This window comes from Anthonomus grandis, chromosome 2, assembly GCF_022605725.1.
Source record: "Anthonomus grandis grandis chromosome 2, icAntGran1.3, whole genome shotgun sequence".
Classification (NCBI taxonomy): domain Eukaryota; kingdom Metazoa; phylum Arthropoda; class Insecta; order Coleoptera; family Curculionidae; genus Anthonomus; species Anthonomus grandis.
Genome location: NC_065547.1, coordinates 8,166,150 through 8,674,884, shown reverse-complemented (window position 1 = coordinate 8,674,884; position 508,735 = coordinate 8,166,150). Strand labels below are relative to the sequence as shown.

General features: G+C 32.7%; 24 protein-coding genes, 2 long non-coding RNA genes, 1 other non-coding gene and 1 pseudogene across 49 annotated transcripts; 16 read left to right on the top strand and 12 right to left on the bottom strand.

Moving 5' to 3' along the window:
• The first annotated feature begins 543 nt into the window (after positions 1 to 543).
• On the top strand, positions 544 to 26,254 carry LOC126750186 (transmembrane protein 145-like). Its single transcript, XM_050459719.1, has 13 exons — positions 544 to 1,171; positions 1,464 to 1,613; positions 1,676 to 1,859; positions 1,920 to 2,128; positions 8,388 to 8,576; positions 8,629 to 8,713; positions 8,767 to 8,988; positions 15,416 to 15,588; positions 15,641 to 15,772; positions 15,824 to 15,985; positions 16,034 to 16,220; positions 25,790 to 25,957; positions 26,025 to 26,254. The coding sequence occupies exons 1-13, from the start codon at positions 1,070 to 1,072 to the stop codon at positions 26,240 to 26,242; spliced, it is 2,181 nt and encodes a 726-aa protein (XP_050315676.1). The 5' UTR covers positions 544 to 1,069; the 3' UTR covers positions 26,243 to 26,254.
• A 7,801-nt stretch (positions 26,255 to 34,055) lies between these two features.
• On the top strand, positions 34,056 to 37,522 carry LOC126750188 (uncharacterized). Its single transcript, XM_050459720.1, has 2 exons — positions 34,056 to 36,361; positions 36,665 to 37,522. The coding sequence occupies exons 1-2, from the start codon at positions 36,265 to 36,267 to the stop codon at positions 37,411 to 37,413; spliced, it is 846 nt and encodes a 281-aa protein (XP_050315677.1). The 5' UTR covers positions 34,056 to 36,264; the 3' UTR covers positions 37,414 to 37,522.
• Positions 37,523 to 38,052: 530 nt separating this feature from the next.
• On the bottom strand, positions 38,053 to 49,937 carry LOC126750552 (uncharacterized). Of its 6 annotated transcripts, none has more exons than XM_050460192.1 (11): positions 49,696 to 49,937; positions 42,806 to 42,896; positions 42,319 to 42,515; positions 39,643 to 42,251; positions 39,373 to 39,585; positions 39,135 to 39,321; positions 38,957 to 39,081; positions 38,692 to 38,903; positions 38,452 to 38,611; positions 38,275 to 38,392; positions 38,053 to 38,173 (listed from the first exon to the last, which is right to left on the bottom strand). In XM_050460192.1, exons 4-11 carry the CDS (start codon positions 39,836 to 39,838, stop codon positions 38,113 to 38,115), a joined length of 1,272 nt encoding a protein of 423 aa, XP_050316149.1. In that variant the 5' UTR covers positions 39,839 to 42,251; positions 42,319 to 42,515; positions 42,806 to 42,896; positions 49,696 to 49,937; the 3' UTR covers positions 38,053 to 38,112. The 6 variants fall into 4 exon arrangements, 3 of the variants coding, with proteins under 3 accessions (XP_050316149.1, XP_050316151.1, XP_050316150.1); XR_007665756.1 differs by having other exon boundaries at positions 39,376 to 39,585; XR_007665755.1 differs by having other exon boundaries at positions 42,319 to 42,408.
• Positions 49,938 to 53,812: 3,875 nt separating this feature from the next.
• LOC126748810 (uncharacterized) lies at positions 53,813 to 102,757 on the top strand. Its single transcript, XM_050458283.1, has 6 exons — positions 53,813 to 53,975; positions 54,031 to 55,055; positions 62,328 to 62,436; positions 83,381 to 83,594; positions 88,117 to 88,257; positions 95,947 to 102,757. The coding sequence occupies exons 2-6, from the start codon at positions 54,037 to 54,039 to the stop codon at positions 96,237 to 96,239; spliced, it is 1,776 nt and encodes a 591-aa protein (XP_050314240.1). The 5' UTR covers positions 53,813 to 53,975; positions 54,031 to 54,036; the 3' UTR covers positions 96,240 to 102,757.
• A 4,640-nt stretch (positions 102,758 to 107,397) lies between these two features.
• LOC126748815 (PHD and RING finger domain-containing protein 1-like) lies at positions 107,398 to 108,108 on the top strand. Its single transcript, XM_050458294.1, has 2 exons — positions 107,398 to 107,761; positions 107,838 to 108,108. Exons 1-2 carry the CDS (start codon positions 107,512 to 107,514, stop codon positions 108,032 to 108,034), a joined length of 447 nt encoding a protein of 148 aa, XP_050314251.1. The 5' UTR covers positions 107,398 to 107,511; the 3' UTR covers positions 108,035 to 108,108.
• Positions 108,109 to 112,577: 4,469 nt separating this feature from the next.
• LOC126747324 (transmembrane protein 185B) lies at positions 112,578 to 129,725 on the top strand. Of its 4 annotated transcripts, none has more exons than XR_007664158.1 (8): positions 112,578 to 112,769; positions 112,835 to 113,011; positions 117,387 to 117,594; positions 117,647 to 117,772; positions 117,825 to 117,959; positions 118,011 to 118,134; positions 118,192 to 127,440; positions 127,999 to 129,725. XR_007664158.1 is itself a non-coding variant. In XM_050455891.1 (8 exons), the coding sequence occupies exons 1-7, from the start codon at positions 112,732 to 112,734 to the stop codon at positions 118,395 to 118,397; spliced, it is 1,014 nt and encodes a 337-aa protein (XP_050311848.1). In that variant the 5' UTR covers positions 112,578 to 112,731; the 3' UTR covers positions 118,398 to 118,446; positions 124,083 to 129,725. The 4 variants fall into 4 exon arrangements, 2 of the variants coding, with proteins under 2 accessions (XP_050311848.1, XP_050311831.1); XR_007664157.1 differs by having other exon boundaries at positions 127,813 to 129,725; XM_050455891.1 differs by having other exon boundaries at positions 118,192 to 118,446; positions 124,083 to 129,725.
• A 34-nt stretch (positions 129,726 to 129,759) lies between these two features.
• On the bottom strand, positions 129,760 to 139,230 carry LOC126747339 (transmembrane protein 134). The gene is made up of 3 exons (XM_050455901.1): positions 138,836 to 139,230; positions 130,728 to 130,972; positions 129,760 to 130,669 (listed from the first exon to the last, which is right to left on the bottom strand). The coding sequence occupies exons 1-3, from the start codon at positions 139,012 to 139,014 to the stop codon at positions 130,566 to 130,568; spliced, it is 528 nt and encodes a 175-aa protein (XP_050311858.1). The 5' UTR covers positions 139,015 to 139,230; the 3' UTR covers positions 129,760 to 130,565.
• An 11,329-nt stretch (positions 139,231 to 150,559) lies between these two features.
• On the top strand, positions 150,560 to 183,930 carry LOC126747127 (molybdenum cofactor biosynthesis protein 1). Of its 6 annotated transcripts, none has more exons than XM_050455616.1 (8): positions 150,560 to 150,654; positions 150,715 to 150,843; positions 166,413 to 166,506; positions 166,558 to 166,725; positions 167,218 to 167,466; positions 167,520 to 167,722; positions 167,781 to 168,012; positions 180,458 to 183,930. In XM_050455616.1, exons 2-8 carry the CDS (start codon positions 150,754 to 150,756, stop codon positions 181,120 to 181,122), a joined length of 1,701 nt encoding a protein of 566 aa, XP_050311573.1. In that variant the 5' UTR covers positions 150,560 to 150,654; positions 150,715 to 150,753; the 3' UTR covers positions 181,123 to 183,930. The 6 variants fall into 6 exon arrangements, 5 of the variants coding, with proteins under 5 accessions (XP_050311573.1, XP_050311598.1, XP_050311582.1 ...); XR_007664111.1 differs by adding an exon at positions 168,097 to 168,214 and having other exon boundaries at positions 150,600 to 150,843; positions 180,458 to 180,606; XM_050455625.1 differs by lacking the exons at positions 150,560 to 150,654; positions 150,715 to 150,843 and adding an exon at positions 151,280 to 151,352.
• Positions 183,779 to 240,439, bottom strand: LOC126747120 (integrator complex subunit 7). Its single transcript, XM_050455611.1, has 16 exons — positions 240,258 to 240,439; positions 226,658 to 226,787; positions 226,503 to 226,604; positions 226,266 to 226,448; positions 225,775 to 226,213; positions 225,577 to 225,722; positions 218,108 to 218,316; positions 217,785 to 218,051; positions 209,963 to 210,180; positions 209,746 to 209,903; positions 209,553 to 209,693; positions 204,053 to 204,254; positions 193,429 to 193,722; positions 193,264 to 193,369; positions 189,192 to 189,327; positions 183,779 to 183,985 (listed from the first exon to the last, which is right to left on the bottom strand). Exons 1-16 carry the CDS (start codon positions 240,343 to 240,345, stop codon positions 183,928 to 183,930), a joined length of 2,877 nt encoding a protein of 958 aa, XP_050311568.1. The 5' UTR covers positions 240,346 to 240,439; the 3' UTR covers positions 183,779 to 183,927.
• An 8,019-nt stretch (positions 240,440 to 248,458) lies between these two features.
• LOC126748685 (prohibitin-2) lies at positions 248,459 to 264,715 on the top strand. Of its 2 annotated transcripts, none has more exons than XM_050458067.1 (6): positions 248,459 to 248,716; positions 251,716 to 251,836; positions 251,900 to 252,359; positions 252,444 to 252,521; positions 264,003 to 264,099; positions 264,437 to 264,715. In XM_050458067.1, exons 1-6 carry the CDS (start codon positions 248,584 to 248,586, stop codon positions 264,553 to 264,555), a joined length of 1,008 nt encoding a protein of 335 aa, XP_050314024.1. In that variant the 5' UTR covers positions 248,459 to 248,583; the 3' UTR covers positions 264,556 to 264,715. The 2 variants fall into 2 exon arrangements, with proteins under 2 accessions (XP_050314024.1, XP_050314030.1); XM_050458073.1 differs by lacking the exon at positions 264,437 to 264,715 and adding an exon at positions 264,208 to 264,330.
• LOC126748747 (uncharacterized) lies at positions 253,539 to 290,346 on the bottom strand. Its single transcript, XR_007664808.1, has 3 exons — positions 290,151 to 290,346; positions 287,870 to 287,915; positions 253,539 to 253,783 (listed from the first exon to the last, which is right to left on the bottom strand). It is a non-coding gene; the product is annotated as an uncharacterized LOC126748747 (long non-coding RNA).
• LOC126748725 (gem-associated protein 8-like) lies at positions 264,967 to 272,806 on the top strand. Its single transcript, XM_050458127.1, has 2 exons — positions 264,967 to 265,400; positions 272,398 to 272,806. The coding sequence occupies exons 1-2, from the start codon at positions 265,119 to 265,121 to the stop codon at positions 272,767 to 272,769; spliced, it is 654 nt and encodes a 217-aa protein (XP_050314084.1). The 5' UTR covers positions 264,967 to 265,118; the 3' UTR covers positions 272,770 to 272,806.
• LOC126748614 (acetyl-CoA carboxylase) lies at positions 272,994 to 381,521 on the top strand. Of its 6 annotated transcripts, none has more exons than XM_050457980.1 (34): positions 272,994 to 273,153; positions 283,088 to 283,249; positions 283,312 to 283,456; positions 301,255 to 301,375; positions 304,184 to 304,432; positions 308,878 to 309,058; positions 309,119 to 309,321; positions 309,382 to 309,591; positions 316,445 to 316,656; positions 319,925 to 320,046; positions 320,119 to 320,460; positions 320,516 to 320,709; positions 324,745 to 324,854; positions 324,915 to 325,216; positions 331,239 to 331,662; positions 338,228 to 338,545; positions 338,601 to 338,814; positions 338,877 to 339,036; positions 342,997 to 343,447; positions 343,496 to 343,767; positions 354,301 to 354,520; positions 363,350 to 363,756; positions 364,122 to 364,255; positions 364,311 to 364,517; positions 364,581 to 364,695; positions 366,441 to 366,831; positions 366,909 to 367,039; positions 369,269 to 369,382; positions 369,449 to 369,562; positions 374,001 to 374,325; positions 374,380 to 374,563; positions 380,503 to 380,673; positions 380,732 to 380,875; positions 380,932 to 381,521. In XM_050457980.1, exons 2-34 carry the CDS (start codon positions 283,213 to 283,215, stop codon positions 381,049 to 381,051), a joined length of 7,044 nt encoding a protein of 2,347 aa, XP_050313937.1. In that variant the 5' UTR covers positions 272,994 to 273,153; positions 283,088 to 283,212; the 3' UTR covers positions 381,052 to 381,521. The 6 variants fall into 6 exon arrangements, with proteins under 6 accessions (XP_050313937.1, XP_050313944.1, XP_050313933.1 ...); XM_050457987.1 differs by lacking the exon at positions 272,994 to 273,153 and adding an exon at positions 280,347 to 280,512 and having other exon boundaries at positions 343,508 to 343,767; XM_050457976.1 differs by lacking the exon at positions 272,994 to 273,153 and adding an exon at positions 280,347 to 280,512.
• A 6,822-nt stretch (positions 381,522 to 388,343) lies between these two features.
• On the bottom strand, positions 388,344 to 395,114 carry LOC126748701 (zinc transporter ZIP9). Of its 2 annotated transcripts, none has more exons than XM_050458095.1 (7): positions 394,807 to 395,114; positions 393,408 to 393,483; positions 393,218 to 393,354; positions 393,060 to 393,159; positions 388,982 to 389,102; positions 388,814 to 388,932; positions 388,344 to 388,745 (listed from the first exon to the last, which is right to left on the bottom strand). In XM_050458095.1, the coding sequence occupies exons 1-7, from the start codon at positions 394,900 to 394,902 to the stop codon at positions 388,513 to 388,515; spliced, it is 882 nt and encodes a 293-aa protein (XP_050314052.1). In that variant the 5' UTR covers positions 394,903 to 395,114; the 3' UTR covers positions 388,344 to 388,512. The 2 variants fall into 2 exon arrangements, with proteins under 2 accessions (XP_050314052.1, XP_050314043.1); XM_050458086.1 differs by lacking the exon at positions 394,807 to 395,114 and adding an exon at positions 394,171 to 394,393.
• A 275-nt stretch (positions 395,115 to 395,389) lies between these two features.
• On the top strand, positions 395,390 to 415,936 carry LOC126748645 (uncharacterized). Its single transcript, XM_050458004.1, has 5 exons — positions 395,390 to 395,575; positions 403,455 to 403,750; positions 403,806 to 404,102; positions 412,704 to 414,023; positions 414,138 to 415,936. Exons 2-5 carry the CDS (start codon positions 403,465 to 403,467, stop codon positions 415,583 to 415,585), a joined length of 3,351 nt encoding a protein of 1,116 aa, XP_050313961.1. The 5' UTR covers positions 395,390 to 395,575; positions 403,455 to 403,464; the 3' UTR covers positions 415,586 to 415,936.
• Positions 396,185 to 398,233, top strand: LOC126750067 (nucleic acid dioxygenase ALKBH1). The gene is given in 4 exon segments (XM_050459563.1): positions 396,185 to 396,222; positions 397,295 to 397,447; positions 397,449 to 397,670; positions 397,672 to 398,233. Coding segments are annotated over 4 exon segments (723 nt in total). The 3' UTR covers positions 397,982 to 398,233.
• Positions 415,937 to 422,461: 6,525 nt separating the features above from the next.
• Positions 422,462 to 424,911, bottom strand: LOC126748674 (sodium/bile acid cotransporter 7-B-like). 2 transcript variants are annotated; one of them, XR_007664796.1, is made up of 8 exons: positions 424,651 to 424,911; positions 424,378 to 424,597; positions 424,176 to 424,326; positions 423,869 to 424,112; positions 423,691 to 423,816; positions 423,427 to 423,637; positions 422,660 to 422,803; positions 422,462 to 422,606 (listed from the first exon to the last, which is right to left on the bottom strand). XR_007664796.1 is itself a non-coding variant. In XM_050458052.1 (6 exons), exons 1-6 carry the CDS (start codon positions 424,760 to 424,762, stop codon positions 423,474 to 423,476), a joined length of 1,017 nt encoding a protein of 338 aa, XP_050314009.1. In that variant the 5' UTR covers positions 424,763 to 424,909; the 3' UTR covers positions 423,340 to 423,473. The 2 variants fall into 2 exon arrangements, 1 of the variants encoding a protein (XP_050314009.1); XM_050458052.1 differs by lacking the exons at positions 422,462 to 422,606; positions 422,660 to 422,803 and having other exon boundaries at positions 423,340 to 423,637; positions 424,651 to 424,909.
• Positions 424,912 to 425,093: 182 nt separating this feature from the next.
• Positions 425,094 to 430,265, top strand: LOC126748733 (active regulator of SIRT1-like). Its single transcript, XM_050458140.1, has 4 exons — positions 425,094 to 425,267; positions 425,366 to 425,434; positions 425,496 to 425,656; positions 430,119 to 430,265. The coding sequence occupies exons 1-4, from the start codon at positions 425,207 to 425,209 to the stop codon at positions 430,245 to 430,247; spliced, it is 420 nt and encodes a 139-aa protein (XP_050314097.1). The 5' UTR covers positions 425,094 to 425,206; the 3' UTR covers positions 430,248 to 430,265.
• Positions 430,266 to 430,541: 276 nt separating this feature from the next.
• Positions 430,542 to 432,101, top strand: LOC126748662 (serine/threonine-protein kinase hippo-like). Its single transcript, XM_050458041.1, has one exon. The coding sequence runs from the start codon at positions 430,550 to 430,552 to the stop codon at positions 432,029 to 432,031; it is 1,482 nt and encodes a 493-aa protein (XP_050313998.1). The 5' UTR covers positions 430,542 to 430,549; the 3' UTR covers positions 432,032 to 432,101.
• A 1,879-nt stretch (positions 432,102 to 433,980) lies between these two features.
• LOC126750066 (zinc finger MYM-type protein 1-like) lies at positions 433,981 to 439,473 on the bottom strand. The gene is made up of 3 exons (XM_050459562.1): positions 438,698 to 439,473; positions 436,693 to 438,128; positions 433,981 to 434,063 (listed from the first exon to the last, which is right to left on the bottom strand). Exons 2-3 carry the CDS (start codon positions 437,807 to 437,809, stop codon positions 433,981 to 433,983), a joined length of 1,200 nt encoding a protein of 399 aa, XP_050315519.1. The 5' UTR covers positions 437,810 to 438,128; positions 438,698 to 439,473.
• Positions 439,474 to 441,954: 2,481 nt separating this feature from the next.
• On the top strand, positions 441,955 to 442,165 carry LOC126733658 (small nucleolar RNA U3). Its single transcript, XR_007659809.1, has one exon. It is a non-coding gene; the product is annotated as a small nucleolar RNA U3 (small nucleolar RNA).
• A 25-nt stretch (positions 442,166 to 442,190) lies between these two features.
• Positions 442,191 to 446,650, bottom strand: LOC126748652 (fatty acyl-CoA reductase wat-like). The gene is made up of 8 exons (XM_050458017.1): positions 446,406 to 446,650; positions 445,392 to 445,640; positions 445,197 to 445,342; positions 445,028 to 445,137; positions 444,788 to 444,971; positions 443,020 to 443,093; positions 442,737 to 442,917; positions 442,191 to 442,677 (listed from the first exon to the last, which is right to left on the bottom strand). The coding sequence occupies exons 1-8, from the start codon at positions 446,613 to 446,615 to the stop codon at positions 442,284 to 442,286; spliced, it is 1,548 nt and encodes a 515-aa protein (XP_050313974.1). The 5' UTR covers positions 446,616 to 446,650; the 3' UTR covers positions 442,191 to 442,283.
• An 815-nt stretch (positions 446,651 to 447,465) lies between these two features.
• Positions 447,466 to 448,780, top strand: LOC126748717 (leucine-rich repeat-containing protein 51-like). Of its 2 annotated transcripts, none has more exons than XM_050458104.1 (4): positions 447,466 to 447,866; positions 448,032 to 448,243; positions 448,297 to 448,473; positions 448,562 to 448,780. In XM_050458104.1, exons 1-4 carry the CDS (start codon positions 447,689 to 447,691, stop codon positions 448,703 to 448,705), a joined length of 711 nt encoding a protein of 236 aa, XP_050314061.1. In that variant the 5' UTR covers positions 447,466 to 447,688; the 3' UTR covers positions 448,706 to 448,780. The 2 variants fall into 2 exon arrangements, with proteins under 2 accessions (XP_050314061.1, XP_050314071.1); XM_050458114.1 differs by having other exon boundaries at positions 447,732 to 447,982.
• Positions 448,781 to 454,071: 5,291 nt separating this feature from the next.
• On the top strand, positions 454,072 to 455,612 carry LOC126748737 (transmembrane protein 234 homolog). The gene is made up of 4 exons (XM_050458154.1): positions 454,072 to 454,227; positions 454,736 to 454,878; positions 454,932 to 455,091; positions 455,249 to 455,612. Exons 1-4 carry the CDS (start codon positions 454,212 to 454,214, stop codon positions 455,314 to 455,316), a joined length of 387 nt encoding a protein of 128 aa, XP_050314111.1. The 5' UTR covers positions 454,072 to 454,211; the 3' UTR covers positions 455,317 to 455,612.
• A 955-nt stretch (positions 455,613 to 456,567) lies between these two features.
• LOC126750065 (fork head domain transcription factor slp2-like) lies at positions 456,568 to 457,137 on the bottom strand. The gene has a single exon (XM_050459561.1). It carries the CDS (start codon positions 457,135 to 457,137, stop codon positions 456,568 to 456,570), a length of 570 nt encoding a protein of 189 aa, XP_050315518.1.
• A 2,276-nt stretch (positions 457,138 to 459,413) lies between these two features.
• Positions 459,414 to 460,300, bottom strand: LOC126748743 (uncharacterized). The gene is made up of 2 exons (XR_007664807.1): positions 459,818 to 460,300; positions 459,414 to 459,757 (listed from the first exon to the last, which is right to left on the bottom strand). It is a non-coding gene; the product is annotated as an uncharacterized LOC126748743 (long non-coding RNA).
• Positions 460,301 to 462,716: 2,416 nt separating this feature from the next.
• LOC126748654 (cytochrome P450 307a1-like) lies at positions 462,717 to 479,907 on the bottom strand. The gene is made up of 5 exons (XM_050458030.1): positions 477,658 to 479,907; positions 468,569 to 468,927; positions 467,077 to 467,281; positions 466,785 to 467,021; positions 462,717 to 463,352 (listed from the first exon to the last, which is right to left on the bottom strand). Exons 1-5 carry the CDS (start codon positions 478,037 to 478,039, stop codon positions 463,024 to 463,026), a joined length of 1,512 nt encoding a protein of 503 aa, XP_050313987.1. The 5' UTR covers positions 478,040 to 479,907; the 3' UTR covers positions 462,717 to 463,023.
• A 1,683-nt stretch (positions 479,908 to 481,590) lies between these two features.
• LOC126750062 (retinaldehyde-binding protein 1-like) lies at positions 481,591 to 482,638 on the bottom strand (annotated as a pseudogene).
• Between the last annotated feature and the right edge of the window lie 26,097 nt (positions 482,639 to 508,735).

Sequence of the window (508,735 nt, the reverse complement as noted above, 5' to 3'; positions counted from 1 at the left end):
ATCTTTGATCACATGATTTTTTATTTTTTTTCTCGAAAATATGTAGTTTTTCAAAGTTTATTTATTTGTAAGATGTTTATCAAATAAAACCGATTGCTAAGGTTATTTTTAATTACTGTAAAACCATATTAGAGTAGCTAGAATCCCAAACTTAGAAAAAAATTGATCAAAGTATCCCCATGTTACGGTACTTGATATTGATAAGTGTAGGCTGCCGAGGTGCCGCTTTAAAAATTCTTATTATTTGCGTTTAATTAACTGTTTATTATTATTTGCGTTTAATTAATTGCGTTCTTATTAATTGCGTTTAAAAATTCTAAAAGGTAGTTCTCAAAAGGTATGTAAAGGAAAATTCGTCAAAAACGGACACTGAAAAATCGCCGCCACACTTCCAACATCATAAAAAATAGTAATTTTGGCGGCAAGTAAATATTTTCCGATTTCACTCACGCGTATTCCGCACATGGCTACGTGGTACCGCGTAATTAAGATCAGCTGTTCTGTATTGTTTTGTTTATTTACTTTTCGATTGTCATTGCAAAATTGATAGCAAGTTAGCGATTAAAACGCTGCCTATATATAACCGTCCGAGATTAAGAACTAATAACTGTGCAAATTTTCATGCGATTTGTCAACAATGTTGTGAACAAAACCATTCCTGTAGTGATTCTGAGGACAAAAACAGAACTATGGACACCGTAAAGACATTCACATTTAACATATATACATTCTGATTTTTTAATATAAATTTAATTTACCTAATTTTGGTTGAGTTTTTTTTTTGTAAAAAAAATTAAATTAATGCAAAAGTTAAAAGATTTTAGTCCAAAGACTAAAAAGACCTCATAATCTCATTTTTTGAAAAACTCAACATACGGTGGTTTTCCGATGGACGACGGCAGTATTGTAGTGAATGCAAATAAGGTTGCCAAGACAACCACATGCAGAAAATTGATTTTTATGTGTTTTCAAATACAGTTTTAATGTACACAAAGTGTATTAGCAGTTCTATATTACAATTTACGTAACTGTTGCCAAAATTTTCCGTATTTTCTTTATATAATTTACCATGCAACCCACTTCGGATAAACGTTTTTTAATAATGATATTTTTTGAAATTTTCCGCGTATGTAGTTGTAAGTATGTGGAGGGAAGACTAAAAACGAACGAGGTATGAATTATAAAGTAGATAAAGCCCACAGAGACATCAAAAATTCCTTTTTTTTTTCAAGTGTATTGTTTTGGCCCAATATTGGTTACATCAAGTTTTGATGTATATTGGCCTTCCATAAACATTGGCCCAATATTCATATTTTTTAGATCTAATAAAAGGTCTTCTAAATAACATTATTATAACATCTCCAAGACATTTTTTTTGTTATCAAACGACCGCTTTATGCATATAATCGCACATCTTAAAATCTCTTTTTTTTAAAATAAAATTCCAAAATTTTCTATTCCAGAATTGGGCATTTTTAGCAAGATTCTGTTTCTTATCGGACGAGGGCGAATTCAGTTACATAATCGATTACAACGATAACCAGGGAGACATAAATTTACTCCTATATTATGACACTGATGATCAGTGGCCTTCTGTATATAAATCCAGTAAGGTACATATTAGATATAATACGTCAATAATAATTGTAGTATTAAATTATTAGAAATTTTTAAGACTTGCGAACAGAGAGAATCGGTACTAAACATCCAGCAGAACCAAATCGTCAATTTAACAGCACGAGACTCTAAATTAAGCGAGTTTTCTGGATGCCACTATAGACCGCAGATTCCTGTTATAACCACTACGTCTGCGCCCCTTTACACCATAAAATTTCCTACTAGGACAACAACTAATAAAAGTACATCTTTCCTTACCCAAGTACCATTACTAAATATAAAGCCGTTTTATTATATTTCAGAAGTAGTTACAATAAGAACGACATTATCTACCACCTCTACATCAACTACAGTGGACTTCTTTGATGCATCTACAACTGAAGGGACCACAATAATTGAGACTTTTGAAAGTACTACTGAACTTGAAATTACCAGTGGTACCACTGTTGATGACTTGGTTTCAACTACATCCCAGTTTCCTGCTGAATCTGAAACCACTGAGACTACCTTGGTAATAATAAAATCTTATAAATATTTTCTGTGTGTATCACTTTAGTGTCTGTAAATATTCTACATTCGCTTTACGTTTAAACACAAATAATACTCCCGGATACGTATAAAAAACTTTATTACAGACTAATTCTGAATTATAATTGAAAACTACTGATAAGATTACGGAATTAAACTTTTAAATAGTCTATCTATACACGGGAAAATGTCTATTTGCCCGAGCCGTAAAACGTCGCGACGTTTATTTCTTTTAATCGACAACTCAACTAACTCTTTTTAATACGTTTTGTTTTGACGAACCAGTCCGGCCTTGAGCAGAAGATTTCTAAGAACTCCAGACGCCGACGATAAACACACAGTTCTCTTGGTATTCGCTTTAAATAATAAAGTTATGCGATTTATGGGTTCATCACGCGTTATTTTCCACATCCTCCCGGGCGGCAGAAATCTCAAGTGGATAGAGTAATTGAATTGGCCGTCTCATCACTAAACCGTTAGAAGTCACAATTTCACATGCCCTAACTTTCTCGTCTCGTCCTATGAAAGTTTTCGTAATTCGAACCATCTTCCACATTAGCCTAGGAAGATTCTGTTCATACAACAGAACCAAATCGCCTACTTGCAATTTCTGTTGCTTTACAGTTACGTTATTGTGAACACTCCTTAATTGTTGTAAATAGTTACATGACCATATTTTCCAGAACTTTGTAAGGATGTCATTCCTCGCTTTCCAAGCCTGCAAAATATTGTCCCGTTTAATTATCGGATTTGTCAAATCGATTTGAAATCCACAATAATTTTCTCCCAGCAAAAAATGGCCTGGCGTTAGAATTAACAAATCATCTGGCTCATTACCAATGTATGTTAGTGGTCTTGAATTAATAGTAGCTTCAACTTCAGTCAAAACTGTTTGCAACTCATCAAACCCAATAGTACGTTTTCCAAGCGACAGTTTTAATGCATCTTTAACTGACTTCACAAGCCTCTCCCAGAAGCCACCCCACCATGACGCTCGTTCCACAATAAATCGCCATTTAATTCTTTGCTGGGCAGCTAATCCTTGAACTTCGTTTTGCCACAAAATTTTTGTAAGCTCGTTTAACTCCAAAGCAGCTCGTTTAAATGTCTTAGCATTATCGGAATATATAATGTCGGGCACTCCCCTTCTCGAAATAAATCTTCGAAGAGCTCTGATACAACTCTCTGTTGTCAGATCCGGAACCAATTCCAAGTGTATCGCCCTAATAACAGCACAAGTTAACAACATAATATAGACTTTTAATCTCCCATTTTCGTTTATGACATACAATGGTCCCGCAAAATCTACCCCTGTCACTTTAAAAGGCGCAACAGCATCTAATCTACTTCTAGGCAACGGTGCAAAGGGTTCACTTGCCGGTTTTCCTCTTAACCTTTTACATACGATACAAGTCTTTATTATAGCCTTAATCCGTTGCCTTCCTTGGATAATCCAATATTTTTTCCTAACATTAGTTAAGGTAATATTAACCCCGCCATGCCTTACTGCACCATGAATCCTTAATATTACATGCGTCGTTAGGATAGATTTTTTAGGCAAAATAATCGGATATTTCGTGTCATAAGGTAAGGCTGCCTCCTGTAATCTACTTCCCAATCTTAAAACCCCTTGATCATCCAAAAATGGATTAAGACTGAGAATGCTCGATTGCCTCTCTATAATGTGACCTTTTGATAAAGCACTAATTTCCGCTTTGAAATACTGAGCCTGTATAACCTTAATCCAATAAAATTCACTTTGGATCAGTTCTTCAGCTTTAACCTTTATTGAATCAAATAATGTTTCGTGAAGATTTCGTGACCTTGCTATAAATCTTCTTACATAAGCCGTTATTCTAAGTATTTTATCAAAATTACTGAACTTGTCAAATGGAAATAAGGGCTCTCCGCTAATTCCGTTTACTTCAACTTGAACTGCAAATGCCGAAAAAATACCATGCTGCTCAGGCTCCGTTATCCCATCATTTGGCCAAAACTCTTTGTCTTTCAATAACCATTCAGGTCCGTGAAGCCAAAGTTTCGATTCTACAAATGCTTTCACGTTAATCCCTCTCGATAACAAATCTGCAGGATTTTCAACACCTGGGCAATGTCTCCATTCACCTTTTGTTAATTTTTGGATCTCTGCTACCCGATGGGCAACATATGGTTTCCATTTTGAACTTTTTCCTTTAATCCAATGCATAGAAATCTTGGAGTCTGTCCATAGGAAAATTTCGTCGATATTTTTGCACAAACTTTTTAGTATAAAATCTTGCAACCTAGCAGCACACAATGCACCTGTTAGCTCCAATTTGGGAATCGTTAACGTTTTATCTCCCTTCAAGTTAAGTGGAGCCACTCTATTTTTTGCTACCAGAATATTACAACTTTTATTTTTTTTAGAAGTTGTTACTTTAAGATAGGCCACCGCCCCATATGCTTTGGGGCTAGCATCTGAAAATATGTGCAATTCCGTATGGTCTTTTGAGTAGTCAACAACACATCTTGGAATCCAGTATTCTTTAAGTTCCAATAACTCATTTTCCCACTTAATCCAAACTTCGGTCAATTCGTTTGATAAAATGGAGTCCCAGTCGTACTTTTCAATCCATATTTGCTGTATTAAAATTTTTGCTCTTATTATAAATGGACTTAATAATCCTAATGGATCGTATACTTTTGCAATTGTCTGTAGAACTTTACGCTTCGTTATTCCTTGCTGCCCCGTATGATCCTCGACGGTAGATAATATAGAATTGACATCAATGTTTAGCTGATCTGTAAGAGTACACCACCGTATTCCCAGAACTTTCTTTACAGGATTACTGGCCTTTTCATTATCCATTAAAAGAGTTCTTCTTAAATGCACATTATTAGTAGCCCATTTCCTTAGATTCATGCTAGCTTTCTTCATTATTTCTTGACTTTTGAAATAAAGTTCACTTGCCTCGTCTGACGTGTCTACAGCAGCCACCAAATCATCGACGTAAAATGACCTTGACATGATATCACATATCTTTTTAAAACCTTCATTCTGCTCATCCAAATGTTTGGTCAAAGTAGCTGCCAAGATAAAGGGACTGCTCGTTACACCAAAAGTCACCCTTTTCATGCGAAAACTAACTATTTCTGGTAAGCTTCCATTATCCTCAATTGAGCTTTCGTACCATAAAAACCTTAGTGCATCTCTATCATCCTCATTAATTTCAATTTGCAGAAAGGCTTTCTCAATATCAGCTATTAATGCAACGTTGCCAATTCTAAAATTAATTAGCACTTTTAATAGCAAGGGTACCAAGTTTTCACCTGGTGATAGAAGATCATTCAAAGATGGCATTCCTGGAGCATGGGCAGATGCATCAAATACAACCCTTATTCTTGTGGTATCTTTATCGTATCTGTACACCGGCCTGTGTGGCATATAGTAGGCTTTAGGCGAAATAACACTATTAGCACTTTCTGCGCAATCATTCTCAAAATATTCTCGCACAGCCTTATCATACTCTACTAGTCCTCCCATGCGAATAAGCTTTGACGTTAAACTTTTAGCCCTCGAAAGTGCCCCGTTAAAGTTTGACTCCACTACTATATCTTTACTTTTCCAAGGTAGTGCCACAGTATACCGATTCTCGTTAAAGTGTATACTTTCTTCTATGTACCTTTTCGTAGAATGGTCCATTACATTAGTATCATTAATGCCAATAGCTTCCAGGTCCCAAAATTTCTTTAGATCAAAATCATCATTCACAGTTTGCACTTGGAAAATATTAGCCACATTCACATTCAATGAAAATCCATATTCACAGCTTCTGCCATGGATAGTCCATCCTAAATAGGTATTCACCGCAGTTTGATATTCTGACAGCTTTTTAATTTCTCCAGTGACTATTTTCCAGTAGTAATCAGCTCCTACTAATACTGATATTCCAGGCAAAACTTGCTCTGCGTTATCTGGACAAATATCAGCCAAACTATGCTCCTTACTAAATTCATTTATAATTGAATTGTTACACGATGGAACAGCAAGTGTATCAAAACAGATTTCTGGTACTTCAATAGCGTTAATCGTTATGTTTTCGTTAGAGTTTACACCTCTTATTGTTAACTTTACTCGATTACACAACCGCGCAGGCGCCAGTTCTTTTTTACCAAAACACATTATAGACAGTTTGTGAGTCCCTTCTATTGGTAAATTCAATTGTCTGGAGACACACTCTTTAATAAAAGTCAACTGACTTCCGCCATCAATAATAAGTCTGATATAAGTTTTAGATTGTCCACTGTCCAACACCTGAGCACACGCGGTCTGCAACAATACATTACTTAGTCCGTTATTAGAAAACAAAGCTGTAGCTCCACTTTCCTGTTCGTTAGATTGTTCATTATTATTACTAGACCGATTAGTTGCGCTATTATTTTTGATAAAGTCCGGGTCACACATGGTTATAGCATGCTTACGCGAACACTTATTACACCTAATATTCGTTCTACAGTTCCTGGAAGAATGATTACTCTTTGTACATCTAAAACACCTGCCACTAGATTTTAAAATGTCTTTCTTTTTTGCCAATGTCACCGCGGAATTCGTACAATTAGTCGTCATGTGATCTTTTGATTTACAAAACAAACAATGTTCGTTTACCGATGTAAAAAGTCCTGCGGCCGTAAACTCATTATTCTCTTTAGGCTTGAAGCGATTTCTTTTAAAAGAGTCAGCACTTTGAGATTTTCCGCTAGACTTTTCACCCGATAGTATATTGGCTTGCTCTACAGAATCTACCTCTAGTTTTATAAACTGTAACAGTTTTAGCACTTTATCCTCATAAGATGCCTCACTACTACTTCCTGAACTCTCATGAGTCATATTTGAGTTTCTAGAGGCAGTTTCTTCGTTATCATTCCCTATATCAGTTGTGGCTTGCTTTTTGTTGTATTCTATTCTCATAGAAAGGGGTAGAGCTTTTAAAATTATAGATTTTACCATCATGCCATAACTAACGGGTTCAATTCCAAGACGTTGCAAGGATTTCATTATTTTTGACGTTACGTTATAGAGTTTTCTTAGAGCTGAGATATCCGTTCTATTTTTTACAGGGTTTATATCTAGCAATTTTTGAATATAGCTGTCAATAATACATTCCTTATTGCCATATTCATCTTTTAATAATTGAATGGCATCGTTATAACTATTTTTACTAGTCGTTAGACCCTGTATCGTTATGGAGGCATTTCCATATAGAACTGACTTTAAATAACTAAATTTTGAAGCATCATCCAATTGTAAATTGCTGTGAATAGCTGACTCGAATTGTTCCCAAAAAGCAGGCCACTCGTGATAATTTCCACTAAATTTAATTAGTTCTAATTTAGGAAGTCTTACCGACATTTTAGGTTGATGTAATTCTCCCGTTTGTTGACCCACATTATCCATATTCTCAGCAGAAGCACCCAAAGCCATATTTCCTTGACTATTTACTTCCGCTATACATTGTTCCAATCTTGCAATTGCTACCACAGCCTTTTCGTCATATTCCAAAATTTTTACACACTCATTGTCCATTTGATCCTCACTAATAAATGAACTCGCCTTTTCGTTAGCAGATTTTAAATTTTCTCGAGCCGATTTTATTTTGACCACTTGAACAAGAGCGTCTTTCACATTAAATAGTTCCGAATCAATAATTACGTTAGCTTCGTTAACAACCCTCGTGAGCTGAGCGCGACACGCCGTTTTCATCGCAACCTCCATTTTTTTATTACGTTAGTCCGTTACGTTAGTATAGTTTTCAATCCGTTAAAAAAAAGAGAAAAAGTCCACTAAAAGCTTTCCCGGGTTTCGGCACCAAAATGTAAATATTCTACATTCGCTTTACGTTTAAACACAAATAATACTCCCGGATACGTATAAAAAACTTTATTACAGACTAATTCTGAATTATAATTGAAAACTACTGATAAGATTACGGAATTAAACTTTTAAATAGTCTATCTATACACGGGAAAATGTCTATTTGCCCGAGCCGTAAAACGTCGCGACGTTTATTTCTTTTAATCGACAACTCAACTAACTCTTTTTAATACGTTTTGTTTTGACGAACCAGTCCGGCCTTGAGCAGAAGATTTCTAAGAACTCCAGACGCCGACGATAAACACACAGTTCTCTTGGTATTCGCTTTAAATAATAAAGTTATGCGATTTATGGGTTCATCACGCGTTATTTTCCACAGTGTCTTTTGTAGATACCTGAAGAGGCCATCAACTACCAAAAATCTCCAATAAAAAAGCGATCGGTACCACTAATAAACGATCCAAAGCAACCAAACCACTTAAGCAGGAGGGGCCGATACGTTAACTGTCACAATTCGAGAAGATTTAGAAGCTCTAGGGAAAGATGGTGGTTTATAGCAGTCAGTAATTGTCATGGAAAGGTAAAAAATTAAATTTTCCCAAGACTTATCTTCAGTTCTTCATCATCTGCAGGGTATCGACTTGAACTATCAACTTCTAATGACCAATGGGGCCCCCGGGGACTATTGGCATGAACATTTTTCGGCAGACGAGTTTTGTAAGATCGTCTTTAATAATCTTTATTCACCAAAAAAAACTGTTAATTTGCAGACGTTTTGCCTATTCTGATGACCTTTTCGATAGCATACTCCTTTTTGATGCTCGGCATTACTGTCTGCTCACTGGAATTGAAACAACGCCAATTACTGCATACTACATATAAAATCTATGTGGTGTCTTGTGTTGTACAATTGCTGGGAATTATTTTAATGAGTATAGTTTATTTGAAGATGGCGGTCAGTGGAAGGACTTCAGCCCCATTAAAACGATTTGGTAAGCATCCCTAGACTGTATAATAATGCACGATGCAGTTTTGTGTAATAACTCACAAGTAACAGAAAATCTTTCTCTGTTATTAATAAATTACCAGTCAGTGTGAAATAAAACGTCCGAACCCTCATTATATTTAAACGGATTAAAAAATACAAATATAGTACTCTTGACGCAGCATTGGTTGAAAGAGGATAAACTTATATATCTTCCAAATTATTTAACACTGTCCAAATACTGTAGGACTCGAATGTCTCATGAAGGTTGCTCGATATTAATGTTTTGTTCTTGGAGAAGAGTTGTTTTCAGAAAGTAGACAAGTTTGACTATCTTCTTAGTGAAACTACTTTTGAATGTTGTATTATTTTCTCGTAAAAATCTTTAGGTATGAAATTTGTATTTATCGATCACCGATATCCGATCTGAATATTTGTTTCTTAGGTTTGGAGAGTTTATTAGCTGAGATTTCTTGCTCAAAACAAATTATACTGACAGGAGACTTAAACATTAACTATACTGACGACAACTCTGCTGCCACATTGCGCGTAAAAAACCTTTTTAGTTCATTTAACTTGGCAATGCATGTAAACTCGCCGACACGAATTACTCAATTTTCGTCTCATACGATAGTAAGTTCTAACCTTCGGAATAGTAATATTAAATGCCACATGGAAAGCGCTGGTTTGTCAGATCATAAGGCCATATTTTGCACGCTTTTAGAACCTAAAATACAGGTTAAAAAAGAACCACGTCTAGGACGAATTTTCAGTAAATTTTAAGCGGTTTAATGGTATAGCGGTTTAATGGTATATGCACTGTAACGGACTGGAATAATTTTTGTAAACTGACCGACTTACTATCAAACGTCTATGACAAAGTTGTGCACCTATTTAATGGTAAAAGGTAAAGCCAAAAGCGGCATCAAAACACTCATGGTTTACTAAGAGGTTGAAAAAGTCGTCTAAAAATCTGCGTTCATTCTCCAGAATGTCATTATTACTTTAATTCCTACCGCTCATTAGACTCTGCAAACGAGGCCATTCTTCAGATCGCATGAATAATTCGTCCAATAAACAAAGCGAGTGCTGGAAGATTGTTAACGACATCCGCCTTAAGGGAAACTATCAACCAGTTGTAAGACCAGAGGTATCGCCGGACAAACTTAATAGCTTCTTTTGTAGCTTAGCTCAAAATCTTCATAGGGGTCCAAACACATCACGAGACCCACATAGTTATTTGATAGATGCTTCCCATAATAACTCTTCTTTTTCTTCTTCATGTCAACTTATATTACGGAAGTAAGAGAAACTCTATGCTCAATTAAAAACAAAAATTCTTCTGGGAAAGATGTGCTATCAGCAAAAATCTTTCTCAACTTACCTGATGCAGCACTGTCAACGCTAGTCAACTCAATAGATGCATCTTGGACATCAAGAGTTATTTTTTTCTTCTTTATTTCCAACCTGCATGAATAACATTCTTAGCAGGCATCAGTTTGGATACCAAGAAAAGTAGGCACCGGTGATGCTATCTATAACTTTCTTTTCGATCTGTATAGCCAAATCAACGGTGATGGAGTTTCCGCAGCAGTCTTGCGATTTGTCAAAAGCATTTGATTCTGTTAATCATGAGGTTCTGTTGCGGAAGCTCCAACTCTATGGCTTCAGAGGCATAGCGCAAGCTTGGTTTGCCTCCTACTTAAAAGATCAGCGTCAGCGAGTGTTTATTGGTTCTGTTTGTTTGGGATATGACTCAGTAAATTGGGAAGTACCACCATGTTAATGATTTAGCAAACCTTGACATTCACGTGACACTTACTGTATTTGTTGACGACACCACGATTTTATAGCACAGCTTAGACAGCAAGTCTCTTCAAACAGATTTACAGCAATTAAACATCTGGTTTTATTCGAATCTCCTCTCGTTAAATGCAGACAAAACTAAGGTTATGCTATATAGCTTTAAAGGCTCCCTGAAGAGAATATCTCTTGGAGGCATTACCATCAAGCAACACAGCATCAGCAGATTCCTTGGATTGACCATAGATCTTGCTTTTGGGGAGCATATTGTTGGTCTCGCTATATATCTCGCTATATATCTCGATATCTTCAGCCTATTTTGCAGTAAGGTTGACAACTGAGGAAGTTCATCGGTTGGTAGATCTGTTTATATTGCTTTGATTGAATCACGTATTAGGTATGGTATTTTTTCTGGAGAAATGCTAGCTATTATCTTATCCAGTCAATCCTAATTCTGCAAAAACGGGCTCTCCGGTACATTTCCAGGGCAAAACCCAGTCTTTTCATCAAAGAGAGTATGTTCTTACCGTCACGAATATCTATATCCTGGAAGTGGCTAGCATCTCATATAAACATGTCATGATTCATAGCAGAAAATCCCAGGTACGTGACACGTCAAGTAAACAACTTCCATCTGCCTATCCCTACATCTGCCTTGACGCAGAAATCTATCATCTAGGAAGGCATAACGTTATTTAATCACCTACCACGTAACATTAAAGAGGCAACGTCCATTAATATATTTAGACAGCGACTGCGTACACTCTTAGTGGGGAAGGCATATTATTCTTTATTGGAATATTATGAAGATTCATTTTCATTTTAATTATATGTTATTATATGTGTGTATTTATTTATTGTTTTATTATGTGTATGTATTCATTTTAATTCTTTTTTGCATTTTAATGTGTGGCGTTGAATTTGCGGACAAAAATTTTATTAATAATGTTTGTAAGTTTTCTTATTTTGTACATTTATTTGTAGAGTGCTGTCTGAATGTGTTTTAGGGCCAAATTATGGACTGACTGGTAAAGTGTCTGAAAAAGTTATCCTGCTAGTAACATTAAAAATTTAATTATGAACTTCTTGTTTGTCTTACCAGCGGGATAATTCTTGATTACCAGTAGAATAAGTGAACAACAGGAAAAAGCAGCGTATAAAAGGTTTACCAGGAAATTTATAACCTCAAATGTTTCAAAGAGTTGGAACTTGCATAGTTTTGCGAGAAGTTTGTGTATCTAAATTTTGTTCTTAATCTATATGAGTATTTTGTTATTTTTCATCTGGTTAAATCTCTCTTCATTTAATAGGATAATGTCCGACTTAAGGTTACACCCTTCCCTCACCTGCCCTTCTTTGATGGCTATGCCAGTGTTATGTGACTGAAAAATGAAAAGAAAACATACATCTAAGAAATCCCATATAGGTGAACATCAAATTTGAGCCACCATATTTTGTCACTTACTATTATCATCATATCTTGAAGGCAGTCCCTCAACACTCAGTGTTATTAAATTATAAATTATTTCCTCATAGGTGGTAAAAGGTGTTATGGTTGCACTACCGCCACCAGTTTTAAATATTTCCTGTTTATTCCTGGCTACTTTTTTTCTTAGATCTTTTTCTATACCCTCACACTTTGTTCGAAGATTATTCAGGGTTCGAACCACCCTTGACATAGGGTTTTTTAAATTAAACTCTGATGTCAATTTTTGCCAGGCCTGATCTTTTTCTTTCCAAGATGTTGCATCAGTCTTTTTTGATTCAATTGTACCTGCATATTGACTTACTAAATTACAGAGCAAAATAACTTCTTTTTCAGTAAAGTTTACCGACCTCTTTTTTTATTAGATTATTGAGAACATCCTCTATAAAAATAATGTAAAAAAATTGATTAAAATTCTACCAAATTCACTGCACAATATACGGTTTCTAAAAAGCTGTGTACTGTGATTCACTGGCAAATATCTGGTGGGATACGTACAAACAATTAGCAAAAATGCAAATACGTATTAATTTTTTTTTTTAGAATCGGCATGTCTTAAGGTCATAAATTATATGTCAGTTAGAATTTTTTTGTTTGTGGTGTTTTTTCGTAAAGAAACAGCCAGACTGCTATTGCAGACCTATCCCTTTGGATAACAACTTGCGTTATATAGGGACAAAACTGCTTATGCAGACAATATATTTATTGAAAGGTTGCATAGGTACTACGAAATAATATATCATGTATAAAAATAAAAGTTTTTATTCACAAAAGTAAGAAACTGCAAAAATTTTAATTCATATGCTTATAACATAGGTATTACAAAAACCGAAATTCATTTATTGGAATGAAAATTTTCAAAGCATTTCCCAACACACAATGGGGGATGCGTTTCGCAAACCTTACATCTCCATGATGTCTGCCCGCGTTTGTCATGCTTAGAACACTCCCGGCATCGCAGGAAATGACTTTTGCGTTTAGAGTTGGGCGGGACTGGTATTTTTTCTAAGACATGTAAAACTTCAGCTACAATTGTCTCCTCAGCTGTAACGTGTGCCGCAGGGACTGAAACTTTTGCAGCATTTGCTGCACCTTGGTTCACCAGTTTTCTTCCGATTGTTTGGAATCCCAAGTAATCCCCTAATGATACTCTCCCGAAATTGAAGTAAATTTGTTTTTGATTTTGTGATATCTCAATACAGCAAGAAACTATTTATAACTGTAACATTTAACAGATGAAATATCACCTTTTTGTACCATCTGATTGATTTTCTGGGGCAGCAATAGGAATTAAACTGATCACATCTGTCTACCCCTGACATATTCATGTTATATTCGTGAATTTCTTTTGGCTTTTGTAGTTTTTTCCCATAAGAATTCGAAACCTCTATCATCGTTGGGTGAAATTTGGTAGTAATGCACAAAACATCGCGCTTGTCCTTCCATTTGCTGACATACACTTTACCATTTCTTTTCCAAATATGGTCGCCTCTTTTGAGTTTTTTTGTCGTAACTACTTTTGGGTTTTGTTTTCGATTTGATCTCAAAGTACCTGTCGTGTGAGTTTTTCTACGAAGGAGAATTTTGGACAACCCCACGCTATTATAATAATTGTCCATTATCAAGTGATGACCTTTATCTAAAAATGGCTGCATTAATCTGAATACCAATGCCTGTAGCTTGGAAACTTCTCCATCGTCCTGTTTCGTTCCTTTATATATTTCAATGTTTTGATTGTACCCATTTGGAGAGCATAATTCAAAGAATTTAATTCCATATTTGGCACGTTTATTTTTTATATATTGCCTAAAGCTCAATCTGCCTCGGTGCAATAAAAGCGACTCATCCAGTGCTAATGCCTCTTCCGGGAAAAAGGCTTTTTGATAATTGCGTATCAAAATTTGTAGCAGAGAAGTAACTTTATTCAGACGATCGACATTTCCTTTTTCCTTGGTGCAGTTGAACGCCCGTAGTAATTGCTCATACCTCCTTCCAGTCATTACGTTGGAAAATATGGGATGATAGTAAAGGGGATCCAAGGAGAATATTTTTCGCAGAGTTGGAAAACGTACTTGGGCTTGAAGAAGTGACAATCCAAAAAACTTACACATTTCTTCAAAATTGGTGTTCGGAAATGATGCCATTCGCGCATACCTTGCATGGGGTCTGTTGGTCGTTTCCATTTTTTTCCCATACTCATTAGTGCATGATGTCAAAAGATCCATCACTTCATCATCCCACAAAGTTTTGAAAACTTCCAGCGGTGATGGTACATGATCAAATCTTAATTTGATCCCAGCATTTGCGTTTCAAAGTTGAAATCCGGAATGTCTTTAACGTCGCTGTGCCATTCCTTATCGCTGTCTGACTGATTAGAGCTTGGCGATGGTAACGAAGGTTCTGCGTCATTCGATGCTGAACTGATATCCTCGTTCTCAAAAGCGGTACCTTAGAACATTAAAAGGCCTTTCAATGTTCTAAGAGCGGTACTTTCTTGAGTTTCATCAGAGCTATTATTTGATGGAACATAGTCTTCATCCCCACTTTCAGAATTATGATAAGGATCCTCATCACTTTGACTAGCCTCATCCAAACTAGACGATGCTGATTCAGCAGTCTCGACTTCATCATAAAACTTCAACAGCCTAGCTTCTTCTTTTTCGTCCATTTTTCTGCAAAAAAAAATAGAATTTTACTGGTACTGCTGAGACAAGTAGCTAATATAATACAGAATGTCCATTCACAGTATGTACTTGCCTAGATTTTCTGGCGAGGAGAGGCTCAATGAGATGTTTTTTATCTGTTTTGGTTACCAACATCTATACACATAAAAAAATTTTGTGTATAGATTTTGATGACCGGATATTCATAACCCTAATCTTTTTTTTTTCTTAAGATTATTATACCGGCCACAGCAATTATGTTGTTGCCAAACTGTAAACCTTCTGTTACTTAAACCTTAAATTTTAACCTTCTGTAACGGGTTAAAATTTGATTCATAATTCCTCCTACAGCTATTGGTAGGTTTACCGAGAGGATAGAATTTATCTGCCTGATAACAGACAGGAACTTTACCAGCTGGTCCGTAATTTGGCCCCTAAACACATAAAGTACATTTTGACATGTATCAATTTCATTTTTTTAGCTAATATGCTAATGGGAGCGTCCGAAACTTGTTTTCTGCTACTGCTGCTACTTTTGGCAAAAGGGTTTACCATAACCAGAGGGAGGCTGCCTCTAAAGGGATCTGTTAAACTGACAATTTTCATGTGCCTTTATGTTACCACATATTTAACGATATTTGTTTATGAAGCTTTGGCAAGTATTAAATGTGTTTAATTTATTAATATATTTAAAGGTTCTGCTACAGGTGTTTGACCCAGGAGAAGTCCTTTATCTCTACGAATCACCCGCGGGTTACGGATTAATAATCTTAAGACTTTGTGCCTGGTTTATGTTCATTTACTCAACAGTTTTCACATTAAAAAAGTATCCGGAAAAGGTAACTTATTAGGAGCCTTATATTTAGATCTATGTAAGTTATGGTTTTTAGTCCAACTTTTATTACCCTTTTAACTTGTTTGGAACGCTTTGGTTTGTGGCTGGCCCAGCCTTTATTATATCAGCCAACACTTACATTGATAAGTGGGTAAGGGAGTCTGTGGTGTATGCTGTGCTGCTGTTTATAGCATTTGGTGGGCACCTCATGTTTCTGGTAAGCCTTGGAACGTCAAAAAAACGGGTTTAAGAGGTGTTCTTTAAGGTGCTTACCATGCCAAGTGTGGCCAATAAAAATTTTCCGTACCACGTGCGGACAACCCAGATTGGGATAATGGAAGTGGCTGGCACTGTGGAACATTTTGGCCATCATGTATACGAGCCGAGCATGACCATAAGAGAACACACGGTGATAATACCATTGACGAGGAGAACTGAAGAAATATTCGAAGGTAAATAAGAAATTTTTGAATTTTGACAGCTTATCAGCTAATGTGTGTCATTAGCAATGGCATTGTGTATCGTAGGTTGCCTAGGCAACGGGCAACACTTACCATCAGGCTGTGAATGTTCCAGACAAAGATAGATGAAGAAAATAGTGAGATGGAAAGAGAAGAATATATGGGTGACGTAAGAAAGCAGAGAGGGTTGAAATGTAGTATGTAGTTGTACAAAAAGGCAATGAATATGTACAAACGCACCATTTTACTTATTAATGCTAGTGACATTAACAATTAGCTAGCTAGCTAGATCATTTTTAATATCGAGGAGGTTATGTTGTTGTTGTTTTGAGCATATGTGATTTTTTTACTAATTGATTTTTTGCTGTCTATTAATCATATCAAATACTAAATCTGTGCTTATTTTACTGGTTTATATCCAGTTCAGTGGTGTAATTGGAGTTACCATTAGTGGTCACTTCTAGCATAAAAATTTTGCATGGTTTTTAATTTCTAACCTGAAAGATGTCTAGTGAACAAATGAAATGCTCTGTTTGTGGTGTCTGTTGTGTGGCTCGGGAAGACAAACAGCAATTATTTGGGTGTAAATATGATATGTGCTGTAAACCAATATGTAGGAATTGCTGCGGTGTGAAAACAACAACTGAAATAAGATCAATTCTGCTTCAAAATCGTGCTACCCTTCTTTGGTGTCCCAAATGCAAAGAATCCATTGTTGAGCAGGTAAATGGGAAAAAAGGTGATCCCACTTGTAGTCAAAGTGGTAACACAACTAAAGACAACTCATTAATAACCAACAGTCTGCTCTCGAACTCTCGAGGTTGAAATTACATATTTAAAAATGCTTTTAAAGGAGGTGGAGGAGAAGAATGATCTCTTAAAGGCAAATAATGAACTGCTTACTAAAAGGGTTACTTCTTTGGAGCATGAACTGGAGAAGACTGTTGTGAACTGCGGTATTGAGACGAATTCCAATCCCACAGGCAGAAAAAGGAATTTCATGTTATTTAATTGCCCCGAATCAACAAAAGATATTAAGCAGGCAGTTACATCAGTGATCAGGGAGTGTGTGGACTCTAACATTTCTGAAGATGATTTTAGGGTTTACCGAATGGGGAGGCAGGTTGACAATAAAATCAGACCAATTAGAGTGATATGTCACTCTCCAGAGCTCCCTCAAATGGTGATTGCTAACGCCGTCAGACTCAAAAAAAGTACTAATTTGAAACACCTATCTCTAAGTATGAATAAAACACCGAGGCAACAACAGGAGTATCGAAATTTGAAGGCAGAACTTCAGAGGCGTACGGAGGCTGGTGTACGGGATCGGGAACTTTTTGAAAATAACTGTTTAGTGTATCGTAAGGACCGAAATCTCGAGGCTCTTGGAGTCAAAAGAGGAGGTGGAGTTCTTGGATGTTAGACATGACTTGGCATCTTTCAGGGTTGATTTGAAGGACTTGGAGGTCATACTACCATCTATGGATATTGTTATATATATACCACCAAACTCGCCTTTAGAAAATTACTTGTCTCTCTTTGATTATCTTTCCTCTTTTAGGGCAATTCAGAACCAAAATATTTTGTTGTTGGGGGATTTTAATATGAGGTTTATACAGGATAATGTTTATGATTGTAACACTAAACTTGCTGGCCTAAGGGATTTTATGGCGTTTTTGAATCTCTCTCAATTTAACAATGCCCTTAACTGCAACAATAATTTGCTTGATCTAGTTCTCTCCAACTTCCAGTGTTCTGTGGATAGGGACGACCAACCCCTTGTCACTGAGGATGCATATCACCCTGCTATTAATATCTCGTTGAATCTTGTCAAATTCGAGAGTGTTACAGATTTCCCCTCCATCAATGAGAGTCCTAAGTATAATTTTCGGAGGGCTAATTTTCCCTATCTTTACCAGCTTATCTCTGATGTGGATTGGACTTTTATACACACCCAGTCAGATGTTAATGAGGCAGTTAAAACCTTTTATGACAAAATCCATGAAATTTTTTGTCTAGCTGTTCCTCGTTTTCGACCCTCTAATAGTAAATACTCATATCCTGTGTGGTACACTCATGAAATTAGGAAATTATTAAAATTAAAGTCTAGGCTACATAGGAGATGGCTTCATACACGGTGCTCTGCTGCTTATGAGGATTTTAGAGCTGCTAGGAGGGTAGTAAAAATAAAAATGGATCTTGCTTATCATGAGTATATATCCAGGACTGAGTCAGCTATTCGGAGTGATCCAAAGCAATTCTGGAGGTTCATTCACCTTAAACGAAACAACTCTCGCATTCCAGGTTCTATGAGCTATAAAGATACGCACTGTTGTGGGTCCTAAAAGTATTGTAAATGCTTTTTCTGATATTTTCAGAAGTGTTTATGTTGAGTCCTCTATTGCTCAGCCCAAAGAATCTGATACATATGGTTCAGACAACATTTTGGTCTAATCTTTTGTTGAGGCAGATGTAAGAAAAGCTTTACAGAAGTTAAAAAACAAAGAAACTGCGGGTCCTGACCAAATACCTTCATTTCTTTTGCGTGACTGTGCATCGGCCCTGGCTGTACCACTCTTACAAATCTTCAACTTATCACTCAAGACCAATACAATACAGGTTTCTTTCAGAAAAGATCTACTGTCACTAATATGGCTTGTTTCTTGGAAACAGCATATCTAGCTATAAATCAGAAAAGCCAGTTGGATGTGCTGTACACAGATTTCTCAAAGGCTTTTGATCGGCTGGATCACGGTTTGCTGGCACGGAAGCTGGCTTTGGCTGGATTTCATCCTTGTCTGGTGGAGTTCTTCGTCTCATATCTGACTGGCAGGCTTCAGTATGTTGAATTTAGTGGTTTTGGGTCTGAGTATTACGTGGCTTCGAGTGGTGCGCCCCAAGGCAGTAACCTCGCCCCAATGCTGTTCGATCTATTTATTAATGATTTAGTTGATTGTATGGAGAGTTTCTGTCTTTTATTCGCTGATGATCTGAAGTTGTTTCGTATCATTCGTACTATGCTGGACTGCCTGAAGCTGCAAGAGGACATGAATAGGGTCTTTGAATGGTGTGAAAGAAATAAACTACCCCTAAACTGTGACAAATGTAAAAAAATGACAATTTCCATTCTTCATGAAGAGATTTTATACCCATATATATTGAGTGATTCTCAGTTGCTAGACTGTTCTTCAGTGAAGGATTTGGGCATTGAAGTAGATAAGAGGCTGACATTCAACCAGCATGTAGCACAGGTCACTGGTTCAGCCTTAAAATCCCTCGGGTTTATAGTAAGGTCCACTTCTCAATTTAAAGATATATCCAGCTTGACTGTATTGTACAATTCATCAGTAAAGTCTAAATTAATGTATGGCTCTATGTTGTGGTTCCCCATCTATGATGTTCATGTTAACAGACTGGAGTATGTACAGCGCAGATTCTTAAAGTTACTTTCTGTTAAGTTGGATGGAGTATATCCAGTAAGAGGTGTGGAACAGGAGTACCTGCTGAATAGATTCAACTATTTGTCACTAAAGCAAAGTACTATTCTCTCTAGTCGGATATTTTTATATAAACTTTGCAACAATAAAATTGATTGTTCTGAGCTCTTAGAGAGGCTACCTCTATTTGTTCCTCCTGCCAATACAAGGAGGCACCATATATTTTATCCCTCTCTTAACTTAACAAATCTGTCCAGCAAAGCTCCACCGTACCGTGCTTGTACATGGTATAATCAGATAAATGCTATAGATGTCGACATCTTTAGCAGCACTGAATATGTTTTTAAAAAAAGGATGTGTTCCTCTCTTAATTTGAATGATACCTGATTATTTTTCTGTGATTGTTATCATTTGGTTAGTGTGTCTTATATTCTTACAATTATGCTATTGTTTTAAATTTTAAATTTTGTTATCACTCTATATTGGATCTTATATTATTTTTTTATATTATTTTTTTTGTACTACTTATTTAAGGTGCTTATAACTTGTACTGTTTTAATTTTAATTATTTCGATTGTCTTGTAATTGGGAGTTTTCCTGTTGGACAATAAACTATTTGAATTTGAAAAAATTTGAATTTGAATTAGAACGACAAGAAAGTGTCGCAGGTTTACGACTTCAAATAAAACTGATTTTATTTCAGAAGAATTACTGACGTTTCGGCCTTTATTTAGACCATCTTCAGGGCTGGAAATGACATATTTGTAAAAATAGTCATTAAAATTTGATGTAAACATAAGAAAATAAGACTGTCTGTTTTACAGTGTTTTTTATTTAATGTTTTAATTTATTCATTTATTTGTTTATTTAATTGTAAAGTGTAACGTGTCATTTCCAGCCCTGAAGATCGTCTAAATAAAGGTCGGAATTCTTTTGAACAGAAATCCGTTTTATTTGAAGTCCTAAGCCTGCGACACTTTCTTTCCATTTCACACTAAGGACGTTTATTAATGAATAATTAAAACAATTTAATCGAAACGACACGTGATATTTCAGAACATGCATGGAATGTTAACAAAAAATAATTTAATTTTAACAAATATTTTTTTTAAACAAAAAAAAATTTAATGCATATTCTAAAATGTCACATGTCGTTTCGATTAAATCCTTTTCATTCTTGGTGTTTGTGACATTAATAATTAAAACGATTTCTTTGTACATTCTCAATGCCTTACTGTACAACTACATAATACATTTCAACCCCTTGCACTTTCCTACTCTGTGCTCTATTCATCTTTCTCTTTCTATCTCACTATTTTTTATTGTTGTTGCCTAGGCAACCTACAATATAAGATTCTATTGCTAATTGCTACAGCTATCAACTGATAAGCTATGAAATAAATAAAGTTTCTCTTTTATAAAATTCACGTCGTTTCGATTAACTGTATTATTAATCTCACAAACATTAATATATTTTTTTGTACATCTTTATTGCCTTACGGTACAACTACATAGCACATTTCAACCGTCTCCGCTTTCTTACGTCACCTATTCACTCGTCTCTTACCATCTAACTATTTTCTTTATCTGTCTCTCTCTGTAACATCTTATCTGTCTCTCTCTGTAACAACACGGGCAACACCTACAGCCTGCTGGTAGGTGTTGCCCGTTGCGTAAGCAATTCACAATTCCATAACCGATTCCAAGCGTTCTATCGGTAATTACTAGGGCATGGAATTTTGGAAAATTATGTGTTCGAATACTCACTTCGTTTTTTTTTTTGAATATTTGAATTATTCACTATTCGAATATTCATACAAATATTCGAGTATTTAAATTCTCAATTATTTGAATACTTGAGTATTCAAATGATCGAATATTCGAGTATTCAAATATTCGAATATTTGTTGAAATGAATAAATTTTTTTGCAAAAACTCGATATTTAAATATTCGAATAAATAGAGTTTGATTCTAAGAGTTTAAAACCATTTATATTTAGACTATTTGAAAATACACCAAACTTCTTAGAATCTTCTTAAGAATAGTTAACTTTTTACTAAAATTTACGAGGTACAAAAAAACAAAAACTACATTAAAGAACTTTTTTTATTCATAACATAGAAACCGAAACAAGTAAGGTACTTATATACTTATATACAATAGTTACTTACAAAAAAAAAAAACAAAAAACTTTTGTTAAACTTGAAAAAACATGACTCTTACTTACTACTAACATAACAAAAAAAAACAAAAAAAAAACTTCTGTTAAACTTCAAAGAAGAGAACTCAAAATTCAAAATAATAAAATGAAAGAAATACATTTCTACAAATTAGCGCTAAGAAAACATAATTTTTTGACATTGTCACCCTTTAAGCACGATCTTTTTGCAGTGACTATGTTTCCAGCACTTGAAAAACACCTTTCCGAAGGTACTGAAGTAGCCGGAATACAAAGGTATTTTTTTTTGCGTATTTGGCTAGCCTTGGATATTTTTTTTCATTATTTTTTCACCACTGAAATGCACACATATTTTTAGGTAAAATAGGTTCAGCAAAATATGAATCTACCTCATCAAAGCTGATTGATGGTTCATTAGGAAACAAAATATCCAAGGCGGTCTTTTTTGGAGTAGGTTGGTAATCTTGGTTATTAAATGGTTCACTACCTGATTCCAATAAATTTTTAAGGTGCAATTTAACGCTGAATAGTGTACCTACATATCTTTCTTGTGTTTTAAAACGAGGATCAATAAAAGTACATAAATCATAAATTTGAATATTCCCTCCCTTAGCAACGGAAACATTTACGCAAATTTCCTTAAATCTGTTTTCAAATTCCCTTTTTAGAATTTTTTAATATTTCTTAAAAACGCAGAATCATCTACCTCTATCTTTGAAATAAAGTTTTGTAGAAGTGATTTTAAAACTGGCATAAGAATTGAAAGGGTCGGTTGGGATTCAGCTGAAAGTAATGTGGTAACCAACTCAAAAGGTTCCAATACAGAAGCTAAATTTTCCAATATGTCCCAGTCATCTTCATTTAAAATCAACAAGATGGCTTGATTTTTTGGTGTTACAGCCCGGTCAGAAATTACATTCACTAATGCAGCTCGTTGTTCCAAAATTTGCTTTATCATAAAATACGTCGAATTCCAACGTGTTTTAACGCATTGAATGAGCTTATGTACAGGCAAATGTAATTGAGATTCCATATTAGTTAATGCACTTGACGCTACATTTGAAATTTGAATGCTTAAAATGAGCAACGATATTGCTACATTTTATTATTGTAGGCTTAATGATAGAATCCTCCAAAACCTTATTTAAAGCTAACAGCAGTGAATGGGCATAACAGCATACTGAGTCAAACAAAAATTCTTTTGTTGCGGAAATGATGTTTGCCGCGTTATCATGCACAATTGCAATACATTTATGTTTTATACCCCAATCATCTAAAAGACTTTCTATTCCTGTGTGCCACTCTTCCATAACCTCTGTTGTTAGATTGGAAGACATATGTTCCCAATTATTGTCAATATAATGAGCAGTTAGAGAGATGTAAGATTCGTTGGCTCTGGAACTCCAGTTGTCATAGTTACAGCAATATAGCAAGCGTCTGCTAATTTTATAATAAGTTTTTGTTTTTGTATGTCATAAAGAGCATTGACCAGAAGTTGAATGGTTTTTGCTACTGGTACTTTATATGTTGGGATAATGTAGGACAGTAGATTTTTAAACCCAGCGTTTTCTACAAATGATATTGGTAAAGTGTCCACACAAATAATTTTTGTTATAAGTTGAGTAATTCTTTCTTCTTTTTGCTTTGTTACATATATAGAGGAAAACACTTCATTAATCTTAGGCTGGATTGAGTTTGAAGAGTAGGAACTAGAACTCTGCTGAGAATCGAATGGCTCTGTGTTTCCTTCAGATAGATCACTCCTCTCTACATCCAAATCCAAAACAGTTAAATTTTCATCTCGCAGGCTTGAATGTATTGTAGATCATGTCTCGCTATAAGGAAATGTTATGTCTTACTTAGGTATACAGGGTGTTTCGCTATGAGTTTACGCCTACCATAATTGGGACATCCTGTATTACTATTTTTTTAAAGTATATGTGTCTAGGGAAGTTTCAAGGGGGCTCTTTTCATCTAAAATATTTTTAAGGTGGGCGCCGCGCCACTGTCGCTTATATCAGAAGTAGAGCTCTATCTATCTATTTGCTTATTTTAAATGGAACACCCTGTTCTTTTGCCATTTTTGCGTTTTTAAGATATTTGATTTTTTAGTTGTATAGATATTTGTCTAATACTATAAAAATTCTATTAAAGTCAACCTATGTCTATCAAAAATCAAATAATTAATAAAGGAATAAGAAATCATATAGGAAAAAATCTATGGTATATCCTGTATAGTTTAAACAAATTTCAAAAACACGCTTTATTGCACTAAAACTAAGAAGTATAAAATAATTTTTAGGCATATAGTTAGGTAAATATGTTGTAGTTATTACTCATTACCATTAATATTTTTTTTATAAATAGACAGTGAAAAAAAGCCTGCCGAATTTTTATCATTACAAATATTGAAAGAACGGCTTACGCTTTTTTGACTTATTATTTTATTAAAATATTTATTTATGCAATAAATAGAATATTAACCCGTACTGAATTTTACAATTTTATAGTTTTTAGTGCGGCGCGAATCGATTTTTTTCCAGTCTCCTTCCGTGCAGCTTTTTTAATATACTAATTACAGTAATACTAATTACTAATACATTTTAGTGGTCAAACCACTCAAATCGAGCAAGAGATACTTACACAATGATTTGTGAATGATGCTTATTTCTTAAGTAATTCCATAAATTGCTTGTTCCTGTCTTGTTCTTGACATTATAGAACAAACAACAAACAAACATTCTACAAACAAAATTTGCATTCAACGCGATCATCCGTTCTATTAAAATATTGCCAAATTTTGCTTCTCGAACTCATATTGACTTACTACTAGACTTACTGTTGTCTAAATTAAGTCAATTAATTTAAAATTAACCCTTATACAGCACTTAATCGATCGCTTTTATACACAACCAGATTCAAATACAACTACGCCGTGCCGTGCCACGTGGAAATCTGGAAAGTGGAACTGGAAATATGAAATGTTACCAAGAACGATAACCGCCCGTAGCTTGTATGCAAAGAGAAGAAAAGATCGGGCAGGCAAACCCTCACCATCAAAACCGAATATAGACAAAAAAATTCTTATCTATGTTTGGTGCCATCAATCTGCGCGGCGTCGTCGGCGGCATGTGTAATAATAATAATCGAAAAATAATAAATATATTTGAGTAGGTATTCGAAATTAAATTTGACTATTCAAATATTCGAATATTCCGAGTAAAATATAATTTAAATTATATTTAAATATTCGAATAAACCGAGTTTGATTCCGAGCCTTAGTAATTACCGTTCCTAAATGGTATTAACCAAATACGTCCAAGCGGTTATAACTATATAACTATAACCGCTTGGACGTATTTGGTTAATAATATATTAATAACCAAAATTAATAATAATAATATAATAATTAAACCAAATTAATAATATAATAATCTGGTTAATGATAGCGGTTATAGTTATAATAGTTATAGTTATACCGCTTGAGATACGTGACGTCATCAATTTGGAACAGTAATTACCCACGTCCGGAGCTGTTTTCTAAACGTCAAATGTCAAATGTCAAAGATATTAAAATAAGTGCGGGAAAAAACAAACAACAAATTATTTCCTTTTTAAAAATGACACAAAATTTATTATGGCTAATAAGTTTTCTTTTTTGACATTTATGTTTAAGAACTAATTACATATAATATTACTGGCGTCTGGGGTATTATTTAGAAACAAACAAAATTATGATAGTGACAGCTGACAAATTACGAAGTTACTTCAACCAAACACGTCCAAGCGGACACGATTGGTTATTATGTTATAAAGGGACTGTTCAAGGTGAACAAAGGGTTTAACCGCGGTTAAAACCGTTAGATCGCTTGGAATCGGTTCATGGCTAAGGCCAGAAATCAGCTGATAAGCCGTCAAAATTATAAAACTTCTTTATTTATAGGTATGTATAACCAAAAAAGGTTCTCGGAACCCCAAATAACCGAACTACCAGACGAAAATCCACGAGATCTCGCTATGGAAAACGTGTTTAAATGGTCTACAGCGAAAAATATCCCCGCCCTTGATTTTCCCGAGTTCGACCGGGCCAAGTGTATAAGAGACAGCATAGGTTAGTTTAAAATACCCTGGAAACGCTTTTTAAGGTGTGTGCTTAAAAACTCAATATTAAAAAATAGGTTCGGCAACATCGAAATTAACGGAGACCAGCGCTAGTTTCCACAATGGCGTCGATACCCGTCGGCCATCTTTAACGAACCAGTTGACAGTTGAAAATCAAAATGGCGCCGCCAACTATGATGATTTGGTCGGTCACGTGCCCATTGAATTGTTTACCGTTTCTAAAATGGTGGATAAGGGCAAAGGGTCTTTGGCGTTAAATAAGAATGTAGAATAAGGGAGGAGTGTTTAGATATGTATACGATGTTTATTATTTAGAGAAAAAAGCGCACAAAAATATGCTTTTTTGTACGTTAAGTAAAATTTTTTTTAATGTAATTTAGAGTATCAGCTATGTTACGTCATTGTATTATTTAAGTTTATACAGTGCGGATCCCCCCGTCCCCTCTTATATTTTGAATGCGTTTGTATAAACATTTCTAATTTGACACACATCACCAGCAACCTAAATACTATTTTTTGCTCCATAGCTCATTTTGCCCTACTTCAAAATGGCAGCGGGATGCCATTTTTAAAAATAAAATTAAATAGAAAGGAGGCCATACGATACAACGTTTGAAAGCTACCACTGAATGCTTTATAGTCCTAGAATACTAAGTCATTACTTCTAACCATAGCAAAATGCCAGCCTTTCAGAATCTTATTTTTCGCATTTGTTATTTCTATTTAAAATAATTAAACTTTAGGTAAAACAGAAATGTAACAATTTCACTACAAAAGATGCTAAAAATATGCACCATTAACTTCAAGACGGTATAATAATCTATTAGAGGACTCGTCCCGAAATGTTTGGAAAGTGGCAACATCAATATTACGACGTGCATCAATTATTATTTGACGTAGATCGAAGGTACATTTTAGCTGGAGGACGTAGACATTTTGTTTTAAGAAGCCCCATAAAAAAAGTCAAAAGGTGTAAGATCGGGCGACCTGGCTGGCCACTCGGTATTAATAATGGTATTAAATAAGTATTAGTCAAATATTCTCTAATGTTTCTGCTTAAGTGAGGCAGTGCCCCATCTTCAATCAATTAATCAATAGTTTATTCATGTCAGTTATGTAAAATATATTTACACATTTCAAATAATATGAACAAATAGGTCCTAAGTGTAAACTATATTAAAGATTACAAATTAAAATTTGAATTAAAATATTCTTCATGGGACTAGAAAGCTTGACTAGTAATAAATCTTTTTATACGAGTTTTAAATAGAGAAAAAAGTTGTTGAAAAACTGTTCCCAACTCAAATTCATGAGTGGTTCTACTACATTTTCTTAGAGTTATTGTCATGGTTTCGAGAATGATGCCATTTGCTTGTCCCCTTTGCAGGGAAGGTTTATTTAATATTCCTAAGTTAATAAAAAGAATAAATGATTGGAAACCACTATGCACAACCACAACTCATAATCCATCGAGAGAACTGTCACATTGGAGCAACGTATTGTTGTACTTGAAGAAACATATTACAGCTGTCGGGCGTCTGCTCCTCCTATTTCCGCTCCTAGCACGAGTGTCACGCCCGCGCCAATCGACGAAGCTATCCTAAGTGAGCTGCATGAGCGCCAGAAAAGGGCCAACAACATTATACTTTTTAACTTTGATTCGAAAGAAGGCAGAGCTGATGTTGTCCAGACTAAGAAGCTGCTGACTGACTTGTGCGAAACTACCGTCAATGTGCTGGCTGTAAATTTGGGAAGCCGAATCGTAACGGGCGTCAGGCTGTTGGGGTGATCCTTGGTAGTACAGACGATGTTAGGCTTGTTTTGAAGAACAAATTGAAGACTGTCGGTAAATTCTTCATCGAGACAGACATGACGCCTCGGCAGCGCAATGAGCTTATGGCAGCCAGATCGGAGTTAAAGCGACGCAAAGAAGAAGGAGAAAATAATCTTTATATAAGATACATCAATGGTTCCCCCAGAATTATAGCAAAAAACTAGATTCGCCTTTATTTTCACATGCTAGTGATGCCCACTTAACTTGTTTTTATAAAAATGTTCGTGGTCTTAACACTAAAACCGAGACTTTTTTTCTTGCCGCCATTGCTCAGGATTTTCACACCATATGCATCACCGAGACATGGTTGAGGCCAGAGATATCTAGTGGTGAAATATTTCCAAAGACTTATGATGTTTACCGGTCGGACCGAAAATTTGAATCCGTTATTGCCACACGTGGTGACGGAGTTCTCTGTGGAGTTTCTAAAAACATTGTGTTTGAAAAAATTAGTTTGTCTGATTTTTGCAACAGTATTGCGCCCTCTATCGATGTTGTTGGCTGTAAATTTACTATTAGGTTACAGATCTTTTACATGATTGTTTTGTACATCCCACCATCTATCACATCTGTAATTTTCGAGCAATTTCTGGATCAGTTTACACTTTTCATATCAAAGCTAAGCCATAATGTAATAATAGTGGGCGATTTTAACGTGTCTGATTTCTCTATTAACTCACCTACAGGTAATCATGTTAGTCAAAAGTCTATTGCTGTGAATAATTTTGCTAACACTTTTAATCTTGTTCAGTGTAATCACATCCTAAACTATAATAACAGACTATTGGATCTTGTTTTATCTAACTTCACCTGCACTGTTTCACGTAGTGACGTACCTTTTGTCTTGGAGGATTTGCATCACCCTGCACTGGAGATTGATTTTACTGTCTCAGGCCAACGTGTCCATAATTTTCAGCTTAATAAAAACTTATCTCATTCTTTTAATTTTAGAAAGGCCAACTTCCATCTCCTTTATGACTCGATCCTTGAGGCTGACTGGTCTACTGTGTATTTATCCTCTAATGTTAATGATGCATGTAGAGCCCTATATGATATATTGAATGGCATATTTGCCGCATACATTCCTCTTAAGCAGCAACGTAAAAGAAGATTTCCAAATTATTATTCTCGAGAATTGGTTAAGAACATTTATAGGAAAGAAAAGGCTTTCAAAGACTTTAAAATGTACAATTCTCCATTCTTTCAAAATAAATTCCATTCTCTTAGACGCCTTATCAAACTACAAATACGCAATGAATATAAGTTGTATATATCAAACACCGAAAGGAATATTTCTTTGGACCCATCTAGCTTTTGGAATTTTATGGGTTCTAAGAAGGCTGGCACCAGGATTCCTGGTATGATGAGGCTACCCGATAACGTGGTAATTAAAGACCCACAAGACATAGTTGATGCTTTTGCACTGTTCTTTGGTGAGGCATTTATACAATCAAATTTCATTAACCATTCGTCGACGTCTGATAATGTGCCCCACTTTGACATTTCCAACGTTGATGCTTCCCAGATTATTTTGGCTAGTAAAAAACTCAAAAATAAGTTAACATTTGGTGTAGACGGTGTACCTAGCTTCTTGGTTAAAGATTGCATTGGTGTCCTGGCTGATCCGCTGACCTACATTTTCAACTTAATACTGTCAACAGAACAAATTCCTGAAATTTGGAAGACTGCTAAAATAATACCTATTTTAAAAGCTGGGGACTCTGATCAAATCGTGAACTACAGGCCAATCTCATTACTCTGTAACTTCTCAAAAATTTTCGAAATTATCCTGAATCGGTCGATATTTAGTCACGCAAAAGCACTCATCTCTGTAGACCAGCATGGATTTTTTAGCAGACGATGTTGTGTTACTAACTTATCCTGTCTGTCTAGCCACATCTGTGAATCACTTGATGTTAATACTCTAGTCGATGTTATTTATACCGACTTCCAAAAAGCCTTTGATCGGATATATCACTATATTTTGCTGCATAAATTAACTCAGTATGGTTTTTCAGGGAGATTATTTAATTTATTTCATTCCTACTTGATTGGTAGATCTCAATATGTGGAGTATGAGGGCTTTAAATCGAAAATTTTTAACGTAACGTCGGGTGTGCCACAGGGCTCGAACCTGGGTCCGCTCCTGTTTAGTTTTTTTATAAATGACTTAATTGAGTCACTCACTTGTCATAGGCTGGCTTTTGCCGATGATTTGAAGCTATATTTAAATATATATGGTTTGGAGGATTGTGTTTTTCTTCAGAACTCTCTAAATACATCGGAGGTATGGTGCGCTAACAGGTTAGGCTTGAATGCGGCTAAATGTAGTGTGGTCAGTTACTCTAGATCAAAAACACCCTTAAATTTTTAAAAACTATATACAATATGCGCTTTATTAATGATACTATTTTGAGTAGATTAGAGCAAATTACTGATCTTGGTATTACCTTTGACTCTGAATTTACATTCGTTCGACACTTTAACAACATAGTCAAGTCAGCCCTGAGAAGGCTTGGGTTCATAATTAGAAGTTCTCAGAGTTTTACTTTGGAATCTACATTATGACTGCTTTTCTGTTGCTTTGTGAGATCAAAACTGGAGTTTGGCTGCATTATATGGAACCCGCTCTATCAGAATCATGTTGGTCTCCTTGAATCTGTTCAGCGTAGATTTGCTAAGTTTTTGGCCTTCAGGCAGGATGGCATATATCCGGTAAGAGGGTTTGATCATCGGCGACTATTGGAACGCTTCAATCTACATCCATTACATCTCAGAAGAATGATTTTCTCTGTAAAATTCCTGCATGGGTTACTGAATGGATTCATTGATAGTCCTGTACTTCTTTCTAGTGTACGTTTCATGGTGCCTATAGGCTTAATGCTAGACATCCCCTAACATTCTTTCTGCCAAGGCCTCATACTAACATCCTGTTTAAATCGCCACTATATACAATATGCGCTATATTTAATCGGATCTGTCACATGTGCGATATAAATTTCTCTCCGGCTCATGCGATTGTCGATATCTTGGTGGATCATGGGACATAAGACCCATATGTTTAAGTTATAGTTAGTAGGTATATTGCAGTTAATTTAATTTAATTTAATTTAATTTTGTTGAATATGTGATTATCTTGTTAAAGTTTTATGATTGGGTTTTTATATCATATTAATAGTTATTTATATTAAGAATATGGGTAGAACAAAAACACAAATTATTATAACTATTCTTTTATTTTTATTATTTAAGCAGCGAATGAAGCAAAAGTCGAAAAAGGAATGAATCTTAAATATATCCCTTTTAATACAGACTAATATGGACCTAATGAATTGGTCTTTGTATTAGTAAAAACACTACGTCAGTTATTATACAAACGCATTTATATTACAGTTGCTTTCTGTTTTCATAAAGAAAGATGACGATGTGGATATTGGCTTAAACTAAATATAAACATCATAAACCTCTCCAATAATAGAAATATATTGAGTCATATTTGTTGACTATTAAATACATATATTTTAATACACCCTCTCAAAAATGAATCAATTATATTTAAATAAAAATTTATAAGTTATAACCTAATTAAGTAATAACGTTCAACGAATAGTCATATCTGGGGAAAATAATTTATATGGTCCAACATTCGTTGCTAGGATTTGGAAAAACCCCAAAAAGAAAAACCAAATCAAACCATTTGGTTCCACTTAAAACTATACTATCTTATTTATTCGATAGTTTTTGTAGCCCCAAATTGAATAGGACTTCATGGAACCTTAGAGCTAGAAGTTGCTTCGTAAAAATGTCAGCCAACTGTTGACCTGTGGGAACATATTTTATTAATATGGTTTTATTTTGTACCTGCTCTCTAGTAAAATGATATTTAATATCTATATGCTTAGATTGTTTAAAATCAATGGGATTATTAGCAACCGAAATACAACCATTATTATCTTCATATAAAATTATTGGCTTAAAAATATTTATTTCAATACTTGTTAATAAGGACTTAATCCAGAGAGCATCAAAAATTGCCATATATTCTGCCTCCATCGAAGATCTAGCGACAGAATTTTGTTTTCTTGTATTCCATAAAATTACACAAGTTTCAAATAATTTAAACAAAAATCCTGTCGTACTTTTTCGATCTATTTCATTACTACCCCAATCAGCATCTACATAGCCAATTAAAATATCGGTATATTTATTTCTGGAATAAATTAGTTTTAAATCATAAGTATCCTTTATATACCTTAAAACCCTTTTTAGGCATTGCCATAACTCTTTATTATTTTTGTTTTGATAACGACTTAATAGATTAACGGCTGTACACAAATCTGGTCGAGTACAAAGAGCAGCATACATTAAAGAACCTATTAAATTTCGGCATGGAGTATCATAATGTTCATCCGCATTTAATTCTAAATAATTTAATTTAGACGGCAGAGGTGTTTTTACGGGTTTGCGATCACTCATATTAAAATTATTAAGCACATTTTTTAAATAATTACTTTGATCTAAAGAAATTTGATTTTGATTTCTTTCAATTCTGATTCCTAAAAAATAATTTAAATCATTCATATCAACCATTTTAAATTTATTTTTTAAATAAGTTTTAAAACTCAACATTGTGTTAATATTGCCAGTAGCTATTGCTAAATCGTCTACATATAGAATTACGTAAACATTTTCGGTGATATGGCCTTTATTTAAAAAATATAAACAGTGGTCAACGCTTGAATTTTGAAAATTGTGCTGTTTTAAAATTTTATCAAAATGCTCATACCAGCATCTTGCTAATTGCTTTAACCCATATAATGATTTATTTAATTTACATAGATAGCCGTCTTTTGCATTAATACCTTCGGGAATTTTCATATATATTTCCTCTTTTAATATGCCATTTAAATATGCCGTTTTAACATCCATTTGATGAATGTGCAAATTAAATTGGTTGGCAATTGCTAAAAATATTCTGAAAGTCTATATTCGGGCAACTGGGGCAAAAATTTCCTTATAATCTAGAAGATATTGTTGGCTAAAACCTCTGGCTACTAATCGAGCTTTATACTTGGGTAAACTACCCTGTATATTGTTTTTAACAGTAAACACCCATTTACAGTCTACAATATTTTTATTTATTGGTTTAGGTACTAAAGACCAGGTGTCATTAATTAGCAAAGACTCGATTTCCTCATTAATATCCTTTTCCCATTCATTTTTATCAGCTCGTTTATTTATATCTTGAAAACAAGAAGGGACTTTTAAGTGGGGTGCTCATAAAAGTACCAATTTCATTTTCGTTATATGAAATTTTAGGAAGATTTATGAGTCTTTCGCTCCGTCTGGGTTCCGTAACGGGTGTCCCAGATTTTTGGTCGGTATTTTGTTTACATAACTGATTTTAATCCTCGGTTTTATTGACAGCTTTATTATTAACTGTTTTAATTTCCGATTGTAAAGGGAAAACAATCGGTACCGGGTTTTTATCAGTTTTAGATATTTTAATACCTTCGGAGCTTTGTGTGTGAAACCTTTCATCAAGTTCAATTTGAGGTCTTGATGTGTTAAAAGTGGTTTCATCAAATATAACGTCCCGAGCTGTAATGAATTTATTATTTTGAGAATTAAAAAATTTACAACCATTCGGTTCATAGCCAACAAATATGCCCTTAACAGATTTTTGCTTGAATTTTGTTTTTCGAGATTTATTATTATTATACAAAATTTATTATACAAAAGCAGTAGAGCCAAAAACTTTTAAGTGATCTACTTTGGGCTTTTTATTATGCCACAATTTGTAAGGTGTTTCCTTTTTAAGTAGTGCATTTGTCGGGGTTAAATTTAAAATATATGTGGCACTTAAAATAGCTTCACCCCAAAAACGTGTATTTAAATTTGCACCATGTATCATGGCTCTAGCTTTTTCTGTAAGAGTTCTGTTCATTCTTTCCGCAACAGAATTTTGTTGAGGAGTATATGGAACGGTTAAATGAAAAGAAATACCTTTATCTTTACAAAATGATTTCATTTCATTAGAGAGATACTCACGCCCATTATCACAATATAGAAATGCTACTTTTAAAGAAAAATGGGCCTCACTTTTTAGTACAAAATCTCGAAAAACATTATATGTTTCTGATTTATAGACTAATAAATATATTACCGTATAGTGAGTAAATTCATCAATAAATGTTATAAAATAATTTTTATTGTCTATTGTAGGTGGAGAAATAGGTCCACAAATGTCTGAGTGAAAAATATATAGTGGTCTTAGAATATGAGATTTATCTTTACTTTTAGCAAAAAGCAAACATGCTTGCTTTCCATAAATGCAAGCTTCACATAAACCAGTACTGGGATATACATTATTTAATTTTTCATAATATTCCTGCCTTTTTAGTTCTAAAAATTTATTCTTACTTTATATGACCTAAGCGCTCATGCCACAATATATAATTATCATATGGCGCTTTGGTTTCATGCACATTTATTTGATTTGCAATATTTTGAATCAGACTTTTATTTATTTTAAAAATTATTGGTATTAAATTATTAATCACCTTACCAGTTATAATGGTTTTACTTTCATGGCTTATCGTCACTTCACCATTTGATGTAAAAAGTACATCCATACCTGCCTCTTGCATGCGTCTTACCGAGAGTAGGTTGTATGGAACTTCGGGAGTGAATAACACATTTTCCAACTTTCCATGGACACCCAAGTTGGTAATAATATTGATTTCTCCTCTTTGATAAGCCTTTACAGCAGTATTGTTTTTCGCAACTGATATGTCTACTGGTTTTGTTAATTCCGTAGAATGGGTAAAATATTGGTGCCGATTTATAATGTGATCGGTGGCTCCAGAATCCAGAAGAAACTTAATAGTATTATTACTTTGATAGTTAGCAGGTTTTGGCAAATTGCTACTAGACATCATAAATGCAAAACTTGATTCATCCCGATTGGTTTGAATCGCATGTAATGTCCTGGATTCCTGTTCTCGTTTGTAGTAGAAACAGTTTGATTTAAGGTGATTTGTCCTACCACAATAGTCGCACCTTGTAAAGGTATATCTCTTCTTCGGGTAGCTGTTACTATTGTTATTATACTTTGATTTTGTTTTAAAATTCCGTTTATTGACAAATTTATTTTTTTTTTGGCTTTAAAAGAGTGGAATTTTTGGTTCTTAAACGGCCTTGCTATTTTTGGATCTGTTACCTGGACATGCAAAACTTTGCTAGTCGTGTCTCCACTTTCCTGCTGCGATTTTGTTTCCTGACCCAATAAACGTGTTTTTACACCTAAATTGATGGTGTCTTCCAACAAAGTTTCAATTGCAGTCACTATCCCATCATATGAAGGAGGCAGAGTTAAGAGTAAGTGGGCTACTCTACTCATTTCACTTAATACAGCTCCTGCGAATATTACGCTCGTGCGCGGGTAAAGGGGTATAAGTCAGAATATTTATAAAATGAGGTTAACGCAAAATTCGACACCACTTTTCAAGATCTTGAATTGTGTAAAAGGGTATAACTCTAGCCGCGTTTAAAATCCGTATTTTCAATTGTGTAAAACAGGTTTAAAATATGTATATATAGGGAGTATGGATATATATCATTATATATCCGTTTTCACAAGAAGCTGGTTTGGCGTAAAGCGATTTAACATGACTTATACCTCTTTACCCTAATCACAGAACAACCCACGTTATTTTGTGCCGTACGAATATGTCACTATTATTTTTGTTTACATATTTTTAATGACGCATGGCGTGTTGAATGCTTAGCAAAATAATCGACATAATTTGGTTTTAAACAAGTTTAGAAACCTTTGGTTGCTTAAATAAGTTCTAGAACCCTGCCAGAACAGGCAAAGAAGACTATAGAACGTCCTGTTTGGGTTAAAGTGCATAGTTTTGTCATTAGTTTAAGTGAGGTTATGGCTTCAAAAAGAACAAAATTAATGATTGATATGTGCAAAGAAAATTGATTTGATAATCTTTGTGCCGTTGAGGATGGTAAGTTCAGCTCAAATATTAAATTATGCTTTTATGTTTAATACGCAATTATTGTTCTTTCACTAATAATACTGTACCGTTTCTGGGATTTGGGACTTGTACTTCTTTACCCGCGCACAGATCTAAAATTTAAAATTGCTTTAACTTAATACTATTATTTCAGTATATTGTTGTCGATTATAAAAGATGTTAAATTATTTTAAATTTTTTACTAGGTTTAGTCTGTATTTTTTTAGCTACATACCTACTATTTTTTTATCCATATACTAAAAGTCAAATACAGCGTGCCAAGTCACTAAAATTTAAGGTACTGTATTTTATATCGAATTAATTTCTGTTATTAATATTTTTATAGGTAAGCAGACTTGGCAAGAGATTTGTTGTACAAGCACCAATGTCATAGACCAGATACCATCTACTTCACAGGATGTTTTAACAGAGATGTCAGAGCAATCTAATAAGAAGGAATTCGTTACTTTGCATAATGTTCCTTTATCTACAACACCGTATTTTGAGGATGATGTGTCATCTATACACGGTAAATATGATTAAATTTGCTTTTAATTTATAGATATTCTTTGGTGTCAAATAGAATTTGAAATTATTTCGGGAATTTGAGACGAGTTAGGTAAATGTTTGATACAGCATTTTGAACTGTGGAAACTATTTTACGTATCAAAAAATAAAATGTTACTTCCCCATTCTACTTTTTTGAATGATGTTTTGTTCAAGCCGGTTAGTTTATACCATTTACTAGCTATTTGAAAACTAGAATAAAGAAGTAAAATTCATGATAATATGGCAATAAAAAAATTAATTGTAGGTCATTGTTTAATTTCAGAGGTTCTGCCATCACCAGGTAACGAACAATTAGGTGATGATCCTGGCGATTGTGACGACAGCGATAAGGATAAAGACTACGCCCCAGAGTCAGAAAGTTCAGATTCTGTTAATCTACAGCAACTTGCAGATAAAATAAAAAAGAAAAACAACAATTCGGCGGGTCAAGTGGAAAATGTTATTAAAGAAAATAGGCGAGGTCGGAAAACAGTAAAGGAAGAAACCAGGGAGAAAAGAAAGTTAAGAAAAACAAACAGAAATTTGGGTAGGGAATATACTACCAGCAAGGGGAAACTTATCAGAAAAAGAGAGAGAAGACCTTTATGCTCTTGTAGGAATGGATGTTGTAGTAAAGTAGATGATGTTCAGTTGGACATGCTTTTTGATTATTTCTGGTCAATTGGCGACTTTGACGAGAGGGTTGCCTATACCGCAAGTCTTATTACGAAACAAAGAAAGAAAACAGCAATAACGTCAGAAAGGAAGAAAAAGCGAGACTGTGTTAACGTTTTTCATTTGAAAGTTAATGGCGAGTTGATTCAAGTTTGTAAAGGGTGCTTTGAAAAAACCTTCGATATTTCTAATAAATTTATAACGACTGTATTATTAAAAATGAACTCAACAGGAATATGTGAAAAAGATAAAAGAGGTCGTAAAGAGCCTCCAAACAAAATAAGTGAAAACAGTTTGCAGCTAGTAAAAGATCACATAGCTTCCATTCCAACCTACGAAAGCCATTATCCCACATAGCAAACACATATTATATGTACATATTATGTATGTTTATAATGTACTGACGTATATACATACAATGTCTATTTTTAATGCGCTGTTTATTTTATGGATGTAAAATAAACATACATTTGTCACACACTATGTGATACATGGAATATACTATAAGTATGTACAGTGTATATCCTGAATATAACAGATATCTAAAGTATATCCAAGGGTTATATTCTATGGATCTCTAATAAACATCTATTATATTCTATGTATCTATTACATGTATATTTATAGAATATACAAATATATTTGTCATATTCCAGGATATCTAATAAATATCCTTTAGGTATATGCACTCTATATCCATGAAAGATGGTCTGGATACACCATATATGTACAATTTCTGGAGTATGCGTTAAAATCTAAGTTGAGATGAACAGTGAAATATTCGGAATTAAGTGTCATTTTATATTGCAAAATACAAGTTAAATTTTTGGAATTTGAAAAATAAAGAACTATTTAATTATATTACTAATTTAATTTGATTAAAACTTCCATTTTAGAATTAACCAAAAGTGTACATAAGTTTTTTTCTTTAAATACATCGTGATATTACCTGGTTGAGCTTTAAACCGTTAATTTTTTTTTTAATGAAGGTCATAATTTTTCATTGAACTCCATTTATTCAACAAATTCAATTTACAAGCAATAAAACTGAAATATTCAAGAAGAGCTTGGCTCCTTACTCCTTGGTTCACTCTCATGCATGTCATTCCTATTTTGTCTAAAAATTAAAATCAAGTGTATTAATGTTTTGATTAATATTTTATGTGCAGAATTAACACATTTTTAAATTGTTTTGAAAATAGAGAAATGAATATGCACCTTTTTTGTTTGTTTTCCAAATGTATTCTCTCCTTTGCTCGGACTAACCATTTCTTTACATGTATTATAACATCTGCTTCTGTTGAATCTTTTGTGGATGGATTATTTCGCACAGTATCTAAATAAAGGACGAGAAACTAATATAACCAAAAAATATTTTCATTCCATTTAGCTTACCTAAAATTACAGTGGCAATTCTTAAATTTTTAAATTTTAACTTGCCCTTTGCACCATCCCAACTAAATAAAGTTCCAAGTTCATTAGTAAATATCTTGTACATCAATCTTTTGACAATTTCAGATACGTCACTACCCCCTACACGACTTAAGTACTTTGTCTAAAATATATAGTAAACAAATATGTAATAAAGTTCATTTCATATAATATACAGATAATGGAAAAAAGATTCTTCCTTACCAACTTTTTCATCTCATTTTGGTTCAGCAGCACATTTTCCAGTGTATTAAGTTTTTCCATATCCAATGGAAATAAATTAATAAAATCTTCAAATAGCATTTCTTCATTTTCTGGTATATTTGAGTTATTTTTTAAATTCTCTATTGTGGTCTCCAAATCATTAATTTTTATATTTATTATATTCAGTTTTCTTAGCACTTGCACTCTAAATTCTAACAAATATTTATATATATTAGGTATGCAAATAAGTCCTTTTATGTCTTACCTGATGAATCAGCCTGAATTTTCTGTAATAATTCAAATATTTGCACCAACTTTTCTCCAGCTGGTTGCGTGATTTCTGTTTGCTTATGTCCGTTCTCAAATAAATTCTGTTGCAGCAATGATTTTCTAAAAATAAATCATTAAGTAATCTTGATATGTATATCAAAAATTACTTTTACCTCTTGTACATGTCTTCTTTTCTTTTGGGATAAATATCTTCTCGCTCAGAACGTCGTTGAGAATCTTGGGGTGAAAAAGTAATGGCTTCTTTAAAGGGAGAAAGAGATCTGGACCTCTTTGGCATATTAAAGTCTCTGGAACTTTTATTTGCATTCCGCGAAGGATAAACTTCATAATTTGCAAAATCTAAAAGATAAAACATAAACACTTTTTGAAACAATAATTTATTGGATATACCACTTGTTTGCAAATGTTTTGAAAAACTAGGAAATGATAAAGAGTTGACTGAACCGCTACTCTCATCTGCATCAGATGAACTTGTATTATGAATTTTGTGAGATGGTTTTCTCTTTCGTTTTCCCTTTCCCTTATCTTCATTATCATCTGTCGTAGTAAGCTTATCTGAACTTTTTGCTTTTTGAAGCTTAGCCATGGCTTGCTTATAATCACCTTAAATGAAAAAAAAAAATTGTAGAATAATAGTACATGTTTTCATACTTTCCTTACTATATTTTCCTAGGATCTCAGCCTTAAATGGTTTCCAGTCTTCTTCTGGGAGGACTTTATCTTTGATCAGCTTTTCAAGAGTGGCCCTTTTTACTATTGAAGGAGGCCAAAAACACTCAGATGACTTTTCTATATACCAGCTTAATGGCACAGTGGCTACACTACTTTCTTTAGTGAATGCAACTACGTACCACATTTTCAATGCTTCACAACCATAGAATTATATACAATTTGTTACTTCAATATAATTGCAATATCATTTAAAGATACAAAAACACTAATATACAGGATGTTTCAATAAGAACTAAACAGGACCTATAATTTTATAGTTTTTCACATAAAAAACGCCATTAAATGAATATTATTTTCTTTTAAAAAAATACAAAAGTAAAGTAAAAAAATTTAGAAAGTAAAAAATTTACTCTTTAGACCATGTTAGACCGGCCAGTACATTTACAAAATATAATTTATAGATGCAATAATGGAAAACACACAAGCTTTCCTTCAAATGGTAAGACAACAACTTTCTTTCTTATACGGCTAACTTCCCATGATTTCAATTCAATACATTTTTTGCATATCATGGAAACATTGACAAATGAAGATGGGCATGGTTTTGAAAAAAAATCATTATTGCTTTCATACAAGAAACCAATAAAATTAACATTGCCATTTGAATTTGTGGCAAAATTTTTAACTTCCACTATTGTATTATCATTTAACTGCACAAAACTATCTGCTAATTTATTAGCATTAATTAAAAAGTCCTTTTCTATGTATTTTTTAAATTGTGGGCTTGTTAAACCAGGCAGTAGTGGGCCATTATTATGTTGTAGAGAAAAATGCACAGTAAAAGGTTTAACTTCCATTGGACTAATGAAATTATTATCCTCAGAAATTCTTTTAATTATTTGTTGTATAGGCTGTGAAGATTTGCGAATTTTTTTTTTAATTTGCTGCATGTAGTTTTCAAACAAAAAAGAGCTAAAATTATCAAGGCTTCCAAAACGATTCACACAATCACCTATATGTAAAAGACTATGTACATTTAATGATACAAAACCTAAGCTGTACACCTTTCTACAGTTCATAATAAAATGTTCTTGCAATGATATGGCAAATCCAACCAAACTTTCATTTACAGAAAATTCTTTACTTGCTAAAATTAAAGTGGCTATTGATAGCATTAAAAATAGATGATATATCTTTTTAGAAACGACATTTTTTAGGACAATTGGTCCTGTATATAGTAATAATAAACGGAACTCAGTAGCTTTATATCTTTTTATTTCATTAATATCTCGGGTTTTTCTTCGTGAGAATTCAAAGGGAATAAACTTTTTTAAATATTTTAGTTTTTTGTTTAGAAGTAAAACTTTCTGTGCAGGCAATTTAAAAGGAGGTTTTCCAAATATCAGGCCATACTTTTTTTGACAGAACATTCTTTTTGTGACTCCTAAAAGAATGCAATGCATATAGTCAAGGGGTATATCTTCAATCATATCAAATTTAGGTATATTTTGTAAAATGGTATTGCCTGTGTGATGCTCTTCTTGAGTTTTATTTCTAAAATTAACATCATTTCTCTTAGCACAGTTCAATTCATCAAAACATACAATACCCTCATAAATAGTCCCTTCTGTGCAACATTTGGTGCATGAGAAATATCCACTGTGGCCCTTAACAGATAAAATATATGATTTAGCTGGCATATCACAAATTATCATCTTTACTTTAAATGGAATAATAAAATTTTCTATTTTAATTCCATTATTTACTAGATTAGTGCATTCTGAAACAAAATCAAAAATTAATTCATTTGCAGGAGGTTTGTTTGGGCCTTGGAAGAGGGCTACCATAAAAACTTCCTTATTAAGTACTTCAATTGATTTGATTAAGCACAATATGGGCCAAAAGGAATTTCCAGTACTCTTATGAAGAGGTAACCCATCCACATTGACTGCAATTTCAATATTGTTAATTAGTTCTGGGTTCAGGGTAAATTTAGCAAATAAAATGTTAATAGTATTCTGAATTCCAAAATAAAAATAATTTCCTGAGCCAAGTAATTTGCAGTCAGTGTTTTTTGGTGTTCTAAGAAGGGTACGGGGATCAACTGGAAGGTTTTTGAGCTCTTTATCTGAACATGTTTGAAGAATCCTTAATAATTTTCCTAGAGATGCCAAAGCAATATTCTCTTCAGTTGCCCATTGACCCAATTGAGATTCGAAACTTTCTTTAAAATTGTAGATGGATACATTGCTAACTGGCAGTACACCTTCTATTTCTGGCTCCTTTATTCTGGCACCTGAACATGAAGGCAAATTACCATTCGGTTCATCATTTCCACAGTCTGAATTACTTGAAAAGTTACATAGAGTTGCTGCCATAGCTTCTGTTAAGGGAGGGGAGGTTCGAGGTACATCATTTTGGGAATGCAAGGATAAAGATTGTGTGTGTTCCAAAGAATTGTCTAAAAATAACATGCAATTTTCCACATCTTTGGCTACCTTACGGTAGCAATTTCTTTTAAATAAGTTTTTAGCATACATTTTTTTAAATTTTCTAGTAAAACTAGGTACTACGTTAATGGTAAGTGTATGAAGTATCTGCAAACAAAAATAATCCTTAAACAAAAATAAAGGTAAAGGCATTCATTCATAATCATTTACTCACAATAATATTATGATGCTCCCTAGAATTACCAAAGTGATGTGTGGATAACAACTAAGGTTGTACAGTAGGATAATTCTTGGCTCTTCACTACTGATGTTAAAATAAATAATTCACTATCACATTTACAGGGTCTCCTTTTCTTTTTGTTTGTGACTTGTGTAAAATATGAAAAGCTCTAGTCACAGAAAAAGCAGTTTCTTAAAAAGTTATAATCTGTCAAAATCAAACATTATCAAAAAAAAAAGTTTTTTGTAAAATAAAGATACATTCTTATTTAATATACAGTTTATCAAGAAAGGCTTAAGCATAATTATTTTAAGTAATTAATATAACAATTCCCCATGCTAAAAGTTACTTAGATTCTAAAAAATAATAACTGATAACCATTTACAAGACAATCAACACTAAAGGCACCAAAAGTCTAATAATAAATAATTAATTTGTGATGACAACAACAAATATTACAAAAAAAGTAAAGTTGTCTTACCTTGGATGCTTCAAATTTGATTTTCAAATATTTTGTTACTTTTATTTGGTTAAAAATCTAAAAACACAGGTCACAAGAACTATATCACTTGCTTGCTTGTTATATAGGAGCGTCAGCGACTATATTATGCACGCGAGCCCGGGCCCGAAAAAGCGTGTTTTTTGGGAAATAAAAATTCATATCTTTGGCTGTATGGCTAGTGAAACGATGAAATTTGGCATGTGGCCTCCCAATACATTGAGAATGATGGATCCGTAAACAGTTTTTTTTTTCGGTACCCACAAAGAGAGCGGTACCGAGTTGAAGTCAAAAATTCGTAAAAAAATGGGTACAAATCGAGTTGCTCACGAGATCTCAAGTTTAAAGCTTTCAATCGAGCTGAAATTTTCAGGATATAAGGGTTCTTGGGTGATTCTTATCTGTATACTTTTTGGGCGAGATCCGTATACAGGGTGATTTATTATAAGCGATCAAAATTGAGTAAAAAAAAAATTCAAAACGGTCCAGAGGCTAAAAGATAATTTTTATAAAAAAAGTTTTTCAGCGAAAAGACTTAGTTTTATGAGAGAAATAACATATTTAGAGCTTTTTTTTCAAAAAAATTTTTTTAACGAGTTCTGGCATTTTCAGTTTTTTTGAATTTGCCGCCAAACGAAACTTATTAAAAAAAAAAAAAAAATACCAAAAAAAAGCTTCATCTTTTGTCTTTCAAATGCCATATAAACAAAATTTTTGTGAACCATACAGGGCGAGCAATAATAAATTTTCTCCATGAAGGTCCGAAAAATTGACAAAAAAAAATCACATTTTATTTAATAACTTTTTAAGGGTAGCACTTGGAGATTTGAAACTTTCAACATTTATAATACTTTTTAAGAGCTTTTTTTTTATATACTCTACAGTCATCTACGTAGAGTAGTTTTTGCTCTACACCTTTTTTTAACTTTGACGGTTAATACTGGAATACCTATGCAACGTAGAAAGACCATTTATGCCTTCAGACACGCGGAATTTATCTGGCTATAATGCACTAAATACCGTTTTGTTTCAAATATCACCATTTTTCAAGAAAATGCAATTTTCCATAAAAAGTCCAAAAAATCGGTCAGCTGAATATTGGTACCCCCCCGGTACCGGCTCTCAAGGTACAATAATTCGGGTGGTCTAGCACCCAACAAGCACGTCACCCAGGCAATGAAACCTGCGCTGTTCGCCCGTGTCCGCTTAAAATGAGACCCTTTTTATAATCGAAATTTAACTACTAAAACCAATTGGAATCGGTCCAGAATTGATGTTAAACTGTTCCTAAGGCTTTATACTATTTTTCCATGTACAAATCATAAGGTAAAAACCTTTTTTTATACCCTAAAACATCGTCTGAAAATGGTCGATTTTGACGTTTACGGGCGATTTTAATGCAGACTTTTACCGCAGTTTTGATGACATCAGTGACATGACGTCAACGTGAATGAATCGTCTCGGTCTTGCTTCTTATTTTCGTTGATAAAATACTTAATTTAGCTCAGAATTTCCCGAAATCGGTATGGAATAATTCTAGAGACTCTGGAGAATCCGATTATGTGCATATCTTTTACCAAGTCGCCTTCCTTTACCTGTGATCATTCGACAAAGTTGTAAAGTTTTAGAATTTACCGTGTTTTCATGCGACGGAAGGACTCATACATGGCATTTTGGGTGCGGGAGTGAAAGTTTAATTACTATTTATTTATTTTAACACAAAATCTAACTGTGGACTGTGGATCAGTGTTATTATTTGAATTGTGAAGAAAACGCAAGCGTTAAAGGTAGGCCTTAATGTAATATGAGGAGCTTCAATGACAACCTAACCTCTACATGTATTATGTAAATAAATAACAAGACCAAAAAGGAGAAAATATTGAACTTATTAGTTAGAATAAGGCCCAAAATGTGAAAGATTGGCAAATTTCCGCTTAACTAAACGCTGTAAATGTTATATTACACCTTGCATATAAGCATATAATCAGTTTTCACCCAAGAGGTGTGTAACCTTAAAAGAGTAAGGAAATTCAACTACAGTTATGTGTCCCTAGTCAAATATGAATAACAAATAGATATCTGTATGGTCTAACAATTAGCATCCATGCAAGGGTATCTTAATGGTTTTGCTCATGACTGGCAGCAGGCCACTTAGTCTGAATGCTCAGGTCAGCGAGATGCCAGGCTTTAAAACATCTAAGAGGATAATCGAAGCAGTAGATAGCATCCAGTTGTGGCACTATCGAAGGGGAGGAATGCAGATTCTGGCAGCTAGATGTTTCAAGTGTTGAGTTGATGATAAGGTGGAAGATGGTGGTGAAAAGAAGCAGAAAAAGCCAGTCCAAAACTGGAGAGACTTTTTTTTATCTTATTGTTGTTGTTCTATATTCTATATTATTTAGATACCAAAGATAGTTCCCTTACAGAGAAGTATTTATATATCATATAGTTTAGTACATATTAAACATCATATTAGTGATTACTCCACACACAAAATTGTACAATTTTCATTTTACGAGAAATAGAGAACATATATATACAAATTTTTATAGGATACACAAGGTTAAGTGTGGGGTTTCCTTCTTTGCTCCCAAACTCTATAATGCTCTCCCTGCTACCATTAAACTGTTACCTACCAAGTTTTTTACTGCAATATAAATTTACTATAAAACAATATCTTTTGAAAAAATGTTTTTTCTCAATACAAGAATTTCTAAATGATGATTTCTCATATATGTAATTATAATATAAAACTTTTAGGCTTTAAATCCTTTGATTAATAAGAATATTAAGAAGTGTAAAGATTTTCTCTGCGACATATGTGAGCACCTTTGTGTATATGGCATTAACAAATTATGTTTATGTTTAAATTAGGTGTAAGAACAGCTGTTTTTGTTAAATCTCTCTTTTCTATCACATAAAGTGATGTGTAAGTGTAACATAAGTTTATGAAATAAAGATGATTTTACTTAATTATTTAACTGTGTTTATTTTTCCTACCTAAAAGATTGAAATAATATAGCGGGTTGGGTTGGGTTAGAAGGGCAGAAAAACCTATAAACTTACTGGGTTTTCATGTAAACATTACAGCTATGTGGGGTTAGAGTCTGATAATGATGAGTGATCTCATCGAAACACATAAACTAGGAATATTTAAGAGAATTGGGTAAGTATTCATGTTCTTTTTCTACTGGAAAATAAAATTGTAAAATAGCTAATCTAACAAAAATATTATAAATGATTTAACATATTTATTTGACCGAGAGCATTATGAGAAACTAAAAGATAATTGTAAGTGTGCTTCAAGGGTTAGTCCTCGGATTTTTGTTGTCCTCTTTTTCAGCTAGCATACCAATTTGACAACCAGATATGTTTGCTGTTCTTCAAGACATTGTAACTTATTATTGACCTAAGTACATATCTTAAAAGACTTTCTAAATAAATTAAAAACATTGATTTAACAGATATTATTGAGACAGTTTTCTAAGAGCTACTGTTTATAAGTGGAGATCAGTTTAAATTTGTACACTTAATGCAAAATATTTCATAGACAGTATTTATACCTGAATATTCTTACACACTTAAGAACTGCCTTATTCTTTTGCTTAATTATAAAAGATGTATTATAAATACTGTCTATGAAATATTTTGGATTAAGTGTACAAATTTAAACTGATCGCCACATATAAACAGTAGCTCTTAGAAAACTGTTCCAATAATATCTGCTTTGATTGTTTGTTAAGATTGTTTGCCTAAAAAGTGTAAATTTTAATTGTATGTTTTGAAATGTAAACTATTTATTATAGACATTTTGATGAAAATTAAAGATATGTATAAAATGGATAATAACTGTATGCTAATGACTGCAAAGTAATATAGAGCAAATTTGGTTTATGCCTTAAGGAATGGAATCTTGAATAAAACTCAACCTTTATTATAGATCATTTTATCTTTAATTATTAAAAGTAAATAACTGTATGACAAAAGTTGATAAAACAATAAACAGGTTATGGAATATAAACATGAAATAAGTTTTATTTTCTACCCAACAATAGGGTTTTTAGGTCCAGTTGAAAAATTCTCGTGCCTTTTTGCCTATTCAAGATTTGAAACAAATAAAGTATATATAATTACATACGTATATTTCATTCAAATAACATTAAGTATATAAATTATAAATGCATCCAACTTCTGGTGAAAAAATCCAGTATTAAGTGAAACTTCATTGAAATATTGCTCCGTTCGACAACAAAAAAGTTAATTGTCTACAGTTTGTGTCACAGTTTAGTTGTTATATTCCTGTTTACTTTTAATTTTTATTTCCTTCCTCATATGATTGCACCTACTCCATCAAACACATTTCATGATCTCTGGGGAATCCTAACATACTTCATGTAACTTATTTATTTCTGGTTGTGTAGTCTAATCAACAGTAAAGACAGGCAGTTCATCCTGGTTTCCCAATTTTATCAATATGGTAGAATCTCAATGATTTCTTGATGGATGTCCTTAAGTACATGGTCTGAGCCCCATCAAACACATTTCATGAACTCTGCAGAATCCGAACATACTTCATTTAGCTTATTTATTCCTGGTTGTGTGGTATACTAATCAGCAGTTAAAACATGCAATTCCTCCTAGTTTACAACTAATGGGTCCCACAGCCCTTGAATTGTTGACCAGGATGAAAACAAATCACACTGTGTAATCATTCTCGGTACACAAAAGTTCACACAGGCAAGATATATGTAAACTTGAATGAAGTTATGAGATTTTTATCAGTCTTATTTAGCAAAGTTATTGTTTTTTCTCATACATATTTGCACAATATAAGTTACATATTTATATAAAACTGATAAAATACATATAGGCTACGTCCAATCATTTCAGCAAACCAAATCGAGAACGCAGTATATGTCGGTTGGCAGCAACCACAATAATAGTCCGTGCTCCCTGTCAATATAATGTCTACAGCCGCCTTTACTCAAGCTGCGTAATAACAGTTGCAACGTCGCGCAACGCGAGAGATTCGGATCCGTTTACGCTTTGAAAGCGTGGCTCTGTCGAGATGGACGTTCGATTTTGATTTTGTTTTATTTACACATGAGAATATTTTATTTATTTAATTGATTTATTGTTCCAAATATGTATAGACGCCGTTAATAATGCATTATTAGTCTTTTTTCCCCTATAGTGTAGTCTTTTATTTATATAAATTTAATCAATTGAAAAATCAACAACTTTCTCAGTCGGTGCTAAAGAAGTGGATCCAATGTTTAAATAATAAGTGGTGTCGTTAGTTTTTGGTCGGTTTTAAGTCAGAATTTGGTGACTTCAAAGCTAGAAGAAAGGTACTGTAGGTACTTCTTGGTGGGTAGATTAAAATAATCTCTAAGCAATTCATGTGCGCAAGGTGATATAATATATAACATAAAAGACATTACTATAGTTGATGGGCCATAACGTTTTTGCTTTAAAATAAGTAAAGTTATTTGATCTATTAAAAGTATTACTCGATTACTAATTGCACTATCTTTTTCATCCTCTAAGTTGTGTGAATCAGAACTCGTCAATAAATTTAACGCCTGTTTTAAGAAATCTGAATTTTAGTCAATGAAGTGATGAAACTTCTCTAGAGATGAAGGTTATGGTTTACTAAGCTCACAATAATCAGAAGACCTATACCTAGTTATTAGATTTTCGAGTTGAGACCACCTACTTAATTTCAATTTGAAAGGTAAAATCCAATTTAGGTCATCTCATTGTTTTTTAAAAATATTTTAACATGTAGGTCGCTATCTATTGATATTTGATTAATGATATTTATACAAGCATCATTCAAGTTTAAAGTATAGAAATATGGTTTTGTATCCCCAAAAATTTTTACATTCTACAGGTCAGATATTAGAATTTTTTAGGAATAGTAGCTCAGAAGCTCTTCAAAATTTGTTATGAAATCAAGTTGCCCAAAGGCTTCATTGGCAAGTTCATTACTTTTTTGTTATTCACTATTTCTTTCGTCTGGACTTTCTCTAGGAAGTGGCACTTTTTGTGTTAAATATGCAGGTAAATTTGGAAAAATTTGAGGCACTGCTATTGAGCTGCTGCTGAGCAAACTAATCTTGGTTTAACTCTAATCTTAGTGAGTGTGCCATCAGGTAAAAGATAATCATCTTCACGGATAATATCATTCTGATCAAAATGCTTGGCACAAACCACAGAATATTGAGTAGGAGCCCAATTATCTCTAGGTATGGCTTTTAGTCTTTTAATTTTAAGTTGTTCATCTTTGTGGAAGCCAAAAACAGAAATACTTGCCTCCCCTGCTTTTAAACTACTTTTGTAATTAGATTTACATCCGGGAACACAGCAGGGACTTGGCATGTTCAAAGGATCTAATGAAACTTTGTTATGTAATTAACAACTTTTTTGCTATTGGTCCGATTGGGATGAAATTTGGTATTTGGAGTTTATTTAGGATGCAAATAAAAAATTTTGACAGATAATTAAAAATTGAGGTTCAGGTCACGTGACACCGTAACTCTTTTGCTATTGACCCGATTGGGTTGAAATTTGCTATTTAGAGTTTATTAAGGATGCAATTAATATACGTTGACAGATATTTCACATATAACACATTATATTGACATACAACGCGACTATATAACACATTATGGTTCTTTGAAGCATGATACCCCAACAACTGGTCCTCTTTTTCCTTGGCAAATAAACGTTGGCCCAGTGACTGACCAGACTTAAGTACACCTAATATTTTTGGATTTTTTTTAAGAATTCCTATATGGCTCTTCACAAACAAGACCTAAAGGTTCCAAACTGGTCCCCACGGACCAAAAGTATAGGAGCGAAGCGACTATACTTGTTTTATGGCATTGCAGGGCACAGAAAAGACAATAAGTATTCTGTGCTGCAGGGAGGCAATTTACTAGTACGATTTGGAAATAACTTTAATAATTAATTCCTAAATGCACGTGGCTACCAAAAGCAAGGGGTAGGAAAGGGTCTAGGAAGCGAATCCCAAGAGCAGGAAAGGACAAGGAACCACCACGTGTTCACTGGGTAAAGGATGACGCGGAAGAGAACCTCATACACAAAGCCGTAATAGGCGGCCATATTATATTAAGCCTCCAGTTAAAAAAGACTTCTAACAGATGGCGCCAGCTACGTTATTTTATGAAATAACGTCATTTCTCGGTGCACGGATCGTAGTCGGCAGAGCAGCAGGGCATTGCTATATGACGTCATAATGACTATCATTTATGTATATTCTATTAGCCGTAATAAAATTTATAAAAAAAATTATATAATTATTTTTTATCAGATCGCCATTTTGTTGCCAAGGCGATACGAGATCGGATAAAAATGTTTGTTGAAAAGTGCTTGCAGGCGAATTATCCAGTGTATACATATATATGTATATGGACCATATGTATATGCTGTGTATGTACAATGAATGTACCGAAGGTATATAAATTAGCCGGCGACGGTAATGTCCAAAAGATATATACATATAATATTCATACTTGAACATAAATAAATAAAGTTCATCCCAATATGTTATGTATATACTTAGAACATACACGATATCTTTTGCACATTTCGTACTTTATAGGTATATACAGTGGATATAGCATGCTATGTGGGATTGTAGGAGGAATTCCGAAAAACGATTTTTACCTTCATTTTACACGTTGATACGTCTTTATGAAGAATATAAAATTTGGGTCCCGCCAAATAATAAGCCCGTAAGTCGTAAGATTTATGAACATGTTTTTCACGAAATGGGCATTAAAATAAAAAAGTTCCAGAAAGACACATGCGCTACGTGTGAAAAATTGAACATTTTGATTCGCAATGAGAAAAACAGTGAAACCTTGAGTAGGTTAAAAACTGAACTGCAGTCACATCTAGATGAAGCTCAGGCGGCTTTTGATTCGAAAAGACAAGACAAAGACCTTGCAAAACAGGATGAGACTAAACTTGTATACGTGTTTGATCTTCAACAGTGCCTACCAACCCCAGATCTAACTGCCTCTGTTGCCTTTTATAAAAGAAAACTGTGGACCTACAACCTGACCATGCACGAATGTAAAAAAAAACAAGCGATCTGTTGCATGTGGTACGAGACCATTTCTGGACGGGGTGCAAATCAGGTAGCGTCTTGCGTATTTCGAGAACTTTTATCTTTGCCTCCTGAAATAAAGCATGTTACACTTTATTCTGACACTTGCGGAGGTCAGAATAAAAATTCCCATGTTGTAGCAATGTTTCTAGTTCTTATGCAGCTGACTCATCTGGAAAGTGTGGATCATAAATTTTTTGTTCCCGGTCACACTCATATGGAGTGTGACTCCGATCATTCTGTCATTGAGAGAAAGAAAAAGAAGTATGAATATCCAATAAATCATCCGCGTGATTGGTTTCAACTAGTGCGGTTATGTGGACAGGCAAATAATAAGTTCCAAGTTATTGAGATGAACAGGGAACATTCCTATAGTTTCTCAGACCTGCTCAAGAAAGTATTTCAAGTAAAGAAAAAGGATGAGGAAGGAAACCATTTTGTTTGGAAAAATGTGAAATGGCTAAGATTTGAAAAAAAGAAATGGACATTTTATTATAAAACTTCTTTGAGTTACATAGCTTCCTTTCATGAAATGGACTTTTCAAGACGTGGACAAACTAAGGAGATACCAGTCTCAGCAATCCCTAAGTGTCAATTTCCAAACCCCATTACAGAGGAGAAAAAGAAAAACCTTATAGATCTATTGCCCTATATAGACAACGTGTTCCACGAATTCTACAAAGGCCTTCCCACCCAGAAGGATCTTCATGAAATTTTGCCTGATATAGAAGAAATTGACGAAGATAATATAGAGTAAAGAGAAACATCTTATGTTTTTTTGTGTAAAGAGGTATAATTAGTTTTTTTTTTCTGCGAAATGGATATTTTTTTCTTTGTAATGTTATCCGAACATTAACCCTATTAAAATAAATAGCTCTGGAAAAAAAATCATTTTTGTATTATTTATTTTAAGGAAGTTATCCCAAAAATTGAACCGGACAATACTTACCAAGCTAATTTTCTCAAAACTAATACTTTTGACATTATACCCCTTTACCCGCGCACGAGCGAATGTTTAATTTAATTCAATAATCATTTCATCAAACTTGATGAAATGTTCGATTAAAGGTGTATCTTGCTTAAATTTAAAACTTAGCAATTTCTTTTAAACAGTAAGCTGGGTGGCCAAACTTTTTCTTTCATAAATGGTGTCCAGCTTTTTTTTTTGCACTAACAACACTGAAGTTTATTTACACTTTGAAAGTTTATAGTTTTTTATCGCGTACCAAATTTATTCAAACAAACGTTCTGGGCCCATAACCTATTAAGAATATGGGTAGAACAAAACCACAAATTATTATAACTATTCTTTTATTTTTATTATTTAAGCAGCAAATGAAGCAAAAGTCGAAAAAGGAATGAATCTTAAATATATCCCTTTTAATACAGACTAATACGGACCTAATGAATTGGTCTTTGTATAAGTAAAAACACTACGTCAGTTATTATACAAACGCATTTATATTACAGTTGCTTTCTGTTTTCATAAAGAAAGATGACGATGTGGATATTGGCTTAAACTAAATATAAACATCATAAACCTCTCCAATAATAGAAATATATTGAGTCATATTTGTTGACTATTAAATACATATATTTTAATAATTTATTCTAATTTTTTGGATATTTTTTGAGATTGTGACTTTACTTTACTTTTTTCTTTTCTTTTCATTCTTTTAGGTTTGTTTGTGTGTGTTTTTTTTAACTATTTTATCATTGTTTTTAACTATAATTTTCATTGTTTTGCAACTGTTTCCTGTTATTGGGCAAGTTACCTGGAAATAGGCTTATTATTATTATTATTTTCCAACATGTTTAAGTAAAGGTCCCCTGTCAAAATTTGGTCTTTACTACTAAAAATAAGATTTTGAAAGGCTGCCATTTTGCTATGAGTAGAAGTAATGACTTAATATTCTACGACCATAAAACATTCACAAACGATGTATCGTATGGTCTCCTTTCTATTTAATGTTATTTTTCAAAATGGCGTCCCGTGCCAAATTTTAAATTTTTATATAAACGCCTTCAAAAGATAAGAGAGGGAGGGACAATTGAGAGCCGCACTGTATTTAGTTTTTATTAAACTTTATAATAACTGTGTACATTTAGATTTTAAGAAAAATGCCCTCTAATCAACCATTTAGTTAATATCGATAAGTCGTAATACCTCCCTATTAAATATGCTCACATCAGGAAGGGACAACTGACTATCGAGAACGTCTCTAATTGAATCTACTTGAGGAAAAAATACTTGGCAACTCTGTTTATTTCGATACAACGTGAAATTTTGAATACGATCATATTTGTAATCTAGCGTGTCATGACAAAAAACAATTGAATTCTACTTTTATTTACATACAGCGTTGTCAATTTTATTTTTTCTTCAATACAAAATCATAAATAAGAAAAATTAAAAGGCACTATAAAAAATGTTAATGCTCCAAAATGATGGAATGATCTATTTTTCCAAGTCTGCTTGACTAAAAATTCCAGGGTACTACAAAAAAATCAAGGGTACTACAAAAAACCAATTGAATGCGACGTTTAAAAAAGTTACAGAGTTGACAGTTTGACTTTCGATATTTGACCGCTAGGGTGACTTGTGACGCTATTTTTTTTTATATTAAATGAGGGACCACATATCAATTATATATTTAAAATCCAATAACTTTATATATAATATATTAAAGAATAAACCAAAGAGTTAGTAAACTGGAGGATTTATTTAACCAAAAAAACCGAAACCACTAAATAAACATCGATAACAACCGCACCTCCTTATTAACGACATTAAAAATGGACAACATCTCTACTAACTCGCTTTAGTTTCTATCGAAGATGGCGCCGCGATCAGATGACCTCAACAATGTGTTTTTCAATAGGAATTCGCAAATGGGGAATTACCCAAATCCATTTCTTCTTTATCTGGACACCTAAATGAGTTTACGTTACGTTATAACTGCGTTATAATCAGAAAAACGTGCCAAGTATAAGGAATAACGAGTGTCCACGGTAAGTTTGAAGATATCAAAGTAATAAACCCCACTAATATGAAGCAATAATTCAGGTCAAAATGTCCCAACTGGATCCCAAGAACCCTTTAATTAAGCAACATGCCACTCTGAACACCCTAGACTATTATTCAAAAGGGGCCAAACCTATAAAAGAAGAAAATTTTATAACATTAGGATTTCAAAACAAACTGGCTGTAGTGGAACAAGTCCCAGTAATCACTATTGGCACCTTGAAAACCAAACTTTCTGGGCAACTAAATGTTTTAAAGCCCATTTCCTACTTGCCAGCAGCAAAAAGTAAGTTTATTAACTTAAACGGGAAGAAGCTTTTAGTGGTACCTCCAGAGAAGATTCCAGACAAGGTGAAGAATATGGTAAAGATTAATGCACCCTTTGCCAACCCTAAAGTACTCCCCAACAAGGCTCTGCTGCCAGTTAAAATGTTTAAATCAGCTGATAAACATGTAAAACAAACAGTTACTGATAAAGGTAAAGGCAATGAGATAAAACCAAACATCGTAAATTCCCCAGTCATTCATGTACAAACCATCACAGAGGCAAGTGATTCGCATCAATATAAGTTGGTACAGTCTCCGGTACAAGAATATTGTGAATTAGCAGATTTGCATCTTTTGCCAGCTGTTTTTGGTAGAGGTAAAAAACTGCTTAACAGTAGAAATTTAAAAGTGTTAAATAAAATGCAGGCCTTAAATTTATCAATGAAAAAAGATCAGCAAGTGGAGCCGCAACAAGAGAAAGCCATTCAAACTAATGTGAATCTATTAGTGGATAAGGAGGTGCAAACTGACCCCACTCCAAAACCATCAATGAATAATTTTGATTCTTATGATTTTCTTAGTATGTTTGAGAATAGTAACGATTCACCCATAATAAGAGATGTGAACATTGGTACTGGGCCTAATATAGGGAAAGTTTCTTATGTGGATAATAATGTGTTTCCTAGTGGTTTTTCTTTGGCTGGTGGAAAGGAAATTGTCTTGAGTGAAACTAAGAGGAAACAGTTGATGTTCTTTACTGATCTACGAGAGTGTTTGAACTATAATGCAGAGGGAAATTTGTAAGTAACTTTTTTATTACATCTTTTGATTTAAATTTTAAGAGAATACAATAGCAATCTTTATTCATTGTTTCAATAACATAGTCACTAATTAGTGACACTTAGTATATCAAATAATATTCAGTAGCATAAAGTACAAACAAATACCATTATATTAAAATATATAAATATGTGTGGAGTTGATTGGGACCATGTTTTGAATGTAATTAATATTGATGATGCGGTTTCAGAGTTCTATCATATATTAAATATGGCTATAGCTTTGTGCCTCTTAAGAGATTCAAAACCTCGTCTTTTCTCAGTTGGTTTTCAGGGGCGTTAAAGTACTTGATCCAGCAAAAGAAAATTTCACATAAAAAATATCAGTCTAGTCATACTGTTGCAGACTACGAAGTCTTTTCAGATCTTAGAGCTAGGTGCAAAAAACAGAGACTTGTTACCAGAACTTTATTTCAAATTTGGACCAGTTACTTTATACAAACCCCAAAAGTTTTTGGTATAAGTTTAATAACAGGAGAGCAATGAATAGGCTTTCTGATTTGATGACCTATAATGATGGGGAGTTTGCAGGTTGTGAACAAATTGCAGAGGGGTTTGCCAGGTTTTTTTGTACTGTCTATAATAGAGATAATAATGTCTTACCTTCTCGGCAGGCTGGTGTAAACATGACTATTCCAAATCATAAATTATCTATTGGATTAATTTTTGATAAGATCTTTCGATTACCCCTTAAACTTAGTGCTGGCCCTGATTTATTTATGACCAAATTAATTTTTATTGCGAAGAACTTCTGTTAAGTGAACAGCATGCTATTACAAACTTGTTGCTGTATCAGGGTGCTCTGTTAAGTGCTTTGGAGAGGGGTGAACAAGTGGATGTAATATATACAGACTTTTCCAAGGCATTTGACAGTGTCAACCATAGCTTATTACTAGAAAAATTGAGACTTTTTGGTTTTTCAGATTGTTTGGTGGCCTGGTTTGCAAGTTTTCTTTCTGACAGATTTCAGCAGGTACAAATTGGGGATGCTAGGTTGCATGTTATCAGTGTGACCTCTGGGGTTCCACAGGGTGGTCATTGTTCTCCCCTGTTGTTCAATATTTTCATTAATGATATTTTGGTTTGCTTTAAAAATAGTAATTTTTTGTTATTTGCCGATGATTTAAAGTTTTATAGAGTGATCAGTTCAGAACAAGACATGGTTCTCTTGCAAGGTGATCTGAATAGATTGTGTGAATGGTGTGTTGGTAATAGTTTGGCTCTGAATGTGGGTAAATGCAGTTACATTAGTTTCTACAAAAGAAACAAACAGGTAACTTCCTCCTATACTATTGATAATGTTAATCTTAGGTACACTGAAGTAGTAAAGGACCTTGGTATCTTTTTTGATGAACAATTGAATTTTAATACCCATGTTAAGTCTGATAATTATTAATAATATTGTTAATTAGTTATTAGTGGTTAGGTAGTATAGCTTTTATTTCTTTTTCAGAAATATATATATTTTTTGTAATGGAGTTGATCCCGTGTATTATAAATAAATAAAATAAAAAATAAATAAATGAATAAAAATAATGGTCTCCGGCATGCCATGATAATTTTTGAACTTTTTATAGCATTCCATGTCTCATTTCGCCAATAATAGACATGTCTATTATTGTCAGTTTAGCTCTGGTTTGGTTTAAATTAAACATTTTCAAGAAAAACTATAAAAATTTAATAATATGTAGCTTATTGATTGTTGGTTTATTTAGCTCTTTTAGCTAAATAAACCAACAAGGATGTGACCTCATAGTAGACTTTCATAATTAAATGTTTGGTAGTAAGTATACTTATAACGAATTTTCATTGTACAAGCAAACCTACGAAAATAATTATATATTATTTCTTCTATAAATTTGTAGCCCTGAAAAAGAAAATAAAAATTTTCGAACTCTTGATGATAACTTTTTTAAAAGCATTTTATTTCAACAATACCTTAAGAAAATTGTTAAAAAAAAAATTCTTTTTATTATATATTAACTACTATATATTTAACTAGTTGGCCAAGACTACCCTTCCTCTACATATATATATATATTAATGAGGGTAACAAAAGATAATAAATTACATATAATATTATAATAACCAAAATAAGATTTCTCCTTGTATTATGATTTACAGTGTCTAGTCTGTAAAATAAAAAACCTTCAGAAATTATAAATAACTCTAACTGTAATAACATATGTCTATTATTCCCAAAACTCTTATTTACTATGTATTATTCCCAAAATTCACTTTCCTGTTACATCAAAGCTGATGGTTACTTTTAAAGAGTGTGACCTTAATAATCCATTTTTGTGCTATCTGTTTTTTTTCATGTTTAAGTACACTCAAATATTTTAAAAATGTGTTTCTATCTTTTCATGCTATACAATTACTTGCTTGATTGTTTGGAAAAGGGGTGCAGATCTAGAAGAAAAGGAAAAGGCTACAAATTTTGCTTTATCTACATTAGGTGTTAATATAAGCTGCTATCCATTCCATTTCTTTATTTGATTTAATCATTAATGGGAAATCTACCTCACCTCACATTTGTCCTCGCAAATCATTGATGTTAATAATAAAAACACCATACACTGGTGCCCCACCTAGTACAGGAACAAAATTCTAGTTCTCAGCTCTTTTTAGATAAGATTTCACTAAGTCATTAAGTATATTCCACTAACTCCCAACAGCCTCATTAAAAGGGTTCGACAATATCAAAAGCCAATTCTAAGGATATTTTTTTGTATATCTCTACACTCCATAGTTATATTGGCTGGTGGTGACTTTAATATTAACTTCACTGATGTAAACTTGCCATCATATCATACATCCCTTTTAAGTATATTGGAATCTTATGACTTGAAGATGCATGTTCTTTCACCCACACGTATAACATCTTCATCTGCAACTACTATTGATTATTTGTGTACAAATTTAAATGATGTGTCATGTAGAGTACTCTCATCTGGTATTTCTGACCATGAAGCCATTCTCGCTAGGATTCCATGCAACACTGTATTTCCTTCATCTCATTATATAGGAAGCATTTTCAGCAGAGCAAATTTTAATGCTTTTTCTTCTACTACAGCTTTGGTTAATTGGAATGCAGTTGAAATGGCTCCTGACCCGTTTACTTTGTTATTTCATGTGCTATGTGACAAGATCAATCAGTGTTTTCCTAAAAAGAGGCTTAAAATAAAAAACAGAAAACCATGGGTCACAGCAGGCCTCAGAATTTCAGCTAAAAACCTCCGTTTTTTGGCTAAGTTGTGCAAGTTTACAACTAATGCAAACATTATTCTTTATCATCAGAAATATCGTAGTCTATACAGAAAGACGGTAAAAGCAGCAAAGGTTAAATATTATAGTGACCGCTTGAATATGTCCTCAAATAGGCAGAGAGAATGTTGGTCAATTATAAATGACTTCAGGCATTCTCACAAGAAAGTTTCAGAACCAGAAGTAAGACCAAATAGTTTAAATGATTATTACTGTAATATTCCTCATTTATTGCTCAAGGATGTGAATACTAATATTGATCCTTTGCATTATATTCAACAAGTGTCAGTTCAAAATTCTTTATTCTTTGATCCTGTTAGCCTTACTGACATTAGAGATGCAATTAAAAGTTTAAAAAACCATAAATCAGCTGGGGCTGATGGAATATCATCAAAATTACTCCTCCTTTTGCCTGACTCAGCATTGAATGCCTTAGCTTCTGCCATAAACAATTCCTTTCATAATGGCATCTTTCCAGCATGTTTGAAGGAGGCAGTGGTTATCCCTCTTTATTAAGGGTGGAGATTTGAGTGAGCCTTGTAATTTCCGTCCAATTTCTATATTATCTACCCTCTCCAAGATAGTTGAAAAACTTGCAAAAATCAGAATTTTATCTTTTTTGCAACATAATTGCATTTTATCTGCAAATCAGTTTGGATTTCAAACGGGAAAAGGGACTCATGACGCTGTTTTCGGCTTTTTGGAGAGTTTCTATGTGTCCTTAAATTCTGGAGAGTCCGCGGCGGCAGTGTTTTGCGATTTATCCAAGGCATTTGATTGTGTAGATCATGGAATACTGCTGTCTAAGCTCAATAATTATGGCTTTAGAGGTGTGGCATTGCAATGGCTGGAATCCTATCTGTCTAATCGTACCCAAAGAGTTACAGTATCTGGATGTTTATCCGATTCCAGATCCCTTAAAACTGGAGTACCTCAGGGTTCAGTGTTAGGACCACTATTATTTTTGCTCTATGTAATGATTTGGGTTCATTAAAACTGCAGGGCAAAGTGGTTCAGTTTGCTGATGATACCACCATTTTATGGAATCATAGAGATTCTGATAATGTTAGAGCCCAGGTTTTTAAGGATCTTAAGATTTTATCGGAGTGGTGTGCTGCAAACAGGCTTGTATTTAATGTGGGCAAAACCTTTATTATGGGATTTAAGTGTGACGTTCAGGGCCTTATGTTGAGTGAAAACTCCCCCTTGCAAAACAAAGAAAGCTGTAAGTTCCTTGGTATTACCATTGATGGTCGCCTTCGCTTCAAAGATCATATCCTAAATCTTGCCTCAAAATTATCCTCTGGATGCTTTGGAGTAAGAATGGCGGGGCATGAGCTGGGAGGGGTAGTTGCACGTTCACTTTGTGTGTACTTTTCTCTTATTGAGTCCCATCTTCGTTATGGCTTGCCTTTTTGGGGTTTAAGCAATAAGGGATTATTAAACATAATTTTTGTGATTCAAAAAAAGGCAGTTAGATACCTATGTTCCGCTGGGTTAAGAGATTCTTGTAAACCTCTCTTTATATCTCAAAAAATACTAACTCTTTTTTCTCTTTTTATCTTAGAAACAGCTACTCTTATTCATAAATGTCCTAAACCTCCCTCTAACACTGGTCATATGACTCGCCAGGTTAACGATTTTCCCTTACCAATCCCTACATCCTCCCTCACCAAGAACTTACTTATATACCTTAGCAAAAAAATTTACAACCATGTTCCTCTATGTATCAGACAAATTTTAGAAGTTAAGAAATTCAAAAAGGAATTAAAATCACTTTTATTATCCAGGGCATATTATAGCCTTGACGATTTTTTAATGATACCTTTTAACCTGTGCTCTGACATCATTTTAGTGTTTTAGTTTTGTTTCCTGTTAAATAATTTAATTTACTTCCTTTAAATTCTGTTTTATTGACAGGTTTACTTATTTTTTAATGAAATTTATCAAAAAGATGCTTTTTTTTCTCAATCTGTTTTGTTATGATTAATTTTGGTAATGTGTGTAAATTTTATGGTAAAGTGTTTTAGATGTTATGTTTGTTTGAAATTTGAAATTTAAAGTGAATTTGGAATTTTTTAGTTTTTAGGATGCTTGTACACAAGATTTTGTTGTCTTACGTAATATTGCACATTTTCTTTCTTTCTTTCTTTCTTTCTTTCTTATCATACATGGTAATATGATTCACAAATCTAGAACAGACTGAAAATACATTAGCATCCAACTTAGGGGTTCTATGATTGTGTTATTTGATTGTCAGAACATCCCTAGAATGACAATATAAAACACTCATTTGATAGGAACATTCTAAAAATGTTAATATTCCCTTGTGGTTAGTGGGTACTTTATATTTAATTTGATTCATTAACATATTTTGAGCATAACTTAGGAGCTACATAAAATGCAGTTAGATAAGTTTTGGTTGCCCCTAAATTTTCACCATTGTTGGGAATATTTTGATGAAATATTAAGTATCTTAAGAGAGTTTAAGTCAGAGAAAAAGCATTTCTAGCCCAATAATTTGACATAAAACATTTTTTGCTTCATAAACATTCTTGGTGGCAATTTTGCCAATAAATGTTAAAGTGCCAACAATCTTCTCCTTTCAAAGTTAAGGATTCTGTCCAAAGATATTGATGGCTGGATCTTAACCCATAAGTTGCCAAAAATGGATAATAGAATTTGGTTAGAAATTTTTGAAAATTTGTCACTTTTATTCAGCCGAAATTTGCCTTAAATGAAGTTCAGAATGTCGAAAAATGTGAGGCTATTTCTGAAGGCTGAAATTAATGAAAAATTCTTGATAAGGGCATTATTTTGTACTCAGTGTAACTTGAAGTTTTCCAGACATATGGATTTTATTCCAGGATTTTAAGTATTTACTTGTATCAATTTACAATAAAAACTCATCATTATAAATAATTTTTCAATTTATTCCAGGCCTTTGGATTATTTTATTTACTTGTCCCTTTCAAGAAATATGTACAAGCTAATGTTTCAAATGATTTCTAGAGGACTTTATGCCAGATATTTTTAGTTTAAGGTTGTTTTTATCCCAGACTTACAGGCATTTTTGAAAAAATAAATCAGATATTAAAAATAATTGTTTTAGGCATTAAACTGATTTAATTTTTCATGTGAATAATTTGTCATTTTATTCCGACTTTGTAAAGCCATTTTTTATAAAAGGATTGCAACTAATTGTTCACATCTTATGAAATATTGAGTCTAAAAAGCTGATTTTGTTCTAGCAATTATTCACAAATTAGACAATAATGCAACTATCAAATAACATTAAAAGCTATTTCCCAACAGTTTTTAATCAATATGCAGTGTGTGAATTACATTTTTATGGGGAATTACAGAAATTTAATTTAGGTGACCTTAACCATAAAAATATAATGATGAAACCAGATATGATACACCCATTAAAATCTCTGTAATTTAAATATTACACACTAGTAGATTTATAACAAACATAACCATTTAAATATAATTAAAATGCTGTTTAGTCAAGTAGTTATTTTGTTTAAACGAAAAATAAGCCTATCCAGTTATCTGATTGTTTATAGGCTGAAATCTTGTTCAGATAAAAAAAAAAAGGATATACAGTTCAAAATTTATAAAAAATTGTGTCATACTTTAAAAAGATATTTTTCAATGAAGGATTAAAAATAAGAACCTGAAGTAGGCACCTGATAAAAGTTGATTTTCGAAGATAAAAATCTGATAAAGCATGTTATTTTTTTACCCTTAATCCAAAGTACAAAATGCCAAATGTTGCACCACTACAGTTTCATTTTGCACAACTCTATTTGCATTATGAAACCATAATTTTGTTTGTAATATTACAAAGAAATAGTAGATAACATTTATTTGTCGGGGTGCCAAAGGGGGGGTATGAATCATAAAATTATTCATTAGGAAAAAATGTACTCAGGTCATTAATTTGAATTGTTGTTTTAGGCCCATACATGAGGGAGTCATCGATGCTAATGTACATCTAGTGCAGAGGAATTGTGTCGCATTAAAAGCTCGGAAAGCTGATGTCAATGTGGAAAATCATAATGGCTGTGTAAGTACTATTATATAAAATATTTCTTATAGAAAAGTACCTGCTTGTCACAAATTCATTCAAACATTTTTATCTGCTATTTCTTTTTTCCGTTTTTTGATAAAAAATTGTCTAATCAGCTAATATTAGCTGGTGAGGTGAGGTGTGTTATGTGCTCAAGGACTCACCCCGATTTTTACCTTTATTATTCATTTATTACCAAATATTATAAATTCCTTTTATCAATAAACTACATGATAAAATTCCCTAATGTGTCATTAACTAAATCATTGTGATCTGGAATTTGATAAGTACCAAACTCCGAGAATCACTGATACGTTAGTTTATTAGTTGGTTTGGCCCACTTATTTGGAAAAGTATGGTGTTTTTATTATTGGCTTTGAATCAGGAACACTTATAAACGTTTAGGTTTCTAAGTAAACATTTTATTTATGGACCCTTGCAGCTGGTTTTTCCGAAGGGGGTTTTCCGAAAAGCATTTTTTTTTTTTGGGGTTTGGATTCTAAATTTAGCGATGATATGTAATTTGAAGATTATTATTTTAGCGAGTTAAAAATGAAAATTGAGAGTTACTAAAAATTGAAATACGTCAAGATGTTTAAAATGTGAAACAACATGTTTATTTTTTTTTATTTAAATTAATGTAACACACTTGTTAACAATCAACAAATTAAAACTAGTAGATAAATAAAAAGATCATTACTTTGTCGCTCAGGCCATTCCACGTGAGTGACATAATAACATAGAAATCAGGTAAAATATCATTAACTTAATTCTTCAGTGAGTCCATTTTAAAACATTTTAAATTAAACTGATTATACATTTAAAAATGCAATATAAAAAAATAGATCTACACAAAACATTACAACATCAACAATATTTTCCTTTAAGATTTTATTATTTAAATAGTTTATTATTATTTGGAACAAGATATTATCTTTCAATCTCACTTCAATTACATTCACAAAAGATTAGGCTACATTCTTTAATTTTAGGTAAATGTTTGTTTTACTTCTTTTTACTTTAAAAGATCATTACAAATGAGGACACAATAAACTTGTTAAAAATTGTTTAAAGCAGATTTCCAATAAATAAATTAATCAAACCAGTAAATAAACACAGCAAGAGATACAATAAAGCATTAAGGTTAACTCTGTGAGAAAAACTCACCCCCAATTAATGTATAGGAAAAACATAGGAATTAACTAACCACTTTCGATACTTTTTAACTAATGAATATATAGACTCAATTTAATAAACCCATACTCCACAAAATTATAATTACGGTTCCTGTTAGTGTTTATGCAACGTGATCTCTTAAAGATATTAAAAGTTGACTATTTCTTTTTGGTGCGACTCCGCATACCTAATAAATCGTCTGGGCTTTGTTGTTTTTAGTTTCAACCATAATATTAAATATATAGAGATATTATTATAAAAAATAGATGTCGTACGTTATTGATCAATAAACTATTTATTATTTAAATACTTTTGGAAATTTTAATAGTGGATTTGTTCCTGTTTATGTGGAATTTTTAGGAATTTATTACTGTTTACTTTTGTTTCAAATACTATTCAAGTTGCAATTTATGCCCAAAATATAGTGGCAAAATATTTTTAAAATGTGGTAACTTGTCTTGTCCCTATTTCATCAGTTTAAAGTTTTAATTTTTACCCTTGACTTGTATCATGTAAGAAAAAAACACCCGGTACGTTGATTAAAATTATATTTATTTAAATTGGTACAAAACAGAATCTTAGCTTTAAGTTACTTTCACGGTCTTTTCTTGACTGCCTAAAAAACTACCTACCATGCCTATTCAAAAGGCTCAACGATATATCACTGTAATAATATGATATCTACAAACAAACATACTGTTATTTATTGGTTCTTAGAATTAGTCGGTCCACTTGTGAAGGGTGTTTTGCTTAGGCATGATCATATAAATTCAATAATTATAACACTGGGCCATCCTGACCAATAGGTCTGTCCTCAGACCCTATACATACTTAATTAAAATAATTATTCATATTATATGTATCAATGAAATTACCCTAAATACTTATCTTAAGTTCTCGCTAGTACACAAATACTTTTCTTATATTTTATTTGCAATAATGCATCCTTCAACTAGAAATAAAACGCATGGAAATATATATATTTTTGTTTTCTCTTAATCTAATAATTATGTCTTGTGTAATAATGTAACCTGTGTTATCAAGACCTAAAAAAAGAAAACAAATAAGTCATATAATTATGATTACTTAAGAGTTTCTTCTTTAGTAATTAGGATAGCCATAATTAAACACTTTTTTAACCATAACCAAATACTTTTACTATGATAATGACACTAGTTTGGCCATAAGAAATGCAACTTTTGCCATAAGAAACGCAATTTTTACAATAACAGTGCAACTTTTGCCATACAAAATGCAACTTGTGCTATAACAGGACAACTTTTGCCTTACGAAATGCAACTTTTGCTATAACTTATAACTTAAAATCTATTAACTAAAAAAATTAAAATCTATCTATTATTTTATAAATTTCGACAGAACCACTTCAATTTTCGTGTTGGATAGATATCCATTTTTGAGACGATCTACCGCAACAACCGTATGATTTCTTCTACTTAAGTATTCGATGTTTGTTTAAAAAAATACACATTTACTTATCTTAAGGGAAAGTTTGTGTTTACGAAGTTGAATTAAAACTTTTTGCAAGCGTTTCAAGCCCTGTTCGATTGTATGTGATGGTATAATAATGTCATCGATATATGGATAGGCAAATTTGTTGCGTAATGGTCCCAACGTTTTATTTATCAAACATTGAAAGACTGCCGGAGCATTGGTTAAGCCAAAAGGCATGCGCAAAAACTCGTAGTGTCCGTCCGGAGTAACAAAGGCTGTTTTTTTCTATTGAGTTGGCAGCCATTGGAACTTTAAAAACCTAGACGTAAAACCTAGATGCTAAGTCTAACGTAAAAAAAAATTCGTTATCCTCTAATTTATCGATTTGGTCTTCAAATGGGGAATTATTCCGTGATTTTTACAGTAATTGCATTAAGATGACGATAATCCACGCACATTCTGGCCGAACCATCCTTTTTCTTAACTAACGTAATGGGGCTTGCATAGGGAGAAGAGGATTCCCGAGTAATATTATTTTCAAGTAGTTCCTCAATAATACCTCGAACAATTTTTCTTTCGATATCAGGCATACGATATGGATTTCGAACAACTGGTGTGTCAAATATACACTTAATTTCCATTTCAACAGTATTAGTTTTCCCTACATTTTTTATCGAGGATGATATACAATCGGAAAATGTGCTTAATAGATTAAAACATTGTTCTTTAAATTCCGACGATAATTTACTCAAACGAATTAAATAAATATTAAAAGAACTATCATAAATATCGATTAAGTTTATAAAGCATTTCTCAGGTGCAGTTAACTTCTGAAACGACAATTGATTTTTCCGTTTTATCATAATTGCTCGTTCCTGATTAATGAAGTCTCGCCCCACTAATAAGCAGTGCTTACTGGTGCTGAAACACCCTGTATAGTAATATAAATGTCACAGAATAACTTACTATTTACAGATGTACCCATAAAGCTGTTCAAAGTTATACTTTTTAAATCTTTAATAAAAAGATCCATTCTTTTGGCCACCGAATACTTAACAAGGGTGTTGGATACTACCACTACCTAACTACCTCTATTAGGCACTTGACCTTTCGCCCTGTTATTATTTGATAAAGTGCGCAACCACATTAACTGCTCAACTTCCTGAATTTTGCCGTTTTTAAATGGGCATTCATTTTTAATAAGACCTAATCTTTTACAATATCTACATTCTAGATTAAATTAGCACCTCTGATACTACCACGAGGCATATCACCCATCATATTTAGATAAGCATATAAAATATTCACATCGTCATGTCGTGCGGCTCTAATGATGCGAGCGATATTTTCATCCTTTATTCCACCTATGACAGCGTCAATCGGATAAACGTAAGGAATTTCCAAATTTAGGGCTCTTAATTTCGACAGTTTTTGAAAACAATAATTACCTAACTTTTGACCTGGCCTAGCCTTATAATTTGCCGCTTCCCTTAATAAATTTGAAAATGGAATAAACTTACAGAACTGCTTTTTTAGCGTTGACTTCATTTTCTTCCAAGACGAATCGTATTTGATATTCTCGACATACCACTGCCTAGCGTTACCCCTTAAAAGTCCAGAGATGATTCTTATGATTGTATCATCATCCCACTGGTATTTTTTGGCCACACAATCCACTTTTCCACATTAATTTTATCACGACTCGGAACTATAATAGCTTATTATAGTTCCGATATTTGTATTTATATATATTGTATTTATATATTTTTCCGAACTTATAATAGCTCATCTCCTGCCCGAATTGTTGTTTGACGCCGTAAATTAATCAGTTCATCTTTAATTGCATCGAATTTTCGTTTCGATATCGATTTCGGTTCGAGTCCCTCGACTTAGACAAGATCGATCGATTCGAACCGGAGGAACTATCACGGCTCGTAGAAACATTACCTACGTTTTCGTTTCGACACTTTTCGGGCACGACACGGCGAAACCGGGTAATCGGTTTTCTTTTTACTTTTTTTGCTTCTAACTTTCGCACTTAACTCACTAGACTTAGATTTCCCGATTTTACTATCAAAATGGCCCGGCGCACAAGGGTTTTAAATATCCCACCGCTGCTTTGTAAGAAAAAACACCCGTATTTATTTAATATATATATATAATATATAGTAGGTTGATTAAAATTATATTTATTTAAATTGGTACAAAACAGAATCTTAGCTTTAAGTTACTTTCACGGTCTTTTCTTGACTGCCTAAAAAACTACCCACCATGCCTATTCAAAAGGCTCAACGGGATATCACTGTAATATGATTTCTACAAACAAATATACTCTTATTTATTGGTTTTTAGAATTAGTCTGTCCACTTGTTAAAATTCAATAATTATAACAATCATGTAGTTTTTTGGTTTTTCTTTTTTATTACTGAATGATGATGCCTAGTACAGACGAAACACGTATATTTGAGACCTGTGAATTGGAGTTTAATTTATTTCTATTCAGTATGTAATACTTCAAAACTTTATGCCTCTTGGACTTTGCTTGAAAAAACTGCTTCTAACTCGGAAAGTTATTGAGGTACAAGGAACGTTCGTATATGAAATTATTGGGCAAGTAACCTTTATAGTTCCCCTTCTCTGCTAAGTATGGATTTCTACACCAGAGACAACCAAAGAGACGTGCGACTAGATACAATTTTTTATCCTATTGTTGTTGCTCTCTTGAATTTGTATATACCGTATTTCGTTGTCTCTTTCTTCCCTTATGAAAGGCGAGCTAAGGTGGCGTCACAGTACTAATCTTTCGCAATGCTAAATGTATTTAATTATCAGAGCACTCAAGAGAAAACATTCTTCAATCTCCGTCTAAATGAATGCAAAAATACGGGATAGCTTGTGCATGTCCAATTCTCTAGTATTTCTAAAATTATAATTAAGTACGGCAACTAGTGCAATCCCTGCTCAACATAAACCCGTGAATTTCAATATGGCTGAATAGTTGTTGTTGCTGATTAATTTTGTTTTGTTTTATCATCGTTTGTCATCGTTAGTTGAGATTTTGAACGAGTGCTTAAATTTTACGTATTTTATTACCCACCGGATTTAGATGAACTTGATAACAATAGTTAGTATTTGTTTTTGTAGGAGGATTTTAGTGTTTTGACTTGCGTTAGGAACAGAAATTTGTTCATTAAGGTAATTGTTAAGGCTGTAGCTATAATAGGTATTCCATGGTGGTTCAAAAGGAAAAATTAAGAGATTTGCAAAGAAACCATTAAAAAAAAAATAAAAAACTAACATAAATAGTCAAATGAATTTAATTTTAATAATAAAACTTAATATAATTACAAGAATAACATTTGTTCGGACTATCTGTGCTGACTATTTGATGCTATTTTTAATTTAGCTGTAATCTTCCTGTTTTATTCTTTTAATTAATTTTTATTGATTAAAAAAATACACTGTGTATATGTATTTTATACACATACAAATTTAACAGTATATTCATTATTATAGAATAGAACAGACTTATCTATTTTTTACTAATTAGTAAAAAAACAGTTTTACCACTTTTTAAATTCATATCAATTTCATTTATTCTGGATACCTGTTTCGCTAACGATATTAGCCTCTTCAGAAAAACATTAAACTTTTTTTATTTTAAGTATTACACCAAAGGATATATTTTTTGTAATAATATTATAGTACCATGATAATTAAAATCTTCCTGAATTTTAATTGCATTTTTGTAGTTAATTCCGTCTTTTACATTGATTTATCGTCATCATAATGCCTAACACTTGTTGTGTTCCGGGATGTAAGACAAATTATAACAGTGCTTTAAAAGCGGAACAATCCATATTATCTACTTTTGGCTTTCCAAAAAATGAAATTTTAAGGGCTAAATGGGTAAAAGCTATTCACCGAGCTGACTGGTCTCCCAGTCAATATTCTGTGGTGTATGGGATTCACTTTCAAGAATGCGATATCATTAAAGAGGATATTTTTTTATTGCCGGATGGGACTGTAAAGAAAATTCCAACAAAAGCCAAACTTAAACCTGATGCCCTTCCATCCAATTTTCCTAATTTAACATCTTATTTATAGAAAAAAGTGCCACTTCCTAGAAAAAGTCCAGACGAAAGAGAAAGTGAAAAGCAAGATCGTCATAATGAATTAAATGACCAGTTTGAAAAATCTGATTTAATTAATGGGTTTGAAGACTTAGTTTTCAATTATTTAAAAAAACTATCTTATCTGATTCATGGACAATAAAATTAGAAAATAAGAGCAAGATTTACTTTTATATGGTTGATTTTACTTTGTCGCCAATAAATATTTATTCTGAAATTTCTGTTGACAATAATATGTATGTTAAAGTGTTTGTACATAAGTCAAAATTAACATTTAATGATTTAAATTAATTACTAATTTTAAAAAGGAAATGATACACCTCTGATACTATAATTATGGCATTTATGTTATATACACTTTCCCCAAGTGCATATAATTTAATGAGGAATTATTTTAATTTACCCACAAAAATACTCTCTTCCAGTTTAGATGTGGCCCCAAATAGTTACCCTAATCCGACTGAAAATGATAAAAGTACCAATGGGTATTTGAAATATTTATCTGACTTTCTAAAAGATCAAGAAAAAATTGTTGTTCTCTTAGTTGATGAGGTATAATATGTTACTAAAAGATTAGATTATAGAGGAAAAAATTTAATTGGTGTCGCCTCTAATGACAGTTCATTGGCAACAACTATTTTGACCTTTATGATATGTTCTGCTTTTGGAAATTTTAGTGAAGTTGTTAAATTATTACCAGTACACAATATAAAAGGTTCTGAAATGATACCAAAAACGTAATTTCTTTAGTACAAAAATGTGGTTTTACTGTTTTATATATAATAACAGACAACCATAGAATTAATCGGTCAATGTTTTCAAATTTAACAAATAATTTAACACAAATTTTCCGAACCCTGACATTCCCCAAAATAAAATATTTGTGAGCTATGATTTTGTTCATATATTTAAAAATATTATAAATAATTGGCGGAATTTAAAAAATGATAAGAATACTTTTGTATATCCCGAATTTGACAATTTCAATCAAATAAAGTATGCTAAATTTCAGGAAATTAAAGACATCTACAATAAAGAACAAAATCTAGTAATAAAAAAAGCATTTAAACTTAACTATAAAACAGTTTACCCTAACAATCTTGAAAGGCAAAAAGTGTACTTAGCAGACAATATTTGTGATTATTCTACTATTTCTTCATTAAAAGAATATAATTTACATGATATGGCTTCCTTTTTAGAGATTATAAGAAATTGGTGGGATATTGTTAATAATACAAGTACAATTAAACACACAATTAAAAAAAATAAGTGGTGTGCTCCTTTTTATAATATGAATGATTTTCGCATTGAATTTTTTAAAAAGTTCATCTTATGGTTAGATACATGGCAAAAACTTAATTTTAAGGATAAATTAACAAAAGATACTTATTCAGCCCTTCGGCATAGCACTTGTGTTTTGTTAGAAATAATGGAGTAATCCTTTGAAAAGTTTGCAATCTCTTATATTTTACCTGGCAAATTTACAACTGAAAAATTAGAAAAAAGGTTTGGTAAATATAGGCTGTTAGGTGGAAGTAATTACAATATCAGTTTCGATGAAATAATAAATGCAGAAAAAAAAATAAGACTTAAACATATTTTCCGGAAGACTACTGGTAGCTCATTTTCACTCTCCGAAATACAGAAACATACTGAAAACTGTTGCAATGAAAGTGATCTTGATTGGTCACTTTCACAAAATACTGACTGTGTCAAGTTTTTACATATATTGGAATCAGGATTCTATTTAGAAGAGTATGAAATAGATGCATCTGCTCAAATATACATAGCTGGATATGCTTCTTTCAAAATTACAAAAAAGCTAAATTGTAACATCTGTATTTCTCTCATTACTGAAGGTATGGGAACAAATACATGTAATGAATATTTTAATTATTTACAACGCGGTGGCCTAAGTGTTCCTACGGATATAGTTAAAACCGTTCTATTTCATATGTGTGCAATTTTTGAAAAAATCATAAATGATACCGCCACTGAATATGAATTTTTAAATACCTGCAATCAAAAACACATTCTATGTAATCTTACCTATTCAAGTGTATCCCAGGATGTTCTGCTAAATGATTTTTGCTGTCAATATATTTGTGGTAAAGATTATAAAAATATACTTACCATGTTATTATCAATATTTTCTAACATTTTGCTTAATGATTATATAAAAAAGAAGAACAATCAATCTGACGCTCTAAAAGTTGAGTCAAGAGTTGAGTCCAAAAACAAAAAAAGAAAACTTAACACCTTTAAAAAATTATTAACTTAGAAAAACTCTTTTATTTTTATACCTCATTCTTTTTTGTTTGACTGCCTTAAGTTTAAACTGTATTTTACAATATCACATGCCATTTAAATCAAATGTTATTCTTTTTGGCTCTAATCTCCAATAAAATCTTGAAATAGAAGCTTGTGGCAAATTCTATTATCCCTATTGTAATGCTTCTTCATAAATTTAAAAAAAAAAGTCTTATATATGTATACATATGACTAAGAAATAAGAAAGTTACACTGTTCAAACAGATTAATGATTTTTACTTTTTTTCTGCCAACCACCATGGGAAAATCAAATTTAAATCCTTATCTTGAAAAATTCTTAGATCTTACACTTGGCAACACTGCATAAGAGAGCTGTTCACGGCCTGATAAGTAGAGAGGCCGTGCCTCAACTCTATGCTCATAATCTCCCGCAAATTATAGGATAAAAAATATGAAAATACTTTAGGTGGTTTCCAAGTTATGCTCAAAAATGCTCGCCAATGAATAAAAAGTGCAAATGATGGTGCATTATGCATTTCAAAATTTCAAATCTGATGGCTCTTGCACTTTGCTTGGTAAAATTGCCTCTAACCGTAAAAGTTATTGAGGTACAAGAAACGTTCATATATTATGTTATCTTTAGTATAAGGGTTCCCGCTCTCGATGATGATGTCATCCGTAAATCGCTGTCTCGGCAATTCATTGAAGCCAAGATTATGTTTAGGTTGCATTTAATTTAATTTTTGATTTGGTTAGATTTTGCGAGGTCAGTAGTCGTCGTGTTCTTGACTTGATAAAATCGTGTAATAGAAGCAATTTGAGCGAATTTGTTGTGTTTTATTTCAAATAGAAGAATTAATTAACTTAAAATCTAACATCAGAATGTTAGGATCCTCTCCATAACCTCGACGTGTTTGGAGAAAGACTTACCAAAATCTGCGATTTTTGTGATTACTGTGAGTTAAAAAAAAATGACTGATGAAAGTTCTCTTGATTCGGTAAATGCTAATGGCGGACAAGAAGTGAATCATAGTTTTGTGTTACCAGGTGAATTGCCAACTAACCAAGAAAGTTCAATTAATGAGAAAATGATGCAGATGTGGGAAATGCAACAAAAAAATAGTCAAATTTTGCAAGAGCAAATGATGCAAATTTTGTCAACCATGGCCAACCCCCAAGCATCGCAGGCGCAGGTCGTCTTAGCGCCAACTGCTTCGGTCGTGGCAAATTCTGGTTCTGATGGTATTAAATGCTGCGTCAGCCCATATTTGGTTGAGCACATTTGATCCCGATGACACACCATTTACAATGACAGAATGGATGTATGACGTCACAAGAAATGAACAAGAAGTTGGACCATAGTTGATATACATATCAGATACCATAGTTGTTTTATAAAAGCAGCAGATGCTTTGCGTTTATATACATTGAAAACTTACTGTCCGTGATTGGGCATCTTTTCGGCGGGATTTTGACATTGCTTTTCCGGAACAGGGAACACCTGCTACGCGAGTGAGTGCATACCATTTGATTCTTTGGTTGAATATGGAAATGCCAAACTAGTATCTATTAGACGATTCTGTCCTGATTTTCCCTGGAATGTAATTTTAAGTATCATCGAATACGACATACAAGACACTGATGTAAAAAACCGCATCTGTTTGCAGTCTCCGACACGTGAAGCAGACTTACTAAAATTGTAGGCTGCTTGTGACGCTCGTCGTAATCATGAAGTATACTCGCGAGAGTTAACACGCAAGCGAAGTTATAATTCTCGTGATGATCGTCACACAACTTTTAAAGGAAAGTGTCGAAAATGTCATCGTTATGGTCACAAGCAAATAGACTGTAAAAATATGATTAAAAAAACAATTCAGAGATAAGTATATTAACACCCAATCAGAAAACTTTTACCTTCATAAAAAAATGTATACACTGTCAAAAACTGGGACATACTGAAGATGTTTGCTACAGTAAACATGGAATGCCAAAAAAAAGTTATGCTAACTCAAGTGACCCGTTTTACCCGATCATTTTCCCTAGCAACATTCAGCAAACAAAGAAAGATTATCGGAAATATCATATTTAGTGGATACAGGTGCTGCTCCATTACATGCAAGTGTTGCTAAAAACTTAAGTTTAAAGATTCAACCGGATTTGAAATGTTTGACAGGAATAGGAAGCAGTGTTACAAAACCTATCGATAGCTGTAGTGCCTTAATGTTTACATCAACTATGACTCTAGAAGTAGACTTTTTGGTTGTTCCAGATGGATCCATTCCGGGTGGCGACATTGATGTACTTATAGGTCTGGATGTGGTGAAACGACCAGGTATCAACATAGAAATAATATCAGATAGCGTAGCTATGGTATATGACCCATTGGTCATCACATCACGTGTCACTTAATTGGTTTATAGTGAACAAGATTTAGATCGGTCAGGAGTGGACGAGCGGGTAAGTGCTACTATAAAATTAATTTTTAAAAGCGCTCAAGAATAAACACCGCCTGCAGTAACAACAACAAAATTAAAAATAATGTTGCCTGATACTCAACCTGTTGCCAGTAAACCGCGGCACTTATCATACGGTGATTACAAGAATTACAAGACGAATTTTTTTTTTTAAAACTAGATAGAATTCAACTGAGGGCTATAAGGGAGGGACTTATAAAATCTATTCTTACCAACATAATTTTAAGTGAAGCAGGAGAAATGCCTTTACACTTTAGGAGAATATGATTGGCCAGCAAAATAGCTTCTAAATCATTTGCATATAGTGGTAGTATCCTCAACTGGGTGTTCCTACAAGGAAATTGAGTTTCTACAGAAACCCCAGTTCTAGAAAACATGCCCTTCACAGACAAGACGACGAGACAAGACACCCTACCAGTAACAATATGAAAGTCATTAACGAAACAAGTACTACTTACTAGCAATAGGTTAAATGTGGACTAAGTTTAAAGCTGTTACTACCTTAGTAAATGTGTATGTTGATTCCCAAATCGTTATAGGCAGGTTCCCTATAATGTTAAATTTTGGTTAAGTTCAAAACTGTTACTACTTCAGTAAATGTGCAATTATAGATCCCCAAAATTGTTGTAGGTAAGTTCCCTATATAAGTTAATTTTGGGCTAAGTTAAAAAAAAAAAGAACTCTTGCAAATGTGTATATTTTATGTAGATCCCAAAAATTAGGCAGGTTCCCTATAAAAGTTGAATTTGGGCTCAGTTTGCAAACCTTAATAATCCAATAATTGAGTTCCCTAAATATGATGAGTTTAGGCAAGTTCCCTATGATTTGGTTAGATTTTGCGAAGTCAGTAGTCGTCGCGTTCTTGACTTGATAAAATCGTGTAATAAAATCAATTTGAGGCAATTTGTTGTGTTTTTTTTTAAATAGAAGAATTAATTAACTTAAAATCTAACATATATGATATTATTGGGCAATAAATTTCTCTTTTTGTTCACTAAACCTTGTTTTAAAAGTTTCCAATTATTTTGTGAAAAATTTGCCAAGAAATTTAGAAAAAAAGCTCCAAGCAAAACTGTCGTTACTTAACCATTTGGTAAGCTACAAATATGTTTTTACCTTCAAATCTATCCTCATAAACTCCCTTAAATTAGAGGGTAAAAAATATGAACATCTGGTTAATTAGAGATTTCCAGGTTATGGTCAAAAATGGCCATTAATGAGTAAAAAATTTTAATAGTGCAATATGCATTTCAACACTTTAAATCTGATGGTTCTTGAACTTTGCTTGGCAAAATTGGCCCTAACTTAAAAAGTTATTGCAGTACAATAAACGTTCGTATAGGAAATTATTGGGCAATAAATTCCCCTTTTGTTCACCAAACCCTTTTTAAAAATATTTCAAATATTTTGCGAAAAATTGAATTTTTTTTTTTACTCTCAAATCTATCCTCATAAACTCTTCTAAATTAGAGGATAAAAAATATGAAAATACTTTATGTGCATACTAACCTCCTCAGACCCCAGGTATCATATATGATACCTATGAGGATTTAATTTTTTTTTCGGCGCGCTGAAGCAATTAGCCGCCAGTTCCCGATGGTATCATAAAATGATACATAGCCAAATATGCGACTTAGTAAAGGTATCACCAGTGATATCTTGGGTCTCTAAGACTACAAAAATAAATAAATTGCTAGAAATTTGTAATAAAATCATATTTTGGGTTTTTTTTAATTATTTGCCTTGTTGAACATCATTATTTCGTCACTCGTCTATGAAATAATTTTTAGGGGCCTTAACCAGCTTCGAGCTAGAACAATTAGTTCTTAATCTGGACCTATAGACCAATCAGATATCAGCGATTTATCGTCGGAGAGTGGGAATGAAGTAGATGTGGACTTGGATTTGGTTAATATTAACCTTAATCATCAGGATGGATTAGAAAGTATAGAGGATATGGAGATGGCAGAAAATATGAGTGATTCTTCGGATGACGAGCCTCTTGCCCATTATTTACCAAGCTATGAAAAAACTTGGTCCCGTGTCCGGGAATTTGAACCATTCCAGTTTAACTTTAAAAACGAGAACATTTCCACTCAATTAAATCAACCAAGTATGTACCTAAGAAAATACATTTCTGATACTTTCTTTGAACAAATGGCACTTTTCACAAATATGCGTGAGGTTATTGAGACAGGCCGTTCCCTTGAAACTTCTGTGCGAAAATTCTTTGGAGCTTCCATGTTAATTGGAATTTATGGTCTACCGAGAATAAGGATGTACTGGGCGCGAAGTACAAGAGTACCCATTGTTTCAGACACAATTTCAAGAAATCGGTACTTTATATTGCGATCACGGGTAAAACTTGTAGAAGATCAGAGGGTTACCAATGAAGAAAAAATAATAGATAGATTCTGAAAAGTAAGGCCTTTATTGGACATGGTGCAAAGAGGATGCCGTTTAAATGAACGAACGAAAACAGTGTCAATAGATGAACAAATGATTCCTTTTCATGGCCAAGTAAAAATGCGACAATTTGTTAGGGGTAAGCCAAATCCAGTGGGATTAAAAAATGTCGTCACGACAACACCGAAGGGAATTCCGTTGTACTTTTATCTCTATGAAGGAAAAGGATCATCTGTCGAATCATCGCTATTTAAAACACCAGAAAAACTAGACGTAGGTGGCAGAATGGTGCTGAAGCTGACCGAAACTTTGCCGATAGGAGTATGAGTGTATACTGACCGTTATTTTACTTCAATATCTTTGATTGATGTTCTTTTGTCAAGACAAATAACTTTGGCTGGTACAATAATGACTTCTAGAATTCCCAAAAACGCAATTCCGCAAACTGATAATCAATTAAAAAAATTGGGTCGTGGATCACATGACTCACTCAAGAGAGGAGATGGAAAAATTATTCTGAATAAATGGTTTGATTTGAAACCAGTGCATTTTGCTTTCTCCTGCTCTGGTATTGAACCCCTGGGTAGTTGTAAAAGGTGGTCAAAGACCCGCAAACAACCCGCAATAGTTGCCCATTACAATGAGAATATGGGAGGCGTCAATTTATTAGATAGGGTCATTGGAAAGTATGCAATGCGTGGACGTAAAGTCCAGTGCAACGATATATTAGAATGGTCACTCGTCAAAACACCAGCATTTTACTTCTCAAACAATGTAAATAGAAGGTGGATGACATTGTTTGGCAGGTGGAATGCAGGTGGTGTTTTGACGGGTGACCATTCTAATATATCGTTGTACTGGACTTTACCAAAAAGTGGACGGTACGTACAATTTATCATTTTTTGGATTTTGCCGTAGCTGCGTCTTGACTGGAATACCGACAAAATGCTATTGCAGAAGGCTTGCGGAGAAAAAAATCTTAGATTACCTTGACTTCAAATTATCAATTGCCAAAACTCTCGTTTACACTGATATTCCTCAAGCAGATTGCGAGCAAAGTGATTCTGATGAAGGGTAGGTAACGCCCCGAAAACAAAGGAAAATTCAGCCTATTCCAGATAGAAGAGAGAGGAAGCAGGGAAACACTCATCTACCAGTATTTACCAAACACGACCAGAAATCCAGATCAAAATGTCGATATCCGAAATGTGGTAAATTGACATTTGCTAAGTGTGCCTCATGTGACGTATATCTTTGCTGCTCCGTTGAGCGAAACTGTTTTGCTTTTTTCACCAATAAAGTTTTTTTTTTGAAACTTTTTTTGTATTTATTTAAACCCAAGGTATCAAATATGATACCTTACTTTTTACAGTAAAAAACAAAGAAAAATTTTTTTTTTGATATTTTGTTGTTTTTTGGGCCCAACACTTGTACACTGTACAAAAAAGTACGTGTTTTAAAAAGATATGTTTTCATTTCACCTTGGGTCTGAGGAGGCTAATGTGTCATGCAAAACTGTCTTAAACAGTTAACCTCGGAAATATGTTTTTACCCGCAAGTCTATCTTCATAAGCTACCCTAAATTAGAGGATACAAAATACGAAAATGTTTTAGGTGGTTTCTATGTTATGCTGAAAAATGCCCGTTAATAAGTGTAAAAACGTTGATGGTGTAATATGCATTTAAAAACTTCAAATTTGATGGTTCTTGGACTTTACTTGGCAAAATTAAGCTTAAAAAGTTATTGAGGTTCATATATGAAATTATTGGGAAATAAATTCCACTTTTTGTTGACTACTCCTCCAATTATTTCGTGAAAACTAGCAAACAAAAATCCCTGATTATTAAAACGACAAATCTTCAACCCAAAATCACGTTTCTATACTCAAATTCATCCTCAGAATTCTTCGAAGCTTCTCTAAATTTAACCGATAATCAAGCAAGCTTCAAACAACGTTTTCAACTCATCGACAACTACCAAAAAGTGCCAATTATAAAAATTATATAAATAAATAATATAAAAAGTATGTTAATTATTATATTATTATAAATTATAAAAGTATATAAATTATTAAATTATATTAAGTTTTTTCTTTAGCTTTAAAAAGAAATATAATGGATCCATTTCCTTTCTGCAATACATAAGAAGCGTTTAATAAACCGATCTTTAGATCTCTATTCCGTCATTCCCCAAATATAAACGATCACTTATGTAACAAACACGTTCGTTTTGTTGTTTACCCTGGCAAAACAAGATTCGTATAATCTCGTCCTTATCAGGAATCGATTGTGATTCTCGAGTGTTCTTGGTATTTGCGCGATATTCCCTAGAACTGCGTGGCAGTTTCCATTTATTTGGGAATCACAGGCATTAATTATGTTCTTTGATATTAAAAAAAATCGGTAAAAGGGGGATTTGTTGGGCATTCAAGGTTATGCTTTTTATCGTTTCCCAAAAACAAATTTGGATTTTTTTGTGGACATACTTGTTATACATATTATAAGGCGTTTTTAAGACGTACACTTCGATAAGATATGCGTTTTTTTCGTTGATAAAACGATATTGGCTGCGTTATGTGTGTTTTGGAGTACAGGACCTTGAAGTCTCTTAGATAATTCCTAGAATTTTATTGGATTACTTAGTAATAAGCATGGAAAATATTACTTAAGTATATTAAAATGATGATTTCCTCATCTTACAAACACTTACTGTCCTTTTTTTTTATATGGCTATGACGTATTATTTTCGGGAATAATACTAAAAATACTCTACATATTTTGTGAAAACTACCAAAATAACCGAATTTTTGATTATTTATTGCGTCGCATATTTTAACTTTTGTTTACCTATAAAAGTTTTAAATATTTACGACTTAATTATTTTAGTATTTTTCATACAATAATGTGACGGAAAAAAAACAGATTAATGTTAAAAACAATGTGTAAGACAAAGCAGAACAGATTCGAACGCGCTCATCTGTTTTCTTTTGTTATGTCTCTTATCGAGTCATTCGGATCAATTTTTATTATATTTAAGCTCGTCTACATATTATTGCTTACTTTTTCTTGATAAGAGTCCAAATACGACGTTGAATACTTAGGTAAATATTATACTTTAAAAAAAATTGAAATTTTGAAATTTAAACACATTAATAATTGTTCTAATTTTTTTCCATATTAATTTGTACAATAACAATTTTATAACAACCATCGAGCACGATCTCAAGGTACCAATTAATACAAGACCTACGTTCCCCATATTAGCTCTCCCTTATCTAAAAAATAATAGGTATATGTCCTAGTAAGTCATGTCGCAGCACACTTCCATTTGACAATCGGGGTTTGGGGGAACACATCACGAATACACTGTTGCCAAGTATTGATTCATTTATGAGCATTTTACTTATTCAGCAATGAAAGAAAAAAAGTTATGAAAAACCTTTTGTGCGACGCTGCCAACTTTCCTAGAACTTAAAAGTAAAAGGTTATTTTAGACATGCCAGGCTATTTCCGGACAAGAATAATTATTTGGGAATCCTGGAAAACAAATCTTTGAAATCCTTGGGAGATGCGAAAAAATATTTCAAATATGTATCTGGAAAATTTGAAAATTACGTCAAATTCCGGGATATTACGAAAATTGCTCCACATTTCTACAAGGCATAATAAACCACTAAGAAATACGAAAATTGCTTAGAATTCCTGGAAAATTTGAACACTGTCTCAAATTGCTGGAAAACTCGAGAAATTGTTTTAAATTTCTAGAAGACATAAGACATTTCTGGGAAATACGAAAGTTGTTTTAAGTTCCTGGAGAAAAAGAAAATTGTTTCAAATTCCTGGAAGATATCAGAAATTACGTCAAATTCCTGAAAAATATGAAAATTGTACCAAATTCATGGAAAATATTAGTAATTACGTCAAATTCCTGAAAATACGAAATTTTTTCCAAATTCCGGGAACATATTTGAAATTATGTCAAATTCCTAAAAAATATAAAAATTGTTCCAAATTCCTAGAAAAAAATAAAATTGTTCCCAAGTCCTGGAAGATATCAGAAATTCCGTCCAATTCCTGGAAAATACGATAATTATTCCAAATTTCTGGAGGACAAGAAATTTCTGGGAAATACGAAAGTTGCTTCGAATTCCTCTAAGAAAAGAAAATTGTTTCAAATTCCTAGAAAACTCAAGAAATTGTTTTAAGTTCCTGGAAAATATGAAAATTGTTTCAAATTCCTGAAAGAAATCAGAAATTACGTCGAATTCCTGTAAAATACGAAAATTGTACCAAATTCTTAGAAGATTTTAGAAATTATGTTGAATTCCTGGAAAATATGAAAATTGTTCCAAATTCCTGGAAAAAAAGAAAATTGTTTCAGAGTCCTGAAATCTATTAGAAATTACGTCGTATTCCTAGAAAATACGAAAATGGTTTCAAATTCCTGAAAATGACGGTAATTTTTTTAAATTCCTGGAAAACATTAAAATTGTTTCATGTTTCTGGAAAACTTGATAAATTATTTGAAATATATACCTGGAAAATATGAAAATTATTAATAATTCTATGAAAATTCTATATATAAAAACTCCTGGAAAAAAAAATTACAAATTGTTTCAAATTCCTGGAAGATATCAGAAATTACGTCGAATTCCTGGAAAATACGAAAATTATACCATATTCCTGGAAGATATTAGAAATTATGTCAAATTCCTGAAAAAACGAAAATTGTTCCAAAGTCCTGGAAGATATTACAAATTACGTTGAATTCCTGGAAAAGACAAAAATTGTTTTAAATTCCTGGAAGATATAAATTATGTCGAATTTCTGAAAAATACGAAAATTGTTCCAAATATATATATATATACTGGAAATATATACCTCGAAAATATGAAAATTGTTCAAAATTTCTGGATTATAGGAAAATTGTTCCATGTGTCCAAATTCGTGGAAAACAAAAAATTACGTCAAATTCATGGAAATTGCGATTTTTTTTTAAATTTCTGGAAACTCGAGGTATTATTTAAAAAATGTACCTGGAAAATACGAAAATTGTTTCAGATTCATGGCAGTTACAAAAATTGTTTTAGATTCCTGAAAAATGTGTAAATTGTTTTAAATTCTTCAAAAACTCCTGAAATTGTTTTAAATTCCTGGAAAATATTAGAAATTACTTCGAAATCCTGGAAAATACGAGAATTTTTTTAAATTTCCTGGAAAATATGTAATTTGTATTAAATTAATGGAGAACTCGAGAAATTACGTCGTTTTCCTGGAAATTATGCAGATGGTTTTAAATTCCCAGAAAATATAAAAATTGGTTCAAATGCTTGGAAAATATGAGAATTGTTCCAAAATCCTGAAAGATTAAGAAAATACGTCGAATTCCTAGAAAATACGAAAAATGGTTTCAAATTCCCGAAAATGAAGGTAATGGTTTTAAATTCCTGGAAAATATTAAATATGTTTCAAATTTCTGGAAAACTTGAAAAATTTTTTGAAATATTTACTTGGAAAATATGAAAATTATTCAACTTTTCTGGATTATATGAAAATTGTTCCAAATTCTTGGAAAACAAAAAATTACGCCGAATTCCTCGATGTTATAAAAATTACGTGAAAATTCATGGAAATTGCGATTCTTTTCCTGGATATTATGAAAATTACGTCAAATTTATGTAAATTGCGATTTTTTTTTTAAATTCTGGAAACTTGAGACATTTTTTGATATATGTACCTGGGAAATACGAACATTGTTTTAGATTCCTGGAAAATTTGAAAATTGTTTTCAATTCCTGGTAAATGTCAGAAAGTACTTCAAATTTTTGGAAAACGTGAGAAATTGTTTTAAATTCCTAAAAAATATTAGAAATTACGTCAAATTCCTGGAATATCCGAGAATTTTTTCAGTTTCCTGGAAAATTTGTAATTTGTTTTAAATTAATGGAAAAATCGAGAAATTGCGTCGTTTTTCTGGAAATTATGCAAATGGTTTTAAATTCCCGGAAAATATGAAAATTGTTTGAAACATGAGAATTGTTCCAAAGTCCCGGAAGATATCAGAAAATAGGTGAAATTTCTGGAAAACACTAAAATGGTTTCAAATTCTTGAAAATTACGGAAATTTAAATTTCCGGAAAATAATATTAAAATTGTTTCAAATTTCTGAAAAACTTGAGAAATTATTTGAAATATATACCCGGAATATATGAAAATTATTCAATATTCCTGGAGTATATAAAAATTGTTCCAAATTCTTAGCAAATGCTGGCTGTCAATTTCCCGGAAAATATGAAAAAATTAATTTCTAACTGTCTGAAAGACCCTTTTTCTTTGTTTTTCGTCAATTTTGTCTGAAAGACGTACGAAATGTCAAATGTCTGGAATCAAACAGAAAATTAGTCCGGAACGTTTAAAGAAAGTTCTTGTTAGTTCATGGGTTTGGCAAAAATTTAAAAAAAAATTAAACCGTATTTAATAATGATAACAATCCGGGCAAACCCCTGCTAGCGTGATGCATCTAACAAAGAATTACATCTGGGAATTACATACCACATAATCAAGGGAATCCCTTTTTTGTTTTAAAATTATTATCAAAAGGTTATTGTCCCCCATACTATTGGTTAATTAAAAGTTAGGTTTACATCTGGAATTTTCCAATAACGATATAGACAAACTGTTTCAAGATTAACCATAATCGTCATATTATTATTTAAATATTTAACCTCCAATTTAATTAATTGTTATTAAAGAAATGAGTGAGAGCTATTGATGCAGTAAAGTGTTGTTTTACTAACAAATATAATTTTCAATCCCTTTTGTGTTTTTATCAAATTTTGTAAAGTACCTAGAATTATTCTATTAAGTAATATCATATGGAGATTAATTCGGAAAAAAATATTGATAAGATTGTGTTGCAACTTAATTTAGGATTCTTTTGTTCTATTGTTAAAAACAAAGCTTTGTTTTTTTTCTCCGCCATTTCATCAATACATATACGTTTAAAAAAACATTTTTTTTGTCTTTCAGACCCCACTCCAACTAGCAATAATAAACAACTCCACGGTGCCAATAGTGCGTATCTTATTGGACTTTAACGCGGACATCACAGAAGCAGACGGAGACGGCAACAATATCCTGCATCTTTGTGCCAAATTTGGGAGATTACAAATATTAGAAACCATTTTGGAACATGTGAGCTTTAAGAACAACGCGAACTGCATTAATAGTTTTAATTTTGAAGGTAAATGTGACTTTGGTCTATCACCTTAAAGGGGTGGAAATATTTAGCTTAGAAAAAAATGGTTTTACCCTCAGATTCATTTTCAGGAAGTTCTTTTTATTAATGTAAAAAAATTATGAAAATATCTTGAGTGGTTCCTAAGTTATGGCCAAAAATGTGCAGTAATGAATAGAAATCTTGGTTGTGCTTAAAACTTAAAATTTGATGGTTCTTGGACCTTGGTGAACAAAATTGCATCAAGAAGTTGTTGAGGTACAAAAATGGTTCTAATATCAAATTATTATGCAAGAAAAGCAATTCTTTGACTAAATATCTTTTAAGAACATTCCTGTTACTTTGTGGAAATATGCTCAAAAAGAGTGAAAATTTGCTAAGAAAATTAACCAAAAAAATTCAAATTTTGCGGGAGCTCTATTGTGCCTGGGAGGCAATACAAAATTATGATTTATTATATTTTCTAGCTTCAATATGGAAACTCATATTTTGGTCTACTGTTGATTTTACTCTCGCCTACACGATGATGCTAGGTCAATTTGAAAATGTGAACTATCAAACATCTCATTAAATTAATCATAAAAATTCAACGTTTATCCACGTTTCCAGATAAATTTGTATTCAGAATTCTCTGGAAACCGTATTTAGAGTCATCTAATTTAATCCATTTAAGCCAAGGCTTTCATTTTTAGCTTCTTTATTTTTCTTAATTAACTTCTGTAAGTTTGATACTAAGAAAATTCAATTTTTCGACAGTTGGGTTAATAGTTGCTTCTCTGGATGATTCTAGGTCAGTTTGGAAATCTAAACCCTTCGTTAAATTAATCTCGAAAAATCGAATTCTTCTCAATATAATGCCAAGGAGTTCTCCTTCATCCCTTCTCTGTAAACCTGTGTTATGGAGTTAATACATGTGTTGGACTGTATCACTGGTTGGAAAGATGTACTGGATTCGTATTAATACAAATATGTATATTAAAAGAACTGAAATACACTTTTATTGCCTTAATTTTATAAAATTTTAATAAAAAGAATTGGCTGACGTGTTGCTTGACTGCATCGTAACTTGGAGTGGCATTCGCCGTTGGTGGCGTTGCTAGCGCTCTCGCGTGAGCTAATTTGGGCTACAGGGCCGCACTCGACATGCCCCCGGCCTTGGAAGCTCAACTGCTTTCAACTGGAACCGGAAGAGGACACAAGCGAACAACTACCCTCGTCAGGTCTCCATCTGCGGTCTTCACAGATGCGACTCTTGAGATTCCATCTGCACCTTTGATGAGGTCCAAAACTCGTCCTAATCGCCACTTTTTTGGGGGAACGTTGTTATCCTTGATTAGCACTATTTGGCCAACCTCGTGTTGCCAGCGATTCCAAAATTGCTCGTAAACCTTCTGCAGCAATTGATACTGCGACAGTTGGTTTTTTGGTATAGCCTTAACTGATGGCTCCGAGACAGCTGTAGTACTGCGGCCGATTAGAGAGTGTGCGGGGGTAAGAGGGGAATGATCATCAGGATGAGAGCTCAAAGGGGAAAGAGGTCTCGAATTTAACACAGCTTCAATGCGTACAAGTAGGGTTTGGAAATCAAAGATTAGCAACGTGTAAGAACCCACTACCCTTTTTAAATGATATTTTAAGCTCCTAACGCTCGCCTCCCAAATTTCACCGAAATGTGGAGAATTGGGAGGAATAAAGTACCACTTGATACCCAGATTTTCAACTGACTCAGTAATGTTCTCGTTATTATCCAGTAAAAATTGACCCATGGACTGTAAATCTTTATTAGCTCTAATAAAGTTGGTTCCGTTGTCGGAAAAAATCTCTGTTGGTTTTCCTCGCCTACCAAAAAACCGATTAAGAGCTTGCAAAAAATCATCAGAGCTCAAAGACATTACAATTTCCAAATGGATTGCTTGAGTAATAAAACAAATGAATAATGATACCCAACATTTGATAACTTTGCAACCGCATCCGCGTCTATCCTTGACCATAAAAGGTGCCGCATAGTCTACTCCTACCTTTACAAATAGCAAAGCCCGCTGAACCCTAGACACGGGTAAATCTCCCATGATGGGTTGAAAATTTGTCGGGTTGTAACGGGAACATTTAACGCAAGTATGAACAACTTGCGCTAAGTTCCTTCCCGATATGGGCCAAAATTTGTCACGAATATTACCTAAAAGCAACTGAGGTCCCGCATGTAACAAATTCTCGTGTTCATACTGCATGATTAGCTTTGTCAAAGGATGATTGGGACATAACAGGATCGGATACTTCTTTGAATAAGAAAAGTCGGAAATGGACAGTCTTCCTCCCACTCTTAACCACCCTTGGTTATCCAGGAATGGCTTTAAGCTAAGTTTTTACTATTACTTGGCATTTCGGCTTTTCGTGATAAAATGGAATACTCATCTGAAAAAGATTCCATTTGCGCAATTTTAATGCGTCGGTGAAACGCGTACTAGACTTCCGCAAAAGTAATACGTGTGAAAGTTCGGTGTTTGATAGAAATTTTACAATTCGAGTAAAATCTGATATAAATGCCGCAGTTCGTTTTAATTTTAGTAAACTGCTAAATCTGGAAAACGGAAAACTGATAGGTGATTTAACGGTAAAACAATGTTGTCGCATTTCTGGCAAATCGTCTATAACAAATCGGTTAATTGGCCACTCACTTTGATCTTTAAGAAGCCAGACGGGTCCGTTCCACCACATGTCTAAACCAAAAAGGTTCTTAGGCTGAACACCCAGTGAGACTAAGTCTGCTGGGTTATCTGAACTATAAACATGCCGCCATTTAAAATTACCCGTTAATTTTTGTATCTCCACCACGCGGTTGTCGACAAGTGGTTTTAGTAAGCTCGGAGAAGTCTGTAGCCATCCTAAAACTATGGTTGAGTCTGAGAAGCAATATATTTTATTAAATTTAATTTGTATAGATTTTAAAACTTTGCAAAATAAGCTGGGCGAGCAAAAGTGCTGCGCATAATTCGAGACGCGGCATAGTTAGGGATTTCAAAGGCGCTACCTTGGATTTCGCGCATAACAAATGGGATTCTGAGTTACCACGTTTCCAGATAAATTTGTATTCAGAATTCTCTGGAAACCGTATTCAGAGTCATCTAACTTAATCCATTTAAGCCAAGGCTTTCATTTTTATAGCTTCTTAATTTTTCTTAATTAACTTCTGTAAGTTTAATACTAAGAAAATTCAATTTTTCCAAGCAGTTGGGTTAGTAGTTCCTTCTCTGGATGATTCTAGGTCAGTTTGGAAATCTAAACCGTAAAACGCATCGGTAAATTAATCTCGAAAATTCGAATTCTTCTCAATATAATGCCAAGGAGTTCCCCTTCATCCCTTCTCTGCAAACCTGTGCCATGGAGGTAATACAAAGGTCCTAGATTCAGTCGACAAAAACTCATTTATTGTTAAATAGAAGAATTCCACAGGCAACTGAAGTGTTTGATAAAATGCAATTGAACTTTTTTTTCAACCACCATTGCAATCATATGGGAGAGGGAAAGTGAAACTTAGAATGACGTTTTTACCCTCAAATCCACTCTCAGAAAACTTCGACTTTGATGGCTCTTAGATTTTGGTGAACAAAATTGCCTCTAACTCAAGAATCGTTTTTTATATCAAATTATTGTGGAAGAAACGCTTTTCTCTTAACTAATTATTACCTGAAAATATCCCCAAGAATAGTCAAAATATTTGCTAAGGAAATGAGCTAGAAAAACTACCCCAAACAAAGCAGTTTCTTTGTTCCTTTTCTAACAAGTTTTTTTTTCAAAATTTGTAAAAGCTATATTGTGCCTTAGGGAAACTCATATTTTGGTCTACTGTTGATTTTACTCTGGTCCACACATGCTGATGCTGGGTCAGTTTAAAAATGTGAACTATCAAACATCTCATTAAATTAATCATAAAAATTCAACGTTTATCTACGTTTCCAGATAATTTTGTACTCAGAATTCTCTGGAAACCCCTCTTTAGCGTAATCTAATTGAATCCATTTAAGCTAATCCATTTTTCCAGTCTTAGTAGTTCCTTCTCTAGATGATTCTAGGTCAGTTTGGAAATCTAAACCATACAAGAAATATAGAAATTATTTCCTAAAAATTTGCTCAAATATATTGAAAATTTGATTAGATTTTTTTTCTACTCTCAAATCCGCTATTAGGAGCTCCTTTATATTAATGTGAGAAAATCATGAAAATATCTTGAGTAGTTCCAAAGTTATTAACAAAAATGTCCGCTAACGAATAGAAATTTTGATGATGCAATATGCGTTGAAAAACTTCGATTGTTTCGTGGCAATATTCCCAAAAATAGTAAAAATGTACTAAGAAAATTAACCATAAAAAATACCTCATCCAAAACTATCCTAATTACCAAAATAATTAACCCAGTACCACGTTTGTACCCTCAAATCCATCCTTAGAAATATAATAACTCAAGAGTACTCATTATATACTAGTCCTGCCGTATCTATGATACACAATCTTAACATACTTATTATTTCAGGTGTTACACCCTTAATGATATGCTGCATATCCAGTTGTACCCAGGGGGCCAAACTGTTAATAAAATATGGCTCAGACGTGAACATCAGAGATCAAACCTCCGGAAGAACGGCGTTATTCCATGCAGCTGAAGCTCAAAACGGTAATAAAACTCAAATGACAAAACAGTTTTACCACTAACCAAAACTCTTTATTTGATTCACGAGTCGTGTTTCGCTAACAACGTTAACTTCTTCGGGAGAAGATACAAAGTTATTTAAAACTACTTATAAGTGGCCTTATATAGTAACAATATAATTAATGGAGCGAAAAATCCAGTGGAGCATGGTCGAACAAAGGTTAAACACTAATTAATCTATACAATTGACTATTAGGGATTGGACCTTTATTCTTATTAAGGATGATTTTTTGAGTTTTGATAAACTTTCGAATGTTTGTAATCTTAAGTTGTCTATTTAAAGTGGCCAGTTTTGAAAACATGTTCAGCCCAACTTGACCTTTCAACTCTTCCATATTTTACATGTTCTTTAAATCTGACATTAATTAATCCAGGACTTTTCATTGGCCTTTATTTTACTTTTTAAGTTTCCTAATAGATTTCTTCACTTGGCTGAACTTTGATAGAGCATTCTTAGACCTAAGTCTTTCAAAACCCTATCAGAACCTTTTGTCAAGATAGGATCATATTATTATAGTTTTGCAACTAAAGTTTGCTTATTGCCATTATTTTTTAAATGTGGTAGAGTTTAATTATTCATAATTTTACTAATTGCCCAAAGTCCAACTTAAGAACCCTTGGTAGCTGCAAGGAACGTTCATGCATGAAAATGATTTATAAGAAATGCTTTAAATGTGTGTGAAAACCCTATTCAAATGCCTGTAAGAGTTTTCAAATTATCCTTAATAAGTACAATTTTTTTTTACAAAAAGCCACTATAAATCCTAACTGAACCAAAATTGCTAAATCTCGGCCAATTTGTAAGTCACAGAGGCCTTTCAGACTTTAAATCGAACCTTAAAGTGTCCACTACATTAGCATAAAAGAATAATTAATTTGTCTTAAGCAGTTTTTGAGTCATACCCAAAATGTTAAGGAATAATTAAAGAAATTATTCATAATTTTACAAATTGCTCTGTTGAGTCCAGGACCTTGGCTCAGAAAATCGACTTTAACTTAAGAAGCCTTGGAGCTGCAAGGGACGTTCATATATGAAAATGATTGGCAAGAAATGCTCCAACTGCGTGTGGAATCCCGATTTAAATGCCTATAAGACTTTTCAAAATTATCCTTAAAGAATTTTTTTTTTTTTAGAAAAAGCCACTGTAAAATTTAACCGAACCAAAATCGCTATATCTCGGCCAATTTTTGACCCACAGATATCTGAGTCCTATCTGAAAATGAAGGAATAGTTATAAAAATTATTCATAGTTTTACAAATTGTTCTGCATCCACCTTGGTTCACAAAATCGACTCTAACTTAAGAACCCTTGGAGCTGCAAGCGACCTTCATATATGAAAATGATTGGTGAGAAATGCCCCAACTGTGTTTGAAAAACCCATTTAAATGTCTGTAAGTTTCCAAATTCTCCTTAAAGAAATACATTCTTTTTGTTTAGAAAAATCCACTGTCACACCCAACCAAAATTACTATATCTCGGCCAATTTTTGCCACATATAGAGCTTTCATACCCCAACTCAATTCCTAGCATAAAAAAATAATTAATTTATCTTAAGCAGGTTTTGAATCGTACTCCAAAAGGTTACAGAATAATTTAAAAAATTATTCATAATTTTACAAATCGACTCTAACTTAAAAACCCTTGGAGCTGCAAGGGACGTTCATATATGAAAATGATTGGCAAAAAATGCTTCAGCTGTGTGTGAAATCCCCATTTAAATGACTATAAGAGTTTTCAAATTATCCTTAAAGATGTACCATTTTTTTTTAGAAAAAGTCATTGTAAAACCTAACCCATTCAGAATCATATATCTCGGGCAATCTTTAGCAGATTTTCACGCGAATTCTACATTCTGTTCAGAAGGGAGTTTTTTTTACACCCACGTTTTCCGCTTTTTCTTTTTCGGAAAGTGGTTAGTTCTTAGCGCATTAAATATATATAATGGGATATTCAGTAGCAGAAAATATCCATTTCTTTTACTGCTCCCATTTTTTTCAATTCGTTCAGTTGACAATGATTTTTACAATGACTTGGTTGCTCCATCGGATATAATAATTATTATTGTCATTGTTTTCAGATTTTTTTTTGAAATTTTATTTTTTAATTGAGTAGTAAGTTGATAAGACGTGATCAAACACAACGACATAACTTTTATGTGTAGTAAGTACCAGGTGGCATTTATTTATCCATCTTGTTGGATTTTTTATTTTTATTTATTTGGAAGGAACAGTACCCCTATTAACCTTCCCCTTTTATTATCTTTATACTTACACATTTACATAGTTTTAAAGAAGCAGACAAAGTTTATTTTAAGTCCTAAATACTGAATTTACAATATTGTAGCAGATTTTTTAGGTTGATACAAAGATAACAATTAACAGAATATTGTAACACCTAGATAACCTAATATCTGTATGTGCGAAGGTCGCAACACATATACTCTCCAACATATACTGGTAAGTCCTAAAAACCATTAAAAAGGCAAATAAACCATTAGTTGCAATCTAACAAATTGAAAAATTATGATTATATATAATACAGTAAAAAGAAAAAAAGAAAAACAAAATACATCGCCAAAAAAGCATCCCAATCAATAATAACAATCATTTATCTAATTAGATAGTTATTTCAAACTAAGGCTAGTATTAATTTTTCAAAAATAAAAGATTTGCATTGTTTCTTAAAAATATGGATTTTATTTATATTTCTAATTCTATATATTTTAGGCGTAAAGTAATTAAAGTATCTCAAATTAGCATTAGTGTTACTCTTAGGCACTTCAATATGGTCATTAGCTCTATTTCTAGTTAGGTAACTATGCTTATACTTTTGATTTTATTATTCTTATAAACAAACAAAAACACTAGCATCCAAAACATACAATGATCTAACATCGAAAACCTCCCCCCGAATAAAGAATTCTTGTTGGATGAAGTGTTAAATTATTTTCAATATATAGTTTTGTACTATGTTTAATGGATATAAAGCACGATTATACTGCCCACCCCACACAACAATGCCATATCTTATCAAAAACTCTATGATGGTTTTGTAAATAGATAATAATAGATGCTTATTCAACATTTTTCTCAATTGTATAAAATTTATATAATAATTTTCGAAGTGTTGATGTTAGTTTTAAAATCTGTTGATCCCATTTAAAGAGTCTATCAATTATTATACCTAAATATCGAGTATGTGTAACTTCTTTAATAACTTTATCTGAGTCTTTAACTTTTATAAAGTCGACAGAAGGACGATTTGCGTTGGTTATTGAAAAGACAATATAGTTTGTTTTGTTTAAATTTATTGTGAAGTTAAATGAGTGTAACCAACTCTGAACAATACAAAGTCCATCTATTACACTTTGCTTGATGTCATTCCATGATCTTGCCGAGAATATTATGGCAGTATCATAAGAAACAATTACACCATTATGAAGCCTAAGACTGGCCAGTGTATTTATATACAACAAAACCAATAGCGGTCCCAAAACTGTCCCCTGCGGCACTCCTATTTTGATATTTAAAGGGTCATTTAATGCATCTTCAACTTTTACATATTGTACCCTACCATTCAAGTAACTCTTAAAGACATCCAATACTGCACCCCTTATCCCGTTCTTTTCAAAAACATCTAGAAGCAAGTCATGGGGGACAGTATCGAATGCCTTGGCAAGATCTAGAAACAAAGCCTACACATTCTTCCTTATTATCAAGTTTATTATAGTTATTTCTTTTGTATCTATTTACATTTTAAATGAGTGTTTTAAAGTTCATTCAGTTGCTGTTTTTATAAAATTCAGATCGAAATCGTCTTTTTTATCAGATCAGTCCCTTCTCAGATAGCAAACGTGATGAAGTCAAGTTTGGCTAAAGGTGGTTTAAATGATGATGAAAAAGTTTAGCAGTATTCAAAAATCAAATCAAAATATATTACATATAAGTTATAAATTACAATACAATATTACCTCTAAACTTCATAATTATAACTATAACTAATAAGTACAATAAACAATATTTTACCCAATAATAAAGGCTAAATAAATACCTATTATACTACTTATTTTTTGTTTTGAGGAGAGTGATCGAGTCTAAATTGATCACTCTCTGTTTACGAAATGACGTGCATGGCAAGATGGACAAAGTTGGCCAGACGACAGAGGAGCCAACAGAAAAATGAAAAAGTGGACATTAAATAATGTAATATTAAAAAGCACAAAAATATAAGACATGTTGAGATTCAAATACAAAAAAAAAAATGTACAAATGTTGTTTTGCAGAATGAATAATTTTATTGGTGTTCTAGTCTTGGAATCACCTTTCATAACCAGCTTTTTAATAGAAAATGGCAGCATATTATATACTTTAGGTGTATTTACTGTGTAATGAATCTACAGCAAAATGAATTACTAAACTTGGATGTGCAAAGTTTTCTTTTAAATTCGTTCTTGTGGAGTAACTATGTGACACGAGGGAAAAACTGTTATTTATTTTAGGAAAACACAACAAACAAGATAATGTATACAAATTTCTAATGTTAAGGACATTTAAGTCTTCATACAATAACAATGTAGAGTATCTACGAGGTTTCTTCGATAACATTTTTAAAATTCTATTTTGACAAGTTGATAGAACTTCCATAGAATCCCATATCTTAATATTGATTCCCTTAATGAATTGTACAATGTAAGCATACGAAATAAATTTGTAAAACACATATTCTCTAATTTTACAGGTTAAAAAGACAACATGTTCATTCCATTTTAATTTTTGTTTCTATATTTATACCCAATGACTTTATTAATTTTGACACAGTTACAGTTTTTGGTTTTACCACATGTTGACGCATGGAGTGTTAAATATTGGGAAATTTTTAAATGAGCATCAAATATTACGGATGTACAACAAAATGCGTTAACTATTTTAACTAACATGGCAACTTTTATATTTCTGTATATGAAATAATCTTATCAGTGAACAAACTTAAGGCATCATTACATTTTTAATCTGTCAAAAAAAGCAGGCATTAAAAAATACACAAAGCTTACAAAAAATCTAAATGAGCTTCTAATTTTCAAAACCAGTTTACCAAAATACCAACTAAACTTCAAAAACTTTAAATGAGCATCTAATTTTCAAATTCATTTCAACTAAAATTGTGTTAAAGAAGCGGAGGAAGTTGTTCGTGCAGAAAATACTTGGTCTATTTTAATAACACATATTACTAAAGAAGGAAAGAAAAGGTTTTATCGCCGTAACAAAGTAAAACGTCGTGGCCCTCAGTGTGCGGCACAAATTTATTTACTGTTTGAAGCTACATCAAATGCTGTTTTGCTCTATCGTGTAGAGGGTGCCCATAACCACGAGTCGATTGAAATTCGTTCTGATTACGGAATAAGTCAGGAAGTTAAGACAGAAACAAACAAACTATTTGATTTACATTTGAAGCCTAAAGCTATTTTAAAAAGTCTTAGTAAGATGGAGGGAGTAAAATTACCATCAATGAAACAATTGAACAATTATCTATCAAGTCGTAGACGCGTTAAATACGGTTTCTCAACTATAAGTCTAGGAGAACTGGAGCGATGGATATTAAATCATACAGCAGTTCCCGAGGACATACACCAAGTGTTTGTACTTTCTTATTATATATTCGAGAATGAACCAATGTCCTTTCGCTTTGCATTGTCTACAAAACATTTACTGGGGTTAGCAGAACGTCATGCAAATATTATCCATGCTGATGCGACATACAAGTTGATTTGGCAAGGGTTCCCGGTATTAGTTGTAGGAACTACAGATAAACATAGAAAATTTCATCCGATATGTCTAGGAGTTTCGACAAACGAGCGTCAGGAAGATTTTACCATGTTATATAATAGTTTAAAAGAACAGGTTTTGTTTGTATACGGACATTCTCTACAACCGTCGGTATTAGTTTGTGATGCCGCAAAGAGCATCCAAAATGCTTTTACAGAAGTCTTTGGTCCTGAACCCATTGTGAGAATGCAAAAACAAAAATGCAAACCAGGGTTAAACAAACTTGCTCAGACAAAAACGCCCGATTATATTACAAGACATTGATGCTTTACAGTCCGTTACTTATCCTGAACATTTTACTAGCGCATCACAGCTTTTTATGAGGAAATGGAAAACCCAAACTAATTTTATTAAATATTTCAAAGAAGAGTGGTTAACTCAAAATCGCAATTGGTACCTAGGTGCTGCCCCAGGATCACCAGCCACAAACAACGCACTGGAATCGTTTAATAGAACCATAAAAGATAGCAATACATTACGAGAAAGATTTCCTTTGTCTCGTTTCCTGGTTATCGCGTGGGAGATGGTTAACGAATGGTCCTGCAAAACTACAGAGGAGTCCTTTTCAATTACTCCGCTTATTAAACTTCCTGATTGGACAAAAGCATATCAATGGGCAAAATTAGACAAAAAAATAAAGGTGTTAGATGTTGACACGAAGAACAATGTCTATATAGTACCAGGAGGTCAAGTAATGGATGTTCAGGTTGAAAAACCTTGGGAAACTTTTGATGAATTCAAAGAATTTTTTTTTCCACTTGGAGAGTAACAAATTTTTTCCAAAGAAAAAGATGATTGGATGAATGGTAGCTGCAGTTGTCCACAGTTTTTTAAGATGTATATGTGCAAACATCTTCTGGGCCTAGCAATTAGATTCAAATATACAGTTCCGCCTGTAGAGGCAAAAAATATCCATATTGGACGAAAAAGAAAACGTAGACGTCCATCAAAATCCAAACCTGCTTTGGTAATTCAGTGATGTTTTTAATTTATTGAAGTCTTATTAATATTTTTTGTTTAATGTTCACTCTTTTTTGTTTTGTGGTTCAAATACTGTTTTAAAAATGGCATTTTTTGTTCTTTTTGTTTTATAAATAGAAGACAATAAAGTATATTTGTGATGCCTATTTTTGTTTTATTTTATGCCCACTAGCTTTTGTCATATTATAAAGTATGAAGTTCAAACAGTTTTTAGAAGCTTTATTATTTAAATAGCTATCCAGATTAGTATAAAACAGTTGACAATATTAACTTTATTAGATGCTAAAGATTAGATGCTCAATAAGTATTTTTGTTGCTCCACCCAGTTTTTAAACGTGCTAAAAATTATAAAAACTTATGTTCGATTAAATACTACCCTTAAATATTCATCTTTCGGTTGATCTGCATTTGTGGGGGAAAAAGCAATAAAATTAGTTTTTTCAAAATTTAAACTGAGTTTACTTAAACCTAGCCAACAGCAAATTTTGTCCGACCCCAACTCTGCCCCATCATATACTTCATTCCAATTGTTAGCTGAAAATAACAGAGCTGTGTCATCAGCATAATGATACCACATTGCAATTTTTTAATATGTTACCAATTTCATTTATATAAGCTAGAAAAAGTATAGGTACAAGTAAGTATAAATACGATTTGTTTATTTTGTTCAGCCATGCTTCATTGGATTTTTCGTTTTATTAATTACATCGTTAGCGAAACACGTGTCAAGAATAAAATAAAGAGTTTTGGTTAGTGGTAAAACTGTTTTTAGGATTAAACAAATCAAGATAATCTAGAGGAGAAAAAAGAACACAGTTTAATTAATCAACAACAATTTATATTTGCAGTTGCGATAGTAAGCATGCTGTTGGATCACAAGGCGGATCCGAAAATAAAGAATTTCTTCGGGACGAGTCCTCACGACGCGATGTACGAATTGGAAGACATGTCCGAGAAAGTGAAAAGTTTAATCTTCGGCAGGAGTAAAAAGAGAAGCTTAGAGGCGGAAATGAACCCGACGAGGACAGCGAAAGCGGTAAAAACGATAAAGACGTACCCGAAGTTGAAAAAAATCGAACCGAAGTTGATGCCGCAGGAGCCCCACAGAACATACGTCAGGTCAACTATGAAGGTTAAATAACGAAGGAGCGAAGAGGCATGGAGCTATGAAGGCAGAAGAGGAGAGAGAAAGAGAGAGGACGAAAGAACCGGGTTCTCTGAAAAGCCACCTCGGGGAATAGTTGAGAAGTAACAGGGTAGAAAAAGATAAAGAGATTAGAGGTGAGGCAGGTAATTAATTGCACATCCTTGCTTATATGTAAATGTAAAGAAATTGGTATAGTTTTTTTTGAAGTAAACAAAACTCGTATGTATATCAGCTTTAGTTACTTAAGTTAATTTATGGTTATTAGGTTGGTACTGCTATGAAATGAAGTTTCATAAACGTGTTTTGTACCATCCATTACTTATATACGGGGGGGGGGAACTTTCTATTTAATCTAAATCAATTTTATAGTGTTCCCCTGTATATAAGACAGTCTCGAAAAAATACAATTAGGTAATAAATATAAAGATAAAAGATATAATGTGTTTGGTAAAATCCAAGTACTTTTTAATTTAATTAAATTAATTAATTAATCACTTAGGAATGATTCAGTTTTCTAATTAACAATATTATTGACGATCAAATAAACCTCAAGGCCCTAAATCTTAATGTTGTCGACGTTTTATCGTATATTGGGCCAAAACTATTTAAAAAGAATAACGTGAAATCCTTGGAATGTACTTGGAACATGTAGAAAACGTAAAAATTTATTTGAACTCCCTGATGGTCACAAAACGTTATTTCGCCAGCTTGAAAAATAATTGTAAGTGTTTAGAAGACATAAGTGACTACTTTAAATACCTCGGAGGTATGAAAAAACTATTCAGAGAACCCGGAAAATATGAAAAACTATATCGTTTCTAATATTATTGGGTTTAAGGATCACTAAAATAGAAGTCCAATCCTATTTGGATCTTCAGAGCGAATTTTGAATATTTTGGACTTATGTAAGTAAAAAAACAGATTTAAAATGAACATTTATACAGAACGTAAATATTTAAACTTTTAGGTACGGGACATCAGACAATACGTTGATACAGACAATACTATTAAAATACAATTTACCACAGTAAAATAATTCCTATTGCAATATACATGGAGCGACATACATATATTTTTAGACAATACATGGATACAAACAATGCTATTAAAATATAATTTATCACAGTAAAATAATTCCTATTTTAGAATTATTTTCTTATCTTCTTTGATCCTAAAATTATTTTCCTGTTATAAATTATACTTTAATAGTATCGTCTGTATCTAGGTATTGTCTGATGTCCCGTACCTAGAAGTGTTCCTTATAAATGTTCATTTTAAATCTGTTTTTTGATTTAAGTTCAAAATATTAAATTCGCTCTGAAGATGCAACTATATATTGCGCGAAACGTTGGCAAGTTCAACTAGGATGGGACTTTTATTTTATTGATTATATAAAATATAATCAATAAAATAGAGATAATAAAATAAGATATTGATCCCTAAACCCAATGATATTACAAACGATATAATCTTATTTGGATCGTTAAATAAAAAAAAATACATATCGCTACCTTCCAGGAAGACCGTCACAACTCGAAACATGCTATTTTTCAGTAGAGATGTTTAAAAATATTCAATATTTATATCATAGGGCTACGCTGCTTTTTGAAAAATAGGGTAAAAGGAGGAGAGATGGACCACATTTAAAAAAATTAAACGTGCTTCTTTAATAAAAAAAATAAAATTGGAAAAAATATATATAACATAACATAACATTGGTATTTCTTTTGGTATAATTAGGAATTAAAAATATTAATTCTAGGCACTAAAAAATATACATAATGACAGGTATGCCATTGGTCCATTTATCCTGCTCTGTGAAGATGAGATGGACCACTAGGGGTAGGATAGACGGACCATGCTATACTTTCTTTTTGTTTGGTGGCTACAGTCTTTCCACACTTATTGCAAAGGTTAACGAAGCCAGAACAAGTTTCATGTAACCAACGTTTACAAATGATGCGTTACTTCATCAAGAGCCTTTCCGGGAGTTATATCTTCATCAGGTACTGATGACTTGTTAGGGTTGATGGGTAAGGCTTTTAGATTTTGAATTCCGGAGGGGCTGGTTGAGGAGACTCGGCTCTAACTGATAAGTTATCCGTCTGGACCGTCTGTAATGTTTCTGTTTCAGGACTTTCAAGTGGGATATTTTCAGGAGTATCTTTAGGGCTTTTTGTTTCTTGTAAGCCATTATTAGGTTCTTTAGATGAATCGTTTTGATTCTGCAGATATTCTTCGAATTCTGGAACATCTTTAGAAGTATCTATATCTGTTTCTTGCAAACCATCATTAGGTTCCTTAGAGAAGTTTTTTCTCCCAAACAGTCTTGACAGGACCAAATACGCATTTGTCAAGGGGTTGTAACATATCCGTCAAATGGCTTGGTAACTTAATCAGGTTAACATTGTTAGAGATAGCTTCTTCAACTATGCGAACACTAATATGGCTAGCATGTCCATCATATACTAGCACCGCAGTTTGGTTTGAAAGATTCTTTAATTGTCTTATATTTTTATATGAGGGATAAGACCCTTGGTAAACCAAGTGAAAAATTGTGGTTCCTCCATCCAACCGTTTTTTGACACTGCATATAGAGTTCCAGGATAGGCTTTCTTGGACACCCAGCGTGCTTGTACACCAGCGCCCTTAAAGACAATAAGAGGGGGAAGCACAGAACCATCTGCTCCCACACACGCTAGGACTGTAGTAGATTCGCGACCTGATCCACCAGAAACGCGACTTGCCTTTTTGTCCGATTGGCCTTAATCGACTTGGGTCACTTTTAAAGCCCGTCTCATCCGCATTAAAAAGGAAACATGCCTGTTCTGGAGATGTTATTTGGAATTGATTAAATGCGTTGCTTAAATCTTCATAGAACTTGCGAATTACATCCGGCCTTCTAGCGTCTATCCGACATTTTTGCAGATGTTCAGGCTTTTTTAAAGATAAAAGATTTTTATGCCATTTTAAAAATGAGTAATACCAATCTATACCTGGGCGGTCATCAACAAACTGTGTAGATATATTACGTGATTTTACATACTCCTGAATGAGATCCAATAGTTCGTCCTTATCGCACGGAAATCCAGCTTTTGCACGAGCCAACAAGTAATCGACAATTTTCTTTTCTGTGTCATGAGCAAACGTTAATTTACGACCTCGCCCTGTAGAATCAATGGCGGTTCTTCTTCCATTAAGGCGCTGGGAAATAACGGAAATTGGTACAGAGTAGTGTTCTTGTGCCTGCTTGTAAGACATATTTCTATTCTGCACATCTCGAACGACATTTTCTAGGTCTTCCTTGGTATAAGCTGGCCCATTAGTTTTTCTAATATACTTTCTGGGCATCTGAAACAAATAAAAAATAAATTTACTAAAATTTATGTTCACATTTACCCTATAAGTCTGTTTACATTTACCCCAACCACGCGTTTACATTTACCCCCATTCACTTTTTTTCGGGGTAAATGTAAACACTTTTTTTTAAGATATTAAGGTAATATTTTACTTTAAAACTTCATTTTCACTATTAAAAATATATTTAGGCACAACAATTAGGGTGTTTTTAACAATACAAAGCTTATTTTATAGTACTTACCTTTAACATTAAATTTTCACATAAATATTCACACAGTGGCCACCAATGGAAAAACAGAATTATTGTTATGGTTGGAATGAAAGCACAAAACAAACTAAAATCGAGCCTGCAGACACCTGCATCTTTGTATAGTATGAAAGGAGGGGGTAATAGACTGTGCCCGGAAGTAATAAGTTTTAGCGGCAAATTTAAAAAGATTGCCTATGGCGTTTACAATTACCCCTGTTTACATTTACCCCACTCGATCCTAGTAAGTACTAACAAAATTTAAAAAATTATCTAAAGAAGCTGCCTTCAAAGAAACTGCAATTATCAACAAGTATGCTTCCTCCTTTAGCTGCTTCTACACATAATTCTGCAGCACAAGCACATAAGCAGACAGCAAACATTATGACTGCGATCACATTGTATTACTTAAAACTTTTAAATTTTGAAAAAATTAAACGATTTAATTTAACTTGTTTTATAAATAAAAATGTTATACTTACGCCTTAACATTTTATGCAAACAAAAACGGGTATTATTTACGGATAGTAAGAACGTCATAAAAGTAAAGAAATGTTTATAAAAAAACGTCCTAAATAAACAAATTTCAGCACAAAGTAAAAAAAATATTTCTTTTTACAAGGAAAAGCGCACTATTCCTAATTATGATTTTTTTTCCCGAAAAAAAAACATACTTCATTTCACACATTTTCCATAAAAGCCCCAGCATAAAACGTGACGATATTTCTGGAAAAATATACAAAACAGAACTTACCTTTTCACAGAAAATCGACCTAAACGTATATAGGACGGCCTCTTTTTATGTTGTGACGCTCTTAACTGAATAAACACAGGTGACGACTGCAACTGACCAAGCGGCTATTCGTCGAAATTAGCTTGATGCGATATTTCTTGTAATAGAAGCAAACTCTGCTGTATCGTATGTGACGGTGTTTTCGGAAGGTAGCGATATGAATTTTTTTTTAATCTCTAAAGAGTCCAAGGAAATATTTTAAAAGCCTAGAAAAGGATTTCAAATGCATAGAATATGCCTCTGAAAACCAGAAAGAAATAAAAACTGTTTTTAAAAAAAATCTACTGAAAAGGCATGGACCATCAATTATTCCAATAGCTTAGAAAATCAAACAAATCATTCTTAATCTTCCACGGGCACCATTAATTTAACACACATAAAAGGACACCGTGGGGTCTCAGAGACCCCATATAATATATGGGGTCATACCATACCATACCCTGGTTCTATTTAAAAAAATATGTGAAAAAACAATCTTATATAGCAATAAAGGTAGTATAGTATTTTTTTTTAAATCAAAGACTAAAATATTACAGAGAAAAAAAAACTAATTTATTACAGATAAAGATAAATATTTATTATAAAAATAAATAACAAAGTCTTCTGCTTAGGAACAAAAAAAGGAAACAAATAAACTACCCAAAAAAAAACTTAAATAAATAAATGCTAACAATTAAAACCTTAATAAATTATACGGTACAAGTTTGGAATTATACAACATATTTTATATTATTTGGTTTCCTGTCTTTTCCTCTAGGGCAAAATCCACATCTTACACGTTTTTGCAATATCACGGCCTCAGGTGTTTCCTCAGGAATACCCAAAATGTCTTTTATATAGGTCTTTAGGGTTTTGCTCAACGTTGGAAGTTCCAAGCGAACCCGAAACATAGGTTCTAACAACTGAAGATACAGTTTATTGAGAAACTGCCGTCGGTTAAGCTTTTTGTTTTCACTTGCCAAGTTATAATTCCATAGAAGTACCTCATTGGCCATCGTCGTGTTCCTCTGGCAGTTGTATATGCGTGCAAGTTTATCAAAGGTATCTGTTCCGCCCTTGGTACTATTATAGTCTAAGATCATTTCTGGTTTACCTGTTTTAGGATCAACAGGGTTTGAATAGTGCATTGTTACAAAAATAATTTTATTTTGTTTAGGCACATAAGAAACCAAAGTTTTATTTTGATCAAAGGCAAATTTGAAAGATCCTTCCACCCTGCCATCTAGAAATGTAGGAGGTACCTCTCTTTTATTTTTCCTTTGAGTTCCAATCATAGTAAGTTTATAGTTGGTAAGCATGTTTTCAAACAGGAAAACAATTGTCCACAGTAATGTTTCTGTTTGTTCCATGAATTGGTTTAGAAAGCTCTTTTGCATAGTATGAAGGAACCGGCTCATTGTTTTCAGTACTAACTTTTCCAATGTACGAAATTGCATTAACCATATACCAGGTCCTAGCATCGTTCATCATCATTATTTTAATTCCGTATTTATCTGGCTTAGATGCTAGATAAATACGGAATGGACATTTACCTCTGTAACCCATAAGTTGTTTATCAATTGTGCAGTAAGAATGTGGTGTATAAATTTTTTACAGTTAGAAATAAATAGTTCCCAAATATCCCTTATTGGGGCTAATTTATCAAGTATTCTTCTTTCACCCCTGGTTTCCTTATTGTCAAAGCGTAAGGAAGAACATAAAAATTGAAACCGCTTCATTGAATTGACTGCTCTATATAAGCACATTCCATATGAAGGGTACAGGCAAAGAAGGTGCTATGTCAAAAAAATAAGTTTTGAGAAAAACGGCTTCAAAGGTTAATACTCTATGGTGTTTGTTTATTGGGAAAATATAAAAGGTGATAAATTGTTTTAATAATGTATTGGAGTATTACCCTCTAGAGAGTTAAATATAAAAAGTCACAAAGCAAATTCAAAAAATGTAAAAGAACGTTTTTTACAAAATTGCAATTTTTAAAGAGAAAGAAGGTGTTTTGTCAAGCAATTACACTATACTACTATAACACAAAGTACACTAAACTTGATATTGTAATAGTAAAACTTAAAATCCATATGAACAAAAAGTAAAACCGTTTTATTTTCTAAAAGGCGATCTGGCAAGGTTCTTCAGATGCTGAGTGTTTTATTTATCCTAGAACCAAAAAAAATAATAATTAGACCAAAATCATGACCGAAGAGCTGGTCAAGCTTACCGTAGTAATCAAAACGCTTAAAGTTAACGTTGTCCGTTTTTCTTCTATAAATGAGGCAGATGGCTATAGGAGTCTTGAGCAGCTGAGCCACAAAATATCTTTAGCTCTTGGAGATTTTTCCATTTTTCCTTACTTATACGTATAGGCTCTAAAAGAAAATAAATTTCCGCTGTCACAAGGATGTTCTAACAGTCAAAATGTTTATCTTACCTTTATTATATAAGTGATCTGGCAGTTCAAATTCGTTGGCTTCTAACTTTATTTTAGTTTTAAATTTGGGATCAGTGATAGCAGTAGTTTCCCAAGAACCATTGTAGCTATCTCGGTGAAATATCATCCCTGGATGTTCCTTTTCTATTTTCATTTCCCTAATAGGCCTGGAAAGAAACGGACATGTTCTTCTATAACGTTCTTTAAAGAATGTTGTCCAGTATCTGAAGTACGTTTGGTTAACGTTTACCACTTGAAAAGGAGATGGTTTCTTTCTTGCCATGCGGAATACTTCTTGCCATTGTTCTGGGAGTTCCACTCGTGTTTTTTGGTTTATTAATCCAAAGTCCTTATCGCACTCCATGTACGAATGACCCCTTATTGGATAGGTAACCTTAATCAAATCCAGCTTTTTTTCTACATGTACTACATAGTGCAACAAACGAAACATAGTATAATTCTTGTTCTGCCCTCGCAGAATATTTGTAGTTCACGAACTTCAGGATTAAGATAATTATGTAGAAAATTATGTAACAAAGAGCAGACATCATCACTGCCTTTTTTTCCAACTGTTTCAGGGTACATGTAAAATATGCTTTATGATGTAGAAAGAACATGGATATTGAATGCATACGTGGACAACTGCCGTTTATAATATACGTCATTCGTACTAATATTCGGAACCGGGAGGTTTTTTGCAAAATCGATGCAGATTACTTCCATGGAGACCAATTTCTGGCTACGTGTTCTTGAGTCTCTTTTTCTTTTGTAAAATTGTTCTGCTTTCGTTTTGTGTAGCCTATGCTGTATGTTTAATTGGTTTATATCTGCCTCTAATGTACGGTAAGTCACATTTTCTGTTTGCGATAAATTAAGTCTTTCAGCTTCTAGACTTTTAATCTTGGCTAAATATTCGTCGCATTGACTACATGTGTCAGATCTAGGGTATCCAAAGGATATGTTGAACTCAGTTGAAAAAATGGTCCTATAAGTTTCATATGACACATGTTCATTTGGAAACTTTTCACAGAACATATTTAACATTTTTTGATATTAAGTTCTTCTGGTAGATATAATTTAGCCGAATCATGCAAGCTGTAATGACTTTTACGACCTCTAAACGATCCAATATGACTCTTTATCGTATTTCGTGTTTCAACAGAGAGCTTGTGCGGGCGATTAGTGTGCTTACCTCTACGATCTTTTGGTGCATCTCCTGTTAGCTTGAATGACTGCTGCAATACTACTAACTTTCTTCGACCTATTCCATGCATAGACATAAATCCCTTTTTACATATTTCAACATCTTCAGCATGCCCCTGCATATTATTTACACTTCTTACACGGTATCGGAAAGAAGCATCGTGAAGAAAAGCATCTTGTTCTTCTTGTCTGGCCTTCATTGTTTGATAGGCAACGTTGTAATCAGACCACACAAATATATATTTTGCTCATCAACTGAGTTAAGTAGGTTAAAACTCTTAATGATTTTTTTACGGGACTCTCTTCTGGTACACGCTCAAAACATTTTAATCTTTTACACCTACAGTCTTCACCTATAGTATGGCTCCTCAAATTTATTAACTTATTTACGTCACTTAATTTTTCCATATTTCTTCCTTTTTTTCTCTATAACGTAAAGTTTTTAATAAACACACGTGCACTGAATACAAGCCGTTTGTTTACTAAACATGCCGGTATTAATTCCATTGCATCAGACTACGAGTAAAACTTGACATAGCACTTTTTTCGCCGGGACCGCGCGGACTTACCACCTTTTTAGCCTGACTAGAGATATTAAAATATGTTGTTATAGCTGACTAAGCACGTTCTTAGTCGTAATTGATTTATAGAATAGTAGTTTAGCTTGTTGGCTATCCAGCGCCGCCGCCAGAAAAAAATGTAGGGGGGGTCACAGTGGCGGCTCGTGGCTGATAAATGCGGAGGTCTTGCAAAAGCCCGCCGCAGGCGCAACCGGAGGCGGAAATTTTTTTTCAAACCCAACCCAAGTTGAACCCAAAATTCATTAAACCTAACTCTATTTAGATGACAATTTTAAAATTACATTACTTAATTTACTGTATCTCCCATCTAAAATTTAATTACCTATTTTTAAAATTAAAAGTTAAATTATTATCATTATTTAATCAATTAAGTTATATTATAAAAATTATATCCTCGTCAAATAGTAAATTCCAAGCTTCTAATGGAGATCGTACATTGCGAGCCTCTGCTTTAGGTCCTGGCATAAAAGAAACTATGTTAACGCCTCCCTCTCTTTTCCAAAATGTTTGAAGATCACTTATTATTAGATTTACCTAAAATTATTTCTTGTTGGCCGACATCATCTTGTTGGTCTTCCACGTTGAGCTCTTCAGCACTTTCTAAAAGTTCTTGTTGCACCAAATAATCCGATTCTGGGTCTGTTTCAGAATCACTATCACGAAAAAAAGTTTCGTCATCTTCCTCCAACATAGATTTATTCATCTCATCAGCTAGTTCTTTAGCAGTCAATCCACGTTTGTTGTGGTAACTGCTTGAACTTTCTGCCATTTTAATACTCTTACACTTTCAATGATGTACACGGAAAATAAATATACGCGCAAGGCACCGTGGGGTCGAACACATTTTATTTCACTGCCGGTTGACTGTAAACTAATTTTGTATAAAATACCGCTAGACACCGTTCAAGGATATCCTAACTTAAATTTACATGGAGTGGGGAGCGCATATAGAGTTTGCTTTATAAAATATTACGATTAAAACAGCTGCTGAGGTCTCATAGACCCCACGGTGCCCTTGGAAGATTAATATCTGGGAGGTATAAAAAATACCTATGAAGACCTAGACGACGTAAAAAAAAATTAACCTGAAAAATATGAAAATTTGTGTCCAATTGCTGAGAGTTACAAGAATGAAGTAAGGTTCCTGTTTAAAAAAATACCCCGAAAGCTTCTGACGAATATTTTGTAATAACCCCTAAAAATATAATCGAAATTTGAAAAATATGGAAAGCGGAAAAATTTATTTGAAATCCTTAAAAAAATATTCCGAAAACCTATAAAATATGACAAATTATTTTAAATCTGCAAAAAATAGAAATAATTATTTCAAGGCTCTGGAAAAGTATTTAAAATGTCTGTAACGCATGAAAAATTTCTCTGAAGGAAGACCTAGAAAACATCGAAAAATGTCGAGTAACTTTTTTCTCTTACAGAGGTTTGAAAACAGTAAAAAAAGTGAAGAAATTCCTATAATAAATTTAATGCAAAAATAATTTCAATTCAAATACGCCAAATCCCTGAAAGGCTTTGAAGCTTTTTTTAGCCAAGGGCTTAGAAAATCGGACAAATAAATTTAATATGGCCAAAGAGTGAAAAAGTCTCCTGTATAGAATGAGTCATTTTGTCCAAGTTACTTTATCACTCTAAAGATGCCTAGATATAAACCGAAATGTCGGTAATATTAAGATGAATATCCTGAGTTTGATTTGAACGCGTTTTAGGCATCCAATAATTTATTTATTTCTTGTTTAGGTCGACTTTTGCAGTCAAATAATCCTCAAGACCTTAAATCTTAATGTTGTCGACGTTTCGGCTTATATTAGGCCATATCCGGGTCGATAAAAGAGTGTAAAAGTCCCCTATGTAGAGTGTATCATTTTTGTTCAAGTTACTCTTACTTTATCGGCATGAAGATGATTAGATATCTAATCTGAAACGTTGATACTATTAGGTCTTAGAAGATCGTGAGTTTTATTTGAACCCAACAACTAAATTAGTTTTTCTTTGATGTATTTAGGTTTGGCTCCTTTATATGTTTTTATATTTTAAGTAATTATCAATTTTAGGTTATACATGTATTATGAAATATGGTAATTTTTTGAATATAGTAATCATTTTAGGATTTTATATAGATGGTATGAAGTTTTTGATGAAACTTTTGGGTTATGGCATAAATAATAAAAAGCCGATCTTTAGGTGTTTTCTAAGTGCTGACACAAATACCAAAGTTTCATCAAATTTAATGAAAAGCTTTTTAATGAATTTATATTGATGCCCTATAGCAGTAGAAATTGTTTTAAATTTACTTGTTTACCTTACAAGAGTTTACTGAGGAATCTATTGTAATTGGTCTTTTAATATAATTGTAAGAAAAATGTAAATATTTTAAGGAACATCAAAGGTTTTTCAACAAAATCTTATGTATTTCTTTTAAGAACAGTTGGTTTATATAAATATGTATTAATATTATGACTTTCTGTATATTTTGGCAATATAAACTAACACAAGTCAAAACAACCAGTGCAATAATTATTAAACACCTAATCCTACCTGTCCAGAACCGTCAAAATTGCCTAAAAGTCATCCTTTGTCCGAAAAAGAAAACGTATTTTGTTCATATTTTTTTGTCCAATTTTATTCTTAATTAATTTTTTTAAAAAATGAACGAGTCGGGTCTCACCGATAAAATAAACCCTAACGAAGACTGTGCCCCAGTTGCCAAAAAGGCTAAATTAATCGGTTCATCGTATAATATTGAATCTTGTGCTATTTGCCTGTACCCCACTGAAAAAAAACTCGTGGGACGTCCAGAGACTTGTAGTCACCGGTTTTGTTTAACTTGCATTAAACGATGGTCTAGAAGGGAGAGTACGTGTCCTTTGTGTAGGGCCAACTATAAGGCCTTAGTGGGTAAGTAATTATAGGATTTTTTCAACACCCAAGAAGCTTACGAGAAACCTTTAACTGTTATGTATGTAAATTGTAGTTCATGAACGTTATTCGAGGCGAAACATAAAAAACCTGCCGCTCCCAATCAGGAAGAGAAAAGCGAAAAAAGTGCTGCTGACGAGGCAGATAGTATCGAGTGATTCGATGCTAAGGAGACACTTAAGGAACTTTTTTAGGCTTTTTCATTATTTGGTCGCCGCTGGGAGTGACTTTATGTTCTTGAGGAATCGCTAGTGACGTGGCGTGATCTTTTATAGATTTTTACTATAGGGGCTAAATTTATACAATAAACGACTTATACTGCAGAATGTACGAATTTATTATTTATTGAATAAAATATTCTCGAGATACGAAAAAACCATTTAAACATTTGGTTGTCCTGCAGTTAGAAACTAATTGAATTTGTAGACTAGTTTACGGAGTTTAACATCTGTGCTTTCTATATGCTTATTTCATTTAAGATGGTAACACGCAAATATTTTTATAATTATTTTTTTATAAGTTCAGTACACTGACATAGTGTCTCTCCTCTGCTTAAACTTTTGAGAGTATCAATGTTTATACTCTCAGACTGATAATTATATGAGTCAATTATACTAAACTACCTTAACTGTTTTTTTTATGTTAATCGATATCCACTCAACCATTCACAGACCTTTGCAAACTCGGTTATTTAACCAGTTCTACTGTTACATTTCAGGTATTTCTCTGTAGTGGAATAGCTATGTCATTAGCATATGATATAAGTTTGCTTGATATATTTATAGTTAGAAAAATCATTGATATACAGAGTGTCCCCATTCTATTTAAATCTCTATATAACAAAAAGGCTTTTTTAAGAACTAAATTTAACGGTAATTTATCTTGTAAGGAAACATGGGCTGAGCTAAAAAAACTTGATATTACAAAAAATAAACAAAGATGCATTCTAACACATCTATCTAATGTTAACGAAATAAATAATTGTTTTTCATCGATATGCATTAACCAGACCAAAATCTACTTGACTTTTATAGAAATAACCTTAAAAATAATGCTCAAAATATTTTTAGTTTGAGGGTAGTAACAGAGGAACAGTTAATGAGAATTATTTTATCCACAAAAAGCAAAGCATACTAATGAGACGATCTTATTTAAATCATATTTTCCAGATATGTGGAAGCATGATTACGTCACACCTTTGCCTAGAATATCGCAACCTAAGGAATTCAAAGATCTGCTTGCGCTCAATAAGCATTCTTCCAACATTATCTAAAGTATTATAAAAAATTGTAGATATACAGGTTCGTGTTTTTTTAAATGAAAATAAGATTTTGCCATTAAAACTGCATAAACAATTGAATCGGTTATTTGAGAAACCCCGTAAGTCCAAAAAATACAATTTTGGAAAAACTGGATATAACGTCCTACAAGAAGTTACAATAAATTTAAATTTGTTTCAATACTAATTTAATGAAGAATTTAGTGTTAAAAATTAAAGACAACATAATAGCACACTCAAAAAAATATTTTTTAGCTCAAAAAAAATTTTGAAATTTGGTAACATACGGGGTTTCTCAAATGAATGCCAATTTTCAGAGTATTAAGGTTAAGGTAAACTAGTATAATAAATACAGCCTAAAAAATTTCATGATTAATTCATGTATTTATTACTACGTAATCTACAGAGTATTCCACCAAGTCAATTCCCCATAAAAGTTTTGTATTTCTTCGTCTTGAGGTATGTACTGCATCAAGCTCCTAACGTCATTCAGTTTGGTCACATTGATAGGAACAAGGCCATTATAAAGTGTCTCTTGGGGCAAACTAATCCTTGTTGATGTCAATAATTTCAATGAAAATGAATGAGATTTCAACCCATTAATGAAATCTCGAACTACAACGACTCCGTCTTCACAATATTCAAATTGATTGAATTTAGAGATAGTGAACGATTGCTTTAGTTCTTTGGGTAATTTTCTTTGATATGACTCATTAGAGAGCACTTCTTCTTAAAGAATTTTGGCCACCATTTTTGAAAAGTTAAGACCTCATAAGTTTGTAAACGTTTAACAGTGAATTTTCCACGAATTGAACAGGAATTTGCATTTAATGACACATATTCCTTCATTGTGTTGATGAACTCTTGGGTGTTAATGAACCTCCCAACGGGGAGCTTACGCTCCTCGTTGTGAGGTTGGTTTGGGTTGGGCTGGGCTGGGTTGGTTTGGGTTGCGTTGAGCTGGGTTGGGTTGGGTTGGGTATATATATGGTCTGTGCGCAGCGCCTTATGTTCCCCTCGCGGTGATAGAGAAACGGAACACACCAAAACACTGCACACATACTCCCAGAGTCGACAACCCACCAAGAAAAGGTAAAAACAGTTTTTGTGAATTTATTTTACGCATATCTTACATTTCACATGACTAAAAAATATAGAGTGAATTCGCCACTTTAGAGAAGGCACTCATGAGTCAGCCACACTGGGGACAAGGCTGAAGCTGCAGAGTGACAAAACGCAGTAGACGACAGAACTGGCAACACCACACCTAACCTCACCTTAGTTGTAACCTATTTGTTGTCAAAACTAATCGAATACAGGGTTATTTTAATGACGTTATTCTATTCATGTCCCATAGTGAGCGATTTAGTGCGCGATAACACCCCCTTCGTGATAAAATTTGGCTTTCCGCCACTCTTAGTGAAAAATATAAATCCAAATCCACCCATTTTGCAAAAAACCCGACCATTTTTCGTTAGTTTTAACAAAAGCCGCTAAACTGCATAATTACCCACTAGACATTTTATTCAGTAGATTTTTTAAAAGGTAAAGTGATTATAAGTTTATAAAAAATAATAAACGCAGCCAGCCTGTTTACTTTTATAATACTGACCACTGCTTGACGTTTTTGAGAAGTAACTGCGTAGGTTGGGATATCGCGCGCGCATTCATTAGAGAAACAACTCCTGCACTTAAGGGGTTTCTCAAATGAATAGCGGAAGTCCATATTTATTTGGAACGTTAGTTATATGGAAACAAGCAGGGTTTCTCTGTGAATCGATGCGTCTAGACACTCAAGTTATAATAATGCTAAAATGTCATTTTCGCCAAAATATGGACTTACGGGGTTTCTCAAATGACCGATTCAATTAAAAAATACCTACCAAAAATTAATGTTTCTGACAGCATGAATAGGTAGCCTTAGTATTGCTCAGTAGCATCAACCTGAGCGTTCAATATGGCACTTGTCATTCTGACCCCTGTTAAATTGATTTTTTTTATTTAATATTAACAATAAAAGGTTTATAGTAATTATCAAAAATCAATTTGCAAAATAATGTTCTGTTGCTACAACTTGCGGAAGCACCCTTAATATTTCTCAGTACTACCAACATAACCACTCAAAATCCTAACCTGTCCTTTCTACCTGGCTCTGACATCATGCAGAAACAGCCTTAATATTTCTCAGTACCACCAATCTGAGCATTCAATTAGCCTGGCCAAGCGCTAGTCTGGTAAGAACTAACGGTTACTGTCAAAAATATCAAATGACGTCACGGTTACGGCTATCTTTATTATTTATTATTTTACGGGTGTGTTTTAATGTTGCGGTCGATCGGTTATTTGTTTACATGTATAATCTGTGGCTCTATATTGTGTACATTGTTCTTAAAACTTCATTATTCTTTTTGATGGAGTTTAAACAAAACCCTCTTGTGGTTTTACAGTTCTTAATGGGCCTAAGACATTTTTTTATATTTTGGCAAATATATATAATATTATAGTAGTTTTTGTTTGCTTATACAATCCATTTTCAAATTTTTGTATTTGTCAGCTGTCAACTATAACTTTTTTCCTTTTAGTTTTACTAGATTTAGATATTACTTTTGGTTTTAACCACCTCTCGCTTGGACAGGCTAAATATCCTAATCTATCACTCGTCATTGTCATCTGACTCCTGCTAAAATAATGTTTATGTTAACAGATTTTCTTAAAAATTAAAACACTTTTAATCGGCGTCTTGACACATTCAATATTGAAAAACAAATGTAACAGTTTTTGATTGTACTCGCCTAAAACGCTTGCTGAATAATGTTCAGTTACTGAAAAGTACAGAAGTACCCTTAATATTTTTCAACTTAACCACTACAAATCCTAAGCTGTAACTTGTCATTCCTACCTCAATCTTGTTTTAATTTTTTTACTTTAATTTAAAATAGGCTTTCTTAACAGATTTATGATTAGAAAAAAGAAGTTATCGAGAACCGCTTTAAACGCTTGCGCAATAATGTCTGGTTACTGACATTATGCGGAAGTAGCTTTAGTATTTCTCAGTACCAACCTGAGCGTTGATAAGCCTAAACTGCCACTTGTCATTGCCATCTGATTCCTGTCAAAAGAATGTTAACAGATTTTTTCAAAACAAAACCGACCTTTTAATTTATAATATATCCATTGTCGAAAAAAAAATTTAACACTTTTATTGTATACGCTTTAAATACTTGCGGAATAATGTCATAGTGAAAGGTATGGAAGTACCCTTAATATTCCTCAGTAGTACCAACATGATCACTCAAAGTCTCAACCTTATAATTCCCATCTGATTCCTGTTTATTTAATTTGTATATTCATTGATTATAAAGAAACTTGTTACTCTTAGTATTGGCAAAAGATTTACATTATGAAACAAAAAACACTTGCGGAATTATGTTCCGCTACTGCAACATGCGGAAACACCCTTAATATTTTTCAGTACTACCAACATAACCACTCAATATCCTAACCTGTCGTTTGTCAGTCTCACCTGACTCCTGCCAAACTGATGTTTATATTCATACATTTTTCAAAATAAAAAAACGGCCTTAGAATTTTACAAAACAAAGACAAATCCGCTGTAAAAACTTGTTTATACGATGGACCGACTCGTTATTGTTAAATTGTAGTGCTTACAATGAACTTGCAGACTCTCTTTCAGGATTTTAATCCGAGGTAAGTAAAGTGCAATTTTTTCTTCTGATTAGCATTATTCAGTTCTTGAAAACCACTTATTTTAGTAAATTCATAGTCCACACATGCCTGTTTACATTCACGATATTCTTTGCCTTACGTTTGGATAACCACATAACTTGGTCATACTGGACAGTTTTTACTCCAATATGGGTATGGAAAGCATTGGTGATCACTGGTGCTACTGTTGGCAGCTACGTATGGTGGAGATATCCACATTTCAGGTTAGATTTTTACCAGTTCCAACTTATTTAAATGTCTAAAATCATATTAAAAACAATTTAAAGATAAATGTGAATAACATCCTACACTATTTGATTTTTAGATGAAAAAATAAGTGTGTAACCAATATAAATATTTCCATTAGCAATTATGAATTAGAAATATTTGGCTTAGCTTAGCGGTTAAAGTGGTTACTTAGCTAAGCATCAAATTTATCAAAAAGATCTAACAAGACATAAGCACTGATCTGTTCTATGAGAAATATGGAACCTTTCCTTTAAGGATAGTGTCACCTAAATAAATTCAAAACTCTATATATGAACCTTTCATAATTTTTAATAATTTACTCCTGCATATCATACTTAACATATATGGTTGCAAGGGTGCTGCCCTGGACTGATTTGCATCATATCTGGAGAACAGGCAGCAGTGTGTGTGCATAAGACCTTGTGGAACTGAGGTGTCCTCTGGATTTAAGATCATTAGGAATAAGGTTCCTTAAGGGTCTGTATTAGGTCCTCTCCTGTTTATAATATATATTAATGATCTAGCTGCTCTTATCCTCAAAGGGAATCTAATCCTTTTTGCAGACGACACTTCTCTATCTTGGTCAGAGCAGGATCCATCTCATCTGCAGAGCGTTATTAATGAGGACTTACATAAAAAAAAATGCTGGTTTGATGAAAACAGGTTAGCTTTAAATATCTCTAAAATTAAATTTTTGGTTTTTCCAAACACACTCTCAGTTTGGTTCAGAAAGTTCCTGAGACCAATGATTGACCAAAACTTAAAGTGGGATGTTCACATTAACAAGCTATTAAAAAGTCTATCATCAGCTATTTACGCAAGAACAGTAGCTATGGAGATTAATAATCCAGGCATCTCAAAAGAAGTATATCATGCCTTTTTTGAATCTCAGCTAAGGTATAGCATCTTGTTCTTTCATTACTGTACTGCTACTAAGTTACATTCTCTGTTCATTCTTCTGCAGATGAGAGCTGTTAGCTATATGTGCAGACTTTAGGGACCACTGTAAGCCTCTGTTTCAATACTACAAAATACTAACTCTATATTATCTTTTTTTGTTTAAAACATTTTGTCACTGTCATTCTAATATCTTCCAACAAAGGGCTAATATACATAATTACCAAACACATTCTAGACAAAACCTTTAGGTACCTCAGTCTCAGAGCACTTTAAGTAGATATACTATTTTCCACTATGGAAAGCTCATGTATAATTTATTGCCTTTAACAATTAGCAACTTGAATAGATGAAAATTTGATATTGTCATTAAAAAAGTTTTATTGAGATCTGCTAATTATTCTTTTACAGAATTTCTTGACATATCTATACCTATGTTGCAGAACCCTAATGACTTGTAATTTGTGTGCATGTATGTCTAGGTTAATTTTATTTCTACTGTACCTCTAAGTACACTTTGTAATTGTTTGTTATATGTTTATTGTAAATTTAGGTAAATTCTTTGTAAATTGTACAGCAAATTTAAACTAAAATCTTTAATGACAATGGAATTCTTTTGGATCTGATATTTACTAATTCAAGTTCTATTGATGTGAAACCTGCAATAAAAACATTTCTTGAAGATTCATTATACAAACTATTAGCTTTGACCTTTATTGTGAGGAATGGCTGTAAGTTAATGAATTATAAGGAATATTTTTATGAATTCAAAACTCCTATGAATAGTACAATAATAACATAGAAAACAATATCCAAAGTGTTTTTGGTCATTTATGCAAAGTAGGAGAGGCACATTTATATTCTTTCTAAAATGAGTTAAAATGACAAGGTCGGCTCGATATTATGCCTTTTTTTAACTTTTTTTCTTCTATAGTGGGAGTACTATGTCCCAAAAGTTTCAATTTAAAAGAATCATTTACAGCAATTAGTACTCCCTCTATAGTATTTAGTACTGGTAGTAGAATTCCTGTCCATTCTATATATGGGGTAACAAGAGTCAAGATGTTCAGCATCACCAATAGAGGGATCCAGCCACATCTCAGTTAAGATTATTACAATATATGACTCAACTTGAGCAGAGGTGAAAAGATCTTTCAGTTTTGCTTAGGCCTCTAGTATTTTGGTAGAAAATACTAATGGGTTTTATTGATTGAGAAGAATTGTTGGTCATTGCTGAAAATTTTGTGCCGTAGGCACGTTATGTCCTGCTGGAAAAGGAAGACGTGGTCGAAACTCCTTAACGGCAGTGCCTTCTAGCCATAGGCCGGGTTCAAATAACCCTTTTAAAAGAGATTCATATCGCCGATTTTAAAGGATTATGATGAAATTTTGATGAAATGGAATTATGATGTAATTTTTGTTCACATCAGAAAAATACTTATTTAGAATACTATTTGTATTCAGAAAAAATTTATGTATATGACCCTCTAAGAAATTTGTATGTTTACCTCAGCTCTTCTTAAGTGTTTCGATACAATACATAAGATTACAGACCCTCTGCTCCACATTTTTAATCTGATCCTTAACACTGGTATTTTTTCTCAATATTTGGAAGCAAGCCAAAGTTTGCCCTATCTTTAAAAAGGGCGATGCTGGAACAATAGAGAATTACCACCCTATATCCATTCTGTGCAATTTCTTAAAGTTATTCGAGTTGGCCCTTTATAAATTAATTTTTCCCAAGGTTAAGTCCATGCTGGCCAACGATCAACATGGATTTGTTTTTGGTCGATCATGTACTACAAACCTAGCATTTTTCTCTGAGTTTGTGTGTGAAGCACTTTATGATAGAGGTCAAATCAATGTTATCTACACAGACTTTCAAAAGGCTTTTGACCAGATTGACCACTTCATCCTATTAAATAAGCTTGAACGCCAGTTTGGATTCTCCGATCGCTTTATAAAGCTTCTTAACTCCTATTTAGTTGACCGCTCTCATTTTGTACTAGTCAAAGGCTTTAGACCTGCTTGTTTTTCACCCACCTCTGGAGTTCCTCAGGGCTCTAACTTGGGCCCCCTTCTCTTTCACGTTTTCGCTAATGACTTGATCTCCACCCTTAATTGCTCTCAGTTAGCATATACTGATGGCCTAAAGCTTTTCCATAGGATTGACTCTATAGCAGATTATGGTCAACTGCAAGAGAACATCAATACTGTACACCATTGGTGCACTTTGAACAGGCTTAACCTTAATGTTTCCAAGTGTAATGTGGCTAGCTACTTTCGAATCAAATCCAGTTGTCTTTAATTACTTAGTTAATGTAGAGTCTCTGACAAGGTCTACCTGTTTTAACGATCTGGGAGTCCTTCCAATCTTTGACCAAAAATTTTCTTTTATCCCTCACATCGAAGATACTGTTTCTAGGGCTACTCGCATGCTGGGCTTTATTATTAGAAATTGCAAACTTTTTTCGAACACTGCCACTGCCAAAACTCTCTACTATGCATTTGTTAGATCCAGGCTGGACTACAGCTCCCTCATTTGGTCTCCCATTTACAACCAGCACATTCACCTATTAGAATCAGTCCAACGGCGATTCCTTAAATGTTTGGCATTTAAGGATGATGGAGTCTATCTTCCAAGGGGTTTTGACCATAACCTGCTGCTCTCTAGATATACTGAACGGTCACTTGCGAAGAGAAGAGAAATGCATTCGGTGAAATTCTTGTTTAACATACTTAACCATAAAATTGACTGCCCATCCCTTTTGCAAAGGATTTGCTTTCATATACCATGCTCAGGATCTAGACAGTGTCCAGCTTTTAACTTGGACACAGCCAGGTCCAACATTCTGTACCAAAGTCCTATTCACTTTATGTGTCAAAACTTTAACACTATTGCTGTTTCTTGTGACATTCACCATGGCAATCTGGCTCTTATTTTGAGTCACCTACGTATGGTCGGTGGGGGAGACTAGGTTATTTAGTTTTTAGTTTGAATACATTTATTTACTCTTTTTTTTCTGCTCTTTTGATGTAAATTAATTCTTCATTCTTATCCTAATTTAGTGTTGATTTTTTATTATTTATTTTCTCAAACTCACTACTTTTTTTATTATATAGCAATTCTTTTATAGTTTCGTTGCATGGATCTAATTCGTACTTGTACATTTATATATTTAATTCATTTTCCGGTAACTGGGTATATGTAACCTGTTGGAAATAAAGCTTATTATTATTATTAATTCGTTTTCTTTGTCTTCTTTGCAGTTGGAATACCATATTTTCATGTACATGTCTTTAAATAGCAACAACTATTTTGATTTTATTGATATCTTGTAATGTTAAACTTGCAAGTTATCAAACTTATCTGATTATTTCTGATACCAATGCTTTATATATGCTTACATATGCTCTATTTAAACATTTAGTTTTTATATAAAAATATTTCAGGTTAGAAGGAGAGGCTTACATCCACTACAAATCAATGCTAATTTCCTTAGCGTTGCACCTTATCCTACTTATGTTCGAACTGCTCGTCTGTGATAAATTAGAGTCTTACAGACATTTATGGATTTTAGTGTTTATACCGCTGATCTTTATTAGCATTGTTAGTATAGCTGTTTGTATATGGGCTGTAAAACACGAGCGGAGTTTTGAGGTAAAAAAGACTAAATTAAAACAAAGAAAAATCTGTATCTGTTTATTTTCAGTTGGAGCTCTTTTGTGCCGTAAATGTCTTACAGTTCATTTTCCTTGCATTAAAACTAGACGAATTTATCGGGTGGTCGTGGGAGGTGGTCTTTGTGCCCCTATGGATCGTAATGTGTTTAGCCCTGGTAATTTTTATTTTTAAACTTAGTTCAAACTTAAATAATGATTTTAATTCAGGTGGGCGTTTTGTATACCATAATATTTGCGGCAATTTTATTAAGAACTCCAGAAGTGAGTGCACAACAGAGACGAAGCAGCTTCCATTCAGCTTTAGGTTATACATTCTTAGTGATTCCTATTTTGATATTTCAAGTAAGTGTTCAAAAATCAATGGAACGCGATACAAATATTGAATTTTTTTAGGTTTTATTAGCCAACAAATTAGATGAAGACATACGGATGTCTTTTACGGCAGTAGTTAGTCCACTTTTTATATCATTCACTACACTTATCTTAATGTCTTTTAGTGCCAAGGGAGCGAATAAATGTAACAACCATTTGATTGTCTATAAAATTCATATGCAATCACTTATAATATTTTTAGGGTGGTTTGGGATGAGAAAAGACTTTTGTTCCTTCATATTGGGTGCTTGTCCTCTACTCCAGGAATATGGTAATATAGCTTATCAGCCGGAACGACGGCCCAACGGGGTCGAGTTACAACAAACGGAAAAAACAGATTTGCAATTTAAAAAGGCCGATCTGACGAAACCCGTTGTGCCCATTATTAGTATCGAAATGCCAGACTGAGGAAAATTTTGAGGAAATTTAAGGTTTTAAAGTGCTTAATTGGTGGAAGGTGAGATGTGGCAATACAGGGTTTCTATGTTTGCCTCTTGAGTATTATAGTAAGACTTTTAATGTTTCATGCCAGGATGAGAATTAATGTGAAATTTTATTGTTAGTGTAAAATGTTTTAGATGTAATCGAATTCTTGCCTTTAGGGGTCATTTTAAGTCATAATTGCCTGATTTTCATAAATACTAGTGGGATATACACGTAAGGCAATAAGTACAGCCGTTTTTACATTAAAAACATATCGAACTGGAGAAAAATTAATAAGACGTTTTTTTTATTGTAAATCTTAGGGTTAATCTGAGAATGAGATTAGGGTAGAGTGCTTTCTAGAGTGCGCACTTAAGGTTTAATCAGGTAAAAAATCCAAACGAATTGCGTTGAAAATATATATTTTTTTTATTTATGACTGTTGATACTTAAACAACAAAATAAGGTATAATTCGCAAACTAAACACCAGTACTTCAACAGAAAAAATTAAACTTAAAAAAAAACTGATTTTGCGCACTCTTATAAACCCGCTTTTTAAGAGTACGCATTTAGTATTGTAAGAGTACGTACGCAATTTTATGAACATAGGTCACATGTATAAGATCCAGAACCCTCGTAGGCACTGCATTTTTCATGCCACCATTCAGCACACAATATGCACTCAATCCAGTCTTCTGTAACAGGTTCTTTAAATGTTTCGTTGCACCCTGGACATCTCCACATTTTCTTATGAGACGGTGATTTTGGCTTCTTCAAAACAGCTTTTCTATTTTTCGGTGTCTTCTTTGCCTGTCTGAGGTTCACAGCGCATTTTCTTTTTAAACTCTCTTCCGAAAGCTCTTGTGGTGGTGGTAGGTTATCGCCCATATCTAGTTTGACTATGGGTTTCGGTTTTTTTTCCTCTTTTTCTTCAATTAGTTGGTCCTTATATGCGGAGCTGGTGATAATTTCCGACTTTTTGCTTCTGCGACTTGTTGACCTGAACGTAATCGATTTGGGTAATGGAGAAATTGTTGTTAATTTAATATAAGTTGATGATGTTCCAGGAGTGTTCGATAAATCAAATGTTTTGGTTTCTGATGCTACAGCAACTGTTTGTTCCAAAGTTGAAATGATTGCAGATGTGTTGGAAACCAGCTCTGTAGGCTGAGGTGAATTTTTCTTAGTAGTGGAACTCTCAAGAACAACAGTTGGACTGTCAAGAACTTTGGAAGCATTTTCAGAGATTTGATGAGGTTGAATATTGATTTTAGATGTTGAGTTATCAGCGACTTCTAACTGAATGTTTGGCGCTTCTATTTGCCTAGCTACTGTAGCTGTAGCAGAATTTTCTCGTTCTGTGACTAAAGTGGCCATGAAGTCAGCTTCGGTAAATATATCATCATTAAAGGGACATATCCCTGTCACTTTAAAACCTTCAATCGCATTCGTTAAAGTAGCAGCTTTAAAATATGCAGGTGCAAATATTGAAGCAATTTGGTAGACCGTAATTACCCGCCCTGGATGGTTCGTCAACCATTTTTCACACTCGTTGGAATAAAACTTTTTTAACGGGCTAAAAATACATCGGTCAAGTGGCTGCATACGGTGGCTACTATGAGGAGGAAGTGTTAATGCGATAATGTTATATTGTCGAAAAAAATCAACTGCTGCAATAGAACAATGGGAAGTGTGGTTATCCATTATCATTAGTACTGGTTGTTCCTTTGTTGGCTTAGCATGATCTCAAAAATGTGTGGCATAATCAACAAACAAATCCTGATTGATGAAACTACTATCAGATACCATTCCAATTGAAGATGGCGGAGCTCCGTCCAAAAGTTCTGCCTTCATTCTTTTACGTGGATATATAAATGCAGGAGGAATAAATTGTCCACTAGCACTCATTGCACATACAACAGTAACATTGGTTCCCCGTTCTGCGCTTGATATTTTATTGACACACCTTTTTCCTTTTGTAGAGAAAACTTTAGGGGGCATGTTTGGGACAGTTGAAAATCCCGATTCGTCCATATTGTAAATTGCATGTGGCGGAAATGTATATTTGTTCATTAACTCCGAGAGGTTTTTATAAAACCGCTCACACTATAGTTTATTAAAACCAACAGCCCTGGCGACGCTTGTAGCGGTGGGTTGCCTTAATGTAACATCTTTGTACCGTTTTAAAAATCCACGCGGCCAGCCCTTGCCTGCCATTTTTGAAGTTATATTAAAGCGATGTTTTAATTTGTTTTTTTCAGCGAACTCAAATGCTAGACTTCTTAGAGCTCTAGAAGTTAACTCGTAAAACATGTCTATTGTTTTAATATAATTACACAACTCTTCTTCCATTTCTGCTGTTAAGGTAATGTCGAATCTTACCAGTTTTGTAGCTACAGTTGTCCTTTTTAGCCTTTTTCTTAACGTGCCTTCCGCCATTCCTAAGGATTTTGCCACGCTTCTTTTACTTTCTCCATTTTCAATCCTCTGTCTTGCTGCCTCCATAACCGCCGGTGAGCATAAAGCACGTTGAGAACTTCGTTTTCTGCCAGACATGCTGAAACACAAGAAAAAATACGTTTAATCCGCTAGAACAAAAAACCTGGTTTGTAAGAGTGCGCGCGTACTCTTACAATATTAATGATTGCGCACTCTTACAAAACGAGCATGTTTTAGAAAGCGCCAGTGCTGCCTCCATCTTGGTTCGAAATTGTAAACAATGGTATGATTTATACGATTCAATGTTTATTGTAAGCATGACAAAATATGACCGCGAAATTCTTGAAAACTACAGTTGTGTACAATATCCAAAATGTCAAAATATAATAACAAAACAGATAAAATTCCTTAAACTTACCTAATAACGTTATTATCGCTGTTTATTTGCTTAAAATGCACAAGAAACATGCAGACACTCCTCTTAATCAGTACGAACTAACACCTTGTTGTTGTCGACGACGTGCTCCAAAAATCGACGAGTGCGTACTCTTATTGACCGCGCACTCTTAGAGCACTCTACCCTACTGGAAAATTCAGACCTTAATTCATACCTCAGCCACCACTTAGAAAATCGATGGTCTGTTTCTATATGAAAGAAACAAAGAAAGGGAAAACGTTGATTTGCCAAAAAAAATTACAGATTACAATATTCGACATAATTTAATTTAATAAAAGAGGCAAATAGGAGTGCATCTCGATTATAAGAAATCGTTTTACAGTAACATTAACCATATGTAACTATCTACAAAATCACTGTTCAGGAAACATAAAATAAAGTTTAAAGGCTCTATCAAATCAAGGGTATTAAAAAAATATTCCAGCAAACCACATTTTTTAACTCGCATAATGTTTACTTGAATAACATGTTTTTAAAGTGATCCAGAATTTTGTAAAAAGTAGGTAAATGATAACTAACTTGAACAAGAAAAATGCAGATAGCCATGTTTGACCCTAACATATTTTTTTAAAAGCTAACCTAGTGATATTTGTTGAAAATATCAAAATATCGGATATTAATGATCTACAGTGCGGCTCTAAATTGTCCCCCCTCTTTTATCTTTTGAATGCGTTTATATAAAAAAATTTTTTGAAAAAAGTTTGGCACACATTATTAGCAATCTAAATACTACTTATTGGTCCCTAGGTCATTTTGCAAAACTTCAAAATGGTGGCGGTACGCCATTTACTACCTGAACAGCTGTAGTAAAGAAAATAAAAATGCGAAAAATAAGATTTTGAAAGGCTGCTATTTTGCTATGGGTAGAAGTAATGACTTAATATTCTAGGACCGTGAAGCATCCAGTGAGAGCTTTTAAACGTTATATCGCATGATCCCCCGTTTCTATTTCGTTTTTTTTCCCAATTTTTATATAAACGCATTCAAAAGATAAGAGGGAGGGGGGACAATTAAGAGCCACACTGTACGTACACTATAGGCAAAAAGTGGAGAAACAAACACATTTTTGTTAATAATTTTTTTTGTTTTTGTAATATTTTGTTCTTATTTAGAAAATAACTTAAATGGGGAACAATGAAACTTTACTTTAGATTTTTTACACTTTAACGGGATCCAAGCGGAAAATATATTATTATATATTTTAATAAAAGGCAAAAAGTGGAGAAACAATTTATTTATTTAATTCTTCCATAGAGTAAAATTAATATCGGGTTGCAAACCCCTAAGTCTTAATAACTTCTATACACCTAGAATTTATTGACAGCATGAGTTTGTTAATATATTCTGGACTTATGGTCCACCATATTTTATTTAATTCTTCAAATAATTCATCCTGGTTTCTGAATTTAGCCTTGTTCTTTTGTCGTAGACGTCGATCCAATTCTTCCCAAAGATTTTCTATAGGGTTTATATCCGGGCTCTGAGCAGACCACCTCAATACACTCAACTTTATTGCTAGCTAACCACTATTTCACAAGTACTGAGGTATGCTTTGGATTGTGTTGAAACGTCCACAATAATGGCATGTTGTCTTCAGCATGTGGAAGCATTTGCTGCTCAAGAATGCGCAGATATTTAAAACGATTCATTTTTGCAATAGATTAACACCTCTTCCTGAAAAACACCCCCGCATCATAACATTTCCGCCGCCATGTTTTATAGTGGGCAAAAGGTATTTAGGATTAAGTCTACAAGTCTTCGGACGTCTTACCCACTTTACACCATCGGATCCAAACAAATTGAATTTGCTCTCATCCGAAAATAAAACATTTTTCAATTTTTCCACGGTCCATGAAAGATGATCCCTTGCAAACTGTAGTCTGGTAGCCCTGCTCTTAGGGGAAATAAAATGATTGTTTGAACACCATCACCTAAAATTAAGACGAAAAAGTCTTATTAACATCTGAAGTGATTACCATTTTTATTTACTAACCTGATAGGTTGCTGGGGCTTGGAACATAGTCTGCATCTTTAAGAGTCGTCTGTATCAAAAGGTTGCTGATAAAATTCTCCTAAAAAATATAAATGTAATGTGGTAAAATTACGATCTTCTAAAAGTAAATTTATATTTTAACATTATCTAGTTATTTTACATATTATCCGATTAACTTTCAAGAATTTGCACGTAAAAATATTTTGGTGATAATAATTAAAATTGGAAAATTATATAATATGTTCAATAAAAACGATACTAGATATTACTTTCCAATAAGTTCAAAATAATAAAATAACCTACCAGTAATGTATAAATTTCCATAAATGTCTAACTGAAGGTAAACCAATACTTTCTACAGCTGTTCGTTTGGGTAATATTTTTTCCTCTGGAGCTCACTTTGTTGTATTTTCACTGTTTAATACCATACCGGATACACAATATTGATTAAACCATAACTGCTTTTAACAAACCAAACAATGTATCCCAAATCAGCTGATTTGTTCAAACAAGTAGCAAAGTGCGCGAAAATATCACTTAGTTAATTTCAGAACAGGCTATGTGATTTTGGATACATATGAAATTAACAAAAATATATTTTCACGGTTCCTATGTGATTTTAAACATATTTGGACCCAACAAAGACATTTAAAAAGTACATGGACACATTGTGAAATGCAAATTTTTGCGCAAAATTCAAATTTATTCATATTTGGAAGTATCAGAAACCCTTGTTTTTATCCAGACTGTGTAAATAGCTAAAACATAAAATTCTTGTAGATAGTCACATTTGGAACCGAACCATCGAAATTTTCCACTATACGACTTGCAGCTGTACTAATTTAGTAGTCTAGTAGTCAAAAATTTTTATAAGAAAATCTATTGCGCTCAAATATTTAGGTAATTATTTTATTTATTAAGTGCAATATATTGAACCACCAAAAATTCAAATAATTCTTTTTCATTTTTGTCATTTCAGTCCCTTAATGCAGCTTAACACATTGACGGACAATAGGAACAAGTGAAGTAAGGAAATTAATACTATATGTTTTTGTCATTTTTGGAATATTAAAAGTATAGTTTTAAACTTTCTTAAATAAACTTAATTTCTATTAATTCAGCATACTTAACTAGGTTGCGGCTATAACCGTCATACCCTCAAGGGGACCCTACACACTAAGTAATTTATTATAATTTTATAATTATTAGATATTATTTTCGGTATGTCATGTTTCAAAGCAATATTATGTTTCCCCTGTTTATAACAATGCTAAAAATATGTTTTTCGCTGATAATTTTCAGAGAGAGAAATTTTCTCAGGAAAATGCTGTGTTCGATTGTAGTTGATATCATTGGTTTGGACGGGTGCAAGTTTAAATTGAAGCAAAGACCTTTCATTCTGGCCATCTATGCCACCTAAAGATCGTATGATTTTTTCCCTATATTCTATAAACTTCATTTGAGAACCCGTCTTTTCATCTGATCTGCCCTGTAAAACGTTCTCCTTTTCTAAGCTTACGACGTGTTATTTCTTGCGGCATACCCTTCTTATTTACACAAAGATGTTGTCACATGTGCCTTTTTGCTAACTAATCTGTTTCATAATGGTAAACTATTAATATGAAAATTTAAATATGTAAATTATTCTCCTAGTTTTTGAACTATTTTATTCGTATTTTGTAGTTAAAAGTTGATTAGTAGGGTTCTACTTACGTTTAGCTTAATATTTTCATCTATAGCGTCTAAGTTTTTAAGTAGTTCATCCCATTTGACGTCCCCATTTTGGCCCCAATTTAAGTTATATTATTGTTAATCCCTGTATTTTACATTTTATAGAATTTGTGTACTTGCTTGGTTTGACTGTCAGTATTTTCTAAAAATTATTGGTCCCTTTTGGCAAAAACAATGAAGAAAATTCTAAACATTTCTAAATTGTTCCATGGGTCCCTAAAAGGGACGCGTTTCGTGTCATTTTATTGAGTTTTAATTGTTTAGTGAGTTTTTATCTGGGAAACAATTAAACGACAGTCAACGCGAGTTAGGTTAAAGTTTTTGACGTTGCCAATAAAAGTGTGTTCCTGAATTTCGTTACACTATTATAATAAAATGGTATCCATCAACAAATGACAGCCTTTGTTTAAATATGACTGCATCAATCGCATCATAAGACTCATTGGTTGTCATGTTTAAAACATAACCTTGGGCTGAACAAAGTTCTTAGAATTTAATTCCATATTTTGCCTGTTTGTTTTTCATGTTCGTGCGAAAATAAAGCCTTTCTCGAAATAATCAAGTTTCGTTTAATGATAATGTTTCTATTGGTACATATACGAGGTACGTCCAGAAAGTAAGTTCCGTTTGGTAATAAAAATAAATTGTGTACAGATACAGGAAAAATATTTATTGCACAAAAATCTACAACTCTTAAATTATTTTTTCCACATAACTGCCGAAATTTTGCAGGCATTTGTCATAGCATGACACAGGTTTTTCTGTGCCTTCTTCATAGAAGGTTGCTGCCTGTGTCTTTTACCAGATGGAAAAATTTTCTTTCAGCTCTTCGTCACTGTTGAAGTGTTGACCTCCAAGAAAAGACTTGAGATGTAAGAACAGATGAAAATCGCTAGGAGCGAAGTCAGGGCTGAACGGAGGATGGTCAAACACGTCCCAGCCAAATCCCTGTAGGAGGTTTCTCGTCACATTTGCAGTGTGTGGTCGTGCATTGTCGTGAAGAAAAACAACACCTTTTGGCAAAAATCCTCGGCGTTTATTCTGTATTGCGTGGCGCAATTTGCTAAGTGTCTCGCAGTAAACATCTGCCTTGATTGTTTGACCTCGCGGTAAGAAATCAATCAGTAAGATGCCTTTCTTGTCCCAAAACACTGTGCACATGATTTTTCGAGGTGTCAAGATTTGTTTCGGCTTAATCCTTGCTAAGGATGAAGTGTGTCTCCATTCCATTGCTTGCCGTTTAGTTTTAGGTGTATCCTAAGAAACCCAAGTTTTATCTCCTGTGACTATCTGTGACAGAAAATCTTCGCCGCCTTCATCATAACGGATTAAAAACTGAAGTGCATCCGTTTAGTTGTGGGTTCCTCAGTAAGAATTTTTGGCACCCAACGTGAGCAAAGTTTACGAAATTTTAGTTTTTCGGTAACAATTTCATGAATTAGTGATCGTGATATTTGGGGAAATTCCATAGCGAGAGCACTAATTGTAAACTTACGGGTTTCCTTAAGCTTTTCATCAATCGATCGAACCAGTTCTTCTGTAATCAAAGATGGACGCCCACTTCGTTCTTCATCGTGCACTTCACTACGTCCTTCGTTGAACTGTTGGACCCATCTTCTCACTATTGAATCACTCATCACGTTTTGTCCGTAAACTTCGCCGATAAATTTCAATTGGTTTTACTTTCTTAGCATTCAGAAAACGAAAATCACAGATCTAATTTCACAAGCGGCGGGATTTTCAATCAACACCGACATTATAAACAAGCACAACAAAGCATACGTGGCTGATAGCGATCTCAAACTGGCGCAGGTTTCTTCTCCTTGATATAGAGCGTCTGTCGCGCATGCGCAAAACTGCGATCGCAGCGCTGCAGCGGATATAAATAGAAACGAAACTTACTTTCTGGACGTACCCCGTACGTTCGCAAACTTTTATACAAGCAAATCAAGAGAGACCTTTATTTTCCTCAAAGGGTCTTTTGAATTTTCTTCTTCTACACGAAACCATCTTAATATTTGCTTAAACCTCCTTCCAGACATTTGTAAAGGAAATGCTGGATGGTCTTTCTTCTTCAGGTGTCGTCTTCGTTGCGAAAGTTGGCAATCATCAATGCTATGCGTATTCTTGAAACAGCAAATCGAAAGTCACGCATATTCTTCTTCCGACACTTCTTATTTGAATCTGTCTCTCAGTATCATCAGTTGTAACAAACTGTATTTTGACCTTCTCATGAAAGGTCCCATATACTGTAATTTTCGTTCTTTAATTGTCAAAATTATTTCTTTTTCTTTGTTTACCCGTCTTAGCACTTCAGTATTTTTTATCCAGCTACCGTAAAACGGGGTTACTTTGATATGATTTTAGGAAATTTTCTGTTGTAATTTTTAAAATATTTAATAATCAGGTATTTGTTTTATCTGATAGGAACAACTGATCCTTTGACTACAAATTTACCAAATATTAAATTTTTAAAACATGTAATTATACCAAAAAAAAATAGTATTTTTTATCCAGCTACCGTAAAACGGGGTTACTTTGATATGATTTTAGGAAATTTTCTGTTGTAATTTTTAAAATATTTAATAATCAGGTATTTGTTTTATCTGATAGGAACAATTGATTCTTTGACTACAAATTTACCAAATATTAAATTTTTAAAACATGTAATTATACCAAAAAAAAATAGTATTTTTTATCCAGCTACCGTAAAACGGGGTTACTTTGATATGATTTTAGGAAATTTTCTGTTGTAATTTTTAAAATATTTAATAATCAGGTATTTGTTTTATCTGATAGGAACAATTGATCCTTTGACTACAAATTTACCAAATATTAAATTTTTAAAACATGTAATTATACCAAAAAAAAATAGTATTTTTTATCCAGCTACCGTAAAACGGGGTTACTTTGATATGATTTTAGGAAATTTTCTGTTGTAATTTTTAAAATATTTAATAATCAGGTATTTGTTTTATCTGATAGGAACAATTGATCCTTTGACTACAAATTTACCAAATATTAAATTTTTAAAACATGTAATTATACCAAAAAAAAATTTTTAAATTGGAATTTTAAAGCTCGAAAGTAACATGGGGCTTCTTTGACATGTCGTTATTTTTCGTTTTAAATGAAAGTAGTCCCCGCGCGGGGTTACTTTGACATCGCAGTATGGAATTTTTTTATTATTTGAATAGTTTTAGGGTTAAAAAAAATTAATTATATGTTTTCAAACATAAATATATTTATTTTGATAAACTTTAAACAAAACCCTCTTTATTTCTGAGTTAAAAAATAAAAACAGATTTAAGACTTATCATAGAATAACTCGACCTTGCTTATTTACATATTTTTCTACGACGCTTCGTATGTCCGCTTTAGACATTCGAAATCTCTCAGCAATCAATTGTTCTTCTCGTTGTAAAACACTTGGATGACCAGGTTTACCTTCGTGTTTATAATGTATCTTATTCAAAAGGGTGGTTCGGTTAATATTGTATTTTTCCGCAGAAGCCTTTTGTGAGAACTCATTCCTAATTTCTTCTAACGCCTTATTTAAATCCTCACTATTTTTTATATTTACGCGAACCTAACTTTTTTTTAATAATTTTTCGTAGTCACTTGTAATTTATACCAATGTTTACCTCAGACACCCGAACACAAAGATATGACCTAAAACAATATCAAATATCCTAACTTAACCTCACATGTCGCTTTAAAACAGGTGGTGTCAAAGTAGCCCCCAAAATATGTCCAAGTAGCCCGTTTTAGGGTAATTTTTAGTATTCTCCGGCATGTCCAGCGTTCGAAAGCCTGTAGTCTTCTTTCTTTGGGGTCCATGTAAAGCAGCACATAGCATCTCAGCAATCTGATTTTCAAGGCCAAACTGATATCTCTTGTGCAGAATATCTTGTTCATTTTTATAAACGCTGATCTTGCCTTTTCTATTCAAATTCTCATTTCCTGGAAGCAGTGGTTATCTTGGTACCAAGGTATTTGTATTTTTTTTTAATTATATATATATATATATTCAAAGACTTTTACATTATTTCGTATCAGTATTTTTGATATCATTTGCCTACTATGAGTTGTATATAGCATTAATTGATTGCAAAGATTTATGGCACAATCCCATATCTTCTAAAAACCTCAGTTGGAGAAACATTTTCGTCTATATCCAAACGAGTCCCAACGGCATCTGCATGAAGAGAAAAATTTCTTATAGGTATTGTTTCATCATTTTCCGGTTCTTTATATTCCTCATCTGTAGTTGATTACCTTCACTATCCGAACTGCTATTTTCCGTACTGATTCATTGTTGCTTATTTGAAAGCTTCAGCAGCCTTCAACAACTATAAATTGAAGAGAAAACACGATCGCACTATTCCACGTGTATACTGAAGGTGCAAGACGTGTAACAGGTGAAAAGCGAAATTCAACCTAAGAAATCCTGTCCAAAAGATGACACTTGGTTTCTACTTGTCTGCCGGTAACCAACCCAAGTGTCCGTCAACGTGTTAAAATTGTTATTATTTTAGGTAATAGAGACAAATAAATAATATTTTTTTCAGTATACGATTTTGATATTAATTTTAACACATTTATGTTTACAAAAAAAAAGATGTAAATATTAGCATTTATATTTCCTTGTGCCAATATTAATCCAATTTAAAATAAACATTGTACATACAATCCTAGTAGTTTTTATTAAGAAAACAACCGTTAATTCATCACTATAATATTTATTTAAAATTATTGATCAATACACTATAAATAACTTACCTACAATTGCATTTAAAATGACAACAATCACTTTGGTTTCAAAGTTACATATTACAAAAATACACCTAAATCGAGTGTTTTCTTTCAATTTTCTTCCTTTGGAAGAACCATTCGCGAAAAGAAATTATTTTGGATACACATGGCACAGCACAAATATAAGAGAGATTTTATTCATTTAAGAATATATTTAAGATCTCTCTTATCCACAAGAACATATTACATGGTTATTAATACAATTCAGATATTGAAAATAATCTGATTTCACTCTCATTTAAATAAAATTAAGAAATATATACAACAGGAAGCTAGCTCAAGGCTCTATTTTTATGTAATAATAGTAAAATGACATACTATTAATTTTTGATTATTGATTAACTTCTCATATCCTGGTCATTTTACAATATTATATGCCATAAAAAGAAACTTAAGAAAAAAAGGCTTCTAAAGAATCCAATTTTCTAAACACCTAACCTAGGAACACAAATCATGTGTTCACACATCATCATCCTTCATTAAAGCTTTTTTTCGAGTGTTTTTAATAAAACTAAAACTTATCACACAAACTGATCCCAAAAGTGCAAAAGAAACATCAGAAAACCGAGTGCTGAAAACGTTTAAAAGCACTAAAATGCAGTTAATCAGAAATCCTCCATAGATATGTCACATTATATAAGCACAACTTATAATCAACTATGGAAGACCCCTTAACTATTCCTAACCTTACTATCTAACTAATATAAGGTGAGCTATTCAGGTGAACAGAGGTAAATTATGAAAGTGGTAGCCCCTTTTACCTTTCGCTGCAAGGTAAATGTACACTACATGGTATGCTCCTGGTATGAAGCAAATAAAACCTACAAAAACAAAGAAGATTACGATAAACCATATTCAGATATCTACAATAAGGTGTACCTGCTAACAAAAACACTGAAGCTTGTAAAACAGAATTGGGCTCGCTCAGAGTCAATGTGCCAGTAACCAAAAGTCCCATCCCTATAAGAAGTAAAATTGTAGCTGCCAAAACCATCCTCCAATTTTCTCTCACTTTCGGATGGGTAAAACAAGATCTGTGAAAGTCCTCCTCTCTTGACCAGTCATAGGAGTCATGTATTAAGGAATCGCTATCCCTGGACGTGTCCGTTACAGACTTGTAACCCCTAATATAAATAAGATTATGGCGTACAGGTTAGATCTACAAGGTTCTTAAAAAATATCAGGCTTCAAAATTGTTTCAGCTTTAAATGATGTTTTATTTACAGGGTTTACATGTTTATCTGAGAGTTGATGAACACCATACACTGAATGGTGTTACACCATACATTGAATGGTGTTAAAACTGAGTTAAAACTAATATTAATGCTGACTAATTATAATACCAAGAGTAGTTTTTGGTTTGGGCCCTAAAAAGTATATAGGGTGTTAATCGATGGATGTTAACATTTTTTTAGCTCTGATAATCGAAAAAAGACTGCTGTGCCTCAACTTTAATTAACAGATCTGACATAAGTATTCATTTTATGCATACCTAGCGGTTAGAGTTGCTGTTTTCTTAACTTAGTCTTTATTCAAAAATGCCAATGTATTGGCTATATTGAAGTTTGGATTAATACTGATTCTTCTTTTGGCTTTGCCAAATTTACAATAAAGGTTTATTTGATTGATATAATACATTTTTTTTAATTTCTTTATTTCAGATTATATAAATTAATACAATAGCTGCAAGAAAACAAATATAAAGTGAAATGACGTCAACGATCCTTAACTACCCTATTAGGTACACAACACAAACAACCTAATACTAATAAATCAATAATATTAGTAATTCTAACTGTTCAAATATTTCTCAATACTATAAGGCTCAAGATTAGTTAAGAACTGCTTTAATTTTAGTTTAAACTGCTTCTCACTTGTAATGTTTTTTATATTGCTACTTAAATTATTATAAAGCTTAATGCCCATATAATAAGGACCCTTCTCATACAAGGTTAAGCGATGTACTGGAAAAGGGATATTATTTGTACGTGTACTATAGTTGTAATTGATATTTGCTGGGAACAAACTCTGCCTATTTTTAAAAAGAAACATCAATAGTTCAAATATATACAGATGGTCATAATTTTCTTAGATCTAAAGATGCCACGACATGCTTGTAGAAAAGGCAATTTACACATTATTTTAACAAGACGTTTCTGTGTTACAAACATTTCTTTTGCTTTCGAAATTCGCAAAATATTCGTATAGATGACTCATCCATATATCTTGAAACAAATCTAATACAGTAACAAATTTGATTGAGTTTTCCATTCAGATATTCTATATGGTAAAACCGGGTTAAAAACTCATCAACAAAAATACCCAAAAACTTAGTACTGGTTCTTATTTTAAACTGGGAATTACTTATTATAAGTGAATAAGGTTTTTCTAATTTGGTCCTGAATAGAATTAGATTAGTTTTTTCTTTATTTAGACATAGGCTGTTGTTCTTAAACCAATTATCTGTCAATTTAAATACAAACTCCTCCCTTTCAGTAAGTTCATTGATATTAAATGCTTTTACTGCCAGATTCGTGTAATCTGCAAATTGTGTTATATTGCAATATGGGTAATGCATTTTAAAAATGAAATCATTAACAAAAATCATAAACAGAATAGGTCCCAATATGCTACCCTGGGACACTCCTACTGTATTTTGTGATATAGCATATTTATGCACAACACCTATTTATACAGCATCAACAGCCAGGAGGCCAATTATAGACATTATAATAATAATAATAATAATAATATTGAAACACAACTATATGTATATCTCTATATCTATATCTTTTGTATATCTATATAAATATACAAAATGCAAGATCCATAACAAAACAAATATGAGTAATCATGTATGCAGTATAAACATAGTATATTTAACAATAATTACATTATGAACAAAAATAGTAAGGTCTAAGTCTGAACAGCATAAAGACCTCAATTATTTTTTGCAAAAGATTAAGGTAGCCAGTATAAATATTTTAATAATTGCATGTTTTATAAGAATTGATTGAAGATTTTCTGAGAAATTCTTGACATGTTGATCTTCCAAAGACAATCTATTAAATTGTCACAACAGCAAGTGATGGTCACAAAACCGGAACATACACTTGAGAAATGTATGTGACGCTCAGAGATAAACAATTCATGAAAGATCACTATGAAATGATGTTTCATGTCTGTAATTGGTCTAGTCACCTCCAAAAAATAATTTTCCTAAAAGATGCAGAATGTTTCTCTAAAGTAAGATGCAGTAGAAAGTCAAAAAAGGCATGTTTGACCCCCATATTGGTATAAATGTCACTAAGAGATCCAAAATTCATGGACGATCGCCATGGAATGATGTTTCATATCCAAAAAATTATTTTTCCAAAAGATCCCAAATGTTTCTATAAGGTGAGATGTGGTAGTAAGTCAAAAAATGCCTGTTGACCCCCAAATTGGTTCTATTGTTTTGCTCTAAACTTCATATTGGGGAGACCCTATTAGACTTCCATACTCCAACCTTAGTAGCATCAAGCTATTGAAACAGTTTTAAACAATATTCAACATTAAAACTCTTATTTGTTCTTATAATGATTCATCTTTGTATTATGTTGCAATTTATTTACATTTCTATTACAACACTCCCAGTCCCTTACTATGGCTTACCTCACTATTAGATTCTCCAAGCATTACATCGTGCATATTGTGTGTTATAAGATTTATAGACATATTAGAAGTTTTTTTGCTATTAAAGTTAAATGCATTTTCTTCACTCCATTCTATAACATTATTAACATTTCTCAGAACTAATTTCCATAAATATATTAAGATCTAACTCCGCATATGTCATTGATATGTATGTACTGCTGATGACTTAAAATTGTACAGAAGAATGTTTTTCTCCAAGAACAATTAAATATCCTGCATGAATGGTGTGTAACCAACAAACTGGAATTAAATATTTCTAAGTGTAAAGTGATGACATTTACTTAAAAAATTAAACCACTGTTTTACAATAATTATAATATTGATTTGAAAATCTAATGCATTGGAAATTTATAAGGGACTTCACATTTCCTAGGGGAAATTAATTATCTCTGTTAACTTAAATCATACCAGGTCATCTTTTAACATAAATTTATCAATACCTACTTCTAGTTTGACACAAAGTTTTTTTACAGGAGCAAAAAATATTTAATCATCTTCCCCAGTCAATTCGGAAGATTCAAACATATAAACATTTTCGACAGCAGGTAAAAATAATCCTGCTTCATAAGGCATTTTATAGCTTGGAGGAATACTTTACAGAGCATTTTTGAACTTAGTTGTGTTTTTATATACACTATGTGATGTCTCTTGCTTGAGCTTGTAATTGAGATTGTAATTTAGGTACTGTTTAAGCATTAATAATGGACATATTTTAGATTTTAATTTCTTACTGGTATATTTGTGTTGTGCTATTAATTTTTTTTATTTTCTTGTTACTTGTTTGTTGTGTTTATATGTAAAAAAAAAACAGGGAAATTACGCGTCATGATTTCAGTGGGAAATTCTACATTAACAATTAAAAAATTCTCGGAATCCATTAATTCAACGATGATGCAACAAGAGCACCTTTTTAAAAGATATTTTCATGCTCTTTACTAATTTGACATCCAAATTTTACTTTTTATTTTACTGGAGCTTGGCATGGAGTTTGGAAAATCTGTATATTTTTCATTAATTGAATGCACCTTAGGTATGCCATTTGCTTCTGGGGTAATGTAGCCGCCTACCTTCTACAAATGCTGCTTGTTTTACAGAAGCGTGCTGTACGTTACATCTGTGGGGCTTAACCAAGAGATTCGTGTCGCCCATTATTTGTTAGGCTGGGCATACACACTGTCTTCTCCCTCTACATTCAGGAAGTGGCCTGCTTACTTTTTGCAAATCGCTTTAAATTTATAACCCCAAATCCAAGATACTTAACGCGTCAAGTGAACGATTTAAATCTTCCAATCCCCTCCTCCACATTAACTAAAAAATCTATAAAATATCCTATTTTCTACGAGGGAATCAAAATTTTCAATCGTTTACCAGGTGGAATCAGGGAGGCAACATGTTTTGACACTTTTAAACGTAAATTGAAAATACTTTTGAGCGAAAAATGTTACTATAGTCGCCTTCGCTCTTATCGTGCGGGTTCAAAGGTCACCACGTAATATGAATCAAATTGAAAAATCGGTGGCTGCCAAAATGTTATTTCCTCGAGAGTTCGACAATACATTGAACGCCGTCATGTGACATATTAAAGCCGGGTATACACCTTAGATCATAATTATTAACTGACGTGATGCCTTTAACGCCATAAAAATGTCTGCGGAATACTACGTATCCGAGATTCGACATGTAAAACATACGTAGGTTATTTCCGTTCATGACGTGAAAAAGCCCATAAGTATAAAGCCCGTTGGGTATACGCCTCATCGGTATATGTCTAGAATCCCCGATATTCTGCTAAGTTGCCAGACATAATATTTACTTTTCTATTTTGAAAAATTGTCCGAAATAGACGGAATTCTAAATAACAATTTTTCTTTACGCAATAATATCTAAATCTATACATTTTATATTTTTTTATGAGAGCAAAAATGCCTCTTTAGCCTTTCATTAAAATTGTACATATTTCATTTAAAAATGATTGTTACCTAAATTTTTGAGAAATTAGTATACGATTTAGCATGACCCTATGTATGTGCATAACATACTAGTTTGTAGATTTCAGGGCACAGCGTTTAATTTTTAACGATTATTTGATCTTGTCTTCTTCTTTGTTTATGTGTGATTGTGTTTTTTTGTAATAATTATTGGGAAACTATACACTTTTAAACTGACATTTTAATTTTATGATTTATTATTTGTCGTTCGACCCAATCTATACGTTGATGCACAGAAAATTTAAAAAGTTGTGTTTTCTTTTATATCAGTTAAAAGTCAAAAAAAGATAAAAAATAACTAAAAAAAACTGGTTAATGCGGCGGGCATTTCTATCTCCCAGGGCATTCATTTATTTATTTACTTAGCTTTTTTTAAAAAGATAAATACGAGGGGAGCTACGACAGTTCTTTTAAACGTCGTTTTCTTATGAATATTTATTTATTTACACATTACAAGGCAAAAAAAGATTACTAACTAACTATTAAAAAAATGGAGAATGCGCCGGGCATATCTATCTCCCAGCGCATTCACCAATTTATTTACTTAGCTTTGTTTAAAAAAAAAATTGTATTTTTTAATCATACCTAAATAATAAACGAAATGCAAAAAGAAAACTAATTATTTTAATAAAGAAAAAGAAAATAAGGGATTGCTTAGAATGTACAAGTAGAAGTAGCTAAAGCACTTGGAATTAGTTTAAGAATGGTGCAAAAGGTTGTATATGAAAACAAGAACAATCTTATTTCCAAGCAGGAAACAAAGTGTAAAAGGAAGAAGCCGAAGACTGAAGATTTGAGTGAATGTGTAAAAATGAAGTAACAAATTTGACTAAAAAAAGAAACTAATTATAACTATCATTATCACTAACAGAGTCGGAAAACTCTTCGTCATTTTCCGAATCTTCTTCAAATGGAGCAATGATCAATGGTTCAACTTGGATATTGAGTACTTTTTCTCTCTTCCACCAGGTTCTAATAATGTTTTCTGTGTTATCCACTGATTTCCGCCAATACTTCTTTGTGATGTGATTCAATGCCTCATTCCAAACAGCTTCAACCTGGTCAGATCTAAGCCCAGCACCCACATGCTTCTCATAATAAGATTTTGACCCTGCCCATATAAGCTCAATGGCATTAAACTGACAATGGTATGGTGGCAATCTTAAAACTTCATGGCCATATTCACGTACTATTTCGTCAACAGCATATATTTTTGGTCTTTTCAGCGATTTTGCAATTGAAAGAAGTTCGGATTTTAGCATATATGGTAAGGGATTCTGATTTTCTTTTACTAACCATTCATAAATTTCGCTTTTTCTCCAACTTTCATTTGGTTGTTTACTCAAAATTCTTGAATGATACGACGCATTGTCTAATACTATTAAGGAAGGTTCTTGCAAGTTCGGTATTAACTGTTCCTTTAACCATTTTTCAAACATTTCACAATTCATATTGCCATGATAATCCATACTTTTAGACTTAGAAGAAAAAATTAAACTTGCACCTGGAACGAATCCCGTTGAAGACCCGGCATGTAAAATAATAAATCGTTTTCCCTGACCACATCCTTTTTTTCTTTTCACGCTTTTCACAGATTCATCTTGCCAAGATTTTATTCCACTCCCGTTTGAAAATATCCAAGTTTCATCTAAGAATACCACTTTCCTTAACTTTGATTTTTCATTTTGTGTATATTGTCTTAAAAATCCTATTTGTTGGTTCACAATATTTGGTAGTTCACACAAATATCTTCTTTTGCAGTCTTTTTTATAGCGAAAATGTATGCTTTTAATTAATTTTGATAAAGCAGAAAGTCCAATTTCCAACGTGCCGCGTTGCTTTAAAACATCACTCAGAAATGGCAGTATTATATTTGTTTTTAGCCTATATAGTTCATAAATCCTATCCCTTACTTCCATTTTTACACATTCACTTAAATCTTCAGTCTTCGGCTTCTTCCTTTTACACTTTTTTTCCTTCTTGGGAATAAGATTGTTCTTGTTTTCATATACAACCCTTTGCACCATTCTTAAACTAATTCCAAGCGCTTTAGCTACTTCTTCTTGTACATTCTTAGGCAACCCTTTATTTTCTTTTTCGTTCTCGAAGTAATTAATAACATTAAGTACCATTTTTTTGGCTTGAGGATTTAGAAATCCACAAAAAGGCTTTTCCTTTTCCATAATTTAAAATTTAAATTATCTTGTGACAAATAATGTCATCCGTCAATCGAAACAAGACAGGCATGTTTGTTATGAAAGTAATTGTTTAAGAACCACTGATATTTATCATTTTATCTTCTTTTGATACATTAACGCTGCATATATCTGTTTCGTTTATCTGACGCGTTGTAGTTAAAAAACGTTGTTGCGCAAATTGAAATGAAACGTAACTACAAAAGTTTGTCGTTGATAATCGGATACACCCGCACGATAAGAGCGATTTTGACTATATTCACTGGATGAATACTACGTCGACACATTCTAATTTTCCCTAAGTGTAAGTTTACAGTATTTCAATTTTATTTGAGTTGTTTGTATGGTTAGAATTCTTTGCAGTCTTATACTTGAGGGGATAATTATGGAATTTAATTTACTTTTTATGTTTTTTTTTTCTGCTGTTCTTATGTATTGTTTTCTGATCTTTGTTTTGGAACTCGAGTGTGTATTGGGTGTAGTGGTTAAGTTTAGTGGTAGTAATTTAAGGTAGCTTTGTTTAGAACAATTTTTCTTTGTTAATAACAATAAAGCATGTTTTTTTTTTTTTTTTTTTTTATTAAATTAAAACAAAAAAATTCTGTAATTTTCCTAAGGTGAAGGACAGCTTAAGCCTTTTGTCATTGATGACTAAAGTCAAATTAATAGGGTGAATATGAACAATAGTAACATGCATGCAAAATTTGACAAAAATCAGTACACTAGAAAAAGTTATTAAAAAAAATAAGATTTTTTTTTTAACAAACTGTATCTTCATTAATTTTGAGTTTTCAAAAAAATTTGTTGCATTAATTTTTCATGTAGAATTGCCCACCAAAATTCTGATGCATAATTTCCGTACACCCTGTATATGTTTTTTTTCTTACCACAGCTTTCTTAATAACACCTTGGTGTTTTAGACAAATAAAGCTTTATTTGATTTAACGAATTTGGTAATCATCCCCAGCAACAAACACCATGAAAAATAAAACCTTTTTTAAAGCTTAAAGGTTTTGTCTTTTTAAAATATCCCGTAGATCCCGAGAAAAGGTATATAAAGGTAAGATTACCCCTTATGTGGGGTCCAACCTGTGCCCCATGTACATACCTTCCATTCTCCATAGTGATGCCGATTCCAGAGTCACCCTGTCCCATAATCTTGCAGTTGGGCGTGGTGGGACTGGTGGCCCCGTAAACCTTGATGGCCTCGTCGGTCTCTTCCTCAAAAGCGTCGTCGATAGAAAATCTCTTCTGTTTACCATTTTGCCTTGAAAATTGTGAAGACATTTTTTGGTTTTCTCTGTCTGTCGTCTGCTCGGGTCGGAAACGCCTTCAAGTCATCCTGGATACCTCACCTATGAATTATAATGAGGCTTTTCGACCAAATTTGGAACTGGATTTGTTTGGGTTTTTTTTTTGTTTCCGTCAGGTATTTATTGCAAAGTGTTTATAAAAATTATTAAAGGTTTGGATGTTTTCGTTAAATGTCACTGTCAATGATTACTGTCGGTGTAACAATGTTTGTTATTTCTTATAGGCAACCCGCTTCACAGCAGCGGCAATAAACAACAGCTGTACACAATAGTTCACATTCGCCACACGGAACTTAAGCGCGGTTCTCACCAGGCGATTCTTATTGATCAACAAAAATCGAATAAAAATATACTTGTGAACCGTGTTTTCGATTTTAGTTGAACCGAAAAAGTTTGATCCATTCAAAACTTATCGATCAATTTAATTTGTCATAGGCGATTTTCAGATAAGCTGAAACGGATTTGAAGCGTGTGAACTGTAGATAGTCGAGTTTCGCATTGAATATTGGGCCTAACTTTATTCTTGAAAATTATCGCCCTATTTTGCTAATTCCTATATTCGGAAGGATCTTTGAATCTCTGCTTAAGACACAGATTGAAGGGTATTTTGAACTCAATTCATTGTTCTATGAAAAACAGCACGGCTTTAGGAAATCGCATTCAACCCGATTGACGGTTCCACTTTCATGCCACACTTTATGGTTTATCGAGACCTTTAATTGTGTTGAGCATGATATTCTTCTACAAAAATTGAATTACTACAAATTTAACGCTAGTAGTCTTCATTTACTTCGGTCCTATCTGAATGATGGAAGTCAGTATGTGGGTCATTCTCATTTAACTTTGATATTTGATGTCTTCAAGACTTTTTTCTTCAGGTTTTGTTTGTTAGTGTCGATTAGATGTTTTAAAATAAAAACTAAACACGGATTAATCACATGTTTAGGAAATAATATATCTTGATTTTATCAATGTAATTTTATTTCATTTTAAAGTCACAAAATGTCAAGGTTCGTCACGGTCTCTTTCTTAGTTGCTTTCATACTATCATGATTTTTCGTTAAGGAATTGTTTACTTAGGCTTTACTTAGATAACTAAAAAATATTGATTTAATTTTTAACTTTTCGCCTATAGGAAACACGTCTTTGCTTTTCGTATTTATTAAATTCTTTCAAAGTATTGTCTCTAAAAAATATGTCAGGTTCGTCACTACTATTAAGAAAGCGTAAAATTCTTATATGGACCAATTTACTATTTCCAGTTAACCACCTGCTTGCTAAATGAAACCATAGTGTCGCTACGCAGTGTAAAGAAAGTGTTTTTTTAGTTAAATACTGTGTTTAAAAAAGTGTTTTCTTGTGACTTTAAGGTGAGTATGTTTATTGCTTGTCATTTACGTCACGCAAATAACTTTAAATTTCTTTATATTTTCTTAAAACTAATTATTGTATTTTGTTAACCAAAGCAAACTAAAAGTTAGGTTATGTTTACAATAAAATACGGGTCGCCGGTCATAGTCAAATAGTCTTATTTTTAATAAAATGTCAGGTTCGTCACGGTCAGCTGCGTTACTATTCTTTCGTAACGCAGCTGACAAGTTCGTGACGAACCTGATGTTAAAAGTAGTAAAGTAGACATTATTTTCAGCAATGCCGTTAACACCGGCTGAACGTGCAAGGCGTTATAGAGAAAAACTGAAAGAAAACCCCGAAAAAAGACAAGAATATTTGGAAAAAAGCCGAAAGAGGGCAAAGAAGTCCAAAAAGTCTATAGAAGAACTTTCCGATAGGGAGCAGCGTTACCAAAGAAAAAAATGGAGATTGTACCAACAGAAAAGTCGGCAGATAAAAAAACATGAACGTGAACAGGACCAATTTCTTCAGCAAAATACTCCACCGGGAAGTCCGATACCCCTGCCCGATCATATTCCTATGGAAGATGTTGGAATAGTAAATGAACCTCCAAGAAATCAATCTTACTTAGAGGCTAACAGGTCTTCCGGAAGAAAGAGACTTCGCAAGGACAGAACTGCTGCATACAGGAAAATCAAGCGTTTGGAAAAGGACTTGGAAAAAACAAAGCAGTCTTTACGGAAGTATAAGAAACGTTGCCAGCGATACCAGAAAAAGAATGTTGTGGCAGGGAGTCAGAAAAGTGAAACAGCTAGTCCTTACAGTAAAGCCATCCAAGATACCAAAGGATATAATGTTCCTGAAACTGTAAAAAAAACTCTAGTTTTTCATAATGCACTAGTTGCACAAATAAAAGACAATTACTCAAAAACAAACAACGAAAAAGAGAAGCAAATTATTTCTAGAGCCACTAGTGGAACCATTGTCAAAAAATATAAATTTTTAACAAGAACTAAAAAGGTACTCCAATGTCATTCTTCAACTACAATGTCAAAAGGGAAAGGAAGATGTCGACTTACTTTACATCCACTTCATAAAAAAATACGAGACTTTTTTAATAGAGATGACATAACTACGTTAACACCGGGAAAAAAACAAACAGTAACACGAGGCAAGATCAAATATCAGAAAAGATTGCTAAAGGAAACCCTTAAAAATCTTTATGAAAAGTTTTGCAAAGAGTTTCCTTGTAGTAAAATTAGTTTTGCGACATTTTGCAGGCATAGACCTTGTTGGGTTGTGAAACCAAAACTTTCCGATAGAGATTCTTGCTTGTGCAAAAAACATTCCAATATACAGCATAAACTGGATACTTTAGTAAAAGAAAAAATATGCACAGAACGCAACATCGAAAACGTATGTAAGCTGGTTACGTGTGATGTAAAATCAAAAGATTGCATGAAAAATATCTGCCCAAAATGCCAAGATCAGGCCGCTATAATCCTCGCAGATATTAAAGATCCAAATAAATTAGTTAATTGGAACTTTTGGAAACTTGAAAAAGAGGAAAGGAGCAAATCAGGCAAAACATTTTTTGTTAATAAAACAAAGCTTATCCGTGAATCTGGAATGCTAAAGAACCTATGCACAAATTTTAATGCAGAACTAAAAACAATGTTCTGTTGGCATGTCTTTAAAAAAAATCATCAAGCCAGTCAAAGGCAAAAATGTATTTCTGAACTAACTTATGAAGAGGCTGCTGTACATATAGATTTTTCTGAAAATTACTCATGCAAAATGAGTTCAGAAATACAGGCAATGCATTTCGGTTCCTCACACAACCAGGCCAGTCTCCATACCGTTGTAGTTTACTATGACAATAAACCTCCTGAAAGTATATGTACCATTTCTTCTTGTACTCGGCATGACCCTCCTGCTATTTGGGCCCACTTACGTCCTGTTTTAGAAGAACTAAAACAAAATGGTGTGCAAACTGTTAACTTCTTTAGTGATGGCCCAACATCACATTACCGCAACAAGGACAATTTTTTTTATTTGAATACATATTTTAGAGATTATGGATTTTCAAATGCTTCATGGAACTTTTCAGAGGCTTCGCATGGTAAGGGTGCTCCGGATGGTGTTGGGGCTGCAGTCAAAAGAGTAGCTGATGGACTTGTCTGTAAAGGGAATGACATTCCAGATGCAGAAGCGTTATTTAGGATTCTTCAAGGAAAAGTAAATGTGAAACTTTATTGGATCGATTTAGAAGATGTCATTAACTTTGATTCCAAAAAAGAAATAAATAATCGTTACAAAATGACTAAAGGCATTATGAAAGTAGGTCAAATTATTTTGAAAGATTCTGAGTCCGATTTATATGGACGCGAATTATCGTGTTTTTGCAAGAAATTGCCTACAACATGTGATTGTCATTCATTGCAACGGATGTATTATCAAGACTGTGAAACTGTAGATTCAGACGATAACCCAGAAGATACCACTCCTCAACAATAGCTTCAACAACAACAATTTTTACCTGTGACCTTTGAAAATGTAAAAATTGATCAATGGCTGCTTGTTAAATATAACAATGTGATATATCCGGGCGTTGTTACTGATACAAATAACGATGAATCCTGTCAAGTTAAAGTTCTGCATTCTGTAGGAGTCAATAAATACATTTGGCCAATCAAGGAAGACAAGATCTGGTATAAATTTGAAGATATAGTGGGTTCTATTGAAGCACCTACTAATGCAACTAAACGAATTTTACAGTTTAAAACGCCGTTTTGGCTTGAAAATGGGGAAGGCATCAACTAATTTAACCTAAGTATTTTATTATTTGTTATGAGTTACTTAAAATTTAGAGTTTATTTTGTTATGTTTGGTTAAATTTAGAATTTACATTTTTGGTTAAACGTTTTTGTAATTGGAGCCATTTAATAAAAAAAAAAACAATTATTATTTAAATGTGTTTGTTTTCTATCAATTTTTAGCATCATTGTCAGGTTTGTTACATCAGTGTCAGGTTCGTCACTATTTAGAAAAACACATAAAATATGGTATTGCTTTTTATAGAAAAATAGAAACTAAAAAAAAATAAATTACCCATCGGCTTCTTGCAATAATTAATGTTTTAAAAAGAATTCTTAACCTGGGTCTAAGGCTAATTTTCTGACTTTTAAGAAATAGTGACGAACCTGACAAAGTTCAGTAAGCAGAATCACTCAAAAATGGGTAAAATAAAAAAAAAAATTGCACTGCTTTTGCCAAATTGTGTTATAAAACATGATTAGGAAATGATTTGTTTGTTTTTTTGCATAATATTAAATATTTTGTAATGAACGATTTTCACTATTGGTTTGACGACTTTAAATGAGAATGACCCATGTATTGTTTGGGGGGTGTTAATCGCAGAGTTTACCACTGAAACATGGAGTTCCACAAGGCTCCGTTCTGGGGCCTATTTTATTTTTGGTTTACGTCAACGATCTGCCTATTTGCGATACTGGCTCTGTATTTTATCTCTATGCGGATGACACAACTTCTTTAATTACTGATGCTGGTGAAGCGAATATTTCTCGCATATCTCAAGAGACATGTGCAAACTTGAAAGACTGGGCTGTTTCAACCAGATTATGTTGAATGAAATCAAAACCCAGCATGTAATAGTAAATTTCCTTGATGTCACTCTTGATAGTTTAACCTAGCTGAGTCACGTTGACGAGTTGTCATCCCAATTATCAAGATGCATACTCCTTATCCGTAATTTATCGGGCTCTGTCTCAATTGACACGCTCAGGATTTCTTATTTCAGCTATTTTTATTCTATAATGACATACTGTCTTATCAGCTGTGGGCACTCGGTGCACATGTCTAAGATATTTGCATTGCAGAGAAGATGTGTGAGGGTGATTGCTCGTTTGGGCTACAGAGAGTGTTGACTGTCGTAAAGTGTTGAAATTGAAAATTCTCACTCTACCCGGTGCATTTATTCTAGTGTGCCCATAATATGTTAGGGAAAATGTGACTGACTATGCAACATATGCTGATACCCACCGGCACTTTACCAGAAATAATGACTACTTAATTCCACCTTTTCTTCGACTCTCCAGATCAAGAACTGGGGTTTCGCACTACGGAGTGAAATTTTTTAATGCTCTGCCAGCCTGTAAGGGTTCTGCCACTTCGTATATTAAAAAATAAAGTTAAAGATTTCTTAACTAACAACCCTTTTTACTCATTTGAGGAATTTCATCACTCCACTGTGGCTTTTTAGGAGTATTGTGTTTTTCATATTTTTATTATATTTCTGTTAAAGCTGCTTTGTACTTGTTAGTTTTACTTATTGTTTAATGCTTAATCCTTGATGTGTTTTTCCTTTAATTCTGGATTATCTTATCGTATTATATAGTTACTGCATGGGTTTTATTATTGTAATTTTAATTGTTATACCGTAATTTCCCATAACAATAGTCCACTTTTTAGATTTTCTCTTGCTTTACAAGTGTACAAAGCCCTATAGACTAAATGTTTGTTTTAAGATATGTTCCTGTTAGGTGACCTTATTAGCTTTTTTAAACAAATTATTAGACCTTATATATAAAGCAAAATAAATAAAAAATAAGCGGTACAATGTTGGGCCCGTAGTTACCCAACTATGGTGATGCATTGGATCAAAGTTGGTATACTGAAACACAACTATGGTTCAGAAAACCGATAATGAAAAATAAAACTCAGATTTTAAAGTCGAAATTTATTTAAAAAAGGGTATTTTAGGGTAAATTAACATACTTTTCAATATTCGATCAATCGTATCCAATCACTTCAATTACCAAAAAAGAAAACTTATAACTCCTCATATGTAAAAGTAAAATCAAATTTTTAGGTTAAACATTTTACAGTCAAAATTAGTAGAGAACACAAGATTTATCTTTAACAAAACACACAAGATTTGTTTTTAAATTAACTAAAAAAATTAAAGTGTTCTAGCTAGCCTAATCTTTTTGCAATTCTGCAACTAAACTATCTACTCTTAGAAAATAATTTTGGACTTTCTATTTTCTTTAGAGTATTTTAGGACATCCTTTTGTATTGGCCACTTCCATAGATTCCCAATTTGTTCCATGCAGCTGACCATGTACCCATTTTTTGTTGTTTTCTCGACCACACCCGGAAAATGTTTTTGTTCAAAAATGATTATAACAAAATCGCCTTCAGATATTGTACTAGATTGATTATTTTGTGACGAAGGTTCATCAATGAAGGTTGGTAGCATCGGAGTATCGGAGTCTAAAGAAATTTCTCCTAAACTTTCTTCCTCTGAATCACTCAATGCAAATTTATTAAGCTGCTTACTTTTTTCTTTTTTTCTGTTCAGAAGTACTAGACTCGTTGATATCATCTGGTCCTATACTTTTGCCTGTCTCAATATTTAATTTTTTCTTTTTCCTGATAATCCGGGGAACAGTTTCTGATTTTCTGACATTTTCAAGAAAAGCTGTAAACGATTTATTGATCAAATCATAATCAGAAGACTCATTAACCCTGTTGCTGCTGGGAAGTCTAGCTAAAACCTGATCCCAACTGAATGGATAAATCCCTGCTTTTCTAAAACCAGACTGTAAATTGGTTGCAGCATTTTCTTTTGTTCTCCCGAACAATTCGTTTAGAAGGGATGGAAAAACGTCTTTAGGGACTGTAGGATGTCTTCTTCCAGCAGAAGAGCTTTTCCACTCATCCAACACTTTTCGCCAATGAATTTTAAAAGGTCGGAAAAAAGATATATAAAGCGGCTGAGTTAAGTGAGTCGAGTTTGGTGGCAATGCTACAAAGGCAATGTTATGTTCCTCGCATAATTTAATAACCTTGGGACTTATATGTGACCTTAAATTATCTCCGATCATGACAGATTTTTCAAATCTACTGCGCTTTATCATGGGAAGTAGAATTGACATAAACCAGTCCTCAAAGCTAGATCCATCAAACCATCCACTTTTACTTCTATTATATCTGGTTCCTGCAGGTGCACCTTTGGTCCACGTATCCCACATTTTTTCGGCCTTATAGTTAACATATGGAGGACATAATTCACCTGCAGCATTGCCACACATCATAATAGAAACCGCCGCTTTAGTGGAATTTTTAATTTGTTTGGATATTTGCAGCCTCGCTTACTTAAAACAGTTTTTTTGCCAGGATCATCTACCAGATTAGTTTCGTCGTAGTTAAATATCGCTGTTGGAGGAACCCCTTAAACTTCGGCTTCTAAATGGTCAAAATATTTGTTTATAATTTGATTATCGACAGCAGCTCGGCATCTCTTAATGTTACTACAAAGCCTCTTCGACAAATCCCCTTTTCTCCGCAGTAAAAAGCCTTCCATCCAACGTTTTCCCGGAAAATTATTTTGAAACCTTGATTCATTGCGCCCGGTACTATCCAAATACATCTTAAATCAAATGGAGTCACGGGAAAGCCAAACTCACACATCACAATACAGTGTTGAACAAAATACTGTTCTTCTTGCTCAGTAAAAACGCATTTCCGTCCTGGTAAGTTTATACAGTTATTTTTTATTGCTTTTAGTTTTGAAATAATAGTGCTGCGCGGAATATTATAGTCTCTGAAGCTTTTCTTTGATACATTTTTGCATTTTTTATATCTCCAATGCACTGCTCCAAAACCTTTTCGGAATAGGGGATATAGGGCCTCGCCCCTACTTTTCTATGTTCCAATTTTGATCTAGGCATCTGAAAAAGAATAAAAATGCAATAATTTGTTTTTTAAAAGCTAAAAAATGCAATGTTTTATTTTTTGGCACATAACAATAGTCTGGCACCTATAATAGGTTAATATTAATCTTTAAGAAACTGTATCCCAACAATGGTCCACAAGTTTCCAACAATTGTCCAGTGACCATTGTTTGGTTCCAAGTTGTCATTTTTTGTAAACAAAAATATTTAAAAAAATAAATTAAGGTTATATCAATTTCAAACATCTTTAATAAGCAGAAACATATAAATAAATATACAGGAAAAAGTATATAAGGAAAATCTTTACCGTAAGGGATGGACAGCACAAAGTTCGCAGGTTATAAAAATCCCACTTAACTGAGCCGTTTGATCTTGTAATCGCTCTGCGTCTGGGACCATGCGGACGGCAACTGGAGCAACTTTGAACTTCTCTAGGCGGTTTCAATAGTTGCCTTTGCGCGTAGCTGCATTTTTCGTTCGTTTAAGTGAGGATAACATACACGTGATTTTTTTAAATTTACGCGGTCTTTGGACCATAGTTGCGCTTTAGGACTAAAGTTAGGGAAAACTACGGTACTTTTTTTCTGTATTTTTACTTGGGTAAGAGTTTGTAATTTTAAATAAAAAAAAACTTGGTTTTGTGGCTCGTGTGCTTGTTGTGTATGGAACAAAATGAGCATGAAGTGGTCTGAAAGTATTGTGCTACATTTTTATTGACAGCATGACTGTTTATGGAATATCCTGCTCGAGAGTTAGCGTAACAAAGATGCTCAATACAACGCTTTCACTATCATCGCAAAAGAAATAGAGAAAGTAGAAGTAAATGTAACTGTTGCCGACATTAAAAATAAAATAAAAACAATTAGACCAATGTATAAGAAAAAACTTACTTTGTTATTAAAATCCATGAAGAGAGGTGTTCAGGAACAGAGAATATATACAAACCAAAGATATTCGGGTTCAAGTAAGCTGATTTATTTTTAAGAACAGTGTCTGTAACGAGAGATAGCACATCAAATTTGGGAAATACATAACTTTAATACAACTTAAGGGTTAGACACTGAATTACGGTAAATTATTTTTTCTTGTCAATGTACGGCACCAAAATATTCAGCATTCAGCATATTTGTTCTTTGTATTAGCAGAATCTATTGAATAATTTCTACTTCCATTATATTCCAATTCACGGAAACCATTATCTGAAATATCAAATTTGGGAAATACATAACTTTAATACAACTTAAAGGCTAGACACTGAATCACGGTAAATCATTTTTTCTTGTCAATATACGGCACCAAAATATTCAGCATATTTGTTCTTTGTATTAGCAGTATCTGTTGAATAATCTCTACTTCTATTATGTTTCAATTCACGGAAACCATTATCTGAAATATTATCCGATCTCCAGGAACCTGGTGTAATGGATCCGGAAGTAAAAATTAACCAGTTGTGTTGTGTAATGCGCAACTTGTTTTGATAATTATATCCACTTTGTCAATACCTACAGCTATTGGATTTTCAAAAAATTCGGAATCTTGGGGTTAAAATTCCAAGGCATTTTCTACTATACGACGTGCTCTGGATAAGCGGTAATTAAATATCTTCTGGTTTTCAGAGAGATGAGTAGATCTTGCATATGGCTTTAAAAAATGTATGTTTTAAGTGGGAAAGCATCATCGGCTACAAAAACTCCATTTTTCGCAAATTTTAACAAATTTGATTCCATTGCTACGTTTAGAGTTGAATTCGAAAACACAGCTGCATCGTTTACACCTACATCGATATAGCGGAAGCGGAAATGGGCATCAACGGCAGCAAATAAAATTACGCTGTAAGCTCCTTTATAATTGAAATACTGCGAGCCATTATAAGATACATTACCACCAAGCATAAGTGTACTAACCTAACATCGTTTGTAGAAATGGTTCTGGATTTCTTTCCATTCATTCTCATTTTGTAGACCCTGAAATTAATAGGAAATCTTTCAGTAGCAAAGAAACGACCCCTGAATAACTAATAGCAAATAAACTGTCAAAATAAGAAAAGATAAATATTTTGAAATATATTTTTTCATTCCAAATCCTGCCACCAAATGAATTAGAAACTCAGAATGAGACGCTAACCCAGATAGACAATGAATTTCCAGATTTACCTGTATTACCTGTACGCCGCCCAGATTCACCAGCTGATACTGCACTAACTCACACACTTCAGGTAGAAAAACAATTTGGAGGTCCTCCAATCCGCAAACGCAAACTAGCATCAAATAATAACCTGGCTACTCGAGTGTCAAATGTAAGTGCAGCAATAGATAAACTGGATAAGCTGTCTGAAAAAAATAGGCGTATCCCAGATGATGAGTTTGATGTATTTGGGAAACTTATAAACTTATGGAAGTACAATTGAGGCAGCTTCCTCTGTATAATGCATCCCTTTGTGAAGAACAAATTGAAGCAGTAATAAGGCAACAGCATTTCAATATTATGGAATCAGGTCAAAATCCTGCACATTCAAGGGACACGCACTTGTCTTCGTCACGATACTTATGACATACAAATGACACATTTGCTGACCGGCACCTCTGATATAATCGCTCAAGCTTTGTTCAATAGTTTAGATTTTTAATACATATTAACTACATAACTTGGGGTGATACAGAATTAAATACACTTTTGTTTATCACATATTATGTTTCATTTTAACTTACCTTTATGAATTCTTTCAATGCCTCGTAAATTTCTTCACAGGTTAGTTTTATAAAGACTGATATGGTTTTAGGAACACGATACATGAAAGCCAGTGTGCGAAAGAAATCTCCGATTGCCAAATTGCTAGATTGCTGATATATGCTGATAGATGTTCTCATAAGGGTATCTTGTTTTTGTATTTTGCTTTTTATCTTTAGAATAAGTCACTGAAATTGTTCTTTGGACATTCTCAAATGATTTTTATTGGCATCCTTGTTCTCTAAATCCAGCTCGTGAAACGCCCAATTTATTTCTTCGCAATATCCAAGTCCTGACCCAAAACCGACGTTTTCTAGATTTTCTGTCAAAATTTTCAAAATATCTCTGATTTCTTCATGTAATAATCCGCAAATAGCTGTTATGCCTGCTTGGAAAACTTTGTTGGCAGCTATTTTAGAAACAACTAGCGCATCAATTTTTATCATCAGTGTGAACGAATATTCGTTTAGAACGCGCCTTTAGGGCTAACTTCCGATGGTTTTGATAATGCTTGCTCTACCTTTCTGGTCCAATGGGTGATTTGCCAGACTCTCTTACTAATAATCAAAAGGGATTTTTTATTCCGCTTTGACCGATTTTATTTCCGTTAAGGTCGCTTACAATGGAGACGCAACTTAACGACTGTCATTTTCATCTGTCAGTAAGGGAGCGGGGGGAGGGGATAAGAATGTTTATAAATAAAGAAAAAATTTGTTATCAGTAAAAGAAATGTTTTATTCCGTTAAATGTAATTAATGGATTTGATTATATTGAGCGTAAACTAAATCCCTTATCTCAACACAACCATTTGTAATCGCTTATACAATTTTTTTTAGAAACCTAGTTGTGTTTGTTGACCGAAAACTTGAAAAACAATGTTAAAATTAGGAAAATTTGCCTTTCTGACCAAGAAAACCATTCAAATTCCAGTGTGCAAGCTTTCTACAGTTCCATTACAAAATCAGGTAAATTTTTATTAATTATTTTCAGCACCAAGTCATAAAACAGACTCTTATTGCCTCTATTATTTTTATATGGTAATACATGACTGCCTAATTTAATGTTAAAACCTTGAAGTTATTTTTAAATTCCTATATGGGTTGATTAAACTTGACTCTGACAATTCATTAACATAGACTGCTTGTTTCTTTAGAATTGTCTGAATTTATTTATTTACCAAATATTGTCTTTTCTTGTCAGAGTATAAAAATTGAAATGATTCAAAAAGCAAGCAAAATTCCAAGCTCACAACTCCAGAGTATACTAGAGGCAAAAGAAAATTAAATGAAGGGTTTTTATAGAAAGAGATATTTTATATCTATAAGGTCATAATTGTGGGCATAATTTCGTTTTTAAAATGTAGCTACAGTGCTATTAAACAGGTCAATATCAAAGTCAAAGTCAAAATATACTTTATTTGCTAAGTTTACAAACTTGTGCTAAAAGCTTCCTAATCCTAGAATTTATAATACAAGTAAGTATTTATTTGGTTATACAGGACAAAAACAGAATACAGAATCAATTTTGATTGTATATAGAAGCATATTTTATATAAACAAAGAAAAAACCAACAAAGAAGAAAAGAAAAGGCGAGAACGAACATAAAACAAGAATAATAAAAAAATAATAATAATAAAATATTTAAATCTGATCAACAGATATATAATTAATTTTAAATATTAAAATAAATCATTAAAATACTCTTCAATGCTGTAGTAAGCTTTTGGTAAGATTAATTTCTTTAGTTCTCTCCTAAACTTTTTAAGGTCTGTAACAGTCCTAATCGAAAAAGGAACATGCTTAAATATTTTAAGTACTAATAAATATAAGAGAGTTTCTCGTAGGTGAGGAGGTGGGGATTGGAAGAGATAAGTTGCCCACTTGACGAGACTGGTGCAGGATGGTGGGCTTACGGACTTATATATGAGTGTTGCAGTTTCCAATATAAAGAGTGAGAAAACTGTTAAAATTCTTTCAGCTACAAAAAGGGGTTTACAAGAGACTCTCAGACCAACACCACACAGATAGCTTAATGCTTTTTTCTGAATAGTAAAAATCATGTTAAGGAGTCCCTTGGAGCACAAACCCCAAAATGGCAACCCGAATAACGGATATGTGAGTCTATTAAGGCGAAATAAACTGAACGAGCAAACAACCCCCCTAACTCATGCCTGGCAACCCTGACTGCAAAACAACCAGAAGAAAGTTTAGCAGAGAGGCCCAAAATGTGGTTGTCAAACTTTAAACTCTCATCAATGAAGAGGCCGAGAAATCGACAATAATCCCTACCATGTAGTGGGCTCTGCTCATTGAACAAAAAACCCCCTACATTACACTTAAAGCCCAGAACAGAAGTCTTATCAACATTGAATACAAGCTGATTGCAGATGCACCACTCTTTAATTTTGTGAAGGTCCTCTACTATGAGAGATCTGACTACTTTTTGATCTTTGTTATGCCACAGAATTGTAGTATCATCGGCAAACTGAACCACTAGTTCATGCAGCGATAGAGAGCTTAAGTCATTAACGTATAATAAAAATAAAATAGGACACAACACTGACCCTTGAGGTACACCACATTTAAGATGTGCTATCCCTGACGAAAATCCAGATGCAACCACCTTCTGGGTGCGGCCAGACAGGTATGACTTCAACCACCCCAAAGCCACTCCTCTAAATCCATAAAAATCAAGCTTTGACAGCAGTATTCCATGATCCACACAATGTGTGGTTGATAGCATTCCGATTAAGATACTGCAATGGATCGCCGTCACCGGGAACTGCTTCCAGTAACTTCTCAGCAATATTAGAAAAATAGTCATTGAAATCATCGGGCCCCAAGTCCGATTCAACCAACCGCCGACGAGAAGACATTCGTTAATGATTAACCAACTTTCCTTCTCTCTGTTACCGAACGAATCTAAGCGCTCACTGTAATACAGTTCCTTTCTGACTTTTATCAGATGCCTATAAATTTTCCGATAATCCTGAAAATAAGACCTGATGAATTGATTGTCAATAGATTTGCGAAGTCTTGCTAAGCATCGCAAATTTTGCGCAGATGTTTTTAGTCCCGCGGTGATCCATGGTTTTCGTCTCTTGGATTTAAGTCTAACCAAGGGAAAGCAGATATTTATTCTATCACGTAATGTATAATAAAAGGAAGAAAATGGTTGTGGAGCAGCTCGAATTGCATTCCAGTTAACAGACGAAACGGATTGAGAAAATAAATTCAAATTGTTCTCACTAAACACTCTCCCAATGCGGCGGCCAGATTTGTTTTTAAAGTCACTAGGGAATTGGACATACACCCCCTCGTGATCCGATATACCCACTGAGTGCACTGAACAGGTAACACCGTCCAAATTACTGCAGAAATAGTCAATAGTGGTCGATGAAGAGGTCGAAATACGAGTGGGAGCATTAACATGCATGGTGAGTGCAAATGATTTGAAGATTCCATCAAGAGAAATTCTTTGCGGTAAGGAATATTTAATATTAAAATCCCCAGCCAAGATAACACGCGAGTGAATAGGGAGCTGGGACAGAAGACAATCTAACCTGTCAAGAAATACACCGATATCCCCAGAGGGCGGGCGGTATATACAAATAACGTACATATTAAACAATTTACAAAAACACACCGACTTTCAAAAACCCGTTCAACTGATGCATCACCAAACTTTTCAGTACAGAAAAAGTTTTGAAAATGTCTCCTAATTAGAACAGCAGTCCCTCCATGCAGAGAGTTTTGTCTATAATAAACTGACAGTGGTACATACTCATCAATACAAAAACATTCATTAGGTCTAAGCCAATGTTCTGTTAATATAACAATGTCAGGAAAATTAAAATTAGGAAGCAGAAGTTGAAGCTCATCCACCTTATTCCGAAGGCATTGAATATTTAATAAAAATGCACTACAATGCTTTAATTTTGATATTGCAGTTGAATGAATGGGAGCTTCAACCTCTACGGTCCCATCTATAAAAAAGAGTGAGAACCAGTCACACGCTCAGACGCAGTTCCCACGCTTTCGACAAAATTAGGTGATCTATTTAGTTTTAGATGCTTAGAATTATACAGTGGGTTTAGAAAATATATATTTTTTTGGCCATGTAATATACAAGCCAAATCAGCAAAATGATTAGCATAATTGCATTCAAGTATTCGACTTAGGTCAATGTTTTTATGGAAAGCTTTATATAATGACAGATTACTATTATATACGACACTGCAACCTGGTCCAAAACAAGGGCTTGTCATAACGAGGAAAGTAGTGTTTTTACAGGGAATGATAAAATCGTTAATAATAGATGTAGGAGAATATGTTCCGTTCAACCACAAGATCACCAAATCGTTCTTGGTAAAATTAGAAGCAAGAGCTGAAGCAGTTAGTACCAAATCACGAGTCAAGCAACCGGGTTTTAGAAAATATTGAATGTTGTACACATGTCCCATTTTGTTACGTAAAAGCTTAAGAAATAATCTATTACATTTTCCAGCTACAAACAGAAGCTTTGAACGAAAATCATCAGGTTTATTGTTTTGTTTATTGATCTCAGTACGCACATTCCTGGAGTCAGTGACTGTTGATACCACTTGCTGAGTTTTCAAGACCCCAATCTCCAAAAGGTGGCTTTCTTTTTCTGCTTCTAAAACTCTTATAGAAGTCACCATCCCTTTATTAATAGAAGAATACTCATTAACATCTCTTTGTAGCAAAGAAATTTGATGTTTATATGCAAGACTCTCGTTTTGTATAGCGTGAATGTTGGTAATTAGGTCCTTATTTAAATCCGTTAATTTGTCCATTTTGAGTGAAAGGTCTATTTTTTGCTGTTCCAGAGACTTTACCAACAAATTCAGATCATGTTCCTTAGTCTTAAAATTGTCAATCTCGTAACTAAGTTCGTCATTTTTTTTATTGAGAATATCAAGTGTCGATAAAAACTTTCTTTCCGCTTCAAATACTTCATCCTCAAAAACCAGACTATTTCTACGAATTCTTTCTAAGCGTCTATCCTTTTCCCTAAGTTCCTCCATCATACTCTCAATTTTCTGTTCATAGGCCCTAGTTTGACCTTTTTCTTCATTAAAAGTTGTCTGACATCTTTCCGCACACAAAATTTTATAGCCTCCCAACCTTATAACCTCAGATTGTCGCTCGAGGCAACTAGGGTGAAAGATTGAGTTGCAGGCTACGCAGCAGTAATTTAAAAAATCCCAATTTTTACAGCACTTAAAGCTACGATTCATCTTATAAAACTAATATTTCTAAGAATTTAAATGTGCTGCTGAAACCTGAATTTCTCTAAATCCTAATTATAATGTGAAAATGTAAACATAAATACTGAAATGTCAACAGAAACAAAAATAATAATCATTATTGCTTGTAAAATATTAGTCCCTGGCAAACTTGATATAAAGGTGCAATTCTGGCTAGGTTAGTAGGTTAATTTTCTAAATAAAATCAAAGGACTAGAGTGGCTAGAGGGAACAAAAAACTTTCTCAAAGGATATATTCCATCAATTTTGAAGCACAGATGTTTCAAAATCCTAAGCTGCACATATTGCTGACATTACTGTCATGGACATTATAGTTGGGGAACCACACCATTGCCGAATAATAAGACTGTCCAACTGTTGTAATTCTTTTCTTGACCGGATTATGAAACAGAGAGTTTTCAAGGAAGATTTAACAACTTCATCAATATGTTTTTTAAATGTGAGTTTATTGTCAACTATGAACCCTAGATCATTCATACAGTTGACATGTTCTAGGGGAGTGTTATTTTGTAATTTATTTCATTACAAATTTTTGAGATTTACATACACATGCACTTTTTGATATTCAGAGATACTTTATTAAATTTGTGGTACACCAGTGTACTAAAGCATCATTGTTTTTTTTGCAATAAAAGGCAATCCTCTTTGGTTTCTATGGTGTGAAATATTTTTAAGTCATCTACAAATAAAAAACTTCTTTAGGACTTGGAGTGCTGATAACACACGATGGTTTAATGCCACAAAGTGTAGTATTTCACAGTTATTCAAGATCATAGATCTCCATTACCTACTCTAACAACAATACCATCTTAAGCAGGCGTAGTCAGATTGCTGATTCTATTCTAAATTTACCTTTAATTCATATTTTAAGAGTATCAAATCATTTATTACTTGTTGATTACATTAAAGTAGTATAAATGCACAAACATAATACTTGACACACAGAATAAACACCTGTTCACAACATATAAAATTTAGCGATATGGGCAGCTGTAGCTAAGCTTTCTCAATTTGTTGGCATTAGAATGTTTAAAAAATTCATTGAATCAAATGGATTTTGGATATTTTTTGGAAAATCTACAGTACAGACATGTGTATAACCCTATCTCTAGATCTGAGTTTCACAAATTTGTTTCATGCACCTAGGTGTGTTTACCTTTATGTGCAGAAGTTTATTATACATCATTCCTAATATTAAATTATAACGCAAGTGAAATAATGTATTCCTGTACTTTCTAACAATATTGATTATTAATAACAAAATTTATATTCAATGATCTTTGAGATAGTTTTACATTAACAATCCCCAAGAAATACCCATTAGATCTTAAACAATCTGACAACACATCACAATAAATTACAAAAATTTTAACAGATTCATGTTTTTTGAAATAAATATTTTGACCTGTGAAAATGCAGAATTCCCTTTGTTCCAAATAGGCTTGGCAGGATCTTTCTACTTGCGGGTGGATTAAAACACAAAAAGTTCAATTTTACAACTTTAATGTGATGGCTAAGTTTATGTTATAGTGGACTGTAACAAGAGAGATCGAAAAATAGAAACCCCTCCCAATCGCGACGGCTCCGTTGAGCTGAACGCGTGAACAACGCAATATTATGTTTTCTTTCACTCTTACACATAGAGCGCGTGGAGATTGTTGAAGTGACGACGATCGCTTCTCTCTTCGAGTGCCGAGCCGTAGTAAGCTACGAAATGTCAATGTCTATCTACGATAGATGACGATTAAACATAACAGTGGCGTAACATAATTAATTATATAAATAAAAACTGTTCATACCGCCGCCCTTGAAAGTACTAAGGTATCTTTCAACAACTTGATTGATTAAAGAAAGGAGAAAGGTCACGCAACTTAAAACAAAGAGGTTATAAAATAAATAACTTAAATTACTAACAAAAAATTACCGTGAGGTAATTAAAAATTGATACAAGTATATTATCTAATTAACTTAAGTAAATAAAAAATAAAGTGTTATTAATTTGCTTATAAAATCAAGTAAAAGTCTTAAGTCATTTTAGAAGCCTTGAATTCACAAGACTCATCTGAAATAGGTAGAGGACAGATCTTAACGATACTGCGTTTAAAAACATTCCCGTTTGCAACACGAACACTAACAACACGTTTTATACCGTCCTTCCCGGGATGAAGATTGACAATTCTTGCAAGGGTCCATTTGGAAGGTGGGCTGTTCTCTTCCTTCAGTAAAACAAGAGAGTCTTGAAGGCTTCCAGGGTCGGTCTTAAAGCGCCATTTTGATCGCTCGTGGAGGGTATGTAAGTACTGCTCTGACCATCTGCGCCAGAAATGTTGCGCTAAAGATTGCAGCATGTGGTACCGGTTCAATCTGTTGATTGGCGTAGTCTCCAAATCAATATCAGGTACTAGGTTTAAAGGATGGCCGATAAGGAAGTGTCCGGGAGTCAGAGATTCAAAATCATTGGGATCATTAGTAAGAGGTAAAAGGGGACGTGAGTTCAACACTGCTTCCACCCGAACTATGAAAGTGTAAAACTCCTCATAAGTGAGGGGATTGTCATTTGATATTACCCGCCGGAGGTGATGCTTAAACGATTTCACCACACTTTCCCATAACCCCCCAAAATGCGGAGAAACAGCAGGGTTAAAATGAAACTGAATCATGTTATTTCTAGCATATTCTTCAAACTCGGGGGATTGATTAAGCTTATAAATTTCCTGTAACTCACCGTTAGCCCCAACGAAATTTGTGCCATTGTCACAATACAGGTGCTGACATAAGCCACGTCGAGAAACGAAACGCCTGAGCATGGCCAGAAAACCGCGAGTAGTCAAATCTGACACCAACTCTAGGTGGACAGCCTTGGTGGCTAAACAAACAAATATACATAAGTAGGCTTTTATAAATTTTCGGTTTCGAAGTTTTGAATCTTTTATCATGAAATACCCAGCATAATCCATACCGGTATGCGTGAACGGTCTAGAAGGAGTTACTCGAGGTTTAGGTAGATCTCCCAGCAGGGTACTTAAAGGTTTAGGATTTTGTTTGTAACAAGTAATGCATTTGTGAATTACAGTTTTCACAGCAGATTTTCCTTGAATGGGCCAAAATGTTTGTCTCACGAAAGACAATGTGGCCTGTGTACCAGCATGGAAATTTTTCTCATGAGTATGAAGGATGATTAAACGAGTAAATGGGTGTCTCTTTGGTAAGAGTATAGGATGTTTGGACTCATAGTCGAGAGAAGAGTATTCGAGCCGTCCTCCTACTCTTAGTATTCCGTTTTTATCAATAAATGGATTTAAAGCCTTTAATTTACTTTGAGAACGCAAACGATTTTTATTCTTTAAATCTCGTAGGTCAGAAGCAAATTCTTCTTCTTGAGTTATGATTACTAAAATGGTTAAGGCATGATTACGTTCAAATAACGTTAATTGTCCTATCTGACGTGTAGGTTTAGGTAACCTTAGATTCTGATAAAATCTAAAGCAATAAGCGACTACATTTATAAGTTTATTATAATTCGAAAATAGTTCAAAAATAGAAAATTTAGGCACGGTTGAAGCAAGTATGATTGACTTAGGATTCATTTCGAGGGTGTCATTGTCGAAAACCTTGCGTGAGTAGTTGGAAATATGAGTATCTGTGGGCCAATATTCTGCGGATTGACATAAAAATGATGGACCTTGCCACCACAAAGTACAAGATTTAAGCTCTTGAGGACTCATACCTCTTGATATTATATCAGCAGGGTTTTGATTCGATGTGATGTGATGCCAATCATCTATATCAGTAGTATTCTGGACTTCAGATACTCGATTACAAATATATGTTTTTAGTTGCCTTGGTTGTAGTGAAAGCCAGCATAATACAATTGTGGAGTCAGTGTAGTAGTACACCTTGTTTGGCTTACAATTCAGAGATTTTAGGATTTTGTCCATTAGCCTGGAGAGAAGTAAAGCTCCGCATAGCTCAAGGCGCGGCAATGATACAGCCTTTAAAGGAGCTACGCGACTTTTGGCAGAAAGTAAGTTGACGGAAATATTTCCTAGGGAGTCCAGGGTACGGACATAAACACATGCGCCAAAGGCATTTATCGAAGAATCACTGAAACCATGGAGTTCCAGGTAAGTATAATTTTTAATGGTTACTTGTCGTGGAATTTTAAAATACTCAACGAGTGACAAGTGGTAAGTAAAATTTTTCCATATTCTAAAAATGTCTACAGGTACGGGATCATCCCAGCCAAGTTTAAGAAGCCAAAGCTTCTGCAAAAGAAGTTTTACTTGCAAGATCATAGGTCCAAGGAGACCGAGAGGGTCAAATATTTGAGAAATCAGTGAAAGGATCACACGCTTGGTTACAATATTGGTATTTAGGTTAATGGTAGAATTATAGATAAAGTTATCTTGTTCTGGATTCCAGGATATGCCTAGAGTTTTGTGATGATGGGTTGCATCTAAAGCAAGGGATTTATTTACATTATTTACAGGGTCATCCATGTCAGATAAGATTGTCTTAGAGTTTGAATAGAATTTCCTTAAATCTAGACCATAGGATTTAAAAATATTTACAAGGTTGTTACGGATATTTAAAAGGGATTCTTTAGTAGATGAGCCGGTTATTCCGTCATCAACGTAAAAGTCATTTTTAATGATGTTGCTTTCAATTGGATATGACTCAGAGATATCGTATGAAATTTGCCTTAGGCAACGTGTGGCTAGAAAGGCACTGCTCGACATGCCGTAGGTTATAGTATTTAATTCATAATGGAGAAGTGGGTTTTGAGGTTCGTTGCGCCATAAAATGCGTTGAAGGCATCGTTGGTTAGGATCAATTAAAAATTGCCGGTACATCTTGGCGATGTCTCCAGTTAAAACATAGTTGTGTTCTCGAAAACGCAGTAGGATGGTAAATAGATCATTTTGAACAGTGGGTCCAATTTTGAGGCAATCATTAATAGCAAAACCGGAAGAAGAAGCAGATGAGCCATCAAACACAACTCGGAGCCGTGTAGTTAGGCTATCGGACTTTTCAACGCAGTGGTGAGGTAAGTAATAGGCTGGATAAGAAAGGTGAGTATCATTTATCGGGTTAATTTCGGACATATGTCCGAGAGAAACGTATTCAGAGATAAAATCAGAGTAAAATTTTTTTATTTCAGGGTTTTTAGCAAGTTTTTGTTCTAGGCTGTTAAAACGCTTAAGTGCGGTTTGTAAAGAGTCTCCAAGTATAAACACATTGGAGTTAAGAGGTAGATTTAAAATAAATCTTCCTGCAGGATCCCGGCGTGTGGTAGACTGAAAATGGTTTTCACACTCTGTTTCCTCCAGAGAATATTTATTGTTGATTTGAAGTTGTTCGGTGGTTTCTTCAGAGTTCCAAAAAAGTTCTAGACATTTCTGAAGAGCATTATCGGAGGTGGTGCAGGTTAAAGCATTTGAAGTCTGAGGTTGGAGATTTAAGTTAAGTACGGATATAGGAATAGGTCCACTTACAACCCATCCAAGTTTGGTGTCGTGTAAGATAGGTTTGTATTTGCCCAGTTTAATTTGGCTAGGTTTAAGTAGGCTATAGAAAATTTCTGCACCTAAAAGTAGGTCAATAGATGCAGGATTTAAAAATTCTTGATCAGCAAGAATAAGATCACTTGGGATATTTAGGTTGGAAGCATTGATTGATAATTGAGGGATTGGTTGGGTTATTTTAGGTATAACTAAGGCAGATACCTTGAAAGTAAAATTATTAGGAAGAGCCTTTATTTTAATTTGGGTTCGTTTAGAAATAGTGGTTTGGTTTTGGCTTATTCCAGTGACGGACATGTTAATAGTATAATAAGGTAAGTTTAGTTTATTAAATAGGTTTTGGGTTAATAAATTGGATTGACTTCCATTATCTAGGATAGCCTTGCATTTTATAGGTTGGTTGTTTTTATCGAAAACTTCTACGAGGGCTGTAGAAAGCAGAATAAATGAGTTTTGGCTTGCATTTGAACAATAAAGATTTTGAGAGTTATTTGTAGTAATAGATGGATTAGTTAAATCGATATGATCATCGTCAATTGGCTGGATAAATGCGGTATTTGTAGAAGTAGAAGGTCTTGAGTAGCCGGTGTTAGGTTGAGTATTAGACTGAGGTTGAGTATTGCATTGAGCAGTAGGTTGAGTGTCTTGAGAATGTGTGAGTTTAGTTTGCATGTGTAGCAATGAATGGTGCTTACCTTTGCAGACTCGACAAGAATATGAAGACTTACAGTCACCTTGACGGTGTCCAGGACGTAGACAGTTGGTGCACAGGTTGGCACGCTTAGCTTCCGAAAATCTATTGGCTACTGGTAAGTCATGAAATTTTCGGCAGGAGTATATAAAATGATTTTCTTTACATAAGACACAAGTAGGGTAATTATTTGAGGTAAGTAAAGTTTTACGTTCGTATTTAGATTCATATTTTTCAGGTTTTTGGAGTTTTTTATTGCTTAATTTAAAATCAAAAGATTCGAGGAATCGGCAACGTTGCGATAAAAAGTTTATGAAATCACTAGTTTTAGGTTTGTCAATACTACGTGAAAATAATTCCCATTCCTTACGACTATTTAAGTCTAGTTTCATGGTAAGTAAATAAATTATTAGGCTACACCACTGGTCAACAGGTTCTCCCAAGTTTTGTAAGGATTTGTAATTGCTTTGAAAACCATCTAAGAGTTTTCTAAGACTTACGTGAGATTCGTCCCTTACTTGGTTAAGATCAAAGATGCATTTAATATGTGAATGTATTATAGCCTTTTTATTTTCAAAGCGCTCTTGTAATAGAGACCAGGCAGTGTTGTAATTACTTTTGGTGGTAGCTAAAGAGTTAATAAGTTGAGCAGCCTCGCCCTGCAAACTCGATTGTAAATAATAAAATTTTTCTATGTTATTAATTTGTGAATTTTTATCGATAAGCGAGATAAACGTGTCCTTAAAGTTGGTCCACGTTTCGTATGAACCACTAAATTTTGGTAAAGGGATAGGAGGTAGGCGTGGGCCATACTGGGTACCAGATAGAAAAAATGGTGAATGCACAGGGGAACTAGAATTCGCGTTTTCGTCCGAATTTGGTGTTTGCGCGGCAATAATTTTCTCTAGAATTAATTTACCTTGAGAAATATTGTCAAAATATAAATTTTCAAATTCCTCTCTTTCCTGGCCCTGCTCATTCGCTTCGTCAAACTGATTTTTAAGGCATAGTTGCTCAATATCAAGCTGAATAGATTCAAAATCGGTATTTAAAGATTCAATTTTGTTAAGTCGGGCGCTTAGGTCAATTTTTAGACGTGGGTCATTTAGGGTTAAGCACTTGGTTTCCAAAAAACTGTGAAAACGGTTAATTTGGTTGGTTATGGCATCACGGCGAGCCACTAGATTATTATAAAGGTCGACTTGACGTTTGAGCTCGGCTTGTTCAGAATCATTTTCACTAGAGTTAGCGTTTACCTGCTTAGTGTTTCGTTTGGGCATTTTGAAGGAGTCGTATAGGATTTAAAGCATAAAAAATCGAATAACACACACAAGGGCAGTTTTTTATTTTAAATATACGATGTTAAAATGACAAAATTGGTTAGTATTTGCATAAAAATGCATAAAAATCACACCAAAATAGCAATAAAATAGAACATGCAGTAATTTACTGTGTGATTTTACTATTAGCCACTCATAAATTAATTTATTAAATGCTGAACAATCGGCATAATAAAGAAAATTATATAGAATATTGGTTAAAAAAAACGCTAATAAAGGTTTGAAATATCATTAAATATCACCGGAATTGTTCAAGTGACAGCAGCATTAAAATCTCATAGGATTTATTAGTATAAAATGATTTGGAAAGGACTGACCTGACATTGCAGTAGGTGTGCAATACAAAATCCAGTTCACTCCATGGGCACTACTGCATGGGTAGCTTCAAGTACTCGAGAACACGTATTTAAACGTATAAAAACGCACCGGGTGGCGATGGCGTCGGCTTCGGTTATACAAAGTAGCGGCTTGCAAACGGCTTGCTTGATAAATAGGGTAATATCTGGCTTTAAGGACCATATGAAAATGCAGAATTCCCTTTGTTCCAAATAGGCTTGGCAGGATCTTTCTACTTGCGGGTGGATTAAAACACAAAAAGTTCAATTTTACAACTTTAATGTGATGGCTAAGTTTATGTTATAGTGGACTGTAACAAGAGAGATCGAAAAATAGAAACCCCTCCCAATCGCGACGGCTCCGTTGAGCTGAACGCGTGAACAACGCAATATTATGTTTTCTTTCACTCTTACACATAGAGCGCGTGGAGATTGTTGAAGTGACGACGATCGCTTCTCTCTTCGAGTGCCGAGCCGTAGTAAGCTACGAAATGTCAATGTCTATCTACGATAGATGACGATTAAACATAACAGTGGCGTAACATAATTAATTATATAAATAAAAACTGTTCAACCTGTTTAATATATTGATAATAATTTTTTAGCTCTCTTATACTATTAGGTATTAAATTATATATTTTTATACTACAGATGCAAATCTCTGGTTACTATCAAACCTTCTAAAAGGGACAATCAACATATTTTTATAATTATTCCTGGTAGGATAAGCATGATGATGAAACATGCTGTTTATGTATAGACCTCAAACATTTAAAATGCTTTCATTGTATAGTTGATTTGTTGGATATAGTTAATCTTTTCTGTAAATAATCTTTAATAGGTAATTCTGAATTACATTTAACTCACTGAGAGAATTATTGTAAAGTCCTCCCTAGGCTATGATACCATATCTTAATATTGATTCCACTAATGATTTGTATATCATAGTTATAATTTTATGAGGTAATATGTTTCTTATCTGATAAAATTTGTGAATGAGACCTCTTAATTTGTTTGTTACATCATGAATATGTTCTGACCATTTAAGATGTTGATCTATAGTTATGCCCAAGTATTTAGTATGTGACACCTCATATATTGTTGTATTGGCTTGTTGAAGAGTAATTTAGTTGTATAAAGGTCTATTTGATTTAGTAACAGAAAACGCAGCCTAGATTGTTTTAGCAAGATTAAGTGATAATTTACGAGAATTAGCCATGTTTTTACTTTACTTAGACCAATAACAATTTTGTTTCTTAATGAATCCCATAATGAGCCAGTAAAATATAGTGCAGTATCATTTGTAAAGGAAATTGACATGTCATTAATATCTAGATCCAGTAATGAATTTATATAGCAAATAGATAAAGAACTGCTTTATTTTCTTTGTACTGTATGTATCTGATATCCTAACTTCACTAGGATTTTAGATTTTAACGCACATGCAAAAAGAAGAAAAAAGTTTTGCTTATTTCTTGTCTCATGATTGAGATTAATTTCATATTTTTTTTTAATCAAGTTTTGATTTTTATGTGAGGAGCTACATACTTTATACAAATAAACAGTGAAGACAGTCATTATCCCCAGTAGGAAAAGAAAATAAAAAAATCCAAATCTCCATTGTTTGGAGAAGTAAACATTTGGATTTTTTATTTAGTTAAGCGTACCTTACATATGGTTCTTATTATTCTTTTTTGCATAAGAAAAATGCGCTACATGCGCTGCATGTATCTGTATTAGAGCCCCACAAAAAAATTCCAGAGATTAAAGAGCTAATATAGGAATGCTCATAAGCATAATATTGTAAAAGAGACTGTTACACTCACAATGCCTCTAATATTATAAATTGCAAAATTTTCCACCGAATTTTTTTTTGCATATTTCAGTTCCCTTGCTTCCCCAGTTTAAATTCCTGTTTATTATAAGCTCTAGAAAACCGGTTTCATCAGTCTGTTGAATGTTTATCTCATTTACTTTAAGAGTCAGAGCATTTTTTATTTTTTCTCTATTTTGAAACTGTATAATTCTGGATTAAAATTAGGACAAACAACTTTTTATAACACCATCTCTGCGTCTTAGCCGCAATGGAATTTCCAAGTAAGTAAAGGCATACATTTTATAAAAAGCAACAATACAAAACACAAAATCTACAGCATCACATAAATTTTATGTGATGCTATTTAAATCATTACAAAATGAAATGAAGGGGAGACAAGAGAGAACCTTGGGGAGTCCCTGTTTTAGTGCTTGTGAAACTTGATTTGTAGGTTTAGTTTATAATATCATCCTTTCTTTTCATAATCTCAACAGATTGTGGTCTTTCATTCAAAAATGACTCAACCCAACCTATCTCTTTACCATAAACGCCCACTGATTTATGGAAATATTGAAGGCTTGTCAAGTCAAAATATACTGCAAATGTCCACTTACTAGCATCTTCATAGTACCTACATGGCTTCTGTAATTTATGTGGCAAAATAAAGCAGTTTCTGTGGAACTGGTGTCTAAAAAGCCATATTGAGTGTTGGTAAAATAGAAGATTTCATTTAAGTGTTTTGAAAGACAGATGGAACTGCCACAGGTCTATAATTGTTTAGATTAGAGGGACTTTTTTTTGTATGAAGGTAATAACGTATGTCTTTTTTTTAATTTCTGTAGACATTCCTTCTAATAAACCAATCCTTCCAAGTTTATAAGAATATGTATGGGAAGTGTGTGTGAACTTTCACATACAATTACTGGGGATTTCATCAATGCCCGCAATTTGTTTATTGCTTGCAAAAACCTTAATTAAACCCACTGGTTCACGTGTAAATGTTGGATTATGATGTCAACCTTAGGTTTATAATTAGATACTTTCAGAGCTTTAATGCAGAGTCTACATCTAAACTGCTTTGTCAGGTCAAAATTGTAATATGGCTGCATTGTGTGGAATTAAACTTACCAGTGCTACATTGACTTGACTGAAACTGTTCAGCGCAAGTTTGCTAAGATCTACCTATAGACTTGACGGTATATATTATGTGATGGGTTTTGACCACCTCCAACTATTAGGTCTCTTTAATCTATATCCTTTGTACCTGAGAAGAAGTGTCCTTTTTGTTAAGTTTTTATATGTTTTAATTAATAGACAGTCTAGTTCTTTTCTCTTAAATTGCTTGTTTTTCTTAGTTGCTATGCCTAATACTAGATATCCATAAATCTTCTTACTGAGGCATCACTCCAATTACTCAAAATCACCCTTATTTTGCTTGGTTGCATTTAAAAGTTAATTTTTGATTGTCGTTAATCTGTAACCAATTTGCAAACAATTTCCTAATAAATAAATGAATAAACTCAGCGAATGGTTTTCTAGATTTTAGAATCCAAGGAACAACCTTTAACTGACACTTTTGGAAGACACCACAACTACCTCAGGATATCTTTGACTGAAAGATGCAACTTACGATGTATGTATATTTCATAATTATAATACTGTAGGCTGTTACTGTAATATTTAGGTCAGTATTGTATGCCAGAAGAAGGAGTTAATTTAACAGCAAAATCGGACCTATTAACCACAGATGAGATAATAAAAATTGCCGAACTTTTCGTTAAAGTTGGAGTTAATAAAATAAGGTTAACAGGGGGAGAGCCAACTGTTAGGAAAGACATTATCCAGATCGTTGGTAAGAATTTGTGGTGTTGTTTATTGATTTTTGCAATAATTACAAAAGCTGTTCAACTTATTATTTGTTTATTGTAAAATTGCAATGCACAGGTTTAATACTCATTTTAATATTGCAATCTCCGTCTGAGATATGTCGTTTTTTGGTTATTATTGAGTAAACTTTTTCACAAAACCATAATTTCTAGATAATAGAAAGAAGAGGAAATAGTTCAATTCATTCATTTCATTTCCATATCCCCATCTCGTTTTAAAGGATCTGAATTAATTTTATAAATATGACCGTTTTCATTTGTAATTGCCAAAACTATGCCAGAAAAAAAGTCCAAGAACAAGAAAACCCACTTTTTATCTCAGGATCGGTTGTAAGGTTTGTGACTCCTTCATGCAGGTCATGGATTATAAAGGTTGATCTTTAATCACTTTTCTATGAAAATAATTTGAAACTTTGATACTAAAATCAACCAAAACGTTTCACAGATAAAACTTTTAGAACTTCTGAAATCAATAGAAGGCCTAGAGACTGTGGCAATGACAACTAATGGATTAACCCTAACCAGGCAGCTTGTAGCCCTCCAAAAGGCAGGCCTGGATATTTTAAATATCAGCCTAGACACACTAAACGCCGAGAAATATTTGAAAATATCGAGAAGAAATGGCTGGAAAAGGGCAATGATGGGCATCGACCTGGCATTACAATTAGGCTATAGTCCGGTAAAAGTGAACTGTGTTCTTATGAAGGGTATTAATGTTTCCCCTTGCATAAGTCATAATAATTCAAACTTAAATTTGAAGGTGTAAATGATGCAGAAATCATAGATTTTGTCAGCCTAACTAAGGATAAAGATCTGGATATAAGGTTTATAGAATACATGCCTTTCTCAGGTAACAAATGGAACGAGAACAAAATGGTTTCATACAAAGACATGGTCCAAGAAATCAGAAATACTTATCCAGGATTTTATGCCATGAAAAACGGCCCAAATGACACCTCAAAGGTACAAATATTCAAAAATATAGTTACAAATATAATAAATCTAAGCTTTTTCTCTTTAGGCTTGGAAAGTTCCAGGCTATAAAGGGCAAATAGGCTTCATAACATCGATGAGTGAACATTTTTGCGGATCTTGCAATAGGCTCAGACTCACCGCCGATGGTAATTTGAAAGTTTGTCTATTCGGCAACACCGAGGTGTCTTTGAGGGACGCTCTGAGGGCAAAATGCTCAGAAGAAGATCTCGTCGCTCTCATTTCAGCTGCCGTAAAAAGGAAGAAGAAACAACATGCGGGTAAGAAACGTTTTTGTGTTGAATGTGATTGTTTGTGACTAACCAAAGTAATAGAGCTTTATTATTATTGTTTCTTATTTACAGGCATGTTCAATTTATCTCAAATGGATAATAGGCCAATGATTCTTATTGGTGGATAGTAGTTGTTTAATTTTAACCAGTTAGCACAGCTAACTCATTCTCTCTATAGTTTAAAAAAAAGGTAATTAATTTTGCATTAACTGAATTACTAAACCAAATTCATTTTGTAGATGTTTCATAACACTTAATTTGTGTCATAGACTTTTGGATTAATTAATTAAAAACTAACCATTTTTTACCCTCAAACACTAGTAGAAATGTTTCAACTACAACTGCATGCTTTTCTATATATAACTCATCCATTATTCAAAACTTTGAATTATGTGAATAAAATATTCCACCAACCCTGATAGCACAGTGGTCCAGGGATCATACCATTAATATTCTGTTTGTTTGCCTATTCTGAAACTTATGAGGCAGAATGTTCCTGGGATGCTCGGCATTAAGATTCTTTGAACAGACCAAGAATGTTGTTTTTTTGCATAAAACCTGTCACTGAGTTAGATCAATTTAAAATGTGTGTTGAAATCCAAAAAAAAATGGCTTTATGGGATTGATAACTCACTTAAAAATTAAAAAATTGGAGGACATTTTTGTGCAACTTCAGAGTCATTTAAAATATTTTCATGTTTTTTTTGCATTAATTTAAAGGAGTTTCTGAAGGTGAATTTAAGGAAAAAAAAGGGAGTTTGGGTTAGGGATGTGGGTAGTAAGGACACTTTTCGTTAAGGATTTTTTTTGGCAAGTTTGATTAGTACATTTTTACCAGTCTTAAGGATTTTGTCACTAAATAATAAGAATATTCTTAAAAGGAGTTTTGACAAAGATAAATAATGTATTTCCCAATAATTTCATATAAGAACATTGGACATAACTAATGAACCACTGAGAATGTTTTAATTCTTTATTCTATCAAAATAAAGGGATTATTGAAGATGGATTTGAGAATTAAAACGTACCCCTGAGTTAAGGATTTTTATGTGTCAAGCTGGGATGTTTTGGCAAAATGAATTTAGATATTCAGCCTGCAGACTATCAATAGCAAATCGGAGACCCTCTAGAAAGTTCAGCATCAATTTATAAATAAATAAATAAAGAAGTTTATTCAGCATAATAGCTACATACATTACAATAATTATAATTATAATATAAAGCAGTACTAAAGTCTACAAAGAAAATAAACTACAATAATAATAAACCAATAAAAGTTCATTACGTACAGGGCTACATTAGGTATAATAGAGTGGTGATCAGCGTAATAAAAGAAAACGTACACAACAATTATTGGTATAAATAAAACCTAACCTAGGACAACACAAATGGTATAATAAAACTTATAACTAAAATCATAAAAAGAATATAATGTACAACACAAAAAACAAATAGAAATACTCTTAGCTATCCCTATTTAAAATATGTTTTCTCAATAACCTCCTAAACTGGTTTACATTATCACAGGCAATTTATTAAATTCTATTGAGCCTCTAAATAAAATCGAATTAAGTAACTGAACAGTGTTACACCTATCCACTGTGGCGAAATCTTGACGATGTCTAGTATTGTATGTGTGTACATCCTCAAACGATTTTAACTTATCGCAGATATAGCTGGGTAACAAACGATGTTTCAATTTAAATATAAACAAATAGACATTAAACTTTATACGTTCAGTCACATCATATTTAGGACACTTAACATACATTTAATTGGTGTATATCGATCACATTTTAAAATCAGTCTCATAGCTCTATTCTGTATTAATTCCAACTGGTGTATTTTATATTGTGGCAGATTAAACAACAACGTGGAGCAATACTGCAAATGCGGAAGTGCAATGCTATTAAACAAAAGCAACTTTGTGCTCATGATAAATCCAACTTTTTTGGAGAATTTTCGCATGACGTAGTCTGCATGTGCACAAAAGTTTAAATTGGCATCTAGAATAGTACCCAAATACTTAATTTCACTCTCATAAAGAATGCTATCCCCATTTACAGTAATGCTCACACTCTCCATGTCTATTTGATTAAGTCGTGACTTTTTGCCAAATATGCAAAACTTCGATTTAGCTGTATTTAAACACAATTTGTTAGTGCAAAGCCAGACAAATAAACTATTCAATTCATTTTTTAGGTCGATTTGCATTTGCTGTAAGTTTTTGCCTATAATATACACCATTGTATCATCTGCAAATAATACCACCCTACACTTTTCAAAAACTTTTACCACATCATTAATGTACAGTAGAAATATGGTCCTAAAACAGTTCCTTGAGGCACACCATAATTAACAGAAACACACTGAGATACATTATTTTTAAACATTACACGTTGGACTCTGTTGGACACATACGACTTAAACCAACTCAAAGCATCATCCCTAATTTACAGAATTATAGTTCTTAAATGATCTTTAATATGATACAAGTTCTATATTTTGATCTTTTTTTTTCATTTGGGAGAATTGATAAAATGGAATGGTCACTAATTTTGGGTGTTATATGTACATACACTATGAGATAAATGCTTGTCATTGGTAATTATAAAATCAATTAAAGTTTGGCTAGCAAAAACGGTTCTAGTTCGAGTTTTGACTATCTGTGAAAATCCATTTCTAAATATTATGTCCTTAATTTTGTTGCCGTAGAAAGTATTTTTAAGCAGATTAAAATTGAAGTCACCAACAATTACATTTGTTCCATTAAAGTCACTAACTTCATCTAGGTATTGATCAAAAAACTCCAAAAATTTAGCATCATCTTTGTTAGGTGGATGATATAAAACAGAACACAAATACATATCACGAGACACAGACATTTCAAAAGACAGTAACCAGACATAACTTTTAACACATACTACTTTTCTAATTCTATATTTAATATCACGCCTAATTAATGCTAAGGCCCCTCCTGTTCTACTGTTATTACTTGTACATTGCTCTAATTTATACCCATCTATGACCAGGTCACATGACTCAATATCGGGAGTTACGTGAGTCTCGCTTAAAAGAATGATCTTTGGTTTCCAATCGTTAATTAAAAGATTAATGTGATCCTTGTTGTTAATGTACCCTTTGACAGTTAAAATAAACCATGTTTGCATTAAATACAATAGTTTTATCTAATTGCTATATGTTGTACCTGTTCCTTTGTTGGTCTTCAATCTTTTTGTATGATTCACACTTGTTCAACTCCCATACAGTATGACCAACATCCAAATTAAGACCATATCTTTGATTAGACAACACAATTAACACATTTAACAACATTTCCATTACACTCCTTAACGTCATGATCACCACTACATTTTGCACATGTTTTACTGCCTTTACACTCTTTTGTCATGTGTCCATAACGGCAACACTTAGAAGACCGTTTAATATTATAGTCATAAAAAAGTATAGTTGTCGCCCATTTTAGTTTGTACTTCAATGTAAATAATACCTATATTCTTTTCATTGCCACATTTAAGAATTATTCCTCCGTTCTTTGTGGGTTTACCCAAAGACAAACCCGCCCCAATCTCAGCTGGATTAGCTTTCTTTCTGATGTCCTCCTTCATTTGCTTCGTGTTTTTATCAGCCTCTTTTGGTTTAACTACCAATATTTTATTATCATTCTGCAATACCTTTGCATATGACATTGAATTCCTTACCACTGAAGCTGATGTTGTCACTACTTTTGTTCCTTTAAGGCTAGCAATTTCTTCTCTAAGGCCACGGTTTTCGCTTAAGAGCAAATCCACCTTTTCACTTAACTCCTTAGCCTTAGCCACCAAAAATTGTAAGGTAATACTAATTTCATTTGCAGAGTCTTGATCCATAAAATCATCGACACGGCTGCGTTTTCTAGATCTTTCGTTTCTGGGTGCATCGGTAGTTGATCTACCTTCACCTTTTTCATGTGGAAACCACGCATGTTCACATTAGCACATTTTCCATGATAATAATATTTGCACGCACAACATTGAATAATAGACTTCACATCTTCAAAGACCAATTTACACTTAATACAACTGATCATGGGGTCCTCATCAAATACATTGTTGGAAGTCTCCATTATACACACCAAAAAAAAAAACAAAATACTTAAAAGTTCATAAATAAAATAAACTCTAAGTCCAAGCCTGGCCCTGTACTGCAACAATAACAATGAAATGTGTAAATATGCGTATATTGCTTATCAGTTAGGAATTTACTACTGTTGATTCCGATAACGAGCCTCTTTAGTATTTGAAACTTAATTTCCCACTTTTCACTTTCTTCTGGTTTTATTTCGGATTTTTAATCACACACGCGAAAACTTTACACTTATCCGCACACATTGATACCAGACAAATACATAAAAAAATCTTAATTCAACTTCAAAAACACTAAAATGATAGCGCTGATAGAAAACACGCCTGGTTTGCATAGTACAGACCCAGACTGGTTTATTAAAAAAAACTTTAGTAAAAAACATAATTTATTAACAAAATAAGGAGTTCTGGCCAAATTATAAACATAAATGTAACTTAAGAAAATTAAAACATAATAATCAAAAAAAATACATAAAACACAAAACTTTGGTGGTCATGTAAGTATAAGGTTCATAGATGACCATTCAAACTTAAAAGGCAACATAACAGATAAAAGAATCAATAGGAGAGATGGAAAACAGTCAACAAATATAAACTTAAATTAAAATAGGCACAGATATAACTAATCGAAATACACCCAAATTACGTACAATAGTAAGAAAACTAAATAGGAACTCTTAGCATTTAAAAGTAATCAATACCTATATTCATAGAGTGCGAACGTAAAGGTTGGAATAAATTCATTTAAAATGCAGGGGTATGTTCAAAAAAAAACGCTCGGACATGTCGATTTTTATTTTTAACTGCGGGTTTTCTTACTATAATTTTATGTATACAGGGTGGCCCAAAAATAAGTTACGGTCATCAACGTAATTTTTTTAAATGTAAACACCTATTTTTTATTTTAGATTTAGGTTCTACATCAAATTCTAAGTACATTTCATGTACCATGTCCTATACCTAAACTCGACCGTTGACGATTGAACACAATAAAAGGCTATTTTTGGAAGAGTTATTTATATCAAGCAAGAATACATAAAAATGTTTTAATTAATTTATTAAGTGTTGAAAATGGCTGCCACGAACCTCTTGGCAATATCCCAGTCGATGCTGAAATTCTTGTAAAACGTTATCGATAACAGAAGGTTCTATCAATCTTATTTCTTCCGTTATTCTAATTTTTAAGTCTTCAATGTTGTTTGGCCGATTAACATAAACTTTGGACTTAAGATACCCTCACAAAAAAAAATCTAAAGGAGTCAGATCCGGCGATCTGGCCGGCCATTCAATTGCACCCCTCCGACCAATCCAACGTCCAGGGAAAACGGTATCCAGGTACTGGCGCACGGGACGAGTGTAATGGGCTGGAGCTCCATCTTGCTGATACCATAAGGAATTATCTAATATATCCGGGTCTTCTGGATCGGGGTATAAAGTAGCAAGGCATGGAACCAAGTCATTTTCTAAAAACTCTAAATACCTCTCACCATTCAAGTATCCTTCAAAGAAAAAGGGTTCTATAACCCTGTTTTCAATCACCCCCGCCCAAACATTTACTTTTTGAGGGACTTGGCTGTGGCACTCCATCATCCAGTGCGGATTTTCAGTAGCCCAATATCGGCAGTTTTGCCGGTTTACACTACCATAAAGACAAAACGTTGCCTCATCGGAAAATACAATTTTTTTTGAAAATTGTGGATTAGCATGGCACAAGTCCATAAGTCTCTCACAAAATTCTAAACGCCTATCTGGGTCATCTTCATTTAGTTCATGAACCAATTGAACTTTGTAAGGGTGCCATTTATTTATACCTAAATACTTAACGACGGATGTCTGGGATATCTGATTTTCTAACGCAATATTGCGAGTCGTTTTATGGCAATCTTCTTCAACTGCCAGCAAAACATTTAGTTGCTTCTCTTCTGATATACTTGACCGACCTTTCGTATAATTATCCCTGACATGACCCAAATCCCGATATTTCTGTTCTATTTTACTGACAGTACTTTGAGATATACGTGGCCTATCAGGATACTTGGCATGATAAATTTCACAGACTTCCATCTGAGTGCGCATCCTGTTTCCATAACCAATCATCATCAAAATCTCTATTCGCTCTCGCTCACTAAGACGTACCATTTTTTGAAATTTTAATTTTATCTTTTGATAAACTTAACACAAGCAAAACTTTGCTTAGGCATCTAAATCAAACTAAATTCACTCAAAATTATTTGATGTCAACAAAATGTGACAAGTTAACAATCAAAAACACCAACCACAAATGTAAATAACCAAACAATAACTGATAGGTTGCTTGATATAAATAACTCTTCCAAAAATAGCCTTTTATTGTGTTCAATCGTCAACGGTCGAGTTTAGGTATAGGACATGGTACATGAAATGTACTTAGAATTTGATGTAGAACCTAAATCTAAAATAAAAAATAGGTGTTTACATTTAAAAAAATTACGTTGATGACCGTAACTTATTTTTGGGCCACCCTGTATACATAAAATTATAGTAAGAAAACCCGCAGTTAAAAATAAAAATCGACATGTCCGAGCGTTTTTTTTTTGAACATACCCCTGAATTTTAAATGAATTTATTCCAACCTTTACGTTCGCACTGTATATAAAAATGAGAAGTCTGAGGTATCTAGCAGAAAAGTGCGTAAAATATTAGATACCTAAACATAAGAAACTTTTTAACTGAATCAGACTTAAAACAAAATAATATTAATGAAAATATAGCATAAGCTAAAAAGCTAGTAGTTTATGTAAAGACACTCAGTAAAATACAGGGTGATTCAAAATTGAGCGCAAAGATTTCAAGGGCGTATTTGCCAGCCAAAAATAAGAACTTTTTTTCATATAAACGTATGTCCTAACTTGCTTCGTTGTCTAGATACAGAGTATAAAAGTTTTTTAATAAAATCGGTTTTTTATCAATTATTCAAAAACCTTTCAGCCGATTCAAATAAAAAATTTGGTAATAATCTGTGCCTGGCCCTATTAAAATAAGTAAGTAAGTAGGGGGCTCTGACCTTTGTTAGCAGTAATTTGTTTTTCTCCATAACCATGACATATTTGTCATTATTGACATTTTGGTGTTTATAGTCGGTTTAGTTTTTTTTGTGTGGTTGTTCTTCAATTTTCTTTTCTTTTAATAATGGAAAATGAACCTTTTTTTCATTTGAGCACCTTGCAGACATTCATTTTGTTTATGGTCTGGCTGATGGAAACACGCTTGAAGCTCGTAGGATGTACTAGTTACGATTTCCTCATCATCGGCTGCCCAACTGCAGAACTTTCAGCAACTCTCATCAGCATCTCCGGGAATTTGGAAGATTCCAAACCATCAGAATGAATGTTGGTAGGCCGCGAGGTCCGGAACGTGATGACGGAAGAGGAAATTCTGCAACTTATTGAGGAGAATCCTGCGTTAAGCACCAAGAAAATTGCACGGCATTTAAACGTCAATCGACAGTTTGGAGGGTTTGACATGAAAATAGTTTTTATCCACACCATATCCAGCGCGTGCAAAGTTTGATCCCACGAGATTTTTCCTTTTCCCAGCGGGTACAATTCGCAAGATGGATACTAAATAATTGTGCCAGGGATCCGAACTTTTTATCTCGCATCCTATTTATGGACGAAGCCCACTTTACCCGCGATGGGGTCATTAATTATCATAACATCCATGTTCGGTAAATTGAAAATACCCACGAAATGTTCTGGTTCGGTGGTTCTGGTGTTGGTGGTTCAGTTTTAATGTTTGGGCAGGGATTGTTGCAGATTTTTTAATTGGTCCATTTATTTTTTCCCGAACTTTAACTGGTGATACATACCTGGACTTTTTACAGAATGATTTACTCAGTTTATTGGAGGATGTCCTGTTGAATATTCGCCAAAATATTTATTTTATGCATGATGGAGCCCCTCCATGTTTGAATAACTGTCCGCGAATGTTTAGACCTTGAATTCTCCAGACGCTGGATCGGCCGAGCAGGTCCAATAGCTTGGCCACCGCGTTCCCTAGACTATACCCCGCTACATTTCTTTCTATGGGACCATGTTAAAAGCCAGTTCCTTCCATTGAAATCCTACAACAACGGATATTTCATGCCTTCGAGGTAGTCAGAAACACTCCCGAAATTTTTGAACGAGTTCGGCAGCCCCTGAGGCGAAGAATGGAGAGTTGTGTCGCCGCAGGAGGCAGTCCATTTCCAGCATTTGTTATGAAAATCTGCTTTTGTATGCATACTTACGCTAAGTTAAGTTTTGAAAAGAAATTAAATGAATCTCAATAATCGATGCGAATTTATTATTTGTTTTAATAGGGCCAGGCACAGATTTTGATTTTTTTCCTGGAAACAAAGCTAGATACGAATAAGGCTCAAGAGGCAAGAAAGTTCCATTATAGACCGCTTAATCTAAAAAAATAAATAAATTGTCAAAAAAGCGGTGGCGTACCATCATTTTACCTATAAGTGTCAAGTAGGTAGCCCCCTGAAACGCCACTGGAATTAATAAATTTATTTTATTCCCACCAAAGGAGGGCCTTTATCACGCCAAATAAGCCTACCAAATTTTATTTAAATCGGCTGAAAGGATTTTGAATAATTGATGAAAACGAAGAATTGATGAGAACTAGAAAACGAAGCAAGTTAGGACATACGTATATGAAAAAAAGTTCTTATTTTTGGCTGGTAAATACGCCCTTGAAATCTTTGCACTCAATTTTGAATCACCCTGTATAGCAAACAATAGCAAAATAATTATTATTTATTATATTAAGATGTTTTTTGTGTACTAAGTAGTAAAATAAGTTCTGTTATTCATCATCGGATGTCATGCATCATCTATATTCCCGTCGGTGTGTAAAAGTGTCATTTAAACAAGGAGGTGGTGCTTGAGGACCATCAAACCAGATCCGTGGAAACTTATTATTAATTAAAATTTAAATAAAATATTGGTTTCTTTTAGGTTGCATTGTTCCATATGAAATAAATTTGATTCATTCTTTCCACTTTTATACTAACATCGTACTATTAACATTTTTTAGTTTCTTAAAAGGACCTGAAACTTTTCATTCTCTCACTGGATGTGTTTCTACCGCATCCTTTTTCTAGAAAAGGCAAGCTATGCTAACAAGTAAACTTAAGAAGAATCAGAAAGTACAAGGAGTATTTGGTACCTTTGGCCATAATTTAAGCATTTCAAAAGAAATTTACTCCATAGAAAGGTTTATTTCTGCAATGTATGGTAAACCCAATTTGTTCAATATTAATGAACCTAGTTTTGGTGTTTTTTATCACTGTAAACCCAAACCAAATCAAAGTCCTTTCAAGAATCTTAAAAATGTTGATAATACGATATTACCAACGTGCAAAAACTTGGTGTTAATGAAAATGAAAAGAATTGAATCAAACTTGTTCCAACATTTTATGATCCTTTGGAGAAGGGTTGGACTTTGATTAATAATAAGTTTTCGCTCGCTGACCTGGTTTGATGGTCCTCAAGCACCTGCTTGCCTAGATAACATAATTTTACACGATATCAACCAGAATATAGACGAAGAAATTAAAGAGATGCTGATGACTCTTCAAATGATGAACTAGAGAACTGTTATTTTTATACTTAGTACATAAAAGAAATCTTAATAACTACTTTTTTTTAGATAATATTTTGCCATTTTTTCAATTTTTTTCTGAGACTGTACCTCCATACAGTATTAGCTTTTTAGCTTGTAAGTCTAATTCAGATAAAAAGTTTCTTCTGTTTAAGCATCTGATATTTTACGTACTTTTATCTTAGATGCTTGTGATTTGGCATTTCTATTTCTATATTCGAATTTAGGTATTTTTATTACTTTTAAATGCTAAGAGTTCCTATTTAGTTTTCTAACTGTTGAACCGATTTAATTTGCGTGTTTTTCGATTAGTTAGATCTGTACCTTTTTCAATATAAGTTTATATTTGTTAACTGTTTTTTATCTATCCTATATTATTATAGGATCATATATCCTATTTTTATATATCCTATTTACTCTTTTATCTGTTATATAACTTTTTAAGTTTAAAGGGTCATCTATGAACCTTATACCTAGGCTGAAATCTAAACTTTTAGAGGGTCTACAATTTGTTGTTAACCGTCTGCACAACTTAAACCAATATATGGGTAGTCTCACAAATACATTTTATTTGAGCCCAAATTATCTCTACGTAGGCGTTCACATATCAATCTCTGGCGGGCAAATTAGATATCTGTGAGTTTTTCCCTACACACTCAAATTTGTACTAATGAGATAACTAAAACCAGTTTTTGTCAAAACCGACAAGCTGTCATTTTTAAAGTTGACTGAAGTTTGACGGCCAATTTTAGAATATACAGGGTGTTTACTATACATGTGGCACAAATTGAAAGAATTATTCCTTGGACTATTTATTACCTAAGGATATTTTGTGGTTTTATAATTTTTGATAGGACATTTTGTTTCCAAGATACTGGGCGAAAAAGAATTTTGACAATAACAATTATTTATTATGAAAAATTACATGTAGTGTATTATCCCCCGCTCGGATGCAAGAACCAAATCTTCTCCTCATCGACTCCCAAACTCTTTCAAAAACACCAAGACCGTTTCTGATTGCGTTACATCCAGCAATTATCCGGTTTTTCAAATAAATACATCTTTCACTGGAGTAGTATAAACTAATGACTTTAGGTGTCCCGATAGATAATCATCCAGGGGTTTAAGTCCGGGGATCGAGCAGGCCATACGTGAGGTCCACCTCAACCAATCCAGCGATCTCCGTATGTTACTGTTAAAAACTTTCGAGCCAAAATGCTAAAATGCGCGTGCACCATCGTGCATAAATCACATTGCATTTCTTGTAGCCAATGGTGCATCCTCCAAAAACTGAGGTAGCGTTTGTTCCAAAAACTTACGGTATACCCGCCGGTAAGTCTTCCTGGCAGAAATACTGGTCCAATTAGCAAATCACCTGTAATTCCCACCCAAACATTTAACGAGAACTGATGTTAAAAGCGATCTTCAAGCACCTCGTGTGGATTTTCTTTTGCCCAAACATGGTTATTGTGAAAATTTCTTTTTGCAGTTCTTGAGAAACTGGCTTCCTTGGTAAAAGAAAAAGAATCAGTAGTTGAGGAATTTGAACCAATGTGTGCAAAATCCATTGACAGAATGCAATACATGGAAGAAAATCTGCAAAAAGCAGTGCCTGAACGCGTTTTATGTGGTACAACAAATATTCTCTAAGAATCTTCCAAAATGTCCCGTTACTTACATTTCAAGTATTTGCAATTTTTCGACTAAAGGTATCAGGACCTACTTCTACCATGGCCAGCACATTCTCTTCTAGTTCTTGTCATTGGTCTTCCTGGCCCTCCACTTCGCTTCAATGCTCCTCGACGAATATTTTGGAAGGTTTTTCTATTGGGCACATTACGATTAGGAAATCGTTTAGGTCACAACCTACTAGCTTCTAAAGAATTGCCATCAGCAAGTCCATAGATGTAATGCATGTCAGCCATCTCGGTGTTTGTATAGACGTATGACGTATTCATGATAGACGACTTCACTAACAATTAAACACCCAAAATACACGTCTAAATTTTTCTAAATTTTCGACACACAAACTAAAGGTTTTTCGGCTACGTTAATCGGAATGTTTTTAAAAGATACCAATGGAATTGTTAGATTTTTTATTACTTTGTAGGTCCAAAGTAGTACGCTATACTGTTATGTTATTTCCAAAAGTTTGAAAACTACCAAAATTGAATGGTCTAAATTCTTTTTCGCCACGTATCTTGGAAACAAAGCGTCCTATCAAAAATCATAAAACGACAAAATATCCTTAGAATAGTCCAAGGGATAATCTCTTAAATTTTTGCCGCATGTTTAGTAAACACCCTCTATATATTATTATATGAAGTACTTCCATCCAAGAAACTCAAGCCTTTTATACCCGATGAGGTAATTTATTTGCTTCTCGACCTTGGATATAGACCTAGTACTTATAGGGCATTCCCAATTTAAATGTTAATAAAATGTTATAAGAATATTTAAATTTCTGCTACAGCTAATTAAACATTCCTGGAATGTTCAGAGATATTTCAGAACCCTTGATGAATGTTCACTGCATATATTGCGCTATTGGGGAAACAAATTCAATTTCTCATTGGCCTATTAATACAATACGGCACCAAACAGTTTCATTCCACATAAAATCCCACTACTCACCAACGCTAATAATTTATTTGCAGAAAATCGCCACTCGAACCTGTTATCTCCGATCCCTAAGCTTCCAAACATTCTGCCATTCTTCCCAAAAACCCTCCAATACCAAACCGTACGTCATTATTCCACCGAACCACAAGACAAACCGAAAACCCACCTGACCCACATCAACGCCGAAGGCAAGGCCTCGATGGTCGACATAATTCAAAAGCCGATAACCGTTAGGACCGCGCAGGCCACCGCAACCGTAAGAGTCGGCCCCAAAGTCACCATGTTAATTAACCAAAACGCCGTTAAAAAAGGCGACGTGCTCAGCATATCCCAGATATCGGGCATCTTGGGGGCGAAAAAAACCTCGGAAATCATCCCCTTGTGTCACAATATCGCTTTGACGAAAATCAATGTTACCGCCGCCTTAGATGTGCATAAGGAAGAAGTGAAACTTTTGAGCGAAGTGAGCTGTGAGGGACGCACCGGGGTGGAAATGGAAGCTTTGACCGCCGTCAGTGTTGCTGCCCTCACTATTTACGATATGTGCAAGAACGTCAGCAGGGACATAGTGATTTCGGATATTTGCTTAATTAGTAAAACCGGAGGGGCCAGCGGTACTTATGTTAAAGAAGAGGTGGAGGTGAGAGATTATGATCATAGGCCTATTACTAGGTTGTCTCCTTGGGTCGGAGCTGTTTAGCATGAAGTATCTTATTTTTAGTTGAATAGAAGTCCATATTATGTAGGAGAATGTGTATATAAAGATAACAAATTGGGGAAGTCTTTATCTCCAAGAAAAATGGATGTAGGTCATTTAGTTAAATGTATTATGCATTTCGGCTGTGTAAACAGCCATCATCAGATACAGAACATCACAAAAAACAAATATGTTCAACAAATAAAACTCAAAAAAACTACCAGTAAAAAAGTTTTTAATTTTAATTCTTTTATTTATTGTTGTCTTTATTCCCGATAACGGGTAGTTTTTTTGAGTATTATTTGTTGAACGTAGGGGAGAGTGTTCCACAATCAGACACAAAATAGATTTTGCTAAGTATTGACTTTGTTTATTGAACCAACCAAAATACGATTATCACTAAAATAAATTAAGGCTAAACATAAGTTTTTATGGTAGAACAAACATCATAAACCAAAAACTAATTTAAAAAAAGTTTGTTTAACCAAGGACAGTTGTCTGTTAGTGGAACACACATGTTCCACGTCGGTTACAAGCATCGCCGCGTCTTCATTTTCTTCGTCTGTTGAGTCTTCATCGATTACTTTTCTTTTCACGACCTTATTCTTCTTAACACTTTTTTTTCTTTCTCACTCCATTTGTTTAGCTTCTAGGGCGATCTTTTCTGGAGTGTCCGTGGCGATAATACTTTTAGCTTTTTCTCTCTTCTTTCTCTGATTTTTTCGTTCTTCAGCTTTTGGGTATCCTTTAAATTGTTGTAGACTTACGAAAGTTTCTTTGTGATTTTGTGTAGGTGTTGTGTTTAAACTAACTGATACTGAAACTAAGGAGTCTGACATTATATTTTCTTCGATGCATTTTTTGATGGTTGATTTGGATCAATAAGTCGTTGATCTTCTTCATTGTTTTGATCCACATTCCTATCCGTTACGCTGCTAATTGCAAAGTCGTCATCTGTAAATATGAATTTATCGAAGGATAAATCCCAGTTTTTCGAAATCCAGATTTGATATTAGCGGGAGTCATCGATTTTTCAAATGCATAAGCAACACAGCCAGCGATATCAAAAATAGAAACAGGTATCCCAGGGTGCTCTAAAAGCCATGTTTGTAAGGCAGTATTGTAGAATGATTTAAACGAAAAAAACACCGAGACATCTAATGGTTGCAGCTTGTTGGAAGTATGTGGCGGTAAGGTCAAAATGATCACTCCATTTTCCTTGGCTAGATTTATTCCTTCTATAGTTAGATGACTCTCGTGATTGTCAAAAATAGAGAAGGGTTTTCTTTTGTGCTGGACGCATATTTAATGAAGTGCCTTAAAACGCTTGGAAACAATTCACCAGTCATCCATCCAGAATCGGAAACCAATCCCAAAGTACCATGCGGTGCTCCATAAGTCATTCGAGGATTAAACTTTTTTCGTGGAAAAATCATGACTGGTGGTATTGTATTCCCGGATGCTGATATAATACAACAAGTGGTGATTAGTAAACCTCGTTCGGCGCTCGTGCAGGAAGAGACCTGCTTGATCCCTCTCTGAGCAACAATCTTTTTCGGTTTTTGGACGGTTGTGGTGGCAGTTTCATCTAAATTATAAATTTTTGTACCGCTGTAAAAATTTCCATGGTTCAGAAACCCTTTTTTCAAATTTTTGAAAAAAAGTCTAACATTGTGTTTGTTGAATGATGTCGCTCTGGAGAGACTACATCCCTGGCGAAGATTTAATTCTGCATGTCTGGACATAAATCCTAGGAACCATTCGCGTCCAGCTTCCTTGTTTGTTTGCAAATTTTCCGGAATTTTACAATTATTAATAGTTGCCATTTCATAAGCCAGTTTTCTGATATTAATGACCGTTTGTCCGTAACACATTTTTGAGCAAGTTAATACGTAATCGGCTAGGGCTTTTTCTTGATTTTCAGAAAAAACTTTTCTACAAGCATAATTTGGAGCCATTTTAGGGATTCTGTTTTTGCCTTTTTACATATTCATAAACCGTTTGAAATTTTAAATTGTATCTTTCAGCTGCTTGTCTTAAACATATCTTCTCTTCGGTGGCTGCTCTAACGGATTGTTCATCAAATTGCCCTTTATCGCTTTTTCGCTGACGTCCTCGAGCCATTTTTCCTGAAATATAAATTAAATAGCCCAAAATCTGATGTAAAGGTTGTTTTTGTAATACTAGTTTCAGAAGAAAAAAATAGAGCATATAATATATCGACAATAGGAAAAACTTACCTTGAAAAACGATTTTTTTATTAAAAAATCCACAAAACCAAGAGAACAGCGTTCAAACTTTGTTTACCACATCGGCGTGTATAACCGCACTATCCGAACGAAAAACGTCAAACTTGCGGCGGGAATTTCAAAATTACGTGCTTTGTCTGATTGTGGAACATTCTCCCCTAAATGTTTTTTGTGATGTTCTGTATCTGATGATGGCTGTTTACACAGCCGAAATGCATAATACATTTAACTAAATGACCTACATGCATTTTTCTTGGAGATAAAGACTTCCCCATTTTGTAATCTTTGTCTTATTTTTAGTCTATTGAATGTTATGTTTCTTGTATTAGTAGTATATTGGGTTATGGTATAAGGGTTTTATATGCTTTAAGCAATTTTGAAATATTTAGATTTCTAAATGACCGAAAAGGAAGGGGCTGACTAGCTTTATTTAGTGAAGATGCTGTCTATTTTTTAAAAAAAAATATATTACAGTTTTTTAATTGTTAGTTTAGTCTTATATTCTATATTTTTGTAACCTATTATATTATATTATAATAAAGCGAATATTATACATAAATTATATGGGCTTTTTTTGATACGGTTTGATGAACAGGCTGTCTTCGGGCATAAGGATCCTAAAAGAAAAATATACTGTTTACATGACTGTTAATATTTGAAAAAAAAGACAGTTTTAAAAGCGAATTTGAACAAAAACTTAAATAAATATTGGAAATAAATCTGATGCCTTTGGGGTGAAAAATTACACACCATTAGGAAAAATTTACGCTTTTTCAACAATGTGAACGGTGAGTAAAAAAAAGAACTCTAAAGTTCATACAAAATAAAAAGCGTTGCACGTCATGGTCCGTCTCGCTGCTTACTTGAGAGCGCGGTTGCTGGATTGTTAAATTTAGGTATCTAAATGTTATGATAATAGGAAATTATAAGTTAAAATAATTATTATACAGGGTGATTGATGGTATCTTAGACGTTTACGTAGAACGGAAAATATGTTTTTTTTTAAATTTGGTATCATGGGTTTAGCTATCTATGGGTTTAGCAATATTTTGAGCGATGCAGCGTTGCCGCTTTTATCAAAAAGTAGTAGTAACTTTGTTATTTTAAATGGAATACCCTGTATATTATTTAATTTTCTGATGCGCTATCGCTTTATGATTGTTTTTGTATAAGGTGTACCTATACCTATTTTTAGTGGTTTTTGAGAAATTAATTATTTTCTTTATTTTTTGACCAAAACATAACTCCAAATAAATTTTTATTACTACGGCACTGGAACGCGCAGAAAATTTAAATTATAAGCGTAATTTACGGAAGTATTGCACATTAGTCTTCACTATAAAACTTTTTTGTTCTAATTTTTTCTAATTTGTTCCACATTATACAGGGTTGGTCAAAATTAGTGATTTTACCGCTAGAAATATAGGAACAACTTATACAAAAGCAATCATAAAGTGATAGCGGATCGGAAAATAAAATGATATACGGGGTATTCCATTCAAAATAACAAAGTTGCTACTACTTTTTGGTATAAGCGGCAACGCTGTATCGCTAAAAATATTTTTTAATCGTTAGATCACCAGCTGAAATCCATGATGCCAAAAAAAAAAAAATCAATTTTCCATTCTCCGAAAACGTCTAAGGTACCGCCAACCATCAATCACCCTGTATATAGCCTAAATTCACCTGATCTTAACTACTACCTGGTAATCAGGTAAAATACTTTATTTATAAACTTGTCAAGTTTTAAATTATTGTGGTTTTACCTGCTATAAATAAAGAGATAATCTTTAACCTAAATTCACCTGATCTCTTTTTATACCTGGTAATCAGGTAAAACACTTTATTTATACAATATTGTTAAATTTTAAATTATTAAAGTATAATAAATATTAACACCCACCTTAGTTTAAACAATAAATGCTTAATAATTTTGCCTAAATGTTGAGCTTTTTTCCACGTTTTTTTTTGCGCAAAGAAGCAAAAAGCTTTTTAACTAATAGAAAATATATTAAAATAATATATAATAATCCGAAAATTATATTTTTTGTTTAGTAGGTATTAATACTGATCTGATTCTGTCTCGGAACTACTTGAGTCAATATCATTATTTCCAATATGAATTATAACTCCTGACACCGACTATTTAACTATCTTGGCATTTTGTCGATAACAGTAACACCGTACACTCTAAACTTAAAATAAAGTACACTAAAAACGGAGAGATAAAATCACTCTGAACACAAGAACAAAACGCATAAAACTAAAAGACCAAAAGTCAATCAGCCGTTATCAAAATCAATATCCCAACCGATATCGATTGCGCAACGTCGCATCTATTGCCAACTTACGAACAGCGAATAGCCAAGAGGAAATTTAAAATTCAATGTAATCGACCCGTTACAGTTGATTTGTGGGTTGGTATTACCCGGCTGGGTTAATCCCACCCCCTGTGACGTGCAACGCTTTTTGTCTAAACTAAACTAAACTAAAAATTCCGTTAACAAGGTAAAAAAATTAAAACTTAGGTAAAAAAAGACACTTTACACAAGCCATTATCAGAAATTCTTTGTTTCCTTGAAAATAGACATCTTCCGCTTAAAATAATGGATGCGCTTGGTTACAAAGTCTTAAAAGGTTCATTCAAGCTGTGTTTCCAGAGACAAAAGTAGTTTAATCAAGAATCCCTAGTTCTCTCCTTGTACATTTTTGAGAATCTTGGGTTGTGGGGAGTACCTTGGCACTTTGGAACGTTCATAATCATGACACGTGAGGAGGTGTCAAACTGGACCGTGGTATTAGGCAATTAAATTTTACAAGTTGCCTGCTAACTTAAAAGATCTCCCAACAGCACAATTCAAACTAGGATTAAGGAGATTTTATTGAGAAAAGCTTTTTATAAAGAGTGAATATAGCTTTAAATGCTATGTGCAGCCTCTTTTATTTTTGAATTATTCGTGTTTGCGATATAAGTTTTATAATGTCTTAATTATTAACAATTTTTAGTGGTGTAGTCTTTGTGAATTTATATGAATAAATGAATTTACTTTTTTCAATTTAATACCTTTATATTATAAAGTGTATATTATCAAGTAATTTTAGCAATATTCTTTGTGACGCCCCAATGCTAAAGAATACGTAGAATTATAAAGACTCAACGTAGAATTATTAAGAGATTATTAAATTAAGGTGCCTGTTTTCAAGGAATTTTAGCAATTTTGTTAAAGACATAATTTTTCCCTCATAATTAATGATAACAGATTTTCGATAGCTAGCGATCACAGATACGATTGAATGTAAAAATAGAAGGAACAAAGATGATCCTAAAATCACGAAAGAAGAAATGGATTCTTCCAGAGAACAACGAAAAGTATGAAGATACACTACAAAACAAGTAATAAAATAACAAATGCACTAAAACATCAAAAGAAATTTGATCCAGCAGTTACAACTCACAAATAAAAGCTAAGCCAAAATACCAAAGAGCTCCTAAATAAAAGAAAACAACTGTCGGAAAAACAACACCAATTACATAATACTAAAGGAATTAAATAAAGATATCCACCGATTGTTCCGAAAAAACATAAGAGAAACCAACACAAGCGAGATAAAAAAAATAATAGAGGAAAACAAGTCTAAAAGTTCTGAAATCGTCGAATCCTTTGTCGAATTAGTCCTTTTATCGAGAAATGTATAGGAGGGGCGTTTAAAGCCAAGACCAACTTAAACCCAACGTCATAATCCAGGGATTAGAGAAAATGCCAGAAATAATAATATTCGAAAAACGGAGTAGTGATGGATGGGACTAGGCGGGAATAAAAACATCCAGACTTTGGCCAAACTTTTCACCGAGTGTGTTTACCGAGGAACAACCCCATCCCATTGAAACAATGCAATAATTGTTTTATTACACAAGAAGAGAGACATAACAGATCTAATAAACTATCGCCCTATCAATTTACTGTCACACATATATAAGGTCTTCATAAAAAATTATTACAAAGAGACTGGAAGCTAGGCTTGACTTCTATCACCCCAAAGCACAAGCTGGATTCAGAACTGGGTATGACACCAACAACCATCTACTAGTAATAAAGAATTTGATGGAGAAATGTGCAGAGTACAACAAACTCTTAGCACTGATATTCGTGGATTATTAAAAAGCCAAAAGCCACTGTTCATCGAAAACAAAATATTAACTTTGCCATGCTGTTTCATATCGGAAACAGTGTGTCTTATCCATAAGCATCTAACACACTTCCAAGACAATAACAGAACCCGAGTAACACGGCAAATGTTTGATTTCGCTTGCCTATTCCACACTTGGAAGGCGTTAAAAAATCATTCATATACAAGGGCATTAAAACGTATCCATCATTTACCTGTTGAGATAAAAAATATATAAAAAATTTTCGTTATCGCTGTAAAAGAGTTCTACTTAAACAAGCTTTTTAGTTTATTCAATAATTTTTTTGAACACGATTTTAACAATTAACTCAAAAAGTTCCTATTTTGTTTGTGAGCGTGTGTGACGTACATTGTGATGTTCAAGATTTTTCTTTTTTTAAATGTTTGTTCTTTTTTAATTGCTTGTTTATAACTAACTGTTATCTGTTTAATTTTTTTTATTATTATTTCCAAATTAACTGTCCTGTGCTACATTTTTATTAACTATCTTGTTTGTCTATATACACACCAAATTTTATTTTATTCTTGTAAGTTTTAATCTCTATTTTATCTGTATCTATTTCCAAATCTTGTGATACTATTGTGATAATTTTTTAAAACTTTTAGTTACTAATGTACCTAATGTAGCATGACTCCTGCTTTATTTCAAAAGCTGAAAAAAATATTTCCTAAAAAGAAAAACTAAATTAAACCATTAAAACAGTATTTTGAAAATAATCGGTAACTAGGTTAGGTTTCAATAACTATTTTGCTTACTAATTATGTTAGGTAAATGTAAAATCCTCTTAAAATATTTTATTTATTCTCATATAGGTATTTAAAATTACTGTTATCTTTATAAACTTATAGACTATGCTTTGTCAATAAGAATATCATTTTTATGTATTTCTTTGACAATAAAGTATGTTTGAACTGAACTAAACCTCCAATACCATAAATCAACAAAAATTGTTAACAACATTGACTGAGTGTCGAATAGACCATAACTACACAAACTTAATTAAACATATCTACCAAAACGCCACGGCTAGCGTAAGACTATCCGAACAAGAAACAAATTCTTTACACAACGAGGAGGACGACATCAAGACCATTTCCTTGTTATTTACGACTCTTTTGAACAAACTTGTAAGAGGACAGATCTATGCGAACACGGCATTAACATAAATGGAGAGGAGATAAAGTCATTAAAAATTTGTAGACGATCGTATGGATAATTTAATTTATGGCAATTCAACTAAGAATCAACAGAACCAAGACATAAATAATCACGAATCCGGTGCTAAACCGTAATGTTTCTGTTGCTGGAAAAGCTATTGAGCAAACCGTCATATAAATATTAATGAAATTGGATTAGGCAAAGATGAGCTCCTCCGTCGCATAGGATCAACCTGGACAGCTTTTAGTAAACTAAATTATATATTTAAGTCGAACTTGCCCGTATTCATCAAAACGAAAACCTTTAATCAATGTGTGCTGCCTGTTCTTACTTATGGCATAACATAAAATAATCTAGGCTAGAATTCCCTGAGAATTGACATCTTCCCCTTAACAATTTTACGTTGACGTGAAAAATATCTCTTTAACAATAAATTCTTAGTCAATTTGATAAATCTGAAAATACACATTACTTACGCATTTGCACCCGTCGATATACCGGGAACAGAAATGGGAATCATTTTCTGTTCCTCCGGAACCTTAACGGTGAGGGAGCTTTTTGGCCCTGTTTTCCACGTGCTGTTTTCCTCGTCTATTACCGAAGCCTCAACCGCTAGTTAAACAAAATATATAATATATAAAACCGTTGTAATCAAATTATATAGGGTGTTCTATAAATAACGGTAAATATTTTAACAGCAGATTCCGTTTGAAGAAAAATTGGGGTCAAGTTAAATTTTCTTAGTCTGAAAATCAAAGACAACCAAGATATAGATACGGTGATAAACTTTATGTAATTTTTTTGAATTTTGGCCATAAATTTAGCATTCGTTCTTCGTTTTTTAACAAAATTTGGAATATAGTTTCTTTTTTATATGGCAAATTCTAAAATTCACCTTTTTTTAAATTATGTCATAGAGTCTAAAAATCTCATCCATTATTCTCTCTAGCCTGGAAGAAAAATATCTACACGCATTAAAGAACACGTAGCGCTTTTTGAAAAATTTAAAAATACCAATGTCAGTGATACCAAATCAGCGTTTGCGAATCATTTGCTGGCCTCTACTCATAATTTTTCTCCGGGGGTGGGAGCTGAAATGCTTCATGAATGCCCTAAAGGTAAGAAGCTTGACCTTCTGGAGAAAATGGAAATTACAAAAGCTAAAAAGAGTCCTGTTCTCGTGTGTGTGAATGACGTGTTTACTTTTGAACCTAATTTAATTTTTAACAATTTAATTTAGCTAAGTATCGTTTAACATTTTCCTTGTGGTCACTTTCTTCAATTCACATTGGCTAACGTGTTAAGTTGTTTTAGAATTAGGTCCGTATAGCCGATAGGTTTTACACTTATACTTATAACCTTGTTGTACCGGGTTCGATTCTCGTTGAGTCTATGTTGTTGCGTTCCACTTTTTAATTTTTTATTTTTTGCTTTGTACAATTATAACCTTAAAATTATTGTTTATTTATGTACTGTGAAGTGTGTGGATGGCTTCTAAAGGTTTTTTATTGTTTTATGTAAGTTTTTAGTTTTATTTAAGTAGTATTTTTATTTTAGGCCTGATGATGCTCTAACTAGAGCGAAACACGTGTAGCCCGTTTAATTACATGTTGTGAGACCGTGACTTTGTGTTTTTCTTTGGTTTTCGTCAATTATGTCATAGAGGGTGCCACCAGCAACATTTTGATATTTTTTTAATTCAGTAACTTTTTAGGCTTTGCATAATTTCATTCTTTATTTGAAATATGTATTGTATAAACGACATTCATGAAGTATTATATAAAAATTCTTTAACTGAAAAATCACCTAATCTTAAGCAATAATTGCTAATTTCGAAATGACTTAGCGGCAGTTAAGGATCTGCGATATTCATCCATGTTTTTTAGATATTTTTCCATCAATAGTAACATTTCAGAATATTGATGTTACCAAAAAAACATCGAAATAGTTTACATAAATGATAGTTTACAAAAATATCTGCCGTATTGTCAATTTACAAATATTTTGTTTATTCTTTAGTTGAAAAAAAACAAGATATTATTAGGGCAATACCATCAGTCACTCACCAATTATCTAGCAGGCTAAACCTCGCATCGCGCCATCATGTTATGTCATTGGAATATAATCGGGGAGTCCCAGACCAGAAACTCGCCAATAATAAACCTAGATATTGGTCTAAAGCCGAGGAATTCCAGCCGACCCAATTTGATATTTTACTTGTTTTAGTGAATAAATATTTTAGTTTTTGCACAATTTAGAGGTTTTGAACTAAATCTGATGTGAAGTGATTGTTAAAGTATGCCAAACACTTTTGTACTTATTTATTTGGTTGCTGCTAAATAGTTTTCGAGATAGCCTTTAAGTTCTAATATCACAGCAGCCAATGGAATAATCTTAGAACATTGAATGCCTTATGTATTCAGTATTCTAAGGTATGTATTTTCGTTCTGGTGAGAAACTTTTTTTTGTTATGTATTTGAAAATTGATGCCTGTTTTTACATATTGCATTATTAAAAGTGCCATTTAAAAGTAAATTTTGGAGCTATTTGGATTAAGAAAGTACCCATGCGCAATGCAAATTATGTTCCAAAAAAAAGACTTCCGGAAAAACATCAAATTTAAAATCCCATCTAAAGAGTATGAAGGCAAATCGTTAGCCTCCAAGAACAATTCAAGAGGAATCCAAAAATAATCAATACTGTGATGCTGAAACTGAGAATAGGAACCTCGATAGCAACACTAGTGATTTTTAACAAAGCAGTAAAAAACGGTGTTTTTGTCTGAAACTTCTGTTGATCGAACACCAACTCGAGCACTAGTTACTTTTATCAATTTTAATTTATTTTATTGACCTTGATAACGGTAGTAGATTAAACTACCGAAATGTTAGTTAAAATTAGGTCTGTTTATTGAATAAGAATTTTTAATTTCACTAGGAAAAATAAAGTTAGAATATTGGAAAGAAGAAACAATCTCAGAGGTCGATAGATAAAACCTCAGCTCCTGAGTATATAAAAAAATCTATTCTACCTCAAGTAAATTATTGTATTTAAGATTTATTGGATTTAAGTTTTTTTTTTAATAAACTTTATTACTGAACTTAAAACAGTTTACAAAACTGATAACAAGTCCTTCATTAGGAATATTTTAACATTTAAATTAAATAGTCAGTTAAGTATACATGATAATATAAGCTTAGATAAACTATAAAAAAAAATTAACACTTTCAATATTTATCCCTTTACCCTACAAATCAACCCCAAAACAAAAAATACCAAAACTATATAAATTTTCTCCAATATAAAACTTTAGTTTCAACAAAATAGGTCATTCAGACACAGCATTTAATTCCGCCATTGTTTTTTTAGTTTTTTATAAACACACTAGTCTTTTTTTATATTCACAATAAATGGTGGAAGTTCGTTATAGCACCTTATTGACTGGCTAATTACACCGTTTCTCCGCTTGTCAGTCCTTGATCTTGTTAGATAAATAGATTAGTTAGATTATACTAATACTAATAGACTAGTTAGATTGTTTATATTTCTTCTAAATACGTGAAATTGAGCGTATAAAATAATAATTTTTAAATTGATTTTTACTGAAATACTGGAGTAATACCCAATAAAATAAATAAATAATTATGAAGTCGTCACAATAATATAGATTTTTATATTTATAGGGTTACAGGAAAATAAACTATTCAAAATACCTAATCAAGATAATAATAATAAAATGATGTAAAATGTCCAAGACAGACCATCGATAATTAAAAACATCGATGTTTTATTTCGATATTATCGATGCAATCGATTGTGGGTGTCGATGTTGAAATCGATATTCAATATCGATATTTTCTGTCAATGTCGCATCCCTAGCGGCAGTTAATATTTTTTCCATTAATTGTTCTCTTATGATTATTATATTTTCGTAAACAATTAATTTTATGTATCATATGCAAAAATCTAATGTGTTAAAGTCTGGACTTCGTGCGGGCCAATGCCTTCCACTTCCACGTCATACGCAATAAGTAACAATAGCTAACAAAACTAACAATAAGAATGCAATAAAACGTAATAGATAACTTTGCCAATTGTGTGATTCTGATTTTTCATAACCACTCATTAAAGTAACAGACAAGAACATACACCCTGACAGTGACATTTATAATAATTCATCTTGTCAGACACAGCCTACTTCTTCACTACAGCTACTAGCAAAATATTGCTGGTGGCGCCCTCCATTACATAGTTTAAAAAATGGTCAATTTTCCAGATTTGCCATATATAAAAAGAAAACCATACTGCTAATTTTATTAAAAACGAAGAATATGGAAATCGAAATTCATAAACGAAATTCGAAAAACGAAAATTTATGGCCAAAATTCAAAAAAATTACATTAAGTTTATCACCCTGTATCTTGGTTGTTTTTAACTTTCGGAATAGAAAAATGCAACTTAACCTAATTTTTTTCTCAAAAGGAATTTCCTGTTTTAAAATATTTACCATTATATACGGGACAAAAATCCCTATGTACTAATACTTACTTAATAAATATTGTCCTCCTCTAGGAAATGCCAAAAGAAACTGAGCAGAAAAGAAGTCCTTATGCGGGGCAACTGTTTGACAAAGCACCGACACTTGCTCCAAAATCTTCAGCAAAAAACAATTAAGTGTGATTATTTTAACATCATAAATGAACACTTTTTTACCTTAGGATCGATCTCCTTATTCTTGGCCGGACACTGCAGCTGCGAAGTGACACTAATGACAACTTGTTCGATTCTCCTATATAATCCAGGTTTCAGACCGTGTTGTATTACACCCTCCACTTTCACGGCCAGCTGGGAACCCGCTTGAACGCTAATAAATTCCCCCATGACTCTCGGTTGGGGAGAAATCGCCAGTTTGACACTAGTCGATTGTAAAATTTGAAAGAAAAACCTCGGGATCGGTAGGGAGGCGTTCGCAATGATTTCGACGATTTTTTTCAAAATTTCCACTTGCTAAAAATTTATAATAACGTAAGGTATAAGGTGATTGATGATCAATGGTACGTTAGAAAAAAAAATCTTATATTTTTTTTTTTTAAAAACCTAGGGATAACTAATTGTTTTAAACATTTTTATTTTGTACATTACTTACTTAGCTCTGAAATTGTCGCAATGATTTAATAAATGACAGTGACAGTTTCAGTTATAGTATTACCATTATTATTAACTATCAAATGAAGTTTTGATGGAACGATTTATTTTCAATGGACAATGGGCTCAAATAATAGCAAAGCACATGTAGAAAATTTAACACACATTGTATTTAGATTTATAACCAATGGATAAAAAAAAGCCTTTTTATATTACAAAATACTTCGTGAGTTACATACATTTAAATACATACATAAAATTTAAAAAATATGTATTATTATAGGGAATTCTTGAAATGATCCTGAAATAGGTGTTCAGTTGAATTAGTTCTATGTATAGAAAGTTTTGGAATTTTAATTCCACTGGTTTTTGGGCATTTTGTAAAATTTTTGAAAAAAAAATTAAGCTCTCCGAATTTTTCTATTCTTAAAACTGTGTAAATTTTCTTAAAAACGTTAAAATAGGTGTGCAGTCAAATTATTAAATAAATAAATAAATAATATCTTAATTTAGCAAAAGCTACATGCAATAAAAACATAAATGAAATATAAAGTAAAAGTTGGCCATAACTGTATCAGGACACTCCGGTTTGTCCATGGATGATCTCGGTAATCCAGAAACAGCATCCCGGTTCCAGAAATCTCCTGTCAGAGGTAGACCATAAATTAAAACTAGACTCAACCTAAACATTATTTCCTTGTCCCACTTATTAAAATCACAGTTAATTGTTGTTTGCCTTATAATAATAAAAATAATGTCGACTCAGGTTGATCGAGTCGGTTTGGTTGCAAGCAGCCAATGACACACATTGGGAACTTGGTTGACCTTGCTGACCAGACACATTGGTCCCCCCGTGTAACACTTATATTATTCCGGTAATATGTATAGAAATTTTTATTTCCACTGTTTTTTGAAATATTATTTTGTCAAAATTATAGGTCAAGGTGCTGCTTCTGTACCTGCCCATCTAACGATTTTGAACTATGCTCCTGCATTGACCCCGCCCGTATTGATGGTGCCTACTGCGAGCAACCAAAATTATTATACTGCACCGAGTACCGGACTTAGTAAGCGCTTTTTGGTCTATTATCAGAACGTACGTGGCTTGAGAACAAAGACTGCAGATTTATTAAATAGCACCTCTGCGTGTTGGTATGATCTAATGGCGCTTACTGAGACATGGCTCGATTCGTTAATATCTGATGGTGAGGTGGTTGCGGCTGTGTACAATGTCTTTCGAGCCGATAGAGATTTTCTAAATACGGGAAAATCACGAGGTGGGGGCTGTCTGATGGCCGTTAATAAAAAGTTTAATGCTTTTAAAATAGATGTAAATCAAAGTGTTGATCTTGAGCCCGGTATAGATATTGTTGGTGTTAAGATTGTATTAGATTTCTCGTCAATTTTAGTTTTTGCTGTATATCTTCCTCCTCCAGTATATCCTGAAACTTTGGAAAATCTGGTTTTTGGGCATTTTGTAAAATTTTTGAAAAAAAAATTAAGCTCTCCGAATTTTTCTATTCTTAAAACTGTGTAAATTTTCTTAAAAACGTTAAAATAGGTGTGCAGTCAAATTATTAAATAAATAAATAAATAATATCTTAATTTAGCAAAAGCTACATGCAATAAAAACATAAATGAAATATAAAGTAAAAGTTGGCCATAACTGTATCAGGACACTCCGGTTTGTCCATGGATGATCTCGGTAATCCAGAAACAGCATCCCGGTTCCAGAAATCTCCTGTCAGAGGTAGACCATAAATTAAAACTAGACTCAACCTAAACATTATTTCCTTGTCCCACTTATTAAAATCACAGTTAATTGTTGTTTGCCTTATAATAATAAAAATAATGTCGACTCAGGTTGATCGAGTCGGTTTGGTTGCAAGCAGCCAATGACACACATTGGGAACTTGGTTGACCTTGCTGACCAGACACATTGGTCCCCCCGTGTAACACTTATATTATTCCGGTAATATGTATAGAAATTTTTATTTCCACTGTTTTTTGAAATATTATTTTGTCAAAATTATAGGTCAAGGTGCTGCTTCTGTACCTGCCCATCTAACGATTTTGAACTATGCTCCTGCATTGACCCCGCCCGTATTGATGGTGCCTACTGCGAGCAACCAAAATTATTATACTGCACCGAGTACCGGACTTAGTAAGCGCTTTTTGGTCTATTATCAGAACGTACGTGGCTTGAGAACAAAGACTGCAGATTTATTAAATAGCACCTCTGCGTGTTGGTATGATCTAATGGCGCTTACTGAGACATGGCTCGATTCGTTAATATCTGATGGTGAGGTGGTTGCGGCTGTGTACAATGTCTTTCGAGCCGATAGAGATTTTCTAAATACGGGAAAATCACGAGGTGGGGGCTGTCTGATGGCCGTTAATAAAAAGTTTAATGCTTTTAAAATAGATGTAAATCAAAGTGTTGATCTTGAGCCCGGTATAGATATTGTTGGTGTTAAGATTGTATTAGATTTCTCGTCAATTTTAGTTTTTGCTGTATATCTTCCTCCTCCAGTATATCCTGAAACTTTGGAAAATCTGTTTGAGTGTCTAACATCCCTTGACTGCATTTTTGGTAATAATATTTGCATATTGGGTGATTTTAATCTACCTAATTACGTTAACTGTAACAATTCTCAAGATAAGCATATTTTAATACTGCAAAACTTTATAACTTTTCTTAATTGCAATCAAAGCAACTCTATACAAAATTCAAATAACAGAATTCTTGATTTGGTCATAAACAATAATGAAAATTGCATAGTGGAAAAATCTTTGGATCCGTTGTTAACCGAAGATACTCACCATCCTGCTCTTTATATTTCGTTAAAATATTGCCACTCTATGAATTTTAAGCGTAAGACACTTTTTAACCTACAAAATGCATTTAACTTTAAAAAAGCTAATTTTCCTAATTTATATGATACCTTTTCAAAGACTGATTGGTCATTTATGGAAACTACGGTTTCTGTGGAGCATCAGTTTAAGGTCTTTTATGATTAAATATTAAAGGAATTGGACAGTTTTGTACCAAAATATCCTAATATACCTAGAAGAAATTTTCCACCTTGGTTCACAAAGAGTATTATAAGGGATATAAAGCTTAAGAGTTTTCATTACAACAAATTTAAAAAATATGGAAGAATCGATGATATAAACACGTTTAAATTGTTACGCAATAAATCTAAAAGAGATATATCTAAATCTTACTATCAATACGTTTCAATTGTAGAAAGCAGTATCATAAATAATCCTAACAAATTTTGGAGTTTTATAAAGAATAAAAAAAATACAAGAGATATTCCTAAAGATATGTTTTACAAGGACACTCCTATAAAGGGCACCCTTGAAATAGTTAATTCCTTCGCTGACTACTTTAAACGATCTTTTTTAAATAATAATTTACACCCTAATTCTCATCATACCCTAAATGACTCTCTTAATATAAATATTTCTTGTTTTTCAGAACGCGAAGTACTCAATGCTTTAAACAAATTAAAACCTAAATTTACAACAGGACCGGATCTTATTCCTGCATTTATTATTAAGGACTGTAGGCATATACTTGTAAAGCCTTTACTTGTTTTGTTTAACAACTGTCTTTTATCGGGGTCTATTCCTGCATTATGAAAAGTTTCCAAGGTTTGTCCTGTATTTAAAAAAGGTAATAAGTCCGATATATGTAATTATAGACCTATATCTATAATTTGCAATTTTTGTAAAGTTTTTGAATTTTTAATTCACGATAGAGTTTTTCCGTTAACCAAAAATATTATTATTCCCCAACAGCACGGATTTTTTAAAGGAAGGTCTACGAGCACAAACCTTTTGCTTATAACTCAGAATATTGCTGAGGCAGTTGATAATGGGGAACAGATGGATGTTATATACCTGGATTTTAGCAGGGCTTTCAATCAATTGAATCATAGTTTAATTGTTGATAAGCTTAGTAATTTTGGATTTTCAGCTGTCTCTCTTCAATTGTTTCGCTCATATCTATGTGGTAGAAGTCAGTACGTGGAGTCATACGGCGAAAGGTCAAGCTCCTATGATGTAGTTTCTGGTGTCCCGCAGGGATCTGTGCTTGGACCGCTACTGTTTAACTATTTTATTAACGATATTGGTGATAAATTAGATTGCGATTTTTTACTTTATGCAGACGATATCAAGTTATATAATAAAATAAGAAATCTCGCAGATTGTCATAGATTGCAGTATAATCTTGACATGGTAAATGCTTGGTGTGTAGAAAATGGTCTAAAGTTGAATGTTTCTAAATGTAATGTTATGGCATATACCAACAAATTAAAACCGTTATTATTTAACTACGCTTTAAATACGACTACATTAATATGCACAAATTCTTTTAAAGACTTGGGAGTGTACTTTGATACCAAACTGTCTTTCTCATACCATATTGACACAGTAGTCTCAGAAGCGTCAAAATCATATGGATTTATTTATAGAAGCACTAAGGATTTCAGAAATCCAGATGCCATAAAAACATTATATTTTGCATATGTACGATCACGATTGGAATATGCTTCGGTGATATGGTCGCCGGCTTATAATGTACACATTAACAATCTAGAGCAAGTGCAAAGGCGCTTTTTAAAATACTTATGTTTTAAGTGTGATAATGTATACCCACCTCAGGGTTTTCCACATGATGATCTGCTTCAACGTTTTAATATTTGTTCCCTAGAAACTCGACGAACCTATTATATTCTGCTCTTATGACATTGCATAAATTACTTAATTATCTAATAGTCCGCCATTAGTGTCAAAATTATATTTTTTTGTGCCTCGTCTCAATAATAGACATCATACCACGTTTCATCTCCCTACTCCTAGAACAAATCTACTTACATTTTCACCAATTTATACCATGTGTAGTATTTACAATAATGATGCTCGTTTTGACATTTTCAATATTACAAAGGAAGCCTTATGTCGCTCACTTGAACACTAAGCCACAAGTAACCTTGAGAGTGTTTTTATTTTGAGTTTGTATTAAGCTATTTTTTGTAAATAATATAGCCATTTCCGTTAATAAAAATTGAGGTTTATAGTCAGCACATTAGGTTTTGATCGTTTTTGTTACTTATTTTCTATGCCTCTTATTACTTTTTATATAATTTTTTAGTTAGTTTTAGTTAGCTTAGAAGATTTTTGTAACAAGTTATATATACATTTTTCTTAGTTAGCATAAGTTATATTTATGTATTTGAAGGTCTTTCCTGCCTTGTAGATGGGTATTTATTTACCTGTAAGGCTTGTATTGTAAAATAAATAAATAAATAAATAAAATTTAAAAAAAAATCAACCTCTCCAATAAATGTTTTTTTTTCTCAAAATCCTGTACATTTTTGAAAAACGCTGAAACAAATGTGCAGTCAAATTGTTTCTGGAAAATTTTAAGAATTTTATTGCTACTGGTTTTTGAGTTATAAGAATTTTATCAATTTTTGTAAAAAAAAACGATCTTTCAAAAAAACTTTTTCAAAACCTGGACAATTTTTTTTAAATACTGAAATATTATATGATTATTCAATCAAATAATCCCAAGAATACCTACGTATAGAAATTTTCAGAATATTAATTCTATTGGTTTTTAAGATATAGGCACGCTAAATTTTGAAAAAAACTTAACCTTTCTAAAAATGTTGTTGATTTTTTGAAAAGCGCTGAAATAGGTGTGTAGTTAACTTATTCCAGGAATTTATTCAGAAATTTTTAAAATTTAATTATTACTGGATTTCAGTTATAGACATTTTGTAAATTTTTAAAATAAAAAATCGATTCCTTAAAAAAAATTTTTTCTCAAAGTTCTCTTCATTTTTTACAAAATGCTCAAGTTGGTGTCTAGTCAAATTATCCTTGGAATATGCGCAAACATTTTCAGATATTTCTACCGGTTTTTGAGACATGGATCTTTTGTGAAATTTTGAAAAAATTGACCCTCTCCAAAAACTTTTTTTTTCAAAAAAAGTTTTTGGAGATTTTCAATCTATTTTTTTTTGGAGTTTTTCCTTCTTTTTTTTTTTCATTTTTTCGTCTAGGCATATATTATATTAAAGGTGTGGCGGTTACGTTTCACAATAATTTTAGCGCTCTACTGCACGGAGCAGAGACTCTCCTAATTTCTTGAGGGATTTTATTGTATTTCCAATCACTGGTTTGCCCAAGGGTTCGCCTTACTTTGGGAAATAAATCAAGCACCTTTTGGTTTAACATAACTTTATTAAACCCGATTAATTCATAAAATGGTCCAAAATATAGTCTACAAAACTTTACATTGTACCGAGTGTCCAAATAAGAAAGGACGCCGGCTGTATCTCGGAAACTATTCATCGCACAGCGCTGAAAAAAAAATTCTTAAGAAAAGTGGCCCAAAAAAATGGCTGGAAAATATTTACAAGTTCCTAAGACTACCACAAGAGGGCGTAACTGCACAGTAATTTCAAAAAATTCAAATTTCGTCTAAAATAGCCAGTATAAGGTACCATTTTGAAAACATCAGAATAATCTTCATTAATTTTGCCTTAATCTGGCTAAAGAATTTTCTTCATATCTCCAATGAGAAGGGTGGGGGAAGATCATAAATAATGCAACTTTTTAATCGCCCTGTACTCAGATTCTTTATTAAAAGTAATTCAAGTGGGTACTCGTTTAAAAGGAAATTCAAGGGGCTTTCAAAATATGCACCTGTCAATGTCACTTTGTTTTCAGTGAAGTCGTCAGAGGGCGTTGTTTAACAGAGACTGGGTTTTTAGAGATTTTCTCTAAAAAGTTAAATGCAATGATATGATTTTTTCACTGCGGTTTCGATATCTCCATTTGTTTTCGAGTAATTTTAAAATAACCTATTTTTCAAATTTTAAATATTATTAGCAATATTAGGGCGGTCTTTGTGACAGAATATTATCAAAAATTACTGAAAATTATTTGAAAGCTCATAATCATATTTCCACTTGAAAATATAATTGGCAATCGAGAATCTCCGAATATGATTTATTAGAGCATTATTTATTAATTCTATTTGAATATTACTATTATATCAAGAGGCCTATGGAAATATAAACAGAAACAAAGGATTGGAAAATGTCATTTAAAGTTACTTAAATTGACAGTTGTCAGTTTTAAGTTATTTCTTATGTGTAAGTGTTTTTTTACTACAAATTAATAAGTTTAAAAATGAAAATTCCAAATGAAGTAGCCTATAATATGCTAGCAGTTTATTTCGAATGCAATCATAACTCAACGGTTGCCTCTCGAATATATGCTATGCGGTATCCAGAACAGAGACATTATACGAAAAGGACATTTGCAAGATTAGCTACTCGGTTGCGAGAAAATGGCAGTATCCATTTATCTCTTAACAGAAGACGTCGCTCTGGACGATCTGAAGAAAATATTGTTAATGTGCTTGCTTATATTGGATTATACCCTCACATAGGAATAAGGCAAATTTCATTGGATTTGGGCATTACGAAATCAACTATGCATAACATTTTAAGAGACCATAGGTTTGTTAAAAAGTTGATAATTAAATTAGACTATTACTAGAATCGAATATTAAAAAATATATATTATTTTTATTTTTTACCTAATTTCAATGTTATTTTAGGTTGCATCCATATCATATGGTGCTGCATCAGGAATTAACAGGAACCGATTTTGATAGACGACTTGATTATTGTAACTGGTTTAGCAATATGATGAAAGAAGATCCCCAGTTTGTCTCAAACATTCTATGGACAGACGAGGCAACTTTCACCAGTAGTGTAAATTTACACAATATGCACTATTGGGCTCCCACAAATCCCCACTGGATGAGAGAAGTGCAGTATCAGGGTCGGTGGTCTGGTGTGGGATAATAGGGGGAAGAATTATTGGTCCATACATTTTTAAAGAGGTCCTCAATAGACACACCTATTTAGATTTTTTACAAGATCACTTGCCTTTACTGCTTGAAGACATCCCAATTCAAACCCCTGCAAGGATGTTTTTACAGCACGATGGATGTCCCGCGCATTTTGCGATAAATGTGAGAAATTTTTTAAATTTATGGTTCCCTCATAGGTGGATTGGTCGAGGAAGTATATTTCCTTGGCCCCCGCGATCTCCTGATCTGACTTGCCTAGACTTTATTTGTTTGGCAGACTAAAGGATATCGTTTACCAAACCGGACCTACAACACGAGATGATATGATAGCCAGGATCAAAAATTGCGGTAACAAGCATATCAGTTGCCGAAGTGGAGGCTGCAGTTCACGTTACTTATCGAAAAGTACGCGACTGTATTAGTAACGATGGTGGACACTTCGAACATCTTAAAAGAAATCGATTTAGTTATATGTTTTATTTTTATTTATTTTATATTTAGCATTAATTTGCGCTATTTGTTATAATTGTTTAGTCAGAAGGATTTTGAAGATTGAATAAGAGGTAAATGGATACTGCCATTTTCTGCTAACCGAGTAGCTAATCTTGCAAATGTCCTTTTCGTATAATGTCTCTGTTCTCGATACCGCATAGCATATATATATTATTCTAGAGGCATCCGTTGAGTTCTGATTGCATTTGAAATAAACTGTTATCAAGTCGGGGGAGTTTAATTTTTGTAACGTTTTTTTTTTCAGATTGATCGGCGTTGCCATTCGCTTAAAACGTCTAATAGGCCATCTACCGTGAATCACCCTGTATATTAATGCGACTCAATATATGTAAAAACGCTCAGACAAACTTATTCCGACTTATCTAATCAGTCAATTCCTGCTAATTCTGAATCATTTGTTAAATTAATTATAGGTACTTATATTTGAAATTTGAAAAATAGGTTATTTTAAAATTACTCGAAAACAAATGGAGATATCGAAACGCGGTTTTCACTGGTTTGTTAGTATGTTTTAAGTCTTCAAAACCGCATTGAAAAAAGCATATCATTGCATTTAACTTTTTAGAGAAAAACCCAGTCTCTGTTAAACAACGTCCTCTGACGACTTCACTGAAAACAAAGTGACATTGACAGGTGCATATTTTGAAAGCCCTTTGAATTTCCTTTGAAACGAGTACCCACTTGAGTTACTTTTAATAAAGAACCTGAGTACAGGGCGATTAAAAAGTTGCATTATTTATGATCTTCCCCCACCCTTCTCATTGGAGATATGAAGAAAATTCTTTAGCCAAATTAAGGCAAAATTAATGAAGATTATTCTGATGTTTTCAAAATGGTACCTAAAACTGGCTATTTTAGACGAAATTTGAATTTTTTTAAATTACTGTGCAGTTACGCCCTCTTGTGGTAGTCTTAGGAACTTGTAAATATTTTCCAGCCATTTTTTTTGGCCACTTTTCTTAAGATTTTTTTTTTCAGCGCTGTGCGATGAATAGTTTCCGAGATACAGCCGGCGTCCTTTCTTATTTGGATACCCGGTACAAATCACTACTAAAAAGTTAACTAAACATCTAAAAGCTTAGTTGAAACATACCGGGGAAGTACCGCCGCGAGCTATAACTAAAGTTATGCTGGTCACAACAAAAGGTATTTTAACTGGCCATTAGCATATAAATTCAAATATAGGGTATTCCATTTAAAAAAATTAACTTTTCACCATTTTAGTAAATTATTTTTTTTTAAATTTAATTTTCGACCCTGATTCAATATACATTATACAGTAGATAGAATAGGTAGATCTCTTAAAGTGATGTTTAAACTTTGAGCTTTTTAGAAACTTAAATAGCTGAGTAATAAACAATTAGTTATCCCTTGGTTTTTAACAAAAAACACGCAATTTTTTTTCTCAAAAACCGCTAAAGATAGGTATTGAGAAGTATGATTAAAAAAGACTCAAAATGAAGCAGGAAATCAAAATATCTAAAAATATATAGAGTGTTCCATTTAAACAATCAAAGGTGTTGCCATTTTTCTATATAAGCGGCAACGCTGCAGTGTTGAAAATATGTTAGACCGATAGAGCATTGTCGTTTATGATGGTTTCAAATTTTCAGAAAAATACTATGTTCCGTTTTCTATATACGGATATTACCGATAGAATACCGATTTCTATATACTATATATTTCTGTAACGTACCATCGGTCGTCATTCACCCTGTATGTACGTTAATTCACTAGGATATTATAGAAAATAGATCAGTTTTCGAAACTTACTCGATGGGTTATCGTTGCAGTTGCACTGTCTTCCAACAACTTCTGCCCGGCCCAAAATGCACTGTCGCACGCCTTCACCAACTCCTTAGACTCAAGTTTCATGCTTGTCGTGCCAAACTCCATCGGGACTTCCCTGATCTTTGACGAACTGGTGCATACTGTTTCCAGGCATTGCTCTACTAACACACATGCTTGTTGAAGACTAAAAGAAATATTTTTAGATATCAATTACACAGTAAGTATTCATATAAGTTAATAACAAATTTGAAATATAAAACAATCGTTTTCACGAATTAAGAACTATAATTCCAATTATAAAATATTCACAATGAAAAATGTAGATAGAACATCCTAGCACTTTATATAAAAAATCCAAATAGTTAATTGCATAGTCGACATTAAAAAGTATTTTCACAAGAATTAAAATTGAAGTCGAGGTATTCATGAATTGAATAAAAAGATTTTAGAAGTAGACATCTTTTAATGATTTTGATGAATTTATTTACTTTTAAGTTAAGCATGTGCTCTGGTAATTCCTATCTCCTAGATCTATTGATTCTATTGATGAAAGTTGGTATCAGGTTGTTGCTACTTCTAGTGATGATATTTCTATCACCATGTATTGAAAAAAGGTTGCTCTTTACATAGGTTATATAGGCAAGGATATAATGACAGAGAAAAATTATTATCTTGAGTTCACACATCTTCGCAATAAGGAATGTTCCCAATCAAAGATAGCATAAGACATGTTAGATCCTCCAAAATACTCACAGTAACAAGTGTTACTGTGAGTATGTTATATGTGTATGTTACTGTGTGTGGTTATTTTATTTGATTTTATTTTATTTATCTATTCACAGGACTTGCCCATTAAATTACAATAAAGCAAATTACAAATTTAGAGCAAACACAGTCAAAGTAACTACCTACATTAATATTATTACAGAGCACTTAAAACACAAGGTATAAAATACAAAAATAATCGTTATCACATGCCTAACAGTATAATCACGATACATTATATTTACCAAAACTGAATATCAACTTAATCAATATTTTGCATGGAACAGTCCTAATCAAACTCACAAATGACTTGTAAGGCATTCTGAAAAGGTCAATATCTATAGGAAGAGAATTCGGTAATTTAGAGGATCTTGAAATGAATGAGTTAATTTTTTTTTATCATTAATGTATCTCCAGAAATGGGCTGGATTGCACTCTAGGTTTTCATATAAATAGAGTGACATTTTGAGTTTCTGTTTTACATTTATTAGCTCTTAAGTCAGAAAATATTCAGAGTAATGAGTCTCAGATTTTGTTTGCATATATTTTTTTCACTGGTTTTCTTTGCAATAATGTTAGTTGTAATGTTGTAATTGTTTAATGTTAGTGTAAGTTAGAGCTTTCAATGACCTTTCTTGCAATAAATTGACAATATAGAGAATATAAACTCACTGAACCATTTGTACAGCAGACTTAATATCTAAATCAGAAAATAAGGTGTCCCAGTCAATACCAAACAATCATTTATCGCTATATAATTACTATTTCTAAAGTCAAAATAGTATTCTTCACATGTTAAGTTCATTTAAGTAGTACATAAAATAACAAATATGCAAGTAAGCTATTACGTTAATTCATAAGATGATCTACGGCTGGTTCAACTTTGACTTCAGATTGTAAATCTAAAATTGTAAATATCAAATTTAAGTATATATCCCTATCATTAGTACGTACTATTTTTTTAATTATAAAAAGAAAAAATCAAAGAAGTTCGTAAGACAATCCACATAAACTCCCAGTTCATTATTACACTATACCAGATAAATTAAAATCATCCAGTATTATGAACTTGCTATCCATTAGGGATCTAGGTGGTAGATAGACTGACCCAATAATGTAATGTTGAAAATGTTATTTCCACATATAATTGTTCAATGGTGTTATTAGGAAAGGGAATGATTTTTACATAAGTCTATTATGCAATAATTATTCCTCCAAGCCTTTATTCCAACAAGCTCCTTGGAGCTTGGAGCTTGTTGATTCGCTCCTATTACAACGATAGATAATGTAACCACGAAATCTGATTTAATGTTCTGACAACTCGTCACTTAACCATGATTAAATAATAATTATAATATCATGCTGTACCGAAAGCTCTAACTGCTGAAATTTAGTTCTTAATTCCCCTATATTATGAAAACATTATGCACTTTTGGATTTATTCAATTGGCATGTCAACGGTTAACTGAGGGCAATAAGAGCGGTTTGAAAAAACAACGTTAGCACAACTATTACTTCAGTAGACATTGTCGATTATATTAAAAGCTCAATATTCCAATGATCCTTCTAGACTACTCAACACCCTTTGATACAATCCAAAAAAGAACTATTTACATACTTTTCAAGACATCAGGTCCGTAATACGCATAACAGCGCCTTGTTATGCGTAAAAGTTTTTGTAAAGCGTTTAAACTGTGTAACAGTGTACCATACATCTTGTGCACTTAGAATTACGGGCCTAATCGTGGCAAGTGGTAGAAACCTTGTTCAATGTGCCGTGTGTGCAAAAACATCGCGGGAAGAGGAAGTAAACAATGCCGTCAGCAAGTTAACTGATGAAAAAATAAGGAGATTGATGCCCTACGAGCAAAAATACATTCATTAGAAAGCCAATTAACTGATTCTGATGTTATTCATGTTACTAAGATATCAGATCCTGCAATAAATACCACCAAAAGTTCGCCTAACCTCAAAAATGGCGACAATACAATCGAAAAGTTTTCGTCTGAAAATCTTTTACTCCGTAAACTAGTTCATGAGATGGAGTCTCTTATCTAAAGAAATACCTTGGAATCGGGATCTTCAGATTCCGTCGATTCCGATCCTGCTAATCAGTCAGCCTTTCGAGCATCATACTCTAACGTAATAAATGGCAACTCCAAAAGCTCCAGCAATGTCAACACGGCCCATACCAATTAGGCTGCCAAGCTCCCGGTCGAACCCAAAGTTACCTCGGCACCAGTAAACCACAAACAAAAAATAGGCCCTGCTATAGTTAAAGTTGCTATTCATGAAGCACAGATCTAGAAAATATTAATGATGACATCACTAAAACAGCCGATGTTTGGCAAACTCAAGGCAGAAAGAGAAGACGATTTGTTGTAGGTCGAAATGAATCTGCCCCTAACATTAACACAGTACCCAGGCTAGCAGCACTACATATCTCACGACTAGCACCCCAGACCAAACCAGAAGACCTTGAGCAATTGCTAAGCCTACTGGCCCCTGGGAGCGACGGTTTCTCATTTTTTCTAGAAACGGAGCGCAACACCAGCTTAAACAGTAGAACAGCCACAGGTGATAGGTCCTACGTAAATCCAGTCTCTTGCCACAAATCCCCTCCGATGAGTCTATCCTGCTCCTGCTACTACCAAAATGTAAGAGGTCTCAGGAGAAAAACAGAAGTGAAAACTGTTTTTTTGAAAATCTGGGGAGTATGACATAATTGGATTAACAGAAACGTGACTACACGAAGGTGTTTATACATCTGAACTGTCTGATGATAGATACAATATTGTTAGAAGAGATAGGAGTGCTACTACTAGTCAAAAAAAAAACAGTCAGGGTCAGACAAAACAACTGTCACCAACCTTTGTATACCGTCTGAATATGCCTCAAGCAATATCAAGCAAAGCTCAGTTAGATGTAATCTATACAGATTGTGAGAAGGCGTTCGACCAGATTGATCATAGGCTGCTCCTGGATCGGCTGGTTGCACTGGGTATATCATACTCAGTTTTTTGTTTTTTGCAGTCTTATCTGCGAAATTGGATCCTAATGCTAAAGATTGGCAAAAGCACTTCAAATAGATATAGGGCTACCTCAGGTGTACCGCAAGGTACACATCTTAGGCCTTAGGTCTCCTTCTTTTTACATTATTTATAAATTTACTTCCCGACTGCTTATCAAAATCTGTGGGACGTTTATTAATCCACATATACATATGTTTACAAAGCTGTAAAAAAAACATCATTTTTAAAAATAAAGACAGACAAATTGTGGATTAAAAGGCATAATGTCAGCTTCTCAACGCAGTTGAGGGCTGTTATAGCCTACAAAGTAGAATAATTTATCCAAAAAAGTATCTAATAGTAAGTACCAAAAAAAAAAAAAAATAAATAGTGCACAAAAATCGAGGAAACACATTCAAAACATTTTTACATAAATAAAATAAGAAAGAGAATATACAAAAATAAAAACCTATAACAAATCCAAAATTCATATTTTTAAATGCATTGCTCTGTTTTTAAATAATATTCTGGAGCTTAGATTTCATGCATTTTCGGAAGCCGTTTGTCGTTAGCGAAAGATCAGAAATATATTTATTTACTACAGATGCAATATTATAAGAAAATGATCGTTTAAAAATTTCTTTTCGATGTCGTGGAATTTCTAAACGCCGTCTATTTCTGACATTAGCCTGATGATGAATATCAGCTCTAAATACCACCCTATCCAAAAGATATTGTGGGTATCGTGTTCATTCTATGGTTTCGCAACAATAAAATTGTCACTAAATGTTAATAAGTTTTTCACGAAAAGTAAATATTATTGAGTATGATTACAAAATTGATGGGCTCATCCTGGAGCCTAAGACTAAAATTAGGGATTTGGGAGTCACTTTTCGGAGTGGTATGAAACTCAATACACATTATATAGAAATGGTCAATAAGGCTTATAAGTCTTTGGGGTTTGTGATTAGAAATAGCGGGAAGTCCGGAGCTAGAAACTATTGTTAGGCTTTATAATGCCCTGGTTAGACCACAGTAGGAATTTGCTGCAAAAATTTGGATGCCATCTGCCTACATTCACATAGATTACATAGAAAAAATGCAAAAGAGATTCCTAAGACAGCTCTGTGTTAGAAAAAATAATGCTTCTCCATGTGTGGTCTCATGCAGAAGCATGCTGGCCAGCTTCCAATTTACAAGCTTATTCGACAGAAGAAACAAATAGGCTGTGACTTTTAAACACTCTGTCCTAAACAATAAAAAATATAGAGACTGTGATTTAGCTAAGTACATATATTTCAATGTTCCTAAGATTAATTTGAGAATTCTAGATTAAAATTTATTCAAAATCGACCTAGTGACCCATAAATAGAATACTACTGATATGTAACCACATACTTAAAAAGAATCCCATAGATATTGTCATAGATGTTGTGATAATTCAATTGCATTTATTTTATTTCTTGTTTCCTTAGATGTAAATTTGTATGTGTTTTCCCTTTTCAATTTTATGTATGTTTCTTTCTTTCATGTTGTTTTCTAGTTTACTTACTGAATTATTTATATTTTTATGCCATTACTTATAATTACTATTTCACTGGTGTTTGTAATGTGTGCCAAATAAATAAATAATGATATTACTATCATGATGTCCTTTAGAATAATTATATTTTTTTAATGTTATAAATAAAAAGCTGTCAACTTACATTTGCATATTTTCCAAAGTGGACGGATCAGCATCGAAGGCGGTCTGATACAACTTCCAATACAAATCTCCGCAATTTTTAAATTCTTTGACGCACTTTCTCATTTGGTTCGTTATATATCCGTGCCGCTGATGTTCATCCCTTAAAAAAAACCACACTTATAAATCCTTGAATTACGTATTTAATACTTCACCTTGTATTTTGCACTATGGTGGCTGCGATAGCGGGCGGAGGCACTATACACAATATATTACAAGTATACACTAGCTGGGCCAAAGACTGCAAGAACTCGCATCTTATCCTCATGTATTCCGCTTGGAATGTCAGGTTATGAGACGGAGTGCTGGCGGCCTTAAAATGTTTAAAATAAGTTTAACAAATTTTATAATGGCACATTTTATTTTCTTTACTTTCAAGGCGGCAATGGCCTTATTATAATGGATCACTGCTTTATCCAACCTGGAAACGAGAGTTTTAGAATCCTCACTATAAAGTAGAGCTTCTGCCTCGCTCATTTCTTTCAGACAAGAGAGCCAGAAGTGGAAATGTTCCGAACTGACTTGCTCAGTCAATTGTTGAAAAATATAGGTGCCTATTTGGTGGTGGCCGTATCTTACTGCAGCTCTCGCTAAAATTTGAATAAAACCTCGGTCAAGGCAGTTTTGGTTTAATCTTTTCAGGTATTTAAAAAAAAAAATTACACTTTCGGATTAATTTCAGATTGTATTCCAGGTTTATTATTGCGGTTAGTTCAATTCATGGTAAGTTCCTTTCAGGCCATTGCCTAAGCCATATTAAATTTCTTTTTGGCATTTGCAACTCATGCCTTTAAGACAGTTGAAATCTCAATTTACCCCTTGTTATTATTTCTGACTTTTGGAATAATTTTGAATTTTATTCCAGGTATTTGTCATTTTAAGATCCTTCATGGTATTTCAATCTATTTATTATTTGTTCCATAATGGTTCTTGGATTGATTGTGTCATTCCTGTCTAAAAATTTGTATTACATAATTTGTCTCATATTGTACATGAGAAAATACAATACTTGGTAGCACCTAGGTATACAAACACCTGTGGGTGCTAAAAACATAAAATAAATAAAAATATGTTAAGATTACTTTTACATAAAATTTATTAAAGTAACTTTTTCCTAGGATTACATCTTATTATTAGTCTAGTTTTGAATTACTTAGAATAGTTTCATTTCAATTTGTCCACATAGCACTAATATATGATTTAGTTCTTCTCTTAAATAAGTTTATGTTCTTGATGTCCTTAATTTAACTTGGTAAAATATTGTAAATTTTAGCCAAGTAATAAATTTGAAATTTATGTTATTTTGACTTTAGTGATATTTCAATTAACTAATTAATCTGCTTTACCGCGTGTAATGCATATGATTGCATAACACACAGGGTGGGCGGTAATGAATGCGCCAAAAAGCAACTCTAGGTTAAACTCGTGAAAATATCGATGTTAAGCTAAATATGCCTTAGTAAAATGTTGATAATAAATAAGATACAGAGTGTTAAAATTTAAATTTTGAATCTGTTTTTTTTTTCTATAGCCCAAGTTGTTTTTTAGATATCGACATAAAAACTGGGAATCAAGGATTTTGGGCATGAGAAATATGATTTAGTTCTATTTTTTGACGTAACGTGTAGAGGGCGCTAGTTATACCAAATTCACATACCGTTTCTAGCCATAACTTTCTTACTAGTACAGTTATTTTTTATTGAATTAACTGATAGAATGAATGTTTTTACGAAAAAAGGTGTACTATATTTATTTCGGTAAAAAAACCCGTTTTCGAAATATTTACATTTAAAATTTCTGTTGCACAGTCAAAAGCAAGAATTTTCTATTAATATCTGGTGTGGTATAATTGATGATTTTAGTGTTGGACCTTTTGAATTACACGCTTAATAGTAATCAGTACTTGCAATTTTTACAAAATGATTTGCCGGATCTACTCGAAGATGTTCCTTTAAATTTACGACAAAACATGTGGTATACGTCTGCAGTTTGCAATTTAGATGTATGAATGCCTCACAGATGATTTGGTCATGGCAGTAGTTACATCGTAGTCTCCGCGTAGCCCGGGTTTTAATCCTTTGGATTTTTTCTTTTGGGTTATATTAAGTCGTACAAGTTTATACAAAAGAAATCTGTACATGAGAGCAACTATTGTAAAAAAATCATGATTCTATACCAATGTTATGAGGAATAAACAAGGAACTTTATTCCAAATAAGGCACTATTTGGTAAAAGGATAAAGGATGGATATGCCTTGAGTGAATGGAGAACTCTTTGCACATTAGTTGAAATAATGTTTTCTATTATTTCAATCATTATAAATGTTACCTCAATTTAGTGTTGAACTATTTTTAACTGTGCAACAGAATCTGTAAATGCAAATATTTCGAAAACGCTTTGTTTATCCGGAATAAATGTAGTACACCTTTTTTCTTAAAAATCATCGTTCTATCAGTTACTTTAATAAAAAATAATAAAACGGTACTACTAAGAAAGGCATGTCATGAAACAGCATGTGGATATGGTGTAACTAGCACCCTTTACACTTAAAAATAGAATAAAATTATATTTTTCACCCGTAAAAACCCCGATCCCCAGTTTTTATTTCAATATCTCAAAAATAAGTTGAGCTATAGAGAAAAAACAGATTCTTAAATTACATTTTAATAATGCGTATCTTAATTATGAGTGACATTTTACTAAGGCATATTTGGCTCTACATCGATATTTTCACGAGTTTAACCTAGAATTGCTTTTTGGAGCATTCATCACCGACCATCCTGTATATATACTATAACGAATCGCAGATTCTATCAGATATCTATAAATGGAAATATTTTTATTAAATATATCTTGTAAAAGAAAAAATTTATATAGCAGATTCCTGATCCTACAGTCAGGATAGTAATTGATAAATACCCAAAATTGGATCCTCATTTTTTGGGTATTTATTTTAATTATTACTACTATCTACTATTATATTTGAGAATGAAGGTCTGTTAGTTTTTATCAATGAAAAAGCTATATAATCGGTCTTAGTGAGATTTAATTGTAAGTGTATCTCCTTTTTACCTTAATCTTAATTTTCTTATGTTTTCATTAGCAAAAATTACAAATGTTTTGATATAATATGCAAACCGCATAAATCATAGAAAAACCAACTGATTTAGAAGAAAAAAATAAAAAACAAGGGTGTTAGCAAAGTCTGTACAGCGTGTCCAAAAAGTCTGAAGAAAATACCTTTAACAGGTAAACGAATTACCTGGTTGAAAAACGCTGGAACACGTGAATTCTCTTTTAATTCCAGCATGTTTTCAGATTTCTGAAAAATTTGCAGGGTGTGTCAAGAAGACTGGGCAGCTGTCAACTTTATTATTTTAAATAGAACACCCCATTTATTAATGCATTTTTGGATGATAAATTCTAAATATATTTCATGTATTTAGCACACCCTATATCAATCTTGAAATGTTTTTGAAATATGAACATTTGAAAACCAAATTTTGTTAAAAATTTTACCAGGCTTTAAAATCTAAATTACTTAACTTTCGGTAACTAACTTTTTTGTGTCACAGATTTGATTATTAGATTAATAGACACTTTGATTATTATATCATGACATCTATACTTCCCGTTAAGTTCAATATTGTCTGAAATGGCTCAATTAAATGAAAGAGAAAAAATTACATTAATAAGGTTAAGGGGTTATGGAGATCGTGTTAGACCATACGAAGAGGTCGCTAATTTATTTAATGATTTATTTCCAAATCGAAATCCAATTGCTTAGAAAATAGTAAAGACAATGAAAACTTTGTTTTTAAGACACTCTGTACATTTACCAATACTTCTAAAAATAATGAAAAAATAAAACTAGAGGTTGACGGCGTCAATTTTGCCACTGACATAGATTTGGAAATATTGAACTTGGTATGTACCAAAAATCAATCCTCCTAGAGAACAGTTTAAATTACAATATTAATTTAACTTATTTATATTTTTATCAACTAATAAAAGGAACTTTTCCTATATAAATTCTTTTAAGAACAACTGTGCATGAGGATTGAATGAAATTGATGTTAAAATTATAAAATCTGTTCACTTCTACATTTATCCTTTAGTACATATTATAAATCTCTTTTTTAAATCAGGTCAAGTTCCTATATCATTCAAAACTTCAATTGATAATCCTGTGTAAAAAGCTGGAAGTAAAAATAACATTTCAAGTATAATTAATAATTTTTATAAAATATTTGGAAGTGTCATTTGGACAGTAATAAAAATTTTTTGGCAGTTTTCCTGGATGTTGCGAAGGCATTTGACACGGTTCCTCATCACTAGCTATTAAATATTTTAAGTACTTATAATTTAAGGGGAGCTGTGTTGGGTGTCTTTGAGAATTATATGGGTGAACGACAATAAATAGTAAAAATACGGAACACAAAAAGTGAGCCAATGGGTATAAGACAAGGAACCGTACTGGGACCTGTATTTTTTATTATCTATATAAATTCTATCATTTAATAGTTTGCTTATTTCCTATGCTAATGATACGGCTAGTATATTGTCTGAAGACACATGGGCTGAAGTTAGAGAGAATACAATTGTTGGCATTAGGTTGATTAAATGCTTAAATTTAAGATATCTTAGTATTAATATAGATAAACATTTAAAATCAGGTCCACATATATCAAAACTAACTAAAATATTAGAAAATTAATATACAAATTTTACACACTGAAAGAAATACTCAATCAAAACATATTAATTAGTTTATATAAAGTTTTAGTAGAGTCCCCAAAGTAGAGGATAATTATGTGGGGAGGTCTGTACGAAAACTTACTTTATCCACTTCAAATTATGTTTTTAAAATCATATATAATATGATACTCTACTCAATTATTGAATACTGAAATTCCTAATATTAGATCTCATTTATAATATTAAACTGTATGTGTTTATAAAAATTAGAAAGTGAGACAGCATGTTTACCATTCACATGAAACTAGATCAAAAACTTATAACATTTAATAATAATACTAATAATAATAATAAATATTTTTTATTTGCATAGAAGAAACAAAAAAAAAATACAAGTTTACAAAATCTAGTAATAAATTTACGCAAATAAAAGGCCTACAAATTCAGAATTCTGCCATGGCAGATTCTGGTTTTTAACATTGTGGCCCCAACTTCATTAAAAAAATGGTAATTTCAGTAACGCTTAACTAATAACTGATTGATTAAATACAGCTTTTTCTTTAATCATATACCTAATAAACCTTCATTTAAAAGTTCTAAATTCTAAATTTAACAGTTTAACATCAAGCAAAACAATACACATTGCAAATACCCAAAAAACAGATTAAATTTTTTGTTAAATAACAAATTAGTTAATATTAATACGTAATATAATTGCAGAAATCACAATTATCAATATTTGTCATTCTTGTACTATCTATAAAATATGAATTAAAATTGTTGGTATTTACAAAAGATTTAGGAATTTGCTTCTGCTTTGATGGCAATATTATTCTTAGTTCACGCCACTTGTTCTTGTATGTACAATTCTCAAATTTATCACTATAAAAAGCCCTTTTTTCCACTCTAATCGCTGTTGTTGTATAGTTTCTAAGCTGTTTGTAATAATTCCATTTAGCTGGCAGTTTAGTTGTTTTAAAATCCTTTAATGCCTTATTTCTTAATTTTTGCAATAGTTTAATATTATCTGTCAACCACGGAGAATCTTTTTTTTTTCGAACAACTATAGTTTTAATAGGAGCATGCTTGTCGAACAATTTGAGTAAGTTATTGTTTAAAAAATGTATATTATCATCTATGGATTCGAATTCATGTATTAAATGAAATGGAACAGCCTCCAAATCCTCTTGAAAGTTGTTTAGGTTTATATCCTTTAAGGATCTATAAGATACAATGTGCGGTTGTACAATAGACTCCGTGACATTAAATTCACAAAAAACGCCAAAATGGTCAGAAAATGTAGAGCTTATTATGCCAGATTTCAAAATGCCAACATGATTTGTAAAAATAAGATCTATAATTGAACTAGTGTTGTTGGTCATACGAGTATGCTCGGTTATAACCTGCTTCAAATCGAAAGTTTCACACAAAGAAATAAGCTGAGTTGCATGACTGTAATTTAATTTAGATATTTATATCAATGTTAAAATCACCTATAACACGATCACCTTATAGACACGTTATATTATTAAAATTTGAAAAAATGTCAATTAGTGTTTCCTCTAAAGCTAAAAAAAACTCTGAATATTTGAACTTGGAGGCCTATAGACTATGCTGAAAATGTATGGCTCCTTACTAATAAACATTTTCACCCATAAACTTTCAAAAAAATCATGACTTTCAGATAAAATAATTTCATATGATAAACCATTCCGGACATAGGCAACAATACCACCACCCCTAAGATTTTGACGATCATTTCTTATCAATTGATAATTACTGATCTGTATTGCACTACTATCAATATTAAGACTAAGCCAACTTTCGGTGACTGCAATCAGGCTAAAGTCCTTTTTACAATAATCATTCTTAAAATCCTCAAAATGAGCCAGCAGGGATCTACAGTTAATATGTGCTATTTTTAACGAAATAAAATATTGCGATTAGTTATGAGTTTTTAGGAATAATATATACTTAGTTGTTGCAGATTTAGGTACTTACTAGTTATGCACTTGTAATAAATTGACATATCTGTATAAAATAAAAGCTGAAGTTCTCTGGTTATAAAAAAAATCTTAGCCAAGAAACTATCTAACTACGTATATGCCTAAGTATAAAAAGTTAGTTTAATAATAATAATAAAGAATAAATATAAGGATTATACCTACACCTACACCAAAACAAAAAGAAAAAAAAACTAGTTTGTCGTAAAGTTAAACAAAAAGAGTTTAGTAAGCCAATCATATATAAAAAAGTACCTGATGTTTCGGACTTGTTCTTAAGTTATTCAGTCCCAACATTGCTTTTAAGGTTAATTAAATCACTTTCCGAGACTACACGATGCACCGAACCATCACTTGTTTTGACATAAACATTGCCACTAGACACCCACGCAAATTTGTTTGTAAAAAAGTTTATTGCTCGGTCTAATAAAGTAAGCCGTAATTTAGTGAGATCCTCCTTAATGTAAACACCGGTGTTTTTTAACATTTTTCTGCTTTTGAGTACCGACAAACGGACATCAGCAGTAGAAAACCGTACAAGCACTGCCGGCGGTTTACGGCCCGGAATTTTTGGCGAAATTCTGTGACATTTTTTTATTTCGCTACCGTTAACCTGCACTTTTAGTTTATTATTTAATATAGATAGTACGGTTTCTCGGACATTTTCATTTCGGTCATGTTTGATGCCGAATATACGGACATTGTTGCTGCGCATTGTTTGTTCTTGATTGTTGAGAAGTTGACAGCCTTTGACTTCCTCCATCCGACTTAACCCTACTTTAAGGGCTGCGATTTCCTGGTTTTGAGCTTCTAGCTGTTCATCAAATTTTTCTCTTACTAATGCAGCTACTTTCCCAGCTATTTCAGAGAGAAATTTATCGTTAAACACACTAGAAATGATGGATTTTATTTCTCTCACATCTGTTGTTGAGAAACCCATTTTGGCGGGAAATGACAGTGGATGCCGTGAATGCAGTTAACTATCACAAACACTGAACACAAACACTCAAAAACAAGTCAATCGTATGAAAAGGCTACTGCTCACCCCTAACTTTATTATCTTGTAAAAAAAACAACGTTAAAAACACTATTTTGAGGGGATTTTTGAAGAGCGACAAACAGTACGTTCTCTCTACTCGAGCGCCATCTCTTTGACCAATTAGTTGACTATTTATTTTCAAAAAATGTACAATTGTATACCATTTAATATAAAAAAAAACATTACAAATATGAGAAAATTTTGCTTCAGCTATAAAATGTATATTTCAACTAGCTATAAAAAATTTGAACAATTATTTTAAATTTTTTAATAGTGTTAATATTTACTACAATATTTAAAATTAATACTAAAATGTTACTTTATAGACGTTCCCTAGGTGCATCCATGAGCTATTAATTATTATTAAAGTAAGTTGTACTTAGCATAAGATAATGTAATGGAAACTATAGCTTAAATATATTTTGATTTGATTTACATCTTAGTGCAAACTTACCTATACAGTAATTAGACCATAAATCATTATTAGCAACAGCGGAAAAAATGGCTCCTTGAGCCTGGTCGTTCCACTTGTAACCGCTCATCATTTGAAATATGAGGGTGCACATCATGATTTTGGTGCTACTTTGGATTTTTGTTGGATATTGCTCCTGGGTAATACTAACCAAAATGGTGCAAATTGACGGAAGATGTGGTAGCAATGCTTCCGGTTTAAGGCTTGCTACTGCCCCCAAAGCCTCACAGATAACTATAATAAATTCTCCTGCAATAAAATTTTACATGAAAAAAAGTTATATGTTGTTTTGCCACTGAGCTCACCTTCAAGATTGCTAATGACCCAACCGAGTAAATCAACAAACCTTTGGCAATAATCTGGTTTGACTTGGCACAGCCTTACGGCGCACTTTAATGCTGTTTTTAAATATTTTATTTCTTTTTCTTCTTCTGCCCTCGTCAAAAGGAGAATCAACATTTGGACAGAGGTAAGTATTTTTTCGGAGCCCTCAGGCTGCAGATTTTTACCGAAACTAAAATAGGTAAGTATTAAGAATAATATATGATTATAATATTCCGGATGCAATATGGAATAATGAAGAATTAGGTTTAACACCCCTCCGGCAGCTAAAGCTTAATCAGGCTGTTTTAATTTTAATGTCATGTGTCAATTTAACTTTGTAAAGAACAATAGTAATAATAATAATAATTAACTAGTGGTTGTCTTGGTATACTCAGTATGGGTTTATTAAAAACAGATCTACTAATAATAACCTTTTGTTATAAACAAGTTTAATTTTAACAAATATGGAGGCAGGTGGCCGAATCGATTCTGTTTATACTGATTTCTCCAAAGCCTTTGACAGACCTTTTTTGCTGACAAAGTTAAGGAACTTGGAGATCTATGGTGGAGTGGTTGACTAGGTAAATAGTTTTCTTTCTGACAGAACAAACAGGGTTGAATATGGTAATATTGGTAATTTCCTGTCAAAATAACAAAGTTACAAGGGTCCCATTGTGGACTTTTTTACACATCTATCTCAATTTATAAAACACAAATGAATTTTCATGCTTGCAGACGATGTAAACATTTTTCGGCGTGTTACAACAATAGCCAATGTTATGCTTCTTCAAGAAGACATTAACTTTATGTCTTCGTGCACGGTGTAAATAAATCATATGGACCCTAATATAACTAAATATTCTCAAATATCATTTGTCAGAGTAAAAGAACCAATATTTTTTAATTATTTGATTGATCAAAATAAATTGAAAGTTGTTGGTGAAATTTGGAATTAGTGCCAAATTACTTAAATATTGCAGTCCCTTCTTGGATGTTTATATTACCCACATAGTCAATTGTTGTATAGAGCAAAATTATTTTCCGGATCAGTGGAAATTATCAATAGGTAAGCCACTTTCGAAAGTAAAAAATCCAACTAACTATGGTGATCTGAGAATAATTAGTATATTACCGGCTTTGTCAAAGGTTTTCGAAAGGGTTCTGTATAATCAGTTGATTGAGTACTGCAGTGTAAATAAAATTATCCCGGAGACTCAGTGTGGCTTTAAAAAGGATTTGAGTACTGATGTTGCCCTAACTGGAGTTATTGATGACATAATAACGTCAAGAGATAAAAGGTTGTCTATTGCTTTTTGAAAGCATTGGACACGATCAACCACGAACTTTTATTGGCGAAACTGTAATTTTATGGACTTCTGGATGATTCGGTAATATTGATTAAATCATATCTTCATAACAGATTTCAAAAAATATTTTCAAATAATTCTTTTTTCCGAAGAAGCTAGAATTTTATCAGGCGTACCTCAAGGGTCAATCCTGGGACCATTATGATTTATAATCTACACCTCAGATATACTTAAATTATTAAAGTACAGTAAACTGAAAGCTTTTGCCGATGATACCCAAGTTTATCTTCACTTCAATCATCAGGATTATTTGCATGCATCTTCTTTAATAAACCATGACCTAAATTTACTTAACCAACTTTCTTCTTGCCATAATCTAAAACTTAACCCTCTTAAATCAAATGTTATGATTTTTGGACCTAAGATTTTCTTAAAAATAATTTAAATATCTTATTAAATGTTGTTCCTCTTCCCAAGATTGATCGTGCAAAAAATTTAGGCATTGTTCTGGATACTGAGTTGAGGTTTCGTGAATATGTTAAATTGTTAATTCAGAAGTCATTTTTATCGTTGAAAATTTTATATAATAGTCGTCAGGTTCTTAGTTTTCATTTGAGGAAAATGCTTTGTGAGTCTCTGGCCCCGTCCAACTTCAACTACTGTGATTTTATTAATGGTCCTTGCTTAGACATTGCAGATAAAAATCGTATTCAGAAAGTTCAAAATGCTTGCTCACCGCTAATATTTGGATTACGAAATCACGATCGCATTTCACACACATTTAAAGAGCTTAACTGGTTGAAGATGGACGGGCGCAGAGAGTTGCACTTAGGTAATTTTTTAAGTTTTATTTTAAAGTTTTATTAAACCCCTCCCTTCCCTCCACTTTATGGAATAAATTTGTTCCTCGTTTAAAGGTTCACACAAGAAATTTCCGGAGAGGATGACACTTCCTCGTCATTCGACTGCAATGTTTCAACGTTCTTTTACGTACAATGCCATTAAACTCTACAATAACCTACCAACTGAATTGTCAACTTTAGATCAGAAGTCATTTAAATCAAAGTTTAAGAAATATCTTTTACATTTAACCTTCAATCCGTAATTTAGGCATTTAATTATTTATTTTATTTTTGGCAATTTTTTATATTTAGCTATTTAATATTTATTTAAATTATATATATATATATATATATTGTTCTTTATTTGGGTATTTAATGAATTTAATAGAGTTAATCTTTATATTGTAGCTTAAGTTTATGACCCCGACCTCCTTTTTTCGGGTTACATAATTTTAATTATTGTTTAGGTCTGATGATGCTCTAGTCGAGCGAAACATGTAACCTTCGTTATTTTATTAAATGTATTTGTGATGCTGTAGATTTCGTGTTATTTACCTTTTATAAAAAAAAAAATAAGTTTATGACCGTTGAGTAGGGTTCAGTAGAGTAGCTGTCTTAGCTAGACTGCGCCCTGCTTCTCGGGTACTTAATTATAGAATGTTATTATTGTTAACTACATCTGTAAATTTTGAATAAAAGACATTTATTATTATTATTATAGACCTTGGTATTGCACTGGGTACCACTGGGAACCTGTCATTTAAAGGGTACATATATCCTTGTCATATGTCAGATATTATCTCACGCTTTCTTATGCAGGATGCTGGGTTTCGTAATTAAATTTGCAAGTGTTCGATTTTTACAATAAAAAAAACTATTGCGCACTTATTCGGAGTAATATTAAATACTAATTCAATATTTGGAACCCAAACTCATAATTATGCAATAGAACGTGTACAAGACAAGTTTCTAAGATTGTCAAAAATGTAGAGATGAATATTGTCAAGGTGAATTAGGATCATTACTTTATGTATATGAGTAAACCCCGATTTTTAAACCATATACATACATTTAAATGTTCCTGATAGGAATAAGCATTAAACAAATTGCATTATATTTAGGAAAAATACCCTACAAAAAAACTACCGTTCGTTTGGGCTGTAAAACAGTGAAGGCACTACTTTTCAAGCTAGTTGACTCCAAGTCTGGTTGATAGGTACAACAAACAAATGACTTTTAATCTCCTTCCACTTAAAGTTAAATATCTCGAAAGCTACTTGAGATAAACATATCTAACAAGTTGCATTATATTTAGGAATTAATGCCCTACAAAATATGTTTAAGGTAAAACATTCCAGTTATTATTTTCCAAGCTATTTGATTCTAAGTTCAATTGATACTAAAACAAATACATGACTTTACTTAACCTCCTCTCGCTTAAAGTCAAACAACTCAATCCTATTAAAGTTAAAAACATCAAACAATACTTTTCAAGCTACCTGGCTCAATGTCCAGTTGATAGTATAAGAAACAAATTACTTAGCTAACCTCCTTCCACTAAAAGTTAAATATCTCGAAAGATACTTAAAATAAACAAGTTGCACTATATTTAAAAAAAAATACCACAAAAAACATGTTAAAGGTATAAAACAGCCTAGACACTACTTTCCAACTTGTTCGGCTCCAAGTTCAGTTGATAGTAGTGTTGTAAAAATCCGGATTAATTCAATATCCGGATGAATTGAAAATTCGGTTTTTTCATCCGGATTAATTCGTCCGCTCGATGTCTCGCCCGTTCGGCAAATTATGCCATGTTTTATATACATTTCGTTTTTACATACTAAACTAAAATAGCTAATTATGTATGTAGTAAATCAAGTGTATTTTAAACGATGCAAAATATCAATACAAAAATTCTTTGTTTCCGATTGCCGGGTTATTTGTCCGGACGATTTAATTCGGATTCTCTTAGCCGGTGGAAGGTGGAACTTCGTGTCACTTCGTGAGCCTCGTGCAAGCTCATGCTCATACAATTATTTCATTGTCGGTCGAACGGGTCGACGCCGACGGGCGGCGTGTATCCGGACGATTTAGATATCCGGATTGATTCGGAATAATTTGATATTCGGATTGAACGGACGATTAATCCGGACTCTTCGCATCACTAGTTGATAGTACAAGAAACAAATGACTTAGCTAATCTCCTTCCATTTAAAGTTAAATATCTTGAAAGCTATTTGAAATAAACTCATCAAACAAGTTGCATTATATTTAGGAAAAAATACCCTAAAAACATGTTATAGGTGTAAAACAGCCTAGACATTATTTTTTAACCTATTCGGCTCCAAGTCCAGTTACCAATACAAGAAACAAATGACTTAGCTAATCTCCTTTTACTTAAAGTTAAATATCTCGAAAGCTATTTGAGATAAACACATCAAATAAGTTGCATTATATTTAGGAAAAAATACCCTAAAAAACATGTTAAAGGTGTAAAACAGCCCAGACACTACTTTTTAAGCTATTCGGCTCCATGTCCGGTTAATAGTATAAGAAACAAATTACTTAGCTAACCTCCTTCCACTTAAAGTTAAATATCTTGAAACCTACTTGAGATAAACATATCAAACAAGTTGCATTATATTTAGAAAAAATACCCTAAAAACATGTTCAAGGTGTAAAACAACCTAGACACAACTTTTCACGCTATTCGACTCCAAGTTCAGTTGAGAGTACAAGAACCAAATGACTTAGCTAACCTCCTTCCACTTAAAGTTAAATATCTTGAAACCTACTTGAGATAAACATATCAAACAAGTTGCATTATATTTAGAAAAAATACCCTAAAAAACATGTTAAAGGTGTAAAGGAGCCTAGACATAACTTTTCACGCTATTCGACTCCAAGTTCAGTTGATAGTATAAGAAACAAATGACTTAGCTAACCTCCTTCCACCTAAAGTTAAATATCTCGAAAGCTACTTGAGATAAACTCATCAAACAATTTGCATTATATTTAGAAAAAATACCCTAAAAACATGTTAAAGGTGTAAAGCAGCCTAGACATAACTTTTCACGCTATTCGACTCCAAGTTCAGTTGATAGTATAAGAAACAAATGACCTAGCTAACCTCCTTCCACTTAAAGTGAAATATCTTGAAAGCTACTTGAGATATACTCATCAAACAATTTGCATTATATTTAGAAAAAATACCCTAAAAAACATGTTGAAGGTGTAAAATAACCTAGACACTACTTTTCAAGCTATTCGGCTCCATATCCGGTTGATAGTATAAGAAACAAATTACTTAGCTAACCTCCTTCCAATTCAAGTTAAATATCTCAAAAGCTACTTGAGATAAACTCATCAAACAATTTGCATTATATTTAGAAAAAATACCCTAAAAAACATGTTCAAGGTGTAAAACAGCCTAGACACAAATTTTCACGCTATTCGACTCCAAGTTTAGTTGATAGTACAAGAAACAAATGACTTAGCTAACCTCCTTCCACTTAAAGTTAAATATCTCGAAAGCTACTTGAAATAAACTAATTAAACAAGTAGCATTATATTTAGGAAAAAATACCCTACAAAATTGGTTTAAGGTGTAAAACAGTTAAGGCACTACTTTTCAAGCTATTTGACTCCAAGTTCAATTGACACTAAAACGAATAAATGACTACTTAACCTTTTCACGCCTAAAATTAAAAATCTCGAAAGCTCCTAAAGATAAAACCACTAAACAAATTGCATTATATGAAGAAAAAATATTCTACAAAATTTCTTGAGGGTATAAAACAGTTCAGGCACTACTTTCTAAGCTATTTGACTCCAAAGTCCAGTTAACAGTACAACAAACAAATGATATTCCATAAAATATAGTAAAAATAATTCTATTTCAAGAATGTTAAGAAATGCAAATACTATGCAACATACCTTAGATTTTTTTCAATAGTTCGGAGGCTAGTTTTAAAAGATCAGCAAGCAGGTAGTTTAGTGATGTAATTTATATAAATTATTGTGATATTATAAAGTTACTAATTTAAATTTTAATAGGGTATGTAGGACTGTATGATTTTTATCTATTATTTTTGCATATATGTATACTATAATTAGTGTATTTATTAAATATCTGGCATTTAGTTGTTCTAAGAAAAATGGACCCGGATTTTCAAGCTTACATATAAATCAACATTAAATATCTGGTGTGTGTAAGTGTGTGTACATATCGAGAATGTCATAAAAAAACTTAGAGTAATTATATTTAAATTTAAACAAATTAAGCAAATACTAGATACGTTTCAAATAAAGGTAATATATTACTCATTAGTATATTCTCATATTCAGTATGGAATTTTGGGTTGGGGTGGGGCCTATGATGTACATCTAAAGAAGTTGGAAATAACGCAGAAACTTTTTCTAAAAATAATGTTTAGCAAGGAAAGGCGATATCCAAGCGATTTACTGTACAAAGAAAACCGTTTATTAGATATTCACCAAATCTTTTGTTTTAAGATGCTAACAAGGCAACACAAAAAGAGGACTGAACTACAAAACATTACACACGATCACAATACTAGACATAAAAATAATAAGATAAATAAAACTGACAGGACATATAAAAGAATTGGGCAGAGATCTCTACAATTCTTGGGACCACATGTATACCGCTTCATTCCACAGAACTTACGAAATATTTTATATATTCCATCTTTTAAAACAGACCTAAAAAAATGGTTACTGGAGCAAGGTAGAACAGCTTGCATAAAGTATATAAACTTATATAGATTCTAAACCTAATTAACAAAAATAATCAAGACAATTTTGAAGTTAGATAATAGTGAATATTGGGATCAATGCGTGGGAATTCGTTCATTGTATTACTGGGGTAAGGAGAGAAAAGAGAAAAAGGAAAAAGAGAGAGAAGGGAAAGAGAAAAAAACTACAATAAAATTTTGATATATAGACTTAACGCAACATGAACATTCATTAAATGGGATAGATTAAAACAGGAAAAATAATCCCTAATATAATGGGGCACTCATTTATTATTAATATAAAATTTGCTTATTGTTGTATATATTAATGCTATTATTAGGTATTGGGTAAATTTAAGTTATAACTCTAAACCCACGTACAAACCACTGGTTTCAGTGGGGTTTACTTATTATTTATTTCTTTACACGCTTTAGAGTTAAGGAAAGTAATATAGGTCAAATTGTAATTTGGAAATAAATAAATAAAATAAATAAATAAATTACAAAATGACAATACTGTAAATAAATAAGTAAAAAAAATTACCAGCAACACACAATTTCTGTTAAGATCTGAATGGACTGGGCGGCAATTCCAACATGTTCTGAGTAGCAATGCCTTTCGCACAACTGCCTTAATTTTGTCTCTGATGTTCTATGTTCATAACACATTTTTGGAGATTCCACAAGGACCTGAAAACAATCCTTAAGCCTGGCTGAATGAAAACAACATAATAAATCTCACCTGTATTACACACAACCCTAGTATCAATATCTGGTTCTTATCAGTGGAAAACACATAGCCTATCAAGTCATCAACTGAACCGGGTGGCCAGATATGAGCCCCAGGTTTCGCCAGTTCATACAAGTGTTGTAAAGATTTCGACTTTACCTGCCAACGTGGATCACTTTTAAGATATTTCAATAACAAACTGACCAGACACGGTATATCCACCAGAGTGGTGGCGGCTAACTTAGTCAAAGTATTCAACGTAACCAGGACGAAATCCTGAGCAGGATAGCTAGGAAGCAGCTCCAAACATAAAGTTCTAGCCATAGCTGCTGTATTTGTATCATGGTGCATATACTGCAGTATGGGTATGAGCTGCAGCTTCATGTTGGCTGTAGTCGCTTGACCCTGAATCATTTCTGATACTTTATTGCACATACTCACCGCGAAACTCCTGTAAATTTTTTTTTTATTAAAAAAGTATTTGCAAGTGTTTTAAGGCATACTTGGACTGAGCAGCAAAGTTCATAGCGGCATAAATAGCAGCTTCCACCTCTACATTATCATGGGAATCTAAGCTCCCTCTGATGCTATGATGGATCTGCTGTCTTTCAGGAATAATTGAGGCTACAGCCCCAAAGGTTCTTAAAGTTACTGCTCTGGCTATTGGGTCATTCGAATGTATTACACTGGGTAAAAAAATTCATGTTGATGGGGTAATATTTTGATGTCAATATACCTACCTGTAAATGCGTCTCACGAATTCGTCAACGTTTGACATTTTATCTAGGTGTTTTTCACTTTGTTGGCAAACTCTTAAGACGCAAAGTCTTAAGAAATTGTTGCTAAATAAAGAAAATTAATCAGAACTTTTTTTGTTAACATTATAAACTCTTACCCCATGCGAAATACATCGGCCAGTTTTAATAGTGAAGCATTAATAAGAATTGGAAAGGGATATTTCTCAAACAGCTTTGGGAACTTTACTATTGCCTCACACTGCTCTCCTACTTTGCCAGACCTGAGCCCTAAAATGGAATGTTAACAATTAGGTAATATATTACATATAGGTAACACTTTTTCGTATAAAATAATAGTAACATTTGAATATAAACATACTTATAAATTAATATTCTGGCCAGTTGGTTTAACCAATGCCAAAAAAAAAAATAATATAATATACCTAGGTAACTTAAAATTGATACTTAAGAAAAATAATATTTAATAATAATTACTCAAGAAAATTTTACTACAAGATAGAAGATCAGTTCTTATTAACAAAACAAGAATAGAAATTATCAAAAATTAAACTTGTAACAATAACCAGCTATTAATTCTCAAAAAAATAAATAAATGAATAATTAAAGCAGGTAACAAAAAATATTTTAAAAAAATATATTCTATATTATATAAATCTATATTTTCAAGAATTTAGGTTTTACAGAACACACCAAAGTTTTTTAATTGTTTTATATGAGATGGTAACAAGTTATACAATTTTGGATGGCATGAAATTATTAATTTATTTTTTGTGCAAACAACTGGTGTCTGAAGGTGTTAACATTAATTGAGGCTATGAGTGCAATATCGGACTATTCCACAAAAATTCAAAATCGGCTTTATTGTAGAATATTATCCGTCAAGTTAAAATCTATTTACTGCACAGTGGACCAAACGACCTATTCCTTTTCGTTACGAGATAGAGGCAGCACTAAGAAGTTGAGAACGAACTTCACCAAAGGAAGGCTCAATGTGCTAGAGACACCCTAAGAAAAGACACTGAACTGGCAAAAAGTGGAAACGCTATGTTTGATCTAATAAAGACTCTTCCTACACCTGTACTTACCACAGGCAATCAATTTATTTATTAATGCCAATATACAAAATAGTATTCACACAAGTCAAGAATCACAAAGTTAAAAAAAAGTTAAAAAATAGGGTGACTGTTTATAAAAATTGATAACAAATTTTTTCCTAAAACACTACATAAAACTAAACATTAAAACCAAAACACAATGATTGATATACATACTATGAATAATACACAATCACAATATGTCTTAAATATAATTCAATATATAGGTAGGTACTCAATATCACAGATAGAATGTGAAGTTTAAAAACTCTTCAGTTGAATAGAAGGCATTAAAGACTAGGATTTGTTTTATTTTATTCTTAAAACGTTCCAAATCTAAATCCACATAGTCGGTAGGAAGCTCATTATATAACTTAACAGCTAGAAATCCGGGACCACTCTGATACCTTGTTAAGCGTTGGTAAATTGGAACTAGCCTATTTATGTTTCTAGTACCATAGTTGTGTATATCACCATGTACTTTATACCCTACCCTTGATCCCTATTCCTGTGTACCCATAAAAGATTTTCCAATATATATACGGAAGGTAGGGTAAGTATTCCCTTCATAGAGAAAACAGATCTACAATCCTCCCTGCAACCCAGCCTACCCAAAATTCTGATTACCCTTCTTTGTAGTGAAAACAACCTTATTGTTTGTGGGGCATGACCCCACACTAGAATAGCATATGTGGCTATGGGATGGAAGGTGCCAAAATAGGTTGTTCTTAAGCCTTTGATATCCCAGCTGGTCTCAGAGTAAAAATAACTTTGTTGGTCTTGTCTGCGTTGAGATGCAATCGGTTCATGTTAAACCATTTCTGAATTCCTCCCTGCAATACTCTCTATTTCCTCTCTACGGTCTCAAGAGTATCTTCGGCACATGCCACTGTTGTGTCATCAGCAAAAATGGTGAATTTACCAGATGGTTCACTTAATGGTAAGTCATGTATATAGATCAAAAAGAGGATAGGCCCCAAAACAGATCCTTGGGGAATCCCACTTTTTGCTGACACCCCACCAACACTTACCATCTGATCTCTATTGGCCAGATAGGAAGCGAGAAGTTTAACACTGTTGGGACTGAGTCCATATTTAGAAAGTTTTTGCAGCAATATGTTATGGGGAACATAGTCGAATGACTTGCTCAGATCGCAGAACAAGACACTGCCATATTGCAAGTTATTAAATTTAACAAATAATTAACTAAGTCTAAAATGGCCATAGTGGTATTTTTACCCTTCCTGAAACCAAACTGGCTGGATGTGAAAAGATTGTTACCCTCAAAAAATTTCACAAGTTGAGCAGCCATACATTTTTCAAAGATTTTTGAGATTATGGACAGCAAGGAGATAGGACGGTATTTCTCGAGCCTATCAGGATCACCCTTTTTAAAAATAGGTATAACCCTGGCTGATCCGAGCACACCTGGAAAAGTGTTCTCCCTGAACTGAAGCATCTGTTTATTAGTTTTGTTACTCGAGCTATGATAATATTTTTAACAGACTTAATTAATTTGACATTTAGCCCATAGATGTCGTGACTAGTCTTATTTCTGAAGCCATCAATAATCTCTCTTACTTCTATGAATGATACAGGAGAGAAAGAGAACACATTCTCCGGCATACCCAGAACAGAGAGACTTTGGATTGGGTCACCCTGCGACAGTGGAATGTCTCTAACAGTATCATGAGCAATACGTGAAAAGAAATTATTGAAATCGTCAGCCGTTAAAGTACTTTCATGAGATTTTTTCGTTTTTGACGTACCTACACTACTATTAACAACTTGCCATACGGCCTTAGTTGGATTAGAAGCTGATGAGATGAATCTATCATTGGCTCTTATTTTTGCCTCCTGTATAGCAGCTCTATAAACTTTTTGAAAGTCCTTAAACTCCCCCTCAAAACTTCTGTTTTTGTACTGTCGAGACACTCCACTCAGCAGCTGTAGATGATCCCGCATGGCTTTTAGGTTATTGTCAAACCAAGTTATTTTATTTCTCTGATCGGTCCTCACCCTATATGTTTTCAGGGGAAAAAATTGAGTATATGCTTTTTCTAGAGTTGTTACTATAAAAGGCAGTTATAGACTTACTGCTTTAATATACATGAAATGGGAACCAATAATTTGTTCATGTTTGTATGGGATGAAAGTATTGCTTTCAGAAGGCCGCAAGAGTTGGTATCTTGTATTTTATATTAAATAAAAAACTTAGTTACATCGAAAAGACTTATTATGTATTCTGACCAATGTGGTGGTCAGAATCGTAACATAAAAATGTCATTGATATGTAACTATATTACTGCAACTACATTATTTATGTCATTCCTATTTACTATGCAACCAAGATTTCGGAATCATAGAAAAAGAAAAAAAAATCCATCCTCATATCTTTATACCTCAAGACTGGCATACAGTCATAAAATCTGCTAGAAAAAAAAACCGTTTACCATAAAAGAAATGGATAAGTCAAGATTTTTTTCTACTAAAAAACTTGAAAGTAACATAATAAACAGAAAAGTATCTGAAACAAAAATAAAGTGGAGTGGCTTAAAATCCAATGGTTAAGGTTTAGAAAAGATTTTCCCAATACTATTCAGTATAAGTACTCGAATAATGAAGAGGTTTATTTTAACACAGTACATCTTAATAAAAGGAAATTTTGGAAAAGGATCTGCCCCTTTTATACCCAAATAGTAATGCCATTAATGAAGCTAAAAAGAAAGATCTCCTTGAGTTAATGGAATTCATCCCTCCTATATACCAAGATTTTTATAAAAATCTGACATGGTCATCCGCTCAAGCAACTGAAGGTGAAGTAATTGGCCCAGTTGAGGAAGAAGAACTTTACCTATTTAATAACTACCTACTTAACAAAAAAAATAAAGTTTCTATTTTTTTAATTTGTTCCCGTGACAATACGAGTAATAAAGTTTTTGACGTAATACTTACTATAGCTTAAGTTATATAGTAACCCATTAAAAAAACCCAATCTATTTTAAATGCAGAGTAAACTAACCTACATAGAAAAATCGGATATTAGCCATATACAAAAATTTAAAACAAACTCCGCAAATTTAAGTAACACTCAAGAGCATTAAATTAATTCGAACTACAAAAATGTCCTTTTAACAGGGTTTTGCGCACTTACATTTTCGTATTTTTTTAAGCCCATTTTTTAGCACTTGATAATATATTGGGGTTAGTCCGTTTTTGCACTCATATTAATAGATAGTCTCAATTCTAGTTTGCTGTACATGGCTGATAAAGTCCTTAAATTTTTTAGATTTGTGGTCATGTATACATGTAGACAAACACTACAGTGAACACACATCAAAAACTTGTTGTTTCTTTTATAAACTACCTTTAGCACATACTTGTGTGTAATATTCAAAGAAGATAAGGTGCTCTGATAGAGACCGCTTCAAACTACTACACCATACCTCAGTAGGAATTCAGCAATGCCCTTGTAAACCAGAGCTTATTATTTAAAATCTCTCTAATAGTGTAAAAATGTATATATTAACTTTATGATATTTTTTTTTAATCAAAGAATAATATGTTAATCCCATCGTAAACATTTGTAAACAATAATTATAGTAGATGTTTAGTGATAGTGACTTGAGATAACTGACCACCAAGGCTGTCAATGTATATATTATCAAAAATGGGTTGATTTACTGCTGTAAAAGAAAAAATTATAAAATTGAATCCAGGGTCCAAGAATCCACCCAGTGTTTTATTTTACTTATTTCCAGTATTACAAGACTTCTTAGAGAGAGTCCATAGATTTATCTATAAAAAATAATTAAAATACTGTGTCATCAGCATGAAGGATTACTGTGCCATTTGGAGTTGAGATATTGGTCAGAGAATTATTATATGCAATGAAAAGAATTAGCTCTAGAACAGTGCCCTGAAGAATGCCAACCTTAATTTGACATTTGCTAATTGCGTGTACTAATTTAATTGTCTGTGTTCTGTCATTAAGTTAATCTGCAAAGACCTGTAGCATGCAACCTCATAAGATTCTACTAGTTGTTGAAGCAAATCATGAGGCATTATGTCAAATCCCCTAGTCAGATCCATAAAGGCAGCAAGACACTTTTTACCATAATTTAAATTATTTGTAATTTGTTCACATAACTCACATACTGCAGCATTAGTACTAAGGCTATGTAAGTAATTATGATACTCTGTAAAAGCAATTATAAAAGCAAAAATATTTTCTAAATTATTATTTTGTAAAGGTTTTTTTTTCATTTTGTCATTCTTTTTAAGGCTTTTAATGATCCCATTAATTATCCATGACTATTTTTTTAAATTTAGATTGATGATTTAATTTTTTTGAGTAGCTTGAATAAGGACTTGTGGAAGGATATTATTTAATAGTTTATATATTTTATGTAAAAACTTACAATAGTTATAACATATAAATAAATAAGTAAAATGCAAGAAGAAATTTGTATAATGTGTATATATTTTCCATCAACTAATAGCAAAGCGCTTTCGGCTAATAAATAGCCATCATCAGTGCTACCTAAAAGGTCTAAAGGATATAACTTAAGAACTTCATTAAAATTATCAAACTTATGGGTCAAAATTTAACAGAAAACCCTGTACCTAAAGGGGTCAAAATGCAAAATCATGACAAAACACACTATTTAAACAAACATACGTCAGAATTTAAAATTAGCAAAACTTATGTAATTTAAAAGTTCAAACATAGAAAAAAATTGATGGAACTTATATACACCTTATACAAATATCTTCTCACATTTTATTATATCTATGTGTACACAGTCACTCTTGCAAGTTAAATAAATAAGGTTACAGAGCACAATATTAAAATAGTTTGCTTATACATAGATATAAAATATACACATTAAAAATCCAGATCTGTAAGCTTACAGCTCATGAATTCCTGAATTGAATAAAAGCATTTTTATGCTTAAAAGAGTTTGAAGGAATCTTTCTAATATTATGTGGCAACTTGTTAAAAAATGTAGGACCATAATGTTACCACCATTCCAGGAAGCTTTAAGTGCAAAAAAATTTACTTGCATTTAATATGCAGGCATTGAGAATAAAGTAATTTTGAGAATGTAAATTTTGAATCTTGACTGTTCAATGTTTCCATTAAGCTTTCTAGTAAATCATAATCAATTTTAGTCACATTGTAAGCAATACATTCTTTCCTATATGATTGTATATTAATAACACTATCTATGTTAATCATAGTTTTCATATCATAGACCACATCATAGACCACTACTATGATTGCTGACTGAATGATAAGGGAAGAATATATAAGATGGTTTCTAGTATTTTTCTTTATATATCGGATCTAAACAACTCTGTGAATGAGTGGAGGCCTTCAAAGGAGAGTTGATAGTGGAAACAAAACCAAACTTGTTTAAGATTGCCTGGTCAGTCATAACTTCACTATAATTCTTGTCAAGCAAGTCTAGATTTATATCACCCATAAGGATATCAATTTGACTCCCATTAGGTTTGGAGAAATAAGTCTCAAGATCAGAGAAAAAACCACATACATTAGCAGAGAATGGCCTGTATATCCTGGAGATTTGAACACAGATATTTTTAACATTTAGTTCAATACTAGGAAGGGTAACCTCAGACAAATTTAAATTGATGTGCTCCACTGAATTCTTTAAATTAGATCTTACATAAACTATGGTGCCATCATTTTTGTTAATGTCTGCTTTACTATAGTAACTAGAATACCTTTAAAGTAGTAAGACTCACTACCACCCCTAAGTTGCCAAGACTCTGTAAGTACAAAAATATCATGAAATTTAAGATTAAATACCTCAAGAAAGCTAATTAGCTCATTAAAGTTTTTCCTTGAGGTATGTATGCTAAGATGAAATATATTTAATAGTTTATTACTTAATTCATTTTTGTGTCTTGAAATATCACAGTTTGTAATTATTTCCTTTCTAATATCATAAACCAAATAATCCCAAACATTTTGCAATAGTTAATAAGCTGCTTTTCTTATTTATTTATTTATTTGGTGAGATCAGTAAACCCTGACACCCTACCACATTTATTGATTTTATAACTAATTAACTAGAAACTGCAAAGATTTTTGCCTTACAAATTTAAGTTGTAATGCCTAGGTGTGAAATATACACCTGTGTGCATTACTTATCACTTATGATTATTAATATTAAACAAACAAATAAATTTAATAACCTTAAAGACTACAATACCCAACCTATTAACAGTTAGCAATCTATGAAAAAAGACTATATTACCTATTTAAATTTCTAGAAAAATGAGGAGAAAATATTATATTTGTTGTGTATATACTTTTTAGATTCTTTGCTAAATTTTTTTTTTGTTTTTTATTCCCTTTAACTCAGGTGGTAAAACGTTATACATTTTTGGTGCAAGATAAACTACAAATTTTAGCAAATTTTTAAAATTGTTTGGGTCATCCTCCACTAACATTTATTTGAAAAATTATCTATCCTACATGTTTCGGACATATAAGATGTCCATCATCAGGGCTATACAATGAGGGTTTTCGTCACAACATACAAAAAGCTACAGTGCTTCTGGCAAGGTCAAAGGTTAAAATTACTAACAATAAACAAAAAGGGCATATTAAGATGCATGAGAAAGTGACTAAACAGGGTCTACACAAACATTAAAAATCACATAATTACCACACTAGGATAATTGTTATGTCAACCGACATAACAATTATCCTAGTGTGGTAATTATGTGATTTTGTAATTAAGCGACTTATGTCATATTTAGCTCAAAAGCAAATTATAAGATCGGAGCAATTTGGGTTTCAAAGTGCCAAGGGAACATCAGATGCAATCTTTTCATTCTTTGAGTCCTCATTTTTGAGCTTGAACAGTGGTGATATTGCTGCAGCAGTGTTTTGTGACTTGACCAAACCATTTGACTGTGTTAATCACAAAATACTGCTGTGGAAGCTTGAGCGGTATGGCTTCAGAGGTCTGGCTCTTCAGTGGTTTGGGTCTTATTTGCATACTAGAATGCAGAGTGTTTCTGTGGATGGTGCCCTTTCAAGGGAGCAGCTTGTGACTCATGGTGTTCCTCAGGGTTCAGTTCTTGGGCCACTTCTATTCCTCATTTATATTAATGACATGGCCAATCTTAGGATCTCAGGTAAATTCATTCAGTTTGCGGATGATTCAACAATTTTATGGCATGACACGAGTGTGATGAATCTAAATACCACAGTTAACAGAGATATTGTTGAAATCAAGAAATGGTGTGATTCCAACAAACTGTGTTTAAATATTTCAAAAACTAGTGTTATGAATTTTAAATGCAATTTAAATAATGTGTTTTTGGAGAATCACATTCTAAACAACTCAGACGAAAATAAATTTTTAGGTTTATTTATTGATAATAAACTAAAATTTCAGGGGCCATATCACGCAATTGTGTAGAAAAATATCGGCAAATTGTTATGCTCTTAAAGTGGTCGCAGGAGAGGTTGATTTTGACATGGCGAGAAATGTTTATTTTTCTTTAATTGAGTCCCATTTAAGGTATTGAATTGAATTGACGAAACAGTGGGCTGCCAAGGCAGTTGTGCATATAGGTCTCCTGATGGACCCGTCATGCCCCACCGGGGGTTACCAGAGCCCAACAGCATTAGAGAAACCTATAAGGCTCTCTGGTCTGAAGGACTTAAAGTCGCTCGGTACACTGAAAGTGTTACCCAAGTATTTGAACCACAGGGGTCAGTTCTTGGTCCCCTTCTATTTCTTGTATACATTAATGATCTTATTACTCTTAGCATATGTGGACATATTACATTGTTTGCTGACGACACAACGGTTTTATGGTCGAATAAAGATCCCAAGCAGCTTGTCAGAGATGTTGCAGCCGATCTCCTGAAATTAAAGCAATGGTGTGATTCCAATCAACTTTGCTTAAATATGTCAAAGTCCCACATTATTGGTTTCAATTTTCAAGCTGAGAGTCTTGATTTTGGTGAGAACACATTGGACATGGTAGACAATTCTGCATTTCTTGGTTTAGTCATTAATAAAGATTTAAAGTTTTCTGACCATAAAATAAAGTTAAATAAAAAACTTGCTTCTGGCTGCTTCTCTGTTAGGGCAACCGTTCATGAACTGGGGAGAGATGTTGCTCGTGATGTGTACTTTGCTTTGTTCGAGTCGCATTTAAGGTATGCTCTTCCATTTTGGGGTGCATGTTCAAATTATCTGTTTCAGTCTGTTTTTGTGCTGCAAAAGAGGGCTGTCAGAAGTTTATTTAGGGCCCATTCTAGAATGCATTGTGGTAATCTTTTCAAAGAGAGCCGTATTTTGACCCTACCATCATTATTTATTTTGGAAACTGCATGTTTAATATTCAAAAATAAGAACAGTTTTCCAATCCGACATCACAGTTATCCTACCAGACAGATTAATAATATTCCCCTTCCTATTCCTCATTTTACATCTATCAAAGATTCATTTATATATCGCGGTTTAATGATTTATAATCACATTAGCGTGGAATTAAGAAGTGTTCAGTCTTTGCGCCAGTTTCGTTGTAAACTGAAGTCATATTTGCTTCTAAAAGCCTTTTATTCGATTGAAGACTTTTTTAAGGCTGAGGATGTTGTGTAGTAGATGCTAAGCTTTTAATCTGTTAATTTTAATTTTGAACATACCTTTATGTGTCCCTTTATCTCTGCTACCTTTGTCTACATGCATGTATTTTATTTTATAAAGATTTTGTTTGTAACATTTTCTCTTGCATTTTTTTTTTAGGCATTTTATATGTTGGCATTATAAATTTTTTATATATTTGTTTTGTAAAATCTGATTTGATTGTATTTATTTTCTGAAGCTTTGTCAATAAAATTCGTGTACATGTACCAAATTTTCGACAATAAAGTACTTGAAAAAAAAAAAAAAAAAAAAACCTGGCGCGCGTAAGTGCTGGGCACTCCCCGACTACATGGTCAACGGTTTCATCCTCCTCACAGCACCATCGGCATTCCGGGTTGTCCGCAATACCGATAGTATGGAGATGGCTTCTTAAGTGCCAGTGACCGGTTAAAAGACTTGTCACTAGCCGAATTTCGCGCCTTTTTAGGCGTAGTAGATTTTTGGTGAGAAAGGCAGAGGGCCCACCTATGTGCGCTTTGGCCTGTCTCATACCAGGAGACTCAGTCCATCTTCGGTGGGTCCACTTGTCCAGCAGACCCTTCATTAATGCGACCGCAACGCATTTGGCGATACCAACTATGGGTTCCAACGGCACATTCGCGGATCCCAGTCTGGCAAGAGAGTCTGCTTGTTCATTACCTGCATATTGATACGACTGTATTGCGGTGTCCGCAGCTTAGGATTTTCTGTTCGCATTTTAATACAGCGAATACTTCAGCCTGGAAGACAGTGGCATGCTCCCCCAGCGAGTATGCCCTACTGGTATGTGGGATCCCACCAATAAGCCCTGATCCAGCTCTGTTATTCATTCTGGAGCCATCTGTGTACCAGATGGTCCCCCTGTTTAGCAATGCAGGTCTGTTGGAATGCTGCCACTCCTCTCTGCCTGCAATATGCGTCACGAATCCCTCGCAGTCCACAGTCACTGGAGCCATGCAGTCACTGCCCATCAGAAGGAGAGGACATTCCTGTATGGCCCATTTAAGGTATGGTTTGTGTTTCTGGGGTGCATGCACACATTACTTATTTAATAGTGTTTTTGTTTTGCAAAAGAGAGCGATCCGACGTCTGTGTAATGTGAGTATGAGAGAGTCTTGCAAACAGCTATTTATCACTCATAAAATCCTAGCCTTATTTATATTGGAATCTGTTTGCCTCGTTCATAAGAAATTTAGAAATGTGAACACTACTAATAGGCATGAATATAGCAGTCGACGAGTAAAGTAATGATGTGCTCTTGCCTATGCCTCCAAGTTCACTGATCAAAAGAACTTTTATATTTGATAGTAAAAAACTCTTTAATCATCTTCCTGCAGATTTGAAAGGTATAGGTAGTTGGAAACTTTTTAGAAAACATGTTAAAAAACTCTTAGTTGCGAAGGGCTATTATGAAATAACTGAATTTTTGTCGGATAGATTTTTACCTTTTTCTTGAAGGACTTTTGGTATATTCTTTATATTTTTTACACCATATCATTTCGCCTAATTTATTTCTGTGATTCATTTTTTTTTTACAGTTTTACATTTAATAAAATTGTATATTTCGGGAGTGAATAATAACTGTTTGTGTTATACATATTGATACTCTTGACATTACATTAGCTTTGTATGTTTTGGTTCAGAGTCTTGGAGGAGTATTTTTGAAGAATGGGGATGTTGTTGGTTTTACCGGTATAGGTAAACTATATTCATGGAAGCAGAATGCCTTTAGGATGATGGACCATAGCATGCTAAATAACCTTTTTACATGTTTGTGTATATGTTTTTCTTTTTTTTTTACAGATTTGTCAACAAATTTACTTTTATGACAATAAAGCATATATTGATTGATTGATTGATTGATTATAATATTATGCCTATTTATTAAGTCCAATAATCAATCTTTTAAACTCTTCTCGAAAATTTTAGCAAAGCAAGTCATGTAATTTGGCAAATTGGACTGTAATTACCTATAACATTTTTAGGTCTTGATTTGTGAGTAACAACTGATATTTTATTTATTTATTTATACACGGGATCAACCCCATTACAAAAAATATATATATTTCTGAAAAAGAAATAAAAGCTATACTACCTAACCACTAATTACTAATTAACAATAATTATCAGACTTAATCTTAATACCAAGGATAATTAAACCGTTTTACAAGTAGGAACAATATTCTCTCAAAATCAGAACAATTAACAATGCAAAATTAGCTAAGAAAAAACAAAATATATTATTATCAATGACAATGATCAAATAATTTTCAAATCATTAATCATGGAGCAAAATTAATTCAAAAAACAAAATCCTACAAACTCTTAATAAGACTCCTAAAATGCAATAAGGAAATTCCCAAAACTTCAATTACAGTAGAGTTTACCAGCCTCAAGGTCCTTTTGACAGGCGAGTGCATAGCATAGTTGGTACAATGATAAGGCAAAGAAAACAATTGATTTGCCCTCAGATTACAATATGGAATAGTAAATGAAATCCTATTAAGTAGTTCGGGACAAATCACAAGGCCATTCAAAAGTTTATAAATAAACACTCTATTATTTTGAACCCTCTCCAGTGCGATACAATTATTCATGTACAGAGGAGTCCAAATTATTGATCCATACTCCAACAAACAGGCAACAAGCAATATGTACAACCTTTTGCAAGTTTCAACCGACAGATCCTTACAATTGCACAGGACAAAACCAAGGACCTTAGATGCTTTAGTTATAATAGTATTTACATGGGTATTAAAATTCAATTGTTCATCAAAAAAGATACCAAGGTCCTTTACTACTTCAGTGTACCTAAGATTAACATTATCAATAGTATAGGAGGAAGTTACCCATTTGTTTCTTTTGTAGAAACTAATAACTGCATTTACCCACATTCAGAGCCAAACTATTACCAACACACCATTCACACAATCTATTCAGATCATCTTGCAAGAGAACCATGTCTTGTTCTGAACTGATCACCCTATAAAACTTTAAATCATTGGCAAATAACAAAAAATTACTATTTTTAAAGCAAACCAAAATATCATTAATGAAAATATTGAACAACAGGGGAGAACAATGACCACCCTGGAAAAGTCTGTATATATTACATCCACTTGTTCACCCCTCTCTAAAGCACTTAACAGAGCACCCTGATACAGCAACAAGTTTGTAATAGCAGACTGAAGCCATGGTGTTCACTTAACAGAAGTTCTTTGCAATAAAAATTAATTTGGTCATAAATAAGACTGTCTAGAAGTTTTGGGATGGCAGACTGTACACACACACTCCTGTAATTGATCATTTCATTAGCAGCACCACATTTAAATATAGGCGTAATAAAACTGAGTTTCCACTCGGATGGAAAAACTGTCAAGTCTAAAGACCTACTGAATAAAACAAAGGGGGGATAAGAGAGGGCACATACACATTTTCTCAAAAAATAATTGGGTATACGATCAGGGCCAGCACTAAGTTTAGGGGGTAATCGAAAGATCTTATCAAAAAATAATCCAATAGATAATTTAGGATTTGGAATAGTCATGTTTACACCAGCCTGCCGAGAAGGTAAGACATTATTATCTCTATTATAGACAGTAGAAAAAAAACTGGCAAACCCCTCTACAATTTGTTCACAACCTGCAAACTCCCCATCATTATAGGTCATCAAATCAGGAAGCCTATTCGTTGCTCTCCTGTTATTAAACTTATACCAAAAACTTTTGGGCTTTGTATAAAATAACTGGTCCAAATTTGAAATAAAGTTCTGGTAACAAGTCTCCGTTAGAGTTTTGCACCTAGCTCTAAGATCTGAAAAGACTTCATAGTCTGCAACAGTATGACTAGACTGATATTTTTTGTGTGAAATTTTCTATTTTAAAACTAGATGGACACATTATTAAAGTTCTATTTAATTATGAAATATGACAAAAAAAATCATTAATGAAAATGAAATGTACCTTTATCAAGCTCGGTAAGGGCTGAATTAGCGTCTTGCTCTGGTTCCCCTAAGTTTTCGTTTAGACTCGTTACACGCACACCCAGCATTTTGGTAGAATATTAATAAAAAGATATTTGATTATATATAGGCTTTTAAAATAATAATTTAAGCAACTTGCTAAAAAAAAATGTTTGTTTACATATTTCTAACCTTACTTATTTCGAAAATGACATATAGAGCACTTTTCAGAATTCACCATTAATTCAATATTTTCTTAAGGTGCGTACTCACTGAGCGAACGAACGACGGAGGTTCAGGGTTCGTTCGGCCGCAATTCGTTTCTCCTAGCTAGTGAGCGAATCCGAAACAATTGTAGAAAGTTCGCTAAGCATTTGCTTGGCTTTAATTTTAATCGGTTTTTGGTTTGTGAGTTTGTCTATTTAGCAGAAAAAAATGGGTGACAAAATTATAGCGACAACAGCTTTTATAATTATGGCGGGATTAAAAGCAACTGAAAAACAAAAAGGGAAAAGAAACATTGGATGTCAAAAGTTTATCAATGTCGGGATAAATATAGGGGATTGAACCTTTTAATTGATTTAAGAAGAGATCTGGGTCACTTCATCAATTTTTGTAGAATATCCCCTATAGGTTTTGAATTTCTACTTGGAAAAATCTGTGGAAAAATTTTCAAAGAGTCAACAAACTTTTGAGAAGCAATTTCACTTTAGGAAAGACTGGCAGTAACTCTCCGATTTGTAGCAACTGGAGATTCGCATACAAGTTTTATGTACCTTTTTAAGATATCCAAGCAAGTAATTTCAAATTTCAAAAAGAAACTTTACAGGAGCATGTTAAGTGTGAGTAATAAAGGTTTTTTTATGTATGTATGTATGTATGTATTTTTTGAACTGCATAATTTAGCAATTAAAACATATACTTACAGAAAATATAGCAAAACTAATTTATTTTTAAAAAAACTCTGCAGTTTTTATTCTGATAATAAACTTCATATTTGTTTCATATTCAGGTTGCGTAGTAACAGTAATATTACTTTCATTTTGTAGTGATGTCGACGGTGGTGGCGTGTGAGAATTTTTAGATTTAGTTGAAGTAACTGTATAAAATATCGGCGTATGAGCACAAAACGACGATACAGATTGTTCAATATACACAGATCCATATGATGACGTCGAATCATGTGAAGACTGTGATGCATGCCGGTAGGAATTCTGAAACAAAATTTAGAAAAATTGCCCTAAAGTTTTATGTTATTCTTCTACTATTCTCTCTCGACCATCCAAATAAACTTACCAAATTAAAATATCCACAAAAAATCAAAATGAAAAATGAGCAACAACAAATTTACAAAAACTAAAGCACAAAAAATACAAATTAGGTTATGAATCTTAGGGCAGAGACAACCAAACTTTGGTTGTCTCTGCTTAGGGTAAAAACATAGTAAAGGTTCGAGCTAAGCGTCAAGAGGCGATTCACGCGTTAACGCTTGCTTTAAGTGTACATAGCGTTTCAAGAAGGCGATCTAATTTTAAATTCAAACATTTAATCAGCAAACAATATGAGCTCAGATAGTGAGGGTGAAATTCTTTTTGATGGTGCAGCCAGTGCTGGGTACGAGTAAAAAAAAATGAATTCGTATAATCTACGAGTACGAGTACTCAAAAAAATTTATTTGTAAGTATTTTACTCGTAAGTAACTTTACACACGCAGTCTACGGATACGGGTAGTACTCGTAAAAGTACGAGTAAAGAGTACGAATACTTTTAAAAAACTGGAAAATGTAAAAAGATTTTGAAAAATAAACAAAATAAAAAAATATCTTTATTTGTCACAGTACAAACAGCTTTTTTTTACACAGCACATAGTTTTTTTAATAAACATTATAATTTAACAAAAATAAAACGAAATTTTTTTCTCCAAAAAAACTAAATAACGTTTATTTCTTAAATAACAAAAATATCACAACTTCTTGGGAAAGTTAGGAACTTAAAAACTAAACATACATTCTTAAAATCAAACGTAGAAGATAAGCACACTTTTGTATAATGGATTGCACAAACAAGCTATTCTTAAAACTAAACTAAACTTTTTAGTTTCTTTATAAAATAAAAAAAAATATCAAAACGCTTTTTGGCAATACAACTACCTAAAAAACTAAAAACCAAACATAAAATCCAAGCCAAACATAGTTCTTTAAAATGACAAGTTTTTTAAAATTGCCATCAGATAAAGCATGCCTTCTTGAACTATTAATTATTGTGGCAAACGAAAATAGTCTCTGAACCGGTGCGGAAGAGGTAAGTGGAGTATTAAATTTTAAAAACATTTTTTTATTGTCGGGTAAACTTCAAGCATATTTAAATTTGTTTGCGAATCACTAATATACCTTAAATACCCAAATTCGGCTTGGTTCTTAATTAAATTTGCTTTTTCCGAAAAACTGGATTCATTCTGAGGATAACTTGTCCACGGAACGTTCTCCTCAGCATCAGGTGCTTCAGAATCATCAAAATCAAAAAATGTATGTACAGACTCACAAGCAATCCTTTTAGAATATTCATCTATATTTTTTTAATGTCAATAGAATTATTTGCTTGGTTTACCACCATTTTTTTTTATTGATGTTAAACTTGGAGACAAAGGGTATGTTTTACTAATAACATTATACCAGCGTAACTTAAATTGAGGGTGTACAACCGAAGCTATTATAGCGCTATGTATGAAGCTATTAATTCGTCTATTGTAAAAAAAAGTTTAAACCTACTTTGCAATCCATCGAGGCATGCTTTAACTATCAACGATGCGAATTTAAAATTGTTTTTTGATAGCTTGTCTAGTTTATTTTTTAGTGAAACTAAACATGGGAGCAAAAGACCATAAAATGTATTACTTTCGCCTTGCAACATATCTAAAGCAGCTGCTAATGGTTCCATCACTTGACAATAGTCTTCGATATATAAAAGTTCGTTTTCAAAAAAACAATTCTTTAAAATTAAACAATTAAAAAAAATCAATCATTTTGTTTTTGTCGTTTACAATTTTTTTAATGGAATCCATAGTACGAATTCCAACGTGTGGCTCCAGGAAAAGAAAGTGTATGCACCAGAATTTCTAAAATAACTTCTGAAGATTTTGGAAATGTCGCTTTCTTCCATAAAAAGAGTGTCTTAATTTTAAAACAGAGTTGCCATTTATAGCTTTATTGCAGTCAGTAGTGCAAAGTAAATTAATAGTGTGACTTGCACAGCGTAAATGATGGGGTAGTCTATGTTGTTGATCAATAACTTCACCGTCATCCACAATGATTTCAAATGTTATTTCCTCAGCGTCTTGATCATCAAAATTCTCTTCATCGGACTCACTCCCACTACCTACATTAATTTCGGTAATATCAAAAAAACTATCTTGCATATCAGTATTAAGCATACCAGGTAGTGTAACTCCAAATTCTTTAAAAGACTTAACAAAATTTGACCCGTTATCGGTGACAGTTGCAACGATTTTATTTGTGTCTAATCCGTATCTCATATGTATTATCTTCTAAAATACTAGCGATTCGATCGTATGAATGAGTACCTTTAAATCTCTGACAGGCCAGGGTCACTGATTGACGGCTAAAGTCTTCATTTATCCAATGGCAGGTAACCCCAATCAAACTTCTTTTTTTTCCTGACCATATGTCAGCCGTTGTACAAACATATTGAATATTCAATAATTCGGATTTTAATTTTGCTTGCCTTTCTTTGAATAGTTCTGAGATACGTCAAGTCAAAGTGTTTCTGCTAACCAATTCAAGATTAAAACCATCAAGTCACTGTCTAAAACTTGGATTTTCTACTATTGATAATGGACTCATGGTGTTAATTACAATCTAATCAGTCTATTTTCCAATTCTGTTTTATTTATTGTTTTTGGCCCTTTTTGTCTTGCAAAATATGTTTGCAAAGTAGTTTGCTGCTCAGCTGCAAAACTAGTTATTGCATTTTTTAATTTATTTTCCTTTTTAGCAATTTCTTTTTGCGTCCCCTCTACTCAAATAAATAAGTCGGCACGGCCGCTAAAGAGTCAAAGCGCACCGCCAGTATAGTGGCAAATTTCTTTGACGAGCGCCGCGCGATATTCGGCGGTTACATAAACGAAATACTCATATAAAATACTTGTATTCTACGAGTAGAATTTTACGAATGCATTTAAATTTACTTAAAAGTACGAGTACGAGTATTTCTAAATAAAAATACTTGTAAGTAAAAGTCACGAGTAGTATTTTTTATCCGTAACCCAAATACGAGTAAAAGTATTCGAGTACTTGGGCATCACTGGGTGCAGCTTTGCGTATTCTACTTGCTATGAGCACAGAATATAGTGTCCATCCAATTAACAGTAGAAGAAACCAGTTGGGACAATACTATACTCTATTTCCAGAACTAAAAAAACATCATAGACCTTAGAACATTGAAAGGCTAGAATTAGTAAACAACAACTTTGTTTGAGTCCAACATGTGCACAGGGGCAAGAGGGGTGTGTTGTTTACAAACATATTTGCCGATTCTCTGTTGTCAAGTCGACGCGAATTTCTAACGGAGGAAATTTTATGCTATATTTTAACAACCATTATAACGTTAATTTAACTTACTTGTGTTGTATTTTATAGGAAAATTTAAATTAAAAAATATAAATACTACAATTAACCTATTTTAAGAATAAATATAATATCCTTAAGCAAAAAAATAACAAAATTATTAACATTCTTATCCCTAAAACCGTTTCTAAAAAATTTGAAGCGACAACACCGGAACTTAAGCGCCTGAGCCATACGCATAGTGTCATCTGTCAAACGGCTTTTTGTTTATGTTTGAGATTCGTGTATTTTCTTTAATTTTTTGGTTTCAAAAGGAAAAAGGCCACATTTTAGTGTTTTTTTAAATTGCTAGGATGGCAAAAACTTGTGTCGTTTGTGCCGCATCATGATAAAAAGGTGATTCAAGCCGATCTTTTCACAAGTAAGTACCGATACTTTCATAACATCACATCATGGGGTAACCATCATCATAAACGTAGAATAGGGGATCTTATAGATATAAACCTAATAAAAACTTGAATGTGAAAGTGTGTGTAAAATACCAAAATATTTATATTTTTAAATCTAAATATATTTTTCAACATATTCATCTATCAATAGGCTATAAAGATTATAAAACTAGAATTTTGTCCCTGGTTTTATTGCAGGATTTTATGTTTTTTTTGTTGTTTTGGCAGAAAGATGGCATAATACCCATATACCTATCTATATATAGTTATGTTTTTTAATATAGACATTAGGTAGATAGATGAAATTACTAATTTTTTATTGCCTTTAAAGAATTTTGAAATTTATTTAGATATTGATATCTATGTATAATTAATTTTGTCTTTCCCTAAAATTTGGTTGATAATTTTTTTTTGTTTTACCATATTGCAACTTATAATAATAATATATATATAGTAATTGGCACCACATATTAATTTATTACTGTTTTTTTTTTGCTTTTTGATTAAATATCAAATACTTATTATAAATTGCCTAATATATGCCCAAAGGAAACAATGGATTTCATTAATCGAAATCAACACAATTAAAAAGAATATATTTGTTCAGATCACATCCTTAGAAGTGATTTATTATATAAGGAAGATAATATTATCAGTAGCCAGACTTTATTAAAAAAATCAGCTCTACCTTAAAGGTAATTTTTTTTTAATATATTTTTCTAGTATAAAAAAATCGTCACAAAAAGTATTAGTGTTACTCATATAAGCTTTATTTATACCTAATACTTATTAAATTAGGTATGTGTGTAAAACTATTTTTTTACTAGGATTTCTGATGCACTGGTTAAAAACACAGCAGCCGATAATTCAGTTAATAAACCAAGTGATTTACCCTTCAAATTACCATTACCATCCAATCCGTTTTTGTTTAACTGCTACACATTCCCTGACTCTGCCAAGGAAAAGGTAAAAATACACTCAAAATAGACATCATTATAGCAAATTTAAAAATTATTGTTCAATTCTTTCTCTAAGTACAAATAAGACTTTTATGCCATGTATCATCTTATTCTATATGTCTTATTTAAAAGTGATATAGTATTTTATTGTGTTATATTTGTAATTAAATGCAATTAATCAAATGTATTATATTTCAAAGATTCTTTATAATAAAATACATTTTATTGATCAATTGGATTATCATAATACATTTTTTTAATTTTTTCTTTTTAATATTGGTAATACTATATTTTTATGTATATTACTCTAGGGTAAATTGAAAATGATATCCTGAGGACTTTTTAAAAGCTAAATCACTTATCACCAAATTATGGAAGATTGCAACAAACAAATTTGCGCCAAAGAAATTGAATTAGATGTCTCAAGTTATTATTAAAATACTTAAGAAATATTACATATTTTATTTGACTTGTAAAAGTACTTGTTTGTATATTACTACTAATAAACTATCTAATCTAATCTATTGTACATAGTCTTTATTCTTAGGTAAGCTTTGTTTTTTAGTATAAATTAATCTGATATAATAATTGGTATTAGGTATTATATAGGTCACTGTTAAATGTCTCAAAACCATTGTACAGGCTAAATACTCATAATAAAAATCTTATAACCTATAAAAAACCTGCAACTCCTTCACAATTTGAACCTCCTTGTAGTTTTAACTCTTTCCGCTGAAGCAATACTGTCCCTTTGAAAAAGTCAGCATCATAGAAGTATATATTATGTGATTTAAAGTAAGTGATGTAAAACTGAGTTTTGTATAACATAATAATTATAATAAAATTTTGCAAAATGTTAAAAATTTGTGTCTTAAAACATGATTTATTAAGAAATCTATAATATTATATTAATAAAATATTTTATTTCCATAAAAATGCCTTGACAAAAATGCTGCCTTTTATTAGGATCTTCCTCTAACGAAGTCCGTTAAAAAAACACATAAATAGCTCATAAATGGTAATATTACTTATATTTAAACTCTATAATAATTAATAAAAATTTATCAGGTAAATATTTGGTGACGACGTCACTGGTAGAGAGTGCTTGTATCGGTGGCGTCAACAATGCGTTCGAGCGGCGTTGCGATGCCATTAACGTTTTCTCGTTGCTTCGTCCTTTATTTTCATTTATTTAACGTATATTGACTTCGATATAGAGTATCTTATCAAATTTATTTTTAAAAAATGCTTGATATTTTATTAAAGGGGAGCAGTAGTATTGTTTTAAGTTTTCGGAAAAAACTGAAAACTTTTATGATATTAGAAAGTGATTTTTGCCATTTCTCTATAAGCATTTGGCATCATTGTATCAGAGATGTTGCAAGCAAACAAACCTGCCCATAGTTCCACGGCATGCTACTTCTAGCCTTTCAATGTTCTAAGTCATAGACGCTTTTTTGAATATCTTAGAATGGATATTACTCTATTTAACTATATTCTAGAGACAATTTCACATCATATTAAGTCGACATGAACGAATTTTGTGCGTCAACCTATTGGTACAGAAGAGAAACTTTTGACGCTAAGGTAAGTCTTTTTTCTAAAGTAAGACTTTTTACTAAAATAAAATGCAAATGAAAATAAAGATTTTATTCTGTAAATAAAAAATATACTGTAAACCTGAAATTAAAAAAGGTCACTGTAAACTTAATATTGATTCACTTTGCCTGTTTGTCAGTATGCTATTTAATATTGAATTCCGAAAGTAAAATATTGAAGATCATTGGTACCTTGGTCAGGATTGGTTTGATTGTTATAGTTCATGACCTTGTAAACCATGTAACTGGCAACTTGGATATGGAAAAGCATAATGTTGCACTAATCCTTGAACATTACGAAAAGTTAAGATACTACTTTCTGGAATTTTCTTCATATAAAGCAAAAGGCTTTTGAAAAATGATAAGTGATCATTAGGAAGAATCTATTTGACTAAGATTCCACCTTAAAATTCCAGTTAATCCGATGCCTCGTCGGTAGCAACCAGCTGATATCACCGGTCAATTCTGAAACGCCTCGGCTACTGCCGGTGAAACCCGATGTACACCGGTGAATTCTGAAAAGCGCCTATACATGACTCTTCTCGATTGACATTTTATTCCGCTGCGTCACGTGATCTGTCAAAAATTGAAGGGAACGCCATTTTGTAATTTACGCTGTCAAAAAAAAAATTCTTGAGGAAAGGTCGGGCGGTCCGGGTTATGTTTCTTAACTAGCGGCACACGTGTTGAAAATCAATTTTTTACGTTTCAATATATAAGAAAAGCGGGAAATTCAGGATGGCGCAGAGCAAATTAAACGATTTGGCCGGGAAATTCGGTAAAGGAGGCCCCCCGGGACTGGGAATCGGCTTGAAGCTCCTGGCCGCAGCAGGAGTCGCCGCCTATGGAGTTTCACAGTCCATGTATACAGGTATAAAATCTATTTCAATTACTCCCTTATATCACTTAGGGACCTTCATAAACCTTTAAAGATTTATAAGAATGACATATTTCATAATAGTTGTTAGATAAGAGTACTGAGGAACTACTGAAAAAATCACTCTTGACCTTGCTTATCCATAATATTATATTTTATTCTTCGTGATTGTGCACAATGTTTCACAGCTCCCCTGCATACTGTCCAACTTCTGGAAGGCCTTTGAAATGTATATCTATGACAGCTTATTTCATCAACTAAAAAATCATATTTTCTTAAAACAACAAGGTTTCTTCAGTAGAAGGTTGACCGTCATGAATCTTAAGTTTTCTTACAAAAGCATACAAAGCTGTGGGACATAGGAGACGATTGGATGTTGTGTATTCAGATTTTTCAAGGGTCTTTGATGGGTTGGACCATGGTCTTATCAATGAAAAAATTATATTTATGGGTTTCCATCATGGTATTGTAAAACTCTTTGTCTCCTATCAGAAAGATCATTCCCAGTTTGTTGGATTCGATGGCTTTAAGTCAAATTGTTATCCCACACTAAGTAGGAAGCAACTTAAGGAAGCAATCTTGCCCTATTAATTTTTTCTATATTTGTCAATGATATCACTAGTACCATTATGTCTTGAGTGCCTTTTATTTGCAGATGACTTAAAAATATTTCTCATAATAGAATCTAAAAAGGATTGTGATCTATTGCAAAGAGACATTGATGCTTTAGCACACTGGTGTACAATAAATAAACTACCTCTGAATATTAAAAAGTGCAAGTGTATGTCAAATCTCAAATATTCACAATGAAATTAAACACAATTATAGGTTAGGTAATATTCCTCTAGAAAATTTTGACTCTTTGAGGGATTATAGTTGATAACAAACTGACATTCAACAAACACATTGATAAAGTTGTTAAATCTTCCTTGAAAACTCTTGGTTTCATAATCAGATCAACAAGAGAATTTAAAAGGTTGGACAGTCTTGTTAATTTGTATCATGGACTAATTAAGTCTAAATTACTTTATGCAGCAATGGTAGGGTTCCCTAAGTCTAATGTCCATATAGACAAACTAGAATATGTGCAGTGCAGGTTTTTGAAGTATCTATGCTTCAAAATTGATGGAATATATCCTCCAAGGGGGTATGACCATAAACTATCTCTACAAAGATTTAATTCTTTATCTCTGAGGCACTGCTCTATTCTCAGCAGGCAGCTTTTTTATTTAAACTATGCAACTATAAAGTTGATGCACCCGATCTTTTAAGGAACTTAAACCTTTTTGTTCCCCTATACACACTAGAAAACACCTTCATTTTTATTTACAAAATAGACCTACTAACTTAGCAAGAAATGCACCTTTATATCAAGCTTGCTCATGGTTTAATATTTTACACATCAATAATAATATTGACCTGTTTAATGGCACTATAGCTACATTCAAGCACAAAATTGCTCCAATGATCATGACCTTATAACTATTAAATATTTTTATATATATATATAAACTCTCCATGTAATTCTCTCTCACCTGTAGTAGACTCTGAAGTTATGAGCTTGAAATTTCCGCTGTTTTTGAGTGAAATTAATTTTTGTAGACTGCTAAATTTTATATGCTGCTTACCTAAGTTACCTAAAGTATCTAGTTTTTAGTTTTTTTCAGTTTATTAGTTTTGTATAATTACTTTTTATTTGTTAAGCATATAATACTCAATAATTTATTTATGTTATCACATATACAGTTTACATATGTCAAAAAAGATAAAATATTATTAATTGAAAAGAAATTACTTAAAAGGGTTTGTTAAAATAATTACAAACAATATTTTTCAAGTAAGATACATACTGACACAAAAGGACTAAAAACAAAAGAAACAGAAATATTAAAAATAATGGCACTTACAACATGTGAAAATCTGAATTAAGATACTTGTCAAAAGAATAGAATGCATTGTTTATTAGATAATACTTCACCCTTTGCTTAAAATCTTTAATTGGTCAAACCTTAGTCATATTCGGTAATACATTAAAAAACTTAATAGCCCAGTACCCTGGACCATCCTGACACCTCCCCAGATGCCAAAAGGCTAGTACCAAATTGTTCTGTGAGTGTTGGATTTATGGAAATCCCTGTGAGCTTGAAACTGACCCTCACACTGTTTAACATACAGCAGACACTTTAGCACTTACAAACAAGGCACAGTCAAGAGACCAAGATGAACATAAACATTTCTGCAATCATCCCTGTAACCTAAACCAGATATCACTCTTTCCACCTTTCTTTCTAAGCCAAAAACCATGCTTACCTCTGCTGCATGGCCCCAAGCAAGAGTTGCATATGAAAGATGAATGAAAAATGGCATGGTATGCTGTTCTTAGCATATTAGCAGAGATACAATTGCAGAGGTTTCTGAGCACATAGAGGCCCCTGTTGAGGGGATTTGAGGTTCCCTGAAAGATCATGAATATGCTTATCCGATTGCAGCTTTGGGTCCAAAAAGACTCAGAAAATACACCTCTGATGCATTTTCTACATTTAACAGGTCTCTCTTAGAAAATGTCACCTGATGTGTCTTATCCCCAAAGGTATTCAATACTCACCTGCCATGCAACATTAGAGACCTTGCAACACTCAAATGCTTTAGATGTAGGCTTAAAAAGTATCTGACAGAAAAGGCTTCACTATAACCTTGAATAGTTTTAGGCTTTATTTTTTTTCGAGTCTACAGTGTATGTTTTTGTATGTATATATAGATTTTGACTTTACTCCTTTTTATGTATACATTTGTTTGTTTTTTTTCTTAATTTTAAGTTGCTTTGTTAACAAAAATATTTGTTCATAACAATAAAGCTTATTTTGATTTTTGATTAAAAGCAGTCTGTTTGTGCAAAACCAATTTTCAGCCCTCTCCTGTGCCTTATGTTGTCTTATTATTAGGAATTTCCTGTTAGACAATGTTTAGTAAAAATAAAATATTTCCTCTTTTAGTTGAAGGTGGTCACAGAGCAATCATGTTTAACAGAATAGGTGGAGTACAAAAAGAGATCTACACTGAAGGATTGCATTTTAGGGTGCCATGGTTCCAGTACCCCATCATCTATGACATTAGGTAGAACAAAAGCAACCAAAAATCACTCAAACAAATCTTAATTTCTTCACTTTCACCCCTTAGGTCAAGGCCCAGAAAAATCTCTTCCCCAACTGGTTCGAAAGACTTACAAATGGTAAACATTTCCCTCAGGGTTCTGTCCAGACCAAACTCCAGTGCCTTACCAGTAGTATACAGACAACTTGGCTTAGACTATGATGAAAAAGTCTTACCCTCCATTTGCAATGAAGTGTTAAAATCGGTTGTTGCCAAATTCAATGCTGCCCAACTAATCACACAGAGACAGCAAGTTTCTTTATTAGTCAGGAGGGAATTGACTGAACGTGCTCAAGATTTCAACATTATTTTGGATGATGTTTCTATCACAGAGTTGTCTTTTGGCAAGGAGTACACGGCAGCAGTTGAAGCTAAACAGGTGGCTCAACAAGAAGCACAGAGGGCAGCATTCGTTGTTGAAAGGGCCAAACAGGAAAGACAACAGAAGATTGTACAAGCCGAGGGTGAAGCTGAGGCAGCTAAAATGATATCCTTTTATGTTTTTCAATTATTTGTTTTTTTTTTATTAAGGTGATGTAATTGAAAAGTTTTTTCCTTAATGCAAGTTTACTTAGGAGAAGCTATCTCAAGGAATCCTGGCTACTTGAAACTAAGGAAAATTAGAGCTGCACAGAACATTTCCAGAACAGTAAGTTTTTTTTTAATAAACCATTTATAAGTTTTTTTAATATAATTTTGCAAACAAAGTTGTGTGGAAATAAAAATCTAAGGGGTTGTGCCTTCTCGGAGACTATAAAATGATGTTAGATTCACAATTTTTTGCCAAGAAAACAGAAGTCACTGAAAGAGATTCTATTTTGAAGGGTAAATTGCATATTTTCTGTGTGAATAAATGCAGAAATGAATGCACTACAGCCTATTTTATATTTCTTGGACCTTGCCAAGGCCTTTGATAACACAATATTTCTGTCTAGAAGGGCAAGTTACCAGAAGCATTGCACGAGGCAGTGTCTTAGACCCTATACTCTTTCTTCTAATCTCTACATAAATAACTTTTTGAAGTAAAAAGTTATTTATAACAACACTTACATCACAGTAGTATCAATTTATCTGCTTTTGAACACTCCAACAAAGTAATATTCTGAATTCTACTGGTAAGGTCAGTCTAACTAACGCTATAAAATTCCTGGTAATGCACATAAATCAAAACTTGGACAAGAAAATTGGAACACATGTACAAGAACTAAACTATGTCTGTTATACTTAAAAAGGATTTATACCACAAATTCTTCAAAAGGATTTATGCAAAGAAATACTGAAAATAATTTATTTTGCAAATTTTTAATCTTTAGCAAAGTTTGGGGTTATTTTTTGGCATGTATCTAGTATGTTGGAGGTTATTTTTCTTACACAAAAGAGAGCTATTCAAAATATAGCATTTAGAGATTTCTGTAGAGGAAAATTCAAAGAAATGAATTCATTAACTGTCTATGTTTTATATATTTTGAATGTACTATTTTCCTTGTAAAAAATCAACATAAATTTCAAAAATTTGAATATTTACACCAAAATTATAATACACACTCATTAAACTATAATGTACCTCCACACAGATTGACATCTACTGAGAAATAATCAACAATTAAATATTTGCATTTCTTATTTCAATAAGTTACCGGCAAAATTAAGAAAGGAAAAAACAACATTCCATTTTTTAAGAAATCTTTATTTCACATATTACTTAACATTACAAACTTGTAGCATTGAGGAATTCATAAATTATAATATTATCTAAACTTCTGATTTTTTTTGCCATTTTCATTTTAATTATTTGTTTGCTTTGTCTTTTATGAATAAAGGGGAGGAGAAAGTAAACTCAAAGTCCAAGTCTCATCAATCAAGCGTCTATTTAAAGGTTACGCGGTTCGCCGCATTAGGGCATCATCAGACCTAAGTAAAATTAACAAAATTAAATAATACGGAGCAGAACGCTAATTAACAGAAAAGACATACTCACACTAACATAAAAATAAAATCAGTTTATACCATCGTGTATCGTTATTGACTAAAATATGAATTATAAAACGCCAAATATCACATCCAGTAAATTCTTTACATATTATTTTATAAAGAATGAAAACAAATACAATTATGAAAGAAAAAAATATACAATTTGTCTTTTATACTTAACACTACTATTTTAATATGTTTCTTATTTATTATTATTTCTATATATAAAATTTTTTGAATTTAAAAATATTGATTTGCTTTTGAATTATAGACTTGCTACATCTATCCATGTTTTTGTTGGTTCAACACCAGTTGTTCAATTCTGAAGGTTACAACTGCTCTTAATGTCATAATTCTGTACTTTCATTAATCCCCAGAGTATAAGCGGACTTATTTAAGCATTATTTATTTATTTATTTATTTATTAACAGAAAACTCCAGTTATAGATAAAAATACATTAAAAATCAAGTCATTAATCCTAGATAACAAACTAAATATTAATTTTGATAATTGATGCTGAACAAAATATAAAAATATGATCAACTAAAGCAGTATTTAACATTTTACACTAAACCTATTGGATGACATAAAGAGATCAACCTGACTAGATATCTCATTATAATGCCTTTGCACTACAACATTTTTATTGTTAAATGTTGAAAAAAATGGTTTTTTGAAAGTCCAAAGGTAGCATAACTCTACTTTACATTTTACTCTCCACTATGTAAAAGAGATGACAGATCAATAAGTAGGTATTTCATAAATAATAGAGGATATGATTAGGACAGCATCAAATTTAGTTAAGGACTTTACGAAAGAAGATTTTTTTAATAGTAATGTTAAATGGAATTTGTTCTTCATCTGATGTTTTAAAAAATTTAATTCAAAATCATGTTGATACAAACACTTTAGTGATGACAAGCCCTTATACTTATTTAAACCATAATGTTATCTATAATAGTAATAAGGCCCTTTATCGTACTTTTCATGCAAATAATATTAATCTGTATGGGATTTTAGAGTCTAATCACGCCAGTAACTTTGGTTCAGACTCAGCATCATTATTACATGCACATATTTTCAAATATTTTAAAATTAATATTTCATCGAATAAATTGTCTTTGAATCATCAAATTAATGAGTCTGAACTGATTACTGATCGTGAATTGAATTCTTCTTTTTTATAGACATGTCCGCGAAGGTTGAATTTCATTCATGTTCATATTCTACTAGTAAGATTGAAATTAGCTTTTCGAAAGGCTTAAGTATATTCGTTCTTAATATACAATCCCTAAGAAACAAGATGGATGAGCTTCATCTTTTGCTGGACACATGTAATTTTCCTGATATTGTACTTCTGACTGAGCACTGGTTGAGGCCTTGTGAATGTTTTTTAATATCTGATTATGTTCCTACATCAAATTTTTGTTGTCAACAATCTATACATAGAGGAACCATGATCTTGGTTAGGCAAACAATTGAAACGATTTTTTGTAATATTGATAAGTATGATAATTTTCTGTTAGAGAATGTTTTTGAATTCTCTCTTTCTTTTTGTAAGCGTTTTAATTTATATATTCTTTGTGTTTATAGGCCACCTACAGGAGATATTGCTATGTTTCTCTACAAACTTGATTCTCTTTTATCCCAGTTGTCCCTACACTCTAAGGTTATATTGGCTGGTGACTTTAATATCAACTACACTGATGAAACTGACTTCTCTTTTAAGTATTTTAAATTCTTACGACTTGAAAATGCACGTTCTCTCTCTCACACGAATAACTTCTTCATCTGCAACTACAATTGACTATTTTTGTACAAATTTTAATGACGTTTTATGCACAGTACTCCCATGCTATTCTTGCTAAAAATAATTGCCATATAATACTGTATTATCTTTATCATCATTATATGATAAGAATTTTCAGCAGAAGAAATTTCAATGCTTTTTCTGCTGCTACAGCTTCGGTAAATTGGAATGCACTTGAAACGGCTTCTGACCCAGTTCCTTTATTTTTTCAAGTTCTGTGTGATAAGATCAATCAGTGCTTTCCTAAAATGAGGCTTAAAACTAAGAAACGAAAACCATGGGTTACAAGAGGCCTTAGAATTTCAGCTAAAAACCTCCGTTTTTTGACTAAATTGTGCAAATATACAAATGTACAAATGAAAATACAAATACAAATGAAAATATCCTTGTATATCATCAGAAATACCGTAGTCTCTACAGAAAGACAATTAAAGCAGCAAAATCTAATTATTATAGGGACCGCTTAAATATGTCATCAAATAGGCAAAGAGAGTGTTGGTCGATTATTAATGATTTTAGACATTGCCATAGAAAAGTATCTGAACCGGAGTTAAGACCTGACATTTTAAACGACTATTATTGTGATATACCTAATATCTTGCTCAAGGGCATTCATAGTAACATTGATCCCTTACACTATCTTCAACAAGTGTCGGTTGAGCATTCATTTTTCTTTCATCCTGTCGATCTTACCAAAGTAAAAAATGAAATCAAACGCCTAAAAAACCATAAATCATCTGGAGCTGATGGGATATCTTCGAGGTTGTTACTCTTTTTGCCTGATTCAGCCTTAAATGCTTTAGTTTCTGCCATAAACAATTCTTAACATATTGGCATTTTTCCTTCATGCTTAAAAGAGGCAGTGGTTATCCCTCTTCATAAGGGTGAAGATTTGGATCAGCCTTGTAATTTCCGTCCCATTTCTATTTTGTCTACCCTCTCTAAGATAGTTGAAAAACTTGCAAAAAGCAGAATTTTGTCCTTTTTACATCATAATGGCATTTTGTCTGCAAATCAGTTTGGATTTCAAGCCGGTAAAGGGACTCATGATGCTGTTTTTAGCTTTTTGGAGAGCGTCTATGTGTCCTTGAATCCTGGAGAGTCATCGGCGGCAGTGTTTTGTGATCTATCCAACAAAGCATTTGACTGTGTGGATCATGGAATACTGTTATCTAAGCTGGATAAATATGGTTTTAGGGGCGTAGCGTTGCGATGGCTTGAGTCCTATCTATCAAATCGTACTCAGAAGGTTACAGTGTCTGCGCGTTTGTCTGCTTCTAGATCCCTAAAATGCGGCGTTCCCCAGGGTTTAGTATTGGGACCACTGTTATTTTTACTGTATGTGGATGACTTGAGTTCATTGAAACTGCAGGGCAAGGTGGTTCAGTTTGCTGATGATGCCACCATACTATGGAGCCATAAAAATTCTGATTATATTAAGACTTGTATCCTTGAAGATCTTTAGATTTTATCAGGGTCGTGTGCTTCCAACAGGCTCGTGTTTAATGTAAGAAAGACGTCTATTATGGGGTTTAAGTGCGATGTTCAGGGTCTGATGTTTGACGAAAATTCCCTCTTGAAGAATAAAGAGTGCTGCAAGTTCCTAGAAATTACCATTGATGGTCGCCTTTGGTTTGAAGATCATATTTTACATTTAGCTGGGAAATTATCTTCTGGATGTTTTGCAGTAAGAATGGCTAAAGAAGAGCTGGGAGGGGTGGTTGCACGTTCAGTGTACTTTTCACTTATTGAATCTCATATTCGGTATGGCTTGCCTTTTTGGGGTTTAACCAATAAGGGGCTACTTAACATTGTCTTTGTTATTCAAAAAAAAAGCAATTAGATACCTGTGTTCTGCTAAGTTAGATTCTTGCAAATCCCTCTTCATTTCTGAAAAAATTCTAACTCTTTTTTCACTCTTTATCTTAGAAACAGCTGCTCTTATTCACAAAATTCCCAAACTACCCTCTGACACTGGCCATTTGACTCGTCGTGTAAATGATGCTCCCCTACCTATTCCTACGTCTTTCCTCACCAAAAACTCATTAATTTACATAAGTAAAAAAATTTACAATCATGTCCATCAATCCTCTATGTGTTAGACATATATCGGATGTTAAGAAATTTAAAACAGAATTAACGCTTTTATTGGCTAAAGCATATTATAACCTGGATGACTTTTTTAATGATAGGTTTTAACCTTGGACATGTTGGAAAGTTTTTTTTTCTTTTTTCTTCTTTAGTTTTGTCAACAAGTTTACCTTTATTTAGTAATTGATTGTTTTATTTAGTTATCTTTAATTCAAGTATGTTCAAAAAGTGTAGTCTTCTTGTGTTTAATTTTGTTCATTGTTTTGTCAATTTTTGAAATTATATTTTTGTTTTGTTTTTGTTTTTTTAGCTTGTAGGATGCTTGTACACAAGATTATTCTTACGTAATATACCACATTTTCTTTCTTTCTTTCTTCTTACAATTAAAACTCCTATTGCTTCCTTTAAAATAATAAAAAATAAATTGGATATTGTATTTCAAACTAGTGACACAAAATGAGGTAATTAACTACAGCATGAATTCATTCCTTCATGAATAATAGTTCTAGTAATATAAAATAATTAATTTAAATTTCAGAAGTAGAGGAGTGCTTAATCATTTCTAAGTTTAATTAATCAGCCCTGTTTTAAAAAAAAGGAAATAAAGGGCAGATGGAAAATTAGGTATTCTTTCTAACCTCAGAAAAATTGTGGAAGAGCCTTGGGGTACTCCCTTGTCTCTCAAAGACATTTGATACAGTTTTACACTTGATTTCGTTGCAAAAATATGCTCTTAGAGGGGCTGTATTATAGCTCCTGTTACATCATATTAAAGAATATTATTAGGGATCCCAACACAGTAAGAATTGAAATACCCAGGCCCAGAAGCCCTACTCTTAAATAATAATATCCAATGCTAGTAATGTAGCAATAACAAGAACTGTTTCTAATTCAGTATCTAAGATCTAACTTCTGGGATATTCAATTTATTTATTCAAAATTTGGTCAATAAAATTTTTCCATGGAACAAGTAGATATTACCTAATACAATTGTTGCTTATTAAGTGACTTTCTCTGCTAAAAATTGTTTATTTTGATTCGAAAAGTTTTGATTAAACTTTTACTATAGATGGAAGATCAATTTATTACAGAACCTAGTAATGAAAATCATATTTAACAACCTAGACTTTTCTCTATACATCTTTTGTACACCTCTAAGATAACTGCTGTATGTTGTGTAGGCTAAATGCTAGTATGAATTTATTATTTCTGAAGACAATACAAAAAAATAATAATAAAAGGAGTACTAGTAAAATTTAACAATTTCTTAAAAAATATTAGTTATCAGCTAGAGTACTGTTAAGGCTCAAGAAAAAAATCTTAATTGTCTAGGAAGATTCAGACCTGTCCTAAATATAAATAAAGAAAACTTTATTAAATATCACCAAGTTAAAATATAGTGAGAAATGTTTCTTTTTTATATGAGAGCATCTATAGGTATGTATTAAATCTATTAAAAAATAAAACAAACCTTAAATATAAATACAATTAGATAAAATATCAATAACTCAACATGAATTACTGATTGGTGAGCAGTAGGTCCTCCAAAATTTCCCAAACACTGCACAGAACTGGTTGCATGCTGTACCTTAAAGTAGGACCGTTAAATAATTCTTTTTAATGTCTACGAATAGTGAGCAAAGTCAAATTTCTGTCTTTATTGAATATTGTTTCGAAAGACTAACTTTTGAAATAGATATAAAGGAGGATAGGAAAATATTTATACTTTATTACTTGCAAAGTATTGAAAAATGCGATACTTGTAACTTACGTGCGTCTGGGAGCGCAAATTTGTTTTAACTGTAAGGCCTAAGGATTTTGATGAATTTGTTATTTCAAAAGGAGTATTATTAATTCCAAGAGATAACATTTGAGAAGAAATATCCTGTCGTTCAGTACCAAAAAGTGTGACTGAAGATTTTGTGGGATTCATTGCAAGATTATGTTGGTTACCGAGTTCTTAACTATATCCTGGAAATCGGTATTTATATGCCCAATATACATCCTTTATAGCAAAAGAGTGTGTATCATCAGCAAATAGATGATTGCAAAACTGTAGACAATTATTTAGTTGACATATATATATTTTATATACAGGGTGTTCCGTTAGTCATGTTCCAAACTTCTAGGGTAGATAGAAAACATAAAAAAAAAGTTCATATGAACATGGGTCTGGAAATGCTTTCTCGGGGATCTAGATCTCTTGGAAAATAGCCTTTAAAAACTATGGTTTTCGTTTTATAGCTTGGGAACTACTTTAGCTACCGCAACCAATTTTGAGACATAAATTATTGTTAGTATATTTATTCTTTGGAACCTACTAAACAAAAATTTGTTTAGTAGGTTCAAGGAAAATATTTATTATCATTTTATAATTAATTGTAGATCCCTGCTGGCTCATTTTGAGGATTTTAAGAATGATTATTGTAAAAAGGACTTTAGCCCGATTGCAGTCACCGAAAGTTGGCTTAGTCTTAATATTGATAGTAGTGCAATACAGATCAGTAATTATCAATTGATAAGAAATGATCGTCAAAATCTTAGGGGCGGTGGTATTGTTGCCTATGTCCGGAATGGTTTATCATATGAAATTATTTTATCTGAAAGTCATGATTTTTTTGAAAGTTTATGGGTAAAAATTTTTATTAGTAAGGAGCCATACATTTTCGGCCTAGTCTATAGGCCTCCAAGTTCAAATATTCAGAGATTTTTTTTAACTTTAGAGGAAACACTAATTGACATTTTTTCAAATTTTAATAATATAACGTGTCTATAATTATAGGTGATTTTAACATTGATATATCTAAATTAAATTACTGTCATGCAACTCAGCTTATTTCTTTGTGTGAAACTTTCGATTTGAAGCAACTTATAACCGAGCATACTCCTATGACCAACAACACTAGTTCAATTATAGATCTTATTTTTACAAATCATGTTGGCATTTTGAAATCTGGCATAATAAGCTCTACATTTTCTGACCATTTTGGCGTTTTTTGTGAATTTAATGTATCTTATAGGTCCTTAAAAGATATAAATTTAAACAACTTTCAAGAGGATTTGGAGGCTGTTCCATTTAATTTAATATATGAATTCGAATCCATAGATGATAAGATACATTTTTTAAACAATAATTTACTCAAATTTTTCGACAAGCATGCTCCTATTAAAACTATAGTTTGATTACTGACATAATATTAAACTACTGCAAAAATTAAGAAATAAGGCATTAAAGGATTTTAAAACAACTAAACTGCCAGCTAAATGGAATTATTACAAACAGCTTAGAAACTATACAACAACAGCGATTAGAGAGGAAAAAAAGGCTTTTTATAGTGATAAATTTGAGAATTGTACATACAAGGACAAGTGGCGTGAACTAAGAAAAATATTGCCATCGAAGCAGAAGCAAATTCCTAAATCTTTTGTAAATACCAACAATTTTAATTCATATTTTATAGATAGTACAAGAGTGACAAATATTGATAATTGTGATGAGTTAATTAATATTATGATCAGAATGATAATAACTAACTATAAATTATATTATATATATATTATTATATATTATATATAATTATATATATTATTATTATATATATAATTATATATATTAATTATATATTATAAATAATAATAACCAACCTTAAATAAGTTTTCTTTTCATCCCACTGATTATAATACTATTTCTGCAATTATATTATGTATTAAGTCTAAAGCATTCGGGGTGGATAATCTTAATATTACGTTAATTCAACTATGCTGTCCTTTTATTATACCCTTTATTTTACATATTGTTAACGAGTGTATTAATAAAAACTACTTTCCCAAATGCTGGAAAGAAGCCTTTGTGTTACCATTGCCGAAAGTGCATAATCCAACAGATTTTAGTCAATTTAGGTCTATCAGTATTTTACCAACGTTTTCAAAAATTTTCGAACGCATTCTAGACTCTCAAATTCGTAGTTTTCTTAATAATAATTATATTTTACCACCTAAGCAATCTGGATTTAGAACAAATTATAGTTGTACTTCGGCTATGGCGGACGTTATTGATGACGTAATTCGGGCTAGGGATGATGGTAAGATTTCTGCTCTGGTGTTGTTGGATTATACTAAAGCTTTTGATTTCGTTAGCCACTCAATTTTAAAGTCTTTGTTTCATTATATTGGTTTTTCCGATGCTGCTATTAATTTAATTGCCTCTTATTTAAATAATCGGATTCATCGTGTTAAAATAGATAACGAAATATCTGATCCTTTGGAAGTTGAAAGTGGTGTGCCTCAGGGTAGTATTTTAGGACCCTTGTTTTTTATCATTTACACGTCTAGATTTTATCTTCAATTAAAGCATTGTGCCCATCATTTTTACGTAGACGACACGCAGTTATATTATTCATTTTTACCAGGAGATTTTAAAATGGCTGAGTTTAAAATTAATCAGGATTTACAAGCTATTTGTGATGTTTCTTCAAAGCATTTATTAAAATTAAATCCTTCGAAGTCATCTATAATATTCATAGGTAATCGAACTAATGTAAATAATATTTTAAATGGTATAAACATTAAATTGGGGAACGAAAGAATTCCAGTTGTTGACAAATGTAAGAGTTTGGGCCTTATAGTACTATGAAATTAATTTATTTGCATGGACACTATTTAAGTAAAGATATTAAGAAGCTTTTATGTGATTCATTGGTCCTTTCACAATGTAATTACTGTGATGTAGTGTATGGCTGGTGTCTTGATTATGAGGATAGGGGTAGACTGCAAAAACTCCAAAACTCTTGCATTCGACTAATATTTGGCATTCGCAGGAGAAACCGCATTTCCCATAAACTTCACGAACTTGGATGGCTTAATATGCATAATCGAAGAATTGCTCATTCTTTAATATTTTTTTATAAAATTTTAATATATCGTAGTCCGCCCTATCTCTATCAAAAAATAACTTTTAGAAATGATGTACACCATTTAAATTTAAGAAGAAATACTATTCTCATTCCGAGACATAAAACACAGTTATTTAAACGATCATTTTCTTACAATTTTGCTTATCAAATAAATTCTTTAAATTTGTATCTGGACCGATTATCAATTTCTTGTAATACTTTTCGTAATAGGATGATTGTACATCTAATGAATCAGCAGGGTATATAATTTAAGTTCTTCTTTTTAACTTTTTGAATGGTTGTTTTCTTGAGTAATTTATTACAATTTTTGGTATTGGGATCATTTTATTTATTTATTTATTGTCTGCAATAATTTTTCTATTTTTTGTTATTTAACAAAAAATTTAATCTGTTTTTTGGGTATTTGCAATGTGTATTGATTTGCTTGATGTTAAACTGTCAAATTTAGAATTTAGAACTCTTATATGTAGGTTTATTAGGTATATGATTAAAGAAAAAGCTGTATTTAATCAGTTATTAGTTAAGCGTTACTGTTAATGAGCGTTACTGAAATTACCATTTTTTTTAATGAAGTGTGGGGCCACAATGTTAAAGACCAAAATCTGCCATGGCAGAATTCTGAATTTGTAGGCCTTTTATTTGCGTAAATTTATTGCTAAATTTTGTAAACTTGTATTTTTTTTGTTTCTTTTATGCAAATAAAAAATATTTATTATTATTATTATTATTATAACAAATATTGGAAAATTTATAAGAAAGTCATAAAATCTGCCAGATATAATTATTGCTATCAACAGAGTAATTTAAATTAAAAAAATAGATCAAAGGAGTCTTGGAAAATAGTCAACAAATTAAGAGGCAAAACCAATTTATCATCTCAGACTTCAATCCTTGATGCTAGCCACATAAAAGAGTTCTACTGCAATATTGGGCATAACATGAATTATGATGCTTGCACTGATCATGTGGATTTTCGGGAATACTTAGATCTATTTTTTGGAACTAAAATTTTTTATATTGTATCTTTTATGACCCTTTACTCTGGTGATGGTTTTACCTGCTTTTTTTTAATGACTGGCTATTTTTAGCTTTATTTAGTTGTATATAATTGGAACAATTTTTGTAACCCTTAATTTTATTTTAGTTATAACTGTATGTCTCAAGTTTTGTTAACAACAATGCATATTTTGAATTTGATTAAATTGGTCAGCGCTGAGTCTGTTCTTGTCAATAGATCCGTTCTAATACCGAGTTCAAGTCTTTAAGAAGATTTCATTATCAATTGTATTAATCAATTTTTCAGACATTTTTGATAAAAATGATGAATTTGTTGTTTTATTTTAGATTGCCAACTCGCAAAATAAAGTATACCTAAGCGGAAACAGTTTGATGCTGAACATTTCCGATAAGGAGTTCGACGACCAGAGCGACAAATTGAAAAGTAAGAGCTAAAAACCTAAATTGGAAATATTATTTTAGTTATAGAAATTCCTATGTGAGAATATGGTTTATGAAACTGAAACCTTTAAATTTGTATATTACTTTCTAGGTTTTTAATTAATTAAGAGTACGGAGAAAGAAGCATTTGTTGTTGTGTGCCGAAAAGAGAAATGTTGCATATTGTTACTGCGTTTTGTAAATGTTTCAATAAAACAATCTTTCAAGGTCTAAATTGATTTATTTTATCCTGGAGCGATGACAAAAACGAAAAATAATACTAACAAAATATAGTTGGTTATAATTAAAGTTTTGTAACATTATTTTTCGTTTTGTTTTAGGTTATGATGGGTCCAATAATTTTGATAAATTATTGGACGACAAGCCAGACGGTGCAGTCTCCATACTGAGTTTGTCACAGTTTGCTGCTGATCGGCTTTCACCAAAGAATTATTCTTAAGTTGTCTAGAAAAGGCATTTTTTTGTACAAAGTTATGGGCATTTTAATATTTTCTTTTTATTTTTTTGCATACTGAAAAGCTTATTATATTTTTATATGCATTTTTCCTTTTTAACGGAAATAAGTGATAGTGAAACAATAAAAAAAAGAAGTAGTACTAGCGAATCATTTAATTTAAAACAGTGGATGCAACGCCTGAACCCATAATTACTGTAGTAAATTTACTCAGATTTTTGGTGACTATCACCCTGATGAAACCAATTTGCCGAAACACGTGAGACTAGTTTAAAAATAAATGAAGAGTGCTGTGCCTAAAAACAGCGCGCTCTAGTTTCAGTCTGTCAAAGTGTCGTCGCAAAAAAGCTGGTAAAGCAGTAGACTACTTTGCCAACATATAAATGTCACTGTCATTTAACGGATCACGGATCAGCTGTTCTCAGATTGTTTATTTAAAAAAAAAAATTCAACCTGTTTTCTTGCTTTTAGAAGTATTTATGTATGATGCTTTAGCTTTAACATTCCAAGAATGTGTGAAAGATTTATGACAATCCATTCACTGAGTTATGAATAATAAAGTAAAAAAGTCCCCTAAGAAAAAACTGCAGTTGGATCAAACGGTTTGCCAAAAGACCATATCGAAAAAATACAAGAAAAACGCCAAAAGGAGAAGTCGCAGGAAGAAAAGTAAAAGAACATACTATAGCATGCTGAAGAACGAACGGATCGTAAAAAATGCTGACGACTTATGCGACAGGCTTCAGGAGTTTAGTGTGGTCGACTGTAATATGAAACCTATGTGTGAAATGAACCAGTTGCCCCCTGAAATTACCGAATGGCAAAACCAGGTAAATAAAAGTAACTTCACCCAAGATATTCAATTTAAAAAATGCTTTACTGTACAAAGTGTGTATTACAATCTTATTCATATAACTGTAATGTAAACAATTTATCAAGACAAAGGAATGTCTATAATTGATTTTGGTGTCACACAAGAATCCCAATTACGGAATCCATTTACAAAAGTGTTACATAGCATACCCATACAAACATATATATTCAGCCACAAAACTATCTGTAAATCAATGAAAAGTGTAGATGAGTTAATTAATTAAAGCCCCTATGAAATAATATTCTTTAACTGCCCCTTAAAAGATGCAATCCTAGAGTCAAAAAAGCTTATCTGTCCTGACACTTGACAGACCATTAGCACTTTGAGCCATTCATGTAATTGGCTCATTAATACCATAATTGGTATGGTGGAATGGGACTTAAAATATTTCTGATTGTCTATTCAATCTGGAAGGCACCCTAAGTTTAAAAAGAGACAATAACTCGGGACAATCTATAGTAGCATTTAAAACCTTATGCATAAAAGATAAGTCGAGTAATGTTCTTCGTGACTCTAATGTGGGTAAGTTCAGGTTATCCCTGACCCACTGAAAGTAATACTCCTGTAATCACATATAAAAGCAGCCACCCTTAAAAATTTATTTTGAGTTTTTTCAATCTGCTCAATGTAGCAGTCATATGACGGGGACCACACAATTGAGCCATACTCCAAGATGGGCCTAACTAGAGAGCAATAAAGTAATCTAAAAGTAAACAAAGACAAATCAGTTGTAGACTGTTGGATAAAACCCAGCATTTTCATTGCCCTACCAGTCACCCGACTGATGTGACTTTTAAAAGACAACCTGGAGTCAATAAATATTCCTAAGTCAGAAACCTCTGTTCTGAAACCAATTGCTACATTATTTATTTTATAAAGAAAAGCAATAGGGTTTCTTTGCTTAGAAAAAGTAATCTTATGGCACTTATTGATATTAAGGGACATTCTATTCAAGTGGCACCAATCAAAGAACAAATTAAGGTCTTTTTGCAGGAGCACAGCATCGGAAAGGTGTGATAGGCCTAAATAGCTTCACATCATCAGCAAACATTAGCACTTGACAATTTTCAAGTTTCCAAACTAAATCAATCAAAAAGAGGCAAAACAAAACAGGGCCTGAGTGAGAGCCCTGTGGCACCCCAGATAGCACCAAAATTTCAGAGGAACATGTACCCCCAAGATTAACACTCTGGGTTCTACCTCTGATGAATCCCGAGATCCACTGAAGAAGAGGCCCCACAATACCTAAAGCCCGCAACTAAACTCTGCAACAGTACCCCATGGTTAACCCTATCAAAAGCCTTGGAAAAATCTGTATATATTGAGTCAACCTGAAGTCCCTTCTCCACAGGTACATACAGCACCAAATTAGCATCAGTATATCTGCGTTTTATAAATCCAAATTACTCACGATTAAATAAAGATTTAAAACTCCAGGCAATCCTATGACTGACCAAGGCAGTCAAGCAGCTTTGGCAACTCAGAATGGTTGGTTACACACAGCCCGATAATTGGAAATTTCATTTCTACTACCAGATTTAAAAATGGGTTTTAGAAAACTTCCCTTCCAGAGAGTGGGATAAGAACCAGTACCTAGAGATTTGTTAAAAATGAACAGTATTGGTTTCGTAAGAACACAAACACATTTCTTTGGGAAGAATGCCAGAATTCCATCTGGTCCAGCGCAGAGCTTATTCATAGAGGAAGTAATAACCTCATAAACATCCTACGTTTCTCATCCGAATAGACGGATGAAAAGTATTCTGCAAACATATCCACAGTATCAGATATAGTCATACTAATCCTGTTATTGTATGTCATTCTGGAGGAAAGGCTAAAACCAGTTCTTTTATTATAAATGAATATATGACCAGAAGTACCTCGGACTGCTAGCGCGATTCATTTCCACCTTATTAATATATTGTTGATAGCACAACTCTCTTAAGTACTCACATTGATATGTCAAAAATAGAAATTCATCATATTCCTGCTGTTGACCACTAATTTTAAACTTTTTGTGAATTTGTTTCTTTCTTATGATCAAACTGCGAAGCTCTGAAGAAAGCCAACATGGAAAAGAAGAAATTTTGTACCTCTTTAGAGGAATAAACCTTTCAGATTATAGATATAGATTCAGATATAGATCACATTATAGAAAATTGAAACTATAACATCAATAGATGTCTCTCCCAAAAACAATTGATTCCAGTCTATTCCAGCAAGACAATCGTTAATTGCTATGTAATCTCCCTTACCAAAATCATAAAAATATTCCTCATATATCGTATCATCAGAATGTTCTGCACAACAAAGGTCAAAACTAATTGCTGTATGGTGCAAGCTATTCTTAAAAATCTTGTCTATTGCACGTTCGACACTAATTAAATCTGAGCTACTAAATACAAGATCCAAGGCAACCCCGTTGGTATTTAAAACCCCATTTACCTGAAAAAAGTTATAGAAGCTAAAGCAGTTGGCCAGAGAAAGCACAGACTCTCTGTCATTTTCCAGACAACCACCAACCAATAAACCAAGATCATCATTCTCCCATCTAGCATGTGGTAAATTGTAATCACCTGCCAAGACAAACAAACTACTTGAATATCTACTATATACATGTTCAACGGATTCACAATGGCTTAAATAGGCTTAAAGTGGAGATGGAGATGGTATATAAATGCAACCAACAACAAAGCTTTGATTGTCAATTGGAAAAGTCAAATAGATCTGATAAATATCCACATCAACAAGTGGGATACCAATTCTATGTGTACATAAACTCTTCTTAGCCGCAATTAATACACCACCTCCACGAGCCTTGGTAGTATTTGTACCCATTTGACGATCATATATCTATATAAATCATAGTTTGGTACTCCAATTTCAGCCTCTGAATATTCAGATGTTAACCAAGTCTCTGCAATCATAACAATATCAAAGCAGCAGCAACTAAGTGCCTGCTGATAATCTTTTATTTTAGTTCTCATACCACCTGTATTAGCATAATACACGCAAACACCTGAACCAGAAGGGCCATCCCGCATTAAATTATGGTTTGATTCATTTGATTTTCATGAAAATTTATCTTGCGTTTATTATTTAACCAAAATTTTCGCAAGATAACCCCTCTAGGCCTGTTATCCGGCCTTAAACAATCATCCCTACAATCGCCGTTGATGCTTGTCTTAAAAGAAATAGTCTCACCCTTAACTTTAAGGTCCCTAATCTTATGGTTGAACAGTCAGTCTTATTAATACAGAACAGACTGTTATTATTTATTCTTGGATATATTTTTGAAATATGAAATTAAATTAATGTTTTATAAGAAGGCAGTCTTTATATTTAATGTGATTTAAAACATAATAGATAAAAAGGGCTGAATTTATATTATTATCCAGGTGCTGAGTTTTAAAACAAGTTAACATAGCATTATAGGAAATCATATATGGATATATACCAAACTTTCTGACATAAAGGAACCCTAAGTTGATTTGATTTAAAGAATCATTTTGAACCTTTTCAATAAGATCAACATTGAATTTGGTTTATGGTGCCCATATAATAGTAATAGTAATAGCTTTATTTATCTTAAGAATACATAATATTTCACACAGTATCATAGACAAGTCAAATAACAATAAAATAGTAAATTATACAAAATTGTTCATACATATGCAGGGAGTCTGGAAAGTCAATGATAATACTGAAAGGGCTGATGAAGCAACTCATAAGCACCCAGACAAACATAAAATGACCTTAGTAAAAAATCGATGGCTTTCAAGATATTGGCACTTTAGTGGAAGTCACCAAAATCCAACTCTTGGATTAGATTTTCGATTGTTATGCCTTAAAAATAGATATTCTTTAGAATTGAAGAAATTTTTTTTAGCTTTGCAATTTACTGATCAAAGACAAACACTAAACTAAACAGCCAAGACATTTAATAGGACATCTATTCTAAAATGAAGTACAGTAGGCTCGCGTTAATGTGAACTCAAAAAATTTTGACTTAGTTCGCATTACTGAAATGTTCACATTATGGAGATTATATTAAAAATAGCTAAAATTAAAATAAAAGGGCACTACATTGTACTTTATTTATGTTTGTATTTATTTATAATTTTATATTTATTACAGTTTTAAGCATTACACAAAAGTATTATTTAAAAAAAGATGTAATTTTTGTTTGCACTTTTTTTTGCGACAAGGCTACAGCCTTTTCTTCTAAACCTTTTAGTGTAATAATGTCCTTTATGTCGACATAGTTTTGATTGGCCCATTGTGTGACAATTTTCAGAGCTGCAAGAGCCTCCAAATGCGTAACTTTTTTTCTTCAAAAGTTAATATCTCACAGTCACTATCTTCTGAATCATTGCTATCGAGATTTTCCTCCACTGCGTCTGTATTCCATTCCTCAATGTCTTTGGGATTATAATCAATCTAAAAACAATCATATCTCAATGAAATTCTAAAACTATTACAGACTCTTCTTTTAATTTCCAAAAATCGAAAATTAAAAGGAGTAACTAGCACTAAATAACACCTGTTTAATTGTTTGAAGCAATGTAATGGTTTCATTAACTTAAGTAGCTGCTCTAACATCATTTTCCCACATCTCTTTTAGTCGAGCTAAAGGTAGATCATCCTCCTCCAAATTTTTTCTCAAAATATTCCAACATTTTGAAATTACTGAAGGCTCTATTTTTTGCCAGGCCATATGCAATTGCATAATAGCATATCTTAAAGTTATAACTTTTAGGGCCTTAGCTACTCCTTGACCCTTTGATATACAATTGAACTGAATAGGCCTTTTCTATAAAATAGTTTGGTTATTCACAAAACATTTTGGTCTAATAGTTGAAATAATGGTGTAACATTTAGGGGCATGTAGACAACAAAAATGTGTTAAAGGAAGGTTTTTGCTTTGTAAAAATGATTTAACCTAAAAACCCAATTTAGTCTTAAAACAATTAAAAAGCAAACAAAACTTTCACTTACCTCTGGAACAAAATGCTTAATAACCAATTTTTAAAAATATCCTGCGTCATCCAGGCATTTTTAGTGCTTTTATAGATGACTGGACTATCAAATCCTTTAAAACATCTGGGTTTTTGCTTTTCCTAGTACTTAAGGCGTTAGTTTGTGTGATCCTGTAGCATTTGTGCACCCCAAAAGAGTTATTCTTTGTTTAGCTATTTTTAGACCAGGCGCCGTTTTTTCAAAAATTGCAACATAGGTTTTATCTGGCAATAACTTCCAATATAAACCCGTCTTATCTGCATTATAAATTTGATCTTCACTAAGATTAAGCTACTTCATCTTTTTTATTAAGCCTTCAATAAAGGGATTTACAAGGTGAGGCTGCGAGGACAACTTTTCACCTGCAATTTTAAGCAGCCTTATACCATATCGCCATTTAAATTTTTGAAGCCATCCATCGCTTGCATTAAATTTATCGTTGAGTTTTAATTTTCTCTAAAGGCTCTAGATTTAGATAATCTAGAGCCTTTTCTTTAAGCATATCACCCGTAACTGGCAAATTTCGTTCACGCTGTTTGGTAAACCATTTATACAGCAAAGTTTCCATCTTGGGGTTTTCTGCACTTTTTAAAGTGCATTTTTTTATTTTATTAGGTCTTAAACTCTCTCCATCAACTTTTAGAATTTTTTCTTCTTTATTTTTAATTTCACAAATAGTTGATTTTGCTATTTGATATTTTAACACTCATACCATTTTTGTGCTCTTCCAAAATTTTTGATTTCTCATAAAGAGTTAAACACTTCTTATTAATTTTAACCATTTTAAAAGGCCACTGCGCAAAATGCGACACTCTCTCTTATTATTAACATCAACTAAATGACCAAACAACGTTTCAAATGCGTAAACCCAATATCCACTAACAAGCCTAGACAAGTCTAGACAGGATTACTAAAGATTTCTGAAAATTCACATTAATGAGTTGTTCATAAAATCGTAAGTTCACGTTACCGCGAGTATACTGTATTACTTATTTTTATTTTTAATACCTCAACTTTGACCCCTCATACTGGAGCAAATAATTGTGCGGCAACCTGGCTAATACCTAATAAAGTTGGCTTATTTAATCTACTTCAGTATTATCATTGACTTTCTGGACACCCAAGGACATCAATAAGTCACACAAAAACAGATAAAATTCAGACGAAATAGCCATATTACGTCTATATGTACATTTTATTACGTCTACATGTACATTTTATATATGTACATATATAAAAATTCAAGTTAATAAAATTAAAAAACAAATTGCCTATCTTCTGTCAATGGGTAAAATTTGACTTTACTGTAGATACAAGCATCTGTTACAATTTTCAAAATAGTCTTAAATTTACCATATAATAGAGGCATACTCCAAGCAAGGTCTTATTAGTGCATTGTATAATATTAGGTTTTTAAATCTTTAAAAAAATTTTGAGTAATGAATTAAGAAGCCAACAGTTCTGTATGTGCAACAATGACTCTGTAATGTTTTTAATTTTAAAATTTTGCTGATGCCGGTACTCTGAAGAAAGATCTTTGCAAGTGTTTTTAATTAACTTCTAATTATAGAGTTAGAAATTACATATTGTAAATATATCAGACAGAAGAAGATGCAAGGTGCTTCCTTGAGGTTGATATAAGTGCCTTAGATAAACTTTTTCTCATTAACTTAATTTAACCTATCAGAAAAGTATGACCTCAGAAACATACCTGTTCCTGGGTCTCTACAGATTTGCTTAGTTTTTCAGTATAAAGCGATCAACTTTATCAAAAGCTTTGGTGTAGTTGGTAAAAAACATTTTCCTCACATAATATATTGACTTTTGTACCTATTAGAGTTGTTTCATTAAATCAGTCAGACTTATATTCTCAGAAAACCCTCATTCACTGACATTTAAATCATTTTGTAATATTAATTTTTTTGTTTTATTAGGACCAAATAGCTTACTGGAAATCCAGAGCCATAACCTTAGAAATTGAGAACAAAATGCTTAGGAAACATCTGCGAAATGTGTACACCCAACAAATAGAATATTATCAGCAACCGCAATGGCAAGAGATTACACATAATGACACCAATGACTTACCACAAACTTCACAGCCTGAAAAAGAATGTGTAAATACTCTGACAAAATCTGAGACTGAGCCTGAACCTATGGTCAATAGGCTGAAAGAAATGGAAAAAATTTATGGTGACAAAGCAGCTAAAATCATGGGGATGGAGACGGCTATTCAGTTAAATTATGAAAAGTTGGTCGAAGAAGGCTCTTTGACCTATTGGCCTAATGTCGCTATAAATTTATAGTAAATTATTGTAAAAAATATATGTTTTTTGCAGTAAACCTATGTTGTTTTTTTATTTATTGTCACATTCCATATTTGTAACAAAAATTCATATATTCACACATTAATCTTTGAACCCAGAATAAATTTCAATAAATTAAAATAAAAATCAACACCGGATTAATAAATATTCAACTTAGTTTTTAATTAGAACTTGTCGAACGTCGAAGATAATCTTCAGTCGATTTCAAAATCCGACCGTTTTTCGGGCAATTTCTTAATTTATTTGGGTCACCGTGTACCGATCCCACCACAAAACGGTAAAGATAAAATAAAGTGAGGTTAGAGTTACGGTGTTTGTGTTTTCTTTGCTTGGTTCTTGTGGCATTTTTGAAATGATTTTTCGGTAAGTATTTTGAGTTTGTTTGCGGTGATTTAGAGTTTATTTCGTAAAGTAGGATGTAGAGTATTGAAAATAGTTGCGTACTTACTTTGACCAGGCAATTTTATTTTAAAAACATTACCTTGAAAATTCTGTATAGTAAACATCAGTATCTAAACAACATAATAAATGTTTGTTTAAGAGTTTTTTTCTAAATTATTTCTTGCTTTAGCTGTTTCAAGTATTGTCAGATAACAATGGTTATAATATTTCATAACAATTGTTGCTAAAATAGAACAGGCCATTATTGCTATAGGTTAAGGTCCTTTATTCATTTTTTTCCTCCAAACGCACACACATTTTTAATACAATTTAGTGCAAATTTTATAACAATTACGGTGCATTTTACGTTTTAATAATTTAGAAGAAAATCTCATTGTTTTAAGTCATTGCCCTTGCCACTCATTTCATTCATTTTCTGTTCAGTGATCAAGTTAGACAAGGCTTACTTTGTTAGAGGCTGGATGGAAATATTTTAATATAAGCTCTGTTTGCTCTGCTAATGTTTATTTAATATTATACATTAACAAGCTTGTTCACTATTAAATGGATGTCGTAAATCTATTCACTACTTCCCTATACTCTTTAAAACCCTTAAATGCAATCCTAACATAGTCAAGCCTCTAACATAGTCTGCCTTAGGTACGAAACGGAAGAGCTCACCACCCATTGGTTACGCAAAGTCAGAAGATTTATTATCCCCACCTTGATTGGTCAGCCTTGAACATGCCACATGGTTCTATTGATTTAATTTGGCGCGGTATAAAGTGTCCCAATAAGAATTATTATATAATTATAATATTAATATTTAACTTATCTTTAAGCACAAAGTGCCATAAAGTAAATTGTTTATATTTAAAAAGGCCGTTCTTTTATTGAAATTGAGCTTTTACCAGATTTCTCTTGCCCCCTTTCATATCAACGGAATTAAACATAAAGATAAATTCTTTTATTACCACATCAGGTCCATATATGTCGACTGTGATGGCTGTAGGCAACAATTTCATTATGAATGTTCAGATCTGACTAGTTCGGAGATCAGAGTCATAGAATTGAAGAATAAACGTAGTTTTAAATATTTTTGTACTCTCTGCCTTGAGGGTTTGAAGCTCATCCCGGTTCTTCAGAGGCGTATTGAATCTTTGGAGGGAAAACTTAGCTCATTAGAAGCCAACATGACCACCCAATTTAGTGAGGTTATTGATAAAGTGAGTGATCTGCACAATAACCAACAGCAAGTCAATAATATACCACCTAGTACTTCTCAATCCCAGGTCAACGATAGTGTTGTTAAATGCTCGAGAATTTATTTTTCGAGAACGTTCCTCGAGCATGAACGAGCACGAACGAGAATTTTCAGCACATACGAGCATAAATGAAAAAAATGCAAAGGAAACATATTAGGAAAATATCTGAAATTAGAAATGTTTGTGTTTATTTATGTTCTATTTATTAAGTTAAACTTTCAAACAACCTATTTAGGAACTCTCCTCCGAACTATCCTCTCCCTCCTCGCGCTCGCTTGATTTTAAATCACTCAGAATTTCCGTTAAATCAAAGACTCGTCAGACTCAGAAGAATCATCTTCAATGGTATTAATTTCAGCCCCAGATTTGGTAGTGAGTTTTATTTTTTTTTGATTTCGGTTCCATTAAATTGGTAGAGGTGTTTGGCTGGCCGATATTTGAGCTTATACTTTGACTCTTTACTCGATTTCTTTTTTTTGTGTGCAGGAAAGAATACTTGCTGAAAGTTCTTTCAGTGGCAGCCGAAGACGGTGGCAAAGTTAAAATAGCTAATGCGATAGTTTTCAATGATGTCTTTGAGCAATAACCACTCCACCATATCCTGGAATCAATTTTGTCCACCATTTTCCAGAGATTAAGAGTTTCCAGAAGGCTTGTTCAAAGTAGTCGGTCTTCCCCATGTATTGTCCTAACTCAACCAAGATATTTTGGGTAATATCCTGAAAGTTCCGGTTATTTTCTGCCAACCAATGAATAAAGTCAATTCCTAAAAATACATTAAAATCAATGAAATCATATTCAAGCAATGAATTTATTATTTGATAAATTAAAAAGCTTAATATTAATGTGTTTTTTTTTACCTTTTGAATGTTCTTCTCTGCTTAAAACATCTCCCTGAAATCTGGGATCTAATATATTTGCAGCATAATGTGCAGCTGACTTATAACGAGTTGTTGTAAAGAATATTTGTTTTCTAACAAACTTTCTAAACAACCAAGTATCGAACCCCATCTTGTTGCCACAGGCAATTTTAAAGAAATTAAAGTACCGCGTTTTTCCATTTGAATCCTATTAAAAGTGGCCAAGATAATATGAGATTTCGTAACTTCTTTTATAATTTGTTTGCAGTATCCTTCAAGTGACTTAAGAGAATCACTATTCATGATATCTCCTGCCAATAGGTTCAAGCTATGTGAAATACAGCCATACTCAACAATTTTTATTCTAGCATTATCTGTAACAAGACCAATAACCTTATTAAACCCAATTTGCTCTATAATTTTTTGCAATTCTTCACTTATGAATTCAGCAGTATGTCGCTCAGTACCAGTGGCAAACGTTCTAAAAAGTACTGGTTGTGGAGTAGTGACTATACTACATTTATGACAGCCTCATTTCCGACACCAAACGTTAACGCTATGGGAACGTTCACATTTTTGGGGAACGTTCGGCTTCATGCTCATTCGTGCTCTTGAGAATAAACGTCACGAAAAAAGTCGTGAACGTTCGCGAACGTTCTTCGAGAATAAACGGGAACGTTCCATTGCTCACAACACTAGTCAACGACAGCAATGATTTAATGCAAGAGGTCGCGGATCGACATAGGAGAATGAATAATATCATGCTGTTTAATATGGAAATCTTACCACACACTTCAGAAATTACCCAAATATCTAATCTTCTAAACTCAGTTACTGGCAAGCAAGTGCATGTCTCAGAAGTGATTAAGTTGGGCAGACCAAATAGTAAAGGTCGTAAAATGTCTCAAGATAGTTCTATCAAACAATTCTGATGTAGCCAATGTACTAAAGAACCGGAGGAGGTTTAGCTTTGCTAAGGCGGTTTACGTTGAGGCTGACCTCACTCCTCAGAGGAGTGATCTGCAAAAGGTCAAGGACGTACTTGAGCATCGGCGATCCAATGGAGAAACAAATATGTACATCAAGTTTGACAATGGCAGGCCTGTCATCGCCACAAAAAACTAAATCCTTCCAGCACTTTACACCACCTACGTCTTTGTTATCAAAATGTACGTGGCCTCCGCACCAAGACTGATAAGCTTTATACAGGAATCTCCGTGTGCGACTTTGACATCCTTACCTTCACCGAAACGTGGCTTCAACCAATTTATTCTCGACTCTGAATTGTGTCCAGAAACATTTAGAGTGCTCAGATCTGACAGACAGCTGGATAGAGTGGCCGCTACTCGTGGTGGTGGCTGCTTGGTCGCAGCTTCTCACAACATCCACCTAGAGAGGGTTAACTTGGAAGACATCCTTAACTCCACACCACTTATAGATATTTTAGGTTGTAAGCTCACTTATGGTTATTTTGTATTTTATTTATTTGTAATCTATGTCCGTCCTTGCACAACTGAGAGAGACTTTGAGACCTTGTGTGAAACAATTATGTCACTGGATCTGGTCCACACAAAACGCGTTATGATTGTTGGATATTTTAATGTTCCGTCTTATCAGACAACCGAAGCTAGCAGTGTCAAGTGCAAGCTTTTGACCAACCTATGCGAGATCCTTGGTCTTAAGCAGTTTAACAATATTCCAAATGTTAAGAATAGGCTTCTTGACTTGGTTTTTTCAAATTTCGACGTCAGTGTTATCAAAAGTATATCACCGCTTATTGACGAAGATTTGCATCATCCTGCTTTGACAATTTCTTTTAAATCGGCTTCCCCTCATAAATATAATCCTTCTATAAGTTCAAATAATCTACAGCAGTTTAACTTCAGAAAAGCAGACTTTCCACTCATGTATAATTTGTTGCTTGATGCAGACTGGTTGTCCGTCTTGCAGTCTTCTGACGTTGACAGCGCTTGCAAGGAACTTTACAAAAGACTTGATTCAGCTTTTGCTGCACCTTTAAAACAACAAGGACGACGGCGATTTCCAGTATGGTTTTCAAAACAAATTATTTCTAATATCTTTAAGAAGGAAAAAGCATATCGTGATTATAGATCCTCTCCAACTGAATATAATCTTTCCAGATACAACAGGCTTCGTCAGACAGACAGTCTTGCGATGCCAATGGTAATTCTTTTCAAGGAACAGAAAATATTGTGCCAGCTTTTGCCAAACTTTTTCAGAATGCCTATAAAGATCCAATCAACCTCGCAGAAACCTATCCTCTTTCTAATTCCTCAGACCTCATTGACATTCTTCCATCAATTACCACTGAGGAAATTATTGCTGCTAGTCGGAGGCTAAAAAACAAGTTGACAGCCGGTCCAGATGGTGTTCCAAGTTTTGTGGCTAAAGACTGCATGTTTGTCCTTTGTCAGCCTTTATGTCATATTTTTAACCTTATTTTGAAAACTGGCAAATTTCCAGGCGTCTGGAAATGTGCTAAAGTAATACCAATTCACAAAAAAGACGATATAAACAGAATCGACAACTACCGACCTATCTCCATACTTTGCAATTTTTCCAAAACTTTTGAAACTATTGTTTATAACAGAATTCTTCCCCAAGTTCAATCACTACTCTCTATAGATCAGCACGGTTTTATTCCTAAAAGGTCGTGCATCACTAACCTCTGTAATGTGACTCATTTTATTTCTTCAGCCCTCGATAGAAAAAGTTAGGTTGATGTAGTGTATACTGATTTCAGTAAGGCTTTCGATCAGATAAATCATAGCATTCTGCTGGAAAAATTGAACAAGCAATTCAACTTCTTCAACATACCTTATTGACCGTCTACAGTTTGTTGAGGTGGAAGGTTGCAGGTCTAATACCTTTGTTTCAACTTCTGGAGTCCCACAGGGATCCAATCTCGGCCCACTTCTTTTTATCTTTTATATTAATGATCTAATCTGCAATCTCTGGCTATGAGGAGAACAATTCATTTTGTAACATTCTTATGGAAGTTGGTCAATAATAAAATAAATTCTCCTCCTCTCTTGAACGATATTCTATTTTATGTACCACGATTTGCTTCTAGAGCAAATATCACTTTTGCTTTAGATCGCGCCAGAACTAACATTAGGTTTCAGGATCCCGTATATCAAATCCTTTTCTCTTCCTTTTTTACCTTGTCCCATGAATCCCTTTCTTTGTTCATTATAATGTTAATTTACATCTCCTTTAATTTTGATATATACATGATGTTACTATAATAATTTAAGTTTTCCTTATTTTTCTTTCTTTTTGTTATTTGATTTATAGTAATTTAATATTTGTTTACACTTTCAAAACATTAATTGTAGATTTTCCTGTAACTGGGCTTTGCCTGTTGGAAATAAACTGCTAAATAAATAAATAAATAAATATATCAGGACATCGGGGTCGTTAATTACTATTAAATCACTATTAAAAAATAATAATTAGAAAAGAAGTATTTTGTTAATATTCACATAAGCCAAATGAGTACTAAAACGTAACTAGACTAAATTTAATAAAATAACAAATATTAACATTACAGTATATATAGCCTAACAAACACACATTTTTGACAGGTTTAAATTATAAAATTTGAGAATAAAATAGATAAAAACATGGATATAGGCCTTACAACTAAGAGAAAGAGAAGCACTGTCATATAAAAAGAAAATTATAGATTATTATTATTTAAGCAAAGGATTCCTTAAGATTATAAAATGACTTGTCAGTTAGGAACATTTTAAGTTTGCTCTTGAACTGGTTAAACAATTTAAGTTCTCTGATCATTGGGGGTAGTTGATTGTATATTTTGGTACGGGTGTAGGGGGCAGCTTTATGTCTTGGAATTTCTTGTACTGTAGTTATGCAACTCATTGTTCTTAGTCAATTTTGCTGTGTTTTTAAATAAATAGATCGAGCACTTGTATATATTATATATATAGATGTTAACGTTAGTATTTTATGCTCCTTGAAAATTTCACGATAGGATTCTTGTGATTTTAAACCATACAGCAGTTGAATGATTCTTTTTTGGGACACAAATACTCTATGTATGTTGATGGCTTGACAACAAACTTAATATAATATCGTTGATTGAATATTTGAGTCACTCATTATTGCAACATCTGTATTCTGTATCAGTGCGGCGGCTCTTAATTGCCCCCCTCCCTCTTATCTTTTGAGTGCGTTTATATAAAAATTTGAAATTTGACACACATTACCAACCTTAATACTACTTTTTGGTTCCTAGCTCATTTTGCAAAACTTCAAAATGGCGGCGGGACGCCATTTTGAAAAATAAAATGAAATATCACCCTGGAAGAATTTTTTTTCTATTATAGGCAGTTGAGGTACTACATATTATAGCACAGAGTTCTATAATGATATGAAATTCCTGGAAAATGAAATTTCTTTAATAGACATTTGCATGCCTATAGCACAGAGTTGTCCTTAAATCATATAAACTGCCTTTGAGAAAACCTGCTAGTAAATTAAAAACTCGTACAGATAAAAATACAAATACATGATTTCCCTCTCGTCTTTAGTTTATTCGGTCCCTATCCGCGGAAAAACACAGTCACACCTCCAATTAGATAATCAACATTCTAATCCACCTGCTGATAATTATCATGCTTATCATAATATTTTCTGATAAGAGTGATAATTATAATCAAACGAACAATTAAGGTGTAAATAAGTGTAAATAGTGGCATTGTCTTAGGTAATGTAATTGATCAGCAGCACCCTTAATCCCCGATTAATTAATTAAAATTAAGTACTTTCTGATATTAATTACCACCAAAATCTCGCTCCCATTCGCGGATCATAATTATTCTTATCGCTCTCACACAATAATATTTAAAACTCAATGCGAAAAAACAACAACAATCTTAGAACAGCCAGAACATTTAGAATAAAGTCACTCAAGGGTATTATGATCGAATCACGCCAAGGTTATCTTAAAATGCCAATTTGTATAATAGTTTTGGACAAAAGTTTTATAATCGGTATCAATTTTAACGTTAGTCAAGCTGGTTTAGTCCTACAGTCGGGCTTTTAATGTTCCAGTGGTTTTCCGATGAATTTTTTGCTCCTAGCCTCCGTCGTCGCTATAGTTGCACTGATTCTTAATTATTTCATTGAGTTAGTTTTTGGAAGTGTGCCGGTTGTGAACGAAACGAGGAGTAAGTTTTATGTGTAATTTTTATTTAGGATAGGCACCAAAAGGGCACTTATTAAATTAAATCTGTGACAAGAAGGATTTGTTTTTTACTTTTTTTTCAAGCTCTGCATCTTCCACTTCCAGACAGTTAAGCACGAAATAAAGTAGATTTTTTTTTAATTCAAAAGCTCTTTATTCATTTAAAAATATGCAATTACAGAGTATGATTAAAATGCACTTAAACTTCGAAGTCTGTGTTAGTTGATTGGAATACTAAATAAAAACCTTAATATTTAAGTTTATGTGAGCCGATCTTAAAAATACCTAATAATGCTAAGTCACAAAAACATTCTTAGATAACACAAACAAAATACTTATTAATTAATTAAGAATTTATAAAATGTTAAATTTGTCTAGCTATACCGTAGAACATAATAATAGCATAGAAATAGATATTGTACCTGCAGTTTTATAGATTTTTTATCCGACTATAATATATTTTATACTTGATATGATCCTTTGCTAAGTAAAGGTTTAAGTGTTTATGTATAAATTCTTAAGAAACTATATTATACAATGACTTAAATTCAAGCACCGGAGTCTCCTCAAATAATAGTTCACTAGGATATGTTTTTGATTTTTCATAAATAATTTTTGTATAACAATCATAAGAAGAACCCCATATGACTCGATTAAAGAGCGATAAACTTGTACTTAAGTGTTCTTACTTAAAAAAAATGTTTACTTGATAAAATTTATAAAGGAATTTACGAATTTTGTTTACTAATATAATATTGATATGAATATCCCACTTTAAATGCTGGTCTATTTGTACCCCTAGGTACTTAATACTGGAAGTTCTTTCTATAGCTGTATTGCAATTTCTATTGCAGTTCTTAGTATCTGCACAAGAGTGAATATACAGGCTATCAATATCAGGTTGACACGTAACATTAAGGGAAAAAGTCTGAAATTTAGTTTTGTTAGTATTTAGTTTAAGCTAGGCCAATTTGAAATTTTCTTTAGAGCTTCCTCTGTCCTTAATTTTCTATTTTGCTAAGTACTGTCAGCAACGACAATACTCCTATCATCTGCAAATGCAATTGATAAACCTTTTTCAATGGGAATCTCCAACATTGCGTTTATGTGCAATTGAAAAATGATAACTACTAAAATTGTACACCTACAGATAACACACGCTCATACCAAGTATTCCATTTACTCGTACCCTCTGAACTTTATGATACAAATAACTTGTTAGTAACTTCTTTGAAATCCCTCTTATTCTACAATCATCCATACTCTCAAGCATAATCTTATGATCTACAGTGTCCAAAGCCTTGGCTACATCTAGAAATACAGCCAGAGGCTTCTGACTAATATTTAAGCTCGTTTGAACAAAATTAGTAACTTTGTAAATAACATCTGTTGTTGAACATCCTTCTTTAAAACCAAACTGAAACTCAGAAATTATATTATGTTTTATTACATGTGAAAGTATTTTTATACTTTTTTTCTGCAATTTTAGCCTAGTTACTAATCAATGAAATTAGTCTATAGTTATTCATATCAAGTGCGTTACCTTGTTTATGAACTGGAATAACAATTGTCTTTTTTAAATACGTTAGGAAAAATTCCACTTAACATATTATTAATAATATGACACATTGGCTTTACAATATCATTCGTTACCAGCTTGATTGTTAGCTGGTTGTATTGCCATATCCTGGACTACTATTCTTTTTTAAAGAACTTATAATAGGTTTTATTTCCAGTTCATCTACTGGCAATAAAAATACTGAATCTCTACATTTGTCTATAATAGATGGTGTTTTTTTATCCTAATTATCTTTTTTTATCCTGATTATCTTTCCTGATTTTGCTTGATCTTATCAGCCATTTTTATACCGATATTTGTAAAAAATTAATGAAATTCGTTGCTTATGTCTTTCGGGTATTTTGAATTTTGTTTATTTCATTATTTTTTTGTTTAGGCGTATTGGTGGCTTCATTTATGTATTTCCATGTTTCCTTGATGTTATTTTTAGAATCATCTATTTTTTGTTTGTAATATATTGCTTTTGTGTTTTTTATCAATGATATTACTTTATTTCTTGTCAGTGTTCTTATTGGTTCGTCGAATAGGGATCCAATGTAAATTAATTAAACAATTTCTATGCAAATTTTAAAAAGTGTCTATTTTGTGGTTTTTGTGTTATTGGCACTAAATATTCCAGGCAGTTGACGTGATTAAAGAAGAACTTTTGCTTACAGTAACTAAAATGCCTGCAAGAAAAATTTAGTTAAAGACTAACCTTGAACTGCAGTAGGTAATTTTTTTCAAAAAAAAAAAAACGTTCTTTACGTTTTTACCCATTGACATGCACGCACATTTCCCCCGATTACATAAATCAAATCAACATAAGCGCCAACGTGAACCCGCTGACCCCTGATTAGGTTCCTTGTTTCAATAGACATTTTCATTTCAATTCAAATACATACTAAACTTGAGGTCAATATTTTATAGGGACAATTGAAAGTCATTCGCGCACGTCATTTCCCACTTTTTTTTTTTTGAAAAAAAAATTATTTTCCAGAAGTTGATCCGGCTCCCTCGGAAAAAGCTTCAACCCCTGGACCAAGCAGCGAGGTCTCAACCGAAGACATACCAATTGATACAACTAAATCAAAAGACCAATAGCAACTAACTGAAATTCATAAAATGGCCGATCAAGAAGAACATGCGCGTTTCACCATCGGTAACTCACTTAATAAGGACCTTGGTGTAGTTCAATTAACTAAATTTTGTGTTTTTTTTTAGGTGACGAATCTTATGATGACTTTCAAGAATATGGGGATGAAGGGGATAATGCTCCACCACCCGCTAAATCTATGGGGCAGGGAGGACTTGGAGGTCTATCTGCTGCTGACCAGGCTGCTCTACTAGAGAGACGAAAGAGGCTAAAGTAAGTACAAAAAAGTGATAATTTCATTTTTTCTTCAAAATCAACAATTGAATCGTCTAATTTCAAAAGCGGCCATCTCCACTGAAGCTAATTTTAAGAAAAATGCAAAAAACTGCTATAAAAAAATACCTTGTAAAATATTGTATTTTTTGTCTTTTATATCTATAAATGTACTAAAATAATATATTTTTAATAAAATAAACCACGAGTTTTAGTTACTTATATCTATATGATTAAAATAGTTAGTAGATGGCCGGTTTTGAAACTTATCTATATGGATATAGCTGGTTTTGAAATTACCTATTCATTAACTGCTTTTGGCCCAAATTTATTATTTAATTTATTATTATATAATAAATTTGGTATTGGTATATATAACATTTATTATATTAATGAGCCATACATACTTTTATCAGCATTTATAAAAAATAAAATGTTCCACCTTTGTGATGTATTTTTACCGACTTTATTAAAAAAATCTTAACAAAACAAAAACAAAATTCTACAAAGTAATACTTATAAAAATTAAAAAAACGAAATGAAACAAAAAACAAAACAGTGTATCAATATCTGTTTAGTCATTTTTTAAATCTTAATTGTTCTACTCGAGATTTAAATTTATACAATATTTTCTCTTTCTTCAATTTCTTCACACACCAGGTCATCTTCAGGAGGTTGACCTATGGATTGTTCAACAGTAGTGTAAAAGTTAAAATTTTCCAACTCTTGCCAGTTTTCCCCGTAGTGAGGTTGGAGAAGTCCGCTAACGTCCTTGATCTTTTTGGCATTTGGAGCCAAGACAGTTGTTAGAAGACCAGGGACTAGATTATTAAGTGTCTTTCCCTTTTTTACCACCAACTTATCACCTCCTAAATCCGAACGGTAAGACTCCTCTTTACGAATAGTTACATTACCTTTTAAGGTCTTCTTCAATAAAAACCTTTTAGGAGGGTTGAATTTGAAGTGCCACTGTCCATGTGGTTTCATAGTTTCTAATGTGGCACTTTTCCAGTCATTGATTTCAATATCTTTCATTTGCCATACAGAGCCATGCCCTTTTAGAATATTTATGTATTCTTCGGGTTTTATGATAAATTCGATATTTTTTTTTTTCGATTTGCGCAAATACCCTATTTGGTGGTATATACGAATGACCTACAATGGGAAAGATAACTTCAACAGTTTTAACGTTTTGTGGAGCTGATGTTACAAGCCATTTTGACAACATTCCCATCAAAGTTGTATTTTTGTTTTGTCCACCACAGCCATCAGCAAATAATCGGACAGTGTCAATATCTTGTAAGTCTGAGTGGCATAATCTGTGGAAAACGACACTTGCAATTTCATTTCAGCTTTTCGGCCTTTCTATTTCATTCCAATAATAAATATGAACATTGCTTGCAGTTAATGCAGCATGTGAGTTGCCTTCTACAATAGTGAAGTTATATAGAAATTTCATTGACGACTGATATAAGCTCGTTGGTCTGGTACCTTTGGTAAGCTCATATTCTTCTGGCAGTCAAAAGACATGGTCAGCAAGCCATCTCTTTCCTGCTGCAACATTTGAAAAAATGCCTTGGCCCTTAATTTATGAATTCTTTTCTGTGTAATTAAATTTTGTTTTTTAGTTGGTTCCTTTTCTGTTTTGATTTTTTCGCCAAGGTCCTAGCATTTGGAGCACACATCTACTCTAGGACTGCCATAGTTATATTTTTTCTTAAAAGTGTTGCGGAAAAAAGATTCTTTCACTTTAAGATTTGATTCAACATGTTTATTGCACATTTTCCACGTAGATTTTATGCTTAGCTCAGACGGTAAGTATAACCTGACAGAAGTTTTCGAGCGACAGTAATGGGGTTCCTGGGCTGTAAAGGACTCAATAAATTTCATAGCTGACAACTTTTTCGGTATATTTTTTGAACTTTTTCGATCTCCTCCTCTTGTTTCTTCTGCTACGCTACCGCCGGATTTAAAAGAACGTGTTATAACCCCTTGAACACGATGTTTTTTAATAACTAAAATGTTAAGGAAAGCTGTCCTACAAACTGGAACTTTTTTGCCATCAGATTGCCTTCTTACAAAGTATTTAAATGTGTACGACTTTTCTGGACGATTAGATTGTGTTGCACGATGTCGTTCTGGTTTCTGTACGCTTGTATAATTCATTATGAAATTAACCTGAACAATTTTATCCTTGGAGAGATAGAAATTTGAATGGAACTTGCATTTTTAAAGATCTACATTGATAGGCATTAGTATTATGGTGACACCTCCGATATGCAGGGAGTTATTCACTCGAATATCTAAAATAAAAACAATCTCATCAGGTACTTTCTTAATTAAAAAACATTTTAAATGGGATTACCTTCACGTTTTTAGTTTATTATTTTTCCATTCAGCGATATTTCGCGTTTTCTTCCTCGTCAGCTTCGGAGAAACGGGGGAAATTATGCTTCCGATACTATCGTTCATTCTAATGCTTTGTATACACAATAAAAACACTTAAAAACTAACTTTTAAATATAAAAACCTAATTGTTTTCAAAAGGACCGATCGTAAACAAAACAAATCTAATACTAAATGAAACACGTGGAATCGACTCGTAAATAAAAACCGCGAAAAGACAAAATCTGAGTTTTGAACGCAATGCGACATTGGAGATGGCCGATTTTGAAATTAACAACAAAGAACACACGACAATTTAGCTTGGATGTGGCCGTTTTTGTTAGGAAATGATTTCATAATATAATACGGTTTATGTTTTAGAATGTAACGTGATACTTAGCCTAAAAAATGAAAATTTTGGAGATGGCCGCTTTTGAAATTAGACGATTCAATTCTTTTTTTTTGCAAAATTTTTCTTGCAAACTAAATAATGATTTCAGATTTTCTATAGCTTCCCAATATTTTAAAAATTTCTTATTAAAAATCAATCAACCAAAGCCATGAACTTGCCATGGACGGTACTCCAAAAGCACAAGAAAAAAACGGGTTCAAATGCCTGGAATAAATTAATAATTAATCGAAATGCCCCAAAGACATGAAAAACTGTTTCCAGTGCCTGGAAGAAACAACTTAACTTAAATGTACAACAAATTTCCAAATAAGAATCCAAACATTTGTCTAAGTGTATATATTATATATCAACTACAAATTTAAACAAAAATGGTGTACTCATTTCATACGCTGATGACACTTATTGCTTTTAATGGAGATACGTGGGAGGAAACAAAACAGTGTGAAATTATGCTTGTGAAAAAATGGCTTGATGTACACAAATTAACTTGAAATATCCAAAAAACTAACTCTAACTACATTGCATTTTCAAAGACCAGAATAAATCGACCATTGTTTTCATATTTAGATACTTAAAATCTACCAGATCAAATTCATGAAGCATCAAATGTAAAGTATTTCGGAATCATCATCGACAGTAACTTAAAGAAATCGGATTTACATACTGCCCATTTAAAACAAACTAAATTTTCTTGTTTACACATTTTACGCCATTAGAAATATGTTAAACAAAAGTATGTTTATAACCATATACCTAACTTTAGTGGAATGAATACTAAGATATGGAATATTACTCTGGTGCAGTATGTATTACAACTCTTTAAGTTCTCTTCAGATAATGCACAATAAAATACTAAAAATAATTCTTAAAAAACCATATTTATACCCTACTCAAGAAATTTATAATGAAACTATATAAATATAAGAACTTTATTCCATATAACTATTTGTTGCTTAAAAAATTAGGTATCCAATAAATCACAGCCAAACCACTAGATCTAATGAAGATAAACCACTGATTCTTCCCATTCGAAAAGAGGTTCATTACATTTTTAGTGCCAACACTGTACAATTTATTGCCTAGGCACATAAAAAAAAACTAAAATGGTAAAGCACTATATTGTAAACAATCTTAATAAGTTTAACTCGTTGTAACCAAATATTATTTAGAAGAAACTCTCGTTAAAGTCTTTAAAGTAAGTTAAACAAAAAAAATGTAATCTTTTATTTATTTCTTCCCACACAGATACTTGCATCTAGGGAAATATAACTAAATAATTCGGATTCTACTATTATAATAACTTGTAAGTGTGTAACTATGATTTAATAAATTGATTAAATAACTATTCTATAATATCATGCCGAAAATAAATGCACTGCACGAATTATGTTATATGCATTGATTCAAGCGCAAATTTACATACTATATTAACCTAGAGTCTACAAAAACGAAATCACAACAAAATGCGAATATTGTCACCTTCTAAAGTTTATCGCTAAGTAAACATTTTTTATAATGACATTTAAATCCGCACTTTGATAAATTCTTAAGCTCTGTTGGAATTTGGTTGTATAGTAAGTAAATATTGTAGGAGAATGTAGTGAGTAATTAATTACCTTTGGTAAGATGCTGTGATATGGCGGAGTATATAACATCAAATTCCTGGAATAAAATGAAAAATTAACCCAGTTGCCTGAAAGACATGAAAATTTAAAAGAATAATAGTTCAGAATATTTTGAAAAACCCCCGTACTAAATTACCACAATATGACTGTTCGAGCATTGTTTGTCATATAATGCTGTTAATTTTTTTAACACCTACAAGCCTCTTTTTAATTAATCTGTGTAACTGATATATACTACTGTTACTATTACATTACTGCTGAGAAATTTTTTAAGACATTCTTAGGTATAATGGCTTTTATCTAAATACAGATGTATGTTTATAAAGTTGTTTTTCTTTTTAGAAATTTATATTTAGTTTAATAAGTACTACTTATCAGACTAAGATAAATAAACATATAACAATAAACGACATTATAAAAAGGTCTGGTAAGTGGTACTTAGCATTACACATTTTAAGTACTACTTATACCAGGAGATATAGAATAAATGCATATTTATTTATTAATTTATTTCAGGAATTTCATATTTTTTAATTTATTAATGATAATAAAATTACCATAAATATCTGAAGGACATGCAAAACCATCTGCAGTGCATGGAATAAAATTAAAAATTACCGAATATGTCTGAAAGACATAAAAACTATCTAGTGTCTTAAAGACAAAAAACGGCCTAAAATACCTGCAATAAAATGAAAAATTGCCAAAGCCTGGTAGGCAACAAAATTACGTAAGATGCTTAAAAACCACGGAAAATGAATTCCTACGTTGGCAAAAAGATTGAAAATAAAGAACTATTTGGGATATACTGGGATTTTTTTTAAATTAAATTTTGGTGTTAATGATGATTGTCCACCAATGCTTATTCCTATCCTATTCATTCCATATAGGATTTCTACACGTCGATTAACCAAGTATACAGTAATAAAAAGAGAAGGCCTGCCTGGAACAAAAACATAACATCAAATGCCTGGAATAAAATAAAAAATTATCACAACAACCTAAACGATATAAAAAACCATATCCAGTGCCTGGAATACAAAAAAAAGCTCCCGGAATACAATGAATACAATGAAAAACCATCACCAGGTGACCAAAAAAGTGCCCGCAATAAGTCAATGTCAAAATAAGCGTTAATATCAAAAGACAAAGTGTCCTTGACAAAGTCACAATAAGATTTACAATAGTCCAAGTAGAAAAAAAATTCAAAACCTAAGTTAAAAATTAAACCTACAGTAAAAGAATAAGTATTCATCAAATAAAAATACGAAAAAAATGATGTATAAATTAAAAAACAAACATATGAAAAACATATAATTAAAGTAAAATTAAATTAAACAAAATTAAAATCTAGTTATATACAGTGCTTTCATTTCAAAACGAACCAACCTCAATAACTTCTTAAAAAAAAACACATCAATCCAGATAATAGGAGGATGTTTAATTTTATATTTGACAAAGTTCTGTCAATCACCTCCTCACCTCCAGCTAACCTCACTTTGATAAGTCAAATGGGAACCCCTATCATGTGACACATCATTGTAAGCAGCATTAAAATGTCCATTCAATAGTATCAAAAAAACTAAATTGTTTAAGGTAACAGGGATGGATCTGGATGAACTAAAATGTCTGGTAATAATGAATATTTTATCGACATCATACTTTGGTATGTCAAATTGCTATATCCTATGGTGTGATCATCATTTTCATCACATCATTTTTAAGGTGCTAAAAATGCTATAATAGGCACCACAAACAAGCAAACACTTATAAAGTTAGGATTTTTTATAGTTTAAACGAAGGTCTAAAATGGTCTAGGTGTCTCGCTCCAAAAATGTATTTCTGAAGCAAAAAGAGAGCCCACTACTATCCATGCTGGCTACAAAATCACCAAAAGCATATTCCATATTTTACTATCCTTGCAATGCCGGTAGATGCATTTTTTTAAGTTAATGCAATATGAGGTTTAAAACTAAGCTCCTCATCACTATCAACACCCAGAAATTTTTCCTCAGAGCTACAGTCAATAGAAATATTCAGAAGAAGATAATGTGAGTCACCCTAGTGGATGCTTTTGCCATAGAATAATGTCATCAGCAAAAAAGTAAATTTTCCAGAAATTATTGAAATGAAAACAGGCGTTTTTGAATGAATGCCATTTCTTTATTGCTATAAAATATATTAAGTGACTGACGGCAATTACCCATTTCATTAAATCAAAATCGGATATACAAGAAAATCTTAGTTTTATGTATGTGGAATTAGTACTGACCCAAATATCATTTCTGATTGTCCACGAACGTTCCCCCCTATCCTATTCGGTCCATATAGGGTTTCTACAACCTTTAGAATGAAATGCGTTCAACCCAGTATACAGTAATAAAAAGAGACACCTAACAACTCTTACGCTTTTACTGTTTTACCGTTCACATCACGCGGGTCAGACCAATCGGTGCCGCCAATGCGATCATACGAGAATGTCGCGCGAGTTTGTGGCGGCGCGGCGGTGAATCGATTTTTTGTACCGCCCCGTGCTTCCGTGTATAATTTTTAGTGGAGCTTTCTTGTAAATAAATAATATTTGGGTTAATATGGTGAGTTGGTGTTATTTGGTTGAATGTCAAAAATGTTGTCTTAGTTAAGTACTATATTGTTAGTCTCTAGTGAGTTCCTATATGCTATTAGCTATAATTGCAAAGATATGAGTCAAAGTTTTTATAGGTTATGAATAATAATGAAAACAAACTGCAGGTATTTACTTATTATTTTATCATTTATAAATAAGGTTTCGTGAAAGTGGTTGTTATATTATAATGAGGGGGATTTTAATTTTTTTTTTTGTTCTTGGAGCATATGCCTGAACTTATATGTATTTATAACCCTAGTTTTATTGTCCAACAGGAAATAAATCCTACAATAACTTCAGTAATGTAACCAATAACAAGATCAAACTCGCTGACTGGTACAATATAAAACTAATATACCTATATTAGGTTGATTTTTTTTTAAATAATTTTTTGATCAGAATATTACATAGTTTTCAAAACCAACAATTAAAATTTAATCAGTAGCTACGTTTACAACGCGCAGATCTATTAGGTCCATGGATCAAACGATAGACTATTTTTATTTAGTACAGCCCTGTTTACAAGGATTGATTTTGAGGGTTACATTAGTGCAGGATTATAGCTTTATTCTGACTATTATAGGGCGAATTTCATGTGTCAAATACAGATTTAAAAACATTCGCGGCGGGAAATTTTTACTTTTCTGCGATGTTGACGTTTATCATGGAAAACATTATAACCTGGAATTATTATTTGTTGATGTTTTGTGTTGTGCTACAACAGTTAATGTTAGCCGTTTCCACTTATAAAAAGATGTGATGGATAAATAGATAGTGACGAATGCTCATCTTTACTATAATTATTATTTACGAAAATATTATGTAATTTTTTTAATTTATTTTTTTATAAAAATCATAGACCTGCCACCTCCTCGAGTCTCATCCTCAGGGCTTTTTGAAAATATTGTCACATGGAGCTAATTTTGACTATTTTCTTACAAATGTCACAATAAATCTACAAAACACCAGAAATTATTATTTATGGCCTTCCATAATGTACTTTATCTTTGAATAAAAAATAACCGTTTATTTTTTTCTATTTAAACGTTAAAATAAATAAATCATAACATAACAAAGAAAAAACTAATTAATGACTGCTGACAGAAGAAATTCGCAAAATAGTTGAAATCGTTTTAACTTTTTTGCGACTATCCGCGTAGACGAATTTCGCTTTTATGTGTATAAGGAATGTATGCGAATGTGCGAGATAAAAATTGCCTGTCAAAAGTCCGCGAAATTCGCCCTACTCAGAATGAAGCTTTACTCTAGGATCAAAATGTCAGTTGAAGGGAGTTTATCAGAAGAAGAATTATAGGATATAATCTCTAAATCCTAAAAATTGTTATTGTTGGTTAAAAAATAAACTAGTAAATTTTTTTTTCAAGGCTTAAACTTGTTCTTTTTTTCCTCTTTTTCTTTATTTTTGTGTACAAATATGTTTACAGTGACAAAAATATAATTTAATTTACCCTGTTTGGGAAGCATCAAATTTTAGTGCCCTGCTATTTACACCGAAAAAATAGTCCTCGTGACGGCATTTGATCCAAGTATTAAATATTTGGTACACGCGTTGTAAACGTAGCTAGCCTAAAAAAACATTAAATAAATTAATATTAATAAACCAAATAACAAATCCAAAGAAAAAACCCCAAAAAAAAATAAAAAAATAAGTACCAAATTATACTTTATCTTTATCTGCCTAAATTACAAGATTTCTGTTTATTAAACCTACCATCCAGAAGTAACAACATCAAAATTAACAAAAAGAAAAACACTAAAATAAAGATATTTAATTATTTCATTATTTTATATTGAGGAGGAGGAGGATACAGTACACCCTGTAATCCTTCCACGTTTATTATCATTTAATTAATACATAATTTGTTTTATAATATAAATGCTATGGTAAAAAAATAACAAATTTCTTAGTAGCACCTAGGTGTACAAACACCTGTGTGTGCTAAAAACAAAATAAATAATTTATTATAGTTAACAAGATTAAAAAAATATATATATATATATATATATATAAATTTTAAATTAGTTCACATAATATCAATTTACATTATACATTCATTGCATCTTAATTTAATTTAGCATACTTTTAAATTTTTCTTCATAATACTGATAGATGTATGATTTTACTTTGCTCTTAAATAAGGTTATATGTGTTATGTCTTTAATTTGCTTTGGTAAAATGTCGTAAATTTTTGGTTCAAGCCAAGTAATAAATTTGAAATTGATGTTGTTTCGACTTAAAGGTATTTCAATTAATTGATCTGCTCTACCACGTGTGTTATGCATATGATTGATATATGTTAATTTATTTTAATTTTTGTGGATATACATGGAAACTGTGTGAATATAAATACATCTTACATTTTGAATTTCTTCAGTGAAAAGTAAGTGGGATGGGTATCTCCTAGGCTTTTTATACATTATTTTTAGAATCGATTTTTGGATTAAGTTAAGCTTATTTAAATAAATGTTGTACAACCCACCCCATACTACTATGCCATAACGAATCACAGCTTCTATCAGATTTTTATAAATTGTTTGTAAAAGGTTTTTGTTAAATATATCTCTGAGAAGAAAAAAATTATGTAGCAGATTTCTGATCCTATTCGTCACATAATCAATATGAGGACCCCATTTTAGGTACTTATCAATTACTATCCCAAGATATTTGGTTTTTGAAACTTCATTAATTTTATCATTATCTACTAATATAGTTGAGAACGGTCTATTAGCTTCAGTTAATGAAAAGGCTATATAATTAGTCTTAGTAAGATTTAATGACAATTTATTCACACAGAGCCAACTTTTAATTACCCTGAACCCATTAATTGCTTTTTGTTGAGTCTCTGGCCAAGTATTTTGTAATATTGTTTTTCTATATAAGATATTACTCCATTAAATACTGTTTTCAGTTTTCATACAAATACCCTAATGTTCTGAGATTCTCTTATATTCTGTGGTAACATATTAAATTGTTCAGTAGCTTAAAAAAATCGATTTTGAAGGCCTTTATTTAATCTAATATTTTTCTGTTATAAGGGTGACTCTAAAAGGTCTGTACAAAATCCTAGGACAGGTTCCTGAGGTCAAAATAAGCCGATTTAAAGCATCTTACCTTAGTCCAAAGTTGATTCATTTCTTTGTTATATGGTGTTAAATTTAAAAAATAAAAATCGACATACCACTTTGAAAATTGGTATCCAGGGGTTTTTTGGTACGAGAAACTCGAAAATGGGCATCTTTTTACTGAGGCCCATAGAGGGCTTTCCATACTGCACTGTTAGTGTAAAATGGTCATAACTTTTTTGGAAGTGTGGTTTTTATTAATTTTTTTTTGTAAAGGAAACAGTTTCCCTAACGCTTTCGAGTAAAAAAGGTACTCTTCTAAGAACCCGCTAAAATTAAACAATATATTTCGTGTTTTAGTCTTTGGTGCCGCACCGAAATAATAAAAAATTGGAATGAAATTTTTTGTGTTTTTTACTTTTAGCGTAGTTTGCAGGAAGATTTTTTTTAATCTAATGAGAAACGCTAATTTATTTAAAGGAATCTTAATTATTATAAACTTTTAACAATTGTTCAAAATGACCTCCGTCAACATGAATACATATTAACACGGCGTAAAAACCTAAAAAGTATAAAATCTATAATATACTCTTTGCATCGTTCTTCAGTATCTTGGCTACATTTTGAATCATTGCCCATCATTTTTAAAGACCCCCACAAAAATAATCTAATGGAGTCAAGTCGGGTGAGCGTGCTGGCCAGTTTACAGGAGCGTCATGTCCTATTCCAATCCATGTATTTGGATATTGTTGATGTAAATAATTCCGAACATTTAAAGTAAAATGTGGTGGAGCACCATCATGCATGAACTACATATTTTGCCAAAGTTGTAATGGCAATTCTTCCACTAAATCTGGCAGTGCCTTGATGGTAAAATTACAGGACCGATTATAAAATTGCCAATGACTTTCGCCCGCACATTGACCCTAAACTCATGTTGAAAATGAGTTACTTTAGTAGCATTGGGATTCTCATTAGGGTAAACATGTTTATTATGAAAATTAGTTACACCACTTCTCGTAAAGCAAGCTTCATCTGTAATCAAAATTTGCTTAGCAAAGTTTAAATCTTGTTATCTATTTTCATTGACAAATTGACAGAAGCCCAAACGTTGTTTAAAATCCGTAGGCAAAAGGTCTTGGATGTGGTATGGATAAAGCTGCTGTTCTTTCAACGTTCTTTGAACCACATCCTTTTTGAACCACAGCCTTAGATGCTCCTACTTCTAAACCTAAGCCTCTGTTGCGTAATGTAGGATCTTCATGGATTCTTTCCAAAATTTGTTCCTCCATCTAAGGAGTCCTTATCATACGGTGCCGTCCATGATTGACAGTTACAGCAATAACACTACCGGTTTCGTGAAGGCGTCTCTCAATAGCACCAAATGTTTGATGATTTGGTATACGCCAATTTGGACATCTTTGCCCCTATACCCTAACACTTTTCCGGCCATTTCCTTCCCAAAAATGGCTGTATCTTTCATCCATTTTAACAAATTATAAATTTAATTTTTACTAACGAGCAAATTCTCACTCAAACACTTATCCTACCAAATTAAACAACGCTATATAACGAAAATTCTTTACAATAAAATTATTTGTTTATTATTACTTTTCTACACATACATACAAGATTAAAAAAATCCTTTGGCACTAATTACTGACTGAATTTCATTACTAAAGCTAATAACTTAAAAAAAAGATTCCATTGTTCAGTATAGTAAACATGACACAAAATGTGCTTCAGTTCCCCTGTCTGCGATCAGTGCATTTATATACTTGAGCCCAATTTTGAATCAAGAGTTTTTGCTTTAAAACTTCATAGTTAATAATTTCATCAGTCATTTTTCTTTATTTTATTAAAATAATGGGATTTAGTGGTCAATGTAAGTTCTAGTATCATGATGCCTTATTGTGTCTTTTATGTAACATATTATAGTTCAATGATATTTATGCACTGTTGGGTCATTTACTGCTTTTAGACTTATATTAATATGTATCGCCTGTAAAAATGTTAATGATATTACCTGAGATACTCATTCAAATCTTCAAGGGAAGCCTTGGAGATTTGGCCTAGTTTTAGGAGACTTATAAATAGCTCATATACCAAAAGTAAAATCATCAAAAAAAGTTTTAGGGTTATTCAAATCAAATCAAAAATAAAAGTGTAGTAAGATTGCTCGATTTTGAGCACCACTTGAGCTAATGTAGGTAGATGAAAAAAAGATGTTTATGAAAGTCCATTTTATAAAGTTTTTTGGATTCAACCTATCAAAGACAGCGACAAAATCTGTTTAGATTACATCAAGTTGATATTTGTAATTTATGGCCTCATATATATTTCGTAGAAATGATGTTAAATTAGTACACTAAACAACCATGCTGATTAGGTAAAATAAGATGTTTAATTTGATGAAACAGGTTGCTATAAATTCAGGTCTGAAAGGCATTAGAAAAGTTGGACAAAATGGAGATTGGGTGATTGTGTTCTTCACCATATTTCTTTCTACTGACTTAAAGACAGGCAAATTTTTGCGTATTTCCAGACTTTGGGAAAAGTCCTTGTGTGTAGTGAAAAGTATACTCAGAGGTTCAGTGAAAGCAGTGAAATCACGTAGGAGAAAAGAAGGAATACTGTCAAACTTTATATCAAACTAATAAATAAAGGGTGGGTAAATATGAAAATTTATTAATAAGTCTTGTTGGCTCTCAAAAGAAACCACCTTAAATTGCCTTAAAAGCAAGTTTCTTTTCTACTATTTTTGATTCCAATTTTTTATAAACTGCTTAGAAATTTCACAAAATCGTAAATATTTGGGCGTAAGTTTTTTATTTTCTTTCAAAAACTTATTTCTTTTGGTCAAAAAAAAAGTCAACATTTTCTTAAATTGCCTAAAATAAGCAACATGTTTTTCAAGTTAAGCTCTTTGAACGGTCTTCTAACGATTTCCACAAAAAATACTTGGGGGTATTTTTTTTTATCAAAATGTCATATTTTATGACAAATTTACTATAGGTACCTATAGTAAATTTAATATATTTGCAATTTTGGAAAATGTTTTGAGGCTTCTAAAATATGAAAGTTTCAGATTTTTTATAAAATTTCCTCCAGGCATTATTTTTTTTAAGTCTGTAATTTGCCTGAAACGAGCAGTTAGGTACACTATAAAGCAAGTTGCAAAAATTTCGAAAAACGTTTTTTTTCTAAATAAAACTAAATTTTGATGTGTTTTAGGCCTTTGAAGTAATTATTAATTTTATTCCAGGCATTCAAAATCATAGGTTTCATCCCACAATTATTCTACAGTACGTAAACTTCTATTATTTAACATATATTCCCTCTTCGGGATCTGTTTCTATAAAAAAAAGTTAGAAAGGTATTATTGCAATAAAATGAGTAAAACTTTGAAAATGCCAAGTTACACCTTTTTTAGAAATTTTAGTACTGTTAAATTAAGGGTGAAAAAAGAGAAGACGAAAAATACGGACCAGAATTTAAATATACTATTGATTACATTACTATAACTTATTCCATTAACTTATACATTGATTACAATAACTTAAGTACATACATAGTACACATCGTGAACTATAATTCCTGGTAAATAGTAATTATTCAGGTTATATTTGACGTATCAAAAATGTATTAATTAGGTAAATTACCAACAAGTCTAATTAAACTGTTTGTTCCATATATATAAAAAAAAAGGATTAATTGTTGTAAAAATAGCATCAAGAGCAAGCACAAAAATTGTAAATATTTTAACCGATATACTTTATGTAGTTTTTTGAGCTTTGATGTTTTTTTTTATATAAATTATTTTTGCTAAAAAAGTTGTAATAAATTGTGCACTTTAAAACGCAACGTAACGCGATTGTAATGTTAATTAATTCACGGAGCCAAAGTCCAATTCATACAATCGGTAATTAATGCAAGGTAATATCGTTTGAATTTGTTCGATTTCAGGCAAGACATTTAAAATTACATGCATTTATTTTTTTCTTGCGGTTTTTCCAATAGTGGCCATTTTCGAAATTAATTTTTAAATTTTGTTCCAAAGAAATGGATTTATAAATAGTTCGTAATATCCCGGTTTTTTTCGGATATTTTCGGAAAAATTTAAAAAATGACGTTTACAAAGGAGTTTTTTATACGTAATGAACGCTGACAAGTTTTATGTAATATCTGTAATGTTAGGACAACAGTAAACGTGGTAACGTTGTCTTTTATAGCCAATTCGAGTATCATATTGAAATATACCGGGTGGCGCATCGAAGCTATCTCATTTTTTGTCTCATAATTTCATAATAAAAATACTTTATAGAATATATAATAAGAAATAAAAATACTTTTATTAACAATACCAATTCTCCTTTTGCGAACCACATATTAGAGTCTGGGCATAATTTTGATCCGGGACCTAACACTGAGGTTCTGCATGTTTGTGAGAAAGGGTTACAATTGGACTTGTTGGAAGCATTTTAAATAAATAGGGCCATAAACTCCCCATACTGCATTAATGAGCAAACTAAGTTTGACAGTTTACGCTTTTTTGATTCAATTGCCCTAGAAAATAACTTTTACCTTTATTGTTTTTAACTCTTTCATCTTATAACATTTGTATTAGTCAAAATTTAAAATCTTTTCTTTAACGCAACGCTAATATACAATAGTTCCTTATAGTACCTTCTTTTAATATGTAGAAATCTGTATCGTCCTAAGTATACATTTTATATTTTAAATCGTAGATGTCCTTATTGTACTGTTTTTAATTTTAATTCTCTTATTTATTGTTGTTTTTTTTTCCCGATAACGGGTAATTTTTGTTTTATTTGGTGAACGTATATGTTTTTTGTAATGTTCTGGTAAGTTCTAAATCTATATTGTTATAGCGAATAAGCTCTTTTTTAAAATTGTCTTGAATTACCTGTATTTTATTTTAGTATCTGATAATGGCTGTTTACACAGCCGAAATGCATAATACATTTACCTAAGTGACCTACATGCATTTTTCTTGGAGATAAAGACTTCCCCTATTTGTAATCTTTATATACACATTCTCCTACAAAATATGGACTTCTATTCAACTAAACATATTTTATTCTTGGACTCTTGGCAGTTTTTCGGTAAAATCAATATTTAAAAAGTTATCGCCCTTAACCTCATTTTTATGTTTTTCTTATAACTTCCTTAATATTGCTTATTTCGAGAAATTGTAAAAAGGAAAAAGTTTTATTCAGTTATTTTCTATAAGAGGGAGTAACTTTTGTTTGGTTTATGCTTATACAGCGTTACATATTTAGTAATTATTACATAATGAATCATCGGGTATCATTTTTATTAAAGTCATTTCTAATAGAAAATTAAAAAATAAACGTATTTTATTCTTAGTAATTTTTTGATAGAATCAATATTTAAAGAGATATCGTCTTTACTTCCCTTTTTTGTTTTTCTTATAACTCCCTTAACATTGCTTATTTTTAAAAATTGTAAAAGCTAAAAAAGTTTGTTTTTTTGTTGGAGTTTTTTTCTATAAGTGGGAGTAACCACTGTTCAATTTAAGCTTTTACAGTGTGATATATGTAGTAAATATTATATACATTATTCATGAATCACCTTATAATAAATCACCTATAAATAAAATAAATATGTATCGTCTTTAGTTTAATTTTTTTGTTCGTTTGATAACTCGCTTATTTCGAAAAATTGTAACCTCACTCTCTAAAAAATATATATATTTTTATTTATAAAATTAAAACTATAAACTGTTGCAGTTGATTATTTTAACTATGACAACATTTTTGACCCTACCAATAGCAATTACCATCAAATATTATTACCCCCATAGGCAAATACCATCGGAAAATTAACGAAAAGTGGCGATAATTAGGCGATTTAATGATCGATGACTACGTGCCGTCATCATCATCGTTAAGTAAACGCACTTGGACGACAGTACCACGGAATCTTATGAACGTGACATACATTCAAGTTTTTAAGTTTTTCGGTTTCGTTTTTGGGTTGTTAAGACACGCGAGCGCGTTCGTGCGTCGATTTTTCCACTTTTTAGAGGCACCGAAAGTCAAAATTGAGGCCGATAATGCGAAAAGGACGGACGGAGGGGAATGCGAGGAAGAGATAGCGACCCCCAAACTAAAAAGGCCCAATAATTTACCTTTTCCGAATAACGATAAGTGTACACAACGTAAAAAAGAACCAGCTACATTAAACCCCAATTTTCAACAATTTAATTCGGAATTTAGCATCAGTCCTGCGCCAAAAAAGCAAGCAAACGACCCCTTTCTGGTTGCAGAAACTATTCAGGTCGACGATCAAACGATCACCCTAAAAGTGCAAAATCATATTGATGAATTAAACGCACAACAGCCGGTTTTTACTCCCACATTCCACTTCTATCCTCCAGTAATGATGAATAATAAAAAATTGATCGGGAGGAGAAACAGTAAGAGGTTCGTTATTGGAGATGGGGAGGACGAACTTCCCTCTCCAACCATTCCTCCGGACGTAACTGTCACTGAGAGTCCCAGTGTAGAGCTTAGGGTCGATTGGTTAAATCAGGATAATGGAGGCAGGTTATCTGTGCCCAGAAAAGGTTTGAAGTAAGTAAAATATAAAATGAAAAGTGTTTAAAAGTAGATCACGATTTGTAGGTCATTTACTGTATAAATTATTAAACCTGTTTCGGATAATGTGAAAATAATTTCTTATTGGGAATGTGTTGTTTAATTTGGCCATGGAAGCAAGCTTTTCAAGTTTCGGGTATTAAAGTTTATTTATTATTTTTATGGTAGTTCTGTTTTGGTCGATAAGAGCACACAAACAATACAGATCAACAAAAATAATTGTTTATTTTGTTTGTTTTTTTGAAATGAAATTTAACAATTAAAAGGTAAAATGTTAGTACCTAAATTTATGGTGTGGTGTAGTTTTAATTTCAAAGAAATTCCTCAAAATGGTGTATTAATTCCCAAAATTGTACGATTTTTTACTCTTTTCATACTCGTTTTATTTTTTAAAATTTTTTCCAAATCTCTTGGAAATTATGCAATTCCTCGAGTTTTATTTTGCATATTTTCAGCAGAAGTTGCAGATTTTATTTGTAATGTTTCTTTTATTAAAACTTTATTAGCCTTCTAAATTTCCTAAAATTGTAGTATAAAATTTCCCAATAGTTCCTTAAACAACCTTTCTATAAAACTCTTAAAAAAATTTCTTCTTGGAATTTTTTTAAATGTCTGCTATAGTACTTGAAATCTGTTTGATCAACTTAACACACATACTTTTATATTGCCTTGCTCTTGGACTATAAATCACATCAATAAGCATATTATCAGTTTTTCATTACGTTACCACTACACCTGCCTAAAAACAAAAATTTATAGCCCGATCAGATGTTGTTCTATTTTTACGAGTAGTAGTAGTAAATGTTTCAATTTTAGTAACGTATGCACTTCTCTAGGAAACCGGCGTGGCGTCGCTACTTTAACACATTTAAATCGGTATCGCGGTGCGGTTTGTGTACAATTAATAATTCTCTCGAAAATATGCCTGCCAGGATGAACATGTTTCCCATTTTTGATAGGTTAAATGTCATTTTACTGGAAGTTTTTATTAAAAACAAATTGATAATGTTGTGGTTTTTCAGGCCCTCCATGTCCCAGGGTACTGTTATGCTCCACAACAATCGTCTGCAAGAGAAAGACTTTACGGTTGCCACCCCAGAAGAGTTTGTCAAGAGGTTCAATGGGACCAGAGTTATAAACAAAGTAAGTTTTATTTATGTAACTATATTTCTCTATTTTCCTGGACATATTCATATAGATGCTTATTCCAGGCATTTGGTTGTGCCAGAATAACCAGAAATACACTTAGGGCCATAACTTTTAATTCAAGAATTATAGGATCTTATCCGGTAATAACCTGGTGGGTGTCTTGATGTAGGGATGAGAAGTCCCTGGTGTAGTTAGTTTGATATCGTAGAAAAAATATGGTGACAAAAATTGCATGCTCAAATGAGGTATCCCAAAAATGAAAAATCCCAAAGTTTGAAGGTCAATATGGTTTTTTTCCCTATATTAAACTAATAACTAAATATGACCATTTGTTTATCAACATCAACACAACAACAAAGCAAATAAATTCTTACATATTACATACTTTTGTCTCAGATCACCATCCAATTATGGTCAATATATTGGAACACTACAATCAAAATTCTCTTTTAACGAATGAACAAGATAAATATACCGAAAGAAAAATTATTAACTTAGAATTATTAAAACTAAACTTTATAAACTATGACTGGAAGGACGTTACAGAAATTAAAAACTCTAAAGATGCAACCAATATTTTTGTTAAGAAAAAAATATTAAGGGGTCTGAGAGAATAGAAGTGTTTAGAAACACTAAAAAGATGGTAAAGTAATGGATAATAAGAGGTTTAATTACCTCAATTAAACACATGGATAAACTGAAAATAAAACTACAAAAACATTACGATCATGAAGTAAAATCTGTACTGTTGTGACGAATTCATAATGAGTTATTTATTTGGTTGGGTATTACGTCACTTTTACAGTAAGAATCAATTTAGAAAATCCTATCTCACACATTTCAAATATTGAAAAGAAGAAGAAAATAGACTTATTCACGTATTTAAGAGAAATACGAACGTAAGTCTTTAACAATACTTTTCGTTATATTTAATTTAATCTAAGTTTGATACATCTTAAATACAATATTTTACTTTAGTCTAAGAGCTGGGCTACGTAGGTCGACGGGTCACTCGGTAAACGTGAAATTTTATATACAGGCTCGGTTGTTACTGACATAGCAAGGGGCAGACCGTCAGAACTCGACCTGGACGGAATAAATGAGGGTAGGGGGTTGAACATGTAATTTTTTTATGAAAATTTTTTGATTAGGTACAAAGCTGACAATTTGCACTAGTATAGGAGACGATATTAGAATATAGGAAAAAAATTGTCAGAAAACCTACGCGGAAGATAAAGGGTCGTCAGAAGTCAGTAATATTGCAAAAATTTTCGCACAATTTTCTGACATTTTGCATACTTATTTTATAATTCAAATTGAAATTACCTGCAAGTCGTCAGAAGATCAGGGGGAAGAATAACGGAGATAATATTAATAATATGAACATCGGCGCTTCACTCCCACCTTCATAATATCTCGTATTTTAATTTTTTTGTCATCAGGTTCACTTCTGACAATTTGAGAACATAATTTACAATGTTTGAACACACTATTGCTCAACTGTCAGAAGTAAATTCGAAAGACATTGCTAAATATTAATAAATTAATAATTCAAAAAATGAAAAAAAAAATAATTTTATTTCATTAGAGATTTTAAATATTTATTGAATATTCATATTATTATTACCGCATACTTATACTAATGAATCGCGAATATTAATACTAATTAATCTATATTCTTGCAAATACTACTATTGATCGAAAATAAAATTAGTCTGATCCACATTCCTCCATATCGTCATCAAATTCAAAGTCATCATCGCTGATATATGTGGTTTCGTCATCGTCAGCTGAAAGTACAAATCAGTAATTTAGTTGAATTTATAAATTGTCAAAAGTAAATTCAAAATTACCTTCCGACTATTCACTGTCAGTGAGAATATCTTTGACTGATGGTAGCAATTGTGGTCGTCCTTCAAACCAATTGAAGTCATAATTGGATCCATCCAAAGTCCAATGAATCCGGTTACTCCACTTCTTTATTGTCTTCCTAAAATCTATAAACAAAACTATCCTGTGAGACCCGTAGTTTCTTATATCGATTCCCCAGCCTTTAAACTCTCCTCCTCGTTAACTTCCATAGTCTCTCAACTCACCAATTTCTTACCAATGAACTTACCAAAGATTTAATAAAAACAGAACTACCCCCTAACTCATTTCTTCGATGTTTCTAACCTATATACAAGTATCCCATCCAAAGACAGTTTTTTTATAGTTTTTTTTTCAACAACCTACTCATATCATATTAGAAATTTGTTCTCTTACTGACAGTGTATTGAAGCAAAACTTTTTTCAAGCTGATAATAAATTATATTGTCAAAAGTCTGGTCTTATCATGGGTTCCAACTTGTCACGTTTTCTAGCAGAAGTGTTTATGTTTTTTCTTGAAAGGAAAATCTCAATCTGTGAAATTTATAAAAAACATATAAGATGTTTAAGGTTGTATCTTTTGGAAATAAATAAAGCCATTAAATCAGCGGATTACAGTTGCGTTAATGAGCAAAGTGAATTTGACAGCAACACCTTCTTTAATTCCTTAAGTGCTAACAATAACACTAATATTTGGTTTACACCCTTATTTATTTACTCATATTTACACCCTGTAACACTACAGTCCGATGGTTATCTCTCACTCGCTCCCAGTTTTGAGTAGAAATCTGCTAATCAGAGATTGCTCAATTTGTTGTAATTTGAATTGTTTACTAGATGTCGTGCAATGTACCATTCGAGAATTATTTGTTATTGTTTATATTTTGTGTTAACACATTATTCTTTATATATCTAATTTTATTACTCTTTTAGGTTCTAATAGCAAACAACGGTATAGCGGCGGTAAAATGCATGAGGTCGGTGCGAAGATGGTCCTACGAGATGTTCAAAAACGAACGGGCGGTGAGGTTCGTAGTGATGGTGACTCCAGAAGATTTAAAAGCGAACGCCGAGTATATCAAAATGGCCGACCATTACGTTCCGGTACCCGGAGGCACGAATAATAATAATTATGCAAATGTGGAGTTAATAGTCGATATTGCTGTCAGATTACAAGTACAAGTAAGTATAATATTTTCATTTTTGTATCTCGTAAACAAAAAGAGGCAGATCATTTTTGTTTGTAAGTTCAGTTGTAACCAAAATCGCACCCACTATATAGGGTATTCCCTAAAGGCCTTCAAAGAAAATCTCACCACATATTCCTGAGATCAAAATAGAGCGATTTAAAGCTACTTACCTTAGTCCTAAATTGCTCCGACTCCGACCCTTTAGGACGGTAAAGTTAAGAAATAAAAATTGATTTTTTTTTTTTAATTTATAAACCTTAGAACATTGAAAGACTAGACTTAGTAAACAACAACTTTATTTGAGTTCAACATGTGAATAGGGGCAAGGAGGGTGTTTTGTTTACAAACATATTCATCGATTCTCTGTTGTAAAGTTTACACACATTTTCAAAAGAGGAAATTTTCAGCTTTATATCAACGCATATAATAATGTTAATTTAGCTTATTGATGTTACATTTTGGATTAAAAACAAAAAGTAAAAATAGATTTATATCTTATTCTAAGGCCAAACATAACATCTTCAAATAAAAAAAAAATATTAGCATTCTTATTCCTAAAAACGCTTCTAATAAATTTGGAATGACAACACCGCAAGCAAAAGCTGATGCCATCTTGCGAAATGTCATCTTGTCAAACGGGTTTATATTTACATTTGCTTCATTTGTGAAGTTCTGTGTTTTTTCTTTAGTTTTTGGTTGAAAAAGGAAAAAGGTCTGAGTTTATAGTTTTTGTGAACTGTTACGATGGTAAAAACTTGTGACGCATCATTGGAAAAAGGCGATTCAAGCTGACCTTTTCACAAGGCTGTCATAACATCATATCAAGGGAGAACCATTATCATAAACGTAGAATAGGAGATCATAGAAATAAACCTAAATAAAAACTTTTTACGAAAATAATTATAAAATATTTAGTTTCCATAAAAATGGTTTTTATTAGATAGGCACTTTTACTCTAATGAAGTACGTAAAAAAACGCATACAGAGTTCATAAACGGTAATATCTTAGAACATTGCATGCCTAGAATAAGCCTAGATGCAAACCATAGCCGAGGTTATTTGAGTTCACCTTGTCTCAGACAATGATGTCAAATCGATTTCCTAATTTTTACCATTTAATATATATTTTTCTTAATCCACTACATATTTTTTTAATGTGTTGTCGTTTGTAACAGGTAAAAAGAGTACTCTTTAAAAGTTTCGTTTATTTGCTGACTAATAATACAGGGTCCGGCAAAGTTATCGTCAGTTTACACTTGATAACGGTTGGAGGTACTTACCAACCGAAACGTCGTGTTACATTAAATAAATAAGACAATGCAAGTTCGACAAGATGTTTTCACTGTACCATTGTCTACCACCTTCAAAAACAGAGATTACGCGTCCTGGAAACATTTCCCTTAACAGGTCCATTGTCCTTCTTGCCGTATGAGCTGTAGCCCTATCCTGTTGAAACCACACATCCGGATGTTCAAGTTCCCTAAATTTTGGTTCCAAAAAATTACGTAGCATGTCGACATATCGATCAGCAGTTACGGTAAGCGTTACCCCTCCTTCAAAAAAATAGGGACCCCAAACACCAAAAGAACCAACAGCACACCAAACGGTAACACGTTGGCTGCGAAGTGGCCTTTCATGGAGCTGCAGCGGATTTCCTGGTGCCCAGTAGCGAAAATTCTGCTTGTTCACACAGCCAGACAAATGGAAATGAGCCTCGTCACTCTTATTAATAAAAGCGCATTTTGTGGGACGTTTTACTAAGTTATTAAAAGCGCATTTTGTGGGACGTTTTGAAGAATATCATTGGAACATTCTCGGCGATTTTCCCAGTCCCGTTCACTAAGTTCTTGCACGATCATCATTTTGTATGGGTGGAACTTCAGATCGGTGTGCAAAATTCTTTCACACAGAACGATCTGACAAACGCAAAGCAGAGGCATGTTTAACAGCTGAACGTCTAGGAGATCGTTTAACTGCTTCGCTTACAGCTGCAATGTTTTCAGGTGTCCCAACACTTCTGGGTCTACCAGTTCATTTTCTTTTTAAGGCTGAACCTGTAGCTTTAAAATTTGAAACCCACAACAGTATTGTTTTGCGATCTGGAACTAGATCATGTCTACCAAGCGCGAAGTGAGTACCAAAATTTCTTTGTGTCGTAATCACAGATACGTTACTTTTGAAAAATGTTTCGATAACGAAGGCACGATGCTCGCCCGTCCAGTTCATGACGACAACAGAAATGGCAAGGCGCGCGCGTTGTTTTTCTAGATATTTTTTCATATCTGTGAAGCTATAGCCTCCCATCGATATCTAGCAACCAAATATAGAACGCAGCATATGTCGTTTGCCAGCAACCTATTTATAGTCCGCGCCCGCTGTTATTAGTTGATATAATGCCCGTATCTCCTGAAATTCTCAAGGAATGTTAATATTTTGTTGTCCAGATTATTAACAATCAATAACTGAATCGATTTATAGTAGTTATAAACCTCTACAAACTAAAGTTTTTTTGTGGAAATTACTTAAAAAGTCGAATGTTAAAGAAATGAAAAAGGCTCCCGAAGGATTTGAATTAATCTTTTTCTATAATAAAGATCTAAACGCATTTGAGATGGTTGCAAACCTCAACAAAATTTTTTTGGTAAAAAATGATTGAATTGTTAGAAATTTTATTTATATCCTTTGGCAGTTATAGCCATTTATAACATCTAAGTCAATAGTTTTTAATCAAAACACTTTCGTTTGTAGAGATTTGCATCCATCTCAAATCCGTTTAGATATTTATTACATATTACAGAAAATTTTTTTATTTAAATCCTTTGAAAGTTAACCTTTTAATTAATTTCCTTAGTTTGTCGCTGTCCAAAAATTATTAAAACTCTTTTGGAATTCCAGGATATACGGGCATTATATTGATTAAATAATAATGGGCGCCAACTATAATTATGTTGCTGGCAACCGACCTATGCTACGTTCTCGATTTTGCTTGCTTGGATATCGACCAGACACTACCTTCATTTTTGCACACATTAATTTTGCCGCATTTCGGGTTCGAATAAGCGATAAATTTGCTGGATTATAATAATATATTTAATTACACATTTTTATTTATATTTTGGTATCCAATAGTTAATAGATACTTCACAAATATCCCATCTTTTATAGTATTATAACCTAAGATGACACCATTGACATCTAACACGCCTGTGAAAGGAACGATTTGAATTTCCTTTTTTCCAATATATGTGACCGATTTCAGACTTCTTTATCATTTTTCAGTAAAAAGGGAGTATTTAGTCTTAATATTAATTAAAAAACGCACTGAAACTCTGCCCCCTGTGTAAATGTTGCGCTCAATCCAAAGCCTCCAATGTTGATTCTAGTGTATTCAATGTTCTATGAGTAATATTGGTTATAATTTAAAGCAAAATCTATTATAAATAAATATTTATTATGTAAATATTTTTTGACGACGTCACTGCTAAAAATTCTTTGTGTCGGTGAAATCAGCAATGCGATCGAGCGGCGTTGCGATGTTGTTGCCTTTTTCGCGAATATACGTTATCTGCATTCATTTAACTTTAAATATTGACTTCTTTATAGAGTATCTTATCATATTTTATTCAAAAATTGCTTCATATTTTATTAATGAGGAACAGAAGTTTTGTTTTGTCCCTGTCGAAATAAGTGACAAACTTTTACGATATTATAAAGTGTTTTTTTGCCATTTCTACATAAGCATTTGGCATCATTGCATCAAAGATGTTGCAAGCAAACAAACTGCCCATAGTTCCACGGTAATGCTAATTCTAGCCTTTCAATGTTCTAAGGTTGCATAACATTTCATATTAATGCCCCTTTATAATTCAGTGTCTTCTACTAATCCTATTTACAAAAAAATTTTAAAAATGTAAAATGTGATCATGTTGATTAATTAAATTAACCGCACTAAGCGGGACCTACTTCCGATACACTTATTACTTTCTACCATTTCTTAATATTGGATAATAAATGTAAACTCTCCTAGCTATACATTCACATCTTAATGCTCAGTGGGCGATGTACGTTCTGTTTAATGTATAGCTTTTTTTTTTTTTTAAGGGAGTTATTTGTATTATTGTTTGTATTATCATTGTTTTATAATGATGGCCTTCGGTTTTCCTGGATGTTCGTTTAAGTAGAGTCATCCTTTAACTAGTAAGTAATTTGTAATTTTGTTTTCTGGAATTCCAATTTTCATAATTTTAAGCTATTGCCGTTTTTTTAGAGTCATATCTCAGATGATGGTCTACGGCCGATATCAATAATTGTATTTCTTATGCTGAATATGTGTTACTATTCCATTTGACTTTCCCGATAATCAATTACAGCATACAACTGACGAAATTCAACGAATTTAATATTAAGAAATTGACTTACGCTTCAAATTATTTTTAGGCGGTATGGGCCGGTTGGGGCCACGCCTCAGAAAACCCAAAACTGCCGGAGCTCCTGCACAAAAACAACATTATCTTCATCGGGCCTTCGGAGAAGGCGATGTGGGCCCTCGGCGACAAGATCGCCTCCTCCATTGTAGCACAAACCGCGGATGTACCAACTCTTCCCTGGTCAGGAGGAGGTATAAAACGTCCCGTTATACCCTTTCGTTAAGCTGGCTTAACCTCCATTTATTTTCCAGGTCTAAAAGCCCAATACTCGGGTAAAAAAATCAAAATTTCTTCGGACTTATTCGCGAAAGGTTGCGTCACCAATGCGGAAGAAGGTTTAGCGGCTGCACATAAGATCGGTTTCCCTGTAATGATTAAGGCGTCCGAAGGTGGAGGCGGTAAAGGGATCAGGAAGGTCGAGTACGCGGATGATTTTGCCGCAGCGTTCCGACAAGTAAAACCAATAATTCCTTAAATATGTTTGCATTTTTTTTTAATCAAACGAAATTTTTAGGTGCAAACCGAAATTCCCGGCTCGCCGATATTCGTGATGAAACTTGCTAAGGGCGCGAGACATTTGGAGGTGCAACTGTTAGCCGACAACTACGGTAACGCCATCTCATTGTTCGGTAGGGACTGTTCGATTCAACGGAGACATCAGAAAATTATTGAGGAGGCTCCCGCCTCGATTGCTAGCCCGGAAGTTTTTGAGGAAATGGAAAAGGTAAGAAACCAATTAGAAATACACTCTTTTAAGTTTAGTTTTTATTTTAGTATTAGAGTTGTTATTTTAATGTAGGTGCATAGAGATTTGATAATAAAACACCCTATACAAATTTAAACGTTTTATTAACGTCGACATAGTACGTGAATCAAATATGACTACTGCAAAACTGCGACTGCAACATGGGTTGTCAGATGTAAACTTAAGTTGACAGTGGAACTGAACAAAAAAAAAACAGTAGATTTGTTTATTGAGACACTACATTTTTACTAAATTAACATTTTCTATAAAACCTATGTTTCCATCTATAATTATGTACAAAACAGCTTATGAGCTGAAAACCTTTGTTGAAAAATTAGAAAATATAACTGGAATCAAAATTAAGAGTAACCCTATAATAGCAAACAGTATAATATAATAATATAAATAGTATAACAGAGAACGCAATTATTAGAACCTATCATATAGATGATATTAGAAAATAAAAAAATCAGTATAACGTCAATTTATCGCCTACATCCAAGTAATGTAAATAGTTTTTGGCTGAACTTTTTGATTATGTATATTGAACACAAAACTGTAAACTAAGCACTGAAATAATCTTGGAAGATATTAACATTAATATTCTTACCAACAATCCAATTAAGCAAGATTATTTAGACATTGGAAATGGTATTTTGTGGGTGTATTGGTCAATTGTTAAAGAAAACTATTTGTTTCTCGCCAATATTTCTAATTATATTTAATTCATCTTCAGGGCTCGAAGTCGTAGTTTTCTCTCGTCAAATTAAAAGAACACATATAACAAGGACAAAAACGGAGATAACATTAAAAGGCGGTTACGTAGAGGAGAAATTACAATTAAAAACTGATAAAATATATAAAATGGAAACAAACCGGTAGGCTAGAGAAATTCACTACTAGCTGAATTCCTGTTGGCTGTAGGATTAAAATCGGTTTTTGTATCACGTAATAACTTTAGTAACTCTATTTTTCAGTTAAAGAAAGTTTAGCACCCAAACATTTACTTTATATATATAGTTTTCAGGAATTTTGAAATTATTTTTTTCTGATGGGCTTGTAACAATTAATTATCTTTTAACAATACAGCACATAAACCATTTTATAAATTTTCGAGATTATATTTCCTTATGTTATTGAAAAAAAAGTAAAACAAACTGTAGGAATTGTAGAAAACTTTTTTTTTAAGGTGTCAAATTAGTTTTCCTTGTAAGTCCTTGTAGTTCCTCAGTAAATGACGTAGCTGTAAAAATTAAAGAATCAAAATGCTCTAGTAATTTTACCATAGCACTTTTCAGAGACAGACACCTGGTTTGCGCAGAATCAAGAATTTTACGTGTACTTAGGCGCATAAATGATAGCTGTGATAAATGCAACTCATTAAAAATCTGTTCTGTGTACATCTTCTTTTAATCTGGTCATGACCGAATTGATCCAGTCATAACGTTAGCTCCATCTGAGGCAAATCCTATAAGGTTTTTCTTATATGGTATTTGGTTCTTTTCGAATCATGATGTATAATGTACAAAGTATAATTTTGCCATAAATATCTTGTGCTTAATGGGTATTAGAGTGTGCAAAGTGCCGCAAATTCTAAACTTGTATCAATAGAGCTCACTGTTAAGCTTAACGCGGCGTCCTACGTGAGCGGTAATCCGCGGCCGGCGCTACCGGCGCGGTAATATTAAAATAATGTGTTCATATTGGAATGTCCTACGTAGCAACTACCGCGCGGCACGCACGGTCCCAGCGACTTTGAGGCGGCACAGCCGGTCAAAATATTTGATATTTCCGCGTCGCCGCTCCCAGTTTCTGCCGGTCAGGTTTTGTGTATTCATCATGTCCGAGACATTTTACGAATTATTAATACGTAATGTAAAAAACACCCGTGTTCTTTGGGACATGAAACATAAACATTACCATAACAGACTGCTGGTGGATCGAGAATAATCACGAATTGCAGCAGATCTCCAGGAAACAAGTAAGTATTTTGAAATATATTCGCATGTTCTGATTTATATTATTAAAAAAAAAGATTAAAAAACAATCCATTTTTTGTTTTTACATAATAAAACAAAATCTGGTGTATACGTACAGGGTGGTCCAATTTAAACGTCATTAATTTTAATACGTGATAAAGAATTTAAAAATAAATAATTTCATTAAAATTTTTTCTCAAAAACGTTTAATATCAATTCTCTGTCACATATTAAAATTAATGACCTCTAAACACTTTAAACTGGACCACCCTGTAGAAGTTAAATTTTTCCTCTAGCTACAATTAAAATTAAGTTTTTATTTTCAATAGGGAGTATTGAAATTGATTTTTTTTTAAAAAAGGTAAATTAAATTGAAGAAAAATTATAAACAAAACTAGCTGATAGTCTTAAAGAAAGTTAAAGAAATAAAAACAATAAGACTGAACTAAACATTTATTTATTGAAAAGAAGTTAAGAAAGGCCAACTAAAATAATACTATTCATGATTTAAGGGGCGAAGTGTGAAAAATCTGCAAAATTTCATTCTGGCCAATATGGCATCCCTTGATGATGCATTATGCCTTCTGCTGGGTCTCATACAATTTTTTCTATCGATTGTAAGGCTTCTATAATTGACCAAATCCACTTCAGATATGCTTTTAAGGTCTTTAATGATATTATGCAATAAAGTTATTGCTTTAACTATATGCACAGCGTTTTCGACATTTGTTCGATTGCTTTTTATAGTATTCTAAACTTGGACGTAATTTCTCCAAATGAGCACTCTACTACCATCCTAGCACGGCAAAGCCTGTAGTTGAATATGTCATTTTCCTCCCCTTCTTGTGCTCGTGGAAATGGTCTCATTAAATATTCCGTAAGGAAAAAAGCTTTATCACCAAGAAATACGTAGAGTGCAGTAATGGTTGAACCAGGCAATGTACTTTCTTCTGGTAGTACAATTGAGCCACTCTCAATTGCTTGGCGCAGAGGACAGTTTCCAAATACTCCAGCATCACTGTCTTTGCCATAAGATCCTACATTTACCATTATAAATTTATAGTTCGTATCTGTCAGTGCTAGCAGACCAATTGAAAAAAAAATGTTGTAACAATAGTACATTGATCCAGATTTCGGAGGCCGTTTTATCCTTATATGTTTACCATCTAAACATCCGATCAGCAATTTGGAAACGCCACCGTGTCCAAAAATCAGTAGCAATATTTTTAAAGTCTAATGTTGTGTGTTGAGGCATGTGCTTCTGTACCAACGTTTTCCAAATTGCTTTGCACACTTCAAATATAATAGTACCTACGGCAGTCTTAGATATCCTGAAGGAATATTGAAGTTATCTGAATTGCACCCCAGTTGCTAAATATCTAAAAAATTAAAACGAAAATACTTAAAAATAAAATTTTAAAATACTATTCTTTTGTTTTAGAAGAAGTGGTAAAAAATAAATGGAAGAATATAAGAGACAGATTTAAAAAGAGCTAAACAAAATACCCAAATCCCGATCGGGAGACGAAGGAGAAAACGCCTTTCGGTACAACGGCACATGGTGTCATTTTGAAGCAATGCTGTTTTTGAAACACATATTAACACCTAAGGTGACAGAAGGAAATATAGGATATTCTGGAAATAGCTCTCATGCTGACGAGTTGTCCCAGGAACGTGAAACTGAACACGATATATTATCACAGTCTTCACAAGCAAAATCTAATGAAAAAGAAGTTGATGATGACGAACTACCCAGAACTGTTTCTTCACAACCAGCAACAAAACGAGTTACACGTGTGCCGCGACAACAACCAAATGATGACTTGAAAAATGCATTAACGGGATTAGACACCCCAATTACTCCTATAGTATTACAACGGAAGCGAAAGGCACCAGCAAAAAACGAAGGGAACCTAGATGAGGAATTTTTACGATTAGAAGCTAAACAGATTGCCTTATTAGAAAAAAATTATGATGATAATGAAGATATCATTTTTTTCAAATCTCTTCTTCTTCACGTAAGGCAACTTCCGTCTTTGAATAAATTATCTTTTAGAAGCCAGGTTCAGAATCTTTTGGCTGCGGAATTATGGAAAGTACAGAACAATCACAAAAGAAATTGAAATAGGGCGTTGAAAATTGGTTTCAGAATGTTTCAATTCGGAGGTGATTGCTTTTACAATGTAGTCAAAAGTTTCAGGTAACCCTCTGCTATAACCGCGAAATAAAGCTGGACCTCTTGGGCAAGACCTTCACTTTTCATACAAATGATGAAATTCGCCGTATTTAGCTCTTTCCAAAAATATGGTATTCATCTTGTGTCTTTTGTTGAGCCTTTTTTTACGCATTTTTAGAATTTTTTGATAGTAAGTGCTCCTAGCTAAAAGAATCGCGCGCGTCTTGTCTCACGACATCTCGAAAACTGCGAAACAAAACGCGGCGTGCATTTGTAAGTAGGACAGCCTGGCCGCGTTTGCCGCATATGCCGTCGACCGCGCCCGCCGCGGATTACCGCTCACGTAGGACGCCGCGTAAGTACAAAAAAATATGTTATAAAACTCACTTTTTTCTTTCATTGTCAGAATATATTACTGAGAAAGACTTGAACATGAAAACAAAATTATTACTTCAAATGCCTGAATAAAATATGCAATTGTCTGGTCTTAAAATATCTAAAAATATACAAAAGAATGACTTTAAATATCTGGAAATTATAAAAAATTACTTTAAATGCCTGGAATTATTGCAAATTAGTGAAAAAGTCTGGAAGTTATAAGAAATGACTTAAAATGCCAGGAAAATATAAAAAACTTGATTTAAACGTTTGAAAAAAATGGTAAATAATAAGAAAATCTTGAAAAAATGTCTGAAAAATTAAAAAAATATTCCAAATACCTGAAAAAAATCTGCAAATGCCTGGATTTAAAAATATGTAAAGAAACAAATTTTAGTGTTTAGCAAGTATAAAAAATTACTTTAAAATGTCTGGAAATATTGCAAATTAGTGAGAAGACCTGGAATTCTTCTTTTATAAACTGCTCATGCTCATAATTTTAAATGAGCGCCACTTTCTTTATGTCGCAACAAAATTGATTTTTTCAGTATAACTGATATTAATACTTTTATTGCAAACTGGACAATATGCCTCAGTGCTCGTTTGCCCTTGTTTAACCCAACCTCCCAAGTCAGCATCATTTTCCCAATCACGGTTATATGTTCGACTATACTTAATCCTTTTTTTAGAAGTTTTACCAGTGGACCGTTTACGTTACTTACTGGCTTATTTACTGGCTCTAATGTAAAGACTGTATAATAGAAAGGTTTATTCTTACCTGCTCATTTTATTCAAATTGTGTTTATGAACTATTAATTTTCACATAAATTGCGCCGAGATTTAATGCCAGTTAAAGGTCTTTGAAAAACATATATTTCAGCAAGTTAATAAATTTGTTGAGTTTAATAAAATAATCCCGTAAGCTTAATCAGGATTTAGAAAGAATTATAGTACAGTTACAATCAGTTGATAATAAACAAAAATTTTAGGTATTACATTTGATTCGCAATTATCTTTCGAAAATTATTTATAATATAATTAACAAACTTTATAATTAACAAACTTAAAATTGCATATATGCGAGTACAAAATCTATATAACCTTAAGAATGTATTACCTAACAAAACTAAGTACTTTTTATGTAACAGTCTAGTTCTTTCCGTTCTTGATTATGGTGGCATAGTTGATTTTGATTGTCTAACTTTCGATATTTTAAAAAAAGTTTAAAAATAACAAAATAGCTGTATGAGGTTTGCTTATAATATACCGTATAGATCACACACAACCTCATTTTTAAGTAATCATCGAATATTAAACATGAGTAATAAATTAAATCCTTGATTATATTTAAGTTTTTCTGCGCACCCTTCCCTCCACAGCTGACATCGCCGTCTCGCTTTATTGCATCTTCTTTTCATAATCATCGTATTTCAGGTAATTTGTTTATTTTCTTTTTAAAACATAAGTAGTTGTTACTAATTATCTTAAGCATAAATTTTACCTTATCCCACGTCCATGCTTATGCATCTACACTATCGGATTGTAATCGTGGGGTAATACCTTTTACCACAAATGTACTAGGTACTTAAGCAATGATTTTTAGATGTCAATACTTTGTTGGTAATAACATGTTTTGAATTTGAATTTCTTTTGAAACTATGAGCGATTATAAGTTAAGACTATTCGATAAGCACCGACTGGGCTGAACGCTGAGTCGCTGAACAATCCTGCTCACTAAAACTCAAATGAAGAAAAACAAAACAAAAAACAACATCTAAGGACCGGGATTTTCCCGACGCACTTGAATTTGTAGTCGTGTGGAATTTTAATTTCGGGTATTCTGACAATTGTTATAAAGTCAGCAATTTTTTTATAATATGTTTTATTAGAAATGTTCGAACAACAGATTTTAACGGGAAAACAGTAGAACAGTAGGTTTAAGATGAAAACAGCAGATCTACTGTTAAAACTGCGACTGCAACTATCCGTGTGACAAACGCCGTGTACATATATTATACGTTAAGGAAACGCTTTAATTTGTTGTATTTATTATTTCAATAATGTTGACGTTCATTCCAGACTACTGGGTGACTCCCTAAATTGCGCAATACTGGTTCAAGTAGCTTTATTTGCTTCGAAATTCATGGGAGTAATATAGATGCTTATGCAAGGCATTTTAGCGCATGTTTTTTCCACTACTTTTCACTTGATATAGGCACTACGCTAGTACCTTAACTAGGAATCTGAGATCACCACATTGTACGACCCATTAATTTTTAAATATTTGAATTTTTTTCAGGCAGCCGTACGTCTAGCAAAAATGGTCGGTTACGTCTCAGCCGGTACCGTCGAGTACCTCTATGAAACGACCGGAAATTATTACTTCCTAGAACTAAATCCACGTCTACAAGTGGAACATCCGTGCACAGAAATGGTTTCTGACGTGAATCTTCCTGCCGCACAGCTACAGATCGCTATGGGACTGCCTCTGAACTACATTAAAGACATTAGGTATAAACCAGTACATATTTAATAAGGAATATACTACTACTACTAAAAATTCTTTTCTCCACAAAATATGCCAATCTCAAGAGTGATGCATTTCGATGAGATGACTCATCATCATCATCGGACTCTAAAGTATATTTATATTCAAAATGGTGCATGATTTAAAAAGTCAGTACAAAGGTCAAATTCACAATTAAAGGACTAGAACTACAAATAAATGTTTAAAAAATTACCTACACTTAGTTTCGCTGATTACAAGCGATCAGAAACATAGATATTAAAATTGCAAAGGATATCTAATAATTCATAGTAAAACTAGCTAATCTTATACATAATAATAATTAAAAGTATTATTAAGGTAAAAAGTTTCCTGTAGAGGAACAGCGGTCAAGCAGCGAAACTCAAACCACTGTCGACCAATTAGATTCTATTAAGGGAGAAGGATTAAATGAAATATAAGCGATTATATTTTAAAGAAAAGAAATTTAGGTATGAGAATAGGGGTTCAGAGGATTGAAGAAATTAAAAAATAATTTTTTTTCGAACTCAGTTTGTTCGTTGATACAAACATAATCCACGTTTGCCTGGCCCACGTTTATTTTCTGCCTATATTGTGTATGATCTTATTAAAAAATCATGGATTTTCATCACTTCAGTAGCCCTAATTTTACTTGTTAACAGGTCCATTAAGAAAAAACATGCACGTCAGTAATGCAACAAATACTAAACAATATATTTTGGTTTTCTTTTATAAAACTCCTCATTGTTCACAAAATTCAATCTTTATTGTCATTGCGAAACTCGAAGCTAAGAATATACATCTTATATTACTTAGGTGGAAGAACATACATTTTTATATATATATATATCTTTTTTTTTACAACTGTATTTATTGCCATAATAAAAGATCTTAAAGTAGAAACATGCAAATTTTTTTAGAAAATCTCATTTTGTGGGTGAATATAAAACACGTTTTAGAAATTGAATACTCTTTCAATTTCGATGTCTAGCAAAAAAGATTTATTTTTAATCAATTTGACAACCTGGCAAAATATATGCTGGTTTTTTAAATTTAATATAGAAAATAAAAGTTTATGATTGACACAGCAGGAATGAAACGTCGACTCAAAGATGCTTAACTTAGTTTTTCGAATAAAAAAATCATAATTATTATTATTACTACTATTAGTATTGATATTATTATCTTGGAAGATTTACATAAGTTGTTTCGTAAATTTCAAGTTTACTGAATGCACATCATGCTCCTAGGATGATCTTTTCATACTGATATTATTAAAACATTTTTCATTTATACAGGACAGTTTGCTGTAAACTGAATATACGGTATTTCTGGTACCTCATTAATTATTGAATGATTGTACAATATGAGATGACGGATATGAGTCCTTATAGATATGATTTGTATATTTTATTTTTCAGAGCTGGTTATATTTCTAGCTATCTGATAAGTTTTGAAAAAGTAATGTTAAAAAGTCTATGAAACAGTGAATTAAACGCAGCAGATTTTTGCTTAATAGAATAGCTACCTTTACTACCTACGCAATTTTAATATTTACGTTTTTGATTGTTCGTAATCAGCAGAACTAAGTGATGGTAAGTTTTTTAAAATTTATTTTTCTAGTCCTTTAGTTATGAATCTGCCTTGTGTATTATGCTTTATTATAAATATAGGCTTTTCGTATTATATGTTAACGATTTCTCAGAATACATTGGAATACTTACTGACTAAATTTTTAGGATACATAATAGACCAACATCTATCTTTTTTTTCTCAAATTGTCGAGATATGCCGCAACTATCTGCGCTCTACTTTTAATTTTTCATCCTAAAAAGACATCTGGGGAAGAAAGGTCTATTAAATATATACTATACAATAATATACCCTGTCTTAAGCTAACATGTTGCTTTTGGCGTAATAGACCAGAAGCACAATTTATAATCATTATTCGCTTATTTTTAAACTGCGTCCAGGATATAGGTCTTAAGAAAGTAATAGGTATCAATTTAAAATTGTGTTTTTCTATTGAGGTTTATAAATATATTATCTATATTTTATTATTTATTTTATAATTATTCTTCGCTTATTTTTACTATGCGTCCAGGATAAAGGTTTTAGGAGAGACAAAATTTCAACTTTTCGGTCGGTTTTTCGGACATATTCCTGTCTTCTTTCTGTAATATCCTTGATATTAATTTAGAGTTGTGTTTTTCTATCGGGGTTTATCCAATTACGAATTAAAACGCTCATCAAAACGCTACTGTACCAAAACGCTCATTTTATAATAATTCTTCGCGTATTTTTAAACTGCGTCCAGGATATAGATCTTAGGATAGCCAAAATCTCGACTTTTTATTGTCTCGGTTTTTTTTTGTCTCAGTTCTTTAATTTTTTAATATTTGTATTAAAAGATTATAGAACTGAGTATAAGGCTAATTTTTTGTTTTAAATATAATGAGAGCTACCGTGAAACATTTAAAAAATATAATATTTTAACAATGCCCGGAATTTACATGTTTAAATTATTTTTATACATGTATAAAAATCAAAAACGTTTCTCCAAAGTAAACGATTGTCATAAATATAATTTTAGATGTAAGGATGCTCTTCATCTGCCAAGGTTTCACTTTGTTAATTTTAAAAGCCCCTTTTTATGAAGGATGAAGAAGTAAACTTACTAAATCAATTACTTGTCATGTTAAAACAAATAGATAACTTTAAAATACTTAAAAATAAACTAAAGCGACTTATTATAAGCTTTGTGGTCTATGATATCAACGAATTTAGCAACATGTTGGAAGTTGCTCCTGCCTAGTGAACGCCTGTACTTTGTTCGTACTATTTGTTAGTACTTTTGCAGTTAATGTAGTTTCTGAGTTTCATATTTATGTAATTAGGTTTTTTTTATAAGATTAAAGTTTTAACTAGTTTTTTTGCTATTTCAAATAAGTTTAATATTATCAGTGACTTACAACGTATCAGTTTTTTCCCCGACTTGTCTTAATCTTTTCTATATGTAGTAATAATTACCAAATAAAACAATAAACAGTAGAGTTTGATGATGAAGAGTTATCTCATCGAAGTGCATCACTCTTGTAACAAGATTGGCATTTTATTTCGTGGAGAGAAAACTTGCTTCTAAGAAAGTATATTCCTTATTTATCATTCACTCCACTTCCAAAATGGACTTCTTTAATAAAATCATCTTTTCAATAGCATTTATTAAACACTCCTAAAAAATTCAATTTTCAGATTATTATATGGGGAATCTCCGTGGGGCACCACGGAAATCGATTTTGACCAACCGAGGCATAAACCTCAACCGTGGGGTCACGTTATCGCAGCCAGAATTACCTCGGAAAATCCCGATGAAGGTAATAAAATCAAGAAAATTACTTAAGAATTATTGGACTTTTGTGGACGGTAAATATATCAAACTTTCGCAGGTTTTAAGCCGAGTTCTGGCACAGTTCAAGAGTTGAACTTCCGCTCGTCAAAGAACGTTTGGGGCTATTTTTCGGTGGCGGCCTCCGGGGGCCTGCACGAATTCGCCGATTCCCAATTCGGCCACTGTTTCTCGTGGGGCGAAAACCGAGAACAGGCCAGGGAAAATTTGGTTATTGCCCTTAAAGAGTTATCGATCAGGGGCGACTTTAGGACCACCGTGGAATATTTAATCACTTTACTAGAAACCGCCGATTTCCAAGAAAACACCATAGACACCGCTTGGTTAGATCTGTTGATATCCGAAAAGGTGCAAGCGGAGAAACCGGATGTGATGCTCGCCGGTAATTTTGTCATTTTACATTTAAAAAATTGCTTTACTTATGTTCTTGTTTTTAGTTCTATGCGGTGCTTTACACATAGCGGATAAAACTATTGAAAAAGCATTCCAGGAGTTTATTAGTTCGTTGGAAAAAGGACAAATTCAAGCCTCAAATACCCTTACGAACGTTATTGATGTGGAACTTATTAATAGTGGCAACAAATATAAAGTACAAGCTACAAAGAGTGGACCTAACACCTACTTCTTACAGGTAAGTGAGTAACTAGGAGATTAGTGAGGAATGACATATTAGCATACATAATACTATAATAGTAAAATGGATTAAGAGAGCAAATAAAGCTTTCTTATTTGTTCAAATGTTTCGATCTTTTTTTATAGCTTCTTCTTCAGTCTAAAAGCAAAGTGGCACGTTAGATTTTATTGGGGTGTGAAAAGAAGCACTTTTTTCAAATTGACTTTTTCTAACAACTATAGCGGTACTCTCTAACTCGATAAACATAGAAATAGACAAGAAAAAATATAGAAAGAAATATCTTTCTACGCGCGATTAGCACTCGCTAACCTTTTCTCTATGTCACTCGGCATCGTTCGGCTTTAGACATTCTTATACTACCCAATCTACAAACATTAGCCTATTTTTATAGCTAATGGGATTTTTCACAGCCCACAATGTCAATTACTGAAATGTCATTCGACATTATGGATCTTTTAAGTAATAAGTATGCTTTGTTATTGTTTCTGTTTTCATCCTATATCCATAAGGGATGTCGATTTTATTTAAATATATTTACTATTAAATTTATATTTTAATATTTGTCTTAAAATATAGATTTAAGATAATAATATTATTAATTTTGCCTTAGAAATGGAAGAGAAAGAACAAGTGATTGAATTAAGGATAAAAGGATTATATATATATATATAGTATTTTCAAAATTTGTGAAGAGTAATAAAACCTATTTTATTCCCTTCACTGGGAATTTCCCAATTTCGGGGCGTAAATAAGCGTGGATAAACTATGTGATCTTATAAACTTAATGATCGTTTTAAACCTGAAAAAAGTAGTTAACAAATTATAGTTCACTCAAAGATATACCGTTGATCTTTTGACCGCAATAAAACCCTAATTATCTGTTGTAACCAAGTGATTTAAGTAAGTTATTTTTTTGTGGATTTTTATGGTTTAACATTTTCCAATAAAAGACTATTCTTTATTTAATTATAATATATTCTTTATTTAATTATAGTAAGTTTCATTTAGAATCACTTTCAAGCCGACCCTATTCAATTTATCACTTAAAAACGTTGGTCCTTGCACAATGGAGCTTAATGGTCTAATATGAGAATTCGTTGAGTTTCAAATCTGCTACAAAAACATCCCCACAAGAAAGATAAACACATCTTTTTTTCCATGTACTAAAAAGAGACGAAAGTAATAGCAAGACCATACAACCTCTTTCCATATTTCTATTCCGAAGGTTGCCGACGGCAACCCGAACTCTACCCGATCGAAGCCAGTTGAGATTGAGAGTAGGGTTTAGACTTTTTTTCTATAATAGAAAGAAATTTTCTTTCTATTGAGTTAGAGAGTTCGCTCGCTGATTCTTTATTTGTCTAAAATTATATTGAAACTTACTCCAAAGCTCTGGCAAATTTAGGAAATTCTGTTAAATACTTCGAAGTTGTAAAAAACAATACTTTAACTGTCTAAAAGTAAATTGGAAATGATTTCAAAAGCCTGGAACATAAATAAAATGCTTCAAATATATAAACGATAGAAAAAAGGATTTGAACTGCCTGGAATTCAATTAAGATGATTCCAAAAGCCTGAAACACATAAAATTTCTGCAAATACATGATCGATGGAATACTGGATTTCGGTTAATTGCAGTATGGTGTACCACAAAAATCAGTACTGGGTTCATAGCTTTTTCTGGTCCATATTAATGATTTGGCAAACTTGTGCTTACACTTGCAAATCACCTGGAAAATGTAAAAAATTACTTTAACTGTCTGATTTTGCTGACGTACTCACGTGAATTTACATTTAAAGGATACAGTCGTTGAGTTTTTAAAGTACCAAATTTAAAGAACATAATTAACATCAGCGTGAAGCATACAGGAATCTGCCGTTTAAATAAGAACTCAATAAATTCACAAACCCTATTTTAGTAAAAAATTAGTTAAAATTCGTTTTAGTTTTTTAGTTAAAATCAATTAATATGGCATCAATAGCATCAAATGCTTTTGGGAAGAGTCACAGTCATGAAGAGTTACATATGGTCATATGGCTTATTTAAGTCATTAGTAACAGTCGTTAAAGCAGTAGCTGCAGAATAGTTCTTTCTATTGCTACATTGTTTATTCGGTTATTATATTTTGTTTTCACATACATATTTTTGTAGTATAAACTATATGTAAAGTTTTACAAGTCCTTGCGAGTAAATACAATAATATAAGTTATTAATATTTTTCTTGTAGTTAAAAATATGAAAAATCACACTATAAATGATTATTTTTAGACTTCTTGTGTGAACCCCCTAGGATGGGTAGATTTTTAGAATCTTAAATGGGAATGGGGGTCAAGTGAAACATCGTTTTAAAGGGCATTTAATTCTCTTTTCAGTGGTACTCTACTGTGATGCTGTTTGTTCAAAGGTTTCTAAAAATATTCAGTTATGGTGTCTCTCTTTTTTTTCAGATATGTAAGCTTTATGATTTGAGGTTAAATCAACCTTATTCCTTCTATCCCTTTTCTGTTCCCAAAAAAATGGCGCAAAAAATCCTAATCGTAGCATTTATTGAGGTTAAGTTTTCTCAAGTCTGTTGACCTCCCTGACTCAAAAATGTATTAGAACGCCGGATTAAGATCGTCGTGGAAGTTTGATTTTAAAATTTTATTGATTTTAGAATTTTCTGGTAGATATCTACCAGAAAACCTCATAAAAAATAATGAAAAAATTGTTTAAACTGTCCTATTTTGAGGTTATTTTTATTATTCGGTGTGGATAACTGCCATATGTCAAAACCGTTGCTATGGCTTATTAAGCTTTACAAAACAAACAATGTTATTTCGGAATTAGGATTAGAAAATCGTTAAAAAGTTGCTTATAATGTTTACATGAAATTTGATTAGCATTTGATTAGCGTTAGCATTTTAATTATCCCTTTTCTGTGTCCCGGAAAGACGAAAGATCATAGTGGAGGAGTGAATTTAAAATTGCAGTATCATTTTTACGAAGAAAACCAATGAAACGTAACAAAAAATGGCATAAAAATAACCTATTTTGAGATTTTCATTACTCTTTATAAACAACTGTTATATGTTAAGTATATCATTGCCTACTAAGCTTTACAACTGAAACAATGTTATTTTGGAAACAGTGTTAGAAAATCGTTACACAGTTGCATAAAATGAAATTATTACATGAAATATGATAGAGCAATGTAACCTGTATACATGAAGGTAACCAACTTATGCCCTTTGTATCTGAATTATCGATTTTCTGCTACATAAAAAAGGGTGTAAACATGTTCTATTTTCACGTTTATTGAGGTTAAGTGTACAAATAATAGCGTTACAAAAATAGTGAACCAGGGTATCATAACTTCTAAATTCTTTCTTGCCAATAAAACTGAATTAAAAAATGTCCTTAAATGCCTAGAAAGAAATTGAGGTAAATTTTAAATTTTTTCCAGGTTGTTAAAAAAAGAAATTTGAAAAATTCTCAACTTCCTTGATTAAATTTAAAAAATACCATTGGTTGAAACAAAAATAGGAAGTTAGGGTATCGAAACCTCTAAATTCTAGCTGGCTGTTAAAAGTAAATTAAACAATGTCCTCAAATGCCTGGAAATTGTTTGAATTTTAAATTTCTTCCAGGCATTGCTTGAAACAAAAATAGGGAACTAGGATATCGTAGCTTCTAAATTCTTCTTGGCCGTTAAAAGTTAAATAAAAAAACGTCCTCAAATGCCTGGAAATTGTTTAAATTTTAAATTTCTTCCAGGCAGTTGAAAAAGAAATTTAAAAAGTAACTCAAACGAATAAAATTGACGTCTTTTCGATTTTTCACATTTTTAACGGCAAGAAAGATATTAAGGGTGGGAATTTTACAAATTAATACCCTGTATAAGTCTTTTTTTACAAACTGTAAGAAAAGATCTGTTCAGGCCTTGAATTTGAGTAGTCCTAGACAAGACTTAAAAGCTAATAAAAAAATTCTCTTATTCACTCTACAGTTTATCCTTTTAACCTTCCTACCTAATAACAAGAATTTTCCAGATGAATGGTACCTTTAAAGAAATAGAAGTGCACCGGCTCAACGACAGCGGCATATTACTCTCAATCGACGGATCCTCCTTTACCACTTACATGAAAGAGGAAGTCGACAGGTAAAGCGACCCCATAAAACTGGTAATAAACATCCATTTTAAACCGACACCTCATTACAGATATCGCATCGTAATCGGTAACCAAACGTGCGTATTCGAAAAAGAAAACGATCCGACCATTTTACGATCCCCATCGGCCGGAAAACTGATTGGTTTTCTAGTGGAAGACGGGGGACACGTGAGCAAAGGGCAAGCTTACGCCGAAATCGAAGTGATGAAGATGGTGATGACACTGACGGCCGGCGAGGCCGGTGTTTTAACTTACGGAAAGAGACCGGGGGCCGTGCTGGATGCCGGATCTGTTTTGGCGACTCTAGAACTGGACGATCCTAGTTTGGTTACGAAGGCCGTATTGTATAAAGGTATATAAAGTCATTACAATGTGTCAAGTACATTTGTAGTTACGTCATCCAGGTGAAAAAAAACGTATGGCGTAGATATTTTTGCCAATCAATATTAGGTTAGAAACTTTACCATCGCCTTCAGAAATTAATAGTCTGCTATGTATTTTATACGTTCAGAAATTAACAAATGATTTATTTTAGCAGCATATTATTATATTTTTATATTCGTGTATATACTTTCATTCCCAAAAAATTTTAAAAAATCTTGTAGTATTTATTGTATTATTAACAAACTTAACAATTAACAAATATTATTATAATTAATCATAAATAATGGGACATAAACAACAAGTCCGAAACGGAATTGCACTTCAAATTGAGAATGTGATAGAGCGAGCCGCAGATGCAACAAAATTGAGCACAACAACGATCGCAAATATAAAGAAGAATGGGATAAAATCAGATCAGGATTACGCTGCTCATATATTTTTCAAGCAAAAGACCGCAAAAACCAAATCTAAAACATATTTGAAAAGTAGAATTCGGCACGAGCAGTAGACGTAACAAAACCGAGCTTACAAAAATTGTGAATAATGTGAAATAAAGTGTGAGTAATTGTGAAAAATTTAAATACTGACAATTTAATTTACTTGTTCATGAAAAAAAATGCTGCTTGAAGGAATATGTTAACACATTAAAATGAAAATACCATTCCAAAAAATAAAACATACAAACTCAAAAAAAACACGCCATATTGCATTACCAAGTTAATGAAATTGCACCGATATGATTGACTACTTAAACGACGATCATAAAATAAAATTTGCTAGAACAAAAAAAGCTGAATCAATCTCGTCAGTATTGTCAGAGTCAGAACTGAAATCAGAGATATTGTCTTCGTCATCGTCAATCGTAATCACAAGTGGCAGAATGTCATAGGCATCACACACTTATATTGCCTCCCAAGCATTTTCAATTACCTTTTCTGTATGAAAAACATATTTTTGCCAATGATCTATAGAAATTTCGTTTATTACCCTTTCCCATGTAGTCAGAACTTCTGAAGGTGACTCCTTAAAATTGGAAATATATTGATCATATTTTCGTTTACATTCCGACCATACCATTTCAATTGCATTAAACTGGCAATGATATGGTGGCAGTCGCAAAATTTTGTGTCCTAAAGGTTTAACATATTCATCAAGGAAGTACTTTTTTTCACTAGGGCAGTTTCTACGTGCAATACTCCATATTTTATCTTTCATGGCTTTTTCTGGAAAGCCAATATTCTTTTTCTTCAACCATTCGGTCAGTCTCTGCTTTGTCCAAGATTTTCTCGGGATTTCTTCTAATACACCAAATAAGTAACTTGCATTGTCCATGATAATAAATGACTTTGGGGGAAGATTTGGAACCAGCTGAGTTTTAACCAGTTTTCCAAGTTTTTCCTGTTCATATTGTCATGATAATCTTCCGTCTTTAATCCACTCTTGAATATTAAATTTGCACCCTTGATGAAGCCATCTTTGGTTCCGGCGTGGACCACGATATAACGATGACCTTAAAAATAAAAGATAATTCAATTCTCTTCTTTTATAAATCATTCTTCCAGAACATAAATTTAATATAATTAATAAGTAATGTTCCATGCACATACGAGTATTGTATGCAGTTAAATTCCCTCATATTGTCTTAGAGAGAAATTATATGAAACTATGAAACAGATGAAATTATGAAGTTAGAGGGCCCTTACAAGGGCAATAGTTTTTATTTTAGAGATAACCAGATAATTTTTACCTTCACTGTTTTTCCTTGAATCCGTATGCTTGGTGTCATCTTGCCAGCTACTACGAAATGATCCCTTGCTAAAAATCCGTCTCAAACGTCTCGTCAATGAAAACCGGAGTAAAACCTTCCGGACCTACATTTCTATTTTTGATATACTCCCTTAAAAAATTGATTCTTTTATGAACAATATTTGGCAAGTCCATCAAATATTTTCTGTTATTTGATTTTTTCCACTTGAAGCCTATACAATTGATCTATCTTCTTAAGGAGTCAATGGAAAACTCAAAATATTCAATTTCTTCCCTGAACTTTTCTCTTATTGTTGCCAATATTACATATTCTTTTCTGGCGTACATAGAATAAATTGTGTCCGGAATTCTATGTTTCAAATATGTTGCAATTTTGGTTTTTGCTGTCTTTGGAAGATATACGGGCTGCGTAATCCTGATCTGATTTTATCCCATTCCTCTTTATATTTGCGGTCGTTGTTGTGCTCAATTTTGTTGCATCTGCGGTATCACATTCTCAATTTGAATTGCAATTCCGTTTCGGACTTGTTCCTTTTCCAGTTGAAAAAAAGCCAATATATTTAAAATCATCAGCTGCGATTGTTCATTATACCTATTATATCTTTTTTTAGGCATTATTTAACACTTTTCGAAATAACTTTCAAGAACAAGTTGACAAACCAATATTTTTGATTGACAGTGACGGATATTTCACATAACCTAGTATATAAAAGATGAATAATCATCAGACACCAATTTTTTTTAGGAGTTGGTTGTCGCCGCTGTTTGGAATATGTTAAACAAAGATAAACAAAAATTACGTCATTACAAATGGGTATAATTTCAACTTTAACTATTTTACTATTCAAGATAAACAAATGAAATTTGGTATATCGATAGAATTATTATAAGTGCATCTTTTGCCATATTCAGTTGTTTTTCGTCACTTCCAGTTTAACCGCAAGTGACACTAACTTTCTTATTTTAAATGGGACACTTGGTATATTATTACCATAGAGTAATTAAAAGCATTAGATGGTTCAATCCCATAGTAACAAGTAGGCGCTATCTTTACCCTAAACTTGATTGCAGCATCACAAATACGGTCTAACCGAACTAAATAATTGACATTTGTCTCAAAATTTTAGAATAGCGCGAAATTTAAAATTATTGACCCATTAAATCAATTTTTAACAGCGTAAAGGCTGTGAATCTCGATCACAAACTCTAAAAAATTATGAAATAGTGCAAGTGTATTCATTTAGTTTTTGAAGAGGCTAAGAGTAATAATATATGTAATTTAAGTTTATTTTGTACATTTTTTAATTGAATTCGTTAGTGTTTTTGACATTAAACTCATCAAATTTGCTTTTAACCTGTTAAGTTAATGTATTTAGGCCCTTCAAAAAAATAAATTGTTAATAATGCACTTTTTCATTTTTTTTAGAGAATGTGAAAGAGATTTTACAGCCCAATACGCTATCAAAAAAAGATTTAATGGGTCAATTATGTAAGATAATATTTTAGAGATTTAAGTATAATATATTAATTCCTATTTTGAGAATTAAATCCTCGATGCTAACAATGTTAATTTCACTGTTATCAATCACAAATTAACAAGAGTAGGGGTAGAATTAAAGTCAATTGTAAAGTAAGTTTATAATTTAAAGGGATCTTAAAAGGGATCCTGATACAATTTGTTTTTGTGCTGCTTTAGCACAACACTGTCCATAGTATGTATTTTGCTTTTTCTACATTTTGAGGATATAATACAAAAATTACAATTTATCAAATTTATAAATTAATTATTTATAGACATAAGAACTATATTTCTCAAAAATATGCCCTAAAAATTTTACGTTTACTACCTACTTTTTTGGACAGAGGGTACCCAAAAATGTTAAGAAAGTGGTAATATATAAAAACTAACCCTGTAATTAAAATATTCTTTATGGAGAGTATGATATTAAACATTAGTTGACACTGATGTATACCCTAAATTCTAGATGTCATCGGTCCTTTTTCTTAACTATTCAAGGAGAATCCCTGGATCTTATTCCCATCTTATTGAAGTGAGGTACCTCCTTGAGTAGTGACCTGGTAGAATGGAAGTTGTTTCACTTATTGTGCTTTTGGTACTTCCTAGCAGCAAAGCACTGATGATACCTTTCGTCAGACCTAGTAAAAAAAATTTAAAAGTTTTTGTAGGGTGGATTTACTTGGTAAAGCTAGACTGCTTTTTAAAAACCTGTATGATTTTGGACCTCTTTTGTAGACTGCTAGGTCATATACCTTATCGAGAGGCGTGACCAATATTGTGAAAGGCGAAGAGCAATTGACTTCTATTTTTACCCCTCTTAATAGCCAAAAATAAGTCCCAAACGTTTTTGTTAGGGTTAAAGTTGGCCTATAAGAAATTGTCTTACTGGTTGGTTATTAGCCGGCTTTTAAATTGGAAATCCAAACAGTACGGATATAAGAGTTCTCTCTTGATACTGTCGTTTGACTAATATTTAGTGTTGTATAAATCTTTCTTGTACTTGTTGTAGGGTCCTCAATTTGGTTTAACACTGCCTCTTCCGCTTCTACAGTTGCAATTGTAGAAATTGCAACTTCTTTGACTATGTGGAGTAGCACAATTCCGGAATCTTTCTTCGTAAATACTCCCTGCTACCCAAGCACTTTTGCAATTTTGTGCAATTTTGCAAACGCAATACCTATTGCCGTTTGCAAAATTGCACAAAATGTATATCACACTTTTCGCTGTTACTGTAATTCATTTGAAATTAAAATTTTAAAGACTGTCAAGTGTATAGAAGTCACTATGAACTTCAATACAAGTATAGGTCACCTCCTAAAATTTAACAAACTAATATTTTATTTACTGAAAACGATTACAAAAATGCAACAATATCAATAACAAAAACTTGAAGAGAGAGGATATATAAATTTTGACCAACAATCGACTTATTTTCATGCAATCTTTATGACGTATGTCACAAGGATTGGTTTATAGGAAGTTTTTTCAATATTTTGACCCACGAAATACGCCCTTAAATTTTCGTGCAATATTAATGGCTCACCATTTTAGAATATTTTTGTCGTAATATTACAGACATTAAATAAATGTCTAGTGATTTGGTTAAAGTCCGTATTTAGTCAATCACTGACTAAATACTGATAAATCATTCTATAACAGGGAAGAAAAATGTCAATAAGAATAAGAGAATTTTATAAGTGTATCACTTGTTAAATATTGAGGTGCCATAATTGATATCACATTGTCATGGAATTTGCATATTATTAGTATTAGGACAAAAATATTGCTCTTTATAGGAACACTTAGTTAAAAAGAAAATCCTTAAACATTTATATTATGCACATATTTACAATCATTTACATTAGTTAAATCATCAAATTATATTTAAAACCTTCCTATCCTTCCGATCCTTTAAATCCTACAAAATAGAGCAATAAAGAATATATAACATTTATCACGTTGCTACCCATAATTTTTTATACAAGAGAGAATTCTTGAACTTAAACAACATTCATAAATTCAAATTACTTCTTCCTGTATATCAATTCTTTATTATAAACAACTATTATTTGTTGTAAACAAAACACCCACTTGCCCCTGAGGACATGTTGAATCCAAACAAAGTTAAACAACTGATTCTAGTTTTTCAATGTTCTAAATTGATTACCATTTCAAGCAAGTCTAAAAAGTTATTAATGACCATTGGACTAAGAGATGTTTTTAATAAAAGAGTACTTACTAACTCTAAACAGTCTGTAGGAGGGATGCTGAGAAAAAGATTTTTTACATCCAAAGAAATAAGTTTAGATCCTTGAGGAATATTAAGGTTTTTTAGAGTGTTTGTTAAATTTACAGAATTTTTAATCGCGTGATAACTTGTAAAGTTAGTCACTTCTCTCAGAACAGTATTTAACCAAGAAAAAAGATTGTAGCATCGAGTTTTAACAAAAGAAACCATTGGTCTTGTGGATTTTTTGGAGGACCATACAGGGAGTTCGGAGTTCTAGGATTTATAGGATATAGTTTTTCTTTTTTAGTGTTAAAGAAATTAAGAAAAAATACTGTTTTCTTTCTGGGAAAAAAAGAGTTCTTCAACCAGATGTCTAAAATATACTCTAAAAAGATATTTTTTCTTTGTTAATTGTAAAAGCTGTGTGATTTTGAATTCCCTTAGAATGAAAGGTAATTTTCTTTTGTATTTTAGGTCCGTTTCCAGAGATGGACACCTCAACCCAAGGCGCTCCCGAAAAGCTAAACCACATACACAGCAGCTACAAAACCATGTTAGAAAACACCTTGGCCGGCTATTGTTTACCCGACCCTTATAACGTTCCCCGATTAAGAGAGGTAATAGAAAAATACATGTCTTCCCTGCGAGATCCCAGCCTGCCTCTGCTGGAACTTCAAGAGGTGATGGCATCTATCTCCGGACGGATTCCGGTGGCGGTGGAGAAGAAAATTCGCCGATTAATGTCGCTTTACGAAAGAAACATCACATCGGTACTGGCCCAGTTTCCTAGTCAGCAAATCGCGAGCGTTATCGACAGCCACGCCGCTTTATTGCATAAGAAAACTGAGAGGGACGGCTTCTTTTTGGCTACGGAGGGAATCGTACAGCTTGTTCAAAGGTAAATAATATTGATCCGAGTTATTGTTTAGTGAAAACAAGGAGACTAGAGGTAAGGAGAGTGATCTATACTAAACGTGTACCCTAAAAGAGTTTGAACACAAATTTACAATCCAAAATGAAAATATTCCCCTGGATATATTTTAATACTTTTACTATCTCGACAAGTTTTTAAAAGAGATCAGTGCATCAACTGGAAGCTCAGGATGTATAGGTTAAAGAATTTTTAATAAATCTGTTGAGGCTACCTGAGTAATATTATGATCAATAACTCATTTTGAAATTAGTAAAGGTAGACAGTTTGTCTCCTTTATAGGTTGAGTAAGAGAACCAGAAGTTAACTCGTTATTATCAGAAGTCAGTAAAAATATAGTTATCTGAATCGGAATCTGAGTACTGGTGAATATTAGAGGTCGAGGTAAGTTTGAGCTCAATTGTAAAGTTACATTAGCATCAGATATAAACAAACTTGAAACTGTATTACTAGAGGTTACAGTCTCTGATGCTGCAGATGAAGTAGAATTTAAACATTTGTCAGAGTAAAAACTATTTTTTAATGGACCCTCAAAAGCTTCCAATTTTTTATTCGTTATAATTAGTTAAATTAGATCGTTAAAATTAGTAATGCTTACTAATTTTACTTTTATTTACCCAAAATTCATAGGTTATTTATATCTATATTTATATTCATTAGTCTGTATAAATCCACCTTTACATTACATTAACTAAATAACAAAAAAAGAATTTATGCTGAACATGCTTCCTTTAAACTTAAATTCCCTCAATCAAACCTCACCTTGCCTGTCACACAAGCAGTATTTACCAATAATATAATAATTACTTTCCCGGCTAACAAAAAAATACTAAGTGGGAAATTAATAATTAATCAAAGGAATAAATAGAAAACACAAAAATTTCGATGGAAGTACAGCACAAACAGGAGCTACGGAGCTAGAGATCATCAAGAGAAGGAAACGAAAACGAACGAAATTTTTTTTATTTTATTTTATTTATTTACACCACATAAACAGATTACAAAATTCAATTATTTAGTGGGAAAAATATCATAATTACAACTTAAAATTAACTATCCAAATACAAAACTAATGTACAATGAATAAAGATAACACTTTAATGAACTTAAACTACAAAGTTTACATTTTTAATATTTCTAATGCTGCAGCTAAATATGTCACACTGGCTCTGCACAGCATTATATATATCCCCAGCTCTGCGCAAGGGAGAAAATTTAGAAATATTAGTTCTGGCTCTTGTTGAGTAAAAGGTAGGAGGATTTCTTGTTAAGACCATTGGAAGGTGAAAGTTTAACATTCCCAACAAGTCTGGTGAGTCGATCAAGTGGTTTACCAATTTATATAAAAACTGCAGATCAGCTGATTTACGTCGAACATTAAGCGGTCGTATGGAAAATCTGTCAAGTAAAGTTTGATGTGGAAAACCAGTGTGATATGCGTGCAATTATGCAAGCCAACAACGATTTTACCATGCTCTTTTAATCGCATAAATGTGACACTATCTAGCCGCAGATCAGCCTGATAAATCTTGTTATTATTTTTTATAGGCCATACTTTCGTAACAGTTAGGTCAGAGGTATTATTAAAAAAAATATTTGTTTTCTGATTTGAAAATAAATTCTAAATCACTATTAGAATAATGCTGAGCTAATCCGACAATACGTAAAATTGGCATGGCTGACTTCAGTTCTCGTACTGTGGAAAGTTTTTCCGTAGCGAGATTTTTCATCCGATGTGCACTCTCTGGATCGGTAGTAACGAGAATTCCCCCACCAGCTACATGCTTTACTTTATTTATTTGAATATTTTGGTCAGCTGGTTTAATGTGAGTTAAAATGTCAGACTTGGTACGACTATTGTCCTGCTATTGATTTTTTGGTTTGATGACTATTTGAGTCGACTTGCCTAACACATCTGCAAAACTCGGTTTTAGGGAGGCATTAGTGTGGTATACTGCTGCGCCATGAGTAACTTTTCGTCGATCTTAGCTTCTAAAGTCTGCAGTAATGAGTCTTGAAAGGAAGCAAAATAACTTTGGACATATTCTTTGATCGTCTTATTAACACTATCAAGAGGAAGGTTACGGCAGGTTGGACATCTCCAAATAAGTCCTGGGACAGCGGGTATAACATTGATTGCCAATTTGCAAATGACATATTAATCTTGACATTATTGACAGTCTAAATGTCCCAATAACAATAAATGATTAAATTATTGGGTCTAAAAATATTTTCGTCGTCGAGAAACTTAGCTCTAGAGAACTGCATAGCGGACACAGAACAACATCATTTCCCCATAGCTTTAAGTAATCTTTAGGAATTGGAATTAAGATTAGTTATAGAAATAAGTTCAATTTAAACCATAAATGTTCAAACGGATGCAAAACAATAAATGAATAAATTACTAAAATAAATAATCCTGTCGTACATGACAAAATTAATAAAAAAACAAAATAATTTACTTAAAATAATCATTTTTGTTCCACAGAGAATGTTGAATGTGGAAAGTGTCTGAAATAAATTATATATTAAATAATGATAAATACACAATGATATTACTTAAATACTAATTTAGATTTCTTACTCTTTCACCTGAATCTCTAAAATAAATTGTTTTGTTTTCTTTTATGGTTGGTTATTGCGAAAACAAAAGATCCGAAGACCTGTCGAGTCTTACAAGAGTAGTTACAACGTTTCTTTTACAACCATACAACGCCTTACCCCATTAAAAATGAATTTAAAACGATTGTTTTTAAAAATTATGCGAAAAAATTAGCGAGTGAAAATAAAACCTCCCTGCAGAGTGATCAATCAGGCGAGGTACACTTCTGACAAACAGCGCCCAGGTGGCTACTTTGCTAAGCCAGTTATCGCTCAATTCTTCGTACGCGTGACCTCATTTGGGAAGCGCGGAGATCAGTCCCCCCTGAATTAACAAATTGTAACGTAATTCAGAAAAAAACTCCTTGTGGAACACACTCCAGAAATGCTCTTTTATACCAGGAATACGATTTTTATTGACGTCAAAAACACTAACCTGAGTTGGGTTTATTGTACATTAATTGTTTCCGAGATAAACAACAAAACTAATTAAAATATTACGAAACGCGATCCCTTTTACAGACTCAGAATAATTTACAGCCATTTGCACCATTTGACTTTTTCTTATGTGACCATTAACAAACAGATCCTTAAAATTTAAGGGTCTCTTAATTGAAACTCATTTGCACGGACACCATTGCACCACACCATTTCCGACACAACATGACAACATCGCATTTTATTTAGGGATTTTGGTGTAATTAAGTTATATTTATTATTTATGTCATGTCATAAAACTGATTTTTGAAATTTTTCGTATTGTTTTTTCTTTTCGCATTCATTATTTCATTATTAATAATTAAACAGTTTATAATTAATTTATAACTTTGTCGAAAATAATAGTAAAACGTCAAACAGACGTTACACCCCTCACTTCAAGCATATACAAATCGACTTTAAATATCTGGATGTTGTGTAGGAAGATCCTTAGCTGCCTGAAATAAAATTGAAGTTTACTTCAAAAGTCTGGAACATATAGAAATTAATGTAATATTCCAGGCAGTTGAAGTATGAAATATGTAATTTTGTATATATTTAAGGTCGTAAAGTAATTTTAAACTTTAGAAGAAGGGCTACATCTTTTCAGAAAATGGAAGAAAAGAAAGGAACATTACAATAATATATGGAAAGGTTTTTTGTAAATAATTTCCTATCATGAACATTATACTCCTAAGTATGTTAATTAATTAATAAAATTTTACTCTTTTAAAGATAATATTAACCTTATTCCAGGCTGGAACATAAAAAAACGACTTTAAATACCTAGAAAATATAAAAAACGACCAACCTTCTAAAATAAGAATTAAATTTACTCTAGAAGTTTAATAAATATAAAAGAATTAACTTAAATGGCTAAAAATTATACAAAATGGCTTTTGCAATTGCCTTTTTGAAAGGAAATTTAAAAAGTCTACAAAGAATTATTGGATGAAAGTTATCCTTTAAAATTAAAACGGAATAGTCGAAGACAAACACTGTATAGATATTTAAATATTTTTGGATGTTAGGTCTAGAGAATTATATGTTAATCATAAATAGATTTATCAAAGTTTATTAGTCAGTGCTAATGCTAAAGAATATAAACTTAATAAGAATACAAAAATCAGACTTTAAGCCCAAATGCGTGTGGACAATATGTCAGGAAATTGTAAAATAAGATTGTAGGGATCACCCAAACAAATTGCAAATAATTATAACAATGATTTGCTCTGTTCTGTCAAGTCTGTAAGTCTGGTAAATAGATTAGTAAAATTTCCTTTCACACTTATATTAATGATAATATAACTGCAATAATTGTGTCCCGTAACACCAGATGAAATTTGTGAAATAACACAGATAAGCATAGTAGTGGAATTGAGCAGATTCCAACTAGTAAGTATCATAAAAAGCTGCACAACCAAATTAAAAAATGTCTTGTGTTATGTCATAAAGAATTCATTTAAATTCGGATTATTCCCTTACTATATTTATGAAAAGCCTATGATTGTCTGGGCAGAAAACTGCTTATTTTTAAAACAGAAAAATATGGAATAAGAGAAAACGCGGGAGTAAAAAAAGATTATTAAGGAAGGCAAAACTGCGTGTTCGGAGGTCTTACTAAATGAAATAGGAATAGCGCAATGATGCACATTAGGCCTAGATATATTCGTAATTTTTATAAATGACCTATACGTGGTACGAAAGTGACCAAATCAGCATAATATAATAAAATATACCAATGACACAAACTTAATTATTGTATACATTAAGTTTGTGTTTTAGTTCAAACTTAATGTGGACAACAATTTTTGTAATTGTTTGGTACGAATAATTTATCATCTCAAACAAAACAATCAAAGATTATCAGACCAACACAAATAGAATTTGACAATGACACATTTGCAACATGCAAAATTTTTGGATATCTTCATTATCTGTCTAGAATAAGTTTATCAGGTGCCTATAGGTTAACTGATGATATTTCACATATAAATTATCTTAACGGATGTAAAATTTTTGGCCTTCAGACAACAGAATCTAGACGACATTGCAATCAGATGTTTTTTATTATATAAGCTTCCTAATGGGCAGATTAATTCTACTAAACTTTAGAGCCTTCTTAATTTTCATGTTCCAAATCAGCATACTAGAAATTCCAATCTATTTAAAGTGACCTCTCATCGGCCAATTATAATGAGATATCTAGTCAGGTTGATCCCTTTAAATCAAATCAAATAAATTGCTTTATTGTATAAAGAGCTCATTATGTGCTCACTTTCAAAGCTGTGGATAAAAAAAAATCGAGAACAAAAATTACAGTATAGTGAGTAAATAAAACAAATAAAACTAAAATTTGAAAATACAATAAAATATAAATACAGATATACAAATAAAAACATAAATATAGTATATGATCAATAATACAGCCGGATTCAATTCACAAAAAGTGTAAAAGTAAAACTGATAATAAAATAACAGATAAGTGACAAAAATCATCTAATATAAGGCGGTTTCCCGTTAAAATTTATCCCAAAATAGACCATATGTACCTCACAACCTATCACTATAAAATTCTTTAAGAGAGTAATCCGCTTTATCCAAGAGTAGTTTTTTGACTTGCTTATTGACTAGTACATACCACTCTCTAAGTTTTTAACTTCCAGGGGCAAGTGGTTAAACATTTTTATTCCTTCATATACAATGGAATTTTCTGTTAATCCCAAATTATTACTATTAAATCTTGTTATTTTTGCTGCATTATCAAAACTGATTTTATATTTTTTGTGGACCATATCCACTATCATAAGAATAAAAATGCAGGTAATAGTAAGGATCTTCTCGCGAATAAACAGAGGCCGACAATGCTCCCTAGGGCCGACAAATATCGTAAAACCCTCTTCTGGAGAATAAAGACTGATTAAATGAGTTTACTGTTTGTAAACCCCCAAAATTGAATACCATATCTGAAGTGTGTCACTTTATATCATTCCATAGGTGCAGTGTAAAATGTAAGGAACTGCTTTAGTTGATCATATTTTGATTACCATTGTTCATATTTATAGCTTTAGTATAATTTATATTTTGTTTGTTATGACACTTCCTTTAAGATGCTATACTATGCCACTTTTGAATTGTTCTTATATATGTTATTTTATTTATTATACAGAAGAAGTATTTTAATATAGAAGTAATTTATTACGTAAGAAATTTATTATATAGAAGGAATATATTTTTTCAGCTTTATGTTATAATTGAACCATCTTGTTTAAGAGCATTTTGTTCAACTTTGTAGGTTATTTAATGTATTTCGAGGTCCGATTTGTAGTTTTGCATAGTTTTTCTTTTCATTTTCGATGTGTTTAAAATCAAGCAATTATTTATTTATTGGCATTTCTCTGTTTTAATCTTTATACTTCGATTTTTTAAATTAAACTGTAAAATCCTTTCCTAGATATAGAAACGGTATAAGAGGCCGCATGAAGGCGGCAGTCCAAGACTTGTTAAAACAATACTACGACGTCGAAAGTCAGTTCCAACAAGGTTCCTTTGACAAGTGCGTATCATCGTTACGCGAAAAGCACAAGGACGACATGAAGATGGTTTCCGCGACGATATTTTCACATTCACAGGTGGCCAAAAAGAATCTACTGATCACGATGCTCATTGACCATCTGTGGTCCAACGAGCCGGGTCTTACGGACGAATTGGCACCGGCCTTAACAGAACTTACTACTTTGAACAAAAGCGAACATTCCAGGGTTGCCTTAAGGTACAATTTTCGATTTAATTCAAAAAAATTGTCAAATTAAAATTCGTGTATTTAGGGCGAGACAGGTGCTTATAGCGGCCCATCAACCGGCCTACGAGCTACGCCACAATCAAATGGAAAGCATATTTTTATCGGCGGTTGATATGTACGGACACGAGTTTCACCCGGAAAATTTACAAAAGCTTATTGTGTCCGAAACTTCGATTTATGATATTTTACATGATTTCTTTTACCACACCAACAAGTCTGTGTCCAGTGCTGCTTTAGAGGTAAACATATTATTTTTGCGATAAATTACGCAAAATATTGTTAACGGATTTTATTTTTTTAGGTATATGTTCGGAGAGCGTATACGAGCTACGACATAATGACTCTGCAACATCTGGAACTCAGTGGGGAAATCCCGGTGGTCCACTTTCAGTTTTTGTTGCCCCCAAGTCATCCCAATAGGTTGTCGAAGTTAATTACTAATGGAAGTGTCGGTAATTCAGGTAATTTTGTTTGTATAATATGTAAAAATGTCAGTTGTCTGGAATTAAATTGAAAATTACCCCGAAAACCTGAAACATATAAAAAATGGGCTTTAAATACCTGGAAAAGGTAAAAAATTACATCAATTGTCTGGAATTAAATTAAAAATTATACCAAAAGTATAAAGTAAATAAGAAATGAGTTAAAACATATTATAGTTAATGTAAAAAACAACTTTGACTGTCTGGAGTAAAACTGAAAATTATCCCAAAACCCGGAAAATATAAGAGTGCCTTTAAATAATCAAAAAAATTGAAATATACGAAGAGGAATTACTATTTTATGACTTAAGTCGAAAATTAATATTGGAAATAAATTAACATCTTTTGGAGGAATTTTCTAATAATTTCAATAATAACAAGGTCGATTGAATTAGAGTAAACTTGCGTTATTTATTGTCACAAAAAATGCTGTAGCTAGATTTTAAATTAATCTTAATACTTCTGGGAAAAAGCGGAAATTGTGACTTTAATTTTATGATAGAGAAAATGCTATACGGTGCATTCGTAAACTAGCGGATGAATTCAATAGAAATGAAATGGACCATTTCTGAAAAAAATGCCCGAACCCGTCGATTTTAATATTGGGTGTAGGGTTTTTCTACGTGGAAATTAAATATACAGGGTTTTTAAAAAAAAGATATGACGTCATCAATATGTTTTTTGAATGGAAACCACCATTTTTTAATGCAGAATCAGAAAGAACGCATTTTTTTACAAAGTATAGGGTACAAAAGCAATTTTGAACGAAAAATGACTATAAAATGTAAAATTAAAGAAATACCTATCTAAATTAAATGTTCGAATTGAACACCGTTAACAACCTGACAATAACCAAGGCGATTTAAAAATTCTTTTTGAACGACATCTGGAGCAAAATTTTTAATTTCCTGGTAAGTGTATCTCACTAAAAGTAAAGCGTATGTTTAATTTAAAAATTTCATTATAAAATGTACGATAACTCAGTTTTACATTTTATCATAATTTTTCATTCAAAATTGCTTATGTAACCACTACTTATTTGTACCATATCCTATGTAAAAAAATTAGTTCGTAAAATCGACACGGGTTCGGGCATTTTTTTCAGAAACGGTCCATTTCATTTTTATGGCATTTATCAGCTACTTTACGGATGCTCTGTACATATTTATGTATGTGGATATATGAAATAAATAAATTTAAAAAAAAATAGTAAAAAGATTGATTAAGAACTTGCTTTGGTAAAACTTTGAGGTTTTTGCTACGGTGCTGCGAAGGTAGTTTAAAATTAAATGTATTAATGATGTATGTATTATGTAATGTATTAACTTCTTAACCAATACTATTTTTAGATAATGTTAGTCAATAAGTTTAATGTTTTTTTTTAAATCCTTAAATTTAGAATTTTTAATTAATTCAGGTAATATTGATTGGACGTTTCAATTAACTAAATGAATTACGCATCCAATTATTTTGCAATTTGGCTTATGGTATATTATAGCCATGTAGGTATGAGTGTATGTTGCTAATTTTAAGTATTTTTGCATAGGGTGGCCCAAATTCGACCCTCATCATTGGGATATCGGAAACCGTAAGAGATACAAGGTCGGTTAATTATGGCAAAGTTGCTAAATTAGATACTTAATAAAATGCCGTTTTAAAATTTTTAAAAATTCGAATAATTCCGAAGATATCCGGAAAAAAACGAAGTCTGGAAAAACACTTGTTATTTATTTTATTATACGATAAGATAAGTTAACACTGTAGGGCACTTTTTCTCATCTACAAGATGGCGTTTTCAGAATTAAAATACGACGTTTCGTTTTTAAGATGCCATCATCAACTTTTTTTTCAAATACGGCCCTGGATTTCTATTACCTTCTTTTGTTGACCTACATTTTTATAAAACCTATGACCTATCAAACTTTTTTATTTTCAACCGACTTAAATCTGAGAATTTTTATAATTAAAAAAAAAACGTAATACGGACCTTTTTTTCGTTATTTTAATTATAAGTATCGACTTATTATTAATAAAAACTAATCCACCTCATGATTTAATTTTATAAAATACCTATGACATATCATCAATATTAACATCAAATTTAATATTAAAAATTCACATTTTTTACAAAACAGTTAAAATTACCGATTATATAAATAACTAAATAAACTATACTTTAAACATTCAACATATTTAAAAAAAACTCCTTTAACAAAAAGCAAAGAAATATATATATACTTTTTGTCGAATCCTGCCACCCAAAAAGCCAAATAATAATTAAACCTTTAACACTAATTAAATTTGTGGTGTAAAATATTTATATTTTGAGGACTTTCTTTAAATACACGGTCGTTTAAATATCCCCATAAAAAATAATCAAGAGGTGACAAATCGGGGCTTTTGGCAGGCCAGCGAACTGTTCCTTGGTTTCCAATCCACTTATTGAGAAAAGTTTGATTAAGAAACTGAGACATAGCAATACCATTATGTAGTGGTGCCTCATTTAGGGCATCAAATATATAGTTTTGTAGCAAATATAGGTATCGTTCGGAATTCAAATTTCCATTATAGAAAACTGGCCCTAAAATTTTGTTTCCATATAGCCTAATCCAAACATTAAATGAATCCCGTCCCGGTCTTCGAATTTGCTGAAGTTCTTGGCTAATATGGATTCTATATGGCCAATACCTATTTTTTTTTAGGCTCTCAGCTTTTTTTTGAGCGTGAGGAACCGCGAGGATTTACCGTAACCTTTAACAAAATGTCTTACTTATTATATTATTGTACGTGACGTGACTTTAAAATATTAAGGCTGCTCTCTACCTTTTTTTCGTTCAGAGTTCAACATTCGAAATTATAATATTTACAAATATTAAAGCATTTGTCTTGATCTTGTTTCTAACATCGCCATTTTTTTTTGCAAAATCAAGCCTAAAATTAAAAAAAAAAACGCGATGTTATGCCCTTTATACATTTATCCCAGGCCCTAAGACCGCAAAAGTTTGGTATTATTACTATTGTCTAATATGAATTAGATAGTCGTAAAACGTTTTATGACGTTACGTGGTACGAACGATTTTAGTAAAATTTTAGGACTGTATTTTGTGTTGAAAAGTCGCGAGGTAGAGAGCGCATGTCATATTTTGACGGCAAGCGAAGGCCATCTTTTGTTTATTTTAACGCCGCCTTTTTAATATTGGCGATCAAAAAATATCAACGCGTTGAATTTTCTCCACATTTGCTTACATTCGCTAGCTTATTGATGAAATTGTAAAAATATACGGGATGCATTAGTTTTTATTAATAATAAGTCAATACTAAATACTGAATTAATACTTAATTAAAAGAAAAAAAATAAAAGCAGGTTCGTATTAAGATTTTTTTTTTTTTAATTATGGAAAATCTCAGTTTTTGCTATTAAATGCTAAAAAGTTTGATACGTCATAGGTTTTATAAAAATGTAGGGCAACAAAATAAGGTAATAGAAATCTAGGGCCGTAATGGAAAAAAAAAGTTCATCATCTCAAAACGAAACGTCGTATTTTAATTCTAAAAACGCCATCTTGTAAAGAGAAAAAGTGCCCTTAACAAAGTGTTATTTATTTTATTATACGATTTTAAATACCTTCATAAAAAAATAAAAAAGATTTTTCCAGATTTCGGCTTTTTCTGGATATCTTCGGAACTATTCGAATTTTTTTAAATTTTAAAAGGCATTTTGTTAAGTGTCAAATTTAGCAACTTTTGCCATAATTTAACCGACCTTGTATCTCTTACGGTTTCCGAGATCCCAATGATAAGGGTCGATTTTGGTTCACCCTGTACAGTCACCAATTATATCTAGGTGTACATTGGTGTTGTGTTCTTTGGTTAATCTTTAAAAAAATATAGCTTGAAATAAATGTTGAAATACTCCTAAAACACAAATTAATATTCCAGATGTGATGATCCAGGAACAGCCGATCGTAGTGGACACATTCCAAAGGACGGGCTGTATGGCCGCCTTCGAAAACTTCCATCAGTTCGAACAATATTCGGACGAAATCCTCGATTTGATCGAAGATTTCTCGAATCCGGTGACAATAAGCGCGCGCGACTTAAACGCCGTGGAATCCGGCTCGGAGTCCCGGAAAAATTCCACTTCGATCAACGTCAGTTTATCCCTAGACGGGCCGAGAGCGGCACAGATCGACGAGAACGTTTTACACGAACCGGTCCACATTTTACACGTCGGTATAAAAGATGACGGCGACAAAGACGATTCCGCTATGAGTAAAGTGTTTCTAAACTTCTGCACGAAGCACAAGGAGGAGCTGATGTCTCGAAGGATTCGTCGGATAACTTTTAGCCCGTTCAAGCATAAACAGTTCCCGAAATTCTTCACTTACAGGTTGGTATTTTCGGCTAATTTAATTGAGCCAAAATCTGATTTGTTTAGTAATTTCGGTAGGGCGAGGGACAGTTTCATCGAGGATAAAATTTATCGTCACTTGGAGCCGGCGGCTGCTTTCCAGTTAGAACTAAACCGAATGAGATCTTACAACCTCGAGGCTCTGCCGACGTCCAATCAGAAAATGCATTTGTATCTCGGTAAAGCCAAGGTGCCCCCAGGCAAAGAAGTGACCGACTATAGGTTCTTTATTAGGAGTATCATAAGACATTCAGACCTCATTACTAAGGAGGCCTCTTTTGAATATCTTCAAAATGAGGGTAAGTGAAATAAAAATAATAATAATTGTTTTTTTATTGACAAATATATATTACATAAAATAATTATAAGTAAAATAAAAACCGATACAGGGTGTTTACTAAACATGCGGAAAAAATTTATTCCTTGGACTAAGGATGTTTTGTCCTTTTATATTTTTGATAGGACGCTTTGTTTCGAAGATACAGGGCGAAAAAGAATTTTGACAATAACAATTATTTATTACTAAAAATTACATGTAATGTTTCTTAATCGGATGCAAGCATCCAATCTTCTCCTCGTCGACTCCCGAAGTCTTCAAAAACACCAGGACCGTTTCTGATTGCGTTACATCCAGCAATTATCCGATTTCTCAAATCTTCTACATCTTCCACTCGAGTAGTATAAACTAATGACTTTAGGTGCCTCCATAGTAAATAATCCAGGGAGTTTAAGTCCGGGAATCGAGCAGGCCCTACGTGAGGTCCTATCCGACCAATCCAGAGATCTCCGAATGTTACTGTTAAAAACTGTCGAGCCAAAATGCACTGGTGCACCATCGTGCTACAAGAAATGCAATGTGAAAGTCCAGAAATTCCTCCAGAAACTGAGGTAGCGTTTGTTCCAAAAAGTTGCGGTATATCTCGCCGGTAAGTCTTCCTGGCAGAAATACCGGTCCGATTAGGAAGTTACCTATAATTGCCACCCAAACGTTTAACGAGAACTGATGTTGAAAGCGATCTTCAAGTGGATTTTCTTCTACCCAAACACGGCTATTTTGAAAATTCCTTATTGCATTTCTTGACAAACTGGCTTCATCGGTAAAAAGAATAAGAGTTAGTACTTGAGAGATTTGAACCAATGTAGGCAAAATACATTGCCAGAATGCAATACGTGGAGAAAAATGTGCAGGAAGTAAAACCTGAATGCGTTGTATGTGGTATGGTCACAAAAAATATTCTCTAAGAATCATCCTAATTGTCCCGTTTTTTACATTTAAAGTATTTGCAATTTTTCGAGTAGAGTATGTACTACGACATGTACTAAACCTACATAAGCTAAAAAAATACATAATCTATTAATAAAAATAATTTAAAAACAAAACATGCCAGGCCCACACACAGAGCAAAGAAATATACAGGGTGATTGACGACCGATGGTACGTTAGCCGTATATGGAAAACGGAACGTAGCATTTTTCTAAAAATTTGATAGGTGATATGATAACAGACAATGCTCTATCGGTCTAAAATATTTTCAGCACTACAGCGTTGCCGGTTATATAGAAAAATGGTAACAACTTTGATTTTCTTCATCTTATATATTTTTAGATGTTTTAATTCCCTGGTTCATTTTGACCTTTTTTTAATCATACTTCCCAGACATATCTCTAGCAGTTTTTGAGAAAAAAAATTTTTTTTTTTGTTAAAAACCAAGGCATAACTAATTGTTTATTTCTCAGCTATTTACATTTCTAAAAAGCTCAAATTTTAAACATCACTTTAAGAGACCATCTTGATTAACTTTCCATAGCCTGGCTTAATCAGCATTATACAGGGTCGTCGAAAATTAAATGAATATCTTTCATTTTCTAAAATGGCGAAAAGAAAATTTTTTGAAATGGAACAACCTATATTTTATTTTATATTCTAAGGAACAGTTAAAATAAGTTATAGTTAATATAACACTCCTAAGTTTGATTGTTTGTTTTAGAAATAAATAGTTATTTTCATGAAATTTAATAATTATTTTAATAATTTTTATTTTGTAAATTATTTAGTTAGCCATGAAAATGTTGCAATGGTTTAATAAATGACAGTGACATATTAAATTAAAATAGTAACATTGTGTTTTACGATCAACTTAATTAAAAAGTCTAAAATGAAAGATATTAACTACTCAAATGAGGTTTTGATGAGAATATTTATTGAATGAATATTTATTATTTGAATTATTTTTTTTTGATCAAATAATATCAAGAACATGTAGAAAATTTAACGAAATATATCTAGATCTACTATCAACGAATCGACTAAAGTATGTAAGGTTACAAAATAATTTTGTTAATTAGGGCTTCAAATTAAAACCTGAATTAAATAAAACAAAGTCAGTTAACAATGAAGAAGATAATATTATGAATGTATTGGCATATTTTACTGCATATCCACCAGCTTCAATTAGAAGTGCTAAGGATGATTTAGGTTTATCTTATTATTCAATTCGAAAAATATTAGCCAATCATAAAATGCAATGAATGAATTTCCAGGGAGGGCATTTTTAATAGATGAAATACTAATTTTTGGGCCGATTTAAATCCACACGCAACAAAAGAAATGGATTTTCAAGAAAATGTTAGTTTCAATGTATTTTACTTTTTAAAAGATAATCAAGTAATTTTTTTAATAGCAAGTAGTAAGTCATTTTTTGGAAAATCTGCTATTGCAAGATTTTCGTACTTGTTAGTTTCAACTTGGGAGTCCCGCCTCACTGTAGAAACAGTGTAATAAGAGAACTATACGAAATGTTTGATGATGGTTTAGGCGTATGGGACCATGGGATTGGCCGGCAAGATTTCCAGATCTGAAACCCCTTGATTTTTATTTGTGGGGTAATATATAGGAAAGGGAGTACGCAACACTAGTAAACAGTAAAGAAGAGCCATATCAGCGAGTTGTTACCTGCGAAATTAGAAAAGCGACGAATATATCCACCCGAAAACGATCTTAAACATGTTTTGAGAATAATGGTAGTCATTTCGAAAATTTCCTATAATATTACTTTCTTTTTTTTTCATTAGCTTACTTAAACGTATAGCTAATGAAGTATTTTGTAGTTTATGTAAATAAGCTTTTTTTATGTATGGGTTGTAAATCTAAATATGTGTTAAATTTTCTACATGTTTGTTAAGAAAATTCGCTACTTTAAATAATATTAAAGTACAATACATTTTTTGACCGTACGAAAACTCCTTCTTCTTGCGAAAAGAGCCAGACGGTTTTCCGAGTATCTTCTTCCCGGCTTGAAAAATAATATTTGTACGTATTTGGTAGTTAGTTAAGTTTTGGTTGTCGATTAGTATTCGTTACGATGACATAAGTTTAAGTCCGTGGCCGTCGTGGATTGTAATGATATTTTATATCAGCAGAATTTACCATTTTATGTGTTTAATACCGTGATAAATGTTAATTGAACCAGTGATGTACAGTCTGTGTTTTTAACGAAATAAAAATCCGATTAAGATAAATTTGAGTCGCTTTTATTTCAAACATTTTTGGTCTTCGAGCTCGGATTTTTGGTTTTTGGGTCCTTCCATGTGAACTTTTAGTGTTTTCGTGCATGGTGTTGCACGATTGGTTCTTGGATAAAACGGTATAAATTGGTAAACACAATTTGGGGATTGGAAAGTGAATTTGATGTGTGAATTCCAGTGTGGACTTTCCAATCGTAAATAGTCAGGCCCGGACTTGGAATTTGTTTAATTTGGGAATTTGTCTATTGTGAGAGGCAAGTTACAAATAGCTGGCTTATTAAGCGTTTTGCTGTGGATACTAAACGCGCTGTGAAGAGCTGTACGCTATTTGAAGGGTTTATTTGTGGGAACCCAGGAGGTGTTGGTAGCTGGTGGCCTTATTCCTTATTGGGTGGGCTCTTAAGCCGCAAGTGGCTTAAAAAAGTGGACTTTTTTGGACATCGCTTCGTAGTGTGGAGTGTGGCGAGTAAGATTTGGTGAAAAATGTAAAGAACAGGTAACATAGGTTAAGAATTTTGTGGCCTCTATATTACTATAAATTTTGGTGCATATTTGTGTTTGCGTTACGTATTAGGATACAGGGCTTTTATATAGAATTGTACAATGGAGGAAGAGCTTAAATTGTTAATTAAAAAGCGAGGGGCTGTGAAGGGGCGAATCACTCTTTTCAGAAAATATTTGGCAGAAATTGAGGATAAAGTTTCTAATTTGGGGGAAAATGAGCTTTTAGATGAAACCCTTTTTATAGAGTTAGAAACTAGATGTAACAAAATTGAGGAAATCTTTGGGGAGTTTGAGGGTTATCAAACTGAGATAGAATTAAATTCTAATGAAGAAGATTTTGAATTGAGGCTTAGTGAGAGGGATGCTTTTGAAAATGATTATTTTAAAGCGGTGAGTAGGGCAAAAAAGATATTAAAATCTCGTAAGGACGGGGATAATAAAAGCGATATTTCGAGTGTATCTGAGGCACCCTCAAACATGAATTCTGGGGCAAGTTTAAATGTGAACAACGCGGTTCGCAATGTGGTTACGGAAAATCTTTCAAATAGTGTTAAATTACCGTTAATTAATATTCCAACTTTTGATGGGTCTTATAATAAATGGCTGGAATTTAAAGACACATTTGAGAGTTTAATCCATAAAAATCAGGGTATAAGTGAAGTACAGAAGTTTCATTATTTGAGAGCGCAGTTATTGGGGTCTGCTAAGCAAGTAATCGAATCTATTGAGTTTAGCGCCGTAAATTACAACATAGCGTGGGAGTCATTATGTAAAAGATTTAATAATAAAAGAATACTTATCCAAAACCACATTTCGGGAATTTTTGAGGTTTCTCCTTTGCGACATGAGTCTTCTGAGGGCTTGAGAAACTTGTGTGATACGATGTCGAAACATTTGCGGGCATTAGAAAATTTGGGCAGACCGGTGCAATCTTGGGATGATTTAATAATTCATCATGTAGCCTCTAAGTTAGATCGTATTAGTTTAAAAGAGTGGGAGAGTCTTAAGGTTAAAAATGAAACTCCTTTGTTGTCAGATTTTAAAGAGTTTATTAAAGGTAGGGCTGATCTGTTGGAAACTCTAGAACATTCTAGGAGTCCCAAGGTAGAGAAAGATCACATTTCAGGTAACTGGCGTAAACCCAAGGAACAAAAGGCATTTTTAAGCGTTGGTAAGAAGTGTCCAGTGTGTAAAGACCTTCACGAACTGGTAAATTGCAAAAGGTTTTTGAATTTCCCTGTTCCAATTCGAGTTAGTATTGTAAAAAGAAATAGGCTTTGTATGTGCTGCTTTTCCTCTAATCATTTTAGTATGAAGTGTACTGCACCTAAGTGTGCAAAATGTAGTATGGATCATCATACATTATTACACTACTCTAGGGCCTCCTTAGAGGGGAGTAGTGCTCAGGTAAATAAGGGCCAGGAAGTTGTTGTTAGTACTACGAGTGGAGGTACAGAGCAGACTAGTATCACTATGTCTACGAGTAGCGGTAAAAATTGTGGGTATCGCGGCCAACAGGTTTTGCTCTCAACAGCGGTGGTCAAGGTTAAGGATGTCTATGGTGAACTACATGAATGCAGGGCTTTATTGGATTCGGGTTCGATGAGCAACTTTCTGACGGAAAAGATGTATAACAGGTTAGGGTTGCAGTGTAAACCAGTCGACGTTTCTGTGGTAGGGATTAGTCAAAGCGCATGCAATGTAAAAAAAAGGTGTGAGGTTGAATTTTTGTCTAGTTTGGGTAACTTTAAGGCTTCAATCTCATGTTTAATAATTCCGAGCATAAGTGAGGAACTTCCACTTTATGAGGTCAATTTGAAGGCACTGAATATCCCTGGAAATATTCAGCTGGCAAATCCAGGCTTCCATATCCCAGAAGAGATTGATATGCTGATTGGGGCTGGATTTTTTTGGAAACTCGTGCGAGATGGGCAAATATCGTTGGGCAATGGTATGCCATGCCTCCAAAATACATGTTTGGGTTGGATTATTTCTGGAGAGTTCCAAAATAATATATCTGGTGGGAAAAATTCTAAAACTATTTGTAATTTTGCAATGGATTTGGATGAGCAAAATCAGTTGCAAAAGTTTTGGCAATGGGAGGAACCAGGATTGACAAAAAATGAGAATTTGTCTTCTGAGGAGGTAATGTGTGAAAATTTGTTTGTTTCTACAACTTCTCGTGGTGAGGATGGTCGATTTGTGGTGACTATTCCTTTGAAAGATTCTGTAGATAAACTTGGAGATTCAAAACAAATGGCTTTGCAAAGATTATTTTCCTTGGAAAGAAGGTTTCAAAAAAGTGAGTCGTTGCGTAAGCAATATGGCGAATATATGGCCGAATATGAAAGAGTGGGCCACATGACTAAGACTAGTGATTTTCAGGAGGATGAGGTGTCTTTCTTTCTTCCACATCATGGAGTGATTAAAGAGGACAGCTCTACAACAAAATTAAGAGTTGTGTATGATGGGTCGGCACAGTCAAGCAGTGGCGTCTCCATTAATGACTTACAATACATTGGACCTAAAATACAGGATAATCTGTTGTCGATTCTGTTACGATTTAGGCAAAACAAGGTGGCATTTTGAGCAGATATTGCGAAAATGTACAGGCAGATTTGGTTGAGGGATGATCAGAGGTCATTACAAAGGGTCTTGTGGCGAAATGATCCATCTGAAGAGGTTGAGATCTATGATTTAAACACGGTGGTTTTTGGTTTAACATCTAGCCCCTTTTTAGCCGTCAGGTGTCTAAAGCAGCTTGCGTTGGACTACCAGGCGAGTCATCCGAATGCTTCTAGAATGATAAATGCTGATTTTTACGTGGATGATCTCATTTCCGGTTCGTCATCTCTAGAAGAGGCAATAGAGGTGTGTAAAGAGACTTCTAGTATTTTAATATCAGCAGGTTTCGAGTTAAGAAAGTTTTGCTCCAATAACAAGGTTTTTTTGAGTCAGATGGGTCCAGATAATCCAGATATAGAAGGGCATAATGTTGTGTTGGATCTAGGTGAAGGTGAAAAAACCAAAACATTAGGACTATTTTGGAACTGTTCTTTGGACGTGTTTACGTATAAAATTGGATCTTCGTTGAATAATGATGTGATAAGTAAAAGAAAAATACTCTCTGACATTGCTCAGATATTTGACCCGTTGGGTTGGCTAAGTGCTAGTATCATAATTCCTAAAATCATCTTACAGAAACTGTGGTTGCTTAAATTGTCGTGGGATGATGAAATTCCAATAGAGTTAAGGAATGAGTGGTTAAGGTTTAAAAGTGAAATGTTGGAATTTAATAGTCTTTTAATTCCCAGATTTGTGTCATGTGAAAATCCAAAAAGAATGGAATTACATGGGTTTTCTGATGCAAGTCAAAATGCATTTGGGGCTTGCGTCTATATCAGAACCGTTGACAGTTTAGGTTGTTTGCAGGTTAAATTACTATGTGCTAAAAGTAGAGTGGCACCAATAAAAGCTTTAACTATACCAAAATTGGAACTGTCAGCTGCATTATTACTCTCAAAACTGGTTCAGGAGGTTTTAGAATCAAAGGTGCTACATTTTGATGAAATGATTTTATGGTGTGATTCAACTGTAGTGTTAAGTTGGATTAGGTCGCCGGCAAATCAGTTTAATCAGTTCGTATCAAATCGAGTGGCTCAGATACAAACTTTGGTAGATTGTGACAAATGGCGGTATGTAAAATCTGAAGATAACCCCGCTGATCTGGTGTCCAGGGGTGTCTTTCCATCTAAGTTAAAAAACAACAAGATGTGGTTTAATGGTCCTGATTGGTTGGGACAGTTGAAATATTTTGTTAAAGATGTAGAAATTGTGAGTTTGGATAAACTTCCAGAAACCAGAAAAAAGATCAAGGCTCATGTTTGTGTTGAGAACATTCCCTTTGAGCTACTTAATAAGGTTTCAGATTTTGATAAATTAAAGAGGATTTTTGCTTGGTGTAAAAGATTTCTGGATAACTGTAGGAGCAATAAACTTGGGAAATTGCGTCGTTTTGGAGAGTTATCTGTGGACGAATTGAGAAATTCTGAGAGGGAATTAGTGAAAATTGCTCAAGGTGAAAGTTTTTCTAAGGAGTTGGCTGTTCTAAGGAAATGTCAATTCATAAAAAAAGGTAAATTGTCAGGGTTAAATGCTTTTCTTGACAAAGATGGTATTTTGAGAGTCGGTGGTAGGTTGAGGTTGTCAGGTTTTGAGTATGACAAGAAGTTTCCTGCCCTATTAAGTAGTAAACATATTTTATCCAGGCTAATTGTGAGGCACGAACATAAAATATTGCTACATGCTGGTCCTCAGATGGTATTGAGCTCCATAAGAGAAAGGTATTGGCCTATTGGGGGGAGAAATTTAGTAAAGAAAATAATTTACGAGTGTGTGGTATGTGCGCGAGTTAAGCCGTTATCTCTTGGGATTCAAATGGGCAATCTTCCAAAATCACGTTTAACGATTCAGCCTCCTTTTAATATTACGGGGGTGGACTTTGCGGGGCCGTTTAATCTCAAGATTGCACAAGGTCGCGGTAATAGATTATATAAGGGTTATATATGTTTATTTGTGTGTTTCACGACACGTGCCATACACTTAGAAGTTGTCACAAGTTTGTCAACAGAGGCTTTTATAGCCACACTTAGAAGGTTTGTCTCGCGTAGGGGAAAACCAAGTGAAATTCACTCTGACAATGGTAAAAACTTTTTGGGAGCCTCTTCAAAATTAAAAGAATTTGGTCATTTTTTAGAGGATAATCAATCCAAATTGGAAGGGTTGGTCAAAGATGAGGGTATAGAATGGCATTTCATTCCTGCCTACTCGCCTCATTTTGGAGGCCTTTGGGAGGCAGGCGTCAAAACTGTCAAATATCATTTAAAAAGGGTGGTTGGCAATCATAATTTAAGTTATGAAGACTTTACAACGATTTTGTGTCAAATAGAGGCCATTGTCAATTCACGTCCTTTAACTCCGATGTCATCCGATCCTCGCGATCTGGATGTAATTACCCCTGCACATTTTTTAATAGGTAGGCGGCTTACCTCGGTACCTGATAAGAACTTACTTAGTGTTAGTGAAAACAGGTTAGCGCGTTTTGAAAAGCTGCAACAAATGCAGCAGAGCTTTTGGTCTAGGTGGTGTAAGGAATATGTGGCTGAACTTCAAAATCGTGTCAAGTGGAAGCACAGTAAGGACAAATTAAAGGAGGGTGACTTGGTTTTGATCAAGGAGGACAATATTCCACCTTTGGATTGGCGAATGGGACGAGTATTACGGCTTTATCCAGGTGTCGATGGAACCAGTCGTGTTGCAACTCTTAAAACTTTACGTGGTGAAGTTACTCGTTCTTTTTCTAAGTTGTGTCCGCTTCCAATCGAAGCAGATATTAAATAACGGGTGCATGTTGTTTGTGTAATGTGTTAATTTTAATTTAATTACGTTTAGTTAGGTTTACAGTTGTTTTGAGACTATGTTAGTATATGTCAACATAGTCATGGTTGTAACTGTTTTATGTAAGAAGAAAGTAGGATATGTTAGGTGTTAGGGTTTATTATCTTACAAGTATTTTTTGGTTTGTTGAAAGTCTGGATTCTTTCAAGGCGGGGGGGATGTTAAGAAAATTCGCTACTTTAAATAATATTAAAGTACAATACATTTTTTGACCGTACGAAAACTCCTTCTTCTTGCGAAAAGAGCCAGACGGTTTTCCGAGTATCTTCTTCCCGGCTTGAAAAATAATATTTGTACGTATTTGGTAGTTAGTTAAGTTTTGGTTGTCGATTAGTATTCGTTACGATGACATAAGTTTAAGTCCGTGGCCGTCGTGGATTGTAATGATATTTTATATCAGCAGAATTTACCATTTTATGTGTTTAATACCGTGATAAATGTTAATTGAACCAGTGATGTACAGTCTGTGTTTTTAACGAAATAAAAATCCGATTAAGATAAATTTGAGTCGCTTTTATTTCAAACAATGTTCTTGCTATTATTTTGAGCACATTGGCCATAGAAAATAAATAGTCCTATCAAAACTTTGATAGTAATAATGTTCCTTTTTTTTAAATTAAGTTTATTATAAAACATAATGGTAATACTATAACTAAAATTATCACTGTCATTTATTAAACTATTGTGACATTTTCATTGTTAAGCATCGAAGTAGCTATATACAAAATAAAAATTTTTAAAATTATCAAATTTCACGAAAATAAGTATTGATTTCTAAGATTTAGTAAATGAAGAATTTTAATTTAATTTTTAGACGACCCTGCATAATGCTGATTAAATTGGGTTATGAGAAGTTAACTAAGAGGGTCTCTTAAAGTGATGTTTCAAATGTGAGCTTTTTAGGAACTTAAATGGCTGAGATAAAAACAATTAGATATCCCTGGTTTTTTACAAAAAACACGCAAAATATTTTTTTTCATCGAAAACCTCTAGAGATAGTTATAGTATGATTAAAAACGACTTAAAACGAAATAGGAAATCAAAATATCTAAAAATATATAGGATGATAAAAACCAAAGTTGTTGCCATTTTTCTATATAAGCGGCGACATTTTTCTATATAAGTGCTGTCAATATTTTAGACCGATCGAGCATTGTCTGTTATTATAGCTACCAAATTTTCAGAAAAATGCTGCGTTCCGTTTTCCATATACGGCTGACGTACCGTCTGTCGTCTACCACCCCGTATACATAAAATATAACTGCACTTTCATTAAATATTGTATAAAAATTCATAATAATAATAATAATAAAAACTATTAAAATTGAAACTTATTCTTTAAACAGGTGAACGGGTTCTTCTGGAAGCAATGGACGAGTTGGAAGTGGCTTTCTCTCATCCGCAGTCGAAGCGCACCGATTGCAATCACATTTTCTTAAACTTCATACCCACTGTGATAATGGATCCGGCCAAAATCGAAGAAGCCGTTACTAATACGGTACTTCGGTACGGCCCGAGGCTGTGGAAGTTAAGAGTTTTACAGGCGGAAATTAAAGTACTTATTAGGTAAGACTTAGTTATTTGTTGGTATTTAGACCTGCTTAATTAAAGTTCATTATATACTAATAATATTAATTTAAGTTCACTATAAAAAATATTTCGAAAACTTTAGACACAGAACTTTATAACAGAATCGCTAATTTATTAGTCACACCACGATACACTCACAACGGTATGTTCTTGCGCATCCGCCCGGCCATCGCGTGACGTAATGCGGCAGACAAGGTTCTCAGGCGCGATGCATAATTAGATGGTATATTTGATATTTCTGCGATTTTTTGAAGGATACTAGATATTTTTGGTACATAATAACTAGTATTTAATAGTTATTAAATTAATTGATACATAATATTATTAATTAGTAGGTACACATTATTTATTGTTTGCCAATTATACAAGTTCAAAAGCCGTGTGCTTTTATATTAATGAGAAATAATCATATACCACAGATATATTTAGTTTATTGTTTTAGTTGAATTAATAACAGGGAAATCAGGTCAAAATTTTTGCCTTTATTTTAGTTGCCTTTATTTAATGTTGGCACGGAATTGTACTTTGAATGGTGTGCATTTTTGGGAGTGTAATTTAATAGCTTTTCTCTCAGAGGTATTTCAAAGCAGTCTTCTTTAAAATGGACTGAACATATTCGTGCTAAAATGTTAAATTAAATATTAATTTAAGGGTATACAGTGCGTCCCAAAAGTTATGTCTAAATTCATTTAAAATTCAGGGCTGTGTACGAAAAAAAAACGCTCGGACACGTCGATTTTTGTTTTTGGTTGCGCATTATTTGCAATAAAAACTTTGTATACAGGGTGTCTCATGTAGCCGTGGTCAATACCAACTTTCTTATTTTAAATAGAACACCCTGTATGTAATAAAATTTTCGGATTCTACACAAAATTATAAACATTTTGGTGTATCACATACCCTAGTTTTATTTACCTGTTTTTAAATACAGGGTATGGAAAGCTTAGAACATTGAAAGGCTAGAAGTAGCATGCCGTGGAACTATGGGCAGGTTTGTTTGCTTGCAACATCTCTGATACAATGATGCCAAATGCTTATAGAGAAATGGCAAAAATCACTTTATAATATCATAAAAGTTTTCAGTTTTTTCCGAAAACTTAAAACAATACTACTGCTCCCCTTTAATAAAATATCAAGCATTTTTTAAAAATAAATTTGATAAGATACTCTATATCGAAGTCAATATACGTTAAATAAATGAAAATAAAGTACGAAGCAACGAGAAAACGTTAATGGCATCGCAACGCCGCTCGAACGCATTGTTGATCCCACCGATACGAGCACTCTCTACCAGTGACGTCGTCAACAAATATTTACCTGATAAATTTTTATTAATTATTATAGAGTTTAAATATGAGTAATATTACCATTTATGAGCTATTTATGTGTTTTTTTAACGGACTTCGTTAGAGGAAGGTCATAATAAAAGGCAGCATTTTTGTCAAGGCATTTTTATGGAAATAAAATATTTTATTAATATAATATTAGAGATTTCTTAATAAATCATGTTTTAAGACACAAATTTTTAACATTTTGCAAAATTTTATTATAATTATTATATTATACAAAACTCAGTTTTACATCACTTACTTTAAATCACATAATATATACTTCTATGATGCTGACTTTTTCAAAGGGACAGTATTGCTTCAGCGGAAAGAGTTAAAACTACAAGGAGGTTCAAATTGTGAAGGAGTTGCAGGTTTTTTATAGGTTATAAGATTTTTATTATGAGTATTTAGCCTGTACAATGGTTTTGAGACATTTAACAGTGACCTATATAATACCTAATACCAATTATTATATCAGATTAATTTATACTAAAAAACAAAGCTTACCTAAGATGATACCTGAGAAGACTATGTACAATAGATTAGATTAGATAGTTTATTAGTAGTAATATACAAACAAGTACTTTTACAAGTCAAATAAAATATGTAATATATGTAATATTTCTTAAGTATTTTAATAATAACTTGAGACATCTAATTCAATTTCTTTGGCGCAAATTTGTTTGTTGCAATCTTCGAATTTTAATTTCTTGTTCTTTTTTTTTCCATAATTTGGTGATAAGTGATTTAGCTTTTAAAAAGTCCTCAGGATATCATTTTCATTTTACCCTAGAGTAATATATATAAAAATATAGTATTACCAATATTAAAAAGAAAAAATTAAAAAAATGTATTATGATAATCCAATTGATCAATAAAATGTATGTTATTATAAAGAATCTTTGAAATATCATACATTTGATTAATTGCATTTAATTACAAATATAACACAATAAAATACTATATCACTTTTAAATAAGATATATAGAATAAGATGATACATGGCATAAAAGTCTTATTTGTACTTAGAGAAAGAATTGAAGCAGTTGTGTAGCAGTTAAACAAAAACGGATTGGATGGGAAATAGTAATTGTTGACCTAGACCCCACAGTAACTATTAATCTCAGATGCAGTTATTGTTGATGATGAATGATCAGATCTGTAATTATACAAAATTTGGTGTATCAAGAATATTAATTTATTTTAATTATCCATACTTGTCTATATTAGCTTCACTGTCTGTACTATATACCATTTTGGAAGCTAAAGAAGTTTTTGCACTATTCAGGAAAACTACCCTTGCAGCTTTGAAGGGTAAATCACTTGGTAAATTAACTGAATTATCGGCTGCTGTGTTTTTAACCAGTGCATCAGAAATCCTAGTAAAAAAATAGTTTTACACACATACCTAATTTAATAAGTATTAGGTATAAATAAAGCTTATATGAGTAAAACTAATACTTTTTGTGACGATTTTTTATACTAGAAAAATATATTTAAAAAAAATTACCTTTAAGGTAGAGCTGATTTTTTTAATAAAGTCTGGCTACTGATAATATTATCTTCCTTATATAATAAATCACTTCTAAGGATGTGATCTGAACAAATATATTCTTTTTAATTGTGTTGATTTCAATTAATGAAATCCATTGTTCCCTTTGTGCATATATTAGGCAATTTATTATAAGTATTTGATATTTAATCAAAAAGCAAAAAAAAATTACAGTAATAAATTAATATGTGGTGCCAATTACTATATATATATATATATTATTATAAGTTGCAATATGGTAAAACAAAAAAAAATTATCGACCAAATTTTAGGGAAAGACAAAATTAACTATACATAGATATCAATATCTAAATAAATTTCAAAATTCTTTAAAGGCAATAAAAAATTAGTAATTTCATCTATCTACCTAATGTCTATATTAAAAAACATAACTATATATAGATAGGTATATGGGTATTATGCCATCTTTCTGCCAAAACAACAAAAAAAACATAAAATCCTGCAATAAAACCAGGGACAAAATTCTAGTTTTATATTTTTTATAGCCTATTGATAGATGAATATGTTCAAAAATATATTTAGATTTTAAAATATAAATATTTTGGTATTTTACACACACTTTCACATTCAAGTTTTTATTAGGTTTATATCTATAAGATCCCCTATTCTACGTTTATGATGATGGTTACCCCATGATGTGATGTTATGAAAGTATCGGTACTTACTTGTGAAAAGATCGGCTTGAATCACCTTTTTATCATGATGCGGCACAAACGACACAAGTTTTTGCCATCCTAGCAATTTAAAAAGACACTAAAATGTGGCCTTTTTCCTTTTGAAACCAAAAAATTAAAGAAAATACACGAATCTCGAACATAAACAAAAAGCCGTTTGACAGATGACACTATGCGTATGGCTCAGGCGCTTAAGTTCCGGTGTTGTCGCTTCAAATTTTTTAAAAACGGTTTTAGGGATAAGAATGTTAATAATTTTGTTATTTTTTTGCTTAAGGATATTATATTTATTCTTAAAATAGGTTAATTGTAGTATTTATATTTTTTAATTTAAATTTTCCTATAAAATACAACACAAGTAAGTTAAATTAACGTTATAATGGTTGTTAAAATATAGCAAAAAATTTCCTCCGTTGGAAATTCGCGTCGACTTGACAACAGAGAATCGGCAAATATGTTTGTAAACAACACACCCCTCTTGCCCCTGTGCACATGTTGGACTCAAACAAAGTTGTTGTTTACTAATTCTAGCCTTTCAATGTTCTAAAATGGAAAGAAACACTTTTTATAATTTTAAGAGACTCTACAACCAATACCATTAAAGATAGAGAAAAACGGCTTTTACTTTCCTATCTTAACTTTTTAATACCTATCTTTTGAGATACATGACACCTCTCAATATCTTTGACAGATTTTTCTGACAAGTTTCATATTTAACATGTATCCCAAAAGATAGGTATTAAAAAGTTAAGTTGGGAAAGAGAAATCCGTTTTTCTCTATTTTTAAGGGTATTGGTTTTAGAGCTTCTTAAAGTCAAAAAGTGTTTTTTTCAACACCCTGTATTTAAAAACAGTTGAATACAAGAGCCACGGCACAACTAGACATTTTGATAAAACAAAAAACAACTTAATAAAATAATGCTTATCTAATTTTAAATTCACTTCTAATATAAATAAATAATAATACACAATAACCACGTAACACGTAAATAAATAAAACTCGCCAGCTTCCAAAAATTTCAGAAAAACTATACAAACAACGCCATAAAATGAACCGAGAAAGTGATAGGAATTGGACGGTAATCAGACGCTGCTTGCCAGACTACGTCATTGCGCGAAATGAACCAATTGGTGTCAAACGAGGAACATATCGTTGTGAGTGTATCGTGAGTCACACTATACCCTTTCTTAAACAATGGTACTAAGTTACTTAAACGCCAATCTAAAGTATAAGTTGAAGTTTGTAAACTAGGTTAAAAAATGCAAATTAGATGAATGAACCAATGAATGGCCACATTACTTTCTTACATAACCAATTTAATCTAACAGACCTTTTTCCTTTTAGTCTGTTGATGGCTTCTAGGATCTCTTGCTTAATAAAGAGTTGATATGTAGGTCAGTTATATATATTTGCCAAAATATTGGGCAAACGAGACATTTAAACTTTTTTAAACTTCCTTTTTTCCCTATATTTCACCATTGACCATACAGGGAAACTTTTTCTAACTTGAGTTGACACTAGAGTATACTTCACAAAAATATCATTTATGATTTTATAAAATTGCTTAACGGATTCATCAACATTGATCATAAAGACTTAACTAAGTAAAGTATAAAACTGGCATTTTTTGAAACTCATTACTTGTTTACATTCCTGTGGTTTCCTTGTGGTATTTTCTTTTAATATTATTTTTTTAATATTAAATTAATTTAATTATTTAAAAAAAGTTTGAATTTTAATCGTCCTTGAAAAGCCACTAAAATATCGTCAATGCAGACGGCAGCTTTGAATAGAGTACAACGTAATTCCTATTGATTCAAATATCAAGTATGTTTTTTGTGTAGTAACGTTTTGATCATATATGTATTTGATCTTCCTCAATATAAAAGAGAGACATTAAGTATTGTGGGAAATTAGGTAAGTCGTTTAATAGTTAACCTCAGGCATTTCCTCAGAAAAGAGAGAACTAAAGTGAGATCTGATTAGAGGAATTCCATAACTGGGTTTGATAACAACCTCAAATCAATGCGAAGTCACTTGCAACTATTAAATGAAGTTTATCGACAGTCTAGTGATGCAACCATTAAAAATGAATTAAAAAACTTTATACAGCGAATTATAATTTTGTCTCTTCAGTTCAAAACCCAATTAAAACTAAAGCTGTATGGCAAGTTATTAAGAGTGATGTAGGTACGTCAAAATCAAAAGTTTCTCATGAATCTTCTATAACCGCAGATAAGTTCTTTTCATGTATTGCACATGATACTGTTAAAAATATTCAATTGCCGAGGAGTGGCTCAGTTTTCTCTCCTATGTCATTCATAGAAATAAGAGACATTCGTTTCCATCATACATAATAAATAGAAACGCAGTTTAAATAATATCACGCATTCTTGCTTGTCGATGTCCTAAAAATTAGTAAGAAAGATCTTTACTAATTAAAAATGGATGGTTTAAAACAAATTAATGATAGTTTAGATATCATTTCAGTCGTTGTAACCACCCGTAGGTTTTATTCTGAGACTAAATTTCACTTTGGAAAAGGGGTTAACTGGAGTGAAACAAAAATTATGTTGGAATGTGGAATTGGCATCTGGTACAAAAATTATTAATTTGATTACTCCTTGATTGATTTCATTACTCCTCGGCTTCAACCAAGTACTTCTGGGACTGTAGACTTGTAAAAAATCTAAGCTGGCGGCTTCATGCTATGTCTAAATTAATTCTTCCGGTGTTATTGTTGATAGACTAAAAACTAAGACTACCCATTGATATTTAATTAGTTTGAATGTCAGATTGATCTGATCTATGAAGATGTTCTCATTGCTCGCCTTATTAAATTAATGAATCCTGATGAGATGCCTAATTGAGAATTTCTAAACGTGCTTGGATTGACCAGGGTAATTCCTATTTTCAAGAGGGGTGATCCTGGCAGGTCCTAAAAACTCGAAAATCTTTGAAGAATGTATTGCCATTAGTAAATTTTTTAAACAAAATAACCTCTTTACGTCCTGTCAGTTTAGTTTTAGATAAGGTGTAATTAATGTTATGACCATTTTAGACCTATATCTTTTTTGCACTCTTAACAATATAGTTTGATATACAGTTTGAAAATGTCTTGTTCTGCGATTTGAATAAGGCATTTGATTGCGTTTCTCATTATATACTCTTAACAAAACGCTCATGTATGGGTTTCGCTCTAACAGCATTAAACTTTTGGCTTCCTACGTGACCAATAAGGATCAGATAGTGATCGTGGGTATACATCGTACATCGACGGCGAGTGAATATGGTGTTTATTGAGCTCCGTAAATTTCAGTGTTTTTAACGGTAAATACTAAATCAAAATCCGTGAAAATTTTATAATGGGTTCTTTAATATTCGCTAAATGTTAACATATGTTATGAAAGTTTATACAATGAAGAATAACACTACGAGTATAAAAATATGTGATAGTGCAGAGACACACTCAAGAATGACAGGCGGTAAGAAAAAGAAGTATACCATTTGCAGACAATGCAATAAAACATTACAAAACTACATTATAAGATTCAGTGTGCTGGGGGATGTGAAAAGTGGTTTCATAAAGACTGCTCTGGTTTTAGTAATGATGTATTTTTAGCCTATTCTATAGCAACGTAAAAGTGTCAGTAAATGTGCTTGTTCAACATGTCTTGCTGCGGAAGACGAAGTTGAAATAACTGTGTCTAATCCCCATGTTTCTCTTAATCATTCAAGTTATTTGCATAGAAGCAGCTTAGCCCAGAATGAAACAGCCTGTAGCAGTGTGGGCAATATGCTTGATAACGCTGATATTATAGCAGATTCATTAAAAACCACTAATCCTATCAACGCCGATATTATGAAAATTACGAACAAAATTTATGATAAATTAAAGCAATCAGTTACCTTCAACGGATTGATAATGAATAAGGCTAGGATCCCTGCTTAAGGCTAGGATCGACCAACTTGAAAACGCATTGGGTCACATAAAGGACCCGCTAAATGACACCCAATCAGAGAGAAATAGAAACATTGTGGTTGTTGGACTGAAAGGCGATGATAAAAATTTGCTTTTCAAGTCCAAGTTACACCTGATGACTTCAATATTCAGGCACTCCCCAGTAACAAAACTCTAAAGCCCGTACTTATATCTTTCCGCAACTCCGACTTAAGAAACCAATCATTAACAAAAAGAAAATCGACCATTCTTGATACCGAAATTTGTGGTATAGATGTTAATGTAAAAAGGAACATCTATTTAAATCCGGATGTGACCAAATATACGCGCTGTTTATGAGGGTAAAGGAATTAAAAACATTCGGGTACAAATATGTTTGGTGTAAAGACGAGAATGTGTTTATTCGAAAAAAAGAAGGTGATTCTGTTCTTCTGCCCAGATAGACAGTTTGAAACCAGATTCTAAAATTAAGTAAATTAAATATGGAACTATTTGTTTTTATCTATAATATGTTTATAAATTGTATACTTAGTATTTAAATTAAAAATTAATGGCAGGTGATAAAAATAGCTCATGTTAATGCCCGATCTATTGTTGGAAAAATACATACTTTAAAAGATTGTATTCTTAATAATAATTACGATATCTTTGCAATTTCTGAAACTTGGCTTTCTGATGTAGTTTGTGATGAGGTGGTGAACATAGATGGATATAAAGTGGTCGCCGCGTCAGTTCCGGGGCGAAGGAGTCGTTCTTTACATACGTAATCCAATGATTAAATTTGCAATTATTAACGATATGAATAGGGACTTCTCCGAGCAACTTTAGTTATTGGTAGTATAAAGGTTATTATTGGAGTATTTTACAGGGCACCAGATTTTGTTACTTACACTCAATTTCTAGGTGAATATCTCTAGGCTTTTAGTTAGTTATGTGATTGGTTTGCATTGGAGATTTTAATGTAGACCTCCTAAAACTCGATTCCTACTTTTTAAGTGTTGATAATTTAAATGTTTATGCCAGCAATTTTTTTGTGTTTTCTTTATCCAATATTATTATTATGTTTGTTAATCATTAGAATTTGTTATGTTAAATATGTATTTATTGTGATTTTATACATATTTAACATTTTAAAAGTAGTTTAGTAGATTTGTTAAAATTTAGCCTTGCCATGGAATATTTTATTTCTGTTACAATCAAGCATATTTGACTTGTGTGAATACTTTGTTGTATTCTAACATAAATATATTGATTTGAATCTCCAGGTCGTCCCCTAACGCCTCCACAACTCCCATACGTCTGTGTTTATCAAACGACAGCGGCTACTACCTGGACATCAGCATGTACACCGAAGTGATCGATCCGGAATCGGGCGAAATCCGATTCAAGGCGTTCGGAAAACGTCAGGGACCGATGCACGGCCTACCGATTTCCACCCCGTATTTGGCCAAAGATTACCTTCAACAAAAACGGTTCCAAGCCCAAAGTAACGGAACCACTTACGTGTACGATTATCCGGAGATGTTCAGGCAAATGGTCGATCTACAGTGGAAACTTTATAGTCAGGAGGCGACCAGTGTCGTCACGTTACCGGATAAGTTTATGGATTTTGTCGAGCTGGTCCTCGATGTGGAAACCGAAACTAGATTGGTGGAACAGAAACGTGTGGCCGGTAAGAAAGTCTACATTTAACTGTTGTGAAAATTCAGAAATCTTTGGATCAGTGGTTTTTGTTTTTTATAGATTTTTGAATATCGAAAAATTTACCAGTTACGATTCTAGCGATATTTTAATAACTATTGAACTGATATGAGCTTAAAACACTATTTAATTTTAAAAAAATTGACATTTTTGGCAACAGTTTTGTAGTTAAGGTATATCCACGTTAAGTTTAAAAATCTAAGCTACATATTGTAATTTCTTTTCTCTGCAGCTTTTTAAAGGGCGACAAAAATCATCGAAATCGAAGAGAGCCAAAACGAAAAATATCATTTTTTTTGGACGAATTGATTTGTTCTTGAATAAAATCGTTTTTAGGTGAGAATAATGTCGGTATGGTAGCTTGGAGGCTTACCTTGTATACACCAGAATACCCTGCCGGTAGGGACATTATTGTTATATCAAACGACATCACTTTCGGAATCGGGTCATTTGGACCAAGAGAAGATAAGGTAATGGGTTACAAGGGCAACACTTTTTTAAGGTTTTTACATGAAACGTTTTAAGGTATACGGATTGGCGTCTGAGCTAGCAAGAAGTTTACAAATCCCGAGAATTTACATTTCGGTTAATTCGGGGGCTCGTATCGGTTTAGCGGAGGAGGTGAAGGGCCTATACAAAATCGCCTGGGAAGACCCTAACGATTCTGAAAAGGGCTTTAAATATTTATATTTGGCACCGGAGGATTACGCTAAAATCAGTTCCAATAATTCGGTAAAATTATTGTAGACACACATTTTGCCACCTTATATTTATATATATTTTATTAATTTTTAGGTTAGGGCAGAACTTATCGAAGACGAAGGCGAATCACGGTATAAAATAACTGACATTATTGGCAAAGAGGATGGTTTGGGTGTTGAAAATTTAAAGTATGCCGGTATGATTGCCGGTAAGTAGCCAAATCAAATCAAAATCGTAAAAAGGATAATTATAATTATATAAGATAAATACATGTATGCAAAATTCTCAGTGGATAGTAAATTGGCTTCTAAACAAAGGTTATGACCTTTGTTTAGACTTTTGTGGATGACCTTTCACCCTAAAATCAAAAATAACTATGAAACTAATAATCGTTTGTTTTATAAATGTCATCAAGGCTAAAGTAACAATTCGAAGTTTCTTGAGTAAATAATTTAAGTTCTTAGTGCTTTATTTCCCATGCGTAACTTACCAGACCGAAAGTACTTTTTGATTTTATACCGTAAGCTTAGATCAATCGTTAATGTATTAAAAAAAAAACTAGGACCAAGAAACAATTTATAATATGTGAAGCAACTGAAATTGATGTCTTTCGAATGTCATCCGAATTATTCACTTAATGATTTAGTGCAAGAAAGTGGATTATATTTGGGAACTATTCGCAGCATTCTAAAAAAGCATAAGTTTGTGTCCTATAGGTGCAAATCTGCACAGACGCTTTGTGCCAGGAGATCAAGAAAGGCGCATTAAGTTTTGTCAATGCTTCACTTATCAAGTCGGGCTTAATGCTAATTTTTGTATCCGTATGCCTCCTCGATCACCTGACATAACGCCTAAGGATTTTTTCTTTTGGGCTATTTAAAACACGATATTCTTATAATTAATTGGTAATTAAGTGATGCAATCAATAATATTGATGGCAGAATCATTTCCAGAGCCGTTAAAAGCGTTTACAAGCGGGCTCAAAAATGCTTGGAGCACGAAGGTAATGTTTTTTAGCATTTAATTTAAAATGTAATAAGAAAATTAAATAAACGATACTTTTTTTACATACTGGATATTTTTATTATCTTCCTGTTTAATGATAAGGCAATATTATGACAACTAACAATCATTATCATCAATTACTATCGATTTTTTGCATACTTGAGAGAATTTTGCATACTAAGTGACCCATTAAAAAAAATTTTATCCGCGGAAAAAATACTATTATTTTGCCTATTTAACTGACTTTGTAGATCCAATAATAACGAAGTAAGCAACAGTGCCGACTTAACTTTTAAAACGCTATATACTATGCAAGATAGTTAAAAACAAACGGAGAGAACCGCAAGAAAAATTATTAGATTATGTAACTATAAACAAAGTCAGGAATATGAATATGAATATTATTTATCAATTATTGACACTAAAAATTAGACAATGCCAAATTTTTTATTAAAAACCCAAAACAATGATGCTTGATTAGTTAGATTATTTAAAATATAAATTTTTGATGAAAGTCTATGATGGTACCATAGGTTTTTTTTACAAAATTTGGTAAATTATTCCACATTTGTAATATTACAAAGAATAATCGATGTTAAGGTACTAAAAAGTTCATTTGAATATTTCTCTGGTTACGCTGGTATATCTACAGGTATATATGTATAATTATTAATAACAAATAATAAAAAATAATAACACAAAAGAAACAAACAATTATTCAAAAATATACAGACTGAAGTTTCTTTGATATTTTACAACAATTATATTTAGCCTGTCATTGCAGCATACTGCAGCATACTGTCATTTAGCAGTATATGAAAATATTAATTATTTTCATAAGAGTTGTTTTACTTTAGTGTATGTTACCTATAAACGGTATTTTATAAGGTCTCTCACCCACTACGTTTTAATCATTAATACATTTAGTAACATTCTTTTATTTCACAGGAGAAACCTCATCCGCATACGAAGAAGTAGTGACAATTTCCATGGTCAGTTGCAGGGCGATCGGTATCGGCTCTTACATAGTCAGGTTAGGTCAAAGGGTGATACAAATAGAGAATTCTTATATAGTACTAACCGGGTACAACGCGTTAAACAAAGTGTTGGGCAAAGAAGTGTACGCCTCAAATAACCAACTGGGCGGCATTCAGATCATGTACAATAACGGGGTCACCCATAAAACCGAACAAAGCGATTTGGACGGCATTTTCACCATTTTAAAGTGGCTCTCTTACATGCCGAAAGATAAAATGTCCCCGGTGCCGATGTTGAAACCGAGCGATCCCATCGAGAGGGATGTCGATTTTACCCCAACGAAAACCCCGTACGATCCCAGGTAAGGTTTTTTGTCAATGACCATGAAATGACCTATTTTGCATTGGATAATATTTAATAATATATTAATTAATGCAGGTGGATGTTGGAAGGAAGAGATTCGCCCAACGATCCTGCAATATGGGAGTCTGGATTTTTCGACAAGGGTTCTTGGAATGAGATTTTGAAGCCTTGGGCTCAGACCGTTGTCACTGGACGTGCCAAATTAGGTAAGATTAATCTCATTGTGTTGAACTCTTTACAGTTAAAATTGAACATCGGGCTTTAAATGAAAACGAATCAAAAGTAATTCACTTTAAATTTAAAGAAAGTTTTATAGAAAATTGTTGTGAAAAACGTTGCTTTCCAAGGTAGCTTCATAAATTTTTATGGGATTTAAATCTGGTGATTGAGTAGGTAAAGAAGTAAATAAATAATGTAATTTGCCAACAAAATTATTTCTTATAACATGAACTATTTAATTAATTGCAAAAGTAGGGAACATATTGTGGGGTACAAAGTCACAATTTGGAGTTTGTTGAGATTTCTATTTCAGTTCATCTTTTACTAACTTTTCATATTATAATAATTTTATAACACTATTATCTAGATTTTGAATGCATACAAACTGTGTATAATGACCTTGTCTATTTTTATTAACCATTTTCTAAATTTACTTCCAAATAATTTATGGAATATTTTCTTTTATCTTTCGACAAAAAATTATGAAATGTTGGGCAAGGTACTCACTTGACATATGTCTTATATCCTTCTTATAAGCCCGGACCATCATGCAGTTAATATCTAGTAAATATCTATCTAGATTTTTAGCAATGCAATCCAAAATAAAATTAATACCTAAAATTATTGATATTTATGTAAAATTAGAATAGTTACCAAATAAAAAAAAAATATTACGACTTTTTTGTTAATTCTTATATCATAACCAAAGTAAATGATATTTATGTATTTTTTTTATATTTTATTTTCAAACAAATATACCAAAAACAATAATAAACAAAGAAACATACAATTAACGCTACTATAACAACTGTTCAAAATGCCCTCCATTAACTTCAATGCATTTTGAAATACGTTTCACAAATGACTGCCGTGTTTCAAAATGAAGATTTTGAAAACAATTTTTGCATTTAGTTCATTTAGATTATTTATAGCACTATCATAAACAATTGATTTCAAATATCCCCAAATACAGAAGTCTACGGGGTTTAAGTCTGGACTACGCGTAGGCCAAAGCAAAGGTCTTCCACGGCCAATCCAACGTTCGGGATATTGTTCGTCAAGGTAATTGCGTACCTGTCGAGAAAAATGCGCTGGCATAAAATACAAGTTCTGCCTAACATTTAATGGTATTCTATCTTCTAAAAGACCTCCAAGTTCATTTCGTAAGAAATTTAAGTACGAGTCTCCCTTCAAATTAGATGGTAGTTCATGAGGGCCTAATATGGTTTCCAATAATACCACACCAAATGTTCACTTTAAATTCTTGCTTGAAATGGCGACTGACAACTGAATGGGGGTTTTCACTATCCCACATATAAGCATTTCTAAAGTTAAATACGCCGCGTCTAGTAAATGTAGCCTCGTCTGTGAATAACACTCAATTCGCGTTTTGCATATTTTTAAACTGATGACAAAACTGCATTCTGGCTGGCAAATCTGGTGGGATCAAACACTGAGCTGGTGTAAAGTGGTATGGATAGAGGCCTTCTTTGCCTTCTTCTCTGTCTTCTTTTGCCGCTATTCGCCATGTGTACTTAACCCGGATTTTCTGCTACGCGCACTAAAATTTCTTCTTCCTGTTCTTGGGAAATATTTTTTTGGCGGCCCAAAACAGGCATTTTTGGCCGAAATGATTTGGTTTGGTTGTTGTCTATCTGGAAATATTTCCATCTCCAAATTGGTAAACAAATTATGCCTAGGCATTATTTAAAATGATTAAAAAATGAATTTATTTTCATACTTTTTAAACCGATATACGGAGCTGAAAAAAGTGAGGGGTTCTAAAAAAGTAAAAACTAGCGCAACGAGCACCCTCTACCGAAAATACAAAAACTGTATAGGAAATTTGACTTTTGTTTTTAAAAGACTCGTATGTTTTAAATTTCATGTAAGTATGTCAATTGGTTTAGGACCTATGAGAAAAAAAAACGATAAACCAAATAACTTTGACACCCTGTATTTCAGTTACTATTAAAGTTAAGATGAGGCAAGTTGACCTCAATCACATTATTTTGACGGAAATGAAACTACTGTTGTTCTATGTCCCATTACTTTCGGGACTCTCTGTATATTTACAGCACCTTAACATGTAAAATTGTAAAGCATTTGTAAAATTATGTCAATGTCTCTGTAACTCTGCTTATTTGTAAAGTTGATATTATAACAACTAACTTGCATTGCAACGAGTTTCGACCATTAAATAAAACTTGTCTTAGGTGGAATTCCCTTGGGAGTAATCGCCGTAGAAACCAGAACGGTAGAACTGAACCTGCCCGCCGATCCTGCCAACATTGATTCCGAAGCCAAAACCGTATCGCAAGCCGGCCAAGGTAATAAAAAATATCATAATAAACCTAACAAAACAAAAATTTCAAATACGCAATTCGTTATTCCAGTGTGGTTTCCCGATTCTGCCTACAAAACTGCTCAAGCCATCAAGGACTTTTCAAGAGAAGATTTGCCGCTTATGATCTTTGCTAATTGGAGAGGTTTTAGCGGCGGCATGAAAGGTAAAAATGATCTTTGAATTAAAAAGAAGAAAATGCTTTGGAGAAAAAATGTAATAAATGGGAAATTGTGACCTTGCGACTATGATTCTTTATCTAAGTATGCTTTAAGAATTACTAAAAACTTAACAGTGCTTTTTACCGCGATTTTTCACGCAATAAAAAATTAAAAAAAAAACAATCAAATATCAATAAGTAAACTAGACTATAATTAAAAAGTAAACCCATGGTTGAGATGGATCAAGTTTAAAAGTCAGTTGCCTAAATTGTTGAAAATAATTATATTGGAATGAAAAAAATAAATCCTTGGCACAGATGTATGGAATTAAAATGTCAATGACTCGATTGCGTAGAATAATAAAATAACTAAACTGGAATTAATAAATAAATTAAATTTTTGTCTCAAATGCCGGGAATTAAAAAATCAATTGCCTGAAATAATAAAACAATTATACTCTAATTAAGGATTCAATCTTTGTCTCAGATGGAGATGTATCAAGATGCTGAATGTATCAAAAAATGGAATTCATTCATTGATTTAAATGGAAAGTTAAATGACCAAAATAATTCTATTTGTTTTAATTTATTTTATTTTATATAACATACTCCGCTTTACAGATAAAATTTAGGTAAAAAGTGGAAAAAAATCAAATAAGAATAAATCAATTAGAATGTAGTTAAGAAGTATAAATCTATGACTTAGATGGTTTGAATATTAAAAATAAGTGGAAATTGATTTCAGGGATAATCAAAAAATTGAATAATGAATGGCTCAACTGACCAGAATTAAAAACGTAAAATCTTTTAAATTTAAGTAATCCCCTTACATCATTATTTGAAAATTATAATCTTACTCAAATAATTAAAGACCCAAGCAGATTCTCGGCTACTTGCAGCACTCTTCTTGATGCAATATTTGTGTCTAATGTGTCTCTGATACATAATAAAGGGGTCATTTGCGCAGACAACATGTCGGATCACAACTTGGTTTTCTGTGAGCTAAATTTAAACAGGGTACCCATAATTCCTAAACTAATTGAGTACAGGTGCTTTAAAAATTTTAATAACCAACTTTTTTTGCAGGATTTATATTTACTACTATGGGATAGCATTTTATATCAAAATAATATCGATAGTAAGCTAGTAATTTTTAATAATTTAATTCAAACACTTTTTAATAAACATGCTCCTTTTAAAAAAGTATGAATTACTAAACCTAAAGCTCCTTGGCTAACATCTGAGGTACTTCTTTTCCAAAAACAACGCAATGAGGCATTAAGGAAATTCAAGGCAACAAGGGATACACAAGATTGGGAGAATTATAAATTTCTGAGAAATCATACTCTGGCTACAATTAGAAGAGGAAAAAAGAAGCACCTAAATCTGTTGTGTAACGAAAAAAATAAACGTCAGCTTTGGTCGTCATTAAAAAAGTTTAACATTTGTAGAGATAAAAATAATACCAATATTCCGGAACACCTGTCTAATCCAAATCAAATTAACATCCTTTTTTCTCAATTTCTTCAAAATTCTGCGAATTGTGATGAACAAATTCAGTGTTATAATAATGGTGTATTTGATAATAGCCTGCATTTCACACATAATCTTGCAACTGTTGAAAATGTAAGTAGAATTTTAAATAGTATTAAGTCTAATGCGACTGGTGTGGATCAGATTTCACCAAAAATGTTAAGGTATTGTAGCCCCTTTATTGATAAGTACATATGCCACATAATAAATTGTTGTATAGAAGCTCACTATTTCCTCGATCAATGGAAAATTTCGATTGGTAAACCCTTATCAAAAGTTGCTAGCCCAGAAAATTATAACGACTTGCGCGTTATAAGTATACTTCCAGTACTTTCAAAAATATTTGAAAAGGTACTTTACCATCAGATGGTTTGTTATTTTATTGATAATGACATTATTCCGGCTACGCAATGTCGCTTTAGGGAGAACTTTGGTACCTCTGTAGCTCTACTAAACGTACTGGATGATATAATGGACGCTATTGATAAGCAACAGATTGCTGTTCTGGGGCTTTTAGATTTCTCTAAGGCGTTAGATACAATAAATCATGCCCTTTTACTAGCTAAGCTTAAATATTATGGCTTTTCAATAGAGTCTACACAGTTAATTGAGTCTTATTTGAATAATAGATTTCAGACAATATTTACAAATAATTCTTATTCTAATCAGACTCACATTTTGTCTAGAGTGCCCCAGGGTTCTGTCCTGGGACCTCTGCTTTTCCTTGTATATACAGCAGACATTCTTAAGTCCTTAAAAGTTTGCAAGGTGCAAGCGTTTGCTGATGATACGCAGATATATACAACTTTCAAACCTGATAATCTTAAAGAAGCGGAGATTGGTATAAACAATGACTTAAATATAATAAATGAATTATCTAAAAAACATTATTTAAAATGAAATTCCTCAAAGTCTTGTTTTATGGTTTTTGGAAATACAAATAAAATTACAAATATTAAAAGTGTAATAAATGTTCATGTGGAGGGCTCTAAGCTTTCGGTTGTTGAAACTGCCAAAAATTTGGGCATTTTGATGGACAGTAAGTTGAGATTCAGGGAGCATGTTAAAAAAATTGCTCAAAAATCGTTTGCAGATTTAAAACTCTTATTTAGTAATAGAGATATTCTTAATCTAAGTCTTAAACGCAGCCTATGTGAGGCCATGGTGCTCTCTTATTTTAACTACTGTGATTATGTTTATGGTTTTTGCTTAGATAATGATTGTATTGTAAATGCGCATACAAAAAATTCAAAATGCCTGTATCAGATTGGTTTATGGCTTACGTAAGTATGATCATATTTCGCAATATTTTAAAACAATTAACTGCCTTAAAATGGACAATCGTAGAATTCTTCATTTTTCCACTTTTTTGATAAAAATCATTAGCAGCCCAAAGGCACCTGCGACTATAAGGAATAGATTGTTGTTTAGAGCAAATGTACACGGGGTAAATGTTAGAGCTAGAAATAAGTTAACCATGCCGGTCCATGGGAGTGCTATGTTTCAGCGATCGTTTTCTTACAATGCTGTTCAGTGCTACAATAGAATACCTGCAGCATTTGTTGACCTTCGTGCAGATAAATTTAGGAGGAAATATAAAATTGTTCTTATAAATGTTCAAAACAATTCTCTTACTGTTTAATATGTATCAAATTTGCTGTTTTTTATAGAAGAAAAAAACTTTTTTTGTGTTACATTATAATTGGGAATATTTCTTTACATATAACATGTTGTTATAATGTTGGTTTATATACTTCGAATACACCCTGATCTGGTTCAGTGGAGTAGCTATATAAAGCCAGACTGCGCCAGGTTCAGGTACTTTGTTTTTTTTTTGTATCAAGTTTGTAATGAATTTGAATAATAAAAGACATTTATTATTATTATTATTATTATTATTAAAATCAATTTATTTGGAAATCCCATTCATATATCTTTCTCTCTTACGCTTATGGAGTTCTTATGGGAAGTACTAGAAGGAGTAATCGGACATGCAAGTGCGATACCTCATTTTAAAGGCAATTAAAAATACCTTTTAAAAATGAGAAAATCTAATATGGCATCCATAAAAAAAATAAAGTTGATGATGATCGCAAAAAAACGAAACGTCGGATTATTTTTTTTTTGCGTCATGTTGTAATACATAAAAAGTGGCAATGAAAAACTGCTTTTAATTTTCCGATATTTCTTTAAATAAAGTCGGTAGAAGGTAAAAACGATTTTGACAAATTTTGTTTTTTTTTTTGATATCTCGGGAAGTATCCGGAATTTTACAATTTTTTAAACGTCATTTTATTAAGCTCCAAATTGCGCAACTTTGCCTCCATTTAATCGACCCTGTAACTCTTACGGTTTCCGAGATTCCAATGGTCACCCTCGAATTTGGGACACCCTGTACATGCACTTCAAGAATTGTTAACAATACAGGCAATAAATTTACAGACGAAACTGAAATTAATCTGAGTCTTAGGAACAGAAAATTTTATACATTTCTTCCAGGAATCCTGAAAATAGGAAGCCAGAGTTTAATAATAAAAGAGTGGCTTTGTTTCACTCAGAAATACATTTTTTCTCCGTAAAAATGGTTTTTAATTATTTTTTTACTTATTCATAAAATACTTATCATATTTCCTCACTGGAACGGCACTTTACTGAACGAAATATTTAAAACCTTGTTGCTACAAAGCCAACGCAAATAAAATATTTTGTATACAATAAAAAAAGTAACCTTGTTGTAATGTAAGATAAATGTTTGATGTCAATTGCCGAAAACACATTTATATTTTTATTTCAGCCTCACAAACTAGTGCCAAAACGTTGGCTTTACAGCGTCAAATATTTAATTAAAGTCTCCAAAGTTGTTACAATTATTAAATGGAAAAATGACCATATTTTTCATAATCATTGTTAGATATGTACGAAGAGATCCTCAAATTCGGAGCCTACATAGTGGACGGCCTAAGACAGTACAAACAACCGATTATAGTTTATATACCGCCGTACGGAGAGCTTAGGGGGGGAGCGTGGGCGGTAGTGGACCCCACCATAAATTCCCGATACATGGAAATGTACGCCGATCCCACTTCACGAGGAGGCGTTTTAGAACCGGAGGGTCTAGTGGAAGTGAAATATAAGAAGAGGGATTTGTTGAAGACCATGCATCGTCTCGACCCTATATTGAGGGAGTTGGACGATAAACTAAAGGCTTTCCAAGCCAGTCAACCAGCGAGAGAAAGGTTTGTAGTGGTTCTCTAATTGCATAAATTAAAATCATTATAAATATTCTTTAGATCGTCTAGTATAACCCCAGTACAACCAGCGCCGGAACGAGAAAAGCCCAAAGAACTGCGAGACTTAGAAGCGCAAATCAAAGAGAGGGAAAACATGCTTTTGCCGACGTACCATCAGGTTTCGGTACATTTCGCGGACCTCCACGATACACCTGAGAGGATGCTCGAAAAAGGATGCATATCTGTAAGTGTTTCAATTATTTTCCCACATTTTACTTTCATATTACGGTTTTTTATAATGAAGAGAAGATGCATAAATTACGGGTTTTGTAAGGTAAAGTACCACAAAAATTATTTAAGCGCGGTAAATATGTTACGTCGATTACCGTCGATGTTGGAAGCCTTAAATCGTTTTAATAAAATATTTTTTTTTGAGTAACGCAAAGGAAATTTTAATAAAGAGATGGGCAGTTGCCCAAAAAGCAGGTTTCTTTCATTTTGATGATGGGGAAGTGAATCAAATCGATTAAGCTTATATAAATCAGAACAAAATTTTTTCCTTAGAGATTGTAGCCATGGTCAAAAAACTCTGGATGAAGTTGTAATTTTCACTGGTTGTTATGGATCTGCTAGTGTATATTTAAATTACAAAAATTTCAATGGGTGGATCATATTATATATGAATATATTTCATTATTATATATTAATGGTTAAGGTCATTTAAATTATGTGTAATTTCCCATAAAAATGTAATTCACACACCAGTTATTGATTAAAAATTGTTGCGCAATGGCGATTTAAATTTCACAACTTCAAAATATTTCCTGTAAGATGTGAACAATTATTTGCAATCCGTATAAGAAAAATGACCTTAAAAAGCTGAAATAAAATACAATTGCCCTAAAAACCTAATATATTTGCAAAATTTAATTAATGCCTAAAACACATGGAAAATTACTCCAAAAGCCTGGAATATAATTATTTTAAATAATAATAATAAGCTTATTCAACAAAATATTAAAATTAAAATGTCTGAATAAACAAATGACCCATAAAAGGTTAACCTTGTCAGGGGTTTATGAATACACAGAGTAATAATTTAAACAAAATAGTTTTTTAAACAAAATCTTAATTTGGTACTATCAAACGTATTACACGAATAACGATAAAAAGTACTTATGCTATTCGAGTTTTTAGTCCTAAGTAGTGCTAAAATACATTTAAATAACAATTTTCAAGTTGATATCATTATACAGGGTGTTTCAGAACTATGGGATCAAACTTCTGGGGGTTGTTCAGTGCAACAGAAGAATCCATTTGAGTATAGGAACCCATGTCCGGAAATGCGTCACTACGCCACTACGGCCCTAAGACGCGTTAAAATTTATAAAAAACATTAATTACCTAAATAGGACCTGCTGCATTTATTTTTACCTTTTGTACATGATACCATAACAACAATTGTTTAAAATCAACGCTTATCAATGTCAATTCTCAATGTCATGTTTAAACATTTTATAGCTTATAGTTTTTAAACATTTATTGCTAACAAGCCTGGTACCCGCGACTTCGTCCGCGGAAACACCCTTATCGGTGGAATTTCAAAAAGTTCGTTCATATCCGGGGCCTACATTATAAAAAAACATTGTTTCAGTTAATTTTTTTTTTCTTAAGTTGATGCGGGCAGTCTACGTTCAAACTCCGAAGCCACGCCCCCTTAGTTCTCGAGGTCACGGGTAACAATTTTCCCATTTTTTACCCCTTATCGGTGAAATTTCGAAAAATCCGTTCTTATCCGGCGCCTACATTATAAAAGGAACCCGTTGGCAAAATTTCACGTTTCTAGCTATTGTAGTTTGGGCTCTGCGATGATTAGTCAGTCAGTCAGGACAAACTCTTTTATACATATAGATGGAAAACTTTACCAATCAAGAATTGGCGGATATGCATTCGGCATACAAACTGCAATGCACGAGCAGCATCGCTATCCCGTTTACGAACGTTATCCCGAACGACAGCATCCTGGATACAAAAAGTTTATTGTGGTTCATCGGCGGCTCGCTGAGACAGGCATGTTTAAGACCAAGATGCATGATACTGGTGTTGCTCGAATCGTAAGAACGGTCGAATTTGAAGAAGAGGTGCTTCAGCGAGTTGCCGATGAACCATCAAATAGCACACGTGACGTCGCTAAGAATATGAATACGAGTAACGCTTCTGTCTGGCGGGTACTACACGAGCAACAACTCCATCCTTACCACTTCCAGAAAGTTTAAGGTATGACTGCAGCCGATTATCATCCTAGAGTTCAGTTTTGTCGATGGCTTCTGGATAACATTATTGCACAACCAAATTTTTTACGATATGTTTTGTGGACCGATGAAGTCTCTTTCACAAGAGACGGTATTTTTAATAGTAAGAATAGCCATGTTTGGGACAAAGAAAATCCTTATGCAATTTTTCCAGGAAAACATCAGAATCGTTGGTCTGTCAACGTATGGGCAGGCATTGCTGATGATTATTTAATTAGGCCATACCTTCTATCGGAACGGTTAACAGGACCTATTTATCTGCGTTTCTTGGAGGAAGTTCTCCCAGAACTCCTTGAAAATGTTCCACTAAACGTTAGACAGCAAATGTGGTTTCAGCATGATGGAGCGCCGGCTCACTTTTCTGTACAAGTACGCGAGTATTTGGCTCAGCGGTTTGGGCACCGTTGGATTGCCAGAGGTGAAGCAGTTTCTTGGCCTCCTAGGTCACCCGATTTAACGTCGCTCGATTTTTTCTTGTGGGGACATGTAAAGTCTTTAGTCTACGAAACTCCAGTAGAATCAGAGCTAGACTTAATTGGACGAATAACAGCAGCATTTGAAATCCTTCAAAATGAGGATCAAATTTTTAGTGTAGTCCGCCGAAATCATGTGCGGCGTTTAAATCGGTGTATTGAGGTTGGAGGAAGACATTTTAATAAAAATAATAATAATAATAATAATAATTTCTTTATTGCTTTCAAGATCTAATTTAAATAGACAATAGCAACGTCACAAAACGAACAAAATTAAAATTTGATAACATCTACACAGTACATTGCTAATAAAAATAGTAAGAACAAAAAGATAATGTTGGACATAATATTGGGTGCATTACCTTACCACATATATCTCAAGTATGATACATTATGAAAATAAATAAATTAATAAACAAACCCTTAATATTAATCATAATACACATTTAAAATTGTAAATCGAAACTATAGATACACTTGCCCAACAGATACCTTGCAGTGTCTTTCCTAAACTTCATGATATTTTTCTCTTGCCTTAGGGCGAGAGGTAATCTATTATATGTTTTAATAGCAGCAAAGGCAGGAGATCTTTGAAAAAAGGCAGAGTGATGAGTTGGGACACTCAGTTCAGCTCTCCCCCTTGTCACAATAGACATACCCTCAGCATAATGATCTTCATTAGTTTGAAAAAGATGCAGGTGTTTCTTTGCAAAAATAGCTAACATAAGAATGTACAGAGCTGGAACAGTGAGTAGACCAAGCTTAATAAAATAAGTCCTACAAGACGTTTGTGGTGTGAGTCTGAGCATGCATCTTATGATCCGTTTTTGTGCTATAAAGACTGACACGGCGTCAGTTGAAGATCCCCAAAACATCACACTATAAGTGATTAGAGATTGGACCGATGCATAGTAAATTTGCTTCAGACAATTTAGGGAAAGCTCTTCTCGTAGACGCCTTATTAACGCGTAGAAACTATTTAGTTTTTTGCCAAGAGTGTCTATGTGTGGGACCCATGTGAGACAGGAGTCAATTTGTATACCAAGGAATTTTAAGGAAGCTACCTCTTGAAGAGACTTTTTTTCAAACTTTACAAGTAGGGAATTTTGAGGTAAAGTTTTGGAGAATGTCACTAGCCCGGTTTTATCAGCATTTAGCTTCAGAGCATGATTGTCACACCACTCCTGCATCCTCTCTACCACCTGAGAAGCTCTGACAGATAGTTCCTCAATCAGATGTTCTGACAAGATTATGGAAGTGTCATCAGCATATTGGTTGATAAAACACCCTGGAAAACACTCACTGAGACCATTTACATATAATATGAATAGTACTGGGTCTAGGATTGAACCCTGAGGCACTCCCTGTACCACCAAGGATGACGCTGAGTAAACATACGTACCATTACCAGAGCCAAGGCAAACTGTTTGTTCCCTTAGAAATCTAAATAAGAGGCTATAAGTCTGGCACAGTTTCCCCTCAGTCCACAATTTTCAAGGATTGACAGCAGTAGACCATGGTTGATTGTGTCGAATGCTTTCGATAAATCGAAAGAGTCCGGCAACTTTTTCTTTTTTATCAACATTTTCAATCACAAAGGATATAAGCTTGTAAACTGCCAACTGGGTTGAATGATTGGGCCTAAAACCAAACTGGCTATCTGAAAGAATAGTTTGCCTTTTTAAAAAGTTCATAATACGGATATAAATGACTCGCTCAAAGATTTTTGATATTGAAGAAAGGAGAGATATTGGTCGATAGTTTTCTACATCCTGCTCATCACCCTTATTTTAAAAAAATTGGAAGAACTTTCGCCTTTTTTAGTTTAGATGGAAAGATTCCCATGTGCAGACAGGCATTTATTATGTGAGCTAGAGGCACATCTATGGTGACTAACTTTTTTGAGTATGTTTATTGGTATTTCATCAAGACCAGCAGAGTATTTATTTGGCAAGGCTGATAGAATATGCTGAACTTCCTTTGAATCTGTGGGAAAGAGGAAAATAGTGGGGATGTGGCTTCCTTTAGGCAATTGACCAGAAATTGAAGGAGTAAGAGATGAAGCATTAAATTTCTTCAAAAATATGTTGGCTATCTCATCCAAATTTTCAATAATTTCATTATTGCTAGAATTTAGGGTTACAGGTTTAGATGACTTTGACTTATTTGAGCATTGATTGAAAATAGTCCAAGCAGTTTTAGTTTTGTTATTTGAACAGATAATCTTGTTTTCATTTAAAGAAGTTTTATAGTTAGAAATAAATTTTTTATATTCTTTTTTTTCTTTTTTATATTGATTATAAACTGCCTCACTATTTGTTTCCTTGTACCATACATACAGATCTTTAATATGACTAGAATAATTTTTAATTTCAGAGTTTACCTATTTTTTATCAGGATCCTTTATTCTGTGGCTACTTAGAGGAAATGTTACATTAAAATAGTAATAGAAAATATTATAAAAGCAATCATATTTTAGATCGACTTCAGTGCAGTTATATACATCTTCCCAGGATTCATGTGTTAAAAGATCATTAAACTTCTTAATGTTGTTTTCTGTGTATGAACGTTTCTTCATAAATACTGGCTTTTTACTCTCTTTAGGCATTTCTATATGGAGTTTCTGACCATAATGATCTGATATATCTGAGAATAATGTATTACTTGTTACCTGACACTTAGCCAAGTTGCTGAAAATATTATCAATTTGAGAGCCAAATTGTCCTACCACCCTAGTTTTACCCTTTATGTGTGGTGCTAAACCATAGCTAGCTAATAATTGTTTGGTAAGAGAGGAGTTCTGATCGTTTACTAAAAAGTTAATGTTAAAATCTCCACAGACTACCAGACAAGCAACTCATCTAAAATGGACAAGAAAGTACTAACATTACCCGAGGGTGATCTGTACAGACAAACAAAATAATAAGACCTATTTAAAATAAGACACTGACAAACGCAAAATTCACACTGTTTTTCAACACAAGTTGTTTTAACAATTAAAGGATGGAAAACTGTATTTGTTTTTGCAACTAAACAATTGTTGTGATGGTATCTTATACAAAAGGTAAAAATAAATGCATCAGATCCTATTTAGGTAATTAATATTAGGGCCGTGGTGGCGTAGTGACACATTTCCGGACATGGGTTCCTATACTCAAATGGATTTTACTGTTGCACTGAACAACCCCTAGAAGTTTGATCCCATAGTTCTGAAACACCCTGTAGAATAAACGATTGATGAAGTCTTGGAAGTATAACAGCCAAGCTGGTAGTGATATCTGTCAAAATAGGATTTTGCGTCTAAATCAGGAATAAATAATAATAATAATAATAATCGCAAACTTTTTTCTCAACATTTTTCTTTTATGACTAATATACATTCTTTTTAACACCTTTAGGAAATAGTTCCATGGAAGAGGGCAAGACACCATTTCTACTGGAGATTAAGAAGATTACTGCTCCAAGACAGAGTGGTTAAAGCTTTACTAGAAGCCCAGCCTGAAATGGCTTTGGGCCAGGGAGAATACATGCTCAGGAGATGGTTTGTAGAAGATAAAGGAGCTTCTGAGGTGAACGTAAAGCATAGTTACCTCTAAGACTTAAAACTGATTTTAAAAAATCTTTTAGGCCTATAAATGGGACAAAAACGAAGTCGTAGTTCACTGGTTAGAAGAACAACTGAACATGCCGCCACATAAATCTATAATCAGTCGGAATATTCATGCCGTAAAAAAGGATGCTGGTCTTAGTCAAATTAAGGAATTAATTGAGGTAATTATTAATTAAAATTCCTGTTATGCTGATGACAATATTTTTTTTTGTTTTAGGAATGCCCTGATATGACTTTGGATGCCATAGATGTGATAATAGAAAAACTGAATGATAACCAAAAAGCGGAAGTCATAAGGAAACTCTCGCAGCTAGGATCTATGGAAAACGTAGACTAGTTTATAATTAAAAGTTTTACACTTGCCAGTGTATATAGAAAATGATTGCTAGTGTATAACTGAGAATCATACTCAACAGGGCCACCTTTGTACATAAATTCTCAGAGAGAACACTCTTAAGCAGAGAGTACAAAAACGAATGTGTTCGAAATAATGACATGATATTTTTCATTTAAATAGTTAATAAGTATAATGGAACCTACTTAAGGCCTAGCCCTGGGGTGCTTGATTATTTTTATACGTAAATTTCAGAAAGAGGTGGCGAAAAAACTTGACAATAGTTTTTATTTTGTGGACCATTGTGCATTTTTTTTAATTTAAGAAAACAAACTTTTTATAAGGGTTGAGTTAGTGTTTTTTTTTTCTATTTATTTTACTTGTAAAGTTTCCATTCGGGAAAAGGCTGTTACTGACTACGTTGTTATTGTTTAAATATTGAATATTTTCAATAAAAAAAATTACTAATGTAACTGTGGGGTTTCATTAAAGAAAAATCAACTTCTTACTGAAACTAATGTAGTGTATTATAAATATTTCATAAACAAACAGGCATTTACAAAAATATATATTACACTTTAAAATAATAAATAAAATGATTGGCACTGTAAGCCCTAAAAAGAAGTTGTCTATGTAGCCTTACATATAGTTTTTTCTATATAAAAACGTGCAGGGTGTCTGGAAGGTGGTGTTTAATCGTTTAAGGGGATGATAGCTGACCTAATTTCGAACATTTAGCGGAGACCGATGACAATTGTAACTATCTCTCTAGTTCCGCCATCTGTCAAGAATATTGTCGGCAGTAGTTTAATTTTAAGAGAAGCCAATACTTCCTCACGGCAGAACATAGCAGTTAAAAATTGTTCTTTCGTAGGATTTCGCACTATGAATGGAAAAGTAACATATCTCAAAAAAAATCAAAACTGAGATTTTTATTAAGTTTCCTCGAAACGATAATTTACTAAATGTTAAAGTAACACATCCGAAAAAAGGGCGGGAAATATTTCAAAATGTAATAAAACTAATTTTAACATAAAACTATAGCAAAAAATTTCCAATGTAAAAGTAACATATTAAAGTATACTGCCCATAAAATTAAGAATGTTTGACAGATAAAATAATGGAATACTAACACATCTAAAAATGTAACACTATTAACCTGTAATAACTAATTTTTTCCTAATAAATTTAAAGTTAAAGTTGTTAAATTACCGCAAAACAAAATGTATCATTTTTACATTAAACATCTATTCTCATAAAGTTAAGAAATTAAAGAATAACACTAACATAACATCAAATATGTTAGTATATCTTCAACAGCTTACTGAGAAAATTCAAATACAATAACGCCACAACGCAAACAACGTTGATATTTTATTAGCCGCGCGTCGGTTTTTGGCGCGTAAAATCTTGATAAAACCAGTTTATTTTGGAATGTGTTACTATTTCACTCAAAAGCTGGTGACATTCTAGTAGGAGATATTTTAATAAGTCAGTGCATAATCTCCGACTTAAGAGACATTATCTTGTGTTTTAATTTTGGGTAATTTGTGCAATTAATATTGAAATCATGATGTCAAATCGTGTTAAGAAGATGTTTGATAATTTGGAGAAAAAACCAGAGGTAAGTTAGTAAGTTATTTTGTAAATAAATTCTTTTTTTTTGTTTTGATTTTTTTTAATGTACTGTTAGTGCTTTTTCACACACGACCAACCATCAGCACTGATGGTACGCACTGGCCATTGATTTAAATGGTGGCTCTCACATGCATCATCGGTCGCGTTTGTTTATTTGTTTGTTTGTATCGATTTGCATTGTTATGGAAAAAATGATCGGTTCGGCCGACCATCAGCGCTGATGATATAGTTTTTTTTAATGTAATAAATATTATTATTATTATTGTTACGTACGAAACCCATAGGCATATTTACATAAATATAATAATTATTATGGTAATTTTGTTTTAAAAGATCTGTTTTTTCTTTTTTTTTTAATTCCAAGGGATACGACGTGTTCTGCTTACTTCCACCCAATTTCCTCAAGCTTAAACGTCATTAGTATTTATAATTTTCGAGAAACTAATAGCGATTTATATTGGCAAAGTCAGTGCCATTTAATGTATTTGTATCTTTTTTATGACACAGCACTAACCTGAAAAAAAAACATTCGGTGCGCAATACCCTTGCCAATGGAAATCGCTGTAAGGTAAACAAAATTCTAAAAGTGTGTTATGTATTTTAAATATTTTTAGACTGAAAAGTTATCACTAGATTTTATAGACGACATTGGTACTGAAATAGCATTAGCAAAGAATGGTACATCAGACCAAATAGAACAGGACTGTAATACTTCTTTTAATTCTATAAACGACGAATCTTCATTTTTTGTGGTAAGCTTATAGGTATAGGTTTTAATATTGTTTAATATAAAATTATATTAATAATTTCAGAAACCACAAGAGTTAATTCCACAAGTTTTCACAACAGAAATCATGGTATGCACCAACTCTAAAAAAAATATGAAATGTAGATTATTAGATTGTATCTTTTTTAGGTGGATTCATCTGATAGAGCCAATAATTTTCAGTTTGTTGATTTAAATGAAGCTACTATAATGTCAGCTCCTGTTGTTATATCAATGGCTGAATATGAACCTACAAATTTTAATATACAAAGCAAACAATGTGCTGCATTGTCACCACTAATATGCAATTACGGTGATGATGGGTTAATTCTAGTCAGTGACCCCACCCATCCCATTGCTGATCATGAAGAAATGACTCCCCAAATACCTTTAAAAGATAAGGATGCCTTAGTTAAAGATCCTGATTATAATCTAGAGGAAGAGTTTGAATCAGATGATAGTTTGGAACAAGAACATACTCTCTTAAATAATAATGATAGAGGGGATGGAAATTCTAGAGAGAGAAAAGCGAAAGAAAAATCTAGAAAGAGAAAGCGAAGTAAAGAAAATTGGCCCCGCTTCAAAAGAAAGCAAAAAAGAAATTTAGGTGAAAGCTTCTTAACATCTAAAAAAAAAGAAGTCCCAGCACGTTCCCTACAAACTCCATGTACTGAGAAATGTAAACAAAAATGCATTACAAAATGATCGAAAAATTTAGGAAAGGAAATTCTTACATCCTTTTGGGAGTTGGGCGAGATAACTCGACAAAGGCAATTTATTTGCGCTAATACAGATCCAATTAAACCTAAATACCAGTATTTAAAGGAATATAGTCAAAGAAAGAACTGCACACAAGCCTATTATTTTGACATCAACAATGAAAAAAATCGAGTTTGCAAGAAGTTTTTTATGAGCACTTCAATCATTGGTGATACTACCATTCGAACGGCTCTTAAAAAAACAAGTGATAAAAAAATTGTTAGCAGTGATCTACGTGGTAAACACGGGAATCATAAAAAACTGGACCCTGCATTAAAATCCGGCGTAAGAAAACATATTGGGTCATTGCCCACATTATTTGCGACAACAAACAACAAGAACCTTTATAGAAGGAAGTGTAACACTTGCGACGCTATACCGTGACTATAAACGTGAATGTGAAGAGGCAAACAAACCTTTTGTCAAGCCGTGCATTTATGAACAAATCTTTAACTTTGAATACAATATTGGATGGCACCAACCAAAAAAAGACCAATGCAGTACCTGCAAAAGGTATGCTAATTATTCTTCTGAAGAAAAAGTTCAGCTTGAAAGTGAATACGACAAACACGTTGATGACAAAAATAAAGCGTGACAAGAAAAAGAGAATGATGTGTCAAATGCCTTACAAGATTCAACTAAAGTTGTAGCTGTCTATGATTTACAATTTGTCCTTACCACACCTTGCTCACAAGTCTCAGACTTTTATTACAAAAGTAAATTGGCGAATACAATTTCACAATTTTTAATATTGGTAGCAAAGAGGGTTCATGCTACGTTTGGTCAGAGAATATTGCAAAGCGCGGTGCAAATGAAATTGGAAGTTGTATTCTGCAATTCCTAGAAAGAAACTGCCAAGAAAAACATGTTACTTTTTATTCTGACAACTGCGCCGGGCAGAATAAAAATAAGTACATTTCTAGTTTGTATTTATATGCAACCACTTTCCTCGAAATTCAATCAATAACGCATAAATTTTTGGTAACAGGTCATACACAAAATGAAGGTGATAGTATGCACTCATGCATTGAAAAAGAAAAAACACGTTTGTTAAAAGGTGGTCCTATTTTTATCCCTTCTCAATGGATTCCTGTGATTCAAGGTGCAAAAAAAGGGGAAAACCCTGTTATGTAAAAGAAATGGATCAATCTGAAATGTTTGATCTTCAAAAATTATCTACCGATATAGGTTTAAATTTTAGCACTGATACTGATAAAATAAAGGTCAAGTGGACCTTTCCGTACAGCGAAATACAAGTTCGAAATAACGTTTCTTTAAGATCAAGCAAACGAAAAACTAAAATTGACAGAAAATTTAGTGGCAAATTGTCGCCAGGTTATTCCGAAGAACTAAAAATTTCCAAGCAAAAAAAAGATGGGCTTTTAACGCTTTGCCAAAAAAACTTAATTCCTAAGCCCTACCATACTTTTTTTATGAATTTACTTAGTGAGTAAAAATTTATATTTTGTATTTTTTTTCGCAAAGGGATGTTCTGTATTACTTTATAAAATGTTATTTATATTACCTTGAATAAAAATTTTGTTTATTTCATTTTTTTTTAAATTTTTGACAATTTGCCCTTTTTATGTTAGTTTTTTTTAGCTTATACATAATTATTGCCTAGTAAAACAGTACCACATCTCAAAAATATCTGTACTTACTCCAACTTTATTTAAAATTCTAAATAATCTGTTTAATGTAATACCTACCTTTTGAACATTTATTTTGAGTATAAATATTAAAATCTAGCAAAATAAGATTTATTGTTTTCAATAGATGTTAAGCATATTTAATCCGTAAAATTTTAAATTGCAATATCTCAAAACTCGAAGTTTTAAGATACGTTACTTTTACATTGAGGGTGCGATTTATTGTCGGCCAAAACGCGACTTTTTACTTAAAAAGTGATTTTTTATGTTCACTTACAGAAAAATCAATGATTCCTGTGCATCACGTATTATTGTAACATAATGCCGAGTGACAATTGTAACGGGTCATAATATGTCTCTAGTGGCAGTGAGTATTATCCCGATTCGGATGAAGATGAGATAAATGAAGTTATATTTGATGAGGTCGAAAATAGCAATAATGAGTTATTTGACGAAGAAAATCCCGTTGATGGTGAAAACAGAAACACAAATAATAAGTCACCTGAAGCGATTCAAGATAATTTGGCCCTAAAACAAAATTTAATTCTGAAATGGAATAAAACTCCGTTTATTCGGATATTATAGAGAGACCGGCGCACACTTGGACTCCATAGAAAATAAGTCAAATGCTTTAAGTTATTTTCTTTTATTATGGAAGATATAGTTGAGATTATTGTCTCTGAAACCAACAAATATGCTTCCGAGGTTTATGCAAATAAAAATAATAAATAGCGCGAAACTGATATCAACGAATTTTACGTGTTGAAGGAAAACTGGTCAACTGATAAGTTGCTTCATACACCAATATTTTCCGAAATAATGTCAAGCAATCCTTGGCATGCTACACTTTTCAGATAATGCTGAGCAAAAAGAAGGTGATTCTTTTCACAAACTGCGAACAGTGCTCAATAAAATTACAACACAGCACATAAATTACAACGAAAATATGGGTGCAATAGATCGATCAGATATGATGTTGAGCTCCACGGAATGTGTAAGAAAGACCACAAAATGGTATAAAAAGCTATTTTTCCACATTGTTTGGGAATTAAAATATTAACGATAGACTAAGAATTATACTGGGAATATTCTTGGGTTATTTTTTAATTGGGTTTGCAGCTTTCTTAAAAATGATAAACACAGCTTGCATAATACTAAATTAAATTTAAAATTGGCGCGTGCAAAATGGCAGTTCCATGGACACGCGCAGTTTCCGCGTATATGCGGATGTATGAACTCGCAGCAAAAGCGAGCTCTCTTGCAATAGTGCTAGTAACGCGAACGGTACTAATTTTATACGTTCGTACTAACAATGGCCGGCCAAAACCAATAAAGTGAAAACCGACGCTTATCGAGGTAAGTCTTTTGGTTTTGCCATTTATTATTTTTTTTTTATATAATTAAATAGAGTCCATTCATTAACACACATGGTTGATCTGTCTCTTCTTAACACACATGCACTCTATTTGACCCAATCTTCAGAAAGGCTACCTTTTGCAGATTATCAACTTACCATTATAGGGGCACTTTTTGATAGTTAAAGTGCTGATAAGTTTGTAATAATTTTTTTTTATTGTGCACTTATTTCTTCATCTTGTTTCAGACATAAACATGAAAAAAACAGAAGTATAAACCCTTTAACCAAGAATCGTCAAAGGGCGACATTTTCCTAGTTCAGTTCCTGATAAGAAAGTGAAGCGATGTGTCGTTTGTAGCCACAGAAAAGACCAGAAAAAAAGAAGCGAATCGAGATACATGTGTGCAAGATGTGGAGTCGGCCTTTGTGTAGTGCCATGTTTTGAGGCGTACCACACAAAAGAAAACTTTTAATGTTAATTTACATAACATTTTTTTTTAAAGTTAGTTACATTTTTTTAAGTTGTTTCTGCTCTCTGAGTACTTTTGAAAAGAAACCGTTTAAGTTTGTTAAAAAAAGCTCATTAAAAAAACGTTGTTTGGTCATTTATTTGTTTATTTATATGCTCTAAGCATGGAAAAACCTTTGGGATTGAGGGACCAACATGCAAATTGAGGCCCGGGATAGAAAGGGTTAAAAAAAATCATGAATTAGAAAAAAGAAAATAAATATTCAAACTTTGTAGCTTGCGCTGTATTACTGATCAAGTGTGAAATTTGGATATTTAATGCAAAAGTTGCAATAAATAAATTAAAAACGGATTTAGATCATTGTATGGCTTAAAATGTTCGAAATTAGGTCAGCTATCATCCCCTTAAAGGATTACACCTACCTTCAAAACACTCTGTATTATAAATATACAGGATCGCTTCAGATTCCAAGTCTGAATAAATTGTTCTTTTTTCCTTTAATTAATTTAATACCTTAAATATGTTATATTATACTAAACAGGATGATACTTATTTGGCATGTCATAATTTTTATGTCTTTAAGATATACTTTTCCACCTAAAATCGGCTCAGGAATGCCGATGCTAAATTACGACACACCATTAAAAAGTAACACGTGCTAATAACTTTTTAATTTGAGACCCTGTATACCAGTTTTTCATACAAAATAAATTAAGTAATAAAAATAATTAATAAGGAAATGTACAATAAAATAGGTAACTATTCGGCTTTCTCCATCCAATTTTATATAAAACTTATTCATACTTAAATATTACCTCACAAACCCTAATGGTGGTGTCCGGCAGTAAGAACCAAAGGACACAAACAGCCCAACACCAAATAGAGCAACTCCCAAGGCTTTAATGCGGCCGAGTGAGGTTGAGGTTTACCGCCGCCCTCCAAACTTTGCGGCAGTTTCGCATATTGCCCTCCATGATGGGCTGGTTGAGTCAGATCCGCTAAAACGTGAACCGTCGCCACATAGAGGAATGTACCAGCAGAAAATAACATCGCTATACCTGAATAATAACAATAATAAAAGAAAAACATCAAGTTTTTTTAGAGTAAATATTGCTTATAACCTCACCAGTAGCATTAAAGGAACTTAATGTCTCTTTCTGCTTCTGACCTATTCCAAAATAGGTCACTAGAGTAGCTATTGGAGCCGCTAAGGAGAAGATCAATAGATGCCTCCTTATTCTTTGTCTATAAAAGAATTTTCAGCATTTTTTGTTAGTAAATTATAGGAACTCACCTATCAATACCCTCATGGAGCAAAAAAGTCACCAAACCAAACGCAGCGGGAGCTTTGTGCAGCATTATGGCCAGAAATACAATTATTTCTACGTCGGCGTGGCTGGTAGTGGCTGCGGCACCTAGAATTATTTTTTTGGACAAATTTGTTAAGGATCATTTCCATTAATTGCGTTTTATTAATTGAGTGCATAAAATAGTACTTTCTTAACTTGATATTTATTTGAATGGTGCTATAATAAGAGGGGTTTTTATATACAGTATTGTGCATAAATATAGCAACAAGCGATGTTTTCAAAAATATTATTTGCTCCTTTATTTATTCCATATTATTTCTTTACTTTTAAGTACACGCCTCTGTATTATTTATAAATATACCGAGATATCATAAGAATGCCAATGCAGAGTAAGGAACTTCATGTTTGTTTATTTAGACAATGTGCATAAATATAGCAACATTCTTGTTTCGCATTTATTTTATCAGTTAAATATCGATTTACCTGTTGTAAAGTTGTTATTTTTGAATCTCAGAATTAACTTAAAATGGGCCGCTCAAAAACCGTCTCTGGTGATGTAAAAAAAATTCTTGTGGAGCATTACGAAAATGGTGTTAGGCTGAGTGACATTGCAAGAAGCTTACGGCTTCACAGGTCAATCGTATTCAGAGTTTGCAAAAAATTTCGCCTTACTGGAACAGCTGCACCGGCGCCCATTCCTGGTAGACCCAGAAAAACAAATTTGAGGATGGGTAGGCAGCTGCTACGAATTTCCAAAGAAAATCCTTTTTTGTCTTCTTCCCAAATTTTGGCAAAATTAAAAGAGGGTGGAGGAGTAAACCTCAGTTCCAGTACTGTAAGGAGAAGATTACTTGATGCCAACTTACCTGCTCGACGCCCCGCCAAAAAACCGTTACTCTCAAAGAAGAACGTCAAGGCTCGTTTTCACTTTGCCCAATCTCATGTCCACTGGTCTGTAGCTGATTGGAAGAAAGTCGTATTTAGTGATGAATCTAAATATAATTTATTCAGGACTGATGGAGTGATGTACGTCAGACGCCCCAGTGAAAAAAGATTAAACAAAAAGTACATTTGCCCCACAGTTAAACATGGAGGGGGAAATATTCTTGTATGGGGATGTTTCTCGGCTCGTGGCATGGGACCCATAGTAAGAATAGTGGGCAAAATGAATTGTTTCATGTACAAAGACATTCTGCAAACACATTTAGTTCCATATATGGATAAAGTCATGCCAGTAACAGCCATATTTCAGCATGACAACGATCCAAAACATGCTTCTCAATTTGTTAAGAGGTGGGTATCCGATGAAAAAATAAATGTAATGGTCTGGCCATCTCAATCGCCAGACCTAAACCCTATAGAGTATAGAGAATTTATGGCATTACATTGACACCAAAATCAGGCACCTAACATGCTCTAATACAAATATTCTCTTTGAAATAGTGGAAAAGGCTTGGAAAGAAGTGAACAATGACTATATTATGAAATTAATTGAGTCCAAGCCAAGACGATGTGCAGATGTTATAAAGGAGAAGGGGTATTACACGAAATATTGAATTGATTTTAATTTAGTTGCGTTTTATTTTTTTTAGAATCAAAACTATTTTTTGTTGCTATATTTTTGAATAATAAATTTGCATAAAACAATTTGGTGTTTTATTTATTATGATACAAAAAATATGATAATATAAAAATATAAACAGGCTCTAACTATTCTTGTAAATAATATATAAACCTTACTTATAAAATAGATACTAAAAGATATATAACAGGAAAGTTCAATGTTGCTGCATCTTTTTGCACAATACTGTATATAGACGAGTTAATTAGAGAATGGACAGAAATTTTCAAAATGTTTCATTTGAGTGGTTTTCAAGTTGTGGACTTTTTCTTAAATTCTTCGTAAAGCTATCCGTAAAGTATTTTTATTTTAATATTTAATTTTTATTTATTTTGATTTTTAAACTTTGGTTTGATTTAACCTAAATTTCCATTTTTTTTTAAATGTATTTTTAAAATGTTGAATTCTCAGATTTTTTAGTTCTTTTTTATTTGAATAATAAAGTTCAAATTAAAATTTTCTTTCAATTTTTGAATTTCGTTTTGATTTTCTTTTCAAATTTTACATGTTTTAGGCTTCAATTTTTTAATTATGATTTTTTTTAATTTTCTGAGGTTTTCTTTTGGTTATTCTTGAGAATGAGATTTTTTCCTGTTTAATTTTTAACTAAAAAAAATTATGTCAAATTTTGTACTTTATTGCATTTCGAATATTAATAATTTAAATTTTAAGTTCCAATTTTCATTTTAAAATTTTGCTTCCAAATTTTTTGCATTTTTTTAAATTTCAAATGGGAGAATGCCTCGGGAGATATTTGCACTTTGAATGAACATTTTGACATTTTAAATTGCTATTTAATAACTATTATTTTGATTTGCATTTTTTTTCAATGACAAATTTTAAAATAAAAATTTCTATTTGCAATTGATTTTTGTTTTTTTTTCTTGAATTTTGAAATTACATTTTATATTTTCTTTAGATATTTTTAAGTCTCCTTATTTCTTCCTATCTCTAATTGAAATTTTACTTTTTAATTTTATGTTTTTTCAAATAAAAGTTAGGGTTTTTGATAAGGTTCAATTTTGTACTGTTTTTGAGTTTTATAAGTTGTGAATATTGAATTTTAAATTTGAAGTTTTGAATATTTTATTTCTTTTCTTTAAATTGTAAAGTAAAAAATTGCATTTTCAAATATGGATTCCTTTTTTTTTGTATTTTATTTCATTTTTATAATTTTGATTTTCCCTTTACTTTTTTAATTGATTATAATCAGTAATTTACATATTTAAAATTTTCACTTGGGGTAAAACAACCTTGTGGGTGCCTACATTCTTAAATTAAAATTTTTTATGTCAGATTATAATAGTTTTTAATATTTTTTTAATTTTTCTTGCCTTGAATTTTGGATCATAAAATTTAATTTTGTAGAAAATTTACCTATAAACTACCCTGTTAATATTTTCTACTTTTAATAATCAAAGGTATTTTATTATATTCCATTTTCCCTTTTATTTTTTTTTATGCAAGTAGTAGTTTTTTCATTACCAATTATTTATTGATTATTGACCATAATAATTGGTCTCCATTTAATAACCTTACATTTAACAAATGATGCTATCCTCACTATAGTTTTATTTTTGTTTTATATTGTTTGTTTTAGTTTAATTTTGAACCCACTGTACATATTTTTTTTGTTGTCTTTTAGGTAACATTCAAAAATACTGTGACGGTTTACCTTTTATAAAATAGTTTGTACTTTTTCTTATTGTTACATAATAAACGACGTTATTATTATGATGCAGTTAAAATATGCACTCGTTACCTCAAGATTTAAAAGCATGTACTTTAAATGTGTTTAATTAAGTACAAGTTTGGGATGTTACTCTTTAATAGGTTGATCAGTTATCTTAGTATACATATTTTTATCCTTTTTAATTAGATTAGATTGAGTGAAAGTAGCTTTTTAGCTGGACTTCACTAGACTGATGGTTTTTTGATTTAATAAAGGCGTTATTTATTTAACTGTCTATTATGGTTTGTCAAATTCGCTGGTTATCTATTATAGCTGACTTTAATAACATTGCTTTTTCACAGCCTTTCACTTTTAAGTGAAGGTTCTACAGTTCCTAGATGTATGTAAAGCTTAATAATTTTATTTACAGAACCCCCTTCTTTCAAGGTTTCAGGTTGTCAAGACCTTTAGAAATGTCAATTTGCTTCACCCCTTTATGATATAACTATTTTCTGTTTAAAGTCAGCATCATGATACTTGCACTTTGGCTTGTACTTGTAAATATTTCAATAAACCACAAGTTATTAAGGCCAAGGCCTTTGTGAATGACAAAATGCTAATACACTATTACAATATGCAAAAACAAGTTTAATGTTTTTTTATATTTTATCACTAAAATTGCTGAACAAAATACACTCTAAAGGTAATTGCAAGAAATAGTAAACAAATAAAATGTTCTCATATTTTTTTCTTCAGAAATGACTCTTACCTAGAGCAATTCCATCTGCAGCTGCATGCACCACTAGACCGACTGTAGCAGTTACATTTTTATCAGCAGGGCTTAAATTTTCATTTCTACTTTGTGAAATCTACAAAAAAATTTAAATTCATATCAATATTTTTGATTGTTTCCACTGACCAACTTACTTGATCAACAATTAACATAAATATAAAACCGGCAACTAAACTGATGCCTATCACAGATAGAGGATCACTGTGATCCTGGGTATTTGTGGAGTCATTATGGGCATGTGGAACATTTTCTGATACTATAGATCTTACACCTGAAAGTGGAAAGATTAATAAAATAAATTAGGGTTTATGGTTTATAAATTACCTTCTGGAATAATGACTGCCAAGGCAGTGCCTACTAGTAAGCCAGCTCCAAAGACAGTGAACTTTTTTAACTTTTCCTAAAAATAAAAGGGTTATTTGACATTTTTCAGTCAGCCAAGAGAGTGATATTTAGTTTATAGTTGAATTTGTCAAATAAAACTCAAGGCTTTATATTATCCTGAACTAATGGAGGTCTGATTTTATTTTGAGTCTGTATTCAGCCCAACTACAAACTGAATTAGTTTCTGGGTCAAAAAAACACATTTAAAGAATAAAATTTGTGTTAGTATCTTTTAACCACCTCATCTTTTAAGGAAAAACCTTTTTGATCTCCCTATCCACACTTGAAAACATCATCACTTTTGTTTCAAAATAGATCTACTAACTTAGCAAGAAATGCACCTTTATATAGAACTTGCTCATGGTTTAATATTTTACAGAATAATAATTATATTGACCTGTTTAATGGCACTGTAGTTGGATTTAAAAACTCTCTTTACATATAAACTGTATATTTAATTTTCTTTTCCCTTCAGTATATTCTAGTAGTTGTGAGCTTGGCATTTTGCTTGCTTTTGAATTATTTCAATTTTTATAGACTACTTACGCAAGCTACCGAAAATATATATTTTTAGTTTTTTTTTCTTTTAAGTTTTTCTGTTTTGGTTAAATATATTTTGATCTGTCAAGAGTGAATTGCCTTATTATTAGGATTCTCCTGTTAAGACAATATTTGGTAAATAAATAACATTTACAAATTGTACCTCAGAAAACTGGAATACCATAGGCATATAACCAGAAATGATGGACCCAGTAAACATTGCCAAACACAAAACACAAACTTTTGACACATCTTTTAAATAAAATATCTCCATTTTCTTTATAACTACTTCGATAATTTCATAAAAGCCACTTTTGATAAGTCGATATGGACTACCTTGACTTGAAATATGTTTAGAAAAGCAAACAATGACATGAAAAAAAGCATAGCAAGCACTTTTTTAACTATAAACTATATGCCATGTTATTAATAACTAATAAGCTTCACCTATGAGTTAATTATATTCATTTGCAAGGATTTTTATTAAATTGTAAACTTTTACTTTCATATTGTGCTGAAGAAATCTAACGGGAAATGAATAGGTAATTACACTGAATTTTGATAAATTATAAAGAAACCAGAATTAAATTATTTATTACAAAAGCAGGCAATTATATTTAGGAATAAGATAAGGTTTGAATACTATGTTGAACAATATTTACCTAGGATTTCTGGATATATCTAAAGCAAATAATAGTAATTATTTAATATGTATAGCCAAGGCCCTTTGCTTAAGTCAAAAATATCTAGTACGTTTTAAATCAAAGGAAAACTCTCCAAACAAATAATTTATTATTACCTCAGAAAAAGCGAAGAACAAGGGTATGGAACCAGCTAAAAAAGACCCAACAAGCATAACCAGAGCCAGCCCAACCAACATCGGCACTTCCTCCATGTTTTACCGCTGTTTATCACTAAAAATTTTCACTTTAAACACCTATGCTCTATTACATATTCCATTTAATGTAAATAACGCTAATTTAAAAATTTGGATTTATTGAATAATATTAAAATAACAGGAAAAATTCCACGTAAACAAATTTCTCCCTGTTTTTTTCTTGAGTACGGAGCGGAGAAAGTTGTGACAGACGTTTCCTAACCACACTTTCGATCAGCTGTTACTTAACTTAAGTGACATTTGGGAATATCCGAGCTGAACTTAGCGATGTGCAATTACCTGAATTACCTAATTGCTTATCACTTTATCGAAGACCTAGATTAAATATTCTGCAAATAGTTTCTGGTAATTAATTACTTATTATGAAAGTAATTTAACAAAAACCTTTTTTAATTGATGATTTTATCAAGTAAAGAGATCTGTAGCAAAGTCCCATAGTCCCATTACCTTTTCACTACTAACTTCATTAATGTTATGATTCATCGGATAGGTGACAGTGACAGTTCAGTGAGTCACCGGGTGCCCCACCTCGTGTTTTTAAGAAATTTGTTGTTTGACCACTTGTTGCCCCATAAAAATGATTTTTTAATAATATTCCACTTATAATTTTTTAAACTTTATTTACTTAATATATGCCCCTTACGTAGAGCAGCATACAAAGTAACTCAAGGTAAGCACAGTGATTACACAAAAAATTATGTTTTATTTTATTTATTTGTTTGTTTAAAAAAGTTATTTTTAACCATTGTGGGGGTTATCGCCATCTCATCTATATTAACTCAAGCAAACGTATTTTTTTTTGTTTGATGTTAATTAGCTAACCTTAGATTTTGAGTGTTTGTGGTACTCAGTGTTCTGATATGTTTTTGTATTAGGAGACACCAAACTGGTTTACTGGAGGATCAAACAGGCAAACTAATAGACACAGGGTAAGCATACTATTTCCTTATTTATTACCAGTATGTAACATGCACATTTCAGGCACAACATGTTCAAAGACAGCTTCAAATACTACAAATCAAAAAATCCTCCGCCAGAACTAGGAAGAGTTTTAGATTTCCAATCAATGGAGGGCACAAAAAATAAAGTGCAAAAGGTACCTCTTGTATCAGATGAAGAGCCATTTTTTGGCTTCAGATCCATAAACACCTGGGAAGTGTATGAATTCATTGATAAACCTGGGCTTTTATTTATTAAAAACCCATTTACTGTTCTGGGGCAAAGGTACTGGACCATCAGGTGCCTTAAAGACTACTCTAAGAAACCAAATAAATCTAACATGGATCCTGCTAATTTGGTGCCAGACAATAAGGACTGGTGGGAAATGTGCCAAAGTAATAATGTGCTTCTATTAAATAAACTGAGGTGGATCACTTTAGGTTACCATCACAATTGGGATACAAAAGTTTATTCGGAAAGTAATAGGGGCAAATTCCCAAAAGATCTTAGAGATATGACAGCATTTATAAGCAGGGTATTGGGTTTAAATAGTTTCTCTGCCGAGGCAGCCATAGTCAACTACTACCACATGGACTCGACTCTTTCAGGACATACAGACCATTCAGAGAGAAACCTTGAAGCTCCCCTGTTCTCATTCAGTTTTGGCCAAACCGCTGTATTTCTTATAGGAGGAAAAACTATTGATGATATTGCTATTCCTATGTTCCTTCGCAGTGGGGATATAATAATAATGGGCAAAGAGTCCAGACTTTGCTATCATGGAGTGCCAAAGATACTGCAAATGGATTCACGGATGTGGGGCAATTTGGATCTTGATAATGAGAAAAATATACCTAAAGATTACAGGGATGTCGTCAGGATATCCAAAGATGAGGCACTATGGAAACCTTTTGGGGATTATTTGACTCACTCGAGGATTAACATTAATGTCCGGCAAGTGTTGTACGATGGAGAGAAGCAGCTAACATAAGACTGAGAAGATATTTATTTACGGTGGAGGCATTACTGACCAATATTGTTTGGTTGTAATCAATTACATTATGCATTTTTGCATATTTATGTTCATTACTGTGTCTTCATTATTAAAAGTATATGTAGCAATATAACATAGTCTGAAATGTATTTGTTTATATTAAACAATGTTTGTTAAATAATGTTATGTTATTTAAACCTTGGGGAGGTCAGTTAGTGCTTGCATGTAAGTGAAATTCTTTATTACTTCCAGGCAGTTGAAATTCCCTTTGAAAGATTGAATGCATTGTAATTTCCTATTTTAATGTCTCCAAAAATGAATTCTTAGTTGTATATTATTTAGTCTGTAAGCAATGAGCAGCAAAATTGAAATACCAGAAAATCCCACTTGATTTAAAGACTTAGAAAAAAAGTGTGAATGACCACTAAAAGTTTATAAATTTAGTACGAAACCTAGGCTTTTGTTTATTAAAAACCCATTTACTGTTCTGGGGCAGAGGTACTGAACCATCAGGTGCCTTAAATACTACTCTAAGAAACCAAATATAGCATGGACTAATAAAGATTTGTGAGTAACAATGTGCCTCTATTAAATAAACAAGTGGATCACTTAATTGGAATACTAAAGTTGATTCAGAAAGTAATAGGGGCAAATTTCCAAAGGATCTTAGAGATATGACAGCATTTATAAGCAGGGTATTGGGTTTAAACAGCTTCTCTGCAGAGGCAGCCATAGTCAACTACCACCACATGGACTCGACTCTTTCAGGACATACAGACCATTCAGAGAGAAACCTTCAAGCCCCTCTGTTCTCATTTAGTTTTGGACAAACTGCTGTTAGGAGGAAAAACTATTGATAATATTGCTATTCCTATGTTCCTATGCAGTGGGGACATAATAATAATGGGCAAAGAGCCCAGACTTTGCTATCATGGAGTGCCAAAGATACTACAAATGGATTCAAGGATGTGGGGCAATTTGAATATTGATAATGAGAAAAATATACCTAAAGATTACAGGGATGTCCTCAGGATATCCAAAGATGAGGCACTATGGAAACCTTTTGGGGATTATTTGACTCATTCGAGGATTAACATTAATGTCCGGCAAGTATTGTACGATGGAGAGAAGCAGCTAACATAAGACTGAGAAGATATTTATTTACAGTGGAGCCATTACTGACCAATATTGTGTGGTTGTAATCAATTACATTATGCATTTTTTTGCATATTTATGTTCATTACTGTGTCTTCATTATTAAAAGTATATGTAGCAATATAATATAGTCTGAAATGTATTTGTTTATATTAAACAATGTTTGTTAAATAATGTTATGTTATTTAAACCTTGATGAGGTCAGTTAGTGCTTGCATGTAAGTGAAATTCTTTATTAATTCTAGGCAATTGATATTCCTTTAAAAAGATTGAAGAATTGCTCATTCTCTGAATTTTTTTTATAAAATTTTAAAATATTGTAGTCTGCCTTGTCTTTATCAGATGTATACCATTTAAGTTTAAGTATACTATTCGTATTCCGAGGCCTAAAACACAGTTATTTACACAATAATTTTCCTACAATTTTACATACTTATCATATAAATTCCTTATATTTATACCTAGATCCACTATCAATTTCTTGTAAAGATCCAAGGAAAAAAATCATTTTACCTCTGGTGAATCAGCAGGGTATAAATTGGGTGCTAACTATGATAGATTGTCCATTGGATTTTTTTTTGTATGTTTGCGGAGGTCTTCGGTATACAGATTAAACATTTGTTTTTTTAGTGGTTTTTGGTACCTAATGACTTTTTCTTATAAATTGAAGAAAAAAATTGTTTTTTTTAGGTATGTACTTATATATTGTTTGCATTATGGAATGTAGATTTAAAACTTGGAATTTCTTCAAATGATTGGATATATATACATATACATATATAAAGTGTGTCCATTATTCCATACCTTACTCCAATGTGGCTGTATTTTCGAAGCAAACATTTTTTTTTTGTAAATGGTGGTGAAAAAAAGCTACATTTTAAAATAATTTTGACATATACAGAGTGTTCATAAAAGGAGTGGCAGAAGAATTAAAAAAAAAAAAATGTAGGATGTTCCATAATATTATAAATTGTTATATATTTGATTTTCTGATTCTACATCAAAATTTAAATAATTTGATGTATTCCATGTTATACATTATTTATTTATTTAAACTCCAATCAAACCACATTAATAATGTAATTACAATGAGGGAGTGCCTACCAACTAAGCAAGACCAAACTAACCTAATAAAAAAGAAACAATAAAATTAAACTATAGGGAAAAGTTACAGGTCAATAAAGGCAGTACTAAGATACATACCAAAATATAAGAATTAGTATAATAATAAAGACTAGAACAGTGGATTATAAAATTAATTTATTTTCACACTAAGGAGTTTATTTTTAAGAGTTAAAACATTTATATTAAAAATATCTATATCACAGAGTTGGATCACTTTATTGCACTTAGCATAATTTTAAGGGGAGATAGACTAGTCAAATTCACATTAAATAATTTATGTTTGTAGGTCTAAGGGCTACCTTGAGTACACTAAAAACAGACTGAGCATCTCTCCTTTGACTTAAGATACTATGTTGAAATTAGTCAACATACTTTTGTAAGACACCATATATGAATGCATATTTTATTGTTTTACATCGCTTCTGAACTTTTTCAATGTCGCTACAATGAACCTTTTCTTGAGGTGACCATATTATAGCTGTATACTCGAGGTGAGGTCGAACTTTTGCCTTGAACAGTCTAATTACAGTATCTATTTTAAACCACCTTGAGTTTCTAATAACAAAACCCAGTGCCCTATATGCTTTTTTAAAAATAATATCCTGGTGCGTGTTAAATTTTAGGTTTGATTGCAAATAAACCCCCAAGTCTTGGCATTCAGTCTTCCTACTAAATACAATATTATTTAATTTATAGTCACATAATATAGGGCTATTTTTTCGGGTACAGCTGATTACATGACACTTGCTGATATTAAGACACATTTTATTGTCCACAAACCATTTGTTGATATGTAAATCCTTCTGTAAATCTTTAGAATCATTAAGAGAACTTATTTGTTTAAATATTTTCATCCGCAAAAACTAGGCTTTGGGAAAATTGAACAGACTCAGGAAGATTGTTAATGAAAATTGCAAACATTAAAGAGTTAAGATTAATACCCTGAGGCACTCCCGATGTAGAAACAAATGTATTTGAAAATGATTTTCCTACTTTTACCTTTTGATTTCTATTGTGAAGATCAGAGTGCATAAAGCCACATGCTAATTCAGAAAAGCCAATTGCACATAATTTATCAATTAATAACCCATGATCAACCCCAGTTGAGCCTTAATATTACAAACTGCTTCTGAGGCAGTATCGGTCAATATGCAAAGGTTTGTTACAATGGATCTGTAGGTTGTTGAATAGCAAATTTGTCATTAAATAAAATATTTTTAAAAATTTTTTCTATTACACACAAAACACTGGTCTGTAATTTTGCACTGAATTTATATCACCGGAACTTTTATAAATTGGAATAATGACTGCTGTCTTATGTTCATTGGGAAATTGATTATTTTTAACTGCAATATTAAAAGTTTTGGCTAGGGGTTGAGAGAGAAAATCAACACATTCCTTAAAAATATATGCGGGTATGTTCTCAACACCTGTGGTTGAAATGAATTGAATTGTCGAAACAGTGGGCTGCCAATGCAGTTATGCATATAGGTCTCCTAATGGACCCGTCATGCCCCACCGGGGGTTACCAGAGCCCAACGGCCTTAGGGAAACCGATAAGGCTCTCTGGTCTGAAGGACTTAAAGTCACTCGGTACACTGAAAGTGTTACCCAAGTATTTGAACCTGGCGCGCGTGAGTGCTCTCTCCAACAACATGGTCAACGGTTTCATCCTCCTCACAGCACCACCGGCATTGGTTGTCCGGGTTGTCCGCAATACCGATAGTATGAAGATGGCTTCTTAAGTGCCAGTGACCGGTTAAAAGACCTGTCACTAGCCGAATTTCGCGTCTTTTTAGGCGTAGTAGATTTTTGGTGAGACAGGCAGAGAGCCCACGTATGTGCGCTTTAGCCTGTCTCATACCAGGGGACTCGGTCCATCTTCGGTGGGTCCACTTGTCCAGCAGACCCTTCATTGACGCGACCGCAACGCATTTGGCGATACCAACTATGGGTTCCGGCCCCATCGGCACATTCGCGGATCCCAGTCTGGCAAGAAAGTCCGCTTCCTCATTACCTGCATGGCCTGCGTGGCCAGGTATCCAGACGAGCTGGACCCTGCAGCCAACCTGCACCAGTTTTTTCAGGATTTTTATGCACTCTAGTACAAGCTTGGAGCTTACCTTTGCGGCCGTGATAGCCTTAATGGCAGCTCTGCTGTCCGAGCATATTGATACGACTGTATTGCGGTGTCCGCAGCTTAGGATTTTCTGTCCGCATTTTAATACAGCGAATACTTCGGCCTGGAAGACAGTGGCGTGCTCCCCCAGCGAGTATGCCCTACTGGTATGTGGGATCCCATCACAAAGCCCTGATCCAGCTCTGTTATTCATTCTGGAGCCATCTGTGTACCAGATGGTCCCCCTATTTAGCAATGCAGGTCTGTTTGAATGCTGCCACTCCTCTCTACCTGCAATGTGCGTCACGAATCCCTCACAGTCACTGGAGCCATGCAGTCACTGCCCATCAGAAGCAGAGGACATTCCTGTATGGCCCGTGACCAAATTTTTGCGTGACCGGTCTCGTCAGCACGTAGTTTGCCGAGGACGTATAGCCTGTACGCAGTCCTCAATGCCTCGAATTGCACAACGAGGTCCAGAGGCGGAAGCCTCAGCAGAGGCTCGAGCGTTCTAGTTGGCGCCGTCCGCACGGAACCCGTTATGCTGAGACATGCAAGACATTGGACTCTGTCCAGTTGAGCACGAATTTTCGCTTTCTCCGTACATGGCTACCAAATGATAGCCCCGTATGTGAGAAGAAGTCTCTCAATGCGCGAGTAGATCCAGTGGAGGATCTTAGGAGACAGACCTCAGGTATTGCTGAAAGCCCGCCTGCAGGCCCATAGCGCGCAGGTGGCCTTCTTCATTCTGGTGTCTGCATGATCGTACCAGAAGAGTTTGGGATCTAACTTGATTCCCAGAAATCGAACTGTTCTGGAGTAATGCAGCTGCACGCCACCTAGAGATATAACAGGGGACGTGCCAAAGTTACGTCTCCTCGTGAATAGTAGGAGCTCTGCTTTTTTGGGCCCCCGAGAGGCACCATATGTCCACCATACGCAGGGTTCTCATCATAGGGCCCCGCATTGAGATGGCGTCTTTCCCCGGGCAAAGGATTACCAGATCATCAGCGTAGGCCTGTGTGTATAGGCCAGGATTGTTTAAAAGATTTATCAGGCTGTCGACCACAAGGCACCACAAAGTAGGGGACAATACTCCTCCCTGCGGGCAGCCCCTAGCCGCCAACGTTTCGACAATCTCGTTGTTGAGCTGGGCAGATACATGACGTTTCGAGAGCATGGTTTCTATCCAGCTAACCAAACAGGGTTCTGAGCCGCGGCTCTCGAGTGCTTGGCAGATTAATGCGAAAGGGGTGTGTCACCTGTGGTTTTTTTTGGTTTTAATCTCTATAGTATTTCCTATTTCATCTTCTGTAGTGTAGGAAAAATTCAAACTGCCATAAAAATCACTTTTTTTAGGCATGTCTGACTGAGATGCATAAAAACAGATGCAAAATACTGAGTAAAGGCATCCGACACAGCTTGAGATCCTCAAAAATTTCACTTTTCACCTCATCCGGAATGCCCTCAGCAGATTTTAGGAGTCATTCATCGACTTTTTTCAACTTTAAGAGGCTATAGATCCGTAAGACATACATTTTTAGCTCTGTTAACCATCAACATTTTTTGACTTTTTAAGGAAAAACAAAGACAAGTGGCAATAGCATTTTTTCTTTTATTAAACACATCTTAAAAAGTTAAGATAGGAATGTAAAAATCATTTTATCCTGATAAGTAGTTATGGATCTGTAGCCTCTTAAATAAAAAAAAAAACTGTCATTCAATTCAAAAACTACTTTTTATGAAGAATCTTGAATTATAAATTTTACGAAGAATCTAAAAATGAAATAATATACATATACGATCTTCCATTTAAAAAAAAACATAAATTTCTACCTCTACGCCTTTCTTTGAATACCCTGTATGAGTCAAAACTATGTAGCTTTTTCACACCCTATACATAAAAAAATAGATTTTTTTTGCTTCAAAAATACAGCCACAATGGAGGAAGGAAGTATTAAAGAGACAAGCTATATACATTACATGCTTTTAACAGGAAGGCTATTTAATTAATAGTTAATCGTTATTAAAGTAATTTTTTTGTGAGCCATAATGTTAAGACTAGAATCTGCCTGGGCAGAATTATGAAATTGTCGGCCTTTTATTTGCATACTTTTGCTTACTACAGGTTGCTTTTTGTTATTTATTTTTTTGGGATACAAACAATGCTTATTATTATTAATAGAAAGTAAAATTAATTCTTAGATGTGTTTCTAGTCTGTAAACAATGAGCAGCGAAATCGAAGTACCAGAAACGCCCAATTGGCTTAAAGATTTAGAAGAAAAGCGTGAACGACGACTGAAGGCTCGATTGGGGCACGAGGCGGGTGCCGGCGCCCCTTGCCTTAAGTGTGAAGACAAATGTCCGGGGCTGGATCTGCATTTCTGGAGAAAGGCCTGTAAAATTTGCAGGTGCCCAAAAGAGGAGCATGACGTGCCAGACGATGATGTTTACGGGTGGGCTCAGTTTCAATTATTGGGCAGCAAACCCAGTAAAGTCAAAACTAAAATTGGTAAGTTTTTGCATTGCATTACCGAAATCCTTTGTTAAGCATTCATATTTTTTAGTTTTGCCTGGCAAAAAGGACGAAGTGGAGCTTGAGTGGGCGCCCAAAGGTCATAAAGAAACCATCGATAAATATTTGAAAACTTTACCGCCAGAATCTTTACCGGTTAAAGGATCACAGGCTGCACAAGAGAGGAAGCAACTTCTGCAGAAGCAGATTCCCGTTCACGACATCGATCCGAGTCTGTGTCATGAACTAAATGAAGAAGAAGTCAAGAAAATGGAAGATTACATAGACCATGTTAAGAAGAGTTCTGTGGGCGTTGGTCAAATCGTTAACTTATCAAGCGTCATCAAAGGTACAATTTTATTATTTAAGCTTGCTTAATTTTCTTTAGTGAATATAGGTAAAAAAAAACTGCTGCAGACGATCGATTTGTATATTTTGGTCAACGTTTCATCATCCTCAGAACTCTTAAAAGATACGCAAAGACACAATTAAAATCATACATTGGCATAGTTGCATTTTCGCACACAGTAAAAGTTATAATTAATGCTCAATTGAAAATAAGTTTTTTTTAGTCTAAAATTAATTCTTTTGAAGAATTGATTATTAAAGTTTAAATCGTAATTAAAATTTAAAAAAAATAGCCTTTAACACAATTTCTAAACTTTTTAAATTTAAAAACTAAAAGGTTACAACAGATAACTATTGCTAACGCAGAATTTTTTTTTGAAATTTAATGATGGGTTTTTGAATGTGCGATTACTATCCAATCATCATGCAGATTTGGTAGATCTTTTCAATAGTAAAGAGTATTTTTAGATATTTTTTGCGTATTTCGGAGACCTGGTTAAATGGAAATGTACCTTTTAGTATGGTTGGTATAAATGTATCTAATCTTGTAAGGAATCATAGAAAGTTAAGAGGTGGAGGTCTCTGTTTTGATATTAAGACGTTTTAAATAGATCTGGATTGAAGTAGACACAAATAAGAGAAAATACGCCTTAGGTTCCTTATACAGACCACATATAAAAGTTTTTCCGAATTTATAGATGTTTTTGAGGATCCCTTTTCAGAATTAACAGTAAATGGAATTATATGTGAAGGCGATCTAAATATAATTCTATTGGACTTTGATAGTGTACATTCCTTAGCATTTTATGAGAGCGTGTCTTCTTTTAATTCGAGTCAAATAATTAATTACACGACTCGAGAAGCTACTTCATGTGTTACCTTGTTACATTTCAGCCTGAAATTACACCGTTGATGTCGGTGTTTTAGATAATTTTTTGGTGTATTGCATTTTGTCTTTAGAGAGTAATAGATCCGACAGTCAAACTGTAAACTTCAGAAATCTTAAGCACATTAACAAGGACTTACTATTTGGAAATGAGACAATTCGGTAATATTATTTACTTGAATGATGTAAATGCAATATCTTTTAATGAAATTTTACTTAATATTTTTGATAGCGCCGCTTAAAAATGTAACTTTTAAAGAACCTAAGCCAGTCTGGTTAACAGATAATAATCAATGATTAAATTAAAAAATAAAGCATTTAACAAAAATAAAAAAACACGTACGAAAGGGCATTGGGAATACTTTAAGCAAATTAGAAATGAACTAATATCGCTATAGTTACTGAGTCCTGCCACATTCAATAATCCTGGTTCTATAAATCGACACTTACAATTTTCAAGAAATCATGAAACCATGGATCAACTACCGTATAATTATTACAAAAATGATAGGCAATGTTACGTTGAATCATTCTTTACCTTTAGGACGTCACGATTTCAAAAGTCAAAAAATATATATCTGTCTGAAGTAAAATCGATGGCTACCGGTTCGGACCTTATTAATCTTGAAATGGTGCGTTTGTGTTGTCCAATGATATTGGCATACCTAACCAACACGATACGTTCCTGCTTATTAGATTCCATTTTTCCAGAGCGTTAAAAAATTTTCTGGGTTATTCCTTTTCTTAAAAAAAATGCTATTTCAGGAGAAGGTTCTTAAAAAAATAATGTTTACACGTAAATCTATATAGAAATCTTCCTTCCACTATAAAACATAACTAATGATATAATTATTAGGGCGGCCGATAAAAGCAAATGCACAGGTCTTATTCTATTGTACTTCTCGACCACCAGACTCATTTGTCCAATCCTACTACCCAATTTTGTTGGGTTTTCAGAGCATGCAATTACACTTTGGAAAGTGTTGAATGTATTAAATATTTCATTAATTAAAAGAATTATAAGCACAAATGATTCATTACCATGTGAAAAACTACAAAAAACTTTGAAGGATTGTATTTCGATGTCGAGTTGCGCTTTAAATTCCATATTAAAACGTGTCTACAAAAAACATATATTGCACTGAAGTTACTTTATCTTCACAGGCATTTACTATTGGAATCTTTCAAAATTTAACTGACTGACACTTTAGTTTTGAACCTTTTTACCTATTTTGATGTGGTTTACTCACCTTTACACTAAAACACAAAAAATTCAACGGGTACAAAAATCTTGTTTAAGATACATCTATGGAACTACAAAGCAGGAGGCAGTCTCTCATAAACTCAAAGACTGTAACCTTAAATTTAAGATTTAAGGGGTTAATTACTCAACCACCTCACAAGATCAGTTTTTTCAGCGAGCTTTAATTTTCTATCGGCTTTATAATGACATTCCTGCAGACCTAAAAGCTTTATTGGAGAGCTCTTTTAAAAAAAAGTAAAATTATTGCCTTAGTAGCATGGTGTTTGGCTACATCTTGTGCTATGTCTTAGTCGATATTCTTTTACCGTAGTAGTATGTAATATTTTTGAATTGTACCTTTTTTATTCGTTTTCTTTCTTTTTGGAGTCAAACTTTTTTTTTTTTAAATGGACTCCTTTTTTAACGACAACATTAATTATATATATTTATGTATCGGATTGTTTTATATGGTTTACAAAGTAAAAATATTATTACACATACATATATCTTAGATAGTCTTCGTTAATTCGTTAAAATTATTGAAACACTAACTAAAAGTTTTCGATAGTCTTTCTATAATTTTAACAGAGCTGATCTTAGAGTTTTATATGATAGCTTCCTCGGAATTGATTGGAGTGATTTGGGAGTCGCTGGGGATGTCAATAATGCCCTGGAGCTCTTTTATCAAAAAATTTATTCCTGTCTTAATGAGCTTGTTCCAAAAACTGTAAAACGAACGCGAACCTATCCGCCATGGTTTACCGCAGAGATAATGAAATCCCTAAAAGAAAAACATAACAGGTGGAAAAAATTTAAACGTTTTGGTCATCTTCAAGATTTAGCCAGATTTAAAGAATTACGTTCTAAGATTAAAAGAGATATTGATCTGTCTTATAAGCAATATTGTAGAGGGCTTGAAGATGAGTTAAAATTAAAACCTCATAATTTTTGGAAGTTAATTCAGAACTCAAAAGAACATAGCTCGTTACCATAATCTATGTTTGATCAAAGAAGAGAGCTGTTAAGTAGCCCTCAGGGTATTGCCAATGCATTTGCCGATTACTTCCAGAGTTCTTACACTACTGGTGAATCGCCGCAAAATAATGTTGATATAACTCAAAAGCCTTATGTACAGTCCATAATTTTGTCTGATTTCACTGAAAATTATGTTTTACTGGCCTCAAAGACTATCAAGCCAAAATCAATAGTTGGCCCTGATAAAATACCAGCTTTTCTCTTATATGATTGTGCTTGTATTTTTGCTAAACCGTTAACAGTTCTCTTTAATCTGGCTCTAAAACAAGAATGTTTCCCGAACCTCTGGAAGTCATCAAAGATAATTCCAGTACACAAAAAAAATGATAAAAATCTCATCGAGAACTATCGGCCAATTACAATAATCAACAACTTTTCTAAATGTTTTGAACGTGTTCTTCATTCGGCCTTATTTCCTTCAATGAGGGGTCTTATAGATCATCGTCAACATGGATATACGTAGATCTACCACCACAAACTTAGTTTGTCTTACAGAACATATATCTGAGTCAATAAATGCCAGGTCACAGGTTGACGTTATTTATACAGACTTCTCGAAGGCTTTTGACCGTCTGGATCATGGTATTCTTCTAAATAATCTTGACCAAAACTACGGTTTTTCTTCTCACCTAATACACTTTTTTAGCTCTTATCTTACGGGTCGTCTTCAGCACGTGGAATGTTATGGCCGTAGTTCGGCTCAGATAGTTGCAACGTCTGGAGTTCCACAGGGCTCCATATTGGGGCCGCTCTTCTTCAACATATTTATTAATAGTATATCGGAACAGCTCACTGTAAATAGTTTGTTATATGCGGATGATACAAAATTGTATTATGGCATCAATAGTATCTTAGATTGTATGAAATTGCAAAATAATATTAATCTCCTCAATGCATGGTGCAAAAATACAACAATCTTCCTCTTAATGCTGCCAAGTGTAAAGTTGTTTCTTACTCTTTGAAAAAAACCTGATTATATATGACTATACTATGGACAGTGAGACTGTCCCGAGATCAACGGAGTTCAAGGATTTGGGGATGACATTCGACAGCACTCTTTCCTTTCAGCCACACATTCAGGACATTGTTAATCGGAGCTACAGAATGCTGGGTTTTGTCATTAGGAACGCACATAGCTTTAATAATATCTTTAGTCTGAAAATTTTGTATGTTTCTTATGTGAGATCAATACTGGAATATGCTTCTTCTGTGTGGTCACCATTTTATATGAATCATATACATGAACTAAAAAATGTTCAGCGTAAATTCTTACAGTTCCTTTCATATAAATGTGACGGAGTGTACCCAGAAATTGGTTTTTCACATCAACGCCTTCTAGAAAGGTACTCCTTTAGTAGTCTTGAGGAGAGGCGAAAATCTGCTGATCTGAAATTTTTATTTAAACTTCTTAATAATAAAATTGATTCGCCAGACCTATTACGACATGTAAATCTTCATGTGCCCCGCATATCATCTAGAAATTCTGACACATTTTACCTATCTAGACCTAGAACGAATATTTGTAAATATTCTCCAATGCGTAGAGCATGTGGAAGTATTGTATAATATTGTAGGAAACTATAGCTATTAATAATGTATTCTTTTTTTTTTCTCTAGTTTTGGATTGTAATTTGTATAATTTTTTCTGTGGAGTGGTGTAATTAAAATAAAATAAAAATAAAATAAAAAATAATAATAATAATTGTAAAACCATAATAAGTATAAAGGTTTATAGCATTTTCGTGGTTTAGAGTTTTTAAATTCCTTTTAACTACCTACCTTGGGAAATGAATTTGGACAATACCTATGAGACAATTGTCTTTCAAAGAGCTCATTTTCCTATCAATTCTTTATAGAGGAAAAAAAGCAAAACATTGTTAATAATAAAACTTGTTAATAATAAATTGTTAGGATAAATATACCTGAAGACTCACATAGTGTAGGATTTTATGCTATGTACAAGGTGTTCTTTGTCAGAAGTGGCTTCTGGTTTCCGTAGACTCAAATAAGGATTTCTAAACAAAAAAAATTCTAATTGATATCAACTCATTTTAGTTACATCATCAAAATTTTATTTGTTTAAGCAAGTCATAAGCTAAGAACCTTAAGTCGGTTTTTAAACAAAAAAAGCGTGATTCCATGTTTTTTTACGTAGTTAACCACCTAGAAAAAGAAAACAACATAAGTAGATATGTATTTCCAATCAGTAGTAACGCGTGCCCCATCGTTATTTTCAATTTAAGCAATGAAGGTAAAACGGTCCCACTGGTCTTTTTGCCCGGTTCGTTGTGCCTTTTCAAGGAGTATCCACATGTTACCGATTTAGTAAACTCGTTTTAAAAAACAGATATATTGCTATTTCATATAAGTCAATAGAATTTGAATATACAGGGTGTTTCAGAAGAATCCATTTGAGTATAGGAACCCATGTCCGGAAATGCGACACTACGCCACTACGGCCTTAAGATGCGTTAAAATTTATAAAAAACATTAATTACCTAACTAGGATCTGCTGCATTTATTTTTACCTTTTGTACATGATACCATAACAACAATTGTTTAAAATCAACGCTTATCAATGTCAATTCTCAATGTCATGTTTAAAAATTTTATAGCTTACAATTTTTAAACATTTATTGCTAATGGAAAACTTTACCAATCAAGAATTGGCGGATATGCATTTGGCATACGGAGCAACAAACTGCAATGCACGAGCAGCATTGCGGTTGTATCATGAACGTTATCCCGAACGGCAGCATCCTGGATACAAAAAGTATATTGCGGTTCATTGGCGGCTCGATGAGACAGGCATATTTAAGACCAAGATGCATGATACTGGTGTTGCTCGAACTGTAAGAACGGTCGAATTAGAAGAAGAGGTGCTTTAGCGAGTTGCCGATGAGCCATCAAATAGCACACGTGACGTCGCTAAGAATATGAATACGAGTAATGCTTCTGTCTGGCGGGTACTACACGAGCAACAACTCCATCCTTACTACTTCCAGAAAGTTCAAGGTATGACTGCAGCCGATTATGATCCTAGAGTTCAATTTTGTCGATGGCTTCTGGATCACATCATTGCACAACCAAGTTTTTTACGATATGTTTTGTGGACTGATGACGCCTCTTTCACAAGAGACGGTATTTTTAATAGTAGGAATAGCCATGTTTGGGACGAAGAAAATCCTTATGCAATTTTTCCAAGAAAACATCACGTATGGGCAGGCATTGTTGATGATTATTTAATTGGGCCATACCTTCTACCGGAACGGTTAACAGGACCTATTTATATGCGTTTCTTGGAGGAAGTTCTCCCAGAACTCCTTGAAAATGTTCCACTAAACGTTAGACAGCAAATGTGGTTTCAGTATGATGGAGCGCCGGCTCACTTTGCTGTACAAGTACGCGAGTATTTGGCTCAGCGGTTTGGGCACCGCTGGATTGCCAGAGGTGGAGCAGTTTCTTGGCCTCCTAGGTCACCCGATTTAACGTCGCTCGATTTTTTCTTGTGGGGACATGTAAAGTCTTTAGTCTACGAAACTTCAGTAGAATCAGAGCTAAACTTAATTTGACGAATAACAGCAGCATTAGAAATCATTCAAAACGAGGATCAAATTTTTAGTGTAGTCCGCCGAAATCATGTGCGGCGTTTAAATCGGTGTATTGAGGTTGGAGGAAGACATTTTGAACAATTGTTGTGATGGTATCATATACAAAAGGTAAAAATAAATGCATCAGATCCTATTTAGGTAATTAATATTTTTTCTAAATTTAAACGCGTCTTAGGGCCGTAGTGGCCTAGTGACACATATCCGGACATGGGTTCCTATACTCAAATGGATTCTACTGTTGCACTGAACAACCCCTAGAAGTTTGATCCTATAGTTCTAAAACACCCTGTATTATAATAAATAAATATGCAGCAATCATTAAATTATCAAATTTAACATAAAAAATAAGACAAAAATACTTTCTTTTACAAAAAACCGCCTGTTCACTTTACCGGCAGCTGCCTAATTGTCCGCAATAGTGAACCGAATACGGAATTAATTTATAAATTTTCGACGAAATGTCACAAGTAATACGAGAAATAAACAAACGATCCATTCTGCCTTCGGTTTCCCTACACACCAAGATTAATACACACATAGACATTTAATGCTTGAATCAGACTGAAACAATTGTTCGCAAAAGTACCTGTCGTAACTTGAATTGAAATTTATCAATTTGTTTTCATATTTAATTTATTCTTTGTCGAAAATAAACCTTTCGCCTTTTTCCATGTACTCCTCATATAAAAAAATATGTGCAGCTTAATAAAAATAGAGAATCTTATTAAAAATAGCTGGTCAAAAATCGCTAAAAGGCGTTAAGGATCACTCTCAGCGTTAAGATCGCTCTTTATTACCTCACCATTTAAAATATTCAAAATAATTATTTCTTATTTTAAATTTATTTATGTGCACATGAAAAACCAAATTTTAATTTTATACTTTTTCGAATAATTTAAGGGCGTTGAGAAAAAAAGTTCTTTAAAAGTTTTTTTTCCAAAATTTTACTAAAAAATAAAGAAATAATTGTTTTAAAAATAATTTAAAAATAAAATTAAAGATTCTTTCTATTACAAAGTTTCTGATAAAATAAATTAATATTCAGAATTGCTGCATCTTGGTCTTATAACATCCCTGCAACGTCTTTGATCAGTTCATACTTATTATCAGATTCTGAACATACTTTTCAGAAATACCGTTGCATATTTTTTAAGTACATGAGGTTTTGTACTGCTTTTATGTTTAGAAATTCTATCTTGTAAACATCTTGACGTTTTACCCATGTAAATACCATCGCATTCACAATATATTTTAAATAATGACTATCTACATAAATAATTAAAAAATATGGTTTAAAACTAACCAAATAGCTCAAAAACAAATCAAACAAAAAACTCTAGACCACGTAAGTCCTATAAATCTCTGTACTTATTATAGTTTTGTGTATATACATTCTTTTCATTTTGATAAAATGTTTCTCATGTTATCTGTTGTAACCTTTTGGTTTTTAAATTTAAAAAGTTTAGAAATTGTGTTAAATTCAGTTTTTTTTTTAAATTATCAATTCTTCAAAAGAAATAATTTTATGCAAAATATTTAAACTAGACTGAAGAAACCTTGCTTTTAATTGAATATTAATTATTACTGTGTACGAAAATGTAATCTTTGTAACATTGCCAGAATGTATGATATTCTCTTTTAGAGTCCTGAGGACGATTTCATAGGGATCGAAGTCGACCAAAATATATAAATCGATCTTCTGAAGTAGTTTTTTTTTACTTATATCCAAAAAACAAATTAAGCAAGCTTACAAACTGAGGTCACGATAAATGATGAATATTTATTATTTAATTTGCTTAAAAATGTATAATTCGTTTATCATTTTAGCGAACCTGCACAACATTAGCCCTCAGGAAGCGCATATAATCGCCAGCCGTTACTCGAAAGGAATCCCATTCAGTGAACTAGTAAAACTACAAGCAGGTTTAGCAAAGAATCTGGAAAATCTGACCCTTAACAGTCCAAAGAAAACCCCACTTAAAGAAATGCAGCCAGTAAACCCAATCCAACAAGAGACTTTACAAAACCCTTTGCATGCGAGCAAATTTAAAGACATCACACAGCCATGGTATTCAAATACTAGTCCTGGAAAAGGGACGACGAGCGCACAATATTCCGAAAATGTCCAAAGGCAGCAAAAACCCGACTATGCCATCGATAAAAAACTGTTGCAAGGCACCAACTTTGATCCGTCAAAGACCCCAAGTCAATTCTTAGGATACCATACGCCAGGATACAGGCCCAAAGACCAATATGGATTCGAAAATCCGTATTTCAATCAACCGAAATACGAAGAACAAAATCCACAAGCGCCAAAAAGTGTTAAGGACTTGATTTACAGCACCTATGATCCCGATAAAGGACCAGTCCCACAAGATGAAGGTTCTTCAAGGAGTTTTAATCCTAAGGATTCTGGATATAATTCTAACTTAGTGCCAAACACTTATAAACATGATCCTAGTGTCTTCCAGTCTATGCCTATGGATCCTGCCAAAACAATACCTCAAGGAATCCCTAGGTTTGATCCACTGACAGGAAAACTTATTAAAGAAGATCATAGATATCCACAAAAAATATCTAGTGGGCCACACTTACCAAGATTTGATCCTGAAACCGGCAAATATATCAAAGAAGATCTTAAATATCCACAGAATATTGCTGGTGGTGCCATATTTGACCCTGTTACTGGCAAATATCTAGCAGAAAGGCTGAAGGGACCAGAAGGAGCTTTGTCTAGAGTTGATCCTATTACTGGAAAACTTATTCCAGGTTATCAGTCGGCACAAATGCCCAGATACGATCCTAAAACAGGCAAATATATTGAGGAAGATGCTAGATATCCACAAAACATTGCAGGTGGTGCCATATATGATCCTATTACTGGCAATTATCTTGCAGAAACTCGGGAGGGACCAGGAGGAGCTTTATCTATGATTGATCCTGTTACCGGAAAACTTAGTTCAGGTTATCAGTCAATGCCAAGATATGATCCTGAAACTGGGAAATATATTGAGGGAGGTTCTTATTATCCAGGAAATATGGAAGGAGGAAAAGTAATTGATCCTGTTACAGGGCAACCAATTCCAGGGCACCACGTTGGCCAAATGCCAAGATATGATCCTGAAACTGGGAAATATATTGAAGGAGGTTCGAATTATCCAGGAAATATGGAAGGAGGAAGGGTGTTTGATCCTGTTCCAGGGCACCACGTTGCCCAAATGCCAAGATATGATCCTGAAACTGGAAAATATATTGAAGGAGGTTCTAATTATCCAGGAAATATGAAAGGAGGAGGAGTGATTGATCCTGTTACAGGGCAACCAATTCCATGGCACCACGTTGGCCAAATGTCAAGATATGACCCTGAAACCGGAAAATATATTCAAGAAGATCCCAGATATCCGAAAAATATACTTGGTAGGACAATATTTGACCCTGTCACTGGCAAATATTTACCAGACACAGGAGCAGGAGAATATGATCCTATTACTGGAAAACCTATACCAGGGCATCACTTTAATCAGCTACCTAGATTTGATCCTGAAACTGGCAAATATATTGAGGATGATCCAAGATATCAACAAAGATTGGCTGATTCTAGAGTATTTGACCCAATTACTGGAAAATACTTATCTGATAACGAGAGAGGTGCGGAGTTGGATCCGATCACAGGAAAGCCACGATTTGATCCTGAAAGTGGTAAATATCTTGCAGATCCCAAATCACAAGAAGTTGCCAAACCTTACAATCCTAATACTAGTAAATACATCACGGATGATGTTCCATTGTTTGATCCAGTAACTGGCAAATATATCCCAGAAGATCAGAGACTCCCAAATTCAGATTCTAAAAAACCGAGTGTTTTAGAGAGCATTAGACGTTTCGAAAATGCCATGTCACCGAAAGGTCTGAACAAACTCAGAAAACCGTTGTGCGACCTCCAACCGGGTCAGATAAACGTCTCGGAAGACTATTTGGAGCCTCATATGGTCAATATCGGCGCCATACAAGACATAAATCCGGAAATTCGAGCGGCTACGACCAAACTGAATCCCGGTTTCGAAGACCAGAACGAAGACAACAATGCCGATTACAGTCCCGATAGCATTAGGGAGATTTTAAATAACATTAAGCTACCCGACTGTCATTACTGCAAAAAGCCTTTTGAAGAGAACGAATTTGCCGTGACCATTGACAGGGCGAACGTGCTGTTCCACGCACAATGCTTCAAATGCGCCGGTTGCAACCAGAGTTTGGCGGATAACATTTACTTTTATTATAAAGATACCAACAACGTTTATTGCGGCAGGGATTATGCCAAGATAATGGGTTATCCGAGGTGTTCCGCTTGCGACGAGCTAATTTTCACCAAAGAGTATTGCCTCGCGGAGAACTCCACGTTCCACTTGAAGCATTTTTGTTGCTTTCAGTGTGACACCCCATTGGCGGGTCAAGATTACACTTTGGAGGACGAAAAACCGTATTGTTTACCTTGTTTCGAAACTTCCAAGGCGGCAAAATGTAGCACATGCGAAAACGTGATTAAGCCCGATGAGATGGGGTGTCAGCTGAACGGGGTGCATTTTCACGCGGAAGATCGCTGCTTTAGGTGCATAGTTTGCAGTGTACCTCTTATGGGGAAAAAAATGTTGCTGAGGAATGAGAAGTTGTATTGTTCCCATGAGTGTTTCAATACTGGGAAGAAGTGATTTTTGCAGCTTAAGGAAAATTCCTATATATAATTTAATTAATTGTGATTTTGTGCCTAGTATATATGACTCTAAATTTAAAGCCAGTAATATAGCATTTATATTTACCTATAAATAAGAAGTAAAAACTTTTTAATTTTGATACTAGTAGTGTTATAGTATATATATATATATATAAAGTAATGTCTACTTTTACCATTTAACTAAAGTGCCATTTTTATATTCGATTTTATATTGCCAACAAGTATTTTTATACCATTTATATCCTTTTATAGCATAAGAATTTTCATATTTTTATATACCGTATGTATACTATTTTATAGCTTCAAATATATGCAGTGCTAAAACATATATGTATTTTTTCTTGTATTACCAAGTCATATATTGATAGTAATAACTGTGATATTCCTAGCTTGATTCTCAGACTTCTCAAAGGTCTTTGATAGAGTGAACATCAAAATGCCTTATAAACAATTTTGAAAGAATTCAAAAAAACGTTTCTACGGTTTATTACATCTAAACTTAAAATCCTCGCAGAAGAAATGAATTATTTTAATATACAACAATTACTTAATATTCCAACCTTAGAAAATGGTGAGATTATGATTGATTTAACTTATTTATTTAAAATTATGAAGAGCTTGATAGACTCTCTAGATTGATTGGGAACATTCGGTTTTAGAGTTCCTCAGAGAAACACTAGGTGTAGAGTTAATTTACTCAGAAGAATCAAGTACAAATTATTGTTTAAATATTGGTAATGGACTTGATATTGATTTTTTCCTCCTCTTTAAAAGTTTTAAAATGACCGATTACTCTCCTACTGAATTTGTGGTGACGAATATGATCATAATGGACATCTGGTTCGTTAATGGAGACGCCACGAATACAACGAAAACGATCCTCGTGCCCTAGCTGTACTTGCTATGATTAATCTCAATCTGTTAAGTTGCCATGTAGAATGGGAACATAATGCCAAAAAGAACGTTTTTAAGAATTCTAAAAGTCCTTAAATACCATTCATACTATTGTTTAAATAAATTTTTATTAAAATAAGCTAAATGCTACAGTCGTTACTTAAATAAATCACAATATGAATTTATTTACATTTAAAAGTTAAAAATACTTCTTAATCTGATTTTGTTATATTTTGTATAGTCAAAGGTTTAATAATTGTTTATAGGTTCAAATATATGCAGTGCTAAAACATATAATATATTTTATATGTACTTAATTTTTGGCTGAAATTTTCAGTGTAAATCATTTATTTCATCGAGGCAGTTAAGATCTTTTTTATATCGAAAAAAAAACTTAAACTGCTTAGAAAATTGGTAAAATATTTTGCCAAGCAGTGTTATTGAAGTGTATATCTTTAGGGTTTACACAAAATTCTTCTTTAAGAAATTAAGTTCAATTTTTGTTGAGCAGTGTAAACTTCCAGTGAATTAAGACTTTTTCTCTATATAAATAAGATTAATTCAGACATTAAAAAATATAGATCAAATAAAACACACCATTTGTTCATATAATACAAAAATTATTCTCGTTAGTGAAACACGAACTACCACAGATGTTAAAAATCGTGAGTTACTTATTGATAACTTTGATTCTAACACTAGATACTGGTGGTGTTTTGATTTATATGAACAATACCTTAAAAGACTCCAACTTTAGGAGAATTTTTGGTGTAAATTTATTAGAGCTTATTTAGGATCTGACTCTTGGATTGTGTGCTATCATTCTCCATCAGGTTTGCATGCTCATATTTTTTATGCATTTGAAGAAATTTGTGATGAGTATATTTGCCAAGTGTAGCAGTTATGTGCTAGTTAGAGAAGTTCGTATAAATCTCTTGAATAATGATTTTTATAGTAATAAATTGAAACAATTAATAATGGCATCATCAGTTAGTGACTGAGCCAACCCGAGTTACAGATATTAGTGCGCCTTTGTTGATTATGTTTTTACAAACGGAAATGACTCGATAATGAGGGTGCATGACACTCCAAAAATTACAGATCAATCGGTGATTTCTTCTAATCTGTATACTGGATCATGTATGGACAACACTAGTGAGGAAAACATTAACGTTGTTAAATCTTCTATTGTTAGACTTCAAGACGACTGATGTAAATATTGTTTTGGATCAATTGGTGGTAAATGTAAAAGAATTATTGGTTATATTGCTCCTATTGAGATTTGTAAGTATAAATCTAATTTACCTTGGTCTGACATTGAAATCTTTAAAATAAGTCATCTACATAATTAATCTAATAATAATAATCTCATAATTAATCTACATAATAAGTGAATTGTTCAATGGAAAAATGGTAAAGTCTTTATTTGGATCATTGGTCATATTATTTTCAATTAACTAAATACATCTTATAAAGCTGGTACAATGCCAGATAAACCTAAATGTAGTGCAGTTATCCCTATACCAAAAGATAATAATATTGTAAATGCCAGTGAATAAATAAATGCCAATATTGGAAATAATTACCGTCCATAATTGAGGGGGTCAGAAGCCAAGGGGTCCAAGTACCAAAACGTAAATATTGAGAAATTTCAATTTTAAATATTTTTACTTATTACAAAAACTAGAACCCTAAAATGCATGAGTTATATATTGCAAATTTTTTGTTTTGCTTATACTTATAATTTAGGATGGATTTTGAAAATGTTTGGGCTTTATTTTATTCCCAGGGCCGTACTATGGTACACGGGTGTTGTAACAATTTTGAAAAAATGCCACATAAACATTTATTTTTGTAGATAGGTAACTCGATAGGTAATAAAAATTCTCAAATAATAGAATAGACTTTCCATAATTCAAATAATAGAAAAGGTCTACCACGCAAGGCAGTTTTTTTAGAAAGATCCATTTCTTCAAAAGGAAAATCACTATTATAAACTTCTTTATAAAAAAGTTTCATTGCATACTTTTTTTGTAAGATTTGATTTCATGATGTTGTCCCTGGGAGATATAGATTTAAAATCCTCAGGCTGCATTTTTACTACAATAAATTTTCTACTGACTCCTGCTATAAAATTAACCCAATCATCGGTAGTAAATAGTCAGTTAGCCGTCTCTTTGCTTTTTCAATAATGGCAAAATCTTGATCGCATTCCATAAAGGAATGTTCCGAAACCAAAAAACGGTGGTCAACACTTTCGATATGTGTAAATTGCACAATATACATCCAAAATTTTATTATGTTCTTGTTCTTGTTTTGACCACCACATCACTGAATGCATCGATGTGGGTCACTGTTTTTGGCAAGCTTTCAATATACTTCAGCAAACATGACATGACTTCTTGAGAACCTTTCGACCCTTCACTGGATTCCTAGATTGTAAGTCTATAGCTGGCGCAAATAATATACTTTGCTGCATGTCAAATGCGGAGTGGGTAAGGTTTTTTGTAGATTAAAACAAATAGCACGTTTTTCTGGACACTGTCTTGCTGATTTCTTGGCGGCGTTTTTTAAATTTTTGGCTGCTTCAGCTTGACGTAGATGCGAACATGTTCTCTGGCAACGCGGGAGCCCTCTTCAGATTCTGGATCACAAGAATTTTTCTGAGTAATGAACGTGTCACACTTTGTACATGTGTCTGAATATGGTCGGTGAAAAGCTAAGTTGAAATGGGTATTAAAAATGTCGCGGTATTTTTGCTCAGCTTTAATGGTCGGGCTTCTTTTTCGTGACAAAATTCTTTGTATAGCTTGTACATTTTTGTTACATTTAACTCGGGAGACAAATACTTGCGATTCGGATTGCCTTTTCTAGTATAATGACTCACAAATTTTGGGAATGAGTTAATATGCTGTTTTGCTAAGTTTAAAGACTCATCGTCTATTTTATTGCTAGGGCATGTCTTCCCCTTTGATCCGTTTGGACGACTCCAGACTCCTTCTTTTTCTTTGTGACGTTATAAAACCGTTTGCGGCTAAAATCTAGAGTTATCAGAAAAAACTCTTTGCATACACGTTTATTTTGAAGTTTTATCACAGTACTAATACTCTTTTGTCTGGTGATTTTTAGACGGTGCATTTTTGGAGCATTATTTTGTATGCATGATGCAATAAAGGTGCTCTGTAGATCCCATCCATTAGTTTTGTTTTTAAGATTCCAATAATCAGTAAAAATTGTGTTTCTAACTTCCTCCGTAAAATTTTCTGTACACTTGTATCTGCATGTATGATCATAAGCCTTAACAGATTTTGCATGATGTAGTTCACTCTTGCGACCAACGTATTCCTGGCCACTGTTTCTTCGAATTTTTGAACAATTTCTTTTCCATGTCGCAGTTTTACGAATCCTTTTTCTGGACTTCCCATTCCCAGCTTCATTCAAGTTTTGCACTTCAGCATCATCGCCACCACTGCTACTTGGACCATAATCTCCATCCATATCAGAGTTGTCGGAGAATGGCTCTGAAAAAGAGTCATTTTATTAAAATCTGTTGTAGGTATTTAAATATTAACGAAAAAAATGCAATTATTATGATTATGTTCTTAGTTCCATATGAATTTGTAACGCTATAATGAAAAGAAAACTCGATTTGTATTATCATAACCTTAAAAAATTTATATCATAAAATATGTACCTTAATTTTTATTTTAAATAGAAATTTTTCTTGCTATAATAACTACTTACCTCTTTCATCGTCTGATGTAAGCATTTTGAAATTAAAAATGCACTTCAATCACTTTTTTTCACGATTTTAGTACGACAACTGACACTGACAAAATCGTTAGTAATCAACAGAATATAACAGTTTCCTTGGCTGCAAATGGATCCAAGTATACTTGGACCCGTTTAGCTCTAAACAACTGTTAATATATGGTAAGTAGTACATTTTCTTATTGATAGATGGAGCCATTAAGACTTGTTTTATGCTTGGATCTCTTTGCCACCAAGTAAATGTATATATTAAGTTTTGATTTCTGCACTTAACTTGATATTAAAAAAAAACTCGACTTGGACCCTTTGGCTTCTGACCCCCTCAATTATTTTATTCAAAAATTGTAATTGTCAAAGAAATTTTTGACATACCTAGTTAAATATGCCATAACAGCTTTCATAAAACCTCCGGTACACATAATTAATACTTCAATTAAGTCTGACATTTTCCCTTAGCAAGTTAAACTAGCAAGTTTTACACCCAATATAAAAAGGGAGATAAATTCAATATTAAAAAATATACACCAATTAGTCCATAATTCTCATTTTAAAAGTGTTTGAAAAGATTATCTGCAATAATTTCAAATTTTATGCTTTCTAATAACTTGCTTAAAAAAATAAATCATATTATGGTTATTTAAAAAACGAGTCCATTAATACTGCAACATTTGAGTTTGTTGAATATGTACTTAGAACTTTGGATAGAAGTGATATCCCAATGAGTTTATACCTCGATCTAAGCACGACATATGACACTTTAAATTATAAAATTTTGTTTCCAAAGTTATGCTTATATGGACAATCTTTCCAGAAATTGCAAATGATACCTTAGATATACCATACCATAAAGCAGTGTTATTAGGGCCTTACTTTTCATTATTTACATAAACAATCTCAAAGATTTCTATGAGAGTAATAACGTTGAAACACAGCATAAAGAAACCAGCAGTCGCACTTCAATAAAAATACATTGGCTTGAATAAGCGAGTTCGGTGCATGTGTACTAACGCAGGCGAGGCATTTTTGCTTATAGTAGGGATGCCGCTGACACTCGCTACGGTCCACGCGGCTTTTGCCTTGGCTAGAGCCGGACTTAAACATTTTTTTAGATGTTATTATCTTGTAAAATAAAAATACCTACATAGTACAAATATTGATTTTTTAATATAAATAAAGTTCATACATTAACAAAATATTTAAACAAAAATAAACATCGCATTTCTACATCTAGCAACGACGATATAGAAGAATACGTGCAGGAAGTTAATTAGGTATGTACCATAAATTTAAGAGACCATTCTTTGAGTAATTTTAAAACAAAAAGTTCATATAAACATATGTCCAGAAATTCTTTGTTATTAACATATTAAAAATGGCACAAAATTCAGGTGCTCCAATTTTTTTGCCACAAATATTTCTTCAGGTACCGTTCGAGATTACACTGAACCTAATAAATTTAATCATGTTAGGGGTAAATTAGCTCCTTAATGTTATAAATAACACCGCCAGAGAACTTGCGGACCTATGTTCATATGAACTTTTTGTCTTAAAATTACTCAAACAATCGCCTGTTAAATAATTTATGGTACATACTTAATTAACACCCTGTATAGTAACGCTTTTAGATTAACATCTGACTACATAGTAGTTTAAGAATAACTAATTATACAAATAAAGTAATATTTCAAAACAAATAGAAACTCTTAGGCCAATAAATAAAGACAAATAGTTGGCAACAATTCAAAACAATTCTAACATCTGCGAATTTTTGTTATATTATTAAGTACCAACTAAAGTAAAAGTATACAATTTTGCAACTCTTTTAAATATGGCAACACTGTTAAAATGGCAGAAATATAAATAATGTCCTTAAAAATCCAAAAAAAAAAAATATTACATTGCTGCAACTTTAATTGATGCTTAATTATGTTATTTAAGCCATACAGCCAAATTTGCAGCTATTAAAAACTTTGGTAAAGTCAATTATTTTGCTTCATTAATAATTTTTGACATACCCCTCTTTTAATACAAAAGTTTTTATAAAAAACGCTACGCTTTGTAAAAATGCTATTAAAATAGTCACTAAGTACGGCGCTGAACTAGGCGATACACCTATGAACACAGTTCGATAAACAGTGAGCTCGGCATCCGGAGAACATGGCTGCGGCATGGCTAAGGATGCTATTAGTTCGCTTACATTTTCGAGCGGAGTGAGACTGCTGGTTTCTTTATGCTGTGCGTTGAAATCACCAATTATGCAAATGATACCAAAGTTCTTGTAACATCACTTGACACTCCTCATATTTTTAAGATGGAAAACGTTATGGTACTAGCTAATAATTGGTTTGTTAAAAATTAATTAGTTTTGAATAAATCAAAGACTAACCTGGTAGTTTTTAAAACTCAAGGATCCGCATTGAACATACCAGAACAGATAAACATCCAAAAATAGTTAAAACAAAATTTTTAGCCATTATATTAGATCATACCTTAACTTGGGTCCAACATCTAGACTTCATTTGCTGGAAAACTAAACAAATCTATTTATATGTTGTGAATTGTGTCAAAATATGTAAACAGTCAAACCACAAAAATGGTATATCATGCAAATTTTGAGTAACATATAAGACAGGATATTATGATGTATGGACAATGTAAGAACATACATACGTAGATTATTTATTAGTCAAAAGAGAACTATTAGATACAATATTAAAGCTTAACTTTAGGGAGTCCTGTTGGGAAAAATTTAAACAATTGAAAATTATTCTCATATATGTCACATATATCCAAGAATGTTTATTGTATACTTTTATAAATATGGATTTTTTAAAGATTGAAAACCACAAATTACACATCCCAAACACAGAAGAACACTATGTATAAAAAGAGGCCTTATTACAGCTGTGTCAAATTTTACTATATAAAATATAGTTTATCAATAAGCATTAAAACAGTGCCAAATATAAGATTGTTGAAGAAAGCAATATTTAAACTCCTGCTTAACATTGAACCATGAATGTTCATGAGTATTTTGAAAGGATAAATAAATTTTAGGAAGAACTCTTTATGTTTATGATGTACTGTTTGTATGCCAGTATAAAGATTGTTTATTATTATTATTTACATGTCAAATTAAAATTGTGTTCATACCCAAATACTCCTACTTAATCAATGAATAACACTGAGTTATAAACCATTTAAACTGGCAACTTCCTCTTTTTTTGAGAATGCAGCCAATCTTTGAGCTGGGGCACCATCAGCCCGCCTAAAATAATTTGTGTTGGATGGTACACCAACAGTGGTAAGCTTATTTGGCTCAAATGTGAATACCCATGAAACATTATCCTTAAAATTGGAATACCTGTGAAGAAAAAACAATTTACTAAATAGAAATGTCTTCACAATGTAGCTTACCAAGTGTTAAGGACTTGTGAGTAGAGCAAAACACCATGGCAATAACGTCCGCTGAAGTAAACAATTTCCTCATAGAGTTAGACAGCTTAAAGCTCAATAAAATTAAAGCAATTTGTAGCAAAAGAACTGAAAATACCTTTCTATTATGTTTTAAAATTAAATTATGTCACTGCCATACCAGAAAATATTGTAAAAATGACATCTAAAGCTGACAGTCCAGTCTCCGGTACCAAAAAGGTATCACAAAATGTTGTGTATATCACAAACAATAAAGCACATTGGCTGATTGTGCCAAAAGGAATTCTGTGCCCTCGAAAATTAGTAAAAACCTTTATTAGCTGCCCCGCAAGCAGAGGAAGAATCACTGAGACAGTCAATTGTAAAACTGTACCAAAAAGAGGCACAATTGTGGTTGAACCTAACTGAAAGAAAATATCTCTTGTGACTAAATAATAAATGTTGGAATTACATATTAAATTACTTACATTAAATAACAACAATATAGGAGTAATAATAATTCCTAAAAAGCTCCCTACTACAGAATTAAATATGGCAGCAGTTTCATTGCCTTGGGCTGCCCTAGTTAAAATAACTGCACTGCTAACTGGTGGAGGCATACAAGACACTGTAATTAACCTAAAAATTACATTATTATTTTTTCAATTCTTTGTTATGAAATGTCATTACCCTTTTAATACCCATCCATTAATACCAAACATGCTCAAAAACTTTACAAAGAGCTGAGTGTAAATAGGAACAAGAAGGAATGTAAATAGTTGTATAAATAAATGCAATTTATACTGTTTAAATGTGTAAAAGATGCTGTCGGTTTTAAGGGAAAAACCGCTTATGAAAAACATGAGAGACACTGCCCCATACTTTACTGAATATTCAGTCTTTAGTGGTCCTAAAATGTTATAATTAATTCCCAAATTGTGAATTCAGTATGTTGTCTACTACCCTCTTTAGATCCAAGTTTTGGGTATAATCCTGCTAGGAAGATACAACACAAAATCGCCACTAGCAACCAGTTCTTCTTTAGGAACTCTGCCGGGGTTATCCTCTGTCTCATTATAGGGTCTGGGGCACGTTGGCGCCCCTTTTCTACATTTTAAATTTAATGCCAAAAGTTTGTAAACAAAAAGAAAGTTAGGTTAAGTTAACGACGTGGAAAGTATCAGCTGTCAAACAGATAAGGCTGTTCGATATATTAGGATTTTTTCGTGACAAATTGGTTTCTAGTATGGTATTAATTTTTCAGTAGTTTTTGAAGAAACAATAAAGTTTGAAAGCTTTTCTGAATTTTAGCTTTAGGCTTATTTTTATTCCGCCGCGGAATCAGTTTAAAACCAAACATCCCTAGAGAACTGTCAATATAAGTTGACAGATGTGATAAATGACAGATCACATAACCTCAAATTTAATTCTGTGACAACAAGGTATTTTTAGCACTAAAGATTCTTTATAAACATTTCTTTTATATAAGTATAATAAAATTGTAAATTAATGAAAAATTATGAGTGCCGCCCTCGTGAAACAAGCCCTAGAAATCGTCGATCCTGATTTTACAACAAAAGGTATGGCAAAATTGTTTCAGGTCTGTCTGGCATGGAACATTACCTTTTATAGTAACTTTTAAGAAAACCAGTTTATTGACCTAATATTCGTTTTTTAGCTTCCAAAAAGAAAACAAAGACTAACTCTTTCTTAAAAGAAAAATTAAGAAACACCTCCATTCAAAAAGGTACTTTTTAATGCAAACCTTTAATAGTAAAAATAATTATTTATATATAAATTTTCTTCAGGCAAAAATAGATTAGATCTTTCAAGAGAAAAGAGATATACTATTGAAGAAGCAAGACGATCAGTGAAATCAAAAGACCAAATTCTAAGAGACAATCTTTATAAACTTGAGCTTATTAAAAAGCATAGCAAAGTACATTTAGATCCAAAGGCAACAGCTCATGTAAGTAATATTAAACTCTTCAGTAAAGGTCTAGTTCAGCATCTCTTCTGAAAATTGCACTTTAAATTATACAAAAAAACTAACTTAAAAACTTAAAATGTGTTTCTTGTTAAGGTAATTAGATGTGGGGTCAAATAAAAAACTGAGGTTTTAAATATTTATCCTCAGAGGAATCAAAAATTAAACGCCTATTATACCTACTACATATAAACATAAAAATGTAGTGAGCCATACACAAATTTTTATTATAAACAATGGTCTTTCTGGATTTTTAAACAGAAGTGGAACTAAGAATTAATTTAATTCCAATGAGGCAGTTACAGTAAGTATGAAATCATGCTTACTCTATGTGTTAATCATTACCTACTTCTCAAAAATGTAAAATTATTTTGGAATTACTGAGAAAAAAAATGTTACTTTCTAAGTTTTTTCTTCTTAATGTTTTTTTCTAATTTTTTCAGTCAGAAAGGTTTAGTTTGAAAGTTGAAATTTTTTATGCTATGCCCTTTTAAAAGTGGGCACCCGAAGATTGTTTTTTTTACTTATTTTTGAAACAATTTAAAATAAAATTTTGAAACTTTAAGATCCTAATTTGGTTATGCTGAATTCAGATTTAGATTCATAAATTTCATTACTTAGGTGCATATCATTTAGGAGATGAGCTTAAAAAAATACTTAAATGTTTTGTTTTTTTCATATTCTAATTATAAGAATTTGAGGTTTTTTGTGTAAAAGAATAAGTTTTAAACTATAAGTTTTAAGCTTTGTTAAGAATAAATGGTTGGTATCACTGGGAGCCACCAATAAGACAACACATTTAAAAATTATGCTGCATAGAATTATTTATAATAATAATTTTTATAAAAACTTAGTAGTAGACCCTTTTTACAATTTTTTAAAGTAGTTAAAGTGAATTTTTAAACAATATATCTAAATTTCTGAACTGAATTTCTAATTTATTTTCCATGGTGACTTTCACTGGGGGGGAAATGTTCAAAATAGGTAATTAATAAACTCCTCAACTTCCTTGAAAAAATTAAAATAGTCCAATGGACTATTTATTTTTAATTTATTTTCCATGGAACATTATTTTGTTTTATTTTGGTGGGAACAATATTCAGAAGGCGGAAGAGCAAATTTACAACTTGATTTTTTTAAGAATATAAAGAAAAGTCACAACAAAAAATAGATATATAATATTTGAGAATTAGAGAACATTTTTGGAACATTATAGGAAGGTTTCCTCAATTCTTAGTGTCAAAACTAGACGCTCCCATAATTTTAAGTGCAGTTTCTAGAAAAGTTGATTTAGGTTGGGTTTGCCTTATTATGCCAGGTACAATTAAAATGTATAAATGTTAATGGTTAAACTCTAACAAGTCGTATCCCCAGGTTAGCTAATTTTACAGGAGACTCAAAAAATTACATTCCTCAGGAATTTCGTAAAAAATATCGAAATTGTATGAATAGAAATTATCCCTAATCTGTTGGGATATATTCAGATCATTTTATTATTTTTTGAGCAACTTGGTATTTTACAGGGTGGGATACAATAGATTAGAATTTTCGATTTATGGGTTATGCCTTTTTGTGTTTTATTTGGAGTGGTTTACGACGTTACGTTTTATAATTTGTGCATACTGCGATGGCAGGGTAATATCACGACCTTTTAACTTCCTTTCCACAACTGCATGGGTGGAGTTGCACTCCATTTGTGTATGTCCCTTTTCAAGGTACTTTTGCTCTATAGAAATTTCATGTTTGGTTGAAAAGAAGCTCAAAGCATTTGATAATACAGTGTTGTGGCTTTGATAACCACAGCCATCCGAAAATATTATTATGTTCATTTTTTCGGCCAAACAATGTTCTTCAAGATGGTGTATAATGCAGGAAGTGAATACAGATGCTTGTAAGTCGCCTTCAGACTCATTCCATTCATAATTGGTGCACTGATGCGTCGCTAAGTTGTAAATTGTAAATATGTATATATACTTGTAATCTGGTCTTGTAATACACTTTGCTGGCCTGAATAGCAGGGCATAACTTAACGGACTGTACATCCATGGTAAAGACATAATGCATCCCATTGACAGCTTCTTTTTTATCATTAGTTTTTTCCTCCTGAGCAAGGGTCTTCTTTTTCAAATGATTTTAGTATTCCTCTTCAGTTAGTTGCTTAGATTTGTATTGTAGATAAGTGTCACACTGATCTTTTTTTGGTTTGTGTAGTGCTAAATTTTTACTCTCAAAAACTGTGTTAAAAGTCGTAATGGAAACTGTTTTTTTTTGTCATCTTTACATTTCTCTTTATAAACTTCATAGACTTCCATTTTTGTCATAAAGGGATGTTCAAAATACAGCTTTTTAACAATAGTGTGATTCTAATTTTGGTAGAAGGTCAAAGAATGATTTTAGATGATTTACTTGTTCACCAGTTTTCTCAAAAAAATCAGAGCGACTTAATTTAACACTTTTTTTTTGATTCCCAATATCTTCTCTTTCTATTAAGCCATGATTTTTACTTGTAAGTACCCAGTTCTGTACCATTTTTTCGTTTAAGCCTAGAGTTTCCAAAAACATTTTTTTACATACCTGAAGATTTGTATTCGGGAGTATTAAGTGGTAACTATAGGTTCCTTGCCTTCTATAGGGCCCCTGAACATAACATCTCTTTTTTGGCTGATATAAAACCAAATTAATTACGTACACCTTTTGCCGTTCCCAGGTCATTTCCCAGAATAACTTAAATATTTCTTTACGTTTTGCAGAAGTAAACTTTTCGCAGTTTCTTTTTGAGGATTTTTTACAGAAAGCCTCATTTCCACAGCCATCTTTTATTTTTCGCGATGTTCTTAAAATGTTTTGATGTACAGTCCCATTGTTACGGGAGTACCCCAAGTATTCTTCTCCCAACATTCTTTGTTTTTTGCTTTTATTCTTTTCTCATTCCTCAGGTGCTGCTACTTTTCGTCTCTTTTTTTTTGTCCCTTTCTTGTTACTGCATTGGCTGTATCCATTACTGGCTTGGCTGTATCCACTGGCTCAGCTAAAGATGGCGCACTGTCAGATTGGCAATCTGAGTCTTCAACTTCGTAGTCTGGGTCATCTTTATTCAACGAATCATTAATTTTTTAATGCTCTTCAGGATGCTTGTTGTGATTTGATTCAGAGTTTTCTTCAGGAGGAGGAACTAAAAATAATATTTTGTGTTATTTTGCGTACATAATTACTGTCTTTGCATTGCAAAATATTTAAAAATTATACCTGTATAATCATTTTCAGAACCAATCATTGTGACTTCGCTATTGTTGTTAGGGCAACTACCATAAATGGTATTTTCCGCCATTGTCTCATTTAGTTCGGCAAATAATAGTTCACTTTGGGAAACATCTGAAAAATATAGGTAATTTAATTTAAAATGTAGACGCTCACTTTTTATACGCTCATAAAGTAAGTAATAACATCAAGTTAAATGGTATTGAAATTTCATGCAGGTAGAAAAGGTTACAAATTAAAGACGTACCTGAATCATTCTGGCTGCCAATCGTCGCCATTGCATCTTCCATGCAATCGAGACCGAGATCCAGACTGTATCGTATGCATATCGATGCATTCGTATTCTACGTTATTTTGTAGGTTTTGCAGGAATACTGCTTCTAACATCTTTCTACCTCGACTACCCATCTAATAAGAAGTTGACTATAGTTTATCTTATAATTTTGATTGATAATTACCCAAATTATCAATCAATGGTCCTAAATTAAATTACGTTACTTCTTAAATTAAGTTATTTTGGCTGTATAAACCCAACATAAAAAGAAAATTACCCTAGTTCAAAATAGTCGTTTTAGACGAATAATTCTTATATGTCGTATAAACAAAGCTGCAAACATTACCTTTATTTCATAAGTTTTTATTATTAAATAATTTATATTTAATTATTTTCAAGATAACTAATTATTTTTAGACATAAATTGCACAGTTTTGAGGCAAAAAACTTACATTTTAAGAGTTTTTCAACCAAAAAATCACAGAAACATCAATACACGACATTCATGCACCGGCTCTTCCACGAGGATATTGCAGCATATACGACATGTTGCTTTTACCTATTCAACCAATGATGATACGACAATATTTAAAATTTGAATTCCTCAATTCCTATTGGTTAGTGGTTTACGAGCTTTTAGAATTAGGTGGAAAACGTTGTATTGGTTTAAACCCGCGTAAAACACCAAAACCTGAAAATTATGGTTTACGACCTGTTAGAATTTAGCCATCGATGTCAAAACTAATTTCTTGTTTTTTTTTTAAATCCACTTGAAAATTTGCTGCTTGACCAACAAAAAATTATTTCTGGTAAAATTTCACACTTTTTAAGCGTTTGCCCATAATTTTAATAAAAGTTGCTAAACTAGACCTTTATCCCCTTTTTACACATTAATTTTACTTAAATTACTAGATAATTCAAAGGGCAGTTTCAAGAAGGCCAATAAGCTCAGAACAAGACGCATCCAGAGTAGAAAAAACTGCATTTACTGAAGAAGATTTCAAGAAATTTGAGGAGGAATATATGAATTCTGAAGATTAAATTCGTTATAAGCAATAACAGTTTATACTCCTACTTATAGTGTTGATATTTTAGCATGGAGGCCAAAAATGTTTCTTTCTGACAAGAGACTTGGTATAGTGTACTTAGGCATAAGTTCCCTTATTTTATTTTACTTATTTTTCCTTATTGTAATTATTCCTGTTTTACCTATTAGTGATACTATATTCAATAATCTAACGCCTCCTTCGCTTATACTCTCTTTTTGTGGCATATTCGCTTTAAGTCTTATAGGGTTTTTATCTGTATTTACTTTAATTGTTTTATATAAATAAGTGCCTAAAATGTCGTCTGATCTAAAAAAACTCTCCGAAGAAAGCCTTACAAGGCAACCAGAAGAAGTGTTTGACATAATATGCAAACTAGGAGAAGGCAGTTACGGCAGTGTCTTTAAAGCGTTGCACAAAGAAACCAGTCAAGTTTTAGCCATAAAACAAGTCGCAGTTGATACAGACTTACAGGAAATCATCAAAGAAATCTCCATTATGCAACAATGCGACAGCCCTTACGTCGTTAAGTACTACGGAAGCTACTTCAAGAACACAGATCTTTGGATCGTGATGGAATATTGCGGAGCAGGATCAGTTTGGGACCTAATGCGTCTCAGAAAAAGAACTTTAAATGAAGAAGAAATCTCCACGGTACTATCGGACACTTTAAAAGGGCTCGAGTATTTGCATTTAAGAAGGAAGATTCACAGAGACATAAAAGCCTGCAACATTTTATTAAATTCTGAGGGACACGCAAAACTAGCCGATTTCGGTGTGGCCGGTCAGTTAACGGACACAATGGCAAAACGAAACACTGTGATCGGCACGCCATTTTGGATGGCCCCGGAGGTTATCCAGGAAATTGGCTACGATTGTGTGGCGGACATTTGGAGTTTAGGAATCACTGCTCTGGAAATGGCTGAAGGGCAGCCTCCTTATGGCGATATTCATCCTATGAGGGCCATTTTTATGATCCCAACCAAGCCTCCGCCGTCATTCAAAGAGCCTGACAAGTGGAGCCCTGAGTTCATTGATTTCATCAGTGCTTGCCTCATAAAGAATCCTGAGGAGAGATGCACTGCAACTGATCTTCTTAGTCACGTGTTTATAACCAATGCCAAGCCTCCAGCCACCCTTATTCCTATCATCCAGGAAGCACATGAGATTAGAGAGAAACCAACTTATCGTAACGTCTCAGTTAATAATGACGTGTTGGATGATACTGCAGCGGATGAGACGATCATTTCCTGTGTAGACGATGGAACTTTGGTACCAGATAAGGGAGGCACTTTGGTTCCTACTCCCTCCGGCACTTTAGTAGAAATAGAAGAGGATTTGGGCACGTTAATTATAAACAGCGACGACGAAACGATGAAAAGGCACGGAACGAACTCGCAAAAAGGCAAATACCGCCCCAAGTTCCTCGACCATTTCGACAATAAGTTGGCCACTGAGGAGAGCAAAAAAGTACTGAAAAACATTGAAGACTGTATCGAGCCGGAAAGCGTCGACCGCATTAGAAACGACGTGCAGTTATTAGCGAAACACCAAGCGGAAATGACTGTGGGCGAACCGAAACAAGTCCATATTATCTTGGAAGCGGATTACGAGTTTTTGAAACATCTTAGTTTGGAGGAGCTGCACGAGAAGATGAAAAGTTTAGATGCGGACCTGGACAGGGAAATTCAAGAGTTGAGAAAGAAATACGAGGCGAAACGGCAGCCCATCTTGGACGCAATGGATACGAAGCGTAAGAACGTACAGAATAATTTTTAGCAATACTTGTATGTTGTGCTTTGCGCAATTGAGAACTATATTGGGTATGTAAATAAAATTATTTGTACTATCTGAGTTGTTTTTATTCCTTCTTGCAATGTTTCCAGTTTAAGGATCATTGATCAGAGATAAGTTGGACTTTGTTTAACCATAAACTTCTTGCTGCTTATTCGATTGCCATCCTTAAGTCGAATTTTTTATCTGAATTGTACAATTGTCAATGCAAAGAAAAAAAATTAATAGGAGTACCATAAAATGGGTGAAAGAAACAGTTTCGGACCTTTCCTACTCTGTTGCTAACATGGTAGTCACCTTTTTGAGAACAAAAAATAAGAAATCTACGGGTCTTGACTTGTAGATTAAAAAGCGCATAATACATTTTTTTTTAAATAGAGGTTTTTCCACAAGAAAAAAATAAAAACGCTCTTTTTCTATTCACCCTTAATGTGGGGTGAATAGAAACACCCATTTAAATTGGTCAAATTTGTTATTATATACGGACGAATAGGAACACCTGAAAATAATTTTAAATTGATAAAAAAATATAAATACACAAAAAAACTGACAAAAACACCAATTTTACAAAACACATTTATTTCTATAGAAATGTAACAAGTTTAAACATATTATTTAAATTAAACAACTTTGATGCAAATTAAATTTTAAAATGTCTCTTCTTGGCGTAGATGCTTCTATCTCGTCATGAACTGGGAAAACGTCTCCAACAACCTGGCTAAAATGAAAGGTGGAAACATCCGGAACTTCTGGAAATCCATAAATATATCCTGACGAGTGTTTGGTGGGGCGACTTCTTAAGAAAGTGGCTTCAATGTCATTTTCTGTAATACTAATGACTTTTCCGATAAAATATTTATTTCTTTATCTATTTCGATATTTTGTTAGAAAAAACACCAGAAGCCAAGTTCCTTTATCTATTAAATCAAGCGAAATAGGAGAAACACATCGGAAAAATTTACCCTCAAAGCAGACTGATGCTGATGAATTATTTGTATCCAACTTATTCTCGGACTTAGCGGTGAAACTTGGTAGTGAAGTGTCTGCATCTGAAGAATGATCTTGATCTTTTTCCATTTCAGAGTCTTCACTTGAAGAATGATATTGAGCCTTTGCCATTATTGGCATGAAATTACTAAGGGGCAAATTCATTTTCGGGTCTGAATCTTCATCTAAGGTCTCCAAATCATGATCCTCTTGATCGTCTTTATCCAACGTGCTTTCAAAATCTGCACTTCTTTACGCACGCTTTTGCCAGCAGGAACTTGAATTTTACGACTCTTCACATTTTGACCATCGCCATATCTCATTGTTCTTAGAAGGTTTACCAAAGAGTTATTAAGTCCTTCTTTAATGTTCTGATTCTCATCATTTGTCTCGTCAAGATTTTGCTGCGGAAGGTGTCCCAAGACTTGATCCCTATCTAGTGGAAAAATTCCACACTTTCTAAACCCAGATTGTATGTTTTTCCAGCATTAGGCTCAATAGCCTTTGACAAGTCATTTAGCAAGAAAGGGAATCTGTTCTTTGGAACCGTGCAATGCTTTAAACCAGCCCCCATTTTTTCAAGGATCTGTCACCAAGCTGTTGTAAGAGGCCGGAAAAAATGCCACGTCCAGAGGCTGAGTCAGATGAGTCGAGTTAGCCGGGAGGAAGATCAATGAAATATTATTTTCTTCGCAAAGAGATACCGTACTTGCAGAAAAATGTGAACTCAGATTGTCGCCAATTAAGTACAAACCAACCTGATGGACTTCTGTTAAATCTGACGTCCTTTGGTCCTCCAACTCTCCAAGATGTATACAAATTTTTAGCTTTGTAAACCACGTATGGTGGGAACAATTTTCCATCAGCTGAAGAAGCGTATATAATAGAAACGGCTGACTTCGACGTATTGCAAATACGTTCTGGATAGCGACAGCCCCTTTTCGAGATTACTTTCTACCCGGATCGTCAGTTAAATTTGTTTCGTCGTAATTTATTATGTTTGATGGCGGTACATTTTTCAACTCCGTGGCTAAATTGTCAAAATAAGGATTGATAGTATTGGGAGAAACAGCAGCTCTTGAGCGCTTGATGTTTTGGCAGATTCTAGATCTTAATTCATTTTTGCGTTTTAATAAAGAAGAATAGACAAAGCCTCTGCCAGGGATATTATCTTTAAATCTCGTTATTGTTTTACTTCTACTGTCTAGGTAATTTTTTATCATCATCCTGACGTCCAAATGGTCAAGTGGATACCCCCCATCGGAACAAACTATTAGTTGATGGACTAAAATATCTTCTTGCTTGGTTAGGGCTGTTTGTCCTCCATGACGCTTTGAATTTCGGTTTTTGTGGTGCCGATAAAGCACAGAATAATGAATGTTTCGTGAGCCACTCTATAACTCATCCCGCTGTCAATTGAAGCAAGGGCTATTTTTAGAGTTCTTTTCATGAATTCTCTTATATGTTTTACCACAGATGTAAGTAGCTCCGCACGTGCGGAGCTATTTACATCTTTACATCGCTTACTATAGTAAATATTTAAGAAAAGAATTGGCCCAAGGACTGAACCTTGGGGTAGGGGAGAAGGGGGCACTTTTGAACATATTTACTAAAATTCAAGTCTTGAAAAAATCTAAATTTCAATATAAAAGTAAGGAACAGCTTTTCCAGATGTAGAATATGTTTACTTTAAGCTCGGACTGAAAAAACTATTGAAATTTTAGTGTGTTTTGTTTGACACGCAAATAAACAATAAATGTCATACTGTTCAAATGTACCCCAGCTAGGGTATATTTGAACAGTCAAAGGGGCACAAATAAACAGTACATTCCATGTACATACAGTACATGGAAGTTTTATTGATTTTTATTACAAAAAATCTATCGTAAATTAAATTTATTAAATTGCAGCTTAAACTCCAGTAATGAAGATGTCCTCTCAGTACCTTTTTGATGCGGAACAGGTAATTTCTTAATTACATCCATAGACGCTACTGTGCTTATATCTTCGACTGCGGGATAATAAAATGTCCGTCCTTTTTTCCTTAAAAATTTAATGATATATTCATCTTCTTTTTGCCCGATAATTTTTCCTACGTAGTGGACCAATGTTTTCTTAGTGCAAAATCGGACTATAACATCGTCAATTTGTACATCCGACGACAAATTTGGCGTATCTTCATTTTCATCAGATGACCTCCGCAGTGGCGGATCTGGAGGGTTTTGGTAGGTGAGGCGAACCCCAAAAATTAATTATAATATATTTTCAAGTTATATAATTTAAAAACAATGGACTGTAACAGGTATTATAAAACGACCAAAAATTTAATACACCCACATTTAAATTATTTAAATATTTTTAACTCCTTTTTGCAGAATAAGGCTATAAGCAACCGCGATTTTTTAGATTATTTATTTCCAACAAAACTTTCATTAAAAATTTGTTAGTTTTTGGGAAAAAAAAGTTGTACTACTTACCTTGATTTAAGTTGAAATAAAGCATTTTAAAGAATTAAAGTTTCGAACAATACAACCTTTATAACATTTATTTATTATTGTAATGTATTTAATACACGCGAAAACAAACAAAAAATTTACCTCTATACCAGACCTAAATAACACATTTTAAAAGAAAAATAAGCTAACAAATTAAACTTTATAAACTAACTCAAGGGCTCAATTTTTAGTTACTAAAAAAGTTTTTATAATTTTTTATTTTAAAGTCCTCTTCGTCTGTTTTGGAACTAGTCATATCATTAATAAGCGACTTTTCGATTGACAAGAGTGCAAGGTCAGATAACCGGTCTTGATTCATAGTATTACGAAGGTAAGTCTTTATTCTCTTAAGGCAAGAAAAATGTCTTTCCACACTTGCACTTGCAATAGGTAAAGTTGATATGAGCATAATAAGTTTAGTTGTATACGGAAAAACATCTTTTAGGTCGTTTGTGAGAATATTAAATATTTGTTGTGGACTACAGCTTGAAAACTGTTCATCGCCAAATATTAATTTCAGTTCAGTTTTTTCAAGTCAAGTCTTTCCTTTTCAAAAATTTTGTAATTTTTAACTAGGTTTGCCAACAAATCTTCAGGAAATATCTTTCTAAATTTTATAAAGTTATTGCATTCAATTAGCGCTAAAAATTGTATGTCTGTAAAGTTCTTAAATCTTTCTGTTAATTGTACAACTATTGTATCAAGAATTTCAAAATAAAGACCTTTCATATTTTCGTCAGACTTTTCTTTAAGATTACATGAAAAACTGATGGTTTGTTTTGCATTATTAACTAAATTAGCTGATTTTGTTTTTAAATTATAAAAAATATCATCCGTCCTTAATTCGCCTAATTGCGTAATACATGTATCAACATATTTTTTGCATAGGACAACATCAAATGTTTTTTTTTGTAAAATGTCATAAAGAAAATCTGTTTTTAAGAAAATTTCGCTAAACACATTTAAAAGAAATACAAATTCAAATTGCCAACAAATCTTCAGGAAATATCTTTCTAAATTTTATAAAGTTATTGCATTCAATTAGCGCTAAAAATTGTATGTCTGTAAAGTTCTTAAATCTTTCTGTTAATTGTACAACTATTGTATCAAGAATTTCAAAATAAAGACCTTTCATATTTTCGTCAGACTTTTCTTTAAGATTACATGAAAAACTGATGGTTTGTTTGGCATTATTAACTAAATTAGCTGATTTTGTTTTTAAATTATAAGAAATATCATCCGTCCTTAATTCGCCTAATTGCGTAATACATGTATCAACATATTTTTTGCATAGGACAACATCAAATGTTTTTTTTTGTAAAATGTCATAAAGAAAATCTGTTTTTAAGAAAATTTCGCTAAACACATTTAAAAGAAATACAAATTCAAATTCTAAAAAAGATTTTAGAAATCCTTTAGCACTATTAATAGAGACCATACCTGAAGATCGATCATTCATAATATTTTCAAACACGGAGATAAAGTTGAGGTATTCATTTGTTAGTAGCAAAACAATCTTGGATCTGGATGCCCATCTGGTTTCGCAAAAGGACGGGATTCGTTTACCAATCAGGTTGTCTGCAACCACTGTTCGTTTGGCCGACTGATGAAAGAAATTAGGGATTCCAGATAAAGTAGCAAAAAATATTGGACATTCCTTAATAGATTTGCATCCGTCTTGAAGTACCAAATTTAGTTTATGGGCTGAACAGTGAATAAAAGTTGCTTCAGGAGCATCATTTTTAATTTTCATTTGCAAACCGTTAATGTGACCAGCCATGACACTTGCTCCATCATAGCACTGTGCCACGAGCTTTTCTCTGTAATTAAATGGAGATAAAACGCTGGCAACTAATGTGTATAAGGCTTCTGAAGTTCGGTCATCACTCACATCATAAAAACCCAAAAATCGTTCATAAATATTCAGAGATTTTTTCTCTACATATCTTAGTGACACTGCACACTGAGATTTTTCAGTAATGTCGGTGGTATCATCTACAATTACGGCAAAAAACTCCGTGTCTTTAAGTTGCTGATTAATCTCTTCTTTAATTACTTCACTGATGCAAAAAATTAAATCATTTTGAATGGTTTTAGAACAAAATGATTTTCCAAGCTTTTTAATATGATTTCGTAGTTCTTCATTATATTTTATTTTGGAATTAAAAACTTCAATAAAGTTTCCCCTATTTTCCGAACCTTCAGCCTCTCGATGACCACAAAATGACAGTTCTTGTTTTGCTAGGAGTATAGTGGTATCAATTAGGTTACTAAGTAACATTCTTTTTTTCTAACTTTCTCATTGTATATGTTTTTACAATGTGAGACATTTTCCTGTAGTAAATCTTTTATTGTTGATATGTTTTTTTCTAGTCTTTTTAAATTCATAAATGATGTTAAATGATTGCCTGATTCCGCATGCTTTTTTGCTGACCGTTGCAAATTTTTAAGGTCATAGTATCCTTCTTTGACCCAGACAGACTTTACATGTGAAAGAAGAACACATGGCCAACAAAATAATTTTTGAGCATATAAACTCCCACACAACCAAAGATGGGTATTGTACCAAGATGATTGAAAGGAACGAAAATACTTTGAGCCTGAAACGTAATTAGTACTATTGTGGTTGATCGACCTATATTTTTACAATGTTTAAGATTTTTTTAAAAATGGTTTAAGGAAAATTTTAAATAAATAAATATAATATAATCATCATTTTCTAATATTTAGGTCGATCAACATTTAAAAGAGGATGAATAATGAAGAGAGGTATAGTCAGCCCAATTTTATATATTTAGTCATTTAAAAAAATTATAAAAAAACATTATTTGGCATAAGTAGGTTTACTTTAAATCGGTTGAGTATATGTGGTTTGGAACTTCATGTATGGCAGGAAACAAGAATAAAATTGTATATGTATAAATATTAAAATAGATTAGATTTTATAACAATATATTATTTTATTCTTAAAAATAATTAGTATTATTAAATAAAAAATAATAATAACATAAATATTATATATTATGATTATATATTATTTTTATATTACATTATTAGTAGAAGTTTACTACATACTAATATTTCAAAGATGAAATATAAAAAAAATATATTGCCATACATGAAATTTAAAGTAGTCCTTTCCAAATTATTATCATCGGCCTTTCTTTACCTGATCTTTTATCTTCTTTTAAATTGCATAAAGATGGCTGAGGTCTACCAATAGTAAGAATCTCTCTTTTTCATTTTCCGTTCTTCTGGAAAACGGAATTTCCAGCAAACAAAGTAATGGGTCATATTCCGGGCCAAACACAGCCATAATTTTTGATAATTAATTACAAATGTTTTGTAAAGTCTAAATCACAAACACTTAACACTACAAACAGTACAAAAACAAATAATTCATTTATTTTTTCCTTATTTTTCTATTTTCTAGGCTGCTAATAACGTGCTGTTCTCCGCCCGCCACTTGACTGCCAGCGGGCTTTTCCAACTTTGAAATCGTTCCGTACCGGGTATCTTTCGGTTTTTCATACGGCGACAGCGAAGATCGCCTCAATCGGACCATTCGGTGGCGATATTTTATGATTGCTCGGGCGGGTATAGCTCAAAGAGCACGTTCATAAAGTTAAATGTTGAGGCGACGGGAAGGTACCGCTGACCAATAGGTTTTACCGGATTTATATACTACTATTTTACCGAAATTAATTTTAAAAGGTTTTAAATATTAATTGATTTTCATTTTTTAAAGGAATGCTACTATATAATCGTATTTTTTTAAATATTTATGCAAGGTGAGGCGTCGCCTCCCTTGCCTCACCGGCAAATCCGCCACTGTGACCTCGACAGCTCGAACTCATTTTCAGAATCATCCATCTTGTAGGGATATGGCATCATCACATGATGAGTCACTATCTGCCAATATTACTCTTCACTCTTGGCTTCATGGCTACCGTTTATACTTTTTTCTTAGCTTCCCGAGCAACTGCTTCGGCTTCAATGGCATCTTTAATCGGTGCGACTTTAATCGGTGCGACTTTGGCGACGCTTTTTGGAAGTCGAACAAATATCGGGAAATGGTCTGACCACCTCAGGAGATATTACTTTAGGTTCAATTAATAAGGTCGTGGAAGCTGGTGCTACAGAAGTGATCGGAGCTGCAGATGAAGTAGACGGTAGAGAGTGATTTTGTTCCTTTGGTATTTCAGCAACATCATTAGTAGATGCTTTTCCTGCTGCAACAAAGTCACTATCCAAAAAAATATTTCTTTTTAACGGCCAGATCCCTGTTTTTTGAAAACCAGATATTATATTTTTTGGAGTGAATGATGCTTGAATAACTATATTTGCCAGCCCAGCCAGGTCATGGATTGTTATGGCTTTTTCGGGATTCAAAATTAAATAATCATGTTGCGCTATTTTTAATTTAGCCTTAAAAGGAGCCATTTTTAAAACTTCCAGTGGCTGAAGGCGATGACTACAATGAGGCGGTATAGTGACCACCTCCAAGCCATTTTCTTTTGCAAATTTAATGGCATTTAGCGAGCAATGGGATTTGTAGTTGTCCATTATTATTTAAATTTTTTCATTTTGGGTACATTTTGTAAATGATTTTATATGTTCCAGAACTTTTATAAATAACGTTTTTGTCATCCAACCACTAGGAGGATTGTTTATTAGTCCTATGCTTCCAGCTGGAGCACCTGTGAGGAAACTGTCGTGATATCTAGCTCGTGGGAATATAAAAACTGGTGGTAAACTATTTCCATCTATACTCACGATGGCACACATAGTAACAAGAGTGCTCCTTTCCGCGGAATTAACTTGGCCCACTTGCTTAGTTCCCTTTTCGCATCTACAACAGTGGTTATACTCGTTTCATCCAAGTTAAAAATTTTATGTGCAGGAAAATTGTATTTTTCGTAACAGCGCACAAGATTATCTTGAAACTCTGTTAATGCAGTTTGGTTAAATGCCGTAACACGTGTTTTTAGGCCTTCGGAGACTAAGATTTTGATGGCGTTTCATAAACCCTTGAACCCAATCTAACCCTGCGATTTTGTTAGTATCCCAACTAGGTGGATATTTTATAGACATAGCTTTTGCATAATCAAATGCCAATACCCTCAGATTTTTATACGATAAGCCATATTGTAGTTTAGAACACGTTAAAATATATTTTACCAACATAAGTTCTTGATCATTATTAAACACTTGTCTGAATTTATGCTTAGAGGAAAACACCTGCTCCCTGGGTTGTTTTTTCAAGCGGTAAAACAAAGCAGTATGTTTTACGCCGTAAACTTCTGCAGCTTTTCTTAAAGACATTCAAAAAGGCATTTTCTTTTTCTTTTACAGCCGCTATCGCCTTCTCCATGTCTTCCTCAGTAAACCCAGTTTCCTTCTTCCTCTTATATTGTCTTACCATCCTGATTTGCAAATCTGGACAAACAATGCTACTTAAAAACATTTTTTACTACTAATGGGGTACCTTTGAACAATGTTCAACAGTGCCCCCATTTTAAAGTTCAACGCCACCCCTTGTGCTTACACTCGAATTCAATCACGTTTGCTAAAACTATCCTAACCTCAAAAGTCACATATTTTCACAAAACGATCTACATACCTAGTAGACCTACTGCAGATTAAATATCCTCTTTATAGTTTAGTGTTCAGCCTAATTTGTTTAAGTAGGAAATATTACAAGAAAAAAGTTGAAAAACAAGGTTTATTCGTATTTGCGATACAAGTCGTGGAAGCCGCTGCACAATACAGTTGCCTTCTTGCACTAGTTACTTCAACCACGTGCCATTTTTAAACGATTATCGCGCCAGAGGCGGGAAATTTGAATGAAGTTCAAATGTGCCCCACGTTCAAACGCGCCCCCTTCTCCCCTACACCTGAAGTAATTTCACGAGAATGTGAGAATTCCATATGTTCCTATATGAGAATTATATGTGTTATAATAATTACCACCACCTGTTTTCATTTTTTAAGGCATGCTTGAAAAAACCTGACTGCAGTTCGAACGAATCCATAATATTCTCTTCGTTATTTTATAAAGTAATCATCGAGCTGCCGGTATCCTGCCTTAGTATGGGTCTGACTAAAATTGGCGTTCATATTTGTCGAACATGTATGTCAATATTGGTTTGACAAGTGCGATTGATATTACAATCAGGACCGCATCAAGGTAATTTTAAACAACCCTCTTAACCAGTTATCACTTTTATTAATTTGTTTTTTTTTCTTTAGAAAACAATTCCCTACACTTATAACCTATAGTGAAGCTGAGTCAAACGCCTCATACAAGTCCGAAAACACCCCGCGTTAACTTTACGATTTTCCACCAGACTTTATCACTTCTACAACCGCACCGTGGTCGTTTTCCTTGTCTCGTTATCCTGGTAAGAGATCGATAGTTTCATCAAGATCATAAGCACAGGAACATTTCTGTAGTAGATCTTCGCATACGCTCTACTCAAAAGTAGAGTTGTCGCATTTACCATGAGAATGAGACACAGTTTCTATCTCTGAGCGTGAGATATGATCTCGATGTGTCATTTTGTAGCGAGTCGATGATCGTTCTACCCATCGACTTTTGCTGATGGGGTAATTAGATTGAGACAGTCTGAGTGGTTGTATTTAAGATAAAAAAAAATTAATTCTATTTTAAAACAGCATTTATTCCATATCAGAGGAGCTATGAATGTGGGACAAGCTTTTGGACCTCTAACATTATTTAAAAAGAAATTCTTTTAACAGACTGAATTTCGCAAAAAACTTAAAACTACCCCGCCAACCAAAGGTACCACCCTAAAAAGAAATATTTTCCCTAAACAGTATATGACAACGGTAGTAATTACTAATATAATAGTTAAGACCCTCCTCAGATAATCAATGTGTCTCTTTCCCGCAGGTAGAGTTTCCATAGACTCTTTCAAGATGTAAAATCTCAACCCCCTGGGATACTTTACAAAGTAGCTTTCCCAATTTACGGTCGCGATGTCACAATTAAACAGCTCGCGATCCCTAAAGGACATTTTCTTCAGTAATTTATTCGCGTTTTCTGTATGTATGAAGAAGTCCGTTACGGTGAAAAATTCGTAAGCCTCTTGAAAGTTGTGAAGTTTTTTTACACGTTCCTTATATCTAAAATAATAGATATGCATAGAATGCAATCAGATCAATTTCAAAATAAATGAACTTACATAGCAGGTTTTCCTTGGATTATCAAAAGTAAATCAATAAAAAATGCCACCATAGTGTGAAAGAAGAACCTTAGAAGGAGGTAGTTGTATTTGCAAGTTGTTCTGAAATATAAGGGAAATGCGAACAGTTGGGGAGTGGGACATTGTCTTGCGTGGTAGTCACATAGACCATAAACTTCATCTGAAAAATTCGTAAAATTTTAATTCGATTATCACCGTCATTTGTACCTCAAAATGTGTTTTTTATTTTTTTCAATTGCAGGCTGCTGCAAACTGCCTTTACCTTGTGAAATAGGGTTATCCAGTCCGCTGCTCATATGATATACTGGTATTTCATTTTTCTGTTTATTAAACGTCCTAAAATAAAGAAAAGGTGGAATTTATTTACAATATTTTTCTTAGTACTGTCCTGATTCTAATGTCACTTGTCATTCGTTTGACTCATGGCTATCTGTCAGCTATCGTTTGACAACTCAGCTCGACATTGAAATAAGGACCGTAATAAGCAGAGACACATTTCTAATAAAAATAAGTTAACATTGTTTTTTACGGTGATGTCACATTAAACCCACTTTGAGCAACACACCTATCAATTTTCTACTGTTATTAGCAATGGATAACCCATGGTTGCCACGTCTTATGATTTTTCTTGAAATATTGCGGTTTGATGTTGACCAATAACGGTGCAGAGTTGTAAAGGAGTTTTTTTATTACCTCTGATGTAGATAGAGGCTTTTTAAGTTTTATAATTAAGACAAATCTGACAACGCTTCTGTTATTGTCAATGTTAAATTTCCATCTGTAATTTAATTTGTGATTATCAGTTTTCATTGAGTGCAGTGTTGCCAACAGGAGAATATTTTTTATTTTTAGGGAAATTTAAAGGAAAAGCATTTGGACTTCTATCTACTTAAGAACAATTTTTTAAAAACATTGGGACTTTCAACTCTGTGACGTTATACTCCAAGGAAAGACTTTCAAGAGCACAAGATTTATGAAGTTTATAATCAAGAAAAATATGGCAATGTCGGTTTAAGCGTAAATGTCAATGAGTACAATGTTGCCAACTGCAGGATATTTTCCGTTTTTAGGAAAATATTAACGAAAAAAAATTGGACTTTTATCTACTTTAAAATTTTTAATGAAAATTTGGATTTTTAACTCTGAACTTTCAAGTTAGTAAAACCTCGGTTAAAATGTGTGAAATTTGTCAATGTCATTAAGTGCACTGTTACCAACTGTAGAATATTTTCCGTTTTAAGAGACATTTCAAAGAAAAAAATTCATTACATTTTTTTTTTATTTTTAAAAAAAAAATGTGGATCTTCAACTTTGTGACGTCATACTTCAAGAAAAGATTTTTTAAGAGTAAAACATCTATGAAGTTTATGATCAAGGAAAATATGGCAACGTCGGTTTAAGTGTCATTGCCAGTGTGTGCCAACAGCAAGATATTTTTTGTCTTTGGGGAAATTTCAAAGAAAAAAAAAGTGGACTTTTACCTACGTGAGAACAGTCACTGTCACTTGTCAAATTTTAAGTTGACACTTATCACAGATTAATCGCGGTGCAATGTTGCCAGCTGCAGGAAATGTTGGGTTCTTAACAACTCGCAGAAAGAACCATGGACTTTTACCTTATCTTTTGAGAAAAATTCTTCCATTATATTTTTAAAGAAAAATCTGGACTTTTATAATAAAGGAAAATATGGCAACGAAGGTCGATATGTTATTATAAACTGTCAACTATAGTCAAATCTAATTTCCGGTCAATACTGGCCACAATGTCGACTTGCCAAATTTAATTTCCGATTGTCAATTGTCACTTGTCAAAAAATAATGAAGACATATGGACTTTTTTAACTTAAGTACCCTATTTTATTTATAGTAAGTAAATTCATTCGGATATTCTATTTCTATAACCCAAAAAATGTACCTTAATGCGGTCCTGATTCAACTGCCACCTCTCATCCGATTGACTCATGATTGGTTAACATTAGATTCAGGACCGTACCAAATAACGTTGCCCACTAGACAACATTTCTTACTTACTCTCCAGTTTGCCATCCAACTGCTATACATTGATTAACGACGTAATCAGCTGGAACAATATCCAAATTGGTATTTTTATAATAAGAAATCCGGCAGATGCCCATTGCATTTAGTAGCACAAAACCTGCCAAGGTGAACACGTTATCCACAAAAGCGCTCACTGGTTCATCGGCTGTCGATACAACTATCAAACAATTTGAAATTATTACTTTGACACCATAAGAGTTTACCGGGGATTACCAACAGTGGGCCTGCAAATACATATCGGGATACTTTTGGCTTCCCTATTCAAATAGTCTTCGACAACTTGTTTGGTGAATGTATAGGTGTTAGGCCAGGTACCCACCAAACTAAAATGGCACTTATTAGTTAACTTAACTAATAAGAATCACAGGGCTAAATGTCTTACGTTTTGGTTATATCTCGGACGCATTCTTCATCAAGATTCTCACATGTGGCAATTAATTTTTCCGCACTGATCGTCGACGGATAAACTTTTTCCTTGATTTCTGATCGGTTTGAGTTTGAAAAGGCCGTGCCCACATAGACAAACGTCTAAAAACATCCACTATTATTAATCAATCTATTGCGATGCTCAATTTACCTTTAACTTGGGCATTTTCTTCGCCAATTCCACCAAGTCTTTCGTAGCTCTGACGTTGATCATGGTGGCTTTGGATAAAGGTTCGTCGAAGCGCACCGTGGCGGCGCAATGGAATACTACGTTGACTTCCTTAATAATTGTTTGCCGATCTTCCGTTGATAGTCCTAGATTTGGTAAGGCGCAGTCGCCTTCCAGAACCACCACTTTGTTTAGCACTTCATTCTTCGTTCGTTTTATGATGTCAAACACCTGTTAAAATGTGATTGATTCATTGATACTTAAACATAATAAATTTCGACAAGGTCGTCAGTTTTAAAAGTCAAACATATTGCAAATTATATTAAAAAACCATTTCAAATATCCCGCCAAATCGCACCAATAAAATAGTTGTCAATTGCCGGTAAAGTACTGCCAATGACAGGGAATTTTCCCACTTTCAGGGTTATTTTAAGGATGGAAATGGATGTTTTTAAAAAAAGAGAGTTTAAAGAGTTCGAATCTTTTAACTAAAAATATTCTTTTTTAAATATTTTAGACTCGTTTAATTCTTCTTTTGAAGTAATATCTATATGACAACGTCGCCATAAATGTCAATGGGATCTTGTCAACAGTCAACATAGCTTAATTTCCGGTTGTCATTTGTCACTTGTTACAGAATGGCGATTCAGTACTACCAACTGCAGTTAATTCTCTCTTTTCAGACAAATTTTCGATTTTTTCTATTAAAAACTGTCAATTTCTACTTTAGTTTTGATCTTAAGAAAACAACATTTTCGAAGAAAAGCTTGAACTTTAATCCGTAGTCAATTTGCTTTAAAAGCCAAATTTACTTGTCAATTGTGAAATATATGTTAACTTCCGCTTCTCAGATGTCACTTGTCACATTTAGTGTTGCCAATAATAATGAGTAAAAAAGACTCTACCTTTATGGCATACCAGTTGTGCAATAAAAATAATCAGAAAGGTAATACCACTAGTAAGTGTGTTGAAAGTAGCCAGCCGGTATATACTTACCGGTGATTCCCAAATATCTTGCGCTCTCTTACTGGCAGATAAGTCCTTCTTCCCCCTCACCAAAATAAAAACTTTATTAACTTCCAAACTCCTCAAAATCTTCTCTAGCAACAATTTGCCAATAAAGCCAGTGGCTCCCGTCAAAAAAACCGTAGTGTTCTTATAAAACCTTTGAATATCGGTTAACTCGGCTTGCGGTCCGAGCTCCATGTTTGCGATTAAAAGGTTTAACGACTAGTGTATACGGATAATGATTTTCAAAATTCCTATTTATTTGCTTACTTAATATGCGGACTTTTGTATCAGAATATTTACATATAAACTGTTTTAAAATTCATACTGCGTATTAACATGACGTTCAGATTTATGGAAAAAATTACATTTTTATTAAACTGAATGACCGTAGTTTGCATAAGTTATTGTATAGTGGCTTAGGCCACCTTTTGAAACCAGAAAAATTTTCCATAGTCACCATTTATCCGGTATTTTGGGTTGGAAGCGTTAGCCATAATTTGTTTTGCTTTTTGCCTTTTTATCATCCAGTATACCCAATTTGCTTAAAAACTGAAAAACGGATTTAAAATATTAAAACAATTATTTGAATATCCCGCTAAATTACACCACTTATATATCAAATATTATCTAATTTTCGGTTGTCAATGACAAAAATGTCAAATTGTGAAAATTAATTTTTGGTTGTCACTTGTCATAGAATGTTGGCGGACCAGTGTTGCCAATAGCAGGGACCTTTTGGTAAATTTTTAGCCTCAATGAAGGAAAAACCTGGATTTTTTTGGTCATATTTCAACTACGTCAAATTTTGAGTAAATCCGTAAGATATGTGAAGTTTTACAAACAGGCAATACGCACTTTATACAGGTAACCCTGCTTGAATTGTCAATGTCAATTGTCAAATATAACTTAATTTTCGATTAATTCGGCATTAATTCCAAGAGGGCGTCCATCCGCCATTTTAAAAATCTGACGTGTCATTCTTTTCAAAATTTAAATAACCCCGCCAATTTTCGCCGTGGTTATATTATAAATTATAGTCGGATCGTTATTAATATGCCGTGCTTAGCATAAAACTGCATTGACCTTCACCGCATTCAATTTAACTAAAAATTCAACCGAAAATTGATTATTTGGGTCAGAGATATCACGCTTTTATATGAAAAGGTGTCACGATCGATTAGGATTGTTGATCGATTCCCGCATTGTTGGGTGTAAAACGAAAACATCCCAGTTTCAGGTAAATTCGTAGGAAAATTCGCTGTAGTACGATGTTCGCTTATTATTATCCAACATACTTGTGCATGCCAGTTTATTGGATGCAACCGATCTATTGGATGAAACCGCAAAGTTCTGCTCAATCTATGGAGATTCCTTTGAATCTTCGAAGAAAACTAGAACTGGGACGACCTGCTGATTTTTCATTTAAAAAGTTGACACACATCAAAGGTTTGTCATCAGTTTTTATGACATTTTTTTTTGAAAAATGAGCATATATCCCGAATCACCCGCGGACTTCTCTTTTAGCGGTATACGCAGCTTGGATGGCCAAAAGTTCTTATCAGGTCTAATTAATTTAAGCCATTGTAATCTTATTAAAATTAATTATTTCAGCTATAGGATTAGAAGGTGCAAGGTACACCCGAATAGGAGGTGTACCAGAACGAGGTCCAGAAAAGCGCTTTTTAACGAAATCCTTATGGTTAAACAACAATAAACTAAAAAGTACCAAAAATATCGACGAACTGGTTAATGAGGCACTGGAGTACCCTAAAGAGCTTGGCTGGCTCGACTTTTCCTTCAATTACATCACTGAGATACATGAAGTACTAAGTTTGTACAATATTCAAGCAAAAACTAAATTTTGACTGAATTTTAGAGCCTGCTGCAGTTTCCCAATTTAAAAATTCTATATTTTCATGGAAATTGCATTAATGACTTAAATGAAGTGTTTAAATTAAGGCCTCTAAAGGAACTTAGAAGTGTAACTTTTCATGGAAATCCCATCGCAAATCATCCGAGGTACAGGAATTATGTGGTTTCTGTGCTGCCCCAAGTAAGTATCTGAATAAAATGTAAATTTATGCGTGTTTTGTTGTAAAACAACAAAATGATTTAATTAATTAATTCATTCATTTATTCAGATTGTGAATTTGGACTTTACGCCGATCACGCAGACGGAGAAACAATTTGCGATGCCTCCGGAGGTGGTTAGAAAACTAAAAGAGGAGAAGTTGAAGGTGGAAGCAGCAAAGAAGAAACCGCCGGAGCAACCGGCGAATAAATAACATGTCTGTTTTTTAATTATACTTTTGTATATTTATTTCCAAGGTTTTATTGCGGAATAAAAATCTGCCATAGTTTGTTGTTGAAGAATAATGAAAGCTCACCCTAAGGTTGGAACACAAATGTGAGCAGTTGTTTGAATAAGCAAAATTGTTTGTGAGATGTTTAGTTTCTAACGCGAATATAATGTTTGTTTTATTTAGGAAATTTATTTTTTAAATAAATGCTCAAGTACCGGAATTTTATTTTTTTAAAATTTTTTGAATAAATTAAGAAATATTTCCGATTTATCTTATAAAACGCTGTTAAGTGTAAAGTCGCCTTAATGTGCAGATGCTAATAGCAAGTATTATTATGAACAGTTGCTTACTGATACAAAACTGTTCACTAAATGTTTGTTAAATTGAATTTTGAATAAGAGATCTTTTAAAATCTTAAACAAACCAAATTGTGGTAGACTTTAGAATAAGTAACTATTTAAATCCACAATTTCTAATTTACTCTCAAAAATGCTGTGCTCACAGCTGGTTCACTTGTGTTACCATTGTGTACAACTGTTTATCACAAAAAGAAATTCGATGTGTCCGAATAAAATCGAAAGATGGTTTATCTTAAAGACGCTGTTAGGTGTAAACTCGCCTTAATGTGCAAATGCGAATAGCAACTATTATGAACGGTTGTTTTCTGATGCAAAACTGTTCACTAAATGCTGATTTGTTGAAGTTGCCTTTCAAGCGAATGTGAACCATTACGAACAACTGTTTGTTTGTAACCAAGCAAAACTGTTCATTAAATATACGTTTTCCTAAATTTGCACACCAACGCAGAACTCTCGTAAAGCTACGGTTTGTTAGAACAGTACGCCGCGCAAACACACATTCTGCTGAACGCTGCGCACGTCCGTTGAATTCAAACGTGTGTAAATAAAGAAGAGCGTTTTGTTAAGTTCTGCTTAGGTAGGCGCACGACAGACAGCGTCGACTGTGTGCGCTGAAATCAAACCGAGCTTGATTTTGACGCAGTCGTTCAGTCAAGCTGAAAGTGGGCAGATAAAAAACACATTGAAAAATGGCAACCAAATTTTCTTTAGAGGAAGATGAAAAGTTGATTGATATTGTACGAGAACATCCTCCATTATACACTGTGAAGAGTAAAAGTTTTAAGGATAATGTTGTGAAAACTAATATATGGAAAGAAATTGGAGAAAAACTTCACAGGAAAGATAAGGGCATATTTATTATTATAAAAAAATAACACGTTTCATGTATTGCACATATAATATTTTGACAATAATAATATTACTCGACACGAGACATCATATTGCCTTGCCATGGTACAGATTCAATAATATTAAAATAGATTTTAAAGTTATCTCTAACCTCAAATGCTTCATATGATGCTCTTTTGTCGCAAGTGGCGGTTAACTTTAACATACTTTCTTTTGGAAAATCCGGAATTAATTGGCATTTTTGTTTGGACAAGAAATTTTTGCCTTTCGAAGCATGTTGTGCAATATACAAGCAGAAACTATTATGTTGTCAGCTACCTCTGGAGCCACGGCTATGGGTGTGTAGAATATTCTAAAGTACTGACACATTGTACCAAATGCATTTTCTGATGTTTTTCTAGCTCTGTAATGTCTTTAGTTATAAATGGCTTTTGTCTTGTCATGCTTTGCTTGATTTTGTGAATATGGTTTCATCATATTTCTTGTTAAACTGAATGCCTCGTCCCCCATTATTACATGAGGTTGCTGCATATTAGTACCAGGAATAACTCTTGAAGGAGGTAAATTAAAACAGTTAGTAGCAATCTGCTTTTTTATGTTTGATTTTATAAATAGATATCCCCGCATCGCCCTCTCTGCCATAGGATCCTACGTCAATTGCCACAAATCTATACCTTGCATTGACGACTGCTAGCAGAACCATTGAATGAAAGTTTTTGTAATTAAAATAGAGAGATCCTGCATTGGATGGACAACGAATTCTTATGTGTTTACCATCAATCGATGGACAACAATTTGGGTAGTTCCATAAGCTATTAAAATCTGTAGTATTTGACTCCATTTGTTCTTTACTAGGCTGAGGTAGTAGATATGAAGCATACGTTTAACAATACTTTGAAGAACTTGTTTTACACATATGCTAATCCAACTATAGTAAATTCTGTATTGAAAGGATAGTGACCTGTATGACTCTCCAGTTGCCAAGAACCTGCAATAAAAATATTGCGCATTAGTGTACTAAAATTCTTCTTCCGATAACTTATTCTTGATTGGTTTTTAGATGTGGAATGTAAAAATAGATGGAAGTCTATAAGAGATTACTACCAAAGAAAGAGAAAGGACTACACCAAAGGCACAAGTACAGGATCTCTAAGAACAGATGACACTGAGAACTTATTCCTGAAGAAATTTAAACACCTCCGCTTTTTGGATTCTACATCATTGGATGAAAGAAGGTATTTACTCAAAACTTTAAAATCCTTAAAATTCCTCTGCTTTGATAGTGGGAAACAATTAAATTTTTTTTATTCCAGCACAATAAGTAATACCCAAGATAGCATTCAACAAGAATCAGATGTTTCGCAACCTCAAATAGTTCAAAGCGATGTAAGGATACTGAGGAAATCAATATTGAAACTCCACAAAAAAAAAAGAAAAGCACACATTTAAAAGACAAAAACATGATAGTTCTAAGCGAAATTAGAAAGGGACGAGAAGAAAGAACTGCTCTTTTACGCCATTTATTAGATAACGAGAAGACTGCAACCCAACCAACCGAGTCAATGGACCATGCAATAAATATGTTTTTTAATAGTGTGGCATCAACAGTTTCCAAATTTTCACCAATCAATAAAGCAAAAATCAAAGCCGAAATTATGTCTCTCGTTTCAAAATATGGATTTTGACGCCTGTTGTAAGGATGTTTGGTAATATCAGCTCTTATATAATCTAACACTAATTGAAATAATTCTGTGGATAGTCGAAAATATTCCCGAAATTTGTAGTCGTTTCCAAATAGTCTTTTTTCTATTGTTACTTTATAAGCCCCTTCCAAACATCTATTAGAAAACATTCAGTTTCGCATTTTCAGTTTTGTTTTGGCGACGACAACTAATTAAACTCAGAAGATCCAATTCATGTTCTTCTTCATCAATAAGCATCGCCAGCAAAAATTTTTTAGACATAATGATTATTCTTATATTATACACTATAAATATATGAAAATGTGACAAAATACGTTTGTCTCCATCTGCACCCACTAGCATACAATAGGATAAAAAAAGGAACTAACAAAACACTTGTATGAAAACTACCGTGCGTCGATCAAGGTAGATTTTGTTGATCGTTTATGCTATGCGTCGCGCAGTGTTCTAACAAACCGTAGCTTAAGCAGTTGTCTATTTTAAATTAAGAAATACTGTTCACTGAATGTTCAACTTTTTTTTATATTTAGTTTTTAATTGGCTTTTGATTGGTATCAATTTAAAGTATGTATCATTATGAATAAATATTCATTTAAATATACAAATCATGGCTATTTTAAACTTTTGTTTTATTTTTAAAAAAGTTGTAAAGCCTTTTGGTCAGAAATGTCAACTATTGTGAGCGGCTGTTCATTTTTCATTGTGCACAACTGTTTCAACAGTCGAAGTGGCTGAATGTGAATTGTGAATACAAACAAAGTGGTTAATAAGGCACTGGAGTACTCTCCAAATCTTGGCTGGCTCCACTTTTCCTTTAGTTACTCTGATATAAATGAAGTACTAATTTTGTACAATACGCATGCAAAAACTACATTTTGACTAATTTTTAGCGCCTAATGCAGTTTTAGAGAAACAGTTCACAGTGGACTCCGGAGGTGATGCGGAAATTAAACGAGGAGAAGCTAAAACTGGTAGCCATGAAGAAACCGTTAAAGCAACCGGCGAATAAATACAATTTATTTTTATCTTATGTTTTTTAATTATATTTTTGTATATTTATTTTAAAGATTTTGTTTCGGAATAAAAATCCGCCATTTGTGATTCAGGAATAATGAAAAACCACCTTAAGGTTAAAAACGAATGTGAACAGTTGCTTGCTACAGGCAAAACTGTTCGTTAAATGTTCAGTTTTAAGTGCTTTCGTATATTCCTTTATGTCGGTGTAGTATCCATGGTTTACGTAGGTATCCATGGTTGTTTTATGTCAAGAATATTATTTTTTAAATGAATACGTACATAACAATTTTTTTTTTCTCAGAGAAGTCCCAGAACACAATTCGCCGATTTATCTTAAAAGCGTTTTTAAGTGTAAATATGCCATAATGTGCAAATACGAATAGCAACTATTATGAACAGTGGCTTGGTGATCCAAACTGTTGTGTTCAAAGAGAATTTGAGGAGGGTCAAATTCTCTAAGGTGGTGTATTTTTTTTATTTGGAGAATATTTAGTGAAATTAAATATTCCCTTCTTTGTAAAACCCTATTGAGACTCTGGAACCCTAATGTAGATTGTGAAAGATTGGTTTAAAAGCTATTACGTCAGCTCTCCTCCACTGGCAATTTATTTCTCAAATAAATTCCTAAATACATAAAATATGCTTTAAAGAACACTATATTCCTATTTATCTTAAAAACGATGGTGAATAAAATCGCCTTAATATGCAGATGTGCATAGCAACTATCATGAACAGTTGTTTAATGATACAAAACTGTTCACCAAATGCTGCTGTGTTGAATTTAATCTCTTATGTGATTTTTTATTAGGATTCTAAACAAACCCAACTGTGGTAGAATCTTGAATGAAAATCGAAGTCCCTGTCCTAAGATTTGAAGCGATTGTGAACCATCTTTAAGCGCTGATTGTAATCAATAAATACTGTTCATTAAATAATTACTTTACTCCAAGTTTACACGCCAATGTCGACTATTATGAACAGTTGTCCATTCTAAATTAAGAACTGTTCACTGAATGTTCAACTTCCTTATTGGAATTTAATAATTAATTTTTAATTGGTATCGACTGAGAGTATGTATCAAATAATTAATATTCCGAGTTTTGCTAATTTATATAAATGAAAAAGTATAATATATAATAAAAAAGTAAACGTCACGGTTTTTACAAATTTAATTCCACATTAATATAAAACATGACGCAAGAATCAAATTTACATGGCTTGCGTCGTATGTCACGTTTACTGTCGTCTACGTTTACGTGCTGGCGGTACTTCATTTACCTATTTAAGTGGCGGAATAAAAATCCGCACGCTCATTATCGATAAAATGTATACACACCTTAAAGTAATGAGATCAAACATGAACTGTTGTGAACAGTTGTTTGCTTATGATGATCAAAACTGTTCATAAAATATGGTATTTTTTTATTTACTTATTTATTTATATTTGTATAATGTATATTTATAAAATGTTCCTAATATTAGAAAGTTAACACTTCCCTTTTTCAAATATTTAGATTTTTAGCCTTTTTTTATATAGCACTCAATAAATAAGGGATAAATATGCTTTTTGAAATTGGTAAGTGCTTTTTTGATGATCGAAGAGACTATAAATGCTCTTTGTCATGTTTGTCCTGTTATTTTCAACCTTATTAACGCTTTATAAGGGTTTGTACCTTTAATTACTTATACAGGGTCATTAAAAGTTTAAAGTTCCTGCTAGTGTAAAGCTCCCACTGTGGAAAATTGTCATATAAGTCATATAGGGAACCTTCCAGAAATGCTTTTCGAACTGCAATAATGCAAATGCATACTCATACTACAGGTATATATATTCAAGATCTTTAGAAAATCCTAGGTATATTGGGTAAAGTCTTTTGGGACTTTTCTGGAATATCACAGATAAACTGGTCGACAAAGTAGACAACCCAGGGAAGCTTAACAGAACCTATTACTGAACATATTTCATGGTTTTATATAGGTAATAAAACAAGCAAGCGTTAAACCAATTAATATGCCCAGTCCAGTAAATTAAATCAATATTTAATTTAAAAAACCAAACTAAAGGACAATTATTCTATTTTCAGGTTGCCTGATTTGTGTGGCTATGTTATGGGGTTTCACGAACCCAATGATTAAAAAAAACTCACAATCCATCACCAAAGTAAAAGCGCCCAATGTGATCAAACAATTCTTATTAGAACTCAAATACCTGGCGACCAATTTACAGGTAAGATCACATACACATCCAGGTAATATAAAAAGTTTTCCTCAAATTTTCAGTATCTGATTCCAATGGCTTTCAACCAAACTGGATCGATTTTATATATATTTACACTGCAAAATGTCAGTTTGACTTTGGCCTCTCCCCTTACCAACACTCTAACCTTCATTTTTACTGCCATAGCCGATGCCTATTTAGAGAAAACTTTACCCTCTAAAAGTAAGTATGGGCAAGTAAGTTCTCATAAAAAGTGCATAGGATGTTTCACTTTCACCTGTGGATTTACTTTTAATAATAATAAATTGCGATTTGTTTTGTAACTCTTTTGTCCCTTGGTGTATCAATTATTACATTTGCTGAAAATCTTTTATTTTAGAAACTCTGCTGGGTGTCGCTTTAATTCTCTTTGGAACATTTTTATGCTGTTACAGTAAAGGGGAATAGATGAAAAAACTAAAGTAGAGATGGAACAGTATTTTCTTAATAAGTCAGTATTCTTGGGACCTGAATAAAAATACTATTAGGGAGGAAATAATATGTCTTAATTTTCTCCGGTATCTACAGTATATACTATTGTTGTTTTATCAAAGAAAATGTGCATTTTGGTTGTATAATAGGCTGAAAGTAGCACTTTCTTTTAGTAAATAATTCTTTGCTCAATTTTACCTACCTTAATACATTAAATTATTGTATTTTTACATGATAAATAAATGCAGTATTTATTGTTAATTTTAAAATAACTAGTTTTATTAATTTTTAATTATAAAAAAATTTGAAGAATGTACATATAGGTATCTTTTTGGTGACTCACTAATAAATATAAATATATCAATTTCTATACAAGGATGATAAGAGATGAGAAAACTTGAATATATAAAAATAATGTTTTTTATTGGAAATCGTGCAGGTAAATAGTGCATAACAGTGCATTTGGTTCATGATTTAAATTCATAAATGGGCTATTTGGAGATTCTTTTTCTCCTTAGGCATAAACATTTTGAATTTTCTAGACCAGATTTCAGAGATTTAATATTAATGAGTGTATAGGTTGTATACTGTGTTTGCTTGATAAATAAAAAACACTACTTGTATTCAGCGTATATAATTAATTGAAAATTGCTGCCTAGCACTTTCGGCTGTAGGCCATCATCAGGGCTTAAGAGACTATAAAAAGATACATTAAATTAGCACAGGAAGGAGCATTTTAAAGTTAGACAAACATCGTTAAAATACAAATGGTAATAAGTCATAAAAATAAATATAAAAAGGTCAGTCGCAAAAAGGGACGAAAAAACATGAGAAAAGAGATGATACAAATATGCGAATCAATACAATCCTAAGGTCAACTTACTTTTAAAAGTATAACTTATTTTTAAATTGATTTAATTAAATTATTGGATTATTCAGATTTAATATTGTTTATTTATCAAAAACTTTTAAAGACAAAATTTGGTTTGGAATTTAACGTTTTCCATTCCTCACTCTCCAAAACAAGTATCAAAAAGAAAAATAAATAATTTAGTGTTTTTTATTTATATTACGTAATATTGACAATAATTATTAATATAGTTTAACTTTTACATACATACATTCCAACATGTTACAATACACTTAGCATTTTACAACAAATTCACTTAACTTATATCACACGTAAGTACGTTCAGCAACAAAAAATGCCAACAACAAAAAAACCTTTTAAAACCTGGGAAACGGTCCTGGGGGCGGAAAATGATGTCCAGGCATCGGCACATACGGATAATAAAGTTGCTCATATCTATACTGCACCTCCTGTTGGTACTGCAACAATTGCTGGTAATGCTGGTACTCTTGTTGGGCCCTTTGGTGCATGTGATATGTATCCAGCTGAGGGAGCATTGGGGTCACTAAAGGGCACGATGGTACTTCGTGAGCGTTTTTCCTCAATTTACCAGTGGTTTCTCCAATAAAAATGTTATGTGCCGAAGGATGTAAGGTCCATAAGTTTCCTTTGCCTCCATCATTAATGGGTCTTGGTACTTTTATGAAGTACTCACTGATACTCAAGTTATGCCTAACGGAATTTTGCCAGGATTGCTTCTTTGCGGTGTTCTTGTAGTAAGGAAACGTCGCCATAATATACTCGTAAATGTCGTTTAAACTTAACATACCTCTAGGACTACTTCTTATAGCCATCACTATCAATGCGTTATAGGAATATATGGGTTTATCACAGCCACTGAGGGATTCACAATCTTCACTTGATGTATTGCTTGATGTGGAAGACATGATTGTACTATTGACTTCACAATGTTAACTGATGATTTGTCTCATTCTAAATCGTGTTAAGTACCTTTTGAAATGTGAAAGGGTGTTTGAGTTTAATCCGATTAATCCGTTCCTGGACCGCCCATAATATCAATTAACGTAAAGAGAATTGTATAAATATGATTATGGTTTGCATGCTATTGGTTGGGAATATTGTTAAAGGGACGTTAAATGCATGTTCAAGGTTGTATTTGGCACTTTTAATCTTATTTTCATAGAAGCATGGATTAAGGATTAACATGGTGGAGAGGGTGATCATAGGGAAAACCAAGGTTGTGGTGATTGTTGAAAAAAAATGTTTTTTTATAAAAAAAAATCTAAAAAATCCATTTGAAAATTTATGACAAACCAGTGAAATGGAAAATAAAAGAAAAACCATTTTTTACTGTTTATTGTTGTTAAAAGAACAATGTGAAGAATAAACTGATGAATTAGTTAACTATATCGAAATTCTGTGTTTTTTTAAGGGATAAGGAATAAAAAATGGTAATAAATAAAATTTTAAAAATGTATAGGCAAATTTTGTCACATAGAAAATGTTGCATAAATATCCATTAACATTTAATTACACCAGAGGAAGCCCAGATATATTCCTGGAATATTTTGTCCTATCCATATCCTGGGCATATTTTATTTTACTTTTTTTAATACTCTCGAATGAATTTTGTTAGGATAATTGTGGGAATTCTGCTTGTAATATCCCATGCACATTTTAATGGCTTATAGGATATTCTTATTCATTGTGCAATTTAAAATAAAATAAATATATTTGTAACTGAATACTTTGAATCTTTGACAGCATTATATGAAAAACTCTTTTGAAACTATTATGAAATTCATTTCTGAATATAAGTGAAAATGGCATTGATGATTTTTAATAATCTTTATTAAAAAATTGCAAAAATGCCAAATTCTCCAATCATTCTTTTTAAACCAATTTAGTTCCTTATACCACGGTGTAATGTAGTCATATTTTTGATCACATAACCCAACTCAAAAGTTTTGAACTCTTTATATACGAGATTTACTCTCTTGCTACTTATCTCAAACAAAAACTATAAATATAATCACATTAATTAAAATTCACATAATTCCTTTCTAACCTTGCGGTTTAAAAATTATTTACAATTTTATGACGTTTTTAATCTATATTTATGATATTAACCCTTTGAATAGTTGAAGTTTTTATATGTTCTTTAAAACGTAAATTCAACCATATTAACTTTATATTCATCAATAAAAATATTGAAATTTTTCAAAACTTGATTTTTATTATTAATTATTATTTTAAATTATGGCTTTGAGATAATGAATTATGAGTCATAAAATCCTCATTTATAAGAGCTTCAGTTTCCAATGTTTCCATAAACATATCAGCAAAACAACAGTATAACTGAGTGTCATTAGCAAAAGTTTGAACTTTACAATATCTCAATGATCTTAAGTCATTATGTTTTTTTACACGGTACAGTTTTATCATTTTCAGGTATTTGAGAATATGTCTAGACATGGGATCAACTGCCTGGAATATTTCAATTACCTTGACACTATTGCCTAACTATATCTAGTCTAATATCATGAATCCAGATTTTGGTCCGTATTCTACCCTTTTTTCAAGTATCACCGATATGGGCGAAATGTATGTAGGTATTTTGGATTATATATTTGTAGGACTAAGATATAAATGGACAACATCCCACAAAGAAAGCATTGCCACCATATTTGGCCAAATGGCGGAATTAACCACTAGACAGCCTGAAATGTACCTAATGAATCAATGACTCAATTGCCTGGAATTAAAAAATTCTATTTCTTCCAGTCAATTAAGCCAGATTTTCTATTTGTAATTTCAGGCAGACAAATGTTGAATTCTATCACGTCCAGGCAGTTGAGTGGTTTAACTATTTCTCTAAGTTAAAATAGAGACGAGGCAGTTGATCGCATAACTGCCAGGAATAATTAAATTATTTTTTTAATTGCCTGGAAATATTTTTAAGAAATTGATGGTTAGACTGCCTAAAAAATATAATTAATTGATGGCTTAAGAGCCTGGAATAATAACATTATTGTAGGCTTTTTCTTATTGTCTAAGGGTTCCAGTTTATACAAAAAAAGCACTGGATTCTTTTTAGAAATTACATAACTATTCTGTTGACATAAATTTAATGTTAATAGAATAGTTAAAACCAAACACTGGTTAACAGGTAAGTATTTCGGGTAAAATTATACTATTTAGGTAAGTATCAACTTCTTTTATTAAACGTATTGACTTATTTTAATTAAATCGTAGAATGTCTTTAGTTTAGTTGACACGTCTTTTAATAAATACATTATCGGGAAATCGTTTTACCTTTTAGAACAAAAGATACGCTCTGATCTTTTATTACCGTCTTTAAATATATAGAGAAAGTAGCCCTTCTCCCGTCTTTGATAATATTACGTCATAATTGGTCCGTAAAAGAATAGTCGCGTATTCCGCTACTTATCGTCGTGCTCTTGTTCTATCAACTCTGCCAACTGCTCAACCACTACTGATACGTTTTCCTTGCGTTTAACTGATCCTTGATACTCGACAAATACCCTGAAAAAAATTAAATGAAGCTTGATGATCTTACTCCTAGATTTTCTCTATTAAACTTACCACCAGTAATCCATCCCTTTTATTTTTTGTAGAACAAGTAAACCCTTACCAAGATTGATTTGACCAATACTCTCAACCGACTTAAGAGCCTACAGCGCAAATTTGTAAATATGTTAAATTATAGATTTTATAGGAAATAGCACTTGACAATCTTAAATTATATAATACAGTCTCAGTTGTACATAATTTAAGTGAATACACGTATTTATTGGATCAATTATTTTTTAATAGTTACAATCTTAGCAATAGACCTACTTTTATTGTAACCAGATACTACTCTATCTGTTTATCGAATTCTCCAATCATTTGGTGCACACGTACATATAATAAATTCCTTTGTGAATTTTCCTTTATTTAGTATAAGTTTTGATAGTTTTGAAGGATACTCAAGGATACTTTTTGTTAATGGTGCAACATTGGCCCAGCGAATGCTCAAAACTTTTTCAAAATATCATCAATACTTTGGCACTTACGAGGCAAATTGTCTGCCTATGTCAGTAAGAGACAATGAACTCCATGGAGATGAGTCCCTATGATTTAGGATAAGTCCAGGAATTTCCAACTTAGGAACACGTTTTGTGCTTTTAATGTATCCTCAGATATTGCGTTAGCAGAAGCTGAAGACCACTTGGAAATATCTTAAGAACTCTTGGACTTATGAGACAAAATGTCTGCCCATGTCAGTTAAGAGACATTCGAGTCCTTTGAGGTGTGTGTCTTGAATACTTAGGATAAGTCCAGGAATTTCTAAGTTAGGAAGACATTTTGTACCTTTAGTAAATGTTCAGACATTGTGCTATCGCCAATGCTAAAGACCGCTTTGAAATATCTTAAGAACTCCGGGACTTATGAGACAAAATATCTGCCCATATCAGTTAGGAGACAATGAACTCCATGGAGGTGAGTCTCGATGACTGAGAATAACTCCAGGAATTTTGAACATAGGAAGATGTTTTATACCATTAATAAATATTCAGACATTGCGCTAGCAGAAGCTGAAACCCGCTTTAAAATACCTTAGGAACTCTTGGACTTACAAGACAAAATATCTGGTCATATCATTTAAGAGACAATAAATTCCATGGAGGTGAGTCTCGATGACTTAGGATAACTCTAGGAATTTCCAACTTAAGAAAACGTTTTGTACCTTGAATGAATCCATAGACATTGCGCTAGCAGAAGCTAAGGACCACTTTGGAATATCTTAAGAGATATCTTATGAGGCAAAATATCTGCCCTTATCAGTTGAGAGACAATAAACTCCAAAGACGTGAGTCTTGATGACTTAGGATAAGTTTGGGGATTTCTAACTTAGGAAAGCATTTTGTACCTTTAACGAACCTTTAGACATTGCGCTAAAAGAAGCTGAAGACCACTTTGAAATATCTTAAGATCTCTGGGACTTATGAGGCAAAATGTCTGCCAATGTTAGCTAAGAAACATTCGAATCCAGAGAGGTGTGTCTCCAAGACTTAGGATAAGTCCAGGAATATTCCAACTTAGGAAGACGTTTTGTACCTTTATTGAATCCTCAGATATTATGCTAGTAGAACTTAAAGACCACTTTGTAATATCCCAAGAACTCTAGAACTTCTGAAACAAAAAGTGATTTGTGATTTGTGAAACAAAGAGTGATTCTGGGGTTGGCGAAAAGGGACTGCTCAGGCCTACTTGCCGAGCTCTAGCTCCCCCACCCTTACTACTACTACTACTAGTTAAGACACAATGGATTCCATGGAGGTGACTCTCAAAGACTCAGGATAAGTCTAGGAATTCCCAATTTAGGAAGACGTTTTGTGCCTTAAATGAATCCTTAGACATTATGCAAGAAGAAGCTAAAAACCGCTTTGAAATATCTTTAGATCTCCGGGACTTATGAGACAAAATGTCTGCCAATGTCAAATAAGAGACATTCAGATCCAAAGAGGTGTGTCCCGAAAACTTAGGATAAGTCTAGGAATTCCCAACTTAGGAAGACGTTTTGTATCCTAAATTGAAGTCGAACCATTGACCCAGTGTATGTTTAAGACGATTTGAAAATATCTTAATTACTTTCGGACTTATGTCCATCTATGTCAGTTAAGTGGCATTCGGATCAATGGAGGTGGGTCCCAAAGATACCATTATTTGCAGAAAGGTTTTTTGGACTGGTTTACTAGCATATTTTTTTTCTTTTGTTACATATTGCGCTTTCTTGTAATTGGGCAACTATCTCTGTCTGTTAGAAAGCTTCGTTTATAAATAAATAAATACCAAGGTTTTACTTTTTAAGATAAATTGCAATTTGACTCAACCACAAAGTTTACAAGTAATATGCATAGAGTGATTAATGTTGACTCTCTCTCTCTTCTGTTTTTTAAAAGACAAAAGAACTTTAATCTCTTCTACCTAAATAAATTATTTAATCCTCTTAATCCCGGTCAGAACCTTCTATAATACCAATAATTGTGAAAATAGTTGTATAAATATAACTTAAGAAGGATAATAGCTTTCATACTATAAATTTGATAAATTCAAAAGAAGTTAAATACCTGTTGGAGATTATATTTAACAATTATAATCTGTTTTCACAGAAGCACTACTTATGGGCGTTAATCTGTTATTAGAGTGGTAATGATGGGGAATACCAAGGGTGTGGCTACATTTTATTGTAACGATTTTTTTTCACCATTCATTTAATTATAAATTATATAAACAAAGTTTTTTGACTTTGAAATTTTTTACCCACAAAAAATAGGATACTCTGACCCAAGTATGTTAAAAAATAAATAAAAAAAATAATTAAAATTAATAAAACATCAATTATTACATAAAAAATCGTTAAACCATCTGGAGAAACAGTGGTAAATGCAATAAAATATAACCTCTCCATCTTATATGCTATAATAAAATAAAACACTTATCAGTTTACAATTTTTATTTAATTTTCTCTTCATCGCACCCTTTTTTTACTATCCTACTTATTATGAGCATACAGCCAAATTTTTATTTTATTTTATACCTGTATAATGCTCAGAGTTCCAAATTACTTACTAAGAGAAATTTAATAATAATAATTATCATCAATCAGTTCTTTTTTACTATAATTAACAAACCTGGTACCGATCTCTTGTTATAAATACTGTACAAAAATCCTTATAACTTAAAACATACAAAAACACACATTCATGTCTATACAAGTAATTTTGGCATCAATTTTATCAATATTACCTACGTTCAAACCTAATTTTGAACCCTTCCCTATCCAAAGCCAAGGAACCCACTGGAACCTTATAACATTCACCCTCGACAGGTTTCAAGGTGAAGTTTTGCATAGTGGCGGCTAAAATACCAAAAGAGACCAGCTGGACCAGTTTGTAACCCATACAACTCCTCCTGCCACCACCGAACGGTAGGAAGTGTTCTGGTTTGAATAAAGCTCCGTTTTTGATGAACCTTTCTGGCATGAATTTCTCTGGAGAAGTCCAGAGGTCTTCTGACATGCTTAGGTCGTAGTTGTTCAGGAATAGAACTGTGCCTTTTTCGATTCTGTAGCCTGGAACAGTAGAAAGGGAGGGTTATTTAGGGAGTTTATTGCATTTTTAGGAATTTTTAAGTAAAATCCAATAGTCCAAGGGAATTGAGGGATTTTTTATGGGCCACTGAATATTTTTGTGAAAAATGTTAAAATTCATAAGGTCGGTTAAGTTTCGCTGATCAAAGTCACTTGGTTTATGAATATATTTTGCAAAAGCATTTTTGCAGTTTGTTTTCTAGTTAAAAAAATCATTCTATAATTTTCAGTGGACTATGCAAATTTTCCAATGGTATCAAATGCCTTATTTAGATAAGAACAAAAACCATTTACAACGCAAATTTTATTACCGTTTTTACATATTTTTAAAACTATTTTGAATTGAGATTTTTTGAAAATAATATTTAAGGCTACAGATTAAATTCTTAATGATTCCCTTAAATAGTACGAAGGTGCGTTTTGTCATTGGGTCTGAAGACACCTGCGCAATTTAATCCGATTTGTAAAGGATTATATAAGAAGGGAAGGTTAGAGAAAGTTGTCTTAAATTAAAGCAATATTTTTTGGAAGAGTTTTGTCATTAAAGGGAGTTTAACAGAAAAAATACAATTTTGAGGCAATTACTTATTTGTGGTTAGAGGTTTTTAGTAAATTGCCAATGTTTGTGCAAGACGAATCAAAATAATTGTGGAAAAAACTGTTTTGGGGTTTTTCAATGTTTGGAACAAAAATTTCAGTATATTTGTCGTAATTTAACAAAATAAATAAATAATATATAATTACTGATAATTTAATACATAGGTATTTTTGTATTGATTTTTTTTTAAATACTTAAACTACTACAATTCTTTAAAATATGAGGCAAATTATTAAATTCATAAAGATCCTTCTGTAATATTGAGTTATAAAATTGATTGGTTTTACATTTTTCTGTAGGTATGAAATATGTATGAAAAATCGAGCTTATGTTTTTTTTTTAAATTTAAGTGACTCTCACAGAGATTTTCCTAAAAGACACACCTTCTTATTGAAAAATATATGTTTTTGGTTTTACTGTCTTGATTTACGTTTCAAAAGAAAGAGTTTCTAGTATGAAATCGAGGACACTCTCTGGAAGGTTTTCTTTAAAATATATGGAAAATAAAATAAAAAATACGAATTTTTTTTAAAATTTCCAATACATACATTGTTATAGAAATTACATTTTCTTACAATGAAAATCTCATACAGAAAATTTTTTTTTTACTAGACTATAAATTTTCTTATTTTTGCGGGAAAATTGGGCGTTAGGAAGGATTTTTTTTGATAGAAAATAAATGTTACAAAAAACGTATGAGCTCTTTTTAGCGTAAAAGGGTCATAATTTATTGGTTTTACGTTTTTCCATCAGATTAAATCGTTTCTATTTCTAGTGTTATAGCTATGTATATCTTTAAATACTTAACTTGAAAACAAATTATTTTTAATTTTAAAAACAAGCGTAAAAATATTAAATAAAATCTTTTGTTTAACAGAAAACATATTTAAAACATTGAACACATTGTCTATCGATGTATATCTATCACTGTTCAGAATTGTTCTCATAGCTGTGTATTGAATCTTTTGAAAGTCTTGAATTTTGTAGTTCTGCAAATTTTATAACAACTTCAAAAAGAATTCCAAGTGGGGTTATTATACAGCAGATGTTTTGTATATGATGTTAGATATTTACTTATTCTACATATACAACCTATTTTTTCGAGTATTTCCTCATAATATAATCTGCATCATTGTAAATGTTTATTAAACATTTGAGGGTCAAGATTACCCTCAAATGTTTAATGCTACTTTGATTACAATTTTCTCGCCATTACATTAATAATATTTAGAACAATATTCAGTAATTTTTGTTTTTTACCAAATAAACAGACCGTATAGATTTAGACGCATTTAGACATAAATTATTAAAACATATCCAATCAAATATCAGTTCCAGATCCTTATTTATGGCTTTTTACAGTTACTTATACTTGCAAACTCTTAAATTATCACAATTTTGAAGAAGTAGTCCATACTTGCAGTGGAGTTATTTTAGTTACCCTTTGACATATCACAATTTTGTTATACACACATTTTTAGGGTACTATACATTTTTTTTTTGATAAGATGGTTTTTCAAAATTTATGAATGATAAAAATGATTAGAAATGGTTAAAAATTTGAAAAAAATGTATTTGCTCATTGCTCAGTAGGGTATGGAACGTTGTTAATGAACAGCTTCTTCGGCCCTACCACCTGCAAGAGGTGCAATCATTAGGACCCAATGATTTTATGCCCCGCGTGAATTTTTGCCAGTGGTTTCTTGACCGGTGTACAGAAGAACCTTAATTTCCAAAATATGTCCTTTTTACTGACGAGGCTTTATTTACAAATTAAGGCATCTTTAGTACTGCTTTATATTATAATTATAATTATTGTTATGTATGTAGCTATTATGCTAAATAAACTTTTTTATTAATATTATTATTAATAATTCAAGAGACTTTTTTTGAAAGACATGTCTAAATAAATAAAATATTTTTTATTTTGTGTTTAGTTAAAACGTCAATTGTCATATATGTCGAAAAATTAATTATTATTATATAAATTAAAAATTATCTAATTATCTAACCATACATTTATAGCAAAATATGGAAAATAAATTTTTCTGAAAAAAAACATACCTATTTTTTAACAAAAATTCTATAGATTCACTAGAAATTTCCTCATTACAACAAAAAATTACAAAATTACATATTTTTAAAAAAAAAAACTCATAAGCATTTTTAACAAAATTTTTGAAAATTGGCCTAATAATTTTTCTTTTTTATAAATTTTTTAATAAATTCTATAAAAAATATTTAAAAAAAATCCAATTAAATTAATAAATAAATTACCTTAACAGTAAATTTTGCAAAGATTTTTTAAACTAGATCAAGTTCAAACAATATTTTATTTATTTTGATTTTCATTGTCTACACAATATAAAAGTAGATACAAAATTAAGCAGTTATTTAAAATGTATTAATTTTGTCCGACCATCTCATCCTTATATAATCTTCCATATAGGTCTTACAGTTTACTAGAATTTTATATTAAATCTTATAAAATTCGCATGTGCCCTTGTACCTGCCTTTGTTACAAAACAACCTCTATGATTCTATAATAATTATTAAAATTATTTAATCTGTAACGTCTTATAAGTATGGTTTAGCGCAGGTATATTCCCAAAAGATCAAAATCCTTTTTGACTCCAAAGGCCATGTTAGATCCAACTAAGGCAATTGATACCATTTTTAAACAAATTTATGATTCAGGAAGTAAATTTTGCTCCCTTTTCACCCCTTCCGCCCCCATTCTTTTCACATCTGTGTCCCTCTCAGTTGCCTTTTGCTTTTCAATTTATTTTAAGATCACTTATTTTATTATTACTTACCATTAATCGAACTACTCTGATTGGCCACCCTAGGGACAATAGGCGAAGCTATTAACCTGATAGCTTCATAGATAACAGCTTCAGTATAAACCAGCTGATTTCTGTCACATATGCTGATATCCCTCTCTGAACCTACAGCTTGCTCGATCTCTTGCTGGATTTTCTTTTGTACGTCCTGTTCGGTCACCAGGTATCCGAAGAGTTTCATTAGGAAGTTCCCAACTGCTGAATGACCACCTGGGTAAGAAAACCAGTAAGTATTTTAAGAGACATAATGATTTTTAAGACTTACCTATGATGTCTTCAAGGGCAAACAAGGCCATTTCCCAATCCAAGGCTGGTTGTTCTTTGTTTTTTTGTTGTTCTCGTTTCACGTGGCCTATCAAGCTTTCCAGATAGTCTTTTGGTTCTACGTCTGGATTAAACGTCTCGAATTTGTCTTTGATTACTTGGTTATGGATGAATTCTCTTATTTCTTGGGTTAGCACGTTCATTCTCTACATTAAAAAAAATATATGTTGTAATTGGGAAATTTAGTGTGTGTTTTTTTTTTAATTTGATTTCAAAAAAATGTCGCGTTTAGGAAGTCGAACGAACTTTTGAATTTGAATTAAAAAAATGTTTTTTTAAGTGAAATGTGACTTAAAGGTGTTTTTTTTTAACCCTTTGATTTGTGACCTGAATTTTATATTTTTAAGTATTTAAATATATGTATGTTTTTTTCTTTTTGTATTAATTTTTATATCCAGCTTCTATCAAAACAAAAAAAATTGCATTATTTTTATTTGTTTTTTGGACAAATGTGAACAATCTGTTTCATGTTATGTCTGAAAGGAACATTTGAAAAAATTGTATATTTTTTTAATTAACATTTCATAAATTGTCCAAAATCTCTAACACGCATAATTTTTATGAAAATTATATTTTTCTTTTTTTTCTACTTATTTACGCGAGGAAAAATATATTTTTTTGAACAGGCCGATTTTTAAAAATGTTCAAATTTTCCATTCAGCTTTAATCGAAACAAAAAAAAAGTTTTTGTTACTGTCTTGTAAGGCAAGTTTAAGTGCCCTTTCTAATGGCAATTGTCTCAGAAGTAAATATGCTACAATTTTTGTCAATTTTAAATTGGTATTGAATGTCTAAATCAGGGATGTATATTGCAGCTCCATTGCCTTTTTCACTCTTTGATGCATCTATATATATGTATGTATACATATGTATGCTCTTATCATGCGGTCTTATTATGTGATAATTCTAATTTAAGTATGTTTTGCGGCGCAGTGGACATGGTATGTCAGTGGATTTATATGAATTATTATATATTTTCTTAGTTTTAAGTTCTGTTTTTCTTTAGCCTGCTTTGTATTGGGTTTGTAGCTATTAGCATGTAATAATAAATAAATAATTATTTTGTAATTGGCGCTGGCCAAAACCTTTTGTTGATAAATAACAAAAATAAAATACAATTTTTTCACTTTTTTAATAATTTTTAAACGGTTCAATCAATCAACAAAACTTCAGGTCTAAGCCGAAATATCTTATATTTCTAAATTCTTTAACTACCCAGTAATTTATGAATAAATCCCCATATTTCTCACTGCAAATCATTCTCTGCATAGAAAAAACTCCCATTCTATACATAACTGTATAAATTTCCTATTTTTATAGATACTTAACGTCATTTAAAATCTAAATTGTAAATCCTACGTTTGGTAAGCAGGTGCAGACAGGAAACCCGTCTGATGCAAAAAAATAAATAAAAATAAAACAAAGTGACTCACCCGTAAGTTTTTCTGCTGAAACCGCAATAGAAACGGCAAAAAATCGGCCGCGTACCCCTGGTTCACTTCGTAAAACACCTCGTCGAAATTCTGCACCATTTTCGCGAACTCGCCGCTTTGTGAATCGAAATTCTCCGAGCAGAAATGGTTTAAGAATATATTGGCACATTTGGCCAATAATAGTGGTTTCAGTTTAGCTGACGGATTATCGCCTAATTTCTGTACTAAATCCCTAGTTTCTCTGGCTATCAGGGTATCTAACGTTAGGTATTTGTTGGTAAAAGCCCTGGGGAACGTGTGGGCTTTCAGCATATCCCGACGGATCTTTTGGGTGTTCGACCAATCGCAAAATGCCAACGCTGAAATAAAGTTTCGTTAGGTTAATTAAGATAAGCATTTTTTTATGATCCAGCACACATTTTCCATTAATCATTCGGGTATTAATGGAGTTTGTTACTGGACCATGCCATAATATAAAAATTATAATTACAGGCACTATTGACCTAAGTAGCCTTTAGTGACGAAAAGTCAGTTTCCCGTCACTATTGAAAATTTTCTAATTTCTTTTTAACCGGATTTCTAGTGAAATACCAGATGTTATTTGGTAAAGATGAGGCCGGAAGGTCTAAGTATTTCACTTTTAAAGCAAAACCATTTTGATGCAAGAATGCTGAAAAAATTCAATTATATCGATGCAGTATTATATATACAGGTAAAGTCATTAATATTGCAAGAAAATTTAAAGGCGTATTCCTTGGGTCAAAACATCCATAAAAAAACTTCCTCTAAACCTACATACAGGGTGTTCATTTGAAAACTTTCCACCACGGATTTATCGAAAACCACTGTTTAAAAAAAAAACGCCGAAATACGTCAAAAGGTTTGTCAAGGGGGACAACTTTCTAACCTAAAATTACTTCACCCTCTGCCCCCAGGGTCATCCCCTTAAAAATTTTAAATGGCAAGGGATATCGAGTAATAGCTTATTTAAAAGGTCTTTCGAAATCTTTTATTTTGACGTTTGATTTTTTTAAATAGCTCGATTCGTTTTCGAGAAAATTAGAAAAATCTTTGTTTATCTTAATTTGTTCAAATAGAAAACAAAAACGTAAAAATATCTTCGTTTTTATTTCAATAAGTGTTCAAAATGTTGCCCGTTTTTGGCCAAACAATCATTAGGTCTGATGAGGCCCTAATGCGGCGAAACACGTAACTTTTAATAGACGTTGATTTATGAGACTTGGACTTTGAGTTTACTTTTTTCCCCCCTTTGGTCATATACTTAAATCTCTTTGAGAGTAATGTATGATTATTTTGAATTATTGTTTATGTTGGTAGTTTCGTTTTCAATTATAAATGAATTGTAGATTTGGCAAACCCTAACGGGCACCATTTTAAACACTTATTGAAATAAAAACTGATATTTTCATGTTTTTGTTTTCTATCTGAACAAATTAAGATAAACAAAGATTTTTCTAATTTTCTCGAAAACGAATATTGTAATAATTTCAAGTAAATAACATATTAGTTTGTTAAATGCTAGTAGGTGACCCATACCTATCTTGAAGTTCACAGGTACTTTTCTATAATGTGAATAAAATGAGTTAGACTAACAGAGAAAATTTACGAAGAAAGATTCCCGATACGTGCTATTTCACATAGTCAAATGTTTATTCGCCTCCATCAGCGACTCGGTAAAAATGGGAGTTTCAAGAAATTGACCACTAACAATGAACGACCTCGTACAGGTGCAACTGTGGAAGAGGCAGTTTTAAATCAAATTGAGGAAGACCTTACAACAAGTACAAAAAAATTGCTACGATACTAAATATTAATCAATTGACAATCTCCAGAATAGTGAAGAGGAAACTCTTGTATCCGTATCATTTACAGCGAGTGCAAGCACTTTTACGAGGTGATTTTCCTCAAAGACTCGCATGGTTACGACAAAAAATAGGAGAAAATCCTCAGTTCGTGGTAAGAATACTTTTCACAACTGAAGCAACTTGCTCAAAAACGTAATTATGAATTTTCACAATAATCACATCTGGACATGAGAAATCCGCATGGAATTATTGAAAGTCGGCACCAGCAACAACTTTCAGTTAATGTATAGGTGGGAATTATTGGAGATAATTTGATTGGTCCATTTTTTTTGCCAGAACGAATAACTGGAGAAGTTTATCGACATTTTCTCGAGGAGAAACTGCCTGCATTATTAGAAGTCTCTATTGAGCTAAGATATCAAATTTACTTTATGCACGATGGTGCTCCATCATACTTTAGCTTAATTGCTTAAGAATATTTAGATAGGCCGCAGAGGTCCACAACCGTAGCCTCCGCGATCTCCTGATTTAAACTTATTAGACTTTTTCCTCTTAGTATAATATAAAACAATTAGGTTATACTACTAAAATTGAAAATGTTGAAGAGTTAAGAAAGAGGTTGCGCAAGTTTCGCAAGAAGCATTTTTAAACGAGTGCGGCAATCAATGGTTCGTAAGGTAGGTGCTTATATTGAAGTTGAAGGGCAAATTTTTTAACAAATTTTATAACCTCTACTCCTAGTTTGTGTTTTACGTCATGTTAATCACTTTTTTCTTTTGTAAAAACCTTTGATTTTATAAGAATTAAATTGAATAAATAAAATGGTTGTATTTAAAAACTCAAAATGTAATACGTGGCGCCCTTTATAAGTGACACCAAACCTATCAAAAAATTTAAATTTTGCACCTTAGAAAACCGTCATATGGCTATTCTCGTTTACTTTCAAATTATTAAGAAAAATTAAAAATGAAATTAAAATTTTACCGTCCTGTATCTCCGCAGGGAAGCATATTTGGACATAGGTTTATAATAAGTTTTTTGAATATTTTTACCCAAGGACCATAACGGGATTTATTGATTATACCTATAATATACGCCAAAAACCCTCTCCCAAAGAGGCCCATTTCGATCTTAAACATTCTTTATCAGATTCTTTTTATGTCATAAAACATCTCGGGAATGTTCTATTGAGTAATTTAATTTTAGTACTTGACTTAGAGTCACTTTTTATGTTTTCCAGGCAGTCGGAATTTTTTTTAATTTTATCCCAACCATTTGATGTCATTCTTAAAGATTTTCCAGGAATTTTTCTTTTTATTTAAGGCATTTGTCGCTTTTGTTTGTTTTTTCCACGGATTTCAGATAATTATTCGTTTTACGCTTGGAATTTGAATTAATTTTTCATATTTTCATGCTTTACTACTTGTTTTGTTTATATTCTTTGTTGTACATACTTTAAGAATATGAAATAAAAATTATCCATTTTGTTCCAGGCGTTGAGTGTCTTTTTATTTGCTTTCCAGTGACTTCAAATTCATTTCATTTTATTCCAGTTCTGAAACCTTTTGTATATTTTCCAAGCATTTTTGACATAAATTTATTATCCAGGATTTGAAAATAGTTTTTTGTGGTTTTCACGCTATTGGGAACGTTTTAAATTGTATTCTAGAAGTCGAATTTTCCAGGAATTAAATTTTCAGGCATTCGTCGTAATATTTTGTCTTCCAAGAATTTTTTATTTTATTCTATAAATTTCAATGAGTTTTCCGGAAATTTCATGTAATTTTTTTAACATTAGCTTTTCGCATAACTTCTCAGGCGATTTTGTATTTCTTCCAAGCCTTTAGTTTAAGGTTTTAGAACGTTATATTCATAATTTTGTAGGCGCTTTTTTTACACGTAATTATTTACTTTATTTCAGGCATTCAACTTAATTTTTTATTAAAACTATTACTTTACTTTTATTTTTTTTGATTTAAACTCATTAGACTTTTTTTGCTGATGTTACCTAAAACAATTAGATTATACTACTCTAATTAAAACTGTTGAAGAGTTGAGAAACAGGATAGTCGCAAGTTGCGCAACAAGCATTTTTGCACGAGTGCGGCAATCAATGGTTCCTAAGGTAGGTGCTTGTATTGAACTTGAAAGGCAAACTTTTCAAAAAATTTTATAACCTCTACTCCTAGTTTGTATTTTACGTCATGTTAATCACTTTTCCCTTTTGTAAAAACATTTGCTTTTATAAGAATTAAATTGAATAAATAAAAAATGGTTGTTTCCATTATTGTATTTAAAAACTCAAAATGTAATACGTGGCGCTCTCTATCAGTTACACCAAAACTATCAAAAAATTTTAAATTTAGAATCTTAGAAAACCTCCCTATACCTAATTTCATATGGTCAAGTATTTTCGGAATTAGGTTTATAGGTTTTTTGAATATTTTGACCCAAGGAATACGCCCTTAAATTTTCATGCAATCTTAATGACTTACCCTGTAAATCTCTGGTATGTTTTTAGATGCTGTAGCTATTTTATTTAGAACAGAAACATCTACAACTTGTAACATCCTCCTCTAAAATAAGATTTTTATCTATAATTCGACATTTTAAGGACCATAACTGGATTTATTGATTATACATATAATATACGCCAGAAAACCTTCCTGAAAAGGCCCATTTCGACCCTAAACATTCTTTATCAGATTTTTTTTATGTCACAAAATGTATCAGGAATATTCTATTGAGTAATTTGATTTTAAGAGTATTTGACTTAGAGTCACTTTTTATGTTTTTCAGGTAGTCCAACCATTTGACCTTATTTGCATGTATTGAATTTGCAATATCTGCTATTTGACGTCATTCTTAAAAGTCTTTCAGGACATTTTCTTTCTTTTTATTCCAGGCATTTGTCGTCTTTGTTTGTGTTTTTCATGAATTTTAGATAATTATTCGTTTTACGATTGGAATTTAAATTAATTTTTCATATTTTTAGGCTTTACTATTTATTTTGTTAATATTATTTGTTGCACATACGTCAAGGATATGAAATTATTATCCATTTTTCTGAAACCTTTTGTATATTTTCCAGGCATTGTTGACATACATTTATTATCCAGGATTTGAAAACATTTGTTTTTTATGGTTTTTAGGCTATTGAGGACGTTTTAAATTTTATTCCATGAATTGAATTAATTTTCTGAAACTTTATGTATACTTTCCAGCCATTCGTCGTAATTTTTTGTCTTCCAAGAATTTAATTCAGATTTTATTTTATTCTAGAAATTTTCATGCATTTTTTTTATTCAGGATTTGAAAATAATTTTTCATGTTTTTCAGAGTCTCTAAGCCATTTCGTATCTCTTCCAGGCTTTTGGCATAATTTCTCATGGTTTTCAGGTTTTTGATGATGTTGGAATTTAAATTAATTTTTCAGCCTCTAAGCGATTTTGTATTTTTTCCACGCCTTTAGTTTAACTTAGGTTTTAAAACGTTATTTTTATAATTTTTTTAGGCATTGCTTCCTTGTCATTTGTTACTTTATTTCAGGCATTCGACGTAATTTTTCGTCATCCCAGGAGTTTAATTAATTTTTTATTTTAGTCTAGGAATTTTTCGTTTTCCAGGTATTTAAATATGATTTTCAAAATAACGTTTTTCGGTTTTTCAGGCACTTTTCATCAAGTTTTTCAGACTTTAGGTGTCATTTTCAAGACTTTGTGCAAAGATTTGAAGATCTTAATCTTATCCATACGTAGGTAAACTGGATGGACATAATAGAAATCAATCCAACATCCAAACAAAATAATTTTTATATAACCATCAATCTAATTAATGAATTTGGCGTATTGAATTAAAGAGAGGTATTACCAACAACTTGGTAAAATTTGCCATTATGTTTTATATTTTCCAAGTTTTTGGAAAAAAAAATACGTTCCGGGCAGCCATATTTCATTGTATTCCAGACATTCAACGTTGTTTTATACCTCTTTCAGATGCTAGAAATAATTTTTTAAACATTATTTCAAATTTTTCAATTTTTTTGAAACATTTTGTATATTTTCCAGGCATTTGACATAATTTTTTTCCAAGATTTGAAATTAATTTTTCATGTTTTTAACACATTTTAAGTCATTTTGTGGATTTTCCAGGCACTTAGCCTAAGATGTTGAAAATAATGTCTTACGTGTTTCAGGTACCTTAAGTAATCCTTCATCTTATCCTGCAAGGATTTGAGCTGATTCTTTACTATTCTTAAGCAATTTTTGATGTTTTCCAGACGTTTGGCATAATTTTTTATCTCTTTCAGGCACTTGTAGCAATTTTCAATAAATCAACGATTTTAAGAAATTAAATATTTCTTTATTTTTTTCTAGAAATTTCAATTAAAAAAAGTTTTTCAGGCCTTATGAATTATTTTTCAGGCCTTTAGGAAAATATGAATTAATTTTTCAGATTTTTCATTTTGAATATTTTCCAGCTATTTAGTAAGTACATGTAATTTTTTACGTTAAATAACGATTTATTTTATTCTAGGAATTTCGATTAGGATTTCAGGCTTTCTGAATCATTTTGTATATTTTCCAGAATCTTGATGTGATTTCTTTTATCCATGATTTAAAAATAATTTTTTATGGTTTTCAGGATTTTGGGGACGTTTTTCCTTTTATTCCAGGAATTTTAATTAATTTTCAATAATTTTCACATTGTCTATGGCATTTTTTTTTGTTTTTCAGGTATTTAGAATAAGCGTTTAGTTATCATTTTTTTTCCGATTTTTCAGGCACCTTTCATCAAGTTTTTTACACTTTTCGCATCATTATGTTTTCCAAGTCGTATACGCTTGAAGCTTTTAAAGGCATTTTTTACGTAATTTTTGGTCTTCCAGGGATTTAAATTTTAAATTTTATTTAAAAAAAATTTTTGTTTTTGTATTTTCAGACTTTGCTCCATCATTTTTCAATTTTTCCCAGTATTTGCCACAGCTTTTTTACCATAATTTTCCAGGTTTTGAAAATAATTTTTTTTTTAAATTTTATTCGGAAATCAAACTTTTGCCATTTTCCAAGAATAGGTTTACTCATTTTCTATGTTTTTCAGCCATTTCGATTAATATTTTGGTTTTTCAGATTTCCAGCCATAATCTTTTATATCTTCCAACTTTTGAAAAAACAAAAGTTTCGTTCCAGGCTTCTGTAGTTATTTTTATTCCAGGTATTCGGCGTCGTTTTATGACACTTGAAATAATTTTTCGCTTTATTATAGAAATTTGAATGAGAATTTCACTTATGTTTTCCAAGCATTTAACTTATATTTTTTATCGATTTCAGGCATTTGAAGTAATTTCTAACATAATCCAGTCATTTGACGTAAGTCTTTATTTTATTCTAGAATTTTTAATTAGTATTTCAGGCTCTGAATAATTTCCAGGAATTTCATAATTTTTTTTTTATTTAGAATTGAACATTATTTGAACATATTTTTTGAATTTTTTAGCTATTCTCTATATTATTATTATAGTTTTATGTTTTCAGGTGACGATTTTAATTTTATTTTAGAACTTTTAGTTAATTTTTCAAATTTTTCACACATTTATTTAGATTAAAATTTCGATTTTCTATAATTCTTTGTATCCAGGTTTTCTGAAAAAAAATGTTACATTCCAGGCCTTGGTAGCTATTTTTCATTTTATTTCAGATATTAGACAAAATTTTTTGTCTTCCAGGTATTTCAATTTTAAATTTTACTCTAGAAATAAATTTAGTGGTAGAAATAAATTAACAATTAATTTTTTATTTTAATCTATACATTTCAATTATAATTTCAGGCTTCCTTTCCTATTTTCCAGGAGTTTAATGTCATTTCTTTTATGAAATTTAAATTGATTTTTCATATTTTTCACACCCTCTAAGCCATTTTCTATGTTTTCCAGGCATTTAGATTAGGATTTTGGAAATGATTTTTGACCGACTCTTCATCAAGTTTTTCAGATTTTCAGCCAGATTTTTTTATATTTTTCAGGTTTTGGAAAAAAAAATACATTCCAGCTTTTGAAACCATTTTTCGTTTTTATTCCATGTATTTGGCGTCGGCGTCGTTTCATATCTCTTCCAGGGACTTAAATAATTGTTGTAATGAAATAATTTGTCATTTTATTATAGAAATTTAAATGAGAATTTAATTCATGTTTTCCAGGCATATATGTTATATTTTCTATCTAATTTAGGCTTTTGTAGTAATTTTTAATTGAGCCCAGATATTAGATTAGTCCTTTTAGAGAATTTTTATATTTTATTCCAGAAATTTCAATGAAATGAAAATAATTTGTTGTGTTTTTATATTTTGTATTATTTCCATGCATTTGACACATTGTTTTATGTTTTCAGGTTTCTGGTGACTTTTTACTTTTATTTTAGGACTTTTAATAAATTTTTCGAATTTTTCACACTTTCTGAGGAATTTTTTATATTTTTCGGGCATTTAGAGTAAGACTTTGAAAATATTTTATTTTTGATTTCAACCTTTTTTCATCAATTTTTTCAGATTTTCCATGTCATTTTGCACGTTTTCCATAAAATTAGCCATAATTTTTTAAAGCTTTCAAGTTTTCGGGAAAAAATGTTATATTCAAGGCTTTGGAAGCCATTTTTATTCTACAGGGTGTCCCGTAATTAATTGGACATAGGTTAATGTAGGATACCTGACATGAAAATAAACCGTTTGAGCTCAATATCGCTTAACAAAATGTTATTGGTTTTCGTTCTACAAATAGCCATAACTTTTTTTGCCATAATTTTTCCAGGTTTTAGAAATAATTTAGTTTGAATATTTCTGAGGCTCTTAGAGCAATTTTATTCCAGGAATTAGACTAATATGACGAATTTTTTAATGGTTTCCAGGCAGTTCGTCTATTAAATTTAAAGTATTTTAGACAATTATTTTTTTTAAAAAAGGTCTTCCAGACTTTTGGGATCAATTTCTACCAGGCATCGGAAATGATTTTTCACGTGTTTCGGGCATCTGAGCTCGAATCCTTGACTCAAAACTATTTTTGTTGAAAATTTGACCGAAAAACGTAAAATTTGGCGTTTTGTACCATAATTTTCTTCCCTGGGCTTTTTAAACCGTAATAATCCAATAAAAAAAGTCAATGATTGTACCCAAAAAGAATTGTAAATACCATCATAAAGCGGCAATAAAAGAGTTCAACTTATCCTAAGATCGATTTTAAAATAAAGCGTCGAAAACTCTACAACTACTTACAATTTTCCTTGTTTCCCGAAAACAGCCTCTGGTACCTCTCGAAGTTCGGTCTGGAATCGAAATGGTGTCCCTTGGTGATCAACGCTTCCCTAATATTCTTCTGCTCGTTCACCACCACACAGTGAACATTACCCAGTTGGAGCTTCACTATACCCCCGAACTTCTTCCCCAATGAAGTGAAGGCTTGGTAAGGCACTTCGTACCCTGCCATCAAGTGAAGATGTCCAATAATGGGAAACTTCATCGGTTTGGGAGGTTCTTTTAAACCCTCTTCCATGGCGGACGTTTTGGTCGGTTTGTTTAATAAGTGCTCGAGCACCACCGCCCCCATAACAATGAAAAGTATCACGATTAAAAGAAGAATTGTAAAGTAAGAAATCATTTTTGTTTTTGTAGTGATGATTGAAAAGAGGACTGCTTAACAGGGAGACAAAAATGTGTATTTATTCGTGCCTAGAGAGCACTGTTTTGTCTGAAGACCGGGGATTCTCGAGATCGCTTTTATACGTATGTAACTATATTAGCATCGTATATGGTGATGTGTTGTTCTTCTTAACATTTATTTATTCCAGGTTTATTTTAATTTTCTTTTTTTTACCATATTTGGGCCCGTTTTTTGGTTTCGGGAATTTGTTGATTTTTTTGGGATAAATTTGGCTTGTAATGGGATCAATTTTAGGTTAAATCATGACTAAGAATTGTTAAAAATATCATTTTAACTTTTGGAGCTCTTGGGTTTTTTTCGTATTCCTTTTCGTTTTTTAAAACAAGTAAGTCAGTTTCTCAGAATAGAATGGATTAATTAAATAAGAACGCTCCTAAATCGGGTAACCTGGGTAGTCTACCTAGTTTGCTCCTCATATACAGAAATAGTTATTAAGCGGACTCAAGAGCCTTTATCCGGCTCTTGAGTGCCCTGGTCGTCGAGTGGAAGATCCGGCGGAGGGCGTTCATCTCCTGCTCGTGTTTCCTCTTCACGCTTCTCATTAGGACTTCGTAGAAGTAAGTTAACTCCTCCTGATTCGTCGGGGTGGTTTGCAAAATGGCCAGATCCGCTTTACGTTCGGTCTCGTCTTGTGGTGTCTCATCTTCCTCGTCCGAATTACAAAACTCCGAGAAATCCTCGTCGTCCTCTAACAGGAAGGAAGAATTTTCATCTAGGTTGTGAGCCATGGCAGACTCGGTCGTCGGGTAGAAGGACAGCGGGGTCGGTCGCACTGGTGCACTCGGTACAGCGGAACTGTTTCAGAGAACACTTCGACGTTAAGTGCAGGTGATTCGCACTCAACGGAGGACGAACTCTGAACATTGCAAGCCACTGGACAAAACTGCTGTTTATTAATTTTTGGTTAAAAAATCACAGGTGCCTTGGAAGACAAAAAATCAAAAACATTTCTAGGAGCTTTTTATTGCAACAACAACTACAACAAATGTTGGAAATGTCCACCATCATTAGTCATTAAACGACGCGCTCGAGCTAAAATTCGAGGTCTATTTCTCACTTCTTCGTAAGCATTTACAATTTTATTTGTTCACTCTTCTATTGTTTGTATGGGACTAGCATAAACCAAACTTTTAAAGTGTGCCCATAAATAAAAATCTGTTGGATTTAAGTTAAGGAAGCTAGGTGGCCATTAAATTGGTCCACCTCTTCCAACCCAATTTTCCCCAAAGGTGTTATTGAGATGAGTTCTAACCGCTATACTAAAATGAGAGGAACATTTTTAATACATTTAGAGGAACTTCTTCCAGCAGGACGGGCAATTCTTGTCGAAGAAATTCTAAGTATGATTCGCCGTTTAATCTTAAGGGTAAAAAAATGGCCCAATTAACACCACACACACATTTAAAGAAAATTGCTCTTGGTGGCGACATTGTACGTAAGCATGGGGATTTTCGTCACTCCCTACATGAGTATTATGAAAATTAACAATACCATCACGCCGAAATCCAGCTTCGTCCGTAAAATATTAACTTTTATTATTATTTATACTTTATATTAATTGGTATTGCGAAATACCATTGGCAAAACTGCAAACGGGGCAGAAAATCTCTTGGTAGTAATACTTGCACACGTTGATACGGATACAAAAGTTGTTCGGAGAGAACCTGCTGCGGAGAGAACCCACACAGTGCTGTTGGAATGATTATCCCCTAATCGAGCTGCTATAGTCCTGGTACTTACACCGGATTTTGTTCCACGGCACGTAAAACTGCCTCCTCAAACTCAGGCGTTCTAACGAACCTCGGCCGGCCTTTATCATTGGTGGGAATGGCAAAACTTCCTAAGTAACTTTATTGTCAAAAACACCACGAAAAATAAATAAGAAAATTTACCACTTTCCCGCAATCTACGGTCTACGCTTTCAAAGGTCTTACTATCTGAAAGTTGCCATTGGGGAAACGCTTTTGCATACAGGCGTTGCATAACAATTACTGTAAGCACGTGCATACATTACATGCATGTCTGTCATTTCCCCAAAACTGTGATTTTCCATCACAAAAACCGAGATAAAAACTTTTTAGAGAAATTTCATCAAGAAAATTAAATAAAAAATTATTTTCTAGGAGAACTGACGCTTGTCAATGTCAAACTTCCATGCAGGAATGATTTTTTTTCCAAGGCATCTGTGAATTTTTTACCAAAAATTAATAAACCAATTTTGTCCAGTGGCATGCAATAAAACGAAGTGAGAATCGAAAAAAATACAAAAGGCGAAAAAGTTGTATTTTTAAATACTTAATCAAAAAACAAATATTAAAGTTGAAAAAAAGCAGTGGCGTAAATTTTTTTGCCAATAATATTTGCTAAGATGTCCCCCGGGACTCTACTGGACCTTATAATTTTAATTTAATTAGGGTTAAGTTAGTCTCTTAATACAACAAGTAATACTGCCAAATTTCAAAAGAATCGAGTAAATATTTTTTTTAGTATTAATAAAAAAATATTATTAAAAAAAAATTTATCACCCTGTATCTTGAAAAGTGTGCATTTCCGGACCCATGTTTATAGCAACTTTTTTTAGAAGGAACCCATTGAAATATTTCCGTCATTTCTTTAAGCAGTCCAGGCATTACTAACAATTTTTAAGTTTTTCAAGCATTGGCTACATTTTTTCGTATTTTACTTAATTTTGTGCCTTTCAAGAACATTAAAGAAAATTTTTTTCAGGCTTTTGGACTAATTGTATTCACAATAATAATATACAATAATAATATTCACGGCATTGAATATATTTCTTCATATTTCCAGGCATTGGAAATAATTTTTTATGTCTGTCAGGCATTTCAGGTAATTTTGTGCATTTGATGGAAATGGTCTATAGCCCCGATGAATCTACAAGAAATGAGATTGATTATATCCTATGTAATAAAAAGCATACTGTTGAGAATGTGTCAGTCGCAAATCAATTCTCTATAGGTAGCTACCATAGATTAGTCAGAAATAGAATGAAGTCAGAACGCATCAACATCTAAATCTCACATCCTAAAATAGTTCCGACTACCAACTAGACATAAACACAAGACTATCCAAAGAGCAACTCTCATTAGATGATCTGGTACACACGACATCCTAGATCCAAGAAACCTCAAAACATCCACAGGAACACAGCAATTAATGATCGAGAGACGCATGTTAGAGGAAGGCAAACCATAATACAGAGAAATGAACACCAGGACTCACTTAGAACAGAACACTTATGGGATAAAGGAATATTTTATATAAGTTTTTTATTAATAAAAAAATTCCTTATTATAAGTATAGGTGGTTAGTATCGAGATCACATCAATTATTTTTAAACATGTGTAATATTTCACTTAAATATATCCGTAATAAACCAGAATTTGTTAAGATTGACTCATAGCATCGTTTGTGGACGACATCAGACCTTTTTCCTTTTTTTCTATGATGTACCCGTAGGTTTGATGTACTTAAAAATCGTTTTGGTAATAAAACAACATTTCTGAAAATATCGATCCTGGATAATCGGGAGCTTCGGCGGTACCTCCGTATTTCGGTGGGAGACTTTTCTCGCCGATTTTATTGCAGAGCGACTTAAAATCGGTTCCGTGAAAAAATAACCTCTTAAGATATTTACCTAGAAACGGCTTAAATAATGTCTAAAGCATGTTAAAAATAAACGGCTGATTTATCACGTGGATCCCTCGTAATCTCACCGGAGCACATTCCTAGACCCAATGGAATATTAAATTAGCCATGGTGGGTGAAAATTGATAAACATGATTAAGGGATCACCCTTCCATATTCAGGATTACATTGACGCCACCGACTTGGGTTTTTGGCTCCATCATGGCTATTTCTATCGATACCATTATCGATCTAAACATATCTTCTAGTGTTACTTCTTTTGATTTCCATTTGCTTTCTACATTAATTATCATATTCCTTCTACCAGTTAAGCTTCTGGAAGGTAAGATCATGAAAACTTCACTATCGAAAACGTGTCTGACTTCCTCGGGGGTGATGTTCAATGCCCAACATTTCGGGTATTTTACTTTAAATTTGTAGAATTTTTATATCATTTTAAAGGCTTGTCCTGCATCACATTTGATTGAAACGAATGAATTGATTTGAATTTTAGTAGGAATTTGTCGCGGTTTAGTTGTATACTTAAACCATTTTCGTCTCTAATTAACTCTCTAAACTTCTCCAATCCTTCTTTTAATCTCTCGGGCGTTTCAACAACAACTCAGTCTTGGCTCTTTCGGCAAACTTAAGTTACATAAGGTATTCCTTGTTGATCCGTTTCTTCACAAATGGTCATATTTTAGGTCTCTCAGCAGTACCCCAGGCAACGAACGACACAATAAAACAAAAACTATAAGAGAAATTTTACTTGAAAAATGTGCGATCAGTAACGGGAGAACCTCGCGGTTTACTATTGTACCTTATGTATAGCAACATATTCCATATGTTTTCTTCGATCTTCCTCGTTTTCTGTGATTTGGTGGTACCCATTTCATGGTAATTTTGGGCAGTCTTATTACTTCCATCCTTTAGACATGTCCGTTGTTTTTGCTCTATGCTCTATATCAGCTGTTTTTGCTCTATGTCTGTCATTACCGAACCTTCTAGTCTCATTCGTTGTCGGACGTCGTCATTTCTTGATATACCCAATGATCTTCTAAAAACATCCGTTTCAGTCGCTTCAAGTTTTCTTCGATATTTATTATTTTCGACCTCTCTGCTTCATAAGTTAAACTGCTTTTAATGAGTATTTCATATATGTTCTATTTATGTTGTCTCCCAATTTCATAGCATACCATTTAGACATCCTAGTTGTCAAAAGAGTTTAGTTGAGGGTACATTTGAGGAAGTCTATCTTTCTGTTTTTGACCGATCAGCAAGAAGTTGAAAAAACTATACACCAACTAAAAAATAATAAAGCACCAGGGCATGACAATCTTCAATCAGGGACTTTTCCAAATATATTTCCCAAAAATTTCCAGATATTAAATCTCAAAATTTTCCAAATATATTTCACAGCCTTTATGTCTAATAACAAATTTATGCTTTGGTACAGGTGTTTTTCCGGATGTTCTAAAAATGGGCACTGTTATACCACTTCATAAATCGGGATCTTTGGATAATGTAAATAATTTTAGACCAGTTTCCCTTATTTCGAATGTATCCAAGATAATTCAAATGATTTTGAAACAAACAGTAAATAACTTTAAAAAAAATATAAGATCTTTTCCCCAAACCAATGTGGGTTTCGGGAGAAGACGTCAACCGAGGATGCCATTATTAAATTAACGGAACAGCTCTATGACGCATTGGATGCAAATAAACCAATCTTAGGTATATTTGTAGACATAACAAAAGCATTTGACACGGTTAATTACTCAATACTTTTAAAAAAATTAAGAAGTTGCGTTATTCGGGGGTAGCCAATAAAATTATCGAAAGTTATTTGATAGGGAGGAAACAAGTGGTAAAAGTTAACAACATTTATAGCGAAATGAGAGATATCAAATGTGGAGTACCCCAAGGCACTGTAATGGGACCACTTTTATTTATTATATATATAAATAGTCTTTTTCTATAAGAACTGTGGGAAGAATTATAAGTTTGGCCGACGACACAGTTGTTGTTTACACAGGAGGGACCTGGCAAGCCCTAAAACAAACAGCCGAAAATGATTTTCAATTAATTGCAGATTGGTTTAAGAAAAGAAAACTAACATTAAATGGACAAAAAACAAAATATATTAGTTTTACTTCTTACACCAGAAATCTTCCCCAAATAGGTGCTTTAGAAATTAGTCAATCGTTGTCAATTCCTGCATAACCATCCATAAAATATTTGGGTATTATTGTACCAACATCATAAGACCAACATCTTAAATGGGATCAAGAACCTTACCATAATATACTATCCGTTGGTTCAATCTCATTTGACTTATGGATTGATCGGGTGGGGTGGTGTCCGGGATTACCACTTACAGCAATTAACCATAATTCAAAAATGGATACTAAAAATTATATTTGAAACAAATCGACTATTTCCAACCAATTTACTTTATAAGGAAACAAAAATAATGGACATGAGGGAACTTTACTGTTTCAATTTAAGTATGAATATATATAGGAAAAAAAATTATTCTTGATACTTTATCGCACACATAAAACAAAAAAAGCATTGGTCAGCGTCATTTCAAATATTTAGCACCGAAACTTTATAATATTATACCAAGACCCATACAGGAAAAAATGTCTACGGCAACGTTTAAAGTTTATGTAGGGCAATGGATCGGACAGATGCTATATAGATGGCTATATCTCATCGTTTGGTGAATAACTTGTAGCTTGTTATTATTTTTGTAACAACAGAGCGATAACTTTTATTAAACGTTTGATAATCCCCATGTTCTTTTGTTGATCCCTATGTGCTACTGTGAGTATTTGAATTTAAATAATATTGTCTTTTCTTATTGTATGTGTTGTGCAAGATGTGGTTGTCCTTATTTTTAATGTTGTTTTGAAACCAGCAATAAGAATAATTGAATATGTTAAATACAAATAAATTATGAGTGATGTATTAAAATACCATTGATGGAATATTTTCTCGGAATTGACAAGAAAAACCCGATATTGACCTTTAAACCCCAATTGGACTATACAGAGTGTTTGGCGGAGGGTTAGCCAAACTTGGTGGGCATATAGATAGGCTCAGATAGAGCATATTTTCTTAATAAACTTGTGTTCTAAAAGTCTCGGGTTTTTTTATATCATTGATTTTGTGTTATTTTCAGGATTTTCAAAAAATTATGCCTTTTGGCATCTTTAAATTTTTTCAGCATATTTTTCACGTTTTTTTTACATTTGTATTTAGTCTGTAATGTATCCTGAAACTAAAAAAATCAATATCAAGTACAAATAATACCGAAATAATTCGTTTTGAGCTCAAAAAGTTAATACAAGTAGCAAAAAAAGTTATGAAAGGTAACTTTAACTTGACGCAAAAAAAAAAACTAAAATCTATCAAGATATTCAGGTAGTTTTAAAAACATCTCCAGATGTGTAACACAAAGCCGAATAACTTGCCACAATTCATGACTTTAAAGGAAAATAAAGTAAAAAAAAATATTTTTTAAATTTTATGTATTTATTTGAAACTGCGCTCCCCTGGCTCTTATACATGCCCTACATCGCCGTCGCATTTCTACTGTCGTAAGGCGAAGTCGCATCTCTTCTCTGACGGTTAGAAAAGCGGCATTGATTCTTTGAATTAAGTGGTCTAGATTGTCAATTTCCACCTCGTACACGAGTTTTTTTGCACGTCCCCATACGTAAAAATCGAGAGGGGTTAAATCAGGGGACCGTGGAGGCCATGCAATGGGACGTGCTCTTCCGATCCACGAATTGGGAAAAGTATTGTCCAGAAATTCTCTAACGGCGACCCGATAGTGTGCAGGACACCCGTCATTCTGGAAGACGATGAAGACGAGCCCTTCATTAAATATGGGTATATCAGCCAATAATTGTGGGAGATCATTTTGTAAAAAATGTAAGTATTTGTCCCCGTTGAGGTTTCTCGGCAAGTAGTGTGGACCGATGAGGTGTCTCCCAATCACACCTGCCCAAACATTAACACTGAATCTTGTTTGGAAAGACTTGGCTCTGGTCAAATGCGGATTTACGTTTTTGTTTTTCCAATAATGTAAATTATGTTGGTTAAATATTATTTTATTATACGTGAAGCCGGTCGAGTCGCACGTATATACATCGCGCTTACGTTCAACCCAAGTTTTTGATAGGTTTTACCTCACCTTATATCATAAAAGTTATATCAACTTGTGCATAAAAATATCTAGAATATTGTCTATTAAGTACTATTGCTCTAATAGTGTTAGGTAAATAACACTATTAGATTAAACAATGTCAAACAAGCCGTGTAAAATTTGCGACAATAAAGTAAATCGCAAAAAACCAGGAATTCAGTGTACCGGTTTTTGTGAGCGTTTTTATCACGGTGATTGTCTCGGTATCAGTGGTTCGCAGTTGGATGGACTACGCGCCGACGGAGTAGCGTGGAAATGTACCGATTGTCGACGTAAAAGCGGTGCCGACTGGACTACAGTGCGTAGCGCGCGCCTATCTCGCCAGTCCATCGGTGAAACTCTGCAGTCTACGAGTGGTTTAGTCCAGGCGAATAATCAATTAAACAATATTTCAGTCGATGCCCACCGTAATCCTACTGGGATGCAACTGTTACACACAACAACTACAAATGAGGACTTACTGGTTGCCATCGATGACCTAAAATCTGAGTTACGTGGAATAAGAGAACAGCAGGTCGGCCTATACAACTCCGTTACATTTTGTTCAGATAAAGTGTCCGATTTTGAAGAAAAACTGAACAGAATGAACGAGTGGATGCGTAATACCGACAAACTAATAAAAGAAAACCTCACGCTTAAGCAACAGGTGCTTGCACTGGAAACCAAGTTAGATGAACTAGACCAAACATCAAGGTTAAACAATGTTGAAATACAAGGTATACCTGAAAGGGAAAACGAAAATTTAAATAACATTGTTCAGAGTATAGGTCAGTATGTAAAATGTGAAATTAAAAACGAGATAACTGAGTACGTTACAAGAGTCCAACTAAATAAGAATTCAAAAAACAAAACTAAAAACATAATAGTCCGGTTTGTTTCTCGCCGAGATAAAGAAAAATTTCTTGCAGCCGCAAAAGCAAAACGGCTAGAAAAGGAAAATGGTTCTCCAAAAATGTCAATACCAGGAATATCTGACAGCATATATATTAATGAGCATCTTACCATGAAAAATAAAATTATTTTTAAAGAAGCCAGATCTGCTGCTAAAAACAAGAACTATAAATACTGCTGGTCTAGGAATGGAAGGATATTTGTTCGAAAAGATGATTCTTCGCGCATTATTCATATCAGTGATTGTGATGTATTGGAAAAGCTGTAACTTGCCACCAAATTTAATCATGCCATGAGAAAATTAGCTCAGTATAATGGCTGAAAATCTACATATATACTACCAAAACACACAGGGTCTCCGTACAAAAACTAATGATTTCTCCCAAAATCTACTCCTTAACGATTATGACGTCATCTGCCTAACCGAAACCTGGCTAAACAATAATATCTTATCAAGCGAGCTTTTTAGCGACAGTTACTTGGTATATCGCCGGGATCGAGAGACAACAAGCTCAAAGAAGAAGGATGGAGGAGGATGCCTAGTGGCGGTTAAATCAACACTGGAGTCCAACCGACGATATGATCTAGAGCTGGAGTGTGAAGATATTTGGGTCTCAATCAAATCCAACACTGGAGAGAACGTATTAGTGTGTTGTGTCTATATTCCACCTGGATGTGATTATTCAATGACAACTTTTATAAGCGGTTTGGTTAGGTTTGAAAATGTATTGCAGAGTAGTTCTGTCCTGATCGTTGGAGATTTTAACATGTCAACGGTAAGTTGGCGTACAATTATTAATGAATCGTTCTTTGAGTCAGTCCAATCTGGGAACAAGTTTTCGGAAGTTCTTGACATGTTTTCTTATCTTGAATTTAAACAATATAATTTTTTGAAAAATTATAAAAGTAAAATACTAGATTTAGTTCTTTGTAATAGAGGCTTAGTAAGTAATCTACAACAATCTCTTAGCTGTTTAGTTAAAGAAAATGCTAACCATAAAGCAATTGAATTTGCTTGGTCAGTTTCTTGCATGAGACCTCTCCGAGCCTCAAATAATAAAATATATAACTTTAAAAAAGCTAATTTCGATAACATAAATCAATCCTTATCAGAAATCAATTGGAGTCAATGTTTAACGGGCGCTCACGTAGATGTCTTGGTGGACCAGTTTTATCATAAAATAGAACTAATTATAGAAAAATTAGTTCCGGTGCGTAGAGTTAAAGGCAACTTTCCTATCTATTTTCGTTTCGAAACAATCGCAGTAATAAAAGAAAAAAACAAACTCCATAAAAAATATAAAATATACAGTGATCGAGCATCATACGATCGATTTTGTGAGCTTAGAACCCTATCTAAACAAATGATAAAAAATGACTATAAGGAGTATATAAATAGCATAGAATCCAACATTTTGGAAAATACAAAGAAATTTTGGGGTTTTGTTGGCAATAAGAGAAAAAACAATGTGTCTATTCCACACGCCGTAAAATTAGGTAATATTTCTGCAAAAGGTGGCAGGGATGTAAGCAATTTGTTTGCTCAATCTTTTAAGAGTGTTTATAATACATCAAATCCAGTTGTTTTTAATAAAAGTAATATTAAAATATACGAAATTTCAGAAAATAAAATCCTTGAGATATGTAAAAATTTAGATGTAAATAAAAGTCCTGGGCCAGATAATATTCCACCTATCTTGGTAAGGAACTGCGCAAATAGCTTGGTCAAGCCACTAGGCATTATATTCAATAAGTCGTTAAGATCAGGAGTTTTTCCTCAAAAATGGAAATTAAGTGAAATTTCACCAATTTTTAAAAATGGTGATAGGGAGGACGTGACAAACTATCGGCCCATTAGCAAGTTATGCATTTTTGGCAAAATCCTGGAAAAAATTATGTACGACACAATTTTTCCGAGTGTAAAACATAAAATTATTCAAGAACAGCATGGTTTTTACCCTAAAAGATCTCTTGAAACAAATCTACTATGCTTTTCAGAATTTGTCACTAAAACAATAGATAACAAAGGTCAAGTGGATGTGATATATACCGACTTCAGTAAAGCATTCGACAAAATTGATCCTGAAATATTAATACAAAGGCTTGAAGAAGTCGATGTTGATCCTGCTATAATTAGATTATCCTGTTCCTATAATACAGGTAGAAAAAGTAGAGTAACTATTGATGGCCATAAATCCGAGTGGTTTGACATAACATCAGGTGTACCGCAAGGCAGTCACCTGGGTCCGTTGTTTTTTATAATATATATAAATTCAATAAAAAAATGTTTTAAACACTGTAAAATATTACTTTTTGCAGATGATTTGAAAATCTACTTGAAAATCGAGACCATGGATGACTGCCTTAAAATCCAACAAGACCTTTTGCGCCTTGAACAATACTGTCAGAAAAATCGTCTCTTTCTAAATTCTGCAAAGTGCTTTTGTATTTCTTTTACTAAAAATATTACCAAAATAATATCGCCTTACTCTATAAACAGCAGTAATCTGAAACGAGTTGTAGAGATTAGAGATCTGGGAGTAATCCTGGATGAAAAATGGACTTTTAAATCTCATATTGAGCGAGTGATATGCGAGTCCAATAAGATGGCTGGTTTCATAAAAAGAAATTCAACGGATTTTAAAAACCCAAATTCAATTATCTCTTTATATAATGCTTTTGTCCTCAGTAAACTTTCTTTTGCCTCAGTAATATGGAATCCGAAGTACAATGTAGACATTAAGCGCCTAGAGCGGGTACAAAATAGGTTTCTAAAATATCTAGGATTTAAGACCAATATGCCAATAAATAACCATAATTATACCATTATACGAGCCAAATTTAAATTTTTAACTCTTGAATACAGAAGAAATATCACAGATCTTTTTACGCTTTACAAAATAGTAAATTGTCACATCGATTTACATTATCTTCTATCTCACATTAATATACGGATACCAAGGCAAAATGCAAGAAACCGAGACTTGTTTGCAGCTGATTTTTATCGAACCAACGTAGGACAGAACTCTCCACTTTCTAGAATTCAAAATGTTTTTAATTTTTACAACAATTTTCTGAATTCGGATATTTTTAGAACGCCGATAGGATCCTACAAACGCCAATTAAAAACCTATTTTTTAAAAAAGATAGAATAATTTTATTTTTGTTTATTTAATTCAGAACTTGTAATTATTTACGCTCTATTTAATCTCATTAGTGTATTCATCTAAATTTCCCTTTTCTTTTTGATTGTATCTACACACGTAACATGTAAATTTAAGACAATATTTGGTAAACCTATCATAAGTTTGTTATATATACACAGTGGATGCTTTTTTGGTACTTGTGTACTGTTTGCAACCTGAACTTGTAATAAATAAATAAATAAATAATAAATAAATATCCCCCCACGTGTAAATGTTGATTCATCTATCCAGATGCTTTTTAAAAAGTGTCCATTTTCAACGTCTGTGTGAAGCAAAAAGCGGCAAAATTGTACCCGTAGCTCATAGTCGGCTTGTAGAAGACCTAGAATAGAGTATCACGATGCCAGTAAAAATTGCGGAATTAAGTTGTTGATGTAGTATGAAATTACCTTGCACTAAGGTGTAATGGAAAGGATGTCTTCCTTCTGCCTTGACAACTGACCATGCTTTCCATGTAGAAATGTTCAGATCTGTAGCTACTCTCCTTGTACTAGTAGCCTCCGATTGATTCTCGGTTCTTGAAAATTTAGATTGACTGTTTCCCTTAATCGACAAAAAGTGTTAGCAAAAGTGTTGTGGTGGGGCACACGCCTATTGGGGTATTGCTCCTCATAAATTCTCTGTGCTTCTCGCGTATTACCATTGGCTCTTCCATAAGCAAAGACAATATCGGCGTACTCTTCGGTAGTGTATGCAGCCATTGTGGCGATAATGATACGAAAATAAGGAAAGTCACAAAAACAATATAAAAACTCAATTAACACCAACAATAACAACAGTATTAACAATAACAACTACAGAAACGATACAATACTAAATTAACGACTTAGGTACGTAAGAAAGCTAAAAAGTTACACCACGACAAATGACAAATGTCAAATGACAACAACAATATGTAGCACATATTGTTGTTATCACAACAACAATCCCATAGCATGTTCCACGATCTCCTCATTTGACCATTCAAAGAATCGATGCCGCTTTTCAAACTATCAGAAAAGAGATGCGGCTTCGTCTTACGACGACAGTGGAAATGCGACGGCGACGTAGGGCATGTATTAGAGCCAGAGGAGCGCAGTTTTAATAAAATTTGTAATTTTCAAATAAATACATAAAATTAAAAAAATACTTTTGTCAAATATGATATAATATAATAATTTTAAAACTATTGATGTCAAAAGGCATAATTTTTTGAAAATCCTGAAAATAACACAGAATCAATATTATAAAAAAACCCGAGACTTTTAAAACACAAGTTTATTAAGAAAATATCTTCTATCTGAGCCTATCTATATGCCCACCAAGTTTGGCTAACCCTCCGCCAAACACCCGGTATATATCCCTAAAAAAAAGTATCAACAAGCTTCTAAATAGAGCAGCTTCGGTGCTAATCGTTTATTTCTTCCTTGTACTTATACGTAAAGTAGAATAAGTATTTTGTAATTTTGGAAATAAACTTATTATTATTATTATTATTCCAGGTATTCGACTTATTTCCCATGTTTTCCAGGCATTATTAAATCCTGTCTTAGCTTCCAGGCACATGAAGTAATTTTTCTATGGTTTTTCATTATTTATGCTAGAAATATGACGTAATTTTTAATTTCATCCAGGAATTTGAAGTCATTTTTCAGGAATTTAACGTAATTTTTCCAGCGTTCTATTATTTTTTCATGTTTCATAATTAGTAGTAATTTTTCACTTTTTCAGATCGAGAGTAGAAGCTTGATCAGAAAAAATCAAAAGTTAGTAGAAAATAAAACAGAAAAGTCATGGTTTTCGTTTGTTTCTTTTTATTCCAGGCATTTGACGTATTTGTCATATCTTTCAGGCACATGAACTAATTTTTAATGGTTTTTTTAGGTCTTTCTAATAATTTTTCATGCCAGAAATATGACATAATTTTCCATTTCATCCAGGAATTTGACGTCATTTTTCAGCCTTTTAAGCATGGAAGATTTTCTTTAGTCACGTTTCACAAAGGTAATTTTTACAAGTGGAGAATCGAAGTCAGTATAAAATAAAACACAAAAGTCACTATTTTTGTTTCTTTCATGCCAGAAATATGACGTTTTTTAATTCACTTCACATATTTTTCATATCTTCCAGACATTGTAAAGATCCTGTTTCGTCCTCCAGACACTAGGAACAATTTTTAATTTTTCCTTTCGAATAATTTTTTATGCCTATTCTAGGCCCGAAACCACGTAAGAAGACCACGTAATTCCAAGCAATTTTAATAATTTGTTCATGGTTTACTTCACTTACCCCCTGCTAATATAGGAAAACTATTTAAAAAAACGCCCTGGACCTACAAGAACAACTCTGGAAAAGCTTGGCATGAAAGTGTTCACTAATTTAATTTCTCTTAAAGGTCAAACGAAACCTATAAACAATAATCTGCTAACCCAATGTTCTCTTGACACACACTTATACTAAATGCATGAACAACAACCCCATGAAAAATGGAAGAATCAATTTCTTCCACAACAAAAAAAAAAGAAAAAACGAAAAGATCTCCAAGCAGGGGCATTTTCTCATGCATTATTCGATCGGTTAGCATAACTAACCTTAATATCTTTTTTTGCAGTTACCAACAGACCTAGAGTGTCTTATTAAAATACGCTGCATAACGGATAAATAGCATTTACACATAATTTTTATGTAGATTCCCCGGTTTGAATGTCATGCATTAATGCGCCCTACTTGAAATTGCTAAATTTTATTTTGTGACGCTGTTTGTTGTGTTTATTTTTAAAAAATTAAAAAAATCGCTCTCTCATTTCTTTTTGCACTGATGGCGACATTTCCAGGGAGGTCAGTATTTAAAAAGAAATAAATAAAAACCAATTGGAATTTGAGGGCAACGTTATAAATATGTAGTTCGGTTACGCCGAAAAGATTACGGTATGGCTTACCTCATTTGCAGTAAAATCAGATTCATAAATGGATGTGGAACAACAGTTCACTCGTGACTGTTGGCCATCAAGAAAGTATTTTTCTTGGTATTTAGATTAACGGTCCGTTTTTGGGACATACCGGAATTGATTTAAGTCACAGGGGAGAAGAAAAAAGTGAAAGGTCACCATTTGCCAGGAATTTGAGGTTATTTTTATTGGTTTCCAAGGATTTTGGGGTCATTTTTATAGTAACTTTAGGACTACTGCCAGATTTTCCTAATGTTTCCAAATAATACCTAAAATTTTTTAGATATTTGGTTAAGAGTATAGTTCCAAATATTAACTAGAAATTGGCAATTACTGGAGAGTAAGTGAATTTTTGTTTGTTTAATGGGAAATTACTAGATATTGAAGTGGAAATACCAAGTAACAATTTCCCGAGATTAGTTGGAAATTTGCAGGGATTCGTTGAATTTTCAAATAATAAATAGACATATCCGGAGAGTAAATAGAAATTTTTAAATAATTTCCAATTGAAACTGAATAGTAAGGAAAATTGTTTGGAATTGTAGTAAAAGTTAAGTAGTAATTTACTTGAAAATTTCCAAAGCGTTACTAGAATGGTACAAATTTTAAATGGAAATTTCGCGATAAGGAGTGGAAAATGCCAAATAACATCTAACTTCAATAAATTTTCAAATAATAAATAAACATAACCGTATAATACAGGGTGTTTCAGAACTATGGGATCAAACTTCTGGGGGTTGTTCAGTACAACAGAAGAATCCATTTGAGTATAGGAACCCATGTCTGGAAATGCGTCACTACGCCACTACGGCCCTAAGACGCGTTAAAATTTATAAAAAACATTAATTACCTAAATAGGATCTGCTTCATTTATTTTTACCTTTTGTACATGATACCATAACAACAATTGTTTAAAATCAACGCTTATCAATGTCAATTCTCAATGTCATGTTTAAAATTTTTATAGCTTACGGTTTTTAAACATTTATTGCTAATGGAAAACTTTACCAATCAAGAATTGGCGGATATGCATTTGGCATACGGAGTAACAAACTGCAATGCACGAGCAGCATCGCGGTTGTATCATGAACGTTATCCCGAACGACAGCATCCTGGATACAAAAAGTTTATTGCGGTTCATCGGCGGCTCGCTGAGACAGGCATGTTTAAGACCAAGATGCATGATACTGGTGTTGCTGGGTTGCGATTACTCATCAAATAGCACACGTGACGTCGCCAAGAATATGAATTACTTACTACTTCCAGAAAGTTCAAGGTATGACTGCAGCCGATTATCATTCTAGAGTTCAATTTTGTCGATGGCTTCTGGATCACATCATTGCACAACCAAATTTTTTACGATATGTTTTGTGAACCGATGAAGCCTCTTTCACAAGAGACGGTATTTTTAATAGTAGGAATAGCCATGTTTGGGACGAAGAAAATCCTTATGCAATTTTTCCAAGAAAACATCAGAATTGTTGGTCTGTCAACCTATGGGCACGGACAGGCATTGTTGATGATTATTTAATTGGGCCATACCTTCTACCGGAACAGTTAACAGGACCTATTTATCTGCTTTTCCTGGAGGAAGTTCTCCCAGAACTCCTTGAAAATGTTCCACTAAACGTTAGACAGCAAATGTGGTTTCAGCATGATGGAGCGCCGGCTCACTTTGCTGTACAAGTACGCGAGTATTGGGCTCAGCGGTTTGGGCACCGTTGGATTGCCAGAGGTGGAGCAGTTTCTTGGCCTCCTAGGTCACCCGATTTAACGTCGCTCGATTTTTTCTTGTGGGGACATGTAAAGTCTTTAGTCTATGAAACTCCAGTAGAATCAGAGCTAGACTTAATTGGACAAATTTTTAGTCTAGTCCGTCGAAAAAAAATCATGTGCGGCATTTAAATCGGTGTATTGAGGTTGGAGGAAGACATTTTGAACAATTGTTGTGATAGTATTATATACAAAAGGTAAAAATAAATGCATCAGATCCGGTAATTAATATTTTTTCGAAATTTAAACCCGTCTTAGGGCCGTAGTCGCGTAGTGACACATTTCCGGACATGGGTTCCTATACTCAAATGGATTCTACTGTTGCATGAAGTGGAAAATGCCAAATAACATCAATTTCAATGAATTTTCAAATAATAAATGGACATATCTGGATAGTAAATGTAAATTTGTAGATATTAATAAAAGTGGACATTTCCAAATTAAAACTGAATAGTAAAGAAAATTAATTGGAATTTAAGTAAAAGTTTTCATAATTTAATTGGAAATTTCTAAAGCGTAACTAGAATTGTTCAAATATTAAGTGGAAATTTCGTGATATGGAATGAAAAATACTAAATAACATCTCGGAAATTTTTTAATAATGGAATAATAATTTTAATAATGGATAATGAATGAAAATTTTTGGATATTAATAAAAGTAGATATTTCCAAATTAAAACTGAATAGTAAGGAACATTGGTTGGAATTAAAGTAAAAGTTTTCATAATTTAATTGAAAATTCCCAAAACGTAACTAGAATGGTACAAATATTAAGTGTTTAATAAATTAATTAAAAATTAATAAAATTGGAAATTTCCAAGTTAAAACTGAGTAGTGAGGAAAATTGTTTGGAATTTAAGTAAAAGTTTTCATAGTTTAATTGGAAATTTCCAAAGCGTAACTAGAATTGTACAAATATTAAGTGAAAATGTCGTGGTATTGAGGGGAAAATGCCAAATAACATAAATTTCAATGAATTTTCAAATAATAAATAGACATATCCGGATAGTAATTTTTTTAAATTTTTGGATATTAATAAAAGTGGACATTTCCAAATTTAAACCGAATTGTAAGGAAAATTGCTTGGAATTAAGGTAAACGTTTCATAATTTGATTGGAAATTTCCAGAGCGTAACTAGAATTGTACAAATTTTAAGTGGTACTTTCGTGATATGGAATGGAAAATGCTATTTGACTTATTTGACTATTTGCTTATTTTACTAATTTGTTAAATATTAAGTCAAACTTTCCAGAAATATACCGGAAATTCTCATATATTTACCGAATTTCCAAATAGTAAGTGGATATTTCTGGATAGTAACTGGAAATTTTTGAATATTAGGTGCAAATTCCCTAATAATAACCACCAAATATTTCTGGATATTTAGGAAGATTGTTGGAAGTTTGCAAATAATTAAAAAGAGAAAATTTCGATGGTTTAATTGGAAATGTCCAAAAAGTAACTGGAAATTTTTGAATGTAAAATGTCAAATCATAAACCGGAATTTTTTTAGATATTACGTCAACATTTCCAGAGGTATACCGAAAATGTTCACATATTCATTGAGTTTCCACACAGTATGTAGATATTGAGTGGAGATCTGCAAATTAAAACTGAATAGTAAGGAAAATTGTTTGAATTTTAAGAAAAAGTTTTTATAGTTTAATTGGAAATTTCCAAAGGTTAACTAGAAATTTTCAAATATTAAGCGTACCTTTTGTGATATTCAGTGGAAAATGCTAAATAACATCTCGAAAATTTGTAAAATATTATTAAGTTAAACTTTCCAGAGATATACCTGAAATCTTCATATACCCACCAAATTTCTAAATAGTAATTCGTAGATAATAATTGGAATTTTTGGATATTAAGTGCAAATTCCTTAATAGTAATCAAAAATTTCTAGATATTGAGTGGAAATTTCCGAATGAACACTAAATTCTCAGGGAAAATGTTTAAATCTTAAGTAAAAGTTTCCATAGTTTAATTGGAAATTTCAAAAGTGCTATTAAGCTGAAAATGCCAAATAATAATCCAGACATTTTCATATAATCTCTATATTTCGATAGAGTATGTGCATATTTCTAAATACTAACTACAAATTTTTGAATATTAAACGTATTTTCCTAATAGTAACTTAATAAGTCCAAAATATATTAAGTGGACACTTCCATACAAAATTGAATAGTAAGGGAAATTGTTTGTTTTTTAAGTAAAATTTACAAAAAGTAAATAAGAAAATGCCAAAAATTAACCGGAAATATTTGGATATTAAGTGAACATTTTCTGTAGATTAATTAGAAATTTCTGATTCGTGGAAATTACTAGTGAAAAACCCCCCATATTAACCAAAAATCCTTGAATTTACATAACAATTTTCATAGGATGAATTGGGAATTTTCAAATATTAAATGGATTTTTTGTATATATCAAGTAAAAATTTAATAACGAGACATTTTTGGATATTAAGGCCCAATTTCCAAGCATTAAAAGTAAATGTTTTAATTTTAGATATTAAGTGAACATTTCCGTAAATTTGTTAAAAATATCTAAAGAGTATATAGAAATTACTAAATATTAAGCGAAAAATCCCAAATAATAGGCTGACAATGTTCACATACATATTCACTGAATTTCATAAGAGAAAATAACGGTTCTATTATACAAACATTATTCATTAGATATGAAATGGTAGGCCTGAAACATAAAAAACAATGCCTAAATTTTCAAAAAAAAATCTATGATACACCTATCAAGGAATATCCACGTAATATAAAAATGAATGGACCGTAATCGCTTTCAAACATGTCCAGAGAATATTCAAAATTCCTAAGGAAACAACTTTTTTTTAACGGAAAAACAAACTTGATGGCATTAGAAGGCCAAGTTTGACCCAAGACAAATTACCCACATCCTCTTGTATTCGTTTAACATTCGCCATTAGATCAGGGGTATTATCATCGTAACATGTTTTCCTCCAAGGTCAAGAAATTACACCTCCAGAGTCGACCATTCAAGAGCAACCGATCGCGGGATTCACGATTATTATGGAAAAATATGAAAGGATATTAGGTGCCACACTTGGGGTTCATTATTCAACATCGTCATTGATCTTCGTTTTGCCCTCAGACGAGGTCTTTCTTTATTAAAATCGGTATTACGCGGTGTGTTCTTTTTTTTTTTGAATGACACGTGTTAAAGCACACTTTCCAAATATGTTGATCGAAACTGTTCATTTTGTTTGCTCTTACCTGTGTTTGTGAAGAATGATGTAAAATACGGGGAGTCATGGTCATACATGTGCTTTTTTTGTGTGCTTTTCAATGTAATTTTAAGTTTTGTCATGTGCTTTTTAATGTAATTTTAAGAGAGGAATCTTACTTCAGAAAATATAGGGAGTATGGTTCCATTGCGATTGCAAGTATTTGACTGCTTAAGGAAAATTAACCCTAAAGGACTAGTACGGTCAAATATAATTTCTTAATTTTTTTTTAACAGTAGTTTCCTACCCAACCACTAACATGGGCTTCCAATCTTTTGATTGTGAGGGATACTTTAGATCAAGGATTTTAAGTGGATACAGCATATAAGGGGTCCTACAACAGTGCGTGCTAAAAAAAAAGAGTTAACATTTTCTAAACTTTTTTTGGCACGTAATAGCGCATGTCTGAAAAATATTTGAAAATATACAGGGTGCTTCAAAAAAGTGTGGCATATAAGCGGCATTTTTTTAAATGGAGTGTCATTCCTATTACTTCATTTTTCGCGCGCATATACAAAGTAGCTTAAGGTGGTCTACGCTACTTTGTATATGCGCTAAATATGGGTACTTTGTCATGCGCAGTTTGACTCCAATATTCAAAAAAAAATGCAAAATCATTAAATGATGAAATTAAATATTATCTTGACATCAGAACTGTTAATTTAATGTCAGTATTAGCTTAAATTCGCATTCTAGAACACTGGGTGATTGCTTTGACTTACATGGGTTCTTTCTGTAATATATAAGATGTTCGTAGTTATCAGTCAAATTTTACAAATTTCAAAGCTTTATTTCTCGCTTTTTTTAAATGGCACACCCTGTATATTTTTTATGCATTTAATGAAGAATTAATAAATACACATTTTTTTTTATGAAACATATTTGCCATCTTTAGTCGTTTTTAAAATATCCACGATAATTACCTGTAGATATAAAATTTTTACGATAAAAAAGAACCAGGAAATCTGCATTCTAAACAAAATTGGTATTTTTTGTTGCCAAACAAAGTATTTCAACTGTTTTGCTAAATAATTTTTTTACATTTTGTGTAATATTTTTGATGGTAATACCATTTTTGTGTGTTAATTATCAACTAAGTATTCGGTTAATTAAATTTCAATAACATTGTTTCTAAAGGAAGTTTTGTTGAAAAGATTTCTAAAGCAAAATTGCATATAAAATGCATTTTTGCAAGGAAGAACTTGTTAACATATTTGTATTGAGTGAATGTGAAAAGAATTACCTTTTAGCCTCTCGAATGTATGGGCGCATTATCCTGATAAATGTCCAGATGGAAAAACTTTTAGAAGGTTATTAGCAAGATTCGTGGAGAAAGGGAATGTTTGTTAGCCAATGTTACTAATCAGAAGCAAGAGCTAGATGTATTATTAACGGTAGCCGAAGATCCTCACCTAAGTCAAGGAATTATCGGAAGAACAGTTGGAATAAGTTTTTAAGAACAGTGCAACGGATTTTAAAAAGGAACGATTTTTATCCATACCACATCCATGAACATCAAGCACTTTTTGATAGGGATATACAAAACCACCTTGAATGTTGTACTTAGAGCCGAAATAAATTACAAAACGACCCCATGTTTTTTAAACTATGCCCTATTAACAGATGAGGCAACATTTTATAAAAATGGATTAGTAAATAGACATAACTTTCACTATTATTCATCTGAAAACCCCCATTTCATGCGGCAGATCGATTACCACTATAGGTCATTAAATGTGTAGGGTGGAATTATTGGAAGCACTATTATCGGTTCCTATTTTTTTAATGGTCATCTTAATGGAGAAATGTACCTTTAATTCTTACAAAATGAATTGCCTAACAGAACATTCGCAAGTAATCTTGCGAATGTTCTGTTAGGTTTCTCTAAATGTTACTAAATTGTCATTCGAATGTGACCTTTAAAATAAAATGCATTGGAAAGAATTGATCTATTAATTGGCCAGGCAGATCGCCTGACTTAACAAAATTAGATTTTTTCTTATGGGGTTTTATAAAAGAAGTTATTTAAAGAAATCCACCTACACATGGAGCAGAGAATACGAGGTGCGTTTGTTCAAGTAATTCCACAAATGTTACATGAAGTAGAAAGAAGTTTTCAGGAACGTATTAATTTATATTTTGAACAAAACGGAGGACATATTGACCACTTGATGTAATAATAATAAAATGATTAATATTTTTAATATGCTTGTTTAATTATCTCTAATTCACGATAGTGAATATTTTAAAAATGACTAAAGATAGCTAACATAATAAAAAATGTTCATTTATTAATTCTTCATTAAATGCATAAGAAATATAAAGGGTTGTATGTTCCACTTGAAAAAAGCGAGAAATGAAGCTTTGAAATTCGTAAAATTTAAATAATAACTACGAACACCCTATATACGACAGAAAGAAACTATTTAACTTAAAGTAATCCTCCATTCTTCTAGAGAAATTTAACTTAATATTGACATTAAATTAACATTTCTCATGTCACGATGCAATTAAACGATTAGTGATTTTTTAACTTTTTTTTGTAAAAAAATTTTATTGCAGTCAAACTGCAAATGACAAAGTAGCCATATTTAGCGTATATACTAAGTAGCTTAAGAAAACATGCGCTATCACGTTCCAAAAAAATTGTAAAAGGTTAGAAAATGTTTCCCCTTGTGAAATGTAGAACCCTTTTTTTAGGTTTTATGGAAAACCGATGCACTGTTGCAGGACCCTGTAGAGTATCGCCTAAGAATGGGTTTGAGGGTGAAACCGTGATAGTCGGTTAAAGATCTGGGTAGTTTTGGTTGGAGCCTATTTTTCACCAATTTTCTTACCAAAATTTCACTATTCATGAGATTATTTATACTAAATAGTTGGAATATTTTTAAAAGTGTGTTGAGAAAAGAAGGAAAATTTCTGACCCAATAATTTCATGTAAGAACAACATTCCCGGTACCTTAAAAAGTTTTTGAGTTAGAGGCAATTTTATCAACCAAGGTACAAGGTTCCTTTAGAAATTGCTTAGTGGTGCGAGACCTCTGGCCACGCCCAAGACATTTTTAGTACAAATTTTTAAATAGCAGAAAATTTTTAATCATACTTAGTATTATTTGTCACCCAGCTTCATATTAAACTTATATTAAAAAAAGGTCTTTTTAATATAAAAAGTCTTAATATTAGGTCATCTACTTAATATAAAGAGGCTTCTGTCCACGCATCCTTATGCGCTCGCATCATTAAGCAGATGAAAAAAATTAAAGTGGTAATATATTATGTAGACAATTGGTCCGAAACATTCACCAATTTTCTACGTTTCCCCGAGATGTCGCGAGATGTGCCCGCCGCTCCTAAGCTGTGATGTAGTGTAAGAGTCTGATGATGATGAGTGAACTCATCGAAATTCATAACACTTAGAAAAAAACTGGCATTTCATTGGCATTTTTGGGAAAAAGTGTTCCCGCCTCTCAACCCGCTATACAGGGTGATTTTCAACCTATGCGCATAAACTTGGGAAATGATAGCTGATGAGTAATAATGAAAAAAAAATGTAGTAAAATATTTTTAGTTTTGGAGATATCCATATTTTTTTAAATAAAAAACGTGTATTTTTAACGTGTTTAATTTAAACTAATTTAAAGCAACTATTTGAAGTTGTTTCCATTATTTTCGATACAGACTTGAGCTCGTCGAATCCATGAAGACGTACATGCACGGGCCAAACCAGGCTGTATGCGAATTGCGTCACTGGCAGCGTTTAAGCGATGTCGTAGCTCTTGCTCAGTATCAACTTCGTTTACATACACCATTGTTTTCATATGACCCCAAAAATAAAAGTCTAATGGATTAAGGTCAGGTGAGCGAGGGGGCCACCCAACTGGACCAAACGATTTTCCAGAATAAAAGGTCCGATGAGCATCCCGTTTAGAATTCCAGCCCATACATTTACAGAAAAACGTTGTTGAAAGTAATATGTTCTCCGTGTAGTATGCGGATTTTCCAAAGCCCAGTAATGAGTGTTATGAAAGTTAAAAATTCCATTGCGCGTAAAATTTGCCTCATCCGTAACTAAAATGTTCATGGTAAAGTTTGGGCTTAACTGCTGGTGATGTAACAACCACTCTCTTTGGACATACAGATCAGCTGCTGCCACTACATTCTGATGCGTTTCTCCGTAAACCAAAACTATGTCGACATGTTCTTCGTTTGTAAAAATGTGCGCCATTACATTTGACGCTTTTATTTTGTTCGTGTGAAAATAACGATCGAAAACGATCACAGCCACCAACAAAGTACTGCTAAAGATTCCAAACAACAAATTCCAAAAATTATGACTTGTTTACTATCAGTTATTAATAAACAAAATAAGTTCGTCTGATACACGTTCTGTTGACATTTGTTTAACTTTATTTCGGAAACCAAAAATATTTTACTATATTTTTTTCTAATTATTACTCATTATTAATCTTCATCTACCATTTCCCAAGTTTATGCGCATAGGTTGAAAATCACCCTGTATTATAGCCACTCCACTTCAAGAATAGACTTCTACTTACAAAAAAGTAGCATATTTCATTGGTTCAACATACGTCTAAATGGCGAGCCATCAGTTACATTAAGATAAAAAGCCTTTTTAGTTTGTATTCGTAAATTAGTCTAAGGAACTAAAAACTGTATATTGTTTATTAAATGTAGTTTTTTGAATTTCAAATTTCAAAATTCTCGAGCATACTTCTGTATATCATATAAAGATAGATATGATTTTTTTTTGAAAAGATATATCTGAGAAATCTTTTTTGCGCCATTTCTATTAGATTTATGTTGACTTCTGCCTGTGATGACCACACAACAGAAGTATACCACCCCTGTCGGCAAATTTCATTGCAGAAAAATTGCAGGAATATTACTAGTTCACTACAGTCATATTGCAGCAATCTTTTAATGTATGCGTTTTCCATTGCATCCGCAACATTGCTAAAACATTATAGCAATATATCATGGGGTATGTTACTGTAATGTTGCATTGATGTATGTGCTCTATGTATTGTTATAAAAAGAATCAAATTAGATTTTAATAATTTTCATATATTAGTCTGGCATATCCAGTTGGCGCTTAAGACAACCAAGTGGCAATTACATTTTTCCTCAATTCATCGAATACTTGGTTTGGATTTGTTATTTGGAGTTTCCATTTTGCACATACTAGAAGAAAATTGGTAATTTGAATTTTTTAATTCAAATGTCTTATACTCATGCAATTAAAATTTAATACTAAAATTGGGTTTGATCAAATGCATATTTTGGTGTCTCTCCTTTTCTCGTTTTAGAAGTCACGTTGAATTGCCTGGCCACATCGTCAGATAAAAACCTTTTCAGAATATCGGTTGTCAACTCAACATGATTTCTACCCCCCACAGATTTCATATTGTCCACCTACAATAAAATAATTAGTAAATAATTATGCAGATAATACAAATATATTTTAATATCTTTGAAAAGAATATGCATATTATTTTGTAAGTATGCTTACAACTTTATTATTTAAACTTTTATCAACAAGTTTCTTCTCAAAGCCTGCAAATTTTTCTGGCGTCGAGATAACTGGATGTTCGTTAAATGTTTGGTCATTATCTTCTTCAACGGCACAAGGACTACGAACATGTTTGTCCAGCGTATCCACATTATGTAAGAGTCTATTCACTTTTTGGAGTAAGACCTTGTTCATTTCAAAAATTTTTGCAGGTGCAAATAAAGTTAACAGTATATACGCAATATTGCGGGTGAAATTTTAAAATATAAATTGAAATGAAATGTCGCTGGAATTTTATAAAAACAATATTACACCAATAGTATGCTTGCAATACAGATGCAACATTACACTAGCATTTCACTGATATATTGCATTTTCAACAATAATGAAATATTGCAACAATATTACAATTACTACATAGGTGCATTATTAACTTTGCAATGTATGTGCAATATTGCATTTGTGCAATATTGTAGTAATAAACATGTAATATTATATTTATTACATTTTAAATGCAATGTTACTTTAATGTTGTAATAGTATTGCAGAAGTAATATATCAAGAGAATTAGGTAGACCGGGGATAAAAGTGCCACTTGCCGCCATTTCTTTAAATTAACCAAAATGCGCGCTCGACACTAACATTCTAAGATCAGTCCTATACCGCCGCCAAACGAGCCCATGCATTCAGTGTTCTAGTAGCCGTGTAAGCGAAAGGACGCATCATTTTGTGTTTTGTGCCCTACTACATAAAAATTTGCCATAGTATATTTTTTGTTCGGAAGAAGCTATTTTTCATCGAATTTAATCCAGGTAAGTTTGCTCTGATACCTTATTAATTCTATTTTCATACAGTGCTGTCAAATCTTCAAATTTCAGAAAGTTTTTTTTGTTATAATCAATAGTTTTGGAAAAAAACAAGTTGGGGTCTAGAGTGCCACACACGTTCTATGTGGCACTTTTTACCCCACTATGCAGAACGATTAATTAATTTTTTTTTTCAGAATGCGAACTCAGAATGCCAGGAAAACTGGGAGGGGGCAAACTTCTTTAGAAGAAATCCATCGCGCAGCTGATCTTGTTACACAAAATGGACAAAAAGGAAGAGACAGCACTTAGTAAATATTTAACACAGTCTGCACAAATATACTTCGGTTTAACTCTAAAAGAAGTGCGTCGACTAGCATACGAGTGTGCAGTCCAATTTAATAAAGATATGCCAGACGCAAGGCGACAAAACAAACAAGCGGGACCTGACTGGTTTGTAGCGTTTCTAAAAAGAAACCCACGACTTTCTATTCGAACACCTGAGGCCACTAGTTTGGGACGGGCAACATCTTTTAACAAGAAAAATATAACCGATTTTTTCGACAAATTAAATAATGTTTTGGAGCGCTACTCATTCACTGCTTCCTCCATATGGAATACAGATGAAACTGGAGTTTCAACAGTCTTGAAACCTCCAGAGATTATAGGAGTGAAGGGGTCAAGGCAAGTCGGTGCTCTTACTTCAGGCGAAAGGGGTCAAAATGTAATACTTACAACAGCAGTTTCTGCAAGTGGGCTTTGTATACCACCTATGTTTTTATTTCCCCGAAAGAATTATAAAGATTATTTTATTCGGGGTGGACCACCCGACTGTATTGGTACAGCAAATTCATCCGGATGGATGACAGAAGATAGCTTCCTTTTGTTAATGAGGTATTTCATTAAACATCTGAAACCGACAAAGCAATCAGCAGTCCTTCTGTTGTTAGATAACCATATTTCGCATTTAGCTATATCAGTGTTAAATTTGGCGAAATATAATGGCATTGTTTTATTATCGTTTCCGCCCCACTGCTCGCATCGGCTGCAGCTATTAGATGCGGGTGTATACGGCCCGTTTAAGAAATACCTATCTTCTGCCCAAGATGCCTGGATGAGAAGTAATGCCGGAAAGAATATTACAATTTATGATATTCCATCGTTAATTCCAGATTGTTAATTCAGCTTAACCCCTAGCGATGTGTCCTAACAATATTATAAATTCTTTTAAAAAGAGTGGCATTTTTCCTTATAATCGGAACGTATTCTCAGACATTGATTTTGCTCCAGCATATGTCATAGATCGACCAGTTCCCCCTAACGGAAATGACAATCAGGACAACCAACTTCTTGAGAATGAACCACAAGTCGTCAATGAAAATCTTCAAGAACTCATTTCTAATGAATCTTCTCAAAAACCCAATGAAAATTGTCAATATCCTGCCCTTAATGAAAATGACCAACCGCAAAATAAAGAATGTAAAAAAAATATAAACAATGCCGAAAATCCAATTGCTAGACCATAAAACATTTTCTCCACACATAGTAAAACCCCTTCCCAAAGCAGGACCTCGAACAGGATCGACAAAGGCAGAAAACGTAGATATACCGCTGTGCTCACAGACACTCCCGAGAAGGACGCCCTAGAGCAGGAACAGGCAACAATAAGTCAGAAAAAGATGAAACAAGTTAAACAAAAGGCTAGGCAAGTTAAAAGAAGTGTTTACTCAAGCTAGAAGAATCAAGACTCGAATTCCTCAACCGATTCGGAGGATGACTGCGTTTGCCTAATATGTCGCGATTCATATTCACAGAGCTTACCTTCAGAGGAATGGGTGCAATGTAGAACCTGCAAAGAGTGGGCTCACCACAAATGTATTACGGGTGATTTAAAATGGTTTATCTCCCTTAACTGTGATAGTGATATGGCCTAACTAAGCTTTCGTTCTTTAACAGTTCCTTGTTTAGTTGTTTACCTTTTAAAAATGTAGTTCACTTCTTACTTTTACTTAAACGTATTAAAAGCAGCCTTACTTACGTAGTTTCTATTCTATTTTATCACGGCACAACTTGCCCCATGGGCGTCACTTTCTACCCCATGCATGAGGTAAAAAGTGCCATTTACCAGAATCCATAAAAACTAATAATACCAGTATTTTTCTTCACGTTAGATTTTTTGTGGCAAGCCAGTTTATTAACTTAAGGTTATAGTTACCACAGGAACCAAAAATGAAAAAAAAGTGACCTCTCAAAGTTTTTTAAAACCAATTTTTACTAGAAATGGCACTTTTATCCCCGGTCTACCCTATTGCTGCAATATTTCTGCAGTATAACGAACGTTGCTGCAATATAACATGCCGACAGGGACTCAAGATGTGGTCTCACAAGTGCATTAGATAGTTTAATGATACATTTAATACTTTTGAAATAGCTAGTGTTTCTCATAAGATAACCTATTCATATATAACATATTCGTAGTAAGTACTGAATCTAAGACCACTCTCAAACCAAACACCAACATCCTTATACTCAGACCTGCGCAAAAGAAGTTGGTTTTTGATAGTATAAGAGGCCTATTTTTCTATTGAATGAAATAACTGAACATTTTTCTATATCTAGAGGTAACTTGCTATCATTCAACCAACCATATACCGCACTCAAATCAGACAACAATTCACTGCTGTCATCCAAACACGTAACAGATTTAAATGTTTAATACAATTGGTTAGTTCATTGATGAATATTAAAAAAAGAAGTCGACTCAAGTTACTGCCTTGTGGAACACATAAAGTTGCAGTAATCTCTTGAGATAGACACTGTCCCACTTTCCACTGTCCAATTCCTCGTAATAAGTTGTGATTAACCTTATTAAATGCCTTAGCACAGTCAGTCACAACTATAACTATCCAGATGTTGTTTATTATTTATTGCTGAGGCAACTGACTTAATAAATAAAAGGCAAAAAGCCATGTTGCTCTTCTGCAAATGATTCTTTAAATTGGGTATAAATATTACCAAGTCAAATATATCAATAGTCTCAAATATTTTGGTAAGAGAATTTAAAATACTTATTGGTCTATAGTTTTTAATTTGTGATTTTTCACCTGCTTTGAAGATAGGTATAATTAATGAACTTTTAAGAGGATCAGAAAAAACTTTAGTTTGAATTCATAGATTAAATAAAACAGTTATAGAGGTTGCACCAGAAACTCCCCAAAGCCTTTATACGATCGAAAACGACCTATGTTCTACTATTTATATATTTTTTCTATTAATCTAGAGAGCTTCCTAAGGATGGAATTGCGGATAAAACCCTGATTTTGGACAAATAGTGGTTAGCTGGGGCAGTTTTGGTTAAAGCACATTTTTCACTATTTTTGAACATATTTACTGAAATTTTCTTACGGGTAAAGAACGAGCATAATTTCAGAAATACATTTCAGAAGATTTGATTCTTATACGTCAAACACTTTTTTAGAGGCAATTTTATCAACCAAGGTCCAAGAGCCCATCACAATTTTTCCATATATTCTTTTATTACACCAAAAGAGTGGTAGAAATGTTCATGTTTTCGTTATTCCCTACTTGTTCTTGGAACATTAAAAGTAATTTAAGAACGTTCACCGAATATTATTTAACTTCTTAGGGAACATATTGAATAAATATATTTTTCTACTTTTCTAACCACTGGTCATTGCCTACTTGACTTTGCAGAGAAGTAACTACTCTATATGATCAATACTAATTACTAGATCATTAAAAGCATTACTAACACCTTGATTTTTTCATAATAATCCACCCGAATTTCGGTACGGTCTCAAAAAGAAAATGCGATACACAATCAAAAATCCGTAGTGATATTTCAAAAGCGATTTCTTCGCGTGTCAAATTGTGGGAGAAAATCTAAAATTCAAAAACGTCGATGCGATAAATAATGCATCAGTATGTAATTCAGTACCAATTATTTATCATACAAAGTACTGGTTATTTCTCTCTTTTTGGTTCTAACGCTGCTGCTAAATGAGATTTATGTATAATAATGTCGAAGAGCGGATGAATTGGTAGAAATTCAAATTGTTCTTGTGTAAAAGGTCTTTAGGTAACAGTAACGTTCGATCTAACTAAAATAACGTCGTTTTAGTAGGTGGTTTTGTTCTATAAAAGTGTTGGACGCATCCTTTACGGGCTGAAGGTCGCATTATCCATTCAAATATTCATGCGAGGCAGCCAGGAAGTAGTGGAAATAGTGCGGTACTTGGGTTTCATTTTATTTTTCTCTTCACTTTTTCATATTCAGTAAGTTAGACTTAGCATCCCAGACAAAACAACCGTTCTTAGCACAACCAATGAATGGTACGCGTTCACGCTATTTTGAA

What these genes read in the sequence shown, in the direction of transcription:
- LOC126750186 (XM_050459719.1), top strand. Translation starts at nt 1,070, where the DNA reads ATGCAACCCACTTCGGATAAACGTTTTTTAATAATGATATTTTTTGAA. An exon ending in CTGTATATAAATCCAGTAAG is followed by an intron (nt 1,614 to 1,675) that starts GTACATATTAGA and finishes GAAATTTTTAAG; the next exon opens with ACTTGCGAACAGAGAGAATC. An exon ending in AGCCCCATTAAAACGATTTG is followed by an intron (nt 8,989 to 15,415) that starts GTAAGCATCCCT and finishes TCATTTTTTTAG; the next exon opens with CTAATATGCTAATGGGAGCG.
- LOC126750188 (XM_050459720.1), top strand. Translation starts at nt 36,265, where the DNA reads ATGTCAGAGCAATCTAATAAGAAGGAATTCGTTACTTTGCATAATGTT. An exon ending in TGATGTGTCATCTATACACG is followed by an intron (nt 36,362 to 36,664) that starts GTAAATATGATT and finishes GTTTAATTTCAG; the next exon opens with AGGTTCTGCCATCACCAGGT.
- LOC126750552 (XM_050460192.1), bottom strand. Translation starts at nt 39,838, where the DNA reads ATGTGGTACGTAGTTGCATTCACTAAAGAAAGTAGTGTAGCCACTGTG. An exon ending in TGAGATCCTAGGAAAATATA is followed by an intron (nt 39,586 to 39,642) that starts GTAAGGAAAGTA and finishes TTTTCATTTAAG; the next exon opens with GTGATTATAAGCAAGCCATG. An exon ending in AAAGAAGACATGTACAAGAG is followed by an intron (nt 39,082 to 39,134) that starts GTAAAAGTAATT and finishes ATTTATTTTTAG; the next exon opens with AAAATCATTGCTGCAACAGA.
- LOC126748810 (XM_050458283.1), top strand. Translation starts at nt 54,037, where the DNA reads ATGTCCCAACTGGATCCCAAGAACCCTTTAATTAAGCAACATGCCACT. An exon ending in TGGAAAATCATAATGGCTGT is followed by an intron (nt 62,437 to 83,380) that starts GTAAGTACTATT and finishes TTTGTCTTTCAG; the next exon opens with ACCCCACTCCAACTAGCAAT. An exon ending in TAATAGTTTTAATTTTGAAG is followed by an intron (nt 83,595 to 88,116) that starts GTAAATGTGACT and finishes TTATTATTTCAG; the next exon opens with GTGTTACACCCTTAATGATA.
- LOC126748815 (XM_050458294.1), top strand. Translation starts at nt 107,512, where the DNA reads ATGAACGAGTCGGGTCTCACCGATAAAATAAACCCTAACGAAGACTGT. An exon ending in CAACTATAAGGCCTTAGTGG is followed by an intron (nt 107,762 to 107,837) that starts GTAAGTAATTAT and finishes TGTAAATTGTAG; the next exon opens with TTCATGAACGTTATTCGAGG.
- LOC126747324 (XM_050455891.1), top strand. Translation starts at nt 112,732, where the DNA reads ATGAACTTGCAGACTCTCTTTCAGGATTTTAATCCGAG. An exon ending in TTTCAGGATTTTAATCCGAG is followed by an intron (nt 112,770 to 112,834) that starts GTAAGTAAAGTG and finishes CACTTATTTTAG; the next exon opens with TAAATTCATAGTCCACACAT. An exon ending in TCGTAATGTGTTTAGCCCTG is followed by an intron (nt 117,773 to 117,824) that starts GTAATTTTTATT and finishes ATTTTAATTCAG; the next exon opens with GTGGGCGTTTTGTATACCAT.
- LOC126747339 (XM_050455901.1), bottom strand. Translation starts at nt 139,014, where the DNA reads ATGTCTTCACAATTTTCAAGGCAAAATGGTAAACAGAAGAGATTTTCT. An exon ending in ATCACTATGGAGAATGGAAG is followed by an intron (nt 130,973 to 138,835) that starts GTATGTACATGG and finishes TATTTATATTAG; the next exon opens with GGGTTACAAGTCTGTAACGG. An exon ending in TTCAGTGTTTTTGTTAGCAG is followed by an intron (nt 130,670 to 130,727) that starts GTACACCTTATT and finishes TTGTTTTTGTAG; the next exon opens with GTTTTATTTGCTTCATACCA.
- LOC126747127 (XM_050455616.1), top strand. Translation starts at nt 150,754, where the DNA reads ATGTTAAAATTAGGAAAATTTGCCTTTCTGACCAAGAAAACCATTCAA. An exon ending in GAACTGTGTTCTTATGAAGG is followed by an intron (nt 167,467 to 167,519) that starts GTATTAATGTTT and finishes TTAAATTTGAAG; the next exon opens with GTGTAAATGATGCAGAAATC. An exon ending in GCCCAAATGACACCTCAAAG is followed by an intron (nt 167,723 to 167,780) that starts GTACAAATATTC and finishes TTTTCTCTTTAG; the next exon opens with GCTTGGAAAGTTCCAGGCTA.
- LOC126747120 (XM_050455611.1), bottom strand. Translation starts at nt 240,345, where the DNA reads ATGCTGGGTGTGCGTGTAACGAGTCTAAACGAAAACTTAGGGGAACCA. An exon ending in AGGCCATTGCCGCCTTGAAA is followed by an intron (nt 209,904 to 209,962) that starts GTAAAGAAAATA and finishes AAACATTTTAAG; the next exon opens with GCCGCCAGCACTCCGTCTCA. An exon ending in CTGCAACGATAACCCATCGA is followed by an intron (nt 193,723 to 204,052) that starts GTAAGTTTCGAA and finishes ATAAATTTTTAG; the next exon opens with CAAGTGGAAATTTTGAAAAA.
- LOC126748685 (XM_050458067.1), top strand. Translation starts at nt 248,584, where the DNA reads ATGGCGCAGAGCAAATTAAACGATTTGGCCGGGAAATTCGGTAAAGGA. An exon ending in TTCACAGTCCATGTATACAG is followed by an intron (nt 248,717 to 251,715) that starts GTATAAAATCTA and finishes TTCCTCTTTTAG; the next exon opens with TTGAAGGTGGTCACAGAGCA. An exon ending in CCAGAGCGACAAATTGAAAA is followed by an intron (nt 264,100 to 264,436) that starts GTAAGAGCTAAA and finishes GTTTTGTTTTAG; the next exon opens with GTTATGATGGGTCCAATAAT.
- LOC126748725 (XM_050458127.1), top strand. Translation starts at nt 265,119, where the DNA reads ATGAATAATAAAGTAAAAAAGTCCCCTAAGAAAAAACTGCAGTTGGAT. An exon ending in TTACCGAATGGCAAAACCAG is followed by an intron (nt 265,401 to 272,397) that starts GTAAATAAAAGT and finishes TTGTTTTATTAG; the next exon opens with GACCAAATAGCTTACTGGAA.
- LOC126748614 (XM_050457971.1), top strand. Translation starts at nt 299,487, where the DNA reads ATGATCGATGACTACGTGCCGTCATCATCATCGTTAAGTAAACGCACT. An exon ending in TGTCCAGTGCTGCTTTAGAG is followed by an intron (nt 338,815 to 338,876) that starts GTAAACATATTA and finishes TTATTTTTTTAG; the next exon opens with GTATATGTTCGGAGAGCGTA. An exon ending in GGAACAGAAACGTGTGGCCG is followed by an intron (nt 363,757 to 364,121) that starts GTAAGAAAGTCT and finishes AATCGTTTTTAG; the next exon opens with GTGAGAATAATGTCGGTATG.
- LOC126748701 (XM_050458086.1), bottom strand. Translation starts at nt 394,281, where the DNA reads ATGGAGATATTTTATTTAAAAGATGTGTCAAAAGTTTGTGTTTTGTGT. An exon ending in GGCAGTCATTATTCCAGAAG is followed by an intron (nt 393,355 to 393,407) that starts GTAATTTATAAA and finishes TTCCACTTTCAG; the next exon opens with GTGTAAGATCTATAGTATCA. An exon ending in TTATGTTAATTGTTGATCAA is followed by an intron (nt 393,160 to 393,217) that starts GTAAGTTGGTCA and finishes ATTTTTTTGTAG; the next exon opens with ATTTCACAAAGTAGAAATGA.
- LOC126748645 (XM_050458004.1), top strand. Translation starts at nt 403,465, where the DNA reads ATGAGCAGCGAAATCGAAGTACCAGAAACGCCCAATTGGCTTAAAGAT. An exon ending in TAAAGTCAAAACTAAAATTG is followed by an intron (nt 403,751 to 403,805) that starts GTAAGTTTTTGC and finishes CATATTTTTTAG; the next exon opens with TTTTGCCTGGCAAAAAGGAC. An exon ending in TGGGAAATATATTGAAGGAG is followed by an intron (nt 414,024 to 414,137) that starts GTTCGAATTATC and finishes ATATTGAAGGAG; the next exon opens with GTTCTAATTATCCAGGAAAT.
- LOC126748674 (XM_050458052.1), bottom strand. Translation starts at nt 424,762, where the DNA reads ATGAGACAGAGGATAACCCCGGCAGAGTTCCTAAAGAAGAACTGGTTG. An exon ending in AAAACTTGGATCTAAAGAGG is followed by an intron (nt 424,598 to 424,650) that starts GTAGTAGACAAC and finishes ATAACATTTTAG; the next exon opens with GACCACTAAAGACTGAATAT. An exon ending in CATTTTTACAATATTTTCTG is followed by an intron (nt 423,817 to 423,868) that starts GTATGGCAGTGA and finishes AGGTATTTTCAG; the next exon opens with TTCTTTTGCTACAAATTGCT.
- LOC126748733 (XM_050458140.1), top strand. Translation starts at nt 425,207, where the DNA reads ATGAGTGCCGCCCTCGTGAAACAAGCCCTAGAAATCGTCGATCCTGAT. An exon ending in TCCTGATTTTACAACAAAAG is followed by an intron (nt 425,268 to 425,365) that starts GTATGGCAAAAT and finishes TTCGTTTTTTAG; the next exon opens with CTTCCAAAAAGAAAACAAAG. An exon ending in ATCCAAAGGCAACAGCTCAT is followed by an intron (nt 425,657 to 430,118) that starts GTAAGTAATATT and finishes TTAAATTACTAG; the next exon opens with ATAATTCAAAGGGCAGTTTC.
- LOC126748662 (XM_050458041.1), top strand. Translation starts at nt 430,550, where the DNA reads ATGTCGTCTGATCTAAAAAAACTCTCCGAAGAAAGCCTTACAAGGCAA.
- LOC126750066 (XM_050459562.1), bottom strand. Translation starts at nt 437,809, where the DNA reads ATGTTACTTAGTAACCTAATTGATACCACTATACTCCTAGCAAAACAA. An exon ending in ACAAACCATCAGTTTTTCAT is followed by an intron (nt 434,064 to 436,692) that starts GTAATCTTAAAG and finishes TTGACAATTTAG; the next exon opens with CCACGGAGTTGAAAAATGTA.
- LOC126748652 (XM_050458017.1), bottom strand. Translation starts at nt 446,615, where the DNA reads ATGGAGCTCGGACCGCAAGCCGAGTTAACCGATATTCAAAGGTTTTAT. An exon ending in GTCCGAGATATAACCAAAAC is followed by an intron (nt 445,138 to 445,196) that starts GTAAGACATTTA and finishes GTGCCATTTTAG; the next exon opens with TTTGGTGGGTACCTGGCCTA. An exon ending in GGATAACCCTATTTCACAAG is followed by an intron (nt 442,918 to 443,019) that starts GTAAAGGCAGTT and finishes CGAATTTTTCAG; the next exon opens with ATGAAGTTTATGGTCTATGT.
- LOC126748717 (XM_050458104.1), top strand. Translation starts at nt 447,689, where the DNA reads ATGTTCGCTTATTATTATCCAACATACTTGTGCATGCCAGTTTATTGG. An exon ending in ACATCACTGAGATACATGAA is followed by an intron (nt 448,244 to 448,296) that starts GTACTAAGTTTG and finishes ACTGAATTTTAG; the next exon opens with AGCCTGCTGCAGTTTCCCAA. An exon ending in TGGTTTCTGTGCTGCCCCAA is followed by an intron (nt 448,474 to 448,561) that starts GTAAGTATCTGA and finishes TCATTTATTCAG; the next exon opens with ATTGTGAATTTGGACTTTAC.
- LOC126748737 (XM_050458154.1), top strand. An exon ending in ACCTGGCGACCAATTTACAG is followed by an intron (nt 454,879 to 454,931) that starts GTAAGATCACAT and finishes TCAAATTTTCAG; the next exon opens with TATCTGATTCCAATGGCTTT. An exon ending in GAAAACTTTACCCTCTAAAA is followed by an intron (nt 455,092 to 455,248) that starts GTAAGTATGGGC and finishes CTTTTATTTTAG; the next exon opens with AAACTCTGCTGGGTGTCGCT.
- LOC126750065 (XM_050459561.1), bottom strand. Translation starts at nt 457,137, where the DNA reads ATGTCTTCCACATCAAGCAATACATCAAGTGAAGATTGTGAATCCCTC.
- LOC126748654 (XM_050458030.1), bottom strand. Translation starts at nt 478,039, where the DNA reads ATGATTTCTTACTTTACAATTCTTCTTTTAATCGTGATACTTTTCATT. An exon ending in TTCAGCAGAAAAACTTACGG is followed by an intron (nt 467,282 to 468,568) that starts GTGAGTCACTTT and finishes TTTTTAATGTAG; the next exon opens with AGAATGAACGTGCTAACCCA. An exon ending in TGCCCTTGAAGACATCATAG is followed by an intron (nt 467,022 to 467,076) that starts GTAAGTCTTAAA and finishes TTTCTTACCCAG; the next exon opens with GTGGTCATTCAGCAGTTGGG.